This window comes from Lycorma delicatula, chromosome 1 (assembly GCF_047948215.1).
Source record: "Lycorma delicatula isolate Av1 chromosome 1, ASM4794821v1, whole genome shotgun sequence".
Lineage (NCBI taxonomy): Eukaryota > Metazoa > Arthropoda > Insecta > Hemiptera > Fulgoridae > Lycorma > Lycorma delicatula.
The window spans coordinates 2,842,372-3,329,537 of NC_134455.1; the positions used below are offsets into that span (position 1 = coordinate 2,842,372).

Below are 487,166 nucleotides of genomic sequence, written 5' to 3' on the forward strand. Positions count from 1 at the left end.
AGGGATTTGGTAAAAAGAAGAACTCACAGAGAAGTGGAAAACAGCTCTTAATTCATCAAATTCACAACTAAGGGAACAAAATGGATGTCAACAATTACCAAGGAATATCTCTTCTGATGATTACATATAAAATTCTTTCTAAAGTTATCCTTGACAAATTAGAAAATAAAAATTAATCTACAAATTGGAGAGTATCAAGGTGGATTCAGGAAAGGGAGATCTAGTGCAGAACAGATTTTTTGCCTGAAAACAGTCATCTCAAGGAAAATCCTAGGGCCCAAAAAAACTAACGATAGTTGAAAATTAAGGAAGAATGAGGAACTTTACTGGGAGTTAGAATCACGTTAACTTAAGACTGGTATTTTATAGACATCTGACAAGAATGGATTTAAACAGACTTACGAAAAGAATTTTTGACAAGTGCAATGGTGTCAAAATAAGTGTTAAGTGGTTCAAGCAAATTAAAGGGACCTAAGGGTAGCAAACATAAATGTGATTGATTTAAAACAGAGAAGGATGCTTAAAAAAAATCGTAGAATTCAAAGGGATCCAGGAGAAGAAAGAATACAGTAATCAATAAATTTCACTGGCACAGTGAAAGAATGAAGGAGTATTGCAGGGCTAAAAAACTAGCCAGTTAACTATTCTTTGTGGTCCTACAGTGACCAGTGTTGAAAAAAAAACTGTTTAAAAAAGATTTCATAAGAGGTGTTGGTTAAAATTGATTTATATATGTGACAAATATGGAATCAGTTTCTGTTTCGACTTACTAGAAATATGGAACTGCATGAAAATTAAACATAATCTTAAATTATCTTTCATTGTAAATAATTAATTAATTAATTAAAATGAAAAATAATTCTTTTCATAATGATTAAGATCTCTTGTGATAAATGAATGAAGATATTATCTATGGATAATTAACATATGTAACAATAAAGCTGTATACCATTTTTTAACGGTTTTTTGGAAGAAAAGTATGATATTTTCAGTTGAACGGTGGGTTTGAGGAGGTGAAATTGAATTTTCTTTATGTTTTGAGGAATGAGAAGTACAAAAATATCATTCACTTAAAATTTAAGTTCCTTATATACACAAGCCTACATATAAAATCGTGGCTTGAAAATCTCCAAAATTACTAAATCATTTTCATTGAAATTTAGATATGATGTAGTAGTGTAATTGAAGTTGTGCATGTTAAAATTTGATGAAGATTGGTTGAGTTGTTGAACTTATGTAGTGCGTTGTACTATGAAAAAAAAGAAGAAATCAGTACATTTCTGATTGTAAAATAGCAAGGGTGTCATAAACAAAAAGCTGGTCAGAACTGTGCAAGAATTCATTCTAATTACAGAAATTTAATGTTTGAATTAATGAATGCCTGGGGATGTTGTGTATGTGTAAGCATAATTTTTTTTTGTTAACAATGCTATATACCATAATCAAATTTTAATTAACTGAAAATTACTTTTAAAAATCATGAAAAAATTATAGAAGTATAGATTAACTGATCGGGTCACTTGTGTGTATGTAAACAGCCTAACAACAAATTTATGTCCTACTTGAATTCCATATTGCTAAAAAAATATTATATGAAAACTAATCTATAAATATGTACAAAGCAGACGCGTAAAAACCTAATAACGGTTTACACATGTACAAATAAATGTAATAGTGTGGCTAATAACTGTTGAATTCATTTTCTTATCTAGGATCTACAAGTGACCTTAGAACTAATGAAAACATACATTATTACTCTGCCAACATATAGTAATATTCTACTGGTCTTACTCCATAATTTTAATAAACATTATCTAATATCATTTCAAACTTTTAGTTAAACAGCTACTTAAAAAAAATTCCAGTAATAACTGGTTTTAACTTTAAACCAATGTATTTTGATAAATACATTGAATAATTACATTTTTCCTTTTTTTGAGGAAATGAACTAGTCATTACCCCAAAAAAAGTCTTGTTCTATAGATGCACATCAAAGTTTCACGCAGCAGTTAATCACAATAGACTTGATCTAAAAGCTTTCAATGAAAAACTGGTTCATTATATTAATTGAAATAGTCAGTATATGTAATAATCATTGGTACATACATTTTTTTATTATAAATTATTTAAACAATAATTAATTTTTCTGCATACACCTTTTCTCAGTATATGAAATAATCATTGGCACACACATTTTTCTATTAATTATTTAAACAATTAATATTTCTGTATGCACCTTTTTGCAGTATATGCCACAATCATTGGCACACATTTTTCTATTATTAATTATTTAAACAATAATTAATCTTTCTGTATGCACCTTTTTGCAGTATATGCCACAATCATTGGCACACACATTTTTCTATCATTTATTATTTAAACAAAAATTAATCTTTCTGTATACACCTTTTTGCAGTATATGCTACAATCATTGGCACACACATTTTTCTATTAATTATTTAAACAATAATTAATCTTATTGTATGCACTTTTTTGCAGTATATGCCACAATCATTGGCACACACATTTGTCTATCATTAATTATTTAAACAATAATTAATCTTTCTGTATACAGCTTTTTGCAGTATATGCTACAATCATTGGCACACACATTTTTCTATTAATTATTTAAACAATAATTAATCTTTAAGTATATGCCACAATCATTGGCACACACATTTTTCTATTATTAATTATTTAAACAATAATTAATCTTTCTGTATGCACCTTTTTGCAGTATATGCCACAATTATTGGCACACACATTGTTCTATCATTAATTATTTAAACAATAATTAATCTTTCTGTATGCACTTTTTTGCAGTATATGCCACAATCATTGGCACACACATTTGTCTATCATTAATTATTTAAACAATAATTAATCTTTCTGTATACACCTTTTTGCAGTATATGCTACAATCATTGGCACACACATTTTTCTATTAATTATTTAAACAATAATTAATCTTTAAGTATATGCCACAATCATTGGCACACACATTTTTCTATTATTAATTATTTAAACAATAATTAATCTTTCTGTATGCACCTTTTTGCAGTATATGCCACAATTATTGGCACACACATTGTTCTATCATTAATTATTTAAACAATAATTAATCTTTCTGTATACACCTTTTTGCAGTGTATGCTACAATCATTGGCACACACATTTTTCTATTAATTATTTAAACAATAATTAATCTTTAAGTATATGCCACAATCATTGGCACACACATTTTTCTATTATTAATTATTTAAACAATAATTAATCTTTCTGTATGCACCTTTTTGCAGTATATGCCACAATTATTGGCACACACATTTTTCTATCATTAATTATTTAAACAATAATTAATCTTTCTGTATACACCTTTTTGCAGTGTATGCTACAATCATTGGCACAGACATTTTTCTATTAATTATTTAAACAATAATTAATCTTTTTGTATACACATTTTTGCAGTATATGCCACAATCATTGGCACACAAATTTTTCTATTATTAATTATTTAAACAATAATTAATCTTTTTGTATGCACCTTTTTGCAGTATATGCTACAATCATTGGCGCACACATTTTCCTATTAATTATTTGATAAATAAATTGATAAACATTTTAACATAAATTAATAGATTGTAGAGCTATTTTTCAATAGACTACATTGCATAATCTTCACCTAATTTAGGCTGTTGCAAATTTCAACCGATTGCATCATCTTTTTTCTAAATTCTAGGAATTCAATATATTTTTTAATATATCAATAGTGCATAAAGAGCAAATATATATTGAACAAATATATTATAATATATTGAACAAATTAAAAATTATTAGAATTTTTATTTTATAGAAACCAAAGCATTGCCATGAAAGCATGGACAAAAGACTACAGCCTTGAAACAATTTTTTAGTAAAAAAAAAAATGGCTAATTTAAAAAATGAGAAAATTATATTGCATACAAATATCATAGCAATAAATATTAATTAAATGAATTATCTATTTAAGAAAAATCAATTTTCTAATTTTTTATCATTACACAGTCTAAAGCACGTGGCTTTATAAATAATCAGTAACCAGTCAAAATTGAATATTAATTTGTATAATTAATTTAAATACTTAAAAACTATTAATCCTCGCATAAATATGCTGCTTTTCAATAAGTTTACCCTAATTTTACCTTAAATCCAGGAAATTAAAACTTTAAGCTAACACGAAACGTTGCGTTCCTGTCAGTTACACGGCGTAATCTGAACATGTTTTAACAGGTTTGTGGGTTCTACAAAAGATTTGAGTCGGGTAATAATCATCCGCGCTCATCTATTTTGGTTTATTAGATTATTTTTAAAAAATACGTTTATAACTTTTAAATAAATAATATTTGTAAATAAAACTAAATAATATATATTAATTAATGTCTTAATTACAACTAGTTAATAGTTTTATTTATTTACTTATTTATACAATTAGGTACTATTTTAAATACCAATCTCTTTATTTAAATTTATGTTGGCAAAATGAGAGACCGTTGTTTTTTTTATCAGTTTTACTTAACGTGTATAATTATTTATAACATGATTATTTTTTACAATAGAAAATTTAATAAATAAAGTTACAAATATAAATAACAAACAACATTAAATAAAAATATTTTAAAAATATACATCATTAGAAGAAATCCCGAAATCAATTTAGTCTGTAACCTACAACTATCATATGTTCATACTTTTTAATTGACTTTACCTATTTTGTAAAAGTAATGTAAAAAAGATGTATAAACTAACTTATATAAAAAACCATGTTCATGAAGGTTAGGTAGTCTTATTGTGTTATTATTTTAAATTATTTAATTAGACCTAATTACATCAAAAATTAATTTAATTAATTAATTTCAGTTTTAATGTAATGAGGTTATGTAATATAATGTTATGAATATGTTATTCAGTTGTGAATAACTACTCATGACAATGCTAAAAAAATGCAGAAAAATTAATTTTGTCTTGTGGTTGACATACAAAACCAAAAATTATTGAATCAGAGATTTATAGGAGGTATAATCCACTTTATTGGAATGAGCACAATATGTGGTTTCCTACAAGATGTTTGTGTATTTTGGTGTAGGTTAGGTTAATATTATGCAACCTAACCCACCGGCTTAGACTAGTGGTCAACGGGTCTTCCTGAATCAGCTGATTTGGAAGTCGAAAGTTACAGCGTTCAAGTCTTAGTAGTCAGTCGTGGATACCGATGTGGGTTGGATTTCAATTAGCCACACATCTCAGTAATAATCGAACTGAGACTGTGCAAGACTTAACACTTCATTTATACTCATGCAAATCATCCTCTGAAGTATTATCTGAAAGGTAATTATCAGAGGCTAAACAGGAAAAAGAAAAAAACCTAATCTATTTACACATTTCATTAATTTATAACCTCTAATGTCATATTTATTGATATAGTATTGGAAGTTAGATTTGTTATTACAAAATGTAAATCTATTTATATAAAGTATAATCTAGTAGAAAAGTATATATATATATCTTTTCTACTACTTGTATATATGTAATATACTTTACTAATTACACTATTAATTATTACACTAATTACTTTACTTAATCTACTACTTGTTTAATTATATATATATATATATATAGGTTATCCTAGTTAAATTTTCATTTTATAATTTTTGCTCTTATCTACTTTTGTATTATAATATACATTATTTTTTTGTTTAGCTTACTACTTTTCAGTTTTCAATATAAGCCAGTCTTGGTTAATTAATTCATGTAGGATGCTTGTATATTTTTTATCTTTATCAATGTAATTTATAATACAATATTTTTTATTAAAATGGGAATGCAAGAAAATCTCATTTTTATTTCCTTGTATGAAGTAAAGGAAGTATTGTGATTGTAAAAATTTTGGTTTTCAGATTTCAACGGAAATATCCGTTTAACCATCCCTGAATCCATTTTGACTAGTTTATAAATAAACAAATATCCATTTGTTTATTTATCCAGCAATTACTTAGTGTATGCAACTACCACAACCAACGAATTATCTGTGGCTGGATTTGCTGTAGATTATTTTTGGCCTGGATAATTAAAACTTTATATGAAATATCAGCTACATATGAAGTTCTAATATTATGTTATACATATAAATACATTGCAGCTTGAAAAAATTAAATTTTAATTGGTGACCTTCAGTAATTAAATTATGAATGAACAAAAATATTTTATTGGAGTTTCCTTCACTACACTGAAACTAGGTTTGTAACTTATGTTAACACCATTATCTGTATAATATTATTTGTGTAATTTAGTTTTATTTTGTTTTTTTGCCGCATTAGTTAATTGTAATCATTACGGATTATAATCGCATTTTAAAAATACATTTTTTTAAATAGAGAATCATATTAAATCTTATTCAGTGACATTTCTTCATTTGTCAATTCACTTGAAACAATGAAACTTCCAGTTAACATATTCGAATTTATTATAATTCAATTTCTAACAACAAGGCTAGAGTAAACTGCCAGATTATGGAAAGAAAGATTATCAAATTAGGGCTGTCCAAAACATATAACAAACTCACAGTTTAGTATTGGAAATGTTAAAGGACAACATTACAACAATGCATTTAAATCTCTTAACAAACATCCTACTTGAACGTTAACAAGATTCATAAACAACATAATGCTATTATCCTAGATCTAACTTTAAGCATTGTTTATTTTGTAAGTTCAGTCATAAGTTACAAAAATGATATAATTTTTTAAAATTTATCCAATGATGAATGAAGAAACTTTTTAGAACACAATTGTCTCATATGTTTCCACAGAGGTCATAGTAACAACCAATGTTACTCGAATAACTTATGTGATTTACGTCAACAAAGACATAACACAGTCGTTCATACTGATAAGATTAATGATTGTAAATTAAGTAATGATAAATTTAATAATAATGACTATTGTTCACAATTAAACAAAAATGTTATTTTGTCTACTGCTGTATGTAATGTAGATGATGTTTTTGGTTATTCTCATTTGTGTAGTCTTGTTAAACTTAGGCAGTCAGTTAAATTTTTGCAAATTGGGGCTTTAATTCAATAAAGATTTCCCTATTTCAGGCATAAATAATGCATTAGACAAATCTGAGTGTAGTGCATTACTTACATTGCATTCAAGATACAAAAACGCTCATTGGTATGCGTTATGCTGTTTTGCCAGACATAACTAACCTTCCATTACATACATTTTAAACTTTTCATCTTAATCTACCTCAAAACCTTTTCTTTACAGATTCTAAATTTAACATATCAACTATATTGTGATATTTTTGTAACCCAATTTTATTTAGATCTTATTTTACCTTATTTTAATTTATTCAAGATATCCTGTTATTCAAGAGATTAAACTGGGATTTATTCTTAGTAGTTGTCTTCCTACTTAATTTAAACATAAGAATAGTATTACATCCCTTTTTACAAGCAACAAAAGTTTTGGAAAATTCATGGAACTGATCTGAAGTTTCAGTTAATGAAACTTCCACCTTTTCATGTGAAACACATTTCCAACTTAATGGAACAATCAAATCAGTTTAATCTTCTCATTACCACGTTAATCCGATAAACTCCAGCTAGGTGAAACTTTCATTAATGTTAAAAATAGGTTCTTATATCTGGAATGAGATTAGAATGATTAAATTATGAAACAATTCTAATCTTGAAAGGGAATATACTGTCTTTATGCAAGAATACCTAAGATTAGGTCATATGTCATTACTTAATTCTGACGATTTATTAACCAATGAATCAGATGTACATTACTTACCTCACCAGCCAATATTTAAGCCCACAAGTCTAAATACTAAAATGCGAGTTGTCTTCGATGACTCAGCTAAAACCTTTAATAGTTTCTCTAGTTGGGCTTGTTGTCCAATAGGATTTATTCTCAGTAATACTTAGCCAAATGTATCGCCAAATTCCAGTTAAACCTTTTGTGATGTGAATCTCCAGATCGACAACTACAATATTTTGCACTTAGAACTATAACATATGGAACTGTTTCTGCTCCATATTTAGCCACTAGATACCTAATTCAAATATCAAATGAAAACCAAAAATTTTCCATTATCATGCAATGCTATTAGAAATGATTTTTATGTTTTTATTTCAGGCTCTGACCATCTAGATGAAGCTATCCAACTAAAGGTTGTTTCAAATTTACTCTAACGTTATGGTTTTCCATTTCATCAATGGTTCTCTAATAATCATAATATTGCTACTCTTGAACATAATTTTATTCCTTTAGCACAGGAACATGAGTTACATAACTTAGGCATTTTATGGAACAATTCTACAGACACATTATAATTTCAAATTACTCAATTTATTGATACTAAAATTTATACTAAAGAATTATTCTCTATTATTACAAGAGTATTTGACCCATTAAATCTTATTGGTTCTATTGTTTTCTATCATAAATGTTTCAAGCAATCCTTATGGAAACTTAAAATTAATTGGGAATGATAGATTACCTATAACGATGTTATCTCAGTAGTATAAATTATACAATCAGTTGCACTTAATTGAATTAAGATAAGTCGTTAAATAATTAAATAACCTACCAAAACTTGAATTATCTGGTTGTTTACTACTCTCATGTTTATTAGTGAAGGCAATAAATGCTTTGAATATACTTATTAATGAAATACATCTTATTTAGATTGAACAATAGCATTGCCCTGGATTCATGGACATGCTTCTGCTTGGAAGGTATTTATAAGTAATAGAATTACTGAAATTCAAAGAGATACCTCAAATGCTAAGTGGCACTATATTAAGTCTTTGGAAAATCCAGCTGACTTAGTCTAGGTGTTGTAAAACAAGTAAATTATTTGATGTCACTTTGGTGGCATGGTCCTCCTTGGCTCTTACAATTTTCAACTCATTGGCCAAACATTGATATTAATTTCAATAATTCTAGTAAGTATTTGGCAGAATGTCTTATAGAAAAACATAAAAATATATAAATATCTTTAGAACACTGTTTTTAGTTGACTATACATAACAATTTAGCTTTTGTTTCCAATTTATACACAGTCTTAAATTAAATCTTTCTGTGTGTGTGTGTGTTCACCCAAAATCTGTTTTAGCAAAACCTTTGTAATTACAAAAATAAAAACTTAAAAGATATTTTACAAATCTTTTTGTTTAAACTTCCTTAAAATTTTATTGGTAGCTGTCTGATCCTTTCCTACTGAAAAATTATAATTCTTCACAATTAAAAAAAATATTAATGAAAAATTATAAAATTAAAGTTATTCAAGGAACCAAAGGTGTTACAATCATGAAGAAGAAAAAAGAGTGAAGTAGACATAGCTACAAATTTCGAAGCCAAGGGTACGCAAGGTGTGGTGAATCCATAATGACGCCCAACAGCTTTTATCATAATCAAGGAAAATAGCCTTATTTTCCCTGACCCTTCATAACCGGAAGATACCTGTTATAAAGGGGAATATCCATTAAGGCAAAACTATTAGTGAGGCAGACCGATTCAAACCAGATTCCTTGGATTAAGAATCTGAAGCGCTGCACTTGTACACATAATACTTCAGCCAATCGTGAGAAAAATTATAAAATTTAAACATTGCATGAGGTTCAGTTAATTATATTAGGGATGTTAATTAAATGGCTGTCGATTAACCAGTAGTTCTAATAATCATTTATCCAAAATTATATGTTTTCAATTTTGAAGTTATCGCCAACATCTAACAATTTTATTATGACAAATAATGAATTGATTGAATAAAAAAAAGATATATTTTAAAATGAATACCATTGCCAAAAGTCGATTATCCAGTGCTTCATACATATGTAATTTTAAGGAAATTATGTATATATAACAATACATATTATAACTTTACATATTTGATATATATATATAACTTTACATATTTGATGAAAATAATTTTCATTGACTGATTATCCGATATAGTTGTGATAGCTGAAAGTATGTTCCTCATCACTGATTCCAAGCTTTCTATTAAAAAGATATTTAATCTAAATGAACGAAAATAATGATTAAATATTTCCATCCGAATTTATATACTTTGAAATTAATATCTACGTTAGCAGTCAGTTTTCAGTTTTAATTCCCTCTATAATAGCGCTTGTGTGTGTGTGTGTGTGTGTGTGTGTGTGTACGCGTGCGCCTCTGAGCGCGCCCGCACACACACACATATACACAGTGGTATTGTTAACCGTCTCGACCTTTTATCCAAAGGTACCGGGTTCGAAGTTCGGGCAGGCATAGCATTTTTTTATGCGTTAACAAAATTATCATTTTATCTCATCCTCTTAAGCAATATCTAAGGGTGGTCCCGGAGGCTAGTAAAAAAGTGAGTACTTTGTATACTGTCAATACGAGTAAAATAAATTAATAAAAAACAAAATGGTTATAAATATTCATGTAATATTAGTACGAGATGTTACAAATCAAACTGCAATCATCGATGGAATTAATTGCTGCCGACGCGCTGTCAACAACTCCCGTTGCTAAGTGAGCGTCCCCCCCCCCGCACAATACTATATCCCACGACAATAGGTTACCGTTTCAAGGTTATACGACTCGCTTGCTCTTAACTGCCATCCCTTCCACGCATCTGCGTAAAGCACACTTTAATAAATTATTAACGAATTTATAATAAAAAATATTCATTGGTTCCAGAGTTATGGCAAAATTAAATATTTGGATCTTCTAAGGGGAAGCCACATCGCTTCAAATCAGACTTCATTTCCCGTATTTTTTACCTTTTTTATTTAGATATAATTTATTAATAATAATTATTAATCTACGCTATTAATGAAATAACATTTTAATTACTTGATTTAAAAAAAAAAGTGTTTATGTAATTTAATTGGGTGAAACATCTGTTTATTCATTTTGTTGATGGTTGCATTGTAATAATTTTAATTTTATGCCAAATTTCAAGCAATGTTTGTGTAATTTAGTACACAAACATTTAATCATATTAATATATCGATAAATTTAGCCCACTTTTCTTGATATTACTGTAGTTGCATATGAAAGTATTTTACCTACAAAGCAAAAGTTTGACTGTAGGTAGGAGTACCACATCAGCAAATATAGTTAGAAAAAAAAACATTAAAATAAAAAACTAACTTCTTACACACACCCAGTTTTATTATGTTATCTCTTCCTCTCCCTGCTCACATATACACACACACCTATGTAATTAACATAACATTTAAAATTAACTACTCTTTCATTTAGACTAGATCACCATTGATTGAATAATGTGCTTCCATCTCATCAATTGTAAAGTAGAAAATCCATTCTTTTAAGTTAAATTTAAATTAAGATTACAAGTACTTCTTACACTACTCAGCAGGGAGTTAAAGAACTTAAGTTTTAGAAAAAGAAAAGTTTTTGAAATAATGCACAGTAAGGTCTTGGAAGAGTAACATTTTTGCAAAAGTCTGCTTAGTTATAAAATTGCTTTCACCCTTGGCTATCACCAGCTCGATGTTACCACTTCATTTGTAAAAGGTTAGAAGACCTTATAAAGAAAAAGATGTAATGCAAAATACAGATATTTACGAAACTAAAGGGAAAGAATGTTTTCCTACTTGCACCACACATTATGTATATAATTGTATTTTGCAAAATTATAATCAGATGATGAGAGCCAATAAGTTGATTCCCAACCATGGAATCCATAGTTTAATTTTGAATGAACTAGAGAAAAGAAGATTTGATGAAGTACATCCATTGAAAAAAACTTTTTTTAATGCGTGTAAATAAATATCTCTTCAAAACTCTGTAAACATATAAGTAAATTTTGTGATAATTTGCCATCTACCATCAACCCTAAGTATTTAATAGAATACACCCAAGATATGACTGAAAAGTGGTATTGTAGCTGAATAAGAGCACAGTCAACACTGTGGTATATTAATGGAGCTAATAACCTGGAAGCAGATGATAAAGAAGAAATTAGATATTTGATTTTTAAAGCATTCCAGGTCAGTCTACAACCTATCAATATTCAAACAAATGTACTAGAGCAACATGTGCAAAAGATATATAGCTTTCTCTTACCATAAAATTTATGTGAAATAGGTCATTAATAAATTATAAATAGAATAGGTTCTTAATATATAAATAATGGGGAATATATAATTTACCTGAAAGTTATTGCTCACAGTCACCCACAATTATGCACTTACTTCTGTCTTCCAGATAATACGAAAACAATTTTAAAGCTAGACCTCTCATTTCAGTACTATACATTTTAGATAAAGGTGAATTCGTTTTTTTTTTTACTGTATCAAATTCATAATAAATATCAAGAAATAATACAAAAACATGCATTGCAAATTAAATATTCATCCTCATGAAACCCTAATTGATACGAGCAAAAAATTTATTTTTGGATAAAAAACTAACCAACTTTATTTAATTGCTTTTTCTAGCAATTTAAAAAGAAACTGAAAGTAGTAAAATGGTTCGATATTTACCAGCCACATCTAAAGTAGCTGATTTATGAACTGAAACAATTTCAGGATGGAAGCAAATTTACCCATATCAAGACTATTATTATATATATATTAGATAAGGTAGGGATTACTTGAACAGAAATTTCCTTTACGTGAGCAGAAGAGATCTTATTGGTATCTCGACATTTACTTGGTTTTAGAGACTGTATATACGTATACCAAGCTCATAATAACCAATAGGATTTAAGTGAAATGAGAGAATTAAAGTGATCTTGATAATTCTGCATCATTCTATCATTCACCAGCGCTACTGATAACTTCATAAGATATTCCAGCAAAGTATTCATAAAAAAAATATTAATACATATTTTTGATAGTTTATTTGTAGTAACAGACATACTGGTATACTAGTTTATAATTCTCTACTATCTTTTGGCAGGTAATTCCCTCATTTTTAAAATATTGTTTTTTAGCTGCCATAATCCACACATCTATTTTTTTTCTTAGGTTGATCCCCAGCAATGCAATCTATAATTGAATTTCAAATAAACAAATTCTTTTAATGCATATAAACAAATATTTCTTCAAATTCTGTATATGCAAATCCCATGAATTTTAAAAACAATCACCTCAAGTAATAAATTTCACCTGAGATATCACATTGTATACAAGCAGTCACCATTATGGTATATTAATAGAACTAATAAACTGGAAGCAGATAAAGTAAAAATTAGATATTTGATTTTTAAAGTATTATGAAATAATTTACTGACAAAACTATAAGTCTAAATTATCCAGATCACTCTGCATTACAGTTTGCAATCTATCAAGATTCTTATGAATATAGTAGAGCTGTATCACCTGCAAAAGATGTAGCGTTACCATAAAATTTATGCAAAAGTAGGACACTAATAAAACCAACTGGCTTCCCAAATCAGTTGATTTGGAAGTCGAGTTCCAGCGTTCAAATCCTACTCAAGCCAGTTATTTTTACACAATTTGAATACTAGATCGAGGATACCGGTGTTCTTTGGTGGTTTGGTTTCAATTAACCACACATCTTAGGAATGGTCAAACTGAGACTGTACAAGACCACACTCACACATATCATCTTCATTCATCCTCTGAAGTATTATCTGAAAGGTAATTACCGGAGGCTAAACAGGAAAAAAGAAATAAGTAAGCAATTCGCGAATGACAATGAACTTAAAAAAAGGTTAATCAGTGGCTAAATGGCTGGCGGCAGAAGAATACCACGAGCGTATATTAAAGCTGGTGTATCGCTATGATAAATGTCTTAATTTATTTGACGATTATATAGAGACGGTAGTATAAGGTATGTCGTTTAAGAGAAATAAAAAAAATATTTATAGTTTTCAGAATAATTTTTTTTTACAATTAAATGAGGTTAGCGAGCGAAGGTTATGTTAAATTTAATCTTCCTTTTTTTTACAAGGTTTCTCATAATCTATTTACCAGCCACCAGAGCTTATCTGTGTATGTCGACATCGTTGAAGTCCGAAAAAGGAAATATTTAGGTCTCACCGACGTGTGTGGTATGTGTTGACACTCACCGGAGAATATCAACATTTGCCAAATATCAATTTTTCACGGTAACTGAATATATATACATACACACACACACATATATATATATATATATGTAGCCAGATATTTTTGTGAAACCTGAACTATTTTGGTCAATGTGGTTCCGATATATGTGGGACACTGTTTAGAAATAACTTTCAATATTAGAATATTACCTACTCATTAATGTGATCGACTTTAAAGTTTAAAACTTTAAATAACTTTTATTGCATCTTATTAAAACTCAATTTTATATAACCAATATATAAAAATTAAAAAGTTAATAGTCATGAAAATTACCCTACTTATTTTTTAAAAAATATTATCCAAAATTTAACAATATTAATGCCCCTTTAATTAAAAAGTAATGTACGTGGTGGTGTTTTAATACTAGTATTAAAGCAAGTAGTAGTTAACATAACCAGACAGAGCAATCTGACAGTTGTAATAGTAATTAACTGCAGTTGTATTCCTATTATGTGATTATTTTGAAGTAGTCTACTAGACTAGCCGTTCGGGTATTTACGCATCATATCGTTGACAACCGTCAGTAATTAACCTGTTTATTTTTGTTGTAGTATGTTTTTTTTTAATATTAATCAGTGCATCTATTTGTTTTCGTTTGAAGTGTTTAATTCTAATACAAAACTATGATTTGGAACAAGGTAATATTTTTATTTCCTTTAATTATTTCTTTATAAAGAAATTGATAAGTCATTTTAAGTTAAGTATTTTTCGAAAATTAGCGATGATCATCTAACCCAAATTACCAGATCTAGTTTTCGCTTAAATTATTTAATTTTAACTTAGCTTGGACTTGAATTTGTACCAGAGTATTTTATATAATTTATTTTCGTAGTAATTACATAACTACTGTAAATGTAACTACAAAAAGGTATTACACTGTTAGTTCTGAAGTCTGAATATCTTAGAATAGTTATTGTGGGAATTTGATGCCCTCCAATAAAAAAAAAACAAGAATGCTAATCGAAAAACTGTTATGCACGTAAGATTAAATTTTATTTTTTTTTGTCTTCAGTCATTTGACTGGTTTGATGTAGCTCTCCAAGATTTCCTATCTAGTGCTAGTTATTTCATTTCAGTATACCCCTTACATCCTACATCCCTAACAATTAGTTATATATGTTACAAACGTTGCCTGCCTGCACAATTTTCCCTTCTACCTGTCCCTCCAATATGAAAGCAACTATTCCAGGATGCCTTAATATGTAGCCTATAAGTGTGTCTCTTCTTTTAACTATATTTTTCCAAATGCTTCTTTTTTCATAAATTTACTGCAAAACCTCTTCATTTGTCACTTTATCCATCAATCTGATTTTTAACATTCTCCTATAGCACCGTATTTCAAAAGCTTCTTTTCTTCTCAGTTACTTCGATTATCCAAATTTCACTTCCATGTAAAGCTACGCTCCAAATATATACTTTAAAGAATGTTTTCCTGACATTTAAATTAATTTTTGATGTAACAAATTATATTTCTTACTGAAGGCTTGTTTCACCTGTGCTATTTGGCATTTTATATTGCTCCTGCTTTGTCCATATTTAGTAATTCTACTTTTAAATAACAAAATTCTTCTACCTCTGCAATCTTTTCTCCCCCTATTTTTATATTCAGTGGTCCATCTTCATTATTTCTACTACATTTAAATTTTATTATGGATTCTTAAATACAATCATTCATAAACTTGTCATTCTTATTTATGTAATTAAATTGAAGGTATGGAAGGTATCAAAACCCCCTATTTTAAAGATTATGAGGTAGTGTTGCTGCCTTACTGTCAGGTTGTAATACTTAACCCTTGATAAAGAATGACAATCAGTAATCAGTATTTTTTTGTATAATTTACTCAATACTATATTATCTACTATACAGATAATATAAATTAGAATTTAATTTCAGAGTCTGAAATTTCTAAAGTTCTTTACATTCTTATTTTCCTTATGCCTATATTAATATACACAGGGCTAACACATTTTAAAAACTCATTAAATAATAACATTTTAAACCTCAGTAAATATTTCCTTAATCCATGTTTAATAAAAAAAACAAAATAAAATTATTGAATAATTATTCAGTATGATATTGAAAACTAATAAAATAAATTCTTGTTTAATGCCCAGTCAAAGTATTAATTAATTAAATAATAGTTATTTATTAATTATCATAATGGATGCTGGTAGAAGCTGCACCAATGGTTTGTTTTATTCTTTGCATTATTTTATACTTTGCTGATAAAGCTGGAGTTAGCATCTTTTCAGTTATGTGTCGACTAAATTTTGAACATTCTTAACTTATAGATGTTAATGAATAAGGACAAATATAGAAAGATAATGTTGTACAACCTTTTTACATGTAAATTCTGTTTTGGGATAAGATTAACGATAGACTAATTACATTAATTGCATTGTTATTCTGGATAATTAATTTTCATTCAGTTTCATTTATTTATATTTTTAAGAAAAAGGAAATTTTGATGCAATAATTTTCATGTACCTTATACTAATTACCTTATAAATGTGTAAATATTAGTGCACAAAGAAAACTGTTGAAGTTGATGAGTTTATTTTTGTGGAGGAAGAAATAAATTCAGTTTTTGTACCTCAGCAATGGACATGTAATAAAAGACTGTTTTCTTGTTGTAGTAACCAACCAACCAACTGTTGTCTTTTATGTAACTGTTGTCAACTACTATCAATAATCAGTGAAGTAATTCTCCTTGTCAAACAGTCATACTGGACAAGTGGCAAGCATATATTAACTAAAAAAAAGAGAATTTGTATGCTAGAGTTAGTAAAACATTCATGTATTTTAATTGATTTTGATTCAGGAGCCGATATAGAAAGTGCATGGAGATTGCTAAATGATAATAATCCTATAAAAATCCTAATACACTGATTTTACATTCCTATTTGTGTGTAAATGAAATTTTCAGTATTACCTGGTTAAAGATTTACTTGAATAGATTTTGGAGGATTGTTTTTGTTCACTCATTGTGTTAACAGTGGTAATTATTATTTTATTATTTCCACAATTTATATCAGTTTATTCGTTAAGAATGTTCAAACGTTTGTTGATGCTTAATTGTACAGATCCAAAGCCAATGGGACAGCTACCACAACTCTCACTGAGAGGGAGAAAAAGATTAGGAAATGGAAGTTTGATGTATATGAACAATCAACTTTCATAAGGAATGAGACCCCTTTGAGAGATTAATGTAGTTATGTAACAATAAATTGAGTATTACTACTGCTAGTAAAATTTTACTAGCTTAAATATTATTCTGGGGGTATCACTTATAAAGTTATAAAATGAAAAAAAGAATAGAATAAAAAACGAATAAATAATTAATAATTTTAAATAGATAATATATTAAATGACATTTTACAACGCACAATAAATATATAAAAAATATATATCAGAAAAATTAAATTAAAAACAAATATGTATTTAAATATAAATATGAACTTTAACTAATTTCATAAAGAAAATATTTTATTAACGTTATTAAGTAACAAAATATTACCATTTAAGAACGAGGCATATTCATAAATTAAGGGCCATTGGCTTATATTTAAATATTAGAGGGTCTACCTGACCTTACACATTGTGACTACTTCCTCTTCTTGCATTTGAAAAAAGTGGCTTGGTGGACAGAGGTTTGAAAACTACAAGGAACTTAAGACTGCCATTATCAACTGGTTCAATTCCCAGGTGGTGAACTTATATGCAGAGGGGTTAAAGAAACTGGTGCAGCATTATGAAAAATACTTAGAACTGAATGGTGATTGTGTGGAAAAGTGAAGTAGATATCCAGTAAACTAAAACTAAGTAAAAACCTTTTCTCACAAGTTAATATTTTTGAACGACTAAATGGCCCTTACTTTATGAATATGCCTCATATATAAATAAATTAATGACATTTATTAGACAATATTTGTGTGTATATATATATATATAATACTCCATACTGATTTATTATAACCAGGTAGTACAAATAAAATTGCACTCAAACCTTACAATACTTATATGTTTTCATCTGAAGCATATTTATGACCAAATTCCATTAATGACTAGCAGAAGTTTTCGAAACTTTGCAATTCACACTAATTTGTAAAGGCAAATAAGTATATAATCTGTTTAGTTCTTCTTACTCGTAAAATAAATGAAGTTGTCAATATTCAGCTGCCTTGTTAATAGCTGAGATTTTATATTCATAATGTAAAAATGTAACTTTCTCTTTATTGTTCAGTATTAACTCGGAGTTCATAGTCAACATGACGTTTCATTAAATCAGATATTTCATTAACAATGTATTAAAATTATGGAATCATTAAAGATTATACATAAATATAAACTGATAAATGTGTTAATTTATTAGTCTTGAACCAGTGAATTAGCATCAGAATAATGGAACGGTATGTTATTCGATGAATACTGATGAAGTTTTCCACTCAGTTTGCATCTATGAAATTTTGAAAAAATGAAAATACAGCTGGTTTTTAAATGGTAAATGGTGATTGATAAGCAATCAACTATGTGCACCAAGAACTGTTTCTGACATTGTATCATATGTACCTCACAATTTAACAACAATTAAATCCAGCTTTTAAATATTTCTTCTTAATATCATTACGAAAACTAATTAAAAAAAGATGATCAGGGTTGATTTCCATTTTTGTGATTACTGGCTCTGAAAAATCACTGTTAATAACAAATTTTCTATTTTTTAAACAACAGCTGGTGGTAAACAATTTCAACATAAACTTTAAAATAAATGTGTTTGAGTCTGATTTTATTTTTCACCACGTTGTATTATAAATCATGTTATAAAATATAAATACTATATAACTTTTTTCTTCAGTAAAATCACTCATTTCTTTTTTTTTAATTTTTATTATTTATTAAAAGTAACTTTAAAAATAAATATTTATGTGTTCATGAGTTTTACATTTGTATAATTAAAATTCTTTATTAAATAAATAAAATTGTTTTAAAAATAAATAAGTATGCATCTGAAACATAAAAACAAAAACATAAAATATGATTAATTACATGAAATATTTTCAATAAACAACAATTTAGTATTGGATATATAAAATTGATTTTGGAAAATTCACAAAAATCAGTTTGGTAGTTTCTTTGATTAACTCTGAAAAATTTACATACATCCATGAAATATATACATTATAAAATATTCAAAATGAAAACTGAATGTCCTCATACATATTTTCATATTTACACAAATTTATATGCTATAATTTACAGGTGAATCAAATGTATGGTAGAAGATATACAAAGATGACAGCTAATTTGTTTTACAAAAAATTTAAGGAAACCGTTCGAGACATAAGCTTAATCTTAAAAGACCATGTAAATATATGTATTTACATGGTCTTTTAAAATTAAACTAAAAAGCTGTAAATGCTATGGTATTAATGGATCTGAGAAGGCATGTGACAATGTTGAACAGAAAAAAACAATTAACATTACATTTACAGTAATTAATTTATTAAGTAAACATTAGTTAATTTTAAATTTTAAGAAAAATTAAAATATAAAATCAAAGAGCAGATGAGTATTTTAGAAGATAAGGAAAGTAGTCTCCGATTCAGAAAGTAGTCTCCGATTCAGAAAGAAGTCTCCGATTCAGAAAGAAGCGAAAACAGAAATGTAGCTTGTTCCCTCTGCTTTACAATTTATATATAGAATAAATAATACAGAGATTTTTGATTTTGGTTTTTGAAAACCAAAATTGACAGTGGAGTAACTATCCAAGCAATTTTTTACTTTTCCATAGGGTTGGACCTGTTTTAATTACATACACAACTCCACATGAAAATCAGAGGGCATATTCATCCCTGGACTTCTTTTCCGTCTTTTTCGGATAATTAAAATCTTGAGATCTTGTGCTATACCTTAAATGTGTAATAAGTGCCTTGCAGGTGATTAGTGATATGTACTGACCCCCGTAGGGGGAGACACCCTCTGCCATCCCTCTGTTCCAAGCTCTTATGGGCTTTACCGGAGGTCATCTTTGAAACCTTGGCTTTTGACATATTCCAGTCTGCCTTGGCCAGGATGCCACCGATGCAACTGCCATGAGTGACACTCCCATCGGTGTACTACTATTTAATGAACTCAAAACAAAACACATCTCACTGAGTCTTAAGTAAGACTGAAAGGACCTAACTAATCAAAGCAATTAAACTATCTACCTGTAGAAGGTAAAAGTGAGTTCAACACACAACATGAAACATAAAAACGAAACATAAAAGTATTACATGGAACAATAACATAGTGTTTGTTTCAATGTTACTACATTGAAACAAAACAAAGGACAAAAACATAATAAATACAGGAGAAATTCAAGCAAAGCTCTAGATCCCCTCTGCAATCTGTTCCTTTACTAAGTACACTATAAAACTCTCCACTATTGCCCATTCTGCCTGACTTCTCCAGTTTACACAGAGATCCAACGCCGACTCGATTAGATCAAGCCGACAAATGGTCTCTGTATTCATTAACTTGTACTTTGAGCATTTGTATAGAACAAGGTAGGTGTTGCCCAATTGTCCACACTGAGGACACATCCCAGAATCTACCAGGCCAAATTTCTGCAGTCTGTCCCTAAAAGCCCCATGGCCGGAAAGAAATTACATCACATATTTATTAGGGTACACCCAAGAGGTGTCCTGCAAACCAACAACATTTGGAGAGAGATCATTCGTATAATGCCCACCATCTGTCTCCCGGATTCCCTGTTGTATTTTATATATAGCCTGTTGTCACTGAAATAACTCGGCATAACAACTGTGAGTTTCTGTTGGATCCCTAGCTATATTGGAATTTCAGGCAATGAACGTGCTGATTGTGTGGCATAAGAGAATTGTTTGCAGCCTCTTCTAATGAATTGCTTATTTCAAACAATCTTGTCTGTTTTTTGAGAGAGTGGTTCATGATGAGTGGCAAAGTGAATGGAATGCTACCATCAACAATGAAGTTCGTCCAATTAAGAACACTTTCAGCTTGGAGCTCTTCTGCAGGAATAACCATCGAGAGGAAGTTATTATTTGCCATTTACGAATTGAGCACACTAGGCTCACTCATGGATATCTCATGATCCAAACGGAATTACTGGCTTGTGTTTGCTTGGAACTAGTCAATGACATTACACCACGTCCTTTTGGACTGTGTGTAATTTGCTATTGCGTCAGAAGTTTAAACTGGGGGGATAACATCTGAAATATCTTAGGGAACAATGTAATGATATTATCGAATGTCTTGTGTATGATTTCTTAAGGTTTTGCATGTGGATTCAGATATTTGATTATTCATATGATCTTTTTTGTCTATCTATTCCATTGGACATATGCCAGATCATTATTTTATTCTTTTTAAGTTACATTTTTAACATTGTACTTTATTGTGGTTTTATTTTGCCTTTAGCATAGAACATAAGCGTTTCCCATCTATGCTGTGTTATTGTTTAAGTTGCACATCTTTTATTACAGATATACTTTATTAGATTGACATCAAACCATAAAGATTTCTTCCACATAACCCAAGTAACTGGGGAAAATAGGCATTACAAACAAAGAAAATAAATTTGATGTTTATTATACTTACTGAAATTAAACTACCGCCCGCAATATCCAGCCATTTCACGAACACTACAGCTCTTTCTACAACATTCATCATAAATACCTCTTGTTCTTCCATGAAATGTTCCTGGCATTAAAGCTGTTGCACTGGCACGACTTTTAAATGGATACTGAACGTTCTCTATATCTGTATTCATTATCCAATCTTCATTATTAATTTCATCTAAAACATTTATTAAATTTATTCAGTTATTCTATGTAAGTATATAGGAATTGTACATTTTGTATTGTTACACAAAATTAAACAAGTAATATTCTGTGTAAATAAAATTTTAAAAACTGATATTGGAAAAGTTTATTAGATCTGTCAGTTGTTATTCGTAATACTTTTTATGTCATAAAAACTTTTCTGAATGCAAACCTTTTCCAAGTAAATTTCATCAAAACACATCTTTACAAGCTATGCATAAATCAAAAGATAAGAAAAAAATAGTTTAGAAAAGTCATCTCTGTTCTTACACGATTCTGAAACATCCAAGAATTACTTAGAGTTGAAAAAGTCAGCATTAAATCAAACTAAAACTTTATTAAAAACATAAAATGTACTGATAATGCAATCTTATTGGCAGAGAATATCAAAGAACGCCAGAGAATGGCGGAAGAGTAAAAAGAACCAGTGAACTATATGGATTAAACAAGAACCTGAAAAAACCCGAGTAAACATTTTTTTTTTTTTTTTACAAAATCCTCAACTAAAACAATGTAAAACTAAAAATATATAACACCTAAATTGAGGAGTACAAAAATATTTTTTTTTTTTTTTATTTACAAAAAAGATTTTGTACAAGTAGAGAAGAAATCTGTGTTTAATGGTTGAATGTTAATGAATTTAAAATTAATAGTATATCTATACAAGTTTGCCTATTTTGCTGTTACCAATTTTTAAGATAGGTACTTCTTATACTTATATGTAATACAAATCTAAGTTTGAAAAAAATTATGTATTATCTCAATGCAAAAAACCTGGTTTGATTACTATCTTTTAATTGAATATAACTTTTCTGCTGTAATTAGAGTTATATGTTGTGCTCTTTATTTGCTAACAGTGTTGTTATCTTCTACAATCATCATCAGTTTTTGTTCAATTTTTTTAATCAATTTGTCAATTTCTGATCAATTTTTAATTTTTGTATCTAGAATCTTGTATTTAAATATATTGATTTATAATCTTTGTTTTCTAGTATTATTTTTATTTGTCAGCTTTATTTTATTTAAGAAACGTTCAGTTTGGGAGCTTTTATAACTAATCATACTAACAATTTAAAGACAAAAAAATTTACAAAGCAACTGTTAGTTGTTATTACATATTTACCTACCTGAATACGAAGATTTTTTGAACATGGAGTTATATACACCATTACAGATTAGTTGTAAAGCTGCTACTAAGTTTTTCCCACAGTATTTACCATTTTCTCTTTTATCAAACATTTGGAATAGGTCAGTTTGTGCTTGAACAAAATCGAGGTACACCATGCAAACTATCAAGAGTACCAAACGCTTTACAAACATCTGAAATTTAAAAATTTAATGTTTATATATTATTATTTATGTTTTATGTTATTGTAATGTTTTTTGTGCTTTTCATTAGCGTGAATGTATATTACATTTTTGAAAACTGAAACAACTAGTATTTGCTTTCCACCAGTAGTCTTGTTTAATTACTTGTTAAGGATCTTGTTAAGATATGTAATAGTCATAAACAGCTGGGGGACATACTAACTTTGTAGAAAATAGTAAAGGTATACTTTTAAGTCTTATTTAATTGACTAATGCAATTATCATTAATCAAAAGGTTATTAAAATTAGCAATGTATATTTCTGAAATTAGAAGAATCCCGCTCTGAGTGAAATAAATTTAGAAGTTCATTCTTTAACGGTGAGAAGCGAGTGTCCCTCTCCACAGAGTGACCATTAAGTTCCCTTAACATGATTCAACATGCACGTTATTAGAAATGCATCTGATAGGACCATACTAATAGGAGTTCCTTTTTGAAGTAAGTGTTAATAGCATTTAATATCAAAAAATGCTTAACAATTATTTTATTTCTTGGCTTAGATTGACTGGTATGAAATTAAATGTTCTTTTATAGGAAGATTAGCTGTAGCTCATTATACTTAGTCTGAAAGAGAAATTTTAAGAGGGATAGATTAGTAGAGGTTCAATAATTTAGTGGCCATCGATTATTGTTTAAAATTATTTTTTATTAGTTTAATAAATAAGTAAATAAATTAATAAAAAAATTAGTATAATAACTTAACTGAGTATAATAATTATTATTTTCTATTGTAAATAATAAATGCCTATGTAAGTATAAAAGAAAGAGTTGATTAACTTCTTTGCCATCACATCCACTTGGTAAGAAGTGCTGGTATAAGCCCCGTATTATAATGAAAAAAAAAATTATGTGTAGAGAGAGAGAGGAAGAGATAGAGAAATTATAATTTTATTGGTATTTTTTTTAATTATAAAGATTTTGTATCCATCTGCATTCAGAAAGTGTGAAAATTTTATTCTATAAGTGAAGAGATAGAGACCCTCTAATAATATTTTTACAAGATATTCTAAAATAAGATCCATTGGTTATCTGCTGCTGTTGATTTGTGTTCTGTTGGTGGAATTACAAACTGTTTATAAATTTGATGAACATTTTAATATTTACCATTTTTAAATAGTTCAATCTAAGCAATTTAAATTAAATATTTCTGTTAAACCAATTATCTCTTCTATCAAACTTTACTTATATTTTTATTCTGTGTAATTTTTTAAACATATGTAATTTATTGTTATTAATTTATAATAATGATATTCAAAACGTTTGGTTTGTTTTCCTTGTAATATAATCTTCAAATTTTTATTAAAATTTTTGTTGTCACCATATTTAAATTTTTTTTAAATTATGGTCACAACATATTTCATTTTTGTAATATTTTTAACAATTAATTATTACATTATTGTTCCTAACAGTTTGGCCATCTTAATAAGACTTACATATATGAACAAATATTAAGTACATTGATAAATCAGTTATTAGTAATATTGGTAATTTTAATATATATATATATATATATATATATATATACAGTTAAAGTGGATATCCAATTAATATTTGATGCGTGATTTGTAAAGAGTATTTAACGATTAATAGATGATTCTGCAAAATATGTATCATCATCGAATGAACTGCAAGGTGGAAAAATCCCTAATGCTGCTGCTGTCTCCATCCATTTCTGTCTCAAGCCTTTTCCTTCATTATCTTATAGTTTCTTATCTTCACCTCATCAATTAATTTCATATTTTTCTTTGCTTCCTTTCTCCTACTGATCCTTCTGCAAAAATGTTATTTAGGGAGTTATGTGAGGTAAGTTTTATTTCTTCTGTATTATATTTATATTGGAACTGTTTTTCTTGGGCTCTACCTTTCAGAGATACTTATTCAGGTACATTTTCCATGATGCTATTTATTGTTATGGTTATAATGTTTCTGACATTCAGATGTACAATTGGCAGATGTAATGAATGATACATCACTACATAAAACAGGTACTAATATTGTTTTATTATATGTTAGGATAAGATGGTGATCAGTAAAAAATTATATACTGGGTTTTTAACAAATCTCGACATTTCATACCCTAAGGAGGCTATTAAGACAAAACAAAACAAAAAATACCCCACTGTACCTCGTATATTTTCACTGGCTGTCCACAACTGCTTATTTGGGTTTCTCTTCATTCACAGCTATCCATCATATTGATGTCCTTCCCCCTATCCATTAATTGGGGACACATTCTGTTACATACAGCTAAGCTCCCAATCCATAAGACACGGTCAACAAATACTCGTACATAGCAAAATGTAATTTGAAAGCAAGTCGTATAATAATTTTTTATTATTTGTTTATTTATGTTCATTGATTTTAATTTTTATTAAATTAATTTCATTTAGTTAATTATTATAATTCAGGTTCTTTTATTTAAATGTTTATTTACATTTAACTAATATTACAATCTAAACATTTATTTCTTGTTTTTATTTTAGTAAAATTAGAATATTTTTTCTCTCCTTTTCATTTCATTTCCTTTTTAATTAAATTTACGTAATATCACAGAAACTTATAGGAAGCTTATTAGTGGGATATGTAAACATAATTTTGTAGCATATGAAAAATCCCCTGCCTGACCAGGATTGAAACCCAGGGACCCCGAAATAAAAGGCCAAGACATTACCATTCTCCTATGGAAAGTGGTATTTTATTACATATTTTAACTGTTATTTGTTGAAATTTATTAAAAAAGTTTTTGATTAGGAATTAAGGGACAATTATTAGACCATGTTTTTAAAATTCATTTAATTTGTAATTTTGTCCAATTATTTGTGGATATAGAAATGTAGTTTCATCTCATGTTATATTTGGTAAAATATTAATATTTGTTGTAACTGGAGATTAGTTTTAATTTCTTTTTCTTTTGCCTGACTAGAAATTATTAAAAATTTAATCAGTTTATTTGTAACATCCCTTTTTGTATGTTAATCATGTTAGTTCTTGGTGGACTTTATTAACAAGATACTCATAAAAATGGCAACTACTCCTTATAATAACTAAGATCTTCTGTTACAACGATTATAACAAACAGATAGTGTGAATCAATTAATTAATATTCTATTTCTTTTTATTTATTTTTTTTGTAATAGATTATTTTAGAAAACTTTTTAATTTCACTGTTGAGTGGACATGATATTAACATTTTTCTAATAAAAGAGATATGTTAATTTATTGTTTTATACACTTACCTCATTCTTATGATGTGATATTGTAAAGCATGTGAATTAAAAAACAATAAAGTTGGTTTCTCTGAGAGTTATGATATGCAACCATTTTCTTCTATGATAAATAAAGTGAAGATATCGCTTAAAAGTTTGAGTATTATCTGGATTTTACTGAGCTTGACATGTTGATATGGAAAATATATCCGAGTTGGTAACAGGAAACAGTAGACATGCTTCATTTCTCATGTTCCTTAGTAAGCATGCCACGGGTTATTTGTTATTCTTGATAATGGCAAAGTTATTTTCAGTAATGCCTACTTTACATCACTACAACAGTTGCATTATTTTACATAATGAACAAAAACAATAAATAAAAATAAATAATAAGCAGTTATTTAGTAATTAAAAATAATTGCTTTTATATTGCAAATGAGATTTTTATTTGAAAATAAAAATGATTTTAAAATATTTTATTTCATGTGCTGGCGATAAACGGTAACTAGCTGGAAAAAAACTAATCTAGGTGTTGTTTAATGAGCAACTTCCCACAACAGTAATCGCATGTCTACATTATTATGTGATTGTTATGATTCTATCTCCTATTTGTATCATTTTAAAATTTCTTTTTTTCTAATTCCACTTACTTCATTTTTAATAACTGGTAATTTTATTTATTATATACTTTTTTATTAGCAGCTTTTAAACTTGAAAAAAAAATTAACCGATTGTTAGAGAATACACAGTCTGTCTGATACAATCATTGTAACAGAAGATCTTAGTTATTATAATGAGTAGTTGTTTGCATGAATAACTTATTAATCATGCCCTGTAACAACTAATATGATTATGGTACCTAAAGTAAAAAAGTGTTATTACAGATAAATTAATTAAATTTTCAAATGGTAATGGCTGAATTTTTTTGTGCTATAAGGGTGTGAAGCGAAATGTTATTATACGATTAAAAGTGTTATAAGTAAAATGTGTTTTTTTATTAATCTTTAAATGAATAAAATTGCAAAAGTAATTTTAAAGTGATTGGAGGATAAAATAAGAGGATTCTTTATTTTAAAATTATGGGAGTATGGTCTTACAGGATGACATTAACAGAGTCCATGAATGGTTGATAAAGAACAGGTTGCCCTTGAACCTTGAGAAAACCGCTATGATTACTATAACAAGGAAAACACTTGCTAGCAAGTATTCGTATAAAATCGACAACTCTGCTATCAGAAGGATAAATGAAACTATTGATTTAGGCATAACATTTGATAAGAAATTATTGTTCACACAGATTGTAGAATCCACAGTATTAAAAGCTAAAAAGAACTTAGGCTTGACACTGCGGGTGAGTTATTTTATTAACACCAAGTCAATCTTAAGGTTATACCAAACTAATGTTAGATCACCTTTGAAATATCGCATGGTAGTTTGGAACTATAAGAGGGCATGTACTAACACTAAGATTAAGGTGGTTCAAAAGAAGTTTTTTCTTTGGTGGGCATAAATTAGTTACCAGAAGCATATTGGGGCTTATTTCAAAATAACAGAAGAACATTGCAGGACTCCATATTTTTTTATAAGGTCCTTAATGTCAGAATAGTGTTGATATTTTGAATGTTGAGCTTTAAAGTGCCTAGTTTAGATAAAAGGAATCATTGTCTCCTATGCCTGAATCAGAGAATGCATCTTTTGCTATCGGCTAGAAGTATTGATATTATTCATGGACTAAGCAGGGACACTGATATTTTCAATGTGAGTTTTGTTAAGAAGGTTAAAGATCAGCTATATGTAATGAAATTTTTATAGAAACCATTATTTTAATTGCAATTGATATTAATTAACATAATTTGTATCGCTTGTCTTTATTGTGCGATATACTAAGGCTTTACTGTTCTGCTATACAAAATAAAAACAAATAAATTATGAAGCGAACTACCAAGTTTCAAACTCATCATCAAAGATATTACGGGAATAGTACAATTATCTCAATTTTTATTATATATATATATATTTTTTTTACTGAACTTAATTTGTTATGTTTTTGTAATAATTTTTGTTGTTATAAACATTAAAAAAAAATGATTAGTTATATCACAAACAAATACATTTGCCACGACCTCCAAATCTTTATTTGCTAATTTACAGTAAAAAAAAAAAATGTGATTAGTCTATCATGCTATAAAAACACTTTTTTTAAATTCAGTTAATAAATTCCTGCAGTTGTCTTACATTGTTATATTTCCGGGTGAAAATATCACCGAGATAAAAAACTTTATCTCCTTTCCCATGCTACATAAAGATTTTGATGGTTCTAAATAAATCAATAATTTTAAATTATACAAGTATATAGGTATCCCAAAAGGTGTAAATCAAAGGGATTATTCACGACAACGAATAAAAAATAAAAATTGTTTTGGATAAGTGCCATATCTAACTTCATTTTCCCTCTATCCACTATTTTATCATTTTTCAATAAAAATTAATATTTTTAGAACTAATTGAAATACTTTAATGAAATTCAGTGTACATAAATTTAACATCTACAAAATAAATAGGTTTGAAAATTCCACAATATTTAATTATTAGTACTTCTGTAATTATTTGCTTTATCAAATTATCTTCTTTTTTTATTTAATTAGTTAAATCTTTTGCCTTTTATTGTGAAAAAAATTACAAAATATTTGTTCAAATTGGTTAAAAAATAACTAATATGTAACTGAAATTATTCAAAAAATTATACTGTGACAGTTTTGTACTTGTTTACACTTCCTTCTCGAATCGAATTAAAAATAAATTAATATATTAATCTCTATCACTGATATGCATACTTTTAAAAATGTTTAGGTTATATTATTTGTTAATCATTTCAAATCAATGAAGTTAATTTGTTATACATTTGCCATTTTGTTTTGTGATTTACAGTGGCATAAGTTAAAAAAAACTTGTTTATAAAGAAAATGTTCAATTTTAAATAGAATTACTCCATAAATAGCTTTTTAAAGATTTGTTATCTGAGATTAAATTAAAAAAATTATTTCACCACTATATTTGAAGTAAATCTTAACATAACTTTATACATTAATGGTTATCCGAACTCAGTCCAACTGAAATCTTTGTTATCCACAACAACCAAAAAAAATATTTTAAAAATTTAATGATTGAAAAAATATTTTAAGATTATATATCTTTCACAAGACTGAACAAATTATAATAATTGTAGTATTTACCAAATTTAAAAATACAAGGTAACATTTTTCAATCATAAGTTTTCAAAATAACTGTTTAAATGTATATGTTGTTATACGTCATAACTGTTTAATGGTTTTATGTGATCTGAAACGAAAAGATTTTCCAAAAAAATCTGAATGGGCATAGCCATTCAGAAGATTAATTGATGAATGAGGAATAAAGTAGTTTCCCGTAACCATTTTCCTGAATATATACTGTTATAAATCAGCAAGCCACAAGCATATTGTTTTTAGTTTTACAAGTAATACCTTTACTGTAGTAAAGGCTGTTATAATGAACATCATTACTCTTAGAGAAAGCAATTGTAATTTTTGTATATTAAATAAACGTGAACTACAATCATAAAAAATATTAGTATATTAATTATTGTTTGTAACTTAATAAATCCATATTCGAAATCGGTTCTCTTTCTATTTCAGATAACTGGGTATCTGTGAAGTAAATTTTCAATCTATTATTAATTTTTTTCAATAATTTATTTTACATTCGTCTTGATTTTTATCAATCTTAGTTTTTTGTATTGTATTTGTTTTTTTACTTATAAATTAATTCACCACAGGAACTTACAAAGAATTATTTACGTGGAAATATGAAAACGGTTAATTGCGGCGTTTGAAAAATGCCGTGCCTGATCGGGATTCGAACCCATGACCTCCGGAAGAAAGGCTGAGAGACGCTACCACTCCGCTAAATATCGGTGTAGTAATTTTTTACAGTTTTTTTTTTATAATTTACTATATAGTTTAAATATGTGCGCGCGCGCGACTATTTTAGTTTATTTTGATTAGTGTAATCTTTTAATATTATTCTAATTTTAATTGATTTTTTTTGTAGGATTATTTATTGACGCAGAAATATAAAAGGAACAGCATTATAACTATGTAATTAATGAATAAATAATTTTAACTTAAAAAAAAATCGGGTAATGAATTGCGTAACTTTCTCGGCTACATCGGTCAGCCGGAAAAGATATACAATCAATTTTTGAATTTAAAATAAATTATTTTTTTAATTAGAAAAGTATTTTTTGTTACCACAGACCGTTGGAGTGATATGAACCAAAAATTTTGATATTGCGGTTTAAGGCCTATCGCTGTAGAAAATATAGATGCAAAACACTCCCATTAAATCTTTTTCTGATGCAAGATATACATTAAAAAATAAATAAAAAAAGTATATATTATACATTTAAAGTCATTTTTTAGGGTGGTTATGCTCTTGCTGTTTCATTTTGCCATTCACGATGGTACGTTTAACATAAGTTAAAAAGAAACGTGTTTAAAAGAAAATGCCCAATTTAATTTTAAGTAGGATTTCACTATAGCTTTTTAAAAATTTCGTTAATTTTTTAAAGAACTTGAAAAAATTCGTTATTTGGATTCAGATTTAAAAATTATTTCTACAACATATTCAAAGTAAATCTAACATAACTTTATTAAATTATCGATTATCCGAACTCGGTCCAACCGAAAGCTTGATTATCCGAAACAACCGGAAATTTTTTTTTTTGTGATCTCGAAAAATACTTCAATTTTTGTAAGAAAAATTTTGGTTACTAAAGTGCCCCAGCAATGATTTGAAATTTTATTTCAGTCTAAACAACCCAATCCCTTTTTCAAATTTTTACAAAAATTAAAAAATTTCCCCCCGAAGGTACAGACCAACACACTCATACGTATATACACACGAACGTACGCCTGACAAAGGATTTGAATTTTTTCAAACTTTTGAACTTGGGTGTATTGGAATTAGAAATATTTTTCGCAGATTATTTACAATTTATTTAAATTTGTTTTTTTTTGTTAAATTTTAAAAATATTTATTTAGGCATAAAACTTAAAAAAAGACCAATTTTTGTAGATTTTTTTTTGACCGATTTATTTTTCCTCCGTTTAACTGTGACCGGGAAATACAATTATGTCAATTTGATATTTTTTTTTAAGGAATGATCTGGTTCCATTTCTGAAGTGAAAAAAAAATATTTTTCTAAAATAAAATTTAGAAACCGTTTGCATTATTTGATGAAATTTTTACGTTTTTTTAAATAAATTTATTTTTTTTTAAAGAAAACTTTCTGGATTTGTGTCTGAATAATTTATGTATATATATATATATTTTTTTTTTTTTTGATTGACAAAACTAATATATTTTTTTGTTTACAAAATGTAAAAAAAAATTACCTTTTGTTTCGATGTTCCGTTTAAATTATTTTTACTCAGTCACTTTATATTATTATTAATATTATATACCGAATAATAAATAATATTTTCAATAAATATTTTATTGATCCATGTACTTCTCACGGATTTTCTATATGATATTTCGCCATCGAGTTCGGAGAATTATGTATGTACTTGTATCTCTTAAACAATCTTTATTATACTTTAGTAACGATGACCACACAATAAATAACATTTGTAAACAACTGAGCAGAATTGTCTTGGTTCTCTAGCCTTCTAATCGCATATCCCCTTTCAAACTAAACCCACTCACACTGTACATGTTAAATAAATAGTGCAAAACAGACCACATAACATTTCTGTTGTAGGTTCATTTATCCCCACTACCATCTAACCTAACCTGAACAAAAAATTCCTACCAATGAATTCTTTTTTCTTTTTTTTGTTTATAAAAGGGATACCTGATAAATGTAGCCTATAATATGTTGTATATAAACTCTCATTTGGGTAATTTTTTTTCGTTTTGTTATTATTAATATATATATATATATATATATATATATATATATATATATATTAATTAAAATAATTATTTTTATAATTTCTAATAAATTTGAATTTATAATTGAAATACACCATTTTTAAATGACGTACTTGAATGACAGTTTTTTTTTCAAAATTATAATAATCATAGCTTGCTAAAATTATTATTGTGGAAAGTGGAAGTGCTGAAATTTTCCAGTAGCTTTCTTCAAAATTAAAGCTATTTTAATGGGCGTCATTATCCTCAGAAAAAGATTGGTGTTTTTTGAATGTCAGGTGAAAAAACTGACTTATAACAAATTAATTCATCGTTTTTTTTTTGTTTTTTTTTATTTCCTGGTGAATATAGATAAAATAGGTAAAAGGGAAAAGTACGGTGATCGTTTCAAAAATGGGGCATCGCGTTTTTTTTTAATTTTTACGTTGTAGGGTCCAAGTAGTTCATCTAAATAAAAAAAACAAAAACAAAACAATTATGTACGTGTGTGCGTACGTATGTATAGCACTGCTTTTGGCCTTTTATCTCAGAATTGATCTTTAAATTTGGCTCAAATATTATTTCTATATATGTGGCATTGATCGTATAATTTTTTTTTCAAAATTTGTTAAAGGGGTTAAATTTTTTCAAAATTTTTTTAAATTTGCGAAAAAATCTCGATTTTTCTCAGAGTTAGTTTAGACAAATTTTTGTTACCTACATTGCTTATATAAATAATTTTTAAAAAAATTCAAAAAATGAACCCCTCCCCACTTCTGAAAATTGAAATGTGTTTTTTTGTTCTGCTATATCTTCCTTCGGTTTAAATATTTTTTCAAAAATTGTTTGAAATTTTATACTTCATATATAGAGCTATCAAGAAATGTCTACAATTTTTACTTCCTTGTACGATGTAAAGGAAGTACTGTGATCGCGAAAAATGTCGGTTTTCAGATTTGAACGGAAATGTCCATTTTGACCATCCCTGAATCCATTTTGACTAGTTTCAGCGAGACTTCTTTCTTTTTTCATGTTTAGCCTCCGGGAATTACCGTTCAGATATTACTTTAGAGAATAAATGAGGGCGAAAAGGGGATAAATGAGTGGAAATGATGTATAGTCTTGTAAAGTCTCAGTTCGACCATTTCTGCCATGTGTGGTTAATTGAAATCCTACCATCAAAGATCACTGGTAAGCAAGTATACCTATTCAAAATAATGTATTTTTAGGTAAAAGTCTCTGGGTTTGTTTGGTAATTAGAAAATATAATTAACCGTAATTTTTTTCTTATTTTTCTTTATATTGTTTGATAAGTAATAGCCACCCAGACTCGAAACTTAGGCTTGTAAATATAAAATGGAAATTTTGTAGCATATTAATCGTGTTTCAAACCCGGTATCGTCCGGATTAGATGCTTGTATAAACAAATTTGATAAAACATTAATAAAATGAACATTACGGAACGTCATAAAATTTAACCTTTCCCTTTTGTCCTTTCGCCCCTTTCTCTTTCACCATTTCCCACTTTCCCTTTCCTTCCCAAAGTTCTCTTCCCTTATTTCACTTTTCCCTTTTCTGATTTTTCCCCGCGCGTAAATCGGTCCAGTAGTTTTTTAGTCAATAGCGAACACACATATCAAAAACATTGAAATGGAATCGTAAAATATTTAATATAGCGTGTGTTGCTTTTACGTCCAACAAATAGCGCTGTTTTTTTAAAAAAAAAAAACATGTTTTGCCTGTCAGGTGTGACATCTTTTTTGTGGCGCGACTGGTAGCGTCTCGGCCTTTCATCCGGTGGTCCCGGGTTCGAATCCCGGTTAGGCATGGCATTTTTCACACACGCTACAAATCATTCATCTCATCCTCCGAAACATGCCTAACGATAGACCCGGAGGTTAAAAAAATAACGGTGTGACATCTTAGGTATATAAATAGTAGGTATATAAAAAACGCGCGTATTCGAATGCAACGTTTTGTAAAAATTTCAAAGTAGTCTGTGAACAACTTTTGGAGATCTAGAATTTTGAACAAACGAACATTTACATTTTTATTTATATAGATTAAAAGTTTAGTTAAAAAAAGTAATAATAAATATAGAAAACCCTCCTTTTTTAAATTATTTAACTTCGAATTTATGCTCTTATGAAAGGTGTAAAAAATTCTGAAAATATAAAATAAGATTTTTTTCATTGTCATTTATTCGGGTGTTTTTGACAACCGACTTTTATATTGTTTCTTGGCCATTATATAAGTAATAATTATTTCAGTCGGGATGGGTTATTTGTAAAAATAAAAGCAGAAATTTTGAGTACCTATACCTAATTCAGTTAGTTAATAGAGCTCACCGAGTTGGTCTGGTGGTGAACTCGTCACCGAAAATCAGCTGATTTTGAAATCAGAGTTCTAAGATTCAAATTCTAAAGGCAGTTATTTGCATACAGATTTTACTAGATCGTGGATACCGGTGTTCTTTGGTGGTTGGGTTGCATTTAACCACACATCTCAGGAATGGTCGTTCTGAGACTGTACAAGGCTACATTTACATTCATACATATCCTCCTCGTTCATCCTCTGAAGTATTATCTTACGGTGGTTCCTGAGGCTAAACAGGAAAAGAAAAGAAATAAAGTTACCTTATAGAGTTCAAGTAAACTAACTGCACTTACGAGTGTTCTGGCGGCCGATTCACAAGCATCTCCTGTAAATCTAGATGCATATACAAGAAATTACGCCACGTTAATAGTCAATAATTATGCGCCGTTTTATTTTACAAAAATTATATAAATATTTTTAATTTAAATAGAATAAATTATGTTAAGTGATAAATAATTATTTCTTTCCTTATTCGGCACATCTGAGATAGCCCATGAGTATTTTATTCATTACAGTTATAGTTTACTGTTACGTAGTTTCCTTGAGTTTTTTTTTTTAGTTATGAAATTTTCAACTGTCCACTAACAGTAAACGTTCACTAATATTTCAGATTAAATTTCTATGATAATAAAGAAATAATAATAAATTCAATTCGTGGTCATCTGACTACGAGAAATCCTTAGTGTTATCAGTATTAAGAAATATAATGAGAGGCTAAATTTTGTTTTGTTATTATATTATAAGGTTCCCAATAATTTGGTTCAGCAGTATCCCTACATGCTTTCAGTTTTTCCATAACTGCTGGCCCGTTTTATCGATGGCTTTTAAGCATAAATTTTTACATCAGATATTTTAAAAGTAGTATTTTCTGACGCTAGTAACTTTTGATTTGTTCCGAAATTAACAAAATTGGTTGAGTCCACAATGACAGGGAGGTAATCGAAGCACGGTTTTACATTTGGATTTCTGTAGTAGGGGCATTGGTGCTATTAAATCTTCAATTCAAAAGGTCAGGGGTTGAGGGATACAGGGGAAAAGAACGAAATCGTCTCCAGGTTTTGCATAATTAAGGTTATATATTTTAGGTAGATTTCATAAGAAAGCTACCTGTTGTAATGGGTACCATAATTTTACTTCCGGAAAATTTCGACAAATCTTCGCGTTTTACATCTCCCACACCCCAAAACTACGTCAGTTCAAAAGTTTATTAATACATTTATATATATTTTTCAGTTTCTTGCGGACACGATAACTCCCTTAATTTTGCGCCAGTCACTTTCAAATTGATACATAAAATATAACTACCCAAAATCTCGGTCGAGTTTGTTAATGGCCAAAATCGAACCGTGGGAGTGGAAATGGGGGGAGCTTTTTTTGAAAAAACAAAATATCTCTATAACTTTCTTATTAAGAAAAATATCGAATTCGTTTAAAGTTCCTACTATTCTTTGGATAAGGGCCTAAAACTTAACTAAGTAGTTTTTTGATACCACCAACCATTGGACCAAAGGGTGGGAAAAATGGAGTTCCGAAGACAAATATATAATTATACCTCCCTTAATAGGCACAATCGATTTAAAGTGGTCGTTAGTTCCCTAAACATTACCTAAAACGTTTGTCTGAAACAATTTTTGATGTGATTAAACCTTCCGACAAGGGATGACCAAAATTTTGCTGGAATGTAAGAAGATGGGGCTTGTCGTATGCCAAACATATAAAACATTTTATCGCATGCAACCATTGTATTGAGTAAATTTGAAGTTTATCTTAACTTTAAGGTGGAAATCTTTTTTACCCCCTACTTAGCACCGGTGAAATCTACTTCCGTCTTCCGACGTGCCGAAAGGGATTTTTTTTTAATAATTTTGTAAAAAACGTTTTTTGCTAAATTCACTCCCACCTGTAAAAATGGTTTTAATTTTGAAGAGTTATAGAAGGCAATACAAGGGGTGATTTTCACTGCATTTTTAAAAAATATTTTTGTGAACAATTATAAAAAAAATATCTTTTGTGTAAAAGTTTTTTTGCTAAATTGCATCCCCACTCCAAAAAAGTAATAATTTTGAAACGTTGTAGAAAGCAGTACAATGGGTCTTTTTCGTTGCACTTTTTTCTGTTAGCATCTCGTCGGATCCACAAATTTGTTCCCCATCAAACTGGGGTCTTAACTCGGTCACACTCCTGTACACATCCCGCCGCATCCCACTTAGCGACTAAACTGCTGCTGTATCTTGTGACGTCACAGGTGATTGGTAGAATTAAATAAATTAATAACATTTAAAGTGGCCGTTAATACTGATAGACCCACGCGAATGAAATACGGTATGCGCGCGCGCTTTAGTTAGAATCCCCTTGAATTAAATAAACAAAAAAATATTATGTTTAAATAAAATGATAAATATTTTAAATAAAGTTGCTTGTGTATGTGTGTGTTGTGTATCTGTATGTACATCAGAAAAAACCGCGTGATGGAAAGTCCTACAACTGTGTTGTCAGCTTTTTTCTTTTCAATAATATTTTAAATTCACGTAGTTGAAGTGTGTTGATATTCTGTTACTTTCCCGTTAATAGCTATATAATTGCTCCAACAGCTGTAGCCAGCTATAGGGGAAAATATAATAATGATTCATCAAAATTTTGAATGTAAGAGGTTTTTTTTGCAAATTTCTACGTTCTATGATCCCCTCTTATTGGAAAGTACAAATGTCTGGCGGTCTGTGTTTCGATAAACATCTCTGGATTGCCTAACATTAAAACTTGAAATTTGGCTCAAATATTTCTATATATAGTGCACTGATGCCATTAAATTTTGCCATTTAATCAGAAAAGGAGAGTGAATATTTACCGCCAATTTAAAATTTCAACTTTTTGTTGGCTTATCGCATGAAATTCGAAATTCGGTGTAGTACTAGTACTAAACAAGATGTTTACAGTTCTGAAATTTTTGAAATTGTTAAAAATTAAGGATGGAAGTACAATTAGCTTAATTATTTTTGAGTTTTTTTTTCATATATTTCCAAAACGGATTATTAAAAGCCCGTGAACGTTTGAAAAAATATTAATCTATACAGGTTCTATAAAATTAGGAAGTAATGTTAAATTTTAACCTCGATTCGACAACAATGGGGGACTGTATTCAAAATAATTTTTTTTTTTTTAATTTTTGAACTTAATATTTTTAAACCGGATTAACACTCAAAATTAGGCCAAAGTATTTCTGTACATGAAATTTTAATTTTTTTCTTTTTTTTTCTTAATGTGAACGTTGCAATCTGTTTAACTAGACCCAATGAAATAACCCACCGGGTTGGTCTAACGGTTAACGCATCTTCCCAAATCAGCTGATTTGGAAGTCGAGAGTTCTAGCGGTTCAAGTTCTGGTAAAGTCAGTTATTTTTACACTGATTTGAATACTAGATTGTGAATACTGTTGTTCTTTGGTGGTTGGGTTTCAATTAACCACACATCTCAGGAATAGTCGAACTGAGACTGTACAAGACTACACTTCATTTACACTCATACATATCACCCTTATTATCTGAAAGGTTATTACCGGAAGCTAAACAGGAAAAGAAAGAAAGACCCAATGAAATGAGAATTTGTGTCATAATTACTAGGTGTATTATTGTGAGAAAATTATTACTTAATTTGGTACTAATTTGAACAGCCAAATCACCCGGCTTTTGACCCAGTTCTTAGGAATCCTAATTTAAGGAAGTATGAGGACCGTCCATGCTGTACTGCGCCTGTGGGTGTCCGTGTTCGGCGTCTGCTGCAGCATATAAATGTTGACACTCCCTCGTTCTTTCCGTCATGTCCGTGCTCATATTCTCCGTGGAGAATAAACCTTGTAAATTTTACATTTGACCTTACAACATACGATAAACGATCAACAACACCTACTGTTTTTCGGCAGATGTTTCAGTATATTCTCACCAAAACGAACCCAGATGCGGTGATATACACTGATGGGTCAAAACAAGACGGTACCGTTGCTTGTGCTTTTGTTGTCAATGACAGGACTTATATGTTTGGCCTAGCCGGTATTACGAGTGTGTTCACCGCAGAACTACTCGCTATAAATAGGGCTCTAAATATCGTTAGCCGTAAATATAGAAACATTCTTATTTGACGTGACTCGTGTAGTGCTCTCCAGGCGTTAGAAAACTTTTATTCCAAACATCCTGTCGTCATTGACATTTATGATGCAATCACTGAGTTAGGTAATCGCAACACGGAGGTAAGTTTTTGCTGGATTCCTAGCCACATGAGGATTCTAGGTAACGAAAGAGCAGATTATGCTGCCAAAGAAGCGTGTATTCAACTTCCTTTCACCACCCGAGTTACTTTGATTAATTAAAAGGTAGTAATCAATCGTCTAAAACAATCACTGAGAGCAAGATGGCAAAGCGACTGGGCGACTAACGTCGATAATAAACTCCGACGGATTAAAGATTCAGTGTTGCCATGGGACTCCTCTTGCAGAAAAACTCGTCGTGAGGAAGTGGTCCTCTGCCGGTAACGGTTAGGACATACGAGGATCACACACGAGTACCTAATGTAAGGGGAAGCCCCACCCCTATGCACACGATACAACTGCCTCATGACTGTGCACCACATTCTCGTGGACTGCATATGTTATGCGGCTTTGCGTTGTCAGTTTAATCTACCTAGAAACATCCGTGATATCTTGTGCAATAATAACGGAATTTTTGACCGGATGTTTCTCTTTTTGTATAGTACCAGGTTACTGGAAAAGTTTTAATATTATCATATTTGTTTTTCTGAGTTATTTATTAATTATAACCTTTACTTTCAATTTTGGTTTTTTGGTTCTATGTATTTAATATTGTTATCCAACGAGGGGACTTTTGCACAACCCATCGGAATTAGGTAAGTTTTATATAGTTTCTTTATTCGATTATTTTAACTTTTATATTTTATCGACTTCGTCTGTGGTATTAGTTTTGAGTTTTATTTTGCCTTCTTGGCTTGTTTTAATAAATTTTTATTTTATATGATTACCAATATATTTACACCTTATAAACTTTATTATTTTGGTGTTATTTTACCCTTTTATTAACAAAATTCCGGGCGATGATAACGCCCAGACGTTTTTCGCCCACAAACAACAACAAAAAAAAACTTCATAGTGAGTAGTTATCATATACTATATCATATCATATCTTATTACATCATATAGTATATCATATTTTGATATTATTCAAAATCAAAAAATAGTGATGCAATAAAATTGTTGAAAATTTGTTGAATTAAAAGTCAAATACAGATAATATTTTTTAGTATTACTCTATATTAACTTAACAAAATTTCCGCTTAATAGTCCAACGGTGCTTAATTTAAATTTCTATGCACACAGAAACAAATACGTAGTTAGATTTTACTTGTTACTTTCACTTTTTTTTTTATATCAAGATAAATAAATAACATATATATGTATAATATTAATAATATATTTATTATATAATAAATAATATATACATTATGGGAATATTTATTTATTATAAATTCAGTCATGACTTATGATACAAGTTGGTAGTTTTTCCTCCAGTTTCTAATTTAATTACTGTCTAGTTAGACATAAAATATGTTAGACAAAAATATGCATACTTGAAAATACCTCTTTTAAATTTCTATGTACACAGAAAAAAATACGTAATGAGATTTTACTAATTATCTTCTTTTTCGCCTTTCCAGCGTGTTTTTGGACGGATTTGGCGATCAAAGAGCCCTTGCTTTCCCGCCATCTTTTGATCGCTACTGAGAAAATACTAAACCGCTTTCATATTCCTTTCGCAGACTAAACTAAAAAAGGGAACGAACAATGAATTTTCCGTACACACGCGAAGTAAAAAAAAAAACTACCTTCCAATAGCACGCCAGGGTCGGCACTGCGGAATCGACAGTGCTTTCTCTCCCTCGCAACCCCTTCCTATGTGCGCATGCGCACAACATCCAAATACCACGCCGCTGGAACTGTGAAGCGTATAGTTCTATACACAGATTTCTGTATCTTTTTCATAAACTGGGGGATGGCTCCCGACATTAAGGTTAAAGATTATATATTGTACAAGTATAAAGAAAGAATTATAGAAAAAAGGACTCATTATATTAAATATTATCGATAATAACAAGTGAAAATAGGGGGTGCTGCAATTCCACAGTGCCTATACGCGAGCTGCCACTGTCTGGTTCAGAAAGAATTTGACCAAATTATATTCTGTCCAAAATTCATGCCTGTCGATATAATTACTTGTAATAATTCCTTATAATAACTGAAAGTAAGTGCACATACACACACACACACACACACACACACACACACAAACTATTTTGAAGATGACAATTATTTTTGAAAATATCTTTTGATTCGATTATTTTAACTCTTTTGTTGATCGAAGAAAGCGAGATCTTATTTTTAACTCGACTCGATTTATGAAAAAATAAATAATTGATTTATTTTTTCTTAAATCAATTATGGCTAAATGTGTAATTCGATTTTTATTAAATTTTGCATTTAGTTCGCCATTGATATTAGATGGAACGACTTAAAATTTTTCCCGTTTCAAAACGGCAGTGGCCATTAATTAATTTTTCTTGGAAAAGTTTGATGGAAAGATGTGTGATGGTAAGGCTTCATCGTAAAGCCACATCCCGTGATCACCTATTCTTCCCTCTCTTTTCCAGTTGATTAGAAAAACAAAGGTTTAGATGTAATAATGTTGACGCAAACATAAGAATTTTAAGGTAAATGCTGAGATTTTTCTAGGGTAGTTCTAAATAAATAAAATTAAAAAAAACTGAAATTGATATAATATATTTAAATTTATATAATAAAACACACATGTAAAATTTTGTCTTCTAATGTTGTAAATTTTAAAAGCAATTTTTCAATTTGTATAAATGCCTAAAACAACAATTATTATTTGTAAAGTTAAGTTAATATGTAATATTACAGATATAAATTTTTGTATTGGAGAAATATTCGGAAATAGTATTGCAAAAAAAACTAATTAATTATACATCTTTTATTCTGATCGATATATAATTTTATAAATAACATTAGAAAAGAATAAGTATACTAATTATTATTTACATGGCAAAAAAGGGTTACTACCCCATAAAGTGCCTGGATATTTCAAGGGAAATCATGGTGGTAAAATCTTAAACAGAACAACGTCATACAATTACAACGTATTATTTTATGTTACTGGATGATATTATAGATTACTTTTAAATATTTAAAAGTAATTCTGCTGTTTATACTCATAAATGTTTAACAAGAAAACCAAAAATAAAGGAAGCTGCGGTTGTTTAAATATTTTGCCGTGAAAGAAATGTTACGGCATATTTTTAAATGTTATAAAAAATGTAAACCTATTCTCGACAAGTATTATAATTAATTCAGTAGATAAACGCAAAAGGATAAATTAACTAACATTATAATTATCTGACATATATAAACATGAGTTATAAACTATCGTGATTTTATTTATTGTAAAACTAAACACGGATAAGCCAAGTACTACAAATCAGGAATGGGTCACCTTTTTAGAATTATATCAAGAAACAATGTAGCTGCATTGTATTGCAATGTGTTCGTAGTTTTCAAATACAGCCAAGCAGATGTAAAATAAATAAGGTCTACGTTATTGAATGCTTGAGTGTAATCCATTTCTGTAGTTTTTCCGTATTTGTTGATTACAAAAGAGCATCTGTGCAAATTCCGTTTCTTTTTATTTGAGTTTTGATTGAGAAAAGCAATCACATTTTATAATCGGTTGTGTATTTTTAGCGTTTTATAATTATGAGTAAACCGTAAAAAATAAAAAAACTGAACCGGCAGGCTCGGGAAATAATAAATAATGGGTATGAGTTTATGAAACAAGAAGGTGATCGATTTCCGAAGTCGAAAAAAGAAGATAAACACCAAATTCACATAAAAAAAAATGTGAAGAAAGATGAGCAGCTGCGTGTGGGGTATCGCGATCCGAAGTCCAAAGAGTGAGAAAAGAAAAAGGGCGGTTGCTAGAAAAATTAGCCGAAAATCCGACGGAAACTTCTTTTTCTATTCCAATAAAATAAAACCCCGTGAAATGACTGCAACGGGAATAGATGAGCTTGACAAGTGTGTGGCGAGGCGGACTATAAAAGAATTTCTGGAAATTCATAAATAACTGCCGACAGTAAAAAACATAATGTTAGTGCTTTAAGATACCATTAGTTATTTAGGAAAAGTGACGAATTAGAGATAAAAAAAAATTGGGCTTTAAGTGAAGAAAAACTGAAAATTACAGGAAGGTTGTCACTGAGCGACATGACATAAAGTTTAAGCGTATTCAGTATCTGACTGCCATAAAAAGGTTTAGAACCAAAAATAGGCTAATAGTGTACCTCGATCAGTCATATATCTTTTCATACTGCAAATAAATTGTGGTGTATTGATTCCGGTGACAGGCTAAATGTTACTGTTTCAAAAGGCAGCAGACTTATTATAGTGCACCCAAAGGAGAAGTGGGTTGTAAACCATATGCCTTACTAACTTGGCAAGCAAGTTTGAAAAGTGGCAATTACAGAGGTGAAATGAAATCGGAAAATTACAAAAAATGGATGTAAGATATGTCGATTCCAAACCTTCTCGATAATTCTGTGGTAATTTCTGACAACACATTCTATTACAATGCCGTTTTAGAAAAATTACCAATTTCCAATTCAAGAAAAGATGTGATAAAGTAGTTTCAGAAACATTCTGTTCCTCAGTCTTCCTCGATGCTGAAACCACAGTTGTACGAATTGGTAAAAACAAACTGTGATTGATATCAAAGATGTTCAAAGATTATGTGATAATAAAGAGGCTGACATGAATGAAAAAAAGATTGGAAAGTGTATTGTGATAAAGTTAAGAAAACAGAAGCTAAAATATAAGCGACAAGAACACATACTCTGGAATTATTTATTATTTCTTAGCAAGAAGATAAGTGAAAGTGACAGTTTTAATTCTGACAGTAATATCGGAGATTCTAATATTTCTTGTGAAGTGGATGGCGTTTACCCTCATTAATTAAAATAGTCTTATTTTGTTCTAAGATTTGAAAATACTTTATGCTGTAATTTCCAATTCCATTATTTAATGATTTAAATAATCTTTCATTAACTTTTGAACATCAGTTTGAAAATAAAATGAAACATTAGCGTTCAATAAAGTAATATATTTTGATTTTTATGTTGTAACATTTTATGTGTAGGCCTACTATTGTACAATTCTCAGCTTTACATAAGCACTTCTTTAATTCTGCATTATGTATAATCAAATTAAATTTAATGATGTTCAAAATATGAGCTATACATTAATGCGATTAAAATTTCAAAAATTGTATTCTGCAATCCAATACTAACATCATAATGCATCTTATGAAGGCACATTCACTGTTAGGTAATGAAGCAGATGTTATGCTAAAATAATAATAGAATGGTTCGAATTGTGGCTATCACTGCAATTGCACCAAGCATCAAGATTGGTTACACCACCTGTACAGCCCTATGTATTATGTTAAATTATATGAAAATAGTTCTGTTTTCTGGTTTAATAGAGGTGGATGTTATTACTTTTTAAGAATAAATGATTATTACTTTTAGTAGAGGTTTTGCAACTATAAGCCGTATGACATATTATTGTAAAACAATGTAACGGAGAATGATGTAAGACAGACACAAAAAATCAAAGAAGAAAATCTGGATTCCCCTCCTCCATTCATGACGTCACTCACCACTGACTGTCTTTTATCGTGTAAACAATATATATATACATACATATATAAATTATAGCTTTAACTCAACAAGAGGAGGACTCTGAAGATAAAATTTTACAATAATTCCCTGTTTTTAACTATCAGAATCGAAAATCAAATGTGACAACAGTACCTTGCATTTTAATTTCTTAATTTTTAACAGATTTACAGAAAAAAATTCAATATGAAAGAATTCATTTGAAGAATGAATTGATTACGACCCAAATAAAATTATACAAAACAAACAAATAGTTATAAACAATTACTTTAATTTTTATCATAAGATTGTGTAGGATGTGATAAAGTGTGTAGGTTTTAGTATAAAATTATGAAACACTGTTATATGTTATGAAAGGCATTATTCAAACAAACTGCATAAATTAATTTATTTAACTGTTTAATAAAAACATTTAATTCTATTTAAATTCATGCAAATAAAAACTTAATTAAAATAAAAAAGAATAAAATTCTGCACGATAAAATGGAGAAAACTTAATGTGATTAAAGGATAAAAAAATATATATATTTATTTTTAAATTATCGTGGAAACAGATACCTGATATAACTGGAAAGAGAAATTAAAAAAAAATTAACATTAAAATTCAAGTATCTAGTATTTAAATACATTATTTATTATTTCATCTGTTTTCATATAGTTACAGTAAAACCACATCTAACCCACCGGGTTGGTCTAGTGGTGAATGCGTCTTCCCAAATCAGCTGATTTGGAAGTCGAAAGTTGCGGCGTTCAAGTCTTAGTAAAGTCAGTTATTTTTACACAGATCTGAATACTAGATCATGGATACCGGTGTTCTTTGGTGGTTGGGTTTCAATTAACCACACATCTCAGGAACGGTCGAACTGAGAATGTACAAGACTACACTTCATTTACACTCATACATATCATCTTCATTCATCCTCTGAAGTATTATCTGAAAGGCTAAACAAAAAAAGAAAAAAAACACATCTGATTTACAGAATCTTGCTACAACATATTTGTGTTATTTTTTTGTTTTAAAATGGTAACCAGTACAGCTGTTGGAAAAAGCACAAACTGTGTTATTCCCACACTTCGAGTAACCACTAATAGAAGGTGATTTTCTATATTCACAACTTTGTAAAATATTAACTTTGTTGTATACTGGTATGCAATGAGAAAAGGAAATAGAAAGTTAATTGGTGATACTTTATAAATAAAGTCATAAGTTACATGATAAATAAAATCATGAATCATTCAAAATGAATTATATTATCTAGTTTTTTAATACATGGATTCATCATAATAAGTTACAAAATAATAAAATAACAGGTATAATGATGGGTTTGTTTCATTAATGAACATTATATTTAAAATTTGATAATCATCATGATAAATCAAATTAAATGCTGGGTAATAATTATTTGAACTTCATCAGTTGTGTTAATTTAACAAAAAAAAAAAAAAATTGTTTCAAATTCATGTAATAATAAATTAAAAATTACCAGTGACATAAATGAAAAAATAAACATTTGCGATGTAAGTGGCCATGTAACAAATCAAAATCAGCTTTTGATTTGTTACATGGCCACTTTTCCTTGAATTTATGTAAAACATTTGCAAAGACAAACAAAACCAAATTTTATAATAAAACTCACTTCAAACAGGCTTAGAGTCACTTTCCGTCACTGAAAACAGTGAAATGTTTTAATATAAATTTTTTTTCCAATATTCTTAAAGTTAACAGGTACTGTTTTTCAAGTGAATACAAATCAGGAAAGTTAATTGTTAGCCAAATGTAGTAATTTTGTTTGTAATTCATAAAAATTCATTACAAACAATATTTGTTGTCATTTTATTAACAATAGGTAAAGAACAGCAAGTCACTTGCTTAAAAACTGATTTGAGACTGACATAATGTTCACTCTGGTACAGTACAATCTTATCTTAAGGTATAAATACAATAATATCCCTTAAATAACTTACATATTTTCTGATGGTTTTGGTTTTATTCAAATCACCCAAAAATTGGTGGGAACAATAAAAAAATCCCTTTTTCCTTTTTCATTGTTTCTGGACTACAAATAACATTCTTGTACTAATTAAATAATTCCATTACATTAGTATGTCACTTTGGTTATATATTTGGATAATTTCATTCAGAGGAGGGAAATAATAAATGTAATTTTTTTTCATTAGTTATCAATTCAATTTTGTATAATGACTTCCAAATACGGGTCATAGACCCATTTAATTTTGGTTCTCAAACTTTTACTCAAAGAGGGGAATAATTTTCTACAAACTTACTAGCATACTCACATAATTTAATATACCATTTAGTTTCCATATTAAGTAGTAGTCTGATGAGGACAAAGCAATCAGAAGCCGGAGGGAGGACTATCTTGCAAAGATTACACTCTCTAACTCTCCCCATTTTCCCCCTAGATTATCTTGGAAATAAATTTTCTGAATTTTAAGTTTCTTAGTATCTGGGAAGTAATTAGTTGAATGAATTATTTAAAAATAAAAATTGTTTTAAATATTAATTTGGTTGCAATGTATTACCAAGTAGGACTATACTGTTTCAACAATAATAATTTTAAGTCATCAGAGAATTGTCTGGTCTGTTCTTTTCTTAAAAAAAAAACAAAACATATTTAATCCAGTAGTTATTTTAATAAATTATGACAAAGAAAAGATCTCTCCAAAACCAATTAACAAAAGAAAAATCTAACATTAAGAAGTTAATTGGTTTTTTTTGTCTTCAGTCATTTGACTGGTTTGATGCAGCTCTCCAAGATTCCCTATCTAGTACTAGTCGTTTCATTTCAGTATACCCTCTACATCCTACATCCCTAACAATTTGTTTTACATATTCCAAACATGGCCTGCCTACACATTTTATTCCTTCTACCTGTCCTTCCAATATTAAAGCGACTATTCCAGGATGCCTTAGTATACGGTCTATAAGTCTGTCTCTTCTTTTAACTATATTTTTCCAAATGCTTCTTTCTTCATCTATTTGCCGCAATACCGCTTCATTTGTCACTTTATCCACCCATCTGATTTTTAACATTCTCCTATAGCACCACATTTCAAAAGCTTCTAATCTTTTCTTCTCAGATACTCCGATCGTCCAAGTTTCACTTCCATATAAAGCGACACTCCAAACGTATACTTTCAAAAATCTTTTCCTGACATTTAAATTAATTTTTGATGTAAACAAATTATATTTCTTACTGAAGGCTCGTTTAGCTTGTGCTATTCGGCATTTTATATCGCTCCTGCTTCATCCATCTTTAGTAATTCTACTTCCATAATCTTTTCTCCTTCTATTTTCACATTCAGTGGTCCATCATTGTTATTTCTACTACATTTCATTACTTTTGTTTTGTTCTTGTTTATTTTCATGCGATAGTTCTTGCATAGGACTTCATCTATGCCGTTCATTGTTTCTTCTAAATCCTTTTTACTCTCGGCTAGAATTACTATATCATCAGCAAATCGTAGCATCTTTATCTTTTCACCTTGTACTGTCACTCCGAATCTAAATTGTTCTTTAACATCATTAACTGCTAGATCCATGTAAAGATTAAAAAGTAACGGAGATAGGGAACATCCTTGTCGGACTCCCTTTCTTATTACGGCTTCTTTCTTATGTTCTTCAATTATTACTGTTGCTGTTTGGTTCCTGTACATGTTAGCAATTGTTCTTCTATCTCTGTATTTGAACCCTAACTTTTTAAAAATGCTGAACATTTTATTGCAGTCTACGTTATCAAATGCCTTTTCTAGGTCTATAAACGCCAAGTATGTTGGTTTGTTTTTCTTTAATCTTCCTTCTACTATTAATCTAAGGACTAAAATTGCTTCCCTTGTCCCTATACTTTTCCTGAAACCAAATTGGTCTTTTCCTAACACTTCTTCCACGCTCCTCTCAATTCTTCTGTATAGAATTCTAGTTAAGATTTTTGATGCATGACTAGTTAAACTAATTGTTCTGAATTCTTCACATTCATCTGCCCCTGCTTTCTTTGGTATCATGACTATAACACTTTTTTTGAAGTCTGACGGAAATTTCCCTTTTTCATATATATTACACACCAGTTTGTATGAGCTATCAATCGCTTCCTCACCTGCACTGCGCAGTAATTCTACAGGTATTTCGTCTATTCCAGGAGCCTTTCTGCCATTCAAATCTTTTAATGCTCTCTTAAATTCAGATCTCAGTATTGTTTCTCCCATTTCATCCTCCCCAACTTCCTCTTCTTCCTCTATAAAACCATTTTCTAATTCATTTCCTCCGTATAACTCTTCAATATATTCCACCCATCTATCGACTTTACCTTTCGTATTATATATAGGTGTACCATCTTTGTTTAACACATTATTAGATTTTAATTTATGTACTACAAAATTATCCTTAACTTTCCTGTATGCTCCCGTCTATTTTACCAATGTTCATTTCTCTTTCCACTTCTGAACACTTTTCTTTAATCTACTCTTCTTTCGCCAGTTTGCACTTCCTGTTTATAGCATTTCTTAATTGCCGATAGTTCCTTTTACTTTCTTCATCTTATATTTTCAACGTTCATCCATCAGCTGCAATATATCGTCTGAAACCCAAGGTTTTCTACCAGTTCTCTTTATTCCGCCTAAGTTTGCTTCTGCTGATTTAAGAATTTCCTTTTTAACATTCTCCCATTCTTCTGCTACATTTTCTACCTTATCTTTTTTACTCAGACCTCTTGCGATGTCCTCCTCAAAAATCTTCTTTACCTCCTCTTCCTCAAGCTTCTCTAAATTCCACCAATTCATCTGACACCTTTTCTTCAGGTTTTTAAACCCCAATCTACATTTCATTATCACCAAATTATGGTCGCTATCAATGTCTGCTCCAGGGTAAGTTTTGCAGTCAACGAGTTGATTTCTAAATCTTTGCTTAACCATGATATTTTAATTTTAGTTAATTTTATTTTTTATAAATAATTAATGTTTGTTAGGATGCAAATTGTTAAGACTCTTTATTAACCTATATTAATACATAATACTGATTACATTACTAAATAATCAGTAAATTAAAAAATGAGAAAGCCTTCAGTGATTCATTCATGTTTGACTCTCCTATCGATCGAAAAGTCAGAAAACTCAAATTGAGTGTAGTTATTCATAAACAATAATCAGAATAAGTAAATAAAAATACCTAAAGGACAAAAAATATATTTTTCCCAAAAATCGAAAGATTAAGAATTCAGTATCTGCTCGTGCAGTTAGCAGTTAATATGAGTACTTCAGAATGTTTATAATTTTGTTGAATAGCTACCAATTAAAAAGAAATACACATATGCAAACATATATATATATATATATATAATTACAAGTAATATGCTAAATATATACTTAAATTTATAATACCTTGCCATAATTACTAGTATCCTTAATTTTATCTAACAATTTTCTACGTCTATTTAATATTACGTTAGGTAATATATTAAACAATAAATTATGTACTGAAATAAGATAAGAGCAAATCTTTTAACTTAGACTTACCTTACTGTTCAAGTAACAAGTCTAAAAAATAATAGCGCAATCTGCAGCAATAATGTTGTAATTTAAACTGATAAATTTTTATTTTTAAGGTTATAAATACTAAAATTAATACATCAGACAGCCTTTCATATTTATTCATTACTATTCAGCTATTGAAAGTTATTAATCATTATATTTTTTTAATATTAATAAATATAGTTTTAGTTTTATTTATTCTATAAAATAAGATTTACTTAAAATCATGAATTAAAAATGAATTTAAATATTTATAACATTTTTTTTAATCAATATTTATATGTATACAATGGTGGTTGATTTATAATACCATTTTACACTTTTTTTTTTTTTTAAATTTTCAAGTTTTAACTTGTCTTTTATATTCACCATTTATTAAACAAAAGACGTCATCTTTATTCCAGGTAAGTTTTAACTTTTAGAAAAGTTAATTAAAATATAATTTTTATTTTAAAAATGCATTTACATAACACTACTTAATTAAAAATCTGGTTCTTACTATTCTATACCATTTATTGAACAAATTTTTTTAAATATTAATGATTATTAATTACTGATTTTTAAATTAAATCTAGATGTTTTTTTTCCAAAAATAAGAAAATAATTTTTTAGAATTAATTACACAACTGATTAACTTTGTAAATCTTTAAAATTATTGAACTAATTATAATTATTATCACAGTTACATTAGTTCCAAAATGATTTTTTGGAATGGTAGCATCATTGTATTTTGTATAAAATGTTATGGATAGAAACTTAGGTTCATCATTTTTCAAATACTACAAAGGATATAGTATCATATTCCTTTACACAAGCCTACATTAAATAATTCTATTTTTGTTAAAATGATTTAATCCATTTAAAAAAATCAAAATTTTTAATAAATTTTAATTAATAAAAAAAAGTTATTTATTAAAATTAGAAATTCAGTTTTCACAACTAATAATAATAATAATTTTATCAAAAATTTCTGGCTGTAATATAAACTATCAGAGAAATAATTTATTAAATGTTATTGGGATATATATATATCCCAATATATATATATATATATACACATGAATTTAATGATACTGAATTCAATGACTATGGGTAAATTAATATAATGGACTTGTCTGTTGTATTTTCAAACAAATTTTTAAAATGGAAAAATAACAAGGAAATCTAAATTTACCGATTATTTTACATATTATATATGATTTTGTTCAGGAAATTATACACTAAGAATTTGATAACTAAAGTAAAATCAGTATTGTGGTTTAAGAAGAGATAGAATAAATAAGCAGCATAAATGTGTGTTAATGTAGAAGTAATGTTAAAAGTATAGTTGCACAACGTTAAGACAAAATTCTGATGGCTACAAAGTTATAATAAACACAAAAATCTATGCTAAATAGTTAATGAAATAAATTGCAAAAGTACATTATGCTTAAAAACTGTTTATAAATTTACTTACTATAATTAAAAATCTAAAACAAGATGGCAATTTCAATTATTAACAAATCATTATTATTAGAGTGTGAAAAAACTTCATAATTTTCATTAAAAAAATTTTAAAACTGCACTGAAATAAATTTAATTTTATTGAAATTGTTAATTGACAGGATTTTTCCCGAAGCTTATGCCCTTGATATAAATTACAAAAATACAATTTAGTTAAAAAGATAATTCCAAAAACAATAAAAATAAAGCATTCATTATTAATTTACCTTGAACATCCTTCATTATTTGACAAAAGTAAATGAATGGCATTTTATATTTAATAATTTTTGTTGTAGTTAGATTTTAAGGATATATTATGTCTGATTAAAACTTTATTGTAACACCCATCACAATAAATTTCTAAAAAAAATTATTTACAAAAGATGTTTGTTTATTAAAAACATAATTGTACTTTTATAATAAAAATTTGAGTCTGTAATTTTAAAATTAAGATTTATGAATTTAAACTATACTTTTTAAAAATATTAAAACATGCATTTACTTAATCAGTGGTTCTAAAATGAAAGTTATAATAACAGTTATAAATGTATAACAGCTTACTTTTGATCAAAAATCTTTTATCAAACAGCAATGAAGGAAGTTCAAAAAATTTAAGAGTAGTTCAAGAAAAGATTAATACTTTATTTTTATTGATATTAGAAGATTTAAAAAAAATTAAATTGTGTTTTTACAATCTGTATTAAGGATACAAGATTTGGGAAAAATCCTGTCAATTTCCAATTTCAATAAAAATAGATTTATTTCAATGCAGTTTTAAAAGTCTTTTAATGAAAATTATATACTTATTCATGAAGATTAATCCAGTATGGGCACTAGAACCCAAAAATAAATAACTATTTTACCACTTTGATTTTCAATCTATGTTCCATGCATTTATCTGTGGCTCACTCAAATTTTAAAAATATTCTGTGTACGTTTAGTGAAATATTTAGCATTATTATTGTAGTAAAGTAATAAAAAACAACTTAGCGAATTTAATGATTTGACTGCTTCTAAATTTAAAAATAAATACATTTATTCAGCAACTAGAAAATCAGTTTGATGAAATAAAGGATATTTATCAATTTGATGAATATAAAACAGCTAAATGGAAAGTTGATTTAGGAAGTATCAAGAAAGTTTCTGACACTGCTGAGTTTTTGTTCTTTCTGTTCAGAAAGAAATAGCAGTAGATTACATCATTTTTGCGTTACTTCCCAGTCATGTAAAAATATAATTGTTACAATATCATATAAGAAATAAACAATAATTTTTTTGTGATGAAAATTTTAATTCGCTCGGATCATTTAAAATCATTGCCAGAACAGAAATCTTGTATAATATTGCTTAATAATATTTAAGTATTGTATAATACCTTGTGATGAAGACAAAATAAAAGCAAAAATAAAAAAAATGTTAATTTTCGAGTATGGGATATTTTTTAAAATATTAAATTTATGACTGTGTTCTTTGAACACAGTCAAATCAGATCAGAGTACAGTGTACTCTGATCTCTCAGCTAAAATCCCTGCTGATTTTACATCAGCTAAGTTTCCATCAATAGCTAATTTTTATAATAATTTTTTTTATTAATTATAATAATAACAATAATCAGCCCTAACATTAGTATTAATTTAATTTTTAAAAATCATTTATTTACATTATACCTTATATATGTCTATATAAGGTAGAATGAATTATGTTTTTGAACAAGAAACAACCATCATGTGCTGCTATCAATGTCACAAAAAATAATTTAAGTAACATTGAATTAAGTTTGAGATATCAGCTGCCAGAAAAGCGTTCTACACAATGTACAAAATGACCAGAAAACATAGATAGATTCAACTGGATCTATAACAACCTAATGATTCTGCAACATCTGGAATATGTTGGTAACATCCTAGAAATTTAAGAGTATAAAATTTCAACAGCCAAAGTTGTGTTTAATGATTCCTGAACGTCACCAAAATTATGAATGTTAATTGTAATCTGTTACATGTTTGAAATTTTTTGGTGTGTAATGACCATAGTATCTTCTTCTTCTTTTGATCCCTAGCTGGCAACTGGAGGGGGTGGCTGGCCATGCAATCAATACTTTGCTGTGGATGCCGCAGGATTTCAAACTTTGCTCACAAAGCTTTTTCATGTTTTACGGTCTATAGCAATGATGCTGGCCTCGTCAAGGTCAATTTGCTGATTCCTCAGGTCATCTGCAACTTGTTTTATCCAAGTTTTCTTTGAATTTTTGAATCTTCCACTGAAATCTTTGAAATCCACTGAAATCTTTGAATTTTCCACTGAGTAGGACGTTGCCTACAGGAGTTTGTACAGCAAGTGATCTGGGTCCATCCGGCACACATGACCAAACCATCTCAGTCTGTTTTGAATCTGCTCTTCAACTGTTGGTTATTGCTCGTATCTGAATCTGATGACTTCATTTCGGATATGATCATAAAGTGAGACCCGTATGATCTCGTGCAGGCACCACATTTGGTAAAACTTAGCCAGTTCAAGTCTGTTTGGAGGAGGGTCCAAGTTTCTGATCCATAGAGGATAATTGGGATGATAAGTGTGCAGAAGAGGCAGATTTTTGTCTGGATGGTAATGTTTGCCTGCACCATTTCAGTGAGGTGAAAGCTGTAGCTGCCTGCCCAATCCTGGCGCGGATTTCAGTTGCAGATGCTACTTTCTTAAATGGAGCAGTAATCTGAGATATTTGAATTCTTGGACTTGTTCGATCTGAGCTTCTCCAAGGTAAATAATGGATTGTGAGCCATCAGTTGTTAGTATCTTTTTTGTCAACATTGATCCTCAGTTCGAAGGACTCTGCTATAGTAGAGATTTCATACAAAATATCTGTGACCTCGGCATCACTATTAGCAAATATGGTGCTGTCGTCTGCAAACATCTGATCAGTTAGGTAGTGATCCTCAACATCATATTGTACTCCACGCCTTTCTGCAAATGCTCTCCTCATTATATCGTTAATTACAATGTTAAACAGCAGTGAGGAGATGACACCCCCGTGGAGAAATCCTGTTTTAATGGCAAATGCATTGATAATTCGTTTTGGATTTCCAACAGCTGAATGATGCATTGTGTGGTGCTTGGAAAAGGCGAATGATTTTCTGGGGTACATTGGCTTTCAGTGCGTTCCATACAGCAGACCAGTGGATGCAGTCAAATGCTGACTTAAAGTTGATGAACGCAATAACTGTTTGTATTCTGCAATTGATTCTTTTTTCCATCAGCTGACGGAAGGCGAAGATCCGATCACAGCAGCCATGATATAGCCGAAATCCAGTTTGCTCTTCCAAGCTTGTCTATTCACAATGTTTCAGCAGTCACAGTTGAATGACTTTCATGAACACTTTGTTAGTGATTGAAAGGAGACCGATGCCATGGTAGTTTTTGCAATCTTGACTATCCCTTTTTATGGATTGGTATGATGATGGTTTTTCTTCTAGGCGAAAGGTATATATACTTTATGAGCCAGATCAGCTGAAATAGTGTGTGGAGTCGGTGAAGCAGAATGTTTCCTCCAGCTTTGATTGCCTCCGCTGTGACCTCATCCATTCCAAGTGCTTTGCCATTTTTCAACAATTTTATTGCTACTTTAACTTCTTCAATCATTGGTTGGTATGGTTTAATGGCATTGCTGGTGCTTCAGTTTGTGGCGGGGCTGCAAGATATCCGTGTGGAAGATTGTGGTTGTAGAGTTCCTGGAAAAACTCCTTCCAGCGCTGTAGCCGTTCATTTGGTGATCGCACAAAGGATCCATCCATCTTTTGGATGTTGTTGTTGGTTGATTTTGTCTTCCTGTTTAACTTTATGAGTGTGCGGTACAGGGTGTGGTAATTGTACTTGGATGCGGCTTCTTCAAGGTCAGCTGCTATCTCATTCCAATATGCCTACCTATTTTCTTTCATTTTCCATCGACATCTTTGTTTAATTGCCAATAGTGTTCATAATTAGTCAGTTTTTCTCGTTTCTGTTTTTTCATACCATGTCCAGAAACTGATCTGAAATCCATGGCTGTGTTCTTGGCGGATGGCGGATGGCAAGGCACTATGGTTTGGCGCAATCCATGATGGCTTTATGGCTTTAGATACCTGGTTCTCCTCATCATCAACATCATCTGTTGTTGCCAATTGTTAAAATCGATTCGAAAATGCAATCTGGAATTCCTACTTGTATATGGGCCCCAGCAGGTGTGACCCATTGACAATGGCGCAAGCAATTGTTGTCGATGATGCCATGCTCAAAGTTGCCCATTGTTAGCTCCCATCAAACAGCTGGGGCACAGACTGACAGGATATGGGTCCTGATGGTGCCATTGATGCTGAGGACTGCTAGTCCTCAGCATGTATATAGATACACAAGAAAATGCCATTTCTACTTGCTTACTCGGTCAACTTACAGATTGTTTTACTAACATTATTATTGTTTTAAATACAGAGATAGTTTTCATCTGATAATATTAAAAGATAACTAAAAACTATAATCTATAATAACCTTCAGAAGGTCATAAAAACTGTCATTTTTTATCATTATAATACACGCTTAATGGCAGAGAGTAAAAACTGTAGTGCATATGGCTGATACCAGGTTGATTTTTGTCTTCATAAATGTAGAATAACATATAATAAACTCTAGAATTATTTCCTATTTCAAAAAAACTTGATGTAAAAATTATTACCAGAAAGGTCTGAATTTCTTCTTTAAAGTGGTGTAAGACTCAGGGAAATTATTAAAACTTTTGGTTCATAAAGCAAGCATAATCAACTACTGTCAAACAGAACAATTTGAACTGATTATATACAACTGAATTTAATCAACAAATCAGTCAGCCTTAAAAGTGTCATGAATTGTCTACTAAAAAAAAAAGTTTTAAAACTTTACTTTATACACGTTACAAACAATTGCAAAATACAATTTCTTTATGGCAAGGAAAATATAGGAAATTTTGACAGAAATGTTTTTCATGCTCAACTGCTTGAAAAATCAATTTAAGTCAACTAGAATTCAATTTAATGGTTTCAAATAATATATGAAACAAATAGTAAACGATAATTTTCTAGTACAGCTATGGACAAAAGTTACACATAGTTTTCTGGCTTTCCAGTTCACCACTGTAACTTGTGTGATGTCGTAGAAGTGTCCAAATATCTATGGGTTTTGTTTAATCCTGCTCAGCAGATAGCTTGCATCATTGTTTCTTGTACTGTGTATACTAGAAGATTATTATAACCATGAATCACAAAGTTAGAATTGATGTTTGTTGTTTATTAGAACCCAAAAACAGAATTGTGACTGGGGAATCAAGGAGCCAGCAGATTTAAAACATAAATGGTCCAGCCAGTTCTTGAAATCAGTCCTCTCATAAGGAAAGACAAGCAGTAACCCTCTGTGCCACCACAAACATACTACTTTCTTTAAAATATCTGTATAACTCAAAATTTTTTGTACAATTCTGTGCATAGACTGTCTGTAAGATTAAATAAACCTATTTTTGTATGTTTAACCATGTATCTGAAAAAATTTAATGTGAATTTATTGTTAATTTTTTTTTAATGAATATTACAAAAGAGGTACATGAATTTATGAAAAATATACATGAAAAATGAAGCTTTACTACATAAAATTATAACTCATACCATGAAAGTATAATAAAACATGACAATAAGTATGGCTAGTTAATCTGTACCAGGTTTGTCAGTCATTTTTCATTTGATTCTGACTTAAACCACCAGTCCAGATATTACTGTTGCACCTTGTGTTTTTCTGTTCATTCTCTTTTGGGAACATAGGTAATTACAAATAAACAATCTTTTTTATTTCACAGGTTTTGATTTATTAATATGATGAAAAAATCATTGTGTGTGTCTAAAAATAATAAACAACCAAGCAATAAACTGTCATTATCGTCATCAGCAACAACAACAATATTTTCTGCTGGAATTAAAGTAGCAATTACTTCATTATTTGTAATTGTATTCAGTGCACCGATAAATGAGGCTGCAGTAATTCAAGGTAACCATTGACAATTAAATAAACTCTTTTGCTCCCATAATAAATTAGCATTAAAATGCAAACATAATTCCTTAAAAACTACAATGCTTAGTAAATTACTGTCTATCTACACATTTATCTAATACAACCATTGTACATATAGTGAGTGCATTTGCACACATATGAAGATATTCAGAAATTAAAGAGTTAATAGGAAGACAAAGAAAATTAATTTTTCACAGGTGGCAGTGCTGCCATATCTGTAGGATGTATCCTTTAGTTTATCAGATCTCAGTTGCAGTAAACAATGTTTTGTAGTGTGTTTAAAATGGTGCTATAAATTTAAAATCCAAACACTAAGTACATAAAAATCATTTATTTCTTTTGTATGAAATAAGAAACAACTATTTTACTAACCTTTTTTTTTTTTGTTTATGATGAAAATATTATGAATAAAAAAATTGTATTTATGTTTAAAGAAAGAAGTAATGTTCAAGATAAAGATAGGAATGAAAAACTATCAATTGCATCTGATATAACATTTTCAGAAAATATAAGAAAAAATGTATGTTTTGATAGATTTTTAAACTTAATGAACAATATAAAAAATTATCAAGAACTGTTCTTGAACAGTTCGTGATGTGAACTGCTATGAAAATATAAGGTTGCTGTTAAATATCCAGACACTGGAATTGAAAATCCTGATAAATGAAACTAAGAAAGATAGAATGACTGCAGTCCAAGCATTTCTCCTACATTAAGAAAATCAAGGTGTCTTCAAACTGAAGACTCTGATAAAAGAATAATGAAAATTAGAGAACATCACTACACACCTAGAATAAGCAATAGATAATCAATGCAATGACATCACACACTCACTGATAGTGAAAAACTCAAACTGTTGATATTTTGAATTTACAACATGATAATCATTTTCAACAACAGATAAAAAGACATTATAAATTTTGATGTATACAGTAAGATCCTACATTTCTATGTTCTATGGTTGCAATCGACGTATAGCATATTTCTGCTACTGAGTGGAATACAATAATTAAAATAAAACATAATTTCTGAGAGAAATATATGTTATTTTTATTTTTACATATTGTTTTTATTTTAGTATTACAACCTCTGACGTGCTTAAATATAGATTTAATGAGATGGATGAGGTGATATGTGAAAAAATGTCAGATCCTTGCCAATAATTCTAACCCAAGAGACTAGCTGAAATAGAAGACAGTATCTTAACCACTACACAGCTGGCATTTTTGACAATGATATATTTAAATCATTTGAGATGCAAGTGACATTATTCACTGTTAGTTTCTCTGTGAGTAATGATGTCCATTATATACTCAATCCTCATGATGGTGTCATATGTGTAGCTAAATGCAATCTACATTTCAATTAGCAATTGTATGTGTTGTATTGCATGTTAAAATATTGGTTTAACAATTCTAACCTTGTAAGATAATTTAATTAAGAAGTTTTTAGGAACTGCAGAGATTGGTTTTTAATATAATCAATGACTTTGAGTGTTAGCACTGATGAAGAACATATCATCTTCTATCCCAACTTCTTTATGAAACATTAAAGGTTTTTACTTGATTTATTTAGTATACGAGTAACAGAAAACATATTTTAAAATATTTCTTTTATCTGCATATAAGAATTCATTCACAGCTACTGTTCTAAAAAAAAAAACCTTGTTGCTGTAATAAAAAGTTTACATATATCTCTACACAACAAATACTTCTTAAATACTTCTTATATTAAACATCTACATTTTGTATATAGAAAATAATTACGTCAAAATTTTACTAAAGGAATGTATATCATATTAATGGAAAAATATCAGTGTTACTGTTGGAGCAATAATAAATTCACTATATATCCCTGCTGCTGAGAAATTTTCAAACTCTGGATTGCATCGTAACCTTCAATATCCATCTGATAAGAAAAAAAAATTCTATTCACAGCTAAATTTAAGAATTCTATTCTATATGTAAACTGACTGATACATGCCTATGGCCAGTACCTACAAAGGATGCTGTAATTTAAACAGGTTCCCAAAACTTCAAACATATCTACCTAGTTGAAACTGATATAATTCCACCAAGAAAGAAGGGATCAAAGATAATAGAAGACAGTAGATAGAAGAAAAAAGAAAAAATCTACCGACACTAGGGCTGGAAAATGAGACAGACAATTCAACCCAAAAAAATATTAAGAACCTGGTATGTTGTATCTTGGTAATAATATTTTTTCTAACTTTAAGACCCCATTACCTAAGGACAAAATACGAATTCAGCAAGGAAATTTTCCACACTTACTACAAAACATTGTTTACTGCAATTGAGATCTGATAAAACTAAAGGATACATCCTACAGATATAGCAGCACTACAAACTGTGAAAAATTAATTTTCTTTGTATTCCTATCTATTAATTCTTTATCTTTAATCTCTGAATATCCTCATATATGTCAAATGCACTCACTATATGTACAATGGTTGTATTAAATAAATGTGCAGATAAACAATAATTTATTAAGCACTGTAATTTTTATGGAATTATGTTTGCATACTTACACAAGTAATTTGTGAGGGCCGATAATGTTAGTTGTAAGATTATGATGTATTGAAGAATGAATGTCTGTTGTTATTGGTTTATTTTATTATTCCAGTTAGATAGTTACGGAAGTAATCTGTGAAGCCATAAAATGTTAAGAGTAAACTGCGAAATTGAAGAGTGAATATGTGTTGTCATTGGTTTTGTTTTTATCGGCTTTCCTCTTCTTATTAGATATTTACGAAAGTAATTTGTGAAGGCAGAGAATGTTAAGTGTAATATACTATATTGAAGAATGTATGTGTGATGTCATTGGTTTATTTTTCTATGTTGATTACATAGTTATAGAAATAATCGCCGAGGGTGGTGTGTGTTAAGTGTAAGTGCAATATTGAAGAATGAATGTGTGTTGTCATTGGATTACATTCCTATTCTGATTAGATAGTTACGGAAGTAATCTGTGAGGCTGGTGAATGTTATGAGTAGTCTTTGGTATTGTAGAGTGAATGTGTGTTTTTAGTGGTTAATTTTCCTATTCTGAAAAGATAGTTACTGAAGTAATTTGTGTTTTGGGTGAGGGGTATTCCATTTTAATTCAACAAGTTTTCATAAATTTTATTGCATTACTATTTTTGGTTTTGATGATATTTTGTATTTGATATTTACCCACCTTGTAGTGGCTAAAAAATATTTTTTTATATTTAAAAAATTTTTCTCTTTAGCAAGAGATTATTTTCTTACTTGCTAACACATAAAAACAGCCATTTTCGTCAGTTTTTCTACGAGATGTAGCCTTCTTATTTTACTTCACACGAAAATCAGATAGGGCTTTTGGAGAGAGTAATGTTGGAACTTCATTTTAGTGTAATCAAAATTCATTTCATTACATAACCAAATCTTTTAATGTTTACTAAAATCATTTTTATAAATTGTTTTTTTTTTCAAATTTTGGGTTCAAAATAAATAATGAAGGGCTTAAGGTAACGTGCCACTTTTTTACCTTTTAACTCTTAGGTACTGTACTGCATATAAAATAAATTTTATAAATTTATAAAATAAATAATAATTGTTTTGCTTTATACATTGAACTGACTCAGGGTTCCTTAATAAATAATTTTATCTACTACATGGAATTATGCAGTTTATGTAGATATCTTGACTTAATTACAAACTGTCCAGCCAGATTGCCACTGAAAGGTTAGAATAAATTTAACATGACTCATTAATTCAACTTTTCGTAGCAAGTTATAATAAAATCAGCTCTGAGATAGTAGCTGTAAGTGAAGCTACTTGATCAGAAAGCTTATCAAAAAGTTTTTTAAGTTCATTGCAGGATCCGCACTGCTGATTATTAACGTTTGGAAGAGTTTGTTTCGATGTAGCGGTGGCAAAAGATACATCTGGTTTAACCAGGTTCCGTGAATTATTTAACTTTTTGTATTCTCTTCGTGCGGCCGGGAAAGATAACTTTTGCTCCGTACAGATTTTGAGAATTGCCTTTTCTTGTTTAAAGATTGGACAATCTCGGGAGTGGACCACTGCAGTTTGCACATTTTTCACTTTCTTCGCAGTTAGTGTCATTGTGAGCTTCTTTAGTACATCGAGCACAGATCTCAGTTTTCGTGCAAGATGTTGTAGTGTGACCAAAACCTTGGCATCTGAAACATCGCCGTGGGTTGGGTATGAATGGTCGTACTCGAACCGAGAGGTAACCCACTTTAATCTTCTCTGGTGGAACAGGGAGATTGAATGTTAGTATAAGAGACGGTGTCGGTTCTTCTGTTCCGTTCTGCCGTTTCATAATACGTTTCACATCAACAACATCTTGGTGGCAAAACTCGTCAACTATTTCAGTGATATCTATATCTAAAAGGTCTCGACAAAAAATTACACCCCGGCTCGTATTTAAAGTTTTGTGGCTTTCTGCACATATATTTATACCACCCATATTATGGAGACGTAAGATAGATCGACTCTGTTCGTCGTTGAATGTTTCAATCAGAATCGATCCGTTACGTAATTTCCTGATGTTCTTCGAGGAGCCACTTGCACCTGTTACAGTTTTGTTTATTAAGAAAGGTGAAACCTTTTGGAGGGAGCCACCTTCCTGACTATTTCGGAGAACAACGAATCTAATATTTTTAGAATTCAAGTCTAAAGATTAGCAGTTCTCTTCGGTAGGACTTTTATCCTCGTCAGACAAAGCTGATCGAGGTCTCTTCACAAGACTTAATTTGGTGGTTTTTTCAGATGGACCACCAACCATCTTTGAATTTAATATAGAAACTGAAATTTTGGTCCCACGAGTACCGGCGTAAAATGGACCACTCCAGCAGAGCGCACGCGTACTGGAGCTAGAGCTAAATACAACTGGGTTCACCCTGGTGCCCAGAGGACATCGTTCGAGACTCACTACGAAGAGCCATTAACCCATCGGCACGATTTGTTCCCACCTTGGGTTACGGTTGCGTTTCGTAAGATGTCGCAACACCACCGAGTGTTAATGTAAGAAATATCAGTGTAGGATGTTGTTGTGTAATTGTGTAAGTGTTTATGTTGTAATTTATGTAGTGTTCTCGATGTAGTATATTTGTGTATGATGTAAAGTGTTCTGCAGCTCACTGTATAGTGGGAAGAAAAGCTGCAGAGGCTAGGCCCGTGGGGACGCCAAAGTCCCCCCAAAGTCATAAAAAATAAGACTCCCCGTCGGTGAATCGAAAAAAACAATCTACTAAAAGTCAATATATCGAAATAATCGTTGAATCGAAAATATCGAAATGTCGGAAACTCCACCTTTCGAAAAAATCGATTTACGAAAAATCGATCTATGGGAAAAAAATCTTTCGATATAAACGATAAACGAAAATATCGTTCGTTCGAACAATCAAAAAAATGGATTCGATCAATCAAACAAAATAATCTATAGATCAATCGAAAAAAACCATGTTCCCCTCAATTTATCGAAAATATGATCAATCGAAAAAATAAATGTAGCGAAAATATCGAATGCCAGAAAATTAAATCTATCAAAAAAATCGATCTATCAAAAAATCGATCTATAGAAAAAATATTTAAAAAATCGATCGCAAAATTCGATCAATCGAAAAACCCATCAATTGAAAAAAGGTATTTCGATTTTTTCGATAGATTGTTTTGTCCGACATATCGATTTTGTGTCAATGGGTATATATTTTCGATTAATCGAATTTAAGATAGATTTATTTTTCCCATATCGATTTTTGGTATCGTTCTTTCGATATTTCTATTATTTAATAGTTCAATTTTTCGAAAGCTCTATTTTTTGATAGATTGAATCGAAGACAAAAAAAAAGGTTACATACAATAATGGTAGATAGATTAATCATACAATGTTAGATACAATCATACATGATGGTAGAGCCTCGTCATATTTATTTTCAATGTTTGTTAAAAGCACACTTCACGTTCTGAAAGTTATGTTAAAAGCTATAAATGTAATAGTTATGGACAATCATGCGACTTCCAAAAATGACAAAGTCAACTTAAGAGTAATCCTATGTCAGCCATACTACAATCAGCATTGAAGCTCATTGAAATACAGCTCTCGTTGCTGCCGATTATTGGTAGGGTCTTCGAGAAGATACTATATTTGCGCATAAATGAGAGGTTGACGTCGCAGTGATTATTGATGGAAGATCAGTATGGTTTTCGTCCTGGTAATGGGACAGAGGACACTATCCTAAACGTCATGGGTATTGTGAGGAATAGTCGTGGCGAGTATGTCTTGGGGATTTTCCTGGACATATCTGGTAAATTTAACAATTTGTGGTGGCCCTCTACTTTGTATCAGTAACAAAGACATGGATGTTCTTAGAGTGAAATGCATAGTTATTTCAGTCATTGAGACGTTCTGCTTTGTGATGGTGGCCACAATGTAATGAAGACACTGTTTAAGGGTTGTCCTCAAGACAGTGTACTAGGCCCTTTGTTATGGGTTGTAGAGTTTGATTCTCTGATGTGACTGAGGTTGCCCGGCGATTGTCCTGTTATCACTTATGCTGATGATAGGGCTGCTGCTGGTCAAAGGATGCAAACAGAACAAGATTGAAGTTAGAGTCTCTGAGGCCTGTAGGATACTAGAGCTGTGGGGCCATCGGTACAAGATGCCATTCAGCCTGGATAAAACAACAATGTTGTTGCTGAAAGGCTGTTTGTCTGTAATGCTATAGTGCATAAATCTATATCAGGCCACTGAATTTGTAATGTTTAGGTTCAGAAGTATCTCAGGGTGCTGCTTGACAAAAATGTTTGATTCAAGGAACATTTCTAATACGTCATGAAGAAGGCTAAAGTGCCTTCTTTGGTATTCGACATGTGGTGAATTCGGATTGGGATCTAAATTTTAAGACCATGTATTTCTTTTATAAAGGTATAAGTGAGGCAATTATGTTGTATGCCGAATAGACTAAAATATTAAACTTATAGGGATATTTTACCGAGGCCCAATGCTTCTGCTGTTAACAGTAATAGGGAGTTATCGCACTACCTCTTTTGAGGTGTTCTGGTGATTGCTGGAGTCAAGCTCATTAATGTTCTTGCGGTTGATCGTAAACAGTGTTATTTTGCAAAAAAGTCGAATGAATTGACTTCTGCAAAAATTTGAGAGATTGAGAATAGTGGATTTCAGTTGTGGCAGGAGAGATGAGATGAAACAACTAATAGGCGTTATATGCATGGTCTCTTCCCAACATGAGGAGTTGCTGGGTGCCTCTTGGGTGTGTCCTAATAATATGCTACACAGTCTCTTTCCGGCCATAGTACTTTTAGAAATAAAATTGACTCGTTTCGGCCTGGGTGATACACATCTGTGCATGAGTTGTGATATAATGGACAATGCTTTTCCATCTTTTGTATATCTGTCTTCATTATGAGGGCAGACGATTAGAGGTTGGTGAGGCAGCTCCAATGTATTGGATCTTACTGTCAATTGGAAAAGCTGGGCCGAATGGCATATAGTAGAGAGTTTTATAAAATATTTGGTTATTCAGAGAGTTGGGGAGGACATATAGAAATGGATGTTCGTGTAACAGCGGTAGCTAGGGTCACTTGGGCATTTAAGTTGCCATGATAGGAGTTTTTTTAGTTTTGTTTAGTGTTGTGTTTGTTTGTTATTTTGCGATATTGTTCATTTAATTTTCTTTTGTTATAGGGCATTTAGTTCAAAATTTATATTGTATTCTACTTGGTCTACTTCATACAAGTAGTTTTAGTTATTTGTTTTTTTTATGTTAGTTTATAGGTTTTCACCGATGGAAATGTCATTCGTGACATTGTGACAAAAGACCAACATGATGACTGAAAAATGTTAATCACTCTGTGGTCTAAAAGATGATGCAGTAAAGCCCATCAGGACTAGGTATGGATGGGGTGGCATGGCAACCGTAATCATCACATGGCAGGATCTTCCCCTTCAGGGTCAGGATGGACTACTATGACGTTCCACACAAAGTATGGTGTTCGAAGATGAGAAGACTCCAGTGGTTGTTTGAAAATCCAAATCAATGAAGAAGAGAAGAGTGGCCGTATTTTTTAGTGTGAGAGGAGTTTTAGACAAGTTGTGTTTAAACTCACAAAACAGTTACATCGAACTTATATACTGAGGAATGCTTACCTAAAGTTATTAAAACAATATATGGTTTCTTTACCACAATAACACTTCAAGTATTTGGCCAAAAGTGTAAGATGTGTGATGGAAACTATTTTGAAAAAATTATAAATAACAAAGTTATACTGCTAAACTTTCCTAGTGCTCTTTGTATATACTGCTTCAGTTTAGAGGGGGAATTGCCTGTAATACCTCTCAAAATCAATTAATGTGGAAAAACAAACCAATATTATGTATCCTGAAAAACCTTTAACCTCAACAATTTAATTTTGTCGATACATTGTTATCTTTTGGAATATTTTTTGAACAAACACCATACACATAATTTACTCAATTAACTCTAGTATGATGTATGATTTTGAGATCTTAAAAAAAACAAAACAGACTTTTCTGGTTAGAAAAGTATCCTGTCACAACTGTTTAAACTCATGTATCAATCTTAAGAGCATATTCACCAATCCTATATGACTGTCAGCAAGATTATTTTTTAGCAATCAGTATGTTTTTACAGATTATGAAAAATTTGATCTTCCTAAAGGAAGACAATTCATCATGTTATTTATTACTTGATGAGTAAACAATGATGCTCATTTTGAATATGATAATAGTAAAGTACAACTATTACGGACTACTACTAATGGACTAGTATAAACTACTAATTACTGGAAACTGAAATCATTAAATTATGTAAGATAAGAATAGATATAAAATTATTTTTAAAAATATTTAATTCAATAAAAATATTTATGAACTAACATGGATCATATACCTTTATTTGTTTTAACTATATTGCAAGACTGCTGCTGCAAATCATATGTAAAACAAATTACATTAATTATTTTAAATAAATGTTATTTAGTTTTTATGTAGATAATTATTAGTTATTAAAGAACTAATAATGTTAAATTTTGGGCTTACTTCTCAAAATAACATTCCAATCTAATTAGAAAAGTATGCTGTCACAACTGCTTAAACTTATGGCAACAATTTTTATAGTATGGACCACTCATAGGAAAATCATTTACTAACATTATTGATCAATAGTTAGTAACCAGAAATCTTTAACAGCATATAATCTGTATGAAATGGCAGTCTATTACGTGATGCCATTAATGGAATTCCAAAAAATAAGTAAATAATGCTTAGTTGTAGTTTGAATACTAATTTACACTTTTTCAACCCTTTTGATGTTTCATGTATACATCACTTTTTAATATCACAAAGTTATATACATTAAGTAATCACTGATATAGAAGTATAAGGGCAATATTTTTCAATTTTACTAACATGCTTACATCAAATCTGAATATCACTTTCTATTTTTTGTGAGGGCCATTTTTATTCAAATCTACCTCAGGTTATAGTCAGCGGCTATCAATTAAGAAATAAATTTGGTAAATAATTCACTTACACGTATAACTTATAAAAACAATCATACAGCAGTATAATTTAAAGGGAAAACACGTGTTTTTTATGACATCAGCACCCCCTTAATGAATTTTGAAAAACTTATTGTGATCTATAGATCACAATAAGTTTTATAACCTATACTCATATAGGTTATAACCTATACGAGTAACCTATACGAGTAGAAATATATACGATAGAAAATACTATAAGATAGAAATATTACGATAAAAATATTACGATAGAAATAATATACAATAGAAATATTTGAATCAAATTTAATGAAAATCAGTTTTGTCAACCCTGAGCTATAAGGCCAAAAACAGTACCACACATGTATGCATAAACATAAGTTTTATTTTTGGTCTAGATGAGTTAGTTGGGCCCTAAAACATGGTTTTAAGTCTCTATCTAATAATTCACTCGCAAAAGTTTGTCAAAATAACTTCATATTAAGGTTGTTTTAATATGATTAAGTATTATTGACTGCAGTATATTAAGTTTGGGCGTTAACGAATAATTTAATTGGAGATTGCTCAATCAAATCAGCAATTGTGGCAGTTGTTTGTATTCGTGTTTTCTTTTGTCCCTAACCTGGCCTACATCTAACAAATGCAGCAAATAAATTCAAGTTTTTCCCGATTAAGCGTTATTGAATTGATAATAACAATTGAAGAACATAAGAAAGAAGCCCTAATAAGAAAGGGAGTCCGACAAGGATGTTCCCTATCTCCGTTACTTTTTAATCTTTACATGGAACTAGCAGTTAATGATGTTAAAGAACAATTTAGATTCGGAGTAACAGTACAAGGTGAAAAGATAAAGATGCTACGATTTGCTGATGATATAGTAATTCTAGCAGAGAGTAAAAAGGATTTAGAAGAAACAATGAACGGCATAGATGAAGTCCTACGCAAGAACTATCGCATGAAAATAAACAGAACAAAACAAAAGTAATGAAATGTAGTAGAAATAACAAAGATGGACCGCTGAATGTGAAAATAGGAGGAGAAAAGATTATGGAGGTAGAAGAATTTTGTTATTTGGGAAGTAAAATTACTAAAGATGGACGAAGCAGGAGCGATATAAAATGCCGAATAGCACAAGCTAAACGAGCCTTCAGTAAGAAATATAATTTGTTTACATCAAAAATTAATTTAAATGTCAGGAAAAGATTTTTGACAGTGTATGTTTGGAGTGTCGCTTTATATGGAAGTGAAACTTGGACAATCGGAGTATCTGAAAAGAAAAGATTAGAAGCTTTTGAAATGCGGTGCTATAGGAGAATGTTAAAAATCAGACGGGTGGATAAAGTGACAAATGAAGAGGTATTGCGGCAAATAGATGAAGAAAGAAGCATTTGGAAAAATATAGTTAAAAGAAGAGACAGACTTATAGGCCACATACTAAGGCATCCTGGAATAATCGCTTTAATATTGGAAGGACAGGTAGAAGGGAAAAATTGTGTAGGCAGGCCACGTTTGGAGTATGTAAAACAAATTGTTGGGGATGTAGGATGTAGAGGGTATACTGAAATGAAACGACTAGCACTAGATAGGGAATCTTGGAGAGCTGCATCAAACCAGTCAAATGACTGAAGACAAAAAAAAAAAAGCGTTATTGCATTATGAGGCAGATTCTTGTTAATGCATTCACAAAATGATTCACTATTTATGGCATTTTTTACCCTGTACGAAGTTGTACATGCACTCAAAATATTCTTCACCATTGCAACTGCATACACTAACATCAGCTTTATTTTTCTATTAAGCCTCTGGAACCACCATAAGGTCTTCAGAGGATATGTATAAATGTAATTGAAGTGTAGTCTAGAACAATATCAGGTCAAACATTCCTGAGACGTGTGGTTAATTGAAACTCAACCATCAAAGAACACCGGTATCCACAATCTACTATTCAAACCCATATAAAAGTACTATTCAAACCCTTTACTAGGATTTGAACCTTAGAATTCTCATTTGCAATGACGAGTTGACCGCTAGACCAACCCGGTGGGTTACTAACATAAGCTAAGGCTTTGTAACTGAAAGTAGAAAGTGACTGAATGACCTCATGAGAGCAGGAATATCACTGCGATAAAAAAAATTATATTAGGTAATGTATGTAGTTATCTAAATAAAATAAGATAATTATCTTATTTTAAGTCAACGTAGGAAGACTGCTAATCATTCACACCTCAGGGTGTTATAAAATTTATAACAAAAAGTCATATTTTTTCAATTACCTGTTGAACATAATAAATAATCAGTTTCTATAATGTTTATCGCACAATTTTTCCTCACTTTGTGTGTAATCATCAATTGATGATTATAAGTATTGGTGTGTAACTATACAGATATAAAAAATACATATAACAATTTAACTTTGATCTGTAAAAGCTTAATCTTAAAAGGGGTTTATGTACTTATACATTTTAAATAGAAATTCATACAATTTGATTTTGTATGAATCATGATTAAATTAACATCCTCAAGAAATAAATATAATGTAATTTCAAAATTTTATGTAGACTTCAAAACAAATATGTTTACATGGCCAATTTATTTATTTTTGTTAAAACCTTTAAGCATTTCATAAATGAAATAACTGTTGATTATTTAAACATAACAGTCAAGTTTGGTAGAAACTAAATCCCTGAGGTGGGGCAGGAATGACAAAGTCGGATCCAGTTGCCCACTCCTGGGGATTGGAGGCAGGCAAAGAGAGAAAAGATCCAACTGTGGGGGGGGGAGGCCCCCTTAGAGTTTATGAATGCTTCCCTGGGCTCAGTTTTACTTCATTGTATGTCTGGCTTAGGGGAGTAGGGGTATAAAAAAGAAGTCCCTGTGAACAAAGGTATAATTTGTAGGGGTAACTACCATCTGTAATTCAGTAAGCTTGGTAGGCACACTGCATGAAACATTATTTTCAGCTTGGGAGGAAAGCATGAATGACAGAAAACCACTCTTCATTTTTTCTGTAACTAGGCTAACAAAAGAAGATTTAGTTTAAGCTGCTATTATTTTATCACCAAGAGATAAATTAGAAAATGTATTAAAAATAGAATTGAAGCTTATTCTTAATAAAATAACTTATTTTATTAAGAACTTATTTAAACAAAAAGAATTAACTGGCTACATAAAAAGATAAAACTCAGTTTTTAATATATGCAATTGCCAATTATATTTGATATTGTATTTGATAAAACAATTGTATTTGATAAAACATGTTTTTTTAAATGGACATTTTATCTTTACTTTTATGAAATTTCAGCAGTGGCAGGCCTTTACAAAAATAGTTGATCATTTCAAACTATCATTTTAAAATTATTTTTATAAAAGAAATCCATAGATTGTTGTATAGTTTCTGAAGGTGTTGAGAGGAGAAGGGGAATTAAGCATACCCTGTACTGGATAACTGCAGCTACATTTAAAAATGACAACGGTTTAAAGCCAGTAAGTGGCTTCATTTAGAACAACAAATACTTTGGTTTAAAAATCTAATAGCTTAAATATAGTTCATTAACATAATGGACATATATATATATATATATATATATATATATATATATATATATATATATGTGTCCTATTATCCTGGGGATATATATATATATATATATATATATATATATATATATATATATCCCCAGAATGTATATTGTTATAAATAAGATTAACTGAACTGATAACATAAAAATAAAATTATTTTATGCAATATTTTATTAAAATCATAAAAAAATACAGCTGATGGGCATATACAAGTATTTGCTAATACTTTCTTCAATGGATAGTGGATTTTACCTTCTGCATGAGAAGGATATGTGATACATTGAAGTAGTAAGTAGTAATTGAAGATTTTTAAATAAATGTAAAATTTCTTAATATTATAAAGATTTACTACTATCAAAAATCATTCTGATATGTAACTGGCTAAATAACCACTGAAACTACTTAACATTTTTTTTTAGGATAAAAATTAAAATTCATATTTTAATATACATTAATTGAATATTTATATATTTGTTCTTTTCAAGTCTATCTTATAAAAATGTCTATAAAATTGGGCATCATAAGTTTTCTTATATTTTATTTTAAATCTAAATAAAACAGGCTTTAATTTGGTTTATTAATATATATGAGTATATTGTTTCTTTACTTCTTGGATAAAAAATTATTACAGTTAAAACTGACTATGTAAGCCTGGTATGAAAAACTGTTGTAATTAATTAGGAAAGGCCATAACATTTTCAGGAAAGACTGTCTCATGCTAAGTCCTTTACAACTGTTTACATATTTTACTAACATAAGTAAAACTTGTTATGAATGCACCATGAAAAACTAAGGATTTGCTGGATACAAGGTCAATCTAATTATAAAGTAGAATGTTGTAAATGAAAGTCACACTAGACAGTTTTGAAGGAAGTTAAAGAGAATCCGCAGGGGCAATTGCTACGTGAATATTCTCTTTAGTTTCCCTAAAAAATGGAGAGCACATAAAACTTGACCCGATTATTTTTTGTCATTTTAACATAAAATTAAATTTTAGTTATGCCATAAGGCACATTTTAATACATATAAAGTGTAATGCAATATAATATCTCCCCCTCTCTCTTTCTTACAGTTTCCACTGAAAAATTGGATGTTTGTAAAATTATTTTTTTGTTCACAATGAAATGCTTACAATTTGCCAAAACTAATAATTTCTATTATACAAATAATTTTAAAATCATTTCTCTCATTGAGAATGTTAGTTTTAAACATGCGTATAACATTTTATTAAAATATCTTCTCTCCTCTTGAAAGTTGAGGACATTCTAGAACTTGTTTCTTACAAAGATTAAAAAATAAGCACCTTGAAATATTCAAAGGTTTTTACGCATCCTAATACAATGCTCAAATTAAACATTACACAATCTTTAAGTAGCCACAAGAGTCCTTGAAAGTAGCTATGAAACCATTCCAATCAACCAAAAAATAATCAGCTACCATATTATAAAGTATTAATAACAATCATAAATCACAATTGCCCACCTAGTTATTGCTACATGTATCTTATTACAGCATTCTTCATAAATATATTTTACTGAAAGACAACAATAAGCATGCATTGTTATTAGAAAGAATAAGAAAACTGGAAGAAAGTAAAAACAATCCAGTAATTCCTGTACATATGTACTGCAACTTTATTATATGCCATTTTTAAATTCAATTCAAACACAATATTCTTTACCCACAAAACATTTAAATATGAATACAATTTAAAACATATATAGTTTTATTAAATTAACAATGTATATATATTTTTTTTTAAAAGAAACATCACAATTTCATATTTACAAACAGTTCTGTTATATAAAAATGTTACTTTTTCTTTTTGGTTTTTTGATTTGATTCTCCAGCATTCTCAGAGCGTGGTTTTTGCCACGGAAGAGGTTTTCTCCTATACATTGGCCACGGTGGGATAGTTACCTGTAAAATATTAATAAAATTATTGCACTAACTGCTGTAAAAACATTCTGAACCGGGTACAAGACATTGTCTTCCAGTAAAAACAGGAAATTATTATAAAAAAAAAAAAAAAAAAAAAAAAAAAAAAAAAAAAAACAGTTGAAAAAGTAAATAATTTGCCACATTTTCAGAATAATCATAACATACCAAAGACAATAATGCAAGTCAAGAGGTAGTGTTCAGTAATGTCATAAATATATTAAATATTTATTACATTATTCTCATCATAAGAAAATGTAACTGAACTTACATCTAATTAATTGTTTCATTCAATTTATAAAAATAATAATTAAATTATTTTTGATAACTTAATAAACTTATTGGGTTTTGTTTTCTATAAAATTTGAAGTTCAGTATGAGTTGTGACAAATTAATCCTGAATTATTAGGGTTTTATTACCATTCAGACTAATATAAACTTTATTTAAATAATAGTTACAAGATTTTTCATAAAAATATTTTATAATGGTAAATTGGATAAACTAGATACATTTAAAGAAGAAACATTTATTTTGCAGTAATTATGATAAAATATAAAAAACAACTGTAATAATATAATAAAAATATGTACACAGAATTTTAACAAGAAAGAAGATGTATTTATTTTACTGCAATGTAAATGCACTGAAGATAACGCTTTCATAACTGATATGAAAGCTATAGTCTGCATCTACCAAACTATGACATATGAACAGCAATGATCACTATTAATAGGTCATGCTTTTATGTATGAGGAAAGGATTTTTTCCTACATCATTAGCTAAACTGAACTGAGGTAAAGAAGCACAAGTAGTTTAGTTAACATATCTTTGAAGAAGAGTACTATTAATACAAGTACTATACATCCTACGTATTCTACAGTTTTATACAGTAGTAATGACTTATTTGGTATGTAGAGATTCATACATTTATTGTTTATGCACTTTACTTTACCAGTATTAACAATTGTGAATCTATTATGATACTGAAAACTTTTGCAACGATACTGAAATTAGTTTATCCTTAAATATTTTGAGTTCCAGTGTGCTGAGATCTTTGTTTTTATATATATTATTTCCAAAATTTGATTCAAATGTTGCATGCAATATATATATGTTCTTTGAATCTGAAGGTGGAGGTGAATGTCTCTGTCTAGTCTGGCAAATGTAATATTTAGAGCAATCATTGCAGTTTAATTTGCATATTCCTATGCTTTATAACCAAAATTGATTTTGTCAATGTTCTGTATGATTTTGTTAAAATTTGAAAATGAAAATAAACCTTTCTCCATTTTTAGTAAATCTCTTATCCTCATTGTTAATAATGAGGATAGGAGACAACAAGCAAATGAATATCTAAAAAATGAAGCAAGAATTAAATAAATAAATCTGTACAGCTAATAAAGTATCATGTTAGTTATAAAATTTGTAATTATAATTTCTTTATAATTAAATTTATTCAATTAAAACTATAGACATTGTTATTGAATTTTGCACGTACAAAAAAGAAGTGGCATACACACATGAGCAGTGAATTGCTTTTTAATGAGACTCTCCAAGGATTCACAAGACTGTAATAGTTTGATGGATTAGGTTATGAGTGCTTGATAGGAAATCTTTAAATAAAATATACTGTGGCCAAGTTTACTGACACAGTAGCAGAAAGACAATTGTATGATAATTTGTTAAGGACCAAAACATTCATTGAAGAAATCTAACCAGTAACGATAGTTGTGCAATGTTCAAAGACTGGAGAGGTTATTACAAAGGATGAGCAAAGCTAGTGTAAGTTAACCAGTTCAATATTTATATAAAACCATGATGATATGGAAATGTACACCATTTGCTACTGTCAATAGCATGATAAAATTTGTAATTATAGATTTCTTTATAATTAAATTTATTTAAATTTGTAATTATAAATTTTGTAATCTTTGATAAATAACTAACATAAAGGTTACAACAAAGTAAAAATTAAATAAAAACCAGAATAGGAATCAAAATGAAACAGTAAATAGAAGGAAAGAGTTATTTTTAGTTAAGATGGATCTAGAATTGAAAAAGCATCTAGTAAGGGTTATGTTTATGGAGTATATAAATATCGACAAAAAAGGATGCTGAAGACATCTAAAATAAAGAACAGCCTGAAAAGGATAATAATCATCGACAATCTAAAGAGAAATGGAAGTTATCAGGAATTCAAAACTTTAATTTTAGAATAAAAAAGTTTAGTACAATAGAAAAAAATTAGCAAATTAAATATTATTTAAAAATAATCTCCCTACATCTGTATTAATCATTAATAAACAATAATTAATCCATAACATTTTTTGAATAAGGGGGAAAAAGCTTTGTAAAAAAAAATTGATTTTTAACTATTAATTAAATCATTACAAATCGGTAGAATAAAAGTAACAGATTAAATATTAATTTTATTTGGAGAAGGTGATCTAAAAATGACAGTAAAAATACTTAATCATTACTACACAACATTTTATAAATATAGAATATGCCTCCAGAGAAAATAAAACATCCAAATTGAGGCACTGAATTTTAACATCAGAGAAAGACAACTGAAATTTACTACGACTTGGCAATGATGTGAGTAATGCAGAAGCTTAATGATCTAAATTATATACAAAATTTTGAAGATGGATGTTGGATACTGACTTATATATAGGATCTGTAGTCCAAAAACGTATCGGTTGCTTAACGATCAGTATGACAATAAGATAGTTGAACTAATTATCAAAGTGTACACTATATTAGCAAATAAATAATCATTTACAGAAAAGGAGAAGAAAATATGTGTTTGAAAGTGTATTTCATGTGCACTATAAGATGACTAGGAAAATACTGCAACATATGACTGCAGTATTTGATACATAAGGAATTTGTATTTATTTTCCTTTTTTTAAAAAGATAATGAAAAAGCTAATGAATTATTTTACACAAAAAAGTACTACTTAAACAAATACTACACTAAATAAATAAGGTATGTTTTCTCTAAGAAATAACACTAGCTAGAATTGTGTCAAGAAAAAAGATCTTTCATGAGCTATGTCTTATGAATCATCTTTTTATGTTTAAAAATGAATTTTTTTGCAATACACAACTTTGTTCTTTTCTGTTGAGAGCTTCAATTAATTTGAAGAAAACTTTTGGAATTACAATAAATGACACATAAAAAGTGCTGAAGTTTTTGATAAGATTTCAATATTTCAACATTTTTTTATGAAATTAATGTAAAAAATTAATTACATTATCTACAACAACATTACTATAGTAAAGTACATTCATGTCAAAGCTTCCTTTATGTAATACTATCAAAAAAATAATAATTTAACTAAAATGCTACATAATATCTAAAATACAATAACTGTTTAAAAAAATAGCTGAACTTTTGGTTTAGTTATTAACTCCAAGGTTTTTACATAAAAACCTAGGCGTTATTGGGCCAGATACCCTTGAAGTAGTCCTCTTCTCTAATATAGCAGCCACACAGTTTAAAAAGTTCAATTATTTTTTGAACAGCCCTCATACATATATATATATATATATATATATATATATATATGTATATTGTACTGTTACAAAGGTGTGTTTATTGAATAAAATTAACACTGTATAGTATTTTTTGTGAATACAATTTTTGGAGCTATGTCCTTTGAACTCCATATTTTAAACTAATCATCATAATTTCACCTTCCATTTGAAAAAATGAACAACCATATCTTTGGCTGTAACTTTTGCACATCTCACCTTAGCAACTCTTCTGTCACTATTCTAGTTCTACTAAGAGGTTTCAAGAAATTAATAAGACGATGACAAATACATTTTTATGCAACTTTGCTACAAATGATAAATTAAAATCTGTAATCTAGCATCAAATCTTCAAGTAGAAGTATAAAATTTGTTTATCTATGACCACATACATAATTACTATCTAGTGTTTGTTACAGTTTTTGTAACTGTACATTTGTACTATGGGCATATTTACTGTTACGCATGTACTGTAGACATTTTCACTGAACTTTGCAAGTACAAAAATTATGTGGCATACACACATGAGCAGTGAATTGCTTTTTAATGAGACTCTCCAAGGATTCACAATACTAATAGTTTGATGGATTAGGTTATAAGTGCTTGATAGGAAATCTTTAAATAAAATATACTGTGACCAAGGTTACTGACACAGTAGCAGAAAGACAATTGTGTGATAAATTGTTAAGGACCAAAATGTTCATTGAAGAAATCTAACCCGTATCGATAGTTGTGCAATGTTAAAAGACTGGAGAGGTTATTACAAAGGATGAGCAAAGCTAGTGTAAGTTAACCAGTTCAAAATTTATATAAAACCATGATGATATGGAGATGGTATGTTTGGTATACATATACCATTTGCTGTCAATAGCGTGATGTAATTCTAATCAGTTCAGTCCAAAAATGAATAATGCGAAATAAATGAAACAAGATTATTATTATTAAATTAGTAAAATCATTTAGTATTTTAATGTTTACATAAATCATTAACACATTTACAATTTTCATGTAAAATTTATTCAGTAATATTGGGATAGAGCTTTATCAAATGCTGCACAAATAACAAACATTTTAAACTGAATTAATATTTTGTGAAAATTAGATATCTGTACCTATTGCATTTGTAATCATAGTTATGGAGTCAATTTTGAGCTTTAATGATGAGCTCTTGAATAAACTCTTATTTTAAGGGGTTAAAGTGATTATTGAGATGATTTGTGTCATGCGAATAGTAGCAAGTAGTTTTTTGTAATCTTTAAAAAATTTATATTTATTTAATAGTTTCTGAATGATATAATATTTCAATATAATGATGTATGATCAGGCTATGAAATTCACTTGTTAACACTATTGATATCTTATGTAGTACCTATGGACACAGTTGCTATATACAATCAGGATATAACTGCAATCAAAATTGCCTATTTTGATAGGCGATTATTGCTATTGAACATTTGCTCTCTGAAAAGTAGTATATAATAGTAATAACAACATTCCGTTTTGTTTCATTTTTGTTTAACTAAAACTGACCTTGTTATTACCTGATGGAAATTACTGTTTTATCTGCAGTAACTGTTGTTTATAACATTGAAACTGTATGTTTTATAGTTAAGTACATCTAAAATAAAAATGTTTTAAACAGTTTCTCTGGAAAAAAATAAAATAATGACACATTCTGATCTTGTTGATTTTTGGGGAGGGATGTGGGCGATTATGATGAAGCATTTTCTGCTATGCAAATATACTGTGAATTATCAACCTTACTTGATAAGCATGACCCTGAAGTTGATTTCTGTCATTATGAAGTCATTATTGAACACAAATGAGCTGACACTTACATTTAATCAATATGATTTATCCTTGAGAACTGCAAAAATTGACAGCCTATTGCTTCAAGATGAATTGTATAGTAAAAAATTACATTTAGAATTTGAGACAAGATTGTTAAATCTTGAAGACAATATTTCAGTGCTAAATAGTTTTATTGATAATTATAAAATTGAAATTAAGAAACTACAAAACCAACTCTGAAAAATCTCAAGATTATAATGTTTCTGACACAACACATTAATCTTGATTTAGAAGCTGATCATTATCTGGACACTCTGATTGAGGAACTAGGAGATCTTTTGGCTGCCAAAGAAATTATTACCCCCAGTGAAGTAAAATTTAATAAGTCTATTCTCTACAGGGGTGATATCAAGTAATAAATCTGACAATAGACAAATGAAATCCAGATGCATCATATTTGGAGATAATATGGGTTGGTCACTTTTTGATGTAGCTTCACAAAGCTGTTGGTCGCATTTGTTTCCCACTGGCTGCATTGTACTATATTGTTTGTGCCCTGCTGTGAGAAAGGGAAAGACTTGTTAAACTCTTAAATAAGAGGGATTTTTTCTAAAATCAATGGTGTAAATAACACGGTTAGTGATAATGACATTGGATATGTAAATTCAGTTTGTAGCTTGATTGGTAGTGTGATTCTTTCTTCTAAATATACTAATATGATATTAGCAACTTTACCATACAGGAATAATTTATATGAAAATTCTGTTGAAAACAGAATAAATAATCATATAACTGCTATAAATACATAATCATATTAGAACTGCTGCATCGAGGAATATAAAACTAATTGATATATACCTTTTTATAGATTTTATCATACCAGACATGGCTTCCATTTAAACTAAAAGGGAAAAAATACATAGGGCAGCAGTTGTTCAAATTGACAAATAGTATTGATTGATAGAAATATGAATTGTAATTCTTATAGTGGCTGTAATTTGATTCTGACTTTTCATCAGTTTCCAAGAATGGTAGTACTTTTCATTATTAATTGAGCTGGATCTGAACTTTAGTTCACTAAGTGATCCTACTGAGCTTTATAATGGTGCTGAGGTTCATTTTATACAGCTGACAAGATTCTTGAATTCTTGAGTGATCATCCTACAATAAAATTGTCTTGTTTGGAAATAAACAAATTGAATATTAATCTCTGCACTAGAGATGGCTCTCATAGATCTCCTATTCACAGTTTTGATGATATAACTGTTGTTTTCAGAATATAATCATAAACTAGCTTTAATGAAAGATGAAATGGATAATTTTTTAGAAGTCCTCTGTAAATTTTGCTTAGCATATGACAATTCCTGATAAAGGATTTTGAGGGTCTTCATATCCTTCAAGCAACTGTAAGGGGCATTACTCAGTCCAGTAACATTGATGAGGTAAATTTGTTATAGGAGAGTTTCCCTAGGTGGCCTGATAAACTTGCCTATCAGAATACTGGATTTGAAATGAAAAAATATTTTTATTGAACAATATAAATGGTTGCCAATTATAACAGAAATAAAGCTATAAGAGGTGGAATGTGCATCCTGTCAACTGATTTTGTCTTGGTGGAATGTTTAGCAGTGTAAAAGATTATATACAGAAAAACATTTTGAATGTTGCTGGGTCTAGGTTAGAACCTTCAATGCAATAATTATATGCTTATATAGATCCCAATTAATACAACATTTTCTGCTGAGTTATTAGGATATTGCTGCAAAAATACCTTAAGTATCATATTATTTTGGTGGGTGATTATATTTTTGAAATTCTAGAGTATTTTAATATTGCCTTTTTAATTATTAAAAAGTATAATAATAAAAATGATGACAAGGGCCATGTGACAACTGGTAACCAAGTGTCAGATGTGAGGAAGGTTTTGCATATAATGGGTAGGGTGTCTAGCTATGTTTCTTTTAAGTATGTAGCTGTTGATAAGAAATTTTTAAAAATGTATTAATTTTGCAAAATATAAGTACAATAATAATAGAATTTTAAAAAAAAGAATAAAATTAGGACATCCTGGAAATAGTGAGGGAGCAGACAGTTATGACGAAATGCAATAATGACTTATTAGAATTCTTATCTATTGATGATGCAACTGGCAGCCTATGGATTTTTTAAATTAACATTTTAGGAAGATGTGTGATAGTATTAATGTGATGCTAGATATAAATAAGGCAAGTTCTCTATTAAAAAAATCTTCCCACTGCCGATGTTTCTCTTGACATCTTTAAAGGAGTAATATTTATTATAGAATCCTTAAAGCCATCAAACACTTGTGGCTGGGATGAGATTCCACTTTCTGTTTTGATACAGTGTTCTTCTTTGATAGCTGCCCCATTGAGGTGACTGATTAATTTATCTTTTTTTTTTCAGATTTATTCAAATTTGCTAACACAATTCCAGTTTTTAAAAAAAGTTTGAAGTCTGATTTGAACAATTATCACCAAATTGTGATTCTTCCTTTGTTATCACAGGTTTTTGGGAAGACTATAGCTTCCAAGTGACTGTTACTTTGAGAATAATAGGGCTGCATCATACCCAGTTTGTTTTCTGTAAAGGTAAGAATACTATTAACTACAGTAAATGAATTTTTAATAAAAATTGTTGATGCTCTTGATGGGTTGCAGCTGGCTCTTGGCTCTTCTGTAACTTATCAAGTTTGATTGCATGAATCTCGAGCTGCTGCTCCAGAAACTTGAGTAATATGGTGTTTGTGAAGCTGCTCTTACTCTGCCTAAGTCCTATTAAAAAGACCATAGGCAGAGTGTTCATGTCTGGTTATTAAACAGTAGTAGTACCACAAGTTGGTAACTGATAACGTTCCTCAGTGATCTGTTCTCAAGCCTATTATTTCTGATTTATGTAAATGACTTATCAAACTCAAGTGTCTGTCGAAATCGATTATGTTTGCTGATGGATACCATGGTGGTTTTTACAAATTAAAATTATTCTTATTTCTCTAATTTAATGAGTAGATAGTTAACAGAATGAATGAATGGTTTTTGGCTAATGGCTTACTACTTAATTCCAATAAAACACAAGCAACTTTCATTTAAATCATGGAACAGTTACTGATATACTCCATTTATGGATGCCTTGAAATTTTCTGGGTCTCATGATTGATGATGGCCTTATTTGGAAAGGCCAGGTTGAGTCTGTCATCCAAATTAAACTGTGCTTTTTTTATGCACTACTCTATCATGTATAATGAACAGGAAAACTCTGTTGATGGTGTATTATGCATATGTATATTCACTTTTAAACTGCAGAGCTATTTTTTGGGGTAATTCTGTTGATAAAAAATGTAAGATATTTTAGAATCTTCACTCTTCAATCTATTTATATTTTTGAGACTATACTATTTATTGAAGATAAGCTATCAAACTGAAACATAACTCTGACTTACACACTTATGACACCCACCATAAAAATATCCTACCCTATTCAAAACAAAGAACATCCATCTATCAACATGTACCAAATCATACAGGTTTATATCTTAATAATAAGCTGCTGCCACATATTGAAGTTGAAGCCAATCACAAGGGATTTAGGAGGGTTTTGCAGGGCTCTTTGGTGTGGACAGGTGCTATAATTAGGTAAGTGAATATCTTCAATCTTTTTCTGTTTAGCTTCAGAACTGTTATAAGGTATTACTTCAGAGAATGAATGGGCATGATATGTATGAATGTAAATGAAGTGTAGTCTTGTACAGTCTCAATTCAACCATTCCTGAGATGCATGGTTAATGGAAATCCAACCACCAAAGAACACCTGTATCTGTGATCTAATATTCAAGCAAGTATCTTCTGATAAGTGGTAGTTATTCATCTTCATCATTTTCCAGAACCTCAAACAAGAATAACAAATGTAAACTTTGTTAGATCTTATGGAAATTATCTTTAATTGTGCTTTATTTGTAATATGCTACTGGAGTATACTTGAAAATACTGTGTGTTATAACTGTAATTTTGGTATTAGTTGTGACATTATTCTTTTATATGTTGTGACACTGTTGTATTATTTTATGTATATTTTGTGACTCTAAGACTGCCACATAGATTTATTATTTCTGTATAATTGATGTTATGCAATAATGACATAAAAGAAAATAAATAATATGAATTATTAATGTATTCACACAATACTTTTCAGAGATATTTTATGAAATGTTCAACAAAGTACAGGAGGATATTGCTTAACAAAATTCAAGCAAGAAAATGTATATTTTATTCAGAATTTTGACAAAGTGCCTTGTTATCAGTCTACAATTATATCTAAGATATTTAAAGAAGAAAATTTAATCAAATGATTGAAAGATAAGAACCCAACAGCTCATATATAACTTCAAGTGAAAAATTAATCAACAAAAAAATATCTTATTGTAAACTTTACAACTTTATTCAACCATGACTAATTTAAGGTGAAGTTTTTATTTATTTTTTGGTGTCAATTGAATTAACACCAAGATACTTAATTTCCTTCAGTAATTAAAAAAAAAAATATTTTTGTTAAAATAATCAACATATATATATTACTACAAAAAAAACCAAAACTACTTAAGAATAGCAAAAAATTAAAATAATGAAGTAAAAATAAAAACTTACAAGAGATGCTAAAACAAATCCAGCACCAACAATATAAACTGTTTGTGAAAACTGTTGAATGATATAACCCCACACTAAACCAACTACCTGTAATAAAAATATAAAAATCTTACTTCTTGAACACAATCATTGTATTTAATAATTATTATTAAATACTGAAATAATTAAACAATCACAAACTAGAGTTTTGTTTACTTATAAAGTTTTAGAGATACATTACTTGAAATCAAGAGAAAGCACATTTAATATCTATTCATGACAATGTAAGTATCAAGCACATTTAAGTCAGTAAAAATAATATGAGAATAGCACACAATATGTAAAGTGTATAAATAATGCAAATAAGACAATTTAAATAATTTTTATAAGCAAATTGTATTAATGAATAATGAGACACATCAAATTAATTTTGGTGAGAAAGTACTCTGGTACTTTACAAGACGGTTAAAATTTTTTTTTTTTTGAGTTACAACGCACACTTATCCACAGATTTTCTTTCAAAAATTTGGAAATTTTACCGGAATACAATAATTTAATTTTAAATCCTCAATTCTTCTGCTTGAACATAAATTATCCACATATGCCTTCATTTTCTTCATGTAGATAATATACATACAGAAGAAGTGGGCTGGCTACATTTCATTTCTTTACTTTCTGCCTTTGCTTGTTAGTAGTAAAAATAAAAGCTACTCACTTCCCCACAGATTAGCAATTCATATTGTAGTATTTTTTTTTGTCTTCAGTTATTTGACTGGTTTGATGCAGCTCTCCAAGATTTCCTATCTAGTGCCAGTCATTTCATTTCAATATACCCCTACATCCTACACCCATAACAATTTGTTTCACATGTTCCAAATGTTGCTTGCCTGCACAATTTTTCTCATCTACCTCTCCCTCCAATATTAAAATGACTAATCCATGATGCCTTAAGATGTGACCTATTAGTCTTGTCTCTTCTTTTAGCTACATTTTTCCAAATTTTGTTTCTTCATTAATTTGCCTCACCTCTTCATTTGTCACTTTATCCAACTATCTGATTTTTAACATTCTCCTATAGCACCACATTTCAAATGTTTCTAATCTTTTCTTCTCAGTTACTCCAATTGTCCAAGTTTCACTTCCATATAAAGCTACATTCCAAACATATACTTTCAAAAATGCCTTCTTGATATTTAAATTAATTTTTGATGTAAGCAAATTAATATTTCTGAATGAAAGCTCGTTTTGACTGTGCTAATCAGCATTTCATATTGCTCCTGCTCATCAAATTATAGTATTATTACTTTGTCATCAGCCTATTTAATTATCTCCTTATTAATACATACAGCAGTTGATTATTTTCTAGTTGATTATTCAAGAACACAAAATCAACAAGGAATATTAAGTAACACGTTTTACAATCGCTCTTTGCATGGAGAAAAAAATCAATTTTCTAAACGTGGAAACCCAACAACAAAAAAAGAAACGAGAACGGAATCACTGTTACCACTGAAATTATACAGATTCATGGTAACCAAGCTGCTCAATGTCTTAAAAGTCAATATTAAGGAATTTTGTGAAAGTCTGGTACGTAAGCAGTTTCTTCACAGACACAGTCTTTCAATTCAAACTAACTATTCTAGGGTAATATTTACTTCATGAATATAAAAAAAATTATTAGGCTTTAAAAATTAGTTTTACAATCAAAGAGGTCAAGATACTTATGCATTTTTGACAGGAAAACATCCACAGATATCTGCATTAAAAAAAAAAAATTGCAAATGGTTCCTGGCAAATCAATATCTATAGTTCATCATATAACTGAGTATCTGAATAAACCATACAGAAATCTTATAAAAATGTACCCATTTAAATGGGTGGTTGTATAGTCAACCATTTACAATGTCTGTAAATCTAAAATTACTGAATTGAAATGCCTGAGAGTCAGTAAATTATAGAACAATATTAAAGACCTTTAACAAATGTGATATTTTGAAAAACGTGTAGTTGATGCTGAAAATTATGCATTATGGAATGTCTGTGTATCAGACCAATCACAGTAATCCATACCATTTTCTTCAGAAATAAATGAAGATTGTTATTACATGAATATGTAACAATTAAATATTAATCGACAACTCAAAAATTTTAAGTCTTTCATTTTAAGAGGTTAATTTTAATAATTTTTTTTTTTAGCAGTTAAATACATTAGATTTGCAAAACATTAATTTTTTTATGAATCTTTTTCTACAAAGTATAAGTGAAATTAAAATGAATTTTTTGATTAAATTCCTTAACTTAACATTTCAGCATACTTTCTTACATTTTCTCTGTGGGTCAATCCTCCAATTGAAGTGACCCAAGGGTGGTTGCTTGATCAATTTCAAAAAAAAAAAAACATTGAAACTTACCCACTTGTTTCCTTAAAACTATTTTTTTTTATTTCAGCAGGTTTATCTGTGGTAGCCATTTTTGTTACGGTGTGCACACCTATTTTTGTGATTATAAGGGTTTACGGAAAAAATCATTTTTTTATATGTCGGTATATGTTGCTAGTTTTACCATAAATAATATTAATGGTGATATACTTACACCTAAATTTTTATGAATTTTTAAAAACTAGTTTTTTCAAATTCAAATTTTGGCTTCAAATAACTCTGATAGGGCTGGTGATAAAAATCTTAAATTTGCTCAACTTACAGTGTTTTTGTAAATGTTTATGACATATAAAAAAGTTTCTTGTGTACTATGGTAATAAAAAAGTTATAAGCTCTCAAAAATCATGAAAAAACTGTTAAAAGCAACACCATTTTGACTTACTAAATAAGCACTCCAAGGGGATATCTTCTCTTCTTGGCACTTTAATATTTTTATACTTATTACTATAGTTGAAGTAGACTTGTTTGAACCATACAACTGCAGTGTTCATGTTATAACAGGCGCTTGAAATCATTTCCAGTCGTCAGGAAAATTCATGTTGCAACACGCTCATTTACGCTTGTTCATCATTTAGCTTTGCAGTTACAGACTGGTCAGTCTGAAGTCAGTGACCTGTTCACATCTTTACAGAGTGTCTCAAATTTCATCCTGTGTTTGGAAGTGTTTATTAAACAAATAAGTTTTACTTAAATATATTTGAAAATTTTAAAATCAGTTAAATTTTTACATTACTTTCAGGTAATTTCACATAAAACAATGTAAGAACAATGTTCCGTAGGAATTTATGTGAATGAAGAGCGTCATAAAACAGTACATGATACAGAGACAAAAGAATTCATTAAAATTTGTGAATTTAGTGATGAAAACCAACAACTTATTTTTTTACATGTTAATTCAGATGTCACTAGTGTTTGTAAACATCTTGAAAAAAGTTTTTATCAAAATTCAGTCACCTGTATGGACAGTTCTGTTGTGACCCTTTGAGAACTCATAAAAAAAAACAGTTAAAAGACAAATAACCTAGAGCAAACGCTTAAAGAACACATTTACCAAATTTAAATTTAGTTCCTGGAAAGTCCCTTTGTATTAACTGTATCACGTATTTTTTTCTCAGCAGAAAAAAGAACTATATGAATGTGAAGACCAAGGGCAATACATTGCCTCACATCACAATATTGAACAATTTGATGCTACTTGTAGACTTATGGATATATCACCTGCATCAACTAACTAACTGCAGTGACAGGTCGTTCTCACACAATTTCAAGAGAATTATCTGATGAGATATCACAGTTGTTGGTTAACCACACTAAATAACAAACTTTCATTACTACAAAAACAGGCTATTTCATTAAAGCATAATTAAAATTTTGCTAAAATTTATTTTTTCTTTGACAGTGTTTGCAAAAATAAACCAATATAAAAATAAAAATTAATTCTTGAAAAAAGATGTTGGCTACTCATTGAAATCTCAGTTTGGGTAAGTTTTACAACTCATCGGGTTGGTCTAGTGGTTAACGCGTCTTCCCAAATCAGCTGATTTGGAAAGTCGAGAGTTACAGCATTCAAGTCCTAGTAAAGCCAGTTATTTTTACACGGATTTGAATACTAGATCGTGGATACCGGTGTTCTTTGGCGGTTGGGTTTCAATTAACCACACATCTAAGGAACGGTCGAACTGAGAATGTATAAGACTACACTTCATTTACACTCATAACATATCATCCTCATTCATCCTCTGAAGAATTATCTAAACTGTAGTTACCGGAGGCTAAACAGGAAAAAAAAAAAGAAAAAAGAGAGGGTAAGTTTTACAAGTATTTTTGAACCAAAATTGCTTTAGGTTACTGGTGGTTAAGTTATTATTAAATTAAAACCTACCATTAATAATTTAAAAAAAAAAAACATTTTAAAAATATTGGAAATGTCAACTTCAGCACCATAGGGACTAAATATCAAAAAATGTAAAGTGCAAAGAAGACAAGAAATCTCCTTGGAGGACTTGATTAGCAAGTCAAAATGGTACTGCTTTTAACAGGTTTTTCATGATTTTGAAAGATTATAACTTTTTTATTAGTAAAATATACAAGAAACTTTTTTTATTTGCCATAAACATCTACAAAAACACTGTAAGTTGTGCAAATTTGAGATTTTTATCACCAACCCCATCAGAATTATTTGAAGCCAAAATCTGAATTTTTTAAAAAAAATTTGTAAAAAATTATATGGTAAAACTACCAACATATACCAATATATAAAAAAATAATTCAAATTGTGTATGCCATCCCTCCCTCTTGAAACAAAATTACTAAAAGTGAAATTTCACAGTTTTTCATGTTCAACTTTATTGGTAATTTTCTCATAGAAAGAGAGATAGGTAAATAAACCACTGGATCAATCTTTTACCTTGAGAAAATTGCTTTTTGCTTCATCCTGTCAAGACCAATAGTTTTTTAGTTATAATTTTTTCTGTAAACCCTTACAATCACAAAAATAGGTATGCGCACTGTAACAAAAATGGTCGCCACAGGTAAACTGCTTAAATAAAAAATTTAAACAAAATAGTTTTAAGGTACTGAGACATGTAGGAAACAAGTGGGTAAAAATTATAATTTTATTTGAATTGGTCAAGCAACCAGCTTATGTTTTTTTTGGGATACTTCAAATGGATTGACCCCTGTGAGATTCAGGCAAAGTATGATGATGGCTCATTAAATTACACTTATTAAAATATACTAATTTAAACTAACCAACATGTCTCTGTTTTTATATACTGATACTGTTTTCCTCCTAAGGGACTAAGTGAAATAAGTATAACAGACCAGTACACAGAACTGCTTGGATTAAATACGATTTTTATATTTTAATATTGCAAAAGATATTAGAGAGTAAAGGCGATTAGTTTTATAGGATACAAAAGTAAAATGTAAAGGTTGGTAATCTACAGATTCCTGAGGGTATGAGCAGAACAGTCATTGATACCTTACTCTTATGTTGTAACAACTATTAATCATGCGTGTGTACAGTAATTATTTTTTTTAAACGCAGTGAATTGTACTCTCTTTTTGTTTACTTTTAAACAATTTATTTTATTCTTAAGATTATTTGGCAATTATTATTACAAATATTAACATGTTTTACATACTGTTTCATTTTTTAAATTAAATTCATTTTCAGCAGAGGATATATAGCTTGAAGGAAGTTACATTTGCCATTTAATGACGATATTGTTTAATTTTAAATTCTGTGAGTTGTATACAAGAAAGTAATACATTTCTCAAATTTTGAATAAATAGAAAGAAGAGGAACTGTTAATATGAACAAATAAGGGATATTAATATTTACAATACTGTATAAATTTTAACAAATAAAATAAACAGATTAGTTCTGATTAAAAAAAATGTTAACAGTAAACCCTTTAAACAAAATTGAAACACAATTGGATAATTAAAAATGTATGATAATAAATAATATGGATAAAAAATAAATAAAGTACAGTCCTCATTTTATGAACTCTTTAATTTTAACATTCTCTTTCATCTGAAATTAATGCCAGTGATCAAAAACCTTTCTATGACATACAAAATAAGATGAATAATGGTTATATCAAAGATGTATCAGTCACTAGGGGGTAAAAAACTGAATAACTTCATGAAAACATCACTAACTATTCTAAATATTCTTTATACTTTTCTTTTGAGCACAATCAATAGATTATATTAAATTGTTAACGGATTGGGATACTGATGTCTAAATGTTAAGCATTAAAAGCCTAGTATATTTTACAGTATAAATAAAGTAAGAACAAATTACAGATCTCAACTGTTACTAATATGATGATGAAGTGGTAGTGCTGCAAGAAAAGCAAATTAGGAAAGAAACTTGAATAAATAACATTAAACATGTACAGAAAACAAATTATCAGATTAATTAATTAAAGATTAATGCCATCCTGCTTAGCTACACTATCCAAATGTTATTTTCATTTTCAAGTAGAATTACTTGAAATGAAAAATGATTACCTGATTAGGTAATCATTTTTATGTTATTTAAGAGTTTCTTGTTTTAAGATTTTCATTTTTGTAGAATTTGAAAGCTTCTTGTTTTCAGTTCTATTTTTTTAGTCACTTTACTCATGCTTGATCTTTTCTGATAGGCGTTTTTCTACAAAAGTTCAGCACTTATGACATGTGCTTTAACATGGATAAGATATAATAAATAAATACAGAAAAATGTTCAAAATCAAAATAAAACTGACAATAATACACATAGGTATAGTGTTCGCATGTATGTGTAGACTATATTATTTCAAGAATATGCTAAAAGTAATGAAGGTATACTAAGGAACCTATCACTGTGGGTGTAACCAGTATTCTTCATATCAGCTCCTTCATAAACATATCACCAAGTGAAGTAGAAGTAGTTTGCAATCAAGCTTGCAATTAAAGAAACTGGATATATGATTTGCATCTACAAGATGGTTTGCAAATGTTAGCTTTATGTTGCTATCTTTGAGCTGTGTTCGGTTTGAGAAATATGCAATTACAGTTCACAATATAACACTGTGAAATCTAATTAACTTCAGAATATTTTACGGACAGTGTGTTATGTTCAGTGATTGTGGTCTTGTGTATGCCGTCTGACAGGTCTACATAACTATAAGAAACAGAACAAATTTTAAGTTAATAATCTTAATCCCACATTAGATAATTATAATAATTTTTACAAACAATTAATATTACTTTTTTCTTATAAAATGAATATTAATTAAAATACTTTGAATCCTTAAATTACAGACAAATCATTCAGTTACGTTTGCAAATACATTCAGTTACATTTACAAATTAGCTCAAATATTGGAAAAAAGTAGCAGTTGTATTAAACTGATTTAATAAAATATCTTAAAATTAGTCTAATTCTGACCATTTAAAAGACAAACCAAAGCTATTAACAGATTTTTTTAAAAATTCATGTTGTAATGCTTTCAGTAGCTCTTGTGACCATCTTTAGTGACTGATATTATTGTTCTCAATCTGGTGTCAGCTGATGTTACTACTGGCAATTTTTTTTAGTTAGGCAAACATATATTTAGAATCTGGTTGAAAAATGTGTTGGATTTCAAAGTTGTCTGTTCACTTAGTATTTTGTTGTTGAGTTTCATAATGATAGAATATGGAAAAAGAATGGTCCTTTTCTGTGTTAGTGTAGAATATCAAAGCTTGTTGTTAATGTTGAAAGATTTGTTTTGCATCGAAGAGAAGGTTTGTAAATGTTGGCTCTGTAGCTATGGAGGTCTTTAATTGCTCATTGTACCTATTTTTAGCTTCTTTGAAGCTGCATTCTGCCGATCTATATAGAACATATACAGTTAAAGCAATTCATTACATTCTTGGAGCATCGTTATGTAATGAAATCATAACAAGTTTACATTTGAATATAAATGTGAGTGATGGTTATGATCTTATATAGTGGTTTCCTTCGTTTTTTTTTTTTTTAAAGCTACAAAAACTTATTTTTACTGTAAGTTAATTTATTTGTATTTGCTTGGCTTTAATTCTGAGTTCTGTGTGGCTGGACGTATTAAGAAGTCTGTGAGATCAAATTTATAAAAACAAACAGTTTATGTATGGTTGGATGGTTTGAGTAGTGAATAAGGATGGTATCTGCCATTCTTAGTTTTTCTATACATTTTGATAGTGTGTTTTGTCTGTTGCTTTTTGTGCAGGTATGGTCAAAAAAATGTTCATTGAGTTCATATTTAGTTGTAAAGTTTAATTTATAGTGCATTCTGCTCAAGTTGATCTATTCTGTCAATCACTTTGTCTTGTGTTGTTCAGTACAAAACTATGTAATCATCTACATACATATGCCACAAATTAATTTAATGGCATATAATTATTTAGTGAGATTAATTTAGTAGCATATTTGTTGTATATGTGTTTATAAATGTTATACAAACATTATATTTTCTGTCTTTTATGTTTTCAATAACCTTTATGTTTGTGATAATTTATTCTACATCATGTGTATATATTAATAATAAATCTACAACCTTGACTCCCAGTAAAATATAACGACATAGTTTTGTAACTTTTGTATAATTTTTATATTTATGTTCACGCTTCATTTTCTTTCTCTTCCAATATCACTCTGCAAATAGAAATATCTTCCAGTGTCAACCATTCTGTATCTCAGGATTGTTTAAAATATTTTATGATAGTTTGATTGTTCATTATTTGTACATGTATGTAATTATACAAAATATCAGGTTTTTACGTCTTTGTAGTAAATAGGTAGCATACAGAAATTAAGATTAAAAAATGTAAACTTGTTATGATATATATCATTACATAAAATGTTTGAAACAAAGATTTTTTTATGAATCAATGTACAAAATTGCAAATAATTTTGGAATTATTGAAACACGGTAAAAAAACCATACTATTCACATAGCTTCTGAGGTTTTTACATTCCTGTTATAGGGTAAAGAAATCTTTGGAGATTTTAAATGATGCCTACCCAACAGATAACATTTGGGATTATTAGAATTCCAACAATAAAAAAAGATTATCTTTAAACTGCACATTCAGTGATGATAAAAGTTTTACCGCTAAAGAAAGTTTATGAATATTACAGTATTAAACAAACACAAGTAATAAAATGTGTCTACTTAGGGAGTCTAGCAGACTTCTGATAAGTTTTTTTAACAGCCTTTAGTCAGACATTTTTTTAATATAACTTCTTCAAAATCAGATGGAATTAAGATTTAAAAGAAATCTAATGATTGATAGTGAGTGTTTTGTCAGTTGCTTTTTGTGAGGGTTTGGTCAAAAAAATTAATTTGAGTTTAGCTGTAAGTTTAATTTATGTTTTATCTCTTTATTCTGCTTATAAATTACCTCAGAGGAAATCTCAAGTGTTTTGTTTGTTTGAAAGGTGGGTATATCAAAGAACGGAGAAAATTAAATGGATGGGAAGAAAAATGAATTAATGAGGACAGTGAATGAAAACAGATGCCTAATAAGAATAATTTAGAATATGTAAGCTACGTGGCCAGGAGAGAAGAACTAATTAAAATTCTTTATTTGGTTCAACTGAACCATCAGTAGAAGGTGCAATGAAGATTAATAATTTACTAGATTATTTTTCATTCATAATACGGTTACAGAACTATTTTAAAAGTACATTAGATATATCATTTCCAAATTTCAAACAAGTTTGGGTTTTTATCTTGGGAGAAAATTATATCTTTAAGATTTTAATTTTTAAATATCTAAGTAACACATGCAACAGAGATAATTATCTAATCTTCCAAAATTTTTTTTTCCTTTGATCTAGTTCAGTGGTGGTGAACCTATGATGAGCAGGTCAGACACTGAGCCACGAAGGCTTTTTTAAATGATTTACGCATTGATTCTTACAATCTCATTATTTATCATAAAAGAGAGAACGGACAATTGAAAATATTACAAAATCAAAGTATAAATATCTAATGTCGAATTTATAAACAAAACGTTCCAACTGGACATTGGATAACTGATTTTCTTATCACTGCAGCTGTGTATGACTCATGCAGTCAGTTGTAAACTTGGTGTACATATTTGTTGCTTCGGGGATGTACCAGTTAGCAGTATTCAACTAATTGGCAGCCTTGAGGTACGCATCTACTAGAAGTGTTTAATAATTCAACTTAATTATTTTTTTATTATTAAATTTTCTCATCTACATATGTATGTATATCAAGTATGTTAATAAAAAATTTCTTCTAAAATTATTGTATTCGAAATATATATATTTTTAGTTGTTGAAATAAAAGCAAATGATAAAAGTTTCAGACCATTTCAAACAGAATGGTTTGATAAATATGGTATGATTGAAAAGAATAAAATGGCTGTGTGTGTAATTTGAAACTGAAAAATCACTTCACATACACAATGTAAAAAGACATTTTGAAAACTTGCATTCAAATCTTGGCTTCTCAACAGACAAAAAAGGGAGAGAATATTTTTTTAAAAGAAAAACCAGAATCATTCACAAACCAGTATTTTAAAAACATTTTTGATTCCAAAAAATAACATTGCAGCTGGTAGTTTTCAAGCAGCCCATTGCATTGCTCGCCATGGATAACCTCTTTCACAAGGAGAGTTTGTAAAACAAGTGTGTTTAGAATTGTGATACTTTGTTTGCAGATTTAAAAAAATAAAAAATGAGTTACCAATAAGTTGCAATACAATTAAAGATTAACTTAAAGTACGCAGAAATATATTCAATTGCTTTAGATGAGAGTAATGATGTAAATAGTTATGCACAACTAGCAGTTTTTGCTCGATACAAATCAGGCAATATAATGAAAGAGCTAATGCACTAACAACACTGAAAGGGAAGTGTACTGGTCCTGATTTTTTTTTAAAGATTTGGTAACGCATTTAAAGAAATGGATACTGACCTACAGAAAATTGTTTCTGTAACAGAGAGGGCACCCAATATGATGGGAAAAAACATTGGTTTTATATAGCAGCTTAAGCAAAATAATTGACATTCTCTGACTGAATTTCATTGTTAATACCCCAGCAAGTTATATATGCAAAACATCCAATGTAATGCCAGTTGTAATAAAAGTCATCAACTTTATAAACGCAAAAGGTTTTGATAAATGAGAATTCACATAATCATTAAAAAAGACCGAGTACCAATATTCTGGGATTTTAATATACAGCATGTTCAATGGCTCAGTTACAGTTAAATTCTTAATTGGTTTATTTATTAGAAGAAATAAAGCTATTTTTGAATGACAAAAAAAACAGTTACGATGAATTTTCAAACATAGATTGGAATAAACTGAAAACTGCGATGTGATCGGCAATTGAAAATTGGTGCTCTGGCTGATGAACTTCCACACTTCTATCTACACAACTGTCACAGAAAAGCTCGGATATCACAAATTGTGTGCACGGTGGGTACTGAAAATGCTTACTACACAAAGAACAAAGAATCTGCAGTGGACGAGTGTTATTGGACCACTATCAAAGAAGATGGAGATGGTTTTTTCCCACACTGTTACGGGCGACAAGACGTGGATATCCTACACCAACGCAGAATTGAAACAACAATCAATGCAGTGGTACCATTCAAATTCCCCAAAATAAAAAAAAAGGTTTAAGTAATCTCCATACTCATGTCAAAAAATGTTGGCTACCGTTTTTTGGGATGAAGGGTATCATCATTTTGGTTGATTTCATGAAATGTGGATCAACAATTACAGCTGACGTGTACTGCGAAACACTCACCAAACTGAGATGTGCAATCCAAAATCAATGACGTAGGAAACTGTCATCTGGCATAATTCTTTTTCATGACAATGCGCGTCCTCACACCGCAGCCTTAACCAAGAAGATTCAAGATTTTTGTTGGTAACTTTTTGACCATCCTCCATATAGTCCCAATCTTGCACCTAACAACTAGTTCCTCTTCTTACATTTGAAAAAGTGGCTTGGTAGACAACAGTTTCAAAACGACAGGGAACTCAAAGACTGCTGCTGCTAACTGGTTCAACTCCCAGGCGTCAAATTTCTACGCAGAGGGGTTACAGAAACTGGTGCAGCATTACAAAAAGTGCTTAAAACTGAATGGCAATTACATGGAAAAGTGAAGTAGATGTGTAGTAAACTAAAACTGTGCCTTTCATCCAAAGTTCCCAGATTCGAATTCCGGTCAGGCATGGCATTTTCACATGCTACAAAAATTGTCATTCATATCATCCTCTGAAGCAATATCTAACAGTGGTTCTGGAGGTTAAAAAAATAATAATAAAACTGTAAGTAAAAACCTTTTCTCACAAGTTAATTTTTTTAATGACCAAATGGCCCTTACGTTATGAAAATGCCTCACAAAAGGAAAAATTTCTGAAGGTAGTGCAGAAAATAAGGATCACACACTAAAAATTGATAATATTATATTAATATGTGTCTTATTTTTATGGGATAGTATTTTATATGGGATTCTTTACAAAACAAGTTTATATCAATGAAGAAACTTGCTAATGCTCTTTTAACAATATTTGGGTCCGCATATTTGTGTGAAGAATTGTTTTCCTCAATGGGTTTTGTAAAATCTAAAAACAGAAATAAACTTGGAAATGAATTGATGGTGAAATGTGTTACATAATGAATGCGACATATGAACCTAATATTATGAAACTATCTAAAAAATAAGCAAAAAACAGATTTTACATTATAATAAACTTGATAAAAGTATATTTAAGCATACGCATATCTGTAACTATATTTATTAATAAAAAATAATTTCAATAAATATGTGTGTGTTTTTCTTTATTCCTTGTTCATTCAAATACTCAGTGCAGAGGCACCACAAGGCATGATGTCACCTGGTGTGGTAATTCATGTTATCAGCCATTGGTATGAAGTTTTTGATGTCGTCCTTTATTTTTTTCTCTTCACTTGCAAAAGTAAAAATTTTAAAACAAAACCTTTTTAGAGGACCAAAAAAATAAATCAAAAACCAAAAAAAGGGACAACTGTCAAGTTCTTCTGTTAACAAATTTTCAGTGTTTCCAAATCATTGGTACCCTTTTTACCACACCCTCCTCCTTTTTTTAAGTGATGCCACTGACTTGGTGACCTATGGGCTAGTATTAAAAAAAATAATGAACAGATTTGACCCACTTTTCAAACAGGTTCGTTATTACTGATCTAATTCATAACCCTCAGCTGCAACTTCTATAGCTGGGGATTATGAACCATTTTTTATAACTTTCTCATATAACTTCTTCTTTTTTTTTTATTTCCTGATTTCAAAATAAAAATTAAAAACAAATAAATGCGTGTAATGTATTATAATTTAACTCAAATTTATCATACCAAAAAAATTTGTTCACAGAGATGCTTATAATTTTTAACTCAGTCCATTTTGCTACTTATTTTTGTTTTTTTATTTTAATTCCAATACTGATTTTTTTATTATAAGCAAATTATTACTTTTTTATACTTTACTTACACCAAATAAAGAAATTATAATCCTTGAAAATCGTTCAGCTTTGTGCTGTCCATCAAAGTCCTGAAATCAAAATGAAAAAGTTGTTGTACTACACAATAAATTTCTTTACACAACAAATTATTAAAAACTAGCTTGTACAATATACAATTCAAATAATGGTAGAAGTAAAAGAAAAATCTGATAACTAAGAATTAATTTTAAATCAACAATGTTTCCAGAATACAGAAGTGTGAGACATCAATGTAAAATAATAGTTTCTAAACATATAAGAACAAAAGTGGTATTAACCCTCAGATTAATTTTAACAAGCATACTAATTGTAAACCCTGAAGCAGTACTTGTTAAAATACAATATTACAATGGTTCTCAAAAGTGTGTGGGCCTTAGTGCCCTAGGGAGCCACAATTCCTCAAAGGGCGCTCTGCAGAATAATACACAATTCTATTTCCATTTTCAGTTCAATGTTATAGGCTGCAACATCTAGCAAAGCTGATACAAACCACTTAGTTACAGTTTGCGGAACCCTCTATAAATGGTTACTAAATGACACAATACTAATATCTCTATTGTTTTAGTAGTTTCTTGAATTTTCTGCAGCTTTATATGCTACTTAATCTTATCTTATATATATATATTGTAATAAGAGTGATATAGTGGGCCTGAATAAAAATTTCCTGCCAATTATAAAAGTAATAGAAAATGTATTAAATTGGAAGGATACAGAAAGGAACAAGAAAGGACAACCCTTTTTGTAAAGAATAGGTCCATTTTACAATTTTCTTTTGTTATACTACTCCTTACACACAATGCACACCTGTTGTACAGTGAGAAGAGACCAGGCTTGGAATTTGTGGGAACACAGCCTTGGTCAACTCTTCTCATGCTTTAACTTAGGTTCGATCCTACCGGTACAGAGGCTAACAGTATAAGTAGCCCAGTAAGACCTGCTAAAAGTTCAGTTCAGTGGAAATTCATGAACCAGTCTGCAAGGCATTATGATATTGGTCTCACAAGGGCAGTTCTGCGAGGAGAGGCTGTGAGTTGTATGAGTTCGGCAGAGTTCTGCGAACCAGTCTGCGAGACATGCGACGACAATCCACTGTGGAGTCACAGGTGTGACTCTACAAGATGTCAGTCCAGCAAGGACAGTATCCAGTTCAAAACGATGAAGGTGGCGCCACAAGTAATTCAGTAACCAAGAAAGTACTATCAGTGAGTTACAGTAGAGCTGTAAATGTATAAGTGAAAAAATAATGCAATAGACTTCATTCATAAACAAAGGGGATTTGCAAGTGAATTTTATAAGATTGTGTGTTAATGTAAGACTAGTGGTTAAAAAAGGATTAAAACTAGCGTTTCTTTGTTAATGGGTCTGAATACTAGTTTTCCGTTTATATACCTGGAATAATTCTGAACGATTATGTATTTTAAACTCTCTTACATGTAATCTGTATTTATTACTTACTATTGACATTATCACTATTTGATGTGTTGTTATTTACATGTACTAATTTTGATTATTATCTTTGTTGATTGCGTTATGTGTTTTTATCTCTTTTTATGTCATGCTTACTGTTTTGATTATGTTGCATTTCATGTCATGTAATAATTAATGGTTTACTACTATTATCCTGACTATTATTGTGGTTGTAATTACTATATTAATATTCGTGTTTATTAACTGTTTTATTATTGTCACTTTATTATTATTATCATTATCACCATTGTTATTATAAATTTGCCTAGTTGTAATTATGAATATTTTAAACTAAATAACTATAATTATATAAATTGTCAACCTCTTAATGTGCTGATCGAGCCGCGCGGACCCACCGCACCACACAACAATACATAAAAATGAATGTTTGTTTGCCCCATATGCTTTCCTATATCATTTATCTGAATGCGATGAAACTTTCGTGAGTTGTGGGCACGCCCATGAAGGTTTCTGAATTAGTTTGTATTCGCTAGGTGGCGCGGGGGTCGAGATATTAAAAAAAAAATGTGTTTATGGACTTGTCTGGCTCCTATTCAGAATATCTATTAGTTACACGAAAATAAATATTATCACAAAAAATGAATCGACTAGGTGGCGCTGGGATCAAGATATTTCGAAAAATTGTATTTATAGTCAAATTTGGCTCATATTCAGAATATGTGTTACTTACAAGGAAAGAAATAACTCTACAAACAAAATGGACCCGCTAAATGGCACTAGGGTTGAGATATTTGGAAAAATTGGTTCTATTTGGCTCATATTCAGAATGTATATTAGTTACGTGAAAAGAAATATTTTTGGGAAAAACGGACCCGCTAGGTGGCGCTGGAGTTGAAATATTTAGAAAAATTGTATTTATGGACCGAATTGGCTCACAATTAGAATATACTAGTTACGCGAAAGAAATAGTTTTGCAAAAATTATACCCGCTAGATGGTGCCGGTGTCAAGATATTTACGAAACAAAGAAACGTACTAACAGACTTTCTTCTTCTACGTATATAAAAGGCAATGTTCGTATGGGTCTCCGCTACAAACTAAAAACCTACTGGACCGATTTATGCACGGGAAAAAGGAAAATAGAGAATGAAAAAAATAGAAATGGCGAGAAAGAGAAAAAAGGAAAGAGGAATAAGGGGAAAATAACTAGGGAAAGGGTAGGGGTAAATTGTGATAAGGGAAAGGTAGAAAAGGGATAGAGTGAAAGTTTAAATTTTGCGAATTTCGTAATGTTCAGTTTTTTAATCTTTTATCAAACTTTCAATTGTGTTCATTTAATCTATATATATATACTCAAATCTAGCAATAGCGAAGCATTGCCGAGTAAGCAAGTATAAATCTTGCTATATATATATATATATATATAAATGAATGTTTGTTCCGTATGCGTTCCAATGCCATTCATCAGACTGCGATAAAACTGCTGAGTTGTTGTGAGCACGCCAGCGAAGGTTTCTGAATTAGTTTGAAACCGCTAAGTGACGCTGGAGTTCAGATATTTCGAAAAATTGTATTGGCTTATATTCATAATATATATTAGTTACATGAAAAGAAAGATTTCTGCAAAAACTATACCAGTTAGGTAGCGCAGGTATCGAGATATTATGAAACAAACAAAGAAATATACTGACTTTCTTTTTCTGCATATACAAAAGGCAATGTTCGTATGTGTGTCTGCTATACACTAAAAAAACTTCTAGACCGATTTACGCACGGGAAAAGGGGAGAAAAGAAACAGGGTAAGGGGAAAGGGAAAAAGGTACAATGGGAAATAGGGATATGGGAAAAAGTAAAATTGGGAAAAAGAAGAAGGGATAAGAGAAAGGGGGAAATAGGGATAAGGGAAGAAGGTAAAAGAGTAATAGGGAAGAAGGGAAAAGAAATAAAGTAAAAGGTTAAATTTTCTGAAGTTCCATAATGTTCATTTTTTAAATGATTCAACAAACTTTCAATTGTGTTCATTTAATCTATATATATGTAATAATAGCGAAGCATTGCCAGGTACTAGCATTGCTAGTACATAAATAGATATCAGTTTCACAGTTTGGTGTTTAATTATTTTTCGAACATTGTATCAATTGAATATTTGTGTGATCAAATCAACTGATCACAAAAATACAATTGATTTTTACTACCAATATATTGAAACACCATTTAGAAACTACTCATTCCAGCATAGTAAGTAAACATTAAGACTACTTTAACAGGAAGCTAAAAGAGTTAAACCAACAAAAAGGTAATTTTTATAAGGAATCATCTCTACCAAGCAATGCTTGCAACCTTACAAGGTAGTATATAAATCAAAAATAATTAAACCAAAGAAAAAGCAGTTTTGCGATTTTAAGAATCACAAAACTCATTTCTACCTGTTGCTGTGGATTTGGTGAACATTATAATCGATAAGTCTGCTGCAAAGCTACTTTCAAAAGTATCTTTGTCCAATAACACCATAGCTGCGAAGTACAGCTTATACCACAGGAACTCAATGATCAATTAGTTGAAAAATTAAAAGAGAAGGAATTTGACTTTCAGCTGGATGAGACCCAAGATAATAGTGATGCTCCATTATTGATTTACTACATACGGTTTATAGATGTAAATAACATTGTGGAAGACCTTTTCTTCTATAAAAATATCATTGCTAGTGCAAACAATCAAGACATATTCGAGATCCTTGATACTTTTACACCTGAAAAAGTTTGGAGAGGACTAAGTGTGTGTTATACTGATAGTGCTCATTCTATGTCTTGGTGATTGCAGGGTTTTATTCAAAGAAAAGCCCCTAAAGCGCTGTGTACCAACTGCATTATTCACAGAGAAGCACTCAAGTCAAAATATCTGAGCCTTAAATTAAACCAGGTCTTAGAATATTAAGTGAATTAACTTTATAAAAACTCTGTCGTGGAAGGCAAAATGTTTTCAAAAACTACGTAAGAATATGGGATCCTAAACTATATCTATTGTACTACAGTACTTCATGGTGGCTTTCCCATAGTAATGTACTGACTCATATGTTTGAAATACAAGAAATTTATATTTTTCTTAAAGAGAGAAACAAAAATATCACACAATTTGCAAATAAAGTTTTTTTGATAAAACTAGCACATTTATATAACATTTTTGAAAAGCTGAATGCTCTAAATCTCTGTCTGTAGGAAAGAAACTTGCACCTTTTAATATAGATTGAGAAAATTTTGAAGCTATCAAAAAAAAAAATGAATAAAGACTGAAGCAGGGAATGTTTTCCCTCGCACCAATTTTTGTCCTCCAATCGAGTTGATTTCTCTCGAGGTATGAAATCCATTTTTGAAGAACATACAATCTGCTTTGAAAAATATTTTCAAAATTATATCAATAAATTTGCATGAATTCAAGATCCATTTAATGCCACTACTACAGAAGAGAATCTGATTGAGTTGTTTTGTGACAATATATTGAAAACAAAGTTTAGCAACATGAAATTAACTGAATTCTGGATGTGAATTCTATATGACTATCTAATCCTAAGTGAAAAGCTCAGAGAATTTTAATCTCACTTGTGACTTCTTTGTATGAAGCTGGGATTTGGCAGATGCTGTGATTAAATCAAAATGAAAGATATGAGAGTGGCTTTGTCTAGTTTAACTCTACAATTTGAGAAAATATGTGAGTGATCAACAGGCTCATCAATTCCACTAATTATTATAATTAGTTGAATTTGTTCAGTAACATTTTTTTTGTGATCTAAAATGTTTTATTTATTTATACCAAATCCTTGTTAAAAATTATTGGCTATTTTGCAAACAGTGTACTATGTAGAACAGTACTTGGTTGAATTGGGGCATCTTGGGAAAATGTGGATTCTGCAAGGGACCGAAAATCAAAAAAAAATTTGGGAACCACTACAATATGGCATTTAGCAATTAAAGTATTGCTAAATGCAATATTCTTCTTGTAAAATATTCTATTTTACAAGGAGAATTAAAAATACCTAAATGTAATGAAAACAAGAAACATCTTATTTGAATGAATATGACAACTATTGGCAGTAGTCTCTTGAACATGAATATTTTTTCCATCTAACAACAGGTCTTTATAATATAAAATTCAAGTTCATTTGTCAATTGCCACAATGAGTTTCAGTAACTCCCACAAATAAGGGCAATTTTCAAGAATAACATCTGCCACACTTACAAAGAAAATTGGGTAATTGTGAGCCTGGTGCCCTCAACTTAAATATCTCTTATATTGGAATATGATGGACAATCGAACTAGTACAAAACAGAAAAACATATAGTAGTTGTTGGAAAATAGTCTTTATCTGTGTAGGCTTCATAGCTGTTAAGCGCTCAAAGGTCGTTTGCAATATTATTATTATTGTAGTGTGCTGAATTATGGCTAGCTGTTTGGAAGTACCGTGGCATGTCTGTGATAACTATGAATTAACCATAATTACTGATACTGAACTTTTGCAATCAGTTGATAACATTCGTAAATTTTTCTATGATCTGGTTGGGTTAGGTTAGGTTAGGAAGCACCAGAAATTGTAAGCATCACTTGCACAGGCATCATGCAGAGTTCTTTTTCAAAAGAAAATACAGGGACTACAAGACCCAAGTTCATCGTTTATGATCCAATCTTGCTTCATTGTATCCTGACTATCTGATGGAGTTGCCCAAAACAGCTGTTAACACTACAGCCATTACAGATTCTGAGGAAGATAATTTCACTTTTCTGACTTGTATTTTTATTAATTATATAACACATTTTTCAAAATACTTAAATTTGAAAAAGATTATGGTTGAGGACATTCAGGCTCACAATTACTGAATTTTTTTTTTTTTATCCGAACCTCCAAACAAAGAAGCCGTCTGATATGCTTCCACCACACCTAAAATTGTGATGTAAAGTTGGTTTACCATCTCCTAGTTCAGCGTCAAATATATGCTTGCAAACTAGCATACAAAGTCCTTGAAATGCAAGTGATGTTTAACCATTCAAATCACATCTTCATTCCATTCAATATTAGGTCACTGTATAGTGAACATAATTAGTCTCTCAAACAACTATCTGAGTATCAACCTCAAATGCTTTACATACATCACAGCCATAAATAAGTATTAAAAGAAACTGTAAAACTAAATTTATCCTTTATGGGGAAATAATATCTTAAATATGCTGTTTCAACTCAGCAGTCATTCTTATTAGGCCTAATAATTTAGTTTTACAGTATTGTTTTCCTCCATTTATTAATATTCATACGGATTACTTATAATGTATATTGCTTATTTATTTAAAATAAATCTTTGTTTATAATTTAACTTCGCCTACTAGATTATTTTTGTAACTAAATTTTCCCCATGGCAAAGTTTTATATACATATTTGTATGTTATTTATGCTTTGGTAGAATTTAAATTAAAATGCTATGGTCTTGATTCTTTTTAGCCCTTATAGCTATTTTTTTCTGGTGACACCACTGACTAAAACATCAGTTTTTATAATCCATTATCTGGCATTCTAATAATTCTGGATTTAAGCAATGATGATTTTCCTGGTTGCTTACCCATTAAAACCCCTAGAAACTGCGTAAAATTTATCACCTAAAAACTATAGGAAATTTTTTTGTAATTTGATCCACAGAAGGGTATCATGTGAGTATTAAATAATTATTCTCTAACATTTTTTATTATCCTGCCAATACTATTTTCCAAAAATATATAATTGATATTTTTTTAAATACCCAAAATCTCAATCCTTGTATTTTTTTAATAGTACAAGGATTATTCTGTTACATAATGGAACAAGTACGTAAAATAATTCAGGTTATGCTTTCAACACCATAAATCCCAGCTGGCCATTGTATAGTGTATTAAACACTTGTAATTATTTCTATAATCTAGTGTTATAGAGTTAATTTAATTAATTAAACTTAATAATTATTAAATTATATAGATTTATTAATTTATTAATCAACTATTTAGCTATTTTTAATAAGATAAAAAATAGTATTTTCTAAGTCTGTAGCTTTTATTTTTGGTTTTGTTAGTGGCTTTTCTCAATGCAATTAACATTAATTACAAATAACAATTACCAGAAACAAACATGATCATGCTTAACATACACAAAATTATTCCTACTTAATATTTCTAGGGTTAATAATATTAAAAAAAGCTACTTCTAAGAACCATTCTATTAAAAACTTAAAAATAATTTTTCAAGTGTCATCAGATGCTTTATTGTCATTCAACTCTTGCTCCACTATCACTTTACTTGGATGAAAATTCAAAGTTTTAAATGGAGAAAAGCATGAAATATTTTAACAGCTGTATGATAAACCCAGGACAGTAGTATATCTTCTGGCTAAGCACTAAGGACTCCCTATTTTCTTTTACAGTACTGATGCTTGGTAGGTGGTTGGTTGGGTTGGTTAGGGCTTGGTTGGATCTGGTGGTTTAGTTTTACAGCACTACCAGATTATTCAAAATTCTTTACACATACACTTATAAAATTTTGGCTTGAAATGGAAAATTGACATGACTGTAGAATCTGCTGAATAATCATGAGTCATCACTTTTAAAAAATACTTCTCTCAACAAATGCATTGTGTTCAGTATTCTGCTCAATATTCGTCATTATTAACATATAACATTCTGTTCAATATTAGTCATAACTAGTTTGCAGAAATTATGGTTATATTTGCAGAAAGTATACCAGAAAATATACTGGAAATTCAATTTGAAGAATATATAACAGAGAACTTCCAGTTATTGTTTTGGAACAAATCAACACATAATTCAGAGGCAAGAAATTTTGAGAATCCTTAGATAGAGAAATGAACCTAAAGAACTGGCTATTTACAAACTCCAATATAACAATAAAAAAATCATTATCAATAAAGCAATTACATAAAAATTATGTTTCTGAAAATCTACATCAGATTTCATGCCTGCAAGCCAAATTCCAGCTTCCTATTCTATAGTGTTTCTGAAAAACCAAAAAATTGTGGAAAAGTCACAAAATGTAGGTCAGTAGATGGAGCAAGGGCTTGCTTTGCTTGTCTTAATTATATATTTACCAACACCTGCAGATCAAAAACAATTTGTAATTTTTAAGCTGTTTGTGAAGGTTGTAACTCAAGCCAACATCTCTTTAACACACTCACAGAAGAGATATTAATTATATTAAAACAGATGTAGTAGAACTAAAAAACGTTATCTTTGCATGATTAACATGAAGTAAATAATACAAAACAATGAGATGAGTAATGTTTTTAGGTAAGAGAATAACATCAGCCAAAACAGTTTGCATAACGTAGTAATCAAAAGACATTTAACTAAATCTCTTGATTAGTAAACAGAAAAAACTCAGAAATGTTCATTTGGTCATTTAATAACAAAAGATAGTGAAAGACTTTATCTTCTAACTCAAGAAGCCAAAACAAAAAAGGACATCCAAGAAATATGGGAGAAGTTGTAAGAGAAGAGCTATAACAGGAAAGGATTTTGAATGTTCCTGGGCAAAAACAATCCCCCCCCCCTAACCTATTAAGAGCTAACCATTTATATGATAAAGAAGGAATCTGTTTCTATAGATGTAAAGAAATCTGATTATTTTTACAAAGACTACGTACAAAGGGGTAATGTAAACAATTTTTGCCAGTAGCATCACTTAGATGTGATTTATTACACAACAAATTTTATTATTACTAATAAGCAACACATAGTTTGTTATAACTATTTACTTTCCAAAACATATTACCTGATATAGTAAACATACAATATAGGAGATATCACAGACATAAGGAGTAAATGTTTGTTAATGAGCTAGGGGTTGAATTCAAGATAGCTGTTACATCTATGCTCAATATTTTTCAGGAGAAAAAATTTCCAGCGTCGAAAAAAACGGCATCTCCTAAAAGCGTAATGACACTACACACTTTAATATCCACTGTATTTAGCGATTTGTCAAAAACAAATATTGCTATTTAAAAGGTTTCACCGATATGTCAATTTTGAACCGATGCATTTATTTCCGCAGTACAAACTGTGAAGAACCATTTCAGTGGCAAAAATAGTATTTTTTGTCAATAGCACAAATCGAACATAACCAAAAACACTGATTGTTAATACGTACCATGTGAGTAGGAATCGAATTCAGAAAATCCATTTTTATATATTAATGCGTATAAAATACTGTCGAAATAAATATAAATTTAAAAAAATTCACTAGTGTCGACGAACACGTCAACAATTTCAGACCACAATAGATGTACACGTACAATTCTTCAGACTCCTGCCCATCATTCAAAGTTAATCATAGAGCACACTTATATGGGGGTCAATAAATTGTATAATAAAAATACAAAAAAATGGAGGGATTATTTATTATTAATTATTGAAATAACTTTTGTGCGTTAGAATTAATAAAAAGAAACTGATACAGTAACTTCCATAAATATTTCACAAATTTCAAAGGGAAATTGTATAAATCTATTTACATTACTGAAAAGTGCTTATTATTTACTAGTATTAACTAGTAAACAGTTAATTGATGCTGAAATTACCACGTATTTTTCAGAAACTAAAATAGGATGACAGTGAAAGTATTTATTTGGTAAATCGCACTAGTAAGAATTAAAATAACAATGTTTGCTTTTTATCATGCTAAAATTACTAAAAATTAACGAACTTGATTATTGTACACAAAATAAATTATAATTTTAACATCTTTATTATTTTAATAACAAAACATGTTAAAAATAAAAATTTTGTGTTTTAAACATTGTCAATGATGTGTGTTGTCGGTTGGCAATTCTGAGTAACAACAAGGTTCCTTTTCCAGTGTAGGTCTTCCTACGGATAAGATGGCTGTAACGTAAGTATTTTGATACTTTTTTATCTGTAATAATCTAGAATTATTTATTATCCTAATAGCTGGGTGTATTTGTACATTTAATAAGGAGTTTTAATAAAAATAATTAACCACTATAAGTGCTATATTTCCTACTTCGTGTAATATTTCTCTTATGCCTTAACCTACTGTCTCTGAACTATCTGCTACACTACCAAAATTGCTTGTTCACGATTTTGTTCTCTGGTTCTCTCCTTTTTTAATGATACACCATTAATTAATTTGCACATAGAGTTCTTACATTTGTAAGAATGTAGGATTCCTATTTACTAGGGAAACTGTATTCGATGTACACATGGTTTTATGTTATTAGCTGCATCCAAGTGAGACTCAATAATTTCTCCAATATTTGCTTTTCTTACGTCAAAGTTTTAAGTCATATTAGTTTATCCTATATTTATTATTTTCGGAAGAAAGTTTCATGTTTTGAGAGAAAAGAAAACCGCATATAAGAAATCCCATTTTTTATGCCTTGCTCAATGAGCTGCTTTCCCATGATCAAAGTGTTAATATTTTAAACAGAAAGTTGTAAAATGCCATCATAGATATATTTGAATCCATTATCAATTAAATAAAATTGTAAACATATTAGTGGATTTTTAGAGTTAGCTTAAAATAGTGAACTATGTCAATAAATTAACAAACGTATTCACAGACTTTTCAAAACTTCATGACAAACCAGTAAATTTTTAGACATTCACTAGCTTGTGCATACAATTTTTTTACAGCAGTTGTAACTTTCCCTATTATAACTATGATTATAATATTCATTACCCGATGGTATTATTGATTTGTGATAAGATTAACATTAAATAAATATTGTAGAATTTATTCCAAAAAAGTGTGATTTGCACTTAAATTTTAGAAAAAATTACATGTTTTTTTCTGAACAATCTTTATATGGACATTTCAGAAATGGGTTTTTTAATATGCCACTATGGTAAAAGAAGAAAAAGTAGCTCTAACCAGCAAAACAGAATTTTGCCATCTGTATTGTTTTGTTAGAGCCAAATTAATAACTAAGATTTACAAAATCAAATGCTTCTACTGGAAGAGCATTTTAAACTTCTGTATTCACACTAATATACAGTCTTGCAAAGTTGAGTTTTTTGTTTTCTCTTTAACATTTAATATTGAGTTTTAACATTCATTTATTTTCTAAATATGTGCCATTTATTACTGAATTCATCTTAGTTAAGCTACGTAATAATTTCTACTTAAACTGTTAAATCGTGAAAATTTTATTTGTGCTTAAAATTCTAGTCACTTTTCGTTATACTGAATGGAATGTAAATGAAAAACTTAATATTGCTTGTAAAAGTTTTGTATGTTGTTTCCTTTTCTCCCCTGCCTCTAAACTGTTATGTATTGATATATATTCTATGAAATTGTTTGTAAACTATAAGGAAAGAGGTCTCATAAGTCAAAGACATTGAATTTAATAGATTGTTGCAAACAGGTAGTAACCCACTTATTAAGAATCTGAAGATTGACCCTCAAGAATCATGTAATTAATTTCTGTTTACGGCATCATGTTCATATTATCAGGTTTTTCGTACAGCAGATGTGAGATTACATTATCAGAGTTTATTTTTTTGTCTGAAGATGAATCCTTGAGTAGTTTTTGTATGAACAGTGTTTTACCAAAATTGAAAAAAAGTAGGTTTAGATTGTGGAAATCAAATGACATTAAATGAAGAAAGAGAAGTATTTTGTCATAAAAGAATTAATAGTTGATTCTTACTGGAAAAAATTACAAAAAAAGTGTTACAAAATATATTTAATATATTCCATCAAAATCATAATTTAACAAAAACACAAGATTTTCCATTTTTTGTGCCCTTTGTATTGCTGTGTCAAGACTTCTGTTAAAATGAGTTTGGCATATCTTTTCATATTCAGCATGGCAGTAAAGAGAATTTATTTGTTAGTTTCAATTCATGATAGTGAAACTTTATTAGCAATAATCAAACTAAATTTTCACTCATCTCTACTATTATTAGTGACTGTTATAGATCTTATAATCATTTGAAAGTTACCAACAGTTGATCACTCAGTAAACTTTTATCAAACTGGACACTAGATACTTTGGCTAATGTACCTAGATATGGTAACTTAAAGCACCATTTAGTCTGCCAACTGGCCAAATTCATGTTCTGCTCATGTTTGTCCGATCCATGTCTGTCTTCAATTTTTTTTAAACCTGGTGGTCTATTATAAAAAAAAATTATAAATCTTCATTGGGTTAAAGGTTATTTATTGATGAATATGTTAAACTTATCTAAAATGTTTCACCATTCAGTATCACATGGAATGACTGTAGGTGATTTAAATCAAAAACTGCCCCAAAGTTCATAATATTTTTTAAGACCATTCCTCTATTTTAAGTATGCTATATTGTTTATAGTATAATCTTACTACAAATATAAAAGAACATCAGTAGTCTATTTCTGTCTATTATTATAGCATCGTGCTATTTATGTAGTAGCTCTTCAGGTAGTTGAATTTAGTGTTTTTGTTTAGAATATAAAAATAAACAACAGATTGTGTGATTAAATTTTAGGACCTGTGTCACAAACAGTTTGATAAATATTATAATGGTCAGTTCTGTGCTTTTGATAGAATAGAATTGATTTGTAAAACAGCTATATTAAACTAATAATGTTTGGTTTGAGTGTGGGAGGTAGCTAGAAAAGAAGTGATTATTTTTCCAGAACAAAAGTTAATTTACTACCATTGTATTAATAGCCAGATAAATGACATGACATTATTATGGTGATTTTACTTTATATCTGGGTGTAGATTTGAAAACCCTTTATCAATTAAAAGAGTTTTGTTTTTATTGATTTTCAAGTGGACTTTATTGATTTTCAACCCAACAGTGTTGGGTTGTTCAGCTAGTGAACTAAGTAACTCCCCCTTCATGGTCCAATTAGATAAGTATGATACGTGTGACATGTTGGCCAGTCTATAAAAGACAAATTCTTTTATAGACATGTGGTTTTGTCTTTTATAGACATCCATTCCTAGTCATGTGGTTTGTTGAACCCTACCACCTGCTCTAAACAGATGATTGAAGTACATCTGTATCCACCATTTAGTATTCAAATCTGTATAAAAGGAACTAATTTTTTCTAAGATTTGAACCTCAGAAACTTCACTTTCAAAAAACAGCTGTTAACTGGTTTGCAACAATGAGTTAACCTCTAAACCAGCCAATGAGCTAAATTCTTCTAGGGTTCTAAGAAAAATAATTATTTTTTAGAGCATGTGATAATACTGAAAATATTGAATCATAATAAAATCTATTGTTTCATTAATGAGATTAAAGATTAAAGAAGATTTACAATAAATCTAATATCAATTAGATATATTTTATATCTAATATAAAATAATTTTATATTATTTTAATATAAAAATCAATTTTATGAATTGATTAAAGATAATAACACATTTAGATCTTAAAAGTTTGTAAAAAGATCAAATTGTGAAAATATATCATTTGTAAAAAATATCAATCTATATTGTGTAAATTGTTATTTTTCCATGTTAAAGAGTGATAAGAATATATGTTTTTAATTAATGTATTCCGGTTTTTTTGTACTTTTTTTCTGTAAGTAATTATTAATTTTTTGTAAGACCTTTTTTGAGTTTATTAATATAGGTTCTCCCGAACAAAATTTTAAACTATCACAATCCAGAGGGATTATGAGGGGGAGAGCTTCTGTTTGAATTGTCTCCCCTTCTGCTTTTCCAGTTTTCTTAACTTTAAACCATTTATCCTTGTAAATAAGCATAGGGATTATTTCTGTTGTCTCCTTAGCTTCATTGTGTGGCTTTGCACTCTGTTAGCTGGTGGGGAAGATCTTTATCAGTGCTCAAAGTAGTAGAATTTAACCTATAGGAGATTGCATAAAATAAAAGTATAATTTATTTTTAGTGAAAAATATTAATTAGTTTTATCTTTTATAGGAAAAAGAAAGAAGCTGCTGCGCCCAAACAAGAAGGTGTATCTCCTGCAAAAAAGGATGAGAAACCTAAAAAAGGTGCTATTGGTAAAAAATTACCAGCTGTCCCAGAATCAATTCTAAAAAGAAGAAAATCCAGAGATTCAACTAGAGCAGCCTTGTTACGAAAGGCCATTAAGGTAAATTTTATGTACATATATTTTAAGTAAAATCAATGATCCAAGCAATCCTGTTACCTGTTGGTAACAGGATCCTATTGTTTTATCCTGTTGGTAAAACTGGCATTTTTTTAAGAAGGCTACTAATTAATATATCAAGTGCACTTTTAGTTTTATGTGTTTAAGTAGTATTTAATCATTCATTGATCTCTCATTGTTATCTTTCATTATTTTTCTTGTGAATTATTACAGGCAATAATAGTAAGTTGAGATAGAAACATTTCTTTGATGGATTGTTGATCATTGCATGATAATAAGAAAGGTTATAATCACACACTTATTGTTACAAAAACTTATTATAGCTTATATAAAACTGAAATTGAACAGGAATATAATAGGAAATTCATATTTTACACAGATTAAAAAAATAACTTTTTTGTTGGTATAATTCAAGATACTCTGAGAAAAGTTGCCCTGAACCTAGAATTCTCGTTCATATTTTGCTTTGTTAATAATTTGTTTTTAACATTTTTTAAAATGTACTATTTCTTTCAAAACTATGACACACAAAATATTTATAAAGTGCATGGGGAATGACAGGAAACAAGTTTATGCCATGCCCATCCCATAATATATTCAATCTCTAAAAAATAAATTCTGTTAGACACGATTATTATAGTCAAAAGCCTCAACAGCAGTGTACTTCACTGCTTGCATGATCGATGCTCTCATTTGATTCTGTGATGTTGAATCTACAGTTAAAGCGAAGGAAAACATTTTTTGTAATATGAATATTGATCTGCTTTTATGTTCTACCTATTCATCTGTTTGAACACATTAATAAAAAACAATGTCAAAATTAATAAGTGGTTAACAGTGAAAAACAAGTAATTTTATAAAATTAACGTATAAATTAGCTTCAGCCTTTTATGAAAATTCTTTGATCAGTTCAAACAAATGATGTAATCAGTGCCTGTCTTTGTCCTTGCTGTATGCACAAATAAAAATTAAAAAAACTTTATAGTTAGGTACTACTGTATAGCAGCATCAGGCATAGGGACACAACATAGGGTGCATGTTACTCATCAATGGCACTTGCAATTTTTATAGCAGTTTTAAAAATTATTAAAGGAAACAAAATTGAATGAAATTCTACGCAAACATTGTAACAATAAAATATTAAATAAAGTTTGTTATCAATTATATTGATTGCTTGGTGTAATTAATTGGCAATTTTAAATGAGAGATAAAGCTTAATTGTATAATTTTTGAAATATGATTAGTTATGATAGTTGCTGACAGCAATCATTTAAAGTTTTGTACTATTGAAGTAAGTTAAACATTAACTGGCACTTGTCTGTTAGTTCTCACCTAACACAATATGTCAGAATAACATAATGCTTAATTTGTTTGCTAACCTTATTTTTATTGATAATAATCTTAGATAACACTGATATGTTTCCTAACATGCAATAGATGATTTTAATCTGTTTGATGCTGAAAACTAATATAAACTCAGAATCTTTCTATCACCCACCGTTTTTGAAAAGGTTTTAAATTTTAAGTAAAGGATTTTTTTAATTTTTCAGTGTATAGTTAGCATTTGAAGCTCCTATATTGTATTTTGTTAGCTCATTTTTTATTGTTTAACTTTGTTAACATAATTCGTAAGCTATAAATAAACAATACTGGACTAAGGATTAAATCATATCATAGTCACAAATTATGACATCATATCTAATACTGAAGAGTGAGCCTTCATGGATAAGATTAATCATGTCTGTGCAGGTCAAAACATGTAGCTGAAAACACAGTTGTGTTGTTTGTATTAAGCAGTGGATTTAGGAATGAATTAATTTTGTTCAGTCTTATTGCTGTCTTAAGTTTGTTAACAGTGCAGGTCATAATGCCTTGAAATTGTGTAAATGATGTGGTTGCCTTTTGTTATTTATGTGGAGAGTTTATTGCAAAATCAAATGGAAAAAACATTACACCTTCAATTAAAAAAGGTATCACTTGTACTTTCACTGTAAAATTGGTGATCAGGACACGACATGGGCTCCTTATATAGTAAGCGCTAATTGTTCTGTATATTTAATAGGATGGCTGAAAGGTACATGGAAGGCTTTGCCATTTGGTGTGAATCAAAGGATCATATAACCGATTGTAACATTTGTTTAACAAGTGTATCTGGAATTTCAAAAAAATCTAAACATACTGTAAATATCCTTCATTGCAATCTGCAATCAGGTCTGTACCTCACAGTGAAATTATTCCAGTTCCTGAGTCACCTGTGAATGTAGGTTTCGAAAGCAGCGATAAAAAATCAGGCAGTACTGAAGAACAATGATTTTGTTTTTGAATTATCTCAAATAAGCCACATCTTATATCACAAGGTGAATTAAATGACTGTTACAGATTTAAATTAAATTTATCAAAAAATCAAGTTGAGCTGTTTATGATCAAGACTACAAGGTTTGAATTTACTTTAAAAAAAAATTAAAAAATTTCAGGCTTTTGAAGCCAGCAAAAAGAACTTGCTCAGTACTTTATTGATGAAAATAATTTGGTTTATTGAAAGAATATTGATGAACTTATGTTGCACTTAGAATAAGTTCATAAACCTGAGGACTGGTGCCTTTTCAGAGATTTGGCCAAGAATAGTTTAAAAGTGGTTCTAACTACACAATGTAACAAATATCCTTTAATACCAATCGCTTATTGTATTAATTTGAAAGACATACGATGTGATAAAAGACATTCTTGAAAAAATGAATTGTAAAAAACATAGCTGGAACATATGTGGCAATTTGAAAGTTATAGCTATTTTATTAGGCATGCAGTTAGGCTGTACTAAGTACATGTGTTTTCTTTGCGAATGTGACAGCCGAGCTAGGGATAAACATTATGTTAACAAAGAGTGGAAGAAACGAAGACAACTTAACTCCAAATGGGAAAAATATTATTCATGAGCCTTTAGTAAACCCAAAATAATTTTTATTTCCTCTCCATTTATATGGAGAGGAAATAATGAAAAAATTTGAAGTGAAACTAGGATTAATGAAAAAAATTGTAAAAGCAATAAATAAGGATAGTCCTGAATTTTTGTACATCAGGCAGAAATTTCTGAATGTAAGTGAAGGAAAAATTAAAAAAGGAATATTTTTTGGTTCAAAGATGGTGTATTTAACTCAAAGTTAAATAATGTAGATAGTGTAATTTGGGCTTTATTTAAAGATGTTTGCAAACATTTTGTCCGCAAACAAAAATCCAACAATTACCCCAATATTGTTAATCTACTTCATACAGAGCTATATGATGTAATGTATATTTGAAAATACATTTCCTCCACTCGCATATGGATTTTTTCCTGGGCAACCTTGGAGATGTAAGTGACTAAATACAGTGAACATATCTACAAAGACATTTTGGTTTTGGAAAGTTGCTATAAAGGGAAATGGAATACTAATATGCTAACCGATTACTATTATATGTTAATTCGGGATATGCTATTTATAACAGAAAAGCATCAGCGAAATCATTCTAACACAGGTATGGCCATGCAAAATTATAAATTTTACCGATTTTAACTATATTTTCCCTTAATTTATTTTGAAGCATAATTTATTTAAAACTAAGGGTGATAGAAAAATTGTATTTACAGATTTGTAATGTACGCATAAAAGCAATTCAAGAAATAGTATCACACTTTAAAGAAAGAGAAACATTAAAAAAAATTTTTTGTCTATCCGTGTAATTATTATATCATGTAAAGTAAATATTTTCAATTTTATTGTAGGTTTTCCATATTGTGATAATGCGATTCTGAATTATTACCTGAAAACTTGTATTTTTTGCTTTCAGTGTTATTTGGTTTTACTTCATGTTAGTCTCCCGGCATTTAATATTTATGGTTAGATAAGGTTAGTGAGTGTTAAGCAACGTTTGATTAGGTTTTATCGATGCTTTAGGTTGGTCGCCAACCAGCAAGCACCCATTAATGTTCTATTAGATTCTTGTATTAGTTTTTTTAAATTTAATTGAACAATTTAGCTATTCTATTAGTAATATTTTTACTTTTTTCCCAGTAGTTAAATGAATTCTATCAACCTCATTTAAATTATCCACAGTCTAATTCTTAGTCGTTTTTGTAATTTTTGCTTCATCAAATATTATCTGTTTTTAGAAAATATAATACAGAAATGTTTCATTAGTCATTTTATAATTGCTTTTTTAATTCATATTGCCCTTAAGGATGCTAAAAATGGGAAGCTGTTAGCACTCCAAACTTATGGGATAAATGAAATATTTTAATCCTGGTATTATTAGGGCGTTACAGCAGTTATATAACTGTTTTGTTAAACTCTGTTAATTAAAATAGAACTTTAACTCATGAAAATCATTCAGCAGCTAACTCGCTGTTATACACTGTGTTTTATCGATTGTTGTAGTTTATTTCATATAATTTTTAAGGTTATTGTTATTTTGTCCACAAGAATTGTCTTTATTAAATTTTTCCATTTTACAGAAAAGAAGCTCTTATTATAAGAAGAAAGTTGAAATCTTTAAACGAGCTGAAAGGTACATCAAAGAATATCGTAGCAAGGAACGTGATGAAATTCGGTTAGCTCGCCAGGCCAGAAATAAGGGTAATTATTACATTCCTGGTGAAGCAAAACTTGCATTTGTCGTTCGAATTCGAGGGTGAGTTATGTTCATTAACTAAAAAATTATAATCTTTTATGAAGGTTGTTTGTCAAGGTTACATAACAGATTGTAAGAGTAAACAAATTATTTATATGAGAAACTGAGGTTTATAGTAGAATTTTTTCTTTTTCATATTTCATTTCAGTTACCAAAATAATTAACTATGTTAGGTAGGTATGCTTTGAAAAATTGTTGACTCAAATAGTAACAGTTAATTTTCTGAAACTTCAAAATTAAACTCCAAACAATGAAAGTATGACTGACTTATTTCAATTAAAACAACAGAAGAGGCAAATTTTTTTTCGCAAATGAAACATCCGTATAAATGTGGTCATAGGAGTGCTATATAAATGTGTAATTACTTAATTGAATTTTAGTTCAGGTTCACAAGTAGGCTAGGCTACTACCTCCTAATTGTAATTGATCTGATTTACTGAACCTTAATCGTTGAATAAAAGCGCTTAAGATTAACAAAAATGGTTAAATGACAAGAAAGATATAACTAAAGAAGTCACTTAATGAGTGAAAATCACTCCATTTAAAAGTTAATTTCCAGATCGGCTAAGATTTTATGGTTTTACTAGGCCAAAGTAAGCTCCAGACATAAAGCACAGTAATTTTATGCAGATTATTGTGATTTTGATTGAACTTAATATAACTTTAAGAAAAAGGAGATTATTTAAATTTCTGCAAACCTTAAAGAAGTGTAAAATTTGCCAAAATGCCCATTTAAACTGCACAAAAAATGGAACATCCTAAAGATAAAATAACCTGTTTTCAACTATGTGGTAAACTACTCTGTCAGAATATAAAAAATAGGTTTTACTAGTAACATTTTATTTTTGTTGTGGGTGATCAGTATAGAATTGTTAATGGGAGGGTAAGGTCAGAGGCCTAACTTCACCAAATAGGCAATAAAGCTGTTGGGCTAGTTGTGCAGTTACTAGATAAGAAATTGTCTCAGAGTCGGTCCACAGATAGATACTAAGGATGTGCTAGCTTTCAGGTCCTCGAGAACCTGAAACCTTACGTTTCAGAGTGAGAGTATCAGATCTATACCCGCTGAAAGAATGAATGAGACTGGTGAGGGTTAAAATAAGAGCAATCTACCAATACCCCTATTACCTTGGCCTAACAGCCATGTGAATTAACTTCATATTCATAATATAAAATGCAGTTAGCATTATTGTTTTACTGTCACTAGCTCCTTACTATATACTTCTGTCCGATTTTAAAAACTAATTAAGAGTTTCTTTGAAATCTTTACGTTAGCACTTTCTGGTGAGAGTGATTGAAATTGCATCTCAAACTCAGCATAGTAATATGAACTAATTTTGCATATTAAGACTTCTTTTTTTAGAGGTTATGCAATTAACCCGTAATTGCAGGTATCTCTTTTTAAGAACATGTATAGAAATGTATTTTAAAAATAAATAAAATTTTATTTTATTATGAAACTTAATATCAGATGCAAGGTTAAATTCATAATATATTATTTAATAATGTTATCCCTATTTTTCCTTCAAATTAAACTGACATTCTGTGGTGCAATTAACGCTTAATTAAAAACTAAACTGTAATATTAATGAATCATGAGACTATAAGTTGTTCCACATTTTATTTTAATATACACAACTACTTGTACAATAATATTGAGTGTATTTATTATGTAGTATTGCATATACATTAGTCTTAATTTTGTGGTTATTGACTCAATTTTGTACACGTTTTCATTCATAAAATTGTTACACTTCAACAGGAAAAAAGTTACAAGAACAGTCAGGCTGGGTCTGTTGGACCCAAAAAATAAAACCGTAAAACAAATATTAAATGTATTAAAAAAAAGGTTAATATCTAATGAGGTAAAAGATTTCATTAGATAATACTATTTCATTTTGAGAAGGTTAACTATTTTATTTTCAAAGAATTTCTAAAAAAGTTTTTTTTTAGTAAAAATTAAGTACTTTAAAACACATTATTTAAAGAATGAAAATCTCCTATTCTGATGTCAAGTTCATATTTTCAAAGGAAACATGTAATGTTATAATTTGACATAGATTAGAAGAGAAATACATAATAAATAAGATACTTATCAGTAAATTCTTTACTTTTCAAAGCAGTCTCCACACACACCATCTCCATGTGTGTCTGACACAACCACACCTTTTACTTATTACAGAAATAGTTGTTTTTATTGTGTTTTATTATAGGACTAGCCATAGTTATTATCACATTGATAATTTTGTTTTGTGGAGTCGATCAAAATATATTTGTAAATTTGATTAAGTCAATTAAGGGATTGTTGAAAAACAATTTCCACAATTCTAGTAGTGTTTTTACATTTATTGTACGTCTCACACTGCCCAGTAAATACATGGAGGCTATATTATGTCATCTGCTTCTGACATTTTGTGGGAAAACTTATTTTCTCCGCTTGGTGTGTTTACCCAAACAGCAGAAGCATGTGACGGCATCATTGTATCTGCATCTGCTTCACTGGTCAAAGTGGTCATCGTATTCGCTAAATCAGTTAAAAGTTCAAATCAGTTGTCAAATTCACTTGTCTTCATATACAATTCTGTGAATTTCACTAATTGAAAATTGTGTGCCTACAATTTTTCAAACGTTATCAAAACATCAATATAGTTTATACTAATCACAATACATTACACTACTGGCTAAAGTAACACATACAACACTAAACACTAAAATACTATATTTGACACAGATTAAAATTAGAAACAAGAACGGTTGAACTGGATCTTTCAAGTCCACGTGTGATTTCCTGAATTGTTTGTTATTCACAGACTAACACAATATAAGTTGCTGGATTATGACATAAGCAGCCTCTTGCAGGTATTTTGGGAAGGTTTGAGTGATCAATTCAAAACAATAATTGAAAATTAAAACTTCTGGGTCTCAGAGACCCAGCCTGATCATTTTAGGGTTAAAAGAACAAAAATAGAAGCTCACAGAAAAAAAGAACATAGGCACAAATATTTGAATGTTTTGTACAAAAAAAGGAAAATTATAATTTATAATGTTAATTTAAAGCCTTTGTGGTAAACAAATATAAAAAATTAAATTAGTTGTTGCAGTTAAATTAAAGCATTGTTACAGTTGTTAATGTTGCACCTTTAAATTTGCTAATACTGTTTGATTTAAATAGCTGTACCAAGTTATGTCTAATGACGACCTGTACATTACAAAAATCCTATGTGCTAAATTGGTTATTGCCAGTTTTCAGGCTGATTCAGCCAATTGTATAAAAGAAGTTATGTTTCATCAATTTAAAATAAAGTAAATGATTATTTCCTCATTATGTTAAAAATTTCTTAGAATAATCATGTAAAACAAATGAAATGTTTCGTTTGTTATAGTAGATGGTATGTTTAAAAATGTTTCAATTGATTGTATGCTAGGAAGATGAGTGATATACTTACTTTGCCAATATTGTTCTTCATTTGTTTTTCTTTTTATTTTTATTAAAGGCTGAAATTTTCTTATTTTTTTTAGAGTTAACCAAGTTTCTCCAAAAGTAAGAAAAGTTCTTCAGTTATTCAGATTAAAACAAATCAATAATGGAATCTTCTTAAAACTGAATAAGGTATGAATTATCACTTTTACTAGCAATTTCATACAATTACAGTGTTATATTTTACTAATTTTTAAACTATGAGGGTTGTCTGAAAATGTTTGAGCCTCAACATGAAGATGGTACCACTCGTCAGCAAAAGTTAGGTAATATATTCACGCATGCGTTGAAAGGTACTCATTAAAATTTCAGCCATTTTGGGCGCTCAGTTGTTTTGAGTAAGTCATTGTGAGTGTTTTTGTGAAAATGAAAATAATCAAATATCATGTCATGATTAAATACTGGCATTTGAAGGACAATACACCTATACAAATTAAAACTGAGTTGGAACTGTTTACGGGCTCTTCCATTATTTGTCATCATGAAAAAATGGGCGTACCGGCTTGGTTAATGATGAGCGTTCGGATGATCAAAAACTGCAACCACCACTGATATTATTGAAAAAGTTCACCAAATGGTACTGGATAACCGATTAATTAAGATTAGAGAGATAGCAGAGGCTATGGGCATATCAAAAGAACATGTGTGACAATACATTAACTTAAGAATTGGATTTGCGTAAGCCATCTGCACATCGGATGCTGTGTTTGCTCACTTTGTACCAAAAACGCATTTAAATGAACATTTCCAAGGCCCTGCTGAAGCAGTTGAAGCAAAACAAGTGAGATTTTTTACATCTATTCATAACTGTAGATGAAACCTGGATCCACCATTACACTCTTGAAATGAAAAAACAGCCAAAACAGTGGACTGCAAAGGTGAACCTGCTTTGAAAAAGATGGTTCCATTGTCCAGGAACATGATTGCAACTGTTTTTTGGGATAGTAATGGAGTTTTGTTAATCGATTACCTTCAAAAAGGGAAACCAATAATGGAACAGTATTATGCATAATTACTTGACAAGTTGAAGGCAGAAATTGCAAAACTACCCCATTTGAAGAAGAAGAAAGCATTTTTCTATCAGGACAGTGCACTTGCACTCACTTTTGACAGTCGCCATGGCTAAAATTTACAAATTGCGCTGTGAATTGGTTGACTACTCACCATATTCACCAGATCTGGCCCCAAGCGACTTTCTCTTGTTTCCTAACCTTAAAGTTTCGCTTTGAGGAAAGATTTTCATTGGACAAGGAAAATATCTAAATGCCTGTTTTACGGAGAAAGACGCAAAGTACTATTTGGAAGGGTTAAAGACGTTAGAGCATTGCTGGAAAAAGTGTATTTACTTCAAAGGAGTCTATTGCAAATGAAAAATAAAACTATATTTGACAAAAAAAATATGTCTATGTTAGGCTCAAACTTTTCAGACAACTTTCATAGTTTATATTAATAAAATAGGAATTGAGGTTAATAGATTTATTTGTAATTATAATTAAAAACTGCTAATTTGTCAGAAATGTATATTTTAAATCCAACAATAATTAAAAAAAACGTCAAGTGTTGTTGGAAGACAGTTATGCTTTAATGAATATACTAAGAAAAAATTTATGAAAATGTAAAAGAAAGCAATTTCTGAAGATGTACAGGAAGTTGATTTGTTTTTTGTAATAAATGTTATCATAAGGTATTGTAATCCAGATAAAGTTGGTTGTTTTCACTATCAATTTTGTATTGTTTTCGCTACTAGGAAACGTTTCACATAATTAAATTTAAATTGTGTGTTACGCTAAGACTTTCACAGTATATTTTAAGAATGACAAGTCTATTATCATTTGTTAATCATGTGTACATCCTTAGGTTAGTGTAGTCTTTTTTGTTGTTTTTTTATTTCACTTGCCATTAAAGGTAATTCAGCAGTGCCCGGTATTCAAGATGTTAATGTTATTAGCATTCCATTTTCTGTGTGGATTAACATGAAAAAATGTGTTCCTTTTCATTACTCAGGAATAAAATCATCTTTATAACTTTATTAAAGACAAAATACATTTTAGTAATTTGTTAGCTATGTAACCTGTATATGAAGAGGAAAAACTACAAAAAATATGTGTGTGTGTATGTATAAAATATACCATTAAGAGTTTTGATTTGTCTATGGAAATTAATTTGTTTTTCAGGCTACGATTAACATGCTGCGTATTTCTGAACCATATATTACATGGGGGTATCCTAATTTAAAGAGCGTTCGAGAATTAATTTATAAAAGAGGATTTGCTAAAATTAAAGGTCAGCGTATTCCGATTACTTCAAATGAACTTGTAGAGAAAAAATTAGGTGAGTATAGTTTTTTCTTTATTATAGAATCATGTGCTCCCAACAAGTCCATTGTTACAGCAGCTTTTCTGCTGAAACTTTCCAGCTTGTTGAAAATAAATTTTTAGCCTTGAAATCATGCTTTATAATAACATTACAAAGCAGAAAGTAGAGGTTACAAGTAATGGAATACTTTGTATTAGTATGTAGTTTTTTCTGAAAGTGTGTTTGATTACAAGTGAATAGAGAATAGTACTTAGCAAGAGTTAGCCTGTTAACAAGTGTTTAGATCAGAGGTGACCTTTCAGCAGGCAAGCCAAATTTCATAAATTATTCCTGCCGGGCCCCGCACCTAATTTTTTTTGTTAACCCAAACAAGCAAGTGTGCTATATAGCTTCAACCATGTCGTCACTTCCCAGCAGGTGAGATCATTGTCAAATGCTTGCCTGTTCTAATGTAAAAGAAAACAAGAAATAGGTATATTTACTTTTTTGAAGAAAATAAAACATATCTGAGAATCAAACATATTTATTAGATTTTTTTTAATTGAAACGTCTGACTTGGTTTTGTAGAACCAAGGGGGCATCAAAATTGATCTCAACTGGTCGCTACACCTAAACGGTTTTCCAAATCAACATCAGTAAATTGTGATTTTTTTCTCCTACCTCCTGAGCTGGATACTGCAGGATTAAGCTTAGCACAGCTCAGGAGGTTGTCCTTTTAACTCAGACAGGCCTTCCTGTCTGGCACGACAGGTCAGCTTGCCGGTTTGTATCTTCTATTTTTGCCTGGCTCTAACCTTTGAAAGAGGTGGCCAAGCCAAGCCTGACTGTCGTTCCTGGGTCTCACCCCAAAGGCTGGGTCTCGGTCTTTATGCCTCATGCCTCTACCATGTACGCTCCCTAGAGAGCGCTGTGGCGGGTCTGGGTCCTTTCATTCCTGCAAGGGGTTTGGAATCGCCCTTCTTCTGCAGTGTGTGTTATTGTCTGTAGAGCTATCCATCACCCCTCGCCATTTCATTCTCCTCGTTGTTCAGCATGGTTTCAATTAAATTATCAGCTGTGAAAGGTCCGGTTATTTGAGTGCACCGGTGATGCTTGTCTTCCCACTGTTGATAGTCGAACATGACATGTTCAGGGATGTCTGCTTCTTCATAACGGCAGAGGTCATTTTCTGCCCTTCTTCCGTATAGGTACGCCCTGAACACACCATATCCTGTCAGTAGTTGGGTCAACCAGTAGTTCAGTTCTCTGAACTTAACGATTGACCCACAAGTTAATCTGCGTTATAAGGCGATGAGTCCATCGCCCTGTTGAAGGTTGATTCCATTACCCTTGCCACTCCTGTAACATTCGTCTCTCGTGCTTCAGTATTGTGCATTCCTTCTACATTCTTCCTCATGTGGGCCACTGTTGAAGAGGAGGCATACCAGCCAAAACTGGTGTAGCCTCAGTCGAAACCATACTGATACCCCATAGTATCCTCCAAGTATCTTTGTTTAAGCCATCTAATGCCATTATCGATCCCCCTATCCTTGAGGGTCTGGAATATGGCCTCCCAGTGCAGCAAGTTGAATGCATTCTTCACATCCAATAGTATGACCTGTTGATTAGCTGCTTTGAATCTAATACGTGCAGCTTTGGGATTCCTCTGGCTGCCCTCTGATAGCTTCACCTGGTGGCCCAGGCCGTTTTCCTCAGTTGCTCTATTTCAGGGGTCCACCAATATGCGTTACAGGACGGTTGGAATTTGTTGTATACTCTTGATTCACACACGTCCTGTACTATTGCCATGAACTCCATAGCTGTCAGTGCACCTATCAGGCGTGCTGGTATACGCTCACTGAAGCGGGTGCACCCATTCTTAGACACGAGTTTGCGTTCCTTGTGATGCACCCTCGGTGTTGTTCGGAATTCTACAAATAGGTGATCCAAGAGAGATTCTTCCTCCAAAACGTGCCAATCTGTGAACTCATTCACTCTGTCTGCATGCACGAAGGTTAGGTCCAGTGCAGAGGTAGAGGATCCTCTTGTCCACATCATTGCTTTGTTATTTATGCAGAGTAACCCCATGGCAGCTACTCTGTCTCGCAGATGTTGTCCTCTTGCAGTGTCCGTTGTGCCAGCAAATTCAGGTGACTTGGCGTTGAAATCCCCAGCCAGTACTAAGTTGCTATTTCGGTGTCTGGTCATCTCAAAGAAAAAATTATCTAAGAAGTTCAGATACTCCTCCATTCCCGAGTTCAGGGAGCAGTGGCAGGAGAATATGGTCATTTGACCCATATTCGCCCTCACAAATCCTTTCCCAGAACCCGTTGCGATGAGAGGAACTCCCGCCCTCGGTAAGCCTGTCGCGGCATCTTGGTTGTCATCTGTATGCCAAATGGGAATGGAGGAAATCATTACCAGCTGTTCTTACAAGATAATTATGTCTGTGAGTCTACTAAGAGCAACTTCCCAACAGCTGTCTAGTGACCTCCTACTTCTTTTGAATTTATTTGGAGGCACTTCATTTGCAAGTCGAGCAGTCCCTTGTTTGGTGTCCCGCTTGCTCGCAGTTAAAGCAGAGGGACATTCTATCTGTCTTCCTGCACCTGAAATCGAGCGCAACAGTGTGCCTAGCCTATTTTTATCCTTTCTGCCACCAACTTCGCTACTTTGAATGTGGTGACCACCATTGCATTCTGGGTCACCCCGTAGGCTGGGTACGATGAGGACACAGAAACTAGCATTGTCTCCAACTACACCTCTCACGGCTGCTTCTAAACCTGACCTCTGCCTTGTCACGGACAAGGCAGAGGTAGAAGCAGAGGAGGTGGGAAGCAGAGGTAGGTTTCAATGTCCTGAAGGTGGACTATCGTTTTCCTGCCCCTCGACCTGACATCCACCTGTAATTCCATGGCTTTGTCCTTGAGTACTGCGCAGCCTTCTCTGCGTCCCGTACCCGGATGTGCAATTCTTCCTCTGTTCCCTTTCTAAGTGAGAGCACATCGCCTACTTCCCCCTTGGCCACCGTAGTCTTGAAAACCTGTAGAAAGTCTGTATATGATTTTCCTGCCGCTCAGCCCACTACGGTTCCACTCTCTTTAACTGCAGGAGTAGCATGTCCTGCTGGCAGACCTTTCCTGTTTCGCAGTTCGTGTGGCTCTTGCATAAGTACTTGATTTCTCATTTGTGATTTGATGTGCTTCATGTGACTAAAAAGCTCACACGGATAAGTGTTTCCAAGTAGCAAAACCATCGACAGAACTCTGTTGTAAAACGCAGGATATCCTTGTCCAAATACATTTTATAGAACTCACCAAACCAACTTGATGGCATTTCTCCTTTAATTGTGTATCACAACACATTTCACATGTTCTACTTGTAATCTTCCTGGTAATAAATTCACGTCAGTTGCGAATGGCCTTGGCAAATTCACAAAAAAGTGCATGATGATTTTTAAAATCCTGAAATCTGTTTTCTAATTTGAGGTTTAAGTCTGATATCAAAGAAGCACATTTATCTGCCACTTCCTGTGTGGCATCTGGTTGCAATGACAATGTAGGAAAGCGAGTAAAGTTTTTTGTCCTCAACTGCATTTCTGCATTTCATTTGAAATGCAGAAATATTATCATAACATCTTATAATTAATTGATATTTTCCTTATAGACGAGCATTAATGTCATTTAGGTATCTAGTTATACGGACCAGAAATGCAAGGTCACAAACCCACTCTTTGTCTTTTAACTCTGGGATACTTTTTGACTTGCGTGCAAAGAATGATTGTATTTCTTGTTGCAAATCACTTTTTAACATTTTGGCATGGATCAGTCATCTTAGTTGTGCATAAAATATGTCATCATAATCTAAGTTCAAAGACTTTAGAAATTCTTGGAACTGATGGCGATTCAACTTAATGAAGTTCACTATTTTGACGACCACTTTTATGACATGGTCCATTTTGAGGGACTTTGAACATAAATTTTCCTGATGAATAATGCAATGAAAATTTAACATAAGTATTTCCAATTTTGGAAGCCTCATTTTCAATCAATTTTACTAAACCTTCGTTTTTCCCAGCCATTGCTGGAACACCATTTGTTTTATAAGATCAATAAGTTCTTAAGTTGTAACATAAAGTGATTCAATATCGATGTAACTGCCTCTTAACAAATCTCGTGACTTAGTAGTGTCCTTAAGTGAATACAATGCTGCTAATTCTTCTGTCTTTTTAAAATGGACATCATCAACACCCCTGATAAAAATTGCTAATCGGGCTTTATCTGCCATATCTGTGTGCTTTCATCCAATACTAGAGCATAAAATACAAAACTTGGATGCTCAACTTTTCAAATTATCTTCAATACGTTTTCCAACGTTGTCCACATACTAGTAAAATCTGACAAGACAGACTTATTTTTGAGAAATCCTTCTTTTCTGGACATAGAATTTAAACAATGCTCCAAACATTCCTTAACCATTTCACCATCTGAATATGACTTCAATTTTTTGCTAGTATCATGGCTGCTGCATAACTAGCGTTTACATAGTTTGTTGACTCTGAACCTGCTGTAGTAAATATCCTTAGTCGTGCAGAAAATTTTTTTTAAGTCATTTACTTTGTCTTGTCAAAATTACTCTTTGTACTTATCAAACTTATTTACATGTTTAATCTTGTAGTGCCCTCTCTTTCAAAACAGAAACAGATTTGTTGCATATCAAACATATGGGCTCTGTTTTAATTTCTTTGAAAAAATAGTTTACCTGTCTTGAAAACTTCTTAATTATTCTGTGATTCTTCTCTTCTTTAGTCCAATATCTTTACTAGTTGATGCCATGGTAGGTCCTCATTTTTAACTGAAAAATATAAAGCACTACGGTTAATACTAAAGAAACACTGTATTTTGTACTTATTCCACAGAACATATATATCAGAAGTTGAAGTCTCATATTAAATTTTATCAACACCTACCATCGGACAAAATACTAAGTAACCTTGGCCGTTAAATAGCAGGATATTTGAAATAGCTAAAACCTACAAATTTTCCCGAAAATGCACGATATTTAAAATAGCTCAAACCGATGAATTTTTCCAAAAGTGCAAGATATTTCAAATTTCTCTTAGCTATAATTTTAAAATATATGATATGAATGACTCATAATATAATGTTTTTTTGGTAGTGTGTACAATAAAATTTAAGATTTATGTTTATTTGACTCAGCTCCGTGGACTGCAACATGACTCCCGGCGGCTCACAGGCCTCATTTTGCACACCCCTGGTTTAGGTGCTACCAACTGCTAAAAAGCGAGTAGTCCTGTATTCAGGAACTACAGTTCTTCTCTAACAAACAGCTGAAGTTTGCCATCAGTTTTTTGGAAATCCATCTTCTCGATTCTTTTTTCATTTTATTATTAAAATTATGAAACGGTGTTGTTAGAACAGCTACAGCACAAAAAAACAGTCGCTATCACTACTTAGATAAGATATAACCATTTTATTAATCATAATAAAATAAATTATCAGAAAAAATTTCCAATTGGGAAACACTATGAGAGTAATTTTTATATCTTTTAACAAAGTTGTTTTACTGATTTTATCAAAATTGAAACTCCTGAATAATATGACAAAGAACATGGTTTAATACGGTATAAAACTCAAATTTTCCTCCAATTGGTTCATAAGATACTCTTCAGAGATAGCCTTTTACTTGCAATGACATCTGTAGAATTAATGAAAATCCAGAGCTCCTGGATACATGTGTAAAGACAGGAATTAATAGAATAAATAAGAAAATCAGTAACAAAAATGATTGCTTGACCAATTAAGAGACTTGAGCATGTGTATCTGTTTCAAAAAGTCTTCTTGATTTAATACTAATATTTTTTGTTGAACAGTAATGTGTTGAATAATTTGTTTTTAATTTTTTTTTTTCTAGGAAAACACAATATTATATGTGTGGAAGATTTGGTTCATGAAATCTTCACAGTTAGTCCAAAATTTAAGTTTGCTTCCAACTTCCTTTGGCCTTTCAAGGTATTTTATATTTATTGTGTTTTATCTAAAACATTTAGAACTTTTTTAATTGTGTTTAAGTTCAGTTTTGTTTTATGTTTGATGATAAGTTAGTGTATTAAATGGTATGAGCAGTTCTTAGTTAATTATTATCAGCTTCATAATATTATAATTAAACTTATTGTTTAAAAATTAGAAAAATGTTTGTATAGGTAATAGAAGAATATAATTTTTAATTATTAGTAATAATTCGCAAAATAAACAATTAAAATTTTCATTTAAGTAAAACAGTATAATCTGTATTAATTGTGAGTATATTTTATTCATAAACAACAGAGTAAACAAATGAAATGTACCACCAAAAATAAAATGAATAAGTTTCTCACTTATGACATGGTAGTTTACATTAATACTTAGTATTATTTTATAAAAAGGGTTTTGTGTATGCATTATTTTGCATCTATAATCAATTGTGGTTTCACTATAGTGAAGAATGTGTTATTCAGTCAACATAATCTGTTAGGATAGAACATGATTAATTGCATATTAAATCGTTTTTAATTTCAGTTGAACACCCCAACTGGAGGATGGAGAAAGAAGACTAACCATTATGTTGAAGGAGGTGATTTTGGTTGCAGAGAAGATAAGATAAACCTTCTTTTGAGGCGTATGGTTTAATTTTGTATTTCATCTACAGTGTTAATAAAGAAATATTTACAATTTTTTCTTTTGTCATTTCATTTTTATAAAAATTACTTATAACAAGGTACCATCCTAGGTCTATATAAATCTTATTAGGTTTTATACTTATATAGTTAAAATTTTATAAAAATAGCTTCTGATTGTGCATTCATTTATCTATGATTTTGACTCAACGTTTGCTTTGCTCACTCCATAGGTTTATGGTGATTGTATTAATTAATGTTCTTGTTGGCAAGTACTTGTTTACATTATCACGTTCATGTCAGGAATCATATTCAACTCAAAGATTACAATCTTTTTTTTTTTTTAATTAGTAATACATATTGCCATGAAATTATTTCTTCAATTGTCATGTAATTGGAGGAATGAAAATTGAAATAAAATGCATTTTTACAGTTTGAATAGAATTATGTCAACAGAATTGAGGCTATTTTTAAATAGCAGTGCCTATTTTTGTAGTCATTCAATCTAGTGCAATGAATTTTAACACTAATTAAAACTTTAAAAAATCAAGCATAATTACTAACAGCTTAATTTTCTTGTGATATGTGATACTAGAAGAATGTTATTATTTTTATTCATATGGTAAATCCATGGTACCCAATTGAGTGAACATTACTTCAGATACCTGCAGCATCTGTTTCTTTACTACTCATCAAAAACAGTGATGATACACATGTAATATACTGTTATCCTTGCCCTTGGCAGGTGAGACTAATTATTAAATGCACTTGCTGTGTTTATAGTTGAAATAAATGTTAATAATAGGCTTTTGCAATTCTAAAAGCGTTACTCTTAAAGGAATTTATATTTTGTTCATCCATGTCTTTGATTTTTTTGTGCAGTTATTCCTGCATTAAAAATAATACATTCATGTTATGCAGAAGTACAACTATACTCACAAAAAAAAATCTTACACCAATAACATTGTTTGACAAAGATCAGCAGAGGATGAATATTTTTTTACAAATATTGAGGTTATATCAATTGCTAGCAAGATCATTACAAACTGTTGATTTTATAATCAAATGTTGTGAATGATGAAAACAATTAATTTAGGATGATGATCACAGCAGATATAAACATTTTAGTGGGTCTGTTCATCTTCTTGCTGCTGATACACCATCAAAGTTAAAAAAGAATTAATCTTATTGTGCAGACACTTATCCCTGTGGCAGACCATGCTGAAATTTTCTGAAGTAATTCAAGAAATTTAGATGTTAAGTGTATGCCCCTCCTGCACTTTTTATCCAAAGACATGTATTAATGTTCTAAGAGTGTGCAGAATTTCAAAGTGAATTATTGACTTTTTTGGCTGAAATTATAAAATTTTTTTCATGGTGTTCTGTCTAGAGACGGGAAGAGGAGTTTTTTTTATGTATTGTGGAGGAAAGGTTATGAACTATTGTGTAAATAAAATTTATATGTTTATAAACTAGTGTACCGTATCCAATCAGGATCAGATACAGTTGTTTCTGTACTTATCAATTAATTAAATTAACATCAGAAAATTTCTCGTATCAAATTTAATTCATTACAATCCACTGTATTTGTGAATTTTCTTACAAGCAGCAGGTTATGCATCACAACCCCTAATGCACAGATGTCTCATGTCTTTTGTATAAACATTTCATTATGAAATGTTATAGACAATTCAGTGATTATTTGATATGATTGAAGTAAAATTATGATGGATGTTTGGATTGTTACAATAAATTGAATCTTATAAACAATGATGTCAATAAATTATATTATTTACTAATTATTAAACTTATTAATAAAGACTCGGTTGAGTATTTTTTTAAATGCAGATGAACAGATATTTACTTAAAAGAAATTGCTGATAGCGACGTATTTGCATGTAGTGTATATAAAATACACTATATGTAAACATTTCTCTAGCTTCATTTTAAGTAATTATTGACTATATGCGTTAATTCAGTGAAAAAGACTACATGGTAAAACAAGAGCTCTGCATGTTTAAAAATATTAACACATTTTTATAATCGTTGTTTCTCTTTATTGAAAATGCATTTATAATTGTCCACACTTTTGGATTGTCAAGATGTAATGTGAAGATTGTGAAACAGAATTTACTGTATCGGGTGTGTTCCATGTTGATGATGCAAGGTAATTTTGGTAAATGTACTGGAAAACCTGTCCTGAACTAGTCACTGTTACCCATATTACTTGAACAGTCTGCTGCAAAGAAATCAAACAGGATAAGCAAATGCTTAACAGTATGAAGGACAAATTAAAACAAAAAACTGATAAGAAACAAGGTTATAAATTCTTCCCCCTTTAATTTTTTGAATGTTTATAAATGCAGCAATGAGTTGAAAAGTAGAGTGTAGCATGAAAAATGCTTGAAGACTAGACTGAAATTACCTTAAAAGTGAACCAGTGTTACCTTTTAAGAAAATACTGGTACAGATTCGTGAGTGGTATTCAATAAATGATATGCAAAAGAAATGTTAAATAAGGTAAAAATTTATCGATATTTTTTTATTAATCTCAAGATATACTTATTTATATATTTCAAAAAGAAATGATTTTTACTCATCACCAAAAAAGTATGTGGTTGGATTTGGAAATTTAAAAGCAAGATATGTATGAAATTACTCAAAATATAATCTTTTTTACTTATTTTTATATGAAGTAAAAAAATCTCTTTCAACATGCCGGATGATGAAGGTAGGTTCACCAGTGCTAAATAGGAGATAAAAAATTTTCCACCTCTAAAGTTAAGAAAAACTTCAAATTTACTCAACAGTGGTTGCATTTGACAAAAGTTTAGTACACAAGCCCCATCTTACAATTCCAGCAACATTTTGGTTATCTTATGCTGTAAGGGTTGATCATATCAAAAATTGTTTAAGAGGACTAACAACCACTCTGATTCGAAACTGTGCCTATTAAGGGAGGTATGATTTTTTTTATCTTTGAAACCCCATTTTTTGTACCCCTGGACTAGTGGGTGGTTGGCGATACCAAAAAACTTTATTTGGATAAGTTTTAGGCCCTTATCCAAAGAATAGTTGGAACTTTATAGTGATATTTTGTTTTTTTCAAAAAGGCTTCTATGGTCTGATGTATGTTGCCCATTAACAAACTCTACCAAGATTTTGGGTCATTATATTTTATGTATCAATTTGAAGGTGATTGATGCAAAATTATAACAGTTATTGTGTCCACAAGAAAGTGAAATATACAGACTTTTGAACTGGGGTTTGGGGGATGTGAAACGTGAAGATGTCAAAATTTTCCATGAAATATACAAACTTTTGAACTGGGGTTTTGGGGGATGTGAAACGTGAAGATGTCAAAATTTTCCAGAGTTGAATCATTGCACCCATTGCAATAGATAGCTTTCTTATGAATTCTACCTAATTATATTTACAGTGAAACTTCCCTAACCAGACCTATCTTAATCCCTGACATGTTCATACTCTCCAACAGTAGTGAAGTGATATTAATTATAAAAATACTTCTCAATAACAGATGCAGACAGTGATTTTACCTGGCTCAAACAGTTCTGAGAAATTGACAGCAGGAATAAAAATTGTATTTAATTTTATTCTCAGATTAATATGTTGTGAATTGTTAACGTAGTAACATCAGTCATCATTTATATGAAACTGTAATATAACCTACACCACGTGTATGTGTTAGTGTATATATGTTTTTGTGTATGTGTGTTAGTGTACAGACTGATATGACGTTAAGATTCACAGCTTATGTAGAACATTTTTCACTCTACATCAGGGAGTCACTGCAGCTGAATGGTTTAAGGCGTCAGTCAGTCGCGTCCTGTCAAGACCGGGTTCGAGACCTAGCCAACCAAGTTATTTTCACTTCAAATATTATTTATTTAATTCAAACCGAGCGGTACCAACCTTTGAATTAATTATTATAAATAATATTCAAAGTGAATATATTACTCAAGTTGATATCCCTGCAGAATTTCAAATATCCCGAAAAGGGAAATTCTAAGATGGCGGACGGCACCCACCTTGGATTTTGATGCTGTATCCCCACTTTCCCGCTACTTGTGGGGCTGTCCACCCTTCCCTATGCTAATGTCCTCCTTGGCATCCCAACCCCATAGAGGACGACACATCCCTAGTGACGTTCCAGTCGCCACATCTCCCCCCCCTACCTTGTAGGGTTTAATGGGTGACGTTTATCACCCTCTTATTTTTTACATCTCAGTAATAAACCTGGTCTCTTTGGGATACCTCGGTAGACATTTACAAAGGTGATTTATAAACTCGTCTTTTGCCTTCCCTGTAGGCCTCGTTCGGACATCTTGAATGTTCTACTTAGTATTCCTCTGAACTAGCTAACCGCGTTCGCGGAAGCACGAACCCCGCGCTTAGTTCTACTTATTATGAGCCAATTTCGTAAGTCGAGGCAAATTAAGTACAACATACCACCAAAAATGTTGATCGCAACAACGTTATTTAGTCCTAATTCCCTTACTGAACTCAACTTTAGTTCATACCCCAGACTTGGGTTAATTTATGGAATCCGGTCTGGAATACATGGGAGAGGCGGACAGACCTCCTACTCCCAATCAGCTCCATCGCAGAGTCCCGCGTGACATTCACTTGCTTCAACCATCGTCGAGAAGCCGCTGCATCGGATCCATGCCCTCGGCAGTGCAGTCGCCATCCCGCTAACAGTGTCCTGTGCTCTTTCTAATCTGCCCTCGTCAAAACGCCGCTACACGGCTGCATGGTAACCCATGCCCTCGGAAGTCGCCGACAGCTTATACAATATAATAATTACCTACCTCCTTGGCAGTCGGGACGTCGACCGTGAAGACCTCTAACTTACGCCTGTTAGCTTCGGGAGCCAGAATAAAGGTGAGGAAACCCTCCGGCCTAAGCCGATGAATACCAACTCTGGCCTGCTGAGCTCGCCATTCGCTGCATACAAAGATGGTATGTTCAGCGTCGTCTACTCCGTCGCAGTGCATGCATCGGAGGGGTTACGCGTCTGTGAAACTTGTGTAAGTAGCCCTCGAAAGCACCGTGACCAGTTAAGTACTGTCTGGTATAATAACTTTTCTCGCCATGTCCTCTGTCAATTCATGTGCCTTAATCAGGTATAAGCCGCTTAGTCCATGAGGCGCGATCGCCGGACCGCCACTTCTTTTTCCACTTATGCCGTACTAAAGAAGCGGCTTCGACTCTGTCTATACCTTCGAAGCGGAAATTGCATTCCAAGGCCTGCAATTCTACCGGGAGTACAGAGGACACGACACAGGCTGCTTCGTATGAGGGTACTCTGGTCCCTAGTGCGTCTCAGAGTATCGCCGTGGTATATCTTATCAGTGTTCTATTTGGCTGTCGGTCGTGTGTGTACCTTCCGACAGTATCGAGGTTAGCTGATCTTAAGGCTGTATTCACGATTTTCACATTTTAATACAGACTCGACATTTGTAGCTTTGCTGTGGTGGACTTGTACGACGCGTATTCTCCTCAACGTGGCAAAAGGGTGTCAACGACTGCCGGTCGTTAGTCCTCGTGACATAAAAGGCCGTGCCTTTTAGTGCTTCTGCGCTCTTGTCAGAGCGAGGGCCGTAATCAGTGGTTCATTGCTGTACGTCTAGTGCACCAATCAATCGTTCCAGCAGCGGCGAAGAGGTACGAAGTGTGACAGGAGAACGCAAGTGTCTCCGGCTCCCCGTACTCGCTGCGGGTAGTTGTCACTTTGTGGGCTTGCCCAAACTTACCAGTAGTAGGAAGACAGCGAGATTCTAGTTGATTCAGTAGGACTTAGGGAATCTTCGGCCATGTCGGAGTTCCAAGAGGTGAAGAAGTCCAGGCGGAAGAGGAAACCTGCGCCGGTGCCGTCGACTAGCTCCTCAGAGGAAGAGGTAAGAGAAGGGATGGATACAGGGGCACACACCCAGGTGCGGTCCTCCCCTGTAGTAGAGGCCTTCAAGAATTCTAAGGGCAGTTCTGCCCTGTTGTTGAAAGTAGTCCAGGAGGACCTGGACTACTTAGTAGATTTTCTGACACTTCCCAGCGGAGTCAGTTCGTTGGCGAGTTAAACTATTCTCCCTCAACTTGGCAAGTTGAGGGAAGCTTTTAAAGCGGTTAGTGAGGGTTTCGAGGCCTTGGCCTCCCAGCCCCAAGAGGTCAAGGCTCCCAAGGTGGTTGTCCAGGCCCCAGTGCAGCCCAGGCACTACGCTGAGGTACTGAAAACCAAACGCGAGGCCAGCAAGGCGGTTAATCTTCCAGCAAGCCGGAGGTAATCTTCGTGAATAAGGCAGAGGGCTCGAAGACCACGAGTCAGGACTTAAAGCGTGATTTCCGGGAAGCCCTTCGTGGTGATCGGAATCGGCTTAGAATTCGTGATATAAAGGAGACCAGTAGAGGGTTAGTTGTTGCCGACAATAAGGAGACGGTCCAAGTCATCAAGGACTCTCCTGCGGTACAGAAGCTTGAGGTTAGGACTCCAAGCAGTTGAGGAAGCCCCGGGTCATTATATATGACATCGAGCGGAGTCTCTTTGATGAAGAAGTTCTGTCTCTCATTCGGGAGCAGAATACTGATTTGGACGAGGCCTCGTTCAGAGAGCAGTGCAGGCTAGTCTTTAAGACTGGAAAGCGTGATGCCTCTCGGTATCACGGAGTTTTTGAATTAAGTGCTGGTCTCCACCTGAATTTTTGTCCGAGGGTAGGGTCTTCGTTGATTTTGCCTCTTGTCGCGTCAAGGAATACCTTGACGTGCAGAGGTGCTTCAAATGTTGTAGGTTTGGCCACAGGGACAAGTTTTGTAAGTATGCGTCGGTCTGCGCGCATTGTGGTGAGGAGGGCCACAAGCGTGAAGATTGTCCGCAAAAGAAAGAGGCTCCGACTTGCGTTAACTGCAAGCGGTTGCGCAAGAGTCATAGGCACTCTATCAACAGTAGGGAGTACCGTAGTTATTTAAGAGCGGTTGAGGTCTACTTCAACTCGCTCGATGGTTAGGTTCGGCCAACTCAATGCCCAGGGTGCCTATGCGGTCCAAGTAGAGTTAGGTAACGTCGTTGAAAAGCGGAGCCTCGATGTTTTACTTCTACAACACCCGTACGTTGTCAAGGGTGACCTGCCAGGTTTGTCAGGCTGGAATAAGTTCAATGTTAGCGAAAGCAAATCCGCCGTGCTGTGCAGGAAGTCTATAGATAGTGTCTTTATACGGCAAAAGCCTCTGACACGTATCACGTCGTTGTTAAGCTTGCTGTGGATGGTTTTGACCTAGTTGTGGTTAGTTCCTACTTTCCCACATTACTAATTAGACAAAGCGCCCGATAATCTGTGTCAACCGTATTGCCGGTTTTCTTTAGGAGGAAGACCACGCGGAATTCCTTCCAACACCTCAGGAAGGACCAGTTTTGTAGACCATGATTCGTTATGTTTGTCATTTCCCAGGGGACGACCTGCATTAGTGCTTTGAGAACGGCGGCTAGGATACCGTATGGTGCCGGACTTTTTTTATCCCGTAAGCGGGCAATTGTAATGGAAACCTCTTCCTGCGTGAAACGGCCGTCGAACTTTATATGCTCCACTATATCGTGGTCTGCACCCGGAAAGAGTAAATTAATTAATCTGTGCGACCGCCTGCGAGGCCGTGAAAGCGGGCAGGCGCCTCCCTAACTTCTTCATTACCACTTGATATGCCGTATATTTTTACAGGGCATTATTTTTACCGATTCCTTGTATTTTGATACCCCACTCGGTTAGGGGATTTCGGGGGGGCTATAAGGGGCTAAGGAAAATGTATAAACCCAAATCTTCAATAAAAAAATTTGTGATGGACCCATACAAATTTGTGAAAAATTTGTAGGGGGTACAAAAATGTATCTCCCCAACACTGAACCCCAAAAATTGGTGGGGGGGGGGTAAGGGGCTAAACAGGAGGATAAGGTCCTGGATTGGATAGATCCGGGAGGATTTTGAAATTAAAGCTCCGAGAAGGAAGTTATTAAGGAAGGAAGATCCCTCTTGTACTGGTCCCTAAGACTTAGAAAAATTCAGCACAGTTACTTACTGCTGTAGCAAAAAAATTACTAAGTCTTTGTTTACTCCACAACACTGACACCAGATTCCTGTAGTGTCTTGTGGAAACATTTAGAAAAAACTCAGTCATCTCACCAATAGGTTATACATTGTAGCATATGTCTAAAAACACTTGTCTAGAAAAATCTTAAAAAACAATTCTCTGTCAACCAAAAATTTACAGCCGTGTCCAGTATAATTCCACCAACAATTCAACACTACGTATCAATAAAAAAACCCACTAAAAACAACAAAAATCACAGAGCTAGATATACCACCACCTCTGGGTAAGAGCATCCACATTTGACTATCAAAATTGTACTGTCCCCAAAAATTTTGGGGACCCATTTTGTATTTTGGTCCCCAAAAAATCTCACTGTTGAACAGAAAAACAACAAGGTGGAAGTGTGCTGCAATCTTCTAGAGCAAATTGAAATTGATCCTGGTTTTGTAAAAAAATGTTATTATTGTTGATGAGTCTTGGATATATGAGTACAACCCAGAAATAAAACGCCAGAGCAAGGAGTGATATACTTCAAACTCACCACGTCCAAAAAAGCAAAAATGAGCAAATCAAAACCAAGCTGATTATTTGTTTCTTTGATAGTAATGGCATTGTCCATAAGTTTTTTCCTACAGGACAGAATGTAAATCAATATGTTTACCAAGAAATTCTTGAAAGACTGCGGAAAAGTGTTGCTCGCATCAGACCAGCCATCAAAGACAACTGGATGCTGAAACACGACAATGCAGTTGTCACACTCCACTCTCAGTTAATGAGTTTTTGGCAAAGAAAAACATTCATGTAGTTCCTCAACCACCTTATTAACCTGACTTGAGGCCCTGCAACGTTTTCTTGTTGCTGACTTTAAAAAAACACCTCAGTGGACACCATTTTAGGATAGTAGAAAACATTAAAAAAATATAACTGACCATCTGAAGGATATTCCGGTTTCTGAGTTCCAACACTGTTATGAAGAGTGGGAAAACTGTTTGAAGCGTAGTGTGGCTTCCCAAGGGAACTATTTCAAAGGTGATAGACTCAATGTATAATTGGATTGTAAATAAAAAGTTTTTCTTTACACGTCTCATTTTATTTACAGACTTCGTAAGTTGTAAATTTACAAGAAAACAATCTGCTTCTGCGCTGCGTGTGAAAACTAATCTGGATGTTTTCAGTTTAAATACAGGCACTGTATCAGCTGTTGTATTCCAAGCTTCATTGCGGCAGCTATACTGTGGTACATCAGTGTGCCAAACCTCCACGAAATCCAAATAAATTAACAGGCCATGAACACAGATGTTTGTGTCCAAGTGTGAAATGACATTTACCAAGCATTTGACATTTACCTGTTTATGTGATTCAGCTGCCATATTCTTGGACTATTATTATTTCTGACATGAGTGTCAGTTCATCAGAATAAGTTCCATGTGTAGTATGGCACATGCTTTGTTTTATTTCATATGTCTAATATTTTTTATTTTATAATTTAAATTATGGATACATAATACTGGATTAAATAATTTATGATAAACTTTACAATGCCATCCATGTTTATTGAAAGTAGACACACAAACTGAGTGCCTAATCTTTACTGCGTATCGACAGTAAATCTTACACAAACTGTAATTTAAAAATAATAATGTACGAAGAATTGGTAGAGTTATGCAAAAAAGTATATGAATGACCAGATAAAAATGTTCATATAGTATGCAGTTTTCAAAAAGAATTCAAGAAGATAGAACAATCAATGGGTGTTGGCATTGGTATTTCTTTTTTTAAACAGGCTAACTAAACTTAATAAATTGTCAAAAAACAGCACTGTTCATACTCAAGTAAGTTTTAAAAATCTTCAGGATTATCTTCCTACAATTATTGTAGTAGATTAATATGTAACTTTCTTGTTTGTTTAACCATTTTTTTTTATTTACACATTTTTGATATTCATCATCTGACTGTAGAAAATGCAATAGTAAATTCTCTTTTCTTTTACTATTTAGTAAAGTTCAGTTTGCTTAACTTTATTTCTTCACAACCAAATGTACTGCACAAAGTTAATAAAAATATGACATACTGAGCATTTAACTGGATGGAATACTTAGGTTGCATACTTGGGATGTGTAAAATGTGAAGTGAATACACAAATACACAATATTTTTATTTCCAGTTTGGCATTTCTAACTACATTTCTGATTGACAAAATATTTGGAATGTTGTATTTCAATTCCACTAGTAAATACATGGCAATTTAAGAATGCACGTCAAATATCTGTATTAGTGGCCAACTATTCAGCCCCATTGGCAACGCCTTCACTCATTTCATCACTGGACCTGATAATAAAAAATGGTTTGATTTAAATAATTATTTTATATAAATATTGTATATTTATATAACATCTTATTATGAGTGTCCGGATGTTTGAACAAATATTGAGGAATTTCGTAATAGAAAATTAAAAAATTCATCATATTCCTGAAAAGTATTGTCTAGCAAGAAACAGAAATATTTTTGTATTACACAGCACAATAACCCTCTCCATATAGAGGATATTTCAAAAAACATCAGAGTAATTTTATTTATGCTTTAGTACTAATAACATTAAAAAAATTCATTATTATTATTATTATAATAGAAAAGAGGCGTAATGTTTAGGATCAGACTTTGTAACTTTTCTGCAAAATAACAACTTTAACAAAAGTCGGCTTGAGCCTCCACGATGTGCACCTGGATATATCCGGAACACATAGAAGAAATTTGTCAGTGAACTGAATCTAAACAAACTTCACAGCTTCATTTAATCAAATCACACCTCACTAGATCACTTCTAGTGTTGTAACTCGGGACCTAGCTCCACCACAGGTGACCCCTTGACAATCAACCATGAAAGGCCTTGAAATGACCTCCACTGCCTGAACCAAGCAACACCAGAGTTCAGAGAAGGCAGTGTTTGGATACAGTGGGCTGCCACTTAGAAGATAACATGCGATTGGAAGCAATGGAATGCTCCAGCACTACACACACGAACAAGAAAAATATGAAGTACAAAATTAAACCAAAGCAAATAACCTACATATCCACACACGATGTAAACTCGCTGATGCAGACTGGTAAACTAAAAAATGAACCAACACAAAATTTTCATCATGGGTCTGCATGAAATAAGAAACACCAGCCAGGACGCCATGGAATCTCAAGGATACAGGCTCTACAAAGGTATACCTGGGAAGAGAGTGATGAAAAATGTTCCAGTTTGGAACATTCTTTTTAGTCAGCCTCAAAATAAAAAACTCCATACAAGAATTCAAGTCACAATCTCCAAGAATCTCAACACTAGAAGCATCTAATAAAATCTACATTATAATAAACACCCACTGCACCCACTAATAATAAAAACAACTCTCCAAAAGACCATAAGAAACAGAAAAGTTCTGGGATCTACTCGACCTGACTATAAATAACATCCCCAAAAACCATGTTAACAATTAATAGGAGACTTCAATGCTCAACTAGGCAGAGAAAGATACCATGACATCATCAGATAATGGCTCGCCCAAAAGAAAAAAAAACAACAATGGACAGACTCATCGATCTCTGTACAAACCACAACCTAATCTCAAAATCTAGGAAACCTCAAAACCTGGAAACACTCGACTAGACTAAAGGAGAATGGCAACTAGACCATGACTTCATGGACAAACACCAATGCAATGCAATATAAAAGTGCTCTGAGTAATAGACAAAAGGTCAGATCACTATGTAGTCAAAATTAAAATTAAATTTACCCCTAAAGAAAGCAACAAAACCAAGCCCCTAAAACTAAAAGAAAAATGGACCTTACCCAACTAATCAAGAATAAAAATTGCCAAAAAGCAGCTAAAAAAATAACAATCATGGATAAACTTGAAGATATAGCCAAAACCTTAAACAAATCACAAAAGGATTAACTGCAATAAAATCCCATAAAAAAACAATGGTGGAACAGTGAATGTGACGAAACAATGGAGAAAAAACATCAAGCATGGCTATTTCACCAAACCTAAAAATCAGAAACATCCTTCCAAAATCTAGTAAACTAAAGAAAACATCTGAACCCTAAGGAGAATACACAGACAACACCATAAAGACACACTGAAGTCAATAGAAGAATTCAGTAAAACACAGTTGAGCGACTACTACAAAACCTTTAAAAATCAGTTCCAAAAATACAAACTCCCAAGTACTACTACTAATAAAGAATGAAAACAGTAAACTGGCCCAACACAATAAAGAGAATCCTAGCTAAATACTTCAACAAACAACTAAAATGCGAAGAGCCAACAGAATTCCTAAATACCAATATCACCAGAAAATATCAACTCTCCCACAATAAAAGAAGTTTATTAAGCGAGATAAAGAATTATAAAGCAGCAGGTAAAGATCAGACTTTTGTAGAGATCTGGAAATATGCAGGAAGTTCAGTAAAAATTGCCCTTCATCAACATCTGGATCAAAGAAGAACTACCAGAACATTGGATGTCAGCTAGCTCTCATCCAACTGCTAAACAGAAAAAGGGAACAAAACAAACCCTAGCAACTATAGGGGAATCTCACTCCTAGACACAACATACAAAATTCTTTCAAGAATCATCCTCAACAGGATCAGTCCACAACTCGAGAAAGAATAGGAGAATACCAGGGAGGTTTCAGACCCTGGAGAAGCCATCCAGACCAGATCATGAGTCTCAAGCTAATAATGGATTACAACAGGAAAAGAAACAGACATTGTGATAACATCTGTAGATTTCAAGAAAGCTTATGACTATATCCAGATAGAATCCCTACTAAAAATTTTAAGACACCTCGAACTACATATAAAATTAATAAACATGTTAAAACTGACCCTCACAAATACTAAGTCAGAAAAATTCAGAAGCGAGCTCTCAGAACCTTTTGAGATCAAAGCAGGACTGTGTCAAGGCGATGGGTTTTCACCGCTATTATTCAACTGTGCTCTAGAAATGGTAATGAGGGAATGGTTCAAAAATGCCCCCAAAAGTAAAAATAGGTCGAAAAATCTAAACAAACAGTCTTTGTTTCTCTGGCGACTTGGCACTGCTAACAAATGACATCGATGAAGCTAAACCACAGGTATTAGAACATAAAACATTGCAAATAAAATTGGTCTCAAAATTTCACTTGAAAAGACAAAAATTATGCCCCAAAAACCAACATGATTAAAAGAAGTAAGCATAAACAATAATAAAATAAAAATATTAACTTAATTTAAATATCTCAGAGAAATAGTAACAAACAGCCTAAACAAAAAAAAAAACCTTGATCCAAATAAGAAGAAACAAGCTAGTAAAAGCTCAAAAATTAACCTGGTACACTACAAAAAAAATTCCTAACAATAAACACAAAAATAAGACACTGGAACACAGTTATAAAACCAGAAGCCACTTATGCAGCAGAAACACTCTTTCACCTGAATGAACAATCAAAGACAGACTGACTCCAGAAAACTGAAAGAATTCAGTATATCTGGGCGAGATAAAGAATTATAAAGCAGCAGGTAAAGATCAGACTTTTGTAGAGATCTGGAAATATGCAGAAAGTTCAGTAAAAATTGCCCTTCATCAACATCTGGATCAAAGAAGAACTACCAGAACACTGGATGTTAGCTCTCATCCAACTGCTAAACAGAAAAAGGGAACAAAACTTTTTATTGATGCAGGTTCTTCCTGCATCAATAAAAAGTAGAAAGACAGGCACTGGTGGATTGTGCCCAACAAATTCATGTACAAAGAGTTAGAACCCATCACTGATACCATGCGTATGAGGAGACTAGGATTCTTTTTGGACATACCATGAGGATGCAAGACTTCTGAAACAGCTAGTACAGTACAATTTTGACTCAAAAAACTAAGACAGGTTGCAGATGGATCAGAGAAATAAGAGAGGATCTGAAGGAAATTGGCCTTACAAGTAGACTTCATAGATAAGATAAAATTAAACAAGAAAATCAAGAATAAAAGCACTCAGAGCTTCAGACACAAAGAACAAAACACTTCAGACTCGCAAGAAAAAACTCACAATACGAACATTTTCAACACTAGAAAGGGCATACAGATCAGAACGTATGAAAAAGTACTGGGAGGACCGCAATGCCCAAACAGTTCCATCAAAGAGACCTGGATAATGGGCTGACTAAAGTGATCCTATGTTGTCATGAAATATAGTAATAATAATTATAGAAAAGGTAGACTTCGGCCATATTTATTTATAATAGCTGCTAAAATACTGGTCTTGCATCAATATTTTTTTTTAATATTTTAATTTAATATTTATATTAAATATTAGTATCCAATTTTTAAAGTTTTGTCTTCGTGCTGGCCATAAAACATTTTTTATATTCATATTTTAGATGATAATTTTTCAAAGGAAATTAGATTAAAAGGAGGAAAAATATTAAAAATACATTTGATTCTTGAATCTGTTTATTTATAATTTATTCTGGTAACATATAAAAGGACAGTGTAATTATTCAATTCCATATATTACTACACCATAAATATAATTTAAAACCACAGAAATTCCCCATAAAATTCATTGAAAAACTCAATTTTAATACTTACAATACGAGGTACATTATCACATAATTCAAACATTACAAGTAAAATATTTATAAATGAAAAAAATTATCAACTAAGTAGTTTTCTTACCAAAAACTGAATAACTTTAACATTAGATAGAAGCTAATATTGATTTTGGTGTAGAATTCAATATAATACAGTCACTTAACATTAACAGGATTTACAACCATTTATACAGCACAGCCATTTTTTTTTTCAGTTGATTTAGAATGAAGTATGTCACTTTGATATCTACAGTAGTAGTAAGTGTCCAGATGGTAATATTATTAAAATTGCCATCATGAAGCATGTTCTGATGTTTGAAAAAATACTAAAGGAATTTTGTAAGAGAAAATTAAAAAATGTAATCATTTTTTCCTGAAAAATATTGTTTAGCAAGAAACTATTTTTGCATTACATAGTACAATACTTCTCCATACAAATAATTCCTAATTATCTGTCTATTGTTATTAATAAATTTGCTGCAACCCATTTAAAAGATTACTCACACATCAATTTATTATTTCTTTTTGTATAATTAAAAGATTTTCTTTAACCATTAATACTTTGATAAGTTTTTAACTAATACTAATTAAAAAAATAAAATAATTGAATATGGTACTCAATTAAAATATACAAATAAGTGTGCTCTAATATCTTCCATCAACACCCACATTTATTTTAATAGTAATTTTATTTACTTAATATTGTTAAATATTTGTTTTACTATTATTTTTACATAATATGGACTTCATTTTATAATTATTTTTATCTACTTTGTGATGTTTCTCTGTTCATGGTTTTACTCCGGTTCAACTTGATCTGTCTTGGCAAATGCTGAAGCACTTAGTCACGGTGTACCATGTTAACTATTCCAGAAGGGTTCTGTATTATTCAGATGTTCCTATCTGAATAAATAATTTATTTATAGTTTTTTGCTTTTAAATATGTAAGGTATTAGAGAAGTATTGCACCTACATATGCTTCTTTCAGACGATCATCATGTTTACATTATATATTAGGTTTAATTTAAATACAAGCCATCTCTCCACTCTGTTTTAAAAATATCAGTGAATGCAATTAGTTATTATTAAAAAAAGTTACAAGTACTTCAAAAAATTAAACTCCTATATAAAATGTTAGATCTAATTGTTTAAGCTGATTTGATAATGACCATTAAATATTCATTTGTAGTTATTGTAGATTATTCCTTTTTCCAAAGATCTTTTTCTGTTGTGTTCTTAATAAAACTGAATTTTTTTTATGAACTCCTCCTACCTTGACTCATTAAAACATAAATGATCAAAAATTAATATTCTCCTGCCCCGACTCATTAATAACATAAATTAATATGCTATACCAAAAGTTTTGTATTCATAATTAAAAATAACAAGTAAAAACTGTTGCTACAAATTTTTTTATTCATTCAATAAGCAGCTACCATTGCACAGATATGTTTTGAAAGTAATAAATGGTGTGTCATTTAACATTTACGGTAACAAATGACCTATTACAATGAAACAATTTCTTAGGAACTATAATATCAGAACATAAAGAATAAATGTAAATAATATGAATATAATGTAACTGAATCACATTAATGATGGATTCTTAGTACAGTATAAAATAATAAAGAAATAAGCATAAATAAGATCCATCTTAATTCACATGTTGCACACAGTAAGTTTAATTTAAGAACATTTACCCTGAAATAAAACAATATATAAGAGCATTTTAATTCATTTTATATTTTTTACTGAAAAATGCTTATTATAGATTCCATATTTTCTAGTAATTAAATGACTGAGCTTTAATTTGTCATTTAGACTGTAGAGTGTAGAATAAAAGGAGGCAGATCTTGACCTCTTATTTTGAAAGGGATACAAGGAAGAGTCATAATGACAAAAAAAATTCAGGTAATCAGGTTTTTGGGCAGAACAAAAATAAAATAACATGCAGAATATTTACATGATCTGGTTCCTTTGATACAACCCTAATATTATGAAATGTGAATTTTTTATTGTTTCTGGGAAAGATTTATCTTCATTCTTTCACACTGTGTGCAGAATCATTTAACAAAATGACAGACACTGAGTTGCATTCCACTGAATGCAACTCAGTGTCTGAGCAACTGAGTTGCATTCCACTGAATGCAACTCAGTGTCTGTCATTTTCAGATTATCTCCTGCATGTAGAAACAGATACACTCAGAATAGATTTTTTATGGTGTATTTTCTTTAGAGGAAATATATCAGTTGCCATATTCATTTTATTTTTACTTTACGTAGTGAGTTCATGTTAGATCTGTGAATGAATGGTAGATTTCTTGTTTTTATGTTTCTTAGGTACTGTATTTTTTATATATATGTTACAAAAACTTCTTTGTAGAATATAATCTATAGTATATGTAATTTAAATGTACCATATAATTAATATATATTAATTTCAGTGCACTTTTTACCTATCAATAAATGAAAGTTAGTCACCTATAACATATATTTACTGATTGAACAAAGATTGTCTTCACTGTTAACAAACTCAGATCATTGTTAAAAAATCTCTTATACTTCTAAACTCTATAAATACACTGTTTGTGAATTTAGAAATGATAAAAGCAGTATTATCAAATTAATTAGATTAGTCAATAGAAATAATTAGGAAACATATTCATAGTTTTACACAGTAACATCAAATAAAAAACTTCAAGTCATTGAAGAAACTTTATTTTCTCAAGAATCTCAAAATCAAGAGTATTGGAATTAGAAGTAAGAGAGTGGGAATGAAGCTTGACAATTCTATAAAGCAAGAGGTTTCAATCTTGTACTGGTAATAAATTAGTATCCAAGTGCAACTAGATTCTGTTGTATAATATTATTGAAAGAATAATAATTAAAATGAAAAAAACTGTTTTGATACTGTGGATATAGATTAACAGTTATAGATAGTGAACTGCAATATCTTTGTAGTATCATAAAATATCAGTATTTTATTATTGTTCACCAACTAATTGGTGAGTAGGACAGTCTCACCAAACAGCTAGCTAATATATATACACAGGAAAATCATTTCAGCAAAGATTTTATTTAGTAAATTTCTAATTGCAAAGAAAAAATGAAGTTTTATTCCTGGAGGGATCTGGTATTTTTTTTATCACTTCAGCTTTTCATCTTTCTCACTCAAATATATGTATAATTGCATACTTAAAACCATTATAGAAAAAAACAATAACTGAATCAACAGTTAACATTCAAATTTTGTACAGAACTGGTTTTATAAAATAGTTGTGTATATTTTGTAAATATTTTTTAATCCAGACCCTGATCTGAGGGTTCAGAAAGTAACACTTCAAAATGTAGCTGGTGGAGTGTTTTAGCCATTTCTGCATGTAGAATTCTTTTATATATAAGCTTGAAACTGACATCAATAAGGGAAAAACAGATTTTGTTTAATTTTTGTGTAAATTTAAAAAATATTCACAATTAAAAGATTTGCTATCAGTTAAATATGGTCTTCTACCCTTCTTTTTAATGTAAGAAGTATGAAAACAACTCTGGTTCATTGGCAGATTAATTAAATTCATTGTGAGAATGTAGTGAATGAGTGTGAGAAAATGAATTAGATATTTAATGAAGGACAAGAAAATATGCAACATGATGCATTGAATTCGTGGCCATTTGACAATAATTTTGATTTGGTGCAGCTCATAAACTAAGTTTTGTGGACACAATTCTGTAATTTACATTTTGTCACTTCCTTGAAATATTCCATAGATTTCCAGAACTGTTATATATGAGATTATGACATTGTCGCATTGCTTCACAATAATGCTTGGTGTCATGCTACTTTCATTATTTGGCTGGGAACAAATGAATTATGCCTCTGCGGCCCAGATTTGGCCAATCTTGCCTTTGAAGCTCGTGTCCAGAAATTGGTTCCATCGATGACAAATGTCAAATATTCTTGAGAACTATATTGAAAAGTAGTGGTTTTTGAAATTGGTAGTTAAGGAACACAAAAACCATTCTTATAAAAAATAAAATTATTCAAATCTTTAAATTTCAATTATTGGAGTCACAGCCAAATTAAAAGCAAACAAGTACCAACCAACTACCTACTTTATTTTCTAATTTTAATTATAATTAAATTTTTCATATAAATTAGTTTTCATTTACTAAAAATCATTTAAGTTGACCGTGACATGTAAATCATAATGACGATTTATAATCAAGTATTCAATAACCCTGCATAGTCATTAATTACTTTTCAGTTACAGCAATAGATTTTTAGTTATATGATTTTTTATAATCTGTCAACAGAATAAGGACATTTTGTCCTTAAATTAAACAATAACATTCATGTGTTTCTCATTTTATAAATAGTATAATTGCAATCAAACAACTGAAAGCACTAGTACTTAAAATATTAAAACATATACGAAAATGCAAATTAAGATAATCTAAATTAATGGTATTTAATGCACACAATTATTGCTAAGATAAAAATCTATCTCCTATAGTATGATGCCTTTTCTATATTTAGTTTTTCATTATCAGTAAAACCCAAAATACTCTCAATAGCTGCCAGGTGGCCTTGCGTATTCTCCCTATCTGTTAAAAAATAATATATTGCAGATTTAAGGAACTGCAATGTCATTTCAGGATCATGTTGAGTTGATGTTTGCTTTTGCTCCACTAAACGTCGATACATTGTCTGAAAATTAACAATGCAATACATTACCAAAATAAATAAATTCACTAGAAGTAAACAATAATTTTATTCTTTATTAATTAACAATGTTATTTTGATAACAACCTAGTTTGATGATAATCTAGTTAACTAGATTTAACAGAAATTTTAAATTTCAGGTTTATTGCACATATTGTGTTGGTTTTATACTAACAAAGGAGATAGGTTACTGTATGAAGTAACAGCCGTATGTAGCAGGCAAGTTTGTAGTAAATCAGGTATTTTTATGCTAACTTGTATGTTCTTTATGTTATTTGTATGTTCTAATATAACTGAAATTTTTACATGCTAATACAGACATTTTCTACACAAGCATATAAAACTGAAAAGAGAAGAGAGTAGGTTAAATTCTCTAACAGCATTGTTTAAAAAAAAAAAAAAACAATGTGCAACTAACTAAAGTGTTAATTTAATACAGAATTGCAATATTAATATTTACATCACTTGGTAATTAAAAATTTTTAATTTTCTGAAATAATAAAGTTAAAAAATAAACCAATTTCAAAAATCATTCTTAAAAAAAATTAAATTATTCAAATCTTTAAATTTTAATTTTTGGAGTAACAGCAAAATTAAAAACAAACAACTACTATAACCTACTACCTATTTATTTTTCATTAATTTCAGAAAGTCAAAATTTAATAAAGAATTATAGACTTTTTTTTTACTTTATTTTACTTTACTATAAAATAAAGAAGTAAAAATAAAGTTTACTATAAACTTTATTCTTTAATTTATAGTACATTTTTTTAAATTAATTTTATTTTTTTTTAAGTTTTTTTTTCATTTTTATTTAAAATATGGGTAGGCTTATAGAAATATAAGATCCATTTAAAAAATCATTCATGAATAACACAGAGGTAAAAAAATTTTATGTTGATAAAATTGATTGAAGAAATGTACAGAAACAATTTAAGCAACTGCTTCCAAGGCTGTGATTAGACTGTTTGAAATGCAGGATTATGTATTTACTTTTTACTCTGAATTTTCCAACTTATTTTTTTGAAGTTTCACGTGGAAGTACTTTGAATATCAAAATGACTTCAGTTACTTCAACCTGAGCTCATTCTAAGATTCAAAGTTGTTGCAATATTACATCTCTTACATAAAATTAATATATCATAACACTCTAACACTACAAAACTAAATTCAAATGTGTAAAAAAAAATAATAAACAAATAAAATTTTCATTTATAATCATTTAATATCATTTATAATATCATGAAATCTTTAATTTAAAAAAAATCTTCCACTTTAACTCATTTGAAAAAAAATCATATCTTCAACTTATTTCATAAAGAACAAGTTCAAGAAATCTAAATGTTTTACGATGACTAACACTAAATATGAATGAATTCTTTTAACAATTTTGTTTTTTACTTTTTGCTTATTATAATTTATTAGTTCTTGTTTTAATGTATGTTATACATTAAGTAGTTTAATTACATTAATCGATGAGCTGTATAATGTTGATATTTTGAACTAAGGACTGTTGTAATATCTAGTTGTGCACCTCCTCTTTTAATTACAATCGATTGGACCAAAAATGTCCAACATCCAAAAATTTGAATTTTGAACTTTTCTTAACTACAGCAGTAAGCCCTCATTGTGAGCTTTTCAACGATATTTTATAAGTAGTACTTATTCTCATTGGTTCCAGTGTTATAGAAAAATAAAATTTTAATTAATGAAATATTTGGAACTTACAAGGGAAAGGCACATACGTTCGAATCAGACTTCATTTCTTTTTTTTTACTTATTAAATATATTGATTTATTAATAATTATTAACCTCTGTTTGTAAAAAAAATTACAATAAAAAAAAAATATATATGAAAAAATCAGAAGTTATGTAAAATAAAAATTGATATACTTTAAAAATTTGTATATGCAATTTAATAGGTATACAAAGAAGTCATGTGGTGTTCACATCAGATTTTTCTTCTTAATTTTCATTTTCCTCATGATTTCTGTTTTCATTTTAATATTTCGTATTTCTGCTAGTATTCTTATGTGTAATTTTTCTGTGATATGATTAATTTTTTTGTTTTACCTATGTATGTAAATAATTTTTATTTTTCATTCTGTAATTATAATTTATAATTATACACATTTGTATATAAATGTACATTTTGACTAATATCAATATGATCACCCCATATATTGAAATGTTGAGCATTTCATAACAATAAATAAATGTACTATATTGATCAACAAAAGACTGTATAAAACATTCACCTAAAAACTCTTAACATTTAAATATTACTATCAATCAACAAAGATTTTGTCAGAGGAGTTCTTAAAGTGAATATTTTAAAAATATGTTTCTCTATTCCAGACTTTACTAAATATTTTCCTTTACAAATACAGTTTTTATTAATTTATAAATTTCAATTCAGTTTTTTATAACACAATAAACAACCATTTCTAATGATAAGAGGTGATTAAAACAATGGATTCTTTCAGTTCAAGCAATTGCTACCATCTGCCAATTATTTGACAGGACATTTCATTTTTTGAAATCTTTCCATATTTTTTCTTCGTGATATTATCATAGCATATACGAGGTGTGTGAAAAAAGTAATGAGATTGGTAACACTGCGAGCGATCTGGCAACGCTGTGTCTACCGGTTTGTTTGTCAGTATGAGTTTCAACTCCGTTCAACCAACACATTATTTTTGACAGCGCCATCAGTGAAGTTGTGTTTTTGTTGTGTGTTATGAAAATAGAGCAGTGTTGTGCAATCAAGTTTTGTGTTGGGGAAACTTGGGGAATCTGCAAGTGCGACTGAAAAGTTGAAACAGGCCTATGGGGAACATTGCTTATCAAGAGCACAAGTTTTTGCTGGCACAAATCATTTTTGAAACACCGAGAACACGTTGAAGATCAACCTCGCTCAGGGAGACCTTCAACTTCAAAATCTGACGAAAACATTAAGCGTGTGAGGGTTCTTGACAGATCGACCCTTGTTTAACAATAAGGACGATGAGTGAACAGTTAAATTTAAACACTTTCACCGTACATCAAATTTTGACAGACTATTTGGACATGCGAAATTGGTACTGAAAAACCTCACAACAGAACAGAAGGACAATCGAAGAAACGTGTGCGTTCATCTTCTTGGAGGGATTGACAATGACCAAGAATTCTTCAATCGTGTGATCACAGGTGATGAATCCTGGATATTTGAGTACGATCCTGAAACAAAGCGGCAAAGCGAAGAGTGGCACACTCCATCATCTCCTCGACCGAAAAAATGTCGAATGAGCAAAAACCATGCCGATTTGCTTTTTTGACAGTAGGGGTATCGTGCATAAAAAATTTATTCCTCCAGGACAAAATGTCAACCAAGTGTTTTACAAAGGTGTCCTTGAAAGTCCCAGAAAAAGGGTGATTCGCGTGAGACCAGACATTGCAGACAAGTGGATGCTTCATGATGACAATGCCCCGTGTCACATCAGGGAATTTTTGACCTCAAAATGCATTCCTACGGTTCCTCAACCCCCTCTATTTTCCTGATTTGAGTCCTTGTGACTTTTCCGTTTTCCCAAAATTGAAACATGTCTTAAAAGGACGCCATTTTGGAACTCGGGAGAACATTCAAAATACTGTGACCGACCAGTTAAAAGCCCTACCAGTTGAAGCCTTCCAGCGCTGCTACCAGGAGTGGGAACGACTCTGCCGGTGTATAGCTGCCCAAGGGAACTACTTTGAAGGGGATAATATTGTTTTTTGAAAAAAATAAAAACTTTGGTAAGTAAAAAGTCGGTGTCATTACTTTTCTCACACACACCTCGTATGCTTGGGAAAACATTTTGTGTTTTGTGGATTCTAGAAAAACAAATTATTAAATAATAAAGTATTGATTTAATACTGTTATTCTGATGTACTTTAATTATTTTAACACATCATTAAGCTAGTTTGAAAGAAGACTAATAAATGTCTGTTTAGAGATCAGACAATTATTCTATGAGAGACATATGGGCAGTTATTCTTTCTTAGCTAACTGTACACTCTTCATTAAGAGTGAAACATTACTACATTTGATGAAACGTTACTATAAATTAATTTTTGGAGTAAATCATACTTTCCGTGTTTATTATGCAGGAAAGAAATATGTTCATAGTTTTATTTAAAATTAAATGAGACAATTGCATATATATAAAATTTTTCTAAAGTCAATACCCATATTCCTCTGTACTAATATATAAATTATAAACCAAATTGATCCACCTACATACAGAAATATGCATTAAATAAGATGACACCTTATTCCATGTTTTACAAAAACGTTTTCGTGGAAACCCACATCTTCAGTTGTATTTATTATATTTTAAACTGTTGATATCAAACTACATTTCACACTTTTAAAACAAAAAAAAAACACTGGTTTTAAAACAAAAAACATACTGATAATATAGTTGAAAATATAACTACGGTTAATGATAAAAATAAATTTAAACCTGCATGCAAGACAAATAACCAAATAGTAAAATATTTAAAAAAACAGTAATTATACTGAGTCATATAATTTATACAATTTGTGTGGAGTTTATAAAATAAAATGCAATGACTGTGACCACATTTATATAGGAAAAACTAAAAGATCTTTTAAAATCAGATTTGTTGAACATATTAGACATTATAAAAATGGGAAATTGGGTTTATCTAATGTTTCTGACCATCTTATTAACAACAAACACTCTATTTCCGATATTCAAAACCAGTTTGTAAATCAAGAAATATAATAATAAAAGTTTAGACATTTTGGAGAAATTCTATAAATATAAATATAAAAGGAAATTCAAATTGATCAACCTACAAACAGATTATGAAGATGACACAGTTATAAAGGTTGCACTAGATGGCAGCACTTTATCAAATAATGATAATGTGCAGTTCAATTTAATTTAATTTAATTCAAAAACACACTGTACTGTAACATTGGCTGGCCAAGTTACATTTTGTTTTTATTTCTAGTTATTATTTTATTCATTTACTCATTTATTTAATTTTTACTAAATTTGACATCATATTTTTTATGTAGCTAGATTTTAATTTTTAACTTATGTATTTATGTTTAGAAAAGTTTTAATTTAAAAAAAAATAAAAACACTGTGTATTTTTAATAAATTTGAATGTATTTAAGTATGGAATGTAGTTTGATATGAACAGTTTAAAATATAATAAATACAACTGAAGTTGTGGGTTTCCACAAAAACGTTTTTGTAAAATATGAAATAAAGTAAGCGTCATCTTATTTAATGTATATTTCTGTACTTAGGTAGATCAGTTTGGTTTGCAATATATATATAATTAAATAATATTAAAATAAACCACCTAATACAGAATAATGAAATAAAACATATCTTACCTTACTTTTACAATGAAAGTACTTACTCAGGATCCTGCATCCTCAGTCATGATTGAAATAATTTTGTTACTGCACAATAAAAATACTGAAATAATGAAAATTGTGTATTAATTTATATGAGTGCTGCTATCTGTTGCAGTTTTTATTAGACCATCTCCCTCAAATAGTGTCTGATTGTTTATCAAATTGAAATTTTACATATAAAGTTTTAATATGGACACTTATGTTGATGATGTTTGTCATTATATACAACCTAATAATAAACAATGAACATCTAATAATATTAAACAGACTAAATTCTTATAATGAAAATTTTAAATTCACATATGAAATAGATAATAACAGAATGTTAAATTGTTTAGATGTCAATATCAAAATAAACAAGGACAACCATTATATAATACATAAAAAATCAAATCACCCTTGGTTTCATAAAATTAACACTTATACAAATATGATTAATAGAGCAATCAATTACACACACAATAACAAAGAAAAATTAAATTATGAAATAAACATCATAAAGCTCTATTAATCAGTATCGTGTTGAAAATGGACACGATACTAATTTAATTAATAATATTTAAAAAACAATTATCAAAACACAATAACAAATTAACTACCTTATAACCATTACATAATAAGACACAAAAGAGTGAAAACATATATAAAAAGTATTTATAAACTAATATCATTGAAAACATTACTAAAACTTACAATAAAGAAATATTTAAACCAGCATACAAACCTAATAGCCATATGATAAAATATCTAAAAACAAAAATAGTAATAACAAAATAAACAATATGTGTAGAATGTATAAAATTAAATGTAATGATTATGATTGTATTTATATAGAAAAAAACAAATAAATCCTTTAAAACTAGATTTCTTGAACATTATAGAAATTACAAAAATAAATTTGGGTTATCTAAAATGGAATATCACCTAATAAACAATAAACATTCTGATATTAACACAAATTTAAAAATATTAGAAACTAATATCATAAAATTAAATATATTAGAAAAATATTATATATATATATATGCAAACAACATTTCAAGTTGACAAACCAAACAGACAGTGTTTAAGGGAAACGTTTTTATAAAAACTGCAACAGATAGCAGCACTCGTATAAATTAATATGCAATTTTCATTATTTTTTTGTAATTTTTAATTTTTATTATGTAGAAATGGAATTATTTCAATCATGACTGAGAGTGTGGGATTCCATGAAAGCATTACACGGTAAAATTACGGTAAGATATGTGTTATCTGAATATTCTGTATTTGGTACTTTATTTTAATATAATTTAACAGTTTAGAGTAATAATATGAATCTTAAAAAGATTAATTTCACTAAAATAATATATATTTTAAATTATACTAATTATTTATATAAATGTGTGATAATCAGAAGTTAAGAACAGATATTTAAAATCCTTTTTTGATATTATTTAAAAGAATATTATCTTTTAGTACTGTAATGTATTACCTACATTATACAATAACACCCTCCTTCTTTTGGTGAATGTGCAGATGGTTAAAATACGTTTTACATTCTCAGTACAAATAATTTTGGTGAGACTGTAAAATTATTGCTGACTTTTTTTTATAAAACTTTTTTCTTTTCTGATTAATATAATGTGCCTTCATCTTAGCCTTTAGCTGCAGATTTGTGATAATTTGTCTTCTGCAAATATAACAGTGCTGTGGATGTTGTTGAACTATAGAGATATTCACTCGTGGTCTAAGTGTAAAGAATTTCAGAAGACATTCATCAATAAACAAAAATGACAATCACTTCTGTTTGCCAAACTGACAACTTGTTTTCCTTCTTTGATCGTTTGTCAAACATTATCTTTAGTCCCTAAAGACTAAGGATAAGGGAATAAAGATAATGTCTGACACCAGTTTTGATAAAAATACCATGTTTGATAATGGCATTTTTGGAACCCTTTATAGTTAAGATTCATAAATTCTTTAAATAGAACTGTTTTAACATTAAAACAAGTATTTAATTTTTGATAAAAAATCAAAAATTAATAATGTAGATGATGGAAAAAGTACAAATCTAGGATTCACAACAAATTAAAAAAAGGCTTCTGTTGATATAAATTGTAGTTTTAAAAATTGCAAATAGATTTTTAGCATTTTAAAGGAATAGATGGAAATTATTCTAAATTATTTGATTTATCAAACAATATAAAGTTCACCTGCTAAATAATAACACAATTACAACAAATAAATAAATTCTACAAGCAAAAACTGGATATTTGTTCAATAAAGAATAACATAAATAATAAATTTAGTAAAATATGTAAATGTGCTTTTTCCTTGACCAATCTATGCTACTTATTTACAGCACCTTCTAAACCGAAAACTTACAAATTAATTAAAAATAAAATTATACTAGCACTGAATCCATTGACGCACTAACAATTAAAATAAAATTAAAAAAAAAAAATATATTTTACAATATAACCAGAAACTGGTTGTAATTTATTCCATGTTAACAAAATGTAGAGAAATATTTTTCTGCAGTTAATACATTTATCTTTATTCAATCTGTGGTTTTTAGCTTCATTCAACAGCACAAAATATTTTGAATACACATAATAAAAAGCGATCCAAATTATTATATAATAAGAATTATTGCATCAGTTGGATAAAAATTGATCGTTTTTCAACAGCTTATTTTGTGAGTTCATAAATAAAAAAGTATTTTCTTAATTTAAAAAAAAAAAATCCTATAATCTTATTTCTACGATCTAAATAAATTGCAATTTTCTTTCAGTTGATTTGCATAGGAGGATAATTTTAGAACTGTCATGCAGTTTTCTTCTTCAGGGATTTTGTTGATAATAAACTAATTAAAAGAAAATTTTTATTGACTCATCCACCTCTTGCTCAAATTAAGCATAGTTAATAAAAGTGTTGAAACAGTAAGGAAAGCTGTTCGCTTCTTTAACACAAAAGAACAAGTTAGGGAACAGTAGTTTCAGATTACTATTCTTTAGCTATAATTTATAGTATATGTGCAGATTTCATATATCTATTACACTGCTATCTGAATTAAGAAAAGTTTTATAAATGAACAACGCCACTCTGACTGAATATTGTATGTTTCATCTTATTGCTTATGCACTCATCAACTGCTGAGATCTAATCGTAACAACTGGATAAACATAACAGATAAAGAATGATACTTCTGAAATGACTTAATCTTGTCACATAGAAATACAGAAACTGTCATATAAACTTTATTTATTCTCAGACAAGCTAATGTCCTGACTTTGTAGAAACTCTGTTTGCAGTGCAGCAGATTGCATCCTTCATATCTTCTTGTAATCCTAGTAAATATTCTCCAAAGAAAAGTAATTATGTTGGATCTAATCAAATTTCATTTTCATCTTTAATACTGTAGTTAATGTACATCAATCTTATGAAATTAAAAGACAAGGAAAATATCAAAACTATTTTTTATCAATAACTTTTGAGTGTTATAATTAATAGCCACAAAGATATTGCTTCTGTTTCTATAATGTCCTATTTCTCAAGATTTATTCTACATGATAAAATAATCTTTCTCATAGTGAAAGAACTAATTAAAAGAAAAAATGTATTTATGAAATATATACCGGGTGGATAAATGGATGGAAACTTGAGAGAAACAAATGAGGATAAGTTAATATTGGTACAGACAGTTAGTAGTTTTATAAGTTTTCATAAACAACCATGATAATAAGGCGTAATTCAATTATATTATTTACTTGTATATAAATAATAAAGAAATATTTACTAAAAAAGGGCAGGAAACCTTGCTTTTGAATTCTTGTTTTTGGTTGGAAAAGGTTTAGTTGGGGTAGTTTAAAAAACTAACCCAATGCAGCAAATTTGCCTCATACAATATTAAAAGTTAATCTAGGCATATAATTCAATTCATTATTATTTTTAAACTGTTTCTCTTAACAGAAATAAAAAAGGTAGGAATATCTTGTTAATTTCTGAAGTTTAAAATGATATGTACAATAAAGCTACAAAAATATTCCTACAGGAAAACAGTTTCTTTGAGTCAAATATTCTATATCAAACTTGATGCTACACTTACTTTACTAAATATTTTTGAAATGTTGTCTCAAGGTTGATCAGAAAGAAACATCCTTAGAAAAAATTTGATCAAGTTTATTTATTGTAATAGACATACCATTTCAAATAATGGTAATTTAACCAATATCATATCAGTTATTGGTATTTGGCCAATATCTGGATAACTGGCTAATGGCCAATTATCCAGACTAATGGTGGTCTATTGAATGAAGTATATAGTAATTTTAAGCAAAACAATTAATGCACTTGTGCAATGCACAGACATTATGTTAGTATACTAGACAAAAAGAACTGATCATATATAACTAGAGAACTGACATGATCTCATGTATGAATAATATCCCTAAAAATAGTTTTATTACCAGGTGATAAAGATTTTAACTGCAACACAGTAACAGGTAATAGGAGAAAAATGTCATTGACTTAAATGAATTTACATCCATTTTTGTATAAAATATGTATAACTTATTTATAAACTAAGTAATATATCTGTTATTAATGTTATAAAATGATTCTGTTGGGTAATGTAAATTTACTTGAATTTGTGACATCTTTATGCCAAAAAAAATCTTATGCTTAATGAATTTCTTATTTAATGTAGTTTTCAAATGCACATGTTTTCAACACTAACATCATCAGTTAAAATTTATTAACAATAAACAAAGAATGTTTATGACCAATTTGATTGCTCATCTATTAATAAAATGAATTAATGAAAAATCACTTTTTTTAATTGTTTTAATTTTTACTTCCTTGTACAAAGTAAAGGAAGTATTGTGATCGTGAAAAATTTTGGTTTCCAGATTTCAACGGAAATATCCATTTTGACTATCCCTGAATCCGTTTTGACTAGTTTCAGCATGAAACTAGGATGTCTGTATGTATATGTATCTCTCATAACTCAAAAACGATTAGCTGTAGGATGTTGAAATTTTGGATTTAGGACTGCTCTGCAGCCATGGGGTAGGTCCCTTGCTGGCTAGTATATATATATATATATACACACACACGCACACGGAATGTATCACAAAGTTCTCCTGGGACTTTTATTATCTATTCTACTTGTGAAAATAATGTAAAAGGTTCATATATACATATGTCCTAAAATACTTTTGTTGCTCTTTTTATTTCTTCAGGATTGTCCTTAAGTTGCTCAGCTGCATTCATAATGCGGACAATTAATTCTTCACGAGAATGTATTTTTGTTTTGTGTACAATATTTAATAACCATGCCCTGGCTCAAAAATCTAAAGGTATTAACCTCAGGTGATCTTGGTGGTCAGGAATGTGGAACTCCACAACCAATCCATTTTTCAGTGAAATAATGATTGAAGGGGGTATTTTAGAGCAAATTCATGTTTCTTTTTCTCAAAAACTTACAGAGATTTCAACCTGAAATTTTATTGTTTCCAAAAAAATATGTATACTATTACTTTCTCTTTAATTTAACGGAAGGATATTTGAAAATTAAATTGGAAACACCACATTTATCTCTTGATTTGTATCCCAAGAATTTTAGCACAGTTTAATTTTGCAGAGGGAGCAGAAAGCAGGGCTAAATGTTTCACAAGCCAAAACTCTAACAAACTATTTTCTGACCTATGTTTAAATTAATTTTTTTCTTATTTTTGGCTATAGAATCATTTCCTGCAATTGCCTTGCAGTTTGGAATCGCTCTAAATATACTTATTTAAAAAAAAATTATTCATATATTCTTTTTAATTGGACTAAACATTAAATTCAAAGATTTTTTGGAAAATAGTAATTTTTTTAGTTAAATTAATAAGTATTTACTTAATTTCACTAAAACGTAAAAGTTACAAGGTCTTCACAGCCATCTTTATAGAAAGATCAAGTATTTACTTAATATGTCTACTTTAATTTCTGAAACTGTGTATCTAAATTTTTATAGTACGTTTAATTAAATGCACAGGTAAATTTATTAATAATATCAGAAATCAGTCTACAAAGAGTATTTATGTTAAAGAATATAAAAAAATTTGTAAACAAGATAAAATAAGTGAAAAAAAGAGATGAAATCTTAGTACTATAACTGAATCATGCTTAGAAATTAACTTTATGACCACCATTAACTACAAGAATATAATGTATTAAACAATAAAACATACAAAAGTGCAACACATAATTTGTTGAATGACAGCATGCAGGTGTAAGAGGAAAAGTCTAATACAGACCTTCCTGGCTAGATTCCACAGGGAAACTGCTTCCTTTGCACTAAGCAAATTGTTTGACGACACGTATTCCTTATCCTAGATTGGACAGCATGATCACCCCAAAACATGAATGTTAGTTTTGTTATTACTAATATCAAACAACTATGACCTTACTAACACCACAATCATGTTAGTAATAACAAATATTAAACATATATGTGTTATGACTATATTACAAAAAAGAAACGCACACATATAAACAGACACACAAACAAAATATTATGAACTAAAATTAATTAAATATTGCCACAAAAATAATTTAATGACTTCCATTTAAAACTTCCATTTTCTCTCTCTGTGTGTGTGTGTGTGTGTGTGTGTGTGTGTGTGTGTGTATATATATATATATATATATATATATATATATGTGTGTGTGTGTGTGTGTGTGTGTGTGTGTGTGTGTGTGTGTGTGTGTGTGTGTGTGTGTGTGTGTGTGTGTGTGTGTGTACATATATACACTAAAAAAACAAAACAAACAGTGCTCTATGATTGGCTTTTTTGTTTTAATCTGTTTTATCATTTTTGTAACATTAGTAATTAATTTTTAAAATGATGCAGATTAATAAAATGATCATTCAAAATTTTGATAAGTAAACACATGAAATGAAAGTTATAATAATGGCCATGGTATGTTTACAATTGCACATATAATTTCAAAATTCTTAGCAAACAATAATAATATTATCATTGTACTTACAATTATTAATCTAAAAAAACAGCATATGGCTTACAATGTAGAAATAAATGAATATAAAATTATATTGTCAGATTGGATCAGATTGCAAAAGTATCAGGAGATATTTATCCCCCTGTTGATTCCAGTTGCTGGGTCCTTCTAATTTTTGAGTTGGTATTTAATTATTAAATGGTGGTTATATATTTACTTTTATTTTAAGATGGACAGAGTTGGGAATTACGATCCAGTCCTTGTAGATCAGGTTTTGAGTGTTAATTTTACTTGGATTATTCCTTGCGAGATTAGCAAGATATTTGTCTCTTTCTCCTGGCACAATTCTCTTTCAGTCTGTCTGCTGAAGACCTTTCAGCGGTATAAAATAATAGCATAATAGTAGCGATAGTGCCTTTCAGTCTAGCAGGAGTGCACCTGATGGGACCCTAGTAAATGGAGGTTGCAATGTACTCCCCTCACGAAGTGAGTCGCATATGCTGTCAGTGGGCCAGCAATTGTAAGATGAAAAAAAGAAGATGACAAAACTAGGTCTTGAAGATTCTTTTCCTTCTTTCTCTTCATCTTCATCACCTTCTTCTTATGGCAACTAAATTGGGGCTGAGCCAAAGTCACCGTAATGGGATGTTCTTCTTGCTTTTTTCTGCCTGACTCCGTGATTTTGGTTGCAAATATTTATTATCCTAACCTTAGAAAGATCTGTGAGCTCTGAGAAGGGCATCTCAACAGAGAGTGTAGGTCTCTTCATTCTCTCGATTGGATGGCTGTTGAATTTCTTCCCCATCCCTGTCGCTGTCTTCTGGTGGTCTTTGTTTTTTCTTCATAAATTAGAGGATTATGTGGAAGATTTACAATTAATACTAAATAATATCATTCACTGGACACAAGAGTGCTGCAATCGTTTAGTGTTCCCCGTATACAGAAAACATCCATGTACATCTTGTAAGGGTTTGGGGAGGAAAATTCTAGTGTACATCAAATTATCATTACATTTTTTTACTTTCACATCTTAGTTCCTAATATTTAAAAAAAATTATTTTCTTTTAAAAATTCAGAATGTAATTTTCACTTAAATATGAACTAGAAATATAAATTATATATTTCTTATCTTTCATAAATAAAATAATGCTCTTTAAAAAAGGGGTTGTAACAATAAAAGTTTACAAAAGGTGGTGAAAAAATATGAAATGACCTTTTACTGAATAAATTAAACAGAAATTTTATGTGATCATTATTAGTCAAAATAATGTGAAAGTACTATCTTTTTATGCTAATCTTTTCATAACCTTCTCTGATCTTTAGAATCAATGAATAACATATGTCAATTCTAAGAGTTTTGATAAACTTGTATTTTTACAATTAATATGTTTACATATAAAATATGTTTACAATTATGTATGTTTATGTAATATGTTAACAATTAAATATGAGCAGGCATAGCACTATATGAATGGCATACTCTATCAGCCATTCATTATTTTTATTAAATGTGTGTTGCTTTTCTTGTTTCAGTTTTGTGAGACCTTAAGGCAAATTTTTCACACAAGTTTTCTTTAATAGAAGTATGGTGGGGCTATTGTATTCAAGTTCTTAGTTTTTTTTTGTTATAAAAAAAAACTATGATTTGAATAAGTTATGCATGTGTGAGGTTTTAATAAATAGGATTAAAAGTAGTGTTTTTAATAATCAAAGGATGTGATTAACAGAGGTTTTTAGATGTACAACATATGGGGTAAATCTTATTTATCTATTTTTGGAAGTAGAAATCCTCAAAGTTCAGAATAATTTAATTTAACTTTATGAAAGTAAATCATGATGATAAATAAAAAAATAGATGAAAAATGCAAAATCCAAGTTAAGAAGTGAGTCTAGGTATACTTTATGCCAACAGGATCTTTATCAGTTGAGATAAGAAACTGACTTCTCAAAGAAGCAGAAAACTGGTCGTGCAATGGTGAACTGTGACAGTGTAAAAATAAAGTATTTAAATATTTGATAAAGGTAAAGATTGTAAATTAAAAAAAGAAGTTGAAATATAAGTGAATAAATAACCATGCTGTGTAAATTAATAATCAAGATGCTAAATTATGCTATTGTTTGTTAGAAATTAATTAAACATTTGTATATTTAAAAAAATAAGTTACTTATATATTTGAATAAAGGTTATTTTTCATGAACACTTAATGGTCAGGGTTATTTTTGTTATAGACTAATTCTACATTGTGTTAATGTAGAATTGTATACATATATTTTTTTAATTGAAAGAATATTGTGTTTTGATATCACTTGCACTTATTCTTTTGTCTATTTTCTATTTAACTAATACAAGGACTATTCCAAAACTGATCAGATTGGTGGAAATAAAACAAAAGTAAAAATAACAATTTTAATAAGAGTATAATTTACCCACATATCTATATTACTTTGGCAAATAATTCATTCAAATTCAGCCACTCAAACCTTGATGACAGATTTTACAAATCCTCATCTGCCAGTAGGGAATTTGGCCAGACCTCACTCAAGTCTGGGCTGTAGGAGGGTTGGTTATAATCTTCTGCATGAGCTGCTCAATTAAAGCTTTTGGAACATTTGGAATGGGGCAGCTCATAACCATGTAGCAGAACAATACTATTCATAAGGAAATACATGCCATGCACTTCATTACTAATAGAGAGAATGATATGTTCCATTTTTCAGTGACCCATTTTTTTGTAATACTTTACCAGCACTGAACAGAATGGATGGCAGATAATAATAATAATACGAGAATTATTTTTTTTTCAAGGTCCGATCGGTCGCGAAATAAAAACCCGCACAAAAATCGGATGAACCTTTGCGCATATGTGTCTTGCGCATAGCGTCTCTAGTACGGCTTCAATCACGCCGCGTCACTTCGTTTAGTTCTGAACACGCAACTAGCACGTAAACATGTCTACAATAGCATCTCCCGCCAAGTGTGAAGTGCGTGCGGTAATTCGATTTCTTCAGGCTGAGGAGTGTAATGCAGCTGAAATTCATTGACGAATAAGTAATGTGTACGGTGAAACTTCAATGAGTGACAGCAAAGTGCGACAATGGTGCAGGAACTTTAAAGCAGGACGACAAGATGTTCATGATGCAGGCGGTCAAGGAAAAAAGCGAGTGTCAACCGATGATTTCGTTAAGCGAGTGGATGAGGCTTCGAGAAAATCGTCGGTTCACAATTTCTGTATTGAGTGATTCGTTTCCTGAAATTTCAAGGTCAGCTCTCTACACCATTGTGAGTGAGAGACTTCAGTACCGCAAACTGTGTCCGAGATGGGTTCCCAAGATGCTGTCCATCACATCACCATCACAAAACAATGAGAATGGACGCCTCCCTAACGTTTCTCCAGCGCTACCACAATGAAGGAAAAGATTTTTTGAACAAGATTGTCACAGGGGACGAGACATGGGTCCATTTCGAAACTGAAGAAACTAAAGAACAATCCAAATAGTGGATGCATTCTCATTCTCCCAGTAAACCAAAACGGTTCAAGGGAACCTTCTCCCGCAGAAAGTGTATGGCTACTGTGTTCTGGGACCGGAATGGAGTTCTCTTGGTGGAATTCATGGAACGTGGCACGACCATCACTGCACCCTCATACTGCGTGACTCTTCAACGTCTACGAAGGGCAATTCAGAATAAGCGGGGAGGAATGTTGCCATCAGGCATTGTCTTTCTCCATGACAATGCTCGACCGCACACTGCAGCTGTAACAAAGAAGCTCCTGCAGCGTTTTCGTTGGAAAGTGTTTGATCACAATCCCGGACTTGACTCCATCCGATTTTCACCTCTTTGCTCACATGAAACGCTGGCTAGGAGGACAACATTTTGCCACAGATATCGAGCTGCAGACCGGCGTAGAAACACGGCTGAAAAACACAGGCGGCTCCGTTCTATGACGAGGGTATTGGAAAGTTGGTATCACGCTACGACAAATGTCTAAATCGGAGTGGCGACTATGTAGAGAAATAGCGAACTATGTAAGTACAAACAAAAAAATTTTTATTTTCACTGTGGTTTTAATTTTGTGACCGATCGGATCTTGAAAAAAAATAATCCTCGTATATAGATTGGTGGTGCTTACTCTGCATGTGGCATCTTGATATATGGTATCCATTTTATTTCACTTACAATCTCGTCTAAAATGTGAATCAATTTAATTTTAATTTTTCTGTTCTCTTTTTTTATAACTGTGGTTGAATCCAGAACTGAAAAATGAGTGCTACATAATATGCTCATCATGCCACCTTTGCTTATTTTGTCTGCTTGGAAAATAGTTCTAAAAATAAAAATTACAGCAAATAAATTCTCAGTTTAATCTTTATGAATTTTTTGTTTATACATTTCAACGTTTTAAAATTAAAATTAAGCAAAATGAAAAATGCATTTTCTCAAAATGAAATGACAAAACACTTTTAGAATCTGCAAAAAGTTTCACTTTTTAAATATTGTATCAACTCTATTTCTAGTCTGTGACATTCCTATAAAAATTCATTCTTGGCAGAAAAAAGAGTTTTCATAAATGATGAGAAAATCTTATAAGAAGAGAATTCATAAAATATTCTTAAACCATTTATACATCTACCACATAGGTGGATGGAAAAATCAAGTCACAGAAAGAGAAAATTGTATGTTTTGAATGATTTTGTCACATGCACTCAATTTCACATTGTAATAAACAAACATGGGTGATCACTTTTGTATTAGTAAACATGATAAAACACAAGTTTTCTATCAAGAAAGGGAGCCCCTGCTCAAAATTAAAAATAAAGATTTAAAGAAAAGTTGTTTCATAGATTTAACCAGTGTCCTAAAAAGGGCATCATCAGTTAAAAAAAAATTGTCTCCCTCTCACTCTCTCTCTCTCTTTCTCTGTGTGTGCGTGTATGTGTGCGCGCGTATGTCAAATGAAACTCTTCAATGAGATAATCTTTATTGTTTGGTTAGATTATGATAAAATATAAAGCAAGTTCATTAAAATTTAACTAATTCTATTTCAGTCAAGTAAGAACAACAACCAGACAGACAGGCATGAAACAGCCAGAAAATTGATCAAGTGAATAAAAGTTAGTACCTAATGTGTTACTAACCAGTTTTATTTTTTGCAAAAAATCTGTTGAATAAACAGGAACTAAATCTGCATAGCAACAACTAAACAAATTTAGTATCGGGTGGAAAAATCTTAGTATTACTGATGCCTAGTTGTAACTAAGTTGTATCGTACATAAACTAGCAAATGAACATCTTTTAACTCGTTTGTTTTGTCTGAAGTGTAACTGATATATCAGCCTATTCTATTACATTCGTGATTTTGCGTAAGATACATGAACCAAAAATGTGGATAAGCAGGGATGAAGATGAATCAGGAAAAGTAATTGACAGATTTCTTCGTTAGATTGTTGGCTGAATATTCACGTATAGTATAAACACCTTCAAAGTTAAAATTTTGATAGGAGTTTGATAGGACGGGTGAAACAGTTCGTAATTCCTTTACGAAACATTTCGTATAGCTCTGTGTACTTACATAGTATGCAGTACATTATCAGAGTTTTCAGGATAGTTAATAGCACGGTAAGTCAGCCGCCCGCTATACTAAACAACATGAAGACAGTCATTAAAAAAAAAAAAACTTATTTCAAAGAAACAGTAAATAAACAGGTAAAATTAAAACGTGGGAGAAAGATTTTCTTGAAATATTTTATTTTTCTTGAAATTGCTAAAGTTCTTGGTGATTTAACAGTAAGCACGACGGAAGGTAACTTATCTGTAACAACAGACATACACTTGCGATGTTCAGAGAGAATTCCTTAGCAAAAAGAAAAACTAACCTCCCAAAGAAAATTATTAATGCCAAAAAGTGCTGCAAAATTATGAAATCAATGAAACTAAAGAATTATCTACAACCCGATTGCAGCGTATAGCTGTATTACAACAAATAGAACTGAATAAAATGCAAACAGAAAGGGAGAAATTAATGATGTCAAAAATGAAAACTACTCCCACTCTTTGAGATCAGTCAACTCAATCTAACGAAGAGTTGGGAGAGTTTTTAGTTTTTTGTCCTCTTTAGTTAAAATAAAATACACCCTAAAACCTTTTTCCTTTCTCAAAAAAGTAAATAAATAAAATGAAGAAATATTTTATCCCCTGGTGCATATGCACATGCGGGTGCACGAACACTGTAAAATACATCCAGTACATGTACATTGGCTGTAAGTTCATGCGCATACACAAAAGCGCCTAATTAGATATTATTAGCATGTTATTTAAAAAAAATTTATTTATTTTGATACCTTTATTAAAGTTTTGAAGTAAGGAAAAGGACATAAACTAAAAAGTACAAGATTACAAAATACAAAAAAATACAATGATTGAAAAAAGTAAGTTAATATGCATTTAGTAAAAACTCCATATTTTTTTGTAAAAATTTGACGTTTTTGTTCGCCTCAAATTTTTGTTCCTTCATTTTCAGTTTACTTTTCATTATATTCACTGTTTTTGTCGTCTTCTTCAACTACCTTGTATTTTCAAAATCAAATCTGTCATTCAATCCTTTTGCTGGTTATGTAATGCGGTACAACGAGCAACAACTTTTGGTTTTTTTTCTCAACAGATACTCAAATGCAATTCACCAGTACTGGAAAGCATTGCTTGATTTGCCCAAAGCATCTATCTACGATGACTCTTTCTTTGGAGTGCAGGTGATTAAAATTTTGCTATTCTGCGTTGCAAGGAGGTTTGAACGGTATTATTAGCCAGGGTGAAATCCTGCTCCCAGAGTCCCCCAGTAAGCACACTGAACCATTCTATTGTGAGATTATAGATCTAACTGAGCTTTGCCGTTATATCCAGGCATTATGGACAATCCCAGGCCATTCAGTGTTTACACTGGTAAATGCTTAATCTGCATTACAAGTAGCTTGTATATTAAGGCTGACATACCCTTTACGGTTAACATATTTGTCCCCACATTGCTGTAGTTTCTTTATATCTATATGGGTAGAATCTAATGTGCAATAATAAAACAATTACTATCCACATCAGTAAAATGTCTCTGCCATCACAATCTCGCCTCATTTATTCTGGCTCTGTCTGTGGGAATTGTATCCAGTTATTTGTTTTAGCAACAATCTTGTCCATAACAAAGTTAATATTTTACACACAATACAACAATGATATGAAGTCCTGTGCAATTCCACTCTGAAAACCTGGGTCACCAATGAATCTTAAAGAAATTTCCATTTTTTTCCTGGATGATAGAGCACTTCTTTGAGATTCAAGTAAAAATTATTCTGCTAGAAAATCTACATTTTCATTTTCAAACCTTAATAGCTCCTTACACTTACTAATATTTATAAATTTTCTTGGGATATAACTTTTCCTCTACAAACTGGCATAAACATCGCTATACTAAAACTAACTTAAAATTAGTCTATTCTTCATCAGACTTAAAAAAAAAAAAGGTAGTTATTACTATGCTCATGTGACAATTACTAGCCTTTTTAACCGTTAGTAGTTACTAGCTGGCCTCCGTGGTGCAAGTAGTAGCATCTTGACCTTTCATCCAGAGGTCCCAAATCATTCATCTCATCCTCTGAAGTAATACCTAACAGCGGTCACGGAGGTAAAAAAAAAACCCCAAAAAAAACGTTCTAGTAAGTTCTACCCTTAGCTAGTACTTGCATCTTTTATTCTCTTCAGTAGTTACTTAAAACAGCTTAGTAATAGCAACTACTAAATAATTCTAAAAATGATTGGCACCTTTTTTTTGTCTTCAATAATTTGACTGGTTTGATGCAGCTCTCCAAGATTCCCTATCTAGTGCTAGTCGTTTCATTTCAGTATACCCCTACATCCTACATCCCTAACAATTTGTTTTACGTATTCCAAACGTAGCCTGCCTACACAATTTTTTCCTTCTCCCTGTCCTTCCAATATTAAAACGACTATTCCAGGATGCCTTAGTATGTGGCCTATAAGTCTGTCTCTTCTTTTAACTATATTTTTCCAAATGCTTCTTTCTTCATCTATTTGCCGCAATACCTATTCATTTGTCACTTTATCCACCCATCTGATTTTTAACATTCTCCTATGGCACCGCATTTCAAAAGCTTCTAATCTTTTCTTCTCAGATACTCTGATTCACTTCCATATAAAGCGACACTCCAAACATATACTTTCAAAAATTTTTTCCTGACATTTAAATTAATTTTTTATGTAAACAAATTATATTGTTTACGAATCTAAATTGCTCTTTAACATCATTAACTGCTAGTTCTATGTAAAGATTAAAAAGTAATGGGGATAGGGAACATCCTTGTCAGACTCCCTTTCTTATTACGGGTTCTTTCTTATGTTCTTCAATTATTACTGTTGCTGTTTGGTTCCTTTAAATTTTAGCAATTGTTCTTCTATCTCTGTATTTGAACCCTAATTTTTTTTAACTGCTGAACATTTTATTCCAGTCTACGTTATCGAATGCCTTTTCTAGGTCTATAAACGCCAAATATGTCGGTTTGTTTTTCTTTAATCTTCCTTCTACTATTAAGCTGAGGCCTAAAATTGCTTCCCTTGTCCCTATACTTTTCCTGAAACCAAATCGGTCTTCTCCTAACACTTCTTCCACTCTCCTCTCAATTCTTCTGTATAGAATTCTAGTTAAGAGTTTTGATGCATGACTAGTTAAACTAATTGTTCTGTATTCTTCACATTTATCTGCCCCTGCTTTCTTTGGTATCATGACTATAACACTTTTTTTGAAGTCTGACGGAAATTCCCCTTTTTCATAAATATTACACACCAGTTTGTATAATCTATCAATCGCTTCCTCACCTGCACTGCGCAGTAATTCCAGGTATTCCGTCTATTCTAGGAGCCTTTCTGCCATTTAAATCTTTTAATGCTCTCTTAAATTCAGATCTCAGTATTGTTTCTCCCATTTCATTCTCCTCAACTTCCTCTTCTTCCTCTAAAACACCATTTTCTAATTCATTTCCTCCGTATAATTCTTCAATATATTCCACCCATCTATCGACTTTACCTTTCATATTATATATTGGTGTACCATCTTTGTTTAACACATTATTAGATTTTAATTTATGTACCCCAAAATTTTCCTTAACTTTCCTGTATGCTCCGTCTATTTTACCAATGTTCATTTCTCTTTCCACTTCTCATTGGCACCAAGAGTAATATTTATGTAATGATATGAAATCATGAAAAAATGGTCAATGAACAGTGTAATACTACATTTTTATTACAACATGTAGGTGTGTTTATATTTAATTGTACTTGCAGGGTTGTATCAGTAATAAAAAAAATATATTAACTGTAATGCAATTTAGGTAAATGTATTATTATTATTATTTGCGTGCAGCAACTGATCAATTAACCTGCAGTCAAGCTAGAAAGAAAGTGATAGCAAAATCTCACTTACTGCAAATTCTTATGTTTGTTATTGTTATTAACTTGCCATTTCAAATCATTACTTTACGTCTAGCAAAGCAGTCCAAACTAATTTTTCCTAAATGCATAATATAGTATTACAGGCTATTTATTTTATAAAATTTAAAAAAATATAATTTTCTAAGCCAAAATTTTTTCAGTAGGCTTAAAGACTAATGTTTAATTCTTATATGTCACTCTAATAAGTTTCTACATGCAGTTATTCTATGTTAAATAATATTACATCTTAATATTAGTAGTTTTATCTTTATGCCCTTAATAAATTATACGTGACCTACCAAAAATGCACCACTTCAGGACTGATTAGCCTGAAAGCTGGGTCGCACCAAATGGACTAAAATGCTATGAACGGACTTCGGTATGTTATAAGGTAAATTTAAAATAAGCTAAAACTAGTTAATAATTATTATACATTTATGTTATAAGATTCAAAATTCATCACTTTTACTGATTTACTTTAAGACTATGTGCAGTGACCCAATTTTAAATGGATAGGCTTATAAATTAATTTGCAGCACTTAAAAATTCAGCAAGAAGATGAGAAAAGAGGATTTGTAAATAATAAGCAAGCACAGCCTACTGCAGTATTACGGCATTTCTATCATGTTATTTCAAGTATAAAAAATATCATACAAATCCTTAACTTTCTTGCTAAATATATCCTTATATTTCTTGCACACTAATAAATAATGGATACACAAAATAATGTTATTAATTTACAGAATTTGGACAACCATATCCAACATAAAATAGTTTATCTTAATGAAAAAAAAAGTATTTTTGCCTTGGCTGAATCAGTAAGTCCTTTTTTAAATGAAAAAATTATGCATCAAGGTAGAGGAAGAGTATACATGAATATAGGAACTACATTATTTTTAAATTTAAAAAAAATTGAAAACAATTACAAGCTATGGATGGAAAATTATTTATAAAATAAGGCTATTTTTAACTCTACAAACTCCAATAAATCTAAAGAGATTTATATATATTCTCCAATAATGTGGGCAAATATGAACTGAATAATGAAATTCCTGTAAATTGTGAAGATATAGTAAAAGCTACTGCTTACTGAAGTAAATAAAATTTGAAGAATCTGTTACTTGATATCAGACTTTAAAAAGTAGCTTTTTATGTGAAATAAGTAGTTAAAGGTTTGAAATAAGCAAATACAATCATGTTTTACTTCATGGACATGTAGACTTTAATAGCAACATACACACACAAAAATTATGTACTAGCATCATATGAATCAAAAAGGACTTATCAGACATGCAAAAAAAGAGTATCAGAAGAAAATTACAGTATATTAAAATATAATTTTAAATTTATCTTGTGATGTATTATAATTTAAATATGTTTAAATTGGTTTATCGGTTTGAATAATATAGAATAATTTTCACTACTGTAGATACTTCAGATATTCTTTATTTATCCTTTTTTTAATATAATTATTAGGAATATATATCCTAGACTTATGCTATTTTTTTAAGTGAATTAACAAAGTTCTATATTTCATATGTTTTTATTTTGTGTGACCAAGTGTGATTTGATTTTTGCGGATGATGGTATGTATGCTGGGTTTCTACAAAAAAAAAATCAGTAAGAATTTTATTGTTTTATTAATATTTTACATCTAAAAAATTTATTGCTCTACTGTTATCAAAATTACTTTGATTAAAATTTACAACTGTTTGTAAAATAAACGGGTAAATTTTGAATAAGATGTAATATTTAAATTTGCAAACCTGTTTTAATAGTAACTAACATATACTTTAATTGATCATGACAACTATTTGTTTTTAACGATGGCGATGGTAATGCATTTTCTGATGTAATATTTAAAAAAAAAAAAAAAAAAATGTATGTAAGTTTACATTTAGGTATGATAATGTGTGATTTTTTAAAATAATTTTTTGCACATATATATATGCATTATATATAATTACATATAACTGAGGTAAAAGGTAATGTTTTGCAACCATAACTGATTGATGGTTAAAAGTGTATTAAAAACTGTAATCAAAAGTCTGACATTTAAAAATTTGAAAACTTATTTATTTTGGTCACACTATCATCTAAAATATTTCCAGTTCTGTGTAACTTTAAGTCTACATTGCAAAGTTGCATAATCAGTTAAGAACATAACTAACTATACTGCAATTAAGTAAGGGGCAATTTAAATTTATAATTAGTTAGCAACTAATAAATAATGTAATATTGATTTTTGTATTAAAAACACAGATTAATTTATAGAAATTAAAAAATATCTTTTTACTATTTTGTTTAAATCAAAAAAAAGAAAAAACTTATTTCTTTCTAAAAAAATATACTTCATTATACATCAAGAAACTGTTCATTTCTATAGATATGACAGGGATTTCTTATAACAAAATTTTCTACAATTAATTAGACAGAAATTTGGAGACAACTTGTGTAAAACTGAAAATTGCTTTTTTCTGAAAAAAATCAGTAAATTTTACTGCACTTCACTTTCAAAATAAATGGAAATTATACTTACACAAAATCTTTACAGAACTAGTATGCGTGTTTCATCAGTGGAGTTAGAAGCTTAGTAATATTTAATTTTGATAAAAGATTGTATGGTGATTTAAAAAAAAACACCCAATTTCAGTGTTGATTAATCTTTTCTTTATCTTGGTTATCTATTTCAGGTATCCTAATACTTTATTTCATTAGGAATCTTTAAAACTAATTATTTTAATCATTTTATTTTCTTATATGTGTTTATATATATATATGAAATGATTACAAATGAAATAGATACTTTTAATGGTTTGTAAAAAAATCAATTTTTCAAACAAGGAGATTATTACTTTTATGTTTACATGGAAATTTTTTAAAGTTTGTATGTGCATGTGTTCCATGTGTGTACCACGAATCACACGACAGATATCAACACAGCAATCCAATTCATCCCAACACGTTAAAGCACATTACGCTCGACACTGGCAACAACATTTGCAATATATTATTTTAAGTCATCTACATTGACAGGAAGGAGAAGAACAAAAACTTTATCTTTTATAAAACCACACAAAAAGTACTCACAAGGTATTACTTCTTTCAACACCATGTTTTCATCAGTTTCATGGCTAATCCAAAATCTTGGAAGATGTTAATCTAAATTATTTTGAATCTCTATGTGCAAATGAAGTAGAACTCCAGCTTATACAAAAATGACACCCTCAGTGCCTTCCTCAAGTTGAAGCATTAGTCGTTCACTTAACGTGTCAAGAAAAATTCCTTCAACTACTGTATGTTTGTGAAAAGAGCAGTCTGTAGACTTTTTCATATTAAACAGCATAAAACTTGTTCACTTTAGATGAACTGTGAATATGCTGAACAATTTCTCCCAGGGTTTTCTGTTCCCAATATTCATATATTGTGCCTGTTGAACAATTAGGCAATGAAAGAAACCATCTTCTTCGTCAACACAGAAATATTTATCATTATCACTTTAACTTTGTAATAACTATAATTTATAAGGTGTAATTTTCAATTATTTACACAATATTTTTCACAACTGGTTGCAAAACTGTAATTCTAAACTTCCAGATCTAGTTAATTTATGTGGACTGTGCTGGTACATGATGGGAACACAATCAACTTGCTTTTCTTACACAGATTGTCCAGAATTTTCTTTTTATATATCCTGTGTTTTCTAATTGCTTTTTACAGTCATATTTGGATTGCCTTGGCAGTTATTTATACTAGCCCCAGTCAATACAGATTATATCTGTAACGATGTGACATCACAAGCAGACTGCGTATTACTACTCGGCCTGAAAACATCAACTCCACGTATCAAGTTGAAGTATTACTTATTATCATATTGTACATGGTAATAACTATCATATTTACATTTAATGATCATAAACAATAGATAATTAATTCTTTTATAGCCTTTATTTGTACTAAATGATTAATTTTTAATAATAAACAAAAGCTTAACTTGAATTGTCTTCATACATCTAATTCAAACTTCTAGCAAGTTCAACATACTCACTAAATGCTTCACTATCACTGTCACTTTCATCTTCACTTTGACTATCAGAATCTACACTTATAATATAACGTTCAGTCATTTCATCTATCAGTGGTTCCAGTTTATCATACTCTTTTTCAATATTTTTTATTTTTTCGCAGTAGGTTTCCAGTCATCTTCATTCATGGAATTAAGTTTCGCCATAGTTAATTTTTCAAGATTTGAGAAGAAAATGTTGTGTTATAACTCACCACATGTCTTTTTATGGCTGACCATATCATCTTGATAGGATTCAAATCAGGATGGTACGGTGGGAGTCTAAGAGAACACGATGCCCATGTTTTTTTTCAAAAGTTCATCCAAGTGGATATTTTTGTACTTTAGTTTTATGTAACTACTAATTCATATAACTGTGGTTTCAGAATTTTTGAATTATATGGTATATGGGTTTTCTCCAGCCAATTGGTCGTATCTTTACTTCTGGAGTTAAAATCTGACATTTTATCAATACCTGTATTGTGATAAGAGGCATTATCAACAACTTCTGCTGACATTGGTGGAAGATTTGGAATCAATTTTTCACGTGCCCATTTCATAAAATAGTCTGTATTCATGTTGTCATGATAGCCGCCACTTTTCAAACTGGCTTTCCAAGTTGGTAATGCATTCGGAATAAAACCGATTTCTCCTCCAGCATGAATTACTATTAAACGGTCACCTTTATTAATTGCCACATGAAGTCCCTCAACAATACCATCAGACCATGACTTAGGCGAACAATGCAAACTTAAAACGTACGTTTCATCCAAATAAACAATTGCAGCATTGCTTTATCTGTACTTGATCATTGCCTGCTAATATTCAATTCTCTTCCACTTGATATCATATTTCTCAATTAAAAGTTTTCTGTAATTTTCAGTTTTACACCATTTGAAATCTAACTCTTTCAAAGTAACAGCTAAAATTGATTCACTGCCTTTAAAATCAATAGATAACTGAAGTTCTTGCCTTATTTCTTTTAAAGTATGTAATTATTCTTCTTTGAATGAAATTCATTAACTGTTCTTTTAACTATACCCAAATCAAAACTGCCCAGTCCACTGACAGGTTTCGAACGTCATTTATACTTTTTCAGTGTACTGAAAGAACATGATTGGGATGTTGATTGAAGAATCATGTATTTTTTTCCCTTCTGAGTTTTTGAACCTGTGTTCTTGATATCCCACAAGCAGCAGCAGTTCTTTCTTCACATTTTTATTGCCAATTATATGTTTGTCATCAGTTAATTTGCCTACTTTTAGAGCTTCCTTTTTCATAAAATCATATAACATATTGATAATTTCATGTGCTTAAGTTTTTTTTTCTTAACTACAGATTTAAATTCTGCCATAATAAACCCCACCAATAACACTCAAACAAAAATAAAACAAAACATAATACATTACAGAAAATTTACAAAAAACAATGAGTAATTATAAAATAATATGACCACACAAATATGCTATCTGAATACCTTCACTGAACACAAAATAAACTGGACTAAAATTTATTTCTTTATATACACATTGTGTACTACGAATGATGGATCTAAATATAATCATGATGAAAGACATCATTTCTAAATACGTATAAATGTTTATAGGCCTGTACATAATACCAATCAGAGCATTAGTCAAGGAAATGTTATTGTTTATAAGATTGAGTCATTAAGCATTTTTATACATGTAATCAACTCAAGTGGAAAGAATTGAACACACAACAACATAAGTGTATTGTTTGGGTGCCCATATTGTTTGTAATTTGAAAAATGAAATAAAAATAATAATTACGCACAAAAATAATGTATTGATAAACAATAATATGAGATGTCAGCACATGACGTCATAAGGTCGTCGATTTGCTGGGGCAAATAAACTGTATTTTTTCTGAAATTTAGTTGCACAATAATAACTGAATTTGTTTTGGGTAATTTCAGCACACAAAAAAGCTTTCTCTACAGGTAGCGTGTATCTTGTACACTGGTTGTGCAACACAATAATCAATATTGGTTTTAACAATGGCAATAGTACCATGTTAAAACAATCCCATACAATCAGTTATTGAATTTATATATAAAAGTTACATTTTTTATAAACCATCAAAACTATTTGTTTCATTTGTAATGAAACAAGTAGAAGATTATTGCACTTGTTTATGTGTACCTTTTTAGTAATTTTATTATGTTATTTTTGTTAATTACAAAGTTATTTTTGTTTAAGGACATTATATTACATATTATGAAATTTTACATTCTAGTTTTTGTGGTCGTTGTTTTAAGTGTGATCCTTTATAACCTTTTTGAAGTTATTTTCTCATATTTCTTTTTTGTAAAAAATTTTCTGATAAGTTATTATTTCTGCTACTTTTTGTCTATTAGAATTTCTTCAGTTATCTTAATTCTTTTATGATATATTTTCTTTACTGACAGTTATTTTTTGTAATACAGTTGGGTGACAAATAACCAAAATAAATAACTACTTTTGTTTATTTACAAAAGATCTATAAATAAATGAAATAAGACTAAGAAGTGCTGAAAATCTTAGTATGCAGTAAAATGTAAGACGTTTTACAAAAAAACAACTAAGAAATTTAAGTTTAGTTGTGTGTAATTAAAAAAAATACTTTATCTCTCTCATTCACTGAAATAGATTTATAACATTAAATAAAACCACACTTTCATTTACCTAAAAAAATGGTGGTTGTTTTTTAAATCTTAAGTGCTGGAAGCCATATCTGGTCTGCCGAAGAGAAAAATATTATTCTTGAGTGATCATAATTCATATCTTAACTACCCAAAGGATACAAATACCTACAAGATACCACTTGTTTGCTGAAGATATCACTAAAATTACCCTGACACTGCTTGAAATAACTTTGTTGTATGCAAGAAGTACAATCAGTATTTGCTAAGTGCACTTTAAAATTTTTCACAAAATTTATGTAGGCTTATTTTTTTGAGAAACCACTACATCTTAATACAATATATTTAGTAATTCATTTTATCATTATTGATCTAACAAGAGTAAGGGAAAGTATGAATTTTTAACTGGTCATTTTAGATCAATCTGGTGTTTATAATATTACATAAATTTCTTCTGTGCAAGACACTACATATTGAAAAATTAGGTGCTGGAATGCCTTTAATTATATAAAAAATGAATACTGAAGGCAATCTGAAGATCATAAGTGGCTCTCAATTGGTGACTTCTATCCATATTTATTTAGTTTACATAAATGTATATATAAATCCATTTTATATATTCTGATCAGTATAGGGATTATCCCTATTCTGCTATATTACCCCAATATTATTATTAGGGATTAACCCTATGTTACTATTAGGGATTAGTTTCCCTAATAATAAAAATCGTGATCATTGATTTATGAATTCAGTAAACAGATCTTTAAAATTGTAAGAAAATGAAACCAAAATAATGAAAATGAGTGAAATACTAATGAGAAATCCAGCAACAAATAGAAAAACAAAACAATTTACAGACTGCAGACAAAAAACATGAACAAGAAATATATGATAAAAAAAATTATACACATGTAATTTATATACAATTAAGTGCAAACAGATTAACTATGCAGTGTACCAGCATATTTCAACAAGTATAAAAATATATTGTAATTAAATGCAGCAGTTAGAAGGAATATAAAGCAAAGATATTTCTTCAACAAAACAAAATAAGATTTTTTTTTTGAAAATTCTAATTATGTAGAATGCATCCAGGGAATGATTTTTCTTTTATGCAGAATAACAACAAGAATAAGATGGATGTTTAATTACCTATTTCATTGCCTAGGTGATTTACAGATTTGCACCTTTAGATTGCAGTTATAAGAAGAGAAACCTTTTACTATTAGGGTCTTATCATTTAGTTTTTCTTATTGTTTAAATAGATACATGTATTATAATTTGACAAAATGGTAATAATTACAATTTTTTGGTTTTTGATTCGCCATATTGATATTATTGTAGAAGACGCTGTCAGAATTCTGACACACCCAGCTAACTAATAGCAACTGTCAGTACTGAACTTATCTTACTTTGATTTCATGTGAGTTACTTATAATAGGTAATTAGTTTTTGCTCTAGGTTTGTTGAGCAAATATCTAATTGTGATTATACTATGAGCCAATTGTGTATAGATTACTGAAACATTACTGAAATATTATTTAGTGATTTTTGTTCAATAATTGTACATAATTCACTTTGCACCTATAGATAAATACGGTGCATACTGAGTGATGCCTTATGTAATCTACAAATGTATAAGTTATACATAATCTACGCTTTCTGAATAAAATATTTATTAAATTTAAAAGTTCCACCAGAAATTTCAGCTATGTAACATAATAAATACAACATAATCTAATTTACAGTTAGTAGTAGTAATACCCAACTGATATTGTATGGAGCACAACTCCGTTATAACCTGAGAATTACTATGGATTTTCCTAATGAGATCACAGATGAGTTTAAGATGTACAAACTATCTACAATATCATTCCCAAAACTTTTCAATGGGATCTTGCTTACATATCCTGAAGAATATCATCAGAACCAGTCATTTTTATATCCTAGAAATGTCCTCAAATTATTGGCTTGTCAGAAATCACCACAGGATATCCTGCATATTCTGCTATAACATTATTCAGTTTACGCTGAGTAAGTTTTTGTTCTATGAAGGTTATGTGTGAAAGTTAAGGAGAAGGAAAAAATGTCACAGGCAGAGATAAAGAAATATATCATTCAGCCTCTACCTAGACTTATTTGGGGACAAAAAAGAATAAAACTTGTTTTATACATAATTTTTCAATTTCTCATTTGTGTACTTATTATAAATATGCGCTTATTTTATCTTTATATTTATTGGTTATAGTCAACTGTATCTTAATCTCAAAAAACACTATAATTCTATCTTAATTGTCCAAATAAATCCTCCTATTTGTAATTTATAGTATTTCATAAAGCCAAGCGGCTTTGACTCAGGTTTTAAACTAGCATTCTCTTATGATAAAATGAAACTCTTAATTTGACTCTATTCCTTAACTTCAACACTCCATTAAACTTAGCATCTGATTATTTACCATCACCTGTAAAATTTGGTCCAAATCTATTTGGTATGATGATAAAAGAAGATCAAAGTAGAACAAAAAAGGATAACATTTTATCAGATGAAATTTAGTCCAGGGTTACCTTCACCTTTAATAGTAAACTGATTATCCTTTATACTATTCTTAAGGTTAAAGTTTGTTTTCACTTGACATCAGAATTTTATATTTCATATCTAATCAAATCTGCTGGTACAAGTAGTGCTTACTTAATGTGTGTGATAGCACTGATGGTGTTGATGCTCATTTTCATATTTAGGCTGTTAAATTTAGATGAAACTGCTGAACTGCATTAAGTGCATTTTTAAAAGTTTTTGAAATTCTTTAAAAGCTATCTAATAAAAGCTCTTTGAGTTTCAATTTATGTACCAGTATTTATAAAATTTTCTATCTACAAATTTTAAACTTCTCTCCACCAATTACATTCCATTTTTTCTTATCTCATCACATCATTAGACACAAAACTATCACACTGGATTTCCTCTTGGATTTAATCATCTAATATGTGGAAACTTCTCTTCTTACATTTTAAATGTAAGCAGTAGTTTTCTAAATATTAAAATTAATAGAAACTTTAAGAAAAAGATTATTGATATTTTTTTAATAATAATTATACCATTTAAATCTAAGTGATGTATTATTATCTGAATCTGATGAATTATATAAAACAGCATTATAAAATTGGTGAAAATATCCATCAACCATAATTATTAAGTTTGTGTACATTTTAAAAACACAAATAAAACTACACTTTGTTACAACTAAATGAGCTTAAAGACTTTCTTTAATTGCATGCTCTGTAATACATTATTGACAGAATCTGAACTAAAGGTTCTATTTTATGAAAACAAAAAAATTAAACTTACCAGAAAAGAACAACTGAATGCTACTGCAATATCTATGTAAAAACTACTTTATCTTGTAAAAACCCTTTAAAAAGTATACTACAGATATATTAGCTATATTTGGAGTAGATAGTTAAATAAATAAATCTGTTGTATTAGTAAGTCAAAAGGAGGTTTTTGCTATACTCTTTTATCATTAGTAGTTAATTGTAAAGGGAATTATTACTTACTAGGTAGATATTATTTGCATTGTTAATTATTTAAAATGAATAATAATTTAGTTTTTTATTGTTTATCAGTAGAGAAATAAAATAAACGATAAAAAATAATAAAACTGACAAAAAACACTAAAGAGTACAAAATAATACTATTCAGTTCTTTATCAAATTACCACTTTTTTCATTTCTTCTTCTGGAAGCCAGTGCCAAAGAAAAAAATTTCATTTGAAATATGGGCTTGACCTTAAAATGATAATGCATATATGAAAAAAAGCAGTTTACAGGAAATGCTATAAGTGAGAAACCAATGTCTTGATAAAAATTAGAAAAGGAATACTAAGAAATAAAATTAAGTACTATTATTAACATGAGGTAAGACTGTCAAGAATGAATTTAAGACCAAATATACTTTCTAGATATGCCAGTCTTTAAGAAGATGCTTTTTAATTAAAATAAAAACTTTTAAAATCACTCAAGGAAATCAAATTAAATTTGTTGTAACCTAAAAGAAGATAAAAATGAGAAGAGGATAAATGAGAATAGGGGGGTAACAACTGAACTAAAAAAATCATGGAATAACTAACTATATCATTCCAAATTCAAAAATGGAACATTTTTCTTTTTTTCAATCACAAACAACCCCTAAATGTACATTTATAGTAATGGCATTTCTATTAAGCTAAACATTTATTAGAAAAAGACAGTTTTCATAATTTAGTAGTCTCTTTAAGATGTACCTAAAAGTCAATAAAAAAATAATAATTATATTGTTTTACACACAAGAAAGATTAAGATTAGTAAAGATTAACTGGTTGACTAAAAAGGGAAATTAAAAATTTAGTTGCAGTATTGTATAAAACTAAACTAAATTAAATAGTATTAAATAAATTAATATCAGAACATGCTAGAATATCTCAACCCACAAATAATATTAATGCTATTATGAGACATAATTTGTGGTGCAGTCTCTTTAATCATATACAAAGAATTGAGTTATCAGCTGAACTTCAGATTGTACTTTCAGGCATTACAGTTTTTAATTTTCACACAATGTATATTATTATTTATTTGTATATTGCTACACACATGCATGCGCGCACACATACACACACACATATATTTTTTACCTTCTTTGGAAAAAATAGATATGTGTGTGCCTGAAAATATGTTAAAATTATCAGAGATGAAAAGAGAACATAATCAACAGATACCTTTATATTTTCCAATTCTTTTTTTGTAACATCCAACTCCTTTAGAAGATCTTCATTTGTATTATCTTGTTTTGTTTGTTCACTTTGTTTATTTGCCTGCATTATCTGAAAAAAAAACAGACACAAACTAATTGTATTTGAATTCAAATTATACTTAAAAACTATAATATTGTTAAATTACACTTGTCAACATGATTTTTGTTTCACAAGTAAAATAGATGTAATTAATGCAGTTTTTTTATCCTGTTTTCAAAACTGTATTTGGAATTTCTCTATCACACACAGTGTTTTGTTATTTTAATTTTTTTTAATATTTTAAAACATTTTTCCTCCATTTGTCCATTGTCAAGTAAAAGCTTCTAGAGCATTGTAAATATGATGGAACCAAATGAGCTAACTCAAAGGGTAGTGATGCTGCTGTTGTGCAGGTTCAGATGTGTATAGACATGTACAAACATGATCTAATGTAGCACACAATCATCAGAGCAATGCCAGTTGTGATATAGTAGTGAACCAGTAACATGTCATTGTGAGTGCTTTGTGTGTCTGAATTATTGTGTAATACATATTTACAACTTTATTTCTTTTAATTAGTGGTTAGTTACAAAATGCATAGAGTTTGTTTAAATCATCCAAACAATTTTTGTTATGTATGTAGTGAAGTGGCGCTGAAGTACCAAAGGCGAAACCTTACTCCGTTAGTAAAAAAGTGTTATGAACTTTATTTTGGGTGTAAAGTCCCAACACATGCCATTTGCTATCTCTATGATTTGGAGGGAACCCAAAGATCACTCTTCTGACTGTTACTCTGCTAACAAACATTAAAGGGATTACATCAAAATCAAAACATACAGTGGTGTATCCTAACTTGCAATCTGCAGCGAGACCAGTTCCACACTGTGAAGAATTGCCCATGCCAAAGCCTCCAGAACATGTGACATAAGATGAAGGGAGCTCAGAGTCTGATCGAAGTAAGAAAGAAAAAGAAACAGATATTAGTGATACAACTTTTGAACAAAGCAGTTCATCTGAGTCTCATTTACTGACTCAAGAAAATCTTAACGATCTCAAACAAGTTTAAAGTTATCCAAAAAATAGTCTGAAATGCTTGCTTCCTGGCTAAATTTTAGAATCTTCTTTAAAACAATAAAAATATATATACTTCATAATCGTAATTTTTAATTTAAAGACTATTTTTCTGAAGAAAATGGCTTAATGTTTTGTAATGACATTTTTTCTGTATGGAGACACTTTTAATGAACATAACCCAACAGAATGATGTTTGTTCATTGATTCCTCTAAAGTTAGTTTAAAAGCTGTGCTTATGCATAATGGCAATAAATTCCCATCAGTACCTGTGGCTCACTCTGCGTATGAAAGAAACATATGAAAACTTTAAATTTATGTTGGGAAAGCTTCAATATATAGTGTATGAATGGAATATTTGTGGTGATTTGAAGGTAATCGCACTTATTCCTGGTCTGCAGATTGGTTACACAAAGAACTGTTGTTTTTTGTGTGAATGGGGTAGTAGGGACAGAAAAAACCATAGAAAAGAATGGCTTAGACGCGAATCACTCATTTCTGAACAGAAAAATGTGAAACATGACTCATTGTGTAATCTTAAAAATGTTTATCTACTTCCGTTACATATCAAACTAGGATTAATGAAGAATTTCATCCAGGCCATGGACAATACTCCTGGTTTCATGTACTTAAAACAGAAGTCTCCTAAAATTAGTGATGCAAAAATTAAACAAGGGATATTTGTGGGTCCACAAATACAATGGCTAATCCATGATGAAAAGTTTGAGGAACTATTGAATCCACTGGAAAAAGCAGCTCGGCAAGCATTCAAAAATGTTACTCAGAGATTTTTGAGAAATCAAAAGGTGGAAAATTACTGTGATATTGTCAATAATCTTATAACATCTTATAAAAATTTGAGTTGTAATATGTCCTTAAAAGTGCACTTCCTGCACTCACACCTAGATTTCTTCCGGAAAATCTTGGCACAGTGAGCGATGAGCATGGGAAGAACTTTCATCAGGAGATTTCAGCTATGGAAAAGAGATATCAAGGCAAATGGAATCCTAATATGCTGGCCAATTATTGTTGGACCATCAAGAGGGATGCTCCACAGGCAAAATACAGCAGAAAATTGTCATTTTTTACTTTCTAGGTGAATCAAATGTATAAATATTGTGTAGTTAAGAACACAGAAAATATTAAAATGTTTAAAATTATAAATGCCTGACTCTCAGAAACCTTGCACAATGAGGAAAAACTGGTATCATATTTGAATTCAGGAGAAAAAATACTATCAGAATCAAATATTTTTCTTTCCGAGACAAAAAAATTTTTTTTTTTGTTCTCCAATGTTACATAATGTAGTAAAAAATATGAAGCTGTCGATATATGTATGATCTGTATTATCTGCACATATTTAGGTTTCCTAATCATGACAGTAAATTACATTTACTAACTTTAGAAAACTTGTTTAGCGGTCCATGTGCACTAGAATCTCTGATATGTGCATATCAGAGGTGAATTATTCGGATCTTCACCTTTAGGTGAAGATCCCAACAAATGACCAGTACAAGGTGTTTTAGCTTCAATCCTGTTAAAGGCTCTTTTACAACAACAGATCTTGTGGCACACATCAGATTGCATCAGCCACAACAGAATATTACATCCAGAAACATTTCACACAACTCATCATTAATTATTTGCTTTTAAATGCGGAAATTTATCTATCATTAACCAACTACAAATTTTAGGCAAGTACAAAACTGCTACCTAACTAAAATTTCTGATGTATGAGATGCCAAATACAGAACAAAGAGATTGATTACAGACTTTCATTTAAAAATCCAATTTTTAAACACTTAGCTGATTTACAGATTAACACTTGGTTACAATAAATGAGAATTCAGTAAAATGCAATTTCATTATGGAAAGTTTTAGAAAGTCAAAAATAACTTACTCTATTAGCAATGTTGTGTGCAAAGTTTCCAGAGGATATTGGAGCTCACTGACTCCCCAGAGATTTTCTTTACATCATCATGATTTTTTCCTGTTTTGTAGTATTTTGTTTGTATTTTAAAAATTTTTGACTACAGTATATAAAATAAATAATTAAAAAGTTAATATTAGTGAAGTAGTATCTACAAAGAGCAACCACCAGGCAGTGAATTAATGACTGAGGATTAACAGTCAACGAGTGCTCTTTCCAACAGCTGAATTAGCTGCTACTTTGGAATGGAAAATTTTATGAAAAATTATTAAGTAAATTACACACATATAAGTAGCAACTGAATGCCTAACTGTGCCCTGGGCAAGCAATAAAGTTAATGGAGAAAATATCCATAATTTGTTTTATTCCATTCTATTAAGCCAACTAAACCATTTAATATGGCTTAATATGGCATCAACATAATATTGAAGTTTAATAAAATTATTACATGAAAAGAAGAAAACTTAAGTAGTCTATTTGGTAAATGTGATAGTTTATGAAGTAGCAGTCAAGTAATCTATAGTTGCTTAGTAGTCAAAAGATTTAACGCAACAATGAACATATCTTTCTTTTTCTTGTTTAGTCTCTGGTAACTACCATTTAGATAATTCTTCAGAGGATGAATGAGGATGATATGTATGAGTGTAAATGAAGTGTAGTCTTGTACATTCTCAGTTCGATCATTCCTGAGATGTGTGGTTAATTGAAACCCAACCACCAAAGAACACCGGTATCCAGGATCTAGTATTCAAATCCGTGTAAAAATAACTGGCTTTACTAGGACTTGAACGCTGGAACTCTCGACTTCCAAATCAGCTGATTTGGGAAGATGCGTTCACCACTAGACCAACCCGGTGGTCAACAATGAACATATCTAAAACCTCTTTACTTTACATAAATAAAGGAATAGGAATAGGAATAACCTTCCAAAATTTAAAATCATAAAGGAGATATAAATTTTCCAGCTAATACTGTTACTGTTAGGAAGATTCTTACATATGAAGCTAAATGATTTAAAGAAAAAGTCCTTTCGTAAATCCAAGTGGATTAAGACAAACAAAACTGATGTTCTGGGAGAATAGGAAACACAAAGAAAAAATTAAACAATTTTCACACTTCTTATAACTTTCTGCAGTATGTGATTAATTGATCAGAACAACAAAGCAAACAAATGTACATATATATATATATATATCAACCAGTATATATATATATATATATATATATATATATATATATATGTGTGTGTGTCACAAAGACATACAGCTCACTTTTGTGTAATGATTCTTTGTTCAACATGGGGAAAAATATGGTCATTTACTTCTTTATTCAAAGTATATGCTTATAAATGCAAAGTATAAACTTTGCATTTATAAACATATAATAGATAATATTGATATCTTTTAATAGATAATATGCAACACATTTTTTATCTGTTTATATAGCAATTTCTTTTTCTGTCAATCTATAACTAGATGTTATGATAGAAATTTTATTTTGTCAGCTACAGTACAAAAGAGTGCAATTTGTAGAAACACACTTTCAAATTCTTCAATCAAGAAATTCTTCTCCAGTCAGGTCTCCTTGTTCCTTTTACTTTCCCTGGCATATAATTTTCAACAGATTATGTCTTTTTGGCTTTCTCATTGTGTGATCAAAATATTAGTTTTCTTCTCTAGATAGCCAGTCTTAATAATTACAGCCTTTGTACTGATTTTTTCAAAACATTCACATTTGGTCACAACAAAGAAATCTACAGAATATGAACATTTATCCACTCTGTCCAATGCCTTCAATAATGGAAACAGCCTGCTGAGTGATTCTTCCCAGAATAAAGGGCCTTCCTTACCAAGTTTCTGAAATCTCTTCTCAGGCTGAAGAAATAGATAGGGATTAGGGGGACATTTTCTTATCCTTGGAGTGGAGAAATCACTCCACCAGGAAAGATAAGTCACATGCTGGCTGATGCCATATTGATGCAGAAGGCAATAGGAAACTGTTGTTGCATTAAAGCTGCTATAGCATTATCTCTAATATAATTCTTTTGGTTTTGAGTTGTAGCAAAAAATAAGCAATTAATTTTAATAAATTTAGAATACCTTTTAAAAGATTTACTTAGAAAAGGTTTTTACTATCAGTTCACTTTTTTCAATTAACATTCCATTACAAGCCATGAGGCATGAGCTTTTCCTTAATGTATTTATTCTGTAGCTGTAAGTGGATAGCCTTATAATTTTTTATACAGTAATACTTTTTTTAATTTTGATGATAGGATAAAATGATGAATAAATACCAGACTGGATGGGAATCAAAACCAGAACCAACTGAGCGGAAAGCTATTCAGGAGCAGATTAGACTGCAAATAAAAAGGTGTTTTACTGGTGGATAAGAATTAGTTAACTCAAAAATTGTTGTTTTCATCTTAAGGACTTTAATTTTATTTATTCTATTTTTCACCAGCTAGTTACTGGATTTATTGTTACATACCTCAGTCTCAAGTTGTGCAGCTTCCTGACCTTTTTTATAAATCTCTAAGTACATGGCTTTATGTTTTTCTTCTGCCTCTTCATAATTCTTTTTTAAGGTTTCATTCTCTTGTTCAAGATCATGGATCTTTTTCTCTGCAGCTTCAAATTTAGGCCTCAATTCATAATATCTATATAAAAAAATTAATAAAATTGAAATGGACATAAAATGTAAAAATAGCTCTGATAAAAGTGAACAGATATTGATAATAAAATAATATTTAAAAAAAATTCGTTTTGTTTAATAGTAAAGGTCTAAATTTTTACAAGAAATCTACCTTTATACAATTATATTAAATGTAACCAACATATTTTACAATTCCATTTTATATTTTTAGATTATAATTATGTAAGTTATAATCGTAGTTATAACTACGATTAAGTTATAAGTTATAATTGTAGTCATGTTATGTAGATTACATGTTATTTACCAGATGTAAAAATAGGATGTACATGTTACTTACTAGATTTAAATAGGTAATTTCTAAAAATTAGAGCACAAAACTGTTTTAGGTGTTTAATATTGTAAAGAAGCTTGTTTTACAATAAGCTACCAATTTATGTTAAAATATTGAGGAATAAAAGATAGAATAGAAATTTAACTGAAAAAATCCTCTCAATTAAGTTAATTTATTCATTAAATGGACATTAGTTATATTTGTTTATTGTATAACTTAATAAATGAATTATATTGTTAGCAACATATTGCTTTATTATTTGTAAGAATTTGGCATTGTACTCTCTATTATTGAACATTTTACAAGGAAATGTTTTTATTGTACTGTATGTACAATATGTACTGTATGTACTACTCTCTCTCTCTCTCTCTCTCTCTGTGTGTGTATACACACACATGTGCGTGTGTGTGTGTGTGCATGTGCACACCCACAAATTATTATTAAAATCTTAATTAGATGTTAACTTGATGTTTCTGTAATTGCACTGTTTAAAGAAAATGGAAGCATGGGAGCCACAATGGGAGGAGGTGTCCAAACTGGTCACAGGAATACTGCAGGACAAAATAGAGGACATGGCAGAATGGGGCCTGGACTGACAAAGACGGATGTCAATATATTGGCAGTGCGGTAAATTTCATATGTTAAAAATATCCTTTATTTTATTTTTATGTGTTTATTGATGTACTGATTTATTTGATGTATTCTTCTACGTGTAATTCCTGTTGGTGGTCTCTGAAGAAGTGGCTTACTCTGAAGAAGTGGCTTTAATCTATGATTATCATAATGGTGTTAAAATTTGTAAATTTCATGTGTTGTAAATATCCATTATTGTATTGATGCACTGATTTATGATTTATTGTATGTAGAAAATGAATAATTAATGATTTCTGTTGATGCCCCTGAAGGAGTGGCTTGAGAAGTTTTAATCTATGACTAGTGTTACGGTATTAATTTTTTGTAAATTTCATATGTTGTAAATATCCATTATTGTATTGATGTACTGATTTATTGTATGTATTCTCCTGTATGACATGTCTCTTGATACACACACCATTGTTGTCACACTGCTGCAATATATGTTATATTGATGTTTGCATATATGTATTACAGAAAGTATACTCCGGTTATATACACTCTGGTTATACCAGATGGAAGTTACTATACAGAAATATATATAGTTATAACTTTTTGTACATATTCCTAGTGTTATTCTTATAGTCTTAAGTTGTCCTATTTGTCGTGTTTATATAATCTGGAGGGATGGTAGGCATACCTCTAGTGTGTCCTCCGGATGCAGTCTTGTTGGAGACAGGTGCTGTATTTTTCCAAGAGGTGGAAAAAGATGATGGTCCCAGGTAATGATCCCAGTGAGTATGGTGTTCAGGTTGATGCAGTATGTGAAGTACTGGGTATAGAAGGAAATGAGTGAACATGCTTCAGGCATGTAAACTGAGTGTTTTGTAGTTATAAAAGAAAAAAAAGAATCCCAAGGGCTGACACAAAAAATAATGGAATCAGGGGATCGAAACGTGGACCCACATAGGGCAAGGGAGGTAACCTTTTTGCTGAGGATGCCTGGGTTCGGCCACACGCAAGAGTGGCTGGGTAGCCCTCCTGGGGAGGAGCATTCCGGCAATCCAGAAGGGACTGTTGGTATGCTCTGATGAACCAGGGGGCGACCCCAATGGGTGGACAAAGAAGAATCCAAAAACAGGGAGGGACTTCTACACCACAACACCCGGGTACAATTACGGCAACGTCTTCTAGGCAGTTACTGATCGTCCCTTGTTGTGTGTTTAAAAAAGGATAAAAAAAGAAAAAAGGGTGTCTGTACTATTCTTGACTTACAGCTCATTGTTGCCTAACTTGGTGTTATGTAAAAACTCTTTAAGAAGGCCAAACAAAAAAAAAATTTGATGGTTTGAGATCGTGACTGTAAGGAGGATGTGGCAATATCTGTCAACCAAATTTTTGAATAGCTTCCTTTGTCTTATGAACAATATGGGGAATAGGCATTATCATGCAGAGGAATTATGCTTTTTGAGCAAGAATCTAGCATGTCAAAAAAGTGCATACTGTTGATTGTTTGTTGTTTTTCCAAATAATTAGAAATAAATCAGGCCTTTATAGTTGTAAAACATGGTTAATATCACCAACCTTTAGTCCTATTGTGAATAATAAATAAATAATGTAAGTAATGTAGATAATGTACCACTACTTACCGATCATTAGTTTCAGTTATTCGTTGTAGTAACGAATCTACTTTGTCATTATGCTTTTCTCGTAATTCTCTAATCTCATCTTCATGTTGCCGCCTTAAGTTTTCAAGAGAAGGATGAATTTGAGACAAAGTCTGTGTTTGAGGCTGTGATGTTTGTAGTGTTATTTGTTGATTTTGGGAAACACCAGGTGAATTATGAGGACTATTTGCTCCCCACTCCTTAGTATTATTTAAATCTTCGAAATGACCCGAGTCAACAAGCGATGGAGGCACCTCCCCTAATGGTACAGGAGCAGGAGAAATTCTATAAACAATAAATAAAAAATATTTTTTATGCATGATAAAACAAAAACTACATAATAAGAACTTTCTGCAGACATTTTTGATGATCTTTGTAAGCATCCTCAGTGACTGGTATTGTTGCTTTTACACTGGCATCAGCTGATTTTATCAGATCCATCATTTCATAATCACCTCATATACACAAATCATAGATCCACTAACACATTTATACAATTCTGGTATTCTACACATATGTAAAAACAGAACCGTGCTTTAACACACTTGAAAATTATGAAATATATAAACATGTAAAAACACACAACAATGACAAACTAAAATCTGAATAGACACAATTCAAATCACTCACTTTTTAATTACATTCTTAATATGCCTAATTAAAAAAAAGGAAAACAGCCAGTAACATCAGTTGACAGTTGGCAGAAACGAAAAAACTGCAATCTCAGTCATGAGGATATCTCCAAAAATGACTGAAAACATTTTGAAGTAAGTTTAAAAAAAAATTTATGCAGTTCAGTGCAAGAAGATAGACTTTTTGTTTCAGACACCCTCTACATTTCGCTATCAGAAATGCAATGATTTTCAGAGTACAATGCACTTCATACGTTTGATTAATGAGTAGACCAAACACACAAGCATCAAGTTTCAACTCACTCATTACTGTGATTGACTCACTGCATAAGCACATATGAAAAATACACCACTACGCAGTTAAATCTGTCGTCAAATTTAAATTGTGCATTAACTAAAGAACAGCTTAACCAGTCTTCATCAAATTTTCACATGCACAACTTCAGACGCACTACTACAGCAATGAAATTAATCAAGTAGTTTTGGAGAATTCCAAGTCACAAATTTCATACATATGCATATAATATATATATATATATATATATAAGGAAATTACATTTTAAATGTATAGTATTTTCATTCTCCTGATACCTCAAAATGTAAATAAAATTCAATTTCACCCCCAAAACCCACTGTATGACTGTATGAAAGTAATAATATCAATTTCTTCAAAAAGTTGGTAAATAAAAACTTTTAATTATGAAATTTAATTTGATGTGTCATTACAAAATATTAAATGTAAGTTAATATGTCACTAACCATTACGGATAAGAACAAAGCAAAATTTAAACACAGTTATTATTCCAGAGTTAAGAAAATTCTTGAAAAAATTATATAGAAAAAGAACAACTATACACATGCTCTTCGCTGTAATAAAACATGTTATACATTACACAAATGAACATCAAAATAAAAATTAGGGTATTAGTTTGAATGTTAGCCATATATTTTTCTACAAAATTAGAGCGATAATTTAATCCACAACTGCATTTTTACTAATTAATCAGATATTGTCATGTTTGTCAAAAAAAGAAAATTAAATATAATACATTCTTTGAATAAATATTAGATTTTCTTAATTATTTTTTTAAATAAATAACTAGATTGATAAATTTAGCCTTAAATTTAATTTAAGACTTAAATAATAAGTCTATAGATATCTAATTAATTATTTTTAGGGAAGCAGAGGAGTTCTTCAACTAATGAAAATCTGTTCAATAAAAAAATTGTTTTATTCTTTTAATAAAAGTATTTGTATTTTCTCCAGTACACCAAAACTGCATGATAAATTCACCATGAATTTTGATCCCCAATAATATTGTTTACATTCAAATAATGTACATCTACAGACTTCCACAAACCTGTTTTTTTCCATTTCTTGCATCATAATAATACATTTTTCTTGTATTATAATAATAATAATAATATTTAAGTTTTTTTTTAAAACTGATCTATCTACATCTGATTATATTATCACTTCATAAATTCATTTTAAGTTTTTCATAGATTGTCAAGAGGTTTTAAATTACTTTTATCTTTATATCTACTGACTTTCTTCTGTGGTCAAAATCTCTTGGTAAGTTTTGCTGAGATTATGATCCCAAAAAACAGTATTGAGTATGTACAAGAAAAATTATTCACTCATGATTAGCTATTTTCATCAACAAGTCCAGATTTTAATCCATACATTAACCCACATAATTAATGATTATTATTTTAATGCACATGCTCATTTAAAATTTAATTCATTAAGATGTGTGTATTTTCTGTGATGAAAAATTCAGGTTTGAAAAACAAATGTTCACTTTAACAATCAATAAAATAACATTCTGCAATTTAATGTACTTCTTCTTACGACAAATTATTACTTAAATATTTCTTAACTGCAACTAATTTAAGAGACTGCTTTTATTGTTTGTTTGTAGTTCATTGCCTAGCATTTTTATATTATGATAGATACATTTTACATGTTAGACAGGTTGTAACCTACCTAATCTATAAAGTCTATCTCAGTTAACTACAATAAGAACATATAGTAAAAATGTGCAGTAAGATTTGGGATTGATAAATCCTTTTTGATCCAAGAACTTCAAAATCTGTTTTTTATCTGAAACTGTTTTGAGTTTGAGAAATTCCCAAACTCTATTAATAACCTGACTACATAGATTGTTGCAGGCATTAGCAACAACCTATGAAGAAATAAAACAGATTGAAAGTTATCTTAGAATCAGGTAAAATTTTTATAACTTTCATTTTAAAATAAAGTGTACTGTAATCAGTTCTTAAAAACTCTTTGGCTACACCTTTGTACAACATTCTGATTCTCAAGTGCCCATCACATGCACAAACAAACATTTCAAAGATCACCATGTATAGAGCTACCATATGATCAATCAATTACCATTATTACTAACAAAAAAATCAAATAAATTTTTCTTTGTTTTTGAGATTCATTTTTGAATTAGGGCTTGCGTTTGAAATTTAGTTATTAATCTTTTAGAAAATTTCTTAATTAGAATGAGCATATTTGTGCAAACACATCACTTTCTTAAATGCTGAATCTAATGAAAAATGAATAGTAGGTTATTGTAACATAATAAAGTTATAATAAAAAATATACAAGGGTGATTGAATAATTATTGAATTGTATTATTATTATTATTTTTATTATTATCACTAAAATTGAATTCAAGTTTTATTATTAATTTTATGGATAAAAAGTAATAATCTATTTATTACCCGCCACCATTATATGGTATATCTGGATGATCATGAACATCTTTAGCACCACCAGTCAGTGAGGATGATGATGATGAATTCTGTTCTGAAGTGCTTGTTACTTCTCGTGATGAAATCGGATTTCTTATATGTATATTTTGCGATGTGCTTTGTGTCAAACGATGAGGAATGTCATTATCATTTCTTTCCTCTTTTTCATTAATACTACCACCAGCTTTCAATAATCTTAGTTCAACGACTTCTTTTGTCAACCTAAATATTTCTTGATCTTTTTCTATAATTTCAGCCTGAGCTTCTCCTAAAAGATTCTGAAAACAATAAATTATTTATCATTAGAATACTTCAATGAGAACAATTTCTTGAATATGTGTTAGGTTTCATAACTGTAACTGAAATAGGTAATTTAAGATGAAATACACAACACTATTGAAAGTGGCACAGCCATTCACCATTCCCAAGAATAACAAACATCCTATGCCAAGTTTGTTTAGGAAAGTAATGAGTAAAGTGGTTTTCTGCTGCTAATAAAAAAAATTTTATTAATTATTAATCATGAAATATTATCGAAAAACAGTATTAGTTTTCTATAAGTGAATTAAAAAAAACAAGATATGATCTAAGAGGCTTAATATGTTTTATCATCTGTGAAAAAAACTGAATTGCATAGGCCTAATAATATAACCACCTTTCAATTTTAATGCTGATCAGAGATAAAGATATCTATAAATCAGATTACATTTAAACTCATAATTACTGAAACAGTTTCTGAAACACTGTACTGCTAGACAAAGCAGATTGTGTGTACACAATGAGTCATCATTGAATGACAACATTAAAAATAATTTTTTATTGATGTATAAATTTCACTTTTAACAAAATTGTTTTAGAAAGTAGTGTTTCATTTTAAAGATGCTGGAAGTTAATTTCTACTTTTCTTTTCGTTGCTTAATTTAAGGTGTACCAAACTCTTCTAATGCAGAGAATTTTAAGGCTGAAGGAACATGATCTAATACCTTTCATTTGTTCAACAACTGTAGATAGTCACTGCTAAAAAATTTCAGAATAATTTACAACAACCTGCTTATGTTTGTGTCTTCAGTTTAATTATTCATTTCACTTATTTTTACATTTATGTAATACTTATTATCTAATGATCATTAATCTTTTATATATATAAAAATAGTGTTGAAACATTTCTGTTAAAAAAGTTTCATCCAATATAACTGCAACTCACTATTAGACTAGTGAATTCACTAAAATAAAATTAAACATCCAGCCAAAAATTATTAACATCAAAAACTAGTTATATTTGCACCTTACTGGCTGAACTATCATGGCTGAAAGCCTTTGTTAAGACTTATTTTTCTTTTAAGACTAATTTTTTACAAGAGTAATTCTAAAACACTTTTAATGAAAATCAGGTATAGCGGAGCCATTATAGCAAGGCGCTTTCCTTTCTACTTACAACTGTACATCTACTCCTGTAACTGCTCGGCTATACTTGAACTATATATATATATATATATATATATATATATATATATATATTAATAAGCATGAAAATGTTTTATGCACTATTTCCAAAAAAAGTCTAATCTTTTCTTACCCCGCTTTAAATGCAACAATTCTTCCTATTAATTCTAAATTAAAATTCAATATAATTAATTACTAGAAAATTGAACAGTATATCACAATTATCTGAGTCCCAGTCAACCAAGCCTCCGGGTTAACCCAGCTAGTCACAGGAACATAAAACATAAAAATAAAGCAGGACAATCATGGCGAGAAGCAATGTTAATATATTTGACATGCAAGGTTTCCTCTCCTACCAAGTTCAGAAATCATAAGGTTCACCCATCAATCTTCGTATTGTCACAGTCACCTGTCAATTAATTTCAGTTATCTCTGCGTTCATGCTAAACATAGTTGTGTTAGTGTGTTTAAGTTTGTGCTTTTACTGAATTCTGTTTTGTGCTGCGAGTGGAAAACAAAAGAGAGTTGTAGTTTCTCTTAAAACAAAATTTAATGGGATAAAACGGTTGGACAATGGCAAGCATTAAAAAGGTCACTGCTGATTTGGGAGTTGGGGAAGTGACTGTTGGAGATTGGAGACATAACCAGAAAAAAATTGAAAAAATTGTAAACAAAAGTGCGAGTGGAGGCAGTGGTTTGAATCAAAAGACTCTGAAAAAGGGCAACTATGAGCAGATGTCTGAACCATTTTTTCTGTGGTTTTCACAGCTGCAAGAGAAGGACAGTCCTGTGAGCGGGCCAATATTTCAAGCTAAGTTGCTTAAGTTCCACAATGTGTTGAAATATTCACTGCGAGGAACAGTCACTGCAAGTAGTGGAAGAGGCTTGACACGTGGAAGAAGAAATATGGTATAAGGCAGCTGAATATTAGTGGGAAGAAACTGTCAGTTGATCCATCTGCAGTTGTGAAATTTCAGTCTAAAATGGAAAAGATTGTTTTTAAAGAAGGATTAATATATTTTTAATAATAAAGGATCAAATTTTTAACTCTGAAAAGAGCGGTTTTAACTTTCGAATGCTACCTTCAAAAACCTTAGAAGCAGAATCCAAAAAACTGTTCCTGGATTTAAAAAAAGTAGAGTGAAACACAATTCTGACTACCTGCAATGCTTCTGGTTCTTTGAAACTAAGACCTCTGCTTATTGGAAAATCTAAAAATCGAAGAGTTTTTAAAAATATCGAAGTCAACTGTCTGCCAACACTGTACCACAACCAAAGAAGTGCATGAATGGAAAACCAAATTTTAGTGACTGGTTTTTTAATTAATTTGTTCCTGTTACTGAAACATTTTTAAAGAAAAGTAAGCTCCCCAGGAAGCAATTTTATTATTGGAAAATGTGCCGCCTCACCCAGATGCCAAAGAACTGTGTGTGGTGATATCAAAGCCATACTTCTACCCCCTAATGTGACATCACTTATACAACCTTTAGACCAAGGGGTTCTAGCAACAATGAAGAGAACAGTGCCAGAACTGGACAATGTAAGTGAACTAGTGCAACTAGCCAATGAGCTAGCTGTTGAAGATCAAATCAACAGCGAAGATATTCATGATTGGTGCAATGAAGATGTGCAGATGAAGATCACTGATGCAATAATTGATATGGTTAACAATGCTAAAGATAGTGAAGAGGATGATGATATGAAAGAGATAACCCCAAAAATATTACACTTGATGGGCTGAAGTTGCTCTTGCTTACATAGAGCAATAGGAAGAGTGCATACCACATGATATACTTGTCTCTACACCATTGGTGTAACATCAACTAAGAGCACACAGGTTGACCTAAAAATCAATCAAAGACTTTTAAAAAAATAATCTCTAATCTTATGTTTATGCATGTTTACAAGTCTGTAATTATATTTATTTTACATTTTTTCTTATAATAAACTAATTCTGTACATTTTTAACTAGTTTTTTCATTACTTTTAGCCCAATAGCACTTAACTCTGTATTATCAGAGGTTTTCCGTATCCAAGGTTGTCTCGGTCCTAATTACCTCAGATAATCACAAATTTATTGTAATAAGATATAAACCAGAGCTACAACCATATCTCATGATTTTTGTACCAAAAAAATTCTACATCTTTTTGATATATTATTACACTATTGCTAAAAATGTCTAAAAAATAATATTTAATGAAATAAAAACAGATAATTTTCAAAACACTAAAGATATTTTTTGGGAAAAGTGACACATATATTATATATATATATATATATATATATGGTTTTTTTTTTAATATTAAATCTATTTCCAAGAAATAGATTTTCATCAAATCAGTGCATAAAGTACATTCAGCATAGTCTATAACTATTTATCTTGATTTTCATCATATTCTAAAAATCAGTTTGGGGTGTTTTTAATTATTTATTTTATCATTTTAATTTATCTTTAATTTTTCTTTTTGTTAGATGATAGGCAGGCATCGACTCCTTTGGTCATTTTTCTCAGTGGAATTTTGTAACATATGAAAAATGCTATACCTGACTGGGATTTGAACTCATTTTGATTTAACTTATGTTTATATATTTAATGCTTGTTATTACATCCACATACAGGAAACTGTTTGGTTATTGATATAACATTGTATGCAAACTTGGAAAGATAGTATATGAAATTGTTGAACTTAAAAGACAGATTGTTCAAGTTAAGAAGTAATTTTTGAAAAGATGTTTTCACAACACCTAGAATATCTCTGGGAATAAGATCCTAGAAAGTGAGAGATGTGGAAAAAAGGATAGAATGCTAATGTCTGGAGCCAGATGTAATGGCTTAAGTCAGTTTTTATAGTCATTGAAGTAAGGGATCACTTAGTGTAACTTCATTGCATGCTGTTGCGATTAAGGAGTATAGTAAATAGTAGACAATGATGTTTAAAATTGATTAATCAAATGAATTTGAATCAAAAACTTGACTCAACTGATAACTAGCTTGACAGTTGATCAATTTGATCACTTTTTTCTTTCAGTTTGTGGAATCCCTTAACCTTTTCACACTTATTTTATTAATATTTTCAAAACTGGTTAAACAGCTTTTTAAAGAAAAAATAATAGTAATAAAGAAAGAAGTAATTTTACAAAATATCCTGTGCATTCCATAATGCATAAGGGAAGTTAAATTTATCTTCTTGTACAATGTATTGCAGCATAAAGTGAGTGAATCACTTCTTTCAAACTGTGTAGAAACTTTATACCATTTTCTATTTAGGATTTTGTGACACTCCAAATTATTTAATAATTTGAGATGGCAGTTTTCTCAAACTTTTGAGACTATAATGTACTGAGTAAAATCGATTTTTTTTTAACAGAAAAATGTTCACTATGTTATATTAGGTTTATAAATATATAAACAGTATTTATCAGTATTTATGTAAACAAAGATATTATTTTTACATTCATGCTTGTGAACTGAAGTGTTCTCTGAAGACATCACATGTTTACATTACAAAATAAACAACTTCAGTGAATCTAATTAGGATTTTATTCATAAACTCATTTATTCATAAATTGATTGATGAAAATACTTCAAATCATTTCAATAAACTTTTTAAATATTAATAATTATTTTACCTTTAATCTCCGAATTGTTCTGTTTGCTCTTTGTGTAGGAGTGAGATATTCCTCTCCAGGAGTTTTCTGAGGAGAACAGTGAACAACGTAACGTTTCTGTCTACTACTGAATGTTGTGCCATTGCGAGCAAAGCTGGCATGGTCACACTGCGACATGGTGCTAGTAACACTCGCATTACTTCCAAAGCTGTGCACAGAGTCGAGATCATCATCCCGGTCAGGACTTATGCAGGAACTGAGAGGTGCATTTAAAGACTGCTGGAACAATTTAACCTTTACTTTACCCTTTTACAAAGTAATTTATTTCTTATTTAAGAAATAAGTTATATTAGTTTTAATAAAATATTATGAAGAGCTTAAGTTTCTCATAAAAAACATACTCGTTAAAATGAGAAATGAAATGACAATTAATAATATGATAAAAAAATTGAAATATTTTAAAATACATAATAAACAATTCACTTTCAAAATGCTGACTTTTTCTTTCAAAGACCAGTTAGAAGCTTCTTCTTTTAGTAAGATCTTCCAAAGCCTTCTTCTTTAATGTTGTTACTGGAAGCGCTACCTTTAATATATAATAATTTTAAATGTAATAAAAAAATTGTAACTAGAACACTGTAAATTTATACTAGAAGATATCAGTACCTGAAAATACTTCCTTCATTACTTACAAGTGGTTTTGAAAATTCACCATTAATCGCACACTTCTAATAAATGTTTATTAGTACTGAATAGTTTAATAGCTCTCACATTAAGATACAAAAGGTTTATAATTTTCTACACTTCCAGTAAAAAGGCTATGTTATTATTGCACAAGTTAATTGTGTCAGTTAGGTTGAAATATACAATTTTTATTTAAAGATATTTAGTAATAAATGAGCAGTAAGGTATGCGAATTCATCCCTAATATAACCCCTTCTATAGAGATGCCTCTATTTTCCAAATTGTAGGCTTATTATACAATCCATTCTATTATAGCAATAACGCTGTCAATTAAGTAATTGCTGGAATAAACAGTTGTTCTTCTGCAGACAAACAACCGGTAAATGTATAAGTTTATATAAAATGAGTAGGAAGTAGGGAACTTCTGGATCTTTGGAATACAGAATTGAGAAGGTAGATTTTTGTCTCAATTGTGTAACGATACAACTCAACTGTATTTTTTAGTATTGTTTCATGGCAATATTTAAATCAAAATCTTCTTAAAAGTCTATCCAAAAGGATTCTATCAAATGGAAGGGAGGTAGTTTTAAAAGTATTAATGACAAAAAAGTTAATATCAAGCTCTTTAGACCAGGAAAATGAGAAAACTGATTAAGTATTAGAGTAGAAGAAATTGAAAGTAAATGTCTTTAGTAATATATATTTTGGGGTTTTTTTTTCAGGGGAGAGACAGCAGCTAGATATTATAAGTAATTAGTATGGAAGCACTGAATATCTGCATCGTATGTAATTTTAAGTACAACTTATTCTGACAAAGCTTTAATGACTTAACTGGAGATAACCTCAGTTTACTGAATATGATCTACAATTCATCTCCTGCATGTAAGTAAGATAAAATGAGAGAATTATGGACCATTCACGCATTAAACAGTGATGTATAATGAAATTATTAATGATAAATTTTGACAGGTAAAGATGAGGACTGAATTTTAGAAAATTGTCAGAAGAAATGTAATAATAGGGTAAATGTGAAGAATATTATTATGAAGACATATTTTAATATCCTTCCAAGAATAGTCTACACAGGTATCTCAAGAAGAAATGTGAAGAATTTCAGGATATGTTCTACAAAAAAAATAAATAATAATAAAAGTGAAGGAGTATGCTTTGAACAATTATTGTAATAATAAGCTTGAGATATAGTTTATGTATTTATTTTTAATAATCGGTTTTGTTTCTAAATTTTTCCAATATTGAAATGATTTTTTTTTTGCTTAAAATTAAAATTCAGTATTTTTTCTAAATCTTGGTGTGTTTTGTTTTAATAAACATAAAAGTTTTTAAACTTTTCTTCATTTTCAGCTCATATTATTTACAGAATTTATAAAGATTATAAATTTATTATAAAATCATTAGTAATTCATATTAATTAAATTATTATAAATTATAAAAACTATTTGTAGAAATTTTATCAGAATTAAATTTTCTATAAATTTTAATCAAAATTTTATTTGTTTACTAACAATTTAACAAAGTTATGATACATCAAACCTAAAAAAGATTTTTTGTCACCAATTTTTTATGTTTAATAATTTCATCAATAATTATTAGAGGTACAGTTTTGGAACAAGTTTTATTCAATTTTTCAGATCAAAAACCACATGAGACGATAAAATTTACTGCTTAATTTAAGTATAAAAAATTTTAGCATGGCTTCATTTCACCTTGGGAGCAGAAATCAATAAGAAATCGTTTATAAACTGTAATTAAACAATGAACCATTTTGGATCCTGGTTTACATGAACTGTTTCTTTATTTTTACTTGTAAAACATGTCCTGAAATTCTTTGCATTTCTTTGTGAGACATCCTCTATAATATTTGGAAATTTCCAGCAGATTGATCAAAGTAATCTGGGAAAAATTAATATGAATATTAGTTTCATCAGAAATTCAGCATAGGATCATACTGAAAGTTATCAAGAATGTTACACTGTAAAATGTGCATATGTAATGTCAGCAGAACTTATGCTTTTTTATGGTATTCTTTCTTAAAGGCAAGTACAGTTATTCCTGAAACTTGAATCCTACCTGCACCTGTATCCTATCTGATTAAAAATGCATGACTATGATTTAATATTCATGGCCTTCATCAAAGGCTTCATTAAATATTTGGAGAAATGTGTAAACAGCTGCAGTCTCTTTTAGTGTTTGACAGCAGGATGTTCTTTGCTTTCAATGAAACGACTGAGAATTGGATTTGTGTATATTAAAGCTTGGAAAGAGTGGTCACCAGGATAAATCTAAGAAATAATTTTTCTGAAATATATACAAAGAGTGGTAATTTTTTAAAATTATAGCTTGTATTTATCTATCAAATCATTCACAAATTCTAAAATATTATCTTCATGGATGTTTCTACAAATTTATTGCTAAAAGTGTCTAGGTTAATAAATGAGTATTGTGTTACTCTCTTTTCTGAGGTTTTTCCATATTCTTTAAAATTTTGTTATGTGAATGTTTTTATTTTGTATTGAAAATCACTTTAACATTCAGAATTTATTTTATATTATTGATTCTGAAGAGTAAATAACTGTGAAATTCACAAACTCTACAGAATAAAAGTTATATAATTAGATAAAAATAGAATAAGCTTATATTTTTCAGGAAACATTGAATTATGATTAAAGTGTATTCTTTCTCAGATAAAATCAATTAAATACCTGATAAATTATGCCATAAAATTTTATTTAAGTCTAAACCCAGAGCTAATGTTTTAAAAGTTCTGCAGTAAATCTCAAAACTTTCTCTTATTAAATTGGATGTTCATTACGTATTTAACCATTTAGTTTGAAGTATATATTTTATAACTTAATAAGATTATTTGGTGAAATCTCTCCTGCACTAATTAAGTTTTGAACCTCAAATTCTTACAGGTGATAAAGATTAATAAATACAGATTTTATCTAGAGTCATTTTTTTTTAGTTTTGTAGAAATTCTTTGTTTCAACACAATATACGTAATAAAGTAAGTTTATTATACTGAGTCTGTAAGCATTCAGGATTATAACATTAAATCCAAGTAAAACAGAGAAAATACATTAAAAATCAAATAAAAAAATACATGTTTTTTTACATTAATATTTATTCCTGTAGACAGTAAAATTTAATCAATATTTTTATTACTTACATTGACTTAGAATGGTTGTACAATAAAATGATTGTATAGGTTATTAAAATAATGAATAAAGGTGTACTTTAAAATACTTTTTTGAAACAGCAACTTCAACTTTTTAAACACCAAACTGAACCAAATTTTTCAGTCACTGAGCATGTTCAGTTGCTCCTTAGTAATAAGGATGATCACACAAGAGATTGAAAACATTACAAAATTAGTTTTGAAAATGTTAAATGTATTAATTTGGTTTGGTTTATCATTTAAAAAGCTGTTAGTTTTAAACAATTTTCATCATCAACTGTAATGGACAAAAACAAAGCAAATTTATTTTATAAGACAGTATACTACCTGAAAAAATACAGTTTCTACAACACCTTAATTAATACTGTTAAAACAAAAAAATAATGTTACTTAAAACTGTAAAATTAATTATCAAATTCATCTTCAATCTACACAATTTGGTAAAATGAAAAGTAACTGAAAAGCTGAAATTAAAGAAGGTAAGATAACAAACAGCAATCTAAGTTTAATTAAACAAACTGAAAATGAAAACTAAATTCTGAGGTATTCATTTTCAGACAAAAATTTATTGTAATTATTAATTTTCAGAAGTGTAGTTGATATAATAAAAAGAACATTCCAACCAACTGTAGCAAAGTATCACAAATTCTGTTTTTATGCATTTTCACAGTTTTTAAACAAATTAAAGTTAAATTTGCAAATTTATCTTAAGCACTATATATGTGGACATTCATAAGAGTATAAATTATATAAAAATTTAGAAGTAACATGGTATATTTAAACATTTAAAAACATAATCTAATTAAATGAAGAAAGATAAATACCAAACTTCGATGTCTAATAAGCAATGGTGAGCGAGATGGTAATGAACCATTTCTACTATGTTCAGCAATTGGAGAAAAGCTATTGAGTCTTTGGGATCCAGACCGTCTTAGGATCGGAGAGCTAGGTACTGGAATACGACTCTCATCTCCACTATGTCGCCTTCGTGGTGTTACTTCTCCACAATTCATAACATCCTGTAAAAGTTTTACTAATTAAAACAAAGAAATCAATAAAAAAGTCTTCATAAATGATTTTGAATTTTTACAGTATTCAATTGACTAGATTTCCTAGTTGACAAGATAGGTGGGAAGTATCGTTGAGATGGCGAATGGCTTCTTACTATTTAAGTTCCAACAACAGAACATAAATAAATGAATAAATTTTACATGTTTATGTATTGAAGCATGAATGCATACAAGTGGATCAGCTATTGTTTCCATACATGCTAGTAAATTTGTAACTCTTAACACACTTAAAGTACATTAAATCACAGGCAAATGCACAGGGAGGGTAGGCAACATGAATTCATCATTAATTATCAAACCATCTTCAGTCCCCATAATTTGGTAAAATAAAATGTAATAAACAACCTAACCAACATCTGTGTCAGTTAGGTTAGGTTAGGCCAGGCTAGGTGGTGATTACTACCACCCACCGGGTTGGTCTAATGGTTAACGCGTCTTCCCAAATCAGCTGATTTGGAAGTCGAGAGTTACAGCTTTCAAGTCCTAGTAAAGCCAGTTATTTTTACACGGATTTGAATACTAGATCGTGGATACCGGTGTTCTTTGGTGGTTGGGTTTCAATTAACCACACATCTCAGGAATGGTCGAACTGAGAATGTACAAGACAACACTTCATTTACACTCATATATATCATCCTCATTCATCCTCTGAAGAATTATCTAAACGGTAGTTACCGGAGGCTAAACAGGAAAAAGAGAGGTGGTGATTACTAGATGAATACTATGGTGATGAATACTAGATCATAGATACTGGTGTTCTTTGATGGTTGGGTTTCAATTAACCACATATCTTAGGAATGGTCGACCTGAGACTGTACACGACTACACTTCATTTACATTCATACATATCATCCTCATTTATCCTTTGAAGTAATACCTGACGGTGATTTCCAGAGGCTAAACAGGAAAAAAAAGGTGGTGAACTTGTCATTGCAAATCAGCTGATTTTGAAGTTGAGAGTTCAAATCCTAGTAAAGACAGTTACTTTTATACGGATTTGAATTCTAGATCGTGAATAATGATATTCTTTGGTGGTTAGGTTTCAATTAACCACACATCTCAGGAATGGTCGATTTGATACTGTACAAGAGTACACTTCATTTACAATCATAGATATCATCCTCATTCATCCTCTGAAGTAATACCTTATGGTGGTTCTAGAGGCTAAGCTGAAAAAAGAGAGGTTAGGCCTGGATGCGGATGTACATGTTTCATCAATACCCATGGGACTCCACTGAGTTCCTTGCTGCTCCTTTCTGCTGAAGACAATCCTGCAATTCCCACTGTAGGCAGTGTTGTGCTTACAGCAGGTCCAGTCTTTGCATGTTGTAGAGGGGGAGACGTTTTAGTCAGTGAAAGCTCGACATTACCACATTACCTGTGTGGGCAGATGGTATCTGGTAGAGATTTTCCCTTCTCCAACATAAAAAAAAGCTATCAATTTAGCTTTGGTTAGCAATTAACTTCTAAAAATAACATCTTAAAAGAAAATTATAAAATTAAGGATCATCACCCTGGATCAATTATGAGAGACTAAGATATTCACCAGCCAGTTTTTAGAATAGACATAATTGAATAAAAATAAAATAAATTCAAAACTTATTTTGTATACTACATGCTACTGTATAGTCACAGCATTTAATAGAGGGTAGAAATTGTTTTAATACAATATAACAGAGCTGAATATCTGCATACATGACATATTTGTAGCTCTTTTACTTATAGTGCAGTATTCATTATTCTTTTCAGCACCCCTGCTTTTAAATAACTATTTTTTACTATGCATTTATATACAACCTAAACTGTAATTAACAATATATTTAATCAAATTTATTATGTTTGTATTCCATTACTAACATGAAGCTAAATTTACTCATTTGAAAAATTATAAGCGGTTACATTATATAAAATTGTGTTATGTATTGTGTGTTTCATTTGAATTTACTTTATAATTAGAATAATTGTTAGAATGACATCTAGTTAAAGTAATTTTAATTTTTTGTTTTTTATGAACTAAAAATTGATTGATTTTGAATTGTTTGTTAGGTGCCATTACAGAAAACACTCTGATACGTAATCTAAGTCACTCATACAAATGGCATAGCCATTCTCATGTAGCAAACATCCTGTTTGAGTCTTACTTAGGCAATTGGAGCCAAATATATTTCACGGATCAGAATACCACACCCATTAAAATGTTACGTGATATAAGCAATACAGTTCTACAAGTGGCATCTTCACTTTGTTCATTACAGGGTCTTGCTGTACAATCTATAACATTACTCTCATAAAAAGCAACCTTGATTAGTATCTCTTGTACATCAGGTGTTTTGTGAGATAGTCATAAGAGAGAAAAGGACTGTGCAAAACAATAATTAAATGTACCTCTTGCATCAGGAAATAATGCATTGTGTATATACTGAATCTGTTTAGTGGGGGATTCAAAATTAACATATAGATAAAATTTGTAAACATAAATAACACTTTATTTATGGATATAAAATGAAATAAATCTCAGGAATATTTTTCTTTGTTTTCGTTGAGTTTATTATTCTTCATAATTATTATTAATGCTAAATTAATATGAGTCCCTAGAAATACAATATTAAACATTTTGATGCTATATTGTTAAAGTTTCATGACCTAAAAAAAAAAACAGTTTATGGTTATAAGTTTGGTTTAAAAACCAATTAAACCTTCTCATTTAGAAGAAAGACATTTTTTTTTTAAAAAAGCAACTGCTTAAAAATATTTTCAAAAAAAGGGTAGTTGAAAGAAAGAAAAACATTTCCTAGTAATTGAATTAATATCAGGTTGCATTAAATTTTTTTTATGTTTTTAATAAAATTAACATAATTTGTACTTTTCTTTCTTTTTCCTGTTTAGCCTCTGGTAACTACCATTTAGATAATTCTTCAGAGGATGATATGTATGAGTGTGAGTGAAGTGTAGTCTTGTATATTCTCAGTTCAACCATACCTGAGATGTGTGGTTAATTGAAACCCAACCACCAAAGAACACCGGTATCCACGATCTAGTATTCAAATCCGTGTAAAAATAACTGGCTTTAGTAGGACTTGAACGCTGTAACTCTCGACTTCCAAATCAGCTGATTTGGGAAGACACGTTAACCACTAGACCAACCCGGTGGGTAACATAATTTGTACTGCAAAAGAAAAATCTAACTGTAATATTTTTTTATCAGCTAGAATAGAAACTCTAGTAGGCAAGGTGAATATATCTATTCCAAGTAGTCTAATTAATAAATCACCGCAAAAGGTACATCAGACATAACTATTAAACTAACTCTGCACCATTTATATTTTCATCACATATATTGGAATGAATATTTTTAAGGCCGTTTCATTAAAAGAATGAAAAATTAATGACATCCTGAAGACTTCTTATTTTCTACAAATTAATTATTATATCATTTCTTATACATTACATTAGTGAGTGAGTGTATATTTGCGGTATATGTGTTTTGTGGATAGTTTGTTGGTAGATAATTTTTTGGATAACGATTGATCAAAACTATTATTGCAACAAAGATAAAAATATGACAAGTTGCATGCAATTTAAAAAAATTTACATTTATATTTTTCTATGAATCAATAAAATTCATTAAATTAAGCTAGAGACAGTCAGCCAGGTGAACCACTGCATTAAGCCTGCTATATTACAGAGTACAATCTCATTTTTTTCAACAAAACATCAATACTTTTACTTATCACATGACTGAAGTTTTTATAAATATTCTTTGAATAGCCTAAAGTATTTTTTTTTTTTTTTTTGCTTTTACCGTTGTACAGCAATTTTTCTATAGAGTAATGGTAACTTTTATTACTCTTAATAACTTTAAAATTATATCAATTCCCACGGTCTTGAGATATTATTAAATATTAATAATACACAATGAAACCGCACCTGTTTTTTAAATTTGGTGACCTACAGAAACCAGGTTGGTAAACAAGGTTTTTCCAGTGTTCTCTTATATTTCATACCCTTCAATTTCTAGGATGTTGCTTCCGTTTTTATTTTTTTAATTTGTTTCAGCCTTGGGACCACCATTAGGTATTGCTTGAGGATAAGATGAGATCACAATTTTGTAGCATGTGAAAATGCCATGCCTGGACCAGGTTTGAATCCAGGACCTCCAGATGAAAAGCCAAGATTCTACCACTCACACCATGGAGGCTGGCAGGATGTTGCTTCTTGGAATATTTCAAATGCTGTGGAAGTATCAAGTTATAAGGAATGCAGTTGACCGATACAATATCAATATTGCTTATCATTCGCACACATAGGTTTTAGTTTCAAATCATTATGTATAATATAACTCCAGTGTTATAAGGGTATTTAAAATAATAATGGTGAAATAAGTTAATTACATAACTGCCCAAAAAGGAGTGTAATATATTTATGGTGTATGTGTGTATACAACATATATGGTGGTATGGTGTATGGTGTATATGTGTGTTCCACCATAGCAGCTCAACGGCTGAACTGATTTAGATATATGAACCCTTATTGGAATCCTTGGAGTGTCATAGACTACATAAATATATATATATATCTTTAAAAACTAATAAAAAATTATACTATATACAAGTTATCATCTGCATACTCTTTAACTATACTATATTACAGAGCAACACTCTGTAATAATGATGAGGATTATAAGAATGAATGATGATTTACTTGATAATATGTAAGCGCATGACGGTGAAATCATTACACTCGCCAACTGACACGATGTACCAAATATGAACTCTTATTTTATCTGATGTTGCCGACGACCATCCGATAACTACTTATCAGTTGAAGTGTAAAACAGCTTTTCCCAACAGGGATATGGAAGAACAAAGGGAATTGAAATGATGGGAATGAGAAAAACAGAGGAATTGGCATAACCACCGAGTTGGTCTAGTGGTAAATGCGTCTTTCCAAATCAGCTGATTTGGAAGCCGAGAGTTCCAGCGTTCAATTCCTAGTAAAGCCAGTTATTTTTACACGGATTTGAATACTAGATAGTGGATGCCGGTGTTCTTTGGTTGTTGGGTTTCAATTAACCACACATCTCAGGAATAGTCGAACTGAGAATGTACAAGACTGCACTTCATTCACACTCATACATATCATCCTCATTCATCCTCTGAAGTATTATCTAAACGATAGTTACCGGAGGCTAAACAGGAAAAAGAAAGAGAGGAATTGGCATGGGTCAAACTTCTTCCAAACGGTAGGAGTGGGTTCAGAGAATACCAATCAGTGCCCATAACTCCATTTGACTAATTCTAAGGGTAATGAGTAACGAAAGGAGATTACCCTCTCAGCTGTAGAGTTACATAAACCTCAGCAAAATGTTTCTGTCTGTGGTCGCTTACGCAAAAATGGAGCTGAGCCTAATAATGATGTTGAAAACGTTCACCTTGTGACGCGTAATATTCGAGGGACGCAGTCATATTGGCACCAAGCCTTCACGGATCTAATGGCAATGGTCTGAAGTTTAGGGGGCCTCCGCCCTTCTACAGTACACTGTCGTGTAATGATCTGCACTGGCCGGACATCCGATTAAAAAAAAAAAACTTTTGGCAGTCGTGGTTTTAAATTTTAAACAGATGTAAAACTTGTTTTAAAATAACTCGTTATAGCTAACTATTATAGTTTTTACAATAATTGAATCACTGAAATTAAATTTATGAATTTGTAAGTTCAGATGAATACGTTGTAAATTCTGAGATCATAAGCAGTTGCTAATCATGCCCGAAGGTGAAGCCGCTTCATCTCGGGTAAGCATTCAATAGAAGGTACTTAATTAAAACACAAAAGTAGACCAAATACACGGCAATCGTATTTCTGGGGCCTCTCTTAGATATGACACCGGTTTTGCATAGTGTAAAGAGTATAAGCTTATAAAAATAAATATGGGATTACACAGTTTCAGATTCCTAATACGACTTTTAATAATTATACTACATACGGCTTGCTTAATTTTTTAATAACGTTTCTGTATTAACATATAAAGAATGACGCTACGTTAAAAAAACCCTATAAATTCATTACAGCGTAACAGAAAAACTAATATAATTTTATAACAATAATGGAAAGCTACCGAGCAGAAGGGATCGATGCAACTGCAACCTGCATAACTAAGGTTGAAATGAGAACATACAATACCGCATTATAGAGAGGATTACTTCAACATAGGCTAAACTTTTATTTAGCCTATCCGTAAGAAAAAAGTAAACTATTTTTTTTTAAAATCAATGAGAGCGCAAATATGCTAATTTAAATATTCATAGATAGGAGAAAATGCAATCGGCATTAAGTTAAGAAATATTAATATGCTGAAGTCATTTCAGTATTTTTTTGTCTAACATAAAAACAGAATGCTATGTCCTAGAATTTCCTACTTCTTTCATTAGTGATTTTTACTTTTAGATTATTTTTTATCCCAAAATTTCTATGCGGCAGAACAGTAGTCCTTGGATTTACGTAAGGTGTGCGTACTGTGAAAAACAGGCTTGTTTTTCACAGTACGCACACCTTACGTTTGTACACCTTACGTTGTGTACAGCGTAAATACCTGTGACACAGGCTAAAAGTCCATACTTACTAGTTTTGTAGAAAATGAGAAAAAATTAGATCGCTTAAATAAAATACTTTTTTCGAGATTCACAAGGGCGTTAAGTCCAAATTATTAAAAGTAATAATTTTCGATTTCATTTAGTTTTTTGAAAATAAATTTCATTACTGAAAAGAAACTACAGATTAATAGAAAAATAAACGAGGAATAAAAACAAGACGCCCGCGAATTTTTACCTTCGGTTTACAAGACTAGTGTTTTTTTAAACATTTAAAAATATTTATTTTATTTTATATCTTTTTTTTTTAAATAAAAAAATAATTATAAGTTTTGAACTTATCGGCAAAGGTATTACGGGACTAATACAAACAATAACAAATTATTTTGTAAAAAATTATATTGTTTTACTACCGTTGGAATTTTTATAGCATTAATACTTAGTACGTTTGATTTCTTTATATTTAAAAAATAATTAGTAATGATATTTTTTTTTGTCTTAATTAAACAATCCTCAAGTGTACATCGTATTAACGTCCAAATTCACTTCCAAGTAAATCCTTTTGTGGGGATTCTAAATTTCATTCTGAACTATTCTAATTCAAGTGTGTATTTTACGATAATATGTAGCGAGAAACTAAAGGTCACTAATCTAAATATATTCTAGGACAACATATATTCTATTATCTATCTATTAACACATATTCGTATAATCTATATATTATTCTGGGATAAAAAAGTGGAAATTATTTCATCTTAAAAGAAAAAAGTAGAGAAAACAATTTAAGTGCGCTTTCAATTTTTTAATTTTATTTCTTATGAATATTCCGGAATTCTCCAGATATCCCGTGCAACTTTCTGGATTTTGAGCCCATAGGCGTCCCTTTTTCATGACATGTGATTGAAGTGACCGACCGTACCTGAGACGCGTGGTTAATTGAAATCCAGCCACCAAAGAACACCAGTATCCGCGATCTACGCGTAGTACAAGGTTATCATAAAAGAATGGTGCGGTTTTGAACATGGTTTAAATTAAAACAGAGTTACTTACAGTTTATGTTTTTTATTTTTCAAATTTGTCGTCTCAAACATATTTTTACATAATTAATAAATTTCAATATGTACGCCCTTAGTCGCTCGACAAATGTCCAAACTTCTCTCCAAACATAAGTTAACATTTCTTCGTTAACGGTCGTCATTACTTCATTAATCCTGTTTTTTAAGCGGTTTAGGTCGCGAATTTTTTGCGTATAAACAACGCTGTTGATGTACCCCCGCACGAAAAAATCGCAAGTTGTCAGGTCTGGACTCCTTGGAGGCCAAAGTACGGTTCCTTGCCGGCCTATCCATCAATCTCCAAATTTTTCGTTCAAAGCGTCCGTGACCGATGCATTGAAGTGCGGGGAAACACCGTCTTGTTGGAAATGAAGTCGATTAATATTTTCGAGTTCATCCGGCTGAGGAAAGCAATAATCGGTTAACATGTCATGATACACGACTCCATTAATCGTTTTTGCAGTAAAGAAGAAAGATCCTATTACACGATTTTTCATCGCACCACACCAAACATTAACTTTAGGCGAATCGCGTTGTTTCTCGATAATTGCGTGTGAGTTTACACAGCCCCGTATTCTTGAATTGTCGTCTGTTAACGCATCCATTCGCTTGGAATGTAGCTTCGTCTGTAAAAATTATATCGTCTAAAAATGATTCGTTTTCACTTATTCTGTCCGACATTTCAACAGCGAAATCGTAACGTTTTACACCATCATCGGGTTTCAATTCCTGCAGTATCTGGATTTTATAAGCGTGTAATTTCAGTTTTTTACGTAAATCTTTGTGAACTGTTGATTTTGGAATACCCAATTCGACGCTTCGACGGGGAATGGACTTTCCAGGACTTCTAATTGCCGATCATCTAATTAGTTTAACCGTTTCGTCCGGTACACTCGGTCTGCCGGTTGATTTCTGTTTCTTAACCGATCCGGTTACTTCGAATCGTTTGAACCGACGCGTTATGTTATTTTTGTGCGGCGGATCTCTTCCGAATTCACGTCGAAACGCACGTTGAACTAAAATTACGGATTTTAATTCGGCCATCGATAAAACACACTTTGCTTTGTCTTTATCCGAGAACATAGTAACTCGCTACACTCACCGCAACAACAATACAAGAACTGACGTTGCGGTTACAACTGCTGATAAACAAACTTTTGGGTTGGAGGCTTTCAGGGATACCAATATAACATCTAGAAATTTCCCTACAATCTTCCTATGAATTACTTAAAACGCACCATTCTTTTATGATAAGTCTGTATTCAAATCCGAAAAAGACCTTTATTAGGAATCGAACTTCAGATTTTTCGACTTCGAAACAGCTGACGAGTTTAACCACTAGATACTTTAAAAAAATTTAAAAACTGATTCCCGGTTTATGATATTTTTAAATATGATAAGCTTCATGTGGCTTCGGGCTAAGAAGCCGCATGTACGCCATTCAAATTTTCGCATCCTTATTAGAAATGCACGGTCGCTAGGGAAGACCTCTCTGTTGCTCAATACAATGAGAGGGGTTTTTTCTAGTATTCTCGGAGGATGGTTTTTAACCTGCACCTCTAACTGATCGCCGGCCATTATCTGTTTGATGTCTTCATAGTAATAGGGGTCTAGCCGGGCCTCGTTCCATATATTTATGCGACGTGCAAGACCGCCCATGAACGGAAACCGTTCGTTGCGGCTGGGACTTATTATATATCCCGAATTCAGAAAGAACGACGCAATAAATACGACGACGCAATAAAAGAACGACGAATAATACTAATGACAAGGAATGGATTTGGTCCGGTTGCAGATTAGGGTAGGGAGAGTTAAATTAATTAAATGAAATCCTACGACTATAATTTTTCTTCAAACATTACCGAAATGAAATTTTTTTTAGTCTTCAGTCATTTGACTGGTTTGATGCAGCTCTCAAAGATTCCCTATCTAGTGCTAGTCGTTTCATTTCAATATACCCTCTACATCCTACATCCCTAACAATTTGTTTTACGTATTCCAAACGTGGCCTGCCTACACAATTTTTCCCTTCTACCTGTCCATCCAATATTAAAGCGACTATTCCAGGATGCCTTAGTATGTGGCCTATAAGTCTGTCTCTTCTTTTAACTATATTTTTCCAAACGCTTCTTTCTTCATCTATTTGCCGCAATACCTCTTCATTTGTCAGTTTATCCACCCGTCTGATTTTTAACATTCTCCTATAGCACCTCATTTCAAAAGCTTCTAATCTTTTCTTCTCAGATACTCCGATCGTCTAAGTTTCACTTCCATATAAAGCGACGCTCCAAACATACACTTTCAAAAACTTTTCCTGACATTTAAATTAATTTTTGATGTAAACAAATTATATTTCTTACTGAAGGCTCGTTTAGCTTGTGCTATTCGGCATTTTATATCGCTCCTGCTTCGTCCATCTTTAGTAATTCTACTTCCCAAATAACAAAATTCTTCTACCTCCGTAATCTTTTCTCCTCCTATTTTCACATTCAGCGGTCCATCTTTGTTATTTCTACTACATTTCATTACTTTTGTTTTGTTCTTGTTTATTTTCAGGCGATAGTTCTTGCGTAGGACTTCATCTATGCCGTTCATTGTTTCTTCTAAATCCTTTTTACTCTCGGCTAGAATTACTATATCATCAGCAAATCGTAGCGTCTTTATCTTTTCACCTTGTACTGTTACTCCGAATCTAAATTGTTCTTTAACATCATTAACTGCTAGTTCCATGTAAAGATTAAAAAGTAACGGAGATAGGGAACATCCTTGTCGGACTCCCTTTCTTATTACGGCTTCTTTCTTATGTTCTTCAATTGTTACTGTTGCTGTTTGGTTCCTGTACATGTTAGCAATTGTTCTTCTATCTCTGTATTTGAACCCTAATTTTTTTTTAAATGCTGAACATTTTATTCCAGTCTACGTTATCGAATACCTTTTCTAGGTCTATAAACGCCAAGTATGTCGGTTTGTTCTTCTTTAATCTTTCTTCTACTATTAATCTGAGGCTTAAAATTGCTTCTCTTGTCCCTATACTTTTCCTGAAACCAAATTGGTCTTCTCCTACCACGTCTTCCACTCTCCTCTCAATTCTTCTGTATAGAATTCTAGTTAAGATTTTTGATGCATGACTAGTTAAACTAATTGTTTTGTATTCTTCACATTTATCTGCCCCTGCTTTCTTTGGTATCATTACTATAACCCTTTTTTTGAAGTCTGACGGAAATTCCCCGTTTTCATAAATATTACACACCAGTTTGTATAATCTATCAATCGCTTCTTCACCTGCACTGCGCAGTAATTCTACAGGTATTCCGTATATTCCAGGAGCCTTTCTGTCATTTAAATCTTTTAATGCTCTCTTAAATTCAGATCTCAGTATTGTTTCTTCCATTTCATCCTCCTCAACTTCCTCTTCTTCCTCTATAACACCATTTTCTAATTCATTTCCTCCGTATAACTCTTCAATATATTCCACCCATCTATCGACTTTACCTTTTGTATTATATATCGGTGTACCATCTTTGTTTAACACATTATTAGATTTTAATTTATGTACCCCAAAATTTTCCTTAACTTTCCTGTATGCTCCGTCTATTTTACCAATGTTCATTTCTCTTGAAATGAAATTAAAATATAAAATATCAATGCAATATTGTGAATATTACTTAACCTTTGCCGGTATAATTTAACTATGCATTAGGAGATCCGATTATTTCAAATGATTTTGTTTTGTTACGTGTCCATCTAAAAACGAATCAAAAGATTATTAAAACGTAGCATAAATGGGTATAATATTAATAGGTTATACCGTACAATATTAATACTTTTATTTGTGGTGGAATCATATCAATAACCCACTTCCATCAACGGTTTTTATGAAAATATTTATCATAATAAACAATATAAATCTTGCAACACGTTAAAACTAAAGCAAACATCACATGCAGCTAAATAAAATTTCGTGTGTAAGCTTGTTTCCATAAATTACACGATTACTTAAATCAAAATTACGTAAAATAAAACTGTATAAATCACGGAATTACTAGATATTAAATATAAATTGAAATAAAAAAAAAAACAAAACAGGAAGCGAACTCGTACAATTTAAGCGCTGTAAAGTGATAATGGGATATTCAAATGCGATTATTTTTAAGTCTTTAATGGACATTTAGCGTAATATTAGTCTTATATCGACGCGATTATAAGAACTTTATAGCGAAAATTTTATCAAGATATGTCCAATGATTCTAAGGATAGTTTGGAGATAATACGTCAAGTAAGTTGATGTACAAACGATCTATAAAAAAATGTTAACCCTTTATCGCGTTATTTTTAAAAAGCAGACAGTATTAAAAAGCAGCAAGAATCAAAATTACACTATAAATAACATTTTCAAGATATGTTAAGATAATTCTCCTCACTGATATTATGATTTGTTTTATTGTAATAACTATATCTAAAGAAAAAGATGTAAACTTTCTAGACGAAAGTACGTCAGTAAAAGTGATAGTATAATATGAATTACTGAATGAATATGACGATAAATTCAATGAAAACAAATATGAGTTGTGCGTCTGTTGTATCGACACATTTCGCTGCTTTCATTGTAGGCTGTAAAACAATACAAAAAGTCGACAGTAATATTTGCTTATATTTATCGTTCTTTATATCTATACGATGTGTGATAAAAAAATACGGTGAATAATTTTTTATTAAAAAAAGTAATAAGGTTAAATAGAATTCAATTTAATCTTCTTCAAAGTACTGTCCTTGGCTAGCAATGCACTTATCCCAACGTCGATTCCATGACTGGAGGGATTTCTGGAAGGCGTCTTTCGGAAGGGCTTTCAGCTGCTCGGTCGTGGCCCTCTCAATGTCAGCAATGGTGTCAAAACGTTTTCCTTTAAGCACAGTTTTAATTTTTGTGCAGAGCCAAAAGTCACATGGTGCTAAATCCGGTGAGTATGGCGGATGTGAACAGATAGGAACACGTTTTTCGGCCAAAAACTCGCGAATGAGAAGCGAGGTGTGACACGGCGCGTTGTCGTGGTGAAGAAGGAAGCCATCGGTTCATTTTTCTGGTCGCTTTCTTCGTACGTCATTTCGCAAACGTTGCAGTACACCCTTATAAAATTCAGAGTTTACAGTTGTTCTCTTTGGAACGAACTCTGATCGCACTATGCCCTCACTATCAAAAAAAACAACGAGCATGACCTTGATGTTGGATTTTTACTGACGTGCCTTTTTACGGCGAGGAGATGAACTGGTTTTACATTGGGAACTCTGTATTTTGGTCTCAGGGTCATAGCCATAGACCCAACTTTCATCTCTAGTTACAATTTTGGCCATGAAGTCCGGATCTGCATGAAGACGACCCTTCAACTCCTTGCAAATTGACACATGATTTTCAAAATCCATGTTGCGCGACAGACACGATAAACACAACCTCACTCTAGCGCAGAGGTTCCCAAACTTATTTTTCTCATAGACCACTTTCAAAATTTTGCTGGTTCCGGTGGACCCCCTGCAGCTACATTTCTACCATATTTTCAGTCGACGGAAAATGTGAAGATTAGATCTAACTGTGAAAATTTGCGTTACGGCTGAGTTCCACGAACAAACAGCTTCCGAAAAAAAAGTGAGAATTGATCGGTTCATTTTTGATCGACTTTGCTGTGAGTGATGTCAAAAAAGTAAAGTTGGCCAATCAAAAACAATGCTTCCATCCGACTTTACATTTTTGACATCTACTCACAGCACAAGAAAGCAATCGATTTTCACTTATTTTATTTAGAAGACTTCCCATTCAGAGTAGTAAAAAGCAAAAGAAAAATAGTATATTTTTTGTGTTGCATTTTTTCAAATATGTAATCATTACGCTATTAATTATTATTGTTATCGTATTGCAATGTAATATAATAAAATTGTCGTAATATAATTAAAATTAAACATTAATAACGTAATGTAACTTCTACAATGACAATCACAAAATAGTTACAATTTTAATGGGAGGGATGTACTTGATGGATTGACAGCAAATTATCAATATTTGGCTTCAGTTTTGTTAGGAATAAGCGCAAATCTCCCCGTTCTGTGATATTGAATCTGCTCCTTTTATTTTGATAAAAAATTTGTAACGACAAACTTTTTTCGACAAGATATGACGAGGGAAACGCTATCAAAAGCTTTCTCGCAATTCCCCACAGTCCAGGATACTTTTCTGGTATTTCTGCCTGCAGCCAAAATGTTTGATACCCTCTTTTAAATTTCACCTTCGGCTCCTCATTAGTGCTAAGCTCGAGTAGCTCCTCTTGTAATATCACATTCTCCACTTCCGTTTCATCAAATGGATTTATGATCCGTGGTGGTATTTCCATCGTCAGAATATCTTCAAATCTGATTTTGAAGACATCATGCAGGGCAATTATAAATGTTGAAGGTATGTCTGAATATCCTCATCAAGGCATTCTACCTGTGACAAGTTTGAAAACTGGGAAAATACGCGCCGACTAATATTTTGCTTCGTAAATTTCAATTTTCCAAGAAAAGCTGAAATTACACCCTTTGTTTTTATTAAATTGAGACTTTCCCCTTGTAATTGTAAGTTACAGTCGCTGAGCTTCTCAAAACATTATCTGCCTAGATCGATACGCAAAGTCAAGCCAACATTTTAGTTCTTCACTATCGAAACCAGATGAATTTTCGTGGATCCCCGCTTAAGAATTGTGAACCCCCATTTTTTGTCACGCCAACGTAGACCCCCGTCGAGTCTCCCGTGGACCCCTGGGGGTCCACCTTGACCACTTTGGGAATCAATGCTCTAGCGGCTCTGGCAGCTGACTGGCAAGCTCAAACGTGTTACAACTTGTCCCTGCCTGTCTCAGTTGATCACGCTATTGGACAAATTACAGCATATGGATGTAGCGTCGGCAGTTGCCGCTATAAAAATTCATTCACCGTATTTTTTTATCACACCTCGTATATGTTTTAATTATTTTACGACTTTTTTTTCTAGATTTTATTAATCTTAGACTGTTTTTTTTCTTCAAAATATGTTTTTATTAGAATAAAAAGAAAATAATAGGTGAAAAAATTATTGAGTCAGAGAAGGCGCGAATTTCTAGTGCGTACAAGTTCGACGCGATTAAAGTGACGTCACAGATAATTCTAGTACATGAAAACAAGAAACGGTTCGTTGAGTTACTGTTAAGACAATTAGTGAAAATGGTAAAATATTAAATTAATTCGTAAACTATAGGGTAGTTTTATTTGTGAAAAGCAAAGGTATTTGCGGTAAAAGAACTTGTCTTATAATAGTATTATATATTAAGTTAATAACCTTGATATAAGGATTTGAGAAGTCCAAAACGGATTTTTCTAATAGGAAATATTTATAGTACTTTATAGATAGAAATTTAGTTTACCATTACAAGCAACATTTTCAAGCCAAAACGAGCGCTGAAATCTATTTACTTCGACAAAAATTAATTTTTTTAATTCATAAATTTAATATTCTCATGTGTTGTAGAAGACAAAGCTTATCTAACGATGGTAGATGTAACAGGCTGACAGTAATAATCCATTACTTTATAAATCTATACTATAAGATATAAATAATATATTTACAGAATAAAATAATGATAAAATTTAATTTAATAACAGTCAGAAACTAGATTAAAATTATATACAACAATATCACAGCGTTACTATTTTAAATCATGGGAAATAAAAAAAAAAAAATTCTCTCAATATGATGTAGAAGAGCTATGCTTATTTATTTTTACAAATCAATACGATATATATATATATATATATATATATATGTACATAAAAATACAGACTATCTACGTCATAAACTTACTATACAGGCTGTCTTTAGTTTGTGGAAGGACTAAATTTACATATACGCTATGAAATTACGTGCAACCTCGTTAGTTTTTTCTCATTTCTTTTAATTGTGAGAAAAAAAATATCAAAATAATCATGGGAAATATTGCACAAAAAAAAAAATAATAGCCCTATACAGAAATAAAAAGATAAATTATTTTATTAGGATGATTCTAACCGATCAAGAAAGGATTCGTTAAAATAAATGCAATAAATAAGTAAATTTATTTTTTCTGAGTGTATTATATACGAGAAGTATATAATATGCACAGTAAACTCTAAGGAATTTGACGGGGCTGCGATATTTATCCGTTGTACACAGATTTCGTCAAAGAGATAATTATACGTTGTTTTAAAGATTAAAAAATAAATTGTGTTTATTTCTGAAAAATTATTCTAAAAATAAAATTAGGCTAAATTAAAAAAAAAAAAAAGTACATCTAAGAAATGTAGGATGAAGCTTATTACGTATCTGCGAACAGTTTTTCTGATATTGAACAGTAGGCAGTAAGTATTGTAAAATACTTTAGTCTACATACAATATTTATAAAAACACATAAATTTAATTCTACTTAAAATCAGTAGAATTATTTATTTAAGAGTCATAATTTCTTTAAAACAATCACCTATTTAGTTCTCTAACCCTTATATAAACAGTTATAAACCCTTATAAACAGTAACAATTGAAGAACATAAGAAAGAAGCCGTAATAAGAAAGTCCGACAAGGATGTTCCCTATCTCCGTTACTTTTTAATCTTTACATGGAACTAGCAGTTAATGATGTTAAAGAACAATTTAGATTCGGAGTAACAGTACAAGGTGAAAAGATAAAGATGCTACGATTTGCTGATGATATAGTAATTCTAGCCGACAGTAAAAAGAATTTAGAAGAAACAATGAACGGCATAGATGAAGTCCTACGCAAGAACTATCGCGTGAAAATAAAAAAGAACAAAACAAAAGTAATGAAATGTAGTAGAAATAACAAAGATGGACCGCTGAATGTGAAAATAGGAGGAGAAAAGATTACGGATAGAAGAATTTTGTTATATGGAAAGTAGAATTACTAAAGATGGACGAAGCAGGAGCGATATAAAATGCCGAATAGCACAAGCTAAACGAGCCTTCAGTAAGAAATATAATTTGTTTACATCAAAAATTAATTTAAATGTCAGGAAAAGATTTTTGAAAGTGTATGTTTGGAGCGTCGTTTTATATGGAAGTGAAACTTGGACGGTCGGAGTATCTGAGAAGAAAAGATTAGAAGCTTTTGAAATGCGGTGCTATAGGAGAATGTTAAAAATCAGACGGGTGGATAAAGTGACAAATGAAGAGGTATTGCGGCAAATAGATGAAGAAAGAAGCATTTGGAAAAATATAGTTAAAAGAAGAGACAGACTTATAGACCACATACTAAGGCATTCTGGAATAGTCGCTTTAATATTGGAAGGACAGGTAGAAGGGAAAAATTGTTTAGGCAGGCCACGTTTGGAATATGTAAAACAAATTGTTAGGGATGTAGGATGTAGAGGGTATACTGAAATGAAACGACTAGCACTAGATAGGGAATCTTGGAAAGCTGCATCAAACCAGTCAAATGACAGAAGACAAAAAAAAACCTTATATACTGTACTTTTCATAAATCATTATTGTTTTTAACGAAATGAAATAGCTTGTAATTTTTTACCGTTTACATTTTGATCGGTAAAAACCTACTTCGATCGGATTTTCTATATTCAGTACAATCAACGAAATTATATTATTGTAAAGAAATATATTTTTGCAAACATCCAATACTATGACATCTACAACAAACTGAAACAAACCTAATAGCGTCCAATGCTTGTTTGAAAGTTGACGGCTGATTTACCTGGCTAAGTTATTTGTCTCCACTATCTTTATTACGCGGGCGAGGATGCTTTCAACGATATTACCGTTAATAAATTCGACGATTGTTGCTACCTCTCATCAGCCTTAGGGTATTCGTAATATCAGATAAAAATATCTGAAGGTACTTTGGAACATTAAATTGTTTAATCCATCCTCCGATCTTCTTCAGAAATTGTTTTCTACGTAAAATGATCGGTATAACGAAACGAGAATTTTATTGTTTCAACTACATTCATCCCAAACATTATGCAGAATGCACACGGCACGACTCAAGTTAAATGTTATTTCATCATCTCTTTCTTCAATGAGAGGAAGCAAGATTTTCTTCTGTAATAATCCTTAAGACGTTTGATAACACTCTGATCCATCGATTACAATACATTTGTAGTGTTGACGAATAAAAATACAACTTTAATCTACACGAGTCCTTGGATGTCTGAATAAGCTGCACAGTTATCCATTAACGAAAAAAAAAATTTTTTTATCTCATCTGACAGCATTTTAAAAAAAAACGGTCCCGTTTCATCAGGATTAAAAATATCTTCTTTACTTTAAAACTTTTACGTATTCTAGGCCACTCGTTTCCAAGCCGTGCAATAATAATAATAAAGTCAACATCTTTTTCTTCACCGATAATTTTGCCAAACGTGAGGTTTTATGTTGTTTAAATCGTCGGAGCCTATAAAAGTTTATACACCTAGTCTTTTTCAGAAGAGCTACGCTTTAATTTTCAAAATCTTAAATTACGTGTCACAAAATGAGTATCTACTAGCCTAGAAAGAATTCTAGGTTTCTACTGTAACTACTAAAAAGTGACTGTAATAAGCGCTAGAATTTTTTTTTTTGTAACTGAATCGGTCTGAGGAGAAAGGGACTTGGTCAGTTTTTGCTATTTTTGAGGAGGATGAAAAAACGTTGTACTGCTATAAAATTGTAAGATAAAAATACCATAAAAATTGGTATTGTTCTTTATATGTTCTATTTGATTTGAATTCAATAAATTATTTTTTAAATTTTGACTTAGTTCCTTTCTCCTCATTTTAGTGATAAAAATAAAACAGTTTGGTATTATGCTTGCAAATAAACTTTATTTCTCATTTAAATTAGATGAATATTACTAAAAGATTACAGTAGTATACAAGAATGGAGTAATAATTAAGAAAAAGAGAAATATTTTACTAACGTTCTATTATTTAGATTTCATTCAATATTTCTTCAAACAATTTAACAGCCTTTTTTATATGTTGCACATATACTATTAACTTTCTAACACCTTGAAGCTTCTTCCAACTAACTGGAATAAGATTGTAAAGATAAGCAGGACTTGCTGGCATAGAGAAAAAGGCTTTCCAACAATGAATGTATGTTTCATAAAACTTTCAATATAAGTGTGCCCAGCAATGACTCCTTTGTTTTCAGAAGAGAATTTAAAGCGATCGAAACGAGTAAGCATCAAACTTTGCTTCTGTTGCCATGGCGTATCAGTTGAGCTGGTTTCTAAATAATGCTTTTTAAAGAATTTAAAGTAGTGGGACCACCAACTGTCAATATCTAGAATATCTGAAGTTTCCACAACTTTAACTTCAATATCTTTCTTTACATTGCATATAATCTTAACATAATCTTTTTTTTAAATTTAAAAAAAATATATTGATTTAAATATATTGATTTATTAATGATTATTAACCTCTGATTGTAAAAAAAAGTTTTGGGATATATAATAATAAAAAATAAAAAATATCAAAAGTTACGAGTATTAATGAAATCAAATTTTATGTAGTGTTAATTAAAAAAAAGTGTATATGTAATTTAATAGGCGTACAAGGAAGTTATATAATGTTCACATCAATTTTTTAAGGAAGTGTAATAGATTTAATTTTCCGCAGTAATTTAACCTCTTTGATAAAATTTTATTTTACGCTAATTCATTTTAACTTCTCGCCTCCTACCTTACCTTGTCATTTTTCTTCTCCCTTCAACAAAGTTTTTTATAAATCTCATTTCATATTTTACTAAACCATTAATTTCCAACATTTTCTACTAAAAATACAAAATTTCAAAAGCTTCAATACTTTTTTTTTGCCTATCGTTAATGTTCAAATACGACCTTCAAACATTTTACAGAACACAAATATCTTTAAGAATTTTTAATATCTGAATATGTTATTAAATATTAAAAGATAAAAAACGAAAACCAGTAAAAAGTAAAGAGAGTCTTTTACTATAATTTTCTATACTTCTGTAATAGTGTTCTACTTTTAAGCAGAATGCCTGCAAAAATTAAATAATTCCTTATATTACAAACCTACGGATTCAAACAAGTTAAGACATTCTACCTTTTCTAATATATAATAGGTTGGATAAACATTTTAAAATAAAGAACTATGATCGACTTAGGTCGAAAGGTTTTGTTCTAGAATCTTCCCTAAAATAATCTTACTTAAAAAAACTAGAAAAATCTAAAAAGAAAAATTATAGTTCATATCATATCATATCACCGTGAGGGCTTATCGGAAAAGCATTAAGATTTGCTTACTACTTGGTACCGTTTCATAATTTGTCACTTTTCCTGACTAGAGCGTAATAATTAATATAAAAAATTTGTAAAATAGATATCTTCGGTTTCACTGGGATTTTCTAACTTTAAAAGTTCAAAAGAGACAGGGTGATAACGTATTATTTATATTTTTTAATGCGCATACCGGAAAAGACATCAGACAAAGAGTAAATGACTTAAGTAAATAACAAACATTATTTATTTATTTCATTACGGATGAAATAAATTCTGTAATTTTAGAAGCGGGAGGGGACTTTTTCTTTTTTTAGTCTCCGAGACCACCGTTAGGTATTGTTTCAGAAGATGAGAAGAAATGACAATTTTGTAGCGTGTGAAAATTCCATGCCTGATCGGATTCAAACTCGGGATCTCCGGATGAAAGAACGGGGATGGGGCTGTACAAAAGTTAATTATATTACCAGAAATAATGATTTCAGGGGTTGCATCAAGAAAAATTATCGATATAGACGCCATTTTCGGAGATGGCAGCTGGCTAACCTTTGGTTCAAGTTAAATTTAACTTGAACCAAAATTTATTAATTAAAATTAATTTAATTTAAAATTAAGGTCGGTCATTAAATTTAAAAAGAAATAAATTAAAAAAAAATTTAAATGAAACTGAGCATCTTTATCTACTTCCCAAAATATAGTTTAAACGAAACAAAATATTAAAAGTGGTAGGCAAAATTTATCGGGTATTTTGTCGGTTATTCTTTTAATTGAAGCTCCAAATTATTCAAGGAAAGTCTATTACAAAAATAAATTAAGTCTCTTTGTACGTTTAAAATAAAAAGATTAGATAGTTGTACTGGAGAGTACGTAATTTTATACGAATAAAATAAATTCCGTAAAATGTTCGGTTTGAATTTTTAATTCTAAAAGAATCACCGTGCTAGTTCTGTGAACTACTGTTGACGAAACTACATTATGTTTTAAAAAGAAAGACAACCACGTAAACTATTTTTAGTTGTGCAAAATTATGATTTCTTATAATTCAGTCACAAAATTCAATGTAGGGAAATGATAAGAAAACGATAAAAATACTCGTGTGAACTTATACGAGCTACTAATACAAGCCTTATTTGATGCTATTACAAATATATTTTATCTTATCGATTCAGAAAAGCACCGATCTAGATCGATAACAGATTTTTAAAATCCAGAAACGAACTATTTTATGCGTTGGGTTTGCAACCATTTTACCTACAAAGGTTTAGTACAATAAGCCATTTGAAGCAGTCAGAATGCTAACAGTTAGTATGCGGTAGATAGACATCATTTGGAGGCGTTCCTCAGGGATCCGTGCTTGGACCTATGATATAATTTGCAACAGGGTTACCCCAACCATTAAGGCCTTGAGGGGGCTTTTTCAAAATCATGGAACAACTAAGATGGAAATCAGGAGGCTGATAACGGCGGCCACCACATCGGCGTTATTGTATGCGGCCCCGGTATGGGGAAATGCAATAAATACACAGAGAAATAAAACTAAACTAAAAAGTGTTCATAGACTCGCTTTGCTTAGGGTGGCTGCAGGCTACAGAACAGTGTCGTATGATGCGTTGTGTATAATAACAGAAGTTCCCCCTATAGATTTGCAAATTAGAGAGAGGACATTAAGAGCCACGGGACTTCCCAGAGGTGAGACCATAGAGCTAATACAGCAAGAGCGGCAGAGTGCGTGGGCGCACTCAAGAGTTGGGGATTGGACGAGAAGGCTAATCCCCAACATAAATACATGGGTTGGTAAGAGACTGGGTGACGTGAACTTCTACAGCACGCAACTATTGACAGGCCATGGTTGTTTTGGTCAATATTTATTCAGAATTGGGAAGAGGGCCACCCCACTATGCGTCAGGAGATCGACAATTTAGAACACACCATCTTCGCATGTCCCAGATGGGCTGATAATAGAAGGGAAATTTTAATTAATAGAATGACTCCTGACAATTTAATTAATTGGATGGTGTATAGTCAGGAAAATTGGGACCGGTTCAAGAAGTTCGCGGGGGAAATTCTCCGTATTAAAGAAGACGAAGACAGAAGACGGGGGTCGTAGTTAAAGTAGGGAAGGGAGGACAGTCCCTCCGTGGAGGGCCCGCATGCTGAGGTGTGCGGGTTCCTGAGAAGGGAGAGAACTCCTGGGGAACTGTGGGGTAAAGTTAAGACCGAATCCCGGCCGGCGGTGTCGGCCCTGCGGGTGCCTTGGTGCTTAGCGGGGTCGGTGCCGCCGGTTTGAGGCATGGCAAAAGATAAAGACCGAGATCCGGTTCCCTGCCGAGGGGCTGAGGGACGGTGTTGCCGGACCTTGGCCATGAGATGGGGGATTAGAGGCATGGCAAATGGAAAATAAAAGATCCGAGACCGGGGAGGCTAACCTGCCGTGCCGGACGTGCTGCCGGTGGGTGGGGGACGCCTCCTTTGAGTGTATGGACACTTTCTCCGACTGCGTATACTTAAATGGATATCCGGTCGGGGGGGGGGGGGGGGAGAAGGGGGAAAAAAGAAGAGAAAAAAAAAGATAGACATCATGGATACCGGTGTCCTCTGATGATTGGGTTTCAATCAATTACACATCTCGAGAATGATCGACCTGATACTGTACAAGACTACAGCTCATTTACATTCATACATATCATCCTCATTCATCCTTTGAAGTAGTATCTTACGGTGGTTACGGTGATTTTTTTACGGCTGAACATAAAAAGAAGGAGATAAATATAATGTACTTCAAATTATCGAAAATTTTATACAATCTATAGTGCTCATTACGTTGTATATGAAGTAGCTCATCAAATTAAAAATTATTGATTCATGAAGTCTTCTGCTCATATAATAACTTGATGTAGGTTTTTAAGGTGAAATTTCAAGGCGAAACTCTTGTTTCAATTACACACACCGCAAATTTTATTTACGAGTATAACCGAACGCTCGACTTATCATTTGAAGTTTGACATGCTAACAGGAAATATAAAAAATTGAGATGTAAAATATTTCATCTAAAAAAAAAAGGAAGTAAATTACAAATAACTTTAAAAAATATATATTTTTAAAATGTGGAATGTGATGTCTAGAAAATAATTTAATTTCCACATTACAAAAAAAGATCATCCCACTATTTGTAATTTCTAATCGTAGTAAAAAAAGTTATTTAAATAATGTACTGTTCTTTAAAATTGAAAGATTTCTAGATATTTCTTAAGGTAAGCGTTATTTTATTTTATTTCGTGAATTAAAAATAAAATAATTGATCAATTTGACATAAAATAAATAATTTTTAATACGAGACCACCATTAATACAATTAATTTTAATGACATAACTTATTTAGCGTATAAAAACGGAAATGTAGAAGTAGTTCAATAAAAGAAAGAAGTATCGTTAAAAAAACTGCATTTATTTCAGTATTAGAAAGGAATTGCTGAATTTAGAAATTAGGTTAAATTAATATTAATATAATTGCTTTCTAGTCGCTGAATATTGTATGAACAAAGAGTTAAGTTTTCAAGCGTAAATTAGGCCTGTAACGCAAAGGAGTGTTTATTTCTTTTTACTGCTGTAATCTTAATTAATTTTAAATGCGTTTCACTGTTGGTTTATCAAAGTAGAAATAATAAAATTATATTATTTTACGTAAGTAGTTAAAAGAGCAGATTATTTTTTATATAACATTTTATTATAAAATAATCAATAAAAATAAATGTAATTAATATAAAAGAGTCGGGGTGATAATTCTAGTAAAATCTGTTCAACCGCCGATCAAATTATTTATTTTTATTTTCTAGAAATACGGGTAGTGTGATGCGCAACAAAATCCTTTTATTCATCCTTTTATTCAAATAGAAATCCTTTCTATTCATCGCTTCATTTCAACTTCAACATTTATCATACTGGAAGTAACCCTGTTATGTGGAAAAATCCAGGCAGAAATCCGATCCCGGAAGGAAACTGGAATGATGAGCAGACTCATATCGGAAGGTGCTATTTGAGAATTTCTCATAATCGCCCTGTAAGTTCAAATACAACCATCCAGCCCGTGCGATAGAATTGGCTCGGAGCAATTCTTGCTCTGTGTAAAGATTTGATTTCTTCTGATTCCGGTGATCAACTAATCTTTCACCCGTTGTGTCATCATTAAGAAAACAAAAATCTCGGACACAGGATAAAAGTAATGGAAAAACATATGATGGCAAAAACGATATTTTGTTTAAATACGAATATAAAAACTATAAATGACAAGGAGATTCCGGTACAAGAGGTGAGGTTGTAGATACTGAATTCGCCAGAGAGGTAGAAGAAAAGTATCAAGAAAACCCTTGGAGTCCCCAATGGCTCATCGAAACTGGCACACCTCAACATGCCTCAGCACTGGAGCTATCCGCCCTTCCCTATACTAAGATCAGAACCCTAATCTCCTCTCGTCCTCATTTTTCTGCGTTAATATTTTCTTAATAACTGAATCAACCGTCTTCAAGGCATCTTCACTCTGCAACATGTGATTAATTAATCTGCCGTTACCATCAGATGATAGATTGATGTCTGTTAATTCTTCTCTCCATTTATGGCAGTCAGTAAATGTGTGCTCAACATCATCTTCGCGATCGCAATACATACATTCCGTCGATGCTCTTCTACCGATTCTGTGCAAGTAAAAATTAAAGTTGTCATGCCCTGTAAAGTATTGTGACAGGTGAAAATTCACTTCCTCATGCTTCCTATATATCCAGCTTTTAATATCGGGGATGAGTCTCTTTGTTCTACCTCCAGGGCCATTCTCATTCCACCTGTTCTGCCACCTTGCCATTAGCCTTTGCCTTGATTCGTGAATTCCAACTCTCTGGTCTCTTTCAACTCTTAAAAGTGCCAATAAATCAATCGGTGGGACTCCAGTGAGCACACACAAAGCCTCATAAGAGACCGTCCTATATGCAGAAATCACTCCAAGCAACAGTCTCCTATGGGTCCTGATCATACGTGCCAGGTTTTTCTTTACTTGCACTGAAATCCACCAAACCGGCACCGCATAAAGCACGGACGATATTACCGAAGACGCTATGAACCTTCTCTTTGACGCCTTAGGCGCTCTTTGGTTCGTCATAATGATATTTAAAGATTTTATCATTCTGTCAGCCCTGTTACATACTTCGTTTATATTTTCAGTGAAGGAACCGTTCCTCTGAAAGGTAACGCCTAGGTACTTCAGCTTATCAGTTTCTGCTGTTGGTTGACCATTGATCCTGATATCCAGCCGATCAATGATCCTTCTTCCAGTGAAAGTGATAAATTTGCATTTATCAATGTCCAGCACTAAATTTTTATTACATAGCCAGTTTTCTATCCTCTGTAATGCCAAATTGGCCTTAGTTTGTACTTCCAGTGCACGTCTATCACTCGCAAGGATCACCAGGTCACCTGCACAGGCAATGACATCGACACCTGCAGGATAATCCAAATTTAGGATTCCGTCAAAAGTTAAAACCCATAATAACGGGCCCAAAACGGAGCCCTGGGGAACTCCACCGTGTACGTTGACTTCCAAATCTCCACTTTGCGTTGCAATTCTGCACGATCTGTCAGAGAGGTATCTCCTCACTTGTCTCCTAAGATATGGGCTTACGTTCTTAGCCAATAATGCACTGTGAATATGGCTCCATTTGATGGAGCCAAAAGCATTATTAACGTCTAGGGAAACAAGTAACGGAATCCCTCTTGTTCTCCAAGTACCTCTTCTGACATCTGCTATCCAAGCAGTTACTTTCTTCGCTGCCAACACGGTGGAGCGTCCCTTCCAGAACCCGAATTGATTGACGCTTATACCCGCGCCTTCTTCAATTTCGCATACAATTCTGTTGGCGAGCATCTTCTCTACCGCTTCGCCCAAGTTATTTAAAAGAATCAGCGGTCTAAATCGAGACAGACCTTTATCATCACCGCCTTTAGGGAGGAAGACCACCCTGGAAATCTACGCTCCGATACAAACACTCATCTGGGAATAATACCCACGACAAAAAGTATTTTAATTGTTCCCAAAGGCTTAAGTCAAACTGTTTCACAAGTCAGCGTGTCATACTGACCTGCGGTATGCAAGCTCTTAAATTTTGAAGTTTTTCAAAAACTCCATTGTTCTGTCGACTCTTAACAAATTATTTTATACTGCTAACAGTTCCTATAATTAAACTTAAAACTATTCCATCATTCATTTAAAGCGATAAAATACTGTATATTGTAACAGGTAGTCGGATAAGAATTTATATTTCTTACAAGTAATTTGTTTTACAAATCTATAATGTGCAGTACAACTCAACATGAACATAAAATCGTGAACTCAATACGTTTCACAATACAATAATAAGTGACCAATATAAGAACAGTGAAATCGTTTTTATACGTACATTTAAAATTATCGCACTTAACTCTATTAGCATAGTATCAACCTAAACTTAATTAAATATTTTGATTTATGCGGATTTAATTTACGATTCGTTTTCCTACTATGCAATCACATCAAATAGGGACTAAATATTATTCATTATGTAGTTTGAAGATTGTGTGCGACAATGTAAAATGAATTTTCGTAGCGTATGAAAAAATCGCAAGCATAACTAGGATGCAAATCTGGTATCTTCCGGATGAAAGACTTAGACGCTACTACTTCGCTGTTGTCAAGATATTTATCCATCATTATAGATACTATTTAACTACACCTATTTATAAACGAGAATGATAAAAATAAGTAAATTCCACAATTTGTTTTTTTTTTTTAATTCTTTTAATATCAGTGTGAAGAAGGCAAAAACAAAATAAATGGCGTTTTCAATATTACTGGGAAAAAATACTAAGAAAAATTTATTATATTATACTAGTTTAAACGTGATATTTAGTTTGCCAGTAGTTGGAAAAACTTGAAAAACGAATAAAAGTAGTAGACAGTCAAGAAGTCCGGCATCCTCGCTACGGGAAGTTAACGGTTTAATTTGTTTGCGAGCCACAATGGTATTCGAATAGTGAATGTATTCTAATCTCACGACCTTGTCAAGGTAACGAAGGGTTTTTGTACCAGTAATTTATACTATTTTGTTGTGAAACCGGTAGAATGTTGGATTTGTGTGTTACAAACGAACAGTTAAATCTCAGTGTAGTTCCGAGTAGTTTAATAAAGAAAAATTTATAAAAAAACGTACTACGTCAATAATCAGAATAGAAAATGAACTCTAAAAAATCTTAATGTTAACTTCATTTTATTCGTATTTAAAATTTTAGTAATAATATAACATTTTAAATAATATTTTTAGTTATTAATATCGTAATAAGAATTACTTTTCAGCATACAAATAATAAATCTTCATTTATTAGCAGAAATAAACGTTTTCATCATCAGAATTATTACAAATTAGAAATATAATAAATAGGTCATAATTTACTCGTGCATTTCTACTTCACCACTTTTACAGCCAAAGCGATCAGTTTAACATCATAAACAGCGATGTTAAATTCTTCCGATCACAAGCGATCAAACGAGTTTAACATTATAGATCATAACAAGATGATGATTTTTATTAATAAACTGAAATGAACTAAGGATTTTCCAAATAAAAGTTCTTAAATATTTCCCACACAAAAACCTCCATTACGATTCCAAAAATTCTTTCTTAATTTTTTTAAATTATTTATTTTAAAATAATTTTCTCAAAACCCATTGCTAAAATGTAATCTTACCTCATAAATTTCCAAATACAGTCTGCTAAAGAGGATGTAGAGTGAGTTTAAAATCAAAAATTATATTCGTACGAAATGTTTTTAAAATTATCTTGCTTTAATTCTACACCTTGAAAGTTTTCACCAAAAATAACCCAGAATATAATCTTAAAAAAACATAATAAATAATTTTGCAGAGGATAGGGGAATAATTCCCTCTTCAAGATTTACAACCAACAGTAAACAGCTAGGTACAAGAATTTCAAATTCTTTTCTAATTCTATAATTGAAATATTTTACTAAAATTGTGTCTAGAGGAAAAAATCCATAAATAAGAGAGTGAACTCCATCCAACTGAAATTAAAAAAAAAAATTATAAAAGTGTTGTTTGGAATGATCTTTTTTTTCATTTTTAACAGATTCTAATTAAAACTGGAGATTCTCAGTTTGACGGTATGTAGTTATATTCATTTTTACATATTTTACGCCTTGCGGTTTACTTAATGGATCTAAAAATTTCAGTTTTCATATTTCAACGGAAATATCCATTTTGAAGATCCCTGAACCCATTTTGATTAGTTTCGGCGTGACATATGTACGTACGTATGTATCTCGCATAACTTAAAAACGATTAGCCGTAGTATGTTGAAATTTTTGATTTAGGACTGTTGTAACAGCTAGTTGTGTACCTCCCCTTTTGATTCCAATCGATTGGAAGAAAGTATAAAAAAAAACCCAAAATCCAAAAAATCTGGATATTGGACTTTTAACTCAGCTTCAAATAATGGGTAGGTAGGAGTAGGTTTCATAATGAACAAGAAGATAGGGAAGAGAGTAGAGTATTTCAAAACGCATAGCGATAGAATCATTGTAATAAGGATAAAATCAAAACCTAAACCGACGATTGTTAACGTCTCTATATGCCTACAAGCGCCCATGATGATGATGAGGTAGAGTGTGTATACGAAGAGATTGATGAAGCAATTAAACACGTAAAAGGAGATGAAAATTTAATAATAGTTGGAGATTGGAATGCAAGCATTGGAAAAGGCAAGGAAGGAAATATAGTGGGTGAATACGGGCTGGGCAAAAGGAATGAAATAGGGGACCGACTTACAGAGTTTTGCACGAAGTATAATTTAGTAATTGCCAACACCCAATTTAAAAATCATAATAGAAGAATATACACTTGGAAAAAGCCAGGCGATACTGCAAGGTATCAGATAGATTATATCATGGTTAAACAAAGATTTAGAAATCAACTCGTTGACTGCAAAACTTACCCTGGAGTAGACATGATAGGGACCATAATTTGGTGATAATGAAATTATTATTGGGGTTTAAAAACCTGAAGAAAAGGTGTCAGATGAATCGGTGGAATTTAGAGAAGCTTGAGGAAGAGGAGGTAAAGTAGATTTTTGAGGAGGACATCGCAAGAGGTTTGAGTAAAAAAGATAAGGTAGAAAATGTAGAAGTAGAATGGGAGAATGTTAAAAAGGAAATTCTTAAATCAGCAGAAGCAAACTTAGGCGGAATAAAGAGAACTGGTAGAAAACCTTGAGTTTCAGACGATATATTGCAGCTGATGGATGAACGTAGTAAATATAAGAATGCTAGCGATGAAGAAAGTAAAAGGAAATATCGGCAATTAAGAAATCCTATAAACAGGAAGTGCAAACTGGCGAAAGAAGAGTGGATTAAAGAAAAGTGTTCAGAAGTGGAAAGAGAAATGAACATTGGTAAAATAGACGGAGCATACAGGAAAGTTAAGGAAAATTTTGGGGTACATAAATTAAAATCTAATAATGTGTTAAACAAAGATGGTACACCGATATATAATACGAAAGGTAAAGTCGATAGATGGGTGGAATATATTGAAGAGTTATACGGAGGAAATGAGTTAGAAAATGGTGTTATAGAGGAAAAAAAGGAAGTTGAGGAGGATGAAATGGGAGAAACAATACTGAGATCTGAATTTAAGAGAGCATTAAAAGATTTAAATGGCAGAAAGGCTCCTGGAATAGACGGAATACCTGTAGAATTACTGCGCAGTGCAGGAGAGGAAGCGATTGATAGATTATACAAACTGGTGTGTAATATTTATGAAAAGGGGGAATTTCCGTCAAAAAAGTGTTATAGTCATGATACCAAAGAAAGCAGGGGCAGATAAATGTGAAGAATACAGAACAATTAGTTTAATTAGTCGTGCATCAAAAATCTTAACTAGAATTCTATACAGAAGAATTGAGAGGAGAGTGGAAAAAGTGTTCGAAGAAGACCAATTTGGTTTCAGGAAAAGTATAGGGACAAGGGAAGCAATTTTAGGCCTCAGATTAATAGTAGAAGGAAGATTAAAGAAAAACAAACCGACATACTTGGCGTTTATAGACCTACAAAAGGCATTCGATAACGTAGACTGGAATAAAATGTTCAGCATTTAAAAAAAATTAGGGTTCAAATACAGAGATAGAAGAACAATTGCTAACATGTACAGGAACCAAACAGCAACAGTAATAATTGAAGAACATAAGAAAGAAGCCGTAATAAGAAAGGGAGTCCGACAAGGATGTTCCCTATCTCCGTTACTTTTTAATCTTTACATGGAACTAGCAGTTAATGATGTTAAAGAACAATTTACATTCGGAGTAACAGTACAAGGTGAAAAGATAAAGATGCTACGATTTGCCGATGATATAGTAATTCTAGCCGAGAGTAAAAAGGATTTAGAAGAAACAATGAACGGCATAGATGAAGTCCTACGCAAGAACTATCGCGTGAAAATAAACAAGAACAAAACAAAAGTAATGAAATGTAGTAGAAATAACAAAGATGGACCGCTGAATGTGAAAATAGGAGGAGAAAAGATTATGGAGGTAGCAGAATTTTGTTATTTGGGAAGGAGAATTACTAAAGATAAACGAAGCAGGAGCGATATAAAATGCCAAATAGCATAGGGGAAACGAGCCTTCAGTAAGAAATATAATTTGTTTACATCAAAAATTAATTTAAACGTCAGGAAAAGATTTTTGAAAGTATATGTTTGGAGCGTCGCTTTATATGGAAGTGAAACTTGTACGATCGGAGTATCTGAGAAGAAAAGATTAGAAGCTTTTGAAATGCAATGCTATAGGTGAATGTTAAAAATCAGACGGGTGGATAAAGTGACAAATGAAGAGGTATTGTGGCAAATAGATGAAGAAAGAAGCATTTGGAAAAATATAGTTAAAATAAGAGACAGACTTATAGGCTACATACTAAGGCATCCTGGAATAGTTGCTTTAATATTGGAAGGACAGGTAGAAGGGAAAAATTGTGTAGGCAGGCCACGTTTGGAATATGTAAAACAAATTGTTAGGGATGTAGGATGTAGAGGGTATACTGAAATGAAACGACTAGCACTAGATAGGGAGGAAATCTTGGAGAGCTACATCAAACCAGTCAAATGACTGAAGACAAAAAAAAAATTAATTTTTTAATTGTAAAATGCATCCTGAAAGATATCAAAAATCTATTTTTAATTATTTTAAAAAGGAGCGAACCCCTTATAAATAATTTTTGTAATCATTCTAAATTAAGAGATAGCTATTATAGTTTCGATCGGCATTGAACCTGAAAATGTAATTTCAATGAGGTCAACCGTTCTCGCATATTGACCTTTTTTTTTTATCGGTTTAGCCTCCGGAACCACCGTAAGGTATTACTTCAGAGAATGAATGGATGGTCAAAGGGATGGTCAAAATGGATATTCCCGTTGAAATCTAAAAACCGAAAATTTTCGCGATTACAATACTTCTTTTACTTCGTACAAGGAAGTAAATACCTAATTATGAATAATTACAGTCGATTATAAATTGTAATACTATTTATATAAACGAATAAAAGCGTAAGGACGAGTTTATTCTCTATTTATAGTTACTATAAAATGATCTGAAATGAATAACGATCCAACTGTGCAACGAATCTTCTCTATTCTTGATTTCAAGGTTACCCGCGTTAATTATTTGTAATGATGAATATTTTGCAGATAATTATGTTAATGAATTAATGCTTTTCACCATTCTGTGATCGTTATTTTATCATCCTAGTGCTACATTATCGATTCATATATTTTAATCCTTAGTTGTTATTAATTAATGACATAGATTTCATATAAAAATAAGGTGTAATAAATTGTATGAAACGTGTTCTATATGCGTATAAGTTTTTATATCAACCAATTATGCTACATATATAGTGAAGAATTAGCGTATAGTTCTACTGAACTCTAACGGGAAAAAAAGCTTTAGAGACGCCTCTAATAGATCTGTTTTCATTTTATACTTATATTTTCTTTGTACATATTTGCCGGTCGGCGCACGACATCGCATAATAGTATCTTTGATTCATTATCGTATAAATAATATGTGTGATTTTTATAAAAACATATGTTTTTAAAACTTCCAATGTTATTTGTGAAGTAAAATGACAATCGCATTTTTTGAATTGCACTTTTTATAATTTATTTTGAGATTACATTGTCCAATTAAAAACTGCAAACAAATTTATAATAAGATAATTTGCTTAAAATATTTTGGAAGTTTGTCTAACAATAACAGAATTTATTTTCAAGCGGTGGTCTGGAAGAACAGTTTATATTTCGGTCGGGCATTTCTACAAAATTCCGAAATAGGCGAGGTCGTTCCTCGAAAGAGCTAGAATCTATTTTGGCTCTTTCAAGGATCGAATCTCGTAAGAGATTATGTCCAATCATTAAAGGGGGGCTTTGAGCTACCTCAGCGTGGGGTTGGACCCCTCGGACCCCTACTTTGGAGCATCTTCTATGATGAAATTTTCCGACTTCAATTCCCGCCGGGGGTGAATGTCGTAGGATACGCGGACGACATCTCGCTACTAGTGGAGGCCAGTACATTAGATGAAGTGGTTGACAAGGGGAATATTACCTTAGAAATAGTGAATGAATGGCTCGTCAACAACAGTTTGGAGGTCTCTATTTCCAAATGCAAGGGTATCCTCTTCACTGGTAGGAGGATACTCAGAAGATTAAATCTGCGCCTGAGAGGAGAGGCAATTGTCGAGGTGGAAAAGGCTAAATATCTAGCGGTGTTACTGGATAAACACCTCAAATACTCCAGCCATGTGGCCATGAACTGCGACAGAGTGGAAACAATAATCCGTGCCATGCGAGGTCTCTTTCCGGGACAAGGAATTCCACGTGCGTCGAAGAGGCGACTTATCACCTCGGTGATAACGTCGTCTCTGTTGTACGTCGCCCCGGTATGGGCCGATGCGGTTAATGTCCAGCGTAATAGAAGAAAACCAACTAGCAGTCATAGGAAGTCGCTTCTGGTGGTAGTTTCGGGGTACCGAACGTTATCGTATGATGCACTGTGCGTGCTTTCTTCGGTGCCCCGATAGAATTGCAGATTAAAGGACAAAAACTAAAGGCGTCCGTTGTAGCCAAAGATGAGGCCAGTTCTATTATACGAGAACAATGGAAGGTGGCACGGGCGGATTCAGCAGTGGCCGCATGGACAAGAAGAATTATCCCGGACCTGGATGCTCGGCTAGATCGCTCTCATGGTGAATTAGATTACCACACAACGCAACTAATGTCGCGACATGGTGCGTTTGAACAATACCTGCACAGGTTTGGCAGGAGAGAGTCACCGATCTGTTGTTACTGCGATGCGGTTGACGATGCCGAACACACTATTTTTGAGTGCAGACGATGGGATGAACAACGTATAAATGCAGGATTGATGCATACCCGACCGGAACAGCTCTCGGAGTGGCTCGTGGCTATGTCCGAAAACCGGAATAATTTTGCAATATTTGCAAGAACAGTTATCAGAATAAAAGAAGATGAGGCAAGACGACTGGGATACTGAGGGTGTAGTTTATAGTAGGGCTGGGCGGACAGCCCTGTTCCTGAGGGCTCACATGCCCTGCTGTGTGGGTTCCCGTGATGGAGCGGGGACTCCTGGGGTCCGTTAGGTGCGAATGAATGAAAAGACCGAGACCCGGCCGGCGGTGTGGGTTCCCGGATACGCTTTGGCGGCTTCGGCTCCTGCGCCGTCGGTTTGAGGATGGCAAAAGGAAAGACCGAGACCCGGTCTCCGGCGGGGGGGGGGGCTGGGAAACGGCATAGCCGAGCCTGGTTCTTACGTTGGAGATTAGAGGCAGGCAATTAAAAGATCCGTAAAGGACACGTCCCCGAGTCGAGTATACTTAATTGGATGTCCGGCTCGGGGATGTAGGGCAAAAAAAAAAAAATAAAATACTACTGCGAGTGTGAATCTTTACACTGAGCCATATTTTTCTACCGGCTATTTTGGTATTCGCATCTACGGATAACGAAATGAGCATAATGGTCACGGATCATATCTTAATCCTTGATGAATAATTCCGTTCTATTATAAACGAACTGAATAATGAAGCCAACAGAGCTAGAGAGAATATACAAATGAATGATGCAACGATTAATGAATGCAATATTAATTAAGTTTATTGTAAGAACTAATAAAAGAAACTTGTTTCGTTTCCTAATGAGGCTATACAATATTACCGTTATAAAATGATAACAAAATATTAATTAAACAACGAATATAAGTGGGCTTGATAATGTTCAATCGTGGCTAATGACCGGAGCAATGGGTACAGATTAAAATAAATGTTATTCAATGAAGAACAATTACTTTTTGTGTAAAAACGGAATAAAAAAGAAACAGTAATACTGATATTAACCGCATTTAAATATCGAACAAATCGTTTAAGGCTGGATTTACGTTTTTTTTGTTTAAAATAACTTCGTAACAAATAATTTCTTTAGAATCGTGGTATCACGCCACCCTTTATTAAATATGGATTTCATTCGTTATTTTAAATAATATATGTGTTTAAAAAATAAAACAACCGCATAGTGTAATATTTTACTTTAATATTTTATTGAGTCGCTGTATGCAAGTAGATTATGATGTTAGTATATACTTGAAACGCCGTTACGATAATTACATATTAGTTAAAAATATAACTGACAATAAATGTAATTATTTTACTTAAAAAAGGAGCTACATATCATGTATTACAATGTCTTCAAAATAGTATATAAAGACAATTTTAATTCGATTAATAAAAAGCAATTAAAAAACATCCTACAAACTAAAATATAATATTTCCACTGTAATTCTTTCTCAAATTTTGGGTTAAATTCGACGCCAAATTAAAAAAAACAAAAAAAAACTATTAAACAATTTACTAATCCTTTATTTACTTTGAATATCAGATTAACATCAAGACGCGTATCATTTGTCTACAACAATAATGACGACCAATACTAACGAATACTTTTTTATTTTTTACTAAGCAATAATGACGACCAGAAAAGATTGAAAATATCTTTAATTGTTCAGCGTAGAATTTTATCTTTTAGTTAAAAAATACCAAATTATAGTGAAAAGTTCATACTAGTTGAACAAAAATCACTATTTTACTGAATGTTTTTCAGAAAAACTTCCTCACTATTAAAATTATTAAAAATATGTGAAGTAAATCAAGTTTATTAAAATTACTATAAAAACTGAGAAACCTCATTGATTTTACGGTTTCGATTACTACTACCAGTAAGGGATGAAATTCTCTACTGTATGTACATTCCTGTAGAAATACAAAAATTAATTCTTCCCCTCCAGAAATCCTTATTTATATTTGAAACGACAAGAAAAAAATCACAGTGCGAGAAACCTTTCGGCCGTAAGTAATTTTCCGTATACTGTGGAGAAATTTAATGAAACAATTTTAGTTTATTTCACGTAAAAGAAAAAAAACACAAATCTGGCGATTCAAACTTGATTACGAAGTTGCAAACGTCGTCATTGAAAATTCTTACTAATTGAGTGATGCCATAATGAATGATGTTTCATAGCCTTGAGGAGTATATTTGATATATTATTATTGTACTATAATTTATTTTTGTTTAAATGCACACTTTCTGTAAAATTATGCATTTCTAGAGCACCTTGAGATGTGATGAAGAGCGTTATTAGGAAAAAACTGTGAATCCCTACAATTTTAGTTACATTTAGTTAAAAAAAACTTGGCGCACTCGACTTAAAAATGTGCATAAACACGTACGAGGTCTGTAGATAATGTAATGAGACCGGTTCAGAAAAACGTTTTATTTACAATGCAATTATACGTGGACTCTACCACCTTCGAAATAGTTCTCTTGGGAAGCCGAGCAACGCTTCAAACGGTTTTCCTACTCTTCATAGCAATATTGGAACTCAGAAACTGGAATATCCTTCAGATGGTCGGTTTTTTTAAATGTTTTTTACTGCTCCAAAATTATGTCCTTTGAGGTGTTTTTTTTAAAAGTCGGGAACAGGAAAAAGTCGCAGGGACTCAAGTCAGGTGAATAAGGTGGTTGAAGAACTACAGGAATGTTTTTCTTTGCTAAAAACTCATTGAGAGTGCAGTGTGACAAGGTACATCGTCATGATGCAATATCCATTTGTCTTTGATGGCTAGTCTCAAGCGGGCAACTCTTTTCCGCAGTCTTTCAAGAATTTCTTGTTAAACATATTGATTCACAGCTGTCCTGTAGGCAAAAACTGCTTATGGAAAATTCCATTACAATCGAAGAAATAAATTAGCGTGGTTTTGATTTGATTCATGATGCTGCATCATGACAATGCACTCTCAAGTAATGAGTTTTTGGCAAAGAAAAACATTCCTGTAGTTCCTCAACCACCTTATTCACCTGACTTGAGTTCCTGCGACTTTTTCCTGTTCCCGACTTTAAAAAAAAAAAAAATCACCTCAAAAGACATAATCTTGGAACAGTAGAAAACATTAAAAAAATGTAACCGACCATCTGAAGGATATTCCGGTTTCTGAGTTCCAACACTGCTATGAAGAGTAGTAAACCCGTTTGAAGCGTTGCGTGGCTTCCCGAGGGAACTATTTCGAAGGTGATAGAGCCCACGTATAACTGGATTGTAAATAAAAAGTTTTTCTGAATCAGTCTCATTATTTTATTTACAGACCGCGTATGTATGAAAAATACACCACTATACAGTTAACCTCGAATTGAGTTTATGTTGTCACAGCTTCAGATAAACTGTTACATCATATCGAAATTGTAATCAAATTGATCTGGTACTTTTAGATATTTTCGAACAAAAACCTTTGTCATAGGCAAATATATATATATATATAATGTTAAGTTCGTTTGTGTACGGTTTCAAAAACTCAAAATGTTCTGCACCAATTGAGCTCAAATTTTAGCACGATATATAACCCGCATCAAAGATTGTTTTCATCTATTTTTAATTTGTACATTTTTAATTTGGAAATGTAAACAAAGGAAAACCAATCAGATCAATGCAAGATGGCCGCTGTCAAGCACAACGACCAGATTTCTTTGAATTATATTTAACAGCTAAAACATCTGTATTTTATTAAAAAAAAAAAAACACTATAAAAAAAATTTTAGCACGATATATAACCCGCATCAAAGATTGTTTTCATCTATTTTTAATAAATCTATCTATCTATTTTTAATTTGTACAGTTTTTTAATAAATAAGAGGAAAATAAATCAGATGGAAATGTAAACAAAGGAAAACCAATCAGATCAATGCAAGATGGCCGCTGTCAAGCACAACGACCAAATTTCTTTGAATTATATTTAACAGCTAAAACATCTGTATTTTATTAAAAAAAGAAATAAAACACCAAAACAAAAAGAAAAGCCACCAAGAAGGATTACTTACAGTAAATAAATTAAAACGCCCGACTTTCTTATAGCCCAGATACTTGAGACTATGCAAACAAAAAGTCGAAATAACCAAATACACAGAAAATAATATCCCTACATAATGACCAAAAAATCCTTTGTTAGGTTTTTTTTTACATATATATATATATATATATATATGACCAAACAATCGTTTTTTGGTCATTTAGCGTTCTTTGCTATGTAAAAGCAAAGAACAAAATTCACAAATAGTAACACTGAAACCACACAACTAAGTATCGTTTTTTTTTGTTTTTTCTAACCTCCGAAACCATCATTATGCATTGCTTCAGATGATTATATGAATGATTTATAGCGTATGAAAATGGCATGCCTGATCGGGATTCCAACTCGGAACTACCGGATTAAAGTACGAGACGTTACCACTCGCGCCACGGAGGCCGGCAAACATATTCGTTAGGAGCCGAATAAAAACACGACTTACCGATATGGCGTTGTGTGTCAAACAAATTTTATACGGACTATAATTACTTTTAATACGCGAAACCCTTTGCAATGATTGAACATTAACTTAAACCTCTTCAAAAATTATTCGTTTTGAACTAAGCCACATTTTGATATCATTGTTTTTCTATTACGGCTGGAATTCTTTTCGTTTAATGATAAGAAGCTTTGTCGAAGACAATAACCGAATTCTCTTCCAAAGGACATAATACACCGCTAAACTATTTCTAAATAATTCAAATTCGTGTAATCTTTTTACGAATCGCGTTTTTATCAAAATCTCACCTCTTTCTAAATTGACCTGCGGGGTTTTGTTTTCTTTGGAGACCGTAATTCATTAGTAGATTATCATACTCGAGAATCACGTTGTACACTGAAGCAGCACAACCTCTACTTACGTTAGCAGTTTATTAACATCTGAAATCAACGCCGTTTGATTATTCTCTAATATGTAAGCATTACTCTGCTTTTGTAAGCATTTAAAATGATGTGTTTTTTCGCACGACTTAAGGGCTTTTTTTCTCAGCCCACAAATCTTTATATATAAAAATGTTAAGTTCGTTCGTGTACGCTTCAAAAACTCAAAATGTTCTGCACCGATTGAGCTCAAATTTTAGCACGATATATAACCCGCATCAAAGATTGTTTTTATCTATTTTTCGCATCAGTCACATACCCGCGACCGCGAGAAAACAGTTGTTTTAACGGTCAGCTGTGTACCAGTGACCGCGCCATCTGCCGGAAGCGAGGGGAACACTCGCCATACTAACTAACGACAATCGCAGTCATATGTGAAACAATACCTGTTCGCAATTACATTGTTTATTAACAAAAAAAAAGTATCCACTTGCATCCGATTCAGATTATTATACAATCTGAATTAAATATTCACTTTAATCGAGGAATTTTTGTGTGATCGTGTCGTGATTGAGCTGCGCCTTTCACCAAGCTCTGAATTTATTAGAAAACGACCAACAGTGGGATATATGTATTAATGACGCGTGCAACACTGTACAACCAAACCAAATTCGCGCATTATTCGCAATTATATTGACCGCTTGCTTCCCTTCATTTCTCACAGAGTTATGGGAAAGATATCGATCGCACATGGCTGAGGATATTTTGCATAGAGTACGCCTAGAAAATACCAATATGACCAAGGAATTTACAACGAAGCATTGATAAATATTGAAGACAAGTGCTTAGCTATTGCAAATAAAGTTTTTAGTCAATTGGGAATGCCAGCACCCACCCGAGCTGCGATTGCTTCATTTGATGTGGATTTACGCCGTGAACAGAGTTACAACATCGGTGATCTTCAGTCATATGTCCAATCAAACATTCCCAAATTAACGCATGCACAGAAAGGCATTTATGATCGCATAATGCAAATGATAAATGACGGAGTTGGGGGGACCTTCTTCTTGGATGCGCCAGGAGGAACTGGGAAAACATTCCTCATTAGATTGATTCTAGCAACGGTTCGATCAAAAACTGACAATTATCCTGTTGCGGAATATTATTCAGCCAAAACTCTGCAACGGCACGCGACTTGCAGTTATGAAATTGATGAATAACGTAGTGGAAGCAACGATTTTAACTAGGCCTTTCAAAGGTGAAGATGTCCTCATTCCTCGAATACCCGTAATCCCGACCGATACACCATTTTAATTTAAAAGATTGCAATTCCCAATTCGATTGGCATTTGCAATCACAATCGATAAAGTTCAAGGTCAATCTTTAGAATTGTGTGGTTTAGATTTAGATGCGGATTGCTTCTCACATGGGCAACTGTATGTTGCGTGTTCCCGAGTCGGCAAATCAGATAGCCTTTATATTTACGCAGACAGTGGTAAAACAAAAAAATATTGTATATCCACAAGTATTGCAAAATTAAACTTCTATGAAACGTTTGCTTTATTTTGTTTCTCATTTCTCATCCATGCAACCACAATGTGCCGCAGCGAAGCGTGGCGGGTAGAGCTAGTATATATATATATATATATATATATATATATATATAAGGAAATTACACATAAAATGAACATTTTCGTACTCCTTACACCTCAAACCGTAAAGAAAATTCAATTTCACGCCCCAATCCCACCGTGTGACCGAAAGCAATACTGTACTTTTCTTTTCAACCACATCATCGCGGTCTATGAACTGGAAGAGAATACTCTTTCTGCCCTGAGACGACTTCTCTCAATCCAGATGGCGCCTCGAGCATCGAAACAAAGAGTCATTATGTCTACTGTCGCATCTAATATTTTATACGCTGCTCCGGTTTGAGGCTCAACGTTGCTGATTAAAAGGAAGGTGCTTACCAGAGTTCAGAGTGTGCACAGACCCTTCGTTGCTGGGGATCATTGCCGCATATCGGACCCACCACATATGATGCTGCCTGCGTGCCAACGGGTATTTCCCCATCAATCTATTGGTAAAGGAAAGGACGGACAGGCACGCTGGGATATCGGCTGCATTGGTACGGGACTCGACTTTTAACGTCTGGCAAGATCGTTGGCTAGCCGGGGAAACGGCCGCCTGGATGAGTCTTCATACCGGACCTGCGATCGTGGTGTTTGAGAAAACACGGTGACCTTGACTATTACACCACGCAAATGTTCAAAGGCTATGGCAATTTTGGCAGTTATCTTCCTCGTATTGGACGGTGTGGTACCTCCAGTTGTATGTACTGTACGGAGTGTGACACCGTCGAACACACTATGTTTCAGTGCCCTGAATGGGAGGAACAAAGGGCTCATGCGGAGATTACTAGCTTGTCACCTGCGTCCCTGCTACCTTACATCATCGCTTCTGCAGCTTGCTGGGATGCGTTCAGCCTCTTTTCTCGGACGGCTTTGAGCCAAAGATGATGAGGAACGGAGGAGGGGTTTCTAACGGGAGGTGTTGGACAGCCTCAGCTGTGAGGGCCGGTATGTCCTGGTGTGCTGGCTCCGATGATCAGCTGGCGATTCCATGTACGAAGTGTGATGTTTTCTGCCGTGATGACGATCATCTGGACCTGACGTCTTTTAGGGGAGAGTCAAGACCAAAGTACCGGCGCGGGATCCCCTTGGGAACTCCCCATTTGAGGTATAAGGCACTCAAAAAACCGAACCCGGCCCCTGGGGTGGGGATGAAGGTTACCCCATTGCTGGATCAGGAGTCTCCTCGCTGGGGGTTAGAGGCAAGCATAAAGTAAAATATCCAACCGGCGGGCCGACCTGCCTTGCCGGATGTTCAGCTGGTAGGTGGGAAGGCCCGTTAGAGTTAAAGGACACTCCCTTGGACTGCGTTATACTTAACTGTGGGTCCGGCTCGGGGAGGGGCTGTAAAAATATAAACAAAAAAAAAACGTTTTATGAAAAACTGTTTTAATTTATATTTCATAGTTTTTTTTTAATATTTTGATTGTTCGTTAAAAAAGATGACATGTCTGGTTAAAGAAACGCCGATATTCCGACCTGATTTTTGACTTTGTGACGTTTATCTCCACATAAATTTCATACTACGCATAATCGTTTCCAACTACAATAAATTTTTTTTCTACAGCTAGAAATGAACAAATTTTTATTTTTGTTGTGAGAAATTATTTTATCATAACTTTAATTTATTTCGTCTATTTTCTAATGTTGTTAGCCAAAGTATAGAAAGCTCAGTTTATTTGCAGGATGGGGATGGACGGCTGGACTGACTGTTTTCTTGCTACCTACAACGTCCTGAGACGGTATACTATCCCCCTCTGCAGTACTACTAGCAGGACGATTAACTAATTACTATATCTAATTTTGACTAAAATTATTGCCAAATGCAAATTTACTTTAGCTCTAAAATATTTTTTATACGTATTTTTTTATTTTTTTTACTAGCTGTGTAATCTAGAGGCCGTTAGTTTGAATAAATCTTTGATCGATTAAACTGGAATTAGATCTGTGGCATCTAGACAATTTAACAAAAAAGGTAACCTCATCTTTACCGAAGGAAAAATAAAAGGCAGTCATGGTAGTGCTTTCCATATAGATCTCTCCTAAACTACTGAGTATCATATGAAGTAAACTTTCCTGTTTTATTCCTATTATATTTCTTTATAGAATATGTTCAAGGATGAATAAATTAAATATTTACTGAAAGTTTTATAAATTTTACATTTTATAAAAACTTTTTTGTTTTGTTTTTTCTTCTTTACAACATAATCAATAATTAAGGTTACTAGCGAGGGTATATTAGGATTTATTCGTTATACATTATCCAGATTTCTAATCGGGAATCAAAACGGGACCTTTACTGTAGGAGACAAGCTCGCTACTGTCTGTGCTGCAGGGACGAGTAATTATAATTTTTAAATAATTAACTTTAATCCAGTTTCAATACAGAATGTAACTGTAACTGCATTTATATTCCCCCCCCCCACCCTTATATTAACATTTCAATGTATTCAACGGTGCCAATGGATCGATTTGGTCGCGTCTGCCTAGAATAATATACTCTTATATAGATACACAATGAAGCAAGCTAATCTCATTTGTAAAATTAAATAGCATTATAAATACATTTTTTTTAAATTAAATGAATTAAAGCTACAATTAAAAACGGTGTATAATTTTTAATTACAAATACAATTCATACAACCAAATTTTTAACGACTTAGAAGTAGAACAGTATTAAAAAAATAGTTCGTAGAATCCGTTTTCTTTACTCACTGACGTACAGAGATCAAGGTTGAGTAACGAAACAAGGTTTCTATTAAGTAACCAAACAGGCTCTAATTCCTTTATAAATGCATATAAATATGTCCGATCTACAGATTAAAATTATTTAATTTATTGTATAATATTAATAGTTACAATTACCCAATTATTCAGTTAAATTGCTACCATCAATACAGTCGCATTTATTTATAATCTCCCGTATTTCAAAACTGCACATGACGGTTTTATAATTATGTTTTCAGAAAATTTATTCTATTTTTATTTTTTTATTTTTACAGATACAAAATATAAATTCGATTTAAATCATGGATAGTAAAATTAAACGACAAATCGTAAAATGACAGGATCTCGAATGAAATAAACTATCAATTAAAACTATATTTAAAGATCATTTGTATCCATTTACATTTTTACGACTTTTAATTTATATAAAGTACTTTAAGTCCCTATATTATCATGGAATTTTTTTAAGTAACGTAAAATAACGTCGTTAAATGTGAATATCACAATTTAGTAAAATGTAATTTTTTATTTATTTATAAATTTGTAAAAAATAACTTTTACCTCAAACCGGCAGTTTATTTAATAACTTAACTGTACCTTAAATCATTCTAAATTCTGAATATTACATCCTACAAATCTTGCCATCATTTCGATTTAATATTTATTCTTTTATCGAGTTTTTACATTTCCATAATACGATGTAACAGACGCAGAAATTCGCGACATATTTTTTCTTTGAATTCTTCAACTTTTCGATTTTACGGGGATGGATCATCTTACTCTTTAAATAGCCGCACAAGAATATACCGTGTACTTTGACGTTTGACAATAGGAATATCACCGTGTTTAAAGTCAATAAGGTGATATGGAAGCAATCGTTTGACTAAATTCCATAGAATTTAGTGCGTTCTGTGCGAATAATCGTCTCAGTGTTGAAACCATGCGGGTGAATTGATTTCAGATTTTTCTGCTATTTAAGGATAGGAAAATTCTTCGTTCATTAAGATATATCGCTATAACGTAACATTAATTGTATTCACATTGTCGTGAAAAAATAATTGACTAATTATTTTACAGAATACTACGCAAGTATCTTCAGTACCGTGTAGTGGTTATTGATAGATTTCATTAGGATGTTTATCACCCGATAACTGAAATTTTGTTTATTCACTTGTCCACGTAAGTGGATATGCGATTCATCACTCGTTAGTATACCTACAAAGGCGATCGCCGCCCCATAACCACGATCGCGAATAGGTATCATCAAAAATTGTAAGTTCTCTATTCCCTTTCCTTTCAAGAAAGAAGAAGAGGGAACGACCCAGCAGCCACCTGCCCAGCGGCGACTGACTGAACAGAAGAACGAAGAAAGAAGAAACCTGCACTTTTCCCCGATCAGCCCTTCGGGGCCATGGGAATTTCAAGGTTAATGGCATGTAACTTCGGTTACTGCCAATTCTCGGAAAGTGCAGGCCAAAGAAGAATGAAAAGGTCATCGGTAGAAGAAGAGGAAGAAGATGAAGAAGAAGGAAGACCCTCTACTCGACCCAACATCACGGACAGGAGTCCGGAAAAGAGCCCAGCAGAGATGCGTCCTGAAAGGCAGCCATCACAGAAGTGGATGAAGAGCTTCTACTTAACCTTTCCTTTTAAAACTTACAATTAAATCAGCAACTGCGACTCCTCCGGAGAAGGGGGCGCATTGCTCCCTCAATACAGTTAGTGCCCCGTTGTGGCGTATTACTGCTAGCCTATGAAGCGCTAGCACCGAAAGGACTTCAGTGGACGGTCTGAAGGGGAATTACGTCGGGAGGACAGGTTGCATAAGCCTAGCCTTCCGCGGTCGGTCCATAAAATGGGTTCGATAACGCTGGTTTAACAACGGATTGGAATGCAATTCAATCCGTCCTTAAAAACACAAAATATTAAATAAGACAAAAATTGAAAAATTAGACCCGTCACTTAAAATAAACCTTTAAAAACACGCCCGATAGAATCATCCAGCAGCAAGGGATACTGTCCAGGTTCTGCGATCTGTAGGGAGAATTTGTAAACTCCCGCCAACTTTGCATTCCATTCCATTCCGTTAGTATACTTTGAATAACATACTCGTTAACGTTTAGAAGAGTCAAAAGTCGGTGGAAAAAAATCGTGGCAAAAAATGTCGTTGATTTATTTTGTAAAAATCAACGACATTTAATGCCTATATTGCTTCAATTTTATTTGTAAAAATGCTTATAAACAACCTCCGAACTCTAGTTTCCGTCAAATTGAGTAAAACTGAATGACGATGGGTCGACCTATAGGGGCTTTTTAAAGTTGCGTTATGTTTTCGAGTGAACATACTTTCCTTTATTCACCTGGGTAGCTTCTTGTTCGACACTGAAACAAATTCTTCGCCCGGACTTTAATAGCACGGGCTGGTGGAACCTCATCATTCCGGTGGATATGAAGCGATGCTGAAATATCCTTGCAACTGTAATAATCCTGTCGCTATTAATACAGAACTCCTTAATTTTAAACGCATGCTGTTTTCTCCTCCAATATTCCATCATAATTAAATGCTAGAGAAAAAAAATCAAAGGTTAAGTAAAAACTATGTTTATTGCTTTTATGCCTGCTTTATCGGGTAACTCATTGTAAGATGGCGTTACCAGTAAACGAAATGACAAAAACTTGCCTCGCGGTTTATTTGTTTTACATTAAACAAACAATTAATGGCATTTGTAAATTAAAACATGATGAGGCAACGTAACATTTTTATACCTTATAAATCATAAAATGAGACCGTTAAAATTAATAACTCTTAAAAATACTTAATTAAAAAACTAAATATTAATTATTAATTAAAGTTTAAAATTTAATTTAATTTAAACTTAAAATTTAATTTAAGTTTAAATATTAAATTAAAATATTAATTAAACTCTTAAAATTAATACTCTTTTTAAGTCAAATAAACCACATGATATTTTATTATACATAGGTTTAAAAATAATTAAACAGATAAATCAATTACGGTAACCGGTAGAAATCTATCGTAACGTTTTTGTATTAGGATGGAATTCATTTGCGTATCCCGTCGTAAACTAAAATTTTAAATTGTCTTATTTAATAAATTATTTTAACGAATTAATGTTTTCCTAAAATTATAATAAAAGCAGCATTACAATTAGCGTTTAATGCCTGAAAATAATGGATTATGTCTGCGTTAACTAGATTTAAGTCGAGTGTTGATTAAACTTGAGATGATAAAATTTAAAAAGTATTTTAATAGCATGATCCCATCCGTACAAATACACGCACTTATTCATCGATGAAGAGACTAAAAGCTACTTAACGTTATCCAGAAAAAAGAACAATTTCTAGATTGTTTATTTTACATTTTAGTACAATTTTGAAAACTTTTTTTCTTAGAGTTCTTAAATCTGTTGTAAGAAATATTATTTATAAATTGAAAAAGAAGATTTAATGATGAACACTGATCATATTTAGAATAAATGTCTTCTTTAAACCTATGTAGTGTGAATAATTTTACAGACTATGATACGTAAGCATCCAGTACAAAAAATAAATTGCGAAAAAATTATCACTCATTTCTTAAAAAAGAAATGAGTGATATTTTTGATATTTTTTGATAGGATTTTTCCTATCAAAAAAAACCTCGTTAAAACTGCTTTCAGGTAATTCTTCTCCTCGATTTCTCGATAATTTTATTTAATATAGCAACCCGTTCGAATTTAATTTTGGAATAAATCTAAATAAAGATTATTCGGTAACGGCGGGTTGTTAGTTATCTCAGTATAAATGTTATATAGCAGATTAGATACGATTCTTTCCCAGAGGTTATTTTGTAAAAAAATCAATGCTTTTATATTAAAACGGTATTAGAATAGGGCGTTACTGTTAAACTCCAGTTTCTCACGAGTTTTATGTCAGAATTGTTACAATTTAGTATAATATAGCACGGGCGTTCGCGAACCTATAACGAACGTACAGCTAAATACAATAGTAAAGGGATATAGTCGACAACAGATAGTGTATATTAGGCGATTGTGTGAATTAGATAAGATATTATACGAGCAGTATAATATTGTACATTACTTAACTTTAGATAACATAAAACCCAGGTTTAACAAAGATTTGTTAGTGAAAAGCTATTACAACAGTAAAGAATAAATACGTCTGTGATAAACTATTTAAAAATTACCATATAATCTCAAGATGTACATGCTTGAGATAATTTTAAAACAAAAAACACAAATTATAAGATAAACAGGAAAAGACAACTGTTTATTAGTTAGTACCACTAGTCAAATTGTTTTTGCAACCAATAATTGGTAATCCAACCGTTTACAAAAAAATGTTATGACAGGTGCACTTTTAGTTTAAATTTCTTAAAGATCTTACTAAATTGAATCTAATACGATAAACAACAGCACTAATAAATACATAATACAGAAATCATTTAAAGATACAATTCAAATTACAATTTAATTTTTTAAAAACCCAATAAACAAACAAAAAAATAAATCGGTTTATTCAAAATCGATTTGAATATTAGGTTCAAATAACCTAAGAATATCTGGTATGAAGCTCAGATATATATCTCGATCGCTTTCATACCGGAATCGAGATCCTTAACTTAGTCTATATACCAGTGAAACTGGCGTTTTAAAAACTTGTTTTTCATCCTTTCTAAGACAGAAGTATTATATCTTTAAGATACTTTATTTATTTGTGCTTTTATAATTCCAGAACGGCTGCATTCGTCACGATTACGTAAGTGATATCGGAGACGATGATTTGATAATTAATATTAGCCTTGATTAAAATTAATCTTGTCCACCATTTAGGATTTTGTAGCAACAGGAATATAATCCTGTTATGAATAACAGGATTTATTAATCGCGAGAATATTTACAAAAATGCTTTCAAGTAGAAACACGGGAAGAACTTAAAAAAATATAATATATACATAAATAATTCAAATAATTTTAGTATTAGTAAGAGAATTTTGTAGTTAAAACCCGTATTTTTTAAAAATCCTATATTATTTTAAATGCCGGTCTCTGTAGTGTGACGTCTCAGACTTTCATTCGGAAGTCCAGAGTTCGAATACTGATCAGGCAGGCATTTTCATACGCTATAATATTTCCACAACATGTCACCACTCAAAAGCTTCAAGCTTTTATAATGAATTAAACATTCTTTTTTCAGTACTATATCAGTAAATGTATTACTGATAATAATATGAGATATATTGATTAAAAGTAAACTAAAATTTGCTCAATTTACATTTTTTTTTTTGTCTTTAGTCATTTGACTGGTTTGATGCAGCTCTCTAAGATTCCCTATCTAGTGCTAGTCGTTTCATTTCTGTGTATCCCGTACATCCTACATCCCTAACAATTTGTTTTACATATTCCAAACGTGGCCTGCCTACACAATTTTTCCCTTCTACCTGTCCTTCCAATATTAAAGCGACTATTCCAGGATGCCTTAGTATGTAGCCTATAAGTCTGTCTTTTCTTTTAACTATATTTTTCCAAATGCTTCTTTCTTCATCTATTTGCCGCAACACCTCTTCATTTGTCACTTTATCCACCCGTCTGATTTTTAACACTCTCCTATAGCACCGCATTTCAAAAGCTTCTAATCTTTTCTTCTCAGATACTCCGATCGTCCAAGTTTCACTTCCATATAAAGCGACGCTCCAAACATATACTTTCAAAAATCTTTTCCTGACGTTTAAATTAATTTTTGACGTAAACAAATTATATTTCTTACTGAAGGCTCGTTTCGCTTGTGCTATTCGGCATTTTATATCGCTCCTGCTTCGTCCATCTTTAGTAATTCTACTTCCCAAATAACAAAATTCTTCTACCTCAATAATCTTTTCTCCTCCTATTTTCACATTCAGTGATCCATCATTGTTATTTCTACTACATTTCATTACTTTTGTTTTCTTCTTGTTTATTTTCATGCGATAGTTCTTGCGTAGGACTTCATCTATGCCGTTCATTGTTTCTTCTAAATCCTTTTTACTGTCGGCTAGAATTACTATATCATCAGCAAATCGTAGCATCTTTATCTTTTCACCTTGTACTGTTACTCCGAATCTAAATTGTTCTTTAACATCAATTTACATAAATGTTTAATTCAATGTATCCTTTAGGAGAAACAGAATAAAATAAATTAGTAAGAACACAAAGCGGTTATCGATCTGACTATAACCCGTCTCTGTCATTCGAAAACTACTAAACCAATTTTCATTAAATGTAAAATTGTATGTATTGTTTAACCTTAAATTAATGTCCATTAGTATCTTCAATATATATATATATATACAATATAATATGATATGAACGTAATCCAACCGTTTCAGTAAAACATGTCCACTTTTTCTATTAAATAATTATTTGGTATGGACTTTTTGTATCACATAAAATATAAAAGAAATAAATAAAATTAAAAGAAAATAAATATAAACTAAAAGGAATTTTTGATGTAGTGTTGTCTTTAATATAAGTATCCTTACTTGTTCGGGTACTAGTTTCTTCTATTTTTACAAGTATCTACGCCTTGAAGCGGTGAATTACTCCCATCATTGAAAAAAAAAAAAGTTAAAGTAAATATTTTATAAATATTTATAAAATAAAATATTGATTCTTTTTAATAATAGCCGGAAGAGATCATTTTATAAAAAAAATAAATAAAGTTACTACAAATTTTAATTCAAAATTTACGATGAATAAAATATGCTTTCTTGGCAAGCTAACTCGTATTTTGCTAGAATATATTTTAGCGATTAAGAAAAAATGCCCCTAGTAAGTATTTTATATTAAAATAATCTTATATTTCAATCATGGTTAACATCAACGCCCGCTGCAATTTTATTAAAATAAATTGCATAAATTAAATAAATTAATTTCTGGGATATTTGAGTAAAATAAACGGCAATGTATATAATATAATAGGCTCTTTATAACAGTTTTATCTGAAACGCTGCCATGAAAATATCGTAACATAAATAAAATATAGCAAGTAAGATTTTAATTTTATATGTATAAATAAATATCAATAAATTATCATTTATGCCGATTCTAATTCTACCTTCATAGAAACTCCCTGCTGATTTTCATTAATTGAAGAGTACATGAACAATCTTCATTATGTTTCAAGTAGGTGTTTTGCAAAGAGCGAGTCGAATTCTACAATTTTTATTAACTGATGCGACTGGAGAGCAGGGACCCGATCTCTATGACACTAATGAGATATTTATTTTCCCTTAAATCCAGAACAAGCTTTTAAAAAAGAGAAGTTTGAATATTATAATATGTATATTATAATATAATATGTAGTTTTTGGAATTGAAGGGACTAGAATGTCTGGAGAGGGAAAGCGAGCAAACGCCTTTCTTCGTAAGACTTTTACTTCCTGAAAGCTCACCCGTTTCGACAAAGTACGGTTCAGTTGTAGCAATATTCCAATATTTTTCAATTTTAATCGATGTTAAAGATGTTAATGATGTTAAAGAACAATTTAGATTCGGAGTAACAGTACAAGGTGAAAAGATAAAGATGCTACGATTTGCTGATGATATAGTAATTCTAGCCGAGATTAAAAAGGATTTAGAAGAAACAATGAACGGCATAGATGAAGTCCTACGCAAGAACTATCGCGTGAAAATAAACAAGAACAAAACAAAAGTAATGAAATGTAGTAGAAATAACAAAGATGGACCGCTGAATGTGAAAATAGGAGGAGAAAAGATTATGGAGGTAGAAGAATTTTGTTATTTGGGAAGTAGAATTACTAAAGATGGACGAAGCAGGAGCGATATAAAATGCCGAATAGCACAAGCGAAACGAGCCTACAATAAGAAATATAATTTGTTTACATCAAAAATTAATTTAAATGTCAGGAAAAGACTTTTGAAGTATATATTTGGAGTGTCGCTTTATATGGAAGTGAAACTTGGACGATCGGAGTATCTGAGAAGAAAAGATTAGAAACTTTTGAAATGCGGTGCTATAGGAGAATGTTAAAAATCAGACGGGTGGATAAAGTGACAAATGAAGAGGTATTGCGGCAAATAGATGAAGAAAGAAGCATTTGGAAAAATATAGTTAAAAGAAGAGACTTATAGGCCATATACTAAGGCATCCTGGAATAGTCGCTTTAATATTGGAAGGACAGGTAGAAGGAAAAAATTGTGTAGGCAGGCCACATTTGGAATATGTAAAACAAATTGTTAGGGATGTAGGATGTAGAGGGTATATTGAAATGAAACGACTAGCACCAGATAGGGAATCTTGGAGAGCTGCATCAAACCAGTCAAATGACTGAAGACAAAAAAAAAAAAAATTCGATGATGTTTAGGGAAGATTACAGGAGTTAATAGCCTTACCCTGAATGTACAGTTAAGTCTTCTTTAATGGAGAATCAAACTGAAGAATTGGTTGGATCAGAGATATGGTTTTTCATCCAGTCAGATTTTAATATTTTTATTTGTTTATTAATTTATTAATAATCATCATAACGGGAATCCAAAGATAATAAAATCGTGTGTAGGAAGGGTGATTAGTTGAGCGACTACTATATGTCCTGTGTTCTTTGGAAAGAACAATTTCTAATTAAATAATTTTCAGTGTACTTTTAAAAATCTGTTCCGTAGTTGCTGAGATTACCTTTGACTAAACAAATATCTTCTTTGTATAATAATACAGATGACATCAAAGGTTCATCTATAGATGACTTGTAAACTTTTAATTAACTCAAAGAATAGCAGTTATGTTCTAATAAAATAAATATACACTAGTAAAGTTGCGGTTGAGGAACCAAATACTAATAAACATAAGATTATATTATTAATACATTTACTCTGACTGTAGAGTATTTCTTCAAATTACATAACGTTTGGTAAAAACTAAGGCTGTGGTCAGAAAGTAGTAATATTTTATGACAAATAACCCTGAAAGCTGTTTACATTAAATCGTCAATATTACATTACATCTATATTCAATCGATTTTAAAGTTATAATAAATTTAATATGAACCTAAGTAAAAACGTATAATCGTATAATATTAAATAGTCTGATGTCACGCGGTTAAATTTCCTTACACCTAAGAATAAATGTTGTATATAAGTAAATGAAACAATTAAAATTAGAAAAAAGCACAGATACACTTTTTTAAAGTTATAAAATGTAGTTTCTTCAAGGAGTTTTATTTTGAAAGTACTGGAGACCGGTGATTTTGAAGTTCGATATAAATGTATTATTTCCACGTACTATATATCATACTCACCTTATACCTATATTAGAAAAGAAAAATGATACATTTCATCCATCGAGTGTTTAATCTTCGGGCAGTATCTGCGGGCATATAATTTAAATAGTTCTTCTAATGACCATTTATTTATTGCAGGATTCTTCGGGTCTTAATTACAACGAAAATCTAATTAGTAAATCAATTAGTCGAAAAATAATGGATTCGTTTCTTTTTTTTTTCTGTCGATCGGTTCCCGTTTGGAAATCAGCAGCTTCCTTTACCGGATCCAATCGGGTTCTTCTAGTTTTACCGTAACGCATTTTAGGTATCAGGTTACAGGCCGAAGGGTCAACCTACATCCGAATTGTAAGGGAAATAAGATGATTCAGAAAGAGAAACGTCTACCGTTACGGCCAGAAAGCGAAAAACGGTAATGTAAGACGGACTTCTCCCCCTAGTATCTATAAACGATATTAACATACCCACTGAACATTAAAATTACATTAAAAAAATAAATTACGTAATTTTGTACCCTTTCTAAAAATAGATAGTAATCATTCCACGATCAGGATTGTTTAGACCTTAAAAATGGAAGCCTAAAACGTCTAATATATTTTTAGTCTGGTTTAAGCACGCGGTGCCAAAGTTTTAGAATAAAATTAATTTAATTTTAAACTTAAAAAAAGACAAATCGGAAAGCGACAAAAAGAAGTAAAAAAAAAAAATTACTTCAAATCGGAACGAAACATTTTTATAAACAAATTGTCCTTTTAACTGAGATTTTACAATTTTAGAAATTAATTGGTACTTAATTTTGATTTCCAGACACTGTCATAATCATCCAGGAAAATAAATAAATCGTAATTTTCTTAAAACTTCTTACTTAAACCAGACATTAAAACGCCACGGTTTACACGGAGAAACTACAATGAAATTTTAAAGCAGAATTTTCACATCATCTCTTAAAGTTAAATAAATACGATATTACTGTAGTGTTAATACTCCTGTCAGCTCAAACAAAAAAAATCAAGAATTAATTTTAAAAAATTAACTTATTATTCTAATATTGTTACCGTAAATATTTGACGAATCACCGATCAGATACAGAGATGTACGAGGTGTGACAATAAAGTAATGAGACTTATTTTTCTTTGCAAGATGTGGCAACCCTGCAGCTTGCGTAGGCACACCATCTTTCAGCTTAATCTATAAGCTACTTCTAGTCCAAGCGGCACATTGATGCGACTGCTCGGTCGTGAGTTGTGCTGTAATAAGTGAACACGTGTTTGTGTCTCTCGTCAGAGAAATGAAACCGCAAAGTATTGCGAAACGGTATGCCATTTATTTTTGCGTTAAATCGGGTGAAAACGCGACGACAACTTACGGTAAGCTTTAGAAGGCTTTCGGAGAGGAGGTTATGTCAAGAGCTCAAGTTTTTCGGCGGCGTAAAATTTTTAGTGAAGGCAGAACGAATGTTGAAGATGAAGACCGCAGTGGACGACCATCAACCTCACGGACAGATGTCAACTTGACCAGGGTGCGTGAAATCGTACGATCTGATCGAAGATTATCCCTGAAAATGATCGCAGAAGAACTCAACATCGATCGAGAAACGGTTCGTCTAATATTAACTGAAGATCTTGGTACGAGAAAGATTTGTGCAAAAATGGTCCCGAAAAATCTCACACAACAACAGCGAGAAACACGGAAAAATGTGGGAGTCGATCTGTTAGAGGAAACAGAAATCGATCCAGATTTGTTGAGCCGTGTTATCACCGGTGATGAAGGTTGGTTTTTTCAATACGATACAGAGACAAAACACTAAAGTTCGCAATGGTGCTCAAAGGGATCACCCAGACCAAAAAAACTCGCATGTCAAAGTCAAAAGTGAAATACACGCTTGTGTGCTTCTTCGATTCCGGGGGAATTGTTCATAAAGAGCGGGTGCCTCCTGGACAAACAGTTAACCAATATTAATACAAAGAAATTTTAGAAAGACCTCGTAAACGAGTTCTTCGTGTCCGTCCCAATATTGCTGATAATTGGATTCTGCATCACGATAATGCACCATCCCATACTGCTTTGTCAGTACAACAATTTTTAACCTCAAAACAAATTTGAGTACTACCACAGCCACCTTATTCACCAGATATCGCTCCGTGCGACTTTTTTATATTTCCAAGAGTCAAAATGGCGGTCAAGGGACACCATTTTCAAAGAACACAAGATGTCCAAAAAGCTGTGACGAGGGTCTTGGAGGATATTACAGAAGATGAGTTCCAGAAATGTTACCGTCAATGGCAGAAGCGCTGGAATAAGTGTGTGCAATCAGAGGGGAACTACTTTGAAGGAGACAACACTAAATATGACTAAAACGGTAAGCAATATTTTTTTTCACATCAGTCTCATTACTTTATTGTTGGACCTCGTATACTGAGCATCCTCCCCCTACAATTAAATCCGAGTAAAAAGGTGTTTTCTTTCTTTTTTAATTGTGATAGATTTGAATGGCCGTGTTATTCATATGATTTGATCGACAATAGACTAATCCGAATTATAAATTATAACTATGCTTATGTTAGTTTTTTAGACGTATAATCTAAAAACAATTATTCCTACAGCGACAAGTTTTTCAGAATTATGAATGTAGAATACATATTGCAGGATAAGTACTACTAATTAGTGTCGTAATTTAATTACTGTGTATTATTTTGTTTAAAAAAATACAAAAAAAAAAATAATTTCTTTAGCTAAATTAATTAGATCCAAGGCCGTTAAACTGACCTCGTAAATACGATGATAAAGGAAAAATTATTGTAACGTGAAACCAGCCAGTCGTATAAATTAACTACACTTGTTCGGTTCATAAAATAATTCGATTAAATAAACCTGATAAATGAACTTCTTTAGCGGCCATATAAAATCGATACGCGGTAGATGATAACTTTTAATCGATGAGAAGTGAAAGCTGCACAAATCAAAGCGAAGGGCTCTGCATCGACGTAGACGAATGCTACATAAGGTAGATGGCCTGTAATGTTACACTGAAACGCACAGTACTTCAAATCACCGACTGTAATACTGAAGGATAGTAGGTGAGGTTATTTGTTCGCGGTTAAAACGGATGCAACTTAGTTATCAGCATAATATTACCCCACACGTACTAAATACCGTAACAACGGAACCGAAAATATAAACTCGCTTCATAACGAACGACTGACTGTGACCGTTCCTTGTTTCACGTAATAATCGCAGAGTAATTAACAAGGAATAAAAACATCGCTCTACTTTTCAGCTCTGTTTATTTTTATTATTTTATTTATACTTCGTGCAAAATGTACTGAGGAAGTTTTACACCGATGATGTGGAAGTTACCAGGTTTCCCAAAATCCCCATATTTTATTCAAAATTATATTTATTTTAACCATAAAAAAGTAAAAGTGATTCGCTTTAAAAAAAAAAAAAAATTAAAGAGAAAAACAGAAATTAATTAAATATTTTGCTAATGAAACAGAAAACCACAAGATACAACTAGTGGAATGGAATGGAATGCAAAGTTGGCAGGAGTTTATTACTCCCTACTCCATCGCAGAACCTGGATAGAGTCCCTTGCTGCTGGATCATTCTAATCGGGCTTGTTTTTTTTAAAAGGGTTAATTTTAAATAGCGGGTCTAATTTTTTCAAGTTTTGTTTATTATTATTTAGTGTTTTAAGGACGGATTTAATTGCATTCCAATCCGTTGTTAAACCAGCGTTATCGAACCCATTTTACGGGCCGACCGCGGAAGGCTGGGCTTATAAAGCCTGTCCTCCCGACGTAATTCCCCTTCAGACCGTCCACTGAAGTCCTTTCGGTGCTAACTCTTTAATAGGCTAGCAGGAATACGCCACAACGGGGCACTACCTGTAAGGAGGGAGCAATGCGTCCCCTTTTCCGGAGGAGTCGCAATTGCTGGGTTATTTTATCTTACTGTAAGTTTTGAAAAGGAGAGGTTGTGTAGAAGCTCTTCATCCGCTTCTGGTATGGCTGCCCTTCAGGACGCATCACTGCTGGGCTCTGTTCTGGACTCCAGTCCGTGATGTTGAGACGAGTGGCTGGTCTTCCTTCTTCTTCATCTTCATCTTCTCCCTCTTCTTCTTCCGAAGACCTCTTCGTTCTTCTTTGGCCTGCACTTTCCAAGAATTGGTATTAACCGAAGTTACATACCATTAACCTTGGAATGCCCGAAGCCCCGAAGGGCTGAACGGGGGAAAGTGCAGGTTTCTTCGTTCTTCTGTGCTGTCAGTGGCTGCTGGGCAGGTGTCTGCTGGGCGGCTGCTGGGCAGGTGGCTGCTGGGCTTGCGACTGCTGGGCTCGTTCCCTCTTTCTTCTTTCTTGAAAGGAAAGGAAGGTAATAGGGAACTTACAAATGGTGATACCTATTCGCGATCGCGGTTTTGGGGCGGCGATTTTCTGGAAAGAAGTAAACAGTAATTACAACTAGTGATAGAATGACTTGTTCAACTGGTCGCGAGTCGTAAAGGAAGTAATATCAGTTCAAAGAGTCATAGCAGCGGGCGATTTATGATTACACATAATACTCTAGGTTAGTGGCATAAAAGAGGGTAGCAGGCATCTAGTTGGCATTCTTTACTGCATTATATAACAATGTGTCTATTGAACACATCCCTTCAAACAAATCGATTAAAAAAATTCGATCTACTAACTTTACTTTAATCAAACTATTGAAATAACAGTAATTTTCTTCAACACTAATGATTTTTTTTTTTATAACTTTGATTTAAACCTTCAGATATTTTTAATAAGGATAATTACACAAATATGGAATTACTAAGGGAGGTGGATCAGAAGCCAATTTTATAAAATCCCTCGCCGACTCAAAAGAACCATTCCTAAACAATACATTAATAGTCTAAATAAAATGCAAAACATTTAATAATATTGTATAGTACTCGAACAAACATCGAAAGCGATCGAATAGTTCAACTAAATTAATTGATTAAAATAAATCACGAGAAATAAAAGTACCAACGGTTCTATGTAATAATGCAAGAAGAAAAGTCTGCCGGGAGAAAGAATTTCCTGGATTAAAAAGCTTAGGCGATAGTTAAAAGCGATAACTTTTGATTTTTTGAAGTGTTACAATTTAATTATATGTACTAAAAAAATCCTGTCTAAATATTTTGAAAAAAATTTCTTTTATTGTTCTACTGTAGAAATTACATAAGTCAACAGGTTGATTAAAATTAATAAAAGTAATTTCAAAATTTCACTTGTTGAACGCTTAACCACTCTATAACGTGTTACAAACGAATCAAAGAAAAAAAAGAGAAATTTTGAATATGAAAACATACAGAGTGTCCCATATAAAACGCAACCCATCAATAACTCATCCATGAAATTTTAAAAGTCAAGCTTACTCCCCTACTCGTTACTGAAATGGACTCGTCCAACATCTGAACGACGCAGTAGAACACTACCGATAGTAACAACAATGCAATCATAACGTTCAGCGTATTGCTAGAGACAAGATGGTGTTTTCTCTAGATGAACGTGTTTTCATTGTCGAGTCGTTCTTCAGTACAAAATCAGCGGTTAGTGCAAGATTTGTTTCGCCATAAGTACCCAGATAAACCGGCTATTAACAAAACATCAGTATCAAGGTTAGTTGCAAAATTTAGAGAGACGGGTTCTGTTAATAACAAGGAACACAAAAGATCTGCGTCGGTGTTGAATACAGATACAGTCGCTGAAATCAAAGACCGATTACTCGCCTCGCCAAATAAATCGATCAGACGTTTGTCTGCTGAAATTAATTTGTCTAAATCAACCGTTCATCGGGGGACCAAACGATTACAATTACGTCCTTATCGCATTCAAACGGTTCATCGATTTCTTGAGCCCGACAAAGAAAAACGGCTACAATATTGTCAACGGTTCCGTCGATTTCTGCGCGAGGGAATTAATGTTACGGATTCGTTATTTTTCACAGATGAAGCACGATTTCATTTGGACGGCTACGTAAACAACCAAAACAGTAGAATTTGGAGCGCTGAAAATCCCCACGTTTATCACGAAAAACAATTACACCCGCAGAAGTCGGGCGTGTGGTGCGCGATATCGCGGAAGAAAATAATCGGTCCTATTTTTTTCGAGTACACCATTAATGCAGAACGATATCGTGATATTTTATTTCGGTTCATCGCACTCTTGGAAGAGGAAGACAGACACTGCCCATGACGGTGCGACATCGCACTACGCAGGTTCAATTTCTGATTTCGTCGAGGAATTCTTTGGTAATCGTGTTATCGGTCGAGGCTTGTTGCCACCAAAATCTCCAGATTTGACTGCGACGGATTTTTTTCTACGTGGTTACCTCAAAGAAAAAGCCTACAGCAACAAACCAAGAACACTTGAACGATTGAAATTCAATATTGAACAAGCTGTATTAAATATCCAGCCACAAACTTTGAAAAAAGTTGCAAGAAACGCTGTAAAAAGAATTGAAGCTTGTATTCAAGAAGATGGCGGCCGCTTTCAACATTTACTCTAAATGTAAGGTAATGGATGGTATTAATAAAAATTACATTTACATTTACACATGCCTTTTTATTATTTCAATACCTACCAATATAAGGTTGGGTTGCATTTTATATGGGACACTCTGTATAAACGTATTTTAATCTTTAATTTATGTTCCGCAATTAGTATAATAATTGTAGAAAAAATGCAGTAATTACAATTTTGGTTATCCAAATACGCGTAGAAAATATGTACGAATCTCCTTTTGACTTTTCACAAAAATTTAAAGGGAACTTTCATCCAGTTCCGATGACGGAGAAAAGTTTACTTTTAAATATGAATGTCATGAACTGACGAATGACATCGACTGTTAGATGACAGTACTATCATTTGAATTTGAATTAATAAGAGAATAACGTAAGTAATTATTTAACGAATAGTACACGTAAATAAATATGAGACGTATAGATAAGGAAACTTTCAAACTTGAATAACAAAAAGCAAAACAAATTTATTGCTTTTATTTCGTTAAATAAAAACAGATCTATATACTCGGGTATTACACTTTTATTTCCGGATCCAATCAGGTTAACACGTATCATTCTTTCCATTATTACATTTTACTTCCCGATAGAAACAGATATTTTTCTTCTCGACTACGCATTAGAATGTAATCCTGTTATATTAATTCTTAACTGGCCTCCCTATCTATTCAGAAGTCGATCAAATCTTATTTTCCGTTGTAATGAAATCCTATTTTTCTAGGCTTATAAATTATGATCCTGTTTGGAAAACTACTTGTTGGTAATAGCTTTGTAGCTTTTTTTTTAAATCGTTTAACTGTTATTAATTAACCGATTAACATAGAGGTTAAATAAAACACGCTTAGATATTTTCAAATAGTCGATAGTTTCTTAATGTGAAACGATTAATCGTCTCAAACACGATCTTTTGAAATTAATTTTTCGATAATTGAAAAATTGTAAATTTTTAATTTCCGTTTTGTGTAAGGTAAAAAGATTTGTCTATTTTTTTCTTTTTTCATAGTTTTTAATTCCATAATATTTTGTAAATATTCGTTGTAAGAGAGAGTCTCGCTGATACTCTCACTATAGTTGAAGTAAACTGCAGTGAGGTCTTGACGATCTCTGCGGTAGCGTCTAGGCCATTCATTCCGGAGGTCCCGGTTCAAATCCCGGTTAGGCAATAAAAAATACGCTATAAAAATCTCATTTCCATATCCCACGCTCGGCGTGGCGTGTCCCGCCACGCGTGGCGGCTTAAATTGCCGTCTTTTTAACTTATAACTTTTTTAGTTTTAAATTGTAACAAGGGGTGCGCCTCCCCGATCTAATTTTAATGTGACAAGTGAGCGGTAGGGACACGTAAGCGGGTGCTATACGGCACCCAGCTTAACCGCTCACGCAAGATAGGAGCTCATTAGGAGTATTAGGAATAACGAGGTCGCAAATCTGTTTTGAGGCACAGTAGCCGTTATTTGGCACGGAACATTTGGTCTATGCTCTAGGGCGATCGAATGGGGAGGTGGCGGGAGAGATGCCAGCTAACCAATATCCCACGCTCAAGCTTTAAAAGCTTATGGGGCGACATTATTAAGTAAAAAAAAAAACCTGCAGTTGAAGTAATTACCCTTAGCTGTAATGCAAATTGTACCCCTTTTAAGTCGATGATCTTAAAGCATCTCGGACGTTTCATAAAGAAGCACCCGCGTATTATGTAATGGTGAAAATTAAGAATCCTTACTTTATTCGAAAACCGCTTAAGTCCCGATTTGTCACCGGATAGGAAACAAGAAATATTTATTTATCTTTATTTAGCGCTGTTACCAAAGAAATACTTTGCATTGTTGATGCGCTGACTTATACGGTGTATTAAATTACTTCTTTCTCGTATCTTAAAAATCTTCTTGAAAGCAGGCTGTCTTCACTTATTACAAAAACACTAGATCGTTCACAGAATTCTGCGCTGAATTAAAATATCCGATTGAACTTTAAACCGTTCAGTAATACTCTCATTAAAAGACGAAAACGTTAACGCGCTTCGAAGTTCAGTTGTAGTGAAGAAGGATCTAATACTGGGAGGTGTGAGTTAGGTTTTGTAATCTTTAACGAAAAAATAAGGATCAGAATCCAGTCGTTCAGAATGTGTTATGAACTTTATTTATTATGTGAATATTTTTCCTACAAACTTAGACGATTCAAAAAATAATAAACAAAATTACTGCAGAAACTTGGAATAAATAAAATCAGACTTTGGATACAGCTTTCCAACAGGAAGAAAGAAAGAGAAATAAAAAATATTATTTAAAATTTAAAAGTTTACTCCAAATTAACGAAAATGGAAAGGATATATTCAACTAGAAATAAAATACCGCATAAATATGACTGGACAAGAAGAACATGAACATAAAGGAGAAGGATAAAATATGACTGGACAAGAAGAACATGAACATAAAGGAGAAGGATAAAATTCTTAAGAAGTGAACAAGTTCTGAAAGATTTTTTTTTTTTGTCTTCAGTCATTTGACTGGTTTGATGCAGCTCTCCAAGATTCCCTATCTAGTGCTAGTCGTTTCATTTCAGTATACCCTCTACATCCTACATCCCTAACAATTTGTTTTACATATTCCAAACTTGGCCTGCCTACACAATTTATCTCTTCTACCTGTCCTTCCAATATTAAAGCGACTATTCCAGGATGCCTTAGTATGTGGCATATAAGTCTGTCTCTTCTTTTAACTATATTTTTCCAAATGTTTCTTTCTTCATCTATTTGCCGCAATACCTCTTCATTTGTCACTTTATCCACCCATCTGATTTTTAACATTCTCCTATAGCACCGCATTTCAAAAGCTTCTAATCTTTTCTTCTCAGATACTCCGATCGTCCAAGTTTCACTTCCATATAAAGCGACGCTCCAAACATATACTTTCAAAAATCTTTTCCTGACATTTAAATTAATTTTTGACGTAAACAAATTATATTTCTTACTGAAGGCTCGTTTCGCTTGTGCTATTCGGCATTTTATATCGGTCCTACTTCGTCCATCTTTAGTAATTCTGAAAGATAAAGCAGTAAATTCAAATTCGATAAAACTAGACTTTTTTGTTAGGTAAAAGCTACATTTAAAAATTGAGGTACAGCAGTAAACACAGATTAAAGAGAGAAAGTTAGATATATGATCTTAGGACTCGGAAACGAAGGATGCAATTCAACATGAAAATAAAAAAATAAGCAAACGAAGAGGTTGGGAGGTCAACAAAAATAAATTACGGCTAAAATTTCAAACTTCTACGTACAAGTTAATTTTTTTTTGTCTCATACGAGAGATATAGATGTAAGAGAGTTAAAAATAAGCTACCCAGAAAAATACAAATTACCAACGTCACTGTCGATCAGTTCTTCGTAATAAGTATATATTTAACCATATTAATGGGCTTGTGTTGCCGTTTAATAAATGTTTTCAGAAACAGTCGGTATACAACTAAAAACCACCGTCGAACCGTAAGCGAGTTGACAACCGGTTTCCGTGGAATAACGTGAAAAAAGTGAGTAGCTTACAGAATTATTATTTCCTTCAGTATTACATTATTTTTTATTTGGGTAATTACAAGCGAAATGTATAAAATGAACATAGAATACTCCGTAATGTTTAGTATAATTTGGCATTTTGTTCCCAAAAATCGCATATATTTTTATCTATTTATTATTAATCGCTTAAGCAAGTACAAGAAAAGAACAAACTACAAATAATTTGACTCTTACTTATGTAAGAAGCAGAACCGCCGGAAGTTCCGGGCATCATGCGCTAAACGACTATAATTATTGAGAATTTTATTATAGTATTTATACAGTAAGCCTTGACATTACAACTTATGTATAATTATTTTTTCGACCGTTACAGTATCAATACAAAAATAATAATTTCCCTTACTAAGCAAAATTAATTAAAATGTCTGGAAAAGATTTTTGAGAGTGTATGTTCGGAGTGTCGCTTTATATGGAAGTGAAACTTGAACGATCGGAGCATATGAGAATAAAAGATTAGAAGCTTCTGAAATGCGGTGCTATAGGAGAATGTTAAAAATCAGACGGGTGGATAAAGTGACAAATGAAGAGGTATTGCGGCAAATAGATGAAGAAAGAAGCATTTGGAAAAATATAGTTAAAAGAAGAGACAGACTTATAGGCCACATCCTGGAATAGTCACTTTAATATTGGAAGGACAGGTAGAAGGAAAAAATTGTGTAGGCAGGCCACGTTTGGAATATGTAAAACAAATTGTTAGGGATGTAGGATGTAGAGGGTATACTGAAATGAAACGACTAGCACTAGATAGGGAATCTTGGAGAGCTGCATCAAACCAGTCAAATGACTGAAGACAAAAAAAAAACTAAACAAAGGCAGAGTATATTTGCATTGTTTCTTACAGAATTGATGAAAAGAAAAGGGCATTTGTTGCTTTACATTATTTATCCCGTTCTTTATTAAAGCTTTTCGGCATGTAAAGTAACGGAGGTATAAAGAGACCTAGTAAAGAGTCAAGTCCCTGTAGCGAAAAGAGCAAATGTCTCATTTTTAGAACTAAATATGTCTGCTTTTTAGCGGGTTTATCTCGCCGATATGCAACTCCGTATTCGGCTCGGTAAAAAAAAAAAATTAAGGGAAATCACTTCACTCTTCTGTTTCTCTAATAAAATCACACAGGGATGTTTGAAAATAACAAACATACTGTTGTACCAAAAACAACAAGATGTTGCATATGTTTTGAAATTTTTCTGGTAGACTATTCTTATAAATCAGTAAGACATTTTCCACTTTTATCGGTGTCTCATATCAGTTGGTCCGTTACGGTTACGGTCCCTGACACGTAAAAAAACTAAGATGAATAAATTTGATTTTAGTAGATTTAAATAGATTTATAATATCTTTAGAGTTGTATTTTTGTTTTATTTCTGGTTGATACATTTCTTTGAACTGAAAACTTTGTAGCTTTCTTTTAATAGAACTTTATGTAATAAATAAATCTTTAAATTTACTGTTCTTATTTCGTCCTTCTTAAAAATTAGCGAAATAGAACAAAAACTTTTATAATATGATAATATAGATCATTATCGACTAACAAAATAACTTCGATGTTAAGTCGGACTGGAAATTGTACTAGCTTTATTTATACTTTCTCATTACGTTCAATTTAGTTTTCATATTTTTATTGTTCAACATTAACATGATAATTATTAAGTACTCTCATAGTTTATTTTTATAACTTTTAGTTGCGCAATAAAATATTTCAACAGAAGATTTTATCTATTAATATAGCAATTCGTATTACATTAATTATTATTTATTACTCTTAATCGAGTCTTTGACACACACACAGATTCGTACAAGAACAGAAGTAATAACGAAAAAAAATGTTTATAGTTAACAACTTATCACCAGTGGAAAAAAGAAACTTCTGCCACTTAAAGTTATATGAAATCCGTAGTTTAAAGCATATTGGCAGGCAATAACGTTAGCGACAATCTTTTTTTTTAGTATTGAAATAAGGGAGATAAATAAATTATTAAAACAACGTTCTAAGCAATCATCACAACGTGTTTAAAGTATTTTTTACTATGTTTTATACTGATAAAATTACGGTTTGTTTGATGTTATATTAAATCAGATTGACATAAGTTTATACAGAGTCATTCACGGGAACCGGATGTTTTTGAAGTGGATTGTACTCGGGCGTTCGTGGTGGGAGAAGCACGTGGCTGGTGTCTGACGTTTCCTTTGTTCATAGCATTTACATTTTAGTCGTTAAGATGGAGCCGTGGACGCTAGACCAACGCCTGTACGCGTATGACAGTTTTGTGCGAAATGACGAATCCGTAACTGCTGTTCAGCGAGATTTCCGCCGTCAGTTTAATATCCATCGTAATGCAAGTGTACCTTCTCGTAACACAATATTACAATAGGTAAACAACCTTCGAACAAGCGGTTTAATATTGAAGAAAAAACCACCGGGTCCCCGACGAGACCATCGGACTCCGGAGAACATCGAACGAGTAAAGGAAGCCGTTGTCAGAAGCCCACGCCGCTCTATTCAGAGGCATTCAGCAGCGCTTCAAATGAGTACAAGTACGGTAAGACGAATTCTGCATACAGACCTGCATTTCCAGCCTTATAAGACAGCCGTTGTGGAGCAGTTAAACGAGCAAGATTTCACACAGCGATTACAATTTTGTCGACAAATCCTTTTTTGAACAAAATGAAAATTTGTTATTGTTAATGAGTGACGAAGCCCATTTTCATCTGAATGGCTTTGTCATCAAACAGAATTGCCGGTATCGGGCAGAAAGAAACCCACATCAGCTTCACGAGAGACCACTTCATAGCCCAAAGGTGACCGTCTGGTGTGCAATAGGAAAGGTCGGTGTTATTGGACCATATTTTTTTGAAGAAACTGACGCTGCCGTAACTGTAACAGCTGATCGTTACATTGCGATGGTGAATACGTTTTTCATCCCTGAGTTACGAAACCGGGGAACCGATTTTCAAAATGTGTTATTCCAGCAGGATGGAGCTACAGCGCACACAGCGAGGGCAACGATGGCTGTTCTCCGTAACTTGTTTTCGGGACGGATCGTTTCCAGATTCGGCGATATTCCTTGGCCCCCTCGGTCCACCGACTTGAGTAGTTGCGATTTTTTTCTGTGGGGTTTCTGAAATCGCGTGTGTACGGCAATAAACCGCGTACATTGGAGGACCTAAAGATCGAAATTCGTCATCGCGTCACCGAGATTGATGTAGACATGCTGAAAAGAATTGAGGCCGGTTACCGTGAAAGGCTACAACAATGTATTGCCCAAAATGGGCATCACTTGCCAGACATAATTTTTCGTTCACGAGTAAGTAACAAATGCTTTGATTTAACAAGTGTTTCATTACCAATAAAACTTTTTTAAAGTAAATATTCAATTTTTTATGATTATTTAAAAAACTTCCGGTTCCCGTGAATGACCCTGTATTACGGTATAACAATCCAATATTAATAATGAAGACAAAAAAATCTGATGTGATCATGTGTGCATGACTTCGTTGTACGCCTATTAAAATATATATACACATTTTTTTACAATCAGAGGTTAATAATTATTAATAAATCAATATATTTAAAAAAAAAAAAGGAAATGAACTCGGATTCGAACCGATGTGCCTTCCCCTTGTACGATCCAAATATTTATTTAACTAAAATGTTATTTGGCTATAACTCTGGAACCAATGAAAATAAGTACCACTTATGATATACCATTAAAAAGCTCTCAATGGGGGCTTATTACTGCAGTTAAGTAAGAAAAGGTCCAAAATCCAATTTTTTTTTGATTTTTGGACACTTTTAGTTCAGACGATTGCAATCAAAATGGGAGGTGCACAACTAGATGTTACAATAGGCCTAAATCCAAAATTTCAACATTCTACGGCTAATCGTTTTTGAGTTATGCGAGATACATACGTACATACAGATGTCACGCCGAAACTAGTCAAAATGGATATTTCCGTTGAAATCTGAAAACCGAAATTTTTCGCGATCACAATACTTACTTTACTTCGTACAAGGAAGTCAAAAAAACCTAATTACCTTCAAATTGTCTTGGTAGCCCGTGGTATTTTCTGTTAAAAAAAATCATCGATTTAAATTACCTGGAAAAATGTTATTGTGAGACCTACAAAATAAATTTCTTAAACAAAAAATAAATTAAAAAATGATCGAAATCGATATATAACTTCTCAACATTAATAATAAAAAAAAAGCATAACAAATTAACTAATTTTTTATCTATAAATTAAATTTCAGTCAAAACATGATTTACTGAATTAGGTTTTGAAACTAATAACTTTTAAATGCTGATCTCTTCAGTGTTCACAAATCTAGAGTCTTTTACACATTTTACATAGTTAAAACCAATGTTTTTTTTCCGGTATTGCTGCTAATTCGGCTCGAATGTTGTTTTATAATTTTAGAGTTTGTGACTTATTTACATAAACCTTTTCTTTCATACAGCTCCAATGAAAGAAATCAGGAGCCGTCAAATCCGGGTAACCTTGGAGGCCAACGAAAATCTAAATCTCTAGAAATTATTCGATTTTTCAAATTTTGATCTAAGTAACTCCATTGTGGCTCTGCTGGTGTAAGCCGTAGCTCCATCTTGCTGGAACCAGGCCTCTGCGACGTCATTTCTAAGATCCGGAATGAAACTTCCTAAACCGTTTGGTGATATCTGCCGCTATTCACTAACACCGAAACACCATTTTCTTCAAAAAGATACGGCCAGATGATTCATTGTCGAGAAAAACACACCGCACCGTAACTTTTTGTGGCTGAAAGGACGTTCCTGTGTAACTTGGGGATTGGCAGTACCCCAAAAACAACCATTTTGTTTGTTGACGTAGCCACTAAGGTGGAAATAGGGTTCGTCACTCATCCACAAATCAGGCAAAAAGGAATCGTTAGAAATGATAAATTTCCACTAGTATTTTACGCGTAATTTATAATCGTTCGAGTCCATTTTATGAGCTAATTGGATTCAGTAAGGAAACGTTTTAAATCCTTTTTTGTGCAGTAATCTGCGCAAAGACATTCGATTGATGGCCAGTCGAGTGTAACATATTTGTAATGACTTTGTGACATCCTCCAATACACTGATCCTTACAGACTCAATATTTTCATTATTTGTGGAAGATATTATTTGTGTTTCTAATCTTCTGGTATTTCCCACAGACCCAGTTCTGTTCAAATTTCAAAACCGCTACGCGGATGGTTGGGCCAAAAGGTGATTTTTCTAATTTTATAAAATTAAAAAAAATTGTAATTGTGTTTCAGAAACACTCCTTTGACTTTTCAAGTAAAATGTGAATATTTTTTATTCTTTCTTAGAGGGTATACTTTTACCAAATGAATCATGGTTTTAAATTTAATCTGAAAGAAAAAAAAATTATATTTTAATTATAAAAAAAAATGTTAACCTTTTTCCTAGGAAGTCGAACTTTGGCCCACCTGATATATGGGGAAAAAGTAATTTTTAATATCCATTAAAGAGGTTAATCTGATCTCAGAGCCTTTTAATATCAATAATTGTTAAATATTTTCATTGTATTTCATTTCTATAGTTGTAAATAGCTTTTAATGAAAAAAAGTGTTTACAACTAGGGGTCCATTTTCTTATTTTACTAATATTTTAATAAATTTTACCGATGTTTAACAGCGTTATCCAACCAAACGATAAAGAATTCAAGTTATTGAATTGGCAATTTTCATACACTAAAAATACTTCATTTCATATTCCCGGGCAAAAGAGTAAGCGATCAATTAACCTTGAAATAAAAAAGATTCTTCCACTTATCTGATCATTTGTGTAGACGAGAGAAATCTTCAGTAAAATTCCCGAAAAAAATTTATTTTAATTTTATTTCTTATTTTCTCCTTATAACTTTTTCTAAAACTTTTCTGGAACCGGTAAACGATAATAAATACCGACAAGGAAAGCCAGAACCTTCGATTTTAACTTCAAAACCGGTTTTATTTTTCAAGATTTTTTCAGATTTTATATTCTTTCACCTTTTTTTATTGAATTGCTTTGCTGAAATGTTTTGGGTGAAAAAATAAAAGATTTTAATTAAGAGGATGGTTGAAGAACCTGGTGAAGACGAGAATGGTGTGTTCATGAGAATTTGAAGACACACCCTAGATTTCAATGACAATTTGAAAAATACAGTGATTTTGTAATTTTTATAAAACACAACAGCAGACCTGTTTGAGTATAAGGACACTACTCTGGGCTGTGTTGTACTTAATTGCAAAGATCCGGCCCAGTGGTGAGGGGGAAAATGTTTTTATTTGGATCTATCTTGTATTTCTGTTTTGATTTCGTTCTCCGTTTCTGTTTACGTCTAGGTTATGAATACATAATACATACGTTTATATGTTTTTTTTTGTTTTTTTTGTTTTGGCAGTAGTTTAGATTTCTTGTTGTATAACAGTTGAGTTTTTATTTTTCATTTACAAGATTTTGTTTGTTTTACATGTTATTTCATACTTCAGGTTATATTAGGTTTATTTATAGTTTGTGATTTTGTTTTTTGTTAACTTCTTCTTTTGGCGTTTTAGTTTAGGTTATTTACATGTTTACAGTCTATCTTTGTTTACAGTTTGTTTTAGCGTTAGTACACCGATGTGAATGTCATTCGCGGCATTTGCATCGGTGGCAGCCTCTCTTTTTTTTCTGTTTATCCTCCTGTAATTACCGTATAGATAATACTTCAGAGGATGAATGAGGATGATATGTATGAGTGTAAATGAGGTGTAGTCTTGTACATTCTCAGTTCGACCGTTCCTGAGATGTGTGGTTAATTGAAACCAAACCGCCAAAGAACACCGGTATCCTAGTATTCAAATCCGTGTAAAAATAAGTGGCTTTACTAGGACTTGAACGCTGGAACTCTTGGCTTCCAAATCAGCTGATTTCGGAAGACGCGTTCACCACTAGACCAACCCGGTGGTTGCATCGGTAGCATCCTGACTGGGGCAATCGAAATTAGGAGATGTCTGTTTCTGAAGTACTGAAGGTGACCTCCGGTTCTTGTTGTATAACAGTTGAGTTTTTATTTTTCATTTACAAGATTTTGTTTGTTTTACATGTTATTTCATACTTCAGGTTATATTAGGTTTATTTATAGTTTGTGATTTTGTTTTTTGTTAACTTCTTCTTTTGGCGTTTTAGTTTAGGTTATTTACATGTTTACAGTCTATCTTTGTTTACAGTTTGTTTTAGCGTTAGTACACCGATGTGAATGTCATTCGCGGCATTTGCATCGGTGGCAGCCTCTCTTTTTTTTCTGTTTATCCTCCTGTAATTACCGTATAGATAATACTTCAGAGGATGAATGAGGATGATATGTATGAGTGTAAATGAGGTGTAGTCTTGTACATTCTCAGTTCGACCGTTCCTGAGATGTGTGGTTAATTGAAACCAAACCGCCAAAGAACACCGGTATCCTAGTATTCAAATCCGTGTAAAAATAAGTGGCTTTACTAGGACTTGAACGCTGGAACTCTTGGCTTCCAAATCAGCTGATTTCGGAAGACGCGTTCACCACTAGACCAACCCGGTGGTTGCATCGGTAGCATCCTGACTGGGGCAATCGAAATTAGGAGATGTCTGTTTCTGAAGTACTGAAGGTGACCTCCGGTTCTTGTTGTATAACAGTTGAGTTTTTATTTTTCATTTACAAGATTTTGTTTGTTTTACATGTTATTTCATACTTCAGGTTATATTAGGTTTATTTATAGTTTGTGATTTTGTTTTTTGTTAACTTCTTCTTTTGGCGTTTTAGTTTAGGTTATTTACATGTTTACAGTCTATCTTTGTTTACAGTTTGTTTTAGCGTTAGTACACCGATGTGAATGTCATTCGCGGCATTTGCATCGGTGGCAGCCTCTCTTTTTTTTCTGTTTATCCTCCTGTAATTACCGTATAGATAATACTTCAGAGGATGAATGAGGATGATATGTATGAGTGTAAATGAGGTGTAGTCTTGTACATTCTCAGTTCGACCGTTCCTGAGATGTGTGGTTAATTGAAACCAAACCGCCAAAGAACACCGGTATCCTAGTATTCAAATCCGTGTAAAAATAAGTGGCTTTACTAGGACTTGAACGCTGGAACTCTTGGCTTCCAAATCAGCTGATTTCGGAAGACGCGTTCACCACTAGACCAACCCGGTGGTTGCATCGGTAGCATCCTGACTGGGGCAATCGAAATTAGGAGATGTCTGTTTCTGAAGTACTGAAGGTGACCTCCGGTTCTTGTTGTATAACAGTTGAGTTTTTATTTTTCATTTACAAGATTTTGTTTGTTTTACATGTTATTTCATACTTCAGGTTATATTAGGTTTATTTATAGTTTGTGATTTTGTTTTTTGTTAACTTCTTCTTTTGGCGTTTTAGTTTAGGTTATTTACATGTTTACAGTCTATCTTTGTTTACAGTTTGTTTTAGCGTTAGTACACCGATGTGAATGTCATTCGCGGCATTTGCATCGGTGGCAGCCTCTCTTTTTTTTCTGTTTATCCTCCTGTAATTACCGTATAGATAATACTTCAGAGGATGAATGAGGATGATATGTATGAGTGTAAATGAGGTGTAGTCTTGTACATTCTCAGTTCGACCGTTCCTGAGATGTGTGGTTAATTGAAACCAAACCGCCAAAGAACACCGGTATCCTAGTATTCAAATCCGTGTAAAAATAAGTGGCTTTACTAGGACTTGAACGCTGGAACTCTTGGCTTCCAAATCAGCTGATTTCGGAAGACGCGTTCACCACTAGACCAACCCGGTGGTTGCATCGGTAGCATCCTGACTGGGGCAATCGAAATTAGGAGATGTCTGTTTCTGAAGTACTGAAGGTGACCTCCGGTTCTTGTTGTATAACAGTTGAGTTTTTATTTTTCATTTACAAGATTTTGTTTGTTTTACATGTTATTTCATACTTCAGGTTATATTAGGTTTATTTATAGTTTGTGATTTTGTTTTTTGTTAACTTCTTCTTTTGGCGTTTTAGTTTAGGTTATTTACATGTTTACAGTCTATGTTTGTTTACAGTTTGTTTTAGCGTTAGTACACCGATGTGAATGTCATTCGCGGCATTTGCATCGGTGGCAGCCTCTCTTTTTTTTCTGTTTATCCTCCTGTAATTACCGTATAGATAATACTTCAGAGGATGAATGAGGATGATATGTATGAGTGTAAATGAGGTGTAGTCTTGTACATTCTCAGTTCGACCGTTCCTGAGATGTGTGGTTAATTGAAACCAAACCGCCAAAGAACACCGGTATCCTAGTATTCAAATCCGTGTAAAAATAAGTGGCTTTACTAGGACTTGAACGCTGTAACTCTTGGCTTCCAAATCAGCTGATTTCGGAAGACGCGTTCACCACTAGACCAACCCGGTGGTTGCATCGGTGGCATCCTGACTGGGGCAATCGAAACTAGGAGATGTCTGTTTCTGAAGTACTGAAGATGACCTCCGGTAAAGCCCCTAAGGTCTAGGTATGGAGGGGGTAGAGTATGGCCATCTAACTGCCACGGAGGGGGTCTTCCCTTCGGGGTCAGGATGATCCTATTTGAAACTTTTGAGTTGCCCTCACCCCTTGCCACCCAAAAATCAAAAAGTGTGAAATATACGTTCATTGAAGTAGTCCCTCGGTAAAAGGAAGAATGCCGCAAAATCCATTTATTTCAATTACAGAAAAAGTTAGAGGGAGTGTAAATTACTTTTCAGTCACCCGGTGTGTATATATATATGTAAAACAACTAAAAATTAACTGGGCAAAATCTAATAACAATAATAAATATTTTTGAAAACCCACCCAGTTATTTAAGATTTATTGTTCATGTTTAAGCACACAATAACGTTAATTTACTTCTTATTAACACCCATAATTTTTAAAAGTTAGAAACAAAAATTTTAAATCAATATTTTTTTAATTTTACTATCTTTTGGTTACTAGTTTGATGCTTTTTCCCAGTTCTTTTTTTTGTTTTTTCCCATATATTAATCTCAACAAATTTTCTATATTCCATATTATACTACATTCACCAGTATTTATTTAATATATTCAAATTCATTGTTTTTGATTTCTACAATTCCTTGTAGAACCAAAATTCATTCACCGTGGATGCCTTTATACATGATCCGACAATTTTATTCTTTTTGCAACATTCTACTACAAATTATTTTCTTCTTCAGTTTATCTTAAAACCCTCATCATTTCAAAATTTATTAATGCAATACCTGTTATTTAAGCGAATTAAACTTTCTGTTCATTTTTCTAGCCTTTTTATTATCGTATTACTATAGACCTCTGGATTCTATAAAAATATTTTAAAGAATTTCATTCTGATCCTTAAATTCAATTTTTATTAGAAATTTTCGTTTCTTCATGAAAGCTTTCTGCTTCTTCTTCTCTTCCTTAAATACCCGTTGCATTTTTATAACTGAAATATTAAATATGCATTTTCTAGTACATTGTATGTCAATTTTAATATTATAATTATAACTCGATAAATTCCTCACTTTCCTCTTTTTGTTACATTTAATTACCTTTGTTTTACTTTTACATTTACCAATGAATCTACACCACTCTTTACTTCTTTAAACTCATTTCGGTTTTGGTTGAGATTAGGATAGTGTAACAGAATAATATTGTGAAAGCACGAGTATAAATATCATCAAATGAACTTTTTTTGTCCTAGGACTGTTATTTTTTTTAATCTGGATTAAAAAAAAAACTTTTTTAGTTCGTTTCTTGGATTTTACTGCATTCCACTTTTATTAAAGGTGATTCTAATACAAATTATAAATAATTCTATTATCTATACTTCAATGCTTTGTTAATTTCTTAAACATTCTGTACTATTCTAAATCATCAAATGTTTTTTTTTCAAGATTTACTAAAGCTTTGTTTTTCTTCCATCAGCCGATTAAAATTAATTAGGGATAAAATTACTTCTCGTTCACCCATAATTTTTCAAAAACCAGATTTATCTTATTCTAGTATAGATCCCACCGATAGTTCTATTCTTGCAATTAAAAAAAAAAAAAATTCACATACAACGACGCTATTCCTCACAAAACATATTTCAAGTTTAAATTAAATTACTTCACGTTATATTTCTTATTATCATGAACACAATTATTCTGGTAGGTTGAACGTAAATGATTTGTTGAACAATGTTGTTTTGTGTGAAGCGTAAAATAAATCTGAGAAAACATGTTATTTTTGAAAACAATTCAATTCATCTTCACGAATTACTTAAATAATCAGGTACGTTTTATTTCGCACTAGAAAAGGCAAAAGATGACAATTCAAACTTTAATTTAACCGACCAAATATTAATCGATACAAAGGTTCGTGACATTTAAAAAAAATTAAATATGTAACAAATACGCATTCTTGGTAATGAGCGAACGTTCATACTTGTATTTATACATTAAGTAGCAGCAGTAAACCCCAATATCAGGAAAAGAGTTGCTCCGCTAATGATTATTCGTATGTAAAGAAAGAAAGGAAGAGAAGGACAGAGTGACAGAGTTAACGGAATGAACTGAGGTTAAAACACATATGACACGTTCATTTAAGCGAGCAAGAATATAAACCGTAATAGAATGAAAGCTAGTTCTCATTTTCTCAGTTAGAAAAATATTAATGTAGTTCGTTAACCTTGAAGGTAATATAATATAAAATTTGTTTAATATTCAATCTGCCTATGTTAGATTCAGCTTAAATTAATTTAATTATTACAGTTTAAAATAGATTACTACATCCGTCAGAGTAATAAAACATTAAATTTAAAAACACGACACGTTTTTTTACAAGTTATATATTGATTTATTTCGCGACAAAAATGTTTTAGGATATCTTCGTATTAAATATCGTAAATATATAAAATGTAAATTGCAAATGGTGCTCGCTTATCTAGCCGTATACTACAATTATAATTATAAATATGAATAAAAATAATCCTTCAGCATAAAAATCGAGAAGATTAAATCCAAAAGATTGTTCCAAATAATTTAATAAAGCTGAAAAGTATAATTTTACGTTGCCAATTTTACGTATTAGAGAAAAATCTTGTTTCATTTTTATCTTTCATTACCTTGACATTAAAAGAGAAGTTACGTAACCACATTAGTGTTAAAGTAATATGAAATATCAAAAGTTTTTTGACAAAAATAACTTCGAAAAAAAAAGTTACATTATTATTTAAGTAATATTTCATGAGGTTATTCTAAACAAGCTTAAAAATAACAAATATTTTACAGATAAAACAATAAACACACAAATATTGAATACTTAAGAGAAATAAAATAAGACTAATTAATTTTCATAAAAGTTAACAATAAAGCATAATAAAAGTAAAGGTTTCGAATTTCTTCCTAATTATCAATATTCAATTATCCCTATTATCAAAAATTGCAAATAAGACTCCGAGTTGTATTCGTCGGAAACTCGATGACGAGTGAAAATGAAATGCTAAAATTTGAATCTAATTCTAATAAATTTTTATCAATACATCATCGAATTTAAACGTTAACGGATGAAATTTGTTTTCGAACGATTGTAAATTGTTGGAATTTTTTTGTAATAGCGTACGAAGTAGTCGATATCCATTTAATTAAATAAGAAAAATGTCTTCCTTCCTTTTCTATTTTATGAATTTTTAAAAATCGAAATAATATTTATTTTAGTAAACCTTAATTTTTTTAAATACATAAGTAAAAATGTAAAATAAAACAATAAATTTATACTTACGAATATTTAAAAAAAGAATTTACATATACAAAATACCAGATGTTCCTACGGATAGCAAAGAAGAAGAAAAAACCGTGCGATTTTAGGACCTATTCCTGAAAAATATGTATTAATAGTTTACAATTTTTTTTCTTCTGTAATATTGTAGTAATAAAAAATTTGTGTTCTTAAAGCTTTCACCGCTACGTGTAACGGTAGCAGAAGCAAACTTAGGCGGAATAAAGAGAACTGGTAGAAAACCTTGGGTCTCAGACGATATATTGCAGCTGATGGATGAACGTAGAAAATATAAGAATGCTAGTGATGAAGAAAGTAAAAGGTACTATCGGCAATTAAGAAATGCTATAAATAGGAAGTGCAAAGAAGAGTGGATTAAAGAAAAGTGTTCAGAAGTGGAAAGAGAAATGAACATTGGTAAAATAGACGGAGCATACAGGAAAGTTAAGGAAAATTTTGGGGTACATAAATTAAAATCTAATAATGTGTTAAACAAAGATGGTACACCAATATATAATACGAAAGGTAAAGTCGATAGATGGGTGGAATATATTGAAGAGTTATACGGAGGAAATGAATTAGAAAATGGTCTTATAGAGGAAGAAGAGGAAGTTGGGAGGAGGAAATGGGAGAAACAATACTGAGATCTGAATTTAAGAGAGCATTAAAAGATTTGAATGGCAGAAAGGCTCCTGGAATAGACAGAATACCTGTAGAATTACTGCGCAGTGCAGGTGAGGAAGCGATTGATAGATTATACAAACTGGTGTGTAATATTTATGAAAAAGGGGAATTTCCGTCAGACTTCAAAAAAAGTGTTATAGTCATGATACCAAAGAAAGCAGGGGCAGATAAATGTGAAGAATACAGAACAATTAGTTTAACTAGTCATGCATCAAAAATCTTAACTAGAATTTTATACAGAAGAATTGAGAGGAGAGTGGAAGAAGTGTTAGGAGAAGACCAATTTGGTTTCAGGAAAAGTATAGGGACAAGGGAAGCAATTTTAGGCCTTAGATTAATAGTAGAAGGAAGATTAAAGAAAAACAAACCAACATACTTGGCGTTTATAGACCTAGAAAAGGCTTTCGATAACGTAGATTCGAATAAAATGTTCAGCATTTTAAAAAAATTAGGGTTCAAATACAGAGATAGAAGAACAATTGCTAACATGTACAGGAACCAAACAGCAACAATAGCAATTGAAGAACATAAGAAAGAAGCCGTAAGAAAGGGAGTCCGACAAGGATGTTCCCTATCTCCGTTACTTTTTAATCTTTACATGGAACTAGCAGTTAATGATGTTAAAGAACAATTTAGATTCGGAGTAACAGTACAAGGTGAAAAGATAAAGATGCTACGATTTATAGTATTTGCCGATGATATAGTAATTCTAGCCGAGAGTAAAAAGGATTTAGAAGAAACAATGAACGGCATAGATGAAGTTCTACGCAAGAACTATCGCATGAAAATAAACAAGAACAAAACAAAAGTAATGAGATGTAGTAGAAATAACAAAGATGGACCACTGAATGTGAAAATAGGAGGAGAAAAGATTATGGAGGTAGAAGAATTTTGTTATTTGGGAAGTAAAATTACTAAAGATGGACGAAGCAGGAGCGAGATAAAATGCCGAATAGCACAAGCGAAACGAGCCTTCAGTAACAAATATAATTTGTTTACATCAAAAATTAATTTAAATGTCAGGAAAAGATTTTTGAAAGTGTATGTTTGGAGTGTCGCTTTATATGGAAGTGAAACTTGGACGATCGGAGTATCTGAGAAGAAAAGATTAGAAGCTTTTGAAATGCGGTGCTATAGGAGAATGTTAAAAATCAGACGGGTGGATAAAGTGACAAATGAAGAGGTATTGCGGCAAATAGATGAAGAAAGAAGCATTTGGAAAAATATAGTTAAAAGAAGAGACAGACTTATAGGCCACATACTACGGCATCCTGGAATAGTCGCTTTAATATTGGAAGGACAGGTAGAAGGGAAAAATTGTGTAGGCAGGCCACGTTTGGAGTATGTAAAACAAATTGTTGGGGATGAAGGATGTAGAGGGTATACTGAAATGAAACGACTAGCACTAGATAGGGAATCTTGGAGAGCTGCATCAAACCAGTCAAATGACTGAAGACAAAAAAAAACCAGTGTATGTAGGTTTGTAATTTAATTATTTATTTAGTATTTTTCACGTTGATTAAATGTAATATGCGGTCCAGTACAGTGAAAGTGATACCGAGGATGCTAGGCAAGTTCAAGGATCATGTCAATTTTTGTTTTCGAGATTATTTTGAACGCATTGAACGTTTTGGTTAAGTTATACTTGTCGAAAAATTCTTATTTGACTAGAACGAATATGACTAGAAATAAAAATCATACTTTGTCAGCAAAAAAATCAACTATTGGTTGGTCTACTTCGGTGGACAATAATATCCATACATAATGGAAACAGTTTTCCGTGCAATTCACTTGTGCGTGCCGTAAACGAAATCCAAGTTGCCCGAAAATGTTGCTGATATTGACCACGGATTTCACGATATTACAGGAATGTCTCGTGTAGTGGAAATCGTGTATGGGCCTTTAGTTAATATAGTTTTATATAGCATTATATATACTGCATTAGCATTATTATCAATTTTATCATGTTATAAATAAATAAAAATATTTTTCAGTATTAAAAATCTCATGTCTCGCTTTCATTTTTTCTTACTTTGTTAAATTAGAACTGAAAGCTTCGAATAAAACTTCCTTACTCAATATTCAATCGTTAAGAATTAATTATTTTGTTCACGCGAAGCCATTGTTTGTTTATAAATTCAAATATGATCAACTGACTTGTAAATTATGACATTGCCCGTATCAATTTTTTTTTCTATCTAAATTGTTATTGCGCATTTTTACCAAAAAAAAAAAAAAACAGAATATTACAATTTACAAAAATAGCAATTTTAACTAATAATTTGCAATTCCATTTTTTTCAGTGCAGAGCCGTGATATCAGTATTTTCTGGCACAGAAAATATTAAGGAGCTTCAAAAATACTAAACAATATATTTTAAGTTTCTGAAATTTTATTTTCAAATCGATCTCGCTCATACGATAGAGATGGAAATTTTTAATGCCTTATTACATGTTTTAAAAATTTTTTGTGTTCAATATTGAAATAATATTGAGTTATTTTTTAATATGTGATTTTTTTTTTAATTTTTCAGCACAAATTCAGAAATTTAAAAAAAAATGTGTTTCCTGGTAACAACACTTTCTTTTTCCTGTTTAGCCTCCGGTAACTACCGTTTAGATAATACTTCAGAGGATGAATGAGGATGATATGTATGAGTGTGAATGAAGTATAGTCTTGTACATTTTCAGTTCGACCATACCTGAGATGTGTGGTTAATTGAAGCCCAACCACCAAAGAACACCGGTATCCACGATCTAGTATTCAAATCCGTGTAAAAATAACTGGCTTTACTAGGACTTGAACGCTGGAACTCTCGACTTCCAAATCAGCTGATTTGGGAAGACGCGTTAAACACTAGACCAACCCGGTGGGTTAACCTGGTAACAACACTGAAATACATCTACAATACCTATTCGTATTAATTCGTATTTACTGACTTAATAAATGATCATAAAATTTAATTATATTATTTTTTTAACACACTTTCATGACTATTCCATACAAATTATGTTCTTTAAACCTTTCACAACAATTTTTCACGAATAATACTGATAAAAAGTCCTTTAATATACGAGGTGCGACAATAAAGTAATGAGACTGATTTTTCTTTGCAAGATGTGGCAACCCTGCAGCTTGCGTAGGCAGACCATCGTTCACCTTAATCTATAAGCTACTTCTAGTCCAAGCGGCACATTGATGCAACTGCTCAGTCGTGAGTTGTGCTGTAATAAGTGAACACATGTTTGTGTCCCTCGTCACAGCTTTTTGGACATCTTGTGTTGTTTGAAAATGGTGTCCCTTGACCGCCATTTTGACTCTTGAAAATAGAAAAAAAGTCGCACGGAGCGACGAGGTGGCTGTGGTAGTACTCAAATTTGTTTTGAGGTTAAAAATTGCTGTACTGACAGAGCAGTATGGGATGGCATCAGCAATGTTGGCACGGACACGAAGAACTCATTTACGAAGTCTTTCTAAAATTTCTTTGTAGAAATATCGGTTAACTGTTTGTCCAGGAGGCACCCGCTCTTTATGAACAATTCCCTTGGAATCGAAGAAGCACACAAGCGTGCATTTCACTTTTGACTTTGACATGCGAGCTTTTTTTGGTCTGGGTGATCCCTTTGAGCACCATCGCGAACTTTGGCGTATTGTCTCTGGATCGTATTGAAAAAACCAACCTTCATCACCAGTGATAACACGGCTCAACAAATCTGGATCGATTTCAGTTTGCTCTAACAGATCGACTACCACATTTTTCCGTGTTTCTCGCTGTTGTCGTGTGAGATTTTTGGGAACCATTTTTGCACAAATCTTTCTCATACCAAGATCTTCAGTTAATATTAGACGAACCGTTTCTCGATCGATGTTGAGTTCTTCTGCGATCATTTTCACGGATAATCTTCGATCAGATCGTACGATTTCACGCACCCTGGTCAAGTTGACATCTGTCTGTGAGATTGATGGTCGTCCACTGCGGTCTTCATCTTCAACATTCGTTCTGCCTTCGCTAAAAATTTTATGCCGCCGAAAAACTTGAGCTCTTGACATAACCTCCTCTCCAAACGCCTTCTGAAGCTTACCGTAAGTTGTCGTCGCGTTTTCACCCGATTTAACGCAAAAAGAAATGGCATACCGTTGCGCAATATTTTGCGGTTTCATTTCTATGACGACAGACACAAACACGTGTTCACTTATTACAGCACAACTCACGACTGAGCAGTTGAATCAATTTGCCGCTTGGACTAGAAGTGGCTTATAGATCAAGGTCAAAAAAGATGTTGTACCTACGCAAGCTGCAGGGTTGCCACATCTTGCAAAGAAAAATCAGTTTCATTACTTTATTGTCGCAACTCGTATATACATATATATATATATACACACATACTATTTTGAAATCAACTTTTAATTGGCTTTTATTTGTTATCCCTTTCGAGAAGTTTGTTTCATTTTAATTTTTTAGTTGGGAGAATATGATATCTACCATCTGCCATTTTGCTTTTTCAAATCTTCATATATCCAGTGTCATTTACGATGACTGAATTCAATAAAAGTAGATATAATAATCTTGAAGGATCATTGTTCGACTTTCCGAACAACTTTTTCACCTGAACGACAAAATTCAGTAATTGAAAATCTTGAATCCTAGCTCCCAAAAAGGAAAAATCTTTTTCAATATTTAAGGTATAATGGTGTCTTTATAACCTAAAATACATCAGAATTTGAGTTTTAACGTTAAAAATAAATAAATAATTACGCAACTATTATGTAGCATAATATGCTTTTAAAAAGTTTGGTATTCCAAAATTTTCTTCTATCCCGGGTTCCTTTTGAAGTTATTATTTAATTAAAAAATATTATTTTTAACGTAGGTTTTTTTGGAAATCAGTTCTGCTTTTATAAAATATCACTTTATTCTAGTTTTTTTTTGTTTTATATAAATGTTTTTTTTTAATTTTGACACGTGAGAAAAAAACCGTACCAAGCGAACAATTTGTTTCCAGATGAAAATGAAAGAAAGGAATGCAGAGAAACATGCAAAGAGAGTACTACCGTGCGTGAACTAAGTCTGTATATAATGCAGAAATATTTAATATTGTTTTACCCTAAATTTCCAATCGGTTTACTTAAATTTTCACGCGAATATACTTTGAATGTCAAAATGATACAAAGTTTCATGATGTATAAATAAATAGATATATAAAATATATTACAACTGAACGTGTTATGAAATAAAAGTTTGTTAATTGGCAATGCAAATAACATTATGATACACTATTAAACAGAAAAGCAGTACAATAATTTAAAAATGATTATATTATTTACATAGCTGTAATTTACAATACTCAGTATTGTTTTACTGCAGTCGGCCGTGTATTCTTAACAACAATGAATTAGCTATAGTTACGAATTAAATAACGTTAATAACGGATAAAATCTCAGTGACGTTATGAATTACATTAACAGCTGATTAAACATTTACGTTTATAGTAAACTTAAACAGATTTTCTTTCTCGCATGAATTAAAATGAAATAAGTAAATTAAAAAAAAAAAAACATAAAATCAAAAACGAGAAAAATATATAATAAAATAAAGACCAAAATATAGGATCATTCACGGGAACAGGATGTTTTTAAAATAATCATAAAAAATTGAATATTTACTTTAAAAAGTTTTATCGGTACTGAAAAACTTGTTAAATCAAAGCATTTGTTACTTACTCATGAACGAAAAATTATGTCCGGCAAGTGATGTCCATTTTGGGCAATACATTGTTGTAGCCTTTCACGGTAACCGGCCTCAATTCTTTTCAGCATGTCTACATCAATCTCGGTGACGCGATGACGAATTGCGATCTTTAGGTCCTCCAATGTACGCGGTTTATTGCCGTACACACGCGATTTCAGAAACCCCACAGAAAAAAATCACAACTACTCAAGTCGGGGGACCGAGGGGGCCAAGGAATGTCGCCGAATCCGGAAACGATCCGTCCCGGAAACAAGTTACGGAGAACAGCCATCGTTGCCCTCGCTGTGTGCGCTGTAGCTCCATCCTGCTGGAATAACACATTTTTAAAATCGATTCCCCGGTTTCGTAACTCAGGGATGAAAAACGTATTCAACATCGCAATGTAACGATCAGCTGTTACAGTTACGGCAGCGTCATTTTCTTCAAAAAAATATGGTCCAATAATACCGACCTTTCCTATTTCACACCAGGCAGTCACGTTTGGGCTATGAAGTGGTCTCTCGTGAAGCCGATGCGGGTTTCTTTCTGCCCGATACCGGCAATTCTGTTTGTTGACGAAGCCATTCGGATGAAAATGGGCTTCGTCACTCATTAACGATAACAAATTTTCATTTTCTTCAAAAACGGTAAGCATTTGTCGACAAAATTGTAATCGCTGCGTGAAATCTTGCTCGTTTAACTGCTGCACGACGGCTATATTGTAAGGATGGAAATGCAGATCTGTATGCAGAAATCGTCTTACCGTACTTGTGTACATTTGAAGCGCTGCTGAATGCCTCTGAATAGAGCGGCGTGGGCTTCTGACGATGGCTTCCCTTACTCGTTCGATGTTCTCCGGAGTGCTAGAGGTTCGTCGGGGACCCGGTGGTTTTTTCTTCAATATTGAACCGCTTGTTCGAAGGTTATTTACCCGTCGCAATATTGTGTTACGAGAAGGGACGCTTGCATTACGATGGATATTAAACTGACAGCGGAAATCTCACTAAACAGCAGTTACGGATTCGTCATTTTGCATAAAACTGCGTCATACGCGTACAGGCGTTGGTCTAGCGTCCACGGCTCCATCTCAACGACTAAAATGTAAATGCTATGAACAAAGGAAACGTCAGACACCAGCCACGTGCTTCTCCCACCACGAACGCCCGAGTACAACCCACTTCAAAAACATCCGGTTCCCGTGAATGACCCTGTAGATGCGTGAACGCTTCGGCTTCATTTTGCATGTTTTTTACTGCCTACTCCTATTTTATAAAGGTAATATATAAGTTAACAACAACAACAACAACAATCTATCAGATATATCTAACAAACATTTTAAAAACTTAATAAGCTTTTGTAATTCCTTACCGCAAAAAAAGAAATGGAAAGTTGTTGCGAATTTAAGGAAGTTATTCTTTACAGAAGATATAGTTTCACTTCTCGCTTTCTACTCTGTCACCCATTTTCTACTGCTACATTATTCTTATTCTGTTCAAATCTTGTCAAAATGTTTTTCCAATAATTGAAAAAACGAGTTGAGAAAAGTATTCATGATCATTTCAGATATTGTAATCGTAAGCGTATTTCCACCGTATTAACGAAACCGCGAGGAGGCAAAAAATAATACACGACAGATGAGGAACCAGATTACTTTTATTGAAAAAGGAAATATTGTCTGAAGAGATAAACATTTTTTTTTTTTACTTTTATGTCTATTTTTTAAAACTATAAATATGTAGTTTTATTTTTTGTAGACAAAATATTTATAAAAGACGAGCGAATATTAAAAAGACTACTCAAGTCAAGACTACCCAACCGACAAATTTAAGTCAAGTACTGCCTAACTATATTTTTAAAAAAATTATTTTTGTTGCAAATAAAAGATAATTATTACTTCACGACTATTTAAACATTTTTTTCAATTTTTCCTATCAGGATTTTCAGTTGCTAAATTCTATCCATAGTATTCTCAGTACTTGGTAAATTATCATTTGGAAATTTATTGACTCGATTCGTATAATTATAACTGAAAAGGTTTTCAATTTGTTGCTTATCTTATCTTATTACAATTCATTCTATTTATCTTCCACCTTAATACGAGTGTAAAATCATGAACAATGTAAGAATTAGTTTTAGTGCTTAAAAAAAAAAATGGACTGAAACCGTGAAATAAATTACTAGAAGGAAATTACACCTAAGTTATTAATTTTTCAACATATTAAAAGAACTAGTTATTATCAAGAGAGAGAATAATATACACTTGGAAGTATATTGTTTTAATATTACGCCTAGGTATTATTGAAATTAATTATGGAAACACTTACTTGAACTATTTCCCTTACCAATCGATAAAAAATATGATTGGACACCACATAACTTAAACGCCTATTAAATTACATTTCACATTTTTTACTGCACTTCATTTCAACTTCTTTAATTTGAAAATGAGATACGTTCCTCCAATTCTTTAATAAAGTGGACAGTTACACAATTGCTAAAATATTAGTTATTAACATCAAATATATTTTTTTCTTTTTCTGTTTAGCCTTTGGAACCACCGTCAGGATTACTTCAGGATGATATGTACGAGTGTAAATGAAATGTAATCTTGTACAGTCTCAGTTCGAATATTTCTGAGATATGTGATTAATGAAATCCAACCACCAAAGAACACCGGGATCCACGATCTAGTATTCAAATCCGTATAAAAGTAACTGCCTTTACTAGGATTTGAACGTTAGAACTCTCGACTTCAAAATCAGCTGATTTACGAAGACGCGTTCACCACTAGACTAACCCGGTGGGTTCAACATCAAATATTTGTACAATTATTAATTCAACTATCTTACCTGAAATAAGAAAATAGAGTAAAAGTCCCTTTATTAATCTTTAAATAAATGTATGTCTTACATCTACCTAATACTATGCTGTTTTTAATTATGATGTAATCATCAACTAAATGAAAAATCAGATGTTTCAAAAAACCTGATGTGGACACCACATGACTTACTTGTACATCTATTAAATTAAATATACACTTTTTTTTTTAAATGAAAAGTACATAAAATTTTATTTCATTAATAACTTCTTTTTTTCATATCTTTTTTTATTGTTATTATTGAATTATTATTTATCGTAAAGATTTTTTAACAATCAGAGGTTACTAATTATTAATAAATCAATATATTTAAATTTAAAAAAAGAAGTTAAAAAAAAGGATACGAAGTGTGATCCGAACCGATGTGCCTTCCTCTTATAAGATCCAAATATTTCATTAATTAAAATTTCATTTGGCTATAACTCTGGAACCGATGAAAATAATACTACTTATGATAGATCGTTGAAAAGCTCTAAATAAAGGCTTATTAGTGCAGTTAAAGTTCAAAATCCAATTTTTTTTGGATTTTGGGCTTTTTTGGACACTTCTAGTTCAGTCTATCGCAATCAAAAAGGGAGGTGTACAACTAGATGTTACAACAGTCCAAAATTAAAAATTTCAACATCCTACGGATCCTAATTCTTTTTTGGGTTGCTCGAGATACGTACGAACAGACGTCACGCCGAAACTAATCAAAATAGATTCAGGGATGGTTAAAATTGATATTTCCGTTGAAATCTGGAAACCGAAATTTTTCGCGATCACAATAATTCCTTTACTTCGTACAAGGAAGTAAAAAGAAAAATGGTGATTTAAGTTTACGAAAAACTAAATTTACGATCCCAAACGCTGATCTACTTAAATACACTGAAAGAAATTTATCTGCCTACTGAAAGCTCATTAAGTTATCTATTAACGATTGTTTGTAAGGAAGATATTCCCTTAATTTCGTGCTTTTTGACACCGCTGCAAAATACACGTACTTCCATTATTTTCAAACACAAAAAAATTTTGATTTATAAGTTGAAGCGAATAAAAATTAAATAAAACTTATAATTAGAGAAAGTAACTGCGTCATTGAGTTGTAGGAAGTCAGCACTTTTATTAAAATTAGTTAAAATAAGTGTCAGTAATATGAATTATATGAATAAGTGTTTTTTTTATTCTACTGAAAGAGTTCAGGAAGATAAATAATTACAAAGGAATATTAACTTTTGTATGCTTGGAAACATTGCATTCGTAATTTAGTGACTTATTACGTGGTGATTTAAGTCACAATGCTATTACCGGTAGTAATATAATAAGAATAAATTTAAAAAATAAAATAATATAACAATAAGTATGAAACAAATTAATATAAATTAACAATAATTGTTTTTACCCATTGACTACACAAAGACAATTCAAAATATATATATAAATATTTCTATTTGGTGTGAAATAAACTTTTTTCGTGCTACATATTTATTTTTCATATTAGTTTTTTATACATATGTTGGTTTAGCATATAACAGACAAAACAAGAGGTGACGGATGTGGGTGATCAAAAAGAATAAATTTTGTTTCGTGAGCTATTTCATTTGACAATAAAAGAAATGGTAAAGAAAATTGTTAAAATTTATTTCAACTGGTTAAAGTAGAATGAAGTTTATTAAAAACACCATCAAAAATTCCAGTATTTACCGTTAAATATACAACCAACCAACTCAATTTTTTGATTTTTTTTTCTATAAGCTTTAACCCCTTCCAAGATTAAAACTTGAGCAATTATAATAGACCCAGCCGTAAAAACAAAAGCACTTATGTTTAGTATGTAGGAAATTAAAAATTATTGGAATATTTAGAATTTAAGTTATGAAATGCTCAAGTAAAATTAATAAACAGTTTATGGGATTTAATAGGTCAAATTTGTAAGAAGAATTCTGTTATTCATTATAAACCTCTTTGCATTTTTCTTCCGTTGTAAAAATTGATAATATGTTATTAACTATAACAAACTCCTCTAATGATAGGTTTTTCTTTTATTATAAGGTTACTTTAAAACAAGTTTCTTTTTTTATATAACAAAACTACAACAAAAAAAAAACAGTATACTCAAACTAGCACTAATTAGTGAAGTTGTTACTATTTATAGCAATGTTCAGTGAATTAAATAAACTAAATAGATTACATACAAGTACATTCCAGTTTGCAAAGCAAATTTCTAATTTTCAAAAATAACTATCCTTGAATTGAAATAGCTGTTAGTTGGAGAATATTAGATTGGAATTCCCTCAGCCCAAAACGTCCAAATTGAACAAACATCATAGCATGCAACAAAAAATAAGACATTTTTATCATTTTTCTAAAATTTAACACGCGAGAAAACCGAGTGCGGTTAAAAATTGGTCAAAAGAGGACTTTTATGTAATTTCCTTTCATTTAAAAAAAAAAAAAAAAATATGAGTATTAATACTTAACTGGGTAAATTAAGAGATCGGGGAAAATAGATCACCCTGAAGTTTTTACTTTTCGAATTACGTATTAAGTTTCACATTACACGGTAAAGCAAAATGCGACTAGTATAATTTTCTAAAGCTACTGCGAATAAAATGTTCACTGCATTAGCAGTAGTCCAGTCTATACGCCTGCAGATCAAAACTCGAATATAAAATGGTAAAAAATAGACAATTTTTTTACCTTCACTTTAAAATCTATTATCATTACATGTTACCGCATTTACACTATTTACAACGAAACCTATCGTTCAGCAGAAATCTATTACAACGGTTTAAATCTGTTATCCAGTTCAACCGAATACTTCTACACAATTTCAGGGAAGAGAACATTGTTCCTAAGGAACTAAAACTGTTCTACAGTAGCTTTTCGTTTTGTAGGAAAATAACTATTTTGTGAAATTCAATTAATAACTGGTCAACACAAAATCATCGATTCTGAGCAAAGGTATGCGCCGCTATCTCTCTTGAGGAATTGTGAGCGGATCGGCTCCGTTACTTAGAGGGAAAGTCGAGAGACCTCTGGGTATGATTGTTGTCTGAGGGCGCGATCAGCTCATTATTTTTCATCACTCACTGTTTTTCATATTCTTGATATCGTCTTCCCCACACTGGATTCCGTGGATGTAGATCAAACCCAGCTAGATCCATACTGAGTATAAGGATTTGAATACTAGATCGTGGATACCGGTGTTCTTTGGCGGTTGGGTTTCAATTAACTACACATCTCAGGAACGATCAAACTGAGACTGTAAAAGACTACACTTCATTTATACTCATACATATCATTCTCATTCATCCTCTGAAGAATTACCGGAACGGTAATTACCGGAAGCTAAACAGGAAAAAAAGAAAGGTCCATACTGAGGATGAAAATATGAGAACTAATACATCCTTGGTTCGTTCTGGAGAAGGCAGCTGCCTGAGAAACGATTCAGAGAGAATATTTCCCGTTCGGTGATCGGCTATAAGCCTAATTTCAAAAGTACCTATAGGGTAAAACCCAGGATCATCTAAAAGCTGCTGAAAAACAACAGCACGCAATGAAAAGTTTAACAGCTACATATGAATATTGTTAGAGAATAAGACGAACAAATATTTAGTAAACATTTTGCCAAATAATTAAATTTAAAAAAATATATATATATACATAAATATTTAAAATACATGTAATGTAGAGAACAATTAGTTTAACTAGTCATGCATCAAAAATCTTAACTAGAATTCTATAAAGAAGAATTGAGAGGAGAGTGGAAGAAGTGTTAGGAGAAGACCGATTTGGTTTCAGGAAAAGTATAGGGACAAGGGAAGCAATTTTAGGACTCAGATTAATAATAGAAGAAAGATTAAAGAAAAACAAACCGACATACTTGGCGTTTATAGACCTAGAAAAGGCATTCGATAACGTAGACTGGAATAAAATGTTCAGCATTTTAAAGAAATTAGGGTTCAAATACAGAGATAAAAGAACAATTCCTAACAAGTACAGGAACCAAACAGTAACAATTGAAGAACATAAGAAAGAACCCGTAATAAGAAAGGGACTCCGACAAGGATGTTCCCTATCTCCGTTACTTTTTAATCTTTACATGGAACTAGCAGTTAATGATGTTAAAGAACACTTTAGATTCGGAGTAACAGTACAAGGTGAAAAGATAAAGATGCTACGATTTGCCGATGATATAGTAATTCTAGCCGAGAGTAAAAAGGATATAGAAGAAACAATGAACGGCATAGATGAAGTCCTACGCAAGAATTATCGCACGAAAATAAACAAGAACAAAACAAAAGTAATGAAATGTAGTAGAAGTAACAAAGATGCACCAGTGAATGTGAAAATAGGAGGAGAAAAGATTATGGAGGTAGAAGAATTTTGTTATTTGAAAAGTAGAATTACTAAAGATGGTCGAAGCAGGAGCGATATAAAATGCCGAATAGCACAAGCGAAACGAGCCTTCAGTAAGAAATATAATTTGTTTACATCAAAAATTAATTTAAATGTCAAGAAAAGATTTTTGAAAGTATATGTTTGGAGTGTCGCTTTATATGGAAGTGAAACTTGGACGATCGGAGTATCTGAGAAGAAAAGATTAGAAGCTTTTGAAATGCGGTGCTATAGGAGAATGTTAAAAATCAGATGGGTGGATAAAGTGACAAATGAAGAGGTATTGCGGCAAATAGATGAAGAAAGAAGCATTTGGAAAAATATAGTTAAAAGAAGAGACAGACTTATAGGCCACATACTAAGGCATCCTGGAATAGTCGCTTTAATATTGGAAGGACAGGTAGAAGGAAAAAATTGTGTAGGCAGGCCACGTTTGGAATACGTAAAAGAAATTGTTAGGGATGTAGGATGTAGAGGGTATACTGAAATGAAACGACCAGCACTACATAGGTAATCTTGGAGAGCTGCATCAAACCAGTCAAATGACTGAAGACAAACAAAAAAAAAAATGTAATGTATATACATATTGAAAAATTCTTCTTTACCATTACCCTCGGATTGACTAACATTTCATAGAACTTACATCACTGTGATCGTAGCGTGCAGAAAACGCAGGAGGTCTAAGTGGAAAGAAAAATATTAGCATTAGAGCGAATAGCTTGGAGTATAAGTGAAAAGTTATTTGCTAGTATGCTGATTTCTCGCCTCAGCCCTAATTTATTTAACATTTATTTCGTGAAAATATTCTACTTCTAATTATATAGATAATCAGCCTAATCTAAATCTCATTCGGTAGGCCCTATTATTTTAACAGGATTTCTTTTAATCCGGCTATTTCTGGAATGTATCATAATTGATATCTTAACACACACTTCATCTTTAATATTTCTTAAAATTGCATTAATTATATTTTGCAATTTATTATTAATTTATAATTTTATTATTGTTTTAATATCATTTTGTATCATTTTTCAATAGGATTCACTGATAAAACACAAGACCAGCCAAGAAAAATCCTTTTCTTCTTCAGAAAAAGCTTTCCGATTTCTTACGCCAACTAGTACAATAATGTACAATTCAATAAGGTACACCGGTATAAAGAAATTTTATTAAATCTGTTTTAAAATAAGGAAGCTCCTTACCTTATAAAGAGTTAAATTATTAGGTAAATTTTAATCAGGTATTATTAAATATTAATTTTAATCAGTAAGTTAAAATTATCGAGTCATATAAGCTGTTTTTAACGTGTTTATATTAACTTAATGTGGTTTATAAATTTGTTAAAGCAGGAACTTTACTGAAAACTATCTGCAACAATCAACCTGATAATCGGCTTAGTTCATTGTCCATGATTTTTCTTTATATGTTTTTCATTTTGTAAAATAATATTACTATAAATCTGTGTAATTTTGTATCTATTCGTAATTATTGGTATAATATCCTTTAAAAAAAAGATCTTAGTATATCTATTTATTAACCAGCAATATTTGGAAAATTTTAGTTAATCAAGCACCATAACATTTTCTTTCTTTTTCCTGTTTAGCCTCCGGTAACTACCGTTTTAGATAATTCTTCAGAGGATGAATGAGGATGATATGTATGAGTGTAACTGAAGTGTAGTCTTGTACAGTCTCAGTTAGATCGTTCCTGAGATGTGTGGTTAATTGAAACCCAACCGCCAAAGAACACCGGTATCCACGATCTAGTATTCAAATCCGTGTAAAAATAACTGGCTTTACTAGGACTTGAACGCTGTAACTCTCGACTTCTAAATCAGCTGATTTGGGAAGACGCGTTAACCACTAGACCAACCCGGTGGGTTAGGCACCATAACACTGGAAAGAGAGAATATGGTTACTAAACAACAATCAGTTGTTTCGATAAAAACTGGTTACATTTTCTTCTTGAAGATTTGAATAAAATAGTTATTAAAGAAAAAAAAGTACATTTACGATTTTCAGACTACGCAAAACCAGTTAAGAAAGTAATAGCGGGTAAATTAAGGACAAATCGACAAAATTAAGAAAGTACTGATACAAAACCATATTCATACGAGTACATTGTTTTGTTTTCGTACTTCTTACATCTATTCCTAACATCCAACCTCCGCAAGTGAAATTCCGAGTAAGCTTATGGCTGAATTTCAAGTAAACACGCCAAAATAAAATTGGAGTTACACAAAACAAATTTTTGTAAATCAGCAATATCTAAACAAAAGAACTTCCGCTAACGATCTTCACAAAAAAGAAACTTGTGTTTAGACAAGCGTTAATTATTGTTGATTATAATATTAAGTATCTTAATTAAGTTGCGTGTTTTATAATCATTAAAATTGGTTGCACAACGATTATAATTACTATTAAATTATTTACTTTGAACAATAATAAAAGTAGCTTGCTGTTTTATAATTCCTCTATTGAGAAAAGGCTGTGTTTATAATAAGGCAATGATTCATAACAGAGAGGAGTACATAAATTTACTGTTTTACACAATCTAACGGTATTTTAAGGAAACGACGCGTGTACAAAAGAAATCGATCGTAAATAGGGCAATGATGTTTACCCCCAGTTCTTGTGAAGATCAGGATACAAAGAAACAAGGATAAACTGCGAAGAATGCACAGAACGGCATTGTTGGGAGTGGTGGCAGGGTATCGTACCCTGTCATATGAAGCTATATGTGTGCTTGCGTCGGTCCCGCCGATAGAACTTCAGATCAAAAGCAGGAAACTGAGAGCGGAAGGCTGTAGTAGAGCTGAGACCGAGGCGATGACCCGGCAGTGGTGGAAGGAAGTATGGGCAGAGACTAACGCTGCAGCCTGGACCAGAAGATTAATAAGTGATTTGGACGCATGGCTGGATCGCCAACATGGCGAGGTGAACTTTTACATAACACAGATGATGTCGGGTCATGGATGTTTTGGTTACTATTTAAAAAGATTCGGCAAGAGAGACACACCCAACTGCGACTACTGCCAGGAGGTGGACGACGTAGAGCATACGATGTTCGAATGCCAGAGATGGACACAATACAGACAATTCATAGCAGTCAATAACCTGAACGCGAATAAAATAGTAGAGTGGTCGCTAAGGAGGGAGCAGAACTGGAACGTTTTTAACAATTTCGCCGGTACGGTTCTTCGCACTAAGGGAGAGGAGGCGCGACGAAGGAATCGTTATGTTCAATCGTAAATAGGGATAGGTGAACAGCCCCGTCTCTGAGAGCCTGTATGCCCTGGCGTGCAGGTTTCGGTGAGGGGACGGGGACTCCGGGGAGATTTCGCGGGGATAAAATTAAAACACCTAGACCCGGCCGGTGTGGCTGGTTTTGGGGGTGCGCGCGCTCCTTGTTCTGGTCGCACCGGTTTGAGGCAAATGGCATAAAGACCGAGACCCGGTTTCTGTCGGCGGGGGTGGGGAACGGCATAGCCGGGTTTTGCCCTCGTCGGCGAGAATTAGAGGCAGGCAAGAAAAGATCTAGTACCGGGGCGGTTGACCTGCCGTGCCGGGTGTAAAACCGGTGGGCGGGAAAACCGTCTTAGAGTCAAAAGACACGTCTTTGGGCCGAGTATACTTAATTGGATGTCCGGCCCAGGGATGTAGGGGAAAAAAAAGCAATTCACCGGGTTGGTAAGTGGTGAACAGGTCTTCCCAAATCAGCTGATGGAAGTCGAGAGTTCCAGCGTTCAAGTCCTAGTAAAGCCAGTTACTTTTAAACGGATTTGAATACTAGATCGTGGATACCGGTGTTCTTTGGTGGTTGGGTTTCAATTAACCACACATCTCAGGAACGGTCGAACTGAGACTGTACAAGACTACACTTCATTTATACTCATACATATCATCCTCCGAAGTATTATCTGAACGGTAATTTCCGGAGGCTAAACAGGAAAAGAAAGGTTTTTTTGAAGAGCAGCTTAAAGTGTAAGTTACAGGAGTAAAATTTTTACATCTACATAAGAAAGGGAGTCCGACAAGGATGTTCCCTATCTCCGTTACTTTTTAATATTTACATGGAACTAGCAGTTAATGATGTTAACGAACACTTTAGATTCGGAGTAACAGTACAAGGTGAAAAGATAAAGATGCTACGATTTGCCGATGATATAGTAATTCTAGCCGAGAGTAAAAAGGATTTAGAAGAAACAATGAACGGCATAGATGAAGTCCTACACAAAAACTATCGCATGAAAATAAACAAGAACAAAACTAAAGTAATGAAATGTAGTAGAAATAACAAAGATGGACCGCTGAATCTGAAAATAGGAGGAGAAAAGATTACGGAGGTAGAAGAATTTTGTTATTTGGGAAGTACTAAAGTACTTCCCAAAAGATATAAAAGAAATAGATAGTAAAGTAGTAGTGGGAAGTATTACTAAAGATGGACGAAGCAGGAGCGATATAAAATGCCGAATAGCACAAGCTAAACGAGCCTTCAGTAAGAAATATAATTTGTTTACATGAAAAATTAATTTAAATGTCAGGAAAAGATTTTTGAAAGTGTTTGTTTGGAGTGTCGCTTTATATGGAAGTGAAACTTGGACAATCGGAGTATCTGAGAAGAAAAGATTAGAAGCTTTTGAAATGCGGTGCTATAGGAGAATGTTAAAAATCAGGTGGGTGGATAAAGTGACAAATGAAGAGGTATTGCGGCAAATAGATGAAGAAAGTAGCATTTGGAAAAATATAGTTAAAAGAAGAGACAGACTTACAGGCCACATACTAAGGCATCCTGGAATAGTCGCTTTAATATTGGAAGGACAGGTAGAAGGGAAAAATTGTGTAGGCAGGCCACGTTTGGAGTATGTAAAACAAATTGTTGGGGATGTAGGATGTAGAGGGTATACTGAAATGAAACGACTAGCACTAGATAGGGAATCTTGGAGAGCTGCAGCAAACCAGTCAAATGACTGAAGACAAAAAAAAAAAATAATAATATATTTTTAAATATAACATTTAATGTAAATCCTAATTGCAATTACTTTTATAAATACAATACAATACTTATTTTACTAAACTATGAATTACACTACAGGATGAAACTTACTAATATGTTGAAGTATCAAAGTGAACAAATCTTCCTCGTTCTTAAGTCGGTGACGCCACAGAAATTCACATAAATAAGAATCCAACAAATTCTATTAACCATCATTAAAAAGATTGCATCATTATTTATATAATTCGTATATTTAACTTAATTAGATGAAGTTAGCGAGCGTAGGTTATATTTGGTTAGGATATATGTACGATTCCTCATATATCATTAAAAAAAAAAAAAAAAAAAACTTCTGCGGAGGAAATTCCGAAAGTGTACCCCTACTTGTACTATAAACAAAATTCGGTTCAATAAACGAGAGTTTTCTATCAGGAAGTGATAGATGATTATTACTAAAAGAAGTAGCTAGTAGATGAAAGATAAACGACACCGATTAGAAGGTAATGTTTTAACCAATATTACAAAACCAGTGTTGACGTAAAGTATGCGGTAACAATTAATGTATTCAGTACTTTAACACGTAAAAAATAATAAATCAATATTGTTAGTATAATAATAGCGATAAAAGAGATAGGTATGTAAGACCAATAACAATAAACATCGCATAGATACTGAGTACAGGTATAACGAAACTATTTTATCACCATTCAGGTACACGTAACGCAGTAATACACGTATTTGACCTACTTCAATGCTACGTGGTTCTACTCTTATTTACTTACATCTATTCCATAGCTAAATAATGCTATGATATCAACAATTCAATAGTTAAATTGTTATAGAAGCGATTATAAATAATTATCTTCTTATCGATTCACGATTAATGCTAGTATTAATTAACATTCGAATGCATCGATAAGTACTTTTTACTCTATGTTATTAGAGTAAAAAAAAAATTCTCGACAGTACATTTAAACACGTAGCGCATCTGAAATACTGTAGTAAAACCAGATAGATAACCGTATCAGTATTTTTACTGTCCTACCTTAATATCATAGTAACAAATAAAATATTGGAAATATTTGAATTAAAACGGTAGTTTTAATTTGTTTTTCCTTATATTAGTTCATATTTTATAGCTTAATGTTGTTTTTAATTTCTCACAAAATCAATTCATTTAGAGTTTATTGTGGATTTATATTTCAGAAAACCATAAATTTTGTAATACATAGTTTTTAATTCGTCGAGGAAAACTAATAAGCTTTTCAAAACCGACTCTCATGCATCTTTATGTAATAAAAAATTTACCCTCTCCATTAACAACGTTTCTTTTTCTATAACAATTATCGATAACACTTCTTTTAAAATAAATAAACATTTTACAAGCCGACTCGATAAAAAAAGTTCTTAATTTTCTTCCATAGTTGTTTTTTAACGTATACCTTCATAAATGTACCTGATATGATGATTTTTTTATTTTTATTTTATAGAGGAAATTCTGATTGTCCCCAAGTTATTTTTTCCAGTTAATTTAGCGGATTGATTTTTTAAACAAATATTAAATTGTTTAAAATCTTTTACATTTTAAGGAAGTTTTATTTAATTATTTTGTTACAAAAACTTATTTTATTTCATATTTGTAATTTACCTACTAAAAAACCTGAGAAATATTTGTTTAGTAACACCAATAAATACAGGCTTACACCCGCTTACAGCTACTCTCCCCGTATTTCAAACAATTAGATAATACTGAAATAGATAACTGTAATCACAGCAAACATTTCCGATTGATTTTCATCAAAGATATTTATAACGTCGTTGTCCTTGAATACAGTAACACATTGTTATGCAATGATATATCGTTTCTACACTGCTTTATGGGTTTTCAGTTTAACAGTTTTTAACCGCTCATTTTTCGAAGGAAAAATAATTTAATGTAGTACCAATAATTTGTACGTATTATTCTCCATTCTGTGCGGATCAGAATTCATTTTCAGCAAGAATTCTGATGAACAGAACAGTTATTTTTAATATTTCTTCTTCTTTTTCACTCCACTGTACATTATATAGCCTGTTTCGAAGCTTAATTTTCTTATCTTTTTCCTCAGAATTACTAAGAAAAGTTACTGAAAATTTGTTTCAAAAAGAAAGGTAACAGACTCTAACCGTGATTTTGTCCGACAAGAGAAACGAACAACCTCAGAGTTAAAATCCGCAGTATCATGTATCTGTTGTTTCATTAAAACCGGCTGAATAATTTTCGGAATTAAACACTTTAAATGCAGATGATATGACTGAATATTTACGAAATAATCTACAAATTTCAGGAATAGATCGATGGCCACTTTTCAGAAGTTATTTTTTAATATTTTCAATAAATTAAAAGTTAATTAAAAGAATCTTGTAAAAAAAAGGAGATTCTTGGTTTTCTTTTAGTATATTTTAATTATTTTTTATGGATGCACGGCTGAAAAATAAAAACACGGACACCATCTGTGTGGGTTGACATTAGGGGAAATTGAAAGAAGAAATGGAACATTGAAACTTAAATATTTTTTATTCATGAACATAGTTTTTTTTTTTATAAATCGTTGCTTCCGGATAAAATGATTAATTCTTTTTCTGATTCATACTTTTGAAATCTACACCCTTTAGGTGCAAAATATTAAACTGAAAATGCTTTAAAAATATTTCAAAGCGGCTGCCTAAGACGGGTATAAGATACCTTAAGTATAAGCGGAACTAGTCAGAATTGCTTTCTCGTAGAATAATTATGTTAATTATACATAAAGTAATTATATCCTACGGTGAACAAAGTAAACATGTTCTTTGGGGAACCGTATGTCATCTGCATTTTGTCAGGTTTATTTGTCAATTTGTCAATTTATAATATTTTTTAAAACCTTTTTTTTTTCTTTTTTTTCTCTCAGCTCCCCTGGGCCGGACCGACTTGTTGGTATTACGCCGCCCAGGGGAATGTCTTTAAACTCAAATAGGCCTCCCCACCTACCGGCTATATACCGGCATGGCAGGTCGGCCTACCGGTTAGCTCTTTTTGAGAGTTCTTTATTAATATTGCCCTTTTGGACACCACGCCAGACCCAGTTCGCCGCGATGCGGCGCCGGGTCCCTTCAGTATTCAGTGTGCTGTTACCTGACTGTTACCCGTGGAGTCCTTGGTGGCTCATCAGTGCCAACACACCGCAGCGTGCTGGACCTCACCAGCAAGGCTGTCCACCCAGTCCTATTCTAGCCAATACCTTGTCTTCTCTCATCGGAGTATTTCTGTAGAACAACTTGTCTAACAAAACTAGCAAAATTATTCCAGTTTGACTCGCTTCTTAGCATGTAGTCTATTGTTGTCTCTGGAGTTATACCTGTGAGTGCCTTACTATGTCTAAGTGTGTCCCACCTATTGCACTCAAAAAAGGTGTGCTCAGCATCATCTATCTCGTTGCAGTAGTTGCAAATTGGCTCTTCTCTCTTGCCTATTTTGTGCAGGTAGTTATTGAAGGAACCATGTCCTGTAAAAAACTGCGATAGATGATGATCAACCTCACCAAATCTTCTCGACAACCGTGGCTTGATGTTGGGGATGAGGGTTCTCGTCCATCGACCAACAGCTTCCTGCGACCATCTTTCCTGCCAGATATTATAAACGCCATCCCTGACCTCTTGTTCTGGCTTGCCTTGTGCCCTCTCCACCCTCTCTTTTGCGATTAGGTCAATAATTTTTTAAAACCTTATTTCTTATGTTCTCACGTTAACTTTATTAATCTGATTTATCTCTCATTTCTTTTTTTTAATAAAAAATTCAATAAAACAAATTAATAAATGAAACAAGATGCATTTGTTCCTCTAGGACATAACATTATTTTTTAAAAGTGATAAATTAAAAGTAATAAATAAAAAAGTAAAAGGGAGAAGAAATTTTTACTTAAAAATATAGTTGATTTTTTATATAATATTATAATACAGAGTAATTCAGGAGAAATGGAAAATAATCTTAAAACTGATTCTAGAGTTTGAAATTAAAAAGAAAATTTCTGACAAACATATGTCCGAAACGCTTTGTTGTCGAGTTACGGCTAGCGAAAAATTTCCCCCGGATTTCATTTTCAGCGGTGAAATAAGGTCATAATGAAATTTTTAGGCGTTGTGCAAACTTGGTTTCATATGCTTTTTTGGTCCCAGAACTATATCTCCTGCATTTTTCACGATATACAATGTAAAACAGAAAAATTCGCGACGTAAAACAGTTTTTCTTTAGGTTTGTAGTACAATAACTTTGTTACATGATTAATAGATGCGTAAATTTTATTAATAACTGGTAGAGAATTTAATTCTGAGAAAATTGACACAATAAAGTCTATGAAAAATATAAAAAAATAATAAATTTTATTAATAAAAACCAAATTTAACAGAAAAAATGTTATGAATTTGTAAAAATTAAAAACAGCTGTTTTCAGTACAATAAATTGACCTATGAAAAATTAGGTGGCAACACTAGAAAATTAAATTCTGTACAAGTTTTGTTAATAAAATTTACATATGTACTAGCGGACCCGACAGACGTTGTCCTGACGCGGCATTATTCTGTAATAAATGCACCCACATAAATATAAGTAACTTAATTAAGTTAAAATTAGGAGGAATGTGTTCTAAATTTCATTAAAATGACTATTAGTATGATATTATCAGTTTGTGATTGTTGTATTATTGTAATGGGTTTATTGATTAATTATGTGTAGTATGGTTAATATTTATTTTCACTAAATATTGAAATGTCCGATGAAAATTGAATTAAAAAATCGAAACGTCGTAAAATTAATAATTAGTGTAATTAATAAATGTTCATCCACATTACTACTAATTTTCACTTAACATCATTCTAAAAAAGTTCCTCCTACATATTTTTTTTATTTTTATTTAATAATTTTGATGTTTCATAACCATGTAACAGCTTAATTAATCAATTAATAAAAAAATTAAAGCACTGTAAAAAAGCAAAATAGTTAAACTTTTAGAAGAAATTTTTATCATTTTTCTCATTCTTTATTTTAACATCTATTTTACCAAATTTTAGATAATTGTAAATTAAAAATAATTTTAGAAAACTTTTTATAAAATTAATCAGCTAAAACATTATAAATTCAATTTGTTAAATATACTTTAAACTATATTATAAGTAACTTATATTTTAATTTTATAAATGTTATAATTTATTTTACAAACTTAAATTTTTATTTTCAAAGAGCCCTTCAGTACTTCATAAGTTGCATAGAATCAAATGAGAACTGAAAATTTAAATTTGTAGGTTAAGTTGATTGTTATTGAATGCATGTGTATCATCGTTAAAATTCATGAAAAATCATGTAAAATACTCACTTCAATACTGCACCTTACAAATTTGCACGATGTACATTTTTTAATTAAACTTTAAAACGTTATTTCAATAAATAATAATATAATATAATATTCTCCATAAGCGCGCAATTCTAGCAGACTCGGCAATGCTTCGCTATTGCTAGATATGAGTATACATACAGATTAAATGACGATTGAAAGTTTCATAAAACCTTAAAAAACTGAACATTAGCAACTTAACAAAATTTAACCTTTCATTTTATAAAAGTCAAAATGTAAATAAATCCAAATGGCAAAACAACAACACTACCTATCGGATTTAATTCACACCACTCTTTAATCACAGTATTCGGTGGAAAATAATTTTTTAACGAAAAGTGTTGTGGCTGCAAAATCATTACAATTAATACTGAACATTAAGAAATTTACAAAACATTATGGAACCATCTAAAATTTCACCTTTAACTTTATAAAATTCAGAATGTAAATAAATCCAATTGTCAGAACAGCACTATCTATTGGATTTAATTCAAACTATTCTCTAAACACAGTAGTCCGTTAAAAATACGAATTTTAATGTAAGAACAACACTAAGCTACGACGCAAGTAACTGATATGCGAAAAAGCAACAAAATAAAAAAAATTCCTTTAATCCGATCGCAGTACCAACTACCGGGTTTGACTGATAAACCAAAAATTAAAAAAAAACTTCTAAAACGCGATCGCAGCTCTGCCTACCGGACCCAATTGTGAACCTTAACCATCCCAAGATCAACAACACATAAATAAATTAAAAAAACATTTTCACTTCAATACTGTACCTTACAAATTTGCACAATGTATATTTTTTAATTACACTTTAAAACGTTATTTCAATAAATAATAATATAATATAATATTTCTCAATACGCGCACAATTCTAAACGCGATCGCAGTGCTGCCTACTTGTTACTTAATCAGTTGTGAGTTTGTTTACATCGGCAACGGCCATACGGGCTCTTTGTGATCGGTCGTTGTGTTTGACAGCGGCCATCTTGCATTGATCTGATTGGTTTTCCTTTGTTTACATTTCCATCTGATTTATTAGCCTCTTATTTATTAAAAAAATGTTTTCTCGCGATTTTTTGTAACACAATAATAATACAAAATTACGAAATATTTTTCTCAATTTGATCGCAGCACCAACTGTCGGGACAAACTAAAATTAAAGTAGAATATTATTGAATATTCGATACTGCAATGGTAGCGCAGTCTGCCGGATCCAATGTAAAACATTCAAAAATCAACAACTACTTATAAATAAAAAAATTGATTAAAAAAACATTTTCCAATGGACCAAATTGTGAATCTAAATCATTCTCGAATCCCCTTGAACACACACAAAAAATTTCATCAAAATCGCTCCAGCGGTTTAGGAGGAGTTCAGTGACATACACACGCACACAAGAAATATATATATAAAGATTAGTTATTTAACAAAATTATTGTATTAAACCTAAAAAAAAACGTTTTTTCGTCACCGAATCTGTTGTTTTACATTGGATATCATGAAAACTACGGGATATACAATTCTGGGAACTGTTTTATTAGTTTTTTTAAGTAAAAAAACATAAGAAACAATCAAGTTTACCCCTTATACAACACCTTAAAAAGTTCATTTTTAAGGTTCCCTTAAAAATGAAATTTTTAAGGTGATTGAAATTTTCAACACATCTCATTTCACCGTGGGAACTGAAATCCTGGCGAAATTTTTCGCTAGCCAAAACTCGATAATAAAACGTTTTTGGATGCATGTTTGCTTGATTTTTTATTTAAAGTTCTAAAATCAGATCCTAGGTTATTTTCCTTTCCTCCTAAATCAGCCTGAATATATAATATAATGTAATGTAATATTAAAATTATACTCATGTTTTTTATTTATTTCCCGTACATTATTAAAACGAAGATAAGAAGATAGATAGATAATCGTTTGACAATTAAGGACAAAATATATCCGTTAAGAAAATTAAAAATTAAATATGACCTTTTTAAGAACTTATTATTTTAGTTAACCTTTAATTTTTGGCTCACCATTGGAAATTTGCAAGATTTTTTCACTCGTACATAAATTTCTATCGGGACCAACTAGTCTGGCCTTTTAAAATTTTTTATGACTATCAGGGAAACGGGCATAAAAAACAGGGTAACGGTAGTTTTTTTTTTAATTAAGATAAATTCTTTTATTATTTTTTTAATTAAAATGTTACGTAGAATAAAGTTATAGTTATAAGTAAAATAATCATTTAAAATACATTTAACTACTCTTACGGACGGATTTGCCAAGTAAAGTTCAGGCATTTAACGTATCTCAAAAAATCAAGGGAAGATTTCCAAAAAAAATAACCCAAAACTCAAGAACAGTTTTTTTTTAGTTTCAAAATCTCTGAAAATACTAATAATAAAAATAATAAGCGATAATAAAAAATAAATCTTTTTATTTAATTTCTGTCGTACATAACTTGTCATAAAATTAAAAAAAATATGTATATAAATTATTATAGCAATAATAGAGTAACTATTCTAATAAGAATGAAAATAATTTTTATTAAAATATAGTAATATTATTATTAAAAAATAATTACTAGGATTAACAAATTACACATTTTTATTTTTTATTTCCTAATGAAGGCAATCGCCACCCCAAAACCGCGATCGCGAATAGGTACCACCAAATTGTAAGTTCCGTTTCCTTTCAAGAAAGAAGAATGAGGGAACGAGCCCAGCAGCCCATCAGCCCAGCAGTCACCTGCCCATCAGCCACCTGCCCAGCATGGAAGAAGGAAGAAACCTGCACTTTCCCCCGTTCAGCCCTTCGGGGAATATTAAGGTTAACGGTATGTAACTTCGGTTACTACCAATTCTCGGAAAGTGCAGGCCAAAGAAGAATGAAGAGGTCATCGGAAGAAGAAGAGGGAGAAGAAGAAGATGAAAAAGAAGGAAGACCCTCTACTCGTCCCAACATCACGGACTGGAGTCCGGAACAGAGCCCAGCAGAGATGCGTCCTGAAAGGCAGCCATAACAGAAGTGGATGAAGAACTTCTACCCAACCTCTCCTTTAACACTTACATGTTAATTAAAATAAACCAGCAATTGCGACTCCTCCGGAGTAGGGGTCGCATTGCTCCCTCCTGATAGTTATTGCCCCGTTGTGGCGTATTCCTGCTAGCCTATGAAGCGTTAGCACCGAAAGGACTTCAGTGGACGGTCTGAAAGGGAATTACGTCGGGTGGACAGGTTGCATAAGCCTAGCCTTCCGCGGTCGGCCCATAAAATGGGTTTGATAACGCTGGTTTAACAACGGATTGAAATGCAATTAAATCCGTCCTTAAAATACTAAATAATAAAAAAAAAACTTGAAAAATTAGACCCGTCATTTAAAATAAACCTTTAAAAAAAAACACGCCCGATTAGAATCATCCAGCAGCAAGGGACTTTGTCCAGGTTCTGCGATCTGTAGGGAGAAACAAACTCCCGCCAACTTTGCATTCCATTCCATTCCATTTCCTAATGTATACGTTGCAATTTGATCCAACTATATAGTGAACGATAAGCAATCTTCCCCCGCCCCATAAGATGAAGATAATTGTATGATATGAAAATTAAGTGTAATCTTGTATAGACTCAGACCGACCGTTCCGGAGATGCGTGATTAAATTAAATCCCAACCACCAAAATATAACGGTATTCACTGTCTAGTATTCAAATAAATAAATAATTTATAATAATTACGGTAGAAGCTATCGATGACAATAACCACCGCAAGTTGTAAGTAGGTTGTACACCCAGAGAGCACCGTAATTAAAATTCAGTACTAACTATAATTGTAAGATCTAATATTGTAATTATACCGACAGACATGAAGAACTTTCATTACATATATTATTATTCCTATCGATTTTATTATTTATTTTACGAGAATTTCATAAAAATACATTCCAATCGTATTCATCAAAACATTTTGTATTTGCTCACGTTCTGTTTTAATTTCATTTATCTGTTTTGAAATAAGCAAAAATAATTTCATTAAAGGAACTACAACATACTAAAAAATTTAATTCTATTTTCTTTAAAATGTTATGTGACTTTTTACTGGGGTTTATACCTAAAAATGAATTACCTATATAAACATATTTAATAATTATGTCGATTAATAGAATATGAAGTAAAAATTGTTTCTTTACAATTACATAATCTTTTACCATAAAATGCCGAATAGCACAAGCGAAACGAGCCTTCAGTAAGAAATATAATTTGTTTACATCAAAAATTAATTTTAATGTCAGGAAAAGATTTATGAAAGTATATATTTGGAGTGTCGCTTTATATGGAAGTAAAAGTTGGACGATCGGAGTAACTGAGAAGAAAAGATTAGAAGCTTTTGAAATGCGGTGCTATAGGAGAATGTTAAAAATCAGACGGGTGGATAAAGTGACAAATGAAGAGGTATTGCGGCAAATAGATGAAGAAAGAAGCATTTGGAAAAATATAGTTAAAAGAAGAGACAGACTTATAGGCCACATACTAAGGCATCCTGGAATAGTCGCTTTAATATTGGAAGGACAGGTAGAAGGGAAAAATTGTGTAGGCAGGCCACGTTTGGAATATGTAAAACAAATTGTTAGGGATGTAGGATGTAGAGGGTACACTGAAATGAAACGACTAGCACTAGATAGGCAATCTTGGAGAGCTGCATCAAACCAGTCAAATGACTGAAGACAAAAAAAAAAAATTATTAGCAGGAAATCATTTTTATTTTCTCTGCAGAAAATATTTTATATGCTTTCAATAATAACTAAGCATCAAAAAAAAATTACCTACAAACATATGAGATTCTGAACGGAAAGATCGTCCAGAACCGGATACAATTAACTTATAATACTATCTTCAACTGCATAGAATTATAAAAAAAAGAGATTTTTTTGTTTGGTAATCGATCGGGTAACATAACTAAAGCTTACAGATATTTCAGCGACGTTCCTGCCCATTTTTTTTCTATTAAATAAAAATAGGAGCAGATAAATAATGTAATATAATTGTTTATCTCCGAAACAAATTATAAATCTATGTTAATCAATCGTTACTGTACTGTAATTATTTCCTCAGAATACGACAGCGTTGGATTATACACTTTTGTTTGTAAAATATAATCGGCAAATATAATTTTTTCCTGTAAATATTCTCCGGTTAGAATATTTTAATATATATAAATTTTGATTTATCGAAATTAATATTTATCTTTAATAGATATTGATTGTTAGATGTATGAATAAATCTGAATTCTTTTTCCAAGCGTACTGCAAACACAGAACTATCTATTAATAAACTTCACACTTAATCGAAAACCTTTATGTACAATCAAATCCTTTAATTTATCCGGGCATATTTAATAAAATGTCTCCTATCTTGGATAAAGCTTGTAAGAAGTTAGGTGGCAGTGAGAGAAGTGAAACAAACGGTAATCGTTGCTGGTACACAATATTTTTAAAAGATTGTAATAAAGAAAAAATGACAAATAAAAAATCATATATCATAAATGAGGGGGAATACAAAATAGACTGGTGTTTGTGAAAGTACGGAGAACGAAAACAAAATTTAAGAAATTCTGAGAAAAGTAACAAATTTTGAAGGACAAACGAGAACACAATTAATCTGTAATGTATACTTGTATTTTTGTTTTTACAATTGGCAAAGTATAATAATAAAGCCGGTAGAAAGTTCTCATCGTATTATCAACACAGACATGATCTTATTTAATGGGATAATGACTGGAAACGATAAATTAAGTATAACCAGCACTGAAAGAACATTTTCACAAGTGGATGGGGACGGAGTAATCTACCAATTCTGACAGGCATATTTTTTTAAAACTTCGACCCATTTATTGGGCCCCCGATGTTTTAATCGAAATCTCCCGAAAGAAGTCCCTCCTAATTTTTTTACGCAGAACCCAAATCAAATTTCAAAAACCGAAGAGCAAATAATCTAGATTGACCCGAAATAAATTGGTAGATTACACGGGGATTTAATAATTTTATAATAGCTTTTATTTTTTTTCTACAATAATTATTAAATTCTCTTTATTACAGTTAACGTTATTTAATTTAACGATTACCGAATGTAATAACATTTATTCGGCTAAGTTAAGTAACTTAAAATATTTTTTTTTTGTCTTCAGTCATTTGACTGGTTTGATGCAGCTCTCCAAGATTCCCTATCTAGTGGTAGTCGTTTCATTTCAGTATACACTCTACATCCTACATCCCTAACAATTTGTTTTACATATTCCAAACGTGGCCTGCCTACACAATTTTTCCCTTCTACCTGTCCTTCCAATATTAAAGCGACTATTCCAGGATGCCTTAGTATGTGGCCTATAAGTCTGTCTCTTCTTTTAACTATATTTTTCCAAATGCTTCTTTCTTCATCTATTTGCCGCAATACCTCTACATTTGTCACTTTATCCACCCGTCTGATTTTTAACATTCTCCTATAGCACCGCCATTTCAAAAGCTTCTAACCTTTATTCTCAGATACTCCGATCGTCCAACTTTCACTTCCATATAAAGCGACACTCCAAACATATACTTTCAAAAATCTTTTCCTGACATTTAAATTAATTTTTGATGTAAACAAATTATATTTCTTACTGAAGGCTCGTTTCGCTTGTGCTATTCAGCATTTTATATCGCTCCTGCTTCGTCCATCTTTAGTAATTCTACTTCCCAAATAACAAAATTCTTCTACCTCCGTAATCTTTTCTCCTCCTACTTTCACATTCAGCGGTCCATCTTTGTTATTTCTACTACATTTCATTACTTTTGTTTTCTTCTTGTTTATTTTCATGCGATAGTTCTTGCGTAGGACTTCATCTATGCCGTTCATTGTTTCTTCTAAATCCTTTTTACTCTCGGCTAGAATTACTATATCATCGGCAAATCGTAGCATCTTTATCTTTTCACCTTGTACTGTTACTCCGAATCTAAATTGTTCTTTAACATCATTAACTGCTAGTTCCATGAAGAAATTAAAAAGTAACGGTGAGAGGGAACATCCTTGTCGGACTCCCTTTCTTATTACGGCTTCTTTCTTATGTTCTTCAATTGTTACTGTTTGGTTCCTGTACATGTTAGGAATTGTTCTTTTATCTCTGTATTTGAACCCTAATTTTTTTTAAATGCTGAACATTTTATTCCAGTCTACGTTATCGAATGCCTTTTCTAGATTTATAAACGCCAAGTATGTCGGTTTGTTTTTCTTTAATCTTCCTTCTACTATTAATCTGAGGCCTAAAATTGCTTCCCTTGTCCCTATACTTTTCCTGAAACCAAATAGGTCTTCTCCTAACACTTCTTCCACTCTCCTTAAAATATATTCTCAGTTTTCATAAACTTATTTTGTAAATAAATGAATAGCTTATAGAAGAAGATTTAATAAATAAAAATGTTAAAAATAACAGTAACACTGCAAACGTTACCTAGAAAAAAAATCACAAAAATTTATTCAACTCAACTGATTATGAAATCAACAAAGCGACTATTTCATATAAACACGCTAGCTAAATCCCATTCATATAAATTTAATTCTTCAAACATAACGGATTTTTTTTCATGTAATTAAGGACGACAAACGAATGAATGAATCTAACCACAAGAAAGATAGCGTTGCCAAGGGAAAGTCTTCAAGAATATACATTTACTTCATAAATCTATTACTATATTAATAAGTGAAACATGGAATAATATAAGAATAATAAAAAAATAAATTACGAAATGACTGTAGAACGTCAGGTTTAATTAAATATTATATAACACCGCAAAACTTAATTAACCAAAAATCATTCACGGACTCAACACGTCTATTTTCTTATATCTGAAGCTTAAATTACGTACTATTTATTTTATGAAAGCAGGAATATCACAAAAGGAACAAAATTAAAGTTGTACGATTAATTTAACTAACTTTTTATTGTGTTTGTGCTTTATATTAAATAAAATCGATTAACTTTTACAGTGATTATTAAATTTATGATGGTAAATCTTATAGAAAACAGTATTTAGCATACAAAATTTAATTCCGTACTTTAAAACAAAATCCAGTGCTATTAGTTTTATCAGTGATTGCTAAAGAACCAGCCACAAAAAAAAAGAGGTGAAATTTTCAATTTAAAATCTTGATATTACAGGAAGAATTAATAAAAATTGATTTTCCTTTTAAAATAACCGCGGCCTTTATTATCGATATTAAAATCAATATTCCGGCTGACTTGGACAATTGGAGTATCTGAGAAGAATAGATTAAAAGCTTTTGAAATGCGGTGCTATAGGAGAATGTTAAAAATAAGACGGGTGGATAAAGTGACAAATGAAGAGGTGTTGCGGGAAATAGATGAAGAAAGAAGCGTTTGGAAAAATATAGTTAAAAGAAGAGACAGACTTATAGGCCACATACTAAGGCATCCTGGAATAGTCGCTTTAATATTGGAAGGACAGGTAGAAGGAAAAAATTGTGTAGGCAGGCCACGTTTGGAATATGTAAAACAAATTGTTAGGGATGTAGGATGTAGAGGGTATACTGAAATGAAACGACTAGCACTAGATAGGGAATCTTGGAGAGCTGCATCAAACCAGTCAAATGACTGAAGACAAAAAAATAAAAATAAAAAATTCCGGCTGACACTAAGTCTTATTGCGAGATAGTTTTCGGCCGTAAGTAACTTTTTTACACACTCTGAATGAGATGTAGCAAATATATTAAATTTATTTTCTACGACAGAATCCGTGGATTCGGACATAGATGATAATGCGTAATCTGGAATTGAAAAATTCATAAGAATGTAAATAACTAATACCAGACCAAACCGGTGTATTCAACCTACATCGAATTTTCTTTAATACTTGTGAATTTGTGAAAAAATATGATTTTGTTAAAAATCGAATATAACATATTAACACTTAAAGTTGCGTTAAAAAACTTCAGGAAAGAAAATATAACCACGAGTTCACCACTAGACCAACACGAACGTGTTGGTCTAGTGGTGAACTCGTCATCGTAAATCAGTTGATTTCGAAGTCAAGAGTTTGAAGGTTCAAATCCTAGTAAAGGCAGTTACTTTTACACCGATTTGAATACTAGATCGTGAATACCGGTGTTCTTTGGTGGTTTTTTTTCCTTACATCCCTGGGGCGGACATCCAGTTAAGTATACTCGGCCCAGGGACGTGTCTTTGACTCTAAGGCGGTCTTCCCACCCTTCGGTTTTACACCCGGTACGGCAGGTCAACCGCCCCGGTACAGATCTTTTGTTTGCCTGCCTCTAATTCCCACCAAGGGGGGCCAAGCCCTGCTATGCCGTTACCCCTCCCCCCCCCCCCGACAGGAACCGGGTGTCGGTCTTTATGCCTTTTCGCCTCTAACCGGCGTAACCAGCACAGGGGGCGCACGCACCTCCAGAACCAGCACCGCCGGCCAGGTCTAGGTCTTTTCTTTCCCCGCGATTTCTCCCCTTGAGTGATCTTTGGTGGTTGGGTTTCAATTAATCACACATCTCAGGAGTGATCATAACACTAGTTTTCATAACATTTGTAATTTTAAGATAATGAAAAATATTAACCGTGGCACAGTCTGAAAAATAGAGACAGCACCTGAACTTAGACTGTAATTATTTCAAAATAATAGTAAAAAAAAAAATTCAGTAATCTAAATGCCGGTCTCCGTAGCGGAGTGGTAACGTCTCGGCCTTTCATCCGGAGGTCTCGGGTTCGAATCCAGGTCAGGTATGCTATTTTTCATAAATTTTCATCGGGCTAATGACCACAGCAGTTAATGCCATACTTTAAGCAAACATATATATAAATATTAACTAAACCAAAGTTTCTTCCTTTCTAGATTATTCTATAAAAGAACAGTCAAACAACAAATCGAGGGAAACACGATTTTTATCTTAACCAGGCCCGAATATGTCATTTCTCGGCCCCACCCCGGAAACCGGGACTCGGTCTTTATGCCATTGTCTCAAACGAGGGGGACCCCGGACGTAGGCACCCCCGCCGTGACTCGGTCTTCTTAGCGCGGGAGTTCGGGAGTCTCCGTGTCTCATCACTACCGCCAACCCGTGCAAAAACGGACGAACGGCAGCTCCTCAGAGGGCTGTCCCTCACTCCCTCGTCTCCTGATGTCATCACCTCCTTGGTGTTATTGGCGTCTTTGTTGCATAACCCCCAGCGACATAACGTGAGATAGTAGAGAACCAATGTTTACTCCTTAACATCTTGTTGATAATGTTCCCGGTGTCCAACAGATCCACCAGCAATTCGCATGCCTGACGTTCACAGCCCACCTGCTACACTCAAAAATTACATGTTCAGGGTGTCCATCTTGCCACAGTACCGGCACCCCTCATCCTCCGCCCACCGCCTGCTGTACAGGTAAGTTCCAAATGCTCCGTGGCCGGTTAGAAAATGGGTGAGCCAATAACTTAGCTCACCGAATTTCCTCTCGTACCACGCCCTGACGCACGTAACGAGTCGGTAGGTCTACCGGCCCTTATGAGAGGCATCCCATATGACCTGCCACTCGGTGATCATCGCCTCGAATGAGCTTTGATGGTCTACCCCAGCATACAGTCTTTTCCTGTGGCCAGCCAACTGTTGTACCGGTACGATTCCAGCAACCACCATCACCGCCTCGGTCGACACTGAGTTGTACGCGGCCGCAACCCGCAGAGCAATACCACGTTGTATACCTTCCAACAATCGCCGATTTCGCCAACCTGCAGTGCTCTGTGCCAAACGGGAATACCGTAAAGGAGTATGGAATATATCGCATGGCCATACAGCCGCCGCTTAGACGTTTGTGGGCCTGTCACGTTCCCCATTAGCTTACCAAGCCCCGTCACAGCGCGTTCAGCTCACAGACATATTTCTTTCGTGTGCGTAGTAAATGACTAAATTACCTTCGGGTGTCCATTCATATTTCTAGATACTTAATTGCAGCTTGGATATCCATTCGGTGTTCCCCCACCAGAAGGTCAATCGAGGAAAATCTCCGTCGTCCCGTGAACGCCACCGCTTCTCTCTTCTCTGGATACAAACGTAGGCCTCTCCTCTCCAACCAGTCCTGCACCTGTCTGACAGCCATCGCAGGCATCGTAGACACCTCTTTTCCGTCCTAGCCGCGATCAATATAGCTAGGTCATCGGCAAAGCCAACTGGGAAACCTCCAGAGGGAAGTGCTTAGACTTAGCATCATCTAACTTTGATGTGATAAACTGACGCTAAGTCTAGGTAGTTGTACACTCCCTAATCTGGAAAATTTGGTAGATTCTACTATGGTAGTTACACTTTAAAGATTAGGCGCATCTTGATTTTTGCTTCAACCATTCATGTGTCATTCATTCCGTTCATGTTTCATCCTCTCGATTGCATCATTTCGTCCTTCTATCAAGTCGGTAGTTCCGTCTACTTTTGTTCGTCAAGGGAACTGCTGCTCTTTAAAATTATCAATTTAATCGCGTTATCTGATGAAGGTGAAGAATATGAGAAGAAAACTGTGAACAAACAACTGTCAGAAAATTTACTGTCGGAAAACATTGTTGTTTTTGAAAAATCTAGAGTTCCTAAGGTTGTGAAGAAAAAAAATTGCATGGAACAGTATAACAGTGTAATTCTGTCATGCAACCAGGAAAGAAGATTTACAGTCTGTCTTGCAGCCAAAAACTCCATATGGACAATGCCATTACTATCGAAGAAACAAATTACCACGGTTTTGATTTTCTCATTTTTGGGAGGTGATGAGTTTGAAATGTGCTTGCTCTGGCGTTTTGTTTCTGGGTCGTACTCAAACACGAGTATCCAAGAAGATTCATCACCAGTAATAACATTTTTTTTAGAAAATCAGGATCAGTTTCAATCCGTTCCAGAAGATCGCGGGACACATCCACTTTGTTGTTTTTCTTCGACGCAAAACTTGATTGCACAACGTTTCTCATAATTAGTATCACTCATTTTTGTAACGCACAACAAAAACTCGTTTCACGAAAAGTTTGTTTACGTCTCACGTGACAACAATAGATTAAAAATATAATACCTAATATAAATCAGGTGTTCATATAACCATAAGTTTACTAGTAATTTTACAGTTTGCCACTTTGGCTGCCAAAAAAAAAAAATAACTAATCTCATTACTTTATTTACAGAGCTCGTATATATAAAATTATATGAAATTCAACATCTACTGGCGCTTCTCTATACCACTAACTTTGGTCGTGTTGCTGTCATGCTCCCCAATAAGCTCTACAACACAAAAAAATGGCGTCAATTGCAAATCATAAAAAGGGAAGGGTTTAAGGACAATAGCGTATTTATAGCTTTATTTAATAAATAATACTAATATTTCAAAACTAACCAAAATCAAATGGATAAAACATTTCGAAATGCGCAGTAATATGATTGTCATTCATACACAAAACGGATGCAAGATATAATTCTATCTCCATGATACTTTCACTTTTTCTCATCAAAGTTAATGAACTAAAATTCTGTAAGAAATTCATTTAACAAACATGCTACGCACAGTGGATCGACACGCATGTTTGAAGGATGTAATAAAACGGGAAATTGGAACAAGCTGTTTTCTATTATGACCTGAATCTCTTACTGAAAAAAACTGATTCCTTATTTGAAATACGCACGCACAAAAAACCATCGGCCTTTTTTCCAAAAAAATCTGCATATTTCAACTGTTTTAATTTAATTTTACGAAATAAACATTTCATTACTTTCCCTGACTATTTTAATCTAAATTTCATATCTATTAACTGATAATATTCAGCTTTACTGAATGAAACAAAAGCATTTAATGCATTATTTCAAACGTAAAGATTTAAATTTGTACAAACGGTTTATATCTGAGGTACAAACAGCAGAGCTAATTAAAAATGTTTTAGAGAATATTAATGTTCATTTTACAGCTAGTCTCTACGGTAAAGAAACAAAAAGCGTTGCAGTAAATACAATCGACATTTCGATGGGCAAACTGAAAATTTCGATGGGTACACAGCAGTATATTTATCTCGTTGAAAAATACCACGGGAAACCGCTTCACTCCTCACTATCCCTAGTATACTGGAAAAAGCTATGCTATTTTCAAAGGAACTAGTGCCTCATGGCATTCGATAACGTAAACTGGAATAAAATGTTCAGCATTTTAAAAAAGTTAGGGTTCAAATACAGAGATAGAAGAACAATTGCTAACATGTACAGGAACCAAACAGCAACAGTAATAATCGAAGAACATAAGAAAGAAGCCGTAATAAGAAAGGGAGTCCGACAAGGATGTTCCCTCTCACCGTTACTTTTTAATCTCTACATGGAACTAGCAGTTAATGATGTTAAAGAACAATTTAGATTCGGAGTAACAGTACAAGGTGAAAAGATAAAGATGCTACGATTTGCTGATGATTCAGTAATTCTAGCCGAGAGTAAAAAGAATTTAGAAGGAACAATGAACGGCATAGATGAAGTCCTACGCAAGAACTATCGCGTGAAAATAAACAAGAACAAAACAAAAGTAATGAAATGTAGTAGAAATAACAAAGATGGACCGCTGAATGTGAAAAAGGAGGAGAAAAGATTATGGAGGTAGAAAAATTTTGTTATTTGGGAAGTAGAATTTCTAAAGATGGACGAAGCAGGAGCGATATAAAATGCCGAATAGCACAAGCGAAACGAGCCTTCAGTCAGAAATATAATTTGTTTACATCAAAAATTAATTTAAATGTCACGAAAAGATTTTTGAAAGTATATGTTTGGAGCGTCGCTTTATATGGAAGTGAAACTTGGACGATCGGAGTAAATGAGAAGAAAAAATTAGAAGCTTTTGAAATGCGGTGCTATAGAAGAATGTTAAAAATCAGACGGGTGGATAAATCAGACAAATGAAGAGGTATTGCGGCAAATAGATGAAGAAAGAAGCATTTGGAAAAATATAGTTAAAAGAAGAGACAAACTTATAGGCCACATACTAAGGCATCCTGGAATCGTCGCTTTAATATTGGAGGGACAGGTAGACGGAAAAAATTGTGTAGGCAGGCCACGTTTGGAATATGTAAAACAAATTGTTAGGGATGTAGGATGTAGAGGGTATACTGAAATGAAACGACTAGCACTAGATAGGGAATCTTGGAGAGCTGCATCAAACCAGTCAAATGACTGAAGACAAAAAAATAGTGCCTCATTTCAAGTCGCCTACAATTTTTGAATACACCACCTAACGTAAACTATAAAATAAACTTTCATATAAGATTAATAATTTTTTTTTAATCTTTAGCCTAAAATGTCCACTACTCAGTGGAGAAATTGTATATAATTCATTGTTTTCCAAAAAGAATACATGAATTTGTTGCTTTACACTAAAAAATTTCCGAGATAAATTGTATTCATTTTATAGCCAATATGCATTAAGTAGACATTAAATGTGTACTTAAAATTTATAACTCGACCAAAATTAATAAAAAGCCCTAGACTATAATTTAACATAGAAAAAAACAGGCGAATTTACTTTGCGAAAGTCATTATTATTATTAAGCAATCAGTGATGTGAGATATCCAGAGTAGAGATAATTTTCCTAATAAAATTGTTAGGTGACATAATTTTGTCAGGTATTTCCTTTCCACAGTTCTTCAATTCCAAGGCGTGCCTCTAAACTAATATAATCCTTGAATTTATTATCCTGATAATAATGACGCTTATGGATTTTAATTTTTGTGTATTTAATTAAAAGTTTAAAAGTTATATAAATATAAAAATACTTTTTTTGTAATTCCAGAAACCGGTACAGGCCTAGCCGTAACGAAAAATCATCTAAAAACGTTTTAAACTAAAAGATGGGGTTTTCAAAAGATATATGCAAGTACACAATTTATCCAAAACAAACAAAATAAATAATTAGAATTTGAGCGAAGAATATACGCAGCCTAGAGGAGACATGATAAAGATCCTATTAATATAAATTTAATACGTTTATCAGATGAAGTGCGACTAAAGCTTTTTAAGAACAACTAATTATTTTTTAAGTTCGTGGAATTTTGCTTCCAAATCCTTTCAGTGCTAGTATCCGATTCCTTGACTAAGGGAAGGGATTTATAAAGACTTGGGGGATGGTACGTCTCTAATTCCTTTTTAAGGGCAACGGGAGCCCAAGTGCTCTCCAACCACGTGAATTTGTAACAATATTTGTTTCGGTTTCATCTGGCAGCTGATGAGCTGTGCATCTGAGGGGAGGTGGATTCGAACGAACGCATGATGATTGACTGCCCGGCTCGGGGGAGGGGGGGGCAGAACTCAGGCCACCCTGGAACTTTGAGATCAAGGGGAAATTTGGCCATTCGTAAGCGTCGAGTCAATGTGGCGTGAGCCGCATTGTCGGACCGTGTGGGAGTTCCTTGATGTCGTTCCTTTGTTCAACCGGCATCAGTAGTTTAAGATTCCTACCGCTTGCCGTAGGAAGCTACCCTCGAGAAACGGCTGGCCATCGGTCAAATATATCTCCAAGCGTTATAACATGGTGGACAGGTACTTGATGGCATTCAGCGACCTAGGCGTGGCAGCAAATTGGGGTTCTTGACAGAATAAATTTTTATTTTTTGACAAGTATATTATTTGACAATATATATTAGTATGTAGACGGGGTGCGCCTACCCATTTTAGTAATATATGACAAGTGAGCGGTGGGACACGCAAGCGAGTGGTGTAGGACACCACACTTATTCTGCTCACGCAGTTAGTTAAGCTCTAGGAGAGCTAATTAGAATATAGGTCGCTAAACCGTTTTGAGGAACAGTAGCCGTTTGTGGTACGGACATTATGCGTTAGGGCGACCGAATGGGGTGATGGTGGGAGAAATACTAGACAAACCGATTAACCGATACCTTCTTCAGTTAAAGGTTGTCATAAAAATAAAGTGAATCGGTATAAAAATTTATTAATTACTTCTTAATGCGGGTAGCATATATCCCGTTTAGTATGACGTCATTTGATCTGCATTGTGTCTATCCAATACTACATTAAGTTTATTTGTTTATCTCATACAACTAAAATGTTTTGAGTTCCTGACAATACTCGTATAGAATTTTCATGTTGTGATTACATTATTATGTGCCCGTACAGATTCTGTGAAGTGATCTGCAAAAATTGATCCAATATTTGCAGCGCTTGTGTGTTTTTTATACGCGTGGAATAAAACTTGCTTCTAGTTTTCTTTGTGTAATATTTAGTCGTTACTGTTTAAATGTACATCATCGGGCCCTGTGCCGCTGTGCTTATTAGCGGATTTCCAAAGAATCTACAGAAATCGCTATTGCGCCCGGTCAAATTTTCTAAGGGAGTATCGGGAGGGGGGACCAAATTTGGAGTCTACTGAACACGATTCTACAATATGTCCATATTTATGTATGCATGTATAAGATTTTTTAGTCCACTCTACCGGACGAAAAGCGAATTGACGAAACTTGGCAGAACGATATAAACTTATTGGGAATAGAGCTCTATTAATTTTCAAGCGAAACGGTTTACAGGAACCGGAGGGGACAAAAAACTGAGTTTTTGGGTATTTTTTTTTTTTTTGTCTTCAGTCATTTGACTGGTTTGATGCAGCTCTCCAAGATTCCCTATCTAGTGCTAGTCGTTTCATTTTAGTATACCCTCTACATCCTACATCCCCAACAATTTGTTTTACATACTCCAAACGTGGCCTGCCTACACAATTTTTCCCTTCTACCTGTCCTTCCAATATTAAAGCGACTATTCCAGGATGCCTTAGTATGTGGCCTATAAGTCTGTCTCTTCTTTTAACTATATTTTTTCAAATGCTTCTTTCTTCATCTATTTGCCGCAATACCTCTTCATTTGTCACTTTATCCACCCGTCTCATTTTTAACATTCTCCTATAGCACCGCATTTCAAAAGCTTCTAATCTTTTCTTCTCAGATACTCCGATCGTCCAAGTTTCACTTCCATATAAAGCGACACTCCAAACATACACTTTCAAAAATCTTTTCCTGACATTTAAATTAATTTTTGATGTAAACAAATTATATTTCTTAATGAAGGCTCGTTTAGCTTGTGCTATTCGGCATTTTATATCGCTCCTGCATCGTCCATCTTTAGTAATTTTACTTCCCAAATAAGAAAATTCTTCTACCTCCATAATCTTTTCTCCTCCTATTATCACATTCAGTGGTCCATCTTCGTTATTTCTACTACATTTCATTACTTTTGTTTTGTATTTGTTTATTTTCATGCGATAGTTTTTGCGTAGGACTTCATCTATGCCTTTCATTGTTTCTTCTAAATCCTTTTTATTCTCGGCTAGAATTACTATATCATCAGCAAATCGTAGCATCTTTATCTTTTCACCTTGTTCTGTTACTCCGAATCTAAATTGTTCTTTAACATCATTAACTGCTAGTTCCATGTAAAGATTAAAAAGTAACGGAGATAGGGAACATCCTTGTCGAACTCCCTTTCTTATTAGGGCTTCTTTCTTATGTTCTTCAATTGTTATTGTTGCTGTTTGGTTCCTGTACATGTTAGCAATCGTTCTTCTATCTCTCTATTTGAACCCTAACTTTTTTAAAATGCTGAACATTTTATTCCAGTCTACGTTATCGAAAGCCTTTTCTAGGTCTATAAACGCCAAGTTTGTTGGTTTGTTTTTCTTTAATCATTCTTCTACTATTAATCTGAGGCCTAAAATTGCTTCCCTTGTCCCTATACTTTTCCTGAAACCAAATTGGTTTTCTCCTAACACTTCTTCCACTCTTTTGGGTATAACAAGTTTTAACTTGATGGGTGGCTGATATGTTAGAAAGCCAAAATTAGATTTTTGCTTTGTTTCGAGAAAAAAACAAATTCAACATATCATGTTTCAAGCCAACATCAAATTTTTGTGAGCACGGCCAGGTATGAGCTATTTTCACTACAGTACTTTAGTTTCGCAATATTCTAAAATATGATCGATCTGGTACCAAGAGAAAAAAACGGTTTTGAAATTTTAATCGTTTTGGGTCAATTTGAACCTTTTCTTTTTTGTAAGCACGCCTCAAAAACCACACAAATTATGTATAACATTATGAAAGTGGATTGTTATCAAGTAGAATTGTTAAGCAATCGGTAGTCACAACTCAACAACTATATAAAAAGGAGGAAGAAAAGAATACACCGTATCTTTGGAACAATAAACTGTATCTCACATTAATATAAAAGAACACATGTTACCAACATAACATGAAAAAAAAAGAAACACCAAATGCAATATTATTTTCAAAAATAAGTATTATTACAACACTGCAACATCCTTTCTTTCTTAACTAAAATCGGAAATTCGCCCACCTGACACACTTACTGCGACATAGGTTTTTACTTAATCGTACGATCTAGAATATTTTTTTTTTTACTTGTTTGAAAACAAATCAGGAACCTTCTTTCCTGAATATTTTAAATATTTTAGTCGGTGTACGATAACTTTATGAATTAAATTTAATAAATTAGCAAGATTTTTTTTTAATTTTATTTTTATTCAACATTTTAAAGAAATAGACTTTGAAACGGCAAACGAATCCGTTGTGAAGGTTAGTTACGGATTCAATAACCTTTTAAAGTTATTAATCTTAATAGTCAATGGAAATCTTTGAACATAACAACCATTGAATCGTATAGAATGTAACTGATTTACCGGTTTACCATTTTTAGATAACTGATACATAAATATAAAAGAGAGTGGTCATCGACCTTACGTTGAAAGATTACCGTAGCTTTAAGCAACAATAAGGAAGTGCAACATTCAATGAAAATAAAAGGACTTACCCCCAATTTTCGCAAATCGACCCGATTAAATAAACAAAGTATTAATAAGTAATTATCTAAACTCTTCACTTTTTCTATTTTTAATAAGGGATGAAATCTATGCCCTTACTTTTTTCTTTCAGTAACTTCTTAATTGTTTTTTAAACAGGTTTCTGGTAGTTTTCCATTTAACGTAAGCAATAATAAAAAGTTGCCAGAAAAGCAACAGTCTGCGATGATTTGGATGCATTTCCTGTAAGAGTGGCAGATGTTAAAAACCGTCTAACAAACATAGTAAAAAACAAGTGGAATGCTGAATGGAGGAGTTTAAATACAAAATTAAACTCAGTAAAAACTTCTCCATATAAATGGAAAAGCGACTTTACGTTGACGCGCCGTGAACAAGTAGCGGTGACCAGACTTAGAATCGGTCACACGCGATTAACAAATTCATATTTGTTAACCGGCGAAGTGAGACCAATGTGCGGTGTTTGTAATAAAACACTGACAATCAAGCATCTAATAGAAGAGTGTACCATATATGAGGACCTCAGAAAGAGGTTCCGTCTTACAAATAATATTAGTGCTGATCTGGATAATGGAAATGAACAAAAAATAGTTGCTTTTTTGCACGCCAGCGGACTTCTTAGAAGTCTGTAAAAGTTTGAAAATTTAAAGCTGTGAGAAAATCTCTAAGATGGAAATTTTATATGTATGGGAGTCTCGAAGCGTGGCACGTGTAGTAACGGGAGGTAGCCCTCTTGCCTAGGCCATTTTGGCTCACCTGCACTCAAGAGCAGTGAGTCGGGGTGTGTCCGATGATGGCATGGGGGACCCTCAAGGGTGGATTGAGGGCGCGAGGCTATGGGTGTGCGCGGTGCATGCCTGTAGCCTGTTTATAAGGAGGATTCAACTGCCACGGCACCCTGGCGCGACTGATATACTGCTCAACGGTGGTTCTGGTAGCCCCAAGGGTGCTTAAACAAACTATAAACGAGACTCGTAGAAGAAAGAAAGAAGGATGTGGTATTGATAGGTTGAATTTTTTTTTAATTTCATGGTCTTTTTGAGAACCTTATCTCAAATTTTAATATCGGGGCCCTTTACACCCCGTAAGTGTTGTGTGTTGTACTTGTCTTTTGTGTCTTAATGTTTTGTGTAGTTTGTGCTTTTAAATAAAATGTAAGGGCCCGTTACACCCTTACATATGTGACGAGGGCTAATGACCTTAGCAGTCGATGCCCGTAAAAATTCAGATAAAAAAAAAATAACAAAAAGTCAGTAATGCTTTTGCGGTAGAAAGAAACGAGGCACTAACATTGAGATAGGGGAAGAAACGCGGAACGAATAAATAATTAAATAATATTTATTTCCTTTAAAAACTTTATCTTAATAACTTACATAAGTCGTAATAATCATTTAATTAACAGGCTGCTGAAAAAGATTAATTAATATATTGACAATGAAATTTGAAAAATACCAAAGAGACAGACCAAGATATCAAAAAAATTATGTAAAAGTTATCGATTGGGCTTGAAAAGAATCTTTAAACGTATATTTTGTAACAACGATACGCATGGATAATAATTAATTACAAAAACTTAAAATAAAATATGTATATAATTTTGTAAAATAATAAAAAAACTTGACAAAATAAATGTTAAAATAATTTAATTAAATTAATCAATATTAAGTCGTAATAAATATCGTAGATTTAGTGTTTTAAAAATATTATTTCAAAATTTGTAATAAAAGATAGACACGTCTTTTTAATTTAGAATACATAACTACAATTTGAGAAACGTTTAATTTTTACAAATTTTACATTTTTACCAATAGATTCATCTTCAGCTAAATCTTGCGAGAAACGGATTTTAAATTGACACTGTACACAATACCTAGTCTTCGTTTTATTTTCATGAAGCTAATTATTATCAATCTTTAAAATAAACAACTTTTTACTTACACAGAAACCAATCAAAAAAAAAAAAAAAAAAAAAAACCTTATAACTTTCTAATCTCTTATAAGATTTAGATCACAATTTTCTCATGTTATCATTAAATTTTTACTGTATTTTTTAAGAACTTTGGCTGCGATACGAGCAGTGTGCTGTATTTTACGTTTCTGTATTCTGTTTTATATTTATATAAAACAATAAACTAAGTTTTATACTTTTATTGATTGTTTTTACGTGTTTCTACGTGGTACGTTGATTTTATTTATTGTATATATTATATGACTTGAATAATACACTATTATTAATTAATGTTTCTAATATTTTATAATAAAAATAATTTTGTATGGTCACGATATGAGCAGCGAGCAGCTCTAGCTATCGTAGTTTCAGCATGAGCGACGTCGCACTCTGTTTTATCTAAACACAGTTTAATAATTAAAAACAGAACTTATAAAAAAAAGCAGAAAAGGTATTGAGTTCTAGCCATTTTATATCTCCAAGAATAGAGTAAAGTTTAAAGTATTGAAAAACTTGGTATATTGGCGGACGCTAGGCTTTTGAGATGTATTGATTTTGCAAAAATTGTATAAGAGGAGCGAAGCTGTCGATATAAGGTTAGCTACGAGGTGCGACAATAAAGTAATGAGACTGATTTTTCTTTGTAAGATGTGGCAACCCTGCACCTTGCGTAGGCACACCATCTTTGACATTGGTCTATAAGCTACTTCTAATCCAAGCGGCACATTGATGCAACTGCTCAGTCGTGAGTTGTGCTGTAATAAGTGAACACGTGTTTGTGTCTGTCGTCACAGAAATGAAACTGCAAAATATTGCGAAAATAAATATTGCAAAATAAATCTCACACGGTATGCCATTTCTTTTTGCGTTAAATCGGATGAAAACGCGACGACAACTTACGGTAAGCTTCAGAAGGCTTTTGGAGAGGAGGTTATGTCAAGAGCTCAAGTTTTTCGGTGGCATAAAATTTTTAGTGAAGGCAGAACGAATGTTGAAGATGAAGACCGCAGTGGACGACCATCAACCTCACAGACAGATGTCAACTTGACCAGGGTGCGTGAAATCGTACGATCTGATCGAAGATTATCCGTGAAAATGATCGCAGAAGAACTCAACATCGATCGAGAAACGGTTCGTCTAATATTAACTGAAGATCTTGGTACGAGAAAGATTTGTGCAAAAATGGCCCCCAAAAATCTCACACAACAGCGAGAAACACGGAAAAATGTGGCAGCCGATCTGTTAGAGCAAACGGAAATCGATCCAGATTTGTTGAGCCGTGTTATCACCGGTGATGAAGGTTGGTTTTTTCAATACGATCCAGAAACAATACGCCAAAGTTCGCGACGGTGCTCAAAGGGATCTCCCAGACAAAAAAAAGCTCGCATGTCAAAGTCAAAAGTGAAATACACGCTTGTGTGCTTCTTCGATTCCAAGGGAATTGTTCATAAAGAGCGGGTGCCTCCTGAACAACAGTTAACCGATATTTCTACAAAGAAATTTTAGAAAGACTTCGTAAACGAGTTCTTCATTGCTGATAATTGGTTTCTGCATCACGATAATGCGCCATTCCATAATGCTCTGTCAGTACAGCAATTTTTAACCTCAAAACAAATTTGAGTACTACCACAGCCACCTTATTCACCAGATATCGTTCCGTGCGACTTTTTTTATATTTTCAAGAGTCAAAATGGCAGTCAAGGGACACCATTTTCAAACAACACAAGATGTCCAAAAAGCTGTGACGAGGGACACAAACACGTGTTCACTTATTACAGCATAACTCACAACTGAGCAGTTGCATCAATGTGCCGCTTGGACTAGAAGTAGCTTATAGATTAAGGTCAAAGATGGTGTGCCTACGCAAGCTGCAGGGTTGTCACATCTTGCAAAGAAAAATCAATCTCATTACTTTATTGTCGCACCTCGTATTTCTCAAAAGAGATCAGACTTAATCAAATTTTGATAAGTTATTAGATTTCTCTTATATAAAAAAATCTTCTTTTTATAAGTAAGTGTTCAGAGGATGTACCATTAAATAACAATAACAAAAAATAATAAGATCAGTTGGACCAAAACATTTTTTGAAGAATAAAAATAATAAAACCGACTTAAAAATACCAATTTAAAAAATTAATTAAACTAAAATATCAACCCTTAATTTACTGTCGATTTAAGAAACCGGAAATTTAAAGAATTGAACATTAAAAAATTTTTTTTTTATACTATTTTTTTAAAAGTCGTTTTACTACTTTTTAATTATATATTTTTTATATTTTTATTATTACTTATTTTTTAAATACTTTTAGGACTTTAACATAAAGAACACTATCCGTATGAAACAACCGATGGCAACAAAAACCAGCAACTTATAAAACTATGAAAATGAATGAGAAAAATTACATAAATAAACTGCTACTACGCGTAAGCTAATGTTTTTGTATAGATATCGATGTTCTTTGACGGTTCGGTTTCAATTAATCAGACATCTCAGTAATGGTCGACCTGAGACTTTAGACGACTATACTTCAATTACAATCATGCTCATCATCCTCTAAAGTAATACCTTACGGTGGTTCCGGAGTCTAAACAGAAAAATAGTGTAGGCTTGTATCATAGAATATTAACATAATCGTTATTCTTATAATAAACTATCCGACTAATTTCCTTGAACTTTCACACAAAATTCTACGAATTACTGATCACTCTGTGTTTATTTGTAATTACACTATAAAACTACGGTATTAAACAATGATGATGACAAAAAAGTTAAAAATAACTTCAAGTTATCTACGTAGATAAAATAATGTTTTGTTAAAAATATTTTCCGTTTAAATCGGAAAGAAATAACAACGGATACTTCAAAAACATTTCAAAAAAAAAATCATCGAAATCTGTTCTATCATTTTAGAGAGTAAGTTAAGGCTCGAATATACATTAAAGATACGTACAGAGCTGAATTGCAAACTTCATTCTTTTGTTTAACACGTTTAAAAATACACCCCATCGTTAAAACTGGATTTTATACATTTTACTGTTTGTACTCATTGTTTTAAAGCCTATTTTAATTTTCTTTGAGAAGTTATCAGGATGAGAATAGGTTTTTTTAACCCTTATTGCAGACGCATGGGATAATTATTATTATTTTTTCTTCGTGACAGGCGTTTATCGATTCGTTTTGGTGGACAGATGTCTGAGGAATCCTTCTTGGCTAAGTCTGGAGTGTCCCAAGGCTCTGTTTTGGGTCCCCTTCTTTTAATTATTTTTATAAATGATATCGGGGATCTTTTGACGTGCAATTTTCAAATGTTTGCGGATGACGTCAAAATATATTGTCCGATCAGAAATAGTATGGATCACCTGTTGCTACAATTGAATATTAACAAGGTTGTTGAGTGGGCTGACCGTAATTGTATGCCCTTGAATTTTCGGAAGACCAAACATTTGACTTTGTCTCGTAAGACGTCGAGCTCTGTTTTCAGCTATAAGATTGGTACGCACGCTATCGTCGCTGAGACATTGGTTGAGGACCTCGGGATTTTATTTGACACGAAGTTGTATTTTCACGAATATGTTGCTCGAATTGTCGATAAAGCACGCCGGGACCTTGGTCTTGTCCTTTGGATTTGTGGACGGTTTAACAATATTTCCACTTGTAACAAATCTGCAGTACAAATCTTTGGTGAGGAGTCGGTTGGAGTACTCGACCGTGGTGTGGAATATTACACGAATTTTTGCCTCTGATCTGGTCGAGGGTGTTCAGAATAGGTTCTTGAACTGGATGCGTTTTGTTGGCGCTAGTAGAGAGGATATGTTGAGGCGATTAGACCTTTCCAGGTTATCTGATAGAAGAACGTACTTTGACTTGGTTTTCTTTTATAAAGCTCTGCACGATAATCTTCCGACGCGTTACCATGTTGTCTTGCGGAACCAGGCCAGGTCGGTGAGGTCTTTTAGGCAATTTGTGACGCCGGTTGGTTCCACCGTGTCTCCGATTGAGCGGTGTACCAGTGTTGCAGTGGAGTTCCAGGATAAGCTAAGCTTTTGGGAAGATGAGGCAACCTTCATTAAAAATTTGAGAGGGTTACGTGGCGATGGATTATTGTCCTTGGTGTAATGCTCATTTTCATGATTTTATAATTATTGTTGTTTTTTTTTAAGGATTATTGCTTATAACTTATTTATTTGGAATCTATTAGTAATATTGTTATTTTGTTTTTGTATGCTTTCATCTATGTGTTTTTATTATCACTCCGTAGCTACCGTTTTTAAAGTTCTAATTATTATTTTTTGTATTTGACTGTATAATTGTTATTATTATTATTGTGTTTTAAATATTGTATTTTTAATTTATATGTGGGTTGTTGACTTGTGGCTGTTCTTTTGTGACTTTATGTGATATTGTGCAGCATACAAAGGTTTTGTAACTGTTCTGTTGCACAAACAAAGCGAATAAAAATTACAAAAAATAAATTTTTTTTATTAATACTTTATTCAAATAGTTATTTCAAAAATATTAATAATCTACATTTTCCATTTATTTATTCCTTGTTCTTCAACTGTATACTTCTGGTGTCTCAAACCATTAATAACAAAATATGATTAAATAAAAAAAATACCAAACTGAATTCATTAAAATATTTTTTTTTTAAGTAGCTGTAAACTAATTCAAAAACTTAACGCTTCTAATACCTGGTAGATTAAAAATGTAACAGAGAAATCATTCATAAAGTACGATAATAAAATAGCGACTATTAAAAATACGTAAAATAACTTCTTTTTTGACTTCAGTCATTTGACTGGTTTGATGCAGCTCTCCAAGATTCCCTATCTAGTGCTAGTCGTTTCATTTCAGTATACCCTCTACATCCTACATCCCGAACAATTTGTTGTACATATTCCAAACGTGGCCTTCCTACACAATTTTTTCCTTCTACCTGTCCTTCCAATATTAAAGCGACTATTCCAGGATGCCTTAGTATGTGGCCTATAAGTCTGTCTCTTCTTTTAACTATATTGTTCCAAACGCTTCTTTCTTCATCTATTTGCCGCAATACCTCTTCATTTGTCACTTTATCCACCCGTCACATTTTTAACATTCTTCTATAGCACCGCATTTCAAAAGCTTCTAATCTTTTCTTCTCAGATACTCCGACCGTCCAAGTTTCACTTCCATATAAAGCGACACTCCAAACATACACTTTCAAAAATCTTTCCTGACATTTAAATTAATTTTTGATGTAAACAAATTATATTTCTTACTGAAGGCTCGTTTCGCTTGTGCTATTCGGCATTTTATATCGCTCCTGCTTCGTCCATCTTTAGTAATTCTACTTCCCAAATAACAAAATTCTTCTACCTCCGTAATCTTTTCTCCTCCTATTTTCACATTCAGCGGTCCATCTTTGTTATTTCTACTACAGTTCATTACTTTTGTTTTCTTCTTGTTTATTTTCACGCGATAGTTCTTGCGTAGGACTTCATCTATGCCGTTCATTGTTTCTTCTAAATCTTTTTTACTGTCGGCTAGAATTACTATATCATCAGCAAATCGTAGCTTCTTTATATTTTCACCTTGTACTGTTACTCCGAATCTAAATTGTTCTTTAACATCATTAACTGGTAGTTGCATGTAAAGATTAAAAAGTAACGGAGATAGGGAACATCCTTGTCGGACTCCCTTTCTTATTACGGCTTCTTTCTTATGTTCTTCAATTGTTAGTGTTGCTGTTTGGTTCCTGTACATGTTAGCAATTGTTCTTCTATCTCTGTATTTGAACCCAAATTTTTTTAAAATGCTGAACATTTTATTCCAGTCTACGTTATCGAATACCTTTTCTAGGTCTATAACCGCCAAGTATGTCGGTTTGTTTTTCTTTAATCTTTCTTCTACTATTAATCTGAGGCTTAAAATTGCTTCTCTTGTCCCTATACTTTTCCTGAAACCAAATTGGTCTTCTCCTAACACTTTTTCCACTCTCCTCTCAATTCTTCTGTATAGAATTCTAGTTAAGATTTTTGATGCATGACTAGTTAAACTAATTGTTCTGTATTCTTCACATTTATCTGCCCCTGCTTTCTTTGGTATCATGACTATAACAGTCTTTTTGAAGTCTGACGGAAATTCCCCTTTTTCATAAATATTACACACCAGTTTGTATAATCTATCAATCGCTTCTAATACGCTTCTAAACTAATTCAAAAACTTAACGCTTCTAATACCTGGTATATTAAAAATGTAACAGAGAAATCATTCATAAAGTACGATAATAAAATAGCGACTATTAAAAAAACCTAAAATAACTAATTAATGACAAAAAGTACGAGTAGCAGTAATCAGATACAACTTTTTTTCATATTAAAAAAAGAAAAAAAACAAGAAAAGACACGAACAATTACACTAGCTTCAACGATACACTACAGTCTGACTTCACGCTCGGATGACTAGAAACAACACTGTGAACTAGATATAAAACAAGATAATTAAAAAGGTTACTGTACAATACTACAAATAAGTGTAGTACAGCCGGACAGAAAAATAAAATTAGCTATAATATCGATAAAAAGATAAGTTTACATCAATATTATGCAGAACTAATGTTCCGTACAAGCTTCTTAATTATACCCAAACTAACCAATATATTTATTTTTATTTCGAAATTAGTAATGGAAAGATATAATCCAAACGAATAAAAATCTAGGCAAATCGTAAAAAAGAGAAAAAATAAAATATCATTTAAGTTATATTAAAGAGCGCAAGAGAAAAAAAACATATATCGGATGATCGATATATCAAGTTAAAAGTTTAGTACAGAACTACAAAAAAAAGGAAAGAAAATATGAACAACATCTAAATAAAAACGTAGTTTATCTTTATTTAAAATTCAGAGATTAAACGTACCGGATTAAATTAAATTCAATTCAACTCAGCTTAGCTCCATCCAGCTCCACCCAAGTCCGGTACGTTTAATTTAAGTAGATTACATTTAGCTAATTTTTTTAAGGAGAGGGTGACTTGCTCAATCGAACACCTTTTTTAATATGCATCGCTAAAATGCTTCTACAAATTCGTTTTTTCTCCAAAAAACATGCAGATTTTAATCTTTACATGGAACTAGCAGTTAATGATGTTAAAGAACACTTTAGATTCGGCGTAACAGTACAAGGTGAAAAGATAAAGATGCTACGATTTGCCGATGATATAGTAATTCTAGCCGAGAGAAAAAAGGATTTAAAAGAAACAATGAACGGCATAGATGAAGTCCTACGCAAGAACTATCGCATGAAAATAAACAAGAATAAAACAAAAGTAATGAACTGTAGTAGAAATAACAAAGATGGACCGCTGAATATGAAAATAGGAGGAGAATAGATTACGGAGGTAGAAGAATTTTGTTATTTGGGAAGTAGAATTACTAAAGATGGACGAAGCAGGAGCGATATAAAATGCCGAATAGCACAAGCGAAACGAGCCTTCAGTAAGAAATATAATTTGTTTACATCAAAAATTAATTTAAATGTCAGGAAAAGATTTTTGAAAGTATATGTTTGGAGCGTCGCTTTATATGGAAGTGAAACTTGAACGATCGTAGTATCTGAGAAGAAAAGATTAGAAGCTTTTGAAATGCGGTGCTATAGGTGAATGTTAAAAATTAGACGGGTGGATAAAGTGACAAATGAAGAGGTATTGCGACAAATAGATGAAGAAAGAAGCGTTTGGAAAAATATAGTTAAAAGAAGAGACAGATTTATAGGCCACATACTAAGGCATCCTGGAATAGTCACTTTGATATTGGAAGGACAGGTAGAAGGGAAAAATTGTGTAGGCAGGCCACGTTTGGAATATGTAAAACAAATTGTTAGGGATGTAGGATGTAGAGGGTATACTGAAATGAAACGACTAGCACTAGATAGGGAATCTTGGAGAGCTGCATCAAACCCGTCAAATGACTGTAGACAAAAAAAAGCAAAAAACATAATGATCAAGATGGTTATCCTCTAATTATTTTAATAATTAGAATTAAATGAGTACCATTTTAATTCTGACATGAATGAAGTCTTCAAAACGTACACGACTTTACATATCAAGATCTATTTTTATAAAAATATTAATTAATTAGCTACGAAAGATTAATAAATTCTCATCGGTGATATAAAAATTCATATGATTCTCGTTCTCCTCTCCTTCCAGAAAAAAGAAGAGAATGAATAAAATTACCCCGTAATTCTAGTAATATAAACTGCAGCGCATCCTAGAATTTTATTGAAAAATGTATTTGCACATAAATACTTCCTTCTCATAAATTTTGGTTAAATTAATTCTTCACGGCAATTCTTTTGAATTTATTTTCTCTCCTTTAATATTTAGTTAAACGGAACCTCCAACCTCGTTGCCAATGTCGTCCTATCCTTATGGTATCTTCTAACAAAGCATTCAATACGTGTCAATTATTCTTATAGAAAGACCAACTGCATTTTTAAGTATCTTTTCTGTAATATTCGTAAAGTTTCTATAGCATTGTCGTATTTAAACATTCAATTTCATTTTAAATTTATATCCGGTGAACTTCTAGTCGTATTAAATTTTTAGTTGCAACAGGAACACGCGGTAACAGCAATAATGTTGCTTGTTTCAGATTTTAATAGAGAATTTTCCTATTATATCATTTTTAAACGTCACACGCTATATAGAGGCTTGTTGATGTCATAATCCTTCAATTTTATGCGTTAGACCTCTCAACATAGGTCTGACGCATAAAAGTAATTACAATTCCTACGTTATAGAACATAACGTTCTAAATATAACGTTATTTAATTCTTCTTTAAGTATCGGCTTTTTGAAATCGAGAAAAAATTAAAATCAAACAAATATAAATAATTTATATCGACCCTTAACTGTGCGCCCGCTTCAAAATATCGAGATTTAAAGAATTTTATAATTACATTTTACTTTAGTTTTTTTTTTTGTATAGAAATATGTCGTTGTATGAAATTGAAAAGGTACAAAAGTCACGTCGTGGAACTTCAGTAACTTTTATTTAAATAAATTCAGTAGGATAACTTAACTTCAACATTTGAAAATTAACATTTGTGTGTATCGTATTAAAAAAAAAATCGTATAGTATTTAATAGTATTTTAATTAATTATTTTTTTTTAATATGATAATGACGTATTAATGTTGTATTTACTGATTATTATTTTAGTTATTCAGACAAATTTTTTTACATCCCGAAAAAATCTTCATTCAAAAAATACTAGTTAGACCCTTTTTTCCGTTATTCTTTCATAAATTGATAACAAATCTTAATCCGACTTCAACAAAAGAGTTGGAGATTCTCAGTTCCAGATGGGACCAGCGTGGAACTATGTAAAATTCTAGTTTAAGTATTTTATTCGAATGAAGGTTTGGGTAGATCGAGATTTGATTTAAACTTTCAGAAAATAAAATTACAGCGATTAAGTTTATTAATTCAAGAATAATCTGTTAAGTTTTTTCTTGAATTTATTTTCAGTTTTCAGTTTAATGTGAAATAAAATTGTTTAAGTAAATATATTTTTACCAGGTGTTAATAATTTAATTTTTTTTTTTTTAATTAAAATGTTCACGCTCTTCAATTTACAAGTTTTATTACATATTATAGTATATTTTTAGCGAATATTATTTACTGTTGTTTACTTGGTTTCTGTTGTTTACCAAAGATCTCATTCGTAATTATGCGAGTAATAATGTACATACTAGTTTTGCACATTTTACTTTTCAACTACTAATAAAAAATATTAAAAAAAACTAGGTATATTCTAAATAAATATTTTGTCTATAAAATATGGTTTATGTTGAATTTTCATTAAACAACACAAGTTAAATATAAAAATATAGGAAAGAATTGTTTGTAATGGTAGATATATTTGAATATAAGATTCTTTCTTATATTGTGAATCACAAAGAACGCACTAATACAAATAAAATATGATGCTCTATCGATCATGCAATAAATTATCACAAGGTTACCAAAGAACAAAATTTTTTAAAGACTAAAATATGTTGAAACAATACCGTATCCACATGTTACACTTGAAATGTAAAAATTAATATCATATATCACGCTTTATTTAACAATAAAACATTTAATCGTTAACCTAAAATAAAGAAAAATATTCTCGCTTGTATTATGTTTACCAGTCGGTATAGGAAACAAGTAGTCGTCGTACACAACATAAGTTATGCTGCAAATGGCTGATAACAAAACCACCCTTTCGTCGAGACGCCAATATCGATTATTACAGTTGTAAGGAAGGATGAAGGGCACATACATGTATGGCGTTCAATGAACTCACCGAATATGAGCTGGATAATCAAGTAATTATTTTATAAATTAACACAGTAACACGCAAACCGACATTAAATTATTCAGTGAATTTAGTTTTCATTTTTATATTAAAAAATTAAAATATATAAATAAAAAAATTAATTCAAGACCAGCGCGATTTTATAAAACAAACATTTTATAAAACATTTATTTTAACGTAATCAACGATCACTATATAAACAGTCAAAACTTTAGCAGTCTAAACGTTAATATTTTTATCTCAAGAATAAATTATTGGAGACCAACCAAAAACTCGATATCTACTACTAACAATCATATTAATAAATGGATAAGTGGATAAAATAAAATCGCTCATTAAATTCATTTAGCTTTTTACAAAATAAAGGTACAGTATCGTATTAACAATACGACAACGATGAAAACTGTTTACAATGTGATATACATTATTAGAAAAGTCTTTTTTTTTAAATCGTTTAAACTTTCGGCCCAAAATTAATTCCACAGTAAATCATTAAATTATAATGCTTCAATTGGCATACCACTACTTTTTTTCAAATACCATGTAACATAAAAAATACATTTACATTAGTTTAGTTAATTTTAAAATGATTTATAAATGGCTATTTTTATAACAACACAATAATATAGTAAGTTTCACTATTTCACAAGTTACAGTAAAAAAAAATCAATGTGCCTAAGCTACGTAATTTTGTTACATTATAGGTTGAACAATCATGCAAATTTATTAAAATCTGAATAGATAAACAGGTACGTACTGAAAAGTTTGTAACTTCGTTAACTCTTCGTAGCATAATTTTAATCGATTATGACATTTAATAGTAAAATATTCAAATGTAGTATGTAATAGAACGTTCTATTTTTAGTTTTACGGTACAGTAAATAAAAAATACTTTTTACTTTTTGAAATTCATTCATTTGGTCATTATGAATATGGTAAAATTTCAATTTGCAATAACATTTAAAGAATACAAGGCCACAATACTTGACATTTAATTAGAAATGTGCTAGCACTCCCCATCATCCCGCCACAACCTATCAGCTGACTACTAGCAGAAATGATTTTAGAAATATTGAATACTTGTTCACAGTTGATTTTCACGTTTACAAAGATACGAGGCGAAATTATAATACCTAATAATTTTATTAAGATATAACTAACGAGAAAACAATTTTAAACTGCATGTACTAAAATTATTTTAGAAAAAGACTTACCCTATTTTTATTAACACAGCAGACAACAAACACTACACTGCGTGGCGTACCCAATTATGTACGCAAGCGCACGTGAATCGGAAGTTCCATTTGTTGACGTGAGATAGAGGCACTATACAACCCTGTCTGAAGGGTCCCGTGTCAATAGGTCGGAAAGTAGTTAATTTATGAAATATTAATTGTAACAGGTTAGCTGCTAAATTACATCTCAAGTAATTCTTTACAGTCGTATTTTAATTCAAAATTTTATTGCGGATGAAAGAATGATTGAGAAAATGTTTATAAATACTTTGAATCATGTGAATTATATATACAGTAGTACAATGTTTACTTGCATTATAGAAAAAGGGGATCAGTTATTGAAATTATGTACAATTTTTTTTCCTTCTAGTTTATTTATTATAAAAAATGTATAAAACATTTCATCATTATTAGATATTTGTTATGCCTACATATATTCTTTTATAATGTATGTTATCTTTGGGGTTCCCTAAAAGACCAGATGAGTTAATGTGTTTAATCTGCTGCCCATAATTATGAACCGAGAAGACTTATATGTAGAAAATTAAATATTTTAACTAATCCCATGTGTTTGTATTTATGAATGTGCAATCTTTGGTAAAAATAATTGGTTACTTATTCTTAAAAACTAACAATATCCACCTTTACCATATTAGATAGTGGAACTCACTCTCTTTTTCTGTTTAGCCTCCAGAACCACCGTTAAGGTATTACTTCAAAGGAGAAATGTAAATTAAGCGTAGTCTCAGGTCGACTATTCCTGAGATGTTAATTGAAATCCAACCACCAAAGAGCACCGGTATCCACGATAGAACTCTTTTTGTATAACTCAATGCTGTACTTATGCTTACAAGAAAGGGACTTATATAGTTCAGTTAACATTTTAATAAATTGCCAATACTTGAAAAATCTTCCTACCAATTTATTTAAAATACAATTTAAATATTTTCTTTTTCAGAAACACTATTAGTCTACCAATGAATTTTTAAATAATATTAATTTAAAAAAAAAACATTTTTTATCTGATCTTCTTCGTGTTCATATACATGCTCAAAATAGTATGCAATAACAGCTTCTGAAAAGGGAAATATTTTGTAGTAATTCTTTAAATTGAATTTATTTACCTTAGTATTATTTTATGTGTTTGTATTTAAATAATTAAAGACATCTATTATACCTATTTTTTATCTCATAATTTGTTTTTACAATTTATCTTATATTGATGTAATATATATATGTGTGTGGGTGTATTATGTTCCGATCAGAATAAAGATTTTTTTTTTATTTACTATATAATTATTAATTTTATGTACCTTTATCTTTTCTGGTAGATAATTGCCCCACACTTTATCATTTTTATTTTCATCGGTATTTAAATTAAGAAAAAGTCATATTAGAAATAGTAAACCACTTTTGAATAGAAATTACACTCTATTATTTAAATACAAATATAATTTGTAATTGAGTTTAATCTTTTAAACACTACAAGTCTGAAGATTTCCAAAAAATCCACAACTTGTGGCAACATCCACAGATTAGTTTCAAGTTTCAAGGTTTCATTCCCCTAGTTGTTGCCAAGCTGCTCATAGGTCGTCACTCATTTGAAAATTATTTAAAAAATCAAATAATCTGTGCTTTTTTTAAAAATAATATCTAGAATTTCTCTTAAGTAATTAGAATTTTAAGTGCAATGTTATTCAGTAGTATTATGCTTACAAAAATGAATTGTGAAGATTACAGATATAAGGTACTGTAAAATTACTTTATGGTACTAAAAATATTAAAATTATTACTGAACATAGACAAAATATCTAATGAAATGCAAAATTATTTTGTTGAACTGAACAAATAAAAATTAATAGTGAATATGGACAAATAATGAAAGAAGTACAGGCACTAAATTATTAGTGAAATTATGCTTTAAAAATCATTTGTAAAGGAGCTAATAGTATGAAGTACAAAATTACCTTGTGAAACTAAACATAGAAAATTAAATATGAATAATAAGGAAGTGTTAAATTATTTGGTGAAAATATATAAATAAAATGTAATTGTTAAGAAGATTATAGATACAAAGTAGTATAAAATTTAGAGCATTCTGAAATCTTAAAATATTTTGGGAAAAAAAATGAACATCGAGTGCTAAATTATGGTTTGAATCTATAAAATTTATTCAGAGGTGTTAAAACACCTGTAAACAATAAACGTAAAACAATAACAATAACAATGTAAAACTAAATTTGGAGAATTTTGATATCTAAAATTTCATAGTTAATTAGGACAAAAGATCAGTCGAACTGATCTAAATTATTTTAGAATGTTCTTGTTAACATTGAAGGATAGGGGAAAAAATTGGAAAGCAGCTAACATGTTAAGAAGGAATTAAAATATGTTTGGTGGATTTCAAAATCTAAAAAATTATTGTAAATTACAACTAAAGATGATTGGGATGCTAAGTAATTTTGTTAACAATTATTAAAATTTATTGTGAAGCTTTTAGCAGTAAGAATGAAAAAAAATAATTTACTGAAAAAACTTATTTGCTGAATTTGGAAATAAAAATTATTTGTGAACTAATGTAAATGATTAAGAGAGAAAAATGACATGATGAATGGGGAAAAATAATTTTAAAACCGCTAACCTATTAAGGAATTATAATATTTGGTGAATTTGGAAACGTATAAATTGTTTCATAAACAGGTCAAATTTTGGACAGTACATGAAATTTTTTTGGGAACATAAAAATTAATTATAAAGTGTTTAACAGTAGTAACTAAGAAAAATTCTAAATTCAAAAGAACTCTCATTTGTGCATCATTATAGAATTAAAATAAACTTTTGTTTCCAGTTAAGACCTAGTTTTAATAATTAATTCAATATGTAATGAACAATGTCGAAAAGACATTAGAAAAATTGCTAAATTCCATAAATAAAGCAGTGTATTTTTTTTTTTAATTTATTGATGTTATTAAATGAATACAATTAATTATTACTATATGAACATAAATATATTATAATGTAATCCCCTTGCGGTTGCAATCCACATTATTCTATTCTCACTGCTCAGTTTGTAGAAGTCGCTGTGCTAGGGTGGAGATAAAAACGTGTGATAGAGTATTTTGTAAAGCTATACATCTATAATTGAAATCAAGGGTATCTAACCCCGTAGGGGAAGACAACATCCATGTGGCAGTTTCAGTCACCACACCACCCCCTCTGTACCTGCCCTTATGGGCTTTACTGGAGGTCATCTGTAGACATTTGCATCAGTAAAATACATATCAAATTTCAGCTTCAAGTAGGCCTCAAATGGACATCTTCACATCCAACCTAACATGATTCCCTCAAACTAACTAACCCAAAACGCAAAAGTGCAAACCCCGTGCCTACTCCAGATTTGACAACACCGTTTGTGACTGTGAATGCCTCAGAAAACAAACAAGTTTAAAGTTAAATCAGTGCTACACTCACACCAATCAAAATTATGTTTTATGCAACATAGAAATTCAGACCTATACCCAAATAAGTCAACCAATTTAGGTCACCCAACAAGGGGAATGTAACTTCATTCCGGTTCATGCAGGAGCTGGGGAAAACCCCGCACCCCCACTCGCTTCCATCATGGTGTCTCGTGTAGTATTACCAAGTCACAATCAGGACTGCCACCGGCAGAGGGAAGTGACGCCCCCAGTTGCACAGGTTACCACCATACCCAGGCAGCGCAGCCACTCCCTCCAGTGGGAGCCCCAAATCGAATCACAAACAATACCAATATAATGGCACGATGCCCATGCGCCTACCTCTACCAATCCAATGTCTAAGCCGGAACACTAGCCACCCGGGATCCTACCATGATCGAGTACCTTGATAAGACTCCCTCTGCAGACCTACAAACAACAAGGGTGCGAAAAAAACCAGCAACTATGGACCATTCCTCATGGATCATCCAGTTGATAAGAAGATCCAGAAAGGAATATGTTCTCTCAAGTTCCCCGACAGCTCGTAACGTTCGACCTCGTATCGGGGACAGATATAGAGCACATGGTCCACTGTATCATCAGTCCCACAATCCGGGCATTGACTTGAATCCACCAAACTCGCCCAAATGGCACCATGCTCAGAGAGAAACTGTGTGATATAGCAATTGGGGGAGACCCATCCAATCGCACCTAAATCAGACACTATAGGAAACATACCATGCATGTATGCTATAACAGTTGTCGACCACAGACCAGTCAAGGACCCTGCCAGGGATGTCCCTACCAATGGTGATGTCAATATTTGTACCTGAAAAGGCTCTTTGTCTGTTAACTGTACCAACATAAGTGGCCAACTGGTCTGCAACATTAAAGACCTCAAAATTGTGCTGAGCGATGAAGCTGTCAATTAAGCCACTGCTTTAGCAACAGTGATCCCACTGTGCCAGTAAAGTGACTTGGCATTAACATCAGCGCCAATAAGGATTGGATCATTACCCACAATACGAAGGATCCTATCCCATCTTGCTAGGTGTTACTCAGTGGGATCCCTGTATTGGGAATATGAACTAACAACTGTAAGGATCTGTCCGTAAATGGCAAGTCTGACCCCAACATGATGTGTATCAGAGACCTGCCATATCAAGTTATTTCCTGCATAGAATAGCAGACATACAGGTATGCCATACACAAAACTGTTTCCAGCTGTGAAAGCCTGGCAGATCACCTATAATTAGGTATGGGTGCTGCACAGAAGGACACCATTGAGGCACTGTCTCTCTACAACTTCACCTAACTCAACCTGGACTACATAAGTACCCTGGGCATTTAGTTGACTGAACCTAACCAACTAAGGAATTAAAGTACAGCGGAATGGCCCTTATGTAACAGTCACACTCCTTACTAACAACTGGGGGCTCATGATTCTTGTGCAACCTCTTACAGTTAGCATAGGCTGGAGCCTTGGACCTATGTGAACAAATGTCATGCTTGTGGCCCTCCTCGCCAAACTGGGCACACACCAAGCAAACTTACAAAATTTAGCTCTGTGACCATATCTGCAGCACTTGAAACATCTTTGGACATCCACGTACTCTTTTACTTGGTAGGACTCTAAATCGATAAATACTGACTGCAGACATAAATTTTTGAAAGAGACCAGAACTTACCTCAAAGACTCCGTGATATTTCTGGGTATCATGCCTACCCATTTTAAAGACCAACCTGCAGTCCTGCCAGAAGGCGGCTTCATCCAAATCAGTGTTCTGCTCCCTAATGAGGGACAAGATATCTTCATTGGTAAAGTTATGGTCAATATCATAGACTGTAATATGGGTCCTATGTGTTCTCTTTGTGTCTATTTTTACATTTAATTGCTTAACCGCTGTGGAATCTAATTGCATAAATGGTCTCTGTATCATCCGCTTCCACAACTAATCCCTTGCTGGTCTCTTTGATGCTCCTGATCTTAAGACCTTTCCAGTCACCTCAAAGGGCAACTTGGAGGTCTTTCTTCAGCTGACTGCTGGTCACAGCCGAGCCCTCTACTCTGCTGACAAATTTAACCTCAGGCTTCTTGGACTGGCTGGTTTCATGCCCTCTCCCAACCACCTTAGCGTACCTATATGACTGCATTGGGGCTGGGGCCGGTTTATGAACAGCAGTTACTTTCTTAGGCTTCGAGGCAAGATTTTCAAAACCCTCAATGACAGCTGTGAAAGCCGCTCGGAAGAATTCGAGATGAGGCAATAATCTCTTCTTGGTAGTTGTACTGGTACATTTTGGATTTGGAAGATAGGAGAACAAGCCATCTAGTTCTGCCAAAACATTGTGGGCCAATGGGGCAGAGCTGTCAGGCCTGCCCCTGGCTTGAGAAAACTCTTCAATGAATGGGTTCATACCCTCCTGGGTGGTCACCCTCCAAACCACTTCTGAACCATCATTGTCAGAACCTGTGTTTGAGGAGGTTGAAGGAAAAAGCTCTGGCCTCCTCCTACGGCTTGGCTTCTTACCTATCTCTCTCTTTCTAAAGTGGTCAGAGATTCCATGACCTAACAGTATACAAACAAAGTGCTTGCTATATTCCTTCTATCCAGATATTGGATACAAGCCCACAAGCTTGACGACTACCTGCAGCGAGTCATGGGCAGCTAGAGACCTTCTGTATTCTCCTGTCATCTTTGCACCTCTTTGCCGCTACTGGATCAAATGTGTGAAATCAAAGATCAACACACATAGTTACAGATTATGGCACCCGCTCTAAAAGAGTGGGAGCAGGACTAAGGGTAAAGGCCCCTTTGCTCGTAACAGGGTCTTGTGACCAGAAGTTGTTGCCACTTTTTTTGCCGCAATGAGGTGGGTGCTTGAACAAGTTGTGTGCCAAAACACTCTGAATCTCTGTGAAACAGAGATGAATCATCTGAATAAAAAGGGCGCAAAACTGTTGTAACAGTTCTCAGACAGTAAAATTGTGAAACTGGGGAAGGTACATACTCGACCACCAGCTCAAAAATAGCAATGAAATAGCACTAATTGTGGTGACTATTCATTGATGTGTTCATCACAGCCAATGTTCCAATGTTTTTTTTCAGTTCAAAGGACACTGATCTTGTAATTGTGGTTTTTCTATGCAATCATAAATTAGTACTGAAGTGATGTTTCCTCCCAAAAAAGAACTGAAGCAGATAACTTTTTAATTTATGTCTCTGCTGTTTTTATAACTGTATTTGGTAGAGACCAATGAAAATAGCTCCTTATGTTATTTTAGTAATTTATTAAAAGATTTTCTTTAAATAAGGAATACTTAAAAGTTTTATTTGATATCATAAAGTTGCAAGTAGCACTGTTATGTGCTGCTATCCAATATTTTTTCTTATAATCTATCAGTCGCCATGAATTCATAACAGAAAGCTCAATGTGCAGAACATTTATCAAATCAAAATCAGATAGAAGAGACTTTGGTATTTTGTATTCAATATGGAAGATGACCTTCATCTTGTACAAGTATTTGTTTATGGTATGACATGCTTAAAGCAACAGGGAATAAACTTCACAGGAAAAAAGCAGATAAACATAATCCCTGTAATAAGAGTTAAGCATGTACAGCAGGTTTATAAACAAAGCCTAGAATGGTTTACATACCCAGTGTAGAAAATGATGTGCAGGTTTTATACGCAAAGCACAGCTAGGCTTTTGCACCATGATTTTTGTAAAGCATGTAATTTTTTGAAGCACACACTACCTGTATATTATACATTAAGTTTGTTCATATATGAGGGTCAGTCAAATAACTGGGCTTTTGTCTTCACAGCATTGTCTTCCATGGTTGGTTACACAAAGACATGTTATATTTTGTCATAAAGTTTCTCAGAAATGAGGGGTTCAGAATTTTCACTAGACTGCAAGGATAGTTTGAGGAAATGATATTGTCAGTATCCAACTCTACAACACAGCTAGCAAATTTAAAGGAAGGGTAAACCTGTAGAAAATGAGCCAAAACAGGCGTTCAAGGAGAAGTGTGATGGATGATAACAATTCATTGAACTACGACCTCTCTTTTTCTGTTTAGCCTCTGGAACCATCATAAGATATTACTTCAGAGGATGAATGAGGATGATATGTATGAATGTAAATGAAGTGTAGTCATGTACACTCTCAGGTTGACCATTCCTGAGATGTGTGGTTAACTGAACCCCAACCACTAAAGAACACCAGTAACCACGATCTAGTATTCAAAACCATATAAAAGTAAAACTGCCTTTATTACGATTTGAACCTTAGAACTCTTGATTTCAAAATCAGGTGATTTGTGATGATGAGTTAACCACTAGACCAGCCCAGTGGGCTTGATCTATGACCCCACTGCAGACTATCAGCACCATATGATTGATAAAATTGTTTTTAAGTGGTTATCAGTCTTGGAAATGCCTATTCCATTATTAAAAGTATATCTGTATGAGGAAAGTTGCAAGACTTTTGACCACAACTCAGTAACAGGCCTGACAGGAAATTTGCAAAAAAGCTCCTCAATTGATTTCAATGAGAGAAAGGATTTTTTGTGTTGAATAGTAACGTGTGTTGAGACATGGGTCAATCATTACACTCCACAGTCAAAATTGGGAAGTATAGAATGGATAGGCTTGTCCTATAAGGATGAAAACATGGTCTTCAGCTACTAAAGCCTCACTACAGTCTTCTGGGACTTTTAAAGACAGTATTGCTCATCGATTTTTTGTATACTACAGCCAGTTCTTGGACAAAGTGAAAGCCATATACAGGAAACAAATGGTAGCCTGACTAGTCAGGCTAATCACATCAGTGATGTGATTTTCATTCACAACAATTCCAGGCCTCATAGTCATTAGCACTAAGGATAAACTGGATGAAATTTACTGAGAAATCTTAGAACCCCCCCCATACAGTCCAGATTTATCCATCTATGATGACTTTTTGTTTAGGCCATTAAAAGAGGCACTGAGAGGATAGAGTCCAGAACAGCAATGAAGTAATGGAGTTCATGCACAGTTGGCTTGCGACATCCTCAAACTTTTATCTAGAAAGGATCCACAAGCTCCCCACATGTTGGGAAAAATGTATAGAACTTCTAGACAACATAGAAAAGCAATAATTATGTTTTGTATTTCTATTCTGTACTAAAAGATGATAAAAACAAAAGTATGGTTTTTATTTGACTGACCCCTGTGTAATTGTATATGCATTTTATTTTAACGTTATATTACAAAAATATCCGTTATCCGTTAAAAATATATGTTAAAATATAATATTTTAACATCCATACAAAAATGAAGCAAAAGGGCTTCTGCTTCAATCAAACACTGCACTTGCTAAAATCAATTTAGATGATTGAAAGTTAAGAAATATTTACTAATGAGCCCCCCAGTCTTGTTGAAAAGTAGATTTTGTCACTTACTCAATTAGGACACACGTCACAAAAAAAAGTTGTAGGATAAAAAATTAAACCAGTTTGTTCCTTCTTTTGGTAAAACCTTTTTTGGTTTATACGCTAGGTATTCACTTTAACAAAAAATTCAAGTAATGTAAATTAAAGCAAATATAATTGTGTATAATCTTCACAGAAACATTTTTGAATTGTTAACTGGAGGCTTAACTGTCTTAGGAGAAACAGTATTTTATGGTTTATATGCTGCTATGAATAATTTCTGGAAAAGATTTCAGCAGTCAAGAATTAGATCAAATAAAAGTTGAACATTTTTATAAACAGTATTTTTTGGAATTTTGACTTAGGGTTTTACTATCCAGATAATAAATAAGATCTGGTGCCTAGAGAAATACTGTGTAACTTTGCTTGTTAAGATAAAAAATATTTGGATTATAAATGAAAAGTGTGATATGATTTTAAAAATTCTGATTATTTTAAAGTACAGGTTAGTTAAAGTGTGCATGAACCATAGGCATGTAACATTCTTTAGGCCAATGTTGCAACAAAAGACAATAGTAAAATGAAGAATAATAATTCTATATAGTTTTTCATTGAGATTGATATTTTATGGATACAAAAATTTTCTTTATTGTAAATGATCTAAATTAAAATACGAGTATTTAATATAAAGTATAGCTCATCATAATCATATCCACCAGAGTAAAATTCTATATAAAAAAATCCAGGTAGATTTTTAACCCTTAAAATGGACTGATCTTCACCTTGCATCTGGAAGGTTCTGATTTCAAATCCTAATAATGCTTGGGGATTTTTGATAAGCTAAAAGTATTTCTATACACAGGCTTTTAAGCTTACCTAGTGAATAAGTTATTTAAAACAATTATGGTATGTATTTGTTTGGCTCTCAAGAAGAAAAAAGAAATATAATTATTTAAGGAGCTGGAGGAAAAATTTTGTTTCCATTTACCTAGCTAACTGCAGTTTTATTGAATATGCATTTTTTCTTAAAAAGTTGTCAGAGTTTAAATATCTAACCACCACCAAATTAAATATTATACAGTAATTTAAATATCAACCAATAACATACAAAAATATACTATTAAATTTTTTATATTACTAAAGATTAGGAATTTTTGAAAAAAAAATCAAAACCCATTATCAACTCTGCCCAAATGCTTAGTATGCGTTATATGATAAAACTGAATAATTGATAAGGTATAAAAGATTTATAAATTAATCACTTAATCTTGACATGAAAGACAAGATAACAAATACTAAAGGGTTAAATGAAAAATAAATAAAAATTATAATGCACAATTATTATTAATTATCAGAAAAGAAGCAAAAATATACAAACATGCAGATTCTATAAAAATTTATGAAATATTTAAGGATAAATAAAATACTGTGCAAAAAATATAATTACTATAGAATAAAAAATGAATCATTAGCATATTTTACATTTACATACAATGGATAGCTGCATATATACTATATAAAATAAATTATCTAGTTGATATGAATTGAAATTGAAAACCAGATCTCTTCTTTATTGAATGATGAATAAAATCAACCTGGAATGAAAAAAAACATCAAAATTTAGCTCAATAAATAAAAGATTTATATTTTCATTGCGAAACTGCAGGGCTCAGTTTTAAATCTTTTTAAAAATGTAGTGGATACCACTTATTTAATCATTACAACTGTATCTCAGTCAGTCAGAATTCCTAAATCTAAACAAGATTAATTGAAGCCCTTACAGCACATTGCAAATTGATAATTTGCAACAACAGATTAGTGTATAATTATAATTATAACATAGAGAATATTCTCTAAAGTGGAATAAAATATTCTTCTATAGTAGAATATTTTTTTTTTTTTTTTTTTTAATTAATTTTTTATGGGCATCGACTGCTAAGGTCATTAGCCCTCGTCACAATCTTTAAAAGAAACTACTATCACCATCTGGATCGTCGTATGTAAGGGTGTAAAGGGCCCTTACATTTTATTTAAAAGCACAAACTACACAAAACATTTAAGACATAAAGACAAGGACAATCACAAACACTTATGGGGTGTAAAGGGCCCCAATATTAAAATTTGAGATAGGTTCCCAAAAGACCATTAAATTAAAACTTATCCTACCATATCTTTCTTTCTTTCTTCTACGAGTCTCATTTATAGTTTGTTTAAGCACCCTCGGGGCGACCAGAACCGCCGTTGAGCAGTATATCAGTCGCGCCAGGGTGCCGTGGCAGTTGAATCCTTCTTAAAGACAGGCTATAGGCATGCACAGCGTACAACCCACAGCCTCGCGCCCGTTTAAATAAAAAACGGCACTAGATATTGCTAATTATTGTACAATACTTTTTGATTTAGTCTTTATTAATAGTCTTTCACTGAGTAATCATTAATCAAGTCTATGGGGAGATTGATGGCCATTTGTAGAGCTTGTTCATAAACATCAAAATATTTTTCAACACTAATAATGCTGAATTAAAAATTAACTGAAAAAAATTTATAAAACAATTTTTGACTCTTTTCTAATTAATAAAGCTTATAATCCTAAAAGAATACAGAATGGCACAAAAATCACAGTTCATTGACTAAAACTAATGCACAACTAACCTTGCTGAACATTTGAGCTCAAAAATGTTTATGTCTGTACAGATGCATAGAATATTGAAACAAGAAGTTTTCTTTGAAAGCAAGAGTAGCTGCTTTAGAAGACATACTGAAGCAAATAGGTAATATTTTTGTTTAATTTCTCAAGCATCTTTGGTTTAACGGCATACATCGTATCTTTCAATAACCCTAAAAGGAATGGTAATTTTGGTAATACATCTATGAAAATCCATTGTCTTATAACTCTGATGTCAGACTTCTTCATTAATACACTAACAGCCTGAGGTACCACAGTCTGGCCCAGCGTCATCAAGGTGGAAATATAAATGATTAAATTAATTTTTAGAAACGAAATAGCATATGACAAACTTCTAGGTTATTTCTATCCTTTAGTTAAGATCCCTTTTGTAACCGTTTCTTCAAAAAACAACAGTCCCAGCCCTCCTTAGTAGGTTATTTCAACCCAAACTGTCATAGAAAAACTAGTGATATAAACCAATAATAGTTTTAAAATGGTTTTCAAATTGTAATGGTGGTAATGACTTTTACGCCACTCAAAATTGTGAGAAATAGTTTTGTGATTTTTAACATATATAATGTATACTGGCAATGTTTTTTTTTTTTCCAGATATTGGCCATTATCTGACTTATTCACATTCATGTTCAACTTTAGTAACTTATATAACATCTAATGATATACAGAGTGTTCTGTATAGCATACAAAATGAAATGAAATAAATATAATTTTCATACCAAGTTTTATGTGCAAGTTGATACTAGTTATGACATAAAAAGAAACAGCCATTCATCTAAAATAGGTCTGCAAACAATAAATATGAGGAAAGAGAAGAATAAGGTTAGCAATTTACAAATTGGTGTAACCTTAAAACATTTATTTTTCATAATTCACTGTGCATATAATAATGAATTTGTTCAGTTTTCTCCGCTTTGATAAGAGAAAAATCACAAGTCATAACTTTATATTAGGAACTAAATCACAAATTGATGAAAACTGCCATTTACATTTCTAGTCTAACATATATGCAGCTGTGCCAAACTTTTCTGTTTAATCAATTTAATTACTATTTATTAAATCTTTCATATTGAAAGTTTGGAAATTTCCTTGAACAGGCAATTTACATTAATAGTGAACCATCTTTTAATATAATACAAATGTACATATAACATACATGTCAACAATAACATTTAACTTACTTGAAAATGGATTTAAATTTTTATCATAATCATCATCATCATCAAACGGAGTACCTGATGAGTAATCTTCATCATCCTCAAATGGATTCTTTCCAGGCAATGATAATGTTGTATTCTGTTTATTTGAGATAACAGTCATTAAAGGTGTTTCTGGAGAATCAGTGCTTGGCGTTAAGGCAGTATGTTGATCTCGAGTTAAATTTGCTTCTAACATAGAACTATACCTTTCTAATGATAATTTTTGTTTTCCAAGTTCTTTAGGTCTCTCTACAAAAAGTTAAAAGAAGTTAAAACCTTAGTCAATAATAAAAATTTATCAGGATTTTCACATATGCGCGCGCGCGCGCACACACACACACACACACACACACACACACACACACACACACACACACACACACACACACACACACACACACACACACACACAGAGAGAGAGAGAGAGAGAGAGAGAGAGAGAGAGAGAGAGAGAGAGAGAGAGAGAGAGAGAGAGAGAGAGAGAGAGAGAGAGAGAGAGAGAGAGAGAGAGAGAGAGAGAGAGAGAGAGAGAGAGAGAGAGAGAGAGAGAGAGAGAGAGAGAGAGAGAGAGAGAGAGAGAGAGAGAGAGAGAGAGAGAGAGAGAGAGAGAGAGAGAGAGAGAGAGAGAGAGAGAGAGAGAGAGAGAGAGAGAGAGAGAGAGAGAGAGAGAGAGAGAGAGAGAGAGAGAGAGAGAGAGAGAGAGAGAGAGAGAGAGAGAGAGAGAGAGAGAGAGAGAGAGAGAGAGAGAGAGAGAGAGAGAGAGAGAGAGAGAGAGAGAGAGAGAGAGAGAGAGAGAGAGAGAGAGAGAGAGAGAGAGAGAGAGAGAGAGAGAGAGAGAGAGAGAGAGAGAGAGAGAGAGAGAGAGAGAGAGAGAGAGAGAGAGAGAGAGAGAGAGAGAGAGAGAGAGAGAGAGAGAGAGAGAGAGAGAGAGAGAGAACATTATTTATTTATATTATATAAGGGCTGTTTTTTCAACCTACAATTGTGTATCTAAGTAAACAAGAGATAGGCGGGAGCCAGGTCTGCACGATGTGTGATTTCACCAGCCTCCACCACAACCACTGCCATTGCCAGCTCCAATGCATTAGTCTGGGCCGAGATACAAGCAATTGAACACAGTTGTTTCAATCGATGCTCCCGCCAACTGTGAAGTGTAATATGTTTTCTGCAAGCAGAAGGATGTAGCACTGATGAAATCTACTGCAGAATGAGCCTAGTATGTGGTGAAAATACTTGGAGTAATGGTAGTGTACGGAAATGGTGTAGGGAATTTAAAGAAGGGCGAATGTACATCCATGATGAAGGTGGGCAAGGACCCAAGTCTGTTGCTACTGTTTGCCTGGTTGAGCGTGTTGATGATTTTGTCCGTGACAAACGGAGGTTTACGATAAGTCAATTTTCTGAAAAATTCCCAGAGATTCCAATGTCTTCTCTGTACACAATTGTGACTAAAGACCTAAGATACCAGAAACTGTGTGCATGTTGGGTCCCAAAAATTTGAGTGACAATCATAATGCAGTGAATGTCATCAGCCTTAAAGTAATGTCATCAGCCTTAAAGTTTCTTATGTTACAATAATGAGGAGGAGGGTGTTTTTAAAGTCTATCACTACCAGCAATGAAACTTGGATCCAGTATCACAATCCACAAAACCAAAGAACAGTCTGAGCAGTGGATGCAAACTTCTCCAAACAAGCCAAAACGTTCAAACAGACACTGAGCAACAGGAAAACAATGGCTGTAGTTTTTTGGAACAATAAATGTGTCTTGTTGGTGAACTTTATAGAGCAGAGGACAACATAACAAAGGAAGTTTATTGTGAATCTTTATCTCACCTTTGCAGATCTATCGAGAACAAACGAGGAGGCATGCTCTTGTCCGGCATGGTTTTGATCCATGAGAATTCATGATCGTACTGTGCCAACATGATACAACATCTTCTCAAACAATTCAAGTGGGATGTTTTCAACCATCCAACGTATAATCCAGACCTAGCACCTAGTGATTTTCACCTCTTTTGAGAATTGAAGGCATGGGTGGGTGGACAACACTTCTTCACCAACGAACTACTTCAGGAGGCTGTCAAGACGTACCGTACCTCACTGATCGCAAACTTCTTTGAAGAGGGCATCGGAAAGCTGGTGTCATGATACGACAAATGCGTCAACTATTTTGGTGATTATATAGAAGAAAAAGTTACATACTACTCAACTTTTAGTAATAAAATCATTTTATGTCAATGTATCTTTTTTTTATAGCCCATTGGAGGTTAAACAAAAACATTACATACACTAAGTCTTCAAAAAGAATCCAGCCACATTTTTTTTTCCTGGAAAAGTATTTGAATATTATAAGTGGTATGAGTATGAGTAGTAAAACTTGTGTACAATTAGTTTTTGTACAAGGTTTCTGTTGTTGAGCAGCTATTGTGTATTTGTGTAGTAGGCGTTTACATTTTTATTTTATACATGACTTGTCTTGCCAAGGCAAAACAATTTGTAAGATTAAACAGGGTTTTGGAAATGAAGCTGTACAAAGATTAAAGAGTGGTATTACAGTTTTCAAAATACCAAAAATTCAGCTGAGAGTAACTAGCACAAGTAGACAGTCAACAAGCCAAAATCCAAACCTCATTAATAACATGCAGAATTTGATAATGGAAAATAGTTAGCTTACTGTCCACGAAATTGCAAATGACATTGAATTAGTAATGGTTCAACACCAAAATTTAAGAGATGATTTAGATATGCACAGAGTGGTTGCAAAATCTGTCACAAAAGTGCTTTCATTTGAATAGGAAGATATACATTTTTATACTGCACAGGATGTCGTAAAGTCCAACAGTAATACTAACTTTCTTATGACCATAACTGGTGATGAATATTGGGTGTATGGGCACAACCCAGAAATAAAAGTTCAGTTGTCACAGTGGAAGACACAATCATCTCCCAAGACTAAAGAAATTAAGTTAGGTGAGGAGCAAAATGAAAACAATGCTGGTTTTTTTTTTGACTATTGTACAGCTGTGTATCATGTATATGCATCCACACTGTCAACAAACAGTACTGTCTGGATATTCTGTCATCATTGTGTTGCAAATCAGGAAAAAAGGCCAGACCTGTGGGAATACAATGCAAGTGATAGAGGCACCTTGATAACAAACTCACATTTGTCACGTCTAACCCAGGATTTCTTGTCAGAGACAGAATTCCTCAGGTTTACCTGTCTCCTTATTCAACAGAAATAACTGCTTATGATAGTTTGTTGTTTCCTTAGGCTGAAGAAGCTGCTGAATGTTTCCTGATTTAAAAACTGGAAGTACATAACGACAGATATGAGAGCACAGCTGGTAGCCGTTCTAAAAGAGCACTGCAAAAATGTTTCAAGCAAGGGAAGGATCGTGGGAATACGTTATGGAGTCATAAGAGGTCTACTTCATTCAGACATGGCATTTTCACACACACTACAACTCATTCTGTGTATTAACTTCACTGAAACAGCCACATGAAAACTGCAAAATCAAAGTCTCTTGTACAGTAAAGGAAGTCTGAATGGTTAAGAAGACTGTCAGATTATTTAATAGAAAAACAATAAATAAATGTGCAAGTATAGGTAGTTCATCCAACAAAGATCATCCTAACATATTAGCTGAAGCAATACGACCAGGTAAATACTCAACTCATTTGATATTCAGTGTCAATTAAACAGGTCTTTATATTAACATATGCCAATGTATACAATAAACATAAATGCACGGATGTACACTGTCAAAGAAGAAAAAATATGCTTGGTTTCAATACAAAGAAAAATTGTCTAAACAAATTTTAACATAATTCAGAATTCAATTGTCTAATTAAAACAATATAATGTAATTTCACATTAAATTTTTACTGAAAAAGGATCTTGTTGAAATTGCCCTTGCAAAAAAAAAATGACTGCCTGATGTTACTTTTAACTAAGAAAAATTCCTTAGAAAAACATTAAAAAAAAAAGATCAAATGATTACAAGCATAATTAACATTAAAAGCCTCAAATCAGGAAACAATATAGTAAATAGTATCTACTGTGAAATCTCAGTTTCAATAAATTATATAAACATCATAAATATTAAATTAACTACAATCCAAATTATGAAATTTTTCTTGTGTGTATAGACAAGTTGACTTTGGTACTATACATTTAAAATTGGATGCATAGAACACAATATAAAAAAAATTGTCCTAAAAATTAAATGAACGCATTTTCTAAGTTTAAGTTTAGATATTTTAAACAAATGTTTGAAAATTAAATATGAATTTTTAAAATTATATAAATGTATGAAATTATATTAAGAATGAAATAAAATATTTGCCAATTTAAGCTGAAAAAAAAGTTATACAACTGATGAAAAATTCTACAAAGTAATATTACCTGGGTTCTGAATTTTTATATCAACTGATTGTGACATATTGGTTGGTTTTTTCAATGCTTGCACAGTATCAGGTTTTGAAGAAAATGATTTTGATCCTGAAAAAAAAATTGATTTGAAAAATTAAAAATTAACACTTATAAAATTGGTGACCATTATAAAATGCATTAGAAATATGATTATAAACACGAAAAATAATTAATTAGTATTTATTTAGGAAACAGAAAAAGGAATGCAAAATGAAAGGTATACAGCTAATCCATAAAAAAGTGAATTCAAACTGAAAAATAAAATGATGAATTTGAACTGAGAAATAAAGAGTATGTTCAAAAGAAGATTCATAAAAATGAAAATGCATATAACATAACATTCAGAGTATAACATAAACTCTGTTTAGAAAAATTCATGTTAGGAGAAAACATGAGATAATCAAAAGACTATAACAAATGCATGAAGAGCTTTAAAAAATTAACATAATCATCCATATTTATTTATTTATTAAATTTAAGTGGTCTAGAGGCAACTTAGTATACATATTATATATATATATATATATATATATACATTAATGTACATTGTTTAATATATACAAACGAGTATATTACAGTAAATATAATATAAATAAATTATTATTACAGTATTCATTTTGTTTTAGTCATGTGAAGGTAGATTGTGTCTTCTGTTTATACTTATACTAAGTTTATCCAGTTAATACTTTAAGTGAGTAACTAAAAATGAGTTGTAAAATTTTGCATTCATTTATGGTCAGCAAAAAATTAAAAGTTATTCGTTTAGCTGAGGAAATCTGTAATTGTGCAGCAGGCCGTAAATATGATATTCCAGAACTGTATATAAGAGATTGGAAAAAGAAAAAAGCTTACAAATAGCAATAAAAGTAGAAGCGTATTTCATGACAGGATTCAAAAGTTTCAAGTAGAAGAGCAGTTGTTTTCTTATATTCAAGATATATGTTAGCAATGATTTGCTGTTTCAACAGAATGGCACAATTAAAAGCCACATAAATCATGAGGGAGCTACAAATACCAAATTTTAAAGCAAGTCAACGATGATTGAATCTTTTTACGAATAGGTATGAATTATCAATAAGAAAACATATATCTATTTGTCAAACGTTTGCTGCATGCCTTTGAAAAAAAATTATTGGCCTTCAAGAGACATGTAATTCAGTTACAACAAGAAAATAACTTTTTAATAGGGCAGATAGAAATGCCAATCAATCAATCAGTTTACTTTTATGTACCAGCAGATTAAACAATTATGCTGTCAGTGTTTGCTTGTGGCTATGAAAATTGGCTTTGTACAGTATTATAATACAGTACTGTTATTTTGACAATACTAGCATATGGCAAAAGACTTTCACTATTTATTTTATTTAATAGTAAAACCTTTCGAAAGGCTGAAAATTACCTGCTGTTGTCATTAGGTGCCAAGAACAAGGATAGATGAATAATGCAGTAGTTTTAAATTGGGTAAAATGTGTGTGGGAGAGGTGATCTGGTGCTCTTTTAAGATTGAAAATTATGTTAGTGATGGATAGTTTCCGTGAACATGTAATAGACAATGTGAAAAAATGTTTCAAGAAAGTAAAACAAAGCAAGTTTGTATTCCTTCTAGAATGATGTCATTACTCCAGCCACTCAATGTTAATTGGCCTTTCGAAGAACACATTTGAAACATTTTTATTCGAGTGGATGGCAACTGCAGTCCATGAAACAACTCCTACAGGAAGACTGAAAAAGCTGAGTTTCACATTAATATGCGAGTGGATCTTGGCTGCATGGAATCTTAACTAAAATGATTTGATAGTAAAGAGCTTAAAGAATTACTGTATCTCTAACAGCCTGGATAGAAATGAAGACACTGCTGTACGGGACAATAGTCATACCCCTTCTGAAGTTGGAGATTCAAACAGCAATGACGATTAAAAAACATGTAAGAATCTTTTTTCAGATTTACCATATTAGTGTTTTAACTTGCTTGTCTTTTAAAATCACCATACGACATTGCTACAATAGGCTCTTTCTTCTTTTTTTATTTTAGATGTGCCTGCAAGTCTTTGTATATTTCCTTATTTGTTATTGTGTTTATCAATGCACCATATTTTTTGTATATAATAATAATTAATTAATGACAATTTAATTTTAAAGTATATATTTTATTATTTAATTTTTACTACATAAAAAATAAATAGAAATCAACTGAAAATTTTACATGTACTTTTTTCCTAAAACCTACACCATTATTTTTTGGGTGTGTCTTGCACATCTTATGCGCAAAATGTTTCATGTATATATCTGAGTTTCTTACATATGTAAGTAAATATGATATTTGGATACAAAAAAATTGTAGTAATCGATGACATCTACTGAAATGAGTCATATATACTATAATCAAGAACAAAAAAATTACATTAATCTTTTTTTTTTTTAAATTATTACTTGTCTAATTAAAGGTATATGACATAATTTAATGAATATAGAAACAAGAGATTTCCAAGTATCATTAAATAAATAACAAGCTAAGGAAAAATATAGCAATTCATCACTTGCCATTAGTGTCTCTGATGGTAATTAAGAGAAAAAAAATTGTATAATTATTTACTTTATTCAATAATTCCATGATGTAAGAACAGAAATTTTATTATTTGGAATTCTTGATAAATAAAAAAATTAAAATATTTTCTAACTTTTAAAGATCACACCACCTAGTTCAGAAACAACAAATTAAAGAAAATGTTACCTTGCCACATACCTGATGTTTTCAATTAATATCTACTTAACTATTTCAAGAAAATTTAATTAAAAGAAAATAATGACCAATTTACAATAAACAAGAAAAATTAAATCAATTACTTAGTGTTGCATCATTAATAACAGTGAATTTATTGAAAATGCCACGCCCAAAATAATCAGCAACCAAAGAAAAACCATCTTCTGCTCTTTCAAGCTGACTATGGAATGTTTCATGTAAATCACTATTCTGCACCTGAAAAAATAAAACACTTCATACTAATAATTATAGTTTCAACAAAGATTATATGGTTAAAAGATCCACAAACACATACTTGTATAGAAAAAATAGAATTCAAGTTCAATGAAAACTTGAATGAGAAGAGCTGAAACAAACAGATGTTGCTGCTATTTGATTCAGTATACATTAATTAATGGGAGTCCAGCTGCTGGTCTGACTCTCCTTCTCAGTCTAGTAGCCTCTATCTCACTAGGAAAATATAAAAAAATGAAAAAATTCACTTTTACTTACACTGAGAGGACTTTCTTATTATAGATCATGTTTTTATGTGCTTTTAGGAAAAAAATATAATTTTTACTGAAAAATGGTTCAGAAAGATCTTCTGCCCAAACAGATGAAATGCTATTGTATAAACATGGAGTTATGGACGAGGCAAGCTTTAAATACATGATCTGTGATGGAGAAGGGGGATTTTAAAATGAATCTTATACATGATGCTTGAGGATTTGGCCAATTTTTTGACAACTGCATGCAAGAAAGTAAACTAAGTAGTTACGTTATTATCAAATATGTTAAATAGACAAATAACACAGATAGCTAATACATAATTATGTTACAAATGAAGGTGATGTAGCAATTCATCCTTACGGAAGACTTTTTAAAAAATCTGTTGTTAACAAAGATACTTTTTATTCTAAGTATCTTGTGAAATTAGTGAAAATCTTTGTGAAATATCTTGTGAATTTAGTAATTTTTTATATTAACAAAATAATTTTTTTTTAACTTCACTTTTTTTAGTGCTCTAATATAAAAGACATTAAAATTATGTCAAGGATCTGCAATATCTAGAAGAGTTAACTAATGTTAAGTAATCTTATTTATCAAATATGTTATTATCAAATATGTTAAATAGACAAATAACACAGATAGCTAATACATAATTATGTTACAAATGAAGGTGATGTAGCAATTCATCCTTACGGAAGACTTTTTAAAAAATCTGTTGTTAACAAAGATACTTTTTATTCTAAGTATCTTGTGAAATTAGTGAAAATCTTTGTGAAATATCTTGTGAATTTAGTAATTTTTTATATTAACAAAATAATTTTTTTTTAACTTCACTTTTTTTAGTGCTCTAATATAAAAGACATTAAAATTATGTCAAGGATCTGCAATATCTAGAAGAGTTAACTAATGTTAAGTAATCTTTAAAGACAGTAGTATCATGGCTTATTTTAAATCTTCCATTTCTTAATATTACCAGGTAACCAGCAACTGGTGATGGTCATACGCTGTCATCTGGGTTTGATTACTTTCATACTGAATTACTGAATGTTTCATATGCAATACCATAATTTCAAGAGCATTTTATAGCTATTTCCATTAGGTAATAAAACACTTCAAGCCTTCAACTCCTACATCATCATGGTCTTATACATTGATCAACTGATCTGTCTTTTAAATCTATTCATAACTGAAATTCAAATTTATCTATCAAAAGGTAAGGTCGCATCACACTTATATGCTACATTTTACTCTATTAAGAAAAGCTTAATCTCACTTGAGGGGTTTCTACCTTAAATGATTAAATGAGAAATTACTTTTAAAAAAAAGACTCACTTGAGCAATTTCTACAAAAAACAGTAAAATTCCATTCAAACTATCCTATCTCCAGATATTAGTTTAAAGTAACATGTGTGAAGAGTGGGATAAGTCATACTAACTGAAGTTATACAATCTACAGCATTAATATTAATATTAACATTGTCAATGTGAATGTTATATCATACAATATTTAACAATATTCTATCATAAGAAATAATTAAAAGGTTAAAATACTCAGTTTTCTTGACGCAGTATTCAAAAAATTAGATCGATAATGTGTTGTCTGTATCTTACATTACATGTTATGTTGTCATGATACAAGGTTATTTTAATAAATGCAATACAGTGATAAGAAAACAGTACTGTAAAATGTTTGCTAATCACAGTACCAAAGATTGTAGTTGAAGATTGTAGTTGCCCCATCAGTTGTATATTTATATGTAAATATACGGTCACAATATTATTGTAAATGTGTTTGTAATAGTGAAGTATGTATTACGTGGATATATTGTATGGATGTAATACATGTACTACATATATTGTATGGATATATTTGAGCCTCAACTTCATTACCTTACTCTTCATCAAATAAATCTTATTTAGATGAATAGGTTTTTATTTTGTAAAGTTATTCTTCTGGTTATTACATATTACTTAAGCAGAAAATTTTTTAAATGAAAAATGCATTCAGCATAAACATTTTGAGGATATTTAATTTTTTTTGTTCTACTGTCATAATCACTTAGCATTGGATTGAATTGGAAAAATGAAAAACAGATGATTAGGCAATAGCCTGATATCACTCTAATATTCAAGATATTTTCAACCAAAATTGAAGAAAATTAAACTTTTTTTCTCAATTCTGAAGTTTGGAACAAATTAAAGCTTTATAATTTGAAAATTATAAATAATTCTTAAGTCTGTAATTTGGTGGTGAACTCTAAAATTTAAGATTAGCAATTATCAGCTTTTTGATGGTGATATTTAAAGTTCGATTTCAGAATTATTTTTGTTTTAGATTATTTTGTTGTTATAAAATATATTTATTGACTTCTGCCAAACTGTTTAGGATGATAGTTCATTAAATAGAGTGAAAGTTGTTAATGGCTGCTATTGATTACAACTGTACATAAGGAAGACAAAATATACAGTAGTAAGCAGACATAAAATTCGTGATTGCTTTTTATCAGTAAAATTTCTCTTGGATAGGTATCAAGTTTTAAACAATTAGGATGCTGCTTGAATGAAGATTGTCACACTTCCAAGAATAAAGAAAAAGCCAGATCTGCTTTTCTGTGAAAAAAAATGTCCTATGCAGCTATACTTAAATGTAGGAAGAGAAAGATTAAGTGCTGTGTATCGTCTCTGTGCTGCTGGAGGGTCAAATTTTGGATTTAATCAGAAGCATAATTAAACAAAAATGATGCCTTTAAGATGTGGTCTATCAATTACTGGCAATGATTAGGTGAAGATACAAGATTCACTATGAGAATGTACTAGCATTTAAGATTATTAAGAGGAAAAACCTGGAGTATGCACATAAAGTGAGACACATCCGAGGAGTGCTGGTTTCTGCACCTCGTATTTCACGGAAAGTTGAAATCCAAGACCAGAATTTCATGACTGAAGAATCTGAAGCATTGGATCAACCAGATCTTCACTCCCATCAGCTGTAGACAAGGTTGAAATTGCTCAAATGATTGCCAACATTCAATAATGGACATTGCACATAAAGAAAAATATGTTTATTAAATAAAACCTATCAAAAAGAAGTAGTTCTATAAAATATTAAAAGAAAGGAACCACTAAAACAAAAAGTGACCCAAATATATAAAACCTAAACATTTATCAAATGGGGGAAAAACAAATTAAATAAAAAAATATAACACATACAAATGTACATTATTATAAGATATATATATATATATATATATATATATTAAGTATAACAATATTCTTCTACAAGTTTACAACATAACACATCATCACATTACAACAAATTAAAATATCTTACACAATAACAATAAAATCATTAAATAAAACCTGTTCTAATCACAGATTGAGAGAATTTCAAATAAATATTTGGTAAGTAAAATATTTGTACTGTTCATGGAGGTTTCTTAATTCTTAATAGATAATAATTAAGTATATGTTTCTTGTTGATTTGATTAACTATTTTAATTAGTTTGTATTTGGGGTGTACAACAATTCAGCTGTGGAGTAATTTGTCGGTTGTGTAAACTGTATACATTAAGTAATTGCCAGACAACCAATTATTGTTAAGCACTTCCTTTATTTACTTTAAATTTATACTGAATTAATCATTACATTATGTTACAATAGTTACAATAGCTTCAGTTAAGTTCACATTTTTAAATATATATACAATAATTACATTATATAATATATAACAATTACATACATTAATAATTCTAACAATAATTAAGACCAGCTAGTTCATTAACAAATAAGAAGAAAGAAGATGACAGGAGATGGGGTACATTAGTTTTGGTCCTCCAGACCGGATCATTAAAAAATATGGATAAGACCGGATAATTAAATTATTATGTGAAATATCGCTATATGTGAAGTTCTAATATTGTTATATATGTAAATACATTGCAGTTTGGGAAATTCAATTTTCATTGGTGATCTTCAATAATAAAATTATGAATGAACGAAAATATTATTTTGGCGTTTCTTCACTACATTGAATCTGGGTTCATAATTTACGTTAATATCATTATCTATATAATACTATTTGTGTAATTTAGTTTTACTTTGTTTTTTGGCCATATTAGTTATTGCAATTATTATGGATAAAGAACAAAATTATTATGACAAAGAAAATCAATTAAGGCCTCCATTACAAGAATTGGATTACTCACAGATAAATAGTCGTCATAGAGTAAATAATCAAGAACATTCTGTAGACACAGCTTTTAAACAATTACAATTGCAAATTATAATCAATTTACCATTGTTTGAAGGTGACATTCTTGAATGGCCTCACTTTATTAATATATTTAATGATTTAATCCACACTTGAAAAGATTTAACAAATATTAAAAATTACATTATTTACATCCATCACTAAGAGACAAAGCCTTAGCCATTAATAAAACTATTTGATTAGAAATTTATGATTGTATATTTTAATGCATATTTATTTTAAAAATATTTTTTTAAAAAAGAGAATCATCAGATCTTCTATTTAAATTCATTAATGGCATTTCTTCACTTTTCAATTCAATTGAAGCAATGCAACTTCCAGTTAACATATTCGAATTCATTGTAATTCAATTTCTAACAAGACTAGATTATAATACTGTCAGGTTATGGAAGGAAATATTATCAAATAAGGGCTGTCCAAACTTTCAAGAGTTCCTAGAATTTCTTGAGGCCAGATGACACATCCTGGAAAATCTTAGTTTAAGTACTATAAACTCACAATTCAGTATTGGAAATGTTAAAGGATAACATTACAACAATGCATTTAAATTTCATCGCAAACATCCTACTTCAAACGTTAACAAGATTCATAAACAACATAATGTTATTTATTATTCTAGATCTAATTTTAAACATTGTTTGTTTTGCAATTTCAATCAATTACAAAAATGCAAAGAATTTTTAACTTATGCAATGATGAACAAAGAGACTTTTTAGAACATAAGTGTTTTCTCATGTTTTCACAAAGGTCATAGTAACAATCAATGTTACTCAAATAACTCATGTCATTTGTGTCAACAGACACAACAAACTCTTTCATACTGATAAAATTGATTAAATCAACTCGATAAAGAAAATTTGATTATTTCAGGCATAAATAATGAATTAGCCAAATCTGATTATATTGTACTACTTACATTGCATTCACAATACAAAAACTTTTCATTCAAGGTCTCATTGTGTTGTTTTGTCGGAACTAATAACCTTCCATTACATACATTTGAAACTGATCATTTTAATCTATCTCAAAATCTATTCTTTGCAGATCCTAAATTTAACATATCAAATAATATTGATATTTTAATCAGAGCCCAATTTTATTTAGATCTTATATTACCTTGTAAATTTATTCAAGATCCAAGGTATCCTATTATTCAAGAGGTAGGACATATTTTTAGCAGTTGTCTTCCAACTAAATTTAAACATAATAATACTGTTACATCTCTTTTTACAACCAACAATAACTTATATCATTCAACTATACTTGGAACATTTTTGGAACATTCATGAAACTGATTCTGATGTTTCACCATTTCAGTTAATGAAACGTCTATATATGACACACTTCCAACTTAATACCACTAAGAACAATCTAGGCAGATTTATCGTCTCATTACCACATAAATCCGATAAAATCTGGGTAGGTAATTCTTTCATTAACGCTAAAAATAGGTTCTTATCTGGAACAAATATTATGCAACATTTCTAATTTTAAAAGGGAATATTCCGCCTTTATGCACGAATACCTAAGATTAGGTCATATGTCATTACTTAATTCTGATGATTTATTAACTAATGAATCAGATATATATTACTTACCTCACCCCACCCAATATTTAAGTTCACAAGTCTGACTACTAAAATGCGAGTTTTCTTTGATGGCTTATCTCTTAATAATAATATCACTATTAGTTGGGCCTGTTGTCCAACAAGATTTATTCTCAATAATACTTGGATTTGGAATCCATAACTACGTCATTACATCTGACATTGTGAAAATGTATTGTCAAATACTAGTTAAACCTTACGACACTAATTTACAACGCATTTTGTGGTGTGAATCTCCAGATCAACAACTACAACATTTTGCACTTAGAACTATAACATATGGAACCGCTTCTACTCCATACTTAGCCACTACATGCCTAATTCAAATATTAAATGAAATCCAAAGAGATTTCCCATTAGCATGCAATGCTATTAGAAATGATTTTTATGCTGATGATTTTTTTTCAGGTTCTGACCGTAGATGAAGCTATCCAACTAAAGGTTGATGTTTGTAATCTACTCCAATGTTATGGTTTTCCATTTCATCAATGGTTTTCTAATAATTGTAATATTGTTTTCTTGTTATATTGCCCAGGAACATAGTTACGTACCTTAGGAATTTTATGAAACAATTCTACAAACAGATCATCATTTCAAATTACTCAGTCTATTAATACTAAATGAATTATTCTCTCTATTATTGTAGGAGTATTTGACCCATTAAGTCTTATTGGTCCTATTGTTTTCTATCATATATGTTTTATGAAAACTTTATGGCAACTTAAAATTAATTGGGATGACAGATTACCCACAACGATGTTATCTCAATGGAACAAATTATACAATCAGTTGCACTTAATTGAATTAATTAAGATAAGTTGTCCAATTAAATTCAACATGGAACTGAGGTTAACTCAACCCAAATACATAGATTTTTGGACCTCCATAAAGGGTTACAGGTGTTGTATCTACATTCGAACCTTATTTTCTAATTAAACAATTTCATGTAATTTACTTTGTTCCAAATCAAGACTTGCTTCTTTAAAGCAAATATCACTACCAAGGCTTAATTTATCTGGTTGTTTACTCCTCTCACATTTATTAGTAAAGGTAATAAATGCTCTGAATATGCATATTGATGAAATACATTTGTATTCAGAATCAACAATAGAATTGTCCTGGATTCATGGAAATCTGTCTGATTGGAAGGTATTTATAAGTAATAGAATTTCTGAAATTCAAAGAAATACCAAAAATGCTAAATGGTACTATATTAAGTCTATGGAAAATCCAACTAACGTATTGTCTAAGGATTGTAATCCAATTACATTAATTAATATGTGACTTTGGTGGTGTGGTCCTCCTTGGCTCTTACAATTTTCTTCTCATTGGCTAAACACTCATATTAACTTTAATAATTATAGTAAAGATCCAGAATGACTCACAGAAAAACATTCGTTTATATCTTTAGTACATACTGTTTTAGTTTTAATTCATACATTTAGTTTTTGTTTCCGATTTATGCACAATCTTAAATTAAATTGGTCCAAACAAATCTCGCTGGTCATTTAACTACAAGGGAATTAAATCAGACCCTTACCTTTTTCATAAAACAGTCTCAACACATACATTTTAGTGATGAATTAAATAAACTTAAGAACAATCAAATTATTTCTAACCAAAGTGAAATCATTTCACTTGACCCACTTCTGGGTGACTTAGGACTATTATGAACTATTATGGAAGTTAGATTACAGCACTCTTTATATATTATCAAGCTAAACATCCTATTATCCTACACTCAAAGGCAAATAAAACTAAATTAATTATTACTGCTGAGCATTTACGTCTTTTGGATTCTAGTATACAATTGACACATCATTCATTACGCCAGAAATACTGGATCTTAAATGCTAAAACAAGCATTTCATTGATCATTAATAAATGTTTGAATTGTTTTCATTTTAACGCAAAAACTCAAATGCAACAACTAGGTCAGTTACCACCTTTCATTCCTCGTCCATTCTGTCTGTGCAACTACAGAGGTCCAAAGCCTTAAGTAAATCTTATATTGCACTTTTTATATGCCTCAGTTCCAAGGCAATTCATTTAGGATTAGTCTTGGACTGGACTGCACAATCATTCATAGCAACACTCAAGAGATTTATTTCATGAAGTATTCCTACCCAAATATTTTCAGATAATGGTTTCAACTTTTATTCTGCCAAGAATATTTTGTATGACTTATTTGAATAAGGAAAATCTAAAATCAAACATTCAAGCCTTTTCAGCCACATTTCATGGTCATTTATTCCACCTTATTCGCTCCATTTTGATGGCTTATGGGACAGCGCAATTAAAATTGTAAAATATTATCTATGTCGTGTAGCAGGACAACAATCTTGAACTTTGAAGAATTGTATATGGTTTTAACACAAGTTAAAACCTGTCTTAATTCTTGTCCCATTTTTACTGTTTCTACAAATCATAGGGACCCAGAATTACTATCGCCTGGACATTTTCTTGTTGGTTGTCCACTTATGTCTTTACCTGAACCAGATTACAAAGAAATTGAAATTAACTGCCTAGGTCGTTGGCATTTACTCCAAAAGTTTGTCCAATCAATCTAGAAACGATGGTCTAAGAACTATCTTCATTATCTCCAGCAGAGAAATAAATGGCATTTTCTTTTGTGTAATCTGTCTACTGGAAACTTAGTATTAATCTCGAAGTAGAACTGTTCACAAATGCAATGAAAATTCGGAGTTATCACTAAAGTTTATCCGGTCCTGACCAATTAGTTCAAGTCGTCAATTTAAAGACTGCTAATGATCAGCTCCGAAGACCTGTGCATAAGTTGTGTTTGTTCACAGTGTCTGATATTTAAAAATATAAAATATTTAGATAAAATAAAAAAATACACAGATAAAATAAAAAAAATATTTCACATGTTACTAATTGAGAATGTTGTTAAAATAATATATTTTTTCTAACTGATGCTATACTTTATCACTGTAATTTATTTACTGTATTTTATTAATATGCTTTCAAATGTTATATATTGTTATTATAATGTAATATTCTGTATATTTATATCTTAATCATACGCTTTTCTAACACTCTACTCTACAGACTAATTTTAATACTACATTACATGTGCATACACACCACACAGGCACAAAGAACAACTACAGACAACACGAAGAACACATACAAAATGAAAAAAACACACACACCAAAGATATTATATTAGATGCAATAAGTCACTAACTGTGTAATAAGTCATCATTATTTACAGTTTCTAACCAATAGCACCATGGTTATTTAAACCATTGGACACATCTTCCTCCTGCGTCATGAACAACATATTTAAAGAAATCCTAGTTGCTACAGCATAATAGATACAAGTTAAATGCAATAAGTCGCTAGATTTGCAATAAGTCATCATTATTTACACTTTCTAGCCAATTCAGACCGTTGGATACATCTTCTCTTGTGTCACAAACAAGATATTTAAAGAAATCCTAGTCACTATAAGATTATAGGTACAAGTTTCCAAGAATATATATTTACATATATTGTTACAAGTTATTAATATTTTGAGCATTATGATTATTCTTATTATTGTTACATATTTATGATTATCATATCAAAATTAATGAAACTATGAACATTAGAATTATCATTCTTATTATATTATTCTTGTTGCATTACTACTTTTACACAATGCCATTGATTTGTGATCACTGTTATACATTATATTGATAAAAAAATGTAAAATAAATATACTTGACTTATCTTGTGCTACTGAATCATATTAATGATATAATTCATATTTGTGTTAGTATAAGATATATATACTTTATATTATATTGATATTCTCATGTTATTATAAGAAAAAAGAACTTCTTTTTTTATGGGCAGTATGTTCAGATTCATTTGTTTTCTTTGTCCTGTTGATTAAATGTAAACATCTCCTGTCATCTTCTTTCTTCTTATTTGTTAATGAACCAACTGGTCTTAATCATTGTTAGAATTATTAATGTATGAATCTTTACTTTCCTATAAAATGTTGACGAAATAACATTACTTAGTTCTACATCTGTTCTAGGTAGACAGCATATTTAATATATATTTAAAAATGTGAACTTAACTAAAAGTATGAAACTATTGTAACTATTGTTGTACATTATTTTTTTATATTTACATTATTACACATTTATAAAATATTAAACTTTCTGACTAATACAGATACATTTTTATATTATTTCTTCAACATTTTAAAGGAGAGTAAAGATTTGTACATTAATAAATCTAAGAATAATTAAAACCAGCTGGCTCATTAACAAATAAGAAGAAAATGACAGGAGATGTTTACATTTAAGCAAGAGGACAAAGAAAAAATGAATCTGAACAGGGGTATTCTATTTTAATTCAACAAATTTTCAAAAGTTTTATTGCATCACTATTTTTGATTTTGAGATATTTGGTATATGATAACTACCCACCTTGCAGTGGCCAAAAAATATTTTTTTTTATATATAAAAAATTTTTTTCTTCAGCAATAGATTATTTTCTTACTCACCAACACGTAATACAACCTTTTTCATCACTTTTTCCATGAGCTGTATAGCATTCTTACTTTACATTATACAGAGGGTCAAAAAGGGCTTTTTGAAACGAGTAAAGATAAAACTTCATCTTAGTGTACTCAAAATTCATTTTCTTTAAAGTTATGTTAAAAAATTGTTTTTTCAAATTTTGGGCCAAAATAAATAATGAAGGGCTGATTTTTTCAGGTAACAGGCCTGATTTTTACCTTTTAACTCTCAGGTACTAGTAATACGTATAAAAGAAAAAATTGGACTGTTACTGAGTGTCCATTAAATAAAAGGCCAACAAATAAGATTTTGAAAATGTCTCATTTCTGGGGCCCAAAAACCACATGTGGAACAGATGGCAAAAATCTGAAATGTTTACAGCAGTAAGTACTTTTTATGTACTTTAAAATCACTTAAAATTTATTTTATTACTCAATGGGGTTTACGAGTAATACTACAGTGTTCTTCTTCTGCTTCCAAAAGCAAGTTATAAATTAAGTAAAAACACTGTTGCTACACATTAAACAATATTTTTATGACGACTCCTCAGCCCAGTATAAAAACAAAAACAATTTCATAAATTTTTGTAACCAAGATGATATTGAAATCGCCACTGAATGACATTTTTTTTCCTCATACCATGGAAAAGGACCGTATTGGTGGATCTGTAAAAAGGACTGTGACTACAGCAAGCCTTTAAATAACAGTCAATAATCAAATTTTTATACCTTCTGAAATCTACAATTATTGCAAAGACAATATTAAAAGTATAATGTTTATTTTCTGCTCTAATAAAGATGTTCAAGAGACTGAAGAATACTTCAGTTCTTGTAAACAGGTAATTGAAAGAGTCCCAGAAAGAAGAATCTTTCAAGTTATGTTCCAAGTCAGAAATGTATTCTGAAAGTCTGGATGACCTCTAAATCAGAAACGTCTACGTTAGTATTGGTACACAAGGCCATTAGTGTTTCTGTTTGTTTTGTAGGCTTACCAAAGCCAAAATATAAAAATTATGTCTGCTGTGTATACTATGGCAAGTGGTGGTTACGCGAAGACATTCAAGTCAAAATACATGAAAATGAAGAGGAATACTGAATAATACACTTTTTCCATCCACAGGGTCCTGGTATTTCATTGAAGAAATCATTGAGGGATAATCAACCATGGGTTCAACTGAAAAATATTTTAACGCCTTCAGTGATTTTCTATCAACTACTGGAAGAGAACACAATGTTACACTAATGATGAATGAGGACTTATCAGTTCTATTCAATAAAAAAAATGGCAGGAGCACTAAGTTATGTTAAAGTTTGTTATCAAAAAGTGCAAGATTTATTCATAACTTTCATTAGCAGGAGTAAAATAAGGTAAAAGTGAATTGAACAATTTATTAATGTATTTGAATTATCATTTTGTAATTATTATTAATCATTCTCTAATTGACTATTTATCAATTTATAATTGATAAATTATTTATTTATTTGTAATTTATTTATTAATTATCAATTTTTCCATACTAATGAATTCAGTTGTAATTTTTATAATCTGAAAAAAATACATAATATCAGTATTTTTGGATACATTTTATGGTTAAAAGGAACTATTTTTTAGCAGTGTTGTTGGCTTCATTAATCGTCCATCTCTTTGAGTAACAAAATAATTTTTTATGGTTTTAAAGTAACTCCTGTAAACATTTCAGATTTTTGCCACCTGTCCCACATGTTTTTGGGCCCCAAAAATGAGACATTTTCAAAATCGTATGATTTGGTGGCCATTTTTTTTAATGAAGGACACTGTAAAAGGCCAATTTCTTTTTTTATAAGTACTACTAGTACCTAAGTGTTAAAAGGTAAAAAACAGGTGTGTTTCACTAAACTGTTCATAATTTATTTTGGGCCCAAAATTTGCTTGCTTGTTTACAAAAATTTGTAAACGTAACTTCAGTAAACATTACAAGATTTGGTTATGTAACAAAATGAATTTTGAGTACACAAGATGAAGTTTCATCTTTACTCTTTCCAAAAAGACCTTTTTGACCCTCTGTACAATGTAAAATAAGAATGATACAGTTCATGAAAAGTGATGAAAATGGCTGTTTTTACCTGTTTGCAAGTTAGAAAATAGTCTATTACTCAAGACAAATTTTTTTAAAAATATAAAAAAATATCTTTTGGCCACTACAAGGCAGGTAGTTGTCATATCAAATATCATCATGCACTGATCATTTGTTGAATTAAAATAGAATAGCCCATTTTTATTTACATTTTAAATTATTTGATACAACACATGAAAGATAGTGAAATCTCCATACCTGAGCTCTAATAACATCAAGAATTTTTTTGTTATTAGGAAGACATGCTGGACATTCATTGTCATGTTCTGAGAAACTCTGAAAACAACTGAAAATCACAAGAGAATTTTAATTATTTTTAATATAACTATCAACAGCTCCAATAATGTTTCATATTAACATTATTTTCAAATATTTAAAACTGGAACTTCTTAACTTATTATGGTAAATAATAACCTGCTTGTTCCTGTCTCTCTTATGATTGTGTGTCTGTCATCCATACAGAATCTCTTTTTCTTATTTTTTTTGGGCGAAAAACACTTTCGCGTTATCATCACACCCGGGTCAAAAAGTACCAAAAAGGCCCCTTCTCAGATATTAAAATATTAATAAAATAGGGTTAAAACTAAGATAGTAAGTAATAAAATTAAAACTAAAATAATAAAAGAAATGTAATCATTAGTATAAATTACGTAACACAAATAATAAACTAAAATTTATGGTTGATATGTCATTTTTGCTTTTTAAAATTTCTATGCTTGAAGTAATAGCTTTAGAGGTTTTATAATTAAAAATTTAGAAGTTATATTTAAAATAAAAAAATTTGCATAAATTTTTTTTTTTAATTTATAAATATGTTTACAATTAATTTATTTCTATGAATTACATTCTCTTATCTATATCAGAATTTTAGATTTCATATCTGAAAGAAACTTGAATTAAATAACAATCATCTAATTTTTATAAGAAATAATTCATTCAACTTTAAAAAGTGAAAAGTTAAAACTTTAAAACAGTAAGGAAATATATAAAAATCAATATATGAATTAATCTACTAAAATAAAATGAGTGTTTTCAACAGACTTTCTCAGTCTTCAACTTGTTCAAAAAATGAAAATTTCATATAAGTCATAGTTTAAATTGCAATCTTTCACACAATGTTGGGTATTTTATTGCTATCATATGTTAATGATGTTGTTTGTTGTCATGACAGCAAGGAATTATACAAAAAAAAAATATCTAAAGTAGCACCGACTGCTATTGTCAATATACAATATAATGTGCTTGTAATTAGATGCGAATGTTCTTAATTTAAGAACATAACGTTCTTAATTTATTAAGTGATTTAAGGGACTGATTAAGTCTATTAAATTTGGTTTTGGCCTTGACGTTTTACTTTATTTCATAATCTTCAATTTCCAGAATGCTACTCTCTGAAGCATTTAGACAATGCACAATCATCTGGTTATATACAGTTTACTGAACTACTGAAGAACTGTTAATACATGATAATGCAAAAAAATTAAATTTTTACATTTCTTTATATGCAATTATTTTAACTGTTTGGCAGATGATGCAGTTGAAGACAGCAAAAGCGCTTCTGTAGTTGTGCATTTTGATATCTGACATACAATCCTGACTGTATTTATTGGTTTTAGGCCCAAAATTATTCTGAAAACTTACATATATAATAAGCGTTTCATAAATTAATAGAAAAAAACTTCAGAGTATTCCCAAAGGATTTCTGCTACAAGGTAAAATGAGGCAATACTGAAATTCCTGGTATATATTTCATACATATATGTTTTTATGAAAATTTTTAAAAAGAGGTTCCATAATTGTAATTCCATTAAGAGAAAATTGTCATAAACCATAAGAAATAGTGTCTAACACTTTTTTGTTTGGATAAAATTTACTTATATATCCAGAAAACAAAAAAAAAAAAAAAAAACATAAAATTTGAAGAGAATCTAATTCTGAAAAAAACTGGATATAAATAAAGTTAAACCGAAAGTAATGTTTACAAAAAAACATTTAATTCTTATTTAAACCAAAATAAGGCATAAATATGCAATAATATTAAATCAAACATATTTCTGTACTGCAAATAAAATTATACGAATAAAATTAACTACTTAAATGAAAAAAAAAAATTTATTAAAAATTACATAATTTCATTTAAAGCAGTCTCTTTTGCTGTTTACACAGTGCTCAACTTCATCTAAAACTCCTTAGTGGTAGAAATCAGCATGAAATTTTTCACTATCTACCTATTAATTTGAAAACAAAACGTTTCTAAATGTATGTTTATATAAATTTTTTTTCTTTATTTTTGACAGAAAAACACAAATAATCTGTTTCTTTATCCGACACTGTATGTAAATAAATTATATATATATATATATTCATAGAGTGATCATAAATTACTCTGCGCATTTTAGGTATTAATCAGAGAGTAACAAAGCAATGTACTTATATGTAGGTTTTATTGCTGAACAGGGCATTTCAAACACTTTTGTTTACAATATTTATTAACTTCAAACAAGTTCCACATGAGCACCTTTTGTGTTCATGTTATTAAAACATAGTACCTGTTTATAATATAACAGTATGCACCTGTTATTAACAGGTGCTCAAGTTATGAACAGTAATAATAAAAAACACTTTCACGAAACCATACTACGAATATTACTTTCTCCTGCATGGTAGCCAATGCTCAACTGACAATCCCCCTTATTGTTACATAGGGCTGGAGTTCATTCAAGGTCATCAGTAACTCTAGTACCTACACTAATATTTGAAAAGTCAACGCGAGCTAAACATTGCTTTGTACATTTTTTATTAATCCCTAAAATGTACTGAATAATTTATGTTCACTTATATAAAGAGTGTTTATAACAGTTTCAAGAATTCAGAGGATGGTCCCTCACATTGAAATAAAGAAAAAACTTTCTATCAATATATGTCCAGAAATGTTTAAGTTTATTTGTTATCTGCATTTTGTATTTTTAATATAAAAATTTATTTTTCAAGAATGATAAATAGATAAAGTTGAAATTTAGTATACTGCTAGGGTATCTAGAAGTTTACTTGTATAAAAATAATGAACCAGATCTCTCACTCAATCTATTTCAAAATGGCAGTCATGTAAACATCTTAATTGCTAATATCTTTGCAACCACTGATTTAAATGTTATATTATTACAAAAAATGTTAAGCATTTTATAACAGAGAAAATGACACTACACCTTATTTATTCAAATCCATTCATAAAAACAAAGTTATAGCAAAAATTCTTGAAGCAAGTAATTGTAGTCTAGCTTATAAAACCAGTTTTAATTCCCTCCCGAATAAAATTAAATAACTTGACATGATCTCAAATGAAATAATTTTATTAATGTTACCAAATTATAAAATATAATAATTTAAAATAAAAAATATTACAATAAAATAAAATATTATTGAAATTATGAAAATATTATAATAATAAACAACATTATTATTATAATAAATTATTATCATTGAAAAAAAATTTACAATGCACATTTTTCATTTAATGAACAGACGCTGGTTATTAAAAGGATTTTTTTTCAATCAGAATTTATTTAACAAGAACAAATTATTTTATCAGATAATAAAACACTAATAAAAGAATGTGACAAATCCTCTCAATCCCATTTAGGATTTTTGTGTGCAATCCTTCTTTGGAATTCACAGGGGTGTCATTTACAAGTGCCTTTAAATGGTCCCATAAGAAAAAGTCAAGGATTAAGATCAGGAGACTTTGCAGACCATGACATTCGGTCTCTTTGACCAATCCATTTCTTTGGATATAATTCATTTACGTAATCTCCAATGAGCTGGAGCTGGAACCCTATCCAGCATAAACCACATTTTGTTGTGTATGTTTAGTGGCAGATCAGTCATCAAGAAATGTAAATATCATTGAGGCGTTTCATATAAAAAACAGACAAAAAGTGGTCAACCAGAGTAACAGCCCATATGTTTACAGAAAACTGATATTGGTGATAGTTCTCTGAAATGGCATCAGGGTTTTCAAGTAACCATATTTGAATGTTGAGAATAGCTGATCTTGTAAATTTAGCTTCATTGGTAAAGAAAAAAATCATTCAAAAAATTTGGATTAGTATATTTTTGGATAAGCCATTGGCTTAGCTGAACACAGAGAGTATAACCTTGAGGTAAAATAGCTTGTACTCACTGTTAGTGATAGGCATGGAGTTGCTGTTTATGCAAAACCTTCCAAACTGTTACATTACTAACACTGAACTCCAAGGCCAGCTCTCTTGTACTTTTTTTTGGGATGGTTAGATATTTCATCTAACACTCACTCCCTTCCTCCTTCAATTTGGGTGTACTTGAAGGTGGTAGTCCTGACTTACTGTATTACTAAGTTATGGCAACACTCAGTTGGGAAAGTGTTCCTGATACATTACTAAAATTTTCTGCTCTTTTCTTTGGTGAGGTCAAAAATGAGTCATTCTATTTGAAAAAACTGTGTTACAGTTAAAAATAACAGTCAATGTCACCATGAGGTGTCCCCTTCAGACCTAGTAACTTTTGTTTAGGTCTTTTTCTGTATTGCGCGTAATTTATGAAAAAATTTTCTGGGGGAATTAGAATGAAACACCAGGTATGTATTTCAATTTATTAAATAAACCACCGACTACAGAATATTGAGATAAGACATATTTTACCTTAATTTTTCATGCAAGTACTTTTGCAGGAGCCCACAGTCTCAGTCATGATTGAAATAATTCTGTTATTGAATATTAAAAATTTTTAAATAATGAAAATTGCATATTATTTACACGAGTGCTGCTATCTGTTGCAATTTTTATAAGACTATCTCCCTCAAACACTGTCTGATTGTTTATAAAATTGAAATGTCATCTTTATTAATTTCTAATATTTCTAAATTTGTGATAATATCAGAAATAGAATGTTTATTGTTTATTAGATGGTCTGCCATATTAGATAAACCTGATTTATTATTACTTCCTTGTATGAATTTAATTATTATGACTGCTAAAAATCTTGGTTTCCAGATTTCAGTGGAAATATCCATATTTTGACCATACCTGAATCCAGTTTGACTAGTTTTGGCGTGACATGTGTATATACATATGTATGTATGTATGTATGTATCTCACATAACTCAAAAACGATTAGCCATAGGATGTTGAAATTTTGGATTAGGGACTGATGTAACACCTAGTTGTGCACCTCCCCTTTTGATTGCAATTGACTAAACCAAAAGTGTTCAAAAGTCCAACATCCAAAAGAATTTGGATTTTGGACTTTTTCTTAAATGCAGTAATAAGTTCTCATTGAGAGCTCTTCAATGATGTATCATAAGTGGTATTTATTTTCATTGGTTCCAGAGTTATAGCCAAATAAAATTTTAATTAATGAAATATTTGGATCTTGCATATAATTTTGATGTTGTATATTTGGACGATGAATAATAACTCAATAATAACAAAAAAATGTATGTGAAAAAATATCATAAGTTTTTAATAAAATAAAATTTTATGAACTCTTCATTTAAAAAAAAAAAGTGTAAATGTAATTTAATAGACATACAAGCAAGTCATGTGTTTTCCACATCAGATTTTTTTTGTAATCTCTATAATGTTCAAGAAATATTTGAAGAAAATTTAAAGGATCTATTTGTTTTTCCTATATAAATACCATTACAATCATTACATTTAACTTTATAAATCCACACAAATTGTTTATTTCATTATTATTATTATTATTATTATTATTATTATTATTATTATTATTATTATTATTATTATTATTATATTTGTTTTTTAAATATTTTATTTTGTGGTTATTAGGTTTGTATGCTGGTTTAAATATTTCTTAATTTTAAGTTTTAGTAATGTTTTCAATGATATTATTAGTGTATAAATATATTTTTCACTCTTTTATGTATTGGTTGTACTAGTTATTTTTTAATAGTATTTTTAGAGCTGCTGTTTTTTTTTATAAATATTACTAATTAAAGTAGTATCACATGCATTTCCAACTGCTATATATTTTATGATGTTTATTTTACAATTTAACTTTTTTTTGTTATTATGCGTGTATTTGATTGTTATACTACTCATAGTATTAATTTTATGAGATTAAGAATGATTTGATATTTTATGAATTGTTATATTATTAGATGTAGGTTTTCTACATACTGATCTTTCAATTTGACTTTCCTTATTTATTTTTATATTAACATCTAATTCATTTAACATTCTATTACTATCTATTTCAAATGTGAATTTTAAATTTTCATTATAAGAATTTAATTTGTCTATTACTATTATGTTCTCAATGTTTATTACTGGGTTGTATATAAGAATATCATCAACATGCATATCCATATTAAAATTTTATGTATATGAATGCTGCGATGTATTAATTTACTCTCAAAATTCTGTAAATATATTTCTGACATAACCCATAGTAAAACCCTGTGCAAATCCCATAGTATGGTATTTTTGTGCATGTAATATCTGTTATTAAATTCAAAATAGTTTTGTTGATATTTTTTAATATTTTTATCGTATGGTCTATAGGTATGCTTACAATACATGTTATTTATGTCAGAACTAACCATTCTAGTGTTTTTATTTACATTTAAGCTATTTATTTACCATTCATAACCATTTTTTATATTACAAGTATTAGGTAGATTCATTTTATTCCTAAATATGCTATGTATTAGTTTGGATATAATATAACAGGGGGCACATTTAAAACTGATTAAAGTCGCATTGGGATGTTTAATTTAAGAATTTTTGGTAGTTCAGTTAACTTAAGGGCATTCGGTTCAAAAGGATATAGTCTAGAATGGGATTTTATTCCAGATAACTATTATACCAATAATGTTATTGTAGATTCTGAAATAAATTCTATCAGAATGAATCCTACAGATAAGGAACAATTACAAAAAGTTACCAGCTACAATATCCAAAAAATTAAAAATACTAAATTTACTAATAAACCATTTATTAGTAAACAAATTAAGAATAAAACTAAATATAAACAATCTTTTAGTAGTAAAATCAGAGAAAACAAATACACCATTATCATTACAGTTAAAAAATATAATAACTTAGCGAAACAATACATTGTTGATAATAAATTTAAGGACACAGTCTAACAAATTTCTAAAACAAAGAATTTAATAAAAAAATTCAGATCAATTTTTAATCATACCATATATATATATATATATATATATATATATATATATATATATATATATATATATATATATATAGATATATTATATATATCGATTTTAGCAAAAATAAAAAAAATAAAAATTGAGTATATACGAGTATTTTAAAGTGCAACAGATATGATAAAAAAATATGTAAATACGAAAATATTCAGAAAGTAAAGCATTTAATTCATTCATTTAAATTACAATATTAATATTACATTAATAATTAATTACCATAAGTAATTTAGTTCAGAATCAGTAGGCCAGTAAAACAAACCCACCGGGTTATCTAGTGGTTAACGCATCTTCCCAAATCAGCTGATTTGGAAGTCGAGAGTTACAGCGTTCAAGTCCTAGTAAAGCCAGATATTTTTACATGGATTTGAATACTAGATCGTGGATACCGGTGTTCTTTGGTGGTTGGGTTTCAATTAACCACACATCTCAGGAATGGTCGAACTGAGAATGTAGAAGACTACACTTCATTTACACTCATACATATCATCCTCATTCATCCTCTGAAGAATTATCTAAACGGTAGATACCGGAGGCTAAACAGGAAAAAGAAAGGCCAGTAAAACGAAAAGAAAGTATCACGTTGAAAAGGATCATTTCAATACACTTTTTAATATGGGATTTTATTTTTGATTAATCACTGTCATTGTCAATGTCTGTAGAAGACTTACCAGTAGTCTCCGCGTCGCTCTGCCAAAGGTGATCGTCTTCACTACCATCAAGTTCATTAGATATTTCACGTTTTTTAAAACTTTTCCTTACTAATTCCGTGGAAATACCTTCCCAAGCATCTTTTATCCAAACACAAATCTGGTTAAAATCTGGGGTTTGATTCTTCCTGTAGGCGTGAAAAAGAAATTTTCATCAGCCATCCATTTACTGTAGAGTTGTTTTAATGCAGATTTGAATGGTTTATTAATGCAGACATCTAGTGGTTGCAATAGAGATGTCAATCCGCCTGGAAATATTACTTGGTCTGTCATACCCTTTTTTAAAATGTCTTCCACTTTATCAGTCATATGCCCCCGATAACTATCCATTACTAGCATACTGGTATTTTTTTTATTAAGTAAACCTCCTGATCACTTGGTCATACACACCTGATCCAATCAAAAATTAAGGTTTCGTCCATCCAACCTGATTCCTGTGCTCTGATAATAACTCCATTTATCTGTACGGTAGGAAGAGTTTTTCTTCTAAAAACAATGTACGAAGGTAATTTTGATCCATCAGAAGTAATGCAAAGCATAACACTACACCTTTGTTTTTCATTACCACCAGTGCAAATCGTAACGGTTTTTTACCTTTTTTGTCAAATGGCATTTCAAAATATACGGGGGTTTGATCAGCGTTTACTATTTGAAAAGGCAAATAGCCTTTATCTTTTCTAACATTTATTATGTATTTGTGAAAATGTAATATTTTTTGTTCATAAGCATCTGGAAGTCGTTGAGAAATGGTCGTTTCATCTTATCAACAAATTATTTAGTGCAAAAAATCATGTTATCCATCCATGGCTTGCTTTAAAATCAACTTTATTCAATGATTTAGTGATTTCACGAGTATATGATTGACATATTTCTGTCATGACAGCATAACCGCATTTCCTTTTTTCCATAACAGTCATACAATTTTTTCTCTGTCTGTGTATTTTGGTTTTAAGCCACGAAAAGCCCTTTTATTACCAGTGTCTTTCACCAGAAGTTGTTTCTTCTTCCAGAAGTTTTTCTGTGCCAGTCTCAAATGCAGCTTTCATCTATATCAAATTTTCTTCCTGCCAATTTTTTCAGCCTCTTGTATAACGCGCAGTTTTTCATTTACTGTAAAAGATTGTAGACGCTATCCTTTTGTACTCATTTTAATGCCGTAATTAAAATAAATCACTGTATTAAACTTTACAAGATAAACTAAACAGATAAAATGCACATAACCGTCCACATACATAAACAGTACAATGCCTATGGCGAATAGACAAGACAACGATGAGTAACTGATACTGTATCTGTAGTGTTATTAGAACTGGATGCAGCCTATACAGAATGAATCAGTTTTATAAAAATACTGTAACTTCGTTTCTATCGATAATATGAACAGGATGTTAATAATTAAGGATGTATTCTGTATAAGCGGCATCTGGTATTGATAAACGAAAGCCTAATGTAACTATATTTATGTGATTGAATTTAGGTACTTCTAAGAAAACGTTTACATAAATTATCCTGGCCAAAGGCTATGTTTCAAATAAGCCCCGCACCCTTATTTTTTCTCTCAAATTCCAAGAAAAAAGTGTGTTCAAATAAATATGGTATATTGTGGTTTTAAAAAATAAAAATATCTGTAACTAAATACTTTTTTATAATGTGTACTTATTAAAATTGGTCTCCTGATGATAGAGTTAAAGCTCTGAAAGTGCTACAGACAGATAAGTGAATGTTCTTACATTTTATTGAACTGCATCTGGTGGATTTAAATATTTATTTGTTAATAATTATCTGGTGTAGTGGTATTATAATGTTTGAAAAAATAATATTTATGTGAATGAATAATAAATATAAATAAATAAATGTAATAATAAATATATAATAATGTATATATATATGTATATATATATTCAGAGATTAAAGTCAGTTGTTGCTTATAAAAAAATTATTTTTAATTGAAAATGAGAATATATTGTACAATTAATTGTTTAGTTAAAGAACAAAGTTAGCTAAAATAATAGCTTTTTTATCTTTTAAAATATCTTAAAAAATTTAATATTACATTATCTAGTAATATTACATTTTTACATATCTAGATTTATAAAAAAATCTTTTAATGATCATGTTTAAGAATATTAATTTTATGAAGTTGCTTCTTACATTTCACAAAAATGAATTTATAACCAAGTAGGATTTATAAGTCCAAATCTTAATGAAATTCCATCTAAAATCTGATATTGATAAAAAATTATTTTGCAAGAACAGGGTTTTTGTATGGGAAGAAATTAGATTACGTTACAAGTCCCACCCATTACGTATGGAAAACAAATATATGATGGTACTTCACAAGGAAGGAACATATTAATTGAAATGCTCATATACAAAATATAATCTTGGTCTGATGGCATACCACATTTTACTTTGGTTAGCCACTTGGCAAAAGAATTGTAATGAAATTATTTTATGCAAATATAAACTACAGTCATGGTCCAATCATTAAAGAACACTGTTCATATCAATACAATATCATACTTATATAACATCAAAAATTAATGTTATCTGCAGCTGAACAGATGTTTTATATTCATCCTTTGTTTGTTATATACCCTCTATTTATATAATATGCTCAAATAAGGAATATAACACTAGAATACAAAGCCAAATATGTCATTTTTTAATACCAACAGAATTCATTTAAATAATAATTACTTACTGTTGATGAAAGGAATGCTGACATAAGAAATGAACAGATGGAAGTTCAAGCTGATTGTTGCATGCTTTGCATCGAGATCCTTGAAATGTGACTGGTCTGTTAAAATAAACAGAAATAAATTACATTTAAGTGAAACTATAATGTAACATTTTATTAAATAACTGGAAAACTTATTAATTTTACTTAATTATATAAAAACTTATATCTCATTTTTCAGTATAACAGATATAAAAGATCATTTTCATACTTAGTGTAAAATTAACTCTAGAACTAGTAAATATTGTTAATTCAATGTTTTATCCGACCCTTTCATAAATATTAAGCCTCATAAGCACCCTAACTACAACTCATTAAATAGCTGTTGATTTGTAATCAATCGTCTTGCATCATATGCACATATATTGATTCTAACATTTCAAACTTCATTTTGATAATAAAGTAACAGTAACACATTCAAAATAAATTTTGCCTCCAAGTTTCGTTAAACAATATTTTACATTTTCGCTAACTTCTTTAGAATGCTTCTATATGCATACATACTATTTTCAAAAACACAGACAAACCACTGCAAAGATCTGATTTCATCAGACCCTGATGAGGACTTGCCAAATGTTGGGTATCTTTAGCCTGGACACCCTATATATTATAATTATATATATAATTATGTAGTATATAATAATTATACATTATATATTATTAAATTATTCTATTTTGCAATATACAAATAAGTAGTAATTAACTTTACTAATCAAATTTTTCTGTTATATTTTTAAAAACAACACTACAATACGCTAAATATGATTAGCACTACACAAATAATACAAACAAGTTCTTCAGTTAAGAAAATATTATAACACTTTATCATTTTATACTTACTTTTATGGAATAATGAAGGTGTGACAACAAAGGTATCATAAATCAAACTGTTGTTGTTCAATGGAAATTCATTAATATTAATAATATGTTATAAAATTAGTTTTATATTTTTTTTAACTTCAAAATGAAGTTAAACTCTGTTCCAATTTCAAATTTGTAAGCAAAAATGTTTCTACCATTTGGTATACATTGATATAATAAGATTAAATAAAATAATAGATGATGGTTTTCCTGCCATGCACTGGATTTAAAACCAGTTCAGATGAAACAAATGTTATCAAGTAACTATTGTCGAAAGGAAAAGAATAACTACAAAACAATTCTGGACAGATTCTTCAAGCTACAACTGTTCAATTCAACATTGACTTCCATTACTAGCAACACAATACTACTCATTATTAGTTAACAATTTTTTTTTAAGTTATAATAGTGATAAAATACAATAATTCAATTTCCAATTATAAATATAATTTTTAAAATCTTTAGTTCTTCCATTTATGAGAAAGTGTTTCATTGAGCAGCTAGTTAACTGCATAAACAGAATTACCATATCTCATTAAATAAAGTGAATCTTTTTTACGTTAAAATATATATTGGCACAATATGACACTTAAAATGAAAAATATCTAGCATTTAATTAGAAGTTAATAACTACTTAAAATTATTAAAATAGAATAATAATTAACTAAGGCTGAAGCCAATTTTTACCATAACTGAATTTACAGCCTGAATCACTAATATCTGAAGGATAATGCCTTCAGCAAATAAATGTATTTGTTATGCAACAATATCAGGTTATTACATTACATTTCAAGATTCATACATTTTTTCTAACAATAAATAAATCGAAGAGGTTCATTTTGGACAAACATAAAGAAGACATAACAAAAGTTTTAAACTGAACACCACACCAAAATAAAAATAAAAAATGAAATACATACGAGTTCTGTAAACTTTTTATAACATCTCTTATTCTGGCAGTTTCTTGTGTATATTTTTCAATAAGTGCTTGTTCATGATCAGCTGTCTTCAATTCACTTTGTAATACACTATTTAAATATGATCTAACATCACTAATTTTCACTGATTTCCAGCTGCATACAGCATCTACAACTTCAAGCGGTGATAGTAACCGTTCTTTTTCTAAAAAAACCAAAAATAATCAAGCTTTAATGAAAAAAAAATATGAAATTCTGTTTTGTATTTAATTTAAAATAAGGATCTATAAAAATGGCAGAATGACCGATAGACTAACCTATTCGGTTAATGCTACAACCATGTTTTGAAAAGTATGAGATAATATAAAAAATGAAATTACAAAGTTAAAACTAATAGTTTTAAAACATATAACTTGAAGATACATTTGGGAGCTAATTTTACAATACTGATGACTGAAACAAATTTCATGTACATAAAAAACAATAATTTTATTTTTCTCTTATCTTGTTTGAATTTTCAGTAACACAAATGTGTCTGCCAGCTCACATTGAATTTAGTTATATAATATAAAGCAGTGCATTATTTCATAATCTAATACGATTTCAATTTCATAGCTCTCTTTCTAATGATTCACAGTTATTTTATTTTAATTCAGTCCATTGATCAAGGTTACTGTTAATGAAATTACTTTCTTCTGTCAGCTTTACATAGTTAGTTTTTGTATGTAACAAATTCATGAATTCATCAAGCTATGATTGGAGATGAATGCCTGCTGTAAACTTACATAGAGATTGATTTCAGAATTACTCCATCAATTCAACGTGTCATTCATTGAAAATGCTTACTTAGATAGTTTAAGGTAAATAGAATGTGTGTTAGAAAATGTATTTGAAGACAGTTCATTTTGAGAAAGAGTATGGGTTCAAGAGAAGCCATTCTGGCCATCAGGCTAACTTTAGAAGACAGGCTTAAACAAATAACGCTATCTGCATTATATTTATAGAGCTTGAGAAGGCATTTGATAATACAGAATTGTACAAAATGTTTAATATTTTTAAGAAAATTGGATTGAAATATAGGGAAATAAAACATATATAAACTAAGCAAAAATCAGGTAGCATGTTATAAGAATAGAAGATGAGGCTAAAAGCAAGTCCTGATTCAAAAAGGAGCGAGTGAACAAGCACTTCTGTAGAATGACCGATAAAGTAAACTATTTGGTTAACACTGTAAGCATGTTTTGAAAAGTATTCATTCCAAAGAAATGGACAAAATTTGTAAAGTTCTGGGGGACTAAACAACTCTGGAAATTAGAAGACACAATTCAGGAATTAAAGATGAAAATTGAGAAGGAAAAAATTATGTTAAAATTCACAATTTTTTTTTGGCAAAAACCAAGGTGAGTTACAAGCCTGAATGGCATGGATTTATTACTGCTAGGGGAGAAATTCAAGCTAAGGATAAATAAGAGTAAAATAAAAATAATGAAATATGACAGAAAGGAGGATAATAAATTAAACATTAAAACAGAATATAATATACAAACTCATAGAATCTTACTACTTATGAAGCAACATTAAAAAGAAGTCCAAAATGAAGTAGAAATCAAAAGCAGACTGGAACAAGAAAAGACAGCTTTTATGAAAAAAAGAAGCCTGCGAGTCAAATATATATCTATGAATTAGAAAGAGATTCTTGAAATTATTATTGTAGAAAGTAGTAGCACTTATAGTTGTGAATATGGACATAGGAAAAGCAGAAAGAAAAAGAATATTAAGATATCTAAGCTTAGTTTGGTGACAGTGACAGATAGTGGTGATAGAAAACAAGATTGGGAAATATAAAACAGATAGTTGATCATGTAAAATTAGAAAATATGTTGAGGTTACAAAATTAGAATAGAATTGAGAATTTCATCAAATCAACTGACTGGTGACTTAAAAAAAAAACAATTTCTCTATTTTTTTCTTCAGATTTTTTATGGAATCATGCTAATGAAATGGATAAAATTTTCAAGTTTTTAACTCTGGAGAATACATGAATAAAGTTTTATTCAACCAGAAGTAAACTCCAATGTAAATACATGCAAATATAATAAAAACAGTTTGTGATGAAGTGTTTATAACATTCATTGATGAAAAAGTATGTGTTACTTTTCTGTATGGTTTTAGAGTGGCGATGCATTAAGATTTGGGGAGGCCTTTTACATCATCAAATATTAAAATTTGTGATTATGCAGTCTTATTTTGTAGACTTGAAAATTTCAGCTAATATGATTATTGATAAACTTAATCAGTTAAATGTGCTGGGTACTATGAGTAGCTAGTTATTATACAAAAAATGTCAGTAAAGTGAGTGCTAAATATTTAATGTAAACAAGAAATGAAAAAGAATGACCAAAATCACACTTTTTTTTATAATAAGGAAAGTGTCTGATATCATCTAAAAGTTAAAAAATTTCAAAAACTATTTTTTTTAATTTTATGGTTACTGGTAAAAGGAGCTTTTTAGGAAAAATATTCATAGCAAAAGAAGCTGTGGAAAGACAATCTCTTTTTACAGAAAAATGCATTTGCCACATAAGGTTGACAAAAGAGTATGTTTTGAAAAATCTGCAGTTGACCATTGACATTCGCCACACTAGTGTATCTCATTATGACAATTTCAGTGACTACTAATTAAAATTATGCTGGTTTATTAATATTGTGGTTATTGAGCCACATATAGAAGTATTAATAACAGTTAATAATAGTACCTATAACACCAAGTATTTCATTAAGAAGATATGGAGGTACATTTGGATTTCTAGCACCGGCCCAAAGTGCTTGAATCCAAAGACTAGAATCTTGATTACCAAATCTGCGGCAACAAGTAATCACATTCTGGTAATCTTTTTGACATAAATGGTATTGTAATATTTGCTGGTACCTGAAACAAAGAAAAATAAGTACATTATTAGTTAGGGACATTTTAAACACTTTACAAAACTAATCACAGTCATGAAAAAAATATATTCTTAATTATTCTGTAAAGTAGTTAATAAATCTACTATAAGATTGTATCCGTAATATTCTGAACTGGGGCCATGAATTTTAACCACGTTTAGTATGTGATGCAGTACTAGCATCTGATATGGTACTAGTATTTGTTGTGATCAGTGTGCCACAATGCATGGAGGTAAATGTAAAAATGAGAGCATTGTAACTCATTTGTTATCATTGTACATGTATTGTCAGGGATTTTCAAGATGGATGTAAAAGATGAATAATACATTTGCACAAAATTTTATTCAATCTCAGAAATGTTTAACTCAGTTCAGGCAGTTAATAATTATTTTGAAGCTATCTTATAGATTAGTTCACACAGTTAAGAAACATATACATCTGAAGTGTGATCAAACTCTTCATGTACAGTAAAACATCAGCAGTTTGCAATGTCAGGCTATTTATGAATGTCATTATCACCAATTCCAGTTTCAATTCAATGTACAAAGTTATGATACACTGATGCAAATCCCATAATAATATACACTTCTTGAAATGTATTGCTTTTCTGAAAATGGTTTTGCATTACTACAAAATATTTTATGTACCTCCTCATATGCTTATTGTAGACAATTTATATATTCCTTGAGAATTAATTATATAATAATTGTGCAGGTTTAATAAAAAAATGTATAGAGTACAAAGCTAATTTTTTGTTTAACAACTTTGCTACAAACAATATATATTAAAACTGTTTTGGTTGACTTTAAAATTAAAAAGTAACACACCACTACACCTAAACTAAGAAGTCTGATATTATAGACTTTTTAGCAGTTCTAACACAGTTTTTAACTTGAAAATAAAGAACTACAAAAAAGTTTTCAGTAGTAGATGACATATTTACATTATTCAACTCATCTCAAGAAAATAACTGTACTTTACAATTCATAAAGTTAATTATTTAAAATATTTTCTTATTTTTCAAATAAACTAAAAAAAATATTTTTCTTTAATTCTAAAACAGGTATATTTTTACATAAACTTCTAGGGCAATAATAGAATTTTTAAGGAAATACTTACATTTTATTCTCCTCATAAAGATATAGGAGCCCTGCACGGAAATTGACAGCTTGACACAAAATAAGAGCATGATGTTTATCACAATTGGAATCAGGTGATTCAAGTAACCTCATAATTTTCTGTTCATATTGTAATCGATTCATTGTATCGCTTAATTTATACCAGATCTGTAGGTAATGTTCAATCAGTGTATTGTAGATAAGTGTACCCCATTTGTTAGAATTCTAAAACACAAATTATATAACAAAAATATGCCAAATTATTTTTTTTTCTAAAGTCGTATAATGTAAGATTCTCTATATATAAAATATTTAGAATTTTTAAAAAATCTTGTGCAATTCTGAACAAAACACCAACTTTTTGTTATTTTATTCTATTTTCAAGTTCCAACTTGCAGCATCATAACGAACTATGATTCTAACTAGCCTTGCTGAAAATTTTTTTACCCTTAAATTGAGTATAACTCAAGAACAACTCAATTAATCTATCAACTTTTCAAATGCGCAACTTTAGATACACTACTATAGCATATATAAATTTCAATGAAATTAAAATTACTATAAAAATTAAAATTAGAATTAAATTAAAATTAAAAGTAACATTTTTTTACTATAAAAATTAGTATTTAGTCTAGTAATTTTGGAGAGTTTCGAGCCCAAAAGTTTATACATAGACCTGTAAATAAATATTAGTAGACCACAATTTTAGTGAATGGTATTTTCATACTCCTCATACCCCAAAACATTAAAAAATTCATTTCACTCCCCTCCCCCCTACTACCACTATGCAACTTAAAGTAATACTGTACTTTTCTTATAAAATTTGATAAAAAAGAAATATGTTATCATTGAAATTGCATTGAAATTAATACTGTACTTTTCTTATAAAATTTGATAAAAAAGAAATATGTTATCATTGAAATTGCATTGAAATTAATACTGTACTTTTCTTATAAAATTTGATAAAAAAGAAATATGTTATCATTGAAATTGCATTGAAATTAATACTGTACTTTTCTTATAAAATTTGATAAAAAAGAAATATGTTATCATTGAAATTGCTTATCATTCATGTTTATTTAATTAAGAAGGAATGACAATAACCATTTACACTCATTTGGGCTGCAAGAAATTCAACAGAAAAAAGATAATATGTTTAAGTGGTATGAATTTAATAACAAAATTATACTTATATCCTCTTTTTATAATCTTATAAATTCTTAAGGAAAAACAATTCATTTTACTAGATTAAGAAATCTCAAACAATTTTTCAAGAATAACTTTTTTTTTGAGATATAATAATTACTTTCAACAGAAAGAGGGTATTAAATACTTACCTTGTTTTCCTCACATTTATGGGACTGTAGTTAATAGCAATTAAAAAAAAAAAAAATTATACTATATTGTCACCAGGCTGTTTACAACACAAGAGCAACCTTAAGTACGATAAAGAAAAAAAGCAGTTTGTAATATTGGTATAACAGTAGGATAAATTGATAACAAATCATAATAGTATTTAGAGATTACTTGCTATAATTTAGGTAAAAATGATTTCAAAGATTATTTTGGGTTAATCAAATTCTTTCACTTTGTGAAAAATTAGAACCATTATCATTCAGCATTTATACCAAGATTGTTTTACTGTAGTATTTGTTTTTTCCTGTATTCTTTTGATTTTTAAAAAATATATAAGATTTTGGACTTATTAATATTTAAGTGAAAGATATTTATATGTAGATTTAATAAATTTAAAAAAATATATATATACCTGAACCAAGTGCTCCAAAAAGTCAACTAGAGATTCTGAATTATTTACAAAGAGATGTATAAAGTTTTCAGGAGGAGCAGAATTGCCTGCAGTTCCAGGGTTTAATTCATTATTTATGTTCTACACAAAAAAAAAAATTACTTACAATTAACATTATTTGTAAAACAGTGATTAGTTCATTTAGTTTATAACAAGAAAAATAATTGACAACTTGAATTTTTTCAAAATAATGCAATTTCATTCGTCATGTTTCTTGAAATTTCATTCACTCTTATCTTCTTTGTTAAAAGCATGTTTAATACTCAGCCATTTTAATAAGTATATTTTAATAAATAGACAAACAATGGCTTTCTTATGAAAAAATGATGTACACAAAACATGGCTTTTCTCTAAAGTAATTAAATATACAAATATATTAAATAAAAGATGTGATTTCTAGTTTATAAAATATATTATTTGTATCTTACGTGCATCAAGAAGTTGATTTCTTTAACAACTTTTGTAAAATTTAAGATAATAATAAAAATGAAATTTACAGAAAAGTTATGAAACATCCCATAATTAAACCAGTTTATTCATATTTTTCAAGCATAAAATACTTTGTTATAAGTTTGCATGAAACTGTCTTTAATTTTATTAGGGCAGAACATGTTTTTGAGATGTAGGCAAACTGCTTTTAGAAAAGAAGGTAAAATCACACTTAAAGTTTGTAGAAGTATGTCATATGTTTTTATTGCAGAATGATCTGGCATCCAAAGGATTTAGTGATATATTACTAGCAGAATCAACTTGTATTTAGTACAAATTTGGAATATGTTTAAACTTCTTTTTATGTACTAAAATAAAAACTATAGCATTAGTTTACATTTTTATACTACATTTAAAATTGAAACTTTTAGGAAATTCACTACATTTTTTATATTCTAAATATTCAGTGTAATTATTAACTTTGCATACAACTTAACCTTTTTATGATATAGAAATCCTTGTAGAAGACTCAAATTTAGCAGGAATTTTGTTATTTGTACTGATTTCTATATCCTTGTGCCTGTTTTTTATATTCTAGGAAAAAGCTGCCTAATGACAGCCATTTCCAGTTTCTAGAAATATTTTTAATTCCATTAAACAAAAAGATTTCATTTTCAATTTTTTGTGATCTCAGGAAAGGATCTGATTTAGTTACATATTTTTTTAGTTACACTGATTAAAAAAACTTAATAGCTATGACATCTGGGGAGTTTTTTTTACAACTGGTTAAAGTCATACATTACCATCAAGTAATTGAAATTTCAATTTTTCATAAGGATGCAGATGTAAAATTTGGGTCTTTACTTCAAGATGTAGAACACAGAGAGCCTCAGGAAAGTGTTCTCAATCCCTTAGTTTTTTTTATTGTTTATTAATAAACTGTCTCAAAATCTTGAGCCATTCATCCTAATACTGTTAGTATATGACACAACTATATTTATATCTGAAGAAAATTATTTGAAAAGAATTGAAAATTGTGCAATAGCAGCTCAAAAAATTATTCACTGGATAGATTGTAACTATTTACCTTTAAATATGGATAAAACTATTACACTGTGCTTCTCAGGTAGACATAAAATTGCTGATCGTATGAGTAGAATTCCTATTAAAAATAATGATATTATTTCTCTTACCCACAAAGAGAACATCCACAGAGAAACACCAAATTCTGGGTGTTTTATTAGGTGACAAGTCCCATGGTATGATCAAACTGATTTCACTTGTAACAAAATCAAGCTGTACTGTTTTGCTCTAAAGCGGCTTAATAAAACATTAAGCTTCTCATCATTATTAAGTATTTGCTATGGCTATATACATTTTCTCATGTAAAATATGACATCTCTTGAGGCTCCCTCTAAAAGTTTGAATGAATTTAAAAAAATAAACTCAGATTATTATCTGATATCCATAAGTATGAATTATGTACACCTATATTTAAAAAAATTAAATATGTTAACTTATCCTTCTGTTTATATTTATGAATGTCCAATATTTGCTAAAAAAGATGATCACTTATTCTTATAAAATAATAATATCCACCTTTACCTAATCAGACAACAAAACTGTTTTTATAAAACTCAACACAATATGGGTTACAAGAAAGGAACTTATTATGCTTCCGTTGCCATTTTTAATAAACTGTTTAACCATTTATAAAATCTTCCCACTAGTATATTAAAAATACAATTAAATGATTTTCTTTCATAGAAACAATATTATTCTGTTAAAAAATTAAAAAAAAATTCTAATAAAAAAAAAAAAAAACATGATTTATCTGTACAATTTATGTACACAACAGGTGCATAAATATGTTCTCAAAATAACTTTAAATAGTAGCTACTGAAATGTGAACTATTTTGTCGTAATTTTTTAAACTGAATATATTTATTTACCTTAACACTATTTAATATATTTGTATTTAAATAATTAATATAGATTTTAAACACATCTATTTTAAATCTTAAAATTGGGTTTTTATACTTATAATTTATCTTATGATGACATGATCCATAATGTATTTTTATGTACGGAACAAAATAAAGATTTATTTATTTACCTGTTCAAACATTCCGAACCAACAAATGCAAAAAGATTCACTAATGATATATATCAAAAATAGGAATAAGTGAAGGATTTATTCTGTTAAAAAAATTATTATTATTATTATAATTATTTAATTCTTCATTACATTTCTTTCTGCTACATTTCATTATGTTTATATCAGTCTTTTATATCTCATTTATTTTTAAAGCAACTCTCTCTCCAAGCAATAAATTCATACTATGTATTTCATGTATTTCTTCTAATTTTAGCAAATCTTAAGAAGTTTATTCTCTCTCTTTGGATAAATAGCTTGAATCTACATAATCATCAATGCTTGTCGACTTTGTGGCATCTTTTAGTCATTATGCATGCATGATTGTATTGTTCTCAGCTACATAGTATCCTACCATACTCAGAAATTGTTAGTATTCACTATGAATTACACATTAGATGAAGTTTGTCCACTATCCACAACCTGGGGATGTACATGGGTGCTGGCAGCTAGACTTTCAAACCATAGCGTATGTGATTGTATATACAATCACTAAATAAATTTTAGTGTTTAAATTTAGTATTAAGTGGTAATGAATATTCATTACCACTTAATACTGCTAGCTTACTCTTTTTAATGCTATATTAAAAAATATAATGTATATTAAAATAGATAAACTTCCAAAAAAAACTAATTTTCATCATTACAATAAGCAAAACAATTTTATTATGCTATGTAAAAACACACCGCATCTATTTAAAGAATACATTAAGTGAAAAATCAAACATTATAAAATTGTTCTGTAAAATTCTGACATAATGCTGCAGTTATATCTACATGTACTTGTTTTTAGATTCATACAGTAATTTCTTGTTTTATTATTAATGAATCTTTCCTGGAATAATAATTGATTAGATGTTCTATAATATGTTTAATTACCTCTGCTACATCAGTTCTTACAATTATATCAATCTGCAGTGAATTGGAAGAAATCATAAACAGAAAAAAAACAGTACTAATGTTATTTATATGTAATTGAAAACAATAAAATAAGGTATTACTGATAATTTCTTTAAAGAAAATACCTAACTGCACTGTTGTTTTAAAAAATATTATAAGCTCAAAAATCAAATTAATCAGTATTCTATCAAAAAAGTAACAATATCTATAAAGTAATAATTATTTATCAATCTGCATATTTATAAAACAGTCAGAATGTTATATCTATCAATAAATACAAATATAAAATAAAAAATACCATACATATCAATAAAATCACATACACACTTGAGGATGTAAGTTCAAGTATAAACAGATATTTTCAATAAATAAGACCTGAGTATCATAGCTTAAAACTCAATTCAAAGCAACAGTATTTTTCAAAACAAAGTTGTATCTAATTTTTTGATGCACCATTTTAAATACAACTTATCTAGAAAAATCTGATAAATTTAGATTATAATAAATAAACATTCATATAAACTAACTGATTATAACTAAAATAAATTTTAAAATAGATGATTTCTATTTCTTTAACTCTTTGTAAGAAAATGTTGAAACTGAAATTTACGAGTAGGCATTAACCAAATTAATTAGATATTTCCTATTTTCTTCAAATTTTTATCTTCATAACAAATTGCAAAAAGCTGGTACAGTGACCGCCCATAAAACTAAATATTTTTGGCATGAAATAACATACTGCAGTAATTAGTTGAGTAAGAAAGGTAAATACAAATGAGAAGTTTTTGTGATTAAAAAATACAGCATACAACGATACCTTAATCAGTATTACATCTATTTTGTCAAAAAAATTTGGCAGCAGGATTAAGAATAACTTAATAGTAAAAATTAAACCAACAAAAATACTTTTAGTTACCTGTTCAACTGAAGGTTTATAATCTGTACATAACCTTTTTAAAAACTGAGTTGTTTCTTTGGGAGCTTTTTCCAGAAGAATTCCACCATATCTATTAATATTTTTTACAGCCTGTAACATCAGTATCATTTGATATTACATTTTTTAAATAACAAAATTAAAAAAAAATATGAACACATTAATTTATATAAAATCAAAGATCATAAATTTTAAAATTACGCAATATCATTAATCTTTTCTGGACATCAGTAAAATGGCTGGAACAACCAGTCCTAGCTGCTCCATTTATTAATACCAGTGGTACACTACATTACCACCAATCATGCTAAATTTCAGTTTTTGAACAAAGACTTGATATGAATACAGATTGTTTCTGTGTAGTTTTGAACACATATTTTTTTTTACAGATGCATAAGGGAAATTATATTGTTATTGTTATATCTATTCCTTGCTATTTATATTTTATTTTTATGTATGCTGCATAGACCAAATTCATGTGAACTTAATTTTTCTTCGTGCTGAAATTTAAAGAATAAGTTACTGAAAATAATTGCAAATAATGTAAATGAATGAACCTATTGCTCAACATCAAGTTTAACTTCATTACCACAAAATTGTTAAAGCAGAAGGAACAGTTTTTATGAAACCACAATCACTTAACTATAGACAAATTAAGTTAACAAACTTTAATAACAAAAAATCTGAAAATTAAAATGCTGATAAAGTGACTGCACATAAAACTAATAATCTCTTGCAGGATACAAAATCTTAACTGTTTCAATCTATCTGTCCATCTGTAAAATGATAAATTAACTCAGAAATTTCAATTAAAGTGATTCAAAAACCTGAATTAATTTTGCAGTTATATCTAAATTGTATTTTCAGACTACCTATAGTTACTTCTTACAGAATATGATCTGGTCTAAGATGTAATGTTCTAAATCCAAAATAGATCAGAGAATAAAACAATTTTTTATTTAGATCAAGATTTATGGAAAATTCATATAATGTTTGTTATGGCAAAAGTAAATGAAGTTAAAAATAATTAATACCTATCCATATATGTCCCAGTTACTAGGTGAATGAGTCATGCAAAGGAACAGTTTATTTTATAAGATGATTGAAAACTCATGAAAAACAGAATTTTGAGAATTTATTTGCAAATGCAGATATGATAAAGTTTGTTTTCTTGCAAGAATAATTAAATTGACTTGTAGAATGCCTTGGTAGGATAGAATGCTAGTCTGCTTCATCAAAGATCCTGGGTTTGATACCTAGCTTATCAGGGAACTTCTTACAGTTACTCATGATATGAACATCTTAATAGTTAACACAAGACTAGTAAAAAAGAAAGAATACCAGAAAAAACTATTTTAAAAAGGCTTTGAATTTTAACATAAATTTAAAAAAAATATATACAAAATTGATTTATAGATATATTGATTAATCCAATACATGATAAAGGAGACAGGAAGAAGGTGCTACGCAGAACTACACTGTTATCAGTGACTTGTAAGGTTCTCTCCAAAGCTCTTTAGAATAGACTGAACAATAGATCAAACCACAGACTGGAAAATATCAAGAGAAATTCAGAAAAGGAAGGTCATGGGCAAAACATTTATGTTTGAAACTAATAATTACAGATTTCCATATGAAGAGGAGAAACCTGGCATTAATGCTTCTGAATTACAAAAAAGCATATGACTTGATTAACAGGGAAACATGCCAAAGGAATTTTGGGGTTGATAGAAAAATAATGGAAATCATCATAAAACAAATCAGAAACTAAATCCAATATTTGATCCTAGAGAAATCTCAGGGTCATTTAAAATTAAAACAGGGGTGAAACAAGGTGAGGACTCTCATCAATGCTTTTTTTAAAATGGTCTGCTTGAGAAGATTACATGGGTATGAAGAAAAAAATTAAAAATACTGGGAGTGAAACATGTAAGACTGGCTTACATAAAGGACAATTTGACTGCTTAGTGTTTGCAGACAGTTTTCTGACACCAGCAAAAATTCAAGTGGAAATATTAAAAGAGATAATGTAAACAGCAGGACTGTAAATATTTATGAAAAAAAAAGAGTTTAGAATGAACTCTAGAAACTCAGGAAACAAAACAGAGGAAAATTAAAAGGGTTGAAAGATTCATTTAGATAAAATCATATAACCCAGTTTTTACAAAAAGGTAAAAAAGTAAGATCAAAAATGTTACTAATGTGTTAAGCTAAAGTTGTCTACAACAAAAAGTTATCTGAATAAGACCCAAAATTTAACATTGCAACACTGTGACCTAACCTGAAAGTCTCTACACAATTGAATGTCTAACTTTGAATAAGGTAAGTGAACTGCAAGAAATGGAGAAAGAAAGAAAGATCCTGAAATCCAAGGATCAAGAAAGATTGGAGATGTATGGAAGCTGAGGAAAAACAACTAACTCTACAAGGAAACATAGAAATTATCAGATGTGATGAGGAAATGAGACTTGATGAGAATTTATTCAGCAACACATTTGACTATTTCAACAAGGAAATGAATAACAGAAGTTAAACAAGACCCGGAAGAAATGGAAATAAAAATTAATAAGTATTGTGTACAAAAACTTAAAAAAAGTAAATAATTATAGGGTTCCAAGAGAAACCCAAAGAAATCAGTATATATGTAGACAGATGAAAAAAGTATAAAACAAATTGAGATAATGATAAAGTTCTGGAAGAAAATAGAACAATAAAAGAATATGTGATGAGTTATTTCTCATTGTCCACAGCGGGTCAAATTAAAAAAACAGAATTAATAAAAAAGGTAAATAGCTGTTCACAAAAGAAGGAATCAGCTTTTGCAGAATTAATTGATTTCTGATTTTAGAAATTAGTATTTTTTGTCAATTACTAAACAAACTATCATTTCCTGAGTTAAAAGAAAAGTTAATTTTGGCTAATAAATGTCCAGAGCATTCAATGAAACTGCACTCAACATTAACTTTGGAACAGAAAATGGAATTATTTTAACATGAATTTAACTGGAAGTTAATTGGAATTGCTTTAACAGGAACTGGTCAAACAGCCAAACCCAAAGTAACTTTGGCTGTTTACTTCTTAAATTTCAATTCTTAAGATTTTACTGCCAGAGATTCAGGTCTTGTGGAACCATCAGGTTATAAGGGATGGGATTAACTTTTTTTTAAACAGAGCTAAATTAAAAAAAAAAAAATGAATAAAAGTATATGTTTATTCTAGTAAATAATGATCAAAAATGATTTTAAATTATTGATACAGGTTTGTAAATTTCTTAATCAAAGGCAGATTTGGAACTGACATGAGTCTTCCTTTAGACAACCATAAACGTAATTGATATTTGTAACTGGCTAATATCAATTGCATCACAGATGATGTGTACGCAAAAATTGGTGGCAAAAGAAATTATGTACCATTTTAACACTAAAACCAGTAACAGTTTTATCAATATTAAATATTATCAAAACAAGACAGATATTTAATTGCAAGGAATCAAATAGCTTACATGAGGCTGATCTTACTTTATCCACATTCAGCACAACTAGCAAAGATTCATTAATATATAAGGCAAACATAAATTATTCAGCGTATTTTAGAGACTAATAAAAAATGAACAAAGTAATAGAGTATGTATTGATTTTTTGAAACATTAGTGTAGATATAGAGTTACTGATGGCCTTGAATGAACCTGCTGGCCTGATGTAATGATAGGGAGATTGTCAGCTGAGCAATGGCTACTGTGCAGGAGGAAGCAATGCGTGTACTATGGTTTTATGAAAGCGGATCTGTTAATATTGATCATAGACTTTTCGTTTAGAGCACAATCATGATCCTCCTAATAAAGATACCAATTAAACATTGGTATCAGCAGTTTAAGGATACAGGAAGTGTAATGTACAAAAAAGATGCTGGCACATCTCCCTCTCTGTAGAAGTTGTGGAGCAAGAGAAACTTTTCAGAGAAATTTTGGCAAATTGACTTGTGCGAGTTTAGAACTTTGGAATACAGCAATCAACAATTATGAAGGTTCTTCACAAGTACCTAAAACTTCATGCATACAAATTCATTGGTGTAAGCAAATGAAGAAACCTATTAACCACGCCATTACAATTTTGCTGTGGGGATTCCTGATAAAATGAACAATGATAGTACTTTATAAAATGTAATCTTCTCTGATGAAATAACCATTCATGTTTTTAGTCATGTTAACATTCACAACTGCCAGATTTGAGGTAGCAAGAACCCTCATGTTGTTTGACAAATACAACATGATTGTTGTGTTTGCACACCAAACGTCATTTTGTGACGTTCGGTGTGCATTGATTGTTTATGAAGTGATCAAACCATTCTTCTTCGTCAAGCTAATGGTTACTAGTGCTATTTATCTAGACATGTTACAAAGGAGTGTAGTACCACAAACTTAATATCCACAACCCAATGTTTACTTCCAACAAGGTGGTGCACCACCATACTGGAGTTTACATGGTAGGGACTACCTACATGAACCATTTCCTCAACACTAGATTGGCCGTGATGGACCAATTCTCTGGCCACCTCAATCCTTTGATGTTATGCCACTTGATTTCTTTCTTTGGAGGTTTGTGAAAGAGAGGGTATACACAACGAAGATTGTCAACATTAGTGAATCAAAAGAAAAATCCTCCAAGGTGTAATTAATGGAATTAACTGCAGATATTCTTCATAATGTGAGGTATGAAACAGAATATCATCCAAACATTTTACACCACAAATGTTGCACAAGTGGAAACAGTTTGAAGTTAATAAGTGTTATGAACATAAATGTTTTATTAACACCTAAAATGTGTTGAATAAGTTATGATCACTCTGTATATATATATATACAGTATGTATATATATATATATATATATATATATACATACTGTATATATATATATACAGTATGTGTATATATATATATATATATATATATATATATATATATATATATATGTATATACATATACTCTGTATGTATATGTACTCTGTATGTGTATATATATATATATTTAATATCTAGTGATTCTGCCATCAAGAAGTTTAAATGATAATTCAGCAACAAAATTGGTCTTGCATCCACTTCCTTGCTACTCTCACTACTGCAAATTGTTTTTTTTTTCAAATCTATTCTATTATACAGACATAGTTGGTTGGTTTACATGATGTAATCTCAAAACCTCAATTGATGAAAAAGATTCCTACACTGTTTAAAGTTTTTTTCCTTTTGCAATAAACAGGATATATAGCAATTAAATTAAACCAATAGCCCTTAATTTTGCAGAATTTGTACCCTACAAGGTAATATTACTTTAAAATATACTGATAAAGAAAGGAGTCTCTTTATGAGAAAACTGTCCAAACATTTATAAAACTTGGTAATCAGATTCGTTGGGACCAAATGATTACTCTCAGAGAGATTGATGAGATTTTAAACAGTCACAACCTCCCTAAGAAAACCCCAATTTAAATGAGGAAGAAACTGAACTTTTATAATGGACTTTTATTCAAAGTGTGTTCTATCTTCAGAAATATTTGAAAATCCATAAGGTATCCTAGAAGTTCAGAATTCCTTACTCCCAATAGATTAACATACTTCGCTAAATTAACAAAAATTGTAACGTTATATATTATAATAATTTTTTCAAAATATTTCAGACAATTAGAAACTCATGGGTGTACAGAGTAAAGACCCTTTTACCAACCAAATGCTCTTAATCCGTAACTCTCTTAATTTATGGAAACTTGGGTTTAATTAACCCTATCACCCCACATTAATCTGTTTTACAAAAACAGATTAATGTGAAAAAAAGAAGCAATCTCTAGTAATGAGAAAATGTACGTAGACCAATTTTGTTAATGAACTATTATTTAAACTCTCCTTGATGGCAGAATTAATTAAGTTTAAATTATTTATTCTAATTTACTAAAATTAAATTTGTTAATTTAAACAAATTAACAAAATTGGTAAATAAATATGTTGGTAATGAATGTAATTATAGAATTTAATAACTGAAGATGCAAGATCCTGTGAAGATTGCTTCTTAGAATTAATATAAGTTTAACTTATCTATTTACTGTGGTTTGGTGGTTTATATAGCTTTTATATTTTATATATATATATATATATGTGTGTGTATATATATAAAATATAATATAAATGATATATAATGAGTGCGTGTGTGCATGTGCACATGTACGGGTATGGGAGGGAGGGAGGGGGGAGAGAGAGAGAGAGAGTGAGAGCATGTAAGTGGGTGTTATTTTATTGAAATTAATCTTTTTAAGATTCATGTTATTCCTCTGTACTATTAAATTATATTTAAATTCAATCAAATAAGCCACCAAGTACAGAATATTGAAATGAGAAATATCTTCTTAATTTTTCATGAAAGTACTTTTGCAAAATCCTGCATCCTCAGTCATGATTGAATTTAAATATAATTTAACAGTACACAGGAATAATATGACTCTTAAAAGATTAATTTCAATAAAATAACACATGCACACATGCGTGTGATCTCACCCTCCCACATGTGCATATATGCGTACACACACACGCACAATTTTTCCAAGACCACTACCTTTCTCTCCAAATAAACACAAATTTAAATAATGCAATAATTAACTTCTATTTCAAATTCCATTCTAACCACTTTTTCAATGAAGAAACATGTAAGATTCTACAGTGAATTTTCAGTCATTATTAATACTGTAACAATTTTGGTTTCTTAATAGCTGCTGCAGTTTTTATTTTATGTATGAAGTTGATTATGTAGATTACAAATATCATGATTCAAAACTGACTCCAAATATTGTTGTAAATAAATTTGCAACAAAAATATAAGATAAAAAAGATATTTCATTTACCTCAGTGAATGTTAATTTACTTAAATAATCGAGAGCTGCATTAAATTGATGATTGTCTTCTAACTGAATTTTTAAGTACCATGAATGCAAGTTATGTTTTTTAGCCAATAATAAAGCATCTTCAGATGAAGACTGCCTACACACGTTAACTGCAACCTCTACGTCAAAATCAAGCTCTCGATTTTCAGTCTGAAATAATGTACATAATAATCATAGAGAAAAGTTTCCTTTAAATAACAAAACATATCAAGTGGAGAAAAATGTTTACAGAAGAGGTAGATGATACTTGAGAAACGACAAAATCTGTTATACACGAGTATCATGTAGATGTTTCTGAGTATTAGTATAAAACAAAACAAACATTTTATATTTATTTTGTCAATATAAATTATTTAAAGTTATTATATAATGATTTACATACAATTTCATAGTCAGTTTATCATACATACACAACTGGTAATAATTTATGATGTAAATATAGTATTCTACATGTACAATTAAAAAGAAAACTTTAAAAACTATATAATGCAACATGTTGAGAATCTTTGTGCATATCAGAACCTGCACAAAGATATTTACAATACTTTAAATCTATATTTAAATGAGATATTAAATTAAAACATCTCCCATCTCCTCAACTGACTTTCAAAACAGTATTGTTGATTTTTGTAAAGCGATAAAAAAAGTATGGATGATGAACAAGTAATTTGTAAAATGTATAAGTAAATGATAAAATCGCTTTACAGCATTCATCAAGTTTACAAATTTTACCGATTTTTCTGTGGTATTTTATTACTTTCTTTAAAACTTAATTTAATAAGAAACCTTATCTAGTATAAATTAATATATATTTTAATAGGAATAATTTATCTTAATTACAACTTTATTTTAAATTAATTTATCCAATTCGTACAATCCTATAAAAATTAAAAAAGTTACTTCATGCACAAATTAAAAAATTGATACAAGTACAAGCTGTCACAAAGTATCAGAGAATATAAACTTTTAAATGATGTAAATATAAAAATTCTCTGAATTAAAGTACATATAAAAAAATACTTGTTTTTAAATCTAGCTCACTTATATGTTTATCAACACACACTCATTTCCTAATCGAGATACCATACTTAAAGAAAGAGGTGAATCTTTTTTTCAGAATATTTCTGATATTGCATTCAAATAATAACATTCTTCACATGTTTAATATGGGGATAATTTTCACATAGTTATTATTTTTTTGTACTGCTTATAAAATCCTTTACCAAACCCAAAGCTTCTTGTACAACAAAAAAGTGATGCAAGAAACTTTATGTGTTTTTGTCATGGACATCCTCGCATATTCAATGAGAGTATTCAATGCAAACTTCTTTTCTATTTCTTCTTCTGCAATATTTAAATAGCCAGGATATTCTAATCAGTTTATAATGTTATCTTTTGATACTTTGGTTTCCTACCCACAAGCAGTGGCTATTATAAATATGCAGTGCTAGGCATTTCCAAATCAGTTTCCACATCACTACAGAGTAATGTTTTCCATGCATCAACTAAAGTTGATATAACATACTCAATGCATCAACTTAATTAAAAATAGTCAAACAAACTGACTTGCTTTTCTCTCACAATAAATCCCCACTGTCAATTGCTAACATTAAAAAAGAGCAAACAGCAACTGATGTAAATAGAACCTTCTTAAACATGGTTTTTCATATGTAAACAGAACATTTCACGATTTAAAATTTATTTTAACCTTATGACAATTGTCCGTAAAATCTGAAGTCTATGAAATTGAGAATTTACTTGCATAAATTTGTACTGTTATAAATTTATGAAAGTAAATAAATACATAAATATGTACATAAATTTGTACTGTTGTGTTCATTACTACCAGATTGGCACTGTGCTTTGGCTACAGTTATAGCGAAGAAACTATCAAAATTTGTTTTGTGATCCTAATATTCCTTTAGGTATAGTGATATCTTTTTTATCGAAATAAGAATAAGGAGTAACTAGCTAAAGACTAACAGACTAGATATAGGCTAACTAAATAGATCAGATCTAAAATAGAACCTTTACTACCAGGTGCATAGTTGCTCACATTCTATTTTGGGTTTATTCCCTGTCTCAAATCAGTTTACTAACCCTGTGGTTTCATAGAATAAAGATAACCAATCAATATTTAATTACTTATCAAACTTTTACTTATGATAACCTAACAATAGGTGAAGTTAACTTATTTTACAACAATAAGAAAGTCATCATTGACTTTTCCATTACCTTGTCAGCTTACAACAAATTCATTTGATCCTCTGAGTGTTCCAGACAGTCACAAATTGTAAACCTAGAAAATCTACTACTCCTTTCTGCAGCATTTATTTTCTAACCATGGAGAGCCTCTAACCATATTTTCATATACCTCAGTTTTCCTATCCTAACCTAGAAGTCCAAATTCCAATTATTACATCTTCACTTCCTATTTCCATTTCTAGTCAGTTTAAATTTTTTTATGTTGAACATTCCACTCACAGACAGAGAATATGATTACATTATATTAAGGATTTTTTGTCTGAATTCAGCTTCTTTCTCATCACTCTTTTGTTAAAAATATAACAGAGCTTACATAAATAATTTTAAAAAAAAATCAAATTCTTTGTTTTTATATTACACACTCCAATACAGCATGACTCCATCAGAGTTCACAGAATCACGAATGTTTCTTCTTGAACACTTGTAGTATTTGATTTCACTGAACCCAAGGGTTTGTTTTTTCTTTATTAATTTTATAAGTTTTTTGACCTTTCCTTTGATATTAGCTTTAGATCATACCTTACCTTTGGTACATCCAGTTTTCAGTACCTTGCTCAAATAATAATGAAAAATATTACGATTTCATTTTGTAATTTTTTCATTAATTTTATCTTCAATGATGACTGTCTCATTAGATGTTAAGTTTTTATAGAAATGGCTTTCACAAAGGACAAAGGATAAAGGAAAAAATGCCTTCAGCCTTCAAGGACAATAATTGCATCAATGCTGGAAAAAAGTCCCTTCAAGGGATAAACATTAAAAAATAAATGTAGAAAAGAGGAGAGTTTTAGAAAGTAGTCACAACAATCTGAAAAAAGCTAGATGAAGTAGTAACCACCTTGCTGTGACAACTAATACTAATAAATAGTATTCAAAAATAGTTATATAATAATACTACAGTAAATTATTTGAAATCTTTCTACACACCATTATAAATTCCTTAAGTTTATCAACTTGATTTAATTTCGTGTAACAATTAAGCAAAAGTGTTGTATGGTCTGCAGTAGCAACACCCTCTTTATGTAATGCTTGAAGATATGTAGTTAAGTTATCAATCTGATGAGATGCTAGGAACTGTAATTAAAATACACAATTTTATTTTTATACAAAAATCCAAATAGTACATATATTTTACAAGTGTCCTAACCTCATTAAATAAATCATTGACAACTGTCAAAACAGATAAGATACAAACAAGATTTGTTGCAATATTTTTCATTTTAATACGCTTTCTTTTCTTTTAATCTTTTAAGAAGAGATCTAATTATTACATTAGTAAAATAGTTTTTAACCTAAGTTTTACTTGAAAATCAAAACTGAAGAAGGACTGAATCAAAAGAGATCTTTCAGTTGGTAAGTGCTTTTATTGTTCTATATTTGGCAATTCATGAATAACTTTTTAATATGTTTATTAATAACATAAACATAACTTTGTGTTTTTTTCATGGGCATCCCCATCCTCATCCTCAGAGCTACTTATTCAATGCAACCTATTTTCTATTTCTTCTTCTGCATTATTCAAGTAGCCAGAATCTTCTAACCAGTTCATAATGTTATCTTTTGATACTTTGGTTTCCTATCCTCAAGCAGTGGCTATTATAATATGCTAGGCATTTCCAAATCAATTACATGTCGGTGGAAACCCATATTAACAAAACAGTGACTTGGTAAAGGAATAATATATTCTCACAGTCCTACAAAGAGAAAAATGTACAGTTTTCGCTTTAAAAGTGAAAAGCTAACAGAAAGGTTACTAGATTACGGAAAATTTTTATCAGCAGGAAATATTAAACTCCTTGTATTAAGTTAATAAATGCAAAAGATACTAATAGTATTAGAATAATAAAACTACATTTTTTAAGAAAAAAATGATATATTTACAAATTAAAAGAAACTAACCTCGGGAGAGTAAAGTAGGAAGAATAGTAACCAGGAGAGAAGACTGATCCACATGGACAACTGGGATAATCGATAGTCCACTTCCTTTTCATATATATTATAAAAAATTTTATTTTACGAATGATATAACTAGGCAAAGTTAATGTTAATAAAAAATCCAAAATGAGCAATCCAATTTGTTTAGTTTACTATCTCTGAATCATCCAGATCGAAACTGTGGATTGTTTTAATTAAACTATATAAAAAAATACAGAGAAACAATAAAATGAAAACCTGAAATTGTACTGCATTAGGTACAGGAATACATAAGATGAAACTTAATGTATTCCGAAAAATAATTATTACTTTAATCCATTTTTAAAAATAAAATCCACATAAAAATTCACTATAAAACAGTTAATAACTTGAAAGGAGAAACTAATCAAACGTAAGATTAATAAAACAGTGTGCACAGATAGGTATAGTTTATGAGTCCAATAAAAAAAAAGCTAAGTATTAAGTAATTATTTGCTAGATACAACTGAAGAAAGAAACATTAGCTACCAATTGGGTTTTGAGAGTGATCAAATTTTTCTAGTAATTTTCCAGCGTAATACATAAAAACTTATATTACTTAAATCTACTAATAAGGCTAAATTTTCAGTATAATTAAGTCCTTGGAAAAAGGTTTTTCTGTAAGATCTGCTGGCATAAGTAGTAAGATATTAAAGAGGGAGGAAAATGAGGTTTCTGGCAAATATATTCAATCTATCATTGGAAAGACAGACTGACACACCTAAACAACCTGCAGTACTGTCTATTTATAAAAAAGTCAATCCAAAGCTCATTTTAAACTACTACCTTATTCTACTGTCTCCTAGGTTCTAGAAAATATAATATAATTTAAGTCATGCTCATAAAAGTTTGTGAATGGAAATAATCTTTAAGAACAATCAATCTATTTAAAATTGTAAAATTTTTCTTAGAATTGTTAATTTTCTTAGAATAAAATCCTTTACAAATTTTGTCTTTATTTATCAATTGGCAATCTAACTAAGTTAATTTATGGAAAACGTGTAAGTTTTACAGTTTACAAACATGTAAAACTTTCATATTTGCTTCTTTATTTAAGTTCCAAGAATTTCATTGTGACTTCATTTCAACAGAAAACAGATCAAAATATTTAGCTAACCATAACTGAAAAAACAAAGCATTCTGACTTATATTGTAAATTTACATTATACAACTTGTATAAAGTCCTATAATCAGCCCCCAAAGTACATATGCGATTTTGAATCTCCTCATATATATTTATTACATGAAATAACATAAAACTATATTTTGAACGTCACTTCTATCTTAATAATGTTCTAAAATAAAGGAAGTGAATAAATGAGATAATGTAATAATTAAAATTTCTTTGGTTAACTACAGCAGCCAATTATTAAGGTAATATTTAAAAATAATTTGATTTATACTTTGAATAACAAACTTCTTTGATTAAACATATTTTATTTTCTAATCATAAACGTTGTTAAACATCTGCAACTATTTATTAAAAATACTAAACCAGATTATTCAAATTCTGATTTTTTTTATTAAATTAAACAGTATTTAAAAAAAGTAAAAATCTTTCTATTATATTTAAAATAATCATAGCTTTCGCAAACATTCTAACTTGTTGGATGTACTTGAGTTTCAAACTCCAAGCAATTTTAATTTATTTAAATACAAATTTGGCCTGGATTAATAAAATGTTACTCTCATACAAAAAAAAAATAATATTGATTTTTAACAATAAAATCAGTCTTGATTTGTAAAGGATTTTTTAATTTTTAAATGCATTTTAAATAGGTCACATAAGAAAGACTCATGGAGTTAATGAACAAAGAGAAGAAAAAATCATGTTTCAAATACATATATATATATATATATATATATATAAAAGCTATATTGATACTATAAACCTTAATTTAATTACCTTTCTTATAACATATGATGGTTCAAGGCTGCCAATAGTTTTTATATATTGTTCTATTGCACCGTTATGATCACCTTTGCTATATAAATGATCACCATACTGCCGAAAAATATCAATTAAACCTTCTGTATCATACTGATGATTTTTAGCAATCCTAAAAAATTAATAATAAAATACAAATAAAATTTTTTTATAAGAAATTAACTTTTAACCAAATAACTTCAATCACTTTTAAGGCAATGAAAATAAAATATTTTAGGCAAATGATTTTAATGTTTTAATTGTCATCAACTGTATTAATTATTGTTGCTGAGTGCCTGCCACATATTTTCTAAGCAAAGTTTAGTGCTGTGAAAATTCATGTAACCCTTTGTTATCTGGTGTATCATTTTTTATGCTTTCAGAAGTGTATAACATCATACAAAATAATTTACTTCAAATAACTGTAGCAGCAAACTGAAACTGTCTCTTATCTAAAGATTATTTTCTCAAATCATATGATGCTGAAAAAACTAGAATTCTGATTTCTAAAATAATTTAAAACATGACTGACAGCTAATTTCAGATGCTAAGTACACTTCATGATTACTGATTTACGCATTTCATATTATTTTTTTTTAAGCAAAGAAGGAATATATTTAGAACAACAAACTCAGCAATGCACAAATTGCTTCTTGTCTTTATTAAACGGTAAATGCACACATTAAGAATGAGACAGGTCAGTATAAATAATGATACTCAAATAATCGCAAAAATTTATATGTGAAAGTTAATTATTAAACACGGCTCGTTCTCTTAAATAAATTCATTTATAAATGTAATAATCAATGAATCATAATCTTAATAACTATCACATGAAAATAAACAAGAACAAAACAAAAGTAATGAAATGTAGTAGAAATAACAAAGATGGACCACTTAATGTGAAAATAGGAGGAGAAAAGATTATGGAGGTAGAAGAATTTTGTTATTTGGGAAGTAGAATTACTAAAGATGGACGAAGCAGGAGCGATATAAAATGCCGAATAGCACAAGCGAAACGAGCCTTCAGTAAGAAATATAATTTGTTTACATCAAAAATTAATTTAAATGTCAGGAAAAGATTTTTGAAAGTATATGTTTGGAGTGTCGCTTTATATGGAAGTAAAACTTGGACGATCGGAGTATCTGAGAAGAAAAGATTAGAAGCTTTTGAAATGCAATGCTATAGGAGAATGTTAAAAATCAGACGGGTGGATAAAGTGACAAATGAAGAGGTATTGCGGCAAATAGATGAAGAAAGAAGCATTTGGAAAAATATAGTTAAAATAAGAGACAGACTTATAGGCCACATACTAAGGCATCCTGGAATAGTCGCTTTAATATTGGAAGGACAGGTAGAAGGGAAAAATTGTGTAGGCAGGCCACGTTTGGAATATGTAAAACAAATTGTTAGGGATGTAGGATGTAGAGGGTATACCGAAATGAAACTACTAGCACTAGATAGGGAATCTTGGAGAGCTGCATCAAACCAGTAAAATGACTGAAGACAAAAAAAAAAATCTTAATAAAAAAAATAAATATCACAATCTATAAAATTGAAAATATACAACTTTTTTGAAAATAATAAAAGGTAACAAATGTTTTTGTAATCTTTTAGAAAAGCGAAAAAAGTTGACAATCAATTGAATCTAACTGAACAGATTCAAAGATGATAATAATGAGTATTACAAAAAGAGTGCACTTCTTAGAACCATGTTAAGTTATATATCAGTAAATTTTATATTTTTCTATTAATCAAATTGTATTCAAGGTACAATTTTAACTGCATAGAGCAGTTAAAATAGCCAAATTAAGCAATGTCAATTCAGACCATTTTTTGCAAGATGCTATCTATGTGATTTTTCAAGGATGATGTATTCATTCAATTTTGTGAGACTAGAAACATACTGAATCAAACAGGCTCAGGCTGACTACTACTGTTAACTGTGGAAGTCCTTGAGGATATATAAGAGCACTTAACTTGCACACTCATAAAATTTCTTAGAAATTATCCTACCAGATTGATCTAGTAACTGCTTTCAGAGCTACAAGAATGTTAAATTACATGCTTACAATGCTGGTCTTGTCCATAATATCAGAGGCAAACAATTTTAAACATTTATAGTATTGTCATAAGTTTCAATCTGTATCTGGATGAAAATGGGATTGAGCAGCTGGATCACATTTATTTTGATAACCAGACTTCACTTCATCTGGAGAACTAAACGAACAGTAAAACCAATATGGAGCAATGAAAATCTTCACAATTTTCATGAATCATTACACACAAAAAATTCTCACCTGGTGTGTAACATGCTGTGGCCATGCGCTAAAGTTTTCTAAAAATTATAAAAGTGTACATTGTGAAATTTATCATCTCTTGATCTAACAGTTTATTGCACTGTTTGAAGAAAAATGAGTAAGACTATTGGTTTCAGCAAGAGAGTATTACCTGTTGTACTTCTAATAATGCAGTTACCATGCTGCAAGAATTTTTTCTCATAATTTGATTTCAAAAGGCTTGTGACCGCTAGTGTTTTAGATGTCATACCACCGGATTTCTACTTTGGGGTATTTAGTTTTCAAAATAATTATTATCATTCACTTGATGGACTCAAAGCAAACACGTTTTCAAATCAAGAACTTTAAAACCCATCTTTAAACTTTGCTCTGAAAGTATATTTCACACATTAGCAACAAATATTAAGAAAGCTGGCGGCTGCATGAAACTAATAAGAACTTTTATCATAAAAAGTTTATAAATTTATGCAAAGGTAATAAAATTTTGTCAATAGAAGGGTTAATATACAACTCTTGAGTATTTAACAAAATACAGTGTAAGGTTGAAGCTGTTCTTGCTAAAGAAAAATTTTAATTAAAAAAAATATTGATACAATGATGGAGACAATAAAATAGCATCACAATACACTAATAATTACATACTGTCCTAATTATATCTCTAATTACATCTTAACAAAGTATATAAAAATATAAAATTAAAATAGGAATATTTCTAATAAAACTATAAAGTAAGAATATATGGAAAAACAATTTTTATATACTGTTACCTGATTGAAACATCATATAAATTTTTCTTAAACAGTAGTGCTAGTTTAGATTGGAGGTCTTTTTCTGCAAGCTGGTACATTGAATGTGATCCAGTTACAATATAAAACGATCCCCATTCAGTAAGAACAGCTTGAACTTCTTTCAGTGGTACTGAGAATACAATAAACTTATTCTGAATATCAAGAACCGTTAATGTATGATGCGTTGGTTCTAGTTCTGTGTTTCCTTGGTTTCTAAAATCAAAAGATGAAAAAAATAATAATATGGCTATATCTGTATAACTTAGATGATTAAAAAAATATTTGTTTGTGTATGGCTATTAATATTAGGAAGACCTCAAAAGACTGTTTTATTTTATCATAAGAATTCAGACACTTGCTGAGGATTAAATTTTTAGCTTAGTACTCAATGATAGAACTAAAAAAGTCACTGATGCAATCAAAGAAGTATAAGTGACCTTAAGAAAACAAAATGTGTAAAAATACAAATGAATAAAAAAATCCAAAATGATTGTAGAAAATTGCTAAACACAAACACATAAATTTTTTTTTTTTTTTTGTCTTCAGTCATTTGACTGGTTTGATGCAGCTCTCCAAGATTCCCTATCTAGTGCTAGTCATTTCATTTCAGTATACCCTCTACATCCTACATCCCTAACAATTTGTTTTACGTATTCCAAACGTGGCTTGCCTACACAATTTTTCCCTTCTACCTGTCCTTCCAATATTAAAGCGACTATTCCAGGATGCCTTAGTATGTGGCCTATAAGTCTGTCTCTTCTTTTAACTATATTTTTCCAAATGTTTCTTTCTTCATCTATTTGCCGCAATACCTCTTCATTTGTCACTTTATCCACCCGTCTGATTTTTAACATTCTCCTATAGCACTGCATTTCAAAAGCTTCTAATCATTTCTTCTCAGATACTCCGATTGTCCAAGTTTCACTTCCATATAAAGCGACACTCCAAACATACACTTTCAAAAATCTTTTCCTGACATTTAAATTAATTTTTGATACAAATTAAGTAGAGGATTTTAGAAAGAAGCAAAAAATTAATGACATAAAAAGCTGACAATTTGATAACTCTTAAGCATTTTTGCAGTAGTACAGAGTTTAAAATTTACTCTTCTCCAATAATAAAATTGAAAATTATATATACTTTTACGACTTTGATATTGTCTTTCTTTAACAAAAATTGTAATAAATTTTCTAGTTTGAATTATAAAGTAATTTCAAAGTAACAGAAATTCATATAAATCTTTTCTAAGTTAGAAAGTGCAGTTAAAAATACCACAAATAACAAAATTTTGGCTATCTGCATTAAAAAAAAATAAATGTTTTTTAATTTACCTCCAATAGATCAATCAATGTTGAACATTGTTACCACATAAAAGAGTCTTATCTAAAAGAGAATACAAATAACTTACTAGTTATACTTTGAAACATAAAGTTAAACTTCACCTAATTTGTTGAAGAAGGGTAACCCCGTAACAAATCCCCTCCATATCCTTATTTATTACGATAATCATTGAAAATTGCTCCAATTTTGACGATTCAAATGGAGCAACTTTGATTGCTCCAAAGGTTGGAGCAATCAAAAGTTACAAAGAGTTATAAAAATACGAATGAGGTGTTTTTATAAAGCCTTTCGTAATAACATTTTAATCATACATATACTTTTTATTTTTTATTAAGCTAAAGAAATGATATAGAAAACATGAAACCAATTAAAAAAAAACACTTATAGAAAATCACTAAAAGTTTAAAATTAGATAACTATTTTGATTTTCAAGCAATCATCAAGAAATATTGAGGAATGAACAATTAAAAAATTAAAATAAATGAATGAAAATTATAATAATAAACAAATAAATTACAAATTTTATAGTGAAAAATAATTTTAACTCCAAATTTAACCAGTTGTTATCTGTAATCCAAAATCACCTTTTCAGTGTGCTTTTTTATTTTTATGATAATGTTAATGTTAAATACACCAACAAATATACATACAGTATATTGTAACCAAGCATTTAGCTTTAAACTTAAGAATTCTCAAAATGTTAAGGAATACAAGTTGCTTCCAACAAGAAAAGTAATTTTTTCACTGTTTTACTGTACTTTTTCCACTCTTTCATAAAGGGTGTCTAGGGTAAAGGTATCCAAAGGTAATGGCCTATATTTAGAAAATCAGTTGTTCTAATCTCTTAAATGTAGGCTCAATCAACAGGAAATATCTCCAAGATTTGTTCTGCATACTCTTGAGGTCAGTAGAATAAGCATGTGCAAGCAAGTCGACTCGCAATGCAATTGTAGTCAGACAAGATGTGGACTTCACAACAGAAGGTTCAGTGCATACTTTAGTTAGTGAAGTTTCAATCAATGCAAATAAATTTGGGTGTAGGATGACCAATATTCCATTCAGTTCTATACGCCATTGAACACGCATAACTGATTGAAACTTTGTTAACCAAAGCATGCATTGAACTAAAGCTGTGAGGTCCACATCTCGACTGACTACAATTGCATTGTGAGTCAGCTTGCCTGCACTTGTGTATTCTACTGACCTTAAGAGTATACAGAAATCTTGGAGATATTTCCTGTCGACTGAGCCTACATTTAAGAGATTACGATGACTGGTTTTCAATAGACCATTACTTTTGGTTTGGATACCTTTACTCCAGACTAACTGTAAGGAAAGTAAATTGGTGGTAACAAAGCAAGTTTCACCTGAAACATACAGTAAATGTGTTGTAAAACAATGGAAATTCTTGCATTGATTATAAGAAATAAAATACATCTAAATCCATAATAGTCCTACAATTTGTAAGTTTTATCTAGTTCTATATAGTTAGAATTGTTAAATGTACAAACCATAAGAGGAAAAAAATATATAAACAAAGTAACTGATGTTGTAGGCTATAGAAAATGCTTGAAACTCAAAGGAATAGAGGAATAACCAGTCAAATAATTGACGATAAAAAACATTTTTTTAATTTTTGAGAACCGAACTTCTCAATATTCATTTAAAGAAAGCAGTGTTCAGAAGCTAGTGTTTATACCACTTAGATAATCTCTTCAATCATAATACTTATATTTTGGAAATCAAATAATTCTGATTGTAAGACAAATAAAATAAGTGTGATAATCAATAAACTAATGAACGTGAGAGAAATACTACCCAAATTTCTAATATGGAGCTGAATTTTCTAATTGATATTTTTTCCTGTAAACTTATTCCCTTCCTAAGTTCACAGAAAAGTTCTGCTAGTTTATTGAAAAAAAAAATTCTCATTCTTATTAATAAATTACATTTGACATTATCAACTACATTTTACTTTATCAATGTACAATACCAAAAATTAAAATTTTTTCAAGCTACGTGTAAAACTACCTGTTATGTTTCCTTAGCAAATCCAGATTAGCTTAAAGTGTAGCAAATTATAATGAAAGTTTTAATCATACATATGAAAGGTAATTTCTATTTATTTAGAACACTGAAAAATATAAATAAAAAAATTCAAACTGAAAAACTAAAAACAAAATTTATAGAGCACTTATTTTTAGGGAGGAACTTCTACCACCAATGAAATGTTTAAAAACCTTTAAACCGTATTATAACTAATTTTAAAAATTTCATTTCAATGGGCTGAAAAAGTAAAAACTTATAAAGCAGATTTTTGGGGTGAAAGTGTTTTTTAAAGTTAAAAAAATTATTTTTTAGTATTATTTCCAAAGGTATTCTTTTTTGAAAAGTTGAAAAACAAGCACAAAAAAAGTCATTAATTTCAATCATTGAGATACAAACTACACACAATTTCATAATTTCTCATTAAACAATTCTTGACACATAAAGCCTAGCAGAAACCAATAACATACAAATGTGTGTACCATAATTATTATAATTTAATATTTTTTGAGTCAAAGTAGTTCAAAATGTAGAGAAATACCAAAATCATAGCAGACCATCTATATGTACAATATAATCTACATTATATTGCTAAGAGAAAAGGTGAATCTACAAGAAACAATCTTAGAAATCCTAGTTTTAATACATAAATTTACCTAATATATGAATTTACTTTAATGCTTGGTCCACATTTTATACTTTTTTGCGTAAAATTCTTAAATTAAAAAAGCAGATACTGCCTTTTTGCTTAGTTCTATACTGGTCATAAACTAAAATAAAAAAGCAGGATGAAATACTGCTTAGCATCATCCTAACAAAGGATAAACCATATTATATAACGTATATAGTCCCAAAAATAGTTTGTTTGAAAACCCAGTATTATAAATGTGTTTTGCTAAGCATTATTATTTAAAAATTATGATCTTATACAGCAACAAATACATGAAAAAAAATAATTTCTTGTATTAAAAATATATTTATTATTTAAAATACAAGATAGGATAATAAAAAAAAATGACCAATGAGATTTATGAATATTTACTTTCATGAACATATTTATTATTTAGAAATTTTTTTAAATAAAATCGTACAAATCATTAGAAATTAAAATAAATTGCATATCATATTAAATATATATAAAGAAATAGACTCTAAACAGTATATTTTCAGAGGAGGGTGCTAAAATATTATAACATACATATGTAACAGTTTGCAATGCCAAAGTTATGCCATGGTCTACCAGTTTATCAGAACTGTAATTATAAGAAATAATTTTTTTGAATATACAATAAAATAAAAAGGTGGAGGAATTACTAAATTGATTGGGATATTTCATAGAAAAATACTTAGTATACTCTTATAACAAAAAATTTTTTTACAATTTTATGGAATGTACTAACCAATTTAGTGACAAAATTGGATTTCAAAAGACTGATGTACAAATGTGTACACATAAGGTTGTGAAATTATAAGAAAAAAATGTTGCTTAATGAAGCTTACTCTTATAAAGTATTGGGAGTATGAAAAAAGTTATGAACATCTGCTAAATTTTTACAACAAAATAATCAACTTTAAGGGTCAGTAAAAAGGTTAAAAATCTTTAGTACTGTTGGTAAAAAAAAAACCATTAAAATTATGAACTTGTAAGGCAGAAAAATATGTCTTACAATCCTGCCTAAGGCAGAAGAGGAACAAGAATCTAGTGCTGAAAAAAGAGGCAAAGCGTGGAAGAATGAGAATGGAGAGTTGAAGAACACAGCTAAATACTCAATGGTCAAATAGAGACCATATAAGACTATTGATAAGGATACTGATTTTAATGTTGTTCATTTACCTATATACTCTGGAGAACAGACAATCTATTTGTACTCTACCTGTGTTGAAAGAGAACAGTACCTGTTGAATTATCAAACAAGACATATGGAATGTCACTGAACAATGATTGAATCAAAGTCAATGGAAGATTTGTCACGGGTTGATTTTCCTTTACGAGGTTAACAAGAGTTGAAATAATGGTACAGAAATGAGTAGATAGGAGGAGGAGCAGAAAAATTAATTAGTTTGTTAGAGAAAATAGCAAACCTAACATAAGTTAGTGAAAAACCAATGTTACTGATACAATAATTTTTTGATACAAGTGATACCGTTATAATTTTAAATGAGGAAAATGACACTGATGGACTGGTGGAAAATTTGACATTAACTATACAATTAATTGTGTTCACTATTTAATTGATCACAAAGATTGTTTCTATTTGAAAGACGTTTAAAAATAAAAATGTAAATCATAAAATTGTTTTATTTCATCAAATTTTATAATTATACTGAAAATATTATATAAGTAAAATGTAAATGTGACTGTGAAAATGCTCATCTAGAACAAAACTAAAATTTAGTTTTCCCATATTTTTGAAGAATGATTTCTAGATTTTTCCAAATGCACAGTGGGGCCAAAGTGTAAAAGGCTGGTTAAAATTAAAAGTTAGTTTGTTTACTGGAAACTTGATATCAGAGTTTTTGGAGTTGCTGATTGCAAATCTGAAGTCAAAAAAATGAAATTCAAAATGACTGGTAGAAAATTATATGAATTTAATTGAAAATCAGTGTCCCCCTGAATACTATTCAGTAACCCCTAAATAGTGAATTTTAAGTAAATAGGATGATTTTAAAAAATACTGATCTGCCATATTGGTTCTGCCATTTTGTTTTTCCCCACTCTAATATCAAATTTATAAGCAGCAACCTCAAAAACCCTCAAGTAGCAGTTTTCATCCAAATTGGAGAACGTTAAATCCCATCTTGTGGCTACTTTTGATTTCAAATTGGGTGAAAAATAAATTGCAAGATTTCATGTACACTAACATACAAACATACATGCATATAAACAAACAAACAAATGAGTGAAGTTAAATAAAACCATGTAAAATACAAACATTTTTCATAATAATGTTACTTTTGTGTATTTTTATTGTAATTACCATTTAAAAGAAAATTAAGTCAAACATTTTTAAATGTATTAAACTGAAATATTCATATTTTTTATCATACACACTTGAAACAAAAAACACGTAGGGCAGCTTTAAGCAGCTGATTTTTTTTCTTAATCAAATAAAAATGAAAACTATAAATTACAGAAGATTTCCTTTATGAACTCTGAAGCAGGTATACAATATTCCCCTCTTCTGATCCCTTTCTTTTTCTGTTTAGCCTCCAGAACCACCAGTATTACTTCAAAGGATGAGTGAGGATTATATGTATGAATGTAAATGAAGTGTAGTCTTGTACAGTCTCAGGTCGACAATTCCTGAGATGTGTGGTTAATTGAAACCCAACCACCAAAGAACACCGGTATCCATAAAATAGTATTTAAATCCGTATAAAAGTAACTGCCTTTACTAGGATTTGAACCTTAGGACTCTTAACTTTGAAATCAGCTGATTTGGAATGACGAGTTTCACCACTAGACCAACCCAATGGGTTCTTCTTCAGATCCCAGTTTACAGCAATTCAACTATTCTTCTACCTAACCCAATTATCTGAATCTTTGATATGCGACTTCATTTTTCAACTTTTGACCGGTTTTTTGGATTTGGTCTCAGTGTGAGGTGGTGTAGCAATTTAACTAAATTTTTACACTAACTTATTTTTATACTATATACAAAATTGTTTGACAGGCAAATTTTCCTAGAAGTAGCTTTGATTTTCAGGGAGAACATCCTTTAGCACTGAAATAATCTATCCAGTTTGTTTCTACCAAATCCAGCTGCTGATGCTAGTCAAGAAGGCAAGCATCAGGTTCAGATGGTCAAGTATCAGTTATCAGGTGTATATATTCTCCATGATAATATTCAACTTACAAAACTTCTAATTTTCTATTCTAAACCGCAATAAATTTACTCAAGAGAAATGAGTAATCAAATTATGATGCTAATACCATACATGTGTAAAGAACTAGACTACCTGATCAACTCATAATGAGAAAGCAGTATCTGGATTGACATTTTAAACAATATTAAGCAAGAAAGAAATGTGTGCTAAGCAAGAAAGTAGTATCTACTAAGCAAATTCTGCTCTATCTCTCTTCCTTCAAACATGTAGATACTGCTTTCTTGTAACATTAGAACTTATTCTGGATAGACATTTCTCCTTTGTTTTTCATTAATGGTTGTGTGCAATCATTTTAGTTACACGAATGGATTCCTTACGGTCAAAAACATGGGAATACACACAACTCAAAATCTACAATTTTATAGATACTGCCTACATACTAAAAAGATAATTTCACAAAATTCTGAAAAAAAAATTATGAACATACAATGGTAAATTAACAAATTAAACAAAACATGTAGGCCATTAAATATTTATTTCACATGAATATGAAATTAAATATACATTAGTAACAAAAAGTATATTTACTACAGTGAACAAAACATTCTCAATTAGAATCTATCATTCAGTTATTTGTTAATACAAATAATTAACAAAATGAATAACAAAAATTTCTTTGCATCAACACAGTAAGTTTATTTTGTTACTGTATAAATATATGCAATTTGTGTAATTCATGATCTAAGCTGAGTACATAAAAAATTAATTCTAATACTTTTCTCAAAACAATTGAGTACTAACTCTAAAGCCAAAATTATATCTCAGAACTGTCAGTAGATTGGAAGTAAATAAAATTAATTTGAAAAACATTTTAACATATAAGCTCACACAGATTTAAACACATACATATACACATTTTTTTTGTATTAAATTAGCTGTATTTTATGTATGTATATTTTATGGTAGGATCTTCAGTTTTTAAACATTTTTCAAAATGATGTTTTTATTGTTACAAAAATAGATTTCAACGCAAGCATGATTATCAGTTGCAATTAAAAAAAAAAATTATAATATTTTATTGTAAACAACTGGTTATATTTATTAATAAAAAATATACGAGGTGTGTGAGAAAAGTAATGATATTGGTAACACTACGAGCGAACTGGCAACGCTGTGTCTACCGGTCTGTGCTAGACCGGTTTGTTCATCCTTCCCACATGCTCAGTACGAGTTTCAACTCTGTTCAGCCAACACATTATTTTTGACAGCATCATCACTGAAGTTGTGTTTTTGTTGTGTTATGAAAATGGAGCATCGGAATTTAGAGCAATGTTGTGCAATCAAGTTTTGTGTTAAACTTGGGGAATCCGCAAGTGTGATCTTTGAAAAGTTGAAACAGGCCAATGGGGAACATTGCTTATCAAGAGCACAAGTTTTCCGCTGGCACAAATCATTTCTGGAAGGCCTAGAACATGTTGAAGATCAACCTCACTCAGGGAGATCTTCAACTTTCAAAATCTGATGAAAACGTTGAGCGTGTGAGGGTCTTGTGAGATCAGACCATCGTTTAACAATAAGGATGATGAGTGAACAGTTAAATTTAAACACTTTCACCATACATCAAATTTTGACAGACGATTTGGACATGTGGAGGGTTTGTGCAAAATTGGTGCCGAAAAACCTCACAACGGAACAGAAGGGCAATCGAAGAAACATGTGCATTGATCTTCTTGAGAGGATTGACAATGACCAAGAATTCTTTAATTCTTTATACACGGTACTGTGCATAAAGAATTTGTTCCTCCAGGACAAAGGTGTCCTTGAAAGGCTCAGGAAAAGAGTGATTCGCGTGAGACCAGACATTGCAGACATGTGGATGCTTCATCATGAAAATGTCCCGTGTCACATGGCCATTTCCATCAGGGAATTTTTGACCTCAAAACACATTCCTACGGTTCTTCAACCCCCCCCCCCTATTCACCTGATTTGAGTCCTTGTGACTTTTTCCTTTTCCCAAAATTTAAACATGTCTTAAAAGGACGTCATTTTGGAACTCTGGAGAACATTCAAAATACTGTGACGGACAAGTTAAAAGCCCTACCAGTTGAAGCCTTCCAGTGCTGCTACCAGGAGTGGGAACAACGACCCCGCTGATGTATAGCAGCCCAAGGGAACTACTTTGAAGGGGATAATATGTTGTTTGAAAAAAAATAAAAACTATGGTAAGTAAAAAGTCAGTCTCATTACTTTTCTCACACACCTCACAAACATATTATAATTAGAGTAAGGTGGCATAAAAATAACATTTTCTGAAGCATAGTATTTAAACCTTACCCAATGGGAGGTGTAGTTGAATTCTGAGATTTCTGTTTAGATTCTTTAGCAACAATCACGAGGTAACTTCTGAACCACTGAAGCATAATTTTTTCACCATCAATAGCATAACATGGTCCAAGACCATCAGTTGTATAACAGTAAATTGCCTGAATAAAAAAAAATCATTACAATCTTATAAAATGTAAGTATTATAAGTTATTTCACATAATACTAAAACCTTCTGAATCAGACTATAAAAGGTGAACTGTAATTGTAACAATAACAAAATTATACTTGTAAAATTAGAATAATTATTCTAATTTTTCATTACACAATTGTATTTATCTGAAGTGAAGAAAATATGAATAGAAAATAGAATTACTTTCAAGATAGTGGTTCCCTTTATTGTTCACTATTTTTTTTATTTTTTACCATTAACTTCGATATAATCTTGGAAGTAGATCTTTCTTTAGCAGTACTCAATGAAAAACTATAAAAACATAACCTACAAAAAGGATTTGATTGAAATAAGTGTAATGTTAGTAAAACAAAAACATTATAGCAACTGAATATGGTATTATACCAATTTGAAAATTAACCCAGTTTTGAAACTTGTATTTATTTTGTGCTAAAATTCATATTAGCAAGACTGATGCTGCTTTCAATTTCCTTCTGTCAGTGTGCTAATCTTTTAACCTCAACATAATTATTATATCCTTTGTCATCACTATCTTTTATAAAATCTAATCTTTATCTCTGACACATTTAACCTTTTACAAGAGTCCAACTCTTCACAGAATTATGCAAAAACCTTTTTTCTTCTTCTATTCATCTTAAGACCTCTTCGTTACATACTTCATTAACTCATCTAATATTTTATGTCCTCTTACATAACACTTCAAAAACCTCTGCTCTATTCCTTTCCGATTTCCTTACTTTCCACGTTTCACTATCATCAAGTACTATTCTTCATAAAAAATACTTTTAAGACAATTAATTTAATTCTTTGATCTAAATTAAATAAATCTAATTTTTTTCACACTGTACATCTACAAAATGCTGTAAGGTTGAAAAGAAACTGTGACAGTGGCAAGTCTACATCACCACTTTAACAAAGGGCCTAAAGCCACAATCTGTGTTATTGCAGTTTCAACGAAGGAGCAGATAAGAATTAAAATTTCACTCTCTTGTGATTGCAGCACTCTCTTGTGCAGCAGTCCCCTACTTGCAGAAAAATCACAACTGTTAAATTACCCAGTAATAAGCCTGAGAATACAAATGGTTTTAACAGTATAAGGCAATGGAAATGAAAATGGACTATGAATTTTGGCTAACAAGGCTATGGAATAAACTACAAGTTTTAAATGAAATAACAAAGTTTGTTGTGGATGTTTTAACTGAGGCTAAAAAGAAAATTTGTAGCTGTTAAATGTGGATATTGTTTACACACTTCTATAATGGTTGGACAAAAGTGAAAGGGCTTTGTAAGGTATAAATACATGTTAATGAAGGAAACTGTTAATGAACATCTTAAGGGTATCTATCAAAGTCACAGGATACTTTATGGTAATAATTGGTTTATATGCTTGAAATAATGTGAAATAAAAAAGTGAAAGAGGATTCTGAAGTGGCATTGTGTAATATTTTTAATTAAGTCCCTAGCAAGCAAGAGATGATATTAGTGGGAGATTTTAACGTTGGAGTAGGAATGGAAAATGAATGGATAGGTATGAAGAAGCTATAAGGAATGATAATGGAGAATGATTAATTGTTGTTTCAGAAAATTAATATTTTGAAAATAAACTCGTTCTTTGTCCATAAGGATAGTCATTAAATTTATATGGCACTAGCTGACCCTACAGTGCTTCACCATTGGTAGATTTGAGTATGTATATATATACGAGATGCGACAATAAAGTAATGAGACTGATGTGAAAAAAATGTTGCTTACCGTTTTAGTCATGTTTAGTGTTGTCTCCTTCAAATTAGTTCCCCTCTGATTGTACACACTTATTCCAGCGCTTCTGCCATTGATGGTAACATTTCTGGAACTCATCTTCTGTAATATCCTCCAAGACCCTCGTCACAGCTTTTTGGACATCTTGTGTTGTTTGAAAATGGTGTCCCTTGACCGCCATTTTGACTCTTGGAAATAGAAAAAAGTCGCACGGAGCGATATCTGGTGAATAAGGTGGCTGTGGTAGTACTCAAATTTGTTTTGAGGTTAAAATTGCTGTACTGACAGAGCAGTATGGAATGGCGCATTATTGTGATGCAGAATCCAATTAAAAGCAATGTTGGCACGGACATGAACAACTCGTTTACGAAGTCTTTCTAAAATTTCTTTGTAGAAATATTGGTTAACTGTTTGTCCAGGAGGCACCAACTCTTTATGAACAATTCCCTTGGAATCGAAGAAGCACACAAGCATGCATTTCACTTTTGATTTTGACATTCGAGCTTTTTTAGGTCTGGGTGATCCCTTAGAGCACCATCGCGAACTTTGGCGTTTTGTCTCTGGATCGTATTGAAAAAACCAACCTTCATCAAAAGTGATAACACGGCTCAACAAATCTGGATTGATTTCCGTTTGCTCTAACAGACCGGCTGCCACATTTTTCCGTGTTTCTCGCTGTTGTTGTGTGAGATTTTTGGGGACCATTTTTGCACAAATCTTTCTCATACCAAGATCTTCAGTTAATATTAGACGAGCCGTTTCTCGATTGATGTTGAGTTCTTCTGTAATCATTTTCACGGATAATCTTCGATCAGATCGTACGATTTCACAAACCCTGGTCAAGTTGACATCTGTCCGTGAGGTTGATGGTCGTCCACTGCGGTCTTCATCTTCAACATTCGTTCTGCCTTCACTAAAAATTTTATGCCACCAAAAAACTTGAGCTCTTGACATAACCTCCTCTCCAAAAGCCTTCTGAAGCTTACCGTAAGTTGTCGTCACGTTTTCACCCAATTTAACACAAAAAGAAATGGGATACCGTTGCGCAATATTTTGCGGTTTCATTTCTGTGACGAGAGACACAAACATGTGTTCACTTATTACAGCACAACTCACGACTGATCAGTCGCATCAATGTGCCGCTTGGACTAGAAGTAGCTTATAGACCAAGGTCAAAGATGGTGTGCCTACGCAAGCTGCAGGGTTGCCACATTTTGCAAAGAAAAATCAGTCTCATTACTTTATTGTCGCACCTCGTATATATTAAATGAACACAAATGAAAGTCTGATAAAACATTAAAAAACTGAACATTACAGAACATCACAAAATTTATCCTTCCCTTTTTTGCAAAAATATTTCTTTTCATGTAACTAATGTAATGTATCATGGACCATAAATACAATATTTCAAAATATCTTAACCCCAGTGCCACCTAGCGGGTCCAAGCTAACTCACAACTTACCAAAGTTTCATCATAATTGGATGAATGGTATAGAAAAGCATACAGGACAAACAAACAAACATTCATATTATAATAATATTTTATGAATATTTGTATTCATAAATGAATTCATTTATATTCCTTATAAGATAAGGAAAGCAGGGTTTAAAGTCAATAACAGATTACCTAATTGTTAAACAAACCTCAAGAATGGTTGTACAGTATAGTATAAGCATAGTGTGTAGTATAGTACCCTGGTTTTTATAAATTTTTCTATTCACTACATATACTTAGATCGGATATTTTGACGTAAGTGCCCTATGAATAATGTAGTAGATTCACAATGCTTCAGGGGCTCTGCTTTGAGTAAAAGCCTGCAATCCTCTGTAATAGCTGGACGTAGAACAAGCACCATTAGTTCAGACACATAACACAACAAAAGGACTTAGTCCATCCAGTCTGTTTTCAGATATAAAAGCTTGTAGAATCTCAAACACATGTTGAGCCTTCGAACTAACAATGTTACTTTTACAGAAGAAAAGCATTGTAGAAGTTTTCTGCAATGTTACTACCATCAATAGACCATAGATGGCGAATCAACTGACTATAATTATTATTAACATCTGAGACCTCATTCAGCTACAAGCCAAATTCCTTCCCTTTTAATTTTTTAATTAACTGCCCATTGAGGTCTTCTACCATGAGTTGTATTCTGTAGCTGATGGTGTTATTAGACAAAGGCATTTTTGAAAGTAGTTTCCTAGCAAACTCACCAATCATAATGTTCACCATATCTATAGCAGCTGGTAGAATGAAATTATATTTGGCTTCTAATATTCTGCGATTTTATTTGCTACCTTGTAAGATGCTAGCAAAGCATTGGTTAGTGTTGATACTTGCTTACAAAAACTACCCTTTTATTGATTCAACTCATTTAGCTTCTTGCTAAGGTAGTCTTTAATTTACTAATTATGCTGGGATGAATGGATTCTTCTCCTCTATGAATCATGAGACCTTGCTGTTGGTGAGGGGGCTTGAGTGGTCAGTGATACAGAATACCTGAACCAAAGGTGCAACCATATCGGAGAGGTATCTGTTGAGAGCCAGACTAAGGAATGATTCCTGAAAGAGGGCAGCAGCTCTTTCAGTAGTTGTTAGGGGCATGAGTCAGGACGACTTAAACGGCCGTATCAACATCACTCAGTCCTCTGAGTACTGCGTAGCTGAAAGCAATGGAAAACTACAGCTGCTTTTTTTCCAAGAAAATGTGGCTCTCTGCATTTTCATATAGCAATGATGGAGGTGCCTTCCTTGGTAAAATATTCTGGAGGTAAACTAGTCCCTCGTTCGGATCTCCGAGTGGGGACTACCTAAGGAAGGGGTCACCAGAAAATTAAAAAATAACATTCTACGAGTCAGAGCGTGGAATGTTAGAAGTTTAAAAAAGGTTGGTAGGCTAGAAAATTTAAAAAGGGAAATAGATAGGATAAATGTGGATGTAGTAGGAATTAGTGAGGTTCGGTGGGAAGAGGAAGGCGACTTTTAGTCAGGTGATTTTAGAATAATTAACTCAGCTTCAAATAATGGGCAGGCAGGAGTAGGTTTCATAATGAACAAGAAGATAAGGAAGAGAGTAGAGTATTTCAAAACGCATAGTGATAGAATCATTGTAAATAAGGATAAAATCAAAACCTAAACCGACAACGATTGTTAACATCTATATGCCTACAAGCACCCATGATGATGATGAGGTAGGTGTGTATACGAAGTAACTGATGAAGCAATTAAACACATAAAAGGAGATGAAAATTTAATAATAGTTGGAGATTGGAATGCAAGCATTGGAAAAGGTCAGAAAGGAAATATAGTGGGTGAATATGGACTGGGCAAAAGGAATGAAATAGGGGACCGACTTATAGAGTTTTGCACAGAGTATAATTTAGTAATTGCCAACACCCGTTTAAAAATCATAATAGAAGAATATACACTTGGAAAAAGCTAGGCGATACTTCAAGGTATCAGATAGATTATATCATGGTTAAACAAAGATTTAGAAATCAACTCGTCAACTGCAAAACATACCCAGGAGCAGACATTGACAGTGACCATAATTTAGGGATAATGAAATGTAAATTGGGGTTTAAAAACCTGAAGAAAAGATGTCAGATGAATCGGTGTAATTTAGAGAAGCTTGAGGAAGAAGAGGTAAAGAAGATTTTTGAGGAGGACATCACAAGAGGTCTAAGTAAAAAAGATAAGGTAGAAAATGAAGCAGAAGAGTGGGAGAATGTTAAAAAGAAAATCCTTACATCAGCAGAAGCAAACTTAGGCGGAATAAGAGAACTGGTAGAAAACCTTGGGTTTCAGACAATATATTGTAGCTGATGGATGAACGTAGAAAATAAAAGAATGCTAGTGATGAAGAAAGTAAAAGGAACTATCGACAACTAAGAAATACTATAAACAGGAAGTGCAAACTAGCGAAAGAAGAGTGGATTAAAGAAAAGTGTTCAGAACTGGAAAGAGAAATGATCATTGGTAAAATAGACGGAGCATACAGGAAAGTTAAGGAGAGTTTTATAGTACATAAATTAAAATCTAATAATGTGTTAAACAAAGATGGTAAACCAATTTATAATGGGAAAGAAAAGGTCAATAGGTGGGTGGAATATATTGAAGAGTTATATGAAGAAAATGAATTAGAAACCAGTGTTATAGAGGGAAAAAAGGAGATCAAAGAGGATGAAATGGGACAAACAATACTGAGATCTGAATTTAAGAGAGCATTAAAAGATTTGAATGGCAGAAAGGTTCCTGGAATAGACGGAATACCTGTAGAATTACTGCGCAGTGCAGGTGAAAAAGCGATTGGATAGATTATACAAACTGGTGTGTAATATTTATGAAAAAGGGGAAGTTCCGTCAGACTTCAAAAAAAGTGTTATAGTCATGATACCAAAGAAAGCAGGAGCAGATAAATGTGAAGAATACAGAACAATTAGTTTAACTAGTCATGCATCAAAAATCTTAACTAGAATTCTATACAGAAGAATTGAGAGGAAAGTTGAAAAAGTGTTAGGAGAAGACCAATTTGGTTTCAGGAAAAGTATAGGGACAAGGGAAGCAATTTTAGTCCTTAGATTAATAGTAGAAGGAAGATTAAAGAAAAACAAACCAACATACTTGGCATTTATAGACCTAGAAAAGGCATTCGATAACGTAGACTGGAATAAAATGTTCAGCATTTTAAAAAAATTAGGGTTCGAATACAGAGATAGAAGAACAATTGCTAATATTTACAGGAACCAAACAGCAACAGTAATAATTGAAGAACATAAGTAAGAAGCCATAATAAGAAAGGAAGTCCGATGAGGATGTTCCCTATCCCTGTTACTTTTTAATCTTTACATAGAACTAGCAGTTAATGATGATAAAGAACAATTTAGATTCGGAGTAACATTACAAGGTGAGAAGATAAAAATGCTACGATATGCTGATGATATAGTAATTCTAGCTGGGCGTAAAAAGGATTTAGAAGAAACAATGAATGGCATGATGAAGTACTACGCAAGAACTAGCGCATGAAAATAAACAAGAACAAAACAAAAGTAATGAAATCTAGTAGAAATAACAAAGATGGACCACTGAATGTGAAAATAGGAGGAGAAAAGATTATGGAGGTAGAAGAATTTTGTTATTTGTGAAGTAGAATTACTAAAGATGGACGAAGTAGTAGCGATATAAAAAGCCAAATAGCATAGCCAAAACAAGCTTCAGTCAGAAATATAATTTGTTTACATCAAAAATTAATTTAAATGTCAGGAAAAGATTTTTGAAAGTATATGTTTAGAGTGTCGCTTATATAACTTGGACGATCAGATTATCTGAGGATAAAAGATTAGAAGCTTTTGAAATGTGATGCTATAGGAGAATGTTAAAAATCAGATGGGTGGATAAAGTGACAAATGAAGAGGTGTGCGGCAAATAGATGAAGAAAGAAGCATTTGGAAAAATATAGTTAAAAGAAGAGACAGACTTATAGGCCACATACTAAGGCATCCTGGAATAGTCGCTTTAATATTGGAAGGACAGGTAGAAGGAATAATTGTGTAGGCAGGCCACGTTTGGAATATGTAAAACAAATTGTTAGGGATGTAGGATGTAGAGGGTATACTGAAATGAAACAACTAGCACTAGAGAGGGAATCTTGGAGAGCTGCATCAAACCAGTCAAATGACTGAAGACAAAAAAAAAGAAAGAATGGATTCTAAATGGTGTTTCAATTTAATTGATGCTTGCATTCAGATGCCAAAATTTTCATACACAAAACATGTAGTGACCACTTTTTGCCAGTGATTACATTTGAAATAAAGCCACAATCCAAATAGCTGTTATCATATTTTTGATTTTACACTTCACACTCTTGTCACTGGTTGATGATCTGCTCCCTTCATTTTCATTCTCACACTGCTTATTGCAGTTTAATAAAAACAAATTCATTTTTAAAAATGCATAAGAAAAAATATATTTCAAAAACTTCACTTGACTTTACCACAATATTCAACTAATCTCCAAAAACTAATTTAAAATTAAAACAAACCAACATTTATTTATATATGAACAAAAAGTACCTGAAAATTAGAGAAACCTACTAAAACAATCAAGGGACTACTATCGTATCATCTAGTAATCACTTACAGTTTGCTTTTGCAAACAATAACTAAGTGGTTTGTGTCAGCTTGGCTAGATGTTGCGTACAATTGAAAATAGAAATAAAATAAGGAAAATTGTATAATATTTCATGGTGCTCCTGTAAGGAAGTTGCAGCTTCTGGGAGTCAAGGCACACACTTTAGGAACAACTGCTGTAAGCTAATGCCTACCATATACCATAACTGAACAGTTCAGTCAAGCAACAAATTTCCAAAATAACTCTTTAGCGATGGCTTCCACTGTTCATTGAAAACTGTTATATTCCATTGTTATTCTCATTATTTATGCAAGATTTTGAAACTTTAGTTGCACTTTCACTTTTTTTTACATGCATGCGTTCTACTTCCTCTTGTTGTCTTCATACTATCACATTCCAGTCTCTCATTACTATCAAACTGTCAACTCCTTCTATACATTCAAAATAAATCTAATAAGAAGTAACAAAGATTTCAGTGTAGCAATCTTTTTTCAAATAATCTGATACCTGTAAGTATTGCAAATTAACTTAAAATAATTAGTGGAAGTTCAAAATGTACATAAAAATAAAAACTATCTGGATCTTTCAAGGAAACACTGAACTAGACAGTTTTGAAAATTAACATTCATCTAATAAATGGTTACAATTTTTTTTAATTAGTAAATTTTTTTGCTATTAAGTGTGTACATTACATTTTTTCTCAAATTATTTATTAAAAATAGTACTGGACATTATTTTAACAGTATTATATATCTTCCAGGATTAACTAAGATGATTTAAAAAAAAAAATTATACTTAAATTATAAAAACACTTAGTATTTTAAGAAGTGAGTATCATACAAAACACATTTTTAAAAAAGAACCACAATGGTACACTTAGTGAATGAAACTGAATCTTAACTAAGTAAATTATTAATTCTTAACAGCTAATATAACTGAACATTAAAATTTTAATCTAAACTGGCAAAACAAGATTAACCAAATTTTAAGTACATGTAAGATATTGATGAAGGAATACATTATTTCTGCAGATTCATTAACAGACAAACAAAATGTAAGAAAAAGTCCGGAAGTAAAATCAATTTCTTTCAAATGGGGATACAGAAATGAAATACATTATTACCCATGGCAGGAAAGATAATGTCTTTTGTATCAACAAGCAACAAGCAACTAGCAATCACATCAAACCTTAAAATTAAAACTTAATTTTAGAAATATAAGCAATAACAAGAGGCAAAATATGTAATCTCCAGCATTATATTTTTGTGATAGATACCTACAATGTCATACATAATTTATGGGTTTTATTAAGGTATTGTGGTTATAAGTTTAATAAAAATATTTCAATAACTACTAGCATACAAGTATAATTAAAAAAATATAAATCTGCTTATCCTTCATTGGCATGCTGATTGGAAAAACTTTACTTTTATCTACATATATAATGTACAAATAATATTCAATTTAATATAACTTACATCATTTCTACATATCATGAAATGACTATCTTTCACAGAATCCATTAAAACTGAACAATGAGGTGAACAACCAACGCTATCAAGAATTGTCTACAAAAAAAAAAGTAAATTAAATTCACATTACATTTATTGTAATTACATCAATAAAATTAAAAAATTTGCAATTTTAGAATTGACAAAATGGCATCACTGTTACAAATACAATTCAATTTTTTACACTAAGCTTATAGTACACAAAGTTTTATAAGGAGATCTAACAGAAAGTTTCATTGTTTATTTAAATAAACTAATTTTGTTTATGCAAGCTAAGTTAGAAACAAACAATTTCTCAAATCATTTATAAAAATTTTACTTAATATTTAAAACTAGATGATTGTTATTATTTTGATTGTTAAACATAAACAATCATAATTAGAAGACTGTTAGATATTACACGTGTGTGTGTGTGTGTGTGTATATAAATGAAAAATAAATAATAATAATAATAATGAGGGTCTATCAATAATTAAAGATACAAATTGTTTTGGAGCTGGAATGATTTATTCTATTAATGTTACTTTTTTTCAGCTTCATAATCTCAGCAACATTGATACATTTATCCTGTCTCTGAATCAGCTTACTTATGCCTACTCCAAAGAAATCTTTGCTTTGATGTTGGAACCAATTCAGCACATTTTCTTTACGTTATCATTGTTATTAAACTTCTTACTATATAATGCCTCCTTGAGTGGACAAAACAAATAGAAATCTGATGGAGCTGAGTCAGAACTGTATGGAAAGTGAAGTAATACTTTGCAATGCAATTTGTTTAAGTAACTCAGCCACTGAGGCCAGAGGTTATTGTGAAGCAAAATAATAATACCTTTGCATCGAGATCCAAGGGAGTTTCAATTCCAGTGCTTGAAACTTACATGAACACTTTCATCCAAGAAGACTAACAGATTACAATTACATTGAGACTACAGATTGTTTACAATGAGTGTTCATGTGAGTTTCAAACACAGGAATTGAAACTTCAATTGAATGTCCAGTATGTGGTCGTCATTCATTGAAGTTAGACTGTCTTTAAACTTTTCTTCTCACCTATAAACATTTCTGAGATTCATACAACTTTGTCCATAACATTTGGTTATAAGAGAACAAATGCTAACTGAACAAAAGCTGGAGAACAAAAGCAAAAACTGGATCATTGCTTGCTGTTCAAATAATTTGCAAACAGGTCTTGCAATTGTAAAATGATATTTTTTAAGGCTATAAATAAACTAATTTTACTCAATCAGCTTATCAAACATCATCACAGGGTTACCAGCTTATTGTTCTGAAAGTGTCATAATCTTCTTATTAACTGTTTTGCCTCCTTAGTTACTTGTGTCTTTAATTATTGAATCACACTCTTAATAATGAAAAATATTAATTACACTGTGTAAAATGATAAAAATTATTTTTATTTCTTACTGTTATTCTAAAAATACTATTAAAATTTTCATTTCATTAGAGGGCTTTCATTTTATCACAGTCAGAAATAGTAAAATGAATTTATTTTGTCAAACAGTTACAGTTATGAAACACGCTGTAGTGAGAAGACTGACTCTCATGGGATATACATATGTCTAAGAGGAATGCGCTGACAATGTACAAGAGTTCAACAGTTGCATACATAGATTAGAGTCAGTTCATGATGAGAAGCAAGCAGATTTGAAATTTTACACAATTGGCTAGTAATAAATTCATCTCTTTTTTGACTACTACTCACAGTTTTGAAATCCCTGTTTATTAATCACTTAATATTTTTTTATTATTTCTTGTTCTTTCGTCTATTTATTTATTTTTTTATGTATAATATATCCTTACTAAGCCGCTTTTTTTCAACATTTTTAAAAACGCCCTTTTCTTTCCATCCTATTTTAGTCTATAAAATAATTCCTTGAGCTCAAGGAATAAATAATAATTCCTTAAGCTTAATAATAATAATTAATTCCTTGAGCACTAGAGGGCTCAAACCTTAATTGTATTACGAGGGACCTTAATTGTATTACATTGGATTCTGTCCAACCATCAAAAACATTAATATCCTGAATTATAACTTCTTACAAAATTAATTACCCTGAAGACAAAGTCAGACAATTGCATTCCAGGGAGTCTGACAGTATGAAGCTAAAAGGTGAATTGGAGCATTCCAAGAACTTTTACAAATATAAAAATAAAAAAAAGTATTTTTTTGGAACATAATATTAACTCTTTACTCAAAGTCAGAAAACTTAACCACAGAACTACACATGCTAAATATCTCCATACTTGCACTTCAAGAACCCAGATTCTTAGATGAAGACACTTTTGAATCTGACACAGCTTCAGAATTTTTAAGAGAAAAGTTGGCAAAAGCACAATGAAAAACATTTCACATCTTGGAACACCTTTTATGGTCAACAAAAAAATTTAGACTCGGTCATTGACTTCAAAAGTATAAATGCAAGATTATCACTTCTGACCATCAAACCATTAAATAAAAGATACACAAAGAAAATCTGACAAAGAATTCTGGGAAGAAATCTTCAAAATCCCAGTAAATCAAGTGAAAATTTTGCTAGGAGATTTCAATGCTCAACTTTGCTCTGAAAGAAAATTTTTGGTATTAATGTAGTAGGCAATCTACCACTGTAGTTAGGTAGTTCTTAGATGGAACCACTGAAACGCTATATTGAAATAAGAAATTAAATAAATAAAATTATAAATATAATCTAACCAAATTAACCTAAGCTCGCTTTGCTCACTTACTTTGACTAGCAAGTGAAGGTTAGCGAGCGAAGTAAGTGTGGGTTAAGTTTGGTTAATTACATTCATAATTTTATTTACTTATTTTCTTATTTAAATGTATCATTTCAGTGGCGCCATCTAAGAACTAACTAACTACAGAGGTAAATCGACTACTACTACATTAATACCAAATTTTCTAACATAATTGGTAAACATCCAGCTCACACAAGAACAAACAAGCATGGTGAAAGATTAGTCAAACTCTGTGAACACCTAAATTTCAAAATCATGTCAACAAATTTTAACTTATCATGTAACCATCTCTCAAAACTGCCACAAAGAAATTCAAAATGACAAGGTCAGGAAAGACATAAATGTAACCTCAGATCTCTCCTAAATCAAGATGAATTTCATACTAATGTCAAAATCCCCAAAACTAATAACAAACACTTTTAAATGAAAAGATGAGAATTTCAAAATAAACTAAATACATATAAAAATTGGAATGAAGTCACTCAAAATTTAATTAAACCTGCCCAAGAAATTGCACCATTAAACTTTCACAAAACAACCTGGTGGTAATGCATCTGGAAATGCAATTAAAAAGGCTTCTAGCCTGGAAAAAATGGAATAACAAAACTCAAGAAAATCTAGATTAAGCCCAAAAATTATGAAAAAATAACACACCAAACACTAAGGAAAATTAGAAGAAAACTCATGAATTAACAAATAACAGAAATGGACGAAAACTTCAAGACTATTTTACAGAACATTTAAGAATAAACTCAATGGTTACTCATCTCCAAGTTTTAACTTTAAAACAGAAAATGGCATACTAGCCTTGAACAACAAGGAAAATTGTGAGATCCTGGTTGAATATTTTGAAAAGTTATTAAACTGTGAAAACCCCCAAAGAAAAACTGAACTTAAGCTTCACAACACAGAATCCTTACTTTAATTCACCAGACAAGTAAGACATTAAAAATGTGATCAGGTTGCTCAAAAACAATAAAACATCAGGTGAGGATGGTAAAATCACAGAATTATGGAATCTTGCAGATAAGAAATTCCCAACAGAAATAATCAAACTCTTCCAGAAAATTTGGATAGAAGAAAAGATTCCAGATGATTGGCTTGTCGTATTAATTAATCCATTATATAAAAAAGGCTAAAAAACTGAAGTTAATAACGATAGAGGAATCTCACTATTACCTGTCACATATAAAATATTCTCCAAACTACTTCTTAAGAGACCTGAACCGCACATCAACTCAAAGTTTGATGAATATCAAGGTAGATGCAGAAGAAATAGATCTTGTACAGAACAAATTCTAAGCCTAAAAATGATATTAAAATATTACAACACAAGGCCAAAAGACATCTTTTTTTATTCAATGATTTTCAAAAGGCTTACAATTCAGTAGATACAGAAACCATATTTGACACATTAAAAGAATACAAATTTGAGCAAAAAATCATACATTTAATTAAACTCGCTTTAACCTACATTAAATCTAAAGTCAAGTTTCTAGGTGAAGTCAGGAAATCACTCCAAATAAAAACAGGACTAAGACAAAGTGAAGGTCTTTTACCAATGCTTTTCAACTTGGTTTTACATAAAGTCAGGAGACATTCTGGGAAAATAATGATTCAAGTTCAAAAACAGGAACAAAGAATCAGAATGTCAAGATTAAATGTCTAGTTTTTTGGGATTACTTTGCACTCTTTGCAGAATCAGAACAAGAAGTAATCAACCGATTACTGAAAGAAGTAGCTGAAGAAAAACAGGCTTGCAGATCTCCTTTACAAAGACAGAAATGATGACAAGTGCCAGTATATAAACCAAAAAGATAATAGAAATAAAGTATGACAAAATTAAGATCACGGGTCATTTTAAATATCTTTGAGAAAAAATTAGTAGAAATAGAACAGATAGACTGACACAAATTAGAACTAAACTTTCTGCACTTTCTAAAATATCTGCTACAAAAAAAAACACCTTCATTAAATGTAAAATTGAGAAAAACATTATTGTGCAGCTGCAAGACCAGTAATATTGTACGGTGTGGAAACTACAAATATAACTGGAGTAGAAAATCTACTTAAAGATGGAAAGAAGAATTTTAAGAAGGATTTATGGCCCAAGAAAGCCACAGACTGAGATCTGTCAGTATTTTATCATCAATATATGATAAAAATGAAGACCTGCAAGTAACAATATGAAAATGACAACTAAAATTCTATGGACACATGATCTGAATAAACCAACCAAGGCTAAATAAACAGATCTTCGATAAATTCTGGAATTATAAAGGTCAAGATGAGTATGTTCAACATATGAAAAAAGAGCTGAAAAAGTTCAACAATTCAGAAAATGGCTGTCTAGGTTGACAGAAAGAAAATGTTTGAATTAAAGGTTTCTGTAGGTGAAAAGAAAAGCTCAACAGAGAAGAATGGACTGAAGCTAGAAGAGCTAAACAGTTCAAAAGAATGAACAACTTCTGGAAGAAAAAGAAAAACTATATGAGCTGATATTTGCATGGTCCTTGAACACCTATCTGAGAGAAAAAAATACAAAATGTAACAAATATACGTAAGTTAAGTTAAAAAATTTACAAACCATCTACTTTCAACAGTGCTTAATTTTTTTTTGTCTTCAGTCATTTGACTGGTTTGATGCAGCTCTCCAAGATTCCCTATCTAGTGCTAGTCGTTTCATTTCAGTATACCCTCTACATCCTACATCCCTAACAATTTGTTTTACATATTCCAAACGTGGCCTGCCTACACAATTTTTTCCTTCTACCTGTCCTTCAAATATTAAAGCGACTATTCCAGGATGTCTTAGTATGTGGCCTATAAGTCTGTCTCTTCTTTTAACTATATTTTTCCAAATGCTTCTTTCTTCATCTATTTGCCGCACACCTCTTCATTTGTCACTTTATCCACCCATCTGATTTTTAACATTCTCCTATAGCACCACATTTCAAAAGCTTCTAATCTTTTATCCTCAGATAATCTGATCGTCCAAGTTTCACTTCCATATAAAGCGACACTCCAAACATATACTTTCAAAAATCTTTTCCTGACATTTAAATTAATTTTTGATATAAATAAATTATATTTCTGACTGAAGGCTTGTTTTGGCTGTGCTATTTGGCTTTTTATATCGCTCCTACTTCGTCCATCTTTAGTAATTCTACTTCACAAATAACAAAATTCTTCTACCTCCATAATCTTTTCTCCTCCTATTTTCACATTCAGTGGTCCATCTTTGTTATTTCTACTAGATTTCATTACTTTTGTTTTGTTCTTGTTTATTTTCATTTATCTGCTCCTGCTTTCTTTGGTATCATGACTTTAACACTTTTTTTGAAGTCTGACGGAACTTCCCCTTTTTCATAAATATTACACACCAGTTTTTTAATCTATCAATCGCTTCTTCACCTGCACTGCGCAGTAATTCTACAGGTATTCCGTCTATTCCAGGAACCTTTCTGCCATTCAAATCTTTTAATGCTCTCTTAAATTCAGATCTCAGTATTGTTTGTCCCATTTCATCCTCTTCAACTTCCTCTTCTTCCTCTATAACACCATTTTCTAATTCATTTCCTCCGTATAACTCTTCAATATATTCCACCCACCTATCGACTTTACCTTTCATATTATAAATCGGTGTATCATCTTTATTTAATACATTATTGGATTTTAATTTATGTACCCCAAAATTTTCCCTAACTTTCCTGTATGTTCTGTCTATTTTACCAATGTTCATTTCTCTTTCCCCTTCTGAACACTTTTCTTTAATCCACTCTTCTTTCGCTAGTTTGCACTTCCTGTTTATAGCATTTCTTAGTTGTTGATAGTTCCTTTTGCTTTCTTCATCACTAGCATTCTTATATTTTCTACTTTCATCCATCAGCTACAATATATCGTCTGTAACCCAAGGTTTTCTACCACTTCTCTTTGTTCCCCCTATGGCCTATCAATGTCTGCTCCAGGGTAAGTTTTGCAGTCGACGAGTTGATTTCTAAATCTTTGTTTAACCACGATATAATCTATCTGATACCTTGAAGTATCGCCTAGCTTTTTCCAAGTGTATATTCTTCTATTATGATTTTTAAACTGGGTGTTGGCAATTACTAAATTATACTTCGTGCAAAAATTTATAAGTCGGTCCCCTCTTTCATTCCTTTTGCCCACCCCGTATTCAGCCACAATATTTCCTTCCTTGCCTTTTCCAATGCTTGCATTCCAATCTCCAACTATTATTAAATTTTCATCTCCTTTTATGTGTTTAATTGCTTCATCAGTTACTTCGTATACACACTCTACCTCATCATCATCATGGGTGCTTGAAGTCATATAGATGTTAACAATCGTTGTCGGTTTAGGTTTTGATTTTATCCTTATTTACAATGATTCTATCGCTATGCATTTTGAAATACTCTACTCTCTTCCTTATCTTCTTGTTCATTATGAAACCTACTCCTGCCTGCCCATTATTTGAAGCTGCGTTAATTATTTTAAAATCACCTGACCAAAAGTCCTTTTCCTCAAATTTGTGAAACACCCACAGCTTAAAAATTAAGAGAACTTAATTAACTAATAAATTAAAAAAAGTAAATATATAAGATATATAATAATAAATTTATTCTTAAGAAATAAATAATTGAATAATAAACAACATGCGCCGTAATAAGAAAGGGAGTCCGACAAGGATGTTCCCTATCTCCGTTACTTTTTAATCTTTAAATGGAACTACCAGTTAATGACGTTAAAGAACAATTTAGATTCGGAGTAACAGTACAAGGTGAAAAGATAAAGATGCTACGATTTACTGATGATATAGTAATTCTAGCCGAGAGTAAAAAGGATTTAGAAGAAACAATGAACGGCATAGATGAAGTCCTAAGCAAGAATTATCGCATGAAAATAAACAAGAACGAAACACAAGTAATGAAATGTAGTAGAAATAACAAAGATGGACCGCTAAATGTGAAAATAGGAGGAGAAAAGATTATGGAGGTAGAAGAATTTTGTTATTTGGGAAGTAAAATTACTAAAGATGGACGAAGCAGGAGCGATATAAAATGCTGAATAGCACAAGCTAAACGAGCCTTCAGTAAGAAATATAATTTGTTTACATCAAAAATTAATTTAAATGTCAGGAAAACATTTTTGAAAGTATATGTTTGGAGTGTCACTTTATATGGAAGTGAAACTTGGACAATCGGAGTATCTGAGAAGAAAAGATTAGAAGCTTTTGAAATGTGGTGCTATAGGAGAATGTTAAAAATCAAATGGGTGGATAAAGTGACAAATGAATAGGTATTGCGGCAAATAGATGAAGAAAGAAGCATTTGGAAAAATATAGTTAAAAGAAGAGACAGACTTATAGGCCACATACTAAGGCATCCTGGAATAGTCGCTTTAATATTGGAAGGACAGGTAGAAGTGAAAAATTGTGTAGGCAGGCCACGTTTGGAGTATGTAAAACAAATTGTTGGGGATGTAGGATGTAGAGGGTATACTGAAATGAAACGACTAGCACTAGATAGGGAATCTTGGAGAGCTCCATCAAACCAGTCAAATGACTGAAGACAAAAAAAAAAAAAAAAATAACATGCAATTATTTTAGTAAACCGAATCTTAAAATAAAAGCTTGACCATGGTTTTTTTTTTTTTTTAATAATTTTGTATTTTTAAATAATCATATAAATATATAGTTATTTTCCTTAGGTTTATTGAATTGTAAAAATTATATCATTACATAACATTATTTTAAATTAAATAGGAACTTACATTAGTTCATTATTAAATAATTATCTAATTTAAATTAAGTTTGATTTTATTATAATTATTTTATTGATGAATTTAATTAAATATTTTTTTTTTTATATGATTATCTTTACAAAAACTATTTTACATTAAAATAAAAACTTAATTATTTTATTTTTAGTTTTATTAAGCAAAATTGCTTAATAAATAAATTAAATAGATTCAAAATAAGATGCTTAATAAATTTTGAAATATGTAAAAATTTGATCAAACAAATAATTACAAGATATTGAAGATTAAAAAATTAAGATGGCAGCCATTTTGAATTTGTTTATTTTGTAGAATAAGACACTAGTCTTAGATTTGCCAAATTTAATTAAAGTGGTTTACTCATCCCTGAGAAATAATTCTTTTGTTGAAAAACACAGAATGGCATCCAGAAGGAAAACAAAGCAAAATATGTTGATATGAACCTTTTTACTCATTTTGGTGTCCTGAATCTGAAGTACTGGATGTATAGAGTATTCTGGGATGTATTCGAGGAATATGTCCTGGAATAACCCGTGTATATATATATATATATATATATATATACATACACGGGTTGTATATACAGTTTGGATTTAATTAGTTTTAGCCGCTACACTAACTATATATATATAGTCAAAACTGAAAAAAGAACAAAAATATCTTTCAAACATCTTGTATGAATGTATGGTGGAGACCAAAATCTAATGGTTGTAGGTGACCAAACTCAAGACATGTCATTCATAGAAATGGCAATGTCATTCCAACAATAATAAGTTGTTCCCTGCTACCTTCTTCACATAGCTGAATAACTGTTGCCAAGTCCTCAGAAGCCAAAGCAACTCCAAAAGTGTCACTTGTTTTTCAGAAAATTTACATATTATCACAGCTATAGAAAGTGCCAAGAGAGATAACATAAAGCAACAAATCAACACACACTTTTATGTGGAAAATAACAGATAATACACTCTTGCTTCCACTCTATAGAAAAATGTTATATAAGGATTAAAAAATATACAAATCGCACAGGCATTTGTACTTGAAAAATCAAGTACAAATTATGGCATAAGAGGCCACCATTCATGTTCTACACTGAATTTATTTAACACAAAAAAGTTCAATGAGATCCACTGCCAGAATACTGACCAGTGTAGTAACTAAATTTAATTAAATCCAACCTGTCATAAAACATTCAGTATAATATGTGGCATCAACAACTGAATTCCCCTTATTTCATTTACATTTATTTTCATCATGCTAATAATCTCTGAATCATTTCAAGAATTACCTTACATAAGAATACACAATGTTTAATTTCCTCAAGATCATAAGGTATTCTTACATAGTTTCATAATTTACCACATTAGCTTAATATGTCAGTTTACTTAACATGTACATATACTAATACATTTTATTTCAATCTAAGAAAATGTTTTTAGCTTTTTAATTCCTTTTATATGCAAGTTCAGCAGTCTTATTAACATCTATGTAAAGTCAGTTTATGTGGATGACAATGTGCACATGTCGCATTTGTGCGTGGATTTATATGTTGATTGTGTTATGACTTTGTGTGTTTATGTATAAGTTTATTTTTCATTTTTCATTTTATCTTGATATGATGACGACCTCCAGTGAATGATTTTCTGAGAATGGAACAGAGTTCCAAAAGATGTTAAAAGTAAGTGGATACAATTTTGTTATGATTAGATTACATTAAGATCTTCGTTAATCGATTTCTATTGTAAAATACATCTTCTTTCCATCAAAATGTTTCAAAAAAGTGCCATCCTAATATTTTATTGAATAGATCTGTCTATTAAGAAATATTATGTATCATAAGAAATTGGTAAAGTTCAGTATACACTGTGTGCTAAAAAAATATATGTTATTTTAGGAACTGTTAAATTTATGTAAAGCAAAAATAATAACTACAAATAATATACTTTACAAAAAGTTAAAATTACCTTTACTTCTCTATCTTTATGTGTGACATCATAGAATTCTACACTAATCAATGTTACTACAAACAAATAAGTGCACTTATCGGTCACTCGAAATGCTAATCCTGTTATTGACTGTTTTCCTTCTTGAAGAAGTTTCTGTTTACTTGTTCTTTCTCTTCTTATATCACCTGTAAGATTTTGAAAAGATCTAACAATTTTACAAAAATTGTTGATAACATTCAGTTAATTAACTCTGTACATGAGTAACTTACTTCATACAAAACTCACAGAGACAATTTACTGTGTATGAGACTATAAATAAACAGATGTGCATGTGTGAGGTCCTTCCAAAAAGTTACCAACCACAGACTGGGAAAAACATCTTACCTATTGGCTTATAATATTAATCTCCAAGTAGCACCCTTGTGACTTTGCATACTTAACACAGTAGTTCTTCCATTGCTGGAATCATTTCTGGGGAATTCCTCTTTTGGTATAATTATCAACTACACTGTTGTAATCTTCTTTATGTGGTTTCGGCTCTCAAATCAATTCATCTTGAAAAAACAACCAGAAATTACAATTCTTCATGTCTGAAGAATAAGAAACAAGGTGAGCCTGGAGAATTCTGCCCTTGGGCAAAAATCATGGATCAGATATAAAGAATGGACATGAACATTGTCATGATGAATAAGTCAGTTGAGTAACTTCCACATTATCTAGTGATTTATGTTGAATTATGACAAAAAGATGGCAGGAAACCTCTTAGTAATGCTGTATATCATCGGTTATCATCAGTTTTTATCTTTTTTTAACTTTTTTGCTTATAATGTTATAATAAACTGAAATTACTCCAGCTTATAAGGAAATTGTAAATCAATTACCTACAGAAACAGAAGATACTGATTATTAACCTGTATAGAAAATGTAATGAAAAAGCAGCAATCTAAAAAAAAACATCAGACTAACTCATTCATTTTTATAATAAATTACTTGCTATTTTGATCTTCCATTTCAATTTCAGAAAAATTATTATCACCTTCTACATTGCTATTTACTGTACAGTCAAACTTTCTGAAATCATTATTGACATTAGGATAAAGGATTCAATGATGTCTTCAATCAATACCTTGTTGTTCTGTAATTTTCTTTTACAATTTTTATGTGACTGCAATTTCTTTGCCACATCATTTTTCATTTTTTTTTTTAATATTTTGTACTCGCACAGATGCATGGCATCTTCCAGATTAAATGTCACATTGCGAAATGCTATCTAGTTCTTCAGTTCGGTCCAAATTAGTTTAATTAAACATGTGGGATTCTATTCATTTTAAATGTTAATAAATGTGCTGCATCAAATGGAATTAATACAAAGGATTAAGAATTTCTTTAATAATTTCACTTATGATCTCATTTTTTGTGACCAGCACTCCAAGTATTCCTTCTTTTGCATTCTATAATATTGTTGTAGTTCCAAAAATTCTTTTTCTATGTCATAAATGTTCATTTTAAGCGAATTATTTTTCTGTATTTTTATACGTTTTTCTTTATGTAGCCCTATATGCACTGAATAATCATCTATCAATACACAAAAAACATCTTAGCAATTCTTTGAAGTTCAACCACACTATCACTAATTCTATTTATTTTATTTCTAATTACTTTCATTTCTTAAGTAATATCAGTTTTAATTTCGCTGTTTAACTTTTTAATCACTTCTAACTTGAATTTTCCAGATATTTTATCCATATTTGCAACAGAACAATTTTTATTAATTTTCTTAAAGGAAATTAATAGGTTCCACTAATGAATCGCATAATTTGATTGTTTAAAAAAATTATTTTCATTTATACTGACACACAAAAGAAAAAAAAAACAAACACAAAAAAAAGTAATATTTTTTGACTCAAATAATTTATCACAACTACAATGATATTTAACATGATTATCAAACAAAACAAAATAGGCTTTGTGACTAAATATACTGCCCAATGTTATTTTACACCCCAGTCATGCAAGATACATAAAAGGTTGTGTATCAGTATTTCAATTCCACTACTGAGGTTCATATTGTTTTTTTGCCACAAAATTGAAACCATACAGTTTATCACAGAGACTGGGTGTATAAGGAACATCATTGCTCTCAAATAAATCAATTGCATCTGATTCTCGTACCTCAAGTGATGAGAACCTAACATGGTAAATATACATGTAGAGATTGAATAACAATGTGTTTTTTGTTGTGATTTATTTTAAGTATTTATAACATGTATATTTTTTCATGTAACCATTGTAATCGTCTTGGCAGTACACATGGTTCATTGTTTCATCTTGAGGCAAGAATTCAAAATGCACAATTCCATTAAAACAGAGAGCATCACATTGGATTGAGACTAACATGATTTTGTGGGGTTGGAGAATCTTTGCCAATCCATTGTGATAATTGAACTTTTGTCTCAGTGCCATAGCCATAAACCCAGCTTCTGTCTCCTACCCCTTCCTATTATGATCCTATTCTTCCTTTTATAATGATCTTTTCTTTTATTCTATATTATGATCCTATTCTTCCTTATGATCTTCATTATGATCCTTTGCATGAATGTTTCATAGTCATCGGCTTGTTCAAGAAGTGAGCCAACAAATGTCCACTCAATGTTCTTTCTGCTGTTTGGTCATCAAATGAGAAACAAACTTTGCTGCAACTCGATGCTAGATGCATGTTCAATTCTTCAGTCAAAATATCATGGCATGATCCAACTGAGACGCTAACCTCTTCTGCAAGTTCTCTGACAGTCAATCAGCGATTTGCATACACCAGACCATTGATTTTCTGAACATGGGTGTCATCAGTTGAAGTCAAAGGATTCCTGATCGAGGATCATCCTCAATTGACTGATGACCACTTTTAAATCGTGAAAATCATTTGTAACATTGCATATGATCCAAAGCACATCTCCATAAGCTTGTTTCAAACACTGAAACGTTTCTGTGAAAGTTTTCCCCAGTTTCAAGCAAATCTTATTTTAGAATTGTTGCTCCCAAAAATTGCTACAACACATTGCAGTCAAATACCAACAACATGAAAATTGAACGAGATAGCAACGATCCAAGATCATGTGATTACAAAGAAAGTTATGCAGAACACAATATTACCAACTGCATGTCACTAAATATCTCCATTGGTGATAATTAAAAAATTATTTTCTGACCAGACTTCGTATCTTTATGTCATTCTATTAAAAAAAAAAAAAAAAAAAAATATGCTTGTGGGGGAAAATAAATTCTTGCTGTAACCTAAAATAAAATATCTGGCAGTAAGAATAAACAAAAAAATAGTTACAATAACAACAAAAACTACTTGTAATTGTGTAAGGTTTTTTTTTATAAATAAATGAAATTCAAGTAAAATCATATTATTATAATGTCATTTGAAACAACTATAAATGGGATCACATTAGAATTACACTAATGTTATGAAATTTTACTCCATTCAGAAAACATAACTAGTAAAGTGATAAATGTATCAGATATGTTTATTACTTCTTTTTTTTTTACCTTTAAAACAATAACAATTTATTACTCTACCATTCCGTTTGATTACAAAAACATTGAGAAATACAAGACACATTCTATTTTATTAGATAATTAAATTAACTACTAATCAGTATACAAAATTTGTATTCTCAATTAACGTATAAGAAGATCTGTAGGTGGTTATTTTAACGTTATTATATAATATATATTATATCATTAACATTATTCAACATATGATTGATTATATTTAATAAAATTATTCTATCTTCCTTAATCCTTGAACAGTATTGGAGAAACGTGGGACTACCATCAAACCGTCCTATATGATGAGTTCTTGAATTACAGAACTGATGGATAGTTATGAATTTAACAATGCTTAATATAATGAGGAACAAGGTTTACAATTGAATGTTACATTTTTGTTGCCTACGCTGCTAGTGGGTTATTAGTCCCAATAAACTTACTAGAGCAAGAATGCTAGTTGGAGAGGGGTTTAAATATTCTTTCAAGTAACTAATGATACAAAACCCAGTTTGGGAATATTTTTTACATGAGAAATGTTCCATTTCTCAATTTACTAATGTCTAATTAATTTATTTACTATGAACTATTTCTATATTTAACATGAGAAACATGCCATTTATGCAGAAGTAAGAACTTTCCGTAAGAAAAATTGAAATGCTACCACCCCAAGGTTGAATGTTGAGTGGTATTGTACTGACATTCACATCAATTTAAATTTACTTTTAAAATGGTGTTAGATATAACATCCAGTTTGTTTGAAAACTCACACACTCAGTACTGATTCGAAGAAGTTTTTGCCAAGAGAAATTTCACAGACCTATTTATATAAGAAAAAGCTTGTAATAAACTAGATAATAGTAATGTAAATAAATGTATATAGCAATTACTGATAAAAGGAATTAGTAAAAATAATAATAATAATAACAATACCTCTGTATAATAAAATGGAGCCATCAAGAAACCCAACAGCCATAAAAGTTAATGAGTTATTAATACTTAAACAAGATGCTGAAATGGCGCGGTTTGGTAATGATGCACGTGAAATGCGCACACAAAGGGGATGACCCTGTCTATCTTCTTTATCAACATTCCACACTTTAATTAATGGATTAATGCCCACTTCATCCTCCTAAAATCAGTTTATAAATTTAAGGAAAATTAAATACAAATAACATAATTTTACAATAAAAAAGTAGTCACTGGTGAATTTTTTAAATCAAAATCAATAGTAGCCTTTAACTACAGTAATCACAAAATAAAAAGCTTGTCTTTAAAAAGTTATTTCTTATGAACAACTTGGTGAAAATATTGAGTTTTATGCTAAATCAAACTTTTCTCTTTTCTGTGTTACTCTTGAGAGTTTCAATTACTTAACGAAAACCTTTTGGAATTACTGCTAATTATGCATGGAAAAGTAGTCCATTTTTCATCTGTTTCTAAGGCAGTGCAATTTCATCATTTCAAAATTTTGTTCATAGACTGATTATACAAAAAGAACTTGTGTTGAATATGCTACAAATTAAGTATATTTAAAAACAGAGTTTTTTAACCATGATATAACAATCTGAATTTAATTTGGGGGAGTTTAATATGATAACCACTTGAAAAATTTTACTATTTTCATTTTTTTCTAATTATGTATTTCAAGAATAACGTTGTGATAATTAATATAATTCAATAAATGATTTATTAATACTTTTAAGGTTAATAAAAATAGAAAACAAAAAAGAGCTGTGAAGGATAGTAGAATTTCAATTAAAATGGGTAGGAATGTATGCTGATTATTAGAGAAGAGTCATTTCACATAATGCATAAGTGAAAAATGCAGTTGGAATTATACTTGTTATAACTGTTGGAATTATACAGCTGTTTCATTATGAACACTGTGAGGAGTTTCTTACACTGAAAGCCAAGGTTGGGACAGTTTATGTGATCAATATGCACGCGCGCACAAATATGATTTAAAATTTATGAATACCTGTGCTTTTCATGAGGGCAAGTCAAAAACTAAAGTGAAATTCAAAAAAAATCAATGTATTTATTTGTACTTACATAAATGATACATGCACTATTTTTCAACATAATTGCCCCTCTACTACTATACACTTGTCCATCTTTTAACGAGCTTTTGAATTCCTTCCTGGAAGAAAGTTTTCGGTATGATGTGCAGAAAATTTTTCACCACTTCTAAGGTCTCTTCATCGATAATAATCCTCATAACTCTTATTTTAATAGGCTAAAAAGATGAAAATCGCTTAGAGCCAGGTCTGGACTGTATGGAGAATGGTCCAGCAGCTCAGAACTGAGATCAAGAAGGCAAAGGACTACTTTTTGTGGCCATATGAGGTCAAATGTTATCCTGAAGAAAAATCACACCTTCAGAAAGTTTACCACCTCTTTTGGATTTGGTTTTTTTCTTCAGTAAACCCAGCAGCTCACAGTAGTTGTGACTGTTTACTGATTGACCTTTAGGTGTAAAGTAAACTAAAAGTGAACCTTCCATATCCCATTATCATCACCTTTGATGAGTTTTGAGCTTTTTGCTGTGGGAGATGAAGGATATTTCCACACTAAACTTTGCTGTTTACTCTTGGGTTCAAAATGATGGACTCATGTCTAATCAACGGTTATTATTCACTTAAGAAATAAGTCTCCTTCATCTTTGTAATGTTTCAAAAGCTTATGGGAAGTTTTCAAACAATTCTCTTTATGGATGCTGGTCAATTGGCATGGAACCCAGTAAGCACAGACTTTTTGAAAGTTTAAAGAATCATGGATGACTGAAAATGCTGAGCTTATATATTTAACTCACTTGCAGTGTCATCAACTGTAATTTGTCGATTACTGAGAATCGTTTACTTAACCACTTCAATATTGTTATTAGTCTTGCCGCTGTTCATCATAGAGAGAAATCATACCCTTTTTAAAGCGATCAATCCATTCTTAGATCTTGCTTCCACTCAAATAACTCTCTCCATACTGCTGCTGAATTTAACAAATAAACTCTGCTGGTTTCACCCCTTCTAAACTGTGAGCGATGATCACTGCTCGCATTTCTTCCTTGGTGCAATCAGACAAAGGAGCACTCGTTTTAAACAAACACAATCACAAATAGCTAATAATGAAACAATACTTTCAATGAACAGCTGATAGAGACTATGAGTTGTAGCAGAACAATCATTGCTGCCAAACATGTGATTGGGATGGAAATGAAAATTTCCCTTTACTTTTCGACTTACCCTTGTACTTTAATACACTCGTACCTTGGTACTATAAACTTAACAGGAGAAACATTGGTCCAATAAAGCCAATTGTTCATAATACTGACACTAAGGGAGGCTAGTATCTACAATTAAATTTCGAAAGACAGAGGAATAAATATAGTACCGTAATTTTAATCAAGCACATTATCCAGTCACCCTTTTCCTCTTTTCTATTTTTCCTTCAGACAGCATGGTTATAGAAAATTATAATTCCAACACAATACATAATAAAAAAAAGGTAAAAACCATGGAGCAATGAGCTATGCTGATCCAAACAAAGTGATTGCCTGCCAATTAGCAGTTAGTTTTTGAAACAGCACCTCATGTCCAATGTTGCCACAGCTGAATATGTCAGGACTTTTAAATTAAACCAGCTCCTCCAGATTTTGTTAACTGCATCCAAAATCCATTAAAGGGAGGTTTATACTACCAAGGAATGACTACATATTGTTCAGTACAACTGTTTGTAAATTATATGTAATTTACATTACAATAATGTCAATATCTGACAGAGTAACATACCTTTTTAAATCTTTATTTTAATTTTATTATCTCATCTCAATAATTTAAAAACTCATTATTTTTATGATAAAACTGATGACGGAATTCACAACAAATTCTTCAGTTTAAGTAAGAATGCTCCATTAAGGTCTCTTTAAATTTCACTGCTTAGGTAAATTCGTTGATTGATATATAAAAATGATATGGTGTTTCCATATTATTTAATGCTTAACTTTTGAAGGAGTTTATTATTTACCAGTAAACTACCTTGATCATCAACAAATTTCAAAAATTACATTTCTGAATAATTCTAAATGATTAATTAAATTATATTTCACAAGAAAATTTATCTTCAAATACCTAAAATAAATTTAAATCGCTTCTAATTCATTCCTAAGCAAAAAAATCCAACAACACTGTCATAGCAGCTCCCATAGTTTGACAACTAAATTTATGGCTAAATCAGGTTGAGTACTCTCAACCTAATTGACTGACTGAAACCGGAGGTTTCAGTCGGATAGAGTAGTTCAATAAATGCCTTCAGTTCTGACTAACTTAACTTTTTTGCATTATTTCAGCAGCACAGTCTTGTTTTAACTTTATCCACATACTTATTTGCACACTGAAAAATTCCCTGTTAATATTTTATTACTTAAAATTTAATTACATATTCAAATAGAGGGAAAGAGTATTTAGTTTTTTCAATGAGCTTAGCAAAACATCTAAGCAGGTAATGTATCATCTTGACTAGTGTACAAATCACCTTTAGCTCTTCAAAACTATCAGAACAGAATGCACATTTACATTTTTTTTATTATAATCATATTCTAGCTGAAGAAAATTCTGGAATAACTCAGTAATGGTGGCACTGAGTCAAGACTTATATATAATGTATGTGAGTAAACATGATGTTCAAACAGATATGTAAAACTTCACACTTATAAATACATTCACATACAAATAAAGGTAAAACTATTTATTTAGAATATAATAAATAGTTAAAATTTGACATATAAATGAATTCAAGTAAAGAAGTACGAAGTAAGAGGTACAATTATAGTTGCTGGGTACACTTAAAAGTAAAACGTGTGACTAAAATGTAAAGAAGGAAAATGTACTAAGATATTTGTATTGGACAGTTTCCTTACTTCCCCTTTTAGATATAGTATGCCCAACAAAAAATTAATCCATAATACATCAATATTTGTTTATTAATCTTATCACACACACACATACACACACACACACACATCACTTAAATAATTCCACTGAATTGTAATCTGACCCCTATTGTGACAAGAAATGGTAGTTCTTTCGACATCTGTGCCAGGGTGACATTCCTGTCATAAGCACGAAACGTGTTGATGGTAAAATTACGAGTAATAAGATGTATGTAACCAACTGTATCGCCAAGAACCATGAGACCATTGCCACTGCTTGTTGCATTTATTTTCACATCCTGTCATAAAAAAAATTGATTAATTACAATTTTCATAAATTGAAAATGGATTACCATCAATAGCTATGCACAATCACAAAAATATATATTACATAAACTATTTCACTAATACTTTTAACAGAAAGAAAATTAAAACAAATTATGTTTTTTTGATTTTCACAAAACTTATTTAAAAAAGTGACAGCTGTTTTGGTATACAGTACCTTCCTCAGAAGTTATGTGTGGAATATAAAAAGTATTTTGTACGTACAGCTGTAACTTTTTAAATAAATTTTGTAAATATCAAAAAACATATTTTTTTTTAATTTGCTTTTTGTTATGATGAATTCTCATCAAATAAAGGCTTCATCTATCCATTATTAACACTTCTAAAAAAGGTGGTAACGTCATGACAGCTGCAATGGAAGCCAGACACATCAGGGAAGAGATGGGAGATGTGATAGCCGTCATGAACTTGTTCCATGTTGTGTATGTGGTCTCAGGTCAGGAAGCTGACCTTGCCCAGGTGTTAGTTGAAGTATTCAACAAGATTCAACGGAACAGTGGTGGCAATCTTGACGCCACTCAAACAAAGATATATGGACAACAAACTGCAACCTATGTTTTGTAGAATATTGAAGTGCAAGGGAAGGAAGATGGGACTGAAGTATCATCTCATTGCGCCCAGGACCAGACTCTCCTCGGCTTGGTGGTCTCAGTGGAGACCACCCACAAGACGAAGACTCTGATTCTGAAGTCTACAATAATGTATACAATAATGTCTACAATAATGCGAACCTTCTGAGGAAGGGTCACAGTTCCCCCCACTGCTGAAATTCTGTCCATCAGGAAAGCTGGTGAAGCAATAGAGATTAAGGTTAAAGATGGCAAAGTAAATGCAGAAGAATTTAAACAAGCCGTTGAAATAGCCTTAACAGATGGAACAGTTTGTATTAAGACAAGGACGGTGGCCCTCAGGATAAGAGGTTTTGGAAGGAGATATACAACCAGAGGATATAGCCTGCGGACTCTGTGAGGTGGCCAGACCAGAGATGCCTGGCTGCCTGCACTTCACGTTGGGGGGCTGGCTATGGAGAGACCAAGGTTGAGATATGCAGATTACAGTCCTCCTTGGCCATGGCAATTGCACAAAGAGGTTCGGTCAGAATTGGCCTCCTGTCTTGCCGAGTAGACGTTACGGAGATGCACTGAGGTGCTACCTGGAAGACACACAACGAGGAACTGCCGTGGGGTGGACAAGGCCATCTCCTGTTTTAATTGCGGAGCTGATGGCCATAAGGCAACGGACTGCAGCTTGGCACCCAGGTGCCTGACATATGGTATGGAGGGATACCAAACCGTTGCTACTGTATGCCCTAGAGGTGACAAAAAGAAGATGGATGTTGCAGGCCAGGGGAGGACTGGCTGTACTGCAACACGAAAATGAGGATACTACAAGTTAATCTACATTTGGCGTTAGCGCATGAATTGATGGAGAGGTATGTTACAGAGATGTTCGCGGACATTGCGCTCATCTCTGAGCCATATGCTCCTTGCACATGCACCAGATGGTAAGTGTTGGAAGATGGGAGAACAGCCATGTGGTTGTGCATGCGTACACCCCTATCTGATGTCCATTGGGAAAGGGGTTTGTGAGAGCGAGGGTTAGTGGAATCTTTGTTTATACTTGCTTTTCTTTTTCCTGTTTGCCTCCGGTAATTACCGTTTAGATAATTCTTCAGAGGATGAATGAGGAAGATATGTATGAGTGTAAATCAAGTGTTGTAGTCTTGTACATTCTCAGTTCGACCATTCCTGAGATGTGTGGTTAATTGAAACCCAACCACCAAAGAACACCGGTATCCACAATCTAGTATTCAAATCCGTGTAAAAATAACTAGCTTTACTAGGACTTGAACGCTGTAACTCTCGACTTCCAAATCAGCTGATTTGGGAAGAAGCGTTCACCACTAGACCAACCCGGTGGGTTTGTTTATACTTGCTATTTGTCGCCTAACATCACTCTGGAAGCATATAAAAAGAAACTGATGGAAATATCAGAGAACCTTCCCCTGCACCGGACTGTGGTCTTGGCAGGCGATTTTAATGTCTGGTCCACGGACTGGGGTTCTGTAAGGACAAATATACGCAGAAGACTCCTTATGGAGGCAATAGCGGCATTGGCAGTACTGGTCCCCAAACCTGGGAGGGATCCAGCACTTCCATCCTCGTACCCGATGCTGGCAATGATAGACGCCTTACCCAAGGTGCTAGAGCATGTGTTACAACAGAGAATATTAGGAGCAGCGGAGGAGGTGGGTGGACTCTCCCCCTGTCAATATGGATTTCGCAAAGGTAGGTCTGCCTTGAATGCCCTGGCCAATGTTTGCGAGGCAGTGAGAAGGTGGTGAAAGGCCCTGAAAGAAGGATATGCATCCTAGTAGCAATAGACGTCAAGAACGCATTTAATTGCATAACCCATGCTGCTATAATTGAATCATTGGAGAGATATGGAGTTCTACGGTATTTACAGGAGATGGTGGGCTCATATCTTGTTGGATGGAGATTGGAGTGCCGTGTACAGGATAGATTGGTGGAAAGCACACTTGACAGGGGGGTTTCCCAGGGGTCAGTCCTTGGACCGACCCTCTGGAACCTTGTCTATGATGGCTTATTTCAAGTGGCTTTACCACAAAATGTTAAAATAATGGGCTATGCTGACGACTTGGCCCTGGTCGTCGAAGCAGGAACACAACGTGAGGCCACGGAAAAGATTGGAAACTCCTATATGGCAATAAGGGAATGGATGACTGGGGCAGGGTTGATGCTGGCCCCAGAAAAGACAGAGGAGGTGGTGATCTCCACCAAATGGAGGCAGACAATCACACTTGTGAAAGAAGATAGAAGGATTGTGTCCAGGCCGGCAATCAAATATCTCCGAGTCTAGATAGACTCCAGGCTCAGATTCGGCATATATGCTATAGAAGCTTGAGACAGGGCTGATGATGAAGCTTGAGACAGGGCTGTCGACGCAGCGGCAGAGGAGACTACTGGCCAGGGTGGCGTACTCTACCTTGCTGTATGGTGTGGAGCTGTGGGCAGGTGCAGTTAGGTATGCTAGATACCGTGGCATACTGGAGGCATTGTACAGGAGGTGCTGCCTCAGGATATCGGCATACTGAACAGTCTCTAAAGTGGCTGAAGAGGTTTTAGCGGGTCATCTCCCACTCGTTTAGTCGGTATGGTGCAGGTATACATACACACTTATTAACATCTTGTGGAACCTGTTAGTGAGTCCAACACTGCTTCAGTGCCTGTAAAAGCAATGGTTGAAAATATTCTGATTTTGTTGACAAATTAAGGATATAATCATAAGTGATAAGGCATACTTTTACTAGGCAGCATCAATTTTCAATAACTCATCTGCTTCAAAAACATCTTTTTATTCTGACCGTGAAAACCATCTGGTGTTGCATGATAAAAACTTCTGGTATCATGGAGTTCTAATTCTTTAAGCCAAATGGGAAGCAAGTAATAATCAATGCACTGTGCTACAACAAACTGCTGTAGTTTCCTTGTTCCAGAGATCATCAAATGTGGTATTGATGTAAGCATGGTGTGGTTTTAACAGGGTAGAGTAATCACATATAGAGCAGTAGTTAACTCCTATTAAGTAATACACCAGCTGTTTAAGGGAAATGTTTCCCAGGAGTAAAATCTCTCGATTGTCAATGCAATGACAATTGTCTTCTTGATGTCATCAGGTCTATTACTTTCTCTGGAGCAACTTTAAGAGGTTGGTTTTTATTAAAAAAAACTTGGCACAGATGAAAAACTGAATATTAACATTAATAAAGAAATAAATTATGTAACAATTCTAAATTATTTTACATTAAGTAATTTCAAATATCTTGCTCGTGCATAACTTATAGGGTTTTTAATCAGTTTTATTTAATTGAACAACTTATAAATAAGGTAACACTTTATAAAATTAAATTACATAATAAATAAGTTAAATGCTTTATAGAGTCCAAGATATAATAAGTAAATTATGTGCCTTACATGCTAATTGCTCTGTAATAATTAAATAAATTTAGAGAAGAGCATTCAGGACTCTGAAAGATTGAAATAAATAAAATGCTAACCATTAAAACAAAATAAAATAGATCAGCTCTTGCAAATCATGAGGTTAAATAAGATTAGATACAGTTTCACTCCATAGTGTTATTATTTATCAACCAGTTTTGACAAAGCACAATAATATTTTTAAGTTATTTATCTCTCACATAAATAATTTTATAAAACAAAAATTTTATAATCATCATTAAAGATAATTTCAAATAGAAACTTCATATAACATATGTTAGTTATTAAATTGAAATGCTTATAAAATTAATCTAGCATAGTTAAACGAACCAAATTAAGATCTATTTACAATTATTATTGTAATAATAAGGTAATATTGTAAGGTGTAATTATTATTGTAATTGTACTTCATAATTAGTAGAATAAAAATGGAAAATATACTAGAATGATATAAGGCTCGGACATTAAATGTCCTAGCATTTTATGTTGTGAATCAAACTGCAAGCATGCACTCTGTAATTAGCATGTTTCTGATATAAGCTAATTTATTATAATAGGTTAATCGGTAAGAAACAGTGCTAAGCTTACTGTCTATTTGTTTTAACTACTTCGAAGCCAACCCAGAGATCAAGAATAAGGCGAAGCTTATATCTGAAATGATTCAACATAAATTAATGGAAAATTCCCAAAGCAATAAATTTTTTTTTGCAAAAATTCAACCAGAAAGATGAACATAATTTGGAAGAAATAATTAAATTAAATAATACAAACCCCGAGTGTTTCAGCAACTTTTCCTCCATCTACATCTTTTACAACATCAAAGAAATTGAATCTTCTCCACTAGAAATAGAAAATATTTTGTTATAAACAAACAAAATTGTATAAATCTTAACAGATATATACTGGACAAACAGAATAAAAAATTGACTTAAAATACTAGATGAGTTACAGTTGGTTTCCCAAATTACTGGTAAAAAACAGTTAATAAAAAAATTTTTAAATATTTTTTTATTATAAGTTTAATATACATAAGCAGAAGTGTTCAGTATCACTATTCTGCCTTTATGTATTAGTAGACCACACAACCACTGAATTTTTATCCTGATTTGTAAAATTACCTAAGTTTGCAATAAATAGCTTCACGTTAATCTGGTAATTTTCTTATTTTAAGAAAATGTTCTTATTTTCAAACTTTGGTTTCAAGTTATACAAATGTTTAATCTGAAAACAGTGGGGAATTAGGAAATGTCAAATTTATTTCTCGAGGATGGTACTTTTCCACTAATACTGGAGTATAGAAAATACTTGTTTTGTAGACTTAAAAGCTATTATCCTCAATTCAGGTAAAAAATGAACGTACCAGAATTCAAGTTAACAGTATACAAAATCGTATATTTAAAATCAATACATTCTTGTCTACAAGCTAAACTTTGTTACTTTTTTCTAACAATAGAAATTGTTACAAATTCTAACAATTTTGCTTATCATGAATTAAGTGTTCTTTCTAAGATAAAGTTTTTACTTTCTTATAACAGAGATAACAAAGAGTTATGGTCTCATGTACTTGATACCATTTTTGATATGAGTCTCCATTTTTGATACTTTTTTTGAAAAAGCCTTCATTATCAGTTCTACTGATAATATACTGATACATGTATATTCAATGGCACACTTATTATCATATCTCACTGTTGAGAAGTATTTGTGATTAAATTAAACATGTGTGACTTACTTCATAGTCATTAAGTAGCAGTATTTAATGAAATTTTATGATGTCCAATGGGTGATGTTAATGGATACCATACTTGAAAATCATTTTATTTCAAATTACTTCTGAAATGTAAACATGAAAAATAAAGTTATCCTGGTCCTATTAAATACCATTATAATTTTATTCTCTACTTCATACATGTTACTGCAACCATATTAATTTTATAATTTATTATCAAAGTAGATAAATAAAAGGTTAACAACCAGCATTAATCTATTCCATCCCATGAATAATTTTAGATAATTTTTTTTAACATTTTGAATACTTCAGTGAGGTGCACGTATAATAGTACGAAATAGAACGAATTTTATCTGAATAAACAGATAATCACATAAACCACTTAGTCATTAAGTATAACTTAATAAAATAAAACATAAAAGTTAACGAAAGGGAAACTTTCTGAGAATTACTATTTTTATTAGGTTATGATGACCCACCTCTAAAAATGCCATTCCTGTTGATTTTTAATCATCAAGAAATTGAGAACAGGTTTTCATACCTTATAACACTTAAAATAATTCAAAAGAGCTTATAAAAATAAATACATTTTTATTCTAGGATAAACAAGCTCATTTCTCATTGAAATTTTGTAATATTTATAGAGAAGTAATCACTCAAAACAAATCGAATTTTAAACAGCTGATAGTTTCTATTAGTCATCTGAAGACAATCGATGTTCAATTAAACGATTATGTGGCCTCGATAGTGATTGCAAATAAACTTAACCTTATGATAAACAAACATTAAAAAATTAAGGTAATTTAAGTTAAGGTAATATTAAAAAACGTATTGATGGTATGTAACATTCTACTAATTAATGTCCATTATTTGTGTAACGTTAATTGATTAAATAATTGAAAAGTAAACAAACGTTTTTATTTGGAATTTGGGTATTACACAACATGGTAAGTTTCCTGTAAATGATAATTTAGTAGAACAGTATTGCAAATAAATTGTTTGTGGTGTTTTGTTAACATTACCGTAGTGTAGGTAGTATTTTTAAGTTATTTATTGTTGCTCGTATATGTTTATGCTGTTACTTAATATATTTTTTTTCTGATAAGTAGTTTTATTTCTTAAATCCCATGTAGATTTTTTTTATAGTTTTTGAATTGTTTCAATTCCCCGCTCATACATTTTGTACTATAATATAATTAAAATATAGGTTTGATAATTACATTCATATAAAGAATTTATCGTTCAATCATTTCACATTTTTACAATTAGATGAATTTTGTAACATTAAAAAATGCCAGTAATTCTGAGCATTTGCTTGATCAGCCTCATTTTTTTCATAATTTTTTTTTATTCCATACTAGTTATGGTTAGGATCAGAAAAATACAAGATCTAAATGTTAGAAAGCAGGTTCGGCAGACAGTGGGTGACTTGTGCAAGGTCATAACTCACACTGGTAGAACTTTTGGACTCACCTTTAAATGAAAATATAGTCACTGCAGAGAGAGACTACCCCATATGTTCCATGCTATTCATCAACTTACGAAGAATGACATTAGTCATCATCAGTAGATGACTTTGATGATATTAAGTTTAGTTCATGGTATATTTTGCATTTTTGACATTTAATTTATTATGATCTTCAACTTTACAGTCATTAACCCAAATTTGACATTGATCAAGCAATTGCTCAGTATTACCAAAATGCGAAACCAAGACTGTGTTTCAAATCTAGGACCTTTGAAAGTATAATAATCAAAGACAAATACAAAATGCATATTTTTTTCAATCCTCAACTAAGTTGAAGCAGTGTGTATTACACATTGCTTACGCAAAGGTGTTCATTATTTTGATTTTAAAACATTAGTTTGTTCTGTTAAATACTTCCTTAACTACTGCTATTTCATTTCCTATTTTGTAGTCTTCTATTAACATAGTATAGTACCTAATTGTTTGTACTATAATACTTGTTCAATTCCTCCATTTTGTATGCTGATATTCATTGGCTCCTATGTTCATTACTTTGTTATTTACTAATATTCATTTTAATTTCATACTTTTTTTTCATAATATTTTCTAATTTTGAAATCATCTGTTGAATATGCAGTGCTTCATCTCCAAAAAAAATTGATATCATACATCTTCAACTATATACTAAACAATGTAAATGATAGGAACAGCCTTGTCTTAATGTTTTTCCTACATCAGAAAACTCGTCATAGGATTTTCTGATTTGGAGACAATTTCTTTAAACTATCTTTCTTTACAATCTATATTTTGGATTTTTAGATACAATTGAATGGTTTTCTATATCTACAAAACTAATTACACTTATCCAGAATACACTCATGTGTGCAGTCTTGTGGTTTTTAATTCAAGAATTGATAATGAAAATTATATTATCTTTATTAAATTCATTAAGCCTTTACCCCCCCTAACATTCTCTGTGCCTATTTGATACTTTCCCACTAATTTTTTGTACCTTAAATAATATATGTGACTTATTATTATAAGGAGACCAGACAGCTTGGAATGCTCATTAAGTTAGATCAACACATAGGTTTTGAGTTGTATGTACAAACTGACCTGCCACTGTAGTAATATATTTTTATTAAAACTAATTTGTTAGTTGAACATTGTAGTTCAATTATTATGTTAGATCATAACTGTCAGAAGTTTCATTCATTGACCTCATTAAAAGTGAGCCAACTTTATACGTGATTTGTTGAATATATAATATGAATTGACTGCCATATATATGATAATATTAAAAATTAATAATTTCAGCTGAGTTGTAAAAATGTAAAAAAGTAACTTAAGATAACATTGTTATTTATTTTATGATGAATCTATTTTTTGGAATAATCCTAATCTTAACCTTCAGCCCTTTCATAAAACAACATAAATTTTTAAAATTATACTAGTCATTGTGATAAAAATTTTAAATTCAAATTACCCATTTATTTTTTTCAAAAGTGTACATGCAATTTAATTAATTTATCAGCAGTTATTATAAATAATGTAACCATTATCCCTTCTTTGTTAACTTAAATAAAACATCTCCCATAATTCTGTTTGTGAATTAATTAACATTTTTGAAGTCAACACAGTCTGTTGACTAGTTGATGATATTCTTTCTTCGTTTTGTTTTTAAATTCATTTTAAGACCTCTTCATTTCTTATTTTTACAACTACCTAATTTTTAACATCTCCCTATTACACCACACTTGAAAAGCCTCTGTTTTTCCTATTATACTACTTTCCATATTTCTCTACCTCAGATTGTTACATTCTACACAAGTATTTTTAATCCACAGATTATTAATATTAGATTCTAGCAGATGCTTTTCTGAATAAATTTTTTTCTTGGTTATTCTAGTCTGCTTTTGGACTTAATCCATTTTTTGGATAATAAATTTTACCCCCTAAATAGCAAAAGGAATATAACTTCTTATATTATGGTATTGCAGTTTACTATGTTCACCTCTCATAATGTTTAATAATTACTCATTACCCTCTTTTCTGCCATTTCATTACCTTTGTTTTACTATTATTAATTTTCTCACCCAATTTTCTCTTCTAACAATAGATCCATTTCAGTATTTCCTTTAACTCATCCTTGTTTTATCTAAAGAACTTATTAATAAATTTTAACATTTGTTGATAAGTTCTTTAAACAAAAACAAAGTTGAGTTAAAGGAAATACTGAATGGTTAAGTTTTTTTGCCAGAACCTCTTTGTTCTCATTTTTTCTTTAATTCTTTTATCACTAACCTAAACTTTCACAACATGATTTATTATAGAATCAATAGTACAGACATAAATAATAATAATAATACAAAAAAAAAAACAAAGTTAATCATAAAGACAAATCATTTATTTAAAAAACAAAAAAATGATCAAAGTAAAATAAAAAACAAAAAATGATAAAAAACTTTAACATTTCAATTTGACATAAACTATCCAAATAATCTCTTCATAAAGATTTTGGTACTTTATACTTTATCTTCAGACTATGAGCAAGAATAGTAGGAAAAATAACAAAAACATTAGTCAAATAGAATTAATACAACCAGGATCTGTAATTAAAAATGATCAAATCTATAATGCAATTGTTTCATCATTTGCAATATTACAATATTTTTTGTAGTTACACCAATAATTAGAGAAACCAATTTGTTTTGCTTTTGCATACATTTTTTTAACTTTAATTTGGTTTTGGTCTAACCATCTAAATCTCTGTCTAACCACTATATAACCTATTTTATATCTTTTTTACATCCTGATCTCATTCATATTTGTGCTCTTTTATGATGTTTAAACTGGATGTTTATAATCACTAGTTTATACATATTGTAAACTTCTTGAGAAGCCCTAGTTCCTCTTTCATTTTTGTGATCTAGCACGTAATCTCTGATTACTTTCCCTTCTATATTTTCCTACCGCAGCACTCCAGTTCTAGTATTGTTTAATTAACATCTCCTTTATTCGACCAAATTATCTATTTCTTCATATACTCTTCAGTTTTTACTGCTGAAAAGTTTTACACATATTTATCAGCATTATTGAAGTAACCTGCATTTTTCAAGGTTTTTCATTACATTCAGTACTCAAAGCCTACAATAGGTAAGCTTTAAGTTTTTGGTTCTGTCATCAGTTACTTGGCACACAACCATTGAGAAAGCTGCTCCCATCATATAGGAGTTTTTTCTCTCCTCTGTACACTTACTCACTTGTTATGTTGCACCTACAATACAGTTACATGCTTTCAGAGACAGGTTAATTGGCTTGTTTGTAGGCAGGTGACTGATATTTATCTCTGGTAGAGTTTCTTCATAAGCTTGGTATTTTTTTTTTTTTTTTAGTTGAGCCGCCCTTCCTAAAACAAAAACAGCATTCCACCACTCATCAGGTACAAATATATTATCTTTCTGGAAATACATATTTGGAATTGTAGTATGTTCATAATTATCTTACCAATGGCCATTCCCCTGTCTATTACTTAAAGACATGAACTGTTACCTACAACTAGACTCCCAATCACCAGATTTTATTGCTGTTGTTATAAGTCCTATTAAGATTAGGGGCAGTTTAGTACATAAACTTAAATCCTCACCCATTGCACTGCGTGGAATACTAACTACAACCATGAAGGCTTAAATATTATATTCAATGGATTTATTTACAATGTGTTTGCGAATTTATGAAAATGTTTAAAAACTTAGATTACTCAGACTTAATGGATTATGAACTTGAATTTCTGGAATGTTATGTATATAAAATTTTAAATCCTCTTGCATTTCTGTACTTTAAATTTTTATACACAGATCGATATTAATTTTTACATAGTGTACATTGTACTCAGGAGGGCAACTTAGGTTTATCATTCTCTTGTTTGTCTTATGGGTGATCTTTATTGAGCTCATGCTGAAGTTCTAGATCACCTAATTTTAACGTTCTGACGTGGAATATAAAATTTTGTTGACATGGAATGATTGATTATTATACAATTCCTGATACCAGTAGGTGTTAAAACTATTACATTGTTTTCATCCGTTGTCGTGAATGCTTTTGTTCATGTTCATGTGCTCCTGTTTGAGAATTTTAATTTTTTATACTTTCTTCTGAACAAATATTTTCACATTATAACACAAAGGTTTGGTTGTGAACCTTCTGAACTTGTTCAGCTCTATATTTTATTGTTTAATTATTAATCAACCGACTGTACATATTTGTATAATTAAGTTGGTAAAAGCATATTAGAAGATATAGGAATTTTTTAAATTATTGGTTATGCTTTTACAAAATTTTGATTTTAATTTTAAAAGATCCTTTTTTATTACTGTTATTAATACTCAGGTATTTCCATATGTCAAAAATAACATTTGTGTTAGTTTCTGTTTTGCATCAGTGATTATTCCAAGTTTGCAAAGTTTTGCCCATGACAGCCATTGATGAAAATTATTTAATTCTATATTCGTTTGAAATTACAAAATAAAACAAATTTAATAAAAGAATGTTTTTTATAACGTCAAAATTTGTTCAGTTGTACTTCCAAACATCTGTAGTGAGTGGTACTGGAATTGCTTACTCTATTCACACTAGTGTGTACTGAAGCTATTGCTGGCAACCTTTTATAGTAAGGAAATTGCATATTTAAAATTTGGATACATAATTAGAGATGAGCTAAAATTATTATGCTCTTTTCATTTCATACATCATTTTTGGCTATTCTTGTGTTTGTATATTTTATTATTATATTTTAATTTGATGAACTACAGTCCTTTCTTTTATTTATATGATAATACCAAGGGTGTTCTCAATGTCAGTGGATGATTTGTGTTATTTGTAATTGTCCTGTTTGACCGGTAATCTTTCTGTAGAATAATGATAATGATATTTACCTTGGAGTACAAAAATAAAACAAAACAATTATATAATTAATACACAAAAACCCTAAAAACCACTGGCAGCAGCATCAGCTGATATCAGGGTGAATACAGCAGCTTAAGTTACTGTAGATTGCTGAAAGAGTGACTGAAAGCATTATTTAGTTAGTTGTTAAAAACAAATATATTCAGGCTAATTTTCACCATGTTTAGAAATTTAAATAGGTTATTTCAGAGGTAAAAAAAAACAAACAGTGTTTTTAAAACTGCAACAGAAAAGTTTGTAAAGATTTAGTTATTAAGTCTAAAAAAGGGAAAAGTTTAAATTAAAAATATGCTCTTAAAGGTGAGTGTATATTATAAATATTTAATTATAAAAATCAAATTTAATTTCAGTGTAGTGATGGTTAAAAAACTACTCTTCATTTCTATAGGTTGTAATTCACTAATGTTAGAAAAAGAAATAGTCAACTTAGATAAAATATTATGATTTTGTGGTGTGAAGAGTTGTTTGTTGTTTTTTTATAACTTAGTGATGAGTGTAAACTCTCATAGGAGATAATTTTCACGGTAGAAGAATTCACCTGTGATGATGAGTGTTTACTATATATTTAAATAAAGTTTAGAATATTGAATGTTCTATATGAATTATAAACCTGTTTTGTAAATCTTTACAGACTTCTGGAAGTGGTGATGAAGTTAAAACAAATTCATTAAACAATAAAGAGATAGCACGATACAGTAGACAGATTATTGTTCCAGATATTGGTGTTAAAGGTATATATATACAAATAGAATTCGTTAGTATTATTTAAAATGATTTTACATTTTAATGAACTGAAAAAAATGTACTATTATTATATGAGTATGACTTAATTTTTTTTTAATCATTTATAATGACTGTGTCATTTTAAGAAAAACAAAAGAAAAATTCTTTTGTGAAATTGCTACTTTCCACATGCAATCATTTGTTTCAAATAATATAACATAGATCCTGTAAGTGTATCAGAATGACAAAAATTGAACACAGAAGTATGTAGGCAAACTTGGTTTGCTAAATTTTCAAATTTAAGAAAATTGAATGTCAGTTTAAAGCTTTTTGTTTTATTCATTTTAAAAATTGTTATGTTGTATTTGTAAAATGATCATAAATACTTCACAGAATACTTCAGAGAATACTTCACAGAATTTACTGTATGCAACAAATATTATTGTAAATTGAGGAGTTTTTATTGTTTTCCACATAACTCGCTTAGTGATGGGGTAAGCTCTCATATGAGGTTAATTTTCAAAATAGCAGAATTCACTCTATCATGATTGCATTGTGTTATTTACAGCAAATATTATTTCATCAAACATTCATAACTCTATATCATACCTTGACTCGGTCAAGAGGTATTTATTTTATTTTACATTATCTATTTTGTACAATGATTGTTTTGTTTTTTCACTAAGTGAACACACACAATAGTGGACTGTATAACATTTTTATTGTGATGAATACTAAGACATTGTAATACTATGTAACATTTGAATATTTAAGATATTGTAACATTTTAACACTATGAATGCTTAAGACGACACACACATCTGTCTTTCACAATATCTCACCACGCACTAAACTACGCACCAAAGAATCCCCACTACTTCACACTCACATATCAACATACATCAGCACGCACAAACACATGAACAATACCAAACATACCCCCCACCTTGAAGGGCCACCTTCAAATGAACAAAAAATGTCACGAACATATATGCAAGTTACAGATTCCTACTTAAATGATAACAAAATACATATTAACCAAACTAAACCAAGAATACAAGAGAATTATACTAAAAAATGCATACAAATGTTGTAAATTCATCAATAACAAGTCAATTTAAATATGGTACAATTCAAAAAAATCTGTACTCTAAACATGATGTTAAATTATTGTCTGCAATAAACACAATAAAATCAGTCTATGATTTTAAATCTGTAAAAATAAACCCAAATACACATGAAAAACAAATTACACAATTATTCACTTAATTAAACTCTTACACAATAGTCATTCAATTATATTAAATGGCCATACACAATAAATTACATAAAAAAAACCAGAGAAAAGTGTTGAAGATTCTGCTGCACCACCTGCCATCTGGTGAGTCGGTTCATTGATGTTGATTGTAGATCTGGCTCTACGGGAGAAGTTATTACATCACCAATTAAGAAGTGTCCAGGAGTTAATGGAAGTAAATCATTTGGGTCACTGGATAAAGGAGAAATAGGATGGGAGTTTAAACATGTTTCTATCATTGTTAGTATAGTGTACATTTCTTCATATGTGAAGGAAGCATTGCCTACGATTCTTCTCAGGTGGAATTTTAGGGACTTCACAGCAGCTTCCCATAATCCACCGAAATGGGGTGCTCGTGGAGATATAAGTTCCATGTAATGTTGTCTTGAGCTAGCCACCTTTCTAATTCCTCCTTGTGATCATTGCTGTTAATTAAAGTTCTAAGACCCTCAAATTCCTTGTTGGCACCAATGAAATTGGTGGCATTGTCCGAAAACAATTGAGACACCTTTCCCCGTCTTGACATAAATCTTTTAAGAGCTCCAAGGAATGACTCTGTTGTTAAATCTCTAAATGTACAGCATTTGTTGCCATACAGACAAAAACTGCAATATACGCCTCGTCTGGAGTAATTCCTCCCCTCCTTCTGCTTGCTCGTACCAAAACTATCAACTTCTCCTTTTTCCGTTCCATGTTGAGCTCTGCATCGTTTTGATTCAATTCTGACTGAGGCCAATTATCTTTATTTTTGGAAAGCCAAGTTGAGCCCTTCCACCACATTACAATATCAGCAATTTTGCCTGGGCTTAGCCCTCGTGAAAACATAATCTGCTGGATTATCTTCACTTCTCACATGTCTCCATTCACAATGACCGGTTAATTCACTGATTTGAGCCACTATAACTGCTACGAAAGTTTTCCACTGCTTAGATGAAGATTTTATCCATGCTAAAGCCACTGTCGAGTCTGACCAGAGAAAACACGTAGGTGTTGAAGTCAATTTGAGTGCTGAGATTATCCTTACGACCAGTTGAGATAACAGGACTGCTCCATACAATTCCGGTCGTGATAAGGACACTTGTCTTATAGGTGCCACCCATGATTTTGCACAAATTAATTCAGTGGAGATAGTACCATCAGCTAACTCACATCGCAAATAAACGCATGCACCATAAGCCACAGTAGAGGCGTCAGAAAACCCATGAATCTGTATGTTTGTCGCATTGGCTGCACAAACCTTACGAGGTATATGCAACAATTCAAGTAATGATAATTCAGATACAAAATTGTTCCAAGATAATTGCAGTTGACCTGATAGTGGATCATCCCATCCACCCTTCAGCTCCCAAAGTCGCTGCATGAAAGCCTTTGCTTTCACTATTACTGATGTTAACAGCCCCAATGGATCAAACAACGAAGCTATTCTTCCAAGCACATTTCTTTTGGTAATTAATCGCTGCACATTTACCTTAGTCATAAACATGAAATTGTCACCTTTTGCATCCCACATGATACCTAACATCTTAATAGGCTGAGATTCATCTGCCCAAGAACCAATGAAATGCTGTTGTTTATGCTTCTCAGGTATATTATCTAACAGTTGTGAATGATTTCCACACCATTTCCTTAAATGAAATCCTGCACCTTGTAGCATTGTGATAAGTTCATCTTGAATCCTTCTTGCCTCTTCTAGTGAATCCGCACCTGAGAGCAGATCATCCACATAAAAATCAGATTGAAGCACTTGTGATACCCTTGGATATTTTCTCTTTTCAATTGTTGCCAAATATGGAGCCGCTGCTGTTCCATATGTGACGGTCATTAGTTGATATGTTTGTATCAGTTCATTTGAATCTACTCGCCACACACTTCTTTGAAAATCAACTTCATTTTCACTCACTCTTATCTGGCGATACATTTTCTCTATGTCGGATGTGAAGACAAATTGATGCTTCCTGAATCTCAGTAATATGTCAAATAATTCATCCTGCACTGTTGGTCCTACCAACAGGATGTCGTTTAATGAGACTTCACTTGAAGTCTTACAGCTTTCATCGAAAACAACGCGGAGTTTGGTGGTTGAACTAGATTCATTTATTACAGCATGATGGGGTAAATAAAATGATGAAACGAGCTGTTGATTTTCTGCACCTTCAGACAACAATATCATATGACCTAACTTCACATATTCCTTCATGAATTCACTATATTTTTTCCTTAGTTTGACATTATGATTGAATCGTTGTTCTAAAGCCTTCAATCGATGCACTGCTGTTTCTTGAGAGTTGCCTAACTTTCCTGGAGTTTCAATTGGCAAGCTTACAACAAATCTGCCATCTGCATCACGACTGACTGTTCTTACAAAATGGTTTTCACATTCAATTTCAGCATTTGATCGGGAACAATTGAGAGTGTGATCAATTTCTTCTACATTCCAACATTGTTGCAACTGTTTATCAACTCTTTCTTCAACAGACATATTACAACATACTGCTGCACCAGCCACCTGATTTGCCTTGATCTTCCCTGACAGGATCCACCCGAACACGGTATTTTGAAATACTAATGCTGTTCCAGTCGGTTTGATTCATTCATCACATAATAGATTGAAAAAATGTTCTGCTCCAATAAGAAGATCAATGTCAGATGACTTATGAAATTCTAGGTCGGCTAATTGCAAATTTGATGGAATTTTAATCTCATTTTTAACAATTGAATATGTTGGAATTGGTTGGGTTATTGATTTTAAAACTATGCAATCAATAGTTGTTGAAAAAGGAGTTACCTGCGATTTAATTTTACATTGAGTACACTGTGTCGTTTGTGTGGTAGAACAAGCCACGCCACTTACTGCAATATTACTCCTATCTGTGTCAACCCTAATATTTTTGCCAATTTTTCACTTATAAAATTGCTTTGGCTCCCTGAATCTAAAAGAACTCTACATAAATGAGGAGCACCTCGTTTGTCAACAACTCCCACTACCACTGTGGATAATAGCACAGCAATATTTACTTGATTTGAATTCCAATGAGCCACAGTTGTAGGCTGAACCTAGTCATTGGTTGCCTCACCGCCTTGTATATTGCCACTTGAGTGGTTACCTGACATTTTTACCTTACCAAGTATCTGTGACTGCGGAAAGTGCAATAAAGTGTTGTGCTTTTTCCCACAAGTTTTACAGCAACTAGAAGTGCATTCAGTTCCTCCCGTTCCTGTTCAGCACCTTCTGAATCAAGGGATTCAATTTTTGTTTGAATAATCTCGAACTCTTGCAACACGTTTTTAAATACATCAAATCTTAATTATAATTGCCCTAATTCCTTTTTGTTGGCCTTGCTAACAAAAAAAGTGTTAAATCTAGTGACCTTGGCCTTAAGTGTTCCACGATCCCTTTTTAATTGCACCAGATCTGACATTTATTTACGCACACTATACTAACCAGGAAAGAAAACAATCAGGATTGTGAATTAAATAAAATGCGAAAAAGAATATAAAGTAAGAATTAAAATGATAGGAATGATTTTATATAAAACGATAACATGGAATAATAAATAAATTGGTGATGAAAATAACTTATAATTAGCTACTTATCTCTCCGACTGCTAACTGATAAGCCTGCACGCCGTCTCCAAGTCTGCATACCAATCACATTACTACAGCCGATTACGCATCGACAGACGAACGCGAACCCACGTCTTGTTGTTATGACTTGAATAAAAAAACACGTAATGATTTGCTCCTTGACCGTGCTCACTCTGGTTAATTGTGATTTCACTATATTCACTGTTTCAGATATCCGGCCCTCGGATGACCAAAAAATGTTTTATTTTTTCACTAAATGAACACACACAATAGTGGACTGTATAACATTTTTATTGTGATGAATACTAAGACATTGTAATACTATGTAACATTTGAATATTTAAGATATTGTAACATTTTAACACTATGAATGCTTAAGACGACACACACATCCGTCTTTCACAATATCTCACCACGCACTAAACTACGCACCAAAGAATCCCCACTACTTCACACTCACACATCAACATACATCAGCACGCACAAACACACGAACGATACCAAACAATGATCATTCTTGTTTATCAGTGTTATTATTTTGTCGATAGCAGTATTCTAAAAAAGAGATAAGGTGTAGTGTAGGATTATGATTTTCAGAATTTATTATGTAGTGATTCATGCTAGTGAAGATTTCATTAAACAGAAGTTAGACATTTTAAGGGCTTATGTAATAAAAATAAAAAAATTGAGTTTATTTAAGTGAAAAATTAATTATTAGGAAGCAATATTATTACCTAGTAAATCCGTTATTTATTTCACTATCAACTTTTTCCTTTCATTGCTTCCTCTTTCTCTTCTTCCAGCAGCACAGAGGGCATCGTCTTCTTCCTGTGTGCAGGCTCCCTAAGTAAAATCTTTTTAGATCCCTTGAATCATTCAGCCTACACACAAGATCAAGTCATCTTTACTGCTTTTGTTAGACATAATCCATAATATCTTTATGATACATACCACCTCATATGTCATTATTTTCAAATCTGACCAGCATCATCTTTCTCATATTCCTTTTGATATTCATTTCTGTTATCAAAAAGTTTGATCATACCTTTGTTTTACATACAATGCTTCTGTTCCAGAAAGCAGTACACAGAACTATAGTTCTGTAGATCCTTTTTTCATCTCTTACATTTATCAAACAGCTGTTAACAATCATCCTACTCATATTATTGATCTCATCTAAATACATAACCTTATTGATTTTTTACATTATTTCCTTCTCAATTTTAATTCACCATCGATGTCCTATATCTATTCAACCAGATATTCTCATTTTCTGACGTTTACACTTAGACTTCACAATATTCTTCTCAAAGCTTCTGCACTATGTAGTTACAATTTTACTCATCTTCAGATTAAACCTTGTTTTCATTATAATCACAAGCACACATTTTCTTGCATATCTGTCTAATTTCCAGTGTCATTTTTGTAGAGAACAACAGCATTAATAATATAGCTGATACGTTTTTACATGTCTTAAGAATAACTTTAAGTGTATTTAATTTACATCATAAAAATAGATGTGTATTTGAATCAAAAGTTTATTATTTATTGGTTTTTTCCTGCTGCTCTGCATTTAATTTATAACTAAAAAATGATGAAGATGAGTGAACAGGTTTAATAACTTCAGAGTAAACATCCGTTTTATGTTTTTTATGTATTATTTTTTTTAGGACAGACCAGACTTAAGACTTCTTCAGTTCTTATCATCGGAGCTGGCGGATTAGGTTGTCCTGCTGCTCTTTACCTTGTAGGCGCTGGAATTGGTTAGTGCAGTATATATCTTTTACTTTTTTTAATGCTCATAGGTTTTATGTAATGTATAAAATTACAGCCCTTAAATTTTATTTCCTTTCTTGCCATGGTGTGTGTGCATGTGTGTGAAGATATGAAAATGTTTTATGTAACTATTCTCCACTTCTTTTTACTACTAATAATGTGATAATTAAACTAAATAAAGAAAAAAAATAAATTCTACTTAAAAATGGTTTATTTATGAAATAGTTGAACTTTAATCAAAGTCTTAAAATTGTAACATTGTCACAGTGCTTCCTGCAGAACAAGTAATCAATCAATTTATTGTATTATTTAAAGGTTTTTTTTTAGATTTATAGTGTTATTTAAAAAAATAAATAAATAAATACACTTCAAATTAATCTAATTTACTAATCATCTTACTTTCATTAAGATTCACCTATACTGCTCATAACTAAATTTCTCACAGTTTTAGTTGATAATATAATCACAAACAGTGCTGATGGTGTTTCAATGATTATTTTGTGTCCACTTTGTAGCCCTCACCATAACTTTTACTTAGTTATTAAAGACCAAACTTATTGAATTGAAGGACTGGTTAATAGTTTAGTTCAGTATGTTCATTCCACTCTAGTAGTGTGACTTCATCATTATATTAATCTTATGAGACTGTGACTCACTGCTGAGAATTTCCACACGCAAACAGTAAAATTTTAATTCATGTATTTTATCCATATTAAACATATGAAATATTCTCTGCTTTCATAATAATTTTATAAATAATATTTGAGTTTCATACTCCCTTACATTCTGCATAATAAAACTTAGGTATTTTTCATAACTTTCTGAATTGGAACATTGCCTGTTATCCCACCACTAGGCAAAACGTACATCATATCTTTCATATTATCTAGTATTTGCTGTTGCTTTAGACAGACATTCAAAGCTTTAGACAGACATTCAAAATCTGTTCTAAAAAATTATCTTCCTTTCAGCAACAACTTTCTATTAGCAATAGTGTTGCTAATTGGAGAGGAAAGACAGCGTTTGCCAGACCTCCTTTTTGTTTATGTTTTCTCTAATAGTTAAAAATATTGGTTTCGGTTTCTGGTACATATTCACTTCTTCTTCACTTTAAAACATCCAGTAATCTACATTTATTTGTATATTATTAATATCAACGATTTGTTTAAAATATGAAACGTTAAACACTAGTATAGTGCATATGATAAAAATAAAAGCTTGCTTGCGTGAGGCAGACAGTTACTGTGCAGGGCCATTATATTATTCTTTTCTCATAATTATGTTCATTCAGAAACTTAGTATTCTGCAATACAGTGTGTTTAACTATTTTCATAAATAGCAAAAATTCTTTTCACAATTAAAATTTATTATAATTTTGTTTAATTTCAGACAATAATTTTTAAAAACATATTTAGCATACATATTTCCTACTGCATACAGTATAAAAATGAATGGTTTATACTTGTATTGATATATTATAATTACACTCCCTCTATCAAATGAGTTATAATATGAATAACCACTTTATGCGAATAAAAGATATCAAAATATTTAATTAGAGTTTTACTTATATATATATATGCACTTGTAATGGGTGTTGGTATTGTTGATGATGTGTATAATAATAATAAACATCATTATTAAATAATAATAGGCCTATACCCTATAAATTATAATAATTTATTAATAGCTTAATCATTTTATATATATTCATAGAATAGCTAAGTAATTTTTTTTTGCATTGTTGACTAATATTCATTACTAATGTGTACCTTTCATTTTCAATAATCTGATTCTTGGCATGTCCCAGTACAAATGGTATAGTTGTTTCCTTCTGTAATGTGTAATGTGTAACATAATGGTTAATGTTTTTTTGTGTATTAATTAATTCGTATGTTTTTTTTTTTTGTTTTTTGTAAGGAAGTTTTTTTTTGCATGGCAGAATTTAAATCCATAGTTTAGAATAAAAAGTTAAGCTTATGGAGTAGTTATAATAATGTATAAGATTTTGTGAAGAAAGAATCTATAAAGTTAGGAAAATTAGAAGATAACAAACATTAAATATGCATTCAAAAAGTGAAGGAAGAACTGCTGCAACTTGTGAGATTTCAAATCATAAGTTGAAAAACTTCTAAAAGAAAAGCAGGATCTTCTTAAATCTAAATCACAGTCGTCCTCATTCAGAACACCAAAATATATAAATAATGTTCAAAACCAGTTCTGGGAAAGACAGTTTTGATCAAGGCATTTTAAGAACAGTTAACGAGCTTCATATAAAACATAATGAACTGCCTAAATTAAATAAATTACGTGAACTTCAAAAGGGAATTAGATTTAAAGGTTCTAGAACTACACTAGCAGCTATCCTGAAAGAGTTAGGGTTTAAGTTGGTGGTGTAAAACTGATAATAATAGGGAACATTTGGTTGATTTAATGAAAGAAGACATCTGGTGAAAGAGAATAGAATATTTAAGAAAAATGATCGATTTCAGTAAAGAAAATTCTTCAATTGCTTATTTTGACAAATTGTATATAATAATGTCCCTTTCGAGGTCAGATGACAGTGGTACAGGAATAAAAGTGATCAGTTAATCATAATCCATGCTGGATGAGAAATGGGGTTCATTCCAAAAATGAGTTCAAAAAGTGATTACTATCCTGACAGTTTCTATAACAATTTCATGAAGTGGCATCTGAAAAATTAATTCCTGGTCTTTTTCCCCAGTCAGTGGTTGTTATTGATAATGCATCATACCACAGTTCACTTCTAGAGAAGCCTCCGAATTCAAACTATAGGAAAAGTGGTATGATTAATTGATTAGAAAAGAACAATATTCTGTTTAATAAAGTAATATTAAAACTGCAATTGTATGACATAATTAAATCACGTTGAAATTCAAAAATAAAGTACCATTTTGATAAATTATTAAAAAAAACATGGGCATCAGGTTAAAGTTAAATGTTCCAATTGAAAGTGAATACATGTGTTTACTTTGAATTGTCTCTCATTGAAAAAAAAACGAATTAAGAGTAGGAATATAGGGCTGTGAGAGAGCTGAGAAAATGTACTGGTATATAAGCCAGCACACTCAACTAAATTATTGTTATTTAAGGAAAAAGTTCATTTAATGTCTTTTAAAGAATTAGAATTTTCTACAAAAATTCTTAAGAAGCAAAACTTTTACAGTGATAAAATTAAATATTTTCAAAGATGTATGTATGGACGAGGATCTGAAGAAGTATAAATTGCAATTTTTATACTGAAAAAGATTCTTCTCATTTATGCAACTTTGGACATAGGAGAGGAAAAAATAACGATTTTTTAATCAAGCATTCAACTGTATAGTTGAAAATTTATATTTTTTATTAGTATTATAATTAACATGAAATTCGTGGATAACTTTATGAATAAAAGTATGTGTTTACAGAGAGATTTACACTTAAAGTTTTTGTTTGTTTTCTTTCTTATGTGTAAGTAATTTACATATGGATTTTTAAATTGATATTTTTTTGTGTTTACTGTTTACAAGTTTAATTTATTAAAACTTACCCGATTACTTTTTATAATTTAAAAGATTTGTGTTTTTGAGTATTCATTTTATAGATGAAACTAATTTTTATATCTGTGAAAAAAATAAATTTTAGCTGTTTAAAATAAATATATTATTTACTTTTCAGGTCATATTGGTCTAGTTGATTATGATGTAGTTGAAGAAAATAATTTACATCGTCAGTTGCTACATGATGAAGGAAGTATTGGTAAACCAAAGGTTACATCTGCAGCTGAGGCTCTTAAAAGGTTACATAAAACCATTATTTAATTTTTAATATTAATATAAAATATATCAGTGGAAATAAAATTAAATTATATCTACTTTATTAGATTAAAAAAAAAATAATATCTATTTTATACAATTGCCTTGGGTTGATTTGCAGCTGTTATTGAAGAACTCAACAGTTTGAATTTGGTAATCAAAGTCAAATTCTGTTAATAAAAATTGTCATAAATCTTTTTTTTATGATAATTATTATTGCCATTTTATAATTCTTAATGAAACTTTCCTAATCTTTTCTTCTCAGCCTATTTTCTCTAATCTTTCATATTATTTTTCTTAATAAATTGTTGATCAGGTACATATAATCAAAAGTCTTTGTTGTGAAGGTTTAAGCAATTCTTTTTCAACAGCCCAAGATATTATCAACTTGAAAATTTAATATTTTTAATTAACTTTATAATACCTGAGAATAAGTATATGGCTGTATTTTCTCAGGTGAATTTTTGTGATCTTTTACAACTTTTACTGGTTTGGCAAATTTAATTAATTATGTTTTTTGATTAGAAAATAAGGTAGGTAATAAGTATGAAAGTGTGGGATATATTTTCTTGATTTGTTCATTGTTCTACATTCTTACATACAATATATCATGCAATGATCAATTTTTAGTTTATGCTGTTCCATTTTTCTATGGAATTTTGTATTTTCTACTGTTAATTTTTTTTATGGAATGTTGTACCTTTAGGATTTCACTAAACGTTTTAGTATTAATACTTTTTTCATGCTTTATTTATTTTTAATGTTTCCAGTTTATAATTGTAACGTGATGTAATCAGTTTTTATTTTTTTATTAATTTCTTCCTTTTGGGGGAGGGGGCTAATAGAAACTTGCTCTTTCCCTGATATGTCACTGCTTTTATCTGCCAAAATACTGTAAGCACATGCTTTCTTTATGTCAGTAGTGATGTTGTCTCTTAACAACATTGCCTCATAAGCCAATTATTTCATTTTGAATCCGTGGTGACAAGAAGTGGCAGTTTTTGTACCCTTTTCTATGTGTTCTTTTAAAATATAGTCACAGCGTCAATTTTGATCAATCTTCAAAAATACCTTCATGATTTTCTTTGCCTCTCAAATGTAGGTCATATGTACCACAAAACATCACGGTCAAAATTATTGATGCAACAGTTTTCTTGTTGTCTTCCATTCTGTAATCAGCAGGTATATTTACATCAAAATATTTTGCTGCCTCAAAATATTTGTGGCTGCCGATTTGTTCCATTGAGATGATGTGTGAGATTTTGCAAATTCGTACATGTCTTTGCAGCGAGTAAAGGGCCTCACTATGAAAGAACCCAAAACACCATGCACATTAGTTGGTGAAAACAACACACAGTAAATGCACACACATCCTTTAATTTCTCTACACCAGCCAAGGAGCATAATCCACCAACCAGCTGTATTTGAATTTTCTTTTGCACACAGCATCCTTGGCAAAGTAATAACTTTGAGATGGTGACCAAGTTTTTTAAAACTTTCATTTTTTGAGATGAGGTCATACTAAACAAATGCCCAAGCCAATGACCCACATCATTATCAAAATTCATTTGATCCCGTACACCAGAACCAGATGGTAGCGAAGACCCACTTGATTTTTCACCATCATTCTGCTTTAATTTCTCTTCTCTGTTGTTATCACTTTTGCTCCTACTTTTATCTAATTGCTTCCTCTTCTGTCACTTTAAAAGAAAATAAGTAAAATAAGTCACTTCCCAAAAAAACTAAATCAACTAAGAATTTAAGCTTCTTAACAGACTCTACTAGAAACTTTAAGCTTAAAAATGTTTTTTATCATCTTTATACAATAATTTTTCAAAAAGTTAAACATTTTGAAAATCAGTAAAAATTCATATTTAGTCTAAGTAGAAACAAGAATATTAGAATAAGTAGAAAAAAAACAACAAAGAAACAGGTGGAATGGTGAAGTCTAACAGCCTGTGGCTATGTACAGAACAAAATTAAAGTGAACAAACATGGTTCTGTTTGAGGTTAGAATCTTTGTGTTTAACATAACTTTTGTAGTGATGGAACTTGATCACAACAATAATTGGACTATTATGAATTTTGAACCATTCACTACTTATTAGCTGTCGACATTTTAATGTTTTTTTTTTATTATTGATTGATATTAATTTTTATAAACGTTTAATATTTTGTACAAATTTGTTTTATTATTTGCAACTAGCAGAAGTAGCTAGTAGCAAAATCAAACATTTCAAAATTCAAAACCCTCTAATTAAGCAAAAGTAGCTCATTACAATTTTCAATCATTTTTTTTTAATTATTGGAGTATGCTGTACTAGTTATTACTTCCTTATTTAGTATTGTATGATTTTTCCTTAAAATTTCAATAATAAAAACAATCACTATTATTACAAACAAAAAAACAGTCTGTGCATTTCTTGAACATTTAAGGTTGCTTTAATTAGATGATTTTGCAGCTCAGACTCAAATGAAAGTAATATAGATGCATAACATTTGTGCTAAAAAAGTTTCTAATATTCATTGTAGATTGCTATTGTTACGGGATTGCGGTCTGAACTAGCTCAAATTAGTCAATTCACTCAGCTGACTTATTTGCACTGACTGCAGTACTTAAATAGGGAACAGAAGGTACTAGAACTTTCCCTTTAAATTCAACCTCAAACATTCTATATTTTTCACCATCATTCTGCTTTGATTTCTCTTCTCCATTGTTATCACTCATCTTTGAGTTTTACCACTGACCATCCAGACCTTGAACTGCTAGTTCCCCCACTCATTCACCAGAGAGCGCTTCTGCCACGATTCAAACATGCTTTCTTGCCACGCAGTACTATTATAACCTGTTGATATTGAACTATTATTTTTTGTTTGACTAAATGATCCAAGGGGGGCAAGTGCTCCACCCATCCCACTGTGGTTACGCTTATGTGCAGGATTAATTTCTTCAAAAACATTTTTTATAATTATTAAAAATATGTTTATCCCTAGAAAAAACTCCTCTCTTTCAATTACATATACACACGAACACGCACACACACACACACATACCCACCTGTCTTTTCTCATGCATTCTGTCCAGATTTTTTATACTATTTATTTCTCTATTTATAAATGGTGAATTGATATTTTAGCATAATGTACTTTATAATCATTACAATAATTACTAATTTCTGGTCAGTATTTTTGAAAATTATTTCCATAAACTTATAATTATTTAGGTTTCATCTTTGTATTTCTTTATGTAATTTTATCTTTAATTGTATTTTTATTCCTACAGTCTGATCTCCCTTCATTGTATACAAATTTAGAAATATGATTTTTACAAGAATTTTCTGTAAATAAATCAATTTTCTACTAATGTTTTTCATTCTATTGCTCATCTGAACAAATATTTTCAGACTTAATTTATTTCAAGAATTGGTTATTATTATTTAATAACAATAAAAAATAAAAATATATAAAAAACTAGTGGTAATTATGTAGAAGTGGATTGATCCAGGCTGGTAGGGAGGACTCATCTATTGAGTTCTTTCAGGATACGGATCTATTGATTCTGTTTTTGGGTCCTGATAAGTGAATTTTAAAATATTTTTTCCAGTTATTACTATCCTTCACTTTTAAGACTCATGAAAAAAATTATTTAAAGTGGTGCATTAAATAAATAGAAAAATTTAGTAAATGTGATTAATAATGTAAGTTGGTGCATTAAATAAATAGAATAATTTTGTAAATGTATTTAATAATGTACATGCTTTAGGAAAGTACAGCTACGTTATTGCTAACTTTTTTATTTCTTTTTTTTTTTTAGATTAAATACAGATTTAAAGGTTAGTGAATTTTGCTGTGCACTAGAAAGTAGTAATGCACTTGGAATAATAAAAAGATTTGATGTTGTTATTGATGCATCAGATAATGTTGCTACACGTTATTTATTAAATGATGCCTGTGTTTTATCTGGTAAACCACTTGTTTCTGGTAGTGCATTACAGATGGAAGGTCAATTAACTGTTTATAACTATAAAGGTGGTCCGTGTTATCGTTGTCTGTATCCTCAACCTCCACCACCTGAGACAGTAAATAATTGCTCAGATGCTGGTGTTTTAGGAGTTGGTAAATATAATCATTTTATTTTGCATATTTTTTTATCTAGTAACAAGATAATAAACAAATTGATAGGTCACACATCTTACCAATGTGTATAATAAGCGATAATTCAAATAAAATAGATGTTAGTGCACATAGAAACACTTATTGAAAATGAAGTATGCAGACTATTTTTATTGAATCATGCTATTTGCATTAAATTATGCAGAATATTTTCATTGAGTTGAGAAAACTAAATGTTTTTATTGATATGTTCAATTTAAAAATGGTCAACATATTTTATATCATGTTGGATACATCTATTATCAGCTTGATTTTACTCTGTCATATTCTTTATACAAGAATGTAATCATAACCCATTCATGATAGATTATTTAAAATTGTATATTAAACATACTAAACACATTATCCTTCATAAAGTTATTTATTAATGGTTCTGTAGCAGTAAAAATTTCATTGCAGTTAAGGGAAGTCATGGCTGTTAAAAAAAAAAAAAAAATACTCTTGAGTGTAGAAAGAGATTTAGCTTGACACACTCTCAGACACTTAATAACAAATCTCAGTACTATTAACAAGCTGCTAGCATCAGTATAATACAAAGAACTTACATCCCTTATTTGTAGTATAAATTGCTCTTCTAAAATACTTTTTAGAAGAGTTAATACAATAATTTTAGATGAAAATGTTGGCAGTTTTACCTATTGTTGTTGTTTTATAATCAGCTGATATAATTTTCTATTTCTTTTTTGTGAGCAGTTAGTTATTTTTGGTTATGTTTTTTATTAAGAAGGAATGGTTTTGAACATGGAAGAAAGGATTTTTATCATGGAGAATTATTTAACAACTAAATCTTGTTTTGTGCCAAGAAGTTTTTCAATTGCAATTCCTGGGTAAGAATGTATCAAATAAATCTTCAATTCATCATTTGATAAAGAAATATAGAGGGACTGGTTCTGTTTGCATTCAGAGATATAACCGGAAACATTCACTTCTTAATAACAAAACATTGGAAGATGTTAGTGTAAGCTTTTCAAACTCGCATAAATCATTACAAAAATTTACACAGCAAAATGGAATAACTCTGTATAGTGCATTTAAAACTATCCAGCTACTTAACTTAAAGCTGTACCAAATTAATATATCATGAATTACACCAGTTGATTTTGCTGCTAGGCTTCACTACTGTCAGTGGTTTAATTAGTTTGTTTGGGAAAGTATAAAAGTGTTGGATAATGTATTTTTACAGATGAGGCTTGGTTTCATTTGAGTGGTTACATTAATAGTCAGAATGATCACTACTAGAGGTGCAATAATCCTCACATCATCCATTCATAACCTCTACACCCACAGAAAATTGTTGTGTGGTGAGCAATTTCCGGGTGAAGAATAATTGGCCTCATATTCTTTAAAAACACTCTTAACGCAGACCTCTACCAAGAAATTGTAATGTAACTTATTGCAAATCTAGAATTCAATAAGATAGATTCGTGGTTTGAACAAGATGGGGCACATCTCACATGCCAAGAGCAACAATGGACCTTTAGAGAAATTTCTTTGATGAAAGAGTAATATTGACTGCCTTATGGCCAGCTAGGTCACCTGAAATTTTTCCTGCAGATTTTTCTTTCTCTGGAGATATCTAAAAGGTTGTGCATTCAAAAATAATCCATATACCACTGAAGAACTGAAAACCAACATAACTAAAGAATTACGGGAAATTGGAAGAGTTATACTCTGAAAGGTTGCACGGAATATGAAGAAGAAGGTAAAGGCTTGCATTTATGAAAATGGTGGACACTTTCAATGTTTATTATAAAAAAATTTGATCTCAATATTGTTTGGCACAAATAATTATAATGTTTATAACTAATGACATTAAATATAGCACATTATTTTTCTTTAAATTGGGTTGTGTTTTAAAACAATCACTCTATAATAGTTATTTTATTATATTCCTTATATACTGAATAATGTTCGATTAATATTTTGATATTGTTATACTATCTTTACCTCATAAATTTTAAATAATCAATAATATTTTCACCTTGCATTTTTAGAGTAAATACATTAAGCTGCTAAAAATGAGTATTTATTTTTAAATTCTTTTAGTATTATAATTATTGCCATACCTAAATTACTTACGAAAAATATTTTTCAAATATTAAGATATGTTAAGATAAAATTACAGAAATAAACTTTATTGTTTAGTTACCTCATTTGATGAAATGACCAACTTCATGCACCAAAGCATAAGTTAGATTAGCGACACGGCAAGAATCTCAAGAAATTGAAACCGTTTCATTTACCATTTTTCTCATTACTTGTAAACAAAAGGTTATGTAGGAATTATCTCATAATCCAATTGATATATGTTTACTGGCTTCAAAAAAATATTCGTAGCAGCTTATAAATCATTGAACCATTTTTGATGAGACTGGAATTTTATCAAAATTTCACCCAAATTGATCTCATTTATTTAAATTTAAAAAAAAAAATTAAAAAGAGCCAGAGTCCATTTTTACAGATTTAACTATAACCATTTTTACAAATGAAATACTTGTTTTATGTCTGTATTTATTTTTGAAAGTTGATATTTTTAAAAATTGGTTTGAATAACACAGTATTGTTCTTGTACTTAGAAAATTAAACTGTAAGTTTAAGTTCTCCCATTTTACTAAATGTTTTCCTGATGCGATTCATTATTTGATTTGAGTATATGTAGAGAATTACTAAAAACAAAAATGGCCCGTTAAAAAATTACTAAAATGTTAATGGCCTGTCTGTTTTTAACTTCTGGAAATGTCTTTCACACTAACAAAATAAAAATGACAGAGGAACATAGTAAAATATGATTATTATAAGATGTGTGAACAGTTATTGTTCCGTGTAATATTTTTATGTTTCATGTTGTTTGTTGAACTCACTTTTACCTTCTACAGGTAAGTAGTTCAATTCCTTTGTTTAGTTAGGTATTTTCAGTCTTGCTTAAGACTCAGTGAGATGTGTTTTGCTTTGAGTTCATTAAATAGTAGTACATCGATGGGAATGTCACTTGTGGCATTTGCATCGGTGACATCCTGGCTGAGGCAGACTGGAATATATCAAAAGCCGAGGTTTCGAAGATGACCTCTCGTAAAGCCCATAAGGTCTTGGAACAGAGGGCGTGATGAGGGTATCTTTCCCCAAGGGATCAGGATGATGTGTAAACAGCATGCCATTTGATAAGTTCAGTATTAATATTATTAACTAGTACATTTAGACATTTAGGATCGACATGGAATAGTTGTTGAAACTAAAAATAAAAATACATTCTACTGTTAGTATGTTTTTCTTTATTAAAATTTCAGTAGTACATTTTAAAATAGTTCAAGAAGTAGAAAAAATATCTTATGTTTTTTTCATACATATTTTTTTTGTGTTATTTAATTTAAAATAATCGTTAGTTTCTGATTCTTTTTAATGGATGACTTTAAATTCTGACAGTTCTGTTTCTTGTTTCAAGACTTTATTGCCTTAAAGTGCTTACTACAATTTTGAATCTCAGCCATAAGCCAACTATTACTGAGACTATTTGTTAATTAATGACTTCATTAATTAACAAATATGATGTTAAGAAATTTGTTCTAAAATAGTAAAAAGTTCCATGAATTAACTGCATTTAAATCTTAGTATAGCAAAATCTTTAAATAGCTCCCATAAGAGCTGATCGGCAATATTGTTAACATTTCATCCAGTTAATGAATTAATTCAAATAGGAACTAATTCTAAAGCTTTTATGACTTTTTAGACAAAAGCTTATTCTAGGTTTTTTACATATTATTTCTATTAGTTCACTTTTTTCTTTAGTCCCTGGAGTAATTGGAGTATTACAAGCATTAGAAGCTATCAAAGTTCTTCTGGGTCACAATGGTACCTTAGGATCACGATTGTTATTATTTGATGGCTCTGATACACAGTTTCGCAATGTAAAATTACGGTCAAAGAATGGTGACTGTGTTGTATGTGGAACATCACCAACTATCACTGAATTAATTGACTATGTAGAATTTTGTGGCTCATCACCAAATGACAAGGTAAAGATTTAATCATAACTTATTTTTGGGAATTAAAAATACTTTTCATACTAATCATTCCTTGTAACAAGCAGGATTTTTGTTTTGAAAATTTGTGGTATTTAAATGGTTAAGTACATTTTCAAAAAGTACATTGACTGATACTAAATGAAAATATCAGCCTCCTCTACCTTAAAACATCTCACCAGTTTTAAACCCTGAAATGGAAACATTTTCCTTCTTGTCTGGTATTTTCTATAAGATTTTATTTCATTTATTTTGGGTTGAACATAAAATTTCATTTAATCACTCAACATCTTTGCTATCATCATCTAACCATTTTCATATGCTAGTCCTTACATTCACATTGATATCTTAGAATATTGCTTGTTTATTTACATTAACATGACAAATTAACATGACTATAAGTGTATTTTATTAATCCATTGATAAATTTTGAAAAATGTGATAGTGTGTAAAAACAAAATTGAAGTCTGACTTATAAACCACTTATTTGATCTATAAGTAATTATAAAAAAATGGATTCATCACTCATTTAACAATTTTTTTTTCTTAATTAATTCATATGTATCCGTTTATATCAGGTTTCTCTCTATACCAAATTCAGTTAGCTTATATAGTTGAAAAAACAAACTGTGCATATGAGAGTTCAGGTGCCTGATTCACAAGCATCTCCTGTAAATTCTGATGCATATAAAAAAAAAAACTATGTGATTTAATTTTCAGTAACCACACGCTATTATATTTTACAAAAATTGTACATATATTTTAAATTTAAATAAATAAATTATACTAATATGATTATTGTGTTGTATATAGATACACGTTATGAATCACCACTGATACAAAGGATATGACTCAGCAGAAACACGATGAAATCACTAATAAAACAACATTTGTTTATTCTTCACTCTACAAACTTACTGATAGTTGTTAATGAAAGAAAAAGTACCCAACTTTTATAAAGCTTATGCATAATTGTGAGGTAACACTCTTATCAAATTAAAGAATGACATTACCAGTTTAAATAAATTTCATTAAATAGTGATCTGCATATGAAGACTGACAAATAACCAAAATCTGGTTAATAAAGTGTACTGTTTGATCATGAAAGACTATTTTACTTTGGCTTGACCATTCAGAAAATTACTAATGATGCACTCTCAGAAGTGGTTGCAGATCTATTTCAAATCTGTTTTGAGATGAATAGAAAGACCATCCATTGTTGATGTTGGAGTACATCATTGGTGATCATGACTTCATGGAGACCATGAGAGTCTATATATATATATATATATATATATATATATATGTTAGACATGATTTCAAAGTAAGGTTTGTTTTGTTTTGCCTATGTACTTGATATAAACAGATGGTACTGCATAGCTCAGTTATTTCAATCAATAGTCAGCTGGTAGTAACAGAAGTTTAGAAATTATTGGTTGTTTATATTCATCAATGAGTGCTACAATTCATGACCCTGCAAAATGTGAAATCGAGAGAAAAGTGATTATACATCACTTATAATGTTGAAGAATTTAATAAATATATAGCAATTTATTAAATATACCGGTACTTTACATATTCTCCATATTAACATGTTTTACATATTAAAATAACTCAACTATAAACGGTAATTACTGAATTTATTATTTAAGTAATCCAAACATTATTGTTAATTAGTCATGGTTAGTGAGCTAAGTGAGCATAGGTTGTGTTTGGTTAAATTATATTGATGTGAACATTAAATACACAATTATATATGTTAATTGCGATATATTTATTAAATTTTCAAAAATTGAAGGCAATTATTCATAACTAGTGATTATGCATAATCACCGGATTATTCATATTTACCGTAACATGTAATATTATTTTACTAAAATTAATGTTTTTAAGATTCATGTTATTCCTCCGTACTGTTAAATTATATTTAAATGCTATTAAATAAACCACCTAGAACAGAATATTGAGATAGACATTTCTTATATTAATTTTACATGACAGTACTTTCATGGGATCCCAAATCCTCAGTCATGATTGAAATAATTCTGTTATTGCATAATAAAAATTAAAAAATAAAAATACTAAAATAATGAAAATTTTGTATTAATTTGCATGAATGCTGCTATTTGTTGCACTTATCTGGTTTTTTTATCTAATAGAATTTAAAAATAATTATATATATATATATATTTTTTTTTTTTTTTGAAAATTCAAATAATTCATTCACATATTGACCAGTGTGCTAATAAAATTTAATATTATTTGAAATATAAACCAGAAAACACACTAATTAGTTAACTTACCATATTAATTTCCAATATAATCAATTTTTCCAGTATCCTGCATTTTATAACTTTTTATATTTTTTATAACTACATTAAAACTATTCTTTTGATTGAAATTTTGAATTTTATTATGAATTGCATATAAATTTTGCTGTCCAGTACTGGAATGATTTAATTTTTAAAACATAGGATTTCTCCTTGTTCTATTATCACCATTTGCCAACTGATAGATTGCATTTTTATTAAGCTTTTATTTAAATCATCTTCGAATGTGATCTGGTGGTTCAACATTTTATATTTGTGTTTATATTTACAAATGTAATATTTCTTGAGTATATTCATTTTTCTAGCATTATTACAAACTTCCACAATCTCTAAATTATTTATATATATTTTATTTTATGTATATATATGTATGACACAGATACCAAAGATCACTCATCATAATGATAGTCTATATGATCCCCAAGGAAGGCCAAAGAAAGCAAAAACAGTACAGCACAAAGTGAAGATGTTTGATTTTTTACTGCCGCAGAGTTACAAGTCATAAATTTATTACAGAAAAGGGAACTGTTAACAGACACTATTATTAAGAGTTTTTTCTTCATATATGTGATGCATTTTGGCTGGGGAGACTAGACACATGGGAGCTAATATTGCATTATGATTACATCTGTACCCATGCTACAGATCTGATTCAGAAGTTCTAGGTCAAGCACAAAATTGTCCTGGTTCATTTAGCTCCATATTTTTTAGTCATGGCTCCTTAGATTTCTAATCATACTTTGAGAGCTAAATTAGTTTATAAAGAAGAATATGTCAATATAACTGATAGCCAAACCAAAAGAGGAATTCTGGAAACTTTGGAGTCACAATGAGATAGAAAGAGAGAAAAATTAAAAACAAACAGATAAGCTATTTTTTCCCATGATTCCAAATTGTGATCATTTTAAGTTATACCCCCTCATATGTACATTTTTAATTAAAAATCTTGTCATCTTCAGTTTTTTAAAAGGATTTACAAATTTTTATTTTAGGATAAAGGAATTAAACTTTTGAATGATGATGAAAGAATAACTGCTCAAGAATTAGCTAGGAAAATGAAATCGGATGAAAAATTTGTTTTATTAGATGTAAGAAGCAATGGCGAATTTGAAATTTGTGCCCTACCTGATTCAGTTAATGTTCCTTTATCAATAGCTGAGAAAGAGATTGGATTAGACATGATTAAAGAGCAAATAGTTAAAATACAACATAGCAGTGATCATGAAAGAATATCTGGTAAGTAAATAAATAACATTTTTATAATTTGACCATTAAGGTATTTTATAATCGGGGTGTCTAAAGTTTAAGAATGAGTTTATGAAATTCATTCAAACTTTTTTTTATAAATTTCAAAACATTTTACTGTAATCCCATAATTTAAATGGGGGTTATAAATCAATAAAGCTCCATATAAAAAAAAAACACATAAACTAAAACATTAGCTTAGTATGAAATTTGACTAAAACCTGCTCTTGTAATTATTATAGAATGTAATTAAACAAAATTAATTAGTTATTTTTTAAAAAAAATTATTTTGAAATAATTAGATTTCCTCAATCATTTTGAAAACTTCAAAGACAGTTGTTTAGGTAAATTAGCTTCATTTTTTTTTCTTTAATCAGTTATCCTCTAGCAATAGATCATTTTCAGTTTTCTCTGATTGCTTACAATCAGACATTCTGGTGTTTGTTTTTATATTTTGGGTATTTCTCATTATGTGGTTTCATTTTAAGCATAACATTTTTTTTTAATTATATGTGGCCTAATCTATTTCTATTTCAGTTTGGTCTAATGGTTGTTCATGTTCACAATGTTACTAACAATTAAAAAAAAACTGTTCCAAAAGTCACTCATTTAAAAGTCTATACTGACTTGAAAATTAAATTTACTGACCAAATAGTAATTTAATGTAAATAAAAATATTTCTGCTTATAATAGCCCTTTCTATTATTTACAAATAAAGTTTTCTACATTAATAAATGTATATTCCCTAATTACTAATGTATTATTTAAGGGACTACTGTACACTCTAAATTCAAATTTTATAAGTGCATTTTGTAGTTTAATAAAGTATCAATGAAGCATGAAAATGAAGCAGAGTATTTTTGGACCATATCAGGATTTAAGAATCCCAGAGTTTATGATTGAAGTGGTATTTTAGTGTCTTGGTAGGCTTTTATTATTATTTAGTATCATTTTCCTGTTTAAATTTGTTGAAATTATCAATAATTTCATTCTTTCACAATTTTCACTGTTCGTAATTAAAACTGTATTTTCCCAGAAAATATATTTCTATTATTAACCTAAATATTATATTACGTAAAAAAAAAATATTTTAGATTATTATGTGAAGCAAAAGCTTTTTCAGTGAAATTCAAAATTACTGCTATCTAAATCAAGAACAACAGCATCTTACAGTTCAAGTTTTTGTTGCTAAATTGCATTCTGATAATTCACAATGAGTCAATGTATTCTAGAAATTTCAGATTTTAAATACAATCAAATAAAATTGTCTTAATAATACATTTAAGTATGAAGTCAGAAAGAATATCTCATTTATTAGGAAAATCTGAATGCATTGTAGCTTTTAGAATAACTACATTCTCAGCTTGTAGTTATATACTGTACTTAGAAACAAAAGATGATCATACATGTAACCTAAAAAATGATGAATTGAACAAATATGCAAGAAACACATAATCTATTTATTTAATAACATTTATTGAAATGTACTACATTTTAACCACATCTGTAATGTGTATAACAACAATGTTATCATTGATGATAAAAATATTGAAAATATTGTAATCACTTCTTCCAAATAAAGTCAAAAAATGTTTAAACAGTTCAACTAGGGACATCAAATCAAGAACCAGAAAAGAGGATTACATATATTTCAGTTTTTTCTTAAAAGAATATTATTGTTTTTTACTATATCAGACAGAAATTAAAAAGAATACATTGCTCTTACATGTGAATATAATGTATGCTTTATTTTGATTTCATTAATAATTTATTTCATTTCATTAATTTGAAATTAATTTTCTTATGCACTCCGATGGTATTTTTTCAATATTTTCATATGGTCCTGTAAGGTAAAAAGGAGTTAATGAACTTTACACAAACACACACACTATTTAAGCGAGTATACAATTATTTTATCATGTTTTTATTTAAAAATTATTGTAATAATTCCCATTTAAAAAAGTCATAGAAAAATCCATTAAAATTACATAAAATTAAGTCAGTAATGTACTTTATTCAACTCTTCAAAGCCATGGATTCACTATCAATAGCCAATGCAAAAGTTATGTGAACAGTCTTATTAAGTGTCTTATTCAGTGGCGGCTCATGTATAAGCACTGTGGAACTGCAGCACTCCTATTTCCATTGATATTATCGATAAAATTTAATATAATATCCTTTTTTCTTTAATTATTTCTTTATACTTGTACAATATATAATATTTAAGCTTAATGAAAAAACTGGGGGATGCTTTATGAAAAATATACAAAAATTTGTATGGAACTGTGCGCTTCACAGTTCCAGCAGTGGTGGTGTTTGGCTGTTGTGCGCATGCGCATATAGGAAGCTCTATGCAAGGCTGCGTGGGAGAGAGAAGGCTGGCATGGTGGTGGAAGGCAGTTTTTTTTGTTTACTCCGCAAGTGTGTGGACATTCTTGTTCGTTCACTTTTCTAGTAGTTTAGTCAGTGGAAGGAATATGAAAGTGGTTTAGTTGTTTTTACATAAAAAAAATTAATTAGTAATTAGTAAAAGCTAATTATGTATTTGTTTCTGTGTACATAGAAATTTAAACCATTGAACTAAAGTGTTTTTTAAGTAGACATTTTATTAAGTTATTATCTAATAATACTAAAAAATATTATCTGCATTGACATTTTATTATTTATTCGGTTAAATAATAGAACACGCTTAAAATCTATGTACCAGAATATTTATAAGTTGCTTTTATATGAATCGATAAGTTTCATATTAAAGTTTGTTAATTTAATGTGTTCAAATGATTTTTGTTAATATTAATTATTAATACATAATTATTATGTATTTTGAAATACATTAGGCTACATATTTAATAAAATTACACGCATGAATAATTATGTAACATTGTAATAGTTGTTGGTAACCTGACAAGACTCTCATGTCACATTTGAAAATGACATGGCCATTCTCAAGAATAACAAGTATCCTATAATAGACAAAAGGAATGTGAGGAGAGGAGAGAATGTGTAGGAAGCAGTTACAGGAGATATTTTCCTGTTAAGTCTTCACTCTGGCAAATGTGGTTGCAAATCAGCATGCCAAGCCTATTGAAAAGGAGATATTCATCCCTTCAAATGACGTGTTCTCTTTGTTCAACATAGCGGCTGATAATGATGTAGTGGATATCATTATCAGAGAAGGCATCTTGATTAGCTTCCTGAAATACCAACTGTATTTCAGTTGCATTACATGTCATAGCTGAAAGAATGTTGGCTCTTGCATAACAGCAATTGTGCACACCTACACAATTTCATTCTCCATTAATTTTTTATGAAATTAAAAATTTGAGGAATAAACATGTTATTACCTATTAGTAAACGTTTGAGTTTCATACTCTCATTACAAAAGACATATTAAACTGTAGAATTAGTAAAGTGGAAGGATAATATTATTTAATAACTAATCAATTTTTATATAAAAATTAAAATTAAATTAAAATTAATTTTTTTTTTTATAAAATTAAGATATTTATATTAATACAGAATTATTTTGATTGACTTTTGTTTAGTATATGTTTTATGTCGCCGAGGTAATGATTCTCAAAAGGCAGTGAGATTGCTTAAGAGTAAACTCCAAGATCTATCACTTAACATAAAAGATGTAAAAGGTGGCCTGCATAGTTGGACACATACTGTTGATGATACATTTCCTATTTATTGATTTGTCATAAAATTATTCACTTTAATATTAATTAAAACAATTATTTTACTGTATACTTATCTGCTTATTTATTCTAGTGAACATGTATAATCCTTAGTTTTTCTAAATTTCTTTATCCTTTGCTTTATCCCTTATTAATCCTCACTTTTACTTCCATGCATTTAATTTTTCTACAGCACTGATTTCCTGCAAACGATTCTCTCCTTATCTTTTTTCCACTTGATGTGGAATCAGGATATTTACAATTTAGCTTAAAGTTAAAGATTCAGAATTAGTTTTGATATTGCATCATATTTAGTTTCAATTGTTAGATAAAAAATTCAAGAGATTATACACAAAAAAATATTTGGAAGCAAAAATGTAAACTTAGTGCTTTGCGTGTAATGTAAACTGAATACTGATTTGTGTGTTGAAAAGAATTAAACTCTCAAATCATGCATTTTTTGATACAACCTTAAAGTTTTAGTTACAACCTTAAATCAAGGAAAATAAGATATAGGTAACAATAAGATATAAGAAGGTTTAGAAAACGAAAATGATGTTTTTAATGGTATTTCAAATAGTTCATGTTGAGAAAAATGGTTTGAAACTGAATCTTTTAGTCATTGGAAATTAATAAACTTATAAAATTCTAATTTACTTTTAAATAATCAATTAAATTTGAATATTTCACCATTGTTGAATATATGAATGTGAGATGGTCTTCATAAACACCAACCCCTTTTTCTGAATTTACCTGCTATTTTATTACTGATACGTGTGTATACACTCCCTGTTGTTGCTCTTTATGCATTTGCTTTTTCCTTTGTAATGTATTTTTAAGATACTGTGTACCAAAATAGCTGTCCTGATTTTTTAAAAATAAATTTTGTGAATATCATTTTTATTTTCATTTTGTGATGTGGAGTCGTTTGTTAAATAATTTGCATTTCTTTTAATTAATACAACACCAAAAATAGGTATAAATATTACTAACAGTAGATATAAAATTATTACATTGACATGGTAGTTCTTGCCTTGTCTTGTGACCTTCATCTCATATTTGCCAGTCATTTGTTGTCAGTATTTTGAGTTAAACATATACTTCAGTATAATTATTCTGAATGGTTTAGCCTTTTTTTTTTTTAAAAAAATTAAAAAAGGATTCTTTTACTTTTGGTTTGTTTTTCTGTTAATTGTTAATTCAATTCATTAATTTGAATTGCAAAGAAACAATATTTAATTACAATCTTATTTATACATATTTTTTAACAATTTAGAATAATACTATATTATTAATGTTATTAACATATTTATATTTTAATTTTTGTATTTAAATTTTTTGCCATTTATAAATATTTTCAAGATGAATAAAGTATTATTCACTTTTAACATTAATTAAAAGTTTTACTATACTAGTTAGTGATTACTACTACATTGTATATGATTAAATAATTTAATAATAAATGGAATAATTTAGTGTAGTAGTAGAACATAAAAAGTTTTTAATTAATTTTAACTTAGAGAAACTCCTTTCACCACTTGCTACAGTTATTGGTATCGTTAGCAATAGTAAGGCTTGGTGCAAAATTTAATTTTGTAATTAAGCTCTGTACATTGCATAGGCTTTCTTTTTTTGCCCAAAATCACAGATACTACTGAAGTTTCCTCTGCTAATTCTACTCCCATTTATTTATGTCAACAGAATCACCATCAGCTAAAATACATTCTAAATTCTTCATGTGTTATAGTAACATTTCTTTGAACATGGTATTTAAATAGTATATATTAAATTAAATTTTAAGTTGAAAATAGTTACTATGATTAAGTTGTTCAAATCTAGTGCATTTAATACTTGATGGATTGTAAAATAAAAAAAATTTATTTTATATTTTTCTTTTCAATCTTCGATGGGTTCATGCTTCATATGAGAAGTTTCTTTTTCTTCTTCTTCTTACGCAGTGTTGTGTTATTGTTGATCCAAAATTAGCCTCCATGTCAATTTCGGTAGCAAGTTCTTTTGCATCGATAATAGTTTCATCGAAGGACGAATCCGATCGAAGATTGTTGAGAAATATTTTGCAGTTCTGTAAAAGATTTTTACATGATTTTTTGCATCAGCTTGCTTATTGGATTAATGGAATTTAGTATTTTATGCCAAACAACTAATGAACACAAAAACTTAGATTGTTTAATACAATTTAATAAACCCGAGGCCTCATCTCATATTATTAATTTCTTGGTTTTCATAAATGCTTAGCAAGGCACCATATATATCTTCCCAATGGAATCTCAAAGGTTTTTAAGGCATGAATCCTAATGTCCCATCTAGTGTCACTCAATAGTTTCAAAGTTAAACCTTCAACATGTTTTAAAAGTATTGCCCATTGAAAAGTAGATGCCGAAAAAAAAATATTTTTGGACCATGTTGAAGAAATTAATGGCTTCCAAGGATGCTTTTGCTATATCATTAACAACAAGGTTGAGATAGTGGCTACTACGCGGAACACAGAATGCTTATGAATTATATTGTTTAATTCTACATTGCACTCCTGCTTTATCGCTCCTCATATTGACCCGCTGTCATATCCCTGCTCTCTGAGCAAATTTAAACCCAAGTTATTAAGTTCTCCAATTATAATATCAGACATTTGTTTTCCTGTAGCTCTTTCAACTGAGAAGCATAAAAATCTTTCATTAATTTTAATTTCAACATCAGCGTCAAATTTATTGATTGAAACATATCTGATTATAAGAGTCATTTGCTCTACTTTACTAATGTCAGGAGTAGAATATAAAATTATGGAAAAATAATTGGATATTTTTATTTCATCAGTAATCTGAGATACTTTACACTTCGATCCAGTAGATCTATTATCTTGTTTTGTATATTTTTCCCTGAGATAGGGAGCTCTTCTTTTCTCACCTCTCCAGTCTACGGACGAGCTTTTTCATAATGGTATCACATTCAGATAGCAACTCAACTATTTAAAAAAAATTACCGTTATTACACTCAAACTTGTCGCTTGTATTTTAAAAAGGCAGACCACTTTTACCAAGCACCTTGTTCCAATGATTTATTTTAGCATTAATAATTCTTTGAGCGGCCGCATCTACAGTTTTACAACATTTTAACCTTTGGTTCATTTCTAGCCATGATTTTTGGGCCTGAATATTATTTTTAGAAATTTTATGCTCCTTTAAAATTTCGCCAAGGTGCTTCCATCTTTTAAAACCCTCCTTTGAAAGAGAACTAACTCTAGAGCCACAAAAATTTTTCAACAGAAGCAGTAAACCCAATTTTGTGAAAGAGAATACACTAGCCAGTTTCATAAAACTTGTTCTCCATTGCTTAAAATTCGTGTATAATAATTTGCGTTAAAATGTCAACCAGAGTCATTGGAAGGAAATTTGTAATTATGCAATCAATGGTTAAGGTGGACCTTGTCTTTCTAAAAAACTTCTTTCGGCATCTCCTAAAATTCTTGGCCACAATGCTGGATCTGACTCAAAGTTTATAGAACGCTTTCTGTGAGTGTCACGTTGGTGACAATTTTTTCATCTGGTGATTGTAGAGTTAGAGTGTCGTCAGTTATTTGTTTGTCATCATCATCCTCTGACGATTCCGTATTTTCTTTTATGATTGAACTTGATACTGGATTCTCAGAGTCATTTGTTTTAGTAAAACTCTGGAAATAATTTTTTCAGCTTATTTTTTTGTATTGGTAACCAGACAGTTTTCTTAGACCGTCAAGCCATTCTAGAAGAGGCACCCACATAATTCACATTAAACAATGAATATAAAAAAAAATAAAGATTTATCTTTGTTCTAAGTAAGGTAAAACATTAACTAACATAACTTCAAAATTACATTCTGTCAATCAACATAAACATAAAAACTTTTATGCACTACACAAAATATTTTACGTGTCCTCTGAACGTAAAGAAAGTATAGTGTTATTACATATGCATTTTATAATAACAAATATTTCAGCATATCATAAATAGTCATTAAAAACAATTTTATAATTCTTGATTTTGATATTTTATTGTGTACAATTATATTATTAAAAATCGCGTTTTATCGAAGCAATTATACTTATGGAATAGATTTAAATTTGATACAATATTTTATTGATTCATTAAACAGCCTCTGGATAAATAAAATATGTATTTTATTTAAAAACACTTTCATTGTTTCGATATACGATAAGCTAGTAGTATCTATCAAACTAAACACCACCTTAATCATAGATGTACTTACCTTTAAAAATGAAGAAATTCCACTGAAGTAAATTTTATGAACTTCACTTGTTAAAACTACCGATGTAATAGCAAGAATAATCCTATTGTGTAATGAAACTGCTCTTTTATAATTAGAAGTAA

General features: G+C 30.9%; 7 protein-coding genes and 1 long non-coding RNA gene across 26 annotated transcripts; 4 read left to right on the forward strand and 4 right to left on the reverse strand.

Moving 5' to 3' along the window:
- Positions 1–4,704: 4,704 nt before the first annotated feature.
- Positions 4,705–9,122, forward strand: LOC142321365 (uncharacterized). The gene is made up of 3 exons (XR_012755613.1): positions 4,705–4,811; positions 5,934–6,272; positions 8,184–9,122. It is a non-coding gene; the product is annotated as an uncharacterized LOC142321365 (long non-coding RNA).
- Positions 9,123–14,536: 5,414 nt separating this feature from the next.
- LOC142321545 (uncharacterized) lies at positions 14,537–95,555 on the forward strand. Of its 9 annotated transcripts, none has more exons than XM_075359753.1 (4): positions 14,537–14,784; positions 57,577–57,764; positions 80,714–80,797; positions 92,201–95,555. In XM_075359753.1, exons 2-4 carry the CDS (start codon positions 57,593–57,595, stop codon positions 92,248–92,250), a joined length of 306 nt encoding a protein of 101 aa, XP_075215868.1. In that variant the 5' UTR covers positions 14,537–14,784; positions 57,577–57,592; the 3' UTR covers positions 92,251–95,555. The 9 variants fall into 9 exon arrangements, 5 of the variants coding, with proteins under 5 accessions (XP_075215868.1, XP_075216195.1, XP_075216110.1 ...); XM_075360080.1 differs by lacking the exon at positions 92,201–95,555 and adding an exon at positions 88,442–88,570; XM_075359995.1 differs by lacking the exon at positions 92,201–95,555 and adding an exon at positions 82,395–82,636.
- On the reverse strand, positions 17,490–32,323 carry LOC142321482 (LIRP-like). Its single transcript, XM_075359634.1, has 4 exons — positions 32,000–32,323; positions 23,119–23,311; positions 21,768–21,965; positions 17,490–19,153 (listed from the first exon to the last, which is right to left on the reverse strand). Exons 2-3 carry the CDS (start codon positions 23,309–23,311, stop codon positions 21,778–21,780), a joined length of 381 nt encoding a protein of 126 aa, XP_075215749.1. The 5' UTR covers positions 32,000–32,323; the 3' UTR covers positions 17,490–19,153; positions 21,768–21,777.
- On the reverse strand, positions 72,529–106,081 carry Spase12 (Signal peptidase complex subunit Spase12). Its single transcript, XM_075360373.1, has 4 exons — positions 105,888–106,081; positions 96,278–96,337; positions 82,847–82,933; positions 72,529–72,838 (listed from the first exon to the last, which is right to left on the reverse strand). The coding sequence occupies exons 1-4, from the start codon at positions 105,918–105,920 to the stop codon at positions 72,731–72,733; spliced, it is 288 nt and encodes a 95-aa protein (XP_075216488.1). The 5' UTR covers positions 105,921–106,081; the 3' UTR covers positions 72,529–72,730.
- A 397-nt stretch (positions 106,082–106,478) lies between these two features.
- RpL7 (ribosomal protein L7) lies at positions 106,479–128,002 on the forward strand. Its single transcript, XM_075359509.1, has 7 exons — positions 106,479–106,628; positions 110,637–110,811; positions 115,319–115,494; positions 119,014–119,104; positions 121,147–121,303; positions 127,202–127,299; positions 127,846–128,002. The coding sequence occupies exons 1-7, from the start codon at positions 106,618–106,620 to the stop codon at positions 127,954–127,956; spliced, it is 819 nt and encodes a 272-aa protein (XP_075215624.1). The 5' UTR covers positions 106,479–106,617; the 3' UTR covers positions 127,957–128,002.
- A 16,042-nt stretch (positions 128,003–144,044) lies between these two features.
- qtc (GRIP domain-containing protein quick-to-court) lies at positions 144,045–333,709 on the reverse strand. Of its 8 annotated transcripts, none has more exons than XM_075360664.1 (9): positions 333,640–333,709; positions 202,126–202,320; positions 197,443–197,700; positions 192,339–192,646; positions 188,950–189,252; positions 186,232–186,400; positions 180,729–180,833; positions 159,072–159,146; positions 144,045–147,353 (listed from the first exon to the last, which is right to left on the reverse strand). In XM_075360664.1, the coding sequence occupies exons 2-9, from the start codon at positions 202,312–202,314 to the stop codon at positions 147,147–147,149; spliced, it is 1,614 nt and encodes a 537-aa protein (XP_075216779.1). In that variant the 5' UTR covers positions 202,315–202,320; positions 333,640–333,709; the 3' UTR covers positions 144,045–147,146. The 8 variants fall into 8 exon arrangements, with proteins under 8 accessions (XP_075216779.1, XP_075216695.1, XP_075216618.1 ...); XM_075360580.1 differs by lacking the exon at positions 333,640–333,709 and adding an exon at positions 333,183–333,233 and having other exon boundaries at positions 197,443–197,697; XM_075360503.1 differs by lacking the exon at positions 333,640–333,709 and adding an exon at positions 333,183–333,233.
- A 10,158-nt stretch (positions 333,710–343,867) lies between these two features.
- On the reverse strand, positions 343,868–450,387 carry LOC142322279 (vacuolar protein sorting-associated protein 11 homolog). 4 transcript variants are annotated; one of them, XM_075361227.1, is made up of 22 exons: positions 450,191–450,387; positions 448,754–448,822; positions 443,744–443,917; positions 439,625–439,823; positions 435,158–435,324; positions 424,632–424,721; positions 415,084–415,232; positions 405,514–405,747; positions 402,425–402,578; positions 399,493–399,639; positions 396,262–396,450; positions 389,361–389,471; positions 384,922–385,041; positions 383,155–383,378; positions 381,846–382,018; positions 379,093–379,294; positions 377,276–377,371; positions 366,832–366,919; positions 353,697–353,829; positions 350,826–350,921; positions 346,399–346,665; positions 343,868–344,132 (listed from the first exon to the last, which is right to left on the reverse strand). In XM_075361227.1, the coding sequence occupies exons 1-22, from the start codon at positions 450,203–450,205 to the stop codon at positions 344,128–344,130; spliced, it is 3,102 nt and encodes a 1,033-aa protein (XP_075217342.1). In that variant the 5' UTR covers positions 450,206–450,387; the 3' UTR covers positions 343,868–344,127. The 4 variants fall into 4 exon arrangements, 2 of the variants coding, with proteins under 2 accessions (XP_075217342.1, XP_075217425.1); XM_075361310.1 differs by lacking the exon at positions 450,191–450,387 and adding an exon at positions 449,715–449,776; XR_012755829.1 differs by lacking the exons at positions 343,868–344,132; positions 353,697–353,829 and having other exon boundaries at positions 346,526–346,665.
- Positions 450,388–450,447: 60 nt separating this feature from the next.
- On the forward strand, positions 450,448–482,856 carry Uba4 (Ubiquitin-like activating enzyme 4). Its single transcript, XM_075361516.1, has 8 exons — positions 450,448–450,658; positions 456,776–456,875; positions 463,420–463,512; positions 467,204–467,324; positions 471,155–471,456; positions 475,297–475,523; positions 478,852–479,095; positions 482,650–482,856. Exons 1-8 carry the CDS (start codon positions 450,656–450,658, stop codon positions 482,799–482,801), a joined length of 1,242 nt encoding a protein of 413 aa, XP_075217631.1. The 5' UTR covers positions 450,448–450,655; the 3' UTR covers positions 482,802–482,856.
- The last annotated feature ends 4,310 nt before the right edge of the window (positions 482,857–487,166 follow it).

Bases quoted from the DNA above. Each gene is read 5' to 3' on its own strand.
- LOC142321482 (XM_075359634.1), bottom strand. From the start codon at position 23,311: ATGTTTGTAAAGCGTTTGGTACTCTTGATAGTTTGCATGGTGTACCTC. The intron at 21,966-23,118 runs GTAGGTAAATAT...TAAATGTTTTAG, and splicing joins CAAAAAATCTTCGTATTCAG to ATGAAATTAATAATGAAGAT.
- LOC142321545 (XM_075359753.1), top strand. From the start codon at position 57,593: ATGATGAAAAAATCATTGTGTGTGTCTAAAAATAATAAACAACCAAGC. The intron at 57,765-80,713 runs GTAACCATTGAC...TTGTTATCACAG, and splicing joins TGAGGCTGCAGTAATTCAAG to GTTTTTGGGAAGACTATAGC. The intron at 80,798-92,200 runs GTAAGAATACTA...TTTGTTTGAAAG, and splicing joins CCAGTTTGTTTTCTGTAAAG to GTGGGTATATCAAAGAACGG.
- Spase12 (XM_075360373.1), bottom strand. From the start codon at position 105,920: ATGGATTTTCTGAATTCGATTCCTACTCACATG. The intron at 96,338-105,887 runs GTACGTATTAAC...TTTTGATTTCAG, and splicing joins ATTCGATTCCTACTCACATG to GACTTTGATGGACAGCACAA. The intron at 82,934-96,277 runs GTAAGTAAAGTA...TTTTTATTACAG, and splicing joins TTATAATTTCTTTATTTGGT to GTAGTTGGTTTAGTGTGGGG.
- RpL7 (XM_075359509.1), top strand. The intron at 110,812-115,318 runs GTAAATTTTATG...TCCATTTTACAG, and splicing joins TGTTACGAAAGGCCATTAAG to AAAAGAAGCTCTTATTATAA. The intron at 119,105-121,146 runs GTATGAATTATC...TTTGTTTTTCAG, and splicing joins TCTTCTTAAAACTGAATAAG to GCTACGATTAACATGCTGCG.
- qtc (XM_075360503.1), bottom strand. From the start codon at position 333,218: ATGCTACGAAGAGTTAACGAAGTTACAAACTTTTCA. The intron at 202,321-333,182 runs GTACGTACCTGT...AAACTTTTACAG, and splicing joins ACGAAGTTACAAACTTTTCA to GATGTTATGAATTGTGGAGA. The intron at 197,701-202,125 runs GTATTTATCTTT...AAATTGTTCCAG, and splicing joins TTATTAGACATCGAAGTTTG to CAGTCTTTAAATGCACCTCT.
- LOC142322279 (XM_075361227.1), bottom strand. The intron at 396,451-399,492 runs GTGTGTAGAAAG...ACATTATTTCAG, and splicing joins AACTTAAGGAATTTATAATG to ACTGAAAATCGAGAGCTTGA. The intron at 346,666-350,825 runs GTAATATTACTT...AACTTTTTGTAG, and splicing joins TATAAAAATTCAGAACCCAG to AGAGACCTAAAGAACTTGGA.
- Uba4 (XM_075361516.1), top strand. The intron at 456,876-463,419 runs GTATATATATAC...TATTTTTTTTAG, and splicing joins TCCAGATATTGGTGTTAAAG to GACAGACCAGACTTAAGACT. The intron at 467,325-471,154 runs GTTACATAAAAC...TTTTTTTTTTAG, and splicing joins GCAGCTGAGGCTCTTAAAAG to ATTAAATACAGATTTAAAGG.